Source organism: Platalea leucorodia, assembly GCF_965183815.1.
Source record: "Platalea leucorodia genome assembly, chromosome: 5".
Lineage (NCBI taxonomy): Eukaryota > Metazoa > Chordata > Aves > Pelecaniformes > Threskiornithidae > Platalea > Platalea leucorodia.
In genome coordinates, this window is record NC_138827.1 from 21,046,484 (window position 1) to 21,623,199 (window position 576,716).

The window sequence follows — 576,716 nt, forward strand, 5'->3', positions numbered from 1 at the left end:
GATGGCTTTCTTACAAACCCTTTCATTATACCTGTCATATGAACTTTAAACACTTGGCAATGCAGTAAGATTGCATTTGAAAAACACAGAGATTATTTTTACACACGCCACCTGTTAGAGAACATTTGGGAGTGCAAAACTGAATGAAATTGAGGCATCCCACGTGGAAAAGATAGTATATGGACTGTCTTCAACAAATAACCTTGGTTTTTTTTTTAAAGAGACAGAAGTACAAACGTTTAATACACATACACACATATGTTGTCTGGAAGGTTTTGTTGTTCACACACACAGCTGCAATTTATATGCCAGGAGCTGTTGATGTTAGAAAAAGAGTATATCTGTTCTCCTTATGTTAAAGCACAATTTTAGATCAAATTCTAAAAAATAATATGTCATTTCTCATTCTCATTTATTTTAGCAAATAATTTTAGGGATGACTGAATTCTTTCCCAAGAATGCTGTTACTATATAATGGGACTTATTAAGAGATTTTGGATATAAAAAGTATTCAAATACTTTACAACACCAACTTTAAGTATGCACATGATTTTATGGAGAATTTTCTTCTCTTTTGCAGATACTCATATTATTCAGGGGCAACTCTTCTCCAGGACTCCCTTGCACCGGAGCTGGGAAGACAGAAAATCCTGGTGTGGTGGGCATGTAGCCCTTCCAAAGAGGATTGTTTAAGTTTCTGCACTAGTGGCAAGGATGGGAGTTTAATTAGCACGGTAATTCTCTCTCATTCCTTTTGGCTGTTAGGAAAAGCCCAGATCCTTAGATAGATGTCACTTATTTTTGTCTATACAGCCTATAAGTCCTCTGAAGTGCTGACAGACACAAGGCTCTGTTTATGCCTCAGCTATAGCTAATTCAGAGGATTCGGATACTTCAAAGCTTTCAGTTGATTATTTTCTGTATGTTAGTTACATTTCAAAGTCAAAGTCAAATGATTTTTCAGTGAAAAATTCTATTGTCATTGAAATCAGGTTCATTTTAAAACATCAAATAAAGTTCAATAAAATTTTGTTTTTAAAACACTGAAATCAAGTATTTCAGTAGAGTTGACATATTTCATTTCAACAGTATTAATGGAATGTTTTTGATCTTCAGTTTCCAAAGAGCTTGTCCAAGTGAAGTCATTAGTGCTTACACTTAAAAAAATTAAGACTTTTGAAGATTAACATCATGACATTTCAATTTCATTAAAGCAAAATATTTTTGTTAAGTCAAAATGACTTTAAAATGTGTTAGAAATTTCAATTTCTTTTAATTCAAATTTGAAGATGGAAATTAATTCATTGAAACAGAAAACATAGATCCTGGACAGATATTATATGAATTATCATTTATTAAGTCCAAACCAAATTTTGCTTTAAAGTCAGTGATGATTCAAAACATTAGCCTTAATTAGAGTAAAACATGGGTAATTCAAAACATACTATGCTCAAATAATTTACTTTAAATTACAATATTACAAAAATCATTACGCTGATGATAAATGGAAATCCAGTGGGCATGCACGTGGGAACAGGGAAACTATGTTCTTTAGCTTTGAATAAATGCTTATAGGAAAGGCCATTCCTGTTATGGCCTTGCCTGTTTTCAGTTTTGAATTGCTTGCTGTTCGCCAAAGAGAAACCTGCAGAAAGTCAAACTTTGTGGCAGAGGGGTAGAGATGGTCTGCTCCCTTGCAGGATGCACAGGCAAGGACACCATGCCATGAGGGTGGCATAATGTATAGCTGTATAAAATTAGGGAGCTGGAATAATAAACCCTCATATCTGCTTGCTCCTGGAATTAAAAAGGATAGTGAAGCAGTCCAGGATGAATGAAGTCCTTTTTTCAATCTGTATGCATTGATCCAAAAGCCAAACCCTCCTGCCTGTTGCTTGCACCCTGCCTGCACCATGGCCTCCCGACTCCCTGGTGTGCTGAAGAAAGGGAACTCAGTGACCAGCTCCCAGTGCAAATCCCTCTGCACTGCAGTCCGCGAACTTAATTTTAACAAGTGTTTCCAAGAAATTTCATACCAGGAAGGGACATTCCTCTGACTAAAGTGATTAGGTTGTCAGTGTCTGAAATACATTAAAAGCGTTGCTTTGGGTCTTTACTGAACCAATCTGCCATAAATCTGCTCCGTTTTGCAGGCGAACGCTGGGCAAAGCTGGAGGTGGAGATGCTCAGCCTGCTTAACAGCTGTTCCCAGGTCTGCTCAGATGAGGGGTCTCTCACTAAGCCCAGGATTTTAAGAAAAGTCTTGTGTACACCTCAGGAGAGCACATCTGGCAGCAAAGTGATGCCAGCACCGTGCACAAGTCATCCTGGCGTGGCAAGATATTCACAGTAAGTGAATTAATTCCAGCAATCCAGTAAACACAATGTCATCTTAATTTGATCTTCAAAATCTTGCAGCCACTTAAAAAATAAAGAATTATTTTAAAATTTTGCATATGATAACTTTAAATAGAGGTTACCAGTATAGGCAAGATTTTTTCAGGGTTTGGCCTGTGACTTTTGCTGTTCAGGTGGTATATAAGTTTTATTGATAAAGATGGGTTGTAAAATTTCTGTCAAGAGTTTGTTTATCAAGGAACTGACTCTTCTAAATGAAATAGTAGACAGTATTTATTAATCTGAAATGCTTTTAAAATATTTTTTATTTGAAAAGAAAGTCAACATTTTCTCCAGGATTAATTTTTTTTCTGTCATTTTTTCTATTGGAAATGTTGATAATGATTTTTTTTTCTTTTTTCAGAGTCACACTTTCCCTGCAAGGGGAATGTAGTCTTTTAAAATGTATGCTGTGTTCTTGTTAAATACATTTTAGGAACACTGTGTGCACATGAAAACCCTCCTCTGCATTGATATATGTCATTCTATTATAAACAAGGAAAGGCAATAGTCTCCAAAGTACTAGAACTTGCAACTTCAGACCCTATAGTTCCATATTTTAATGTGCATCCTCATGTGCCCAGTACAAACAGTAACACATCTGTATAAGTGGTTGTTATATCTACAGAAGGAAGATTTGCACATGCACAAAACAGGAGCAATGATTGGAAATCCTGGCCTAAGGAGGTGGAACAGAGCAGAGATTTGGCTAGCAGAAGTGGAGTCTGACCTTTCTCACACACCTACTGTGTTTGGACAGGTCTGTGTCTCCTGCAGCCAGTGGGGCTTGAGAGATGTTGGCAGACAAGACTCCTTGCCAACAGCAGCTTGCTGTTTTGAAAATAATAAAAATTATCTAAAACACACAAAGGAAAAAAGTGCCCTGAAAATACTTCAGAAAATGATGTCTGTCTGGGTTTTCAGAAAGCCTGAAATAAAGATGTATGATCTGTTCTTACTTATCCCAGTATATATGAGGCACCTCAGAGGCCTTGAGATTATGCTAGTCCCATAAATGCTGGTAAAGACTGTAGAACAAGTCGAATTTATGAGAAAAGAGGCAGAGACCTGTGCAAACAGCTGTAGGAGACATCACTGTTTGCTGTGCATTTTTTTCCAAGATGCAGCCAACTGACTGGAAACTGAGGGTAGGAAAGGACCACTGTCTGTCCCTGCATCCCCCAGCATCCTCCTGCTCCTGGCTCAGAGGCAGGAGAGCCAGCAGGCGTTCATCTGGGTGCCGGCCCCCGGCATCAGGCTGAGGAAGGCAGGCTCTGCCCTGCCCTGGAATTAACCGATCCACAATCCAGACCTACTGTGTACAAACTGTCACCACATCTGCAAAAATGACTGCAGCTTCAAAGGAATAAAGGAAAAGTAAATTATCTAACGGAGTCTTCAAGTAATCATATTTTTGTCACTTAATTACAGCTATTCTGGAAAAAAAATCCAATGATTGCCCTACTTTAAAAATCTTTGACAGTAGTTTTATGAGGAAATTCATGTATATTAATGACATCAGCTGGAATGATCAGTTAGATAAGGACATGTTAATTATGTCACCATGAGCATCAGGCTGACCAAGAGCAGGCCACACATCCATCTCCCGGGGACAGTGGCAGGTGCAAGAACGGATGCTCTGGTCCTCATGAGACCTGAGTGACCAGGCTGGACCAGAGCAGCATCCTCTGCAATGGGGCGTGGGGCATGTGCGGCCACGTTAGGGCAGCCAGCAGCACAAGGCAATGCTGCAGGGACAGAGGCTTCCCCCACGAGTTGTGCATTCATCACCACGACTTTGGTGCCCACGCATTCTCCTGCTCCCAGGTAATTCAGTTTGATTTGGTGTTCAGGAGGGGACATGGTCTGATGTGCTCTCTTTAGCACCTGAGTGGTGTGGAGATTTCGCTGTGTGGTGTTTCCTATTGACTGTTTATTTTTTCTACATGAGCATAGGGGAAAATAATGGAATTTGTTGCTACATTTAATGTCCTGTGTTTTTAGTATAATCTCATATATTCCATTTGTGATGTTTGGCTGGAGCCTAATAGGCCAGGGGAGTTTTTTGAATGATCCAGACCTTCAGTCTTTTCCTGCAGCATGTTGCCAGTGTCCCTGGACCATGTCTCCATCACCCTCTATTGCTGATCTCCAGTCCCTCTCATAACAGCTCCCTTCTGCTGTCCTCTCTCACCAGCAGTCTCAGATTTTTCTCTCCCAGATCCAAACCTTTCCTTGTCTGGAAAGGGTGACTACTCAGATATATCATATGTATAAGCCAACTATTGTGACCGAGGAACCACCATGGATCCTGCAACGGAAGACAAGATCACACTGGAGGTGATAATGTGTAAAGTCCAGCTGTCCACGACACAGCTTTCTCAGTCTGTTTTAGAGGTCTCTAATGCCAGGGTTTCCCTCCTTCCTTTTGCTGGAGGCACTTTAGGCTGACAACTGGCCTGAAAATACATTCTCTATTAATTTTACCCTGTTACTCCTAGTAATTTCTCTCTTTTACCAATGTAAACAAATCTCTCATATCCTTCATGTTTATGCCCTTCCAATATATTTATATGCTGTTATGCCCCTTAGATATATTTTTCAAGTTGATGCTACTTCCAAGTTTTCATGGTTAAGTACGAAATGAATAATGAGTGAGAACACAGACTCCTATTATGAAGTAAACTGAAGCGTGTGCTAATTACTGCACACGGACATCATGATGGAAGAGGGGAGTTTAAGTGACACAAACACGGTCTCCTGCAGCCCCATGCGCCCGGCGAAGGGCGAGAGACAGGGTGAATGTCCTGGTGTCTTCTTCACGGGAGGATGAGTTCTCAGACCAGTATGCTTTAAAGGAGGTGATGAAGTATAAATAACAGGCAGTAAGATGTGCATTTAAAATGTGGTATGGCCAGCACAGTGAGGAAAAAAAAAAAAAAAAGTGCCTTTTTGAAAAATTGTGCTGCTATGAGAAAATATATTACTGCTTCCCTGATAAAGCACCCTGAGAAATCAATTTTCTCCTCCTATAACAAGTGTTTTTGTGGCTAAGGCTACTGATGTCTCCAGTAGGTGTGGTTTGCCCCCATCACATCATCCCTTAAAGACAGGGGCTCTGACCTGCCAGTCCCTCACCCCAGAGCACGGTACCTGCAAAGAGAAAAAGAGCACCAGTTTCTGTTCCAATATAAAGAAACTTTTTTTACTGTATTTATACCTGTGCATAGGATAATGCCGATGGGAGCAGTTGCTGCTAATGTGGACGCAGACCAGCAGCCAGCAAGCAGAGCAGCAGGTGCTGTCCAGGGGGGCTGGAAGAGGCAGCCCCCGGCTCCCACCACCACCTGCACCCCCAGCCCTTCCTTCAGCCCTCTCCCCTCCCCTGCCCACGGCAGCAGCGTGGGGCAGCCCCAGCCCACGGCGCACCTGCGCCCAGCGTCGGCAGGAATTTCCTCCTGTTTGTCAAATATTTACTCAGACTTGAGAGAGCTCTCGTACACCTCCTCAGGCTATGTACATCCACTGAGGAGGCAGAAGGAAACAGACAGGCAGTGGCACCAGGGCAACTCTGAGAGCTGCAGAGAGCAAACATGGAGGGCACGGGTGTGGCCACGTACCAGGGCTCAGCTTTCTTTGCACTTGCACATGAACAAGCTTGTGTTCACCTGATGTAGAGCCAGAAAGCAGGAAAGAATTAGAGCTTCAACATTAAAACTGAGAAAACAATACACTCTTTTAAAGCAAATGGCAAAATTAACAGGTAACATGAAAAACTGAATGCATGCTACGTAACAACTGAGTTACATTTTCAGTGACTGATGGCAGCATACCAAACTATTAACGTTTCAAGTAAAAAGAATATTGGCAGAGGAAAGAAAGGCGATTATTCAGAGCCACAGAAGAAAGGCTGTCTCCATTGCTGATAAAACAAAATCTCATCTCTGGGAAGGCTCTGAGGATCCTGTTTGATTTCCTGGGTTTTTTGCAAAACTCCAGTACCAAACAAGGCACGCTTCCTCCGACGGCGGATTTGTGAAGACCACTGTACTACTGCACCAGTCACGTCTGGGTCTTCTGGCTCCGGCCACAGGGCAGAACCAGACCCCACCCCACAGCTCCCCACCAACACAGGCTTCAGCTGGGCAAAAAGAGGTGATAGATGCTGTGAACAATCAGAGGGTTAGCATCTGGGGGTAAGCACCTAGACACCCCAGTGTGCCCTTTGCATATACACTGGCAGCTAGCTGTGAAACAACTGGAGAGGCCACCATGCTGACAGGCAAGGGGAAGGCAGGCTCCATGTGCGCTCCGCCAGCACCATGGGGGACAGCCGAGCCTCCTGGCAGTCCTGGCAGAGCGTGGCGCTTCAAAGGCTGGTTGTGCTGTGTCTGTAGCCTCATGCCACAGCCTGTCTCAGCCTTGCAGTACTTCAGTTCACCCAGCCTGTTGTACACACATTTCCATCTCTCCTGAGAGCACGGCAGCATGCAGTGACTGGTGCCAGGCAGGAGGTGTCACCCTGGGGGGGATGCTCTGACTTCAAGTGGGATGCTTGGGGTGCTCTGACTTCAGGTGGGATGTTCTGACTTCAGCCAAAGGCAGAACCATGACTTCTGCTCCTTAGCTACCAGCTCTGCCAGCTTGCTGCTGCCAATCTTTACCTTGTAGTTTGTTTTTACTGGGAAGCTGCCAAGAAAAATAGTATCTTAAATGTCTTGTATAGTGCTTCTTGGCTTTATTATTAGCATTATTATTTACTGGCTTTCAGTGCTCTGTCTGCATTTTCCCCTTAGGACATTACTGCCCCAGACACTGCTGCCTTGCATAAGCAGGAAAGAGGACTGACCATATGAAATTTCTGTGGTGCTTAATTTATAGCATGTTGTTGTGACCATTACAGCATTATATTTGCAGATCAACCTTTGCTCACTTTTGATTTCTGTTCCTTGAGCTGGTTTTCTTAATCAATCACCAACGTTACTAATTCACCAAGAACAAAAAGCCCTTTAGTCAACAGCCTATTGACAAAAGATAAATTTCATTTTTAATGTTGGCAAGGTCTATAACCAAAAATCACACAATCACTGAATCACAGACTGGTTGAGGTTGGAGGGGACCTCTAGAGGTCATCTGGTCCAGCCCCCTTGCTCAAGCAGGGCCACTCAGAACCAGTTGCCCAGGACAATGTCCAGATGGGTTCTGAATATCACCAAGGATGGAGACTCCACCACCTCCCTGGTAGTACTTGGTCACCCTCACAGTGAGAAAGTGTTTCCTGGTGTCCAGAGGGACCCTCCTGTGTGTCAGTTTGTCCCCATGGCCTCTGGTCCTGGCACTGGGCACCACTGGGAAGAGCCTGGCTCCATGCTCTCTGCACCCTTCCTGCAAGTGTTTATACACATGGGTGAGATCCCCTGAGCCTGCTCTGCTCCAGGCTGAGCAGTCCCAGCTCTCCCAGCCTCTCCTCATAGCAGAGATGCTCCAGACCCTTCATCATATTGGTGGTCATTCACTGGACTCTCTGCAGTATGTCCATGTTTCTCTTGTACTGGGGAGCCCAGCACTGCAGGTCTGTAAGCAATCGTCCTAAAATATACTCAGCGGAAGAAATAACACAGGGGTGGGGTTTTTGGTTTGGGGTTTTGGTTGGGGTTTTTTTCCTCCAAAAGTCCACATTGCATTAATTTATAAGGACTTACCATTTTTTTTAATAACTACAGTAAATTTATCATCCTTCCAGTAACTGAGCAAAGAGTAACAAGTTATTTATCTTAGTATGTTCTTGGGAATATGGTTTTGTTTCCCATTTGCTAAAAAAGTGAAAATAATTGTATAAATTTACTTTCTTTTATGACAGTTAAGTTTTGGATTTGAACCTGGGTTGATATAAGAGAAATGTTGCAATTAGTGCAAATCCAGAGCACTAATTACATCTTGTCAGAAAGAAGGCAGCTGCCCTAAGCAACTTTCAGTTGGGTATTTTGAAGAGCAGAAGGAAAAATACTTTCTGAAATGAAAGGCAGAGGTTTCTTGCTGTGCTCAAGCCTTCTCCAGGAGTCAGAAGCACTTTGAGATCCGAGGCATTTGACCATGCTCCAGAGAGCGTGTCCCATACAGACCTTCCCCTCCCTGCCTCCATACACTGCTGGAGAGCTTGTCCAAAGGTGCCTGTCTGCTGCGGGGGACTTCTGCCAGTTCAACATCTGTGGCTGACAGATCTCACTTCCTCTGCCTTTGACAGTCTAGATAGTCATAGTCTTTGACAGAAGATATCGATGCTTCACAGCACATTTGGGACCTTTTGCCTGTGGCTTGTTTTCTCAGGGATGACTTTCTTCCTAAGACTTTGACTATTGAGTCAAGACCTCCTTCCTTCTTGTGACACTTGAAAACTGTAAGTTGGTTGCTTGAATTCTTGATTTTTATTTTCTTCTTGTACAGCTTCAGCAGACCCCTTCTACAGACACGTGCTTCTAGAGAGAGGCAATACACATCCCATTTAATTCCCTGAATGGACTTAATATGCACATTCTTTAACTCTGCCTTATGGATTTCAGTTCATTCTCTTTTGATAGGACATTTAACCTTTCTTATTCAGCTAGAGGAATTGAGATAGATGTATTTCTCAAGGAAGGTCCATTTATAGTTTTTAATTTAGAGTGAATTATTTCTGGGTTTGAGGACTAAAAGAGTTTGTTCCATTGAGTAGTTTCCCAAGTTTTGACAAGATACTGTTCACATGGATGCTGGATTTAGGATTTCCTTTGCCCCTTATGACCCTGGTCGGTGATGCAGGTCCCTGCAGCTGCAGGGAGATGGGCATCATGTCCCACTGCCCACAGCGAGCAGCTCCTGTCCCAGGGCTGGGCGGCAGGTGGGCACAGGGGGACAGAGGGTTTCAGCCGGGGCTGTCTGCAGCTCCCTACCCAGGGTGATCTCCCACATCTATCTCCCACAGACTCTGCTCCCTCTGGGGGGGATGAGCACCCCAACAGCAGATTTCAGGGTCCTGGTGGTGAGAGGATCGGGGTGACCATTCCCTGACTGGGTGAGCCCCGAGTGGGCTGACACTCATCTTTAGTAATAGACATATTCAAGGCTTATTTGACGCATAAACATGGTGCTGTCACTGTTGGATGGCTTGGTTCAGAGCTGTCCACAGCACCTCTTAGTCTATATGCTTTTCCTTGACAAATAATGAGACTGTCAAGCAATTATTTTGTTTTCAATATAGCTAGTAGTTAATAAAAAAAATAATTTGGTCAAACTCTGCATTTCTTATACCAGCAGATCTCTGATGTAAATTTCTACCCATTGGTAGGCTTGGCTTTATTTTTTCTGATAATATTTTGTCTTTTTACATTATTCAGGAGATCCTTTCTAGCCATTGCAGGTGGTGCCCTTTTTGCTGGGACAGAGCACAAGGCAGGTGTGCAGGGTTCATGATCTCAAAGGCTCAGGTTAAGGTACAAGTGGTCCTCCATGCCCTGATGGATCTATAAACTGCTTGTTTCCTTCAAACACCCGAGACTTATGTCAAGAGATAATTCTTCCCTTATCCTTTAAATCCTTCTACCTACAAAAAGTGACAGCTGCTGATGAAATGACAATATGAGCCAACCAGCGATTGCTGCAGGCTGTCAGTTGGGATAACTGGAGGGCTTGGAAGGATTAATTTCAATTTGAAATGATTTTATATGGGAAAACCATGAGTGATAGGGTTATTACAGCAGCTGACAAATACGACCACATCGCTTCATGTTTGTTTCCCGTTAACTAACCCTTTGCCTTTCTTCCTTTTAATGTCACATACACTTTTGGAGTCATGTTTCAGTTTAGATCTTTAAACTTCCTGGGGAAGTTGTACTGCCAATGTTTTCTTTCTGCAGAGGAACAAATACAGAGGGTCACCAGCTGACACTGCTGTCTGCAAACTATAATTCACTGGCTTGATTTAATCTCTGAGAAAATGGGTAAGCATGATTGCACATGACATCCGGATTCCCTCTGTTGTCAAATACATCCAGAATATGGTGCACTATGAATTATCAGAAGGATAAAAGTGTACCAGGCTAGTCAACCTCACCATAAATTCTGTATTTTTCAAAGTTTAATAAAGTAGCTTTTTACGATGTCTCATTCAGATGTCCAGGGATGCTTCTGGAAATCAGCAAGCACTGCTTCAGCAGTCAGCTCTGGTCCTAGCAAAACACCTCTATCCCCAATGAGGCTGAAGGTAAGGGAGAGGCTGTGTCAGTGGAGGACAGCAGGATGGTCTCGCCAGCATAGCACACAGCCCGGCTTCCATTTTCCAAAGGTCCTGCCTGTCCCCTCCCTGCCTGCAGCTACCTGCCAGGGTCAGGAAAGACCTCTAACTCCAGGGGCATCTCCACAAGGCTGTGATGGCAACAACCCCTGTGAAAGTCACCTTTCTCAGACAGTACTACTATGGAAAGCGTTTTTGTTTTTTTTTTATTTGAAAGTTTGGTACAACCACCAAAAAAATTTCCCTGGATTTAAGTATTGCTTGGTTTTGCTCTGTTACAGCAAACTTCTGTTCTCTACTTCTAGTTAGGAACAGCCTGCAGATTTTAAGGGTATATCTAGCTTGTTTCTTCAATTTTCGAAGAGAAGGATTTTGATTACATAGTAATCTGAGCTCAGGAGGCTTTGGAAATGAGCAGTATTTGAGCCTTCACCATATTTCTGTTGCTTAGAGTGCCCATCCCTTTATTTTTCACTTGTGATTCTTTAGCTAACATGATGTTAATTATGTTTGGAAAATGATTGAGCCTGCGAATTGTGAGACTGTTCTCACTTAACAACATAGCAACTATTGCTTTGATTAGATTGCTCTCTCCTTTCATTACTGAACAACTTTAAGCTTAAAACAAAGTTAGAAGTGAATAATATTTGTGTTGAGAGACTCTTTCCCGCACACGAGTGAATAGATGTATGAAAGACAAACCTGCTCTTATGCACAGCCAGAGCACTGTCTCATCTGTGATTGCTTTTCAAGAAATAAAAGTAAGGATCTGCTCTCAAGGACTAAGCACAGTGTTTTCCATCAATCTGCCCATTAGGACTCTTCTGTTTGCAGACCCACCATACAACATCTTCCTATTTGAAATTACTTCAGTGGGAAGCAAATTAAAAAAAAAAAAAAGCATTACAGGAGAAAGGCCTCGTGGAGGTGCCATCTCTGGGGAGAAAGGTGGATATGAGAGCTGTGACGTGGGGGCGGAGGATGGACATCTCCCTTGTAAGAGAAGAGCACTGGCTCCCTGTTTCTACTGGGCACACAGGGAGAAGGATTCCCCTCTAGTGCAAAGTAACTTTCCTTCTAAGAAATACTGTCTGTCAAGTAATAGCTGTGGAAATGTGTTGATTTAACTTCTTATCAGTATCTTAATCCTTGTACTTTATACAGGAACCTATTTAATTTCCTAATAAAGCCCTGGTATGAGATGTAAGACAGGCTCTGTGCTGCTGTGGCTTTCTCACTTTCTGGAGGGATGCTCATCCCGAGCAGGTGATGGCCTTCTGGGGGTCCTCCTCATGCAAGAAGGCAGAATCAAACAGTGACTAAGAAAAATCAGTTACAGAACTGTTTGTTCAATAGTTTTCTTTCATAACTGTGTTATTTGCTTCTTTTTGTGTTCATCACATTCTCAAACAGTCACCAGTCAATGTTGAAAGGGTGACCAGGCATCTCCAGCTGGCAAGCATGGAAACACGTTCCTGGGGTGCCTTCTTTTACTGTACTTTAATTAGTGCAGATTCTGTGTTTTGATGTATGTTATAGGCAGTACGAGGGATCCACTGGATGCATATTTTCAACACCATACGACAATCTTGTAGATCCATCCTATGTTTTCTTTCTCATGTGTAAACTAATAGTACATGTGCATCTATATGTCTTCTGTGCAGTGAGCTCTCCTTTAAAGTATGTATTTAAAAAGAATGGTGATTTTGAAACAAGATCCTGTAGTCTTTTCTGTTTCTCCAGATAATATGAAAGTTAAATTATCATAAGCTCATTTGAAAAGATGAGGATGCACCTCTGCATGTTGCAGAGAGGGCTACTTGCTATTTTAAAACTAATTAATGTTAGATAACCACAATAACCTGCTGTCCAGAGGGTAAAAAGTCAGCAAAGCTGTACTTTTCTACAGAGAACTACATCAATTTACTTCAGGTGACAAGGCAGTATATTGCATGTATATGAATTTGATATGTTTAATATTTTTTTATTAGTAATTACAATGTCAGTAAAGGAAAGGCTTTCAGGGGAGGACTTTCTTCTGGAGAAGTGCTGCATTATTGCCTTGGTTTCCAATGGATGATGTAGACTAGAGATTGCTTTAAATAAGATGGATATTTGTGCTTTGTCCTTAATTTGGTGAAAAATCATTGTAATCCTGTAGAGTTCATAATTCAGGACCTTGAGCTTAGCTGCTTTATGGCTATGCATTTCAAAGAGGGTAGAGCAGAAGTCTGTATAGTCTGTGTGTCCAAAGCCAATGCAATTCTACTGCTTGTTGCTTTTTAGCACAAGTACCCCTCAAAATAGAAATAATTAAAAGTTATTATTTGTAATGCTAAGAGTGAGAGTCCTCATGATAGCTGTTGACATATTTGTGTGTATCTTCTTAGGCAACCTTTTGGAAAAGGAGTCTACACAACTCTTCATAGTGTCTCGTTACTCAAGGTAGGATTTGCAAGAGGCTGATTCAAAAATAAATCACGAATCTGTGCTTGAATCGTCTTTCCAAAAAGGAAAGAGTAGATCCTCTGCTAACCACCACAGACAGCAAAGTAGATGCACCATGTGAATAAACAACGTAGATATCCCCCTCCAGTAGTGTGGAATCAGCATCCTGAAATCTCTTGTCCAGCCCCAGGAGCCTGGCAGTTGTGACCGGGTGGTCCCCAAAACTCAGCTCAGACAAAAAAGGTAAGTGTGCCAAGAACTAGAACACAGTTTCCCAGTCAAATTAGTAGTTAATCCCAGTCCAGGGTAACATACAGAAAAATTTAAAAATACATATCCAAACAATAAAAAAATAATAACAATACAACAACAAAACCTTTTCATTTAAATCCACTTATAGAGCAAGGTAATAAATGCAGAAGCTCATTAAAAAATCAAATAGTAGCCAATTATTTGGATAATTCCAATTAAAATATATTATGACATAAAATCTTAGTTCTGACCCAAAACTAGCTCTCTAGTTTTCTCTGGAACACCAAACCAAATACAGCATCAGTTGTTTCTCTGCCATATTTTGCTTACCTGCAATTGAGGAGAATCCGTCAATTACAACATTATTATTAATGCCTACATTTGGCATTCTTCTCTGGAAGTCTATTTATCTTCAGAGCCTGGAGATGCCCAAGTGGTAGTTAAAGGAGTGATTGCTGCTCATATAAATTTACTTAGCTAATTCTGAACACTCCAGCAAGAAACAGTCAGCAGTGGGAAAATGTGGCAGCGTGGAACTTACTTACCCCAGGCTGCAAAACCAAGGCATGGATCAGGATAAACACACTTGTGACCAGCTTGCATTGTGCCTGGGACTGCCATGATGCTCACAGCTCTCAGTTGAACTTAAATTAAGTTGGTTCAGTTTTGTTCTAGGCACATGGCTGCCCGCAAGGTGTTAAGAGTTCAGAAATTTTGTGTGGGTCACTTTACCATGGATACTAGAGTCTGCAAAATGTCTGCTCTGCTGTAATCACAGTTGTACACAGCAGAATACAATGTAGAATATTTCTTCACAGTCTTGAGTCAAATGAGCTCAACTTTTTGGCTCTGCAGAGATGAGCGAACAGTAATATATCAGATGTCCGGCAGGACTGAGCTAATGCATCCTTCTCCTGGCTTGCCTTTAGAAGATCTGTATCATCTGTCGCAGCGATTCTCCCTCTGGTCCTCTCTGGATGTTTGAGGATGTGTGAGCCTTGACTCTTCCTATTCCAGCTGCATGCTCTTTGCAAAACTGCTGCAGACAGAAAGGCATTTCTCCTCACCGTCAGCATCTCCTGAAGACCACACTGCCCTGTTAAACCTAAGCTGATGCCGTGGCCAGAGCCCCAGGCTCGGCTCTGCCTCAGCCCCGTCTCGCGAGCATTGGGCACTGAGCCCTGGCACCGTGCTCTCAGCAAACACCTGACTGGGTCTTGACTCCTGTAGGAGACCGTTAAAAACTCTTCCCACCTGATGTGGCTGATGTGCAGGGTACACACTCTTTGTCTTAGTAGATCTGCAGCTACTGCAGTATGGATTGTAAGGAATTGTTTTAGAACACTTTGCTTAGAAAAATTAATAACTTGCCTTTTAAGTCCTCTTTTTAGAGTCTACACAAATGCAATTGAAATGATAATTTTAAGAATTTAAATATGGCAGAGAAACAGCAATGGCATTATCAAATTATAAGTAAAAAGCACTTATTTTGTTTCAACCTTTACAGTGAAAATTAATTTCTTATTAAAAAAAAATCAAAGAGCTTTTACTATTTTCCTGGATTTTTAAAGAAGTAATGAGCAGTAAACTCAAGCAATTATTCACAAACATTATTAAATGTCACTGTTAAACAACTGCATACTATTAAAAGGAAGAGACATCAATTCATGGAGGAAACTTTGGCCTGATTTCATACTCGCTGAATTCTCCTTCTTCAATGTGATGCCTGAATAATTTTATGCACAGCATTTCAAATAAAGGTAGAATTTTCTTGATATTATTTGACTATGAGTTTAATTGAAATGCTTCTTCTACTATCTTGTGTGTTAATTCAACCAGCAAAACCCCCTTACATATTCCTAAATGATGCAAAATTAGATTGCATATCACATTTAAACATGATATATACTAACACTAAAGAATTTGTATTGCTTTTACCAATTCACTACCTCAGAGTTTGCAGTCATGTTTAGCCCAACAACAATTACTCCAGCAAGGGCAGTTTTAATGAAATGTCACTCTTTAAAACCAAGAAACAAGGTCAAACATCCAAGGTGAAACTGTCCAGATCCTTTGGAGGGGGAGGAGAAAAGATGCCTTCAAATTTTTTGTCAAGTGCTTTATTACTTCTGATAGTGCCTAAAAGATAATTAGAGTGGCAATGTTTTATTTATTATATTTATTTCCTAGTTAACATATTGGTATTACTACTTAGAATTTGGCATGTTAAACTCTACATTAACAGGAAACCAAAAATGTAATGAAATGTGATCCCGTACAAACTCTTAGAAATTAACATACAAGCGTATTTTTTTCTAATAAAAATATAGCACTTATTTTCCTTCCAATTCCTACTTTTCTGCTATTTCAGGTCCATCTGTGCATGAGGATGCAAACTGCTCTCACGCTGGTAGAGGCCTAAGTTCAAAGCTAGACAGCTGTGGAGCTGCTGGGGGAAAAACAGAAAACCCATCAGGGTTCACATAGTCCCTGATAGGGATTTTACAATAACTGAGAAGGAGAAGAATGGTTTCAAAGGTATGTAGACTTCATCAAGACAATGACACAAAATGTCCCCCTAAAATGAGGTAAGTTTTAAAAAATGAGTACTCCATGATCTACAGGCGCATTTGGTCTGTTTGCTGGTAAAGGATGATTCAGAGACAGTGGAAATACAGAAGGCAGCAGTGGAATCGGGAGTCCCTGAGATGTCTCTACAGAAGCAGAAGACAGAAAGCAGAAGAGTCTGGAATTGTTATTTTCTGAAGTCACTAATGGCTCTGAAAAAAATTATGGTCTGAGAGATCACAGATACCAAATCACAAGTGCCTTCTGCCAAGGACACTGCATAAGCATGAGGAACTTCAGTCTAAGGGACATAATTTAGAAATCTCCTGGTGTTGGTACAACTCTGAGCAATTCTAATACCCCTGAGCAGGAGAAGGAGTTTTCCAAGTAATACAGGAAAACTTTGTATCATGCCTCATTTAGCAATTAAGGAGAAATTTAAAACAACACCAGAAATTGGTGCCAGCTTGGATTCAAGTGATCGCAGCCTGCTTGCAATAAGAAATGTTATTAAAATGAAGTCCAGCCTTCATAATGTAAACAAATCATTAAAATTCTGAAAACACTTATGTTCCACTTAATAAAAACATCCTGAAGTCCTTCAAAAGATCACTATATGGTATGATCAAGAAAGAAGGTTATATTGCCTAAAAAAATACCTGAGCCAAAGAAATTTCAACTAACTTACAGAAAAACTGCAAACATTTGTATGAAAATCAAATGGCATAAAGGGAAAGTGAATGGTAACAAATATGCATGGGGGGTAGAAATTGAGAATAATATTAAGGGAAGTGAAGGACAGAAAGAAAAATCAGTATCTAGCAGGAGTCATTAGCTTGTCTAATTAATATTATGAATAAAAATAATTCCAGTTATGGGATTAGTGTATTTTGAGATGGAAATGGAAACCTTTCCAAGTAAAAAAGGCAGGAGAACCCAGTAACTGTGTCAGGTCTACACCTGGAAGAAAGCCAGACAACACGGCCATATCATAAGAAGACAAAGCACTTCTCATTTCAGTATTAACTGATGATGTACATTAGAAAGATACTACTAAGCCTGATCTTTAGAAGCCAAAACCTCTAAATAAATCAAAATATTTTAAAAGATCTGGCCACAAGGCTCTCTGGACCCCTCCTGCTCCCTCAGGACTGGCATGGCTCAGGCAGCACAGGGCTGCCAGACTGCCAGCAGTGCTCAGAAAAATAATGGGACAGCCGATAAGGGACTCAATTAATAAATTGAGGAAGGGTAATATAAATAATGCCAATCAAGTAGGGTGTACTGGTAATAGATCCTGTCAAACCAAATTGACGTCTTCTTTTAATGAGATTATGAGCTTGGTTGATAAAGGTAATAGTGTTGTTGTAAACGATGTCTGTTCAGCATTTGAATTGGTACCACATAACATTTTAATTAAGAAACCAGAATAATATAAAGTGCACATAATAAACATGCAGTGCATTAACAACTAGCTAACTGGCAGTTCTCGACGTGTAATTGTGTGCTTTCCAAATGAGGTGCTCTAATTCCAGAATCTATGGTTTGGTCGGTAAAAGAGGTCACATTAGCTGCTGCATATGGTCCTTCCTGGCCTTCTGATCTCTGTATCACAGTATCTGGAAAATGTTTTTAGACTTCAGATGGTTGGAGAAATTATTTACAAAGGGCTGTGCTTTTTCTATCCCAGATGTCATTATTGTATAGAGCTTTTTCTCTTTCTTTTTTTTTCAAAGTGTGTATTGTCTGCTTTCTGTTGTTTAAACTGCATTATCCTGAGTCCAGTGAGATTTTTTGGTGTATATTAACTGTTGATTTTAACAGCAGAGGATCCACTTTTTTATTCTTCCAGTCTTTGCTCTGCATATCATTTGATGTCACAGTCATGCAAAGTGGACCATCGGATGGTGTTGTGGAAGTAGAAACGAGATCCTGGAAGGAGGCAAGTAGATCAGGACAGAGGATGAAAGCACTGCACTCTAGGACTATTTTTCTGATATGCCTCCAGCACGATTTCTCCATGTTCTCTTTGATCTTGATGGTTTACCACCTATCTTGACACCTGTACTCACCATTTTTCTCTGAACTCCTGACAGTCTGGAGTCTTCAGCATCTCAGTGTTCAGCATCTCAGTCCTCACACAGACATTTCTGATTTGCTGTCTTGGTCAGGAGCCAAGAAATCCTTTCTCTTCTTGCCAGCCTACAGCACCCTTCATGGGGACATCAGTAAGAGGATCATTAGGGTACGAGTGTTAGTGTTGGTTTAGTTACCAGTCCTATAGGTTTGGTATTGGTAGCTTCCCACATCATAACTATGGGATCATTGCTGGCCACCAGAACACATGCCTGAAAAAATCACAAATGGCCGACTGGTTGTTGCAATGATTATAGCCTTCAACTTGCTTTAGAAGTGTGAGATGGTAGAAATTAGTGACGAACAGAGCTCAGGCTCTGCTGGTTATTGAGAAATGCAGGTTAAAGGGGGAGCTGTATTCTTTTCCTTGATAGAAAAAACTAGCACAGAATATAAAAAGAATATAACAGAGAGGAATGTGCGAGAAATGATGGTGTGGCTAATTTTTCTCTATTTGTTTTGTTTTGTCTTGTTTTAGGCAGTGACCCTTATCGTACAACATTACACTAACCATGAAAGGTATTGAATGCAGACAGCTCTTACACAGTTATTTTGATATTGTACAATATCCTTAATAGCATATTCATTTAGAATTTGATTGATGTGAAGTCATTTCATCTTCTGGCTGGATGTTTTCAGATGATGAGTATGAATCTGAATCTGTTATTATGGCAATCCATTAGACATACCCCAGCCTTCTGTTTCTCCATTTCTGAAGGCTTTTATATATATATATACACACACACACATATATATATAAATACACATATAGCTTTGCACATAAATACTGATGTCAGACTTCAAGAGAAACACACAAATAGCAAAGTTCACAGCAGAACTAACTCTTTTGTCTCCAGCTAATGCAATGTAGCAAATAGACAAGGATATATGGGAAGTCTTCTGAATATGTAGGAATTCTTCATTACAACTACAGCAGATGAGACTCTGCAATAAAATAAAAGTACTGTCACTTAATGTGGTGCTACGAAAGGTGGCTATGAAGCTGGAATGTGTATTGCTGTAAAAGGCATTAAATACCTGCTATTTTTCACCAAAATACAATTTACAGTATTTCAGTATTTTGCTGCAATAAAAATCATCAGCCCAGGATTTCTAAGAGATGAGTAGTAATTCTACTCGGCATTTGAGTGTCCAACTCAAATCTCTTTTACAGCGGCTGATTTGCAGAGGCATTTCTGGAAATCTGAAGTCATTTCAAGCTAGGCATCTAAAAGCTGGAATACCCCAAACCACAGCTTATCTTCATAAATGTTGTCCTTAAGGACTGCGGCAAAAATTAAGCACAGTGTGAAGGTCTAGTTTTCTGAATGACAGCATAAATCATAACTAGAGGCAGTTTCTTAATTAAAGCTGTGCAAATAAATGACTTTTCAATGTTCTGGCAGTTCCAAGAAATCCAGAAGTCATTTCAGGTCAAACAAAATGGTTCATTTAACCCTTTGATACTCTTTTATACATTTTGTTGCCTTTTTAACCATTCCTTAAGCATTTGCCTCTGAAACTAAAAGACATATTGAAAGACATTTCTTAATCAAAATAATGAAAATATAAGCTGAAATTCCTTAAAGTCAGAAAACACACACATTTCATTAGTGACTCTGAAAGTTAAGTTTTGAAGTTCTGGTCTAACTTAATATTTTCCTGATGTAAAAATTCAGAAAAGCTGGAGCAAGTTTATGACCATTTCATTGTCACCGATACTTCTTTCTCTGTCTAAACTCCAAATTTGCCCATTTCCAGCTACAAGTGCCTGGGGCAGGATGGTGAGTGAGGCTGAACCAGGATGAATCATGGATTCTTCCACGCACTTGCAGAAGGAGAGGTCATGGAGACTCTTACCAGGCAAATAGATAATGAGAAATAACTTGAACAAATGACTTTTTAAGAAGAAAAATGTGTAAGGGCTTCTATGTGAAATATTGAAAATAATTAAAGAAAGAAATTACAACAAATTTTTGAATCCCTTAAAGTGTCAGTGATGTGGTCAGCTCTAGCGCACATCCACCCACCACCCCTCTGTCCTCTATCAATGCAGCAGGGCAGAAAATGGCTGCAACCAAAAACGGTGTTCGACTTAATCAGTAATGGCTTTAACATGAAAACAAGTTGAGATAAAACATGTTCTGGGAATTTGAAACTGATTGGCAACCTCATTGCACCTGATGCAGACAGTACTGGAAGTGGGAGTGAAGTCCCCAGCGCTCCTCGCTGAAGGTCCTCTTGCCTAGCAGATGGGACAAGGACACCCAGGTCTGTGCCGAGACCCTCCTGGTGCGCCCTGTCTTGCAGGGTCTAGACTTGCCTTTCAAACCTCTTCTTCTCATGTAAGTGCATTTCTGTTGGTGTCAACTATGACTATACTGTAAAGAATAAAATGGAAACAAGGCAGATTGTCATATAAAAAATGAACAGATGGGGAACCTATATTTAGAAAACAAACAAATAAAAAGAGTAGGGAAGGAGGTGCTTGCATGTGAAAGGAGAGATTTTTGTGATGTCTGGCTTAGCAGCGCTTTTTATTCCTGGGCAAATACAGTGGCCAGCTGATGTCAATTGCCTACACCAGATAAAATCTGATTTTGAGACAAATGGTAAATCCTACACATCCCAGAGATGGTGATAACAACTCCGGAGAAAGGCCAAAGTGGGCAAGGCTCACGTGTGACCCCAATAAACATCTTGTGATGAAACTGTTGGTATAGAGTGGTCATATTTCCAGGCTCGGTTGAACATTTTACTGCCTGTTGGCTTCCCAATGTGCTGGAGGAGGCAGGAGGAATTCCCAAATAACACGCTATTCATTTCTTCCTGACATCACAGCGCGATGTTTAGTGATCTATCAATCTCCTATTACAGAGCATTATTATATTCTACCCAGGCAGGCTTTCCCTTGCCTGTTATTTAGAGTGGACCTCTGTCCTCTGCTTCTCATAAAAAGGCTTAAAAGAAGCTGCAGTGCTATATTTAGAGCCAGCCCGCCTCCCAGCACCATCTTCACACATGAAAGCACAGTATGATTTGACGAAAAGTGTTTTCATTTTAAACAGTTTCAGAATCAGAGTTACCAAAATGTGGTATCATTTTACACTATAACAACATCACCAAGCCTGCTGCTTCTGCTGATGTTGGCTTATCTGGGTTTTATACCTCCACTGGACATGTTAAAAGTGAGGGGCTAATAGCCAGGCTTCTTGAAACATAACTGCTGCTAAATTGATAAGAAGGAAGAGAGGAAGAAAACCAGAATTAGAAAAACAAGAAGTGCTCTGCTTGTGGAGAATTAGCCATTACGCACCGAGTTTCTGCTAACTACAAGGGATTACTTAATATTTTTCCGATCAGTATGATTGACCTCACCTCCAAGAAACTATGCTCCATCAGAAAAGCAGACACGTTTTCATTGACTTTTAAATAACTCTGAACATTTTACAAAAATTATATGCATTGCTATAAATAGATGTCATACCTTTCTAACATTCAAAGGCTCAATTTTTAAGAGCTTTCCACTTTTTTTTCTCCAAAAATCAGTGATTTCAAGGTCAAATATTATTTCCTGTACACATTAAATGAACTTGTTCCCTATCAACTAGTTCACTTGTGGCTTCAGGGCTGACCAACATAATTCTATTTTCACCCTAATTCAGCAATCTTATTTTGCATATACTTAAGTCTCATTGACTTCAGTGGACACTAAGCATTACCTTAAATTATTAATGCTTTTAAGTCATAGACTGAAGTGAAACCCTAGTCAGTCAAAGGAGGACTACTGAGAGTCACTTGCATGGACCCCTCAGTTATGGAAGAATCAGTGCAAATCTATGGATGTCATGGAAACAAAACTTTTTTTTTTCATGTTGTTTTATAGGGGTGGGGCTTTTTGGTCCATTTGGAAAAAGAAGGACAGAGAAAAGTAAAAAGGAGTCTGAGAGATCAGGTCACGAGGCTAATTTTGTGAGACAGTCAACCAGTTTTGCAGAACAAAGAACTGTCAATAAAAATTAAAAGTACAGCCAGGAAGCAGCAAAAAAGCTGAAAGCTGAATTTGTGGTACATGACAGAAATGTGATATCTCAATATAAGGATAAATAAAATTTTATAAAATTTCAGTATTTCTGAAATGTATAATTTCAACTACATAAATTTCACATTTTCTGAAATCACATATGTTGAATGTATATGCTTCAACAGCTAACACACAAACAATTTTTTACTATTTTCATTTTTTACATATTCACATGATAGCATTGAAATATAGTTGCAAATTCATATATCTTTACAACATCTAACTTGAAATTGCACCCAAAGGAATGACTGTGAAAGATTAATGGCACAAGCACTTGTGTTAAGAATATGAAGAGTGATATTCTTGCCTATATCCCATGTGCATATTTATATGGAGGATGCCATAAATATCCTTTGGCGATGCTGGCTTGTCTGCACAGGCTGCTGTTCCTGGGCCACACAAAATTGATTTACCTTACGTCCCGTTTGCTCCCTCTCCCCCGCACCCGTGCAACAAAAGCTGATGAGACCGGTAGTCCGTGTGGCTGCACTCTACTCCCAGAGATTACAGTTGCTCCCCAGATTAGTGACTGTGGTTGAGGTATTGTGAACAACCCATGGATATTCAGGATAAATGGCCATAGGTGGAGAACACAAGCTCTTGTGCTCTTTGTGACCTCAAGACAGCAATGGTGAAACACAACAGAAGGTATCCCAGGTGGTGAGATTTTTCCTGAGATGAACTTACATTTGATCATGAAGAGCAAAACAATCTTGGTTAGTTTGCAGTGTCAAGACTTCTTGAAAACACAGCCACAGTATGACACTCAGGGCACCTCTCTTGCCTTTGGCCAAGACCTCTGATGAAATCTCAGTCTTCCTGCAGGTACATTTCTGGTGTATGCTGTCTGTCGTTATCCAACATTTCACTGCAACAAAAGAAATCAGCAAGCTGACAAAGGCATAATTGTAACATTAGTAATTATATCTACGTGCCAGGAAAACAGACATCAATGCTGGTGGTCGCTGACTGCTGTTGAGGTACCAGATTTTGTTCTCCTGCCCCGGCTGAAGCCTTGAGCCTAGGCATTGTCCCTCTCCTGTCTCACCAGCTATGTTGAATACTGCTCATGGCAATCAAGCCATTTTCAATCCATCAGTATAAGCTGTTTTACTCTAAACCTCTTTAGATCCTCTCAAGGAAGGAACTTCTCACTCATAGCATTTTTTTCCTCAAGATGCCTCAAGTTTCTGTATTCCCATAAGCATCCCCTCCCTGATCACCCATTTGCAGTTTGCTGGACAGGTCCCTGCCCATGTCCCGCTCCTGGAGGTCTGGGCGTGCTGCTGTCACCTGCACCCTGTGCTGCCCAAGGACCGCACAGCCAGTGGAGCGGCCTTGGGATTGCTGTCAGCTTACTCTTCTACACAGCGGGACTTAATATTAATTAGAAACTGTGACTCTGGCCCGGGTGGGCTACTTTGAGAATTACCAGTGCAACAGAAGCTGCTGCCTGATACAAACTCCAGGTGACCGACAGATTTGTGACCAAACTGAGCACCTTACAGGACACTTGGTGCTAAACAGCTATTTGTAGTGGCCTCTCCAGAGCCTGCTGGTAGTGCATCATCACAACTTTTGCCTTTGGTCTTTAATATTTCATGCTCAAAGTGCTTACACAAATAGGGTAATGCTCCTGCCTTGCCCAGGGCTTACATTAAATCACAGCCTTCAAAGACACATGGCAATTGATGTATGGGAAATACAACGGGATCAACTGATGACTTGGACAGGGACGTGATTGCCCTCTTGGGGTGCAACTATGGTACGGATGTACAGAGCAGTGACCCTGCTTTCTGTGGGATGAATATCCACCCACCGAGCTGTGTCATATGCACAGACTATTTTTTCATGCCATCTTTAGTTCTTTCCTCTTCCCCACTGATACAGGTTGATGCAGAAGGATATTAAATAAAGACATTACATTTATTTGCTATTTCAGTGTCAAAACATGACAGCCTAAACCCCCAAATTTTCACAATTTTTACCTTTTACATGAAAAAAAAATGGGCTGCTTAGCGATAGGGAGAAAAAATGCTCAGCAATAGGCAGATGAGAACCTCAGTTTTTATGCGGTATGTGTTCTGGTCGTATGTTCACATTGCAAGCAGCAGCATTTTGTCACAAACTCATTTTCCAAGGCATATATTCACTCCCTATACAATAGTCTTAAATTTAACCTGCTGAATCTAAAACGGACCAATTTGATAAAAGTAAGGGACCGAAAAAAAGAGAAGCAGTATGAAAAACAACTTCAAGGGGTGTGTGAGTTAACCTAAGCCATCCCCTGCTTTAACTTACAGCTTCATTTAGCTCCTAGACATGTAACGTCAATTTGACCTCAATTAAACCCACTTATTCCTATTACACTTCACCTCTGCATTTGGCTCTTTGTTTTACAATGCAAGCTGATATATTATAAAGAATAATTCCAATTATTCTCTGTGTGCGCTGATGGATTAAAGATGACATATGGCCTGGTGGAGGGTGTTTGGAGGAAAAGGGCCAGATATGGGGAATCTGGAAAAACTCTCTCTATAGTTAAGCACTGTTGTCTCTGCCAAGTTACAGAGCCCAGGCGTGCTGCTCTGACTTTAAATGAGGGAAGCAACTGCCGCAAACTCAAATGCGGTCTTAGAGACAAAGTCGGAACATTCATCACGGTGGTAAACATCTGCCAAGCCTCATGTCTTCCGTTGGTTGTAGGACCAGATCTGCACTGGGCAGGCATATACCCAGTGTTCTTGTTCAAACTAGTACAAAAACCCAGTGCCACACTTTTATGAGGTCTCCGGGGCCGTGCTGCTTTAACGTATTTCACATTACATGGCAGCAGAAGATTTTCAATCTCTTCACCTACCAAAAAACAGTGATTAAACGCAGTGTCTTTTAGTAGCACCAGATGCATAGCATACAGTCCATGAAACAATTTTTAAACAGATTTTCTTCATAAAAATATTTTACTTTCAATAATATTTTTTTTACACTGATTTCCTTATTAGGTCTTCTGAAATCCAGTAACTCTGACATTGTCCCAGCTATAAAAAACATCTTAATAACACAAGCAGATGTAAATGGCTTTTAGAAAATCACCCCAAAGCAGCTTCTTTTGCATGGTATAAAGCAGCACAGATCCACCAATAGAGTCATCTTGATTTATGCCAGCTGTAATTCTTGCCCACAATATTTAACGGCTTTTATTAAATATTTAATTATCCTTTTGAATACTTTCCTTGATCTCTGCCCTTTTCTCCTGGGACAGGTTCCCAGGCAGCCAGCACTGACACTACTTCTGTAAGAATATTAAATGTTTGTAGTGATTTTTATATTAGATGATCTCAAACTGCTTAACACAGTGGAAAGGATTAGTCACCTCGCCTTTGAAACAGAATATGTCCTCCACTCTGCTCTGAAAATATTATTTACTGCAAGTTTTTCAGGAGAAAGCTAAGAATACAGGGGAAATGTAGACAGAGCCAGAGGTTAATTATTCAAGCGTGAATCTGGCCAGGACAGTGAGATTAACCTCTGTCCTTACTTCAGGGAAGGTGTGGTGTGATCCTTAAGTACTGCAACTCATCCAAGCTCCTGTTTTATGTCTTGGCTAAAGAGGGTCATTTACACCATTATGGGCTGGACTCTGTCTGAGGCTAAACGATGCAATGTGCTAAATGTGTGTTTATCCTCCTCCTTTTTCAGCTGTAATTTGCTACTTCGAGTTTAACTAAGTGAGCAGCTTTATTTTTCTTACGATATAAACCAACATCTTAGAACAGCACCCAATTAAAAGAAGAAATATTTTTCTGCACTGCAGCGCATGTGTGCAAGTACAAATGGTGCTGGCTTTAAAGGCTGTAATAGACTTCTCTTACCAATGGTCTTTCTGTCTGTTGAGGGGAAACAGCCTAATAACCTAAGGCAAATAACCGAATGTGTTTCTGGTAATGACCCGGTTTTGAAGCTGTGAATCAAGGAGGTAGTTTGGCATGCGCTGTTCTTTCAATATACATGAATTGAGGGATCTCATGTTAAAATTGTAATTTATTCTTGGCTTGTTTTAGATAGCCCCAATTTTCCATAGAGTGTTCCAGCATCCCAAGGAGTCTCTTTAGGAACTGAAATGTAATTTGGCACCTGGAATGTCCTCATATTTTATTTAAACAACCAAAATGCATCTTAATTTTTGCTACGTGCAATACATATTGTTATGCCAGAATACTGAGAAGAAATTGCTTTCTGTTTTTCAGCAAGGAGACCTATGGGTAGGGTGTTTATGTGGTTGTGTTTATGTGGGACCTTTTGAATGAGCACAAAACCCTCCCACAGCTACCAGGTAGGAACAATCGTTCTTAGTGCCATTGCCAGTTCACCAGAGTTACCATGGCCAGCCCCTCACATGGGCATGCTCATGAGACAGAAATCACCACGAGCACTTGTCCTTGTCCTTTGAGATCCCTAGAACATGCCACCACAAAATGTCACAAGCTTTTATTTTGAAAATGTTGTTGTTTTAATTAATATATGTAATTTGAAGCAGAAGGGTGAAATCCCAGCTGAGCTGAAGTCTAACAGCACGTGTACCATCAAGTTACCATGGCATTACACGTTGAAAACACAGAAATCAATTTTGACAAATGACTTGCTTTCCTAAACCTGTAGCAGTTTAACATTAAAAACGTGGAGAGACAACACGCAGCATGAGCCACGGAGCCTGACCAGGGGGAATCAAACCAGCCATTGCTTCCTGCTCAGAAGCAAACCAATGTTGAACAGAGCAAATGGGTTTTATTTCCAGATAGAAAATGCTGAAAGAATAAGAATCAGAGTTGCACAGTGAAGATCAATTGAAATATACTTATTTTCTTCCATGCAACTGCGATTTTTTACTCTGGGTACACACATATACACATATTTACTATGCTGAATAAACTCATAAATTGTTCTTTAACTGCAAGAGACTATTAGATATGAAATCGTGGGGAAGTTATTAAAGGGGACTGGCTAACGTTTACAGAACAGGTAGAATGCGCTATTCTGTACTGGTCTGATGTAACAATACATAATGTATAAATATTTAGGAATCATAATAAAAAATTTCTATGTGGGCAACACCACATCTGCAGTATTGGACTGAAGAATGTAGTTTAAACTTCACTCCAGCTTCATTGAAGGGGGCTGATATGCCTTTAACTATTTAACCACAGCAAGCACACCAATGAACCAAGGGTCTATCCTCCCTCTCAGTTAAACTTACCAGAACTTACAGAGGAAATTAACTTCAATTCTCCTATCATTGAAAGTGATGGGATTATTTTCTGTAAGCCCCCAGCTTGACTTCCAGAGAGCCATGGTTCAGACGTGGCAAGGTGTCTGACTGCCCATGCCTTGGGGTTGCATTATAAGCCTAGACTCTGCACACATGGAGCAAAGCCCCAGAGCACCCAGCTGGCCTAAAATTGGGTAGATATTTCTGCTTTTGAGGATTTTGTTTGGGTGAGGCTTCCAGAGTGGCCAGGGAGATCTGCACACCCCGAGCCCCTCAGAAGGTACCTGGGATGGGGCTCCAGTGGCTGGGAAAATCCCACTCAGCAGCGTTGCAGTCCAGCTTTATAAAAGTGAAGCAAAAATTCTGAGCTTAAAAAGACTTTGCAGTCATTACAATGCTGTTTCATGAGGTGTCTTTGCCAGGTTTATACCAATAAATAACCTATACAACGCCGTACTATTCTAAGAAAAATTTCACTATATTATTTTTAAAATTTAGACTCTCTGCTCCATCCTGTGCATACATGTTATGCAGCTCTTGGAGTAAATCAAGCAGAGAAAATGTAGTTCAGTCAAGGACATGTTCTTGTGTTTTAACATGTCTCATTTTCCCGATTCCCATCCTCTCCTCATGTTCTCTCTAATTTTTTTCCTACTCTCATGCCTTTCACTTTCAGGAAGGGCTAATTTAGCTCAGTAACACTCTTGTAAAGTGAGGGAGAGGAAAAATGAAAAAGTCAGTCATAAAGATGGAGTTATATACATTCAATATGTAATGATTATACTTAAGATGTACTTAAAGACAATGGGCAGCACCTTCATTACTGTGTTATTGCTTCTTACAACAAAGTTACTCCATCAGTGGCAAATAAATCCCAGAATCCCATTGTATAATGATGATTATCCTTTTCCTTTCATAAATATCACAGAACTACCCTAAAAAGCTGTAAAATTTTTTACCAAAACTGCAAATAGCAAAGAAATTCTCCATCCAAGATCAGTAACTTGTTCTTCTTGGAAATACCAAGAGATTTCAAAGGCTTTTACTTAGCACTAGAGTGTTTGTTACAGGACAGGGAATTAGAGATGGAGCAGTGGCTTAAGGACTGAGCATTTTTCTTTGATCCATTCCAGTTCACCCCAGTCTCTTATTTCAGTTTCTTGTTCATTTTTAATTTAAATGTGTGCTTGACAGAAGTGTTAAAAATGTCATAGAAATAAATTGTCACTGATACATTTTTAAATTTATGTTTGCTTTAGAACTGTTGGCAGGCTCTGAGATGTTCTAACACTTGCCTCTCTCTTGAAATCAATCAGTGATCACAGTGAAAAGTTGGGATCTTCCACATCATTAAGAATTAGCCCAGCTCTGCTCTCACTGGGGAAAAATATTCACATTGACCATGGGGGCAGAGGTAGGATATCAATGAAGACTCTTGAAAATCTGAACATTTGGAACTGTTATATGCCATTTCCATGCAAGAAGCATCGCTCCTTCTCCAGATGCTGGTGCACTTTTGTCCCAGCAGAGGAGTGCAAGGTCAGCACAGAGCGGGTCTGTGGCTGCCGCTCAGGACCAGAGCCCTGCTCAGCCCATGGCTGCAACTCAGGAGAAAGATCTGTCCTTCTCAGTATTTCTACTCTTCCTGGTGTAATTTTCTTCTTTGAATTTGCTCACTCACTTTCTGGACAAAACCTGTAACAATGACAGAGTCCTGCAGTGACTTTAAATCTACACTGAATACCAGTGGGATTTTTCACAGTAAAAGTTAAGCTCTTGGAGAATAAGTCAGACATTGTGTACGTGCATTATCCCAAAGGCATAAGAACTTCATAGGTCAGGTTTGGGTGCCAATAGGAATTGCAAAGCTCAAGTTACCCCTTAAGTCAGACAACCCCACTTTGGCAATGAGGGATGGGGATGGATGGCAGGAGTGAGCATCTCTTCCCTGGTGGAAATCCAGCTCGCCACTGCCCCCCCCCGTCACTGTGGGCTACGCTGCTGACAGCACTGGCACAGCACTGGGGCACACTCTGATGATTAATGATCAAAAATCACTTGTCGCCACTCCTCTGCTGACATTACTTCACTCACTGATCACTAATCTTTCATGATACTGCAAAAGCTTGCAAATTTCAAAGCAAATTTGATATCCAAAAAAAAAAAAAAAAAAAGAGCAAGAAGGAAACAGATGATAGATAAAAAAGCAGAGTACAGGAAGGATAATATTTATGCTATGATGGATGAAATGAAGATCCCATTTTCATTGCAAATGGTTGGACATATGGACTATAATTGGGGAACTTTTAAGAAGACATTTCAGCTATATCTCACCACAGCAGTCAGTATAGCTGAAATGCCTGACAAATGAAAAATAGCATTGCTTCTCACAACTGCAAGGTCACCAGCAATTGATAGTTTGAATATATTTACATACACTTTTCTCCTTCTCAGTGAAGAAAACGTGTCAATACAGAGGTGATTTTTGTGAAGACTTGACGTATGCCGCTCCTGGGGAAGGATGAGCCGCAGGCAGAGATGTCTTCAGCAGCAGGGCAAGGCGATGGGGAGGAATTCTGATGCTTTTGTCATGGACCAAAGGCAGAGCACACCTTGACCACAAAAACCTGGGCAAGGCCAAAAATCCAAAGTCAGAAGTAGAAGGCCCATCATTACAGCCTGGCAGGGCCACCACCAGGGAAGACAGGCTGCGTGGCTGCCTGAGGCTGAGTCACGGGGGTCTGGGCAGCGGCTGAGCTGGGGCTCTCCTTGCAGCTTGATTCAAATGGTACCAAATGCTCCCCATCCCTGGGCTCTGTACATCTCTATTTTACTGCCACTGGGCCCTGCCCTAGTTACAGGCTAGGTGGGAAAAAGGACAAAAAGAAAGATGGGTTATGCCCTTATTATCTAAAGACATGGGGTTGGAAGTCAGAAGCTTGGTCTCCTGTAACTCCAACAGCTGCTGAACAGGACAAGAGATGTGATGCTCCTGCTCTCCCTTCCAGACCTTATGAGGAAATACGGACAAAATGTGACATCTGGCCCTACACAGGACGTTATTTCACAGGCTTGAAATGTGTGCATGGGTTCAGACTATGAAATCATAAAGACTATGTGCACAATTGTTCACGCAGCAATATCTCTGTGGGTGTCCGGGGGGACGTGCTCTTGCTGACAGGAATGTATCCCACCATATAGGCAATATCTCATTGTCAACATCTGCATATTTTGACTTAACTAACACAAATATGAGAAGGACCCATGTCAGAAACAAAGCAAGCTTGTCAGATCTTGGCAACTGTCCTAAAATCTGGCTCTGAACACATACACAGGGGAATGGTCTATCTGCAGTTTGCATGAGTCTTGTAGGCAGGGCTCCTGTGAAATGTGGTCTGGGGTATGCACTGCGGTGGAGCTAGCTCCTGAAGTGCACCCTCCCAGTGCCTGCCCCCACAGACATTTATTCCATCAAAACCTTTCAAATCTGCAGGCCCAGATATGAGATTCTTCTTGTTTGCATGGGATCACAGATGTGATACCTCCCTAAGGTGTAAAAAGATACAAGAGGGCGTTTTGAAAGGTGGCTTGAATAAGAATTTTGCAAGTATTTGTATGCCTAAACTCATAAAGTGCCATGGGAAACTGCTGCCATGGTCTCTATCCAAATACTTTTTAGCCCAAATCATAATGAAATGTAAAAGAAAAGAAATGAGAAAATTTGAGGAGTGCAATTTGCCTATTGCTTTGTAGCTCATATCTACAAATTGCTTAGCACAATTTTGTTAGTTACACTGGGAATGTGAGTGTGCATGTATTTTGCTTGGTTATTATTATTTCTAGCAGAAGACAGCCCTGCCACACACAGAACCTGCAAGTCCCAAACGATCATTATTAGTAGATCAAATCCCAGCACTATGAGGAGCATATTAACACTGCAATTTTCAGGTACAGCTCTAATAACACTTACTGAAAGACAGTGCAGTGCACAGAGCTGTAAAGTGCTGCTACTAATGCCCCAATAAACTGTTTCCCAAATTGTTTTATGGAATATTCATCACAGTGGAAATAATGCAGCTCTCAGAATATTATTATCCACCTTTTCCTTTTGGCCTTCTCCAGGCAGGGTGGTTTGTTTACACCAGTCTAGATCTCAATGCACCCCTATTGACCATAGAGCAGCTGACCAGTTGTTTGCAACATACAAAGTGTCTCCAGGATATAATGCATCTGAGTTTTAATGCCTGCAGCCTAATCAAAGAATAACGGTTAAATGGCACTGTCCGATATTTGGACAGAGCTGCACAGACAATTGTACAGACAGCACACCAAAAATAAAGTAAAAGAAAAAAGTAAAGTGGAGCAGAGGTGGTAAAACTGGTTGTATTACATGCTATCATCTAAACTGGAAGCTGCTAAAGTCAGATTTCTGCCTGCATTCCCTTGCTGGAAAAGGGGAGAGGCTCGCTCTTTCCCCCCAGTAGAGCCACCTTCCCACTGTGCATCCTCTCGGCTGCCTCACCCACACCATCCCCTGCCACACTTGCTCAGCTGATCTTGACTTTCACAGGTCAGGCTTAGCCCCGGGTTGTTGCTCATTCCTGCTGTCCCTGCTGGGTGCAGTGGGTGATACCTCCCTGTCCCATCCCTGTCCTCGCAGCGGTACAGGGCAGGGAGGGGATCCTCCTTCCACCCCTCCATGGCTGCCAGCCGCTCTCTCATTTCAAAATCTTTCTCTGGGCAGGGTTTTGTGTGAATGCAGATTTCCTCTCCAGCTAACAAGGCCCACACAGTGCCACAAGATGTCCTCAAGCTGTCATACCTCTCTCGGCACCACAGATTGGTGTCCTCACAGTTTTCATACACCCACCACCAGCTCATGCACTGTGCCTGTCCATAAGGCTGCATGTGGGACCTTTGACACATGCTGTGATGCATTGTACTTCTTATTTTCTTTCCCTTGAATTTCATTTGCTTTAAAAGTTCATTTTCCTGGCAAGTCTTTCAGCTTCTGCGGATTTATGCTGTGGGTGAATTTAGTGCTAGCAGCGGAGACCCCCAAGCTCTGCTTGCGCTTGGGACATGATGGGCAGGGTCCAGGAAGGCTTCCCACACTCTTCTGTGTGACGGAGCCACCTCAGGCCTGAGATTCAGCTTCCATTGCTGTCTGGTACAGGGGGTGGCAATTGGGCTTGTAGTGCCATATGCTGCTGGTGGATCTGTGTTTAATCTGAGCAAAGTGGGGGAGGATGAGGCCACCGAATGAATTTTCATTTGCAATCGAGATCAAGACCTGAACCCACCTCTTCAGAGACAAAGGGCAACTGTCCGCAATCACTGTTGTATCCAGCCTCTATCGCTTGGTAATTAATATTGTTCAACTGTCCATCAATTACTTGTTGCTAAATTGTTGTAGATTATTTGCATTCCATATCTGCAATACAAATCTAATGGCCTGCTACTGTGCAGTTTTCCATACTTACACCCATCAACGTAAGTGTTCACAGAACTGGCAGAAAGGGCTGATTGACAGCTGCCCATCAAAGACGTTGCTCATAATTTGTCTGTTGCAGCGAATAGCTCATCCTGGAGTTCTTCTCTAGAGATTTTCATAACGTATGAAAGGATTTTATTCGTACTAGGTTACTTTTATGTGTCTATGGGAATAGCTCTCTAAAGTCATGAAAAGTCAGGACCGAAATAATTCCCCGCCTTAAATAAACTTTGTGAAAAATTTGAATATTTCTCTCTGAAAAGCTGGCATGCCACTGTTGAAAACTGCAGTACTCATGATATGGTTATCAAATACAGTTGCCAGTGGAGGGTGGGTTGGCTTTTTCATGCAACACTAGCTGCTAGTTGAAGTATAATGGTCTACGATTATCTGTTTTTTGTTAAACAGCAACTCTAAAGCAGTGCCTTTGCGACAATCAGAGAGTTTTTTTCTTGAGCTGATTGAATATCTGACGGGCTTTCGTATTAAACAGGATCAGGTAGCTGTTTCCAGAGTTGTAAAATGGCACAGCAGTATGTAAAACACAATGAATATTTTGGCAGGATGTGTAATATTTTAGATAATATGAACCATCAGAGATAGCTTTATAGATAATACCTGCATGTCTAGAGTGACAAGTGGAGGATGGATGCTCTGAACAGCTGGGTTTTTACCTTCCCATTCCCACTGATTTATTCTGGTGTCTCTGGGCATGCCACTGAGTGCACTTTCCTTGACTTGAACAAAAATCTGCCTTGATGGAAAACCTCATATGAAAGGAAAGCTGGTACAATGTTAGTGGATTTGATCTCATATAAGCATTTGGAAACCCAAGAAATATTAATATAGAAGCACTTTGAATTGTCTGGTTTGTTTTCTCTGGATGCAGAGGCAAAAAATTTAAATAGCAAATGTTTGAGTTCACTGAGGAATAATAAATCTACACACTAGATGAAACCTCCCTTTCTTCCCCAAAGCTCTAGGCAGAGCATTTCATATGTTTTACACATCAGTAGATGACACCCATTGAAGTCATTCAGAAGGATGTGGCATTAGGCAATATCTATTGTAATTTATTTATACATATTTCCCTTGGTGCTAAGTTTCATAAGAGCCTTTATATAAAGTCTCGATTATGACTTAGGTAAAAAAGCAAAGGGACAGCTCTGGAGGAGTTGCAGTGGGAGTCCTGGAGGGCACTGCTTGCCCCTGGAGCAGGAAGGGCACTCCCCACTGCAACCACTGCTCACCTGGGCCGCTGAGAGATCAACCACCAAACTGTGGGGTGGCAGTGGGGGGGTTGGGCAAGGCCAAGATGAAATGGAGTTGAGATGGCTTTACAGAAAATGTACATGAACGAGAAAAACAAAAAGGTTTGTGCAGAGCATGCGTTAGGGCGTGGAGATCCCGAGTGCTCCAGGGACCTGGGATGGTAGGGAGCCACAGTGCAGGGAACAGTGACCTCCTCGGCGCAATGTAAAGCACTGGAAATGCTAAACAGACCTTTGTGCCCCAGCTGGGCATCACTCCCTTGTGATCGGTGAGCCTGTAACTCAGTTCTGGGCCGTTTCGGCTGCTCGTTATCCCAGCCAATCAGGTCATAACACAGACAATTTGAATGCTTGTCCAATCCATGCCATTATATAAATTATTTTCCAATATTATCCCAGGCAGAAATACAGCAGCATATAAGGAAACGTGAATGCTTTGTACGAGAGGGTCATGATAGATAAAAATGATAATGGGTACTGTAGTGCCATAATCAAAGTCTAATTGTCTCATTAATTAAGAGCAATATTCGGTTATGTATTGGGTCCTAGAGTGATTATGACTCAAATGCCTACTAAAATGTGTGGATTTATCTTCTGGCTTGCAGTTTTCAGCCAGGCAAAGCATTTGGTGGAGGTCAAACAGTTCAATTGCTGCTTTAAAATGTAGTTGAACTTTAGGCATGAATAATCATTGATCTGCAGCTCGGCTCACCAGCCCTTGGATGCCGCTGCAGCGCAGGGTAGTCGTCACAGCGGCTCTAATTGCTGTCAGCCGGCACAGGGAAACCTTCTTGCCCCATGGCCACATCCCGGCACCCAGTTGCCAAAAAGCTGGGCCAGGAATGAACAACTGAGGCACTTCAAGGGGTCCCGAGCCACTCACCATTCATTTATCCACCATTCATGGACAGTTGTGTCTGCACATTTAAGTGCAAACACCGAAAATGTCACCCCTCCAAAATTTTCTGACACTGATCAGGCTAATTTTCAAAAGTTCCCTGCCAAATATGAACCACTGGTAACAGTAGCTGTTCTGGGGTAATTAGATCAAGATTCAAGCAATTTGCTGTAGGGCCTGAACTCACATCATCCTTCATATGTCTCTGTGCTAGATCTCTCTTTAAATTAGATTATAATGAGCTTGGCAGCACTATTAATAATACAGCAAATCATGGGAGAGTATGGTTTTATTTCATTGGTATAATATGCACAATTGTGCTGTTTTCACTCATGCAAAGTAGGTGACTGCCACAAGTTTCTACCTTTTTTAACCATAAAAATCAAATAGTAGCATACATGAGTTTCTAAAAATTAAAAATACTTGAGCTCCTTTACAGTAATAAAATGAGTTTAACACAGGAAGTTTAATACATTATTTCAAGATGGCATTACTTAGTTTAAATATCATTAAGGTCCTAGCTCTGGAGGTTATTTTATTTAAATTTTGTAGTTTCTGGGTTTAATAAATGAGCATTTGCCTCACTTCAGGTAGGGTGAGGTGGGCCCTGGGGCACCCAGCCTGTGAGGGGAGGGGCAGCCGGTGGGACAGGCACCTCCATTTCCCTCGTGCATGCCCCGGGGCAGCTGGATGGCCTACCCTGGCCATGCAGGCCGTCCGTCCGTCCGTCCCTGGCTGTGGGTCAGGCCTCTCTGCTTCCAGGCCAGAGGAAGGCAATGTCTGCCTGCGCTGAATGAGCAGCTGTGGCCTCGCAGGCCTGGCTGTGTCAGAGCCTCTGAGCTACAGAAGGGATGGGGATCAGGGCGCTGCGCCCCTCACCCTGCTGCCAGCCCTGCCAGAAGTCCGGCCTGGTGGGGCTGGGACCTCACCTGTGCCCTAGCCACACAGGTGTAGCATTATCCTTATGCATTTTCCCCATGGTTCACCTCACACCAGGCAGAAAACTAATTTAAATTTACATCAGGTTTCCCCCACTGCAGGGCGACAGGAGGAAGGAGGGGCAAAGAGAATAAAACCACTACTCTGTGATTTTGTGACTATCATCTCCACACTTTATGTTATTTTAGTGCCTATAAGGAGTGCAGAGGTCACATTCGCCTGCATGTGGCCATGCGAGTGGATACACTGCTGCAAGGGAAATCACTGGTGAGGCTGGAGAGGACGGGTCCGGGGACGCGAAAAACATTGCTTTTAATGAGGGGTATCAGCAGTTTTGGGAGGACGTGTGCCAGGCTATGGAAAGCTACCAGGGACCTTCCTCAGGGCTCTTTAATGAGACTTCCTTAAAATTTTGATTAATGACTTTGGCATAGAAAGAGGGAGTACACTGAGGAAATTCGCTGACAATGCAAAGTTGAGAGATATTGCCAATACAGGAGGGGCTGGACTATTGCATGGAATTAACAAGATGACCTTAAGCACTAGAGTAACATAATTGGGATGAAGCTTAATAGTACGAAATGCAGGAACGTGCACCTGGGGTCTGACTGCAGGCACCAGAGCTGCAAGCAGCAGGTGGAGAAGGATGGGAGCACGCCAGCCCTGTGTGACACTCATCACCCTCGAGGACCAGCTATGCCCACGCCTTGCACTGGCCCTAGGCTGCAGGAGCTTGCTGCTTCTGCAGGATAAGGGATGCAGAGCTCTAGTGGGAATAGATTTCTGTAGTTTCAAGAGGACAGGCTGCAGACACATTGTTTACAACATAGGGCTTCATTAGCAATGATTGGCTTGACTAGCAGTGTAGGGTAAAGCACTAGTAGGCAACTGCAAATTTGTAACTGATTCTGATTTGTATTGTGTTTCTAGTTTTACATATCATATCCTATAGACAGAAAGGAAACAAAAGACATTGATTCTTCTTTTGTTATTTTATTTTAATTAAAAAAATTAAAAAGGTGTGAAGCTTCATTGAACTTCAAATTTCTGGAGCAGTTGAGAAGATGGTACCATTTCACAGGCTGTTTCAGTCAGCCTGAATCCATGTTGCTGCTGGAGACTGAATCCCAATTCCTAGTCCTTTTAGAGAATGCCCGTTTCTCATTGCTTTTCTTCTGATATAAGTGTCAAAAAGAGAAATACAATGTAAAAAGAAATACTCTTCGTTTTACCCTTTTGTAAAGAAAAAATGTTAATTAAAAAATCAAGTATTTGCATGCCATGGAAGACAGAGATCAAAACATGCTCTCTATGCTAGGAGGTACGCGTGGAGGAGTGGTTTTTGGACGGGTAGCGTGTCTGAACTGGGAGACCCTGCAGAGGAGGAGCTGCAATTAGGTCCGTGAGGCTGGTCTGAGTTTTGAACTAACAGCCGAGGAGAGAAGCAGAAGATGCCAGACCTGTTAATCTTGTGTTTCCAGTCATTTTCAGTGAGGGTCATCGAAAAGGCTCCATCTGCCTTTGGAACAAGTCGTTTGGTATTGCATATATCGCAATCAGAAACCTCCCCCTAAGTATCTGGAACGACATAAACAACAGCATAAGAAATCTTGCTGTTTCCTTTTTCTCACGTACAGGGATAAATATAGATTCAGTGAGGGTGAGAGACAGTAAATTAAAATTCCAAAAGAAAATGTTTCTTTGCAAGTTGTGCTGCTCATTGCTATCAGAAAACATTGAGAGCATCCAGTACCAAAGACAGGATACTGATCCAGACAGATATGGGACCAGTTCAAGAGCTAGGGTTATTTGGAAAATAGAAAAGCTTCTCACATCTAAGACACAATTCTGGCTAAAGCAGGTGAAAGCCAGCAGCGACCCACCCCTCCGAGGAGGGCGGGGTTTGGGCCAGCACACAGGCCCAGCCACCATCGCTCCCTGCAGCAGCACAGCACTCGAATGAGGATGCAGCAGAGCGATGTCCTGACACACACACAGGGCAGGTTTCAGCTCTGTCCCTGCTATACTTTTATCTTACCTTTCACCATATAGCAAGTAAAAAGATAGCTTGGTCTTTCACAGCTTGACCTGAATCTGCAAGACTGGCAGAAGTCACCATCTTGTGATTTCCACTCCAAACAATATGATATGCAGCTCTGAGAGGGTCTAAAAAAAGAATCTTCTCATCTTCGTTTCCTGAACTCGTTTTTTTTGTCATATTCTAAATTCATAGATAAACCCCCAGACGATTTTATTAGATTAAGAAAGACCACAAACAACCCAGAGTGTCTCCCCATGACATTAATACGCTCGTAATTGATATATTCGTCCTGTGTTTTTCTCATGAGGTTAAGATCACTGTACTTACTCTGACGCAGACTATCTCTTTATATCTCCCTACACACATATGTGCACAGGTATATGTTTATCTCTAGTGGCAAAATCTAGCTGAACAGTAAATTATACTTCTTACTGGGGAACAAATCCACCCATAGTATTATGTTCTCCAATTGCTTTCCTGCAAAAGCAAAACGTGGCCCAAGCCCAAGTCGCCAAGAGGATGCGAGACACCCAGTCGCACCAGGTGTCGACTGAGCAGTGCACCCACCACATCCCCACAGCTGGTCATGGCTGCAGTGCATGTGCAGGAATACAGCTGGGGGTGGTTTCAGCACTAGCCCAAATATTCATAAGCATTAATATAAGCTGTTAATTGCAGTCCAGCTGAATGAGATGTCTGTCAGCTCATTTTTGAAAAATCAACTGCTGTACTTAATTAAATGAGAAACTAACCCATAACAGTGTATGTTTCTTGACATATTTCTACTTTATTTTCAGAACTTTGAGAAATCCCTGGTGCACTTTCCCGACAATACCAGACTCCTTGTCTACCCGCAATGGTCCTGAATGGCTGCTGATCCTCTGCCCAGCTAAAAATGTTGTGTCCAGCCCCCTCAGAATAAATAAATTACATATTTGAGGGAAAATTAAAACTCTGGGAAAAAGAGAAAGTATGATAAAAAGGAGGAAAGTATGTTAAAAAAGTATGAAAAAAACAGGATAAAAAGTTCTTAATTCAACTCTGCCAGGCAGGGGGTGGATCTAATTTTCACTTTAAATAGTCTCTGGCTCTAGCTTTTCTTCTGCTATTTAAGAACAAGCATAATTACTATAGTAACCTCACAGCCTAATAGTACTCACTGACTGCAAAAGGAATCAACCTTACAATTAGACTTGGGGTGGAATAAGGAACTTCTTCTTACAAGTAAGTGTGTCAATATTTTGTTTGATAGGTAGATTATTATCCCTACTTCAAGGAAGAAAAACTGGGAAGGTAAGTGTGGTTTTTAATCAGTGACATATATAGCAGGATATAAAAAGAACCTTTTAAAAATACATTATTCCTGGGTTGCTTTGACATGACCCAACTGAATGGTGCATACATCTTCTCAGTCATAACTCAGAGTATAACACTTTGAAATCCAACTTACCTTGCCTAGGGATTGTTCCTCCTTCCTTTGCTCAGCCAACATGAAGTGGAGTTCTGTGCCCGTAGGGGGACAGGAATACAATAACCTTGTGAGTTTTCAGCATTACACAAATATATTACACAACAGACAAATCTTCGAAGAACCTAAGAAGATTTTTCTCCAAAGCACATGCAGGTCTGATTCACACATCATCTGCCTCAATGAGGCAACTGGATTTTCTCTAGGTTGAGAGGATAGCTAGTGCTTCTCCTTTCACGTCAAGTCTACGGCTGAAATCTGGATCCAGAGTTCCTCAGGGTGGACAGAAATGCTTGTGTTGACTGCAAGGAGTTTTTGGGGTCATCTCTTATTCTCTCTAATGAGGGAAGGATTTGGGGATTAATCACGGTGCCTTCCCTCTCTTGTCAGCTGTAGAAACAAAAACCTAGAGGAGGGGAGGGGAAAGAGCTCCCTTCTGACCTTTGCTGGTAATTACTCATGAAGCATGAGAATTTGTTTGCCCGCAACCTTGAACAGTGATTGCAAATGATCACCTAGAGATAGGCTTGGGTTTGGGTTTTTCTTCTTCTTTTTTCACTCAGTAGTAATGTTCCTGGCTAACTCTGGCAGTTGAAATTACATTTGACTTGAGGTTCTTGGATCTCCTCAGTACTGAAAACCAAAGAAAATTAAAGGATAGTGAATTTTGCATAATTTCACTCATACTAAGAATTTCCAATTAGCAAGGCATAAATTGATCCTCTTTCCTTTAATATCTTGGGCTTTTTTCCCCTGCATACAGATAACAGCTGAGTTTTAATTCATTTTAATTCTATTACCATACATAACCATCATGCACTGTGATAAGTGTCTCTCCTGTACACAAATGCCTTTGAGAACTACCCATCAAGTACTTATTTAACCTCATTGTCGATGGAAATAATAGCATTTACTGTATGTGTTTATTTTGCCTCATTTATAGAGCAAATTAACTTTTTTACACAAACACACTGGTATTTCTTTTTCTGTTGACAGTCTTCCCAGCGAGGCTCCACTTTCTAGGTTGCATTCCCTAAAGGTTTTCTACATCTCTGTTAGTGTACCACTCAGCACATCTAACCAGATTTTTATTCTCAGTATTATTATTAAATAACATTAAAATGTGACAGAAAGTTTTACTGAGGTGAATGGAATTGGATTCTTACAGGAAATGCAGCATGTTTAAATTATGATGTGGATGAAAATTCTATCTTTCAGAAAAGAACTGCTAAGTTGCTACATATAAACATGTGTGCTGCATTATATATGCTATATAATGCTAAAAAGAATAAAAGATTTTTTATTGTTATTTTCCAACTCCTTGTGACAACCTTTTTAGGTGTCTTGCTGAAAAATTATGCAAGCTAAACCAAAGTACACTAAAGAATCCTCCGGTGCGAGTGGATATATTTACTATTGAAATAAATATACTGCAGTTGATAGTAATTATAGACTAATGATAAAACCAAGACCAAATTTCTCAGGATAGAGGACATTCTTACTGTGACATGCACTTGGCATTCATCAGGCTGTAGGAGGACAATAACCAAAGGTGTGATAAGTGGGATTTACACCATTCCTCATGTCTCAAGGTAAAGAAATGGTCCTGAGCTGTGCCAGAGGCCCATGGGGTCCTGGTGCGGGTCCTGGCACCAGCCAGACGTCGTCACTGATGGGGCTCACCACAGACATCCCCTCAAGATGCTGCCACGTCCAGCTGAGACCAGAGATAATCAGGCATCTGAGCAGCCGTGGAGCACCAGAAGATGGCCAGCCACCTGCGTGTCCCCTATAGGGACAAGCATCATCCAGCACCGCTGGGAAGGTGTGAGCCTGGGCGGGGAACGAAAGTCCTTCTGAGTCTTTCTAACCAGGTGAAAACTGATGGAATGCTCCTCTGTCTGTTTTGCATAGTCATTCCCCTCGGTGGCTTTTCAGTTGGTGTTTCTCCTATCTTGAAAGTCTCAGCCCACTTCTTGCAGCCAGACAGGATGACATTGCCTCAGTGCCCTACACTGTGCAGCATTAAGGAAGGACAATCCTTCAGAAAAAAGTATTGTTTTCATTTACTAATGTATTCTACTCACATTCAGCAAAGTTCGTGTCCATATTCAGGGAGATCGTCACCAATCTTCGTGATTAATACCTTGCAATCATGGCACTAGCCTTTCCTAGCTGCCAAAGGAGCTGATGACAGCAAATTAGTTAATTATAGATCTAATTAAAATATTAATATCTTCCACGTCGGTAGCGGATGCACTTGTGTTCTGTCTTCACCATTATTGCCCCTGAGCCACGTGCAGCCCCGCATGGTCTCCAACTGCCACAAACGGCGCCTCTGAGGTCTGCAGCTGAAGGGCTCAGCCAGGGACACACCGTAAATGGGCTGTTTTATAGCTTTTGGGAAAGAACATTTTCCCTACAGAGTTGGAATTTGCAGCTTGGGTGGTGAAATGAAAAATACATCTCTGGGATTTGGGCTGTAGAATGGGAAAAGTCTTAACAAATAAAAGTAGATTCTAGTTGTACCCGAAATAACACCTATAAATACTTAAATGCAGCTGGAGAAAAGTAGCATAAATGCAAATACTCAGAGCAGGTACATACGCACGCAACAGGAGGATGTAATTCAACTAGCATCTTCTGCACTTGCAAATGGAAGAGATTGGGCAATCTGAATGTTTTCTTTTTTGGAGACCAAACACGTTAAGATCTGTCTCAGTGGTATAACTTTTTCTCAGCCTTTTCTCTGTATTGCCACTAAGGGAAGAGACTGGAATATAGGTAAGAATAAAACACACCATTCTTACAATAAGCATTTTTACCTCTTTTGTTTCCCTACCCACTCTCCATAGCTTCTGAAACAGGGTTGTTTTTTCGCCTTTCCATTTAAAATTTAAAAGTTTGAGAAGTTTTTTTCCGCAAATAATTAAGCATGTTCATGCATTCCTGGGTCTTCACCTCTTGTCACAGAAAAAACAAAATGGAAAATATAACCATATGGAGGAGGCAGTAATAACAGGATAAAATACTGTTGACCTCTTATCACTTTCACTTGAAATTAGCATTTATTTTTTTTCTCATTTGATGCACTGTCATTACAGGGTATGTGTGTGTTTTAGTATTTTTATTAATAAACATGGTAATTTAACAACCAGGTTAATGGCAGTTTTAATGAGAAAGAATATTAATTGGACAGGCTGGGGGATCTTTGGGTGGCTGCGTTTTTTTCCTTAGAATCTCACTCACCCTGTCCTCGAAAATACACAGCATATGTGCCAAGGGTTGGGGGTTTGTTTAAATGTTGACAGTTAATGCACACAGCTTGTACTATTTTGTTTCATTTCACAGAGCCTTTTGCACAAATGCGGATTCATGCCACCCCAGCCATGGGATTTACAGATTGCTAAATCTTAAAAGGTTTGCATAAACAGGCGTCTTGCTATTGATAAGACAGACAATGTGACCATCTGTCTTTCTTCTGCAGCCAAATGAAAATGACATAAAGTATGGGTCTTGTCATTTAAAAAGTAGTAATTTCCCAGCTCTTGTTAGCATTAATTTAAGCTCTCGTGCTGCAGTGGGCTGCTTGGCAGGCGGTTGCTCTCCCAGCACAGGCGCACCAAGCCCTGGCACGGCCATGTCCCGATTGGCCTGGGAGAAGGGCACCAGCACAGGGGCTTGGCTGTCCCCCCCAGGCAGCGCAGACCATGGCACTCTCATCTCTCCTCCTCGGCCTCCCTGAGATGACCATTGCTCAGCAGCTTTCTCCCCACCAGCGCTAGCAGCATCTCCAAAATGCTCCAGAAAAGTGATTGCTCGGAGCAAACTGGAACATAGCGTGCAGTGGCACGTGTGTTTTTTGACTAAAGGCTGAAGGTCAGGCTACATCTGTCCCTGTCCTTTTTCCTCCTGCTCTGTAGACAGCTTCTCTGCACATTAGCCATCTTGCTCTGTGCGCTCATTTTCGGCAACACGTGCTAATTGCGCTGGCTGCCATTCAAGAGCAGATCAGTGTGGCCAGGAGGACAGCACTGACCTCTGGGAGGCACAAGCCCCAGCCTGGCATTCTGCTCACCCAGCCAGTAGCCAGTCCATTTCACCCCATAAACCTTGACTTTCAAAAAGCATATAAAAGCAAAAACAAAGAAAAGATCCCCACACCAAGTGGATTTATGGAGCTGTTTGTACTTAAGAGATGCTGAACAGACAGCAGCGAGTCAGATTTGCCATGAAGATACTCTGACAGAAAACAGGTTTTCTCCAGTGGAACAGGAAATCACCAGCTCCTTAAACCAGTTTGCAAAATGAGCAGATTTATGGTGATGGTGTGATAACAATCTACAGTTTATACTGTATAGCACTTTTTACAATATTTTCTTAATGCTGCCACCAGAGCATCACAGACAATAATGGTGTTTTCAGGCTTTCCGTAAATCTTGCATGGCTAATAAAGTGAAACTGAAAATTTACCACATACGTACAATTCCAAGATTGCCTCTGAATTGGTAAGAGCTTTTTTATTATCCATGTATTGCTGTGCACCTGAAATACCAAGGACCTGTGTTCAGACTACCTGTCGTCACACATGGGTCATGGAAAGACCATCCTTCTCCTCCTCCTCCTCATTTATTAGCTGATCTACGTGTTTTGATGTGTAATTGGTATAAGTGCATCGTGCTGACAAGTTACCCAAACACTAACTGCACCATTGCCCTGCACATCAGGAGTCTTCGAATTGTAATAATGATAACAGAGCTTGCTACAGGTCCCCTCTCATCCAGACTCATGTTATTGGTGCTGGGGCTGGCCAAGGATGTGCAGGTCCTATCTGAGTCCAACCCCTACACACACCAAGCACCTGCAGCCCCTGTGCATTTAAGGGAGAGTTACAGGGTCTTGGAGGAAAAACCCCACGAAATTATTGTTATCTCCAGCTCGAAATGTTGAGAGCAATTGCTTTCCTGTACGTTCAGCGGCTTGTCATGGCTTTGCTTGTAGCTCCCGTGGCAGTGATGGAAGTGAGCAGCAGACATCTCCATAAAGCAGTGGGCAAGCAGTCTCTCATGACAGCTGGGCACGAAGCTGCAGCTTGCCTTGACACTGCGTGGCACCAAGCACTCCCATCCAGACACCTGATTTATATCTTTAAAAACAGCCTCGAAGAGTTTGCTAACTTGTCTTTTATCTCACAAAGGAAACATGTTTTACTTGCTGTACCCCACGGGTGGCCACTTAGTGATTTATTCATGTGCCAGCTCCTTCAGTTGTGTTACTCATGAATAAAAGGTGCTTATCCCTGGCACTGTGCCCCACAGGCACCAGGCACTGCCCTCTGTCTCCCACCATGGCGAGTCCCACCAGCCCCAGGATGGATGGAGAGTTTCTACAACACCTTCACCCAGGCCAGAGAGCGTCTGGATTTTGACTTACTAGCCCCAGGACTGTGAGGCTAGCACCATGGTCCCAGGGTGTCCCATGCTCTTTGGGATGCTCTCCAAGCACAGTGTGGCTGACAGCCCTTCAAAGGCACATTTTCAGCTTCAATGTTGATGTTTTTCTTGTTAAGTCCAAAGTAAATCTTATTTTCCTATTTTTAAATGGTGATGTAAGTCCAGTCTCTCAATACCTTGTAGTACAAAATTCCTTTGTGCTGAAAATCCTTAGTGTAGCAGCTTTATAAAGCTATAACCAGTGTGCAAGCAATTACATCTTTGGATAAACAAGAGTAAGTAAGCGGAGCACATGAATTTCTACACATATAGCAAAATAAATAAATGAATAAATACAGAAGCTTTGAATATGAAAAAAAATGTTAAAAATGCAGTAAGGTTCCCAAATGAAATGTTGAATAAAAAGATTTACTCCTCTTGTTTCCTGAACTAAGGTGTTGTCATTGCTTTGGGGTGCAGAGAAGAGATTCAGGCAGAGCATGAACCACTCCTCTAAAGCCGGCAACTCTGCCATGGTCCTAGCGCTGTGCTGCCACCTTCCTTCACGCTTCAGCCCAATGATTAGAAGACACAGTCTGGAAGAGGGATCTCTTAGTTTCATCTTCATCAGTCTGAAGCTTGACCCGCATCTTCCATTTCTGTGCACAATACCGAGGTCACCTGCCACGGTAAGGACTGGGTGGGGAATGGAGGAAATCACAAACTCTTCTCTTCTTGTTGAGGCTTGGAAACAAAATTGGTGGGGCCAGAAAGAGAAGAAGCAAAAGGGAGAGTGGCTGTCGATGGTTACAACACCTGTCGGGGAAGGAGAGAAAGGATATAGGTGCCTCCAGGTCCCAGGCAGCAGTGGCTTTCCCCAGCTTCAAAGCCTCACGCCCTGCTAGCGTGAGTTGTACACAGAGGAATAATGTAGAGGACTTGGAACACATCCAATCATACCCTGAAACCTACCTCTCCACCCCAAGGGTGTATGAAGATTTCAATGTTTGAAGGCACCTGCTGTCTTGCATGTCTTTTTTTCTTTACATGTGTTTACTTTTTCACTCTGAAATTTGTGTCTTTATGGCATCCCACTTTGTGTTTTTCTCCCAATGGTTTCTGTCAGGTTTTAGAAGGGGCTGTGTGCTATGACGTGTTTCCCTTAACTGATTTCTAAAAGTAATATATGACTTTAATTGCCTAACTCATTCCAAATGGCATAAGACTAAAGGCAATTGTGAATGCAATCAGCTGGAATAATTTAGTTTACTTCAACCTTTTTTTAATCTTCCATTTTTAACCTATTGTTTTCCCTCTTGAAAAAGCAAATGGTAAATTATATTAACAAAAAGCTGCATGGCACCACGAAGGTAAGATAAGCACCGTCTGCATCCCAGCCACTCTCCTAACAGACGAGTCTTGTTAACTGGACTAGGTCTGATTTTTTCAAAATTAAGGATTTATGCAAACTTTTCAGACAGCATGTTGTGAGCTGGGAGAGTAAAGGGAGGATGGAAAAAGTTTGAAACCTTAAAAAGTATTTCCAAATACCACATGCAACGTCTCAAATGGCAGTTTGTGTCCTCGTCGGGGAGCCCCTTGTTTCACAGCTCCTGCAGCGCGTGGTCCTGCTTGGGAAAGGGGTAGTCTGTTGGTCAAGTTCCTTGTTCAAAGCCAGCAGGGCAGTAGCAGGTCCATTTTTCACCCTGAAAAAAAGTCATCTGTCAAAATTCCCTCCAGAGCCTGCAAATTGGTGCCAAAAATAGCAAAACAGGATCCAGTGCTTTGTAGGGCAATCAGGAGACCGGAATCCCAGTGAAAGCAGGCAAAGTGGGGATAGAGGAGGAGACTCTGACACTTGGGGCAGGTAGGGACATGCTGTGTCATCCACACCACAACGATAAGAAAAGACAAAAGTGCTAAATGTTGGCATTATTTTCTGCCCGTAAACTAATGAAGTTACCTAAATAAGTGGAGGAGGGGGAAAGACACACATTTTTTTCTTCTTGAATGGATTTCTGTGATCTCAGGGAAATTCTCCAGGGCTGCGCTGATCGAAACTGGGAATGCTGTGGCAGAGTTAGGGAAAAACCCAAAACTCTACAAATGCCAACAGAGGCATAATTTGGATACTTTTCCGGGACTTCTGCTTCAGTGAAGCCCCGGGGAGCGCAAAGTCGTGGGGCATAACCTAGTTACTCTGGGCAGGGATGAGCATGATGGAAGCTATGATGGTTCAAACCCACCCCCCGTCCAAGGAGCAGTTGAATGCAGCAGCATGGGAGATGCCTGTCATCAGGTAATCTATCAGGTTTTATGTTACAGGTCATTCTTTCTTTTTCACCTGAGAAAGTTTTTGCTGACTTTTTGCTGTGAGTTAAAGAAAAGCATAATGATTTAATGAAACAGTAAATGGTATGAAGTCTTCTGAATTCATTCAAAGTTAACCAGACCTATTTCACTTCAACCTAAGCCAGGTTTTCTTGTTTGGCTACAGAGCTGAAAAAACTACTGCTTGCTCAAAATTATTTTAAATCTATTTCTGTTTTTCACCTCTGTTGAAGACTGTCTCTGTAGCACCCTACATATCTCCCAGGCAACCCAACCGTCCTAAAGGAAATATGGAGACAGAAGCTTACTTCTCCAAGAAACGTTTACACTAGTTCACAAATAAGCGACTTCTTCACTCAGGTAGCAATCCCACACTCATCATTTGGCATGTTTTCCCAGCCAGAGACTGCTCAGGCAACCCAGCCACAGAGAATCTGCGGGTGACCTCCTGACCGTGCAAGCAGACCAACAGCTCAGACAGGAGACTTGGAAGATGCATGAGCACTTTACCAGCGGAAGCACCAGAAATCTTCAAAGCAACAGAAAGTCTTTTGGATACATAAAAAAGACATGAGAGGAAAAGGCAACTGTCGAAAAGAAGTTGGGTTTCTTTTTAGCAGGTTCAAATGGGACTTTGTCAGAAATCTGCATTTTAATCCAATAGAGGATCCCCTTCAAAGCCTGCCTTTCTCTTGAGCTACATTATCAAAGCAAACTCACAATTTCAGCTGATCAGAAGGCAAGAAAGAAGCTTCAAGTAAAATGCCCAGAAAATTAGATTAATCAGGGTTGATAAGAATCAAGTGAGACGATTCTGCAGCATGAACACGACTGAAAATTGTAAGATAACTGATAAAGTATTCCAATGACAATATCTGATTAAAATAAACAAGTTATTATTTTCACAATGACTTGTTTAGCGGTGTCACACTATGCTCTGAATGAGAAAAGACAAAAGCATCTTTGTGATCTAATTACTTTAAAAATCCTATTAACATAACAATTTGATCCAACTGTTTTTGAGGTGTCCCTGTTTAGAGCATTCATCCCTATGACAACAGAACTTTTTTTAAACGCTTCAATTATTTTGGGGCAGAACATCTTTTGAAGGAGATGCCCTGGTATGATATGCAAAAATTTCAAGAATAATTTAGGAGAAAAATAAAGTTCAGAAAAATCCTCTAAAAATACCACGGAGCCTGCAACACAAATGTGGAAAATTCCTTCAAGTCTCAGTTACAAAATATGATAGCATGAGGTCCCAAAAAATCTAGTTTTAGCAAAACGCCAGGTGGAAATTCAGCTTTGGGCACTGCCCAGTAGTAAGTAATCTGACTTCCCTGCTTCTTAAGTACCTGCAAATTAGAGATGCCTAAGATTTTCCGTTCTTATCATTTTTTCACTGAACACTTCCATGGATAGATATTCCATTGGAAATCTAAAATATGTTGATTTAACACTTTATTTTGAGGATTTCTGAAGTAAAAGTTCCATTTTCAGGTAAAGATTAATCATGTCAACTCTTTTTTCCAGAAAGACAGAAGAAAAGGCCAAAGCAACAAAATGTAATTTCCAGCCCTTCAAGTACAAATCCTAAAGCTAGTCAGCTTCTTAAAGTGGTACCATAAAATATAATTTACTACGGAATAAAATTAAGCTAAACTAGACAACAACCACTTGCGTGCTGAACAAGAATCAACACAGAATGTAAATGACAGCTAGTTTGGGTTAAGAGATAATTTGAAGTAATTTTTCTGCATTTCTGCACAGACCAAACTTTAAGAACACCCTCCCTGGGGCAGAGGCCGCATGGCAGAGGACCAGCTGAATGAAGGCTGTGCCCACCAGCAGCTGTGCAATGGGAGGGTTTGCCAATAACAGCTCTGGCAGCAAGGGTGGGAGGGATTGAGCTTGGCTATTCATGTCCTAATTCCAGCTGAGAAGTGGCTGATGCCTCTTGTGCTGCTGTGACCACCCTTCCCTTAGCACTCACATTTACAGGTGACAGCAGCAAATTCTAATGTCTTAATTTTATTCCCGAAGCAGTCACTTTCATAATACTGAAGGTGATCATAATGTATGTTCTTTATGTGAAACGTCTCTTCTCCTCGTGACCTTTTCCACAAACCAACTCTCATTAATTACCCTGAGTTATAATGTGATACGATCGTTATTTGCTGTGCTTAGGTTCATGCAGCATATTTATTGTCCGGTCTGTTTTACCAACTAATAGCAAAGGACAGTGCAGCTCTCTGCAGCTGAGTGTTGTGTGGCGTTGTCACATGCACAAAAAAGGATATGAAGGGAAAAAGACAGAGAGATGTCAAGCAGCATGCAATTCTTGGTTTTGCATTCAGATTGGGAGATTGGATTCATATGAATTGAAAAAAAATGTTTTATTTGTTCTTCAAAGTAGAGAAAGAAAGACTTGTGAAGAAAAAACATAAAATGAACTGTGAAAATGCCCATAAAATGACCAGGGAAATACCAGAACATATTAGAGGAAATTCACTGAGAAAATAAAATAATCTTTATGTGTATGTTAATATGTGCTACCTTCATTACATGGGCTTTGGAGTGAATTTGGAGCTGTGTTTGGAAATAGAAATTTAAAAACCATCAGAGGCTGAACATTGAGGGTACGAACCCAAAGTGGCAGAGGCAGAGCCAGCTGCCAGGTCAGTCGGAGTTGCAGCCAGGTACCGTCTGAAGCAACTGCGTCTACAGATCTGGAGGTAGAAGCACTCTGTTTCGCTGAAATGTTTTACAGCTTTAATTGCTGTTTGACCAGATGACTAGATACCATACATAACTGCGATTTGACTCCTCTCTTGCATCTCCTGTATTCTGAACTGTTTTACTTAGAAAGAGATGAGTCTTTTCCTCCTCATGCATGGCCCTATGACTTTTATGGCATCTGACCACTTCTGTTTTCTGAAAAATTCACAAAGAATGCCTGAAAATGTCAAGTTCAAATGCGGGAAAGTATGTTGTTACTTATAAGAGGCTCTTGTAGGCAAACATCTAATTACCCAGGATGAATCTGAAATAATGCAGAAAACTTAGTTTCTCAGGTTCTTATGGAAGCTCACATCCTCTGAGCACACAATTGCAGGCTTTAGCTCTGGATGAAAACCCAAAGGGAGAAGGGAGTGTCATCCGGTATGAGCTGCTCTGGCCATGGGACCGGAGCAGGAGTTCAGTGGGTTTCACATGTGCCTGGTCCAATGGGAACACCAAAACTTCACCTGTGGGGCAAGAGACGGCTGGCTCTGGTGGATGAGGGAGGAAAGGACAGGTGGACAGGGGACAGGGGCCAGCCACACCAGTGGCCTGACCCCTCACCTCCTCTCCTTACGCTGCACAGCCTGAACAAGCATCCAGACAGCAGCAGCATCTGCATTCTTCCCTCACCGTGTTCACTCAATGAGCATCTCTAAAATCCTGATGATTTCACTGTGGTTTTGGGAGATGAACTTGAGTGAATCCCTGTTGCAAGTTTAAGGACCAGCACTATGTATTCACTTTTGCCAGATTAGGTTGATTTACAACCTGCTTTAATGAAGTGGGTTGCTATGGTGAGGCTAGTTTCAAGGGGGTCTGTTAAAAAAAAAAAAAAAACAAACAAAAACCAAAAAACAGCAGAAGAATAAATTGTCTAAATCAAATCAATGAGAAACCAATTTCTAGTGTTGCACCATTTTTTTGCCAGTTTTGGCTTAGCTGAATTAAGAGCAGCCCAAGCTGGAAGACCAGAGAGGAAGCCCTTCATGGATTACAGTGGAGGAAACGCAATGCTCATGCATCGAGTGGTCAGTAATGGAGCAATGTTAAACAGCAACGGAATGTGCTATTAGGAAATATTAAACCATAAGGACCCTCCCTCGTTACTTTGGCATTTCTGAGGCACCTCCGGCCACCCCTGAGCTGCCGCCAGCAGCCACCCAGCACCGCAGCCTACCCGGCAGGGCTGGGGCCCACCCCGCTGCGGCAGCAACCACCCAGGAGGGCATGGCTGCCCCCTCAGCCGGAGGGTGGCCGGGGGGGGGGGGGGGACTGAGGGGAGCACGTGGCGATGCTGCAGATTAAGCCATTTCCTTTATCTTCCTCTCCAAGGCTCCTTAATTAACTTTTCTATTGTGTACCTTGATTAGATTACTTTTCTGCCTCTAGGCTACTTCTCCCACTTTATAACCTCCTTAAAATGTGTTTGCATAGCTTTCTAAGTCATATAGCACAATAAAAATTAGTTTTAACAGTTTCTTTCAAGATTTATAACACCTATCTTGTTATACATGGCATAAGCAGAGGGAAAACAAGACCGATTTGTGGTCAGGTCTTGCTGCAGCCAGACACCCTTCCTCATCCCTGCATGGACGGGAACGTGCGCTCCCCAAAAGGCAGGCTCAGCAGCCCTGTTCACGGGAGCCAGGATGGGATCGGTAATAGGATCAATCCTGCCTCACTCCCCCCCTTCCTCTGAATGCCATAGCCTTTGTTTTTACCCACACTCCACAGCAGGTCTGCTACTTCAGGTGCATTTTTGTGTTGGCATCCAGAAAAGGTTGTAACAAGGAAATGATTGATATCTGCAGAGCATCAGCCTCATGACATAGGGAGCCGTAGCACAGCTGTCAGCTTGTGTACGACCAATTCCTCATGCAGGGGGGTGGAGGTCTCCACATCCCAAATCCAAATCATCCCTTCCTGCTCTTTCTCCCAGACCTGTTGCTAAGTTTCCTCAAGCCAGTAAAAAGTGTTCCTGTTGCTACAGGGTTTGGAAAAAAAAAGTGTTCTAACTACTGTTTGTTCTGGAGGAGGAGGAGGAGGAGGGGCAGGAAGGCTCTTGGCCCCTGTGCCAGGCAACGGCACCCAGTTCCTGGCTGAGGGACCCACTCCAAAGGACCTGAGGAAGAGGTATCTCTGAGTTGATGGGTGAAGCTCAATGTCATGACACAAAGAAAGCAAAGAAGAGAAATAAGGAGCACAGAGCAGTTAGGCGGCTCCTCTGCCATGGCACAAATTAGTTTGATTTTTTTTTTTTTTTAAATCTTAATCAGATGATTGCTTTATTTTCATTTCAGTTATTTACAAGTTCCTAGAAGGTACTGTCAAGCCTGAAAATGATTGATGTTTATTTTCTGGGTCTGGGGAGCAGAAAGACCAGCTTTCCCAGCTCAAGAGCTGACACGAAGGCTCTTGCTGTTCATAGCTCTGGCCCAAAACACTCTCCAGCCCTTGTTCTTCATTGCTTCCTGCCTGCTGCCTGCTTGCTCCCCCGTCTAGCACAATAACTTCAATATAAATCATTCCAAACGTGGTCAGGTCCCAAAAACTCTTCTGTGGTTTTGAGCCTAGGAATTGACTCAAAGCGTTTCAGAGAACAATGATAGTTTAAAGAGTAGGGAAAATGTGGGTGTAACAAACAAACAGAGTTGAAATCAGAAACAGCCATATAAGCAACAAAACTTTCTGCAATGTGATTGGCTTGTTTATTTAGTGATACTTTGTAGAAAACTCCAGCCTCTCTTCCCAGAACCATTGTGGACACATCTGCCGTGACTTTGATGAGGCAGATAGCAGCAATGTGGTACTGTTGTTAAGCCAGTCCTATTTGTCTTCTGATGTGTATCTGCTTTTTTAGCAGGTATTTATGCGCCTCTTTGATTCAGTGTTCAAACTTTCAGCCGAACTTTGTCATGTGATCAAACTAATTATAAAGGTCAAGGCATTTGCAACATAAAAGAGCAAATATAAAGGTCCTTTTCTTCCTGTCACTGCTGTCAGGTAGAGGTCACAGTTCTGCCAAATGGATGTTGAGATTTCAATGAAAGTGATTCAGTGTGGGTATGGCTGGGCTGAGGCACCTTTCTAGTGCACTTGGAAAAAAAAAAAAAAGAAAGGAAAAGAAAGTCTCCAATCCCCTTAATAGTTTCCTTGATGGCTTTCGCTGTGTTGCAGACTTCACTCACCACTCACACCATTAACAGTCTGGTTTAACCTATGCAGGGAGCAGCACGCAGTCATCGCTTTGGGGTATTTCTGTTATTAATGCTTACTCCTTTTGCTGTCGTTGAGACTTCAGTAATAGTCATATCCTTGACCAACTAATTTGGAAAGGTCAAGCCCAAACTCAGAAACACTCATTAAGGTTTTATTGGCTATACACTCAGAGCAAAGAACAGGACAAAGCCGAAGAATTTCTCTTGAATGTGGGCACTTGCATGCTTCAGTTCAACCAGCCTCTCTCCTAGAGGCATTTGTTCTCTCCCAGCAATGTATGCAATTTCATCAGGTAAAATTGAAAATCCCACTGATGCATTTGCTACCTTGACAATATAATTTCTCACTGTTTGACCACAAATTCCATTTAATTCATTCTGGGCTCAGGATAGCATGTAGCACACCATAACAGGGGCTGTTTCCAAGTGTGCCTTTAATACTTTTTTCCCTTGCCGTGCTGAAGAACTCAGACAGTTTTTACATATTCCCTTTCCTGCTTTCATGCATAGTGGAATCATTAAAACAGGGGGGATCTGCCCCTATCTAACCTGAGCTTGCCCTGGTCCTTGAAGAGTAATTGGGACACTGCTCCAGGTCCTCAGCCTTTTGCCCACTCAGTTTTGTTCAGCAGGTGGAAGTTTTCACAAGGCATGCCAGGCTCCTGGAGCAGCAAGAGCTGTGTAGTGACTCAGGGCTGCACTTCCTGATGCCTCCCAAGGGTATTGGGTTCCTCGAGGTTCACGTGGCTGAGCAAAGCTGCCTAAGGACAGTGATTTTCAAGTACGACACAATGAATGCACCAAAGTGTCTTAAATATTAAAAATTCAAGTGATTAATACTTCAAAGATTATTTTAAGAAATATTAGGAATTGGTGGAGATAAATGGCTATAAAAATCAGGGAGCTCCTATCAGAAATAATAGAGGCTCTGAGGAGAAATTAAATACGTTATTTGAAATATATTATCCACTCTTAAACAATGCATAATTTAGTCAGTTGGAGCCTGTATGCCATGCCACAAAGATTGCTGTCATGGGCTCAGTTTTTCCTTCGGCTCCCCCTCTGCCCTCTGTGGTTGCCCCTTCCTCTGCACCTTCTCAACAGCCCCTCAATGCTCTCGCTCGTCCCTGCCACAATCTCCCTTGCTCCCCACTCCAGCTGCTGGCGCCTCCCCCCCCGCAGAGCATCCCACCCCTGCCACGGGCACTCTTCCCTGGGCATCCCTCCCCAGCCCCACATGCCTCTTCTCACCTCGGCTGCCCCCTCTCAGCTAAAAGTCCCCAGGCTGAGCTGCCTCCAGACAGGTCCCAGGCGGCAGCTGGGACTGGGAAGGGACAAATTCCCATCGCAAAAACTTTCTGGGAGAAGAACAGGTTTCCTCCCAATAACAGAGGCATCCAAATGAGGGCAAGCACATAGGACCCCTCTAACTTCTGTTCTTATTTATCTCTGTCATTTTACACGATTGCACATACCTGCTTCAATGTTTTCCTTTATGACTAGTGTCTAATACAAATCGACACCTTGTTGTCCTGAAGATGCAAAATAGCAAGGCTGCTTGCTAGCTAGGAGTATAAAACGGAGTGTGCCATAGACAATAAAGTAAGCACAACAAAGGAACAACAATTATAAAAATGGTAAAAACAAAAAAGCTAATATTTATTTGGAATGAGAAAATAAGAGCTACTGAATGAAGGCGTTCAAGTTCAAAAGCACGGCCTGTAAGTGGGAGCTGTTTTAGAAAACCAGTGTCAGATACCAAACTACTGGAATGAAAATCTGGAAGCTACATATTTGGGAAAACAGATCTCAAATTCAGTAAGAGATCTGGGTTTCCATAAAGCACTATGATTCCTTCACTTAGGGATAATAATCTACATTGTTCTCAGAAAGCAAGATGTCAGTAGCACAAACCAAATAGGTAGTAGACACTTCTTATGCATCATGAGGATAATGGCTCCCAAGACAAAATGAGGAGGGTTATTTTTCACCATGAAATACTATTGAGAGTTAGACCTGTTTTTTAATCCAGATATTGCAGACCCAAAGGAATTTTGTTTGAGTGTGACAGGGAGTGGAAAATGTTTCTGTCTCATGAAAATTCATTGGAAATTACATTAGTACTGTTGGGAAGGCAATGGCATCTAGCAAGAATGGATGCACTGCTTCATCCATATATATCCCATTTACTGAAGTCTTAGCTATACTGTACCAAAAGACCAGTAACGTAACCAGTTACTGGTTATAACGTAACCAGTAACTGGTTACGTAACCAGTATACGTAACCAAAAGACCATGGTGTATCGAGGAGCTAGTGACCCACGCAGCAGTTACGCGTGGGCCAGAGGGGTGCTGAGCACACACCATGGTCACAGGATGGACACCCCCAGCTATTCCCGATGCAGGAGCCTGCAGCAGCTCCTGGTGGCACCAGTGCTTACACCACCCGCCTGGCTGTGGCTTTATCTTACAGTGAAGCAACATGTTCTCATGTGAACATCCTCTTGTTTGACAGTAGAGTTGATGGATAGGGTTGTTTTCTCCTAAGAAAATGCTATAAGAGCTCTACAGACTAAAATGCCAAGGCACTTCTCCACGGGTGGGATCTTGCAGCCTGCCGTGCCTGGGTAGGGCTTCTGTCCAACGCTGCGACACTCAGGGTCCCAACATCTGAAGGGCCATCAGATTACCATACTATCTGCTCTCCCCTGCTAGTGTTAGCTCCAATAAATAGCATCTTAATCCTCATAATCTTAATCATGATAGAGTCTGAGTGCCTTTACCAACACCATCATAACAAACACTTGTACCAGTACATTACAGGGACTTGTAATTATTAGCATGGGGTGACAGTAGAAAGCCTTGGAAAGCAGATAATCAATATCAATAAATTAGTATTTGAAAAATAGCTTGTACATGCTTGACTCATTTAATAGACCAATGATATTAATTTTTTAAATGCCCATAGTGTTTGATTTGCTATATTTTCAGGAGAACAGACTGGAAGGTAGGAGTCTCTTCAGGAGCTCTGGAGCCTGGAGAATGCGGCCTTTCCTCATCTCCTCTGTTGTGGCTCATGGCAGCATGCTTGCTGTGCTCTGCCTTTCCTCTGTGTTTACTTTGACCAACACGCTTCCAGCCGGTCCTCAGCCACACATGCTCCAGGCACTTCTGTGCCCGGCGGCACAGAGGCTACAATCCATCACTCAGTACCCGCACAGCTCTCGCAGGAGACAAAAGAAAAATCTTCCCAGCGTGCAGGTCTTGGTGAAAGTATAGTTGGGGTCAATGTCCTTTCAAATCACTCACCCATCTCCTTTTATTCCAGCCCTTTCTAAGCCCCGCTAGTCTAGCAGAGGTGAAAAGCTTCCTTTTGTTTCCAAGAAGGAGCCACAGACAAAACCTGCAGACATGTATTAAATTGCAATTCATCTCTATGATGATAGAGTTTATTCTGAACTGAAATAAGGAATTAAAGTAACACTCTTTTCTCTTTTTTTTCCTGCATTTCTTCACAAAAGACTTGTTTATACCAGACTTTACTGATCAGATATAGAAAACAATAATCTATTTTTCACTAATTAATTTAAAATTGTATTTGCAACATTCTTGCTTAATCACTAGCTTTGTGCCTACCTTAAAAGAAATCCAAACACCATCTGCATATTTAAAGCACAAGCCAGGCAACATTCCCATCACACAATAGCACTGGTGACCACTGGTGACCACTGCTGATCAGTAGTGGCTCCTTCCCTGACCCCAGGGCTGGGAAAGCAGCAGGACTGGCTGGTGTGGGCTTGGTCCCCAGGTTAGAGCCACTGCTGGTGTCCCCCCCTTTCTCCAACCACATGTTCCTGCTGCTGCGTCACCCAGCGAAGGGTCACTTGCCCTTACTGGTCTCCCCATTGGGGTGATCAATAAGCAATACGGCAACAAAAAGAGCCTTTAAAAAAGTAATTATCATTTCCTCTCAAGAGTATGAACAAGTGTAAGAATCAAGGACTTTTGACAAAGCTGCGCGTGCATGTCCCTACCTCACACTTTCCCTTAGGTAGGTTTATGGTAGTGCAGGTGCTTTGGCATCTGGTGACTGGGTGCCATGTCCCCCCAGCACCACACACCCCATCCTGTGTCTCAGAGGCTGCTGGCTCTTGGTGTGACAACCTGCAGCCAGGCTGTTTGCCTGGCCACGGGACCCCAGCCAACTGAGATGATAGTGTTTTGAAGGTCTAATCGTAATTTATTTTTCCTATCTTTTTTAATATAAAAAATAATATTTTACTATGTGAGCATGCATTCTTTATTTAAATAAGTACCTGTAATTTTTTATATAAACCAAGACCAAAACTTGAGGGGTTGTACTGCAGATGACAAGTAGAAACAATCACTAAGTTAAATGCCATCCAGATGTGCAGTGATTGATAGTGATAAGTACCAGCATCGTCTGATTTCTTGATAAACGAGGCCAATCTCCAAGCAGTGAAGTTTCCAAAAGCAGCAGGTTTGCCCAGCTGCGCGGCCAGCTGGAGACAGCCTCAGCAGAGCATCCAAGGGCTGCACCAGCGCAGGAGGGAGGGTGCCGTCCCCACCCAAACCTTCATCACAGTGGATTAACTCCAGCAATGATTAATACATATTGGCAAGAGGTTCAGGGGAATTCTCATTGCTGATGCCCAAACTGTATTTATTCTGTTGATAAAGATGATTCTTCATCCCCCAAGACTATCCATTTGACATCTGTTATGTCTACAAGGAACTTCTTCCTTCACTGCTGCAATAAAGAGCAGCTTTATAATTGACTTCAGTAGAGTCAGATCACCCTATATCCATACACACGAATAAAAGATCGAAAAGAGAAGCAATGACCTCAATCTATTCTCCAAACTTTCATCATTACTCTCTACAGCTTGAGTCCTCTTCTTTCAAAGCTTGCCCTGAGTTTAAAATTCACAGCATGTGTACAGCAAAAAAACCCACAAAACCTTAAATGGCACAAATCAACAAATACGGTGATGCATTATCAAATTAAAATTAGAAATAGAAATGTTTCTTGTAAAGTATAATCCTCGCCTTGATCCATGCGTTTTAAAAAATCAATAAAATAATGTGCAACAACCATGCAAGGCTTCTTTTAATGACTTGTGTCTTAATAAATACCATATTCATTACAAACCTCCATCAAAATATATTATCTACACTTGCCCATGTTACTTTTCCTTGATTAGAAAGCTTCACCTTGCTAAAGCATGAAAAATGGATAAGAATGGCACAGAATACAAAAGGACCACTTATTATTTGTCAGCTGGCAGGGTTTGCCCTTTTAAAGCAGATATCAAAATTTTAAATGTGATCTTATAATAGCAGCAGATTTCTTCTGGAGCCATCTGTGACAGATGCTGGGGAACTGCAGAATATTTGGACACTATTGTATTAATATTAGAAATGTTGCGTCTGTCTTTTTGGGCTGAGCAGTGATTGCACTGCTGGCTCAAGGAAGACAATGAGGAACACATTTGCAGGAACTAAAGCCAAGAGAGGGTAATTAATGCCTTTCTCCAAACCTTTAAAGGTGCAGGCAACAAATAATTTGAAATTACAAATTACGCACGTATGCTTCTACCCTTGGAGAAAACAACAACGGCAACAAAGCAGCTGTGATTTGAGAAGTGGGCTGGAAGTGCCGAGGTTGTTGTTGGAGGATCACTGAGGACCCCATCCATGGGGATCCTGTTAAATCTTATCCTCGAGGATCCTGTTAACTTATGGGAAGAGCTCATAGGACTTACTGCCTTGTGGCCAGACTCTGTGGACATGCCTCAGCTCCCCATGCCCCATGCTTAGACACAGTGCCCACTGCCATTGTACATGTCATGGTGTGCAAACCCATCCTTGCACCGGCAGCTGGATTGGGAGTGTATGGGCATGCTGGAGCACTGATGAAGTCAGAAGACTGCACTGAGCCACTACCCTAGCTGTGCCCGAATGTGCTTCACCAAGTTTGGTGTCCCCAGGGGACCTCCCCTCCTGGCACCTCTCCCGACACATACTCGGGATCGCTGAACATCTCACCACGTTTCAGTTGCTGCACAGATAAGCTGAGACAGACACGTCCATATCCAGCAGAAATTCTTGTAGGATTGCAATATTTGCTATATAATCTTCAGTATCTCTTTCAACCTTCAGTCTTGAAGCTTAATTGCAGAGCAAAGCATGCAAGATTTCAACATGGCTCCCAAGGGGTGTCCTGGTCATGTCTGGAAGGGAAACAGCTCCCTGTATTTCTCCTGTACAGCTCCTTGTGCCAGGGCTGGTGCACGCTTTCCCTGTGAAGCTGAATTTTTCAGTGGCAGCAGGAAGTTGTCCCCAAGGGCTGGACACCTCAGGCACTGCACGCAGCCCCCATCCCATGTGAGCACTGGTGTGGTGGTCCTGTTCTCCTATGCCCCAGCGAGGAGAGCGGCTGTCCTGGGTGACTGCTCCTTCCCCACCACAGTGTGGCTCTGATCCAGCACCCTCATACAGGGTGATGATAAATCGCCAGGTTTGTGTTTTCACACTGTGCATGAGGTGTTTCTGCTGGTTTCCGCACAGCTCCAGGAGCGCCTGTAGCACTTCTCACTTAGTGTGGTACCTGGGAAAAATATGTGTGTATGTGGCTTTTGTTTATATTGTTTTATTTGACTTTAGGTAGCACTCTATCCATTACTTGAAATAACAAACTCTCCCTGTTTGCTTACCTGAAAACCATCTGACTCCATCTTTCTCTCCTTGATCCACAAGCACAAACACTAGGAGACCTAATTTCTTCAAGATATTTACCAAAAGATTTAATAATGATTGGATTGGGTTTATTGAAGAGAGACAGCATTTTTTATCTTAAACAGTACTGGAGACCCTTCTCCCCGGCTGCCTAAACCAATTGATCTGATAATAAATTCCACAAAATGAGCAAATAGCCAATATCAACTATGTAAAAAAAAAACGAATACCCTCCTGAAATATTATCATCTAATTAAAATTAAACATTATTGCTACTCACATAAGTCTTCTGCTTTCATAATCAGGGTCTTTCAGATATGTTCTTCTCCTGCCTGCTTGGAGGACTGCTCAATTTTTTTCTAGAGAAAGAAAACACCCAAGTTTATTATTTGATATCAAGTCACTGCATGACAGCAGAGCCCTGACCAAGGCACTGGACATTGCTGCTTTGACCTTCGCATCTTGACCACAGCAGGGACAGGGCCCATTTTCTCACTGCAGTACAAGCTTAACTGAAATTTTGTGAGAAGCAACAAACGGCTATTTCCTCTGATACCTCACCCCACGGAGATGAATTTAAATGAATAAATAAGCAGAATATGCATATTTCAATGAAAGCACAAAGTTGGTCATTTGCAAGGAACTATGTGGAAACTCAGTGGAAAATGCGAAATTTAACCTTCAGTCTGCTTTTCACTTTGAGCAGATTACCCCTTCCATCAGCAGATTACTGCTCCCGTATCAGAGACCGCTATAAAAAGTGCAACTGGCAATGTGCTGGGGCAGAGTTATCTGCGCTGCAAGGTGAGCAGCTCCCTTGTGCACACTGAGCAGCGCCAGCCTGCACAGCCTGGGCGGCCAGGCAGGGGAGCTTTGATCCAGATGGATCTCCCTTAGATCCCCAAATGCAAAGCCTCCTAGCACTGCCTCTGAGACAGAAAATAGCAAGTTCAGATCTGTGAGGATGCACTCTCAGTACATATCGGGCTTAAACCTTCTCTAAAGCATTTTTTGAAAAATCTGAAGTCTCCAAAAAGAAAATGCAAATAAATAAACCTTTTTTTTTTGCAGGCAATGAAAGGGATTAGTGTGAGTCACACCCCCTCTGCTTGCATTTGCATTTGGTGTTCTGATGGCACTTGACTCTGAAATCATTCCAGTAAAGCGGAAAATTAATATTCTAATATGTCTACTTCTCCAGCAACTAGAAATAAGTAAAGTGGAAGTAGTAGAGAAGAAAATGTTTTAGTATTAACTATGTATATGAATATTTATTGTAACTTGCTATCAGACATCTGCCTATCAGGGTGCCTGTTCACTCGTATGTACTGTGAAACACTGTGAGAGCCACAGCAGCAATTATTTTCATATTGTATAGAAAAGAGGTGAACAATTAATTTCTGATAGTCTTTTGATTAGCTTTTACCACCATTTTTTGCTTGGATATCCAGCATACCTTGCAAAGTGCACTGCAGGAGGGAGTCCTGCCAGACTTCTTTGATTCCCCCAAGAGTGTGTGTGGCTGTAGGCCACAGCCCAGACAAAGCGGGAGGTTTTGCAGACCATGTGTGCCCAGGGCCAGGCTCCCATGGGACCAGACCCGCATGCCCCCAGCCAAGGCACGGCCAAGGGGATGGATGTGGAGACAAGGACAGTCACTGGGACAAGGATTGTCATGGGGACAGCCACGGGGATAGGGACAGCCATGGGGACAGCCACGGGGATAGGGACAGCCACAGGGACAGCCATGGACATGTGGACAGCCACAGGGACAGCCATGGTGAGGGGAATGGGGACAGCCATGGGGACATTTATGGCGATGGCCATGGAGATGGAGACAGCCATGACGACAGCCACAGGGACAGGGATGGCCACAGGGATGGCCACAGGGATGGTCATGGGGAAAGCCACAGAGATGGGAAAGGAAATAAGGACAGGAATGGGGATGTCCACAGAAATGGCCATGGGAACAGGGACAGCCATGGGGAAAGCCACAGGGATGGCAAAGGAGATGGCAGTGGCCACAAGGATGGCCACTGTTATGGGGACAGCCATGAGGATGGCCACAGGGATGCCACAGGCATTGCGTCGAGGCTCCCAGCTGCCAACCACCCCAACACCGTACACCACTGTGTTTCTCTGGGCTGTGCTTAACTTTAACTTTTGCTATTTATAGATATTAATGTCTCCAAGTGCCAGTGGCAGAGACATGAATGGAGCTGCAAGACCCACCCGCACCGCGTCTGTGTTTGCTCAAGCAGGAAACCCTGGCAGAAGTCTTCAAGCTGCAGTTTGTTACTTGGAAACTTACAGTTTCTTGGAAAACGCATGAAGTCTCACTTTTCTGAAGGAAAACCAGATGTTTATAAATTAATAAGAATACATAAGTTTAGATTTTCATTCATATTTATAAATACTTATGCTTGTTTAGAGCAGACCCTTTTCTGTAACTTTGCTTGCTACTCTTTCAGCAAACCTGAAAGCCTAAATGTTTATAGTGCCAGTTTGTGTCTTTAAAATTAAGTTTAATGTTCATTTAATGATTTATGGTTAACATGCCATGAATACTTCCTTGCTCATTTTCTTTACAGAGTATTGATTCTGCCTACCTGAAGTCCAGGTATTATTTCAGTCGTGTTTCCATGATGGTTTAGTTGGCTGTGGTTTCATGCAGCCCCTTCTCCACTGGGGTGGTGCTGGGGGTGTTTCTTGGTGTGGCCAGGGATCAGGGCCAGCTCTTACCTGGGTGGCATTGAGATATGCTGCTCTTCCACAGGGAGCCTGTCCATATAATTTTGAAGTCTGTTGTGTTGTAAGAGAGGGAAGAAAGGGAAAAGTGGAAGAAATATTGGTTATGGTTCGTAAAAAGTCTGTTGTAGTGGTGGTCAGACTGGGCTCCAGCAAGTGCCAGAACCGGCATCCATCTCCTGGGTGGTGAAGCACCAGCTGCTGTGCTTTCAAATCCCTCTTTGCACTTTTTGGAAGGCAATAATAGTCTGGGAAGAGCCTTTAGCAGATGATGGGACTGCCAACAGCCACCGGTGCCCAGTGCACAGGCTGTGAGCTCGGATGCCTTTGCAGCACCGGGGAGGGTGCCACATGGAAGGAGGGGTCTGCAGAGCACCGCTGGGTCTTCTCCTGTGAAATTCTGTCTGCAGCTCATCAGCTAAAAGTTAACTCAGCATAAATGCATCAGTGTGGTTCACCTATGTCCATATTTTTGTGTGTTTAGAGAGAGAATTTTGTTAAATAAAGAAAATCAGGGATTCAGGCAGGAGGTTTGCCATCCAAAGTGCACAGGATGAATTGCGGTGGAGGAGCCAAAGCCCCAGGTAACTCCTCAGCACTGCAGCCTCCTTTGGAGAGCGCTGGGCGCTGGTGTTTGTTAGGTATCTGCTATTCATAATATTAAAATCACCGAGGTGTAAAATTGTAGGTGTAGTGTAAAGCACAGCGTATTATTTCTCTGTTCAGAAAAGACAAAATCCGCTGGGCGTACCAATGTACTTTTCTTCTTTTTGCTGGAGCTGGTGCTGGGCCAGCAGCTATCTCAACCACCCTGAAGCAGCGGGGGGACAGGAAGGACCATCTCTGCTGGGGCCCAGGGACCTCCTTCAGGACAAACCTCGGTGACCCTCAGGGCTCTTCCTTTGAACGCACCTCAGCCCTAAATTGCACACAGGTGTTTTCATTACAGGACAAAGGCAGAAATTCAGAAGTTACAGAAGCAAAAGGAATTTTACCAAACGTAGAAAATGCTGGAATCTAACAAATTTTTGGCTGCAGGAGCAGACTTAGACCTCTGGGTCAACAAGACAAAAGAGGAAGTTATCATACTTTTTTTCTTTCCCAAGAGGTTTCAGAGAGCATGGAGATGTGCAAATGATGGAGAACAGAGCAGTGGTGCCTCCATCAGGTCCTGTCCCCACCTTAGTGGCAGCGGAGTCAGGCACCCGACCTCTGGCAGAGATGAACGCCTCAAGTGCTGCTGGCAGTGAGTCTGCTTCACCCACGAAGCCGACACAGACAGCCTGCTCACACTCCTTACACTGGAACAAGCAGATCACAGTCCTGCAACTCCCACTACGAAACACCTGCACTGCATGCAATGTCAAATCTCCTGCCTGGCAGCAGGGAATCCATACGCAGTCCTTCAAGAGAGCCATGACCCACTTAAGGCAGACTGGCAAGCACATCACTCATGGTGAGCTGGCACCAGACACTCTCTTGTTTTGAAGTAAGCTGGCTCTTTTATAAACTCAGGACATAAAATTTGCACTGTAACGTACATTATAATTAAAATACAATCTAAAAAATTCTAATCTTACAATGTCATGAAGTAATTATGGCTTATTCACATTTTTTTTTCCATATTTTAATGTCTGCACTTTGTGATGACTGAATATACAGTAGGAGTGAATCACTCATTTCCAAGTATAAAACTTGCATATTGTAAGGCTGAATTATTCATATTATTCCTGTTCGGCCCTATTTCTATTTACATTCTTGATACTGAAAAATATTCTTCAAAGATGAATTTTAGCAATTAAAATTTAAAGACAGAATTTGACAATGCACATTATTAAAACATCACAAACCAGGACAGTAAAAATTAAAAATGTGATTGGTGTCAGCTGGCGGTGATGTTGTGAGTTGTTTTGAAGTGGGTCACAGTTTTCCAAAGTAGATTTAATACAAAGTTTGGCTTTTTCTTTTCCCCCCCTTTTTTTTTTTTTTTTAGTGTCTATTAGAGTTCTTGATACCATGCATTCACTGCTGCTTGCTATGAGCCACGTCCTGACACCTGGTCTGCGCTGCCTGCACCCACCCTGCCCTTGGAGGCAGTCTCTGGAGCTGCTGCAAGCATGGCATGTGCTCCCTACCTGGAACACTCCTTACATACTCATTTGCCCCTTGTTTTTCCTGTCCATTCAGATAGGTATACATGCAATAAATCCAGGGGAAAGAATGAAATTATATTAGCAAGCAGGATGTGATCGCTATCTGCTGCATTGCCCTATATTTTTAAACAGAGAGAAAATGCCTGAAATAATGAAGGCATTCCTGTTTAAATGTGCATTACAATGTACGCATAAATTATTTTAAAGGTATCTTGGAATATGTAAAACGTTTAAAGTTGAAAACTATCTTTAAAGGCAAAGACTTGAAGAAAGTGTCAGTGTTGTGTTATAGCTCTGATTCTGAGCAGAGCAACACAGGGTGGTGAGTGAGCACGGCAGTTTGGCCACTCTTGTAACCATGTTTGCAGGAACTTGAAGTCCCTGACATTGCTGGTACCATGCAGATTTCCCTGCCAAGTCTCTTCTGCCCTTACCAAGTCTATGCTAACTGCAGCTGCAGCTTCATTTTTAAAGTTGAAGGGTTAAAGACAGTGGGGTTTGATTTTCACTAAAAAGGCAAGTTGACACCCAGATTCCAAAATTCATGTTTTGCCCAGACAGCATGTTTACATGCGGCTGATGCAGAGCTGTGAAAATCAGCGTATGCACATTCAACAGTGATCGAACCAGCTGGGTCAGCCCTGCTGAGGAGCTGGATGGTGGTCTGATGGATTTTAAGGCTAGAAGGGATCATTATGCTCATGTATTCAGACAGCCTGATTAACAAGGGCATAATAGAATAGTGGGATTAAAAATGATGGGAAATGATTATATTATGTAAATGCAATCCATATTTAAATTGTGAATGCACAGTTTAAAAAAAGAGTGGAAAAAGGTAAAGGAGAGCCTGTGACAAGCAGCTTATGTTTTGTTCATCAGCTACGGAGTCGTGCACACTTTGGATTAATAGCTCCTCTTAGGACCAAGTGCTCTGAATGGGAATGGGCGCTACTGAAGCAGGACTGCCAGTCTCCTCCATTCCTGCCAAGCTCTGCTTACAGTGTCGGGGTCAGGGCTCTACTGTTTCACTTTCTAATATACTTCCTCTGTTTCATAGTACTGAAAAATCTTTTCTATATGAACTTTCCTACTGCCATGGGGAAAAACAGTGCTGTAGATTCTTCCTTTACATTTATATTTCTGCCCCGATGATGCAAAGGTGATTTAACCAGCTCTTACCCCTCAGTGCCTCCACGCAATCTTGTAGGCTCGCACAAACCTCTCTGTCTCATTTTAACTTTGAGCACCAGGGCCTGACCTGTCACAGGACCCTGCCCAAGCGCACCAGCCTGGAGCCCGGCGCGCCACACCATCGGGCTTGAAAGGAAACCGGGACTCGGAGACTGAGCAGCAGCAGGATCTCACAATGTTTCTGTGATGAGCACGTGTACATGAACCTGCTGAAATCTTACATAGATCTCCAAATCCTGCCAGCATGCCTTGCTCTAGCTTTAATCTCTTCTCTCAAAGAGGAATAAAACCATTCAGAAGTTACAGACCTCTAAAATAACAATAACAATGGTTCACCACAAAGACTGTGACCTCTAAATCCACTTGGATGAGGGGGGAAACCTGGGACCTTGCCATCCTCAGGTGCTTTCTCACAGGCTTTCTGAAGGCTTGCTGGAAGCAAGGCAAGTTCCTCCACAGTTGCAGATCATCCCTGCTCCCAGAAAGGGTTGTGCAAGAAATAGTAATAATACAGCAGTTATAACAAGCCGTAGAGGGAGGGAGGGTGCATTTTATGTAAATTTAATCAAAAACTCCTCAGAAGTAATTGGCTAAAGTGATTGGGAAAATTGGTGGTGTATAATAACCCTGGAGACTTTCTGCCTACTCCTCTCTGGGTGCAAGCAGCTGGTGTGCCCGTGGTGCAGCCGTGCTGGGTGCCCGTGCTGGGACGGCACACTGCCCATTAGCACGCCGAAACACCCCGTCTTCCCTTGTGCGAGACAATGCCAAGGAAGGGGCTGTGTAATTAATCCCCTTCAAGGTGAGCCTTACATTTGCCAGGCTCCTTGCTTATGTGTTACCATGCAGGTGAACAACTTATGCAATGATGTGTTGCAGCTTTTAACCCAAAGCTGTAGCTCTTGTAGCAGGTTCCGTGCGCACGGTCTGTGCAGTAGATTGTTGCTTTGTGGACACCTTTAACCTCTCTGGTTTTGAAAGTAACCGGTGCTTCCCAGGAGCACGGACGGTACGGTGCATGAGTTGGCATGCCTCAGTTAGGAGCTGAATGTGGGACCTGTGGTACCAGAAATCACCCAGAGCCATGGAGTCCGAAAACAGATTGACTTTTGATTTTGTGTCATTCATATGTGGAGATGCAGAATCTTATGACTAAGGTTATCCCAGGAAAGAAACTAAGCTTTCTGCAAGCTGAACACAGAGATCTGAGATGATGTTTCTCAAGAAGGCCAAGTACGTCTCTCCAAACCCTCTGTAGTTCTTAGAATACAGCAAAATGAAGCTTGCCATACACTTTATCTCAACAGCAGATACACTTTTCCCTATTACACTTGCAGAGTGGGTTTTCCCATGTTTTATGTATGCTTTTATTTTATATATACACGCAGCGATCCTATGACCATTGTTATACCCTAGGTATTATTCATTTGCAGTCTCTGTGACCCTAGCTTTTCTTTCAATGATGATACTAGTACTTTGGACACTCTTCTATGTTCATAAAATCTAAACTGCCCATTCTGTTAGTTTTGGCCATAACTGGGTAATTTTCCTTGACTGACAATAGCTTGTCCAGGGTTGATGCAGAATTTTCTACCCGACTGAGTCTCTTTCAGCGTTGTTTTTTTTGCAGACCCCAGTTATGAGCAGATTTAGTACCAACCCTGGGCAACCAGAACCACACCACAGCCTCCCTCACCAGCTCTTCCCATACTGCATGGTCAGCTCCTCTCTGCATGAGTTAACTGCCAATTTTTACCAAAGAGTAAGTGTTTGTGAACCAGCACTTGTTGGCATAGTACAGGTGTTCTTCCTACCCATCCCCACAGGAGTTTCTGCCTTGCAGGGCAAGGCTGGGTGCAAGCGCTGGGGCAGCACCAGGGTCTCCCAGGCAGCTCTGCCCATTTCCCGGTTTTCTCCTGCATGCTGGCCAGGAAAAACTGAAGGAGGTTTTCCTGCGGCCTGCACCCAAAAGCAATTGGGTGAAAAGAATGAATGTGGATTTACTTTACCTGTGTGGGGCCGTAGTGAGCCATATGTGTTGTGACCTGTGGTACCCAAGTGAGCCAACAGGCCATTGCTGATACAGACGTGGCTGCTTTCATTCCATTTTCTTGCTTTACCTGCTGGACTGGCCTTAATATGAAGAGAAGGATGGGGTTTTTTTCTTCTTTTTTCTTTTTTTCTGGAATTTCAGATCTGAAAAACCCCACCGACATTGGCCCCGCTGTTCTGGCGAGGATGGGAACAGGGTGCAGAGGAGGACGACGTGTCAGGACCAAAGGGTGGGAGCCCTGCATCCCGCAGCCAGGCTGTGAGGGGGGTCAGCTCAGGTCTGCTTTCATGGTATATAAATATACATATGTATATGTAGGTAGGTTAGTATATAGCATATACATATATTTACATATGGAGTTAATTATGCTTCTCTTAAAAAAATCGGTCAACCTCATGGTTAACTTTATTAACCTTTTCAGTTGCTGTGAAATACATGTATTCATACAAGAACAGATTCAAACCAGGAGTGTAGATGGGATTTGGGCAGCTGACAGCAACGCTGGGTGGCAGAGTCCAAAGCCCTTGGTGTCCCACATGTGAGATACTGCAAACATGTCCCTGAGGTTTTCTAGTCTCCTCCTTTTCTCACGCAAATAGACTTTCTTACATGCTCCTTCTGATTATTAGCAGCAGGTAGTCGCTGCTAATGCTTTTTGTACATCTCCATAATAATGTTAAGAAATACTGAAATCTCTATATTTAAATTGCTCTGGTAAAGTATAATACATTAACCATAAATAATTTATATGAACCTCTCCTTTTTTTCAGCACATCTCAGCAGTGTCATAGTAACATCCTTTCCATATAACATTACTCTGTATTCTCTTATAAAAGAAAAAGGAGGAAAAAAAAAAGAAAAAGAAAACTAGGTGAACATTTCTTTTCTCTCTCCTACTCGATGGGAACAATCCCCAGTAGATTTCCTCAAGCCAGTCTTTTAATTTTACGTAACACTACCAGGTGAAGTAGGGAGAGCTGCTGCGGGCAATTTCAGCTACTGTCAGAAGCATTGCCATTAGTATATCTTGTTTTATGCTGTTCAGCTTACAAGAATAATGACAGCAAATACACTCCTGCTTTCAAGCACAGAGTTGTATCATACATTGCATTCTACTCCATTTAATGGAAACGGCCGGGTGTAATTTTAATTCATTTTCTGCCATTACAGCTTTTTTGCTGGATTGTTTATAATTCACTACTTCTCTACCCCTTACCTAGCTGCCTGTACTGAACAAGGCTTTGCCACTGACACACCAGCCCTCAGGAACCCATTTGGTCAAGCAATGGAAGAACGCTATCAACTTTAGTGACAATTTTCCTGCTATATAAACACCTGTTTTCTCGGTGTGCCATGTTAAACCACTTACAGCAAGCTCAGTGATAGTGTTTTATCTTCCATCGCTGCGAGACAGAGACATCAATCTGTACGAGCAGTGAGGAGCTGCGAACACCAAGTGGTAGCAGGTAGCAGGACTGGCCAGGTCTGCAAAGGCAGAGCTCTGAAGCTCCCAGGAGAGCCGAGCCGAGCCGCGGAGGCTTGCTGCTGCCAGCACCCAGAAAGAGAAACTCCCTATCGTGGAAAAAAGGCATTTATATCCCCCGCATCCCCTGAAAAACCCTGCAAGACATTCCCTTTCCCTCAAATGCAATCAAAGGTTTTATTTTGGCATGGGACATTTCCATGGAGTGAGAATTTTTCTGAAAGCTAGTCCTTCCCTCGGAGAAAAAAATCCAGGTTTTGGCAAGCTGAAATTGCAAAGCATCTACTGCCTTTATTCCACAAAACCTTTGGTGACGGTGAGCCCCCATAGAGAAGACAGAGATGGAAATTTTCAGCAGAGCTGTAGGAAGAGCAGATTTTTTTTGTGCTTGTGACTTTCAGATGCTCTTTGACAGACCCTAAATTGAAAAGCTAAACTTTGTTTTCTTTTTATACTACCCACAGTTATAAAAAAAAAAAAAAAAAAGGTAAAAAAAAATCCAGTCTTCAAATCTTAGGAACTTTTTTTTACCAGCAATGGTGGGAGTTGCATACCGAGGTGAAGAATAGTGTATGATCGTACAGTACATTTAAAATAGCTTCTGAAACATAAGCAACCTTAATTAACATTCTTATGGTACTGGAATTATAACAAGAAAAGCAATTTAATCTGTAAAACTCTATTTGTCACAATGACAATGATGAACAGAGGAAGAAAATGTTAAGGGGAAAATAGAAGAAGGAATGAAAAAAAAAAAAGGAAGGGTAGAGGAGATGCATCTCCAACAGTTATTAAGTGGGTGATAATATTTTTGGAGAATGATGAAGACAAAGCAAAAACAACTGACCATTGAACTAAGCCAGACAACAGGGGAATTCCTCTTTCTCCAAGTCCTTACTTCTGTGAAATGCTTTAATTCTGATCTGTGTTTCCTTAATCCTCATACAAACTGAAATAGATAAGAGAACAATAACGTCGCAATGCAAGCAAACTAAAACAATTCTTTAATCCTCTGGCTCACCTAAATTAATGAACATCTTTGTGCATCTGTTTATGAAGTGGCAGAGTTCACGGCAAAGATTTCCTTTATTGGTTTTGAACAGCTTCAAGGACACCGATGGCACTCAAAAAATAGGGAATTGTATCTAAATAGTGATCATTTCTTCCAACCTCTATCAAGCTTGGCTCTAGTCAGAAAGCCCCGGAGGTGGAATATGCCGAGCAGTGGGCTGCAATGATCAAAGCAGCAATCTGAGGGAGGCACGGGCAATTGGAGATCAATTTTTCAACCCCAAGAGGCAGGAATTATGCTATTTAAAAAGAGGTTTGGGGTTTTTTTCTCCCTGAACATGACTGCAATTACTTTTTGCTCTCAGGCTTCTCTGTCCTGAACTTTTTCTCAGCTGATGGTTAGACTCCAAAAGGAAAAATGGGGACTTTTACATAGACTTTTAGGTGGGTTTCAAAAGGAAGTTAATAAGGTGCAGATGCCACGTGGTACCTGAAACTAGGGCAGCTTGTCTTATGGTTTGCTGATTTTATGGGTCCATAAACTGGACATCAATGTCCAAAACTTTCAATTTGTATTGCACTGTTACTGTCAGCTTATGAAGTTATTATTGAATTGAAGAGTTTTGCAGTCCCTGAAGTTCTGCAGCAAAGGAGAAAAGCTGTAATTGTACCCAAAGGGACTCAGCTGCTGCGTCCGCCTTGGTGCCCGCTGAGTTCCCGCTGCAGACTTCTGCAGAGCCCCACGCACAGCTGCTTGTGAACTCCTCAGTGGTGGGATTTGGCTAACATACGCCAACTCCTTTGGTTTTCTTTTGATTTCAGCTTCTTCGGGCTGTAGTATTTGTAACACCCCCATTTCCCGTATATGTTTAGCTCACATTGCAGCTGCTCAGAGATGGGTGGCTTGCTTGGCTGCTTTCTTTTTATTTCCCCATGAGACACTTCCTCTGCTTTCTGTAAAAACTCTGCAGCAGCAGGCTCTGGCTGTGTGTTCTCATAATGCTGGGCTGTGTGTCGTGCGTCGGATCAGGAGGCCTTTCCCAATCAATGGGAACATAGAATCGTAGAATCATAGAATAGTTTGTGTTGGAAGGGACCTCCAAAGATTATCTAGTCCAACCTCCCTGAAATTAGCAGGGACACCTTCAACTAGATCATGTTGCTTGGCTCCATGTTTACATAGCTTTCTTATTTACTTAACTGGTATCAATTTTTATTTTATGCATTGAAGTGTTCTGCTCAGTTAATGTGGCTCCCCAAGAGCTCTTTGTTCAGGGCTCTTTAGCATTCCTACAACCCCAATAGCTTCAGTTTTTCCAGCAATGGGGTCTCAGTTATCACCACTTGCTGATACTGGTCCTCTCTGCCCACCTTTATTTATTTATCTGACTCTGGTTAGCCTATATGATGGAAACGCACAGATGTAAATGTCCCAATATTTATTTTTAAACTTAATGCTCCACAGAAGGATTTCTTATTAACGGGAGCACCTGGCCATAGAGGCATTGCTCATTCTTCTGAAATACAGATTGATGATGATCGCATTGCTTTTGCAGATGCTGCTGCAATGTTTATTCAAGTGATGTCTTCCATGCACCATGCATCATCTCTAGCTAGAAAACTATATTACTCTTTAATAAATATTTTGCCTCTAATGTCTTGGTGTGAGGAGATTTATGTGCTGATTACTTCTTTCATCTTATTTGTTTAAGGAGCTCTTGTTTACAGAGACCCTGACAGAGCTGCATGGATTGCAAACTGTGCCAAACACTCCAGGGTCTTTTATCTCCAGCAGATATTGCCTGCACCCACTCCCCCCACTCTGCAGCCATCATCCAAGTGCCAGGGGGGCTCCTGTTCCAACGGCTACACTGGGAAACTTCCTCGAGGGACTGTGGTGCTACTGGAGATCCTCCCTTCCCTCCTGTAGGGTCATTTTGTGATTTACACAACCGCCAGCAATAGGGAACGCACATTAGTCAACAGGCAGCTTCTCACCCTGTCTGACATAGGACAGTTCCTCTAAATACAGGAATTAACCACTGTATTGCTCTGCAGACAGAAATTGCTTTTAACAGCTGCCCTAGTCTGAAAAATACCTTCCTGTCCACAGGCGGTCTTCTTGTGGTGATGTCTGTCTCCTGCATGCTAATGCCACTATTTCAGCACTTTTTATTTGTTGATTTTACTGCAGATTCAGAAACCTGTTTATTCTTTAATGACGAAACTCTCCAGACTTCATTACGGGGTTTAGCCTAAATAAGGACTGGGGAGTGACTCCAAAAATGCAGTCCGATCATCTGTATGATTTCCTTGAACATCTCACCTGTTGATTTCATAAAAGTACATGAGATCCGTTTCTGAAATGGCAGTCTTTAAATTTCTTAATTAAATCAAGTAAGACGAAAAGTTTATTGTTATAGAAACTTTCTAACATGTTAGTCTTCATTATATCCTTTTTTTTCAATAATGGAGCAGATACTGTATTTCCTATTTTAGATGTAATTAAATAGCTAATGCTACATCTTGCTAGGGAATATAAAGCAGAGGCTATACTTATGACACAGTGTGAAAGATGAAAGCATTTATTATCAATATTTTTAAATGTACTGTCACATTTAGACTTTTTTTTTAATCCTAACTAATGAAAATTGTTTCAAAGTACAGGAGAAAGACAACATGGTACTCTAATTATAGGGACCACAATGAAGAAAAATAAGTTTGTCTTCCCTCTTCTGTCATCTGCACATGACTTCATGGTCTTTGTTGCCTCCTAGAACAGTTGCTGTCCCTACATTTTAAATAGACAGATGCAATACACAGGGCAGGGATACGGACCACAAAGTGACCATCACAACTGTGTGTGAAAAATGAATCAGGACCTTTAAAAGCAACACCCAATATGGCAGTCTGATAGGACTCTATGTGCAATGGGTTTCTGGGTGGTCACACCTTCCAAAGTAGGTCTTCAACCTCCAGCTGCAACGCACGTAAAATAAAACAGCAGCCTGGGCTGCACCCATGCAGTCGAATGCTCTGGGGGGCCAGACAGCGCTGTGCCGGGATGGAACACCCTGCGCGGGGCAGGAGACGGTGCTGCTGACCCGGCATCAGCGCTCATCCTTCCTAATTAGCTCTAACTGAAAACAGAATCTGCTTGGGGTTTCTGCAGTTGGTTACTAGTGCTGACTCTGTATCTCGTGGTTGACTGCATTTGAGCCATAAACGCTGCATTTTGGCAGATGAAACAACCCTCTCTGCTCAGGCTGGGTGGTGCTGGCAATGAGGTCTCAGGGATGAGTGGGAGTGGGACTAGCTTGGCTGTGAAGTGGTGTGGGGAGAAAGAAACTCACCTTTATTTGTCCACCCCTCTTATGTCTTCACTCTCCAGTGGGATTTGTGTTCCCTGCCACTCGCAAGCAGGGGAACACCAAAGTCAGACTGATGTATTTGGGGAAAACTGTTCTTATGACCAAAGCAGCCCCAAGTGCTGTTTATCCAAAAGGATGCTGAAGAGTCTGTGGTCCCGCTAAGGCAGAGGCCCAGCTCTTTCCATATATTCCAGTGCCTTTTTTCTGCAAAACCCATGGGAGGTGGGATCCTGAGCTCCCTGAGGCTCAGTAACAACCAGGATCTGTACCCCTGTGCAGTTCATCCTCAACTGCATCCTCATGCAGTGTTCCCAGGGCACAGGACACCTTCCTGCCCCCTCCCCAGTCTGGTCCCCTCCCATGGGGAACCTCCCTGGGCTGGGCAGCTGGCACCCAGAGGATGCTGCTCAGAGGAGGGGCAGCGTGATGGGGACAGCGCAAGGCAGTGGGTCATCAGTGCTTAGCCTCAGCTCAGTTCTCCTCCCCACACTGCTTATTCCAAGGAGACCACCTTTATTTCTAGGAGCTATTTCAAAGTGGGAGCAGGGTGTCGTGGTGGCCTTTTTTATGGGAAAAAAACAGGCAGGGTAAATCCTGTGTATTTACCACCTAGGAGCACCAGCTCAGCCCCAGCTTACACCACAGCTCTCATCTGAAGTGCCGTGAATGCCACAGCTACTCCGATAAGGAAAAATAACCCACTTTCCCATTTCGGCTGGGCAGCGGCAGGCTGTGTGTCTGATAAGGCAGTGGATGATGCAGCTGCAGTTCGACTGGCCAAGGCTGCCTCTGGTTTTCTGTCCCCACGTGTTCGCAGCAGAATGCAACTATGGGATTCATGCTCTGAAAGCCATGAACAAATTTTAAGTGTCCATTGCTGAAATGATAACGTTTGTTTCAAAAAGCACTGCTTTAGTTTGATGGTTGCGTCGTGAGACATGTTTTGGTTCTCTGTGGGTTAATTACTCAGAGTTTCAGGCTTCATTTAGTGACTATTGATTTTTCTTTCTAATTTACATGTATAGAATAATGTTTGTCAGTGTAAAGTTGAAAGAAAAATGAAAAATTTGGGATATTTTTAGTTTGGCTAACAAGGCACTACAGGCGTGATGAGAGCTCTAAACATGCAAGTAATCCCAGGTTAATGATCTCATTCGCACCTTCAGGTTAATCATACAGACAAATAGTAAGGCAAACCCTGGAATACTTATTCACTGCTGAAATAGTAGAGGAGTGACAGAGCTGGCTTCCCAGAAACCTGCAATACAAAATAAAATCTTCCATGGTGGCACTTTAAAGCAGTACTACCTTTTTTGTTGGTTTTTCATTCTTCATGTTTTACTGTAGATTAGGTATCTTAAAAGATTCTTATATTATTTACTGTTTTCTAGGATGAAAATTAATTTACATATATTACTGCAAGGAAGTCCCCATTGGTAAAGCTCTTGCTAGGAAAAGGTTATTTGTAATGACCAAATTTGTCACTGTTTGGAATCTCATAAAGGTCACAATAGAAGGTTTTCACTTGCTTTAAATAAAATTCTGTATTTTAAAAAGAAATGTGCTTAACTTTCATTTCATAGAAATATCAAACCTGTTTGCACTATAATTTACTTTTTGAGCTCTTGACATTTACCCAGCTGCCTGTCTTTGGAGAACAATCTCTTGATTTGGCTGGGAAGCGCTCACAAGAAAACTGTCAATTACAAATTAAAGCATGATGCTGTGCAAAGTGCCCAGATCCTCCCCAGCACGCAGTGACCTGGAGAAGCGCTCAGCCTGTCATGTGTGCCCAAGGCTGGGGCTGCTCCCTGCAACCACGACATCTGCACTGGGCAAACACAGGGTCCTCCTGGTGGGCACTGCCTTCCTGTTAATTAAATGTTACTCAGAGAGCTGAATGGGACAATGTGCTAATTTGCGTGGTTATCCTATTCAGCATATAAGGAAGGGAGAAAAGGGTGTGTAAATGGGTGAAAAGCTTGGAAGACCTTGCCTTATGTTTCATCCAGGGAACAGCAGCTTCTATTCATCCCCCAGTGCTGGAGGGACACCCTTGGGAGGGATACGAGCCAACACCGTTTCCCGCTGCCTGGGAAGCCATGGCCAGGGAGGGCTTTTAAAATAATATTTTCTTTCATAGCAGACACATAATGCACTGCATTTTACCTCTTGTACCAGGTGGAGTTTGGTCCTCTATAAGTCATCAACATTTGAGACCTACTATTTACTACTTTCGTTATCCAGCTGTTAGGGTCAAGTTTAAATTATAGCTTTTTGTGATAATAGGTGGGTTTACAGCAGATTAAGCATTTTATTTACCTGCCACCATTATCTTAACAGGATACTCACACCATTTGATGGGCCCCTGCTGTGTGCAACTCTTGGTAGCAGAACTGGGGTGCCTCAGGGGGGGATAGCACCAGCATCCCACAGAGGGGATCAGGACCAGTGACTGCTGAGGTGACTCAAGCTGCTCTGCAGAAGCACTTTGCTGTTGGGAACAATTGCCCTTCATCTATTGACTGAACTATTTGTCCAGCAACCTGAGGCTTTTAAGTAACAGCCTTTCAAATTGCATATCAGGGCATCAGAGGTGCACGCATCAGGGCTTAAATCACATTATCAATATAGTAACGTGCCTAGGGAGCAGAGCCATTCACAGTGGAGTCAGTGTTGTGTTAAGAGTAACAGTATTTAAAAGTCTAGTGCTGGATTAAGAAAGCAACTGAGTTAATGGAAGGCTTATTTAAACTGCACAAGCAAGCTGAGAGAATAGGATCAGTCCAATTAGTTCCAGAAATACCTCCATGTAACATTTCCATCAGCTAACGAAGGAGAGGATATAAGCATTATGTCACCACCCTGCACATTCAGTGCCAAAATAATAGTTATTTTCTCAGCTGCTAATTAACCCATTCCTATGCCTACACTTGATTTCCTCCTGCCCTGCTCTCCAAAGACATGTCCTGCCACTGCCTGGACAGGTCTTTGCCCTTCCTCCTCCTCCCAACAGCAAAGCCACTGACCCAGAGCCATCAGGCCACACGCTTGCTCCTGCGAGAGATGGTGGTATCTCCTTGCCATTGCTCTTGCCTTCTGCCCACCTGCTCCCTGCAACCCTGTCCACAGGGCATTACAACAGAAACACAGAAATGGTTGAAAAGACCAGTAAAATGTAACAGCCCATTGCAACCAGGCTATGAGAAACAGCAGGCAAGCCTGCCCCACACTCTGCTTTTGCCTTTACCTTTTTGCCCCACCTCACCGAGGTGGTCACTGCATAAGGACAAATCCCCACCTCCCCACCCCTCCCTGTGCCAGGTGAAGCCCCAGCCAGCTCCAGGTGCTGTGCATCAGCCTGCTGATAGGTAGGGGGGCTGCCCCTCTCCTGGAGCAGGGAGGTCGAGAGAGGCATTTGGAGCTTTGTTCTGTTCTTTTTTTCTATCTTAGTCCAAAACAGGGAATAGTTGCAGGAGATTAACATTGGTAGAAGGCATAATAAATCGGCTTTTTTTGTGCTGGAGCAAAATGCAACTGTGGAAATGAAGGACATAAAGTAATGAAACTTGCTCAAAACTTCTGGAGGGTGAGTGCTATATACACTTTTTGTTTTGTTTTGTTTTTTGTTTTTAATGCTGGCTCGACTGGTCTGGGGCCTCAGTAAGATTCTAAATAATGAATAATGTTCAAACTGACTTTTCCTTGCTTAAAGGAAACCTTTGCCAATGTACATGAATGAGAGCTGTAAGTAAAATGAAAGCTATCATCTCTTATTAAAAAAAATAAAGGTAGGATTGAGGCTATGTTTTAGAATATAATTGTATTATATAAGCATCTGAGGGATGTGCATGCTGGTTGAAACATTGTTCATTTTGCTGGAAAGATTATAAAATGCTAGTCTGTTTCTTTCCTGGTTTAACCTGGTGGCATTCAGAGAGATATATTGATTTGATATTAGGTGATATATAGTCCAAGAATCACATATGCATGTGCTATAATCTCAATTTAGTCATTACTGTGAATGTGTCATAAAGGATAAATAACTAACATCAAGTAGATGTATTCAGAATTGATTTGGAATTGGGTGCAACAAGTGATTCTCTAGTCTTTTATTCCAGTTACTGGTGGATCTCAGTGCAGAGCAGGGCAGTGCCAGTGTGTTGAAATTAAAACATTGGATACGAACTGATTTTCTGCTTACACTTTCATTGCCTCAAATTATTATTTTTTTTCTGTTCATTGATACAAGTAAAATTCAGGCAACTCTTCTGAAGTATTTCCATGTGAGAATGAAGCTAAGATCTGCAGGGGTGTTCTCATTTTCTCTGGGCAAGGCAGCCACCTGGGCTGGCTCTGGCTGCCCTGACCGACACAGCGGGCTGGTGCCTGAATTACCCACCGCCCCAGAGCAGTTTGTAACCCACCACCAGATACAGAGAACAGTCTTCCTACTGTCAAAAAGTACAAAGCAAGGGAAAAGTATCTTAGCCATTAATGAGTTATTTACTGAAAGCATGTTTTTGCTTCTGAGACAGTATGCTTGTTTGTAGCAAAAGTATTTGCAGTCTCTGAAAGCTATCAGATAAATCTGTTTTCATGTGTGGTGCTTATGGTCCTCTTCCCTTTTATAATAGAACCAAATAGAGAATGATTTCTGCTCTGCCCTTCTTTGTGAGTGTGCTTCCCATTCAAACTGATATTTGCAATCTCTCTGCTGCAAAGATATTTTTCTCAGCTGAGTCTAATCCTTGCCACTTGACTTTTTGAAATGCCACGCATCTCAGTGATTGAAGACAAAGAAGCTAAAGGTGCAGGAAGTACTTCTAACGGCTGTGCTTCACCAGCTAATGAGAGATTGTTGCACAACGTATGTTTAAAAATGCATGGGGTAGGGCAGGACTACTTAGCTGCACTTGTGTGTCCTGCTTTTCTAAATGCTTGAAACTGCATTGCAGAGGGATACAGCAAACCCCATCCAAACTAGCTATGCAAATTGCCCTACTTATCAACCACAGGCTTCATGAATATAGCTATAAAAAATAATAACAAAAAAAAAAATGTCAGGAACTTGTTCTTCAGCAAGCTGGCTCAACAAATGAGCAATCTGTTTTCCACCTGGGAGACACGATCTACATCTAAAGAGAGCTCACAATAACGTTTTGAATGTATATCTAATCAGTTTATTCTTTTCCCTAAAATGCTCTCATTTGGGATGGGAGAGATACACTTTGACAATTCATTTTCTATTAGTTAATTCTGTGTGTTATCTGCCTTTCACAGATGGTGAAAGAGTGCTTAGGGGAAAAGAGCCCTTACTTGGCTTGATGTGGGGATCACTGGATAGAAGTCCATGGGCTGGGAAGGTCGAGAGTGGTCTGTTTTGCGTAATATATAAGAACAGGGCTGAAGCCTTGGGAGGCTGGCAGCCAACTGTTCCCATGTGTTCCTGGCAATGCTGATCTCTGTCATGAGTCACCGGATTGATAGAAGAGGGTGGGATGAGAATTGTTGGCTAAACTTGTTGCTTTTAGATGAGTTTCTCCATAAACTTTCATTTGTTGGCAAATACGCACCACATTGTTTGTTACAATGCCTGGGGGGTGTTAGAAGACCATAAAGCGTGCTTTAAGAGAAAGGAAACTATTTTTGCCCTTGGATTTAGAGAGTGTATTGTCCACTTCTTGTTCATGTTTATTCCTTGGGTTTCTGGCACCTGCCATGCCTGTGAGAGGTTGTGAGTAGGTTAGGTGTAATATATCACCTAAAAAATTTCCCTTTAAGGCCTTATAAATGTTATCTCTGCTTACCTCTGCAGCAAACTATCAAGTGTAGGCACCTGGCTTAAAAAAAGTCTGCATGTGTGTATACATAATATACATATTGTGTGTATTAAAATTATGGCCCCAAGGCTTTTCAGGCACTTGCGAATTTCAATATATATACTTAGCAAGTATTTCTCTACTCAGAGATAAAACACCAGATGATTCCTACCACATCACACCCTTGCACGTGCTGTTATTTTATTTTATATGAGCTGTTGAGCATCATTTTGAATATATGGAAAACTCTTTTGGAAAAGGTGGGCTTGCTTATTTTACAGCAAATAGCTTCTGTGTTCACCTTGATACTCAGCAGAAACAAAAGCAAAAGCAAGCTAGCTTCAAAGAGAGGAAAATAGCAAGGTTTTTACCATTAGATTTACTTCTGTACACTGTATACTAGTAAATGGGGGAGGGGGAACAGAGACCAAAACCCCTAGCTAGTCTCCAGTGTCTGAAGCATTTGAAGAGCACAGCAAGCATGTTGCAAATCTCAGCAGTGCTCTTCCCACGAGTTTGCTTCATCTATTATGAAAGTAGCATTTTTAATAAGACACAATGGACTATATGGGGCTATCAAATGCAGTGTGAAATTTTTTCCTCTCTAAATTGACATGAAACACTCATCTGTTTATAACTACCAAACTACATCTACAAAAAGTCTTGACAACTTTCTAATGACATCCTTAATCTAATAATTGTAGGAACAAAGCCAATAAAAAAGAACTTCTTGTTGTTTTGAACAACACAAATTTAATATATTGGGAATTAAAGTTTGAACTTAATGAAGAAAAGTAATTTAGATGTAAACAACTGGTCTGAGTCAAAAGCCTGGGGATTTCAACAGACCATCATACATCACAGTGAATGCTTTTAAAACCGACTGAGTTGTCTAAAGGCTTTACAACAGTTTCCAAAATGATAAGACTGATGTACTTTAGACTGTGTGCACTTCAACACGGGAAAGCAGAGTGCAGCCTTCCCAAAAGACACCATGCCCTCTGATCTTCAGGCTTTCACCTGAAAAACTTCATAGGCTACTTTATTTAATTAGCATAATTAACATGAAATATATAGAGGTATATATTATTTTTAAACAGCCTCTTATTTTTAAACAACCCATCAAGAGATTTTATTAGCTATTAATGCATAAGCAGCTCCACTTTCCTCTGTCCTTCCAATGAGGCCTCCTGTACAGTAGAGCTGATTGAAGAGGGATATGGAGGAAAGCCTGTTTTTTCTACAAAATAATTAAAACAATAGCAAGGTAAGAAGGTCAATGTTCTGTGCCTAACTACTTTGTGCTGGCGTCGATCTTGTTCAGAGCTGGTTTGAAGTTACTGCTCCTGAGGTCCCGTGTCTCTTGGCACTGTTGCATCCTGAAGGTATCACATGAGCAGCAATGCTCTTTGGTTGCCTACACCTTTCAGGTCCTCTGCTTTGAAACAGCACTGGAGTCTGTACTGGGATACTGGTCTTATGTGAGTGTGACAGGCTTAACCTAAGCCATCCCGGGCACCCATGGTGGAAAACACTGCTGCGAGCCTACTAACTCACACTGACTTCCTAAATTCCCCGTCCACAAAGACAGGAGGAGATGTGCTCTACAGCCAGCAGCCTGACCAAGGTTATTCAGGAGCACTTTGCTATCCCTTCTGTCAGTCCAGAAGTTCTTCCATTTGTGTATCCCATTATTTTGGAATGGGAAGTCTAGAGCAAATTACATGTTAATTATAGAACTGCTTAACATCTACGTCTTCAGACTGTTGCACTCAGGAATAAGACTGTCAAAATTATGTTAACAAATGAGAACGTGTCACAGGAAAAGATCTCTTCCTTGTACACATTTTAGATAAAAAGTATATCTTCCAAGACATTATTTTGGCTAAGAAAATGGTTCCTTAATACTATACCCTAAGGAAAAATATGTAAAGATTTATGGTTGAAGTCAATAACAAAAATCTGGATGCCAGGGTGACATGCATGGTTTAATTAAGTGCAATTCACTGCTGCACGAATAGCCATCATAAAGCCCCTTTAAAGAATGACTTCAGGAAGAAAGGTATGCAAACATTGTCTTAATAGTTAAATGGATCAAGCTGAGATCATGGTCAACCATGTATTATTCTCCTAGGTACATATGGTCATAATTACGAGGTCAAGGGAGACTGGTTCCTGGCATGATGAGATTTTTTTTTTTTTTTTTTTTTTTACTTTGGTATAAAGATTGTTTTCCTCCCATCTAGTCAATTGGTTTTAAATCACAAGGAAATCTAGCAAAGATAAATAGGTCTGCATGAAAATATTAAGATATCTTCAGAACAAGTCAAATTTTTTTTTTTGTCGATGTATTTAGACACTGCCATGAAGCACGGAATTAAATGAGAGATGCTTAATATTGGTCATGCCTTGTGGTGTTAACCACTTCTGATTAGGGCTGGTGACTGTCCTGGCAGAGAGACCATGTTAGCCCCAGGGTAGATATATGGCTGGATGATGACTGGCTCTTGTGCTTGAGTAAGAGTCCATGGGTAAGAGTCTGCTTGGGGATCGTTAAAAGTTTCTTTTGGATAACTGATGTGCTGGTTAGCTGGAAGTTCAGTGGATCCTCCTTACTGCTTTCAGCTGCTTTCCCCCAGCCCATACCACAGTGATGCAGGTGGGACCTCTGGGTTCCCCCTTTGGAGCAAAGGTGAGAGGCAGGAGGGATATCAGGGAAACCAGCAGCTCACCTGTGTATTGATGCTGTGTAATGGCTGAGCCTCTGTCTGTGATCTGGAGAACAAGGAGGTGCAGCCTTTGTGTGGATGCCCATACATTAGACACAAGAGAACTTGATTTGCCCACTCATGCAGGACACGCTAAACTGCAATTCCTTCACTTGTATTGCTGTTTTACACACAAAAACCAGAAATGGCCATGTGCACCACTTATGCCTCTGCAAATATTTTCAGCACTGAATGACGGCATTCAGGAGAAAAGGAGCAGTGTTGCACAATAACTCTGAACTGGGAGACTTGCTATCAGTTCAGACACAGGCATTTCTCACTAGGAGAACATGGCAAGATGGAGCTTTGTCACAGACAGACATGAAAAATGTAGGTGTTGTAGGCCAGCCTGCCTACACTTATTTGTAAAGCGTGTTTTTAGCTGGATCACAGACTTTTTAGAATAAAGACTTTATTTTTAATGGGCTCTTATCCCTGTCTGGGGCTCTACAATAAAAAGTAATAGAAAAACATAATGGTAAAGCTGGGCTGAACATCTCAACTTCCATAGGCTTAAAGTTATGAATCAATATGAAGATGGAAGTTTGCCAGTTGTCATAAGTTTTAATGGAGTTTACTTTTCCTTTTTTAAATGGGGTGTGTATATAATTCCTTCTTTTGCAGACTGAGCACTTGGCCAAGAATGGGTCAGGTCTTCTAAATTTCTGTTCAGATTAATGAGAGAGAATACTATTGGATTGCATAAGCTTTACATAATAAACAGAAAATAAGCCTGAAGTCATCTAGTCTAGCCCTAAGGCATGATCAAGTATAACAAAACTAGTTCGAAGTGATGTCTCTTTAAAAATCTCCAGATATTACACAAAATCCTTCAGTCCTCCATATTCTTGCAATTTATGCTAGCTACCTTTTTTTTTAGAGGACTTTGGAAAGGCATGTATGTGATTGGACATTTTCAGGTACTTTCAGGGCTGTTTTTTGCAAATATATTTTTATACCAAAGAAATAATTTGCACACATTATCAGTATTTTCTATGAATACATACATATGCTATTCATTCTATGCCGGGGTAATTCCCACCACTGTTGCAGGAAGCAGAGGGTTTCAATTTCAATTTTTCTGTTTATGGATTAGTATATGGTTTTCCAGGGGACAGTTTTTATATAAGTAGAATAAATCTATACAAATGAGAGCTCTAAATACTTGAAAGACTAAAATATCTTACTTTTCATTTCTAAGAGTAGTTTCTCTCTCTGTAAATGCATCTGTAGTGTGTATGCATCCTCCCTGTTGACTCTCGTCACATGAAAAAAATCTCCATTTGCAGAGAGGAAGAGAAGGGTTAATACCCCAGAACACTGCTTGCATAATGCAACTGGAAGCTCATGTAGGATATAAGTGGGGTTTTGGTTTGTGGGTTTTTTGTTCCCCCCATCCCCCACCCCCCAAGGTAAAGTAAGTGCTGCAAAAGGCTTTTATGACTCAATCCCTAGCTCAGCAATCTCATCACACACTTAATATTAGTTTACAAGCTGCAGGTAGAAAGTAAGTGCTGGAGGCAAAACAAACAGGCACTGCATTAGAGCAGGTTGGAGGAAGCATGAGCTGAGACATCTTCTGAAAGCCACAGAGCAAGCTACCCTAAACCCAGCATTAACTGGGCACAGCCCCACACCCCAAGTCTTTGGAAGTTCATCTCCTGATGAGTGATGAAATGAATGATATTTCTGAGTAAAATTGCATCTCTCCTTCTCTATATGAATTTAAAAGAAGATTTCTACCAGTTTTATTGCATCTGATCATAATAGAGAAACTTATTCAAATCAATTCCATGGAATAATTGCAGCAATCATTACTTATTTTGTAAGGCAGGGCTTTGGCACATACAAAACTTTAGGTTTAGTCCTCTTGGTATTTAGGGAGACAGATAATGCTTGCTCTCGTACAAATACCTTGCAATTGCCAGTCAAAAAGATGTGAGGAAAAAAAAAAAAACAAACCACAAAACCAGTCATCCAAAGTGGGACTGGTTAGCTAAGGCTGCACTGTTGGCCCCATGAGGCTGTGGTTGGCGGTGGAGGCGCTCCATGGTGCCTACCCTTCCCCTCTCATACTGCCATGTGGGGAGTGGGATGCTCAGCCTGAGGGAAGCGGGGTCTATCAGGTTGTGGATACCCCGTGTCGTGCTCCAAAAAAGAAGTAAGCAGTTGCTTTAGTAAAGTGAGCACCTGATCGTCTGCCTCTTCAGTCCTGATATGCCCTGTGAGTTTTGCCATGGTCTGTTTAACTTATTAAAAGCCCATTGCTTTTCATTAGTTTGTTTAAGGCTGCAGTAATCTTCAACTACTGGGCAGAGAAAACTAACATGGTATTGGCTTGTTTTCCTGAGAGGTGCTAAAGTGCGTTTTTAGATACTAAATAAGTTCCTTGTATTCTGACTTATGCCTCGTACTGATCCCAGCTTGCACCTGTGTTGCTCAGCTCCCAAGCTTGAAGTTCATAAAATTCCTGTTTGGAATAATATTTCATTTATATACAAATTTGTGTGTGTATACTTATACACACGCAGAAGAGGACGCCTCTTCAGGCTGTAATGGGTTCCAGAGGCAGCCAAGGGCTGTGACTGCAGCAGCTGGGGAGCAGAAAGAAGATGCTGGGAGAGAGAGAGAGAACAGCACTGCCCATTCCCCAAAGAGCTCATGCAGACTGGGAAGACAGGAGCTCTAGGAGGGAGCTCTGAGCAGCGTGACATGGGTGGACAACACTGCTTTTCCTTCAGATGTATCACTCCTGATGTTTCTAATGCCCAGGACTGCAGAAAATTGGTGATCAGGGCTCATAAAGGGTCACGTTGTGTCATGGCAGTGCCCTCAGGGCACTGGGGCAGGGCAGGGCTGACGCATGCCAAGCATCGTTGGTCAACTACCCCTGTCTGAATCAATCTCCATCCACATCACCAAACACCAAACCTGCAGAAAACTTTAGAACACAATCAAACATCCAGCAAATGACAAAACATACAAATTAAACCTTGGGAAAACCAATGCACTTAGAGCTGTTTGCCTAATTCCACAGGCTTTGTTCACAGATGGTTTTATTTAGATCTATGAGTTAGTGTAAAGTGATAAAAGAGAAACACTTGCTGGATAAATCACAGCACCAGAGCTGGGACTGTGTGAACTCTCCAATTAAACTTGACAACTTCTTAAAAAATTTAATCCCACAGATGCAATATGACAATTCCCAAAGTGTAGAATGAACATGGTATGTTATATTCAGCTGTTTCTTCATAGGACTGCCGAGTCGGCATTGTGCTTAAATAGTAGAAGGTGGGGAAAATTCAGTTAACACATTGACACCATATGTGAAAGCCTGTTTGTGTCACTAGGGTGTAAACTAAAATAATTTGGAACTTAAATGCTTACCGGTGGGCTTTATTCTCCTTTCATTTTCCTACTCAATAAGGGCAGCATCAGCAAGACTCAAAAAGCCTTACAGTAACTGACAAATAACTTCTCCTCTTATCAGAAAATTTCAAGAAAAAAGAAAAAGCCAGGAGATTAGTTCTTACCTGCTACTGGACAACTGCTACTGTTTTTTAAAGTACTCCTTAATTTATCTCAAGTGTTTAATTTAAACTTTCCAGTAGCTGTGGTTTTGCATTCTCCCCAGGTATTTGAGATGTTCAGCACTGTGATTAATTGGGCAGGCATGAGTTCTTGTATTTAGAGACCACTTGAAAGTGGAAGTGAGAAATGAATTGCACCAGAAGGGTTTGGTCTATTTTTATTAATAGAGCAGATTAGATGGATCATGAAAACAATCTTCTAATTTATAAGAGTCAATCTCATCTCTTGTTCAACAGGATTTGTGACTATTGAACTTGAACCCCTGAAGTGTGGTGTCCTGAGGGCTGCTCTTGGCAGCAGAGCGCCGCTGGGAGGGTGGGTGCACAGACCACGCACTGGTAGGATCTCAGCATCTGGGTAGCCTACAGAGCCTTTCTCTCTGTGCAGGTCCTATCCAAGCCAGCTGGCATGGCTGCCTGCAATGCCACCTCTTCTGTCCTGCAGTTGGATCCCAACCTTTGCTCGTGCTGAGGTGTGGGATGACGGAGAGGGAGACGAGGGTTTCCCACAGGGAAATGTGGAAGCGGCCATGAGCCCAGTTAAACTCTCCCCTCGCCCAGCGTCAGCATCTCTTGTGCCTGCTGGCGCTCATCTCGATTAGCGGGACTGGATCTGCAGACAGAAAAGCAGGTGGATGCTCCCAGCATTGTTCTCTTGCTAACACGGATGTTAAAGTGGCACTAATTTTTAGTTCACTTCTACATAGACAGAAAAAAAATGGGAAAAGGTACAAAACGGCTATGTGATTACAACATTTGTGTCACAAAACCACTTCCGCCGTGCTTGTCAGTATTTTAGTACAATTTCTATGGGAAAGCTTTTTTATTCCGCATAATACCTGAATCTATGTAAAAATAACTATTGTTCCCCTCTCCTCCATCCCATGTCTGAAGGTTTTGCTCAATGGGAAAAATTAGAAGGGAGATGAAACAAAAAGTGGTTAAAAAAAATAAGGGGGGAGGGGAAGGTGGGGGAAATAGTTTCCTGTTATTTAAGCATTATGAATGGGAAGGAATTTGACTTTTTTACTAGAGAGCTGTTCCAGATGTCTGAAAGAGACCACATCATGACAGAGTCAACATACTTCTGTGCTGGGTAAAAAAACTGGCTGGATGGCCAAGTCCAAAGAGTGGTGGTGAATGGAGTTAAATCCAGTTGGTGGCTGGTCACAAGTGGTGTTCCCCAGGGCTCAGTACTGGGGCCAGTTCTGTTTAATATCTTTATCAATGATCTGGATGAGGGGATCGAGTGCACCCTCAATAAGTTTGCAGATGACACCAAGTTGGGTGGGAGTGTTGATCTGCTTGAGGGCAGGAAGGCACTACAGAGGCATCTGGACAGGCTGGATTGATGGGCTGAGGCCAACTGTATGAGGTTCAACAAGGCTCAGTGCCAGGTCCTGCACTTGGGTCACAACAACCCCATGCAACGCTACAGGCTTGGGGAGGAGTGGCTGGAGAGCTGTCTGGTGGAAAAGGACCTGGGGGTGCTGGTCGACAGCTGGCTGAATATGAGCCAGCAATGTGCTCAGGTGGCCAAGAACGCCAACAGCATCCTGGCTTGCATCAGGAATCGTGTGGCCAGCAGGACTAGGGAAGTGATCATCCCCCTGTACTTGGCACTGGTGAGGCTGCACCTCGAGTACTGTGTTCAGTTTTGGGCCCCTCACTACAAGAAGGACATTGAGGTGCTGGAGCGTGTCCAGAGAAGGGCAACATAGCTGGTGAAGGGTCTAGAGAACAAGTCTTATGAGGAGAGGCTGAGGGAACTGGGGTTGTTTAGTCTGGAGAAGAGGAGGTTGAGAGGGGAGACCTTATTGCTCTCTACAACTACCTGAAAGGAGGTTGTAGCGAGGTGAGGGTCGGTCTCTTCTCCCTAGTAACAAGCAACAGGACAAGAGGAAATGGCCTCAAGTTGCTCCAGGGCAGGTTTAGGTTGGATATTAGGAAAAACTTCTTCATGAAAGGGTAGTCAAGCACTGGAACAGGCTTCCCAGGGAAGTGGTTGGCTCTCCATCCCTGGAGGTATTTAAAAGACGGGTAGATGTGGTGCTTAGGGACATGGTTTAGTGGTGGACTTGGCTGTGTTAGGTTAACGGTTGGACTCAATAATCTTAAAGGTCTTTTCCAACCTAAAATGTTCGATGATACCAAGGGCAGGAAAAAGGACGATAGCTTGGGTTTTTATTTTATTTATTTTTTTAAATGGTCTAGCTACTTCATCTGAAATTTAAGTATGATAATAAATCACCCCAAAATCATGTGTTCAGTAGGCAAAAACTTCTCATTTTTCTTTCCTTGTTACATCTTCTCTTCTACACTCATCTACTGACTTTGACTTAAATATAAATATCTTCCAGTTGTTATGAGGATGGTGTGAGGTCTATTACAAATGCAGAGGAGTTTAGCAAGCAGCACTGAAATCTGTATTCAGATTAACATACAATTTACAGTTAGAAGTGGTGTGAAATACCTGGAGTCCTAAGTCTCTCCCCCCCCCCCCCCCCCCCCCCCCGTACATTTATTTTAAATCTCACTTGGGTTAAATGGTAAGGTTATACTTGCTACTGAAAGTCAAGCATAGCAACCGTGTGACAAAATGAGACATAAAATAATAATTATGATTTTGCATACTGATGCAAACTCAAAATTGTTGCTGAATGCATATCACAACTTGCCCTTCTCATTTTCTGAAATAGCCATTGCTCCATAAAGTAAATATGTGTAGCTTGGAGAGTATTAGCTTGTTCATCCATCTCCTTATTATAATTTAATTGATGTAGCAATGTTTTACATATCTTAGATTTAATGACTTAGTAGTAATCGGGATAATTTATGTATCTGGCATACAGAAACTAAGCTGGAGAACTTTTAAGGTATCCTGGGTTTAAAAAAAAAAAAAAGTTGTATACTTCAAGCGTTTCTGGGCCCACCTTCTGCAGCAAGCAGAGGCTGACTCCTTGTCTCTCAGTTGCTGTTTTGGTTGTGATTAAAATGAGCCAGATGTTATTTACATTTAGCAGAGATCATACTTGTTACATGACCCACTTTCTGTGGGTCTGGCTCAGAGCATCATCTAAAGCCCAGGCATTAGGGCAGGGCTTCATCTGGTTTTAACTCTTGCAATACACTAATCCTCTTGCTGAGAGAGCGCTGAGGGAGGAAACACCTACTGCTATGGCATTTGCTGTGGCTTCTTGAAATTTAACTTCCCATGCTAGAGCAGATCTGTACTTTGTGTTGGGTTCAGTAATGGGACATTTATCCTCTGTGCAGATAGACTGTTTATTGTAACCAATGCCGTGTCTTAAAATGGGGCCATGAAAAAATAAATTACAGTCATGTGAGGTTATTATGACATCTAAAAATGCTCTGCAGTTTTTCATGCTTTTTAAATAATTGCAAGAAGTGTGCTTTTTAAATTATTTACTTATCAGTACTGGCCAATTATTTCAAGTAATAGCAACTAGAGAACTGGTTTCATTGCAACAAGATGCGTATATTATTTTAGGTAGGGTTTGACATCATTATGAAGGTGTCCAGAAGTTGGCTGTATTCCTTTCCCTACAGTGATATTGGGGGTGGGGGGGGGTGGGCAGGGAACCCTCTGCTATAAAATTTAACAACAAATAGTTAAAAGTAGTAGCAGATGGGGAGGTGACACAGCAGAAGTGCATGGTGACATGGAGAAGGGCAGACCTGAGTACAGGTTTGCCTCACTCGCTGGTTGGACGAACTGTAGCCATGCTGCGTCAGGAGTCAGCGTGCTGTGGCAGGGCATGGCTCTGCCACTGGTGATGTAGACCCCACCATTGCTTCGCTCTTTCACCTCCATCAAAGAGGCAAGGAGGGTACACCAACTGCCAGCAGCAGAAGCTGATGTCGTTTTGCTGGGTGACTTTGCATGCATACAAGAACAGTCTTGTATGAGCGAGAATGAGCAATGAGAATGAACTGTGAGGTTAGCCATGTCAGGCCGGGGGGAGTCACTCCTCATCACACTCTAAGTATTTGGAGGATATGGCGTCTGGTGGGACTGCTACCTTTCTTCTTCACTGATGGCAAAAGAAGGCGTAAGGAATTGTCAACTAGTTTGTAAAAGTAAGCCTTTTTTATAGGTCACAAAGTGTGCTGTTTGTTGCAAATCATAATGAAAAATGGGGAAAATATTGTATATTAGAAAAGAAAATGCTGCATTTGCTCATGTAACTGTGCCTCCATCTCCAGAAGCACGTTGCTGTGTTTTTGATGGGTGTACAGGGCTGACAAAGGGCTGCAGCCCAGGTTACACACCTGGACACAGTGAGTGACCTTCAACTCCATGCAGAGTGGAGACAGGGCTCCGGCATGGTTTGCATGCTGACGTAATGATGGATAATTAAAGAGGACATTAGAAAAAATGGAGGGGAACAGAGAAGCTAGGTAGGTATTCAACCATGTTGGGGAAGGTCCTGAGGAGAAGCTGCTCACATAATTTTCTTCTTTCAAACACTTACTGAACTTGCTGGAAGGCTCTTAGGCTCTGAGGTCTGGATGGGGGATCATCTGCAGGAGGATGCTATGTCACTCACAGCCGCTTGGCTAAATGCTGAGCTCGACCTCTAGCAATGGCTGGTTTTCATCAAAGGCATTTGTGCCTGTACGTATCTTGCATTCCTCAAGGGTGCCACTCAATGCTTTCATGACAAAAGTCGTCATACCTCATTTCAAAATTTTAGATCTAAACATGAGGTTCCATATTAACCTTCCTCTAAAATCTCCTTATGTCTTCCCGCAGCATGCTGAAGAGCATGCTGACACACTTTGCATCACCAGGACATTTTCATGTCTATACTCAGAGTGATTAATTGCTGTAACCTACACTTTTAAAATGCAAAGGCAATTAAATAAATCTTTTTATGTACACTCCTTTTCATATGAATCAATAGATGTTAAAATGTCTCTAAAGCCTTATTTATCTTGCATTAAATCAACTGTAATTGTAAAAACATTCCACAGCATCTGTGATCCAAATGTCGTTGCCTGTGTGATACTTTTTAGTCACTGCTAGGGTGCAAGGCTTTCATTCAGGTGTAGTTCTAATTTTCATGAACTTTATGGATATATAGCTATAATAGCTGTGTATGTAACCGTTAGCCAAGAAACTAGTGAATAGGAGAGAGGAAAATACGCTTTTCCCCACTGCATTTTTAAGACCTCAGGAAATTTAATTTACTTGTTTAGGCTGTTGATCTAAGTTTTGAGCCTTGGTTCCAGGTTGTTCCTTTTTTTTATTACCCACCTACCCAGAGCATGAGGAGGACTGACAGCTTTCATTGAACTGGAGGGTCCTGCTGGGGTGCAGCGCCTTCTCTGAAACACCTGTACGTTGTACTTCACAACCCATGATGATGGCGAGGCCAAAAAACCCCCAAAAAACTAATTCTCATGGCCTTAGAACAGGAGGGTGTGTTCCTCTCCTATCAGAGCTGTTTAACAGTGCACAACAACCGCTAGAGATGCTGAAAGGGGTGAAATGTCCGTCTGTGAGCTCTTCACCTCCCGCGATGAAGCAGCTACATTAAGAACACACAGACCCATTTCTTTCCCTGAAGAAGCACGTACTGAAAAGCCCCAGCTTACGTGATAGTTTTTTATAATAGTTTCAAGTCTTTTGCAAGAGAGAGTATGCATTGGCTTTGACAGTGTTAATCGCTGTTGGAAGAAAAAAATAAAATCTCTGAGTAATTACAGTTAACACCTCCGTTACAGCCAGCTTGGTGCACAGGACACACTGAAAGCAGTGCAGAAAAAGAGGGAGAGCTGAAAACCACTCTGATGGGAGGAGGGGATGAGAAGAACCAAGAACTGGTGTCCTTGATCCTGTGAAAAATGAAAATGACATAGTCTTCTTGACTCTGTCTTTTTTCCCAGAGTACCATGAATGCACTAATATGCAGGTACCTCACAGGAGGATGAACCGGCTCTAAACCTGGGAAGGAATATTAAGAACAGTGGGTGAAAGGTGCCACATAATTATTATTTTATGAGCGTGGCTGTTTGATGAGCAGCATTCCAGTGTTGCTCTGGTGAGCAGTGGGACTGCAGGCTAGCCTGGTGGGACAGGCTGCTCCTTCCCTCTGATTGTATCTGCTGGGGCCAGGCAGGCATGCAAAATTGAGGTGCGGGTGAGGCTCCCTGTGAGCACAGCCAGCAGGGATTTGTTTTGGTAATCCCTTGAAGTCAGTAGCCGTTAGAACGTAAAGGATGATAAAGAGCAACATCAGCTGTCTCTGTTCTTTTACCATTTCTGAAAGTGAGGCAGAAAACTTGGTGAAGATGTTATTGCCCTCAAGACAGAAATGCAAGAGATTTCACATAGCTGGAGGGATTTATACACAGTCAGCTGTTAAAAGGCTGAAATCTTTGGCAGAGGTGTTGCTTCACAGCTCTATTCATTTGCACTTTGCATAGTTAAATGTCTCTCTGCCTTGTCTGTGGCTAGTGAAGGCAGTGCAGGACGAGGTGGGGCTCTTGGTGGTGGCTTGCAGATCTGCAGCAGGGTTGCACCAGTGGCAGTTCTGCCTCTGGCTGTGTTCAGGCTGTGCCTGTCATCGGCTGCTGCTTTGCTGACCTGGGGTTTCAAACTCTGCCACTATCACTTGCTGGCACTGCCCTGGTGATGGCTTCTTAAATAACTTGTAGGTAGGGGATATGTGTTTCCTCTTTTTTCCTTTTGAACAATATTATAATGCAAAGTAAAAGTTACATTTAAATGAGAGTTTAGTCTGTGAACCAGTATGACAAATCTTGGGAAAATCAACAGAAGAAATAACAAGTCCTCCTTTAGCTTCCATTCCTCTTTCTTTGGAGAGAGGGCTGGGATTTCAGAAACAAGCACAACCGTATTGAATCCATTTGCCCAGTTTTGCTAATGACTCCCTGTTGTTGTTCATTGAGAACCAGCGGGTGTTTCCAAACCAATTGATTAACTCCTGGCCTCCTTCCAGTGTTGTGTGTTGGTCTGACCAGTCTCTAGCTTTCTAGAGTCCCCTTTCTCCACCCTTTAATCACAGATATTTTTGTCTTTCAGTCCTTTATGACCTTCCTTATCCTCTGCAATTGCTTTGTCTACTTCGTGACTCTCTTAGGGTGAATTTCATTGGACTCCAAAAAGTGCTTAGTATGTTTCAAACATCTTTATTTACCAAATTTGGCCTGGGGGCTGAACCTCTGCAGTTAAAATTAATTGCATGATGCATTTGGTCATGATCCACAATTCTTTTATGGAGAGTTACCTTAAAAAAAAAAAAAAAAAGTAGTACAGATTATTTTGACCCTCTCTGGGCCATCATCCAGGAAAGAGTAGACCTGTATTTTGCTTCATCTTTCTCTTCTAATATGTTCATAGTTCCCAGATAAGTGAGTTTAGGCACCAGAAGCAAAACAGCCACAGCAGCATGGAGCTTAGTATGAGCTAACTTGCTTTCCTCTGCAGGCACACTGCTCAGACATGATGCTTGCTTATACACACCACCTATTGTTAAGAAGTAACATATATTACTATCTAATATCACACTTAATTTAGGAAAAAAATTCTTAAATAGAAAACACATAGCATTACCTAGGTCTTAGCAATGATTGACTTCTTCATGTGACACCTACAAATTGAAGCATTAAAGATTTTACGAAGATGAGACACAAATAAGGGCTTTGAGGAGAAAACTGATGGGTTTATTTTATAGATGGCTTTCAAATTCAGATTCATTCATGTCTTCCTGCCTGCCTGCTCCCAGCAAGCACTGTGAGGCAGGAGGTTTTAGCTTCTGCTGGGCTCCAGAGCAGAGGCGGGTATTTAGAAACCGGTGTACACATTTTTATATATAGATATAGCTAATAACTTCAAATGTTATAGGAATGAGGTTATCACTTTCACATCTTTCCTGATGTTCTTCTTCCAATGAAGGCATGTAGGAAGCTTAGTGAATGAATTATATAAAAATCTCTAAAATTTGCGTAGGCTGACTTATCAAATTCTTCATTTCTTTACTAGTGAAAACACTTTGTGATTCCATGAAAAAGTAAAGAACTCTAATCCAGCTCAGCCAGAAGGTCCAAGTGGCCTTCTTATTAAGCAATTAATGAGCAAATAATTTGTGGTTAATAATTTACTCAATTTAACCTGAACAAATTATACCAGTGGAACTTAAATGCCCTTTTGAATGTAGTCACTGCTAAAAGTTACTCAAACCCTTCCTACAAGTAACTGCATGTCTGGCAGATGAGGAGTTGGCCTGGTTACTGGAATGTACTGGGTAATTTTTTTCCTTTTAATTCAAAGAGAACCATCTGGAAAAAAAACAAACAGGAGAGAACAGAACGGCTGTGGCTAGTGTGATCTCAGAGGACACCAGTCACTTGGTAAGGGATAATTTTGGATGCATGGTCCTGAGGACTTTAACTCGCCTTTGCCCAAGCTTGCATGACTGGCGGGGCTGAAGCTCAAACCAAGAAGGGGAAAATCATATTAGCAGGACTAACGTGCTGGCTTCCTCCCTTCTTGGGGGAGGACCTTCACATGATTGGAAGAAGCCAGTTAGGGAAATCAGGCTGAAATATCTAGGATGCTGCTGCAGAGCTGCCCAAGCTTTACTGCAGCTCATAACGCACAGTAAACTTGCCTGGGTTACTCTACTCTCATGAAAAGTCCCTATATGAAAGATAACTCTGTACACAGAATGCTTTGAAATAGCTCTTCCATGTTGCTTTGATAAATAATTCTTTGTTTTTAGGAAATTGTCTGATAACTTTGTATCTCTAGCCTTTAAATCCTGCCAGAGTGGGCTGCAAATTCCTAAGCTTATTGGAAATGGGGTTAACAAGCTAGACCCGATCAAGAACTTAAATCTAAGAGTGGGTGAATTTACTCCATGACAATAAGATGTTATGTCTCACAGCCTTAGGAGTAATGTCAGAGAAAGAGGACAGAGCTATAGCAATAGGAATGTCCTATGCAATTCTTCCATGTCTAATTTGCATGAAGGTGTGACAAGACCATAAATTATCTGGGCATGACTTTTTAACATATGGTTTATGGAATTTAGATCATGAATTCAGCAAGAAACCCAGAAAGGGTTGATTTCTTCGCAGTTCAAACTCTTGGGGGACTTGTGCTTTGCATTATCACATGCAATTGTGTACTTGAGGCAGCTGAGTTTGTTTGCACTCCCAATATACAGCAAAAATCCTTCAAGTCTGAAATTGAAACCAATAGAAGTATCAACGGCTTAAAAAAGCTGCTTATATGCCTGCACTTCTGTCCTAGATAATAAGTAGGCTCTTGGTAGCAGGAGAGGAATACATGAATATTATGTTCATATATATGCTTTAAAAACGCAGAACCAGAAGACAGAAAAGCCCTTCGGGTCTCCACCTCTGTTGTGAACATGCCTAGGCTATACGGTAGCTGCTCAGATTTCTCCAGTTTATCAGGGATTCTGAAAAATCCTGCTGGATTTCAGCCCTCAAGTCCTCCCTGTATATCGAGATAAGCATTCCCAGAGCAGGATGCTCCTCTCCAGTGTTTACTAAAACACTAGGTTTGCCTACATATGGGTGAGAGGATTTGTATCTATGATCATCATTTCATCTTCCTAGCTAATAAAATTCCAGTTGTTGTTTTTCCCATGTAGTAACCCATACCTGTGCTTATCATATGCAGTGTCTATTGCTCTGTAGCCAGGCATCCCTGGGAATATACCAGGGTCCCTCTGTATGTACCAGCTAGTACCAGCTGCATTCATCAGATGAAGGCTTTTTCCTCCTATGTGTGGAAGTAACGATGTGACAAGGAGGAAGGATGCCTGGTCCTGCTGGTATTCCCACAGAAATGCTGGGGCGGGTTTAGCAGCTCTTCAGGCCCTTGTGAGTGCTGATGGAGGTGGCTGAAGAGCAGTACTGTGCAGGTCCTGGCTCGCAGGAGGGCTGGGCAGGGTGAACGGTGGTGGTACTGCTCTTCTGTTTGGACTGACAGGCACACGGACAAGGAAACATGGCCAAGGCCACCTGTCCCTATGCCTGCCTGTGCTCAGTGTTTCTGAATGTCTGGTTGCCTCTGCTCTCGCCCTGCCATTGAGTGCTGATAAGAAAGATGTCATGAAGTGGTTTCATACATGGCTTCTCATGTGGTGCATCAAGACACGTTTAGTTTTTGTAGAAAACTTTCATCATTTGATTAGATAAAAGCTGTGCTGAGCAGCATGAAGGCTTTGGATAGACTCAAAAAGTCTTCTTACTCCCTGCCCGGGGCAGAGCTGTATCCTGGGGACCAGGTACCAATGTACCCACCACCACGAACTGATATCTCTAGGGGAAGAGATGCTCCACTGTGTCCACCTCTGGACAACCCCTGTGTTGAGGTGGAACAAACCATGCCTGTGCTGTGTCCAGCGTGGACAGGAGCATTTCTGCTGCTGCAGACCCAGTCCTTGAAGCTCTACTCTGCTCGTGCCATCCCTGCTTGGTCACAGCAATGCACGTAGCTGGGTCAGAGGCCCATGCCAAAAGGAGCAGCACCATACCCAATACCTCACGGGCATTAGCATCAGCCTTCCAACAGCTCCCATGTCCTCTGTCATGGCACATTTCCTGTAGGAATAAACCTAGATCCCTTACACTGTGCTGTCCTGCCTAAGCACTTGTAAGACCAGAACTTGATCCTTCAGATTTCAGCAGGTTTTGATGCCTTGAGCCATGTTTTTCACATGAACAAGAAAGAATGATTTAACTACACAACAGTACCTGCCAAGAGAAGATAGTGTCCTCTATCTAGGTCTTTTTTTTTTTTTTTTTTTTTTTGAATGACATAGCTTATTAAAAAGCTCGTTTTGGCCTTTTCAATTGACCTTCACAGGCTCAAAAAAAAAAAAAAATTGCATGTCTCACTTTAAGGAAAAAAAAGGAAAGTAGTGCAGAGCATTAAAACTTTTCCAAAAGCTGTTATGTATAGCCTGTAGTCTCTCATCTGTACTGATGGTCATATATCATCTTTTTCTAAGAATTTATGTAAATGTGACAAGATTCAAATTGTTGCCTTACAGTGCCAGTATAATTTTACTGTATTTCCCTGATTGCATGTTATTCTGTACTCTTTTGGAGTATTTTTGTTTGATCTCTTGAATGATAATTACTATCACTTCTTCATATGTTATTCATCATTCATATGTGTTTCTTCTTCAAATCTCTTTCAGGCTACAGAAGGAAAAGTATCTTTTCCCTCCAAAGCTGATGTTAACTAAAAGCCTTATTTAGCTGTCTAATGCTAAACTGCATTCTGTGAACCAGTTAAAATCTTTTTTTTTTCTTTAAACCAATTTTGAGAAATAAATAATGTTTATCTATTGCTAGATGGTTGTTTTTTGGTTGGTTTTTTTTTTTTTTTTTTTTTCAAACAAACTTGCCAGCTTGCTGCTTTTAGATGTGTTTTCCTTGGCTGAAAATTGTGGAGGATGCTCAGGTGATTCTGCTGATGTTGTCTTAAACACTTTTGTTGAAAGCTTGCTTCATATTACAAAAGTGAAAATGCAAGTTAATCTTGCTAACAGGGTAAGGTGAAATGGACGTATTTTGCATTTTACTGAAATTATATGCAACTCCCCAGAACAGTATATGAGAATAACTGCTCACATTTGAAGAACTGGTCCTTTTCAGCTACTTTGGTTCTAAGCCAGGAGTCTAAACTTACGGTGGAATTGGTTATCTTTTTGGCAAGAGGCGCAACAGTTTGCTAGTAGTTGCCGTCCTCTCCCTCACCCTGAGCGCTTCCCCTTTGCCCCACCCTGCTAAAAGTCCTTAGATTGGGATGCAGGTGTCCTGGGCTCTGTGTCACTGACATTGACAAACCCTGCTCAATTTCTATGCAAACTGGAAACAAAGTATCTTTTTTTTCCCCTGAAGTGTTATGAAGCTGACTTTAATGTGTACACACTGTTCTCAGAAAAACAAACCCACATTTTGCACTAAAGTACCTTTTCTTTCTCTTCATCTGTGGTAGGGAGATTGCAGATTAATGAAGCAGAATCGAGACCCAACCCATCCTGTGTTCCTGGTCTGATTGTACCACAGCTTCTACGCTTATCTCCATAGATACAGCTAGCAGCCTGCTTTTTGGAGAAGGAGAAGAAGGTAGTAAATCTAGCAGGGCTGTCGCAACACTAGATCAATTCTGCATTTGGTAAAATAGATCAAACTCTCCATACGCCTTTTCAAGACTCTGTGCAATGCTGCTCCGGACTGTGTTTCAGTACTTGTTGTCCTCTGTTCCTCTCAGTGCCTCACTCCACCAGTGTTTGCTGTGTTGGATCCATCACTGGCTTTACATGTTTCAAAGGCACCTCCTTCTCTCATGCTTCTACTCTGCCTTCAACTGTGTTCTTTGAGGATGCTCTGTAGCCCTGCAGCCAGTGGTGTGTTTTCTAAGCAGTTATTGCTAATGTTTCTGTGTGTTCAACAAAGCAGCATATCTGATGTAAAAAGATAGGTTGGTTTTAAGGTCTTTTGGGTGGTTTTTTGTTGTTGTTTTTTACCACAGCTCAAGCCAGCGCATTTAACTGTAAATTCTTTTGCCCAAGAACAGATGCGCAGCTCATTGTCACTATGCTCCATGTAACCGTCTCTGTTGCTTAAGTAGAGTTAACCGTGTAATGTTTCTGTCAGGCTCAAGTCTCCCACAAGACCTGCTGATATTGCATCAGGCAGGTGGGGAGCGGGTCTGCCTCTTCTTTCCCACGTCCTCTTTCTTTCCGCATCCTCCCCTGTGGCAGCGTCGGTGGTCAGAGTATGCTGGCTGCTATGCTGTCAGCAAGAGGATGGGGAGAAAAATAGGATGTGTGAGTAGGCTGCTACTCCTCTCTGGTGGAATAGTGGCATTGCACGAGTGCACACGTGCAGAACTGGGCACGAGTAACAGAGTGACACTTTGGCACAGGGAAAGGTGCAGCAAGAAGGTCAGTGGTGATGTGCTATGGTAGGGCTGGCTGGCACAAGCATCCAGGGAAGGTCAGAATGAAATGGTACAATAAATGAAGACAAGGGCAGGAAGAAGAAAATTGCATTTCTAAGACAAACACGAACAAAATAAAGTATCTCCCTGTGGGTGGTTTTCAAAGCCTCTCAGCAGCTGTCCCGCCCAGTCTCCGCTGCCTTTAATGGCAGATCCACCATTGATGTGAATGGCAACAATCTTACTACTAAGTGAGGACTTCTACCAATAGCACTTCTTGAAGGGGGATTTGGACAAGAAGAAAGACTCCCTAGCCCATTTTAAGGCCACAGCTCGGATGGGCTGTCTCAGTGCCAGGGCTGTGCAGGTCAAACCTGCCTGCACTCCTCTCCAGGGAGCATTATAGCCCCCAGCCCAGATCTCCAAACTGCTGGGCTCCTCCCTGCATCAGTTTTCTCTTCCACTCTTCTGTTCTAGAATCTTGCTTTTCTGATCATTTAAAAAAATCTCCGAGTTCTCAGCCTGAACATGTTTTTGTCTGCCTATGGCCATCATGCTTGCGCCAGTGATACCTCCTCACCCCTCCATTTCCCTGGGGTTACCTCTGCTGCATAGAGAGAGAGCAAATCCCTCCTCTCTTCCATTCCTCACCTTTTTGTTTGGTTGTCTAAAGAGAGACATGGTTTTTTTCCTCCTTGCGTACCAGTTGTCCTAGTCATCCCATCCCTGCAACCAGGGCCAGGGTCTGGCGTGGGTGGGTCCACCCCCGGGTTTTGCACCGTATGAAGTTGGGGCAGCACCTGCCTCCCATGGTCTGGACGTGCATTTCTGCAAGTCTTGTCTTAAAATGGCCATGAGGGGCGTTTCCAACAGGCCAGCTGTAGAGGAATCCCTGGTGCAGGGAAACACGTAAGGAGTGTGTGATTCCTGTTAAAGATATATATTAGTCATTGAGCATACCCACATATGGATCAGTAGAAAACAAAAGCAGGTTTGTACTTGCCTATATAAATATAGATCATTTACGAATGTGTGTATTGGGTTTGCATGGCAAGGTTTTGGTAGTAGGGGGGGCTATAGGGAAGGCTTCTGTAAGAAGCTGCTAGAAACTTCCCCTGTGCCTGATAGAGCCAATGCCAGCCGGCTCCAAGACGGACCCACCACTGGCCAAGACCGAGACAATCAGCAATGGTGGTAGCACCTCTGGGATAACATATTTAAGAAGGGGGGGGGGGGGGGGCAGGAAACAACTGTGCAACTGCAGCTGGGGAGAGGAGTGACAATACATGAAAGGAACAACTCTGCAGACACCAAAGTCAGTGAAGGAGGGGGAGGAGGTGCTCCAGGTGCCAGAGCAGAGATTCCCCTGAAGCCTGTGGTGAAGACCATGGTGAGGCAGGCTGTGCCTATGCAGCCCATGGAGGTTAAGGATGGAGCAGATATCTACCTTCAGCCCGTGGGGGACCCCATGCTGGAGCAGGAGAAGAGTGTGAGGAGTCCTCCCCCTGAGGAGGAAGGAGCAGCAGAGACAACGTGTGATGAACTGACCGCAACCCCCATTCCCTGTCCCCCTGCACTGCTGTGGGGGAGGAGGTAGAGATATCAGGAGTAAAGTTAAGCCCGGGAAGAAGGGAGGGTTGGGGGCAAGGTGTTTTAAGATTTAGTTTTCATTTTCTCATGACCTTACTCTGATTTGATTGGTAATAAATTAAACTAATTTCCCCAAGTTGAGTCTGTTTTGCCCATGACAGTAATTGGTGAATGATCTCTGCCTCCCCTTATCTCAACCCACGAGAGGAGTGATAGAGCGGCTTTGGTGGGCACCTGGTGCCCAGCCAGGGTCAACCCACCACAATGTGTTATTCTTAATCCACGTAGGAGGGACCATGAAAAACAAAGCAAGACAAAACAAAACAAACAGCAAGGCATAGCAATAAATCAGGAAGTAAATAATTCATTTATTCCTCTTAGAAATAGATCTATTTTTTTTTTAATAGCTTTTAATCTTGCTGTCAGTAAGAAACACTAATGCTAGCAATATATGATGTCTGCTACTCAAAATCCAGACTTGGGGGACACGGGGGGGAGAAAGCTATTCATAGGCTTATATTTTATGTTTAAGATATCCCTTGCTGCTGTTAACAATCAAGCCAAATTATAGCCTTAACCAGCTGAAGGAATATTCTGAGGAATATAAGTTTCCCTGCTCCGTATGCATTCTTTGGGCTTTATTTTAAACACTGAGAGCAAACCAGTAACAAGCTAAACCTGTTTTCTCCTGCAAATCTTTACTCTATATGAGTCATTCTTGTTTTCCTTCTTCTGAATGTTTTGTATAAAACTATATTTATTTATTTATTTTTTCCTCTCGTATCCCTATGATTGTTTTGTAGGGCAGCATTTAAACCTTGAACATGAATAGCTGAATTATGTAAATTAGATAGCACAGTTGTACTATAGCTCTTCTACTCACATGTTATAGAAAAGCAGACTGTCTTCACCTGAAAATACTGTTCAAAACTTTCATGTATTTAAATGCTTTTATTTTTCTTATTTAGTATGCTAATTTTTTGTGGCCAAGGACACAACTTATTTTAGTGTGGATCTTTGCTTGGTCTATTTCTTGGCCATTTTAGGTGAGTAACCATTATCAGAGTCTTTCAGTAGTTACTTGGCTTTTTAAAAAATATATATTATAGAAGTGCATTTTCATGTCTGTGTCGGGGTTCACTGGTAGCCTTTGTGATTATTTGCTATGAAGTACTAAACATTAAGATAAAATTTATGCGAAGCCATCTCCAAAGTCTGAAGGCTAATAGCAAGACAGTAGAAAAGGTGTGCATAAACTTGCTGAACTCAGCAGCGAGCTTATTGTATCTTTTTTTAGACATTGACCACAAGTAAGGGACACAGCAATTTCTTTTCAAAGAGATTTGGGTTCTTTTTTTCCCTAATTAAAATAATTAAATGGTATGTAATTTCAAGACTTCAATTGAGTCTTTGTTACATCTCATTAACTGATTTATTTGGATTATCACTTACTGTTTCCACCTATGACACCATGCGTAGCAGGAGTAGACCTGGTTCCTGAATTTCAGTGTGTGGTATATAGTCGCACACACCAAGAAGCTTCTGAGCAAAACCAGTAGCTTGGTAGTAAATGCAAGTATAGGTGGCATTTTTCAGTGTTCATTATATAACCTGCCACATGCGTAGCATCCTTACACTTTTTACCTTTTCTATTTGTGTCTGAGCTGTATTCAATAATTTTACAAGTGCCTGTAGTTATAAACATTATTTTGAGTTTTGCATTCAAATATATGTTTTTAAGCATATAGACATCTTCACCTTCAGCTGTGTGCTAGGAAATAGTATCAATTTTCTCTCCTTAGAGGCTTGGTGCCAATGTGCTCACAAGTTTTCACACTGCAGAAATGCTTCTTTTGTAGAAATGGGCCTCAGATGTTTTGGAAATGCTTCGCTGCCTGCAGCATCCTGCAAATGTGTGAGGAAGAAGATCCAGAGCCTGTCCCTCGCTGGAAAGGTGGCTTCTCCAGAGAGCAAAAGTGACCCTTGTTTTATTAATCAGGGTCAATAGAATCTAGTTCAGATCTTGACAAGCAGTCTCTGGCCATCCCCTTGAGTTAAAGACAAGCACCATGACCACAAGGCTCATCTCTTCCTCCCGTGAGTCCTCCTCCTACTGAGAGATGACAGAATAGAGGCATGACTGATCGAAGCCTGACAGAGCTTCACGTTCATGGGTAACACTCTACCCTCTGTGTGCATGTTGGTGCAAAGCGATCAAGACCTTGGCACTACCTGAATCTGAGAGATTCATAGATAAATGTATGAGGGAGGTCATCCTAGAGGACTCTGAGCACTCGTCTTTTTTAAGGCTGAATTCTTTTTAGAAGCTTCCTTGCCCCCATCACTGTTTGACATCAGTATCTCTCCTCTGAGCTTCCTTACTATGTTTTCCCTCACAATCCCCCTTCTGTTTTCTTCTGTGCTGTGGACATCACTGAGAATCAAGTCATCCTTTGAGAGATGTATTACCATCTCCCTCATGTGTATTGCTTCTTTTCAGGGTGGAAATTACAGATAAAGAGGAAAGAACTATGCCTGTAAACACAGGTACATTTTTTGTTTCCTGTTTTAAAGGATAGGGGTTTTTTTCAAGACTCACAGTGTGTTTTGAAAAGATAAGGCTGAAGTGCCTGGTGAAGGCTCAGAAGGAACTGAAGACCCACAGCAAGACTTCTAAGATTGAGAATAGCTTGAATGATGGAGTCAGGGTCAGAGATGGAGACAATTTTCCATGTAGTCTGTCCAGGTTCTTTGCAGGAAGCCTGAGGATGGACAATTTTAGGTTTTCATCTCACTAGCTGATTGGCTGCTTTTCCTGAAAAATTTCTGGCACTGAGTTACTGTGGTTTGTTTGCTACCCTGGACCTGCAGGTTCAAGTTTTTGGATTGTTATTTTATATCTACTGCACCTCTGCTATTGCTTTCCTGTTGTTCTTGGAGCACCTCTTTATCCAAGATCAATTTAAAGTATTAGCAGTTGAGCTCAGATGACCTTTTCTGTGGTTTGCTTGTGTGTATGTTCACTTGAGAAATGGAGGCAGTATTTGATTTCCTCCCACCCCTTCCACTATAAAACCTAAAGGTAGAGTCTATCAGTGCCTCAGCCCCACCAGTACTGAAGCCAATGTTTCTGGGCGAAACCATGTGCCATCCCAAGTATAATTAAATAATTAAGATAAAATCTAAATACAAGTGTATATGTGTATGTATACACATGTCTACATACACGCATGAAAATCGGTATATCAACATTTAAAAAACTATTGCAAATGGATAATGAATAAAGACTGCTAGAAAAAGGATATGTTCTGATCCTTTAAGTCTAGTTCTGACTAGAGTTCATAAAGTGGGAAGGAGTTGAAAGATAAATGTCATAGAAAAAGTGTAACTATGCTCAGGGCTTTAAATGATCAAAGCACTCTCTTGAAAAGTCTGTTGTCAAATTTTGACGCTGTGTCACAACTCCTTGTGTCACTCCTGAAGTAAAAACAAAATATTGATAATTTTTGGAGATATGAACAAAATCATCCAAATCTGGAAGGTAGAAACACAGCTGCTTATTAGGACTTTTTTCCCTTAAAATATGTATTTTAACTGTCTAGATATAGTGTTCATTACTGCAGGCAAAATGAAATCTGCACATATTGAATTGCCTCTGGCTAGCAAATGTATTTCTGGGGTACATAGTATTTTAAGCAGGTAGCACAGAACAAGTCTGCAAGTCAATCTGTCTACAACTAATCAAGTATTCACAGCATACTTCCAGCAAAATAATTTTAAAGGAAAAGTCACTTGCCAGTCACTAACAAGCATACAGATAAATTAAAGAAGTGATGTCTATAGCAAAACTAAGACGTTTACAGTGCGATTTCTAATAAAAAAATCAAATCTAGCTTTTTAAAAAGATCACTAGTCCATGCACCTGCTTGCAAAAAAAAAATCCATCAATCGAGTGTATTTTTAATAAGGCTATGGATTTGATGACTAAGAACTATGGTTTGTAAAGAGTTTTAGTTTCAGCTGACCCAGACTCTGCATCTGAATTTGGTCAAGGTAAGCATTTTGTCTCACTTCACCATATGCAGAGTGGGCTTGGTGAAAAATGCTTCTCTTTTTGTCAAGGATTTTAAGATTTTTCACAAGAAAAGTGTTAACAAATACACCTGTGTTTATGAGGGCTGAGTCTTAAATAATGGTTTCTTTCATGCTTCACAAGGGCCTTCTTTGAAATCTATTGCACCACACAGAACAACAGAGACTAATCTTGCTGTAGTGTGCGGTTCTTTTAAAAGTGCAAATCTTCACCTGTTGTTACAAGTCTAGTTTTTTTACAGTGTGTTAGTCAGCATGACTCTGTGCCAGAAATACAGTTGTATGTCCTAGTGACTTCAGAGAAGCTCCTGTTTTCCCTGCTTGGGATGTGAACGTGACAAGTCATGTCTGCATATCATTTGTAAGGTTGAAGAGCAACCCCAATAAATATGGGAGATATTTCTAAACTCACAGAAGGTAGAAGATTAGGTGAGAGAAAAGGGAGTGAATATACAATATCTGCTATCACCTATGGAGGTGTCTCTTCATTCCCTGATGTTCAGATTTGTAAGCTCAGCTCACGGTTCCTTTTTTTGAGTGATCATGTAGAGAGTCTAAAAATATTTTCTTAAATATTTAACATACTAAAAATGTCTGATCTTCATGAATGGTTGTTATTTGCAAACTCAATTATACGACTTCTTCAGACTTGTAATTTTAAGACTGTTTGAATACAGCATCTGCTGCTGTTGTACTGGAGATTACAGGAGGAAAGTAGATTATGTTGGAGTGTCCTCTGCTCTTAATTGTGTAACGTATTCCAGGCACTGACCTGATGCAGAGGACTGTGGGTTTGGTCATCTTCAGGGTTTGCTGCATAAGGCAGTAACTTAGTGTTGAAATAATTTTCCTTCACAAACTGTCTCTGCAGGAAGTTTGGCTATATCAAGCACAGCCTCGTTTATCTTGTTTTCAAACCAGTAGTGATCAGGTTTATTGCTACGATTCATGTGTTATAGTAGTTATTTGGCATAACCTAAAGGAAGCCATTAATGACTCCTCTCTGCATTTGAATGTCCAGACAGAGCTCCTGAGTGGCAGAGTAGTGATAGTTTTGTTCTCTAGCAAATTTCTTAGATTCGACAAGGGGCTAAAACCCAGAATGAATGAAAACATCTAGAACTACTGATGCTGAAAAACAGCTCTGCTATTCCTCCCCTCCAACTTTTGTTACCATTATTTTTCTCGTGACTTTTCATTTATTCCAAATCTAAAGCGGAGGTCATTGAAGAATTGAGCTGCAGATGCACCGCCATGATTTGCTTTCTCCTTGAAAAGAAGCTGATGTCCCCCATCCAGCTCACCCCGGACACACACCCCAATGGTCCCCTCACAGCTGCACCGAGGGCAGCCTTCTCTCCTGTGAGCATCTGCTGGAGGTGCTAAGGCACTGAAATAATAAGCACATAACTTAGCAACGTAGAGGTTGTCATGCTACCCATAGCCATGAACACTTCAAAATACTCAAAATACTTGGGGCTTGAAAAAAAGGCATTATTGTTACCATCTGTTACCCAGCTGCATAAAGGCAGTTGAAAAATGTGTACATTTCTGTTCATTTTAATAAAGATATATTAAAATAATCAGAGGAGACATGCCTTTAACCTGAAGCAGTGCAATAAGCTATGCAGATAGTTTGTTTTTAAATTTAATTGATGTGGCTTCAGTATTAGAACGGCTCAACATTAAAGGCATCTAGAGTTATTAATATTTCTGGTAAATATATAAGTTTTTTTGCTTTTATCCACACAGACACCTACTATGAAGGCAGTCTATTTCCTAATGCTCTCTTCACCTGATCTGTTAGTACTCTGCTAAGTACTGATAGCATCAGAGCAGGTAATGAACTCAGCTTCTGAAAGATAATACTATTTATCATATTGACAAATGCATAGACTTTATGAATAGTTTTTTTTTATTACTGCACAACAGCAAAGACATGTTGTGGAAGATCTTCTGAATTTTATGCCTGACATTCCAAACGGATGAGTATTAGGACAATTGGGATGACAAGTTTATTAATATTTTGAGAGAGTTAGAAACAGAGAAAAGCAGTACATGGAGACACAGTCAATGTGTTTCAAATGACAGCATACTCAAAGAGTAGCAGAAAACAGGTGGACTTAGGCTGAGTCATGTTTTCAGCTGGTAAAGGACTGAAGAGGGGCATTTCCCTTCATGTCCAGATCCTCAAAGTCTTGCTGGTGGAGGGTCTGCGTTACCTTTACAAGCCCTGGTCCTGGGAGAAGCTCACTTGCTCAGTGCAGTGAAGGTCTGTCTGTCCCTCCTGAGCAACAGCCTGAGCCCAAAGGATGCTTGTGGAGCCCACACTGCCCCTCTCCCACTGTTCTGCGCCATCAGAGGGGTGCATTGCCAAGATACACCCCACAGCTTCAACTCTTGAGAGGTCAGCTGAAACCTATTAAAGTATTATTGTACATCCAGTACCTTGTAGACGGCTGTGCACAAACTAGATGTGTTTTACCGTACAACATCCATTGAACAGCAATATACACCTGAGCATTTTGTCTGAACTGCCAGTGCGATGCACCAGGGTATCTAGATGTGTAAATACCACTGCAATGTAGTGTCACCAACTATGTTTCTATAATCCTTTAATCATAACCTTTTGTTTCAGAGTAAACTAAACTGTTAAATCATTGTTAATTACAATTTAAAGGTACTATTGCCAGTATAAATCTGGCTATTATGTAGGCAGTACCTTGCCAAGAGATTATTATCTATTTTTTCCCCAGTGCCTCTAGTATAGATAAGATGTTTGTTGCCTCGTTGCCTTCTGAAAGATACTATTACTGACAAGAAGTCAGTTGTGCAATGCTCCACCTAATACTGAGTTGTTGATCAATAAAAGCCAACAAACCAGATTTGAATTTTATGGAATTAATTTCTAACAGCTAATATTAACTGTGCTACCAGATCAGGTTCCAGCTTGATTGTTTTGACTGCATCCAAGCTGCTTCTATGGAAAACAATCTGTGACAGTATTGTGTAGTGATCTTATTTTATTTATCTATCTATTTTTAATGGTGAAAGAAGTGTTTCTCTGTTCTTTTCTACATTGTTTTCCCCTCTGCAGCTGCAGGACTCCTCCTGATCTCTTTGTATAGTTTCTGCAAAGATTGTCTTTATAGTCCACACAGAAATGGTTACTGCAGTGTTCCTTAGAAGGGCTGTCCTCTTACTGTTGAAAATAATACTCAAAACACAACTAAGTGGTTTGCTCAAAGAAGCTATTAGCTTTAGAGTGTAACTAGTGAGAGATCCCTGATCCATATGATAAATTTCTGGTGTTAGAAATGTAGTATCTGGAACTAGAAATCTGATGTTTTGCCTTTTTTCTTCTGGGACTGTTTGCGAGCTGCTGAGATCTCTCTGGACATTCCAGGTCTCCCTGGCCCTGCTGCCATGCTAGGAAGCAATGCTCAAGCACCTTCTTTCCCTTACTGTGCTCTGCTCTAGGATTGATGCTGCTGCTTTTCTGGCAGGCCAGCCTGGAAAAGAAAGGCATAGCAATTAGGAGCATGCAGTAGCTAATCCATTCTAATTAGAGGTTGTTATCCATGTTTACCTCCCCACGGTTGTGCATAGCCTCCTAAAGAAGACTTCAGGAATTTTGATCTAGCTAGCACCTATCACACAAGTAATGTGCTGTGTACCTGGTGCTGAGAAGAGGATGTAGTCACATGCAAAGGTTTGCCCATCTTTTCAAAAGTGATTCTTTCAAAATAAAAAATGATTTAAAAAAAAAAATTGCAATTCCATATTGATTGCTTTCACTTTATTTATTGGATGTCCCTGCAATGAAAATATCATCAATCAAAGTGCTGAATTGAATAGAGTATTGGGCTTAATTCCACTATTTTTAGTTTTGCCTTATCGGGATACTTCCCGAGTAAGGTGGTACTTAGTACTACAGAAAAGTCACTCTGATACTTTCCTAGCTTTTATAGAAATAATCAAAATTACTGGATCGGATTCTTTATTACTTTTTTTTTTAAACACTTTTCTTGTATAAGTTCTCCATCAAAAGAAAGGAAATAACTTGTCACTTAGCTTATTAAATGATGGATTTTTGAAATTGATTTTGCCACTTATTCATGTTTGAAATATATATTGACACCAAAGATCAAAATCTTTCTGGAATTTGAAGGGGAAAAAAATCCATTTTGAAATTCACTTGTCAAGCATTCATACCTTGTGGGATCTTGAAGACTTATGAAATTTTCATTTGATATTAATCTAAATGGTACCTGGGAGAGGCAGGAGCAACCCCCACTGACTCCCAGAGGCATTTGGGCATCTCTCCTTCTAGATTTTGAGAGCTGTGGAGTTTTATCCAGGTATCTTGTATCATGATCTTGACATCCAAAGGGACATTCAAAAGGATGATCATATACTCATTACCTTTCAGACAGGAAACACGTATGACCTATTCTGGAACAGTAAAATATTTTCTTGATGTCAATCCCAAATTAATGAAAGTAAGAAGACAATTATAGCAAGATTTTTCAAAAAAGCATGTTTTTTTCTGTTTAGAAACATCTGGCAAGGGTCTCTTGCAAGAAGACAAATAGGATTGATGGAGCATACAGCCAGCAAAAGATAATGTTGACTGTATGGAAGAAAACCTTATTCACAAGTCCATAATACAGCTTACTTAATAAGATTACAGCCAAAAAAAAATCACTCAGGATCTGAATAACAGTAAATAAATAAAACACCATATATGTTGGAAGCTGATAACCTACAGCAAATTAAATTGGCCAACAGAAATCATAATGCGTCGAAGATGTTGAAATTCCGTCCATAGCCAATAATGTGTCCCTTGGTGTTTGTAAGCCACAGGTGATCTATGGTGCGATGCATACAAACTGTACGGTCTAACCAGTGCAGCTGCACAATCAGCATTTAAAACAACTGTCCAAAGCATTTTCTTTTTACTTAGAATTATTACATTTTTCCTGTAGGTGCTGCTAAAATTTTGAACAATCTTCATCAAAATGTCATTTTTTGTTAAAAATCATTTTCCATGAAAGTGCAAGCCACCTCTACTTTATGTTGGACCTGACTTTTGTTTCTGTAAATCATTCCCATTTATTTACCCTCTGTGCTCTTTGGAAAAGAGATTTTATTTTTTGTGTATCTGTAACACTGGCTGCTAGTAGTCATAGTTCAGTTTAGTATTTCATAAGTACATTGCAGTGATTATATTGTGCTAAGGGTTAGCTACATATTCACAAATGGTATATTTAAATGTCCCGTATCAAATATGCTTGAGATTTATTCAGCTGAAATATTAAACAACTAAATTTCAGTTTTTAACTGGAATAATGAGAAAAGTAAGAGGTCTAGGTTTTCTCTGGCCATAAAAATCATAGTTAGAACTCTTTTCTTTTTTCCTGTCGCTTTGCTTTGGTATTTATATTTGCTTTTTTTAAGTAGTACAACACCCTAAATTAAGGGTTGACAACTTAATTATGTGTGATTGATATGCTTATTTTGAGTAAGTCGTTACCAGAATGTAAACTGCAAATGCTATTCTTTTTTGCATTTGCAGTTTGCAAGTAGAGGCAGGGAAGGAACACGCTCTGGTTCCAGAGCATCTGATGGGCTCCTGCAGTGAAAAAACATGAGGTGGAGTCTTCCTGCAGCAAAGCCAAAAATGTCACTGGCAAACTGGCATACCTGGAGACCTCTTCACCCAGCAGAGTCTCTGAATGCGAGTTACTCTGAGCGTTATGCTTTGTATGAATGAAACTAAATTGGCCTTATAGACATGGGTATGGAAATTGGGCACAAGGAAATTGCTGTTTTCCCTAGAAACATTAGCAGATGCAAACCAGAGTGAAAGGAACAATGTGAGCGTTGGTCCCCTGGCAGGATCTGGAAGCAGCTTGCTACTTTCTGAAACATAAACCCAACGCAGCCACAAAACTGCAGCATTTCAGAGAAACTGTGCACAGCAAATGCCAACTGTCCCAAACAGATTAAAAAGCCCAAAAGGTATTAGCAAACTTCTTCCAACTTTAATTGACTGAGCTTTACTCAAACATGTTTAGCTCCTACCTTTCTGTAAATTCATGCTGTCTACCCAGATTTGTTCAGAAGCTCATAACTTTTGTGAGATGGTGTTTGTCAACAGGAGGGCTTTCCATGAAGATTTTTCTCAAATATCTGGAATGTTGTCAGTCAGCAATAACAGTAAAGACAATACTTTTGCTGAAGGAGAAATGCCACTTCAGAGAAGGGCTGTAACATAATTCTGTAATAAGCTGTATAACGTCTACAGAGCTTTTCTTAATGTTATTGCTTTAAATGTTTAACAGGTTGGAGGGGGATCAAACTACTTGGTTGCTTTAAACTTCACTCATGTCTACTTTAAAATTAATGGATGAAACATGTGTAATGGTCGCTGTGGCAGAGTTACAGGGATGAAGTTTGGTTTTAAAGTCGATTTAAATTCACAGTCCGCTCTGAAGGCATGTCACTCCTTATCCATCTGATGTCACATGTGGGATAATGTTTGTGACACAGGCTTTATCTTCTCCTGGGAGCAGAGCAGCTGATACTGAAATTTTAGACATTGTTCCTTCTGATAAATCAAGTAGTCCGTAAAAAATTAAGTAACTGCCACTAAATTGTCAAGACTTTCATGCTTTCAAACTCTTTCAAAAGGCCTGGAACAAATTTTGGTACCCCATTTGATCTTCCTTCTAGCCATCACAAACACAAGAATGAAACATGTGCCTTTCTCAATAATTCAGGGCAGAATTATTATGTTTCTCATTAGTGATGTACATCATCGTGCAGAGCCACTGCAGTGCAAAGGGTCACACGACCTCTGAGACAAAGCATACACTTCCAGAAAAAGGTTGTGCTAGTAGACTGTCACTGTAGGTGACATAGCTTAAATCTGGTTTAAAATTTTATATGAAACTGTTTTTGCACTAAAGAGTTTTTTGAACAATATGGTTCTTCCAACAAAAACACCTCAAGCACTTGTTAAGAAAAATAACTCTTTGACCAAAAATGCTCAGTTGTCAAATGGTGTCTTGGATTTCTTTTTACAAGAACTTTTTCTTTTCATACATACGTACCAGCACCACCACTCACCTACTAAATAAACCACTGTATGTATAAAGTTAAGACTTCTCTGCTTCAGCCTGTTTTGACTAAAATCAGTAATAATATTCTGACTTCCAGACCTTGAGAACAACATGCAGGCAGGTATGGCACTTCTAGAGTTTACAGTTCCTGTGTTCTTTATAATGATTGATTCAAGCTTCATTTGTGGAGTGTGCGTGTGCTTCACTTACCTGATGAAAACATGATAAAGGGCATCCGATTCCTCCATCTTCCTTACACAGCATGGCTGCCATATATTATTCAGTTTTGGGACCTTCACTACAAGAAGAACATTGAGGTGCTGGAGTGTGTCCAAAGAAGGGCAACAAAGTTGGTGAAGGGTCTAGAGAACAAGTCTTATGAGGAGCGGCTGAGGGAACTGGGGTGGTTTAGTCTGGAGAAGAGGAGGTTGAGAGGGGAGACCTTATTGCTCTCTACAACTACCTGAAAGGAGGCTGTAGCGAGGTGGGGGTCGGTCTCTTCTCCCTAGTAACAAGCGATAGGACAAAAGGAAATGGCCTCAAGCTGTGCCAGGGGAAATTTAGGCTGGATATTAGGAAAAACTTCTTCACCGAAAGGGTAGTCAGGCACTGGAACAGGCTACCCAGGGAAGTGGTTGAGTCCCCATCCCTGGAGGTATTTAAAAGATGGGTAGATGTGGTGCTTAGGGACATGGTTTAGTGGTGGACTTGGCAGTGCTAGGTTGATGATCTTAAAGGTCTTTTCGAACCTTAACGACTCTATGATTTTATATTCTTACTTTCAGCAGGACTTATGCCAGCAAGGGAGGAGCTTTCCCTTTGGCATTTTCTGTCTCTCAGCAAGTAGAAGTGAGACTCCTTTTTATTATAATGTAACAAAGGTTAATTTGTTCTAGGATTAAGTGAACAGTAATTTCCGTTTGATCAATTTTCATTCATCACATGACTGGATAGCAGCTGACTATACGGGAGGATGCTAAAATATTAATCTAAATTCCTCTTCTTGCTCAGCACTAAGTTGTATGCCAAAACCAGAGCTATTTTTACATATGCTGCTTAAACTCTCTCTGAAGACAAAACACCCCTTCCATGTGTTTACTTGCTAGGAGGCTTAAAGCACAGACTGTGGATAAAGTTTCTTCAGTTCAATATAAGAAAATACAAGGACTGTACAGCTACAAGTACATTACTCTCTCTGATATTTTTCCCCCAAATTTATTTAATTATAAGTTTCAGAAGTAATTGGAACTGAATTTGGGGGGTAAACGATAATGTTTTTCTTGAAGCAACATACAACTAAATTAATGAAAATGCATAGTTTAGATTTCTGGTTGTTTTAGGGTCGGTACTCTTCTCATGATACCTGCCTCTCTAAATATGCCTATATTAACAAAGGCTTCTTGAAGAGGTCTGGATAATAGCTTACTCTATCACTTCTTGATTTCCACACACACTGAAAATAAACTTTGAAGATATTTCCTACTCAGTATTGTTTATATGACTAAGACAGTAGAAATTTAAGAATTGCAGTCGTCTTCAAGTACATGTAAAAACATAAGCAAAGGTAAACGTATGTCAGGGTGGAGTGGAGGAGAACATAACCAGATAACAAAAAGTTCCTCTAAAAATGGAAATAAACCTATATACTGGAAACTGCAGTCTTTAAGAAAACTTCTGAAAGTATATTAGTGAAATAATATGTCTTTTGAAATTACTTTCTCAAGCTAGTTTCTATTAAAATGCAGTTTTTTTTCACTTTTGATTTCAATAAACACTAAAGATTTAGTTTGTATACAGTCATTACAGGAATACGTGTATCATACATAACCTAATAAGCTTTATTTTCTTTCCTAGGTGTCCCAGCACATTTTAAATTGAGAAGTGCTTCAATATTCCTTTCCTGGTTTAATCATCTGCTTGACCTGGAAGATAACGTAGTGGGGGATGTAAGAAGTGACCCTACTATCAAGCAAAGTAAGAAATGTTCACTGGATGTCTTTCAATACGTGGCTCCAAGGAGGGGCTCCCGTTCTCAGGGGACTCGGTGTGCTCCTTGGGACCCCTCATTGGAGAGGCTATCTGTGGCCAACATCTCTGGGCACAAGCAAGCTCATGTATCTGCAAGGTCATGTTCCTGGCAAGGTCTGGTATTCTGTGTGTGTCTGCAGCATGGAAGGAGCTGATGGATGAAGACTTTTCATCCCATCTCGTCAACAGCCCGAGACATGCTGCGGCATGCAACTGGAGAGCGCACTGGGGTGCACCTGCATTCTCTGGGCTTAATCTGGAAAGGGCATTTAGTTCCTCTATAATGCTCAGAAAGCAAACACCTCTCGGAGGAACAGACTGGGAAAAGGAATGTACGTTGCCCATTAACAAATGAAAAGTGATTGTGCATGGACCCTTCTTCCACAGATGTTGCTTGCACAGATAATGAAGAGGAAAAGAAAGAGAGAGTTGGTCCTTCCCAGCCCATGCGGTGTAGGATGGTGTTGTTCTGTGCATATTACACAAGAATACCAAATCTGCTGCCAGAGGACCACTGTCTGAGGGGCTGGCCAAAGTTACACTGGGAAGGCTACCAAATGGGATGGATAATGGCAAAAACTGTTCAACCTCATGGTAAAGAGGGAAGGATCAGTTCCTGGCTCCAGAGAGGCTGCTGTCCTCTGCTTCATTTCTTGCACCATCTGAAAGGAGACAACTGCCACTATGACTGGCATTGTGGTAAGGAGGCTTATTTTACTTTCTTATAAATGAAGTATTTCCGTAATGTATAATCACTACACAGCAGGAGAAAGCACTGGCAGTACTTTCAGGGAACACTTTTCTGTGTGCTACTTGTGTGAAAACCTTCAGTTGTGAGGCTGGTGTAAACCATCATGTTATTGAACCTCTTTGGGCTCTGCTGAAGCCAAAGGCTCTCTGGAAGCTTCAGCCCAGCCCAGGCTTTGACGCAGCAGTACACAATGACCGGTATTACATTGTGAACGGCACGGTGTTCGATACAGTGCCTCCTGGACTTATTAAGGAGTTGCTCCACTGTTTGCTACTCTACTGAAAATACACCCCGAGGAAACATTGTGTTGTTCCTTGGTAGTTGCACAGAATGAAGTTACTGAATAATGTATCCCTCAAAAGAAACAGTCCCTTTGCATGAGTAGAAATGTGATGATGCGGTTACGTGGTACGCCTTTCCTGTAGAAAAATGAAATTTATCCTTTAAGACAATCACCTTTTTTTTCCTTTTAAGAAAATGGAGTGGGAACAACTTGTCCCATAACAAAACTGTAAAAATGGAACAAATACAAGGACAACTTTCATAGTGTGAATGAATGAGGTTTTTATGGATTTTTTGTAATTGCAAAAGGGGATTCTGTATTTTAATTGAAATATATGAGTGGCAGGAAATCCCAGCCACGGGCATATCTAAGCCTCTTATGAGGCCTCATAACAAACAACAATTTGTGCATTATTGTTGTTCTTTGAGGAAGGGAAATATTTTGTGGCATTTTATGTCACCCATTTTAGATCGTTTTGTGCTGAGGCAGGGATTTTGCAACCTCTGTGTTTTATCGATATGTACAGTTAACTTCTTTGTGTGTTTCCATTGTTGAAACTTGTTATTTTCTGGTTTTGTGAGTTAAATCATTTTGGTAGCATGATGTATTTATTCTAGTGTCTAACATTCCTGTTTAGATGGTCTTCACTGTCCCCCAAGGTTTTGTACCCCATTTCATTACTATTCTTTCTTTGTCCACCAGCTAGTGCACCTGAGTATTTACCTCCAGGTGTTTCGATTATGCATTAATACAGAATGTTTCATCTACATAAGAGAAGTAGTTTTGTCTACCAGCTGAGTCGGTTATTTCATTAATATAGTCACCCTCTTAAAATCTGCAAATTTGCTGCAATCCTGGTTTTGGTTTTGTTGCATTGACTTCATTTGATCCACCTTTTTAAGTGGAAATGAGTACCCTGATGCCAGCATAGAGAAATCTTGTTTAATATTTCTTGTTTACCTGTACCTGATGTGGTGGGCTGCAGACAGCTGTCAGTAAACCTTCTGCACTGTCAGGAGCCAGGTCTGGGCACATTGTTGCCTCTGGCTTTCGTGTTCTCCCTTGCCACGTGCATTAATTTCTCTTCTCCACCAGCACAACAGTTTGTGGGTTTCTCAATGATATGGTACCTTCTATTTGAATTTCACTAGTAAACATCTTCAGACTTCCATACCAATACATTAATATTTCTGTACTTCTGGTACATCATAAGCTCTGGGAATTGTGTGTGAATGACACATCATTACTTTGGTACTAGAGGTGTTATTTCAAACCGCTATGACTAATTACTAACAGATGATGAGAATTCGAACATCAATTCCCAGTTTTTGCTCTGGGCAAACCCACTTTTCATAAATCTTATGTGGTTTGTTTCCTGAAGGGGGTCAAATGCTGCTGGCATCCATTGTAGTTGCTCATTCTTGTGCCTTTCTGTGTACACAGATGAGCCACAATTGGTTCTAGGATTTCAATTAAGCATTGAAATTATGCTCCAGATTATTTAAAATAATAATTTTTACATTGTTTAAAACGGTTCTTTTCTTGTTGATCTCACTCAAACATCTCAGCCTTGTGCGCATATACAAGTAGAATGTCTCTGCCTGTACACCAAAAAATTATATTACTGCCTAAAGTTCACCATTGTCATCATTGTCTGTGATTTATTCTTGACTAGACTTAGTTCACCTATATATTAGTTTACTATTTATGCTGTAAGTTCATGTTCCTATTGTGATGCTTTCCAAAAACACTAGTCATGAAAGCCAGTAATTCTTTCTTAGAGACAAACAGGTTAAGCAAATGCTGAATTTGAATTATCCTTCTAATTTAAGCTCATACGTCTATGAAAAAAAGAAAGTTGCTGCTGGTTTTGTACCTGAAGACATCCATTCTTTGAATGTGTAGGTGGGAAATAGGAAGCACTAAGAGGTCATGCAGCAGTATTGAGACTGCTGCTATATTACTGATTGCTGTGCCATGTTGTGGAGTTTTATACCTTAAAATAGATACCACAAAATTGGAAAGATTTAAGAAAAAATATGACAAAGAATGATTCAAGGTCTGAAAAACATGTCTTTACAATTGCAAGCTTAAAGGTAAAGGTGACAAGTTGATCATTGCCTACCAGCAGCTACATGTGAAAGATTTCTGATGGCATCATGATTCTTTAATGAAAGGCGTATCAGGAATAACGGCAGCAGCAAAGATGCCCCATAAAAAATATTGAAAATGTTTGACATTTCCCGTGGGTGTGACCTACCTAGGGGCATCTTAGATGCTCAGACATACAAGTTTTGTTTATTTATTTTAAATCAAGATTTACTTTCTTTTCAGGCAAGCCCAGTTTCCTGTGACTTTACATTTCAAGATTGAATTCTTGGTGTCTAATAAAGGATAAGCTCATATTGCAGTTTTTCTCTCAAGTGGAGCTCTAATAGAGTGTCTCTGGTTCCTTAATTTCATAATGTTGGTAGGAACATATTATCATTTAGACCTTTGTGTTTATGTCAAATGTGATTGAAATCAGTCAACCAGTTTCAAAGCTGTTCACAGTAGATAGGCACACATATACAAACATATCTGGTGACATAAGCCTCATTTAAAAAAAAAAAACAAAAGATAAAAAATATGCAAAAACTTAAACAGGTTTATGCTTGATGATTTTGCGGTGCTATGGTCAGACATTTTACTGTTATTTCAGTTTGAAAAATAGTAATTTTAAAAATTCTGGGTAAGTCAACAGAGATGTTCACTTTTAGGACATTAATATCTGACTCAGTCTTCTTTAAAGTTCCTGTGATTTGATTTTAGATTTACTATTTAAAAATGTGCAAATGAGTCTGTTTCACTGGCAGATGTTATAGAGGTTATCGTTGAGGTTTTTTGGAATACCTAAAAATTATTACCTTTAATTGAGGCTGAAAAACTTCTCTTCAAAATTTAGCCTTTCAAACAGATTTATTGATCTATATCACCTTCAGTAGTAGTCTCCATGCTGCATTGGAAAAAAAAATTGTTAAGATTACGTCTTTTAAATCTCTCTGCATGAAGTGTATATTTATGTGTGCAAGTATGCATATACAGATAAGTTATGTTTAAGAAATAAGAAGCATGTGCCCTGGCAAGGTATACTTTTCTGATGAATTAAGCTTATTTTGTAAGTCTACCATATCCTAGCAGATTGTGGTTCATTTCTTGCGGTTATTTCAATTTATTTGACAGATACAATATCTTTTTAAAATGCCACACTGAGGATGGAGTGTGAATATTCAAAATATGAGCCATACTGCTTGCTTGAGATTGGTGAGATAAATCATATTTCGTAGTGGTTAGTTTGTGGCTCTGTTTGTTCTACTGTTACATCTCCTCTCATACAAATTCTTTAATATTCAAAAGGGTAATTGGTCTCTGATAATGTGACCATGAAATTCCATTTCTGTTCTTGACCACAAGCGTGGCCAAAGTTGACTTTATTTTCATTGTTTTATTCATGCGTTTTTCCTAATAATGTCATAACTCTATTCTTATTATTGAATCCAAATGGCACAGGTGCATTTTCACTTAACAACACTGTGAGAAGCAGAGATTGATTTTTCAGGAAAGTGATCAACCTTTCTGATGGCTGGTTTATATCCACCACAGCCACTCCTCGCAGATTCTGAAACCCCTGTTGTTAGTCAAAAGAAATGACTGATATGCAAATATTGCATCCTATAGACTCCAGCAGTGCTGTGATTCAAGCATCAATTATGAAAGTGCTATAAGGCATTTCTTTGTACCATCGCTCAGAGATTTAACAAAGTCACTATCTGGAGATTCCTCGGGTTTTTAATCTTAATACCTGGGGAGAAAACATGCAATCCACACAAACTTCCAATCTGATATTTTATTAACGAGATTAAATGAGTAATCTAAATTATACATGTAAATCAAATAGAGAACAGAGTAGGATAATATGAAGTCAGTACATTAATCAATTTATCAGGTTGGTTTATTTGATATGCTGTGATCAGTGGTCTTCATATCCTCCATCCAGTGTACTGCATAACAAAAAAAAAAAAAAAAAAAAATCCTCCCCCTCACCCCTTAAAAACTCATTTCATATCATATCACTTCTCCTTTTGCTACAGGATAACAGACCTTGTGAATAAGGAAAGAGCATTATGGAAATCTACTTGATTTTAGGAAGCTTGATATTTTCCTGCAAAACATTTTTGTAAAGAAAGCTATTACAAAAGCTAGGGAGATAAAGCTACTCTGGAATGGATGCATGATGGTTCAGAAAATCCTACTTGGTGCAGTAACTGGTGGTCACTGCCAAAATGGCATGATGCACTGACTATGTGCTGCACCTTCAGGGTCTAGCTTGTATTGGTACTGGTCTGAATTTCAGAAACACAGAACGATGATGGCTCAGAGGAGACTTTCCAGGGTGTCTAGTACAACCTGCTGCTCAGAGCAGGGCCAGATCTGAAGTTGGGTCAGGTTGCTTAGGGTTATGGGCTTGCAGAGGTTTCAGTAGTAGAGTAAGATATACCCAAATGACCCTAAGCTAGCAGGGGCAATAAGCACTGCCGAGCAGATAGAGGTGTTCAAGAAGACACCAACAAGAATGATTGGTGGGGTATAAGTGTAGATTGGAAGAATTTGGTTTGATTAGCCTAAAGAATTAAAAAATAATGCTTTTAGATGAACAATTTGAATGTGAAAAGGTCTCGTATTTCCAGACAACTAGTATGTACTCTTTAGTGTGCTTTAAAAAGAAAAAAGCAAGAGATCCCATAATATTGTACTGGAGATGACTGTATCCCAAAGGAAAGTGTGTGAGTCATACTGTGGGACAGAAAAAAATCAATCTTTTTTTTTTCTTTCTTTTGTTTTCTTGGTCATAAAATAGGGGGTCGTGTCTCCTTATTGTAATAAGGGTAGGGTTGATTATTGTAATACTGGTGAAGGTTTTTTGCCCTGCCATCAGGTCCACAACAGGGGTGTTGATCATCAGGCAAGAAAAGGAGAGTGTCCTGACTTTTCTGATCCCTCCGGCTTTGCATATGCAGTCCCTGTCCTTACATCCTGCAAGGCACATGGTGCTTTTCTCCCAAGGTCGAAGCATTTGCGTGAGATGTCAGAGGTTATTTAGACAAAATGCTCCCTGATGAATAAATGAAATCTTAACATGAAAGAATGATCTGGGCTGCTGAGCACAGATTCACAGACTGTCCATGCTTGTTAAGTTTTGACACGTAGCACATCCTGTCTTCTCCAAGTTATAAACTCTGACCCTAATAGTGAGGGATTCCCATACAAGCCATTGTAAAATACAGATGTCTTGGTTAGGAAATGAGATTTAAAATCTGATAGTTTCAGTAATGACTATTCTGCACATCTCCAGTCTGAAAAATACAAAGGAACAACTATGGTTTGTTTTATAAGTTTGAAATACACTGTCTATGTAATCCTTAGGCTTATAAAATGGTCTTATATTTGCAGCAAGGATACTTGAAAAAATATTTGTGCACTTCTTTAACACTAAAAAAGCATTTTGATTATAAGCACTACACCACACTATTAAACTAAGCATCTTGACTTGTCTCGAGCATGGAGAGCTGCAAATTGTTGCACCATAAACTCCAGATTTCCTTCTTCTGTTCCACTTGCAGACCCAACAAGGAGGATATTTCCTCACTATAGAACAGTAGCCACAAGACGATGTTACTTCTAGTAAGTAGGATGCCTGTGTCTTTTCATTTACCCTTTTTTTTTTCTGGAATTTATTTAAAGCTACCTCTTTGCATAGCAAACTCCGCTCTTTACCTTTGTGAATCAGAGTTCTGAACAATTGAAAAAACGCGACACTTTCCATGCGTATTGAGAGTCTGTGTCTTTGCAGAGTTCTTTAGTCTGAAGCTTCTTGTGGATGTTTTCAAACTGCATTCACTTGTATGTCTTAAAATAGGAAAATGTAGGCTGATCACAAGTTGACAATATTATCTATGTATTTGGCATCAATATTAGTGAGCTTCTGTCATTTGGCAATTATTTCCATAGTATACCATATGGTGAAGAAAATGTTTTCATTCACCCACATATGACTAAAGTTTTATTGATAGCCTTGTACTGTGTGCAATCTTATCCCACAGAGGGTTGGTTAAGCCAACCAAGAACCTAAAGACGCACGTGCGCTTCTGTCAAGCAGAAGAGTCTAGATTTCAGAAGTAATGTCTTGCATAAGTGTGGCATTTCCATGCTTCTCTTGGGTTAAGAAAGCTGATTTACAAGGTGCTGGGTCAGTACTGCTTTTTCTGCCACCTCTGTAGATGCTAAAGAAGAAAGTTTTTTTTTCCTGCACTGTTGAGTCTTCCTGCTCGAATGATGGACATAAGGTGGAAATGACTCCTGCCTCATGGCTTTCAGTGTGTATCACTGCACATGTAGCATGTCTGTCTTTCCACTGCAGTGGGGGGATGCAGCACAAGTCAAGTCTCAGACATGAGAGAATCCAGAGAAGTGACATTATGAATGCCTCATGTCTGAGAAAGGTATAATTAGAGCTTGTGTTTTATAAATAGGCACCCATGGATTCACTCCTCCTTTGAGAATTCTTTATTATATGCATTTTTATCATGTCTAATATGGGCTGAGCTTGTTCTGCAGCCTCGTTCTGTCAATTTAAAAACTCAAATAAGACGACGACTCAAATCTACGGAAATTAAAGTCCATTCGTTATGGTGCTAATAGAACTACTGGCTTACAGCTCATAGGTGCTAGCTTAGATGATAGCACACCAGGATTCTTCCAATTTTGGAAGTATGGGAAATAATTTTGTGGAGTATTTTACTGAGCACTTCTGTACATAGTCACGTAAGAGACTACACAGAAAATGGAAAATGCATTTTGTGGAGATTTCAACATTCGCTTTCAATCCTATTAGCAAAAAAACCCCACCATAGTGCCATGAATTCTGAAGTTATCTGTGAAAGAGATACTTATTTAAAAGGAAATTTCTGTTTATTTCAATACTTGATAGAATCACTATTTCCATTTCTTACATATAAGAGATTTAAAAAATAAAAAGTGGATATTGGAAAGGAGACATACAAAAACTTTTATTTAAAAATGTGAAAGCGATGGATCTGTGTTTTCTGAGATTTATCGCTTCCTTGCCTTTCTCTGCACTTCCCCCACCCCTTTTCAAAGGAAATTTTCACGAATGCATTTTGTGAAGCCTTTTCTCACTGTGCATGATGATCCACTGGGATTGATCTAGATGAGCTCTTTTACATAGCAGTTCTGCAGAAACATCAGAAATTGCTCTTTGAGACCCAAAGCTGAAAAATTCCTTGGGTGCCTTGGGTTGTTTGTTCACATTTTGGGCAACTCGAGACGTGTTTTAAGAACACTGAGCAATGGCTGGATGCTTCTTGGAAGAGTTTGCACTACAGCATGGTAATAAGGTGTTGTCCTTATTTATGTGATGTTTTTGCTACAAAAGAGAAAGGCAGAGGGCAGATATACTAGACAATATTACCTGAGAATGTTAATTACCTGAGAATTCCTAAGCTAATAGAAATTTTTACTTTTTTTTTTCCTTCTTAAAGATTTTCAATTAAAATGAAAAAACTAGCTTTACCTCTGGGAATGTTTTATTACCTCTAAGTTTCCGCTGTTCTTTGACCATTGTAAAAATGTTTCAGAATTCCAAAGTTTTTGTGAATTTGGACACAAAACATGACTGAAAATTCAGTGCAGGTGTGTTTTGTTCTTTGCTGCTGTTGTGTCCCATCTGTGTCCTGTTGTCCTGTATGTGTGTGTCGTCGTCCCGTGTTTCCCCCTCCCCCCCCCCCCCCCCCCCCAGTTTAAAATACCTGTTGTCTGTTTAGAAAGCAGAAACAAAGATTTTATTATCAGGGACAGTATCATGACAAACCTCAGGCTGCGATTCAGATGCTATGGATGATGCTAACCAAAGTCATTTGGCAACTAGGTGGAAATACTTGAACGCTTTCAGAAATATACATCTCAAAAGCTAAAAAAATGTATCTATAGAAATCGCCCATTTAATTCTCACAGAGCTCTGTAAAAAGATTTTGATTAGAGCCATTAACAAAATTACAGGACAGAATGCCTTCCATCACCACAGCATGATTGTTTTAGAGGACGAGACATACTTTGAAAATGCTGCTGTCGTGGATGTTGTTGGGAACTCGAAATATGACATGCGTATTTCCAGCCAATGTTAAAACATGTAGAAATAGAGCCAGTTCCTTGACCAACTCTAATGTAGGGGTAATTAGCAGTTGGTAAGCACTGTCCAAAGTACACAGAAAAACGAAACTAACTGGAACTTGACATGACCAGGAATTAAACAGAACATGACTAAAACTGAAGAGTTCATTGAAAAACAGCAATCCAACAACCAACTATTGTGTCAGTGAGAGGGGTTTCCCAGAGCAGATCATTCCACCAAAGTCCTGCACCTGGATCCAGGCAGGACAGGCAACATGCCATGGTGCTCTGCCCACAGGCTATCAACAACCCATGGGTGTTCTGTGTGCATTGCCTGCTATATCTTCTCATGTTGAATGCTAGGTATGTGATACAAATCAAAAGCGCCAATTCTCTTGGAGTTTATTCTAGTCATTCAACTTCCATATTTTGTCACTAGCATGAAGGAACAGTTACAGGAGAGTTAAACACACAGAAGGAAACGAAGGAAAAAGCCAAGTGTGAAGTTTGTGAATTAGTCTTGAATATTTGTGCAAACTGTTAAATGAATACTTGCAAACAACAAATAAATTTAGCTTTTCCAAATGGCTTTAAATAGAAATATGCAGTTGAATCTCAAGAAATATCATATGGCCTTACTGTTACTATGTTTGAAGTACCTAGCTCTTTCAGGTAAAACCAACATGCTAAAATAGCCAAGTGCAATTTATAGTGAACTAGCTAATGTGAAAGATTTCTGTCTTCCCTCCATGGAAATAATTTTTCTATGTGTGTACACATCTGGTGTGAGGGGTTTTTTTACTTTTCTTTTTCCCCTGCAAGCTTCCTAGACTTGCAAGGAGGTGGGGAAGACTCAAATGAAAGAATTCAGTCTCTAGAGCAACACTGATTGGCATAACTGCTATTGACTCCTGACCTGCTCTTTTTTCCATTGATCTGCAAATAGCATGAAAGCCAGGGATATGAATCTAAAAATGAACAAAACAAAATAAAAAGCTTCATCTTGGCTATTGTTGATTGAGTTTTATATGATCTGGTTCGAAATTAATAGAATGTTGTTGAGGAAATGTCTTTTGTCCTTCTTATTCAAAGAGGAGCAAATTATTTGATTGTTTGTTAAGGTCAAGTAAAAACAACATCATGTGACTCATTAAAGGTTACAGAGCTCTCCCTAAAATTAGATCTCGACTATTATATCACATCTCTCTCTGGACGACCTGAGTACTTAATGTACCAGAACATTCAAATGGCATCTTACATGAGACAGCTGTGTGAAGTTTTTCACATATAAAAACTGACTCCCATGTGGTTATGTATCTTCCTCCTCTTGATGCCAACACGATGTGTTTGCAAAAGTTACATCATGCCTTGGAAAGGTATTTCCCCCAAAGTCTAAGAAATAGCACTGAAGATCACAAACACATTCATAAATTTTCTGCCTCAAAAATTAATTGATTTGGCAAATGTTGTCTGACCAGCTGTAATAGTAATATTTTGCATGTCTGTTACAGTAGGAACCACATTTCACTCTAGACTGCAAGACTGCAAGTCTGCAAGCTGAGAGACTGATTTGATGGATCTGAACTCTCCTTCCCCCCCCCCCCCCCCCCTTTTTTTTTTTTGTTTGTTTTAAAAAGAATGACATTATCTAGTTTGGGTACATGACATGGTTGAAATAAATGGAAGAGCAGAAAGCCTTGAGAAACAGGTCTCTTATTTTTCATTCATTTTATTTTGTTTTTTTAACTTCCCCTACCCAAAAAGTTTAACGTAAAAAATAGTGAAGTGTAGACTGATTTGGGAAATAGTGGAAGGGTCTATTTTTGCAGCAGAGAGGAAGGATTGCACTGCTTATTAGTTTGGCTAAGCCAGTCTGCTGTTATCAGAGTGAAGATAAGGCAATTATCAGTTGTTTTGGCAAATGAAAAAAACTATCCTGGGAAAAAGAAGGAAGATGAAGCCTTTGAGATGCTCTTCTCAGAGCAATGGAATGGAAGCCATGCAAAGGAGATGGCTATTTAACTGAATGCAACCTTGGAAGGAAGAAGAGTGGGGAAAAGTGATAGAAAGGTCTTCAGGACTCATTGAAGTAGGACAGATGCTGGTGTGTTTGTCATCTGTGTCTTGTATACAAAACCTTCTCAATGAAAATTTCTCTGTACTCTTTTGTCTTGCTGTTGTTGTGAGAAGGGTATGTTGACGCAGCTAGGTAAGCATTTGTTGTCAGGTTGAACTGGTTGGTTTGTCAGACCAAGTTTCCCTTACGCACATGATTTGGGAGAGCATTTGGAGATCTGAATGCAGGATCGCAGCTTAGAAGGCAAATGACTTGAAAAGGAGGCAAAGGTTTTGATTACAATATCTGAGACGTAGGGCATCCACTCCTGAATAAGACTGATGATGGCAAATGGGTGACTGGCCTGCGGTCCTGAGGCTGGGTGACAGGAGGCATTTTCTTCTGGGATGTTATTAAAGCAGTACTTCAGTACTGCTCACTTCGCTTCCAGCTTTATAGACAGCATGAGCCTATACAGCAGTATACTACAACAGTAGGCAGAAAAGCAATTTGATACATTAAGAGTGGTAGAAGAAGAGTCCAATATACCTGAACATGTGAATGGGGAAGGTACCATCCTAGGATCCAAAGCACAGCCATGTTATATGTTTGGCTGTAAGATATACCACTTGCATTCCAATAATCCAACTGGCAGGGAATGCATCAAAGAGGTTGTGGAGTCTCCATCTCTGGAGATATTCAAAAGCTGACTATATATGGTGCTGGGCAACCCAGCTCTAGGTGTCCGTGTTTGAGCAGGGGGGTTGGACAAGATGACCTCTGGAGGTCCTTGCCAGCCTCACCGCTGTGATTCTGGATAGTTATGCAGAAGACAGAAGATGGCTCTTGAAGTTGAGATGTTGCCACAGGTGAAATATCAGAGAAGAAATTAAGACCGAAACCACTGGGTTACTGAGGTTCCTCTAGAAATAAACATTCTGAGGATGCAGTATTTGGAGAACAGCTTTGACACTGCTGACAACAGAACTTGATGCGTGATGGTAAAAATTATATCTGAGGGCTATGCAGACAGGACATTTACAGCTGTTTGGCATGTAATATTTTGTGGTTGCTGGCTGCAAGAAGCATACGTGTCTGGAAAGGTCCTACAGGAGATTATTGTATATCTTTGAATGTGGGATAGTGACAGTGTGAGATGCAGAAGGGCTCCACCTGCTATTAACAACTCCCCGCTAGTGAAAGTAACTGAGGCTTACAGTTGGAGTCTGTTCTGTTGGCAAGCCCATTTCAAAATGCATGGCATTGCCTCAGAAATATTCCTAACACTATTTTTGATACTAGATGTTCAACTTCTGCTTGCAGGAAGTTCCTACTGTTATGGTCCCCATGGATGGGTATTGCATACTATGGCAGTTGCATGTGTGCTAGCAGAGAGAATTGTCTCACTGTGGAGTTGTATTTAAAATTAAAAAGGCATTAGTGTATTATAGCAATTAATACTGACGACGAGTCTTCCACATCCAAAATTTGTGAGCCAATCTCTCTCTCTTTCCCACTATCTTTCCTTATCAAGGAAACTCTGTAGTATCACGTGCTGCAGAAGTAGACAAAAAATTCCCTTTTGTGTACACTAGAATTTCTTTTGGCAGCTGGAAAGATCTAATGCAATGGGATGCACTAAAGAGGGGTAAAGCTTACAGGAGAAGGAATACAGGTTTATCAAAAGAGCAAGCATTGGAAGTATGATTATTAAAGATTTTTTACTTGGAACGTTCTACCCTAAAATCCTTCTGATGCAAATTGCGAGTAAGAAAAAAATGGTGCACCAGAAAAATACGTACTCTGTGGCAGCTGATGAAAGCGAAAGTACTGCAAGAAAATCAGTGCACGTTGTACCATGGGCTGGCAGCGTGGGGTGGCAGAGCTGCTGTGAAGGAACAATTATAACATTGTATTGGCCAGATGTGCGTGAATTAGTGTGAGAACGTTTCAAAACTGTCCTTAATGTCATAGCAGCCATGCAATTCCTGTTACATAACAGTGCATCACTTATGCAACTTCTCTCAAACTGAACTGACGGGAGGAGAGTAATTCCTGTAGGAGATGCAGCCTGATCCCGGAGAGGTGCAACCTCGTGTCCTGTGATGAACGGTTAGACTGCAAAGTGGGCGTTTGGGTAAACAAACCGAGCAAACAGAATTCCTCACTTAGTGGCATTTGTCAGAGGCTGACAATGTTTTGAGTGTGTGTTTAACATGCTGGAGAAGACCACAGGAGGAAAAAAGGCTGCTGATTTTTGTGTGTCTATAGGGAAATAATCTGTCAATGGTTTTTTGCTCCTTTTTTCCTGCTGTTGGTGAACATCTCTAGCTATCCTGGTAGAATTTTAGGAAATGGAACTCCCCAAATATCGGAGTGGCCGATCCTGTATTCCGGAAAGGACTGGATCATTTCTTTGGAAATTTTAGCAGCACCCGAGGGAGGACGAAGCCTCACTGTGGAGCTGTTGGTGTGATTTCCAGCACTACTGCCTTAAAGCAATGTTTGACTTGCTGGCTTTTGGCAAAGTGGTAAATTTTTATTAAATCTTAAGGGGAGAGAGCGGTACCAAGGAGCAGTTTCTGAAGAGATGTGGCACACGAGTATGCTGTGAAAGCAGGCGCCGCTAGGCCTGCCCGGCCCACCGGCCGGGCCGCGGTGCTGGATGTCCCTGCGCACCCCGCGGGCAGCGGCGGGGGGCGGGGGGGGTCCGCAAGCCGGGATGCCGAGGGGCGGGACGGCGGAGGGAGAAGCCTGGGAGGGGGGGACCGGCCCCGCGGAGCGGCAGGGAGGGCGGCGCGCATCCCTCCGCCGCCGGGACGGTTGCCAGGGCGACGGCTGCGTGGCAACGGGCTGGCAGCGGGGGCCGCCCGCCGCCGCCGCCGAGCCGCCGCCGCGGCGCGCAGAGCGGGCGCGCTGCCCTCCTCGCTAGATGCTGCGGCGGCCGCCCGGGAGCAGCCACGCTCCGCGTTCGGCCACCGACCGCGGGCACCAGCCAAGGGCCGCCGCTACCGGGGACAGCGCTCGGCCGCCGCCGGGCCCAGGCTCAACGCGGAGCGAAGCGGCGCGGCGCGGAGATGGTGCCGCTGGTGCGGAGCGCCGGGGGCTCCCACCAGTGGCTGGCGATCGTGTTCCTCGGCCTTTGCTGTCTCCTGCCCCCCGGGCGACTCGCCGCTCCGGGTGGAGACTTCCCCGGGGCGGCCGTGGACAATCTGGTGGTCAGGAAGGGGGACACAGCGGTGCTTAGGTAGGAGGCGATCGCGGCCGCGATGGGGCGGGAGGGATTTGGGGGGGTAGGGGTGCACGGAGCGGAGCCGCCCGACCGGCACCGCCGCTGCAGCATCCCCGAGAGCGGTCGGGGCTCCCGAGGGATGCTCCCGAGGGGCTCCCGACCGCTCTCGGGGATGCTGCAGCGGCCCGGCTCCCCCCGAGGAGTGCGGGGAAGTTGTCACCGAGAGCGCCGGGTGCCCGCATCCCCGGAGCTGGGGCGGCCGCCGGGCCGCTCGCCCTGTCCCCGGGGGTGTGGTGCGCGGGTCCCGCTGCCTGCTGGAAGTCGTTTCCCGGTTTTAACTCTACATGTTTAGTGAAGCACAGTCTGTTAATAGAAGTTTGGAAATCGGCTGCTGGGGGAAATGATGCAGTTTTGGTTTCTGGCATCAGTTTCGGGCTCTGCAGTCCGAGCATTGCTGGCAGGGTATCGCTGGGCTGTAACACGGTGCTCAGGATTATGCCCTGTCAGAAGTATTTGTGTTGTTCTGTTTTTTTTTTTTTTTGTTTATGTTTTCGTATTTCTCAACGATTAACGTGGAAAGCTAGCTTTATGCCATTAGGAGATTACACGCTTACCGTAGCTCTGTTATTGCTTCTCCTAATGAACCTTGCGCTCCCCATGCTTACAGTATCTTCTGTTCAGTCCAGTTGACTGGAGCAAAATTTGTTTACCAGTAGTCGTCCACCATACTTAATCTACTTGAATCCGTCTTTCTGATTTGAGTTCATTAATCCTCTGGTTTGATTTGATTATTTTTTCTCCTGATTCTAACTTTTTATTCATGCGTTGTACTTTTGTCATGATATTTCTATAGTTCAAGAAAAATGTTTTCTTGTTATCTGGAATATGATTGCAGTGGGCTGAACCTCCTTGCTTGTGATAAATGTCCAATTTAATTGGCAGTAGTTTTAAGCTATGAAGTATCTGGCTGTATTATTTTTTGTTGGGGTGTATCTAACTTAGGTCTCCAGATTACAAAGTATTTTAGCCATATGCATTTTTAATGATCCTACAATCTGCTGTAAAATACTGCATGAGGTATTTTCAGTAGGAATTTGGAATCGTTTTATAGCAAGTCAGCCTGCTTCTGGTGTAGTAGCTACTAAAAATACAGTAGATGTCTATGTAGGGCAGCTGACAAGTATTTTTTATGTATACCTTGAATTATACTCTGTATTTTGGGATGTCTTAAAGTCCTCGTGCTTTCTGTCTGCAGAACTGGAGAATCAAAGGAAATTTTTTAAAAGTCTATTTTATTTGTACTGTTTCAGATTTAAAGGTTGCAGAAAAGGTAACTTGGTGAGTTGGTGGCAGTTAAGACAGGTACTCAGCCAGTACTAAATGTTATTAGGACATAAACATATATATATTTAGACCTACCTTATTAAAAAATTGTGGAATTACTCTTAAGGTTACCTCTTTGTGGGTTTCAGCTGGAACACATTCAGTTTTCTAGGCCTAAGACTGTGTTTGAAACTCAGTGTCTGTGCAGCTGGATAGGGTTACATAAATGAAATTAGAGCTTTAAGATTAAAACATTACTTTTGTCTCACACGGGAGGGAGAGTATCAGTTTTGTAAAGAGATGCTGCTAAAGGAAACACAAACATCACTACTGAACTCTGGAACAAAGCAATTAGATGGTGAAATAACATGCGTTACATCTGTTTTCACTCTTGCTCTATGATTAACTTCTTTCATTTTATATGCCTTTTGTAGGCTTTCCTTCAAATCAGAGTTTATTTTGTTTTCAGCGGCTATTACAACTTGAAAGGTGAAATGTAGGATCACTGTAAGAGAAAACACTTTCAAAAGAGTATGCAGAAGACAGGTAGAGCTGTTTATCTTGAGTCTCTTGCTGCACATCGTCACTGCTCCTCCTGAATTTTTCTTCACTGGATATTTGTAACATAAATATATTTCAGTATACATTAAAATAATTGCTATTAATATCTGAAGTATTGGAAGCTGGCTATTTATTTAAATACAAATTCCAGTGGGCTGGATAAAGCAATTTTGGTGTTAGAAAAGGAGTTTTTCCTTCCGGCTCCATAGCTGTCTGAATTTAGCTGTTCTCAGTTACTGTACATTGCAGCATCCAAAGTTGGCTGTGCGCTGTAGTTCCCAGCCTCTTACGGCAAGATGGCCATCAGCTCTCTTCTCTGGCACGTGTTGATTCACCTCTCAGCACCAGGCTTCTCCAATTTTATCTGTTCTCTGGCAACAAGGGCTTCAAAAGTTACCTCCTTACTTCGTTACAAAGACAGGACTGTGCTTAAAGCATCTAGTATCCTTTTTTTAAATAATTAATGCTAGAACATGGGAGTAATTCCCATGGCTTTGAGTCAGCATTTTCTTGGCTGCAAGAAGATTAGGGTGATTTATGTGATGCTCGTTTAGGTGGAGGCATCCCCTATTCAGAAGGCATTGCGGGCGCTGCAGGAGCGCTCGTTCGGCACACACCCTGCGCCGGCTCCCAGGCCTATGGTGCTGTTTCTCAGGGCTTTTACTCAGCTGTGCAGCTTAATTACGTATTGACCCACGTTTTGAGGTCTGCAAGGAGTGTGAATAAATTGGGTTACCTGCGTTGACCTGAGGATAAACTTTTCCTTGTGAGTCTTGTTTTGAGCTAAAATATTAGGGAAGAAAGCATGTGGCCTATTTCAATGAATAAGGTGGCACAGTGAGCGAGCCAAGTTCCAGTCTCAGTTCTCACATTAAGTTTTCATTGTCTTTACTAAAGATGAGGAATAAAGCCTCCTTTAACTGCTGAGGTTTTCCAGTAAAAGCCTCTAAGTGTTAACACAAAGTAAAATAAGTAGTACAGCTCCCTCATTTTAAAATAGTTAATTCATGTGAAAGTAATTAATCAATTTAGCATCAAACGCATGCAGCGTTTTTCTCGTGCTGTAGAAGCAAAGCTGCAAGCATCGCTCCCTGCCTGGTGCTCTTGCTCGGCCAGGCCCCCCCGCTGCCCCTTGCCCTCGCTGCACACCGTGGGGTTGGCGCACTCCCCGCCCTCGCTGCCTGGACCATGGCGGGGCTGGGCCACGCTTCACGGGTGCCCAGGCAGCGCTGGGATGCTCGTGGTTCTCTCATGGCCTCCCTGGCCAGTGCTCCCCAGCACTGGCAAAAGGCATGGTACCCTGCCCTTTTCACCTCCAGATGGACTGGCCAAATAGACAGTTTGCCAAGAATGTCACTTAGCACCTGTTTTGGTACAGAAAACAACAATTAATTTTTAAAGAAAATCTCTTATTAGCCAAGGTGTTCTTTCTGATGATGAGTTATTTCTGTAGTCTCAATAATTAAAACCTGGTACCTTTCATTTGTTTTCAAGCAGTGATCAATCCATGCAGTCCCAACACTATTTGTGTCACCGTTTGTTGCAGTTATAAGAAATTATATCAGTAATGCAGTTGGTTTGTATGGCAAAATAATTTTGGGAAGCCACTTGTTTTCCATAGTATAATTCTCTCCTGCATCTTTTCTATATTCTTCCCAGGCAACCAGTTAAGATTTAATGAGAACACACGAAGAAGGAGAGAGCAAGTTATAAAAACATTATTTTATCAAAAGAATAAATTGCTACATTGTAAACTGCTAGAAATACAGGAAACAGTCTGTATTTTCAGAACTGGATTTCTCTAGTGACCCTTTTCAAGACCTCCTATAAGGAGAGGGATCACAGTGTGTTTGCAGTATATCCGTAACACTGACAGCAGAAATGGAAATTTTGGAACAGGAGCATTTTAAGAGAGGTGACAAATGCAGAGCAATTTGCTCGGAGCAGGCATGGGTAACCTGTTTCTTTTCCCTCACTGCCCCATGAGCAGTGCTTGTGCTTGAGGGCTGGATGCTCAGGGAGTACGAAGGCCACCTCTGCCTGGGTGGGGGCTGCTCCATCCCCTTCCCACTGGCTGTGCGTGGGGTGACGCCAGGAGGGCAGCCGGAGAGCTCACCGCTGGGATTGCAGCAAGAGGCGTTTCTGCTTCCAGAAGAAATAGAAGAGAATTTCTCTCTCACTTTCTGTGCTGATGCTTATCTACGTTATGACTGATTTGTGTGTGTGCCCCTCTTGGCTTTATATATCCCAGAAAACAGGTATATGCTTCTTAACAGTTCCTACATACCTCATCTGCAGTTTGTAAACAAAATCCCGTTAGATATCTAAATGTACAAACCTGAAAATGATCAAAATGGCTTTCTCTAGCAAGCAAAATTTTTTATCTTGCATTTTATTTTTCTTAAAGCACATGGATAATAAAGGCTAGTTTACCTGATAGTACTTTTACATGGTGTAATCACAGTAAATTAAATTTTAGAAGTTGACATATTTTTAAAAAAAGCAAAAGATTTTTTTACCACTACATGATTATAGAGTAATTTATGAAATATATGCTCTGCAATGTGTAAAATAATGTGAATTCTTCAATGCAAAGGGTTAAACATTGAGCTGGGATCTATTGGATTGAGATTCCCAAAGGCTGCCAGTGAAGAGTAGGAGCGGTGGAAACTGTAAAGCAGATAACTGTGTCTGGTTATGATTACAGAGTGGACATCGGTTCTTGTCAAACCTGGCTGGGAAAACCAGGGATCAGTTCTAGGCCAGCCTTGTTAACAGGTAGATTGAACTTCATACATGTGTTTTTGACCACAGTGGTCTCCTTTGGCCATCCCATGTGAATTTTACTTGAGGTTTAGGGCAGCCAACAGTCATCTGAGAAGGGTGATTATAGGAGAAAATTTTTTTTTTTTTGGTCATAGGTCGGGAGGTTCGGGGTTTTTTGGTTTGTTTTCTAAATTTGAAATTCTTCTCATGTACCCTGGCTGCTTCTCTTTCCACCTCAGAGAGTTTCAGGTCTATGTCATGCACAGTCATGCTCTCCCTTGCCTCAGAGTCTTGAGGTAGTCATCAAACACTTCATATGAACCAACAGGTAACACAGGACAGGCTGTGCTAAGCAGCTGCAGATGAACATTGTCTGGGAGCATGTTTTACTGGTATGTTTTTACTGGTATTAAAAGGTTTGGGCACATGGTAGACAGCTGGTCCAAAACTATACATCTCTTTCAGTGGCTGCTTTTAGAGTTACTCAGCTTCTTCTTTTCCATAAGTCTTTCCGCTGCCATCTGGGGAAAGGGAAGAGCAGGTCCTGGCATCCTCCATGTCTCAGTGTCCTTGTCTGGGAGAGCTGCTGCCCCGACCGCAGCAAGCCTGACTTCTGCCTCCCCTGAGAGGTACCGAGCTTTTTGACCGTGACACCCCCGGGGTGGCACAGGAGGCATGCAAGGCAGTGTGTCGGAGAAATGCTGTTCCTTGTGTGGCACTGATGACTCAGTGCTTCACTGTGGCTCCGTCGAGCTTTGCAGAGATCACAATTCTCACCGTGTATTGAAAATGACTTTCCCAGCTGCGTGTCGTCTTCTCCACTCATACTGGAAAATAAAATGCTCCCTGTTCTCTACCACGGCTCTCCTCTGATGAACGTTGATGGTTCAGGGGAGACATGTCCACCTAACATTATTTTTCTAAACTAGGTCCCCTTAGGGGTAGCAAGTGCAGGATCTCTGAAATGAGAGTCTGGTATGGGGGTGAACTCCGTTTTGGCAGGAGAAGTTTGGCAGCAGCAGCCAAACCCACATCTTGTGCTTCTCTGGCTTTTAAAACATTCTGATTTTCAGATCGGACTTCCCCTTTCCCAATACAGCACGTCAGGGCCTTATCATGGGTGCAGGGGAGTCCTGGCCAAATGAAACCTTGCTGGGACCATTTCTAGTTCTTGCTTCTGCTTCCCCTGACTCCAGGAGCTCAAGAATGCAACTACAGCATTATGGTCATCATCATGGATTTTATTTTGTGGTGGCTCCTTGCAAACACTTCTTACGCTATGAAATTCCATGGATCCCCAGATCAATGGTCCTAAGGAACATCCAGCTGCTCTGGTTGAAGTCACCGAAGGTGTCTGTGTGGCTTGAGCACTTGTGTCAAGCAGGTCAAGCAGGCTTTGACTCTGAAGCTGTTCAGGTCCTCAGGGGCATGTAGGTGCCTAATTCATATTTAAATTGCTGAGGGGGGTTAGTGACTTTTGGGGATTGGGACTTACTTGCTGATTTTGCCTTCTCTTCCAAGAAGAGCTGCCCTTTATAGCCAACAGTCTTTGCCAAAGGAGCAACAGTGGTCATGGAAAGCCAGTTCTGCCAAAAGTTCTCTGTCTGTAGTCGTATTACTGAGAATTGGGCATTTGGAATGAAAGTTTTGCAGTATGAGTAGCAGGTGAATATCAAGTGTATATAGCATATTTAAATTTTAAGATACTATATATATTCTAGCATTACAGTCCCTCTGATGCATGTCCACATGCCAGGGTTGGATACAGTTGTGTGCACCCAGGTATAAATGCAGATATGTTTATGGAGGGATGGATGGTGTAATAAATATAAAAAAAATTATTCTTTCCTTTATGAGTTTAAAAGGTACATTTCTTGACTTCCATACTCTTTTGGTATTCTTGTGCAGTTCAGGATCATAAATTATTTGGCTATGTGAAGCTTTGTTCCTATCTCTCTGAAATGTGACTGTGGTACATGTAGACTTATGTGCACACCTCCCCATAAAATTAAGTTGTTGTTTGGGTAAGACTTTCACGTTTCAAATCCCTGCCAATTATTAAACAAGCACATTATGGTGCTTGCTTCTTGTCTGTGCAGTAATAATAAATAAATTCAGAGTAAATTAAAATAATTTATCATTTTAAACGAGTGCGAATGTTTCAGATGTTATGCAGAGGAACTAACAAAACAAGGAATCAGTAAGGAATGAAAAACAGAATTTGTTCCAAAGGGCTGTTCTGTTGAGGAAAAAACAGAGACTTAAATTACTTTCTTGTTGTCATCTTGCGTAAGAGTTGACTGTAGCCGATATCCCAGGGAAACAAGTCTCGGGGGTTCAGGCTGACTCGTTTCACAGGCCAATCGGTGACATGCAGAACTGGCTTACCACTCTCTCTCCTGGCAGAAATTTGACCCAACACTGTGCTTGGAAACTAAAATCTGTGCTGCAGCAGGCTCAAGGTATCAATTTGGAGACATTTCAGCTCTTTTTGAGACTTGCGGAGATGGATGCGTACAGTGAGGCTTGCACTTCTCTGATGAAGGCAGGCAGGTCCCAGACATAGACTGGCATGTCCTGGCTTGGGCAGGCAGGGTTGGGGAGCACTGATGCACTGGCAGGCTATTGACCACATTGTTCCTTCTCCCTGGCGTGGCTTTGGCCCATGCCAACTGCCAGTGCTACACACGTACTATAGTATTTTAATATCACGGGCCATCCTTTCAAAGGATCCTCTCTCGCACCCCTCCAGAGTGCGGCTGTTGCTCTTTGTGGTAAGGGAACGAGAAGGAATAGGCGATGCACAGCATCCTCCCTGCTGCTCTGGCCACTGAGTGAGCCACTGCCCTGCCACTGGCAGCCACCCCTTTCAGATACCCCTGGTACAGGATGAGGAGCAGCGTGGCCTGAGAATAAACATTTTTTTCAGAACTAGAGGGGTTCACGCCAGCAGCTGAGTGAAAGCAAGAGCAGGTTAATCTGGCTGGCCACAGCTCTGGATAAATTCAGTGAGATTTTGCAGGTGACAGCGGCAGCAATGGACTCACCTGCGATGAGGTAACACTGCACTAATTGATCAGGTTAATTGATTGTATCCATCCACAGGCCTCTGGTACCAGAGCTGCCAGCTCCTTTACCTTGCTTCATCTGCGAGTCAAAGTGATCCGCAAAGATAAGGTTGAAAGACAAACTTTTGTCTTCCTACGAGAATGCTGTTCCTCATGAGCAACATGGGGACAAATGTTTGTTAAATACCTCTCTGCTAAGGTACTGCTTGTTGGCAGAGGTAGGGGGTTCAGAGTCCTTTTCAGCTCTGGCTCTCTTTCAGCCTTTGGGCAGAGATGATCAGTACAAAATCCACATACTTGCCAGAAAAGAAAGGTCCTGCTTAGAAGCACAGGAAGGAACTCCTCAAATTTGCAAAATTTCCATTTCCCCCAACTCAATCCAGATGTCAGTTCAAGGTTGATGCTAACTGGGTGATGTGCTTAGTGAAGTTTGTAGTCGTTGGGGCAGTGCCTCCTCTGCATCTTGTCAGTAGTTGTGCTTCCACCATGCTGTTAGCATGGGGCAGCCACCCCAAGCCCTCACTGCTGAGCCAGCTCTGGAGCAGAGATGTGTAGTGAGGCCAGGGTAACCCTTCGCTGGGCTTGAATAGCTCTGCTGGGCTGCTTGGTATGGGCGTGCCATCGCACCCTGCATTGCTGGGTTGCTCGGTGCCATCTCATAGGGTGCATTGCTGGGTAGCTGGGCGCTCACCCCTGTATGCAGCGTGGCAGAGTATGGCCTGAGCAGACCCTCGCTCTTGGAGCTGGCTGAGTTTGCAGTGCTCTGGTGTTCTGCACAGGCGTAACAAATCCCACTCATCTTTATCCTACCACATCAGAAACCATCGGGCTATCTTCTTTTTACTTTTTTAAAATATTTTTTAAACTCAGCAGAAAAAATATTTCTTCCTATGACTGGATGCACAGTTTTTTTCCCAGCGTTACAGCTGTCGGAGACCCCAGAGCAGGCTGGATTCACTAGTGCACCTGCATTTGCGTGTAGACGGATAGGTAAAATAGGCCCAATAAAATGTCCAGCCGTGGCAGTAGTGTTTCTTGGAACTCTTTCTGTAGTACTTCCCATATACGTAACAGCACATGGAGCCAGTAGGTGTCTGCAGGAGCTCTAGCTCTGGTTTTGTACGGTGTTTTGTAATCTGGTTTTCCACTTATAATGCTGGTAGAGATTTGGTGGTGACTTACACACAAGAATGGCCCACCAGTGAGTTCAACTCAAGTCGTGATTTTTATACCTGCAAAACTGTTAAAAAATATAAGATGAAGTAGAACATGCTCTGTTTTATAACAGGAAAACAGTTAATCTATTTTAAAAGATTTTCCCTTGGCAACAGCAGACAATCTGGTGGTCAGACAGCCAAACAGCTATCATTAGTCATGCATAATTAAAACAAAGAGAGAATCCAACTGTTAGCAGTAACAGTTTTGTCTTGGAAAAAGTCTCATTAGCATACAATACTTCTTGCAGAGATCTCCAGTAATTTTTCTCAAGCAAATGTCAATGTAAATGAAGGAAATTCTATATATTTATGTATATATGCTGTATTTTTTTCTGTACTTATGTAAATATACAGGAATACGATAACTGTCCAGTTTAGTATAGCATCTGTGATATGCCTGCTAAATTTTCATAATGCAATTCTGTCAAAAGTAGGCAGGAACCTTATTGCCTCTACAAAACATAGGCATACATAATTTACTGTACAGTTGTATGCCTTTGATATTTCAATGGGTTCATGTTAAAAATGTTTTTAAACTGAATATAATTCACCATCATAAACCAGCACTTGAGACTGAAGTCCTCCCTTTCTCACCAGCTGATTTTCACTTGACGCGAACGCTCCTGTTAAATTTATTCCAGACATGAAGAAGACGATGCAGACCTTTGCCCTTTATTTCCTTCGAAAGGACTGACTGACAGGTTTTTTGTGTTGCACTGCACAGCTGTTTAGGCTTGCTTTAGATGTCATTAGGTATGGAGGAGATATGTTTCTTTAGAGCATGGTCACAATAAGCAGCTCCAGAGCTACCGGCATCCGTGGCATGGTGATGCTGTCAGCAGAGAGCTGAGAGGCGCTGGGGTGTTCACAGGCAGGTTAGCAATAGGAACCGGTGGGAAGCAGGACCAGGTAAGAGTTATAAATAACCAGTTAAAGAAGAAAACAAGGCTTTGAAACCACACTCCCATTTCTTACTGATTGGAGAGGGGAGCATCTGTAAACCACAGGTCTAGAGGCGCACTGTAGCTTTGCTACCGGCTACAGATGTAGCGTACTTAATTAAGCAAGAATGACATGGAGGACAGTTCTCTCCAAGGAAGCATAATTGAAGAAGAGAAGGGGAAGTTTCAAATGAAGTTCTGGTTGATTTGGTGTGGTTAAGGTGTATGTGATTATGCAAAAATAAATAGCAGTTACATCCTGCCTCGCCCCAGCAGCAAACAGCTTCCAGCTCCTCTTGGAGGCTGGGCTGGGCACCTGCAGAAGGACCTGCCCTAACCTGCCATGCAGATGGGCCCTTGCTGGGTGTCCAGGAGCATGCAAAGGACAGTAGGAAGCTGGTGATTCAGTGTATTTATTTTGTTACATTTCTGATATGTGGTGAAAAAAGGTACTTCACCCATCCATCCACCTAGTAGCTATTGACTTACAGGAAAATCATTACTTTTTCTTCAGCACAGTAGTTGAATTTCTGACTAAAATAATATATATAGGCACATGTATGTATTTTTTTATAGACTTAATGCTGGTTCTTTTATATGTATGAAAGCTGTTCATTTTATGTAGAAGTTGTAGAAGAACGTTTAAAATAGAACAGACTCCTTACTCCAGTGCACTGGCATGCCTCCTCAGTGGTACCTTTGGTGCCTGCTCTGGAAAGGTGCTTCCTTCGGGTATGGTTGTGGCTGCACACTGCGTGTGGGAAAGTGATGCTCCTAGCAGCTACAGATAGCTCCAGCAGCCTCTGGGTGATGGTGAGGGTAGATGCCATGTGAAAACAGGAAAGTGTTGCAGAAGAAATTGTTTTGTGCTGCTGTGGAACAAAAAATTTGCTGGAGTAAATGAAGCAGTATTTTTCTAAACCATTTTTTTCCTTTTTCCCTCCTCTCTTTCTGCTTGGCCACGCTGGTTGCCTAGAACTTTCTCTTCCACCTGTCTTTCTACTCTGTTGTAAAACAATGGTCCATGTGCCAGTAGGCTTTGTGTGTGGAAGAATAAAGTTCATTGGGACAGCTAAGCGTATTTAAAGTCTGAAGCAGGTAGTCCACTACAACCCTTGTGTGAAAACTCCAATAATTTTTTAGCAGATTTTAATAAGCTACCAGCTTAAGTGCTGAAATATCTATGAAGAGATTTTACTTCCATTTTACTAGCTCTGGGTTTTAATAACACTGGTGGAAGTTTGCAGAGACAACATGTTAGAGCGCTTCATTCACTCAGGATAGGGAGCACAGGAACAAGCAGCGCATGCTTGTTCTCTGCAATTTTTGGTTTGTTTTAATTCAGGAAAGTTTACTCTGTTCTTTCAAAGTTGTCCTGGTTTCAGCTGGGATAGAGTTAATTTTCTTCCTAGTAGCTGGTATAGTGCTGTGTTTTGGATTTAGTATAAGAATAATGTTGGTAACACCCTGATGTTTTAGTTGTTGCTAAGTAGTGCTTACACCAGTCAGGGACTTCTCAGGTTCCCGTGCTCTGCCAGGTGCACAAGAAACTGGGAGGGGACACAGCCAGGACAGCTGACCCAGACTTCCTTTTCACAAGAAATTATTATTATTATTGTTATTGTTATTGCTGCTGTTGTTGTTGTTGTTTTATTTCAATTCTTAAACTGTTCTTTTCTCAACCCACGAGTTTTCTTACTTTTGCCTTTCTGATTCTCTCCCCCATCCCACCGGGAGGGGGAGGGTGACAAAGGGCTGTGTGGTGCTTTAGTTGCTGGCTGGGGTTAAACCACGACAAAAGAAAGAGACCTGGTAGCAGCAGAAGCACTCTCAGGAACAGTGCGTCAGCCCAAAGGGTAATTGCTCCAACACAGGCGTCCCACTGCTTCACCATCCCCAGCACATGTGCTCATGTGAACTTGGAGCAGCTCCTTCAAGGAGCCAGAAGGAAAGCAACAGCCTTCAAAAACAGTGCAGAGGTTTTTTAACTCTTGGGCGGGCTCTGACCAGGGCAGGCGGGTACCACCACTTCGTGTATGCGGCAGGAGCGTGGGTGACTGGGTGGGCACAGGGTGCAGTGTCCCCAGGGGGCTGCCCAGTGTGGGTGTTTGCAGAGCAAAGGCTGGCATTGCTGCAGGGTGGTGCCTAAGCACCAAAATGCTGCCCTGGGCACTTGCCTGCTCTGACCATTTAGCATGTGTGCCCAAAATTTTAGCCTGGACTCTAAATGTTCATCAGAGGCATAGTGACTGTGCACGTTTCATGAAATCACGAAGGGGTCTGGTCTGGGACGTTCAACTGGGCAGCTCTGGTCTCCACATATTCTGGCATTTCTTCATGGTCCCTTGTTAGTCTGGAAAGCTCTTCATAGCTATGAATTATCAGCTGGTGGGCACTCTGCCACTGGAAGGTGAAAGCCTGTGTAAAATGTGTAGTGTGTGATAATGAGATGCGGCAGCAGCCAGCAGGCAGTGCTGCTGGGAGCAGGGTGCGAGGAGCTGGCTGGGATGCAGCCTTCGGGGCAAAATGGCACTTCCGTGGGCTGGCTGGCTTCCTGATACTGGAATGCCAGTTTACTAGTTTATAATTATCAGAAAGAAGTTTAATGGGGAAGGGTGTAACTGAACGCATTATGTTTGCCAGTTCTTTGTGACTGCGATGCCACCCACTAGAAATGTTCAACTTGACACAGGAGCTCCAGACATAACCTTATGTCCTGGTTTTGGGTCAGATAGAGTTAATTTTCTTCCTAGTAGCTGGTATAGTGCTGTGTTTTGAATTTAGCATGAGAATAATGTTGATAACACACTGGTATTTTAGTTGTTGCTGAGCAGTGCTTACACTAAGTCAAGGACTTTTCAGCTTCTCATACTGCCCTTCCAGCAAGGATGCTGGAGGTGCACAAGAAGCTGGGAGGGGACACAGCCAGGACAGCTGACCCAAACTGGCCAATGGGATATTCCATACCATATGACATCATGCTGAACAAAAAAACTGAGGAGGTTGGCCAGGGGGGCAGGGGCCGCTGCTTGGGAACTGGCTGGGCATCGGTCAGCAGGCGGTGAGCAATTGCATTGTGCATCACTTGTTTTGTATATTCTTTTATCATTATTATTATTATTATATTTCCTTCCTTTTCTGTTCTATTAAATTGTCTTTATCTCAATCCATGAGTTTTATCTTTTTTCCGATTCTCTCCCCCATCACACTGGGGGGGAGTGAGTGAATGGCTGTGTGGTGTTCAGCCGCCTGCTGGGTTAAACCACGACATCTTAGCTTTCAGTAAATTGTGGTGTCACTTAATTTTAAAATAGAGCTGTAAATGCATGATGGAAAAATGAAAATGTTAAATATTGAAGCCAATACTTTTGGTAAGTGGTACATTGCAGTCTTGGAATAAACACATTTTATGTTTGTGACACAGTTCAAAATAAAGTATATATTATTACTGATGTAATTTAATATCAGATCAGATTCTCTGTATCATGTGTTATAGAAGCTCCCATAATTGGCGGTGGGTCTGAGAGCTGGGGAGGGTGCCTGTGTGTGTCCAGAGAGCGAGGTCTGTGCTAAGAGCAGTACTGTGCTTGATAACGAATTGAAATTGTCATCACGGCTGTGTACTGCATTTTGGAACCACGGTATTTGCCTCAGCCCCTTCCCAGCAGAGGACAGGGATGGTTAATGCTTCCACAGTTGCTTCTTCTGCTTTTCTAGCCTTGGACCTGCCAACATCGAGACTCCTCTGAGAGACCATGTGATGCATCTCCTGGGTCCATGATGCATTGCCCAGCCGGTGTCCTGGCTCAGTGTCCTTTACATCAGTGGTACCTGGCTCGTGAAATGGGCTCACAGGTTCTCTGGTGAGGCTTCAGAAAGGTATAGGTGAAGTAGACAGTGAAGTCCAAATTAATGGGCCATACTGCACTGAAGACTCAGCAAGATGTGGGACTGCTAATTTTCTCCAAATTGGCTGAATAAAAGTCAAGAACTTCTTCCTGCCAGCAGGAGAGAGGAGGAGAATAACTCCCATGCCATGACCCATGGGAGTGTGAAGGAGAACGGCAGAGGTTTGAGTGCCTTGGAGGAAGAGTGAAAAGATGGATAATTTTCCATATAGACTTTCTGCCAGTTCCAGGAAACCCAGAACGGAAGTGAAGGCGGCAGAAGTCAGCGGTTGCACCAAGCTTTTGAGTTACCCACCGTGAGGGGACAGCAGCCTGCAGGGCTCTGATCTGTTTGGACTACAGGGTGCATGTGGAAGCATTGGCTTCTGCCAATGTGATGTTCACCTAACGACCGCTGCAAGAGCTGGAACAGCCTTTTGGTACCCCATGCTTGGTGGCGAGACTGGTGCTTTGATGCTGAGAGGAAAATGTGGATTTTAACCAAAGATAAACATTTAAGTAACACAGCTGGCAAAGAGTTTTTTGGTTTTTGTTGGGTTTTTTTGGTTTTTTTTGTTTTTTTTTTTTTTAATTCCAGAAATTGTGTTGACTCATCTTTGTGTCAGTCCCTCAAATCATGCTTGTGTAAGCATTTCCTAATGACTTTTTGGTTTCTTGCATATAAGTGAAGGTAAACTTAAGGAGTAAGAGACTTGCTCTACCAGATTTTTAGATTGATGAGATGCTTTTAGCTTAATTATAATAGAAATTGGGAAATGGCCCTAAAAGAGGCTGAACAGTGTCAACACACTTTGAAATAAATTACAGGTGACGTTGTCCCAGACTTTGTATTCTTGAAGTCTTTAGGAGATCGAATGCAAGCCTCAGTGAAATCCCAAAATAATTTGCTATCCTGAGCTGAGGCAATAATAAGTTTCCAAAGGTGGGGAGAAGAATGGATGTCTTGGCAAAAATAAAGAAATAAATAAAAGCACTGCCTTCTGTGTTTGTCTACTGTGTCACAAAATCTGAAAGACAGGTCTTTTTTGCAAGATAAATGAACCCAGCTTTATTGAAAGCATGATTTCGAATAGGTAACTCTATCAGGTCTAAAAGCAATTATTTCAGTTATTCTGTTCCTAACCATCATAATATAGCAGTTCTTAATGAGGGATTTGGATCAGATGAACTAAATTAGTTAAAAAAATGAGCACAACTGTATATGTAGGTCTCAGAAAGGCCTTGCATTATTCAATTTACTTATTTTAGGATCTGTGCTTATGAAGTATTGAGTTAGCTTAGTTACGTACTTTAATAGGTGTGATGACAAATCTCATACCAGTGGAAGTTAAAAATGCAGTAGTTTTGCAGATATTGTGTTGCTTACAGAATGAAATAATACATAATGCAATAATTAAAAAATGTCTTTGTATAATATGCTAAATATTTTTGTTTATAAATTTAATATGGTGGTATAATATTTACAAAATTATAGGTTAATTCATTAAAAGTATGCATGCATTTATCTTGATGTGTTATGTCATAATTATCTTGACTTTATCATAGGAATTAAATCAGTAAACTGGCAAAATCATGTACTTTTAAATGTGTTACATAGAGAGGAGTGTTAAAGTGTTTCACTGTCTAGCGACTACTTTAGGTCATCTTGATATAAGTTAAATTGTATTGCAGCACTTAAGGCATACCTTTTATGATTGGACTCACCAGGCCACTTCTAACTTCTAATCACACTCCCACTTCAACTTCTTGTTCAAGACAGTTATTAAGTAAATCTAAAATTAAATATTAAAAATGTCATTGAAATGCTAATATAAACAGTAGGGAAAAAAAAAGGCTGATTAGTCTAAAGTTTTCTTTCAGGTATTAAGGGTCTCTCATATCGCAATTCTTGTTTTATGATGTGTAAATAGATTTTTAGGTGCTGTGTGTAGTGATTGTAGGAAGCCACTGTGACCTTCAAAATCTTTTAAGTGTGCTATAACAATGTGTGAAAGCTAACTTGCATACCTCTGCTATAGAAATTATTATATTCCTTTCCACAAAGAAAATCCCAACCTTTACCCTTCAAGTTACTTTAATTCCTCAGGATTTCTTTTTAAGGCATTTTAGGGTGTAAATTTACATAATGGCCTGAGAAACATAGCATACACTGTCCAAATAATCCTGAAAAATTCTTCAGAAGATGTTGGTGTGTTGAATTACACCATGCCCCATTAACTCTGGAAGTCCTTTAGGGCTGTTTCTGGAGAAAGAAGGGTCATGAAGTAAACTCTTGAGTTGACAATTCAACTAGAAATCAGAAGATTAGCATCCTGTCCTAACCTATACAAGACTATCACCCTCCAGGACTTTGGAAACACACATTGCTTATTAGAAAAAAAATGAAAACTTATATACTAGTAAGACATTTACCTTACACTCGCCCAGTATTTCATAGAGAGGGACTGTTTGTTCTTTTTTTATTCGTTACCCTCACGGTTAAAGAACCGCCAGGCTGGGGATACAAAGTGAGGGGCTGGAGCGGCTCCAGGTGGGAGCCACCCAGCAGCACCAGGTCCAGCTGCCACAGGTACCCGCTGCTGGCTCCGCACCTGCAACACTTCTCCTGGGCAGGTGTGCCGCTAACACTGTAGTTGTTTCTGGATAATTACTTGAACATACTCAATTAAATATTTCACGTCCTCTGTATAAAGCAATGTCTCCAATTCTTATAGAATCATAGAATGGTTTGGGTCAAAAGGGACCTTAAAGATCATCTAGTCCAACCCCCCCGCCATGGGCAGGGACACCTTCCACTAGACCCGGTTGCTCAAAGCCCCATCCAACCTGGCCTTGAATACCTCCAGGAAGTGGGTATCCACAGCTTCTCTGGGCAACCTGTTCCAGTGCCTCACCACTCTCACAGTAAAGAATATAGAATCATAGAAAGATCATTTGAAAAACTTTCTGTTATTGGAGAGCTCCATATATATATATATTTACCAATAAATAATCAATACACCAGACATATTAAGTACACTGGAAAGAGTAAGTCCCCAGTGCTGTGAAAGATAACAGGCTTATGATGACCGAGTAGCCCATACCTGCTGTGGCAGGGTACTGGGTTAGTCCTTCCCTGCTCCTCTGCAGGTCCATCACCAAGCCTTGCACCAGCCCAGCCCTGTGGCTCCGATGGGTGAGCGGGTCCCGGGGCTTCCCACCCGGATCCAGGGCATCATCTCATGTCACCTAGCACACACCAGCAAAGCTCCATTGGGAAAACTGCATGTACAGGTTCCGTGGTCATGAAAAGCAAACAGTCTTATATATTTTTCTCTGTAGTTGGTGAACTTTGCTTTTCTGTCCATGACCTGTGAACAAGTGCATAGCAGGATCAAAATCAGGTGAGAGGAGAGAAGATGATGGGAAAATGACCAGTGGTGAAGGAACAGGTCATGAATTCACAGGTGCGGAGCTTTGGTCACATTCACAGGAGACTGGGTGATGAGTAAATATGTTATGAAAGTGGCCTAATTATGACAAGCAATTTTCCCCCTGGCTGGAACAATTGGACTAGAAAATTGTACTAGACTTTTCATTCTGAGACTATTAAATAGCAGAGGAAGAGAGAACGAAATACATCTTTTGCCACAGCTACTTTTTTTTTTTTTTTAGTATAGACTTGCACATGGCTGGAAATTAGTTTAAAATTAATTTAATTAATTGTATTTAATCTGTGACTTTTTTTTTACCTGCATAAACCTTCTTTATGTTACATTTCTGGTAGTGTGAAGTTGTATGTGCTAAAGATAAAACACAGTCTGCAAATTAAATTTGGAGTACCTGGTTATTTGGGGTGGGCTGCAGCTTGGGGCTGCCGCAGGCTAGGGGGTACATGTTGGGCTGAGCCTCCCACGGGATCTTCTGGGGGAGCCAAGAGTGCAGCACTGCCCAGCTCTGCCTCTTACAGTCCAGCTATAACAGAAGATGGGGGGTTTAGCACAAAGCAAAGGGCAGAGAAATTTTGCTTATAATCCCTAATCAGATGTGGAGAGGTCAATGCTGTCTGCAGTGAGTGCGAAGGCATGAAGGGGCGAGGGCAGAGGAAGAGGAGGTGAGGCATCACGAGCACCCCTGACTCTGTACATGAGTATCCATGAAACACCAAAAACTGTTCAAAATTTAAAATTAAACTTGGGGCGCAGGTGTGGAGTGGAGAAGATCTGAGAGTCTTTAGCATAGATACGGTAGTTGAATTTTCTGACTTTTTTTTTTTTGTATAGAGCTGCATGCTCTTGTCAGGAGATTATAAAACCTGCAGCTTTCACCCAGGCTGTGATAGCCGGAGGGAGCGTGGTCAAAGCCGTGGTGCTGGCGGTGCCGGTGTGGCTGAGTTAGGCAGCCTGGTGTGGTCCAGCCCCTGCATGCAGGTGACAGTCTGGTGACCGGGGGTATGCTCAGGGTGTTGGGATCATTTCCTACAAACTGCAGAATTGTTTTTGGATTTTTTTTTTCCTCTTTCATATATTATATCCAAATATCTGATCATGATTTTTTTTTTTTGTCTCTGTAACACATTTGTGATTCATTCATACTGATTTTATCAATGGGTAATTGATTTAAAATGCATCTTGGTTCTGGAGGTGAAAAGAGCCCTTTCTGTGATATTCACCTCATTGAGCGCAGTAGTTTTGTGTAAATATTTTAAGTTAACATGCATTCTTTGATAAATACCAATAAGGCTTAAGTGGTAATATAAATAATTAATATCTTAGGATGCCCGGCCTTTCTAAATATAGGTAACTGGCATACCAGAGTAGTTTTACTACCTGCATGTTATTTTTTCCTGTACCTATGGCCATCTCTCACCAGCAGTAGTTCACCTTTCCCTCCCTAGCATCTATTTTAGCATTAATGTTTACTGCAATGAAGCTATTCATGTCCAGGGAACACATTATTCTGTTTATGAAAATAGTAATAACCCTGAACACTGCATATGTATTTGGGACTTAATTCAAATAACTCTTGAATCATCACATTTCCAATGGACTATGCTGATTCCTGCTTTTTGTTTATATTAGCTAGGTAAAGTGAACAGTGAAGGAGAAGATTTTATATAACAAAATTTATTTTTAATTCAAATATGATACTTCTAGAATGGCAATCTTGAAAAGCATACTTTTTAATATTTTAGACACATCCAAATACATTTCCCTTTTACAAGATTAACCAAGTGAAGGATCAGAAGGAATATTGTTTTGAAGTGTTCATGAAAATAATGCTTGTGTAGAAAAGTGGAATATAATGTTAAGGATGGTTCAGTGCATTTACCTCTGTGACTTGAGGAAGTTGTAACTTACAGAAGAGCCAAGTCAGTGCAGAGGCCAAGACTCAAGTACTGACTAAGTGAGAGGAGATACTCAGATAGTCATCCATGGAGTCTAAATGGTATTTTGATGTCAAATGTATGGATAGTTGACCTGCTTATTATAGCTACAATAAATCGTGAGGAGAATCCACTGTCTCACTAAGATTACAGCTCATGATAAAATATTTTTGGGATGCAATGCTTCGAATTGTAAGTGCATAAACCAAAACCAACCACCAAACAAAACATAGGCGTAAACCTTCAGATGTTCACTAAACATGAGTATGTTTGAAATTCCTGTGATTCTTTTTGGGGAGGCAGGGGGGAAGTGGAATAAGCTTAGATTCTTAACGTTTTTTGCAAACTTTTTGAATTCTTAGATGGAAGATAATACATTGTAATAGTACAAAGTAATATTATTTTTTATAGTAGCAAATGATATGCAGTATTTACTGTTGATCAAAGTTTATGTTACCTAGAATACAGTTTCTGTGCAAATGTTTGCTGTCTGTGGAGAGGACTTGACACATTATTCATAAGTTAGAAGCAGATAAATTACAATATCCAAAGCACATCTCCTAGTAAAAAGTTTGACTGGGTGCAGAAGAGCAATACAAATATATTCATAGCAGAATAAAGGATTCATTTTTCTGTTTAAAAATATTAATTTGACTACATATGTATGCTGTTTAATAATATACATGTATACCTGTGTGATGGCAGAATCAAGAATGTTCTTTCATTTGCTTCATGTGGATGAGAATCAGTATTCTTCATCTAAAATAACAACAGGAATTCAGCACACTGATTATTGAAGTTGTCAGCCCTTTTATAAAGTTACAGCATCTTGTACATCAGTTAGTGTAATCAGTTGATAATAGAGAGCACCACTCAATTAACAAATAAGTGCCGTTGGCAGTACTGAAGTATAATTTTGGCCGTTTTTAATAGGTGATGCCTTCGTAGGGCTGGTTGTAGTTATTAGAAGATAATAAGTCTTGGGAAAGCACGGTATCAGGAATGTGCAGCTTGAGTGCCTGCTGCTGATTATTCACCGCTGGCGCTTGTCGAGCACCCGACCCGAGTGGCAGTGAGTGCCCTGGCGTGGCTGGGAGCCAAGCCGGGGAGCCCGGGCTGACATGCTGGTGGAAGGTGTGATAACTGGGGGGGACTTTTCCTTCTTACAGCTTCATTTCCTGCAGAAAGGGACATTTCCTGCATTTCTCTTCCTGTAAGAAACATGTGCTTATATAATTTTTTGTTTGTTTGATTTGGTTTTGGGGTTTTGGGTTTTTTTGTTTTTTATTTGCTTTTTCTTTGGAGTTTTTGTGGTTGTTGCTGTTTGGTTTTTTGCTGGGTTTTTTTTGTTCTGTTTTGTTTTTTTTTTCCTGGCAGGACTGTATAATATTGCAGATTAAGAGTTATTTTCTGAAAATACTTAGTATAGCTGACCCCCGGCCTCCAGCAGACTGATGTGGAGCTTCCCTGTCTAGCAAAGCTTTCCAATATTGTAATTATGAACCTGGTGCTGGGTGACCTGCACTCTTTAGTGTTTGTCTGTCTTTAACAAAAAGTAGATAGTTCCTGTAATGGTTCCAAAAACATTTTCACTAGCAAAGAAGTTATTTAAATAGTACTCACTGAGTGAAGCCACTAATTTGCATGACAGCTTGATTAAATGTAACCTGGTTCCACACTTAATTTATTTTGAAACTGTCCAACATTTTCATTCCATCCCATTAATTTTAAATTAGTAGGCTAGCTTGATTAGATTATTTAAGAAAAAAGGTAATTTTATTATCTTCATTTGTGTAAGTTCAAATCCATACTGTAAAGTCATCTGAAAGTGGTTATAAATAACAAAACTGTTTGCACCAGCATAAAGATCTATTGAACCTGTTAGTGTGATGCTTAATGAAATGAAGAATAGGTCTTTTAATGATCATCTTTAACTTCAGCAGAAGTTGGGTTGCAGATTTAGCTACATATTGCAACATATATTCCTGAGTATGTGGGTTTGGGGAGAAATGAACCTGAAAAGATAATATTTAAGAGTGTATTTTACATGAATCTTCAAGAGGACTCCATTTTCAACAGAGTGATTTTTCAGCTACAGGAAGTGCTTTTGCAGCTGGTTTGTAATCGCGCACGAGATTGGAAGCAAGAATTGTTTTGAACAATTAATGATACTGATAGAAGTTAGTGTCTTTATGGCATTATATGAAAAGCAAAAATGAAACATTCACAGTAAGAAACAAAGGCTAGTATTAGTATCTGTTACTCTGCTGTCTTCTTAATACCAAATTTTATGACGCCAAACCAATTTTTCTGTGTCTGTTCTGCCTGAAGACTAGCAAAAACGCTGCCCTTTATCCTACCGTTCCCAGCTTGAGGTTATCAAATATGCCCTCTTCTCTACTGCCATGTGGGGTTTTTGTGGATGAAGATTATGCAAGTGCAAAATAGAGAGTCTCAGATACTCTTTCAAGAGGTGTAGTACTTACCTTTTGCAGTGGATCTGTTGGAGAAATTGGCCACAGCTCTTTGCTTTCCATTACGCTGGAGGTGGGATGCATCACGTTCGTACGAAGTCCCACACAAAAGGGTCCAGGCAAGATCTTTTAAAATTTATTTCTACATTCATTTAATTAGCTTCTCTTTCCAGGGCAAGACTTGTACAGCAGTTAACAGAATATTTCAGATTTGTTATGAAAATGGACCCAATAGTTTAGGTTATCTGCCATCTATACCAAAAGGATGCTTTCATGAGTATGGCTGTGAATACTTTTCCTAGGTAAAGATTATATTAGACATCATAAAATATATTCTGATCACTGGTTAGAGTGCTATTGTCATTATTAGTGTCTCAGCGCAAGAACCAATAAGTATTTGTTATAAATTATGGTTTCAGAGTATTGGAAACAATAGAGAAGTTTCAGTTTGCAGTATGGCTATGGATTCATGGACAGCACTAAATACTTCTTTTTTATTTCTTTCCTTAGATCCATACTAAAATTGTTTTGATTATTCATTGCCTATATTAATTAATTTTAAAGTCTTTTTAAAAACTCTCTTTTAGTAATATCTCGAAAATAATCTAAGTGCCATGAGAGCCTACAGTTTATTTTCCAAAGTAATTTTAGCAATTAGGAGCCTAAATATTTTTTTTATTTTCCTGTGTCTGAGTAATTTCTGAAAACAGGGAAAGAGACTTTTGAAACTTGCAACCTGCTGAGCAGTCAAACATGCTGAGACGCTGGCATTGCTACAGAGCTGTAGATTGAGCAGGAAGGAAGAACATCACTCCCAAAGCCAGTGACGGCACTCCAGTTTCTTTCTCCATCCAGCTCATGTCTGTAACTGTAGCAAGTTCGATTTCCAACATGCAGGATATTTTTCCTAAAAGTACTTGTGAACATACATGTATTTGTTTATTTTGCAAACTGATCCTTGGGATTTTTAGTTATACAAAACATCTAAAGGATTTTTAGTTATACAAAACATCTAAAAGTTTTTTGCAGTTCTTCAAGGCAGCAATGATTTTTACATTGGTTAAAGTAAACTTGAATGTCAAGTGCTGATTGTTGGCTTTGGGTTTTTTTTTTCTGTGCATAGTAATTTTCTGTCAGAAACAGTAAAAGTAACAACAAAATATAAAGACCAGATGTGCTGTGAAATATGATTGATATTCGTGTTTATGTGTTATATGATCAAGGTGGGTTCACCTCACAATTAAATTTCCTAGATTAGGACACTAATCTACTGCTTTAGCTACTCTAAAAACAGAAAAAAAGAGCAGGAAATGCTTTCAGAGGGTAATCCGGCTACCTGAAATCTGGGTATGAATGTCTTGCAATGGGTGGGATGGTCTCTATCATTAAACTAAAATAATTTGTAACCCAAGAAAGTCTTTTTTAATTTATGGCCTCTGAACTTGGTGGTTTAAACAAGATGAACCAATCCTAAACCCATAAAAACACTTTGGAGACAATCATATCCTCCTGGAGTGAGGTATGGCAGACATGAAAATCTCAGATCCACTGAATATTACCTGGGCAAGTAGCTCAATATATTTCATGGTAACATTAAACCTGAATATGTAGAGGAGAGACAGGAGTTTTGCCAAAACATAGTCAGTTTTCATTTTTTATGATCTGTCATCCAGCTTTAATATCAGTAGCTGTGCCCATCTTGAAATCTTCTTCACTCGTGAGTCTCTGTCCTCTTTTGGTTATTTTTTTAATTATTATTATTTTTTCTTTTTGAAGAGTCCTATTCCACACTTCTGCTATGCGGGCAGGCTTTGGATCCCCTTGGTTACTCCTTCATTTCCTATCTCTCTGCTCTTGAAAATTTAACTTGTGATCTCCATGAAGAGGACACACAGGTACTTTTTCATTTCAGATTTGCAAACTAAAATCTCCATTTTATCTTCTGAAATCTCCTTGTAGATACATAGCAAGGATCTCAAGCATTACAGTTTTTTAAAAAGATCACATATCTTTAATTTCTGCCTGTCTCCAATAAATGCCTTTTTAACTAACCATCCTGCTTGTAAAGCAGCAGCCTGTTTGTCTGGTACCCCTCTCTTGGTTCTCCTGTCCATGCTCACTCTAAATGTTGCTGATTCTTTCTGCATAACATCCCTATGAAATGAAAACTCATATTCAGGCTTTTTCATCTTGATTAAGGAATTATATTTCCTTCTGATTTTAAGAAACACCATCTTGTATTGTGACATTTCTTCAGACCTCTGTGACAAACGTTTTTTCAGACCGTCCTCTTGGTATCCTGCTTCAGTTTCCTCTGGTTCCAGCTTCTCCATCTCATCAGGGATAATGTATTTGTCTTAAAATTCAGGTTATCAGGTAGTAATAACCAGCCATGAAAATGAATGTCTTTAATTTGGCCACTGCCCTGGATGTGACAGTGACAAAGACAACTCATTGCCTGTGCTGGGGAGTAAAGCACTCCATAGGTTTTCATTTGCAGCTCTGACTGTGAAGTTTATGATTACAGAATGGAAAACAATGAAGACAGAGAGGAGAACATTTTACATTTGAATGAGAGGACCAAGACATGTGACACCAAATATACTTCTAAAAGATAATTTATTTCCTAAATCACTTTCACTTTTGAATTTGAATAGTAGTTATGGATGAAAACCACCTGCATTTAATCAGGAAGTGAGCAAGCATTGAAGAAAATACTATGGGCGTGCTAGCAAATATTTATTTGTAATAGATGTGCATTAGTGAAGGATAGAATTCAGCATTCACTAGGGCTGAATCCATCTTGTAATGTAATTTACAATTTCCAAATTTATGAATATATGTATGAATGGCTGAATATAGACTCTGCTGTGAATACTAGTAGTTGAAGGTCATGCCATATTTCATTGGAAAGCTAATTTTCCTGATGTATATAACAAGGTTTCACATTTGATCTTTATGTAATGATTACTGGAGCATTTTAACATTCTATTATTGTGTAAATAAATATAAGTATGTAAATATTTTTCTTACACTTGATGAAGCAAGTACTGTTTCTGTTATGTATCTGAAAGCAGAAGATGTAGCTATGATGTTCATGTCTATGAAACCATAACAGTGGGACAGGGTCATGCTAGAAAGAAACAGTAAGTTGCCTGTCTTTGCATCATTGTTAACATTTTTTGATAACTTCTCTACTTTTGGAAAGAAGTGGACTGATGTCACTTGGGAATCATTAAATGCTTTCTGAGGCAGATGTACACTTATCTATGAAGGGTGACCATCTGTAAGCCAGCAGATCTGGATGCTCTGAACCTTGGAGTGCTACAAGACTTGGTTGGGAAGATCACCAGTCCACAGATGTTATTCCATAGTAATATATGGTCTAAAATACTTCAGTGAAAAATCCAACAGATTCAAGTAGTTAAAAAAAACCAATTAAATATATTTTTTTGCATTCTTTTGTGAGGAAGGGACTATTTCAAATCTGTCACAATCTTCTGAGATTTGTCTGAAAGGCTACATGTAATAAGCACTGCCTATTACTGCTGTTTGATTTAGTACTATCAAAACTTGTGTTTCTTAAAAAAACAAACAAACAAACAAACAAACAAAAGACAAGCTGCAAGTTCAGTAAGGCTATGTTAAATGGATTAAGATCTGGATAGTTAACAGACATGAGAAAAATCATCAATGTGGAGTTAACGCCAAGTGTGGGTGGAAAGGGTACTTCTGGTGGGGTTCTTCAGTAGTGAGTAGCAGGAGCAGTTCTGTTTGGTGTTTACATGAATATCTTGAAATTTTATATAAAATTATTGATGATAAAATTTGAAAATGACACAGTGATGAGTGGAATAGGATGTAACGAAGAGGAAAGCTGCTCAAAGGGAACATCTTGGTAAGCTGGATCCATTCTAAAAATAGAGTTTACACTGAGTCCTAATATAACACTATGGCTAAACCCACACTAACAGGATCCAGAGGTGTGCACATTTGGAGTAATGAATAGTAATACAAATGGCTTGCTGGGACAGGTAGTGAAATACGATGTATAGTTCTGGTGCATGTTTTCTCAAAGATGCTGAAATAACAGAAAGATGACAGAAGAGAGAGAAAAATATTATATGGGAAATAAAAAATATTTACAGGGAGAAGCTTAAAGAACTCAGTCTAATTAGTTTAGCAGAGTAGAAATAGGCAACCTCATTGTGTTGAAGAATGTTTTTATGTCAAAAAACCTCAGAAAATTCAATCTTGGCAAAAAAAACCATAATGAAAACTAATGACTAAAAGCTGAAACTGAACAATTTCAACATAAATGCAAAGCAAGTGTTTTATAGGCAATTAACTACTGGAATCAGCTATCAAAGTAATAGAGGACTTCTTATCTATTGTGGCTGGTTGCCTCTCCATAAGATACATTTAGGCCCTTTGTTGAGCTGAATAATGTCAGAAAGGTGGTTCTTTCCTTTGACATAGTTATGGGAGATGTTCCCTTTTACCCAGGCAAAAGGGGGTGAAGTGTACTGTTGAACCTCAGCTCCCCTCACTAGCACCATTGTGTATCAGTCAGAGCAGAGAACTACCATACGCTAATTTGAAAATTTGCTGTATCTAAACCTTTTTTCAGAGTGTTACTGGGTGTCTCTGTGAAATTAATTCAGTTCTTTAAGATATATTAAATTAATATTTAATTTTAATGTTAAAAATCTAATTTCTTCAATGACCTACATAAAATCTGTTATGTGTAGGTGTGTAGTTGAGAATATTTTAATGTAGCTTGTAAACACGGAAAAAAATACAAAACATGTTCAAGAGATACTTGACCTTTGCCTTGTCTTCGTCACACCTGTGGCACAGGGTTGCAAAGTGGAACTGTACTGATTTGAGCTACCTATGGAGTCAACCTAGTAAACTAAAAGCATTTCTGTGCCTTTTTTCCCCCCACAGTTATTTAGCAAACAATTTATTCATGTGTCCTCTGTTCATAAACCCATAAATCTTTTCTATAAGTAAACAGTTCAATTTATCTTTAATGGTCAATTTTATCTTTAGATTGTGGAAGGCAGTACTTTTTAGAACCAGTGATTTCTGTCAGCAAAAAAAATGATGCCTTTATATTCCCGTGTGATGGGTTCCGGTTTCATGCTGGAAAACCTGGCAGTGTGGACGTTTCCCTGCTCCACTGATACAGTGTTCCTGAAGAGTGTTTGTATACATTATTTCACTGACAGCTTTCAATCCTGTAAGCATATTAAAATATTGCAAGTGAAAAAAAAGATGCCTGGAGCAGCAACCACTGCTCTGTTTTTATATTCTTTTTGGGCTCTTTTTTAGCTAGGCTTTGACTTTGTCACCTACCTGGATAATGAACACCAGGAGAGTAGGCTGCTGCTGCCGGTTAGCTGAGCAGGCTAATTGGAGAGGACTGCATTGGTGACAATTAGGAGGAAGAACAGTGGAGCAGATCAATATCCTTGAAAGCAGACTTGTTGTCCTTTGGGAATCTGTGCCATAACAGGGCTGCCATCTTACAGAGAGATTAGGATACAGCCGATTGCTGTTGGTAATTTATTTGCTTTAACTTATATAACTATCAAGTATCAGGTATATAGTTCCTACAATAAATTGCATTAAAGGTTCAAGTACTAAATTTTGACTGATAGTCTGCCAGCAGTTTCAAGATGCTACAGTGATTATGCATTTATATTATTTCCCTCTATAACAGTCTAACATTTATATACTGGATGTGCTGCTGAGTATTATAATTATTGTGAAGGTGATTGTACGTCTGCTTTCTGAGCCTTGAGGATAAGCAGCATGCTGATGTGAGACGGCATCCTCCCATTTATCAAGGGGGCTGAGAGGAGCCTCCTGGCCTGTGCCATCACACCAGGCACAGGGACGCCTGGGGACAGGTCTGGAGCAGGAGGAGATGTCCTGGCTGGCAGCGGGGGTCGGCACAGCCCCTGTGCCTGGGCAGGAGGGGTGCTGGTGCAGTGCAATGCGGTGGTGCGCTGGGAGCAGGGTGCAGCCTGCCAGCCCGGGCCCGGGGAAGAGAGGCTGACAGCCCCACCGCCGATGAAGCACGCAGGTCCCTGTCCTTGGTTCTGGACCCCAGAGAAGACTTGCGCTCACTACGTGCAGCAGCTCCATGCTGTGCTCCTCTCCATCTCTTTTATATCTTACAGAGAGGGAGTCTTTTGGCTTCTGTATGAGATATACCTATGTCTTTTCCCCCATTACATGGAGCTAACTCACTTGGTACCCCTTTTTCCCCGTGGTACCATCCCGCACTAGCTAACCGCAGTCTTTCATTATGGTATCCAGTATGTAAAATTAATTAATTTGTGTAGAAGCACTCACATAGTCTGTTCAGGCAGGGACTGCAGGAATACGCATCTTTCTGCTAATCCCACTGTGATGGATTCACTGTCTTCGAAGCTGTCAGAGATGTGTATGAAGTTCTGTTTTTACTGATCTGGTCTTGATAAAATGCTGGTTGAGAAGCAGTTTTCATGGCTAGCAAATTACTGCTGTGAAGATGAACTGGCTGGGCTGATGGAGGGCAGATCCTTATATAGTCTGGCACAGGGTGAGTCAGGTAAAACAGGCTTGAAGCTTTCTGCATATTTTCAAACTTAAAAGTATTGCTAAAAGTTTTCAGAAAGTTTCAGCTAATATTCTAAGAAGTCTGTAGTGGTAGTGATAAATCACATTGTGGGATCCTGACTGAGGTATTTCAAGGGTGATACAAATCTGCCTGCATAACCGTTCCTAGCATTACCCAGGTTTAATGAAGATATCCTATAATCTTGAGGATCCAATTTACTAACTGTCACTGTTAATGTAATCTCTATAGAAGTAAAACTCTGGGTTTGACATTAACATGGACATAGACAGAATCCATTTCAGGTGAGCGTAAAAATTCAGTCAGTGAGGTACCTGTGACTGTCACAGGTGAAAATATTTGCTAATGAAGTGTATATTAGTCTTAGACAGGTAGAGAACTCGCTTAGTCTCTTAATTTACTTTGAATAATTCATTAGGTAGCACTCTTCACCCATGACAGTCATAGGTAAATCCCAGACTGGAGCTGCTAATTAAAGTTGCAAGATGAAGGGAAGCTACTAACGAGATGCTAGACAAGTCCTCGAACAATACGGAGGTAATTTTAAGCACATAAACTTTTATTGTTGGTTTTCACATGAGGGTAAGGAAATGCTGAAGAATTTACACTTGTTACAACAAATAATTAGAAATGCGTGTGAATGTAGATGCAAGGCTGAATGAGGAGAGCATGCTTCCCCAGGACCAGCAGGTACATGCGGCACGTAGAGGGGTCCTTAGGGATCATTGAACATATTGATATGAAAAATTGTTGACTATTTCACATTTAGCTTTAAAAAAAAAGAAAAGGATAAACAATGAATCTATGTGGATTTTACCAGACACATTTATGCATAAATATATCGCTAAAATATGACCTATGTCCGCTTAACAAAAACTTGTTAGCCATGTGATGATCTGTACATGCACTGTTGTCAAGTGGAACTAAATAGTGAGCTTATGGAATGAAAACATATAGATACAGTTTTGTATAGTAGAAATTAATTTTTCTTGTTGTTTCTTCTACAATGTGAAATTTAGAAATTTCCAAATTAATGTTTTGTTGAAGAGTATAGAAGATTGCATCTGTGTTGTTCCTGTTGTCTGGCTGGTTCAGTACACAGAAATATCTGATGTTGCAATACATTTAAATATGTTTTATGTTAGGAATGAGATATCTAGAAATCTGTATGGGGATATGGAGGAGGATAAAACCAGACTTTTAATGATTATTTTCAATATACAAATACAGCACGCTATTCAGACAAAATCAAATTTGTTAAAGCAGTTTATCTTATTAAAGAAAATGTGTAATAGGAAAATTCGTATATCAGAGCTTCACTGAACATGGGAAAAGTGTGTGTGTGGAGTGCCTTGTCTAAAGAGAAAATAAATATAGTCAGCTAGATGTGTTTGCTAACCCTGCTTGCTGCATGGCCATAGCAGCAGGAGTCTGCAGGGATCCTCTGCAGCTGAGCTGGTTTCAGTCACTGCAGAACCAGGTACTGGGTGGCACTTGCGTTATAACTTCATGAAACTCTGTCTCCAACAGCAAAACCCGCTAAAGGTGATCCCAGTCCCCCCTGTTCCTTCTCACCCTCCACAGCTTGTGCAGCCACGTTATGGTTTGGATTGGGAGCCTGTCTGTCTTTAGAGAAAGAGCAGCATGTGACACCTTCCCTGCGAGGTTCTTCCTAAACTGGTCGTTTCTCTAATTCACTGTTCAGCCATCCAAGACCTGATGGCTTGCTTGCAATAAAGCGAGAGTGGAGACAAAGCCTTGGAGTTTGTGCAAGGGCAGGACTGCATTCAGATGCTGCTGTGGCTGAGGACTGCATTTCAAAACACCATGTGCATTTATAAGGGTAGGATCAAAAAGTAACATGCTAGAAGAGCAGTGCATTAAGTGTTTGACATAGGAAAAGTGCAGTGGCAGTGGTAAGCATGTTAACATTACCAAAAAATACATCTTGCCTTGGTGAAATACTTGGTAAAGCAACAGTTTTACAGCACTTCAGTTTACCAGCCACAGCAAACCCCATGTCTGGCGGGGGCGGGGGGAGGGGAGAAACATAAACTACCACAAAACTACACTTAGATCATATGTATTAAAAAGTAAACCTCTTCATAAATTTTCTGTGATTTAGTGTATTCTTGGTTTGCTGGGAAGGATTCTGGCTGGTTCTGTTGGCAGCTCCTCACTGAACATGCCTGTGCCATGCACTGTCCCAAACTATTGCAGATGAGGAACAAGTACCTTCCAGACGTGTTTTGTTGTCATCCAAAATAGATGGCCAACTGTCAGGCTCCTCCAGTTGCTAATGAAACTTGGAGTTTGGAGAAGCTGAGCAGATAATATATTTTCGTCATTTTTCTGTGTGATACCGGAAAATATAGAAAGTATGATTTTAAAATCAGAATGTTGATGCTATATAAGATTTCAGTTTTGGGCTCTCTGCTAGATACTGTTCTGATAAATTCGCAAGGTGGTCCCGGAAGGCTTCCTGCTCCTGAGCAGCGCCCCAGTGCTCTGCATGCAAGTGTTTGCTGAAGGTCTAAACCAGCAGTATTCTTTCCAGTTGAACATGAATTTCTGATTTCTTTTGTGCAGGAGGTGATTTTGCACTGACTGAAAGTGCTTTCGACCAAAACCAAGTTATGATTCATTTCCCATCTGTATTCAAGCAGGCTCTATTTTTATGCTTACATAAAGAATGGGGTAACTACGGAGAATTTGCATGCTCTCCTGAGAGTGTTTCCAACTGCAGGTGACGGAGATGAAACAACACCATGTCTATCTGATAATAAGACAGTATCCATTTCCCTACATCAGAAGAATCAACAACGTATCTAAAAAGGTGAACAAACTATAGCATCTGCTAAAAAAAGGACAAAAATAAATCAAGGGTTTGATTTATACGGAATGTTATTCAGGCATTTCAGAGTGTTCGTGCATGAGGGAGTTAACGAGTTTGTTTTCTGCTGCAGTTTTTGCTATGCAGAAACTTAAGAGACAAATTCAGTGAATTAAGGGGGAAATGAGTAACAATTACTCTCTGAACAGTGTCAGCAATGCATGATACAGTCATGATATGGATCTCTGATGTCTGTGAGTGCTGAGCATCCACTCAACTCTTATGTTTGACCTAGAAAACTTACAGAAAGCTCCTGCTAGTCACAAAGATGGTGCACCATCTGATCATTTTAATTCTGATAAAGATTAAAGAGTTAAAAGCAATGAGTTAAATTTATTACTTTGAGATTTGTTGGTTTGTTTGGTGTACCTGTAGCTGCGGCAGATTGTTGATCAACAGCAGGGACATGCCCCACTACTTATTTATAAAGAGATCTCAGAGTTCAGTGAGACCACAGAACAGCTTTGTCTGTCATGGAGATAAATCTGCTTTTCATATGTCCTCCTACTGTTCTCCCACTTCCTCTACAGAAAATACCAATTTTAAGACATTTCATGTTTTCCAGATTCAAATCATTGTCACACAGAGTATTCTAATAGAAAGAGCAAAGAAAGTTCAATGGTGTATTTTTATGCCTATAAAGAAACTTAGAAAATTATAAAGTGTAGTTGTAATTATGAAATGGTCTCAAAAGCAAAGGGAGCCAGATACCTCATGGTCTGTGTAAATGCTTACCTGTGAAAAGCCCTGTCATTGGTCTGAGTGCAGAACTATGAAATCAAAACCATTTATTTTGCAGCAGTTTCCATGCCTAAGGCCTGAAGTGGTAAAGAAGCAAACGTCCCTGCAGATCCCCTTTGGCTCGATGACTAAATTCCCATTCAACAGAGAGACATGTTGTGGAAATGTTTAAATCATAGAATTGATAGCAATTTGTTCAGGGTTTTTATAGCTTTCTTGGATCGCCTAAAAGATGCTGAAATGTTTTCTTTCACTTCAATCTTACTTTGACTTTGAAGAGGATGAAATGTGGCTGTATGCTTCAGTGGTGACACTGTTTAAAAAGAATCTTTGTATGTAAAGTACTTAATATACAGGGAAGGGAGGAATAGTAAAAGGTTTATAAGCATTTGATGGTTTGATGCTGCATGCTCTCCTAAGTCAGGATCAGAGCTGTTAGGAAGCAGCCTCCAGGAGAATTTCTCATCTAGCCACTGCTCTCAGCAGAGCCACTTGGCATCCCCTTCCCACAGCCCCCCACCCCAGAGGGTACGAGCCAGCAGCAGAGCCAGCCTGTGTGCAAGGTCCTGGCCACAGCTGCCATCTCAGCTGTGGGTAGCGAAATGCCCAGTTCTCAGTCTTAGGAGAAAAAGGCTTTGAGTTCAAACCCATATGATATATTTAGCTCATCTTACTCTATAAGCTCAAAACACATGGATGTTAAGTACAGTGGCGAATGATTTCTTAGAGACCTTGATGCTAATGGAATAACTATTAGTTTTCTCTTGTTAATAAAGAAGTTGACAAAGTCCCAGTGAATGAGGGGTATTGCTCTATTTCAAGCCTTGTTTTAATTCTTCTAGATCACTTGTTTTCCAAAAGTAATATTTAGAAGACATATAAACTCACTGCCTTTTCACCCTACAGCCCCACTTTCCATTTAAATGATGTCTCATCTGCTGAACCCCAGTATTGATGTCTAGTTCCACTTAAGTTGCATGAATTATGTTGTTAAACAGTCCAGTAATTCAAACAAGTGCGCAGTGCAGTGGTCCTTTGTGGTACACCCTGATGGTACAGACTGGCTTTAATCGTGCCCATCACTTTTAAAAGTCAGCTTGTAATTTACTGGTTTAAACCGTGCTGTCCCCTGGCAGACAGGACTCGGGATAGCAAACTTGGGACAGATCTTGTGCAATAGCTTATTTCCTCTGAAAATGAGAAAACATTAACATTGCACCTTTGTAATAAAGTACATTGAATTGTAAATGAAGAGCACGTAGTTGTGATTTAAAATGCAAGCAGCTCCTGCAAATCAATACTAGCTATATAAAAAGAGTTGGAAATGATAATACAAATTAATTCTAGAGAGAAATATTCATAGTAGTCATGATACACTGATTTCTGCCAGTCACAGCTTGATTGCATTTACAGTTACATTTGTGGTACTCTTGATAAATCCATGATTGGAAGATAACACTCACATTTGAACCAAGTACATCTTTGAAAAAGTCTTAAGACAATGAAATACAAAGTAAACCCCATGCCTTGCCTCTTTGCTCAGTTCCAGTTTTAGGGATGAGGGTTTTTCCAGACTTGGTCCATCAGTGACTTTGCACTTCAGCAATGTGCTTCAGCAAATCAATTCCTGTCCAGGGGGAGGGCTGGACCTCCAGCTTCATCTCCCCCAAGGCTTTTAGCCTCCTTTGACCTCAGCAATCCATAAGCTTCTGCTTCAGTTTCCCAGCAGTATATTAAAAAATAATAAAGTCAATAGTTGTAGCTGTCGATGGGAAGGCACTCCGGTGCCGGGAGCAGAGCGGGCTCCTCTGGCCAGCATCCTTTGCTGGGAGAAGAAGCAGGGCTGGGGCAGAGGGAGCAGGTGGCATCCTGGGGAGCTGGGGTTCCAGGAGGCAGCATCCCGCACTCTGCAGGGGGTACCAAATGGTTAGGAGAGCAGCTGCAGGAGTTCTTTGGGTTTCCATCTCCAGAGCTACACAAGCCATTTTTCACTGATATCCTGTGACGGCAATGTGTTTACCTGGGGCTGATCTGAACTGAAACTTCATCAGAGAGAGGATCCTCTCCATAGGGCTCCTAAATCTATTGCACAGGAAAGAGGGACAGCATATACGTTCCTTTTCCATGCCAAAATACAGTAAGACAGCATTTTGACGTGCAGGCAATTTATGAGGCTGTCTCTGCATTCTGAAAGAAGCAGGGCTGCCTATTTTAGTCAGGCGGTTGCATTAAATTGTCACCCGTAAGAGCTTTTTAAGGACTGTGCAATCACTCTAATTTCTCCTTGGCACAGACTGGTTTGGTTCACGATCTTCTGCTCTCACATGTGAAAAGGAATAGATCTCTGCCCCAGGTATCCCAAGAAGAAACAGTTTGCCCTAATCTGAAATTACAGTCTTTCAGAATGTGCCTCTCACTTTCCATGGGCTGCAATTCTCCTGGTTTTCTCCTGTTACCTAGAAAAGGAGGTTTTCTGTTGGTACTCGTGCATCAAGGGCCCATATTTTCTGCACGTCCCTTAGGATGGTTTCCCTGCCCATGCATCAAGGAGAGGTAGTGCTTTCATCAGGTGCAGGTTCTCAGTTTTCACCAAACTGGCAGGATTTATGGTAGAAGAAGCAACTTTTAACTTCTCTGCTCCCCACTGGGATCCCTGTAAGAGTAAAGGCAGAGAGCCCAGCCTGCAGGAGCCCTTCTGCCAGCTGCAGCTTGTGGAGCAGTGCTGTGGAGGAGATGTTTTTCTGACAGCTCAATTATGCAGTTTCTTCTTTTCTCACCATATTTGTTTCATGTTGGTTTTAGAAATTTGAACTCTTCCATGTGGAAGCTACTCTCATCCTGAAGGTCCACTCATGTCAGCTGTCCATGTACACGTGAATGGGTTGAGTTAGTGTTTATGGTTTCTAAACTACCTTTAAAGCACAGAATAGATTTTAAACAACAAAATTCTTTCTTTTTTTTTTTTTTTTTTTTTGTTTCTTTAAAGCAAACAAATGATGTTTGGACAATGAATTAAATACTTACAGAAACCTTAGAAAAGTGTAGGAAAATTTGCAGATGTTTTCACATAAAAGCTTTTTTGATATATGTTTTGATATGTAGCATGTTACTAAACTTACACAACAACCTTAAGTGATCTCCAAATTCAGGCTTCACTGCAAAACATGTGCTTATTCCAGTACCTCTCCAAAATTTAACCTCTAGCGAATATTTTATATTACATTCTTTTTTTATCACATCCTTCTAAATTTATGTTACATCCTACTACAATCTACTCTAGACCTGTGCTAACATGCTTTCATGTCTGTGTGTTTCTGGGGGGGTATTTTGCTTTCTTCTCAAGGTCAGTATGTGGATGCAGTAGATCTTGGCTGGCTCCAACGCCTCGGCTGCAGGTGGCTGTTGCACAGGCTGGGGCATGGTGAGGTTCAGCAGCCATGCAAAAGGAAAGCCAGGGAACAGCTTCCCATATATCAGTGCTGCTAATGGTTTTAAAAAGATGAAGTTGGTATCTTCTCCTTCTCTTTTCTCTGTTCTTCTTCTTAATATGAGGATTTTTGTTTTGTTGATTCATAGGTTATCTAAATATGAATAGGTTCACATCAATCAGCAGTGCTAGTACCACAAAATGAATATAAATGTTGTGTTCAGTACTTTCCTAAAAGAATGAATGTGTGTCTGAAATGTAAATCTGCATTCTGCAGTCTTTTCTCATGAATCCTTGAAGCCTAACTTTTTAGGTTGTTTTTTTTAAACATTAATCAATTATTTTGCTCTAGACCTCTAAATCGGTTTGCAAGAATTTGTTATCTGTGGCATTATGTTAATTTCCAGCGGATGGTAACAATCAAGTTTTATACAAAGCATGGAAGTTAGAAATGAGAAGTCTTAGCTTGTTCCTCCAGATGAATGTTGGAAATGTATACAGTCTGTTAAGATTTTCTATTTATTCAGTGACCAGGCTTTAAATTGCACATGGCAATTACTCGGTGTTCTTCATACTAACGTATTCTGGAGCGCTGAGGGAAAATTATGGTGCACTCTTGATAGTTTTAGAAAATGAACTGAAGAAAGATCCAGTAGCATTTTGCACCATGCAGAGGCTCCAGGGAGAAAAAGAGCCTGCATGCTGGTGCACATACAAAAAATGAAAAAAAGCATGCTGATTTATAGCAGCTACCATTGTTGTTATGATATCAAAGGTGAAATTAAAAGTTTCCTACAATTCCTAGTTGTAAAAACAGAAAAAAAAATGACTCCTTGAACCTAAAAACCTTCCCCTACAAATCAGGGCCCCTAAGTGCTACTTCAAAGGAAAAAAAACCAACAACTCCTAATTCCAGTTTGGCCCAAAGTAGCCCCAGATTTACCCGCTTCTGCTCAGACGCCTGCTGTGGTGTCAGTGGGAGATTTGCCTCAGGGACTGGTTGCGGCACAATCCCACACTTTGTCATCCACCAGCGGGATCCAACCTGGATTGGTTTTGGGGGTCACACACATGCCTGGGGTGTTGCTCTGGTGCAGGTTGGCCCCACCTGCCTGGGCAAAAATGTGGTTTTGATGTCCCAAGACATGCTACATGTGTGTATTACTGTGCCAGGAGAGCTATTGACTGATGAAAAATCATCTTGCTACAGCATCTTGTTTATTTTTTGCAACATCTTTACAAATATTTGTATTTAAAGCTTTCTCATTAGAACTAATGACAAGTAATATGCACAAGGAATCATTAGCAGAAACTGAGATTATTGCATCTTACATTTAAAATTATTTAAGTCAGTATTCTTGACACATAAAGCAGCTGACCTTTTATTAAAAGGGATGATTGGTGTTAGTAATTAAAGTAAGACACACTAAACATAATACATCTTCAAAGTATCCCTGTATAATTTGGCTTTTCTTGCCTCATTTGAAAACCTTTCTTGCTTTTTTGAGGTTGCTCTTCTAAGGATTCTGAGTAACTGAAATATTTTACTGTTTAGTGAATTGAAAAATAATTTTCTAACCTTAACCATAAAAGTTCCTGGATATATGTGGACTTCTTTACAACATGAGAAATCCACTTTGTTGCAGCACTTTTGCAATTTTAAAAACATTTCTTCCCCAGATGTTGTTGCAAAGAAAAGTGATCATAGATGGTATTCTAGAAGTCCAAGAGCTGACACACTAGACTTCCATCACCGTAAAAAAGTATATTTTCATCTCTCTTGAGCTGTCCCTTCTCGCCAGGACACATCAGCTGTGTTGTGTACATGGGCAAGTGAGCAATGTGAAGGTGATGCTGCAGAAATCCCTATTCCAATCAAAGAAAAAGAAAATATGACTGAATAAGCTGTGTGCAGTCTAGGACAAGGAGCTGTAGAGCTGATGCTATAACTTCAAGGATGTTTGCTCATTATAGTTACAAAGCTGTAATGTATTTTTCATCAAATTAGCAGTTTGAAAATCTGGAGTGTTTTGACTTTCACTTCCAAAAGATGTAAAGTCACTCTGATGATTTTGCTTTTATAATATTTGTATGTAAACTTATTTTTCCCATTTAGTAATTTAAATTGTCATAGGTAAAAGAAGGTATCATTGATACACACTTATTTTACTGATTCTCAAATGGTTCTCATTTGTAAACCAAATACACCTAAATGTGTTTGTGTTCATGAATTAATTCATTTCTATCATAGGCTTATGACAGTGTTATAAAATCAGTATTCCATAATCAAAGTCGTCTTCCTTTCTGAAGTTTAGGAAGGTGAAATTTTGATGCCATAGAAATCAGAGGGGACAGGATTCTGACATCTGATTTTATACGTAGTGGATGTCTTTGTAACTTTGATTAGAAACCCATGGTCTTTCAGTCTTTAAAGAAAAAGGAAAATAAAAGTTTTTCCCTCCTCCTTTTCATCCTTACTGTGAATACACAAAAGCAGTATAATGTATGTGCAGTACACAACAAAAAATGCCAAACTTTTTCCTACATTCTTCAGGAAAAAAACAAAAGTAAAATGATACAGCATTAATGCAGACCAGAAATTTTCTTGACATATGAAAGAACTGAATATTTCAAAGAATCATAGAATCATAGAATGGTTTGGGTTGGAATGGACCTTAGAGATCATCCAGTTCCAACCCCCCTGCCATAGGCAGGGACACCTTCCACTAGACCAGGTTACGCAAAGCCCCATCCAACCTGGCCTTGAACACTTCCAGGGATGGGGCATCCACAGCTTCTCTGGGCGACCTGTTCCAGTGCCTCACCACCCTCAATTATGTATTTGTTTCATATGTTTCATAATCATTATTAAGAGATGACAACAAAAATGTCGTGTTATCTTCCTCCTCTCAGTGTGAGTTCTCTTTAGCTTTGAAGTATTATATAAAAAAGAAGTTTGTAATTGGGCATCTTTGCTTTATGCGAAACATTTTTTTCTCTTAACAAGATTTGCTCTGCAGTTGTTAGGCATTTCTAGAGCCTTTCTAGGTGAACTGGTGATATTTTCTAATAGTAACCTCTGGATACCAAAGCTGGTTGCTTCCTATGGCGTCAGTTATACAACCAAGATGAAGGGCAGAAATTCAGAATCTCATAACTTGTCAGTATTACAGCATGTTTCAAAATTCTCTGAAGTTGAGTCATCTTATATCAACATTACATTATTGCTCTGGGACTGTGAATTTCCATAACCAACAGTTGAACTAAGGCTGCTGGAAGGGTTTATGGTCAGGGTTTGGTGGGATGCATGTGGAAGTCACCTAAGAGCATGCAGAATAAGCCTCTGAGATTAGGGCTCCTTGTCCTAGAGAAAATCTAAATGAATGCTATGACAGAGTCCTTGTTCCAGGAGGTTTGCAGTGCAAAGAAAAAGAGACAGAGAGATGAGAGGCGAAGGGAGAGGCACAAGGGGTGACTTGATTGCTCATGGTGATCAGAAGCTGGGAGGGAGAAGCCCTGAGAAGAGCTAACTGCAGAGTCCATGCAGTGGCTGTGGGCAGCAGAGGAGAACAGAGTGGGGGGCACTGCAGGTGGGTGCGTGGGCTGTGTCCTGCCCACGGCGGGATGTGGGGGCAGCCGTAAGGGGCTGGGCTGAGCAGCTCCCTCCGGGTGACTGTGCAAGGTGGCCACAGGGCTTAGATTTCCCTTCTGCTTTGTTGTCATGCTCTTCAGTTCATCGAGATGCAGCAGTGCTCCTGAGTTGCTCATTTAATAAGAGTACAGCGGGCAAATTACTGGAAGGAGAGGGGGTCAGACTGCAGCAAGGCTCCCCTCCCACCGCCTGAAAGGCATGTCACGGGCACATTGATTATATACAAATATGTGTGTTTAGCTGCAATTTCTAGCTGCTTTCAGTGGTGGGATCCATGGGGAAGTCAGGAGTGCAAACATTATTTGCTCTCCACAGGGTAAATACCTTTTGTGTTGCAGGCAGTGGTAGAAAGTTTGTGTGTGCATTGCACTTACCAGCGAGTGCTTAAATCATGAATGCTGTTAGATTGCTTCTAATTGCCTCGGAGATGCTGTGACTCGTCTCGTTACTGCCAGCTCCTGTTTCCATGGGAGACGGTGACTTCTGATCCCGAGAACTTGAGCTTAGACATATTAATGGTGTTTGGTTATTGTACGGTAACAACTCCATTGACTCACGCCGGTGCTGCCCAGGCGCAGAGCAAGTGCATACGCTGGCCGGCTGCGGGAGGCTCGGCACCATGCAGAACCCACACCTCCCTGGGACGGTGCTGCACCAGGAGATCAGCAATGGAAAAGGGAATATATGCCCCATGAGAGCTAGGCTGCGGCATTTTTTTGGAAAGAAAAAAAAAAGTGGTTTTGTTTAATTTCCACAACAAAAAACCACAAATAATTTTAAACTGTCAACACTTTCTACGACCCTTTCCATAGTTACATTTGGATAATGTGTTTTCTTGGTAGTGGGTCCCAAGCATCACAAGCTTTCTCACACCAGTTTGCTGCATTTTGTTTCCAGTGCACTGTTAAATGAGCTTTTTCTTCAAAATTAATGGCCCAGCAAAGGAGGTCTGCAGTTACCTGACTGTAATGATGTGTTGGATTTGTCGAGCTTTAATGTACTGAAATTCAGGATTAAAAAGCACTCACAGACCAGCTTTCTGTAAGGGATTTTTTCTCAACTAACAATTATTTTTGTATATTTTTAGAAGAAATTGAAATTTATCTTTTCTCCATATTTTTTATATTCTCCTTTGCTTAAAGCATGATTGTTTTTTATAAACAAAATCCTTTTCCTAGATTTTTTGTTGTTGTTTTAATAAAGGCATATGAAAAAGGTGTATTTGAGCTTTCACTATTTGAGAAAGCATAGCTCCTAATTCATGTGCATGTTTAACCAATGTCCTTCATAAGATATGTGAACACCTTATCTATAATTGTTCCATTATAAGTAAAAGAAAGAAATCAAGGAAGAAAGCAAACAAATCATACGTAGTGTTGTATGCAGAAGCTGTAGGAGCAGAAATCCTACGACTGTCCCAGTGGTACATGAACCCTTGGTCTCTGTGGGGCTCTCAGGCAGCAGCTGTTTTATAGCTGGGGTAGGATGTCAGGCTTCAGAAATGGACCAGAGAAAGAGATTTTCTGTGTCAAACCACAGTTCTTGGAGCTCATATTGCAGATGATGAAAATCAAGGTATCCCCACATCTGGTGACAATGTTGCGGATAAAATTACCTTTTCTAGTTTGTAACAGCAGGCATTATGTGTTTGTTCTGACTGCGAGATTCCAGAATTGCTGAGAAATGACATGTGAACGGCCATGGGACAGTTCAGAATTGCTGCCCATCTCCTCTGTCCACAGGCAGACGCTCTCTGTCATGGGCACCTGGCTCCGTGTACAGCCACAGCAAGAAGTGCTTGGGGTATCGCAGCTGCTGGGCAGGTGCCACATGAAGGCAAACCAGCCAGATTTCTGCTGATTCTCCTTATTCTTGGCAAACACACTCAGCTGAGGGAATTTGAGGGAATTCTTTGACAATGCATCTCTTGAAGGCTTTCTGGATCCTTCCCTCCCTCCTTTTTTTTCTGCCAGCAAAGGGAGGCCCAAGCCAAGTGGATGTTCATGGCCTTCATCATCCGGTCTGTTTGCTTTTTCATCATTAGGTGTTATAATTTCTACGCCAAAACTGCTCCTACCATTCCTAGTGCTGCCGGGTTTCCTCTAGTTACAAACTTGTCCCAGTGAAAAACTTCAGAAAAGTTTGTACTTCCCAAGCAAGCCTGGAGACAGTTAGCAATTAAGTAGGGCAGCTGGTGTTTTTACATGAAACGTGGTGTAAAGTCAGGTGCGTTTTCATGGTCGTGACTGAGTTCCACTTTGCATTAAAATCACAAATAAGAAGTATCTACACAAATCCCTCCAACACCGCAGCAGAGACACAAGCACATCTGCTGAACACGACTCTGCAGCCAGCGATGTGCCCAGCGCTGCTTTGGTAATACACATTTGGTTCGTGTGTTTGCCCTTAGATATACACAGCAGGGAGGCCTTTATCAGATGAAGTCTGTACAAGCAAGAACAGAGATGTCTAATAAATAAAAACCCAAATGTCTAAAAGCTAAATGTGTCGCTGAGCTTTTCCATCTGGTTATTTTTTCCTACAAGTCTAGTATTTGACCCGTGGTTGTCAGAGTGCTCACAGCTTCACTGAGAGAGCGATGCTGCAGTGCTTGCTCTCCTGTCCTCTTTTTTTAATCTTTGTAATGTGCCATATCATTTCCAAAAGTATTTCCAAGTCTGTTGCCAGAACAAAGCAAAGAACCATCCAAGACTGATTTGCTCTTGGATGTGCAGATGGTACGGGTACCTTTCTGGGTGCTGGCCCCCACCACATTGGTTAGGGCAGCTGGATGCTGACGTGGTGTCAGGCAGGGCAGCACAGGTGAAGCCACAGCCGCAGGGAGACTGCTTCGCTGCTCGCAGTGGCACGGCTCTCCCTGAGGGCACCGTCACGGTGCTGCTGGCCAGAGCAGAGTCCTGGGCATGGCCATCATGCCCTGGGGGGCTGAAGCCCACTGGAATGCTGCAGCTTCTCTCACTTCTGGTTCATGGTGTTAGGAGCCAAGTTTCTGGCTCCCAACCACCGAGGAGAATGGCCGTGCCATTGCCATCCAGCCTGGCGTCAAGTTAAACAGTTCCCTTGTTTCCACACGCACCCCAAATTAATTACAGCTTTGGAAAAACCATAGTGGAATGAAGACGAATAAGAAAAACATTTCTCTCTCTCCTCTTCTGTCTCAAAATATTTTTTTTTTTGTGTAGCTTCTTTTCCCAGCTGAACACTTTAGGAAATTTAAAAGTATTTTCGATACAGTATTCTAGTGAGAAAAGTTATCACCAAATGGCCTATTCTTTTAGCAGTAATATTGTTCATGCATCAGCACCTGCCTCTCCATCCATGGTAGCAGCTGTTTGAGTTGAAAACAGGAATGAAACCTTGATGGTTTCATATACCGTACTATTGCGCATTGCACTAGCACAGCCACTGACGTTTGACTTGGCTCTCGGGGGCAGCTCCGAGCACTGGATAACTTTCCAGAGATGGGATAGCTTGTGTTTGTGAGGACTTTGAGCAGCTTTTGCTTAGCAAAAGCAAAGAAGGCTGATTTTTATGTAAAAATTTCAGTGTAAAATTTCTCTAAAATGAATGAACTATCAAGCTGCAATGAGATAATATCACAAAGGGTTTAACTCTGAGCTGTCAGTCTCATGCGGGATGCTGTACAGGCGGCACGTGCTGTGGGGTTTTGTCTTCCAGCTGCACGTGAGATGAGTTACGTGCACAAATCCCTTAGCTGCAGTGCAGTTCAAAAATCACGACATCCCTGTACTTAACGGGCTGCGGTTAGTGCTATCGAAGTACAGTTAAACACTCCCCTGCACGGCCTTGCAACTTTGTTTTCCCTCCTAAAACCATGTAGTTTTATTCTGAAAGAACTCTGATATACACAGATGTAGCCAAAGTGATTTTTCTTCATTAGGGTGAAACCTCATTCCTTTTCTGTTGCTTTTTCATGTTAGTTGTTATAGCTTGCTTTGAGAAGATTCAGTTATTTTATTCCTACTCTATTAAAAAATACAACACTGCAAGCTAAATATTATTTTGAAAAATAAGGTATGAGGAATTGACTGTGATTGCACAGTGGTGAAAAAAACCCTTGTATTTTATTGGAAAAATAATAAGTATGGATTGGTTCTGCTGTAAGGAGCAAGCTAGTCTTATTAAAGCAATCTAACTATATATATAAAAAGGACAAATATTTGTTGAAATGTTGCAAAGAGGAACTGGGCTTACATTGCCTATCACTGGCAAAATGTAATTTTTAAGATTAATCTGAATTCTCTTTCTCTCTCTGAAAAGTGTTTAGTATTCCTTGGAAGCTCTATTGATCAAGGAACTCTACTTAGAGTTGAAAACCATCTGAGCTGTTTTTTACAAATGGATTTTGTAAATGACAGATGAAATTGAGATGTTGGCTTCTGCCAGAGCCACCGTGTCAGCCCAACGGGGACGTTACAGATTTTCCTTCACTTCTGCATTTGCTCTCTTATTCATGTTGTGCTGGGGTGGGGGAATGAACAAAATAAATGGTAGTAATCAGTATAGTAGAAATTTTTCTATGCATAGCAAAGAATTAAATCTGATTTGCTGACTAAGATTTTGATTATTTTTTTTTTTACAAAGATTTTGCCTGTTTGCTGTTGGTGTTGGGCAGCAGCCTGTGCTCCTCGTGCCCTGTTTTTAAATTATAGAGAACTAGTCATTAAGAACAATAAATGCCAGTTAACATGTGTTAAGCTTCAGAGCCGCGTTTCTCCACAGCGGGTTTCAGCAGTGCCCTGTTGAAGTGCACAAGGGTTCAGCCACATACCGTGCTCAGACCCAGCAGCATGGAGCAGCTCCTTAGGTGGAATTCTGTCACCTGCACACGTGGCTGGGCATGACTGTGCACATCACTCTTTACATACTCTGCTAGCAGTTACAATAAAGATGTATTTATGAATGAGACATACAGTTCTTCTGGCAGTTTGCCTAACTCCCTCAATATAAAATACAAGTTTTAAAAGCTAGCATATTTGCCAAGTGTTAATTATTAAAAATAAGATCTGAGTGTCTTTGGATTATTGACTAAACCACTAATTACTGATTTACTTGCTCTTGAAATAATGTCCTTTAAATAAATGACGGTTTGGATGTATTCAATAAATTATTGTCCTTTATTGAACATGGGTATTATTGATCTCCCATCACCATTTAAGTATTGGAATTTGCAATGAGCCATTCTTGGTATTCAAGATATTGTTCACTTAGTCAAATCTTAAAGTAGGATTTTCTGTGTGAATACCTAATGTATATATTTATCAATATTTCTATAGTACTTGACATTGAAGAACAAAAGCTTATTGCTGCATATCCTCCATGTATCCTCCACAAATCCATGACTTGGTATCTTTTTGGAATTAAGTTGTTAGAAATTTGAGAGAGATAGAGAACGTAGACAGAAAATCAGCCCTTGAGAGCATCATACTTTGAGAATCTCTGAAAGAAAAAAGAGAAGTTTGACAGTGAGGAGTCAAATTTATTAGGCAGATATTAAAAGAAATTAAGACATCCTCTTTGACACAGAAAGATGTCTGAAGTGTGAAACAGATTATCAGCTGCAAGGACTAAGTCTGCCAAGCATTGATGATGGTATTAAGATACTGCCCATCTGAAAGTGAAAACACAACGTGGTGGTAAACCTGGATAGCTACAAGCTTTAATTTCCAATCCAGGATTGCACTGAATCCTCTTCAAATTGTATTCAATGTTTAGATTTGTCTTAATATAGAGTATTTTGCCCTTTTAATTTATAACTTCTGCTTGTCTAAGGAGTATGGACTTTTTCTGTTCTTGCTATACTGTTTATACTATCCTTGGCTGTGCAAAATATGGATAACCTACTCCATCTATCTGTATTTTACCTACGTGAAAGACGTACAGCTGCTAATATAGAGATAGACTACTCTTCAATTTAGAAATGGTATTATATTGCCAAAAATGGTGAAGGATCCAGCAATGTGATAGTTAAAACATTGTGCTGTATCTAAGGGAATTGCTTTATCATTTCTGCATAGGTTATAACTATTTTTAGTGGAGCTACTGATGTGCTGCGTTTCAGGATTTGGCCCTATATAAGTTGATTATGGCACTAAGATTATGATAATTAAAATGCAATGGTTTATTCTTCTAATCTAGAAGATTAAAAAGATTTTTAAAGCAATAACATTATTGATAGACCATATTGTTTCATGCAAAGTAACTTTTTACTGTGTTTCTATGCTATATATTTTTAAACCTCAGATTCCTGAAGAAGTTAAATTCTGATGTTGATTTCATGTCAATATACTTAATGACACCTCTTACACTTCAGACACATTGCAAGACATCAGCTGAATGCAACCACATTGTCTCAGAGCCAGGTTTTTAAATCTATGTCTTGACCATAGTTACATGTTCTTATCTGCACATTCTCTGATAAAAGTGAATTTAGAACTACTCAATACTTAGATACTTTCCAAAGGTCCACTGAATTTCTCATGTAAGACTAAAATACAATGTATTTGCTTTGAAGTATTATATTTAACATCAGAAAAAGAAATTCTGGACTGGGAAATTTGCAATGATCAAGCAGCTCACTCAAATGTGACCTAAAATTTGCCTCATATAGTCTCAGAGAATTCTGTCCTTTTAATCCAGTTCCCTTTCTCTGCAATTACTTTTAAACACGGTTAGTGCAAAGATTTTCTATGCCAAATATTTAAACCACCATCATTAATGAAGAAAGCTCAGCCAGGATTCTTTTTTCATTATGCATTCCTTTAAAAAAATAATAAATAGCTTTTTTCTTCCCAAGTCAAAGTGTGTCAGTTACAAATTCATAGTATCTTTCCAGGTTGAAAGGCTTGTTCTTCCTGACAGGTGTCAGGTTCACTGGTAATGCAAATTAATATTAAAGGGCAATAAATGAATGATAGAGGAAGTCTTGAAAATCTCAGCCTAAGACACTCACCTGTGGACTTTTAATGCCTATAAAATATGAATTGCAACTAGGCAAATTATTGAAGGATTTAGAGCATTGATATGTGAAGAGAACAAGGAGATCCAGCTGACAGGCTTGTAGAAGACAGACCAAAGCATTTTAGATGCCACCTGGACATATAAATAGCTTCCATACAAGAGTGGTACTGTGGTACTTGGGTAGTTTAGTGTAAGAAATAAAATTTCAGTCGTTACTACTCAGTTATTACTTATTACACTTGACAGCTAAATTATTTTACAAATATGTACCTCTAAATGCTACTGTTTGAAAATACAAATTTTATCATAAAAAACATGGATGTGTATTTAGGACTGAAATTAAACAGAGAAAACTGTGCTAATTACCGAGGGCAATCTAGCATTTTGAGAATGTTTCTGTTGCCCAAATAATTTTTAGCATTATTCTTTATATTCAACATTGCATTGTCACTTCTTTAGCTGGATGGTTTCCTTTACTGTGGTGAGATGACATAGTGCCACAGGCTTCAAATTCCCCCTTGACCTGCATGAGGATTTTCTGCTAGTTAGTCTCAGAGGAGAGTGCTCCCACAGGGGCAGTCTTTTTCTGTGAAGGCAATGTTTCTTTCATGTGAAATGGTTCCCTGATGTAAGACATCTGATGCATTATTGCTTCAAGAGTGTAATAAATATGAAGGTTGAATCAGGCTGCATATACATGCAGGTTATAAATGTGACAGTAAGTGACTCTTCATGATAACTGTAAGACAAGACAGAAGTACTCATTACTGGTTGTTCTTGTCCCTGCTGAATTGCTGAGCTCTTATTTATATTTTCTGAAATGTTTTTCCAAGGTATGCTGAAGGCAGGAGCCATACCCTGTGTGTGTGCATACATACATATGTACCTGAAAGGTGAAAGCAGATTTGTCGGGCTCCCAGGTTTTGCATGGAACATGATGTAGAGAAATGCAGAAAGGGATTCTGAGTGGTGATGCGCAATATCTGATGCTGTTGGGATGCAGGTTGCAGCCTGGAGGTGCTGGGCTCATTGGACATGCACAGCTCACTCTATCAAAGCATATGTTTCTTCAGGACTTCCAGGTGTCTGCTCTTCTGCCTGACATCAGAAACTTTCTGACATCCATATAGTCAAATTGTGGGTTTGTTTTTGTTTATCCAAGGCAGATTTTTCCAAGTCCGAAAGGGAAATTTGTCCATAGGAGTCCATATTTATGATGGTTTTAAGACATGCTTAAATATCCCATCTTCAACAATTTCTTTTTTTATATGTTTGTAACAAGGACTGATGCTGTACAGACAGATCTTGTTCCTGGCCACAAGGTGGTTTTAGAAGATTATCAGGCAGGAGTATTGATGGTGTTATTCGTGTAATGTCCATAACTGCTGGGCTTTTGGTTCAGTTTAGTAACAGTGGTAACATACCCTGTTAGATCTTTTACTGTTATCTAAATGCTGACAACTAAAGCACCTTAAAAAATGATATGTATCTTACTACATTTCCTTATATGTCACCTCAGAAAAAACAAGTGCCAGTCACAAGAGTGACATGGTCAACAGACTGTGCCGTTTTTCATGAGAAGGGAAGCGTTCATCATCTAGTCTCATCAGACTTTGTGTCACGAATAACTTAAGATCTTCTTAAACTCGGATAATATTTCCTGTACGACCATATCATCTCACAAATAGTGTTTGCACTGCCTCCATGCTGCCTGGCTTGTGTCTGCTCATATTGCTCAGTGCATTTTCCCCAGGGTTTTTGGGGCACTGCCTTTTTTGGGGTTACAATCCTCAACGTCCAGCACAGGGAAGTGAAGGTTGATTCAGGGAGTGGCTGACTGCCACTAGAACAGCTTTTCTCCAGCCCTGCAATGAAAGGGAGCTTCTCTGCTACATGTTTCTTCCTTCCTCTGTCTGCCAAAGAGCAAGGACCGAAGCCAGCCTTAGCTCTGCACAGTGCACAGCTTCAGAAGATCAGCTGGAGAAGCCCTGGTCCACCTTCCAGAAATAAATCTGAGAACTGGTGTGTTTATAATGTCTGTGTGAAATCCTCCTTCATAGGGAGTTGCAAAAGAGCTCCTTGATCTGGTGAGGAGGGTATCACAGAAATTACTGACTAGGGTGATTAAAACAGACATTTTCAAATGAGGAATTGAACAGACTTTTGAAATGGTGAAGGTAATTATCCATGGAAATGAAGCTCCAGAGAAGTATGTTCTCCATCTCTGGTTGCCTGCAGTCCAAGTGTAGGTGCTTTTCTGAGCAGTATGGCATGAGTTGCCTGAATTAGTGCAGAGAGGACTGGAATAAAGTCAATGTCCTGGTTTGCAGGTTATGAGATATCGCCTGGAACTGCTTTAATGGTAGTAGTTTAATTTACAGACTACTCCAGTGCTGGTAGCATACATATGTTCATAATGGAGTTACAGTGGTCTTCATATTCTCACCCATAATTTTGCTCGATGCTGAGCCCAGGTGTGGCTGCAGGCTCAGGATCTCCATCCCTGATAAGACTGGGAGGACAGAGGGATGCCACTCTAGTCCACTTTCACATAATCTCTTTCACCATCACCTGCAAGGAATCTCATCTTTTTTGTAAGCTTTTTTTGGTGTGTTTACATCTCCATAGGTTCACAGCCCTTCTTTCACGTAAAGAAAACCAAGTATTTCCCATCACTTGCCTGCTGTTCACCAGACTGATTACTTGCATTATGCCAGTAAAGTCACTAGTTAAGGGTCTGTGTGCTGCAACAAAGAGTAGAAACAATGTGGGGAGCAAAAGTGAAGACTTGCATTTAGTAATTTGCTATAGTTCACTCCCGATATTAGGCTTAATTGTTCTTTGACTCCTTAATGCAGAGATGCTTTAAAAAGATGTCTCTATCTCTTACAAAGATGGCTTTATATCTTTTACAAAGATGGCTGTCCAAACCCCATTCATAGAGGTAGTTGTTACAGAGTCTTAAAGTTGATTCATCCCTTTTTTATGAAGCACTGGCTTTTTTTATGGTCCCATTCACCCTTTTTTTTGCTGTGAATTTTTAATTATTACCTCAGTGTCACTGGGTAAAGCTTTAATTGTCTGAGTATTGGTTATAAAGATTTACTTTTGTTGGAGTCCTGTGGTACTTTACTGCTATAAAATGCAGTATTGTAGAATAGCACACGAAAATTTAGGTTGTGTAATTTTTTAGAATCAATAAATGCATACATGACTGCAGCTGCAGATATGTTTGAAGGCTTATGTACCACATTCCTCATTTATACTGAAACTCAGTCAGATATACAGAGCATTGTTATCTCAGCTCTCATTGTGGGGACAGGACTGCTCTTGCTTACAGAAAATAAATTTATTGACATCTTAGTCTGTATTGATTAAAGCATAGCCCTTCTTTGGCCATATGTTTTCCTGTATTTTAACAAGAAAATACTATGGATGGTAACCTGAAACAGTGGAGAGATTTATTTAAGTGACAGCCCTGAGCGCCTTGCAAATTCATAGGTCCGTAGTTAGCACACCTGCAGGTTTTCATTTAACTCACACTATATGGATGACATCAATAAATAATAAACAACAGGAAAGGCCCCTGTCTGCTGACAGGCTCTATAACTTGTCCATGGCTATTCCCATACTCTTCCCATACAACAGCTCCCTGTTACAGTGCAGCCCTGTTGCTACTGTGAAGCAGAATATTAGATTGGTGCATAAATTTCTGTTTCTGTTCTCCAGAAGTAATCAATTTTCAAGAAGTCTGTTTTTACACAGTATTACCTATAAGCGTTCTGTTTAGTTTTCCCTTATATATTTTTAATGGCATAACTCTTGAATTGCTTCTGGTCAATAACTCCTTTTCATTGTTGGTTATCTTTTATATGTAATATAATAAATTAATTATAATGGAAAAAATCTTTTGAAATACACTTTCTGTATGTACTTCTCAAACATATCTCTCTAGTCAGACAACATAAAGTAAAATCAAATCTCCCTGAGGGGGGTGCTTTGTTTCCTTGGAAGTTCAACATAAATATGTACACAACTCATCCCAAATGTTAAGAAATAAACAAAAGTGAAAATTATTACTATTCACCATAGCCCTCATTCTGCTTTAACAAAATGATCCTGGCTGGACCATATTTTGTTTTGGCAATAATAAAGACGGTGGTGGTAAAGTGAGGAGTGCTGCTGTGTGGGCTATCTTTTCATTCTTCTGCTTGAGTAGATATGGGTTAAGTTCTTGTTACATACAGACTACTTCTAGGTGTTTGGAAGTACGGTGCCTAATGTGTATTTGATGCCTATAGGGCAAGCAGTTGTTTGGTTCAGAAAGGCTTCCAAAAGACATCTTAGGTCTGCCTGTTCGTCACACCTTCTGGTACAGAAATGAATTATTTTCTTATCCTTATATGTTAATCACACCCTATTTAATGTGGCTGAGATCTGGGTTGTGAGAGGTGAGACATCAGGATATTTTATAAGCCACGTTGCTTCAGCAGTAAACTTCAGCAGTCACTGAGATGTTTGTAAGGTTCCTGCCCAGACTTTGGATAAATGCAGATGTTTGGTCTCCACAGCTTTCTTTTTGGGTCCTTTTCTGAGCATTGTGTTTTTGGTAAACTTTGAGAAGATGAGAGCCTAACATTCATTCCCTTTCTGCACTGGACAGACCCTTCAAAATGACACTGAAATTCTTCCTGAAGTGATGGCCTCATATTTCATTACATATGCAAATCAGGTAATTACTCGGTGGTATGCAATTGCATGCACATTTTTGCACAGGTAATTCTAAAAATTGTGCCTCAGGTGTTAAATGTTAATCTTTTTCCACACATGCCACTCAATTATTTATTTTAATGCATTTTTTTCTCATACAAATCTATGTATGGCTTGACACGAGCAAAAAATTATATCCCTTGAAAATTCAACACTGTTAGAAGATAATTGCCATTTCCCATAGGAGGGAAAAATAATTATCTTTATTTTTATTTTTGACCCATAGTTTGTTTTATAATAGGAATAAGTTCTTTGTGGAATCTTTGCAATAAAAAAGCTTTGAGATTGATTAAATGCCTTAGGTTCCTCTCAGCCATTAATCAAACCTGGCAGCCATTTATTGCTTTGAACAGTGCAAGGCAGTAGAGATAATCCTTTAAATATAATAAGTCCCTTCAATATAATGAAGTATAAATACTACTGTGGTGATGTAAAAGTTCTGTCTTTCAGTAATGACATAGTAATAATACACTACTAGTAACTGACGCTCCTAGGTTTTAAATTTCTGACAAGCAGAAATTGTTTACCATTTATGTGCAAACAATTTTTACTCAAGAAAGACCTACCTTTTTACTTCTAGTTAGTTAAAAAAAAAAAAAAAAAAGGAAAGAAAAAAATGATTGGATAAAAGGAAAGAGAAAAAACCAAACCTGCTACTATGGTCCTCCCTTGCCACACCCCCAGGACAGCACATGTATTCAGATCACTGCAAATCATCCTAAGAGATTGTTTCCCTCACCAATTTCAGAAAGCAGGCCTTTATTTTAAATACTGCAGAGTCTTTGGGATTAGTCATAATTTCCTTTCTGAGTGCAGAGTTGCAGCTCAGCAGCTGACTGGATTCTGGTCCCTTAGTAACAGCCAGGACCTGTAGTCCCACAATCAAAAGGTGCCAAGAAACACCATTCAGTGAGTGTGGAGTAATGAACAGAGCACTGTGATTCATGTGGATGAGTGGTATTTTGTGTTGTATTGTATTGCATTACAGCAAAATGCTACAAAATATTTTGAAGTATGTGTGTGGCTGCATAAAAAACAAATTTAAATGCAAATATCCCCAGAAGCTGGTCCCATTGCAGTGTGAGAGTGGACCACTTTCTGGGGACCCCAGATACCCGCACAGCATCTTGCCTTCCTGTTGCAAACTGCCCCAAACTGTCCAGTTTCTTTTTAATTGCAGACAAAAAAGACCTTTCTGGAACACACACCAGAATTTAGTTTTTACTAGAGCTTTGGATTTTTCTAGGATACTTGCTTACCCTAAATATTTTTTTCTTTCTAGTCTCTGTCTGTTTACTGATAGACCAAATTAGTCAGATTTCAATCAGTGCTGAGCGCTCAGCTCCAGGTTTAATGACGGCTTTCTTTGAAGCCTGCATTGTTACGTCTGCAACTCCGGCAACCGCTCCCTGTTGCCTGCTTGTGAGAGCTATACAAACTACTTTATACAAGTGTTTGTTCTCTCTTGTGCTTTATTTGACATATGAAGGGTCCTGCTTATTGTCGATGGCATTGGTACAGGGGCTGGAGTCTTGGCATTGGAGATCAGACCCTCCGAGACTGTTCAGAGCAATGGGCAGTTCACATATTTATCAGACAGAGATCATCCATGACATCAATTTAATCTGCTCCGAATGCCCGAAGCCTACTGCACTTCCCAGTGTGATCCCCTGGTTTACAGGAAATTGGTGGTGAGGTCTGAGCGAGGCAGGCACGGCCAGTGATGGAGATCCCAGTCCCCACATAGCACCTCAGGCCACGTGGGCTTCAGTAGCAGCCAGGACTTGGGTTTTGAGTAGAAGACTTTCCTAGTTTTGATGTGTGCTTGTGGAAGTCTGGTTTGGAAGCCCCAGTGATGTCTACAAATGCTCCAAAAGTACTTCTTCTTCCTTTACATATACTGTTCTTAAAACTTTATTCCTGGAGTTCTGCTGATTTTTTATTATTTTTGGTCTACTTATCTTGATGTGCATGTCTATTGATAGGTATGTTTTTCATTCTACTCAAACAGGGCCTAAATTTTACCCACTTCCAAAGCATCTTTCTATGTATGGGCACAGGAGATCTCTGAGCAAAAAGCACCTTGCCATTCATGTTATTACAGAAGTGCACATTTCCTTTTTCTGATTAGGGGAATTGCTGTTCCCATAAAACCCCTGGAGCCTGCAAGAGGGCTGGTGTGCTCTCCACTCTCTGAACTTCACCACTCATCCCTGAGAGTGCAAGTTAAAAAGAAAACCCAAAAAGTGATGAGAAAGAGGATGCAAGGATCCATTTTATGTAAATTCAGTCCCAAAGTTCACCGCTAATTGCTTGCAGTGGTCAGCAATGCCAGAGGAGCATAAGGGCCAAGGAGACTTTGCTGCCACTGCTTGGTGGAGACAGCGCTGGCTGGCTGTCACTTCTCAGTACTGGATTAACTCTTGTTCTGTAGCTGGGCTGATCACGGACTGAAGTCACTTGCAGGTACACAATTTTGGTGTGCTTGGCAGCCGAGAGCAGGCTAAAGGGAACGGCAGAGAGCAGGCCCAGAACGGCAAGCCTGCAAGCCGTTCCCTCAGTGTAATGTACCTCAGTTATTCTTAGAAGGCACTAAAAATATTCAGGCTGAGGAATGAAACAAAAAAAGTAAAACATACCCTCTTCTGGTTCAATATTGTGTAAACATTGCAAATCAGGGTGGGCAAGCAGTGAGTACCTCGTGATAGCCCTGGCTCTGCAGGAGGTGGGCGCCGCCGGCTGACCAGGCTGGCAGGGACATTTCTGGGGATGTGGTGGTCCCAGTCTGTGGCTCCGCACCCCTCGCTGGAGGCTGGAGCAGAGCTGCAGCCCCTGGGACCAGCCATGCATAACTTGTCTTGGGCTCTTGGGTGCAGTCACTCGTTTTAGGCACAGTGTAAAATCCGTAATGTAATATTTAGGCAGATAATCTGGACACTGTGAGGGATTAACTCTCCATTAACCGCCTCTGCCCTTGCATCAAATGGAGGACTAACAACCTCTGCTTTCGCTGTGGATCCTTCTAGCACCATGAAAAGGGCTGTATCTCTCAGCTTGTTTCTCGTTGACTTGTGAGTTTATTTTGCCATCCCGATGCCTCCTGAGCTGTAAATTACACATACCTTGGCTGGTGCCGCTTTTCAGCACCAAGGGTGCGTGCAGCATCACCACAGTGCCACCAGTGACCACCGTCTGCCTCCCCCAGAGAGATGCCCATCGCCATCTGTCCAAAATACATGCCTCACCCCTCCCTGCATGTCATTTGCGGTTCTTTGTCTCATGGCTCAATCTATTTTTTCATATTATATTTAATTTGACTTGACTTTTAAGGACATAACAATCTTGATTATTTATGGTAGCAGACTGACTGCCAGAACTGAACATTTGAGATGTGCAGCAGTTTTTGTGCAGATACATTACTGCTCTATACAGAGGCAATTTTGCATATTTAACATAAAACTTCCTTTAAATATTTATAAAGTTACCAATGAAATTCAAGTATGAGTAATAGTAAGTAGACTGGAAAAAATCATAGCCCTGTGGCATAGATAAACTTACCTGTATTGGGCTAAACTTGAAAACCAAGATATATCAAAGTGATATTTTATTTCTTTGCAGTTACATATTGGCAGTTGTTGAAATACTGGACAAAATTATGCACATTGCTGTTTAGTTTCATATATGGCAATCTGGGCTCCTCTCTGAAGCTTATTGTATAAACTGACTGATTTAATTTAAGACAAATGTCACCTTCAGTAGGAACAGTAACAAGCTTTCTGTTTTCTGAAGATGTTGTGTTCAAGCTTCCTTTATTGTATGTCATTATGGCACCACTGCAAGATTTCAGACAGCTCAGGCCTCTTATAAGGATCCACCAACTTTTGAAGATGATACATATTCTCTCTTCTTCCCCCAAACTGGAGATGGGTCGTCTGCACATAGGTCCACTGTGGTCCAGGGGACGGAGAGACTCAGCTGCTGCGCTGGCATTCCTTTCTCCCTCTGAACAGATGCAGGGCATGTGGTGTGGATTTGCAGTCGGTTCAGCAGGAGGAATGTTCAGGTGGGATGGTGCAGACTGGGGAGTTTTCCAGCAGCAGTGTCTTCACAGCAGCATGCCCATGGCTTTATTCTGTAAGGTTTAACATGGGAAGAAGCTGTCCCTTTTATGTGATAAGGGGTTTTTTAATGTGATGAGTTTCCATAGTTCATTCTTTACTTATTATTTCATTGTCAAATACATTGTTCTCTTCAAAACTTAGTGGTGGCCACTGGCTGGAAGCATGTGTATTATTTTGAAACTTTAGAGATAGAAAATGTATTGGTTCCAGGTCCAGAAAATACACAGGAAACCTTAGAAGTTATTTGTCTGAGAAATTAAAGTAATCATCTGGAATGGACAATATTTACAGTATCTCTCTAGTTTTATTTTACAGCTTCAGGGTAAATTGTTACTTCCACATAAATTTATTATTTACCTTTGTCGCTGGAGACCTCGTCTCACGTTATTTATCATATATATTGTGTATGATTATATTTCAACTTCAAATTATTACTGGCAGATATGACTATTTCTTGGCACCTCTCTTTATTACACTTTGTACTCGGCAATTCATTTTTCCTGATCAAGTCAGTGTGTCAGACGTGCAGGTTTCATGATTTATTACTATGCTTCAATATTTTTTGTCTTGAGTATCCAGCTGTTCTCCAGCTGTTATTTTAGCATGTGTCATACTTTTAGAAGGTTTTAACTGTACTGTAAAAGCTCTAATGTAATTCATCTCAATAATCCAATGTGATTATATTATGTACTGTAATAATTACAGGTAGTATTTTTGCTTTTCTTTTTTGCTTTGAATATATCTATAACCTATAGCAAATGACAAATGTTTCTTGCTCTACTTAGTTGAAACATCAAAGAAAACTCTAATTTTAATTCAGGTAGTTCAGAGGTCAAAACAAACAGTACTTAAATATATAGAAAACAGTGAGCAATAGCTTTATGTCTATCATAGGGGAAATTATGTTCATACATAGCACTAGTGCCTGTAAAGGTTTAACAGCAATTGTTATAAAGATGTGTTAATTGTTACAAGCATTATCAGATACGTTTATTTAAGCACGTGTACTGAATTTGGGGTATAATTTTAAATTTTGACTGTATCTTTAGTTCGTCACCCTAATTCAACTTGTGAAACATTCAAGTAAATTCTTCCATAAGAGGAAGGGTATTTTTCCCCTCTCAAAGTGTTTAATAATTCTGATTACATTATTTTATATATATATTGACTGTATATATATACAGTCAAATGCTGCCTAACTTGTGTCTTCAGTGGAAACATTGCATTAAAATAATTGCAGATGTCAATTTTTCTGCCGTATTTGATCAAAAAGCTAATTTAGTTTTGTCCAGGGGCTTTCTGTTAGTTTGTCCCCATGACACTATTTGGTGGTGTGGGTTTCTTTTCAGGACAGTGGGCTTACTTTAGGCAATAAAAGGAAAAAAAACTGTTTTACAATGAGAATGCTTGAGCATCGGAACAAGTTGCCCAGGTTGCAGTAACTCAGTCTTTGGAGATACTCAAACCCAACCGGACATACTCCTGAGCAACCTGCTCCAGCTGACTCTGCTTTGAGCAGGGGTTGGACTAGCAGATCTCCAAAGGTTTTTTGCAACCTCAGCTGTTCTGTGATAAAATGTGATAATGGTTTCTTACTAAGCAGTTTTATAGGAATTATTTTTCTTAGAAGTACATTTTTCAATAATAGATATAAAACCACATGCAAAGTTTTGCAAACAACAGAAATGTTCTTAATTCACATTGTAAAGCATTAACAATTGAAAAAATATTTTATAGTAATTTTCAAATTTGTAAGTGAGGTTATTTCTATTTGTCAGACTTAATATTGCATTGCTCTGCCAATGATGTCACCTGCATTTCAATCCCTGACACTCTTTGCAGCTTTCTGTAGCTTTGGTAGATGCATATGATGCTACTTGAGGGACCGCAGCTTGCTTCTTTCTCTCTCCCTAGAGGTAATTCCAGCTCAGTCATATATCAGCTTTGGTTTTTGCCGTGACTCTACTGGAGCTGCAACAGTATCCCTGCTCTGGGTGGTGGAGCACTTGCCTGCCAACAACTTTTTTACTGAAAATGTACTTTTTCAGCAATGTGAAAACTCGGCTGAGTTTGCTGACTCTCGGGTCAGACAGCACAGCTCAAACAGTCCAGAAGGGTGAGTTGAGACCACTGGAGCTAGTTACTAGTATCTTGAGGGGGTTTGATACCACTACAAAAACTTGGTGTTAGGTTAGGCATGTTTTGTTGTGTTAATTCTTGGTAAGTTATCCTTGGCACCATTTATGGAATAAATACGTATAAACCAAAACTTCATTTTGCCTGCTAAGGACAGAACTGCTTAATGATTTTTATTTGGGTTACATGACTGCATGTAAAAGGAAAAGATTTATGTAAAGTTTTGTATTCGTTTTCATATTTTTTTCTGTTCATAACAGTAATGCTAATTATTTTCAACCATGCAGTCTTTAAAAAAGCAAAGTGAGGTTTTTCAGACAGTTTCAGGTCGTCTTGTGGGCCAGTAAGTCTGCAATGGTGCGTCCGGCTGGGCAGATGCTGGTCTAGCTGTAGTTTTTCACTTTTGTGTAGTCCCATCCTGGTCATTGAGTTGGTGGGGAGCAATGTGAGCTGAGCCTCAGTCTGCGGCCGGTCGGCTTGGCCCTTCTTAGTGACATTTGTCCTTGAAGCGGGTATAATTGCTCCACTTACATTTTGGGTAATGGGCTCAAATGCAAATGTATTACATTTTCTATTAGGCATTGAGTGGTGATCGTGTCCCTTTTTGCATGTCATGCAGAATACTTCATATTTAACGAAGGTGTTTTCTACAGACTGTCGTGTAAAGTTTCCATCGTTCTTTTAAAATATTTCCTCTAGAATAGTTGCTGCTGAAAGGTTTTATCTCTACAGCTAACACCCAGTCAAGTACTTATAATCTCTTCTGTGTGGAAAAAAATTCCCCCTGTGTGTGACGGTAGGGATGGCGTGGAGGCCAAGCAGGGTGAGCTCTGCCAGTGCCTGGGATGGGCTGGTTTACCTGCCACGGTCAGGAGCAGTAACTTACTGCTGGTTCTGCCTGCAAAGCTGGATACTGCCGGGGCGGATTTTTGGGGGAAACACGGGTTCCACGAGTTACATCTGTTGGCACGGTCCTGAGGATCTGATCCAGGGAGTCTGTTCTCAGAAGAGTCAGAGCTCCCTCTGCTTGCAGGCAATTTATGTATCGTGTTAATTACATTTACATTAGTATGTAAAGGCATTCCATATAAAGTATGTTTAGGTCTGTATCTGATTTAAAGATGGTAACTCTGAATAAGAGTAAAAGCAGTGAGAAACCAGGATGCATGTGATCTTTGGAACTGTATGCAAGTATGAAGGTTTCCAATACATATATTAAGGTTTCCAGTAAATTTGAAAAAATAGAGAAAAGTACATATCTTTATCTGCATTGTGAATTAAGATTAATTTCTAGTTTGTAAAAAAGTAATGTATTACTTTGATCAATTTAAATTAGTAGGAGAGCCAAATTCTAGTCTAATGTTAATTAATGACTTTGGTGATACAATGCTTAATATCAGCTCAGGATACTGTCCAAAATTCCCTAAGTTAGGGTTTTTTTCTTTATCTCAAAGTATAATGGAAAAATATCATGTGGAAACAATCTTGTTGTACCAGATTGGAACTGACTCGTGTATTAAACTTATAAGAGGAGTCTTTCTTGTGCTTTAATTATACAAAGACAGTACGTCTGCAGTGCTGTCACATTGTGTTCAGTGAAGTGACTTGTCTGGATTGCTATTCCAGTAAATTGGAAGTAATTGAGCAGGGATTATCCATGGCAATGGAAACACAGCCATTTCCTTTGTTAAGCCAGCTCTGCAAGGACTTTTTTGTGAATAAGCTTGAAGTTTTTTAAAAGGACTGGGACTAAAATCCGCAGCCTCTCTGCCAAGTGCTCAAACTGCATAGTTTTGCATGTGCATGCAAAGGCCCTTTCGTTACAAATAGGGTCCTAAGGGATTGTTAGCTGGAGATGACGGTTTCTGTATATTCACCAGCTCTGGGATTTCCCATTTGCCGACACTGCGAGAGCATTGTATTATAAATGAGAGCAGCTTGCCGAGAGCTGTGGGTTCTTCTTGTCTGGAAACAGATGAAGTCAACATGTTCTGATAAATTTGCAATGATATCTAAGAGCACGTTTATTTCAAACGCAGCGCTGCTTCCACACAGAGAGGAATCCTTCTTTAATTAGTACTTTCTTACTGCGGTAGAGAGATTTGTAAATGTTCTTGTGAGATTCTTTGCAGGAACTTGTCGACATTTGAATTTTGAAACACTTCTGTGTGTGTGTGTCAGCTTCAGCAAGTTACTAAAAAAGTGCACCTGTGTTCACAATAAGCAGCCAGTTTCTCTATTTTGAGAAAGATTAAATAAAATCCTTATATCATTCTGTACTTCCCCACTCTAGGACTGTTTGGGGGTGGCAGCATCTTGAAAGGTATAGGTCTGTAGAACACCAGTCATTCACTGGGAGAAAAAGCACGTCCCTTGTTATTACACACAAACCCCCAAAACCCCAAAACAACGAAACAAACAAAAAAACCCAAAAAACTAAACCAACCCAAACAAACAAACAAACAAACAAACAAACAAAAAGAGAGATAAAAAGTATTTCAGGCATGTTTTCAGGCCTGGAGGGGGATGCAGCACACTTCTGCTCTCTGCCACAGATGCTGTGTTCCTGTGGTTTCTCTCCAAGAGGATAACATGGAGCTGGAATTGGTCAGGCCATGTTAAATTAGGATCATGTGAATCCTTCTTTCACAGCATTAAAGTGTTCTGAAAAGTCTTTCAAACAGCACATGGCACATCATTTAAAGGATACCGCGGGGAATTTGGAAGCAAAATTACATCTAAATGTAGGTAAACTGTTGCCTCTGGGGTAAATCTGCTGGGCTTGTCTCAGTTTGCTAGGCTAAGGACTTTATGTTCAGTGAGTAAGGAAAGAAACTGCAGTAAATGAATGAAATACTACATGCACAAGGAAATTAAAAGTAAGCTCATATTTTCAGGTTTAGGGAATAAATACTGTCGAGTTAAATGTATCCTTGATTTTCAAAATACACAGTAAGAATGTAAAATACTGATGTACAGTTATGTAAAAGATTTATGTGATCTGAATAGGTATTTTCCATAAAAGCTGAAACCAGCAGCCAACGTACTGGTAGTGAACTGAAGGGAAATGCCACGAAGTGTCAGTAGGCAGTGCTTCCCTTTCCCATTGGAATTCAAGTCAGGACTCTGCAAAATAACGGGAATGGGGGACGGTCCAGTGCTGCTGAGCACCACAAGGTGCGAGAGCCACTCCCCAAGCAGCAAAGAAGGAGAAGAACTGCCTGCAACTCATACCAAAATGTGGAGTGCAAATTTATATTCATATTTATAATGGTTATTAATTGCTCAGTTTATAACCCAATTTACAAAATCTCAGTGGAGTGGTCAGCTTAATTAATCAGGTTATAACTGCTCTGCACTGAGAAAGATTAAAAAGGGAGAGACATAGAAGAAAAGAGAAGAAAATTAACAGAAAGACATGTCTTTAAAATGTTGCTGCTCGTAAGTATTCGAATATTCACATTAATAGTGTTGTGCAGCCATGGTGAGCGAGGGCTGTGAGAGGATGCTCATAGCAGTGGCAGTATCTTAATGAGACCTGCCAATAAACCTTCAAACAAGGACAAGCTTCCTGAACCATCATCCATTCCAGTTAGTAACTCATATCTGTATAATAAATTAATTAAATATGAGTATTTGGGGTAAAATATTACCTCTCCTTTTATCTCTGAGTTTTGAAAAATTAGTGTGGTGTGCTCTAACTAAAGGGCTTTCCCAGTGCACATGACTAAGTTTCAATAAACTGAAATTTTGGGAAATTCATCTGGTCTTTGCTCTTCGCAACTCATGGTTCACGTGTGACTGCTCAGACTGAGATTTCGACAGCGCTGTGTGTGTACCTATGCCCCTCCGAAGTGCATTTGGGAAGTTTTCAGTGCAGGGCCCAGAGCAACTTTTGTTCCAGGGTGCTGAAACAGCCTGATCTTGGCAGGATTTTATTGCATGTGGTTCCACTACCAGGCCAATCACGGGCTGCCAGCTAATGAATCTTTGATACGTTATCCATTTCTCATTCATCAAACACTGCTGTTCGCTGAAGAAGCCTACCTGCTGGAGGGCAGCTTCAGATGTAAAGGCTGATGGGACACGAGCTCCATCATGTCCATTGCCACTTTGCTGGGTGAAGGCCAGGTATGCCTGTTATTGTTGAATTATTTTCAGGCAGTAAACACTGTATGCTTTCTAGTTTTTGTAGTCTGTGTACCTGAGAGCTGCACTGTCTTTCTGCATCCAACTGTTGCTTCCTTCAGTCTAAAATACTTCTGCATGCTGGTAGAAGCAAGCTATTAGGTTTATCATTGGCTTTTTGCCATCATGCTAGAAGTGACATACATAATACTAGAAAATAAAAGTTTCTTGGAAATGCTGTTTAGTTTCCAACCACTCTATTCTGATTTCTGTGTATTGCATAGATGATTATCCTTTGCTGTGGTGGATTACAAGAGGGCTTTACAAAGGCTTGCTCACCCAGAGTACCCTGGGCAGCCCTTCAGGGCAAAGCACAGCTCCTTCAAGGACTTTATCATATTTAACCACCGAGACCTTAAATAAGAAAATCGTGTAATCAAATGCAAGTGCCCATAGCTTTTTTTGTAGATATAGTGGCTTTTGACCTCAAGTGGCCTCTCTCCTTGTCATATAAGATTGCTGTATTTTAAGGAGGGCTCCAAGACTTGCATATGGCAGGTCTGCAGGAGGACTGTAAGTGCATTATGCATGGTACTACCTTCCCAATGAACGACCTCGAGGGCACCGTGCACCATCTGTATTTCCTCGGCAGACTAATAGAGGTCTCGCCAATAATCATGAAGAGTATCTGATGTGGATCGTTCTACTGCTGTTTCCTTTCAGTTCTCCTGAGCATGTGGGTTCCTGTGCTCCAGGCGAGCTGTCAGTGGTTTTCAGAGTTGGCTGTAGCTGCTGGTGGAGCATGTGGCAGGTGTGGGTAGAGTGGGGGCTTCCAGGCAAATATGCTCAGTGGTCTGATGAGGAATAAGGTACAATAACCTAACTAGGTAGAGCAGGTTTTAGGATACAAAGTCAAAATTGCTGATTGAATGTCAGTACATAGAAGAGTGGGAGTTAAAAGAAATACATTGCCTGCACTTTCATAGTGTTTCTGGCCACTGGCTTTGCAGACATTTCTGATGAGCTCCATGTTTGCTGGTTTGCTCAGTTCATCTGTAAGGCTACTCCCCTGCTTACCTCCTGCCAGGGTGTAGGAAGCCGTGGTACTGCTCATCCGTGTAAAAGCAACCAATATTCTTCTGTTTAGGAAAGAATGAGAGAAAATGTAATCTACACAGCCTTTGCTGAGCTCAGAAAATATATGACTCAGGAAACAATATAGTGCCACGCTATAGCATTCACATTTTCAATATTTGTAGAAGAACTTAGAGAATTTCTTTCCTGTTGTGAAGTAAGGAATATATAACCTAAGGCAGTGCCACCTTAGGTTTTTACTGTTGAAATTGCAGTAAAAAATTGAAACAGAGGAGAAAACAACCAGAAAACTTCCATGAAGCTGACCCGGCTCTGGTGGATGGGTTACTGCTCCACCTTCAATGAATCTCCTCAATAAATCATCTCTTAATTTTCCTTATCCATTAAACACGATTTTCCAGGAGTAGAGGAGTGTTGCAAGGAGAAATATTAATTGCTTGATATTTCTTAGATAAAAAGAGTTTTGTAAGGTAAAGTATCTTACATGCTTTTCCATTTTACAATTATTTTTCAGTAAATTACCTAAATAATTTTTTTCTTCTTTCAATTCTCAAATATCTCTGCATTCATTATATAGGATTCAATTGTATTTATTAAAAGATGTAGCCTTTGTGTTTATGACCTTTTTGTAGTTCAGTTTCATTTTTCAAAGGTAAAAATAGAAAACACAGTATGGTCAGTATGCATCTAATTTACAGGTTGTTTGTGTCCCCTGTAACTTCAGTCTGGTAAATCCATCCTGATTGCTACTAGGGTTTTGGTTTCCACATCACACTGCACAAATTTAGATGTATGGTGCTGAAGGGTACAGATATAATTTCTGATTTCCAAGCTTAAATACATTTATGAGAGTCATTTGTGAGGTGCAAAAAATTAAATTGCACCAGAACCAAAAGTTCAGGAGCTCCTGAGAAGTAACTTGCTTTGGGTGATGTGAGATACAATTTTCCCCAATATACAAATTATGAAGGAAACGAAACTGAACAATGAAACCCAGCAACAGCAAAGTCAGAGAAGTTTATTATATCTGCTGCTTTCACAGAAATCAAAGCTTTCCTTGCATAAAAGCGGTATATTCTGGATATAAATAGTATGCCCTGACAGTGATATGGTGTCTGCACAAATACTGAGTTTGATTATGGCGCCGTTTGTCTCTGGATCTATAAAGAGTCTCCCTGCATGCATGCAGCAGTGATGAAAAAAAATCATTTTTTTATATATATATATTTAAAATCATGCTGGAAGATAAATCTGCTGTAAGGAAGCAAAAGGAAGGCCATACCCTGAAGCTCCACTGGCCTCTTGCCCGATACACTTGGCGATGGTGCAATGCACGTGTCCTGTGAGCCTGAGCCTCTCGCGCACTCGTGCACACTTGTGCACCGCTGCTGCAGGGGAGCACTGGGCACCCATCGGGGCACTGGGGGCAAGAGGACTTTACCCGACTTGCCAAAACCTGTCTGATTTCTCCCTGATTTGTTGGAATAATTTAAAAAAAATACCAGGGGCTGAGGATTTTCTAACTATTTTTTGATTTAATAACAAAAAGCACAGTTAGGAGCAGGCTCCTGTGCCTCTGTGTTAAGTAAGTTTCTCAGGATCTGGTTTCACCAGATTCCTTTCTTTTCTTTGCAATAAAGGAGGAAAGTCCTGTGTCTGGGAGAGTTAATTTTTAAACACAGAGGAGCAGTTTTGGGGAGGACAGTTTGGGTGGATGGGATCTTCTAGTGTCCAAAGACCCGACGTGCTGTCCCTGCTTCACCCCGCCCTTACTGAAGAGGTCAGCCCACCTTGTATCTGGCATTGTTTTTTCTTCTATTATTGGATGTAATTTTAATAAAATATAATTTTCCGTGAGTAGTGGTGACCACCAGCATTTGCTGCACAAGCAAAGAAAGATTTCATGTGAAAATTTGAAAAATGTCATCAATGTGCCATATCCCAAAGCTTTCTGAGGAGAAAAATCCCATTTTTATGATAGTTTAATTGTTCGCAAAGTGGTTGTTTGTGAAAAGGTAATTCAGCATCCAGAATGACTAATGTGAGCGAATTGCTGTGCTGAGCACAGAGCAGTTATTTACCATGGTTACCCCGGGAGATGAAGAAAGGTACAATTATTCAGAGAGGTACTGTAGATCCTGTTTACTTTTTATTCTTACCGTCTTTCAAATGTGCTTTTTCCCTATCTTTGTACAAACAAACAAAAAACAATTAGGTGTATTTATCCAATTTTGGAGCAGAGCATTTGTAATTAAAAAGCTTACTGCTCCCCTGGGGCTCGGCCAGCGAAGGGTGGAGGGTGATGTCTGTGGCCGGCATGGTGTCACACGGGAAACCTGCCTTCTCCCCAGCTCGAGGTCTGCATGAAAGCTCTTCTGGTTTGATCCTGCATGTTCTACTAAACTGAAGAGGACACAGATTCTGATCTGGTATCACAGTCTTCATTTTCTTATGGGTTTACATACGTTCCCCTGAAATGCAGTGTATTTCAGTGGTAGGGGAACCTTCGGGGTGTTTGGCTGCGAGAAAGCTTTACAAATTAACAGCTATTTGGAAAGAAACACGTCTTAACACGTTAATACAAAAAAAAAAAAAGGCATAATGAATCAATTCCAAATTGCTGTTGTAAAATCATGTTAATATACATTTTTCCTTGGATACTTTTTCAAGTTATTCTGAGGTTTAGAGACCCCCAGCATCACTTCTTGTATGTTTTCAGGTCTCTCTTTTTGTGTCCAGCTCTTCCAAATAGAGGCTTATTGGCTTCTGCTGGAAAGAGCAACATTTCTGTTCCTCATACATTCAGCTTGGTGTTAACTGGCAGCCTGGTGTTTTTCCTGTCTTTTGTCTGCCTCTCCCTCCCCTTTCTCTCTCCCTTCCCCTTTTCATTCCCTGTGCCATTAAAATTTGCAGACACCTGCCTGGTGCTTCTCATGAAGAGCAGTGTGTCAGCTTCTGGGTGCTCACGGCTGCTGTGAGAGAGGCATGGAGGAATGCAATAATCCCATAAAAGCTCTTCTATGTGGCCTATGTACTTCTTGCCATTGAATGTACAGCCTTCATTTTGGGCGAAGGCTTCATAGACTTTAGCCTTCTTTGTCTTGCACCTTCATTTAGTAGACGTGGATTTGAGTCTCCTAAACATACATAAATAAGAAGATGCTTTTTTCCCTGAAAGGGAAAAAAAAATGTCACCACATAGGAGCAAGTTAGTGGCAGAATTTCAAAGGAGTTGCTCTCTGGTACCCCTTCTTGTTTGTCCTGAGCGTGTTATAGTCAGCAGAACAGAGAAAAGGAAAATGAATTTGTCAAGCAAGTAAAAATTATTGGGTCCTGTCTTCTCTTCAGTCAACAAGAAGTCAATGGTTAACACTGTAATTAAGTGCCAGTTATTATCCTTTGGTTTTTCATAAGTGCCTAGGCCATTTCTGTTACAAAATACTTTGAGACAGAATTAAATAAAATAGTAGAATGGGTTGTGACTTTTGCTTCGCTTTTATCTTTTAGAAGTTTTGTTTTAATATTTAACAATATTTTAATATTTAATATCACTAGAGCTTTTATATAAGCTTGTTATTCTAGACCCTCTGGTGTGATGCTAAGAAACTGCCCAGCTAATAGGGTTATTAAAATGCTTGATATGTTGTTGTTTGGCTAGTTAATAATATACCTGTCTGTGAACAAAGCAAGCCAGACACAACCAGGTGTCTGCTTTTGCTTCACAAAGTTTCTCTGTCAGACACCCCTCAAAAATTTTGGGCTTTTGACGAGAGTCATTTAGCTGGTTATTGTAAATAAAGATAGGGGATATTATTTTCTCCCTTATCAAAGGCCAATGATGAAATACGCTTCCAGTTGCCCTGTAAAAACTGTAGATACATGTGGATATTGTCTGCCTGTAAAATGATGAGGACTTGTTCTTCCAAATATTTTCTGAGCTGTATTTCTTCCTGTGCAAAACTCAGACCTGCCTATGGATTTCTACCATCTTTTCCTCCTTAGGAAAAAAATCCAAGCCACCGCCCTCAGATAACCAAATTTATGTGACAAGAATAAATGAATTATTAGTAGTTTTTATAGCCACGTTACTCTGAGTATTTGGTGGAGCCATGAGATGCAGTTCTGCAGTGCCAAACTACGCTCAGTTTAGGAGAAGCTAATCTCCAGCTGCTGGCTTTTTGTGGTGGTAAATTTATGGATGAAAGTAACTATACATCCAAGAAATGGAGTTTAATGAAAATCTTCTTGGCTTTGTTGGTGTAACGTCTTCTATCAGGTTGTGTTCACACTGATAGGCTTGGTTTGGGGGGTTGTGGATTCTGTGGGGCTTTTTGCAAGCCGGGATTTCATACTCCTACCAACTGCTTTTCTCTGTCCTAGTGCCGCGGTGGTTTGTAAGTCTGTGCAGACACAGTGAGAGAAAAAAAAATCTGAAATAAAAACAACTCACGAAACTCAACCCAGATTTTGTGAAGGATCTGTGCATTCCACAAATATTCTCACATTTTCATTTCATTGAGGTATTTAAGTCACTGAGGTATTGAATATTTCTTCAGCTACACATTTGAAGGACAATGCATATTGGCAAGAAGTAGATTTTAGCATGCATATTCTCTGGTCTTCTGCCACCCACACTATGAGCCAAGCAAAACTGGGGATGTCCCTCGCGCGCATGGGCAGGCACAGACACAGTGAGGTGCAGGACGCAAAGAGGGAACTTGTTTATTCTCCCTCCGCACACTCCAGGTTATTTCTGTCCTCCTTCCCCAGATGATCTTCATGAGTTTCTGCCCTGGCTACTCCACTGACTGCCTGATTCCCTTTTTCCTGTTTTGTTTTCAGAAGCTGCAGGGAGGAGTGAGTGATCATTCCTTCTGAGATAGACATTCTGAAAATTTCACCTTCAGGATTTAGAGTGCATTTTTTGGTCCTTTTATTTCATGTTTGGTGGAAACAAAAGATAAACAAGAGCCAATGTGAGTATATATTAAATAAGTATATATGGGGACACTCCCTGGGTACCCATCATAACATGGCCCATCAGTAGAGCCTTCTGAGGAATTGCATAGTGAAATTTTCACATTGGATGTATTTGCATCACTGCTTCCTGAAATTGAATTTGAGTGGCTGAGCACATTTCTGTTTTTCACTGTGACAGAGCACAACATTTGAAAAAATGTGATATAAAAGTCTTCAGACCTGTTACAGTATATAAAAGATGCATTTTTCTCCTATGGCAGACCATCTTTGATTTTTCATAGCCTTTCTAATAAGTATTACCTTTTTTCCATTAATTTATAGCTAGTGGAATTCATTCTTTCAAGTGCTGTTGGTCCTTACACTGCCTCCAGTCTAGTATTAGCAAAGTCATGATCCATTTAAATATAATTTACTAAGAGAACCTCGAGGACCGATCTCCATCTGACATTTTCAGGCTTAACTAATTTCAAATAGTTTAAGTATATATTTTATTCCCCAGGTATGGAAAACAGAGAAAACTACAAACACTTGTTATTTAAAATGCAATTCAAAACAAAGCTAAAAAAAAAAGAGAAAGGTAATAGTTACTATTCACCCTTTGTAAGGATCATGTGCATAGTAGCAAAATAAATCGTCCTTTTTAGATAGTTTGCTCTTCTTTTCTGACTTAATATTATTGATACTTTCTTGGAATAATATATACATGCACATACAGATATATACATATGTTAGCATATATAAACATATACATATATATGAATATATATAAGATACAGTTTTTAAAAAGAAATAATCTCAGCCTGTTTAAGCAAAAAGGAATACTTTCCAACATACCTCTGTGCAGGTTGTCTTTAGGGAAGAGCTGAAGCTGATCTAGCTCAGATGCTGGAAGTAGTGCTCAGCATGGGCTGATTTTATTTTCCATGCAGCAGTAACTAGGTTGCTTCTAATCCCAAAGCTAGCATGCTCTTCGAACAGGACACACACTCTGCAGCGCATTGTATCCCGTATGGCAGACGGACTAACTCACAATATTAGATGAATATATGTATATCCAGGCAGGTTGTAAGAAGACTGATGTCTAATGATGATATTAAGACAGCAGATTGTATCCAGACTCAGAAAAGAGTAACAACATCAATTCCCAGTGATTCTGGAAAAACAGCCTAAAGATTAAGAAGGTCCTTTTAGAGCTCTGTGTCACTGGAGATCACCAGTTCACCATGAGTTTCCAGTGGTTAAGCATGCCAGCTTCACGCGTGCTCGGGACCCTGGCAGATATATAAAGGTGCTCTTCTTATCTGAAGAACTGTTTCCAAGATTTGAAAAATTCTTTATGAATCCATCCAATTTTGCTAGAATTCCCCTTATTTTCCATATCTTACTGGTTTTCATTTTGATAAATTTTTCTTTGTGAAAATTACAATTGTTAATGACTCTCTTATACCTTCTCAGGTTTTGGCACCAGATATAGACTGATAGTGGCTCCACCCCGTTGTTTTCCATTGCATATTCTCTTTGCTTCTCCTCTCCCAAATCTAAAATGGTTTTCCTACTTGACTTGTAAAAAGCCATTCTTAAATATCCCTTCCAGTCAATTAAATTCATTAATTAAAAGAAGATAAAGATCAGTGAGTAAAGGCTGAGCTAATATATGCTTTATGCATTGTTATATCATGCTTTATCAAACATACTAGTAATTGCTCATTTAATTTATTCATTTCAGCATTACTGATTTAAATATCTTTCTGGACTTTTTGGAGTCAGTTGTCATTTTTTTTTTAATGTCTGCTGGTTGCATATCAAAATGTCAGTTTATTATGCTCAATACATTATCTATTACTTCAGTTTCCTTAAAACCTCTAATTGATATGACAGTTCTCACAAAAATTTAGTCCTGATCTGAGAATTATTTCAATCTTAATACGAAGAGGCAGCTTTTTTTGCCTAGGGGTTTTATTTATATGTCACCTTTGTGTAATTGCAATGTCATGGGGACTCCTCCTCTCTTAGCTACTTTGATTTTCAAAGCATTGTTGAAGATAGTCACAGCCTTTATAATATGAGGTCAAGTTGTGAAGTCCTTCAGATAACTTCTCCTGGCATGTCGTATCAAGTCATTTGCTTCTTTTGCTCCTTATTTGTGTGCAAAGGAACATGAATCACCATACTGCAGAGTAACCTAGTAGTCTTCAACAGATCCTACTGCATCCAAAGAAGCTAATAAAGGGCTACATACGTTTGGACATGGAAGAAAGAAAAAAAGTTTCATGAATGATTTGAATCCTCATGAAACCTGAAAGCAAATAGAATTGCACTGGCAACTGTTGAATAATAATTATTTGAAAAGCTTTAATTAAATATATAAATTGGGGAAAGATCTTCCTAGTGCTGGAAGAAGAATGTAGGCTACTGAACAAAGAATTAGCTCAAATGCCAAATCTTATCCCATCTTCAGAAAATATGTAACAAAAGCCTAGTCCACAACAAAAGACTTTACATAAAATGTTAAAACAATTTTTCTTACAGGAGACAAAAAAAAAAAGATTAAATATTTAATAAAATGTCAATTTCTTAAAGGTCTTTGGACAAATCGATCATTGGAGACCAGTGAATTCAATGTTAGGAGCCAATGATGAGGAGAGTTGGAAAGGAGGTTTATAACTAGTGTCAATCTAAATTACATATTTTCTCATAAGGTTTTCATAAAAGAATTTGATTATAAACTTCCAGCAATAGGTTACGGAAATTGTATATGCGTGTACATACATGTGTTTATGTACATATATATAAATATATACAGAAATTATATTTCCAGCCTACTTTTTTCTTGAAGTGGATCCAGGATACTCGGGTGTCTGTATACAGAGGGTTTTCTGTAAATGTCAATGCGCTGAGTTGGAGACTATACAGAGAATTTAATCACTTTTCTGTGCATGGGGCAGCTCCAGAACACTTTCCATTCTGTGAATATTCGTTATTTTCTTAGTCTCCTTTCTCCAGGTCATCAATGAAGATCAAAACCCAAGTGTCTAAATAGCATTCCCTTTGACAAAAACAACCAGTTCTTTCAATTGTTTCTCATCGGTCAGGTTTCTAATCACTTTTGCTTTTATCCAGGTTCTTTTTAGTTCGTTTTCCTGGAAGCGCAGTGATGCTCGAGCAGTGCAGGCGTGTGCTGGCTCATTCTCAGCCCACTGCAGCTGGTGGGTGGTTTCCAGCAGCTGCAGAGACACACATCTGCCCGTAGTCTGCCTGGTCAGAAATTAGAGGCTTGATTCCAGAATAACCAAATTATTGCAACATATTGGCCTTTTTTATAATGAGGACTCAGACTGTCATATGGTCTTTGACTTCTCTTGTGGTACGTGCACATACTGTAATACATGTATAACAAAAAAATCACTAGGAGCCTTCCCTCTCATTCATAACAAAAAACCAGCAAAACTAGACTGGGCCTTTGTTCATAGGCAGTAGAAATGACACTCAAACCAAACTGCACTCTTGTTTACAAGGGGGAACTAGGAACATCTTCCAAACTTGTCTTATTGGTGCTCCCACACTTGCGTAACATAATTTTGCGGTTTGTGTGAACATGTACCAACTCCTGTATAGCCTGGCAAGTGTGGAATGGAGAAAGAGGTGGATGTAATTCAGAAAGCTAGAGCAAGTGAAGGGCAGTGAATCAGAACACAGTAAAAAATGGAGGAATAAACATAAACTGAGTTAAATGACAGTCAAAGGGAAGATACTTGTATCTCATCTTCATTTCTATTAATCTATTTTTTCTTCTGTAGTTTATATAGTCTGTCTCTATAGCTTTACATTCTTTTTAGATACTGATTTTAGCCTATAAACTTTGTCTGAAGTTTTTGTATAGCTGTATGAAGCTGTGAACCAACCTTCAAAATACCTGATATTCAGTCACTAGGCATGGATAAATAATTTAATATTTGGAACTAACTAACTATTGAACAAGGGATTTTTTAATCATGAATGTTGGTGGCTTATTCATTCTCCATTTTTTAAAATATTTTTTTTTCAAAGTACCAAACAAGTCTGGATAAAACAGTTACCAATAAAGACACATACGAGTAACAGTTTGGAAGACTGACAATTTTGCTAAAATGCCATATGCCTAATCTGCTGTTCCTTGTAATCCTCTCTAGCTTTCATGAAAAATTATTTGAGATGAGCTACCTTGTTTTGGATATTGACTGATGAATGGACTTTGTTTGTAACTGGTAATGGTAGCAGTCAGGTGAGAAATGGTGATCTGGTGCTGAAGATGCTATCTCAAGAATAAGTATTATTTCACAAATGTTTATGACAGAAAACCAAGAAAATTCACATTAAAAGTAGTCTGTGGTGGTGAGAGAAGTACTTGAAATAAGCTTAACCTTAGGTTACCCTGCTTCAGAACATTGTGTTTCATAGGGATTGTTAGAGAACAGCAGCCTGTAATGATGCTACAAGAGAAGGAACAAGCCCGTATCTTGCACTACTTATCACCAGTATCTCCTGCTCCATGCACTGACAAAGGGAGAGGTAACATGAGTTGTCATGAGACAATAGTTTTTTGGAGGAGGCATCGCTGTCAGTCATCCCTTCATGGAAGCTAATGTAGTTGTGAGAAGTTGATATTTTATACCCTTATTCTTAACATATGTAAAAATCCTTCTCTTTTTATCTGTGTACCTTCCCTTTCTCTTCAAGCCAAGGAAGCTGCTCACAGCAAAGATGGTGAGCTGCAGCAAGGGCAGTCCATGGGGTTTTCTGCTGGGCCTCTTTTTGTCTTTTAATATAGACCACAGGCTGGAAGAAAGGAACATGAGATAATGATCAAATGTTACTAAGAACTGTGATATTAGAGGAGGGTCTATGTATTAATGTTGTGGTTTAACCCCAGCTAGCAACTAGGCACCACCCAGCCGCTTGCTCACTCCCCACTGGTGGGATGGGGGAGAGAATCGGAAGAGTAAAAGTGAGAAAACTCATGGGTTGAGATAAAGATAGTTTAATAGGTAAAGCAAAAGCTGCGCACACAATCAAAGCAAAACAAGGAATTCATTCACTACTTCCCATTGGCAGGCAGGTGTTCAGCCATCTCCAGGACAGCAGGGCTCCATCACGTGTAACAGTTACTTGGGAAGAAAAATGCCACCACTGCAAACGTCCCCCCCTTCCTTCTTCTTCCCCCAGCTTTATATGCTGAGCATGATGTCACATGGTGTGGAACATCCCTTTGGTCAGTTGGGGTCAGCTGTCCCGGCTGTGTCCCCTCCCAACTTCTTGTGCACCCCCAGCCTACTCACTGGTGGGGTGGTGTGAGAAGTAGAAAAGGCCTTGACTCTCTGTGAGCACTGCTCAGCAATAACGAAAACATTTCTGTATTACCAACACTGTTTTCAGCACAAATCCAAAACATAGCCTCATACTAGCTTCTATGAAGAAAAATAACTGTGCCCAAGCCAAAACCAGCACAATTAATGAAGTTAAAAAGAAAAATTACTTCTAATTTTACTACTTCTTGTAATATATTTTTGTGTGATGTCAGGTATTGGACAAAGGCAAATCTCATCCAAAATGCTAAAATTTTATACAAAATCTGATAGAAAAGTTAAGAAGGGGATACAGGCATGTCTAAAAATATTGTCCCATGATTGCCTTTGGTTGGACTCCATTAACCTCAGCAATTTTAATTTTTTCTTTGAAATTTTCAATTCATTTCTAAGCTTTTTATCAGCAAGTATAGGCTTTTTAAAGAAAGAAAACAGTAGGAATAGTGTAAGTGTTATGACCAATAGTGGTAAGAGTACTATAATAAGTTTTGACAAAACACAGGATAGAAATAAGGGTTCACCATAAAATACAGAAGGACATTCACAGGTAAAAACGGCAGGCGTCTCTTCAAGAAAGCATAGGGTCTAATTGCTGTGGCTGTAACTCAGGCCGGTAAAGAGACTGTCCCTGTCAAGGTCACTGATATTTTGCTCTGAATGTCAGGCTTTCATTTATCTTGCACTGCAATATTACTCGAACCTGGGATTGTAAACAATAATTACATCCCATCCCCTTGGCCAGTGTCACGGTACTCTATGCATATCAGCGCCTTGCAGATTCTTTAGCCATTTTTGATCCACCTCCCATAGCTTTTCATAGTTTGTTTTGTAATAAAAAATGATTGATATACTACCTTTGTACATTGTTTTTGTTTTTTATATCTTGGAGGTAGATGACATACAAGGTCACCCAAGCACTGAAGACTTCATTCTGAGGGTATTTTCTTTTTCTGTTTTACCATTGGTCTTCTTAATCTGTTTTCTATTAAACCAAAACATGCTTCCTCTATTGTTGGGTTTTTTTTGGTATAGGTATTAAACTGCGGCTGGAAAAATGAGAACATTCAAACATCAACTTAGAAATGTGTACACTTTGTTTGTTCTCTCATCTGCAAACACAATATGTGCATTATTTTTGTTCTAATTCTCACTTCACTTCTATTAAGGAGCAATTTAAGTATTGCCGCTTTATGTTGCTGCCAATTTTCCTGGCATTTTAAAAAAAAATGAACAGGTGCAAAACCTTGCAGGAGCCATCGTAGTTGGCTAGTGGTTTAAATAAGCTACATGCAGCCTCTACGTATTTCTGGAAATTTTGCTAGTGGTCTTTGAACCTTAGAGAGTCATCCTTCTGACATATGGGGAACCTTTCCTATTGCAATATTATATTTGTACTGTGATCACACATCGCTGGATTTGAGCTAATAGCGAATGTGTGAGAAAGCTAATTTTCTGATATTAAATTTGCAGTGAATGGTAAAATGGGATACTTTCACACTTCTTACCTATTTCAGGGATACATTTTACCAAGTAAGGCTGGTTTCTTACAAAATGGGGTCCTGTGCCCTCTGCCCCTCTTTTTCCCACCTGTTGAAACATTCTCAGTTTCTTCCTTATGATTGTCCTCAACCCTGTTTCCATGAGACTTGCCCACTGGGAGGAGATGCTGGGATCAGGAGATGCTGGGACCAGCCTAGAACTGCTTACCCGCATTCAGTTTTCGGAAAGCCTGACCATGTTTGCAGCTAGGTGTCGTCTGTCCAAAGGAGATGGCAAAGGCTGAGTTGCTCCTGCCTCTTGCGGTTTGGAAGCATGGATAGGGTCTCTTTTCTCCTTTCCACGGAGTTGTTCTCTTCGTTGAACCTCCCATCCTTCAGTCAGATTTGATGCAAATGGGCCAGTGGTTTCAAAGGTAACTGAGAGGGACGGGCAGACAGGTATAGCACAATTACCTGCACCTGATTTTGTCAGTAAACAAGGTGGAAAGGATTTCTGCAGTCAGTTTACGTGAACACTATGAAAAAAAAAAACGGTTTCTATGGGAATTGGGAAAGTTGCAGCATTTCTTGTTTGAGTTTCGGAAAGCTCTTAATTTGTGTTGCATATTCTTCTGCTTGCACGATCATGCTCCTCTCTTGGTCCACATCTGGGCACAGTAGGATTTGTGCCAGTTCATGGAAAGAAGAAACGCAGGTCTGACAGTCACTAGATTTGGCTTTTATCTGAAGCCAAGCCATGCGGTCCTCCATTTTTATTCCTTAAAACAGAGAAAAAATGGGTTTATCATCTGAACACGAAGCAGCTGAAGAAAGATGCTTCTTAGAGCAATAATGTTTCCATTGCTACAGAGCTGTGGCAAGCCCTAACCCATTAACATGGTGCTTCAGCAGTCTGAGATGCTCTGCTAACCTGCACCAATTGCTGGTAATTACTGTTCTTCTGATTCCTTTACTGATATTGGATTTATAAGACAGATTGTCTTTGGTCCCCATAATGAATTGTAAAGTGATGCCAATGTCTTTTGAAAAAGATGTGAGGTTACTAATTATATTTAGCCAGTGAACTGAAATTACTGGAGTGTCTGTTTGGGACCATTTTGGCAAGTTGCTTATTTGTAAGTAATGAGAAATGTGTATTACTGGAATTTTTCTTTTAAATTATTCCATTGCAAATAGAGGTTGTTATGGGATAAAGTTGTTGTTATGTAGGAAAAAAATGAACATGACAGCAGTATTGCAAGCTTAGTGATTGGTATAGATTTGAGGAAATGATAAATTATAGGATGCAGAGTAGCAATTCAAACATTTGACTGTTTTTATAATAAAAAAGCAGTTCATCTTATATTGAAAGTCTCTGGTAAAATTTTTAAAAGTTCTGGAAGCAAGCCAAGCGGTGTCCTTAAAAAGGACTGAAGTATCCAATTTGTTTGGACGAGGACAGCCATGAAATAAAAGATGGATGCTGAAAGGTCTGTAACACCACCTGCTGCAGATGACATTTTTGTAATGCGAGCACCGAGAGCACTGGATTTGATGGACTTAGACTTAGATTGATGGGGAAAGGGCGCAGTATTCGGAGATGCAGACAAAGGGCTTCTGTAAGGGATATTTTAATTCCTACTGAAATTAATGTTGGCCAGTTTGGGTCCGTGCCCTGCCATGGAGACCATGACCATGCAATCCGTTATGTCTTGCTGCAGCACAGGTACAGGGTCTCGTCGTGGCTGTTTGTGAGCCTTAGAGGAGCACTGCTGCTCCAGCTCTGTACTCGGAGGAGATGGCCATCTTTCATTGATGTCTCTCCCCCCTGAGTTTCACCATCAGCCATAAAACTCTGTCATGGACTAGAGAAAGTGGTTGGATTTATTAAGTGGAGTGAGAGGTGTCTAAGACACCACAAGCCAGTGATGGTGAGACTGCAGAAGCAGCAACCTGGAGGCAGCAGCCACTGGACTGGCAGAGCCTGGGGCAGCATCTTCCCATGCTCTGCATCTGGACCACCCCCCCCAGCCCCAGCCCTGGGGAGTGGAGCCGTGGCTGGGGCAGCCAGGGTCATGGGCAGGAGGGGTTTTGTGGCAGTGTGAATTTCAGGCATTAGTTAAGGCATGCATGGTTAATGAGACTGGAATGAGGGCATGGGAAGGCCAGGTGTGGATTCAGTCTTGCTTTGCTTTTCTGGATAAGTGAATGTTTGGGATCGTGACCAAAATACTGTCAATATTTTTGTTGTTGTTCCTATACTGAAAGAAAAATATTTTATAAGTGCAAAAATATACTTCCATAAGTCATAACATGATTTCCATAGATATTTTGCAAGGTGTGTTTGGATTAGGCCATCCAATCCTGATCAAATAAAAGATTAAATATATATGACTATTGAATAATATTTTATGTGCTCACATGGAAAAGTTCATCTACGATCCGTGGGTTTAAATCACCATGTCAAAGACCTGAATGGATTGCAAGTTTTTAAACATTACAGCTTGCTCATGGATCATTCATAACTACAGAATAATTGTGGAATTATTGGGACCTGTTGGAGAGAGTCCAGAGGAGGGCCATGAAGATGATCAGAGGGCTGGAGCACCTCTCCTATGAAGACAGGCTGAGAGAGTTGGGGTGTTTCAGCCTGGAGAAGAGAAGGCTCTGGGGAGACCTTATAGCAGCCTTCCAGTACCTGAAGGGGGGCCTACAAGAAAGCTGGAGAGGAACTTTTAACAAGGGCGTGTAGTGATAGGACCAAGGGGTAGTGGCTTTCAGCTGAAAGAGGGTATATTTAGATTAGATCTAAGGGAGAAATTCTTCACTACGAGGGTGGTGAGGCACTGGAACAGGTTGCCCAGAGAGGTTGTGGATGCCCCACCCCAGGAAGTGTTCAAGGTCGAGTTGGATGAGGCTTTGAGCAACCTGGTCTAGTGGAAGGTGTCCCTGCCCATGGCAGGGGAGTTGGAACCAGATGATCTTTAAGGTCCCTTCCAACCCAAACCATTCTATGATTCTATGAATACATGCTCTGGTTTGAAATATTTACCTAGTTAGCCACATAGTGACTGAAGTTTAGTATTTCAGATTAAATCACATGGAGAAATTAAAGATTTAATCCAAACATATATGAAAAATCACATTTATTTAGCCAGACTAGTTTTTAGTATAGTTAGCTAAACAGCTTTCCTTCAGTGTTACATGTGGTCAAATACTGCACTAAGTGTTTCAAACTACTTATTTTTAAATTAATTACTCTTGATTTAAAATGTGTCTTTTTTGCGTTACACTAAAACAACAACAAACTGCGTGAGTCTAGTTAATGCAGTTTGGATTTGTCATAGCTGTTCCTTCTGGAATTCATAATTATAGCATTATGGTTATCTTCTCAGGGAACGAAAGCGTCCCTGCGACCAGAGTGCCCAGTCCAAACAGCCTGGCAATTTAAACAGTGATGACCTTTGATGTTGTGAGTTACTCGGTTCTGGAGAGGAGATCACTCCATGTCAGCCCTTCATGAGAGCTAACAGAGGCTTAACAAGTTAATCTTTTATACCCTTATTCTTGAAGTGTGTCTAAATCCTTTTCATTTGTCTTTGTACTGCATTTAGATAGATCTGATGGTTCAAAAAATATCTGAAATTTCTTTCTTACAAAGGCACAAGACTTTTAGATTTTTTTATGTTCTTAGATCATTCCTTTAGAAATGTCATTCTCACCTTCAAGAGGTACAACGAATGGCATGTATATCTCAATTTAGGAAGTAATTCTTAAAAAAAGAAGAAAGGCAGAATGAAAAAAATAAGCTTGCAATGAACTTGCACAAGTCTTTGCAAAAGAAAATGCCTGATTTGATTTTACACCAAACATGCCTTTAGTCTCAAAGCTGGAAGCACATAAGGGGATTGTTGGTGGATGGGCAGAAATCTACATGATGGTGACAGTCCAGGGTTTAAATGAAAATATCAGCCCAGGTCATAGTAGAGGTATGGGTATGAGATGCTGGAAGTAGGCTTAGAGAAATGCTAGTTGGAAAATAAGGATTTCAATATTATTTGCTTTATATATTATTTGAAGACTGGTCTTTCCAGGAAAAAAAAAAAAAAAAAAGAGAGAAAAACAACCCCAAAACTAGTAAGTTCAATGGTGCAACAGGAAACCTGATTCACCAAGTTTGTAAGAATTTCATCTGTTTATATGGGAGCTGTGCAGGCCAAGACAGTTATTTCCTCCAACGCTGCACTGTACTGTTAAAAAACCCTGAATCCTGGAAACATCAGTGTGCAATTCATTAACAGCTGTGTAAATTTAGTGTGATTGCTTTTGTTTAATTTCAGTGAGAGAACATGCTCAGACATGGCCCAAACACAGGGCAATTATGCTAATGACATACATTAGAAACTAATTTAAAACATAAATAATGTATTATTGACCATAAGATTACACTCAAGCTTAGATTTGATTCCTTCTTCATCATTTTGCTGCTGGGGCAAATTAGCCTTGTGGGAGGTTTAATTTGAGTCCCTTTGGGATCCTGGACTCTGGCAACAGAAATGAGTCAGGCTCTTCAGTGTCATGTTCCCATGCAGCGTCATGCATATTTTGAGTGACATAAAGTTTTAGACAAATGCCTTACCCTGCTTGCTAGCCTCAGCAGTGAAGTAACTGCGAAGAGATGCTGAGCTCCAACTCCACCATGGCATGTCCACACCTCTGTAGTGAAGTGGGTGCTTCCGAGCCAGGTTCAGTGAAAACCATCTTCGATCCCACGTCCTCTGGGCCTGTGCCCCCCAGGACTGTGACAGGTGAAACAGGGGTTGAAATTCTCTAACACAGTTCATGCACCAGCCTCATGTGTCAGGATGATGAGTGGATGTCAAGATGTGGGTCCAGCCAGCTGACAGACCCGGGACCCAGAGGTGGAAATTGCAAATTTAGAATTGACCTAATATCCAGACTTTTGAGAACATGAAGTCTTGGAGTAAATACTAAGAGTTTATAGATTTAAGTTGCCTAACAGCCTTGTAAGAAGTTATTTCATGTTTATTATCAGAGGCTCAATTATTTCCATTTCTTTCGGTGGAAAAGTGATGTTTCAGCACTTACAGTCCCCAGTTGGGGGTCAGACTTTTGTTTGTCCTGGGCATTGCTTGCAAGCAAGAGTCTAACTCACAGGCAAAACAATTCTGCTCACGCCAGCATCGCCCTCAGAAGGTAATGGCTGACGATGACCCTCGTCACTGGCCAATGCTCGCTGCCTCCCAGGCAGCCGAGCCAGTGTCCGATGCCACGGCAGCAAATCTGCTGTGGCAGCAGGGGCAGGACCCAGCCCCAGCCCACCACTGCTCAGCACGGACAGCCTGTCTTTCAGCTGACAAAAGTGCAAGACTGTTTTTCTGCTTTCTTTTCTTTTCCTCTTGGTGACAAGGCCAGATTCCCCACCTTTCCTTTGCTTAAGAGTATTAAAGCAGTACCAAAACTTAACAGGGGGGCATGTGCTTACAGCTGGCACCTGGAAATGGTTTGCTCTGGACCATACAAAATGTTTTTCTGTGTAGGAATTATTTTTTTAAATAACTGATAGGGGAAAAGGTATTGTGTTCACACACACGCACCACTGTTTTGTTTTGTATAAAAATGTTTATTGGGTTGTATTTCAGTGTTTTCTGTCCTAAGAACAGCATATGTGTGGTGAGTTGCCTCATGGTATAAAATTAATGTTCCTTCCTCACTTAACATTTATTCATTACTATCGATTACTTGCTGTAAATGAGATGATTAATTTGGTGCTCTTGCCCTGCTGCACAATGTGAGAAGGGCACATGAGGGCACTCTGCCATGACAAGAAAGTTAAGTGTTCATTGTGAAGAGTCAAAAGTTTAAAAATAAAAGAGTGTGTTCCTTGGTTTTCGGGAAATAGGGAATTAAAATGTGTATGTGGCTGTTTGCAACACTTACCCCTCACTTGTATAGCAGTGTCTGCCTGCCAGCAGCTCTTATCTTCAACAACTTTACAAGTATATAATTTTGGATAATATTTTAGTTAAAGAATAATAAATTAGTCTTTATGTTTGAACTCAGGCGTGAGGAACAGCCAATTAATGGACAGGATTGTCAGTGTCACCGGTCCTTCCAGAACCGGTGCTTTGTTAGTTCCAAGCTAATGAACACAGAAAGGACATCCCTGCTGCACTGTATTGTTTATTAGATTTTTTTTTTCCCTAATAATTGTAATTATTTATCACAGCTATTTACTTGTGCTGTGTAGAAATGCACAGACAATCGACTAATTACTTCAGACCATCAGCCAGAGAGAAAGTGCTCAGGGTGGCTGGATTCCCCTTTCCAGTAATCTGTGTAATTCTATTTTATTTCATAAAATGCCTGGCATGTACCATGTGAGGGTGTATAATTGCGTTACAGAGTCCACTGCTGAAGTGGTGCTTATAACTTAGTCCTGGTTTAGACACTTTTAATTTCAGAGTCTTTTGAAGATGAAAGATCATGGCTGTCTAAGTCAGCATTGCAGGTTTTATAAGACTTCTCCCAGTCCCCTGCATCAAGAAGCATCCTGGCTGACATTGGTCAGGTCACCACATCGGCGTTGCAAAGTCTTGGTAAACCCACTATGATGCTGAATATTCTGCCAGGAGTATTGGAAATATAAAATGCTAATTCATATCTGAAGCACAGAATAAATCCAAACTGTTGTCCATTTCTGCCATGGTGGCTTCAGAGCAGAATTCAAGTGATTTATCTCAGAGACTTTCTTGAAAGGAGAGTTCAGGTTTAGGTGTTACATTTCTGCACTTCGGGAATTTCAACTTTTCTTGACTTTCTGAAACTTGTGCTAATAATCTGAGAAGATTTGCCAGTCTTTTAAAATTGTTTGATAATTTCTCCCTACTAAATTGCTCACTAACAGTATGACCAGTTGAAAGAAAAAGATTAAATTGCACAAAGATAATTTTCAAAGATGGTGATAATTTACCCTGTCTCTTCCAGGTCTGTCTGGAAGTCAGATTGTCAGCTGCCATCAACATGCAAAGTCCTCAGTCTGTAAAGCTCACGTGCTGAAATTTGTGCATTTGAAATCAAAGCTTTGCAGTGCTAGAAATGTCATTCTAAACTCCTTTTTTTTAATATATTTTCTTTAGGAAAGAATTCCTTTCAAACAGAAATGTTCCAGTGAACAAAAATGAAATGTCATCTTTTATATCTCTTAAAGCCTTATATTGTGAAGATGTACTACAGTCAGTATAACCCTTTAGACCAAGAAAGTTTCTGCACGTCAAGAATTTTACCATGGAACATTGTATATTGTCTTCCATAAATGTCACTCTTTGTGCACTCTTGCTGGACTGAAAGTGGAAATATGAACTTGCATGAAAACACCTGCATATTAATATTTCATTTGATGTTCATAGTAATTATAACCAGGATTAATTCATTCAGTCTGAGAGCAGATACTATGAACTATGGGAATTCTAATTTATTGATTTTTGAGTGTGAGAATGAACGTAGTCATGCCATACTGCTTCAATAAAATCCAGAAAGGGTTTGAAGGTGAGGAAAGACATCTCCAGTCCCAGTATCAGGAAGGACATCTCCAGTCCCAGTATCGGGACCGCATGCACTTCCAGTGACACTTCCCAGCACAGGGTGCATCCTCCTCCTCCCGCCCTCCATTGCTTATTAGAGCAGTTTGGACCTTGCTAACTCTTCCCAGCCCTCCAGCCTCCTGGGACCTGGCTCCAAAACTGTATGTCTCTGGCCCCGAAGAAGAGGGCAAAGAAAATTAAAGGAGTGCAGCCTCCTCCTCAGGCAGGGCAGGAGCCTGTGAAAATGGTTTGGCTCCCCAGAAAATGCCCTTTTCTATTGATTAACTAGCAGAGACTGCACTCCCAGCTTGGGCACACAAACGTAGATGTCTGTAATAGGTTGTAAGATCATTTTCTTAGCAGGTCTGCACTTTGGAAAGAAATCAGGAAAATGTTGTATTGCACAAAACTCTTCCTGCAACTTCATGGCTTTCTGTGAGTGTCTTGGGAAAAAAAGAAAGACTGAATATGAAATACAGCCATTACAAGAGAAATTTCAATTTTGCAAGGGCTAGGAAGCAGCATTAAGCTATAATTAAAAAGTTATTGGAAAGCTCCACAAGGCTCCAATTCAATTTAATTAATGCAGCTCTTCCTCCATCAGAAAGGCAGTAATCATTACAGTTGCATTTCAGAGGTTGCACAAATCTGGATTTTACCTATTTTGAATGCTAGATGTAATTATAATTTTCTCATATCCATCCCGCTTTTCTTAGCAGAAGTTAAAATTCTGCAAAACTGGACTTTATAGTGGGTTCAGCATTACTCATTATTGCACTAGCCTGATCATGTCAAGAAAGAAAATTTTAAAGCATTATGCACAAAAGTTCTGCTTAAAAACAGGAGACAACACAACTTGTGCTGGTCTGAATATTAATAAAAAAAAATTAAATGGGCTGTTGAAGCCAAGAATTAAAAACCACTGTTGATTAGCTTCTTCATTTGCAATCAGTGCATGTTATTTTTCTGTCAGACCTCTTTCTTCTACAGACTTTCAGAGACTTTTTAATAATTAGAAAAGCAAAGATGGAAAGAGTTTTGAAGGTCTATGGATGGAAGCACTGTAGTTTTCATGTTGCATGTACTTTTCACTTTCACCTTCGGGCTGTGATTCTCAAAGTGGTCCTTGAGCAAACTTAGCAGCTTCTTTATGCTTAAGTATTTTTGGAGGAGTGCATGAAATTCAGAAGGGTTGCGGTGGTCAGTCCAGAAGGCTGGGGAGCTCTCCCTTTTGGACAATAAGGTTTTATATCTCCTTTGTAAAGACACAAAGGTGAATTCTTATCATATCATGGGCTGAAGATGGAGAACAGCATTCTAAAAAAAAAGCATGCAGGGCTAGGCTTTGTAGAGACTTCCATTTTGAGCCCTTTGCATGCATAACTGCATTTCACTCTGCAGCTACAGACCTTGGTTAATTTGACACTAGGTCCCAGTTTTCCCCAACATAAACATAAGGAACATCTCTGGTTACCCCGGATTCCTCCTGTGCAATTGCCCGAGGAACAGCCAGGTCATGCCATGAAGCCTACAAGTGCAGAGCTGTGCTTTGCGTCCCTCCCCTTCCTGGGCATGCAGTGGATCGTGGTTGGAAGCATCACGCAGGGTACTTTGCAGACTTCTCCTATAAGCATCTTCTACCCTGTGGTGCCAGCCTGCTGGTGTTATTTTTCCAGTGTTTGCATTAAGGTGTAAATATGACCTCCTTGCTGAGCCCACACAACAGGACTCTTGCTTTAAGCTGAAGGAAAACAACTCCACAATCAATCTAATATTTCACTATGGCTAAATAGCATAACATTAAAACAATATAGAAAGCTTTCATACAAAGGTTAGGTCTGTATTGTCTAAAACACTGTTCAAGTCACTGTGAGATATAAAATAATGCTTATTATTTTTTCTTTTAAAAAGACTTGCTTTTTGATCTTTTCTATGCAGAAGATCCAATTAATATCCTTGGTATGGGACAATTGTTTGATTTTTGGGAAAATTTTCCTGGTATATTATTTCTTAAATGTTTCAGAAATACCAGTTGTGGTTGTTCTAGCAATCTCTTTGCAAATCAATTGATTTTAACTGAGTTTATGTAGATTATAATAAAGTTAACTCAGATATGGGTCTTACACAGTTTGTGGTTTTACTCTGTATATTTTTGAAATCAATAATATATGCAATTCAAAGGTGGCAACGTTGTCAAGAATTAGGTGCATTTTTTTAGTAGAATAGATTTTACTTAAGACCAACAAATTGATGAAATGGATTCACTGTCAGCCTAGGAAGTGTTTTACCTTGCTAGGGAACTGTGGCGTAACCCCATATCCATTGAATGTGGTGGGAGCATTTTTTATTTATTTCTAATCAGCATTACATTGATGTTAGAAAAAAACTATCTAAAATTTTTACGTGCCAGATCTATGAAAAAGTAAGTTTCACTTTACACTACTAATTCATATATATATATATAAAAAATCAATGTAACTGTTTAGAAAAGTAGACATAATATTGTCAGAACAAAAAACCTAATCAGAAATATAAACTTTTATTTAGCTGAAATTGTCAATAAATCTTGGAGAATAAAGTTGTTGGGCTTCTTTTTGCATTTGTATTTTTTTTATAAACAGAGAAGAGCTTATGGCATTTTTCTCCTATAGCTTTCCAAGCTTACAAAACTGGAAATATGATCATAACTTATAAATGGTGCAAAGTAGATCTGTTGTGATACGTTTACGCAAGCGATAGGTTTGCCAAGTAGCATATATTTTGGATTTCGTATTTTAATTTTTTAGGTTAGCACATGTCTCAGCGTCATATCCTACTGCTGGAATTTATAAACTAAAATAAAAGTATCAAATAGTCAATATGTTTCAATAAAAAATATTCACTTACACAGGTAGCATTTCCTGGAACTGTAACTTTTCTTTCCCTATGCTACTCCTTTGCATATTTTGTTTTAAAATGGGTACATTTAGAATAGTTTGCATTCAGCTTTCCTCACTTTAGTATAACACAGAGTGTCAGTAATCCAGGGCTGATACTTGCTGTCATTTTATTCCTGTATAGATTCTAAATTACAAGAAAACCACTTTTCAATTCAGCGTGATTTTTTTAAATTTGGCAAAATAACCCTAGCTGTAATTTTTTTTCCTAAATAAGGACATAGCAGCATAATAAGAATTTGCAGGATGTTCAGTCTGTACCTAATAGGTTGGTGTATCTCAATGTAATCAGGAAAAGATTTGAAACTTTGCAAAGTAATGTTCTAGCCTTAGCTAACAGATGTACAGCATTAACTTCCTCCGTGAGCTCTCTGCACGTGCGGGCATGTTCCCTCTCAGCAGTGCGATAGATGGGGAACAGAACCAGCCTTGTGTTAGTGTGAGCAGAAACTGCGAAAGCTGGTTCTGAAGGGCCAGTCTGCAGTTTATCATTATCAAAGCAAATGAAGCTATTGAAAGTGCCAATTCAATGGTATCTTCCTATTGCAATACCATACAGAAATTTCTTTCTTTAATAAGAAAAAACAAACACCATTTATTGTTACTGCATAAAAAACATCAATAAGCAGCCTGCAGGTTATTTTTCCCAACATAATATAGATATATGTTGTTGCCTGCCTCCAGGTACTAGTATAGACTTTCCTAATTGGCAAACCTGAACTATTGGAAGTTCATCTGAGGTTAATAACAGTCAGCAAATGTTTTCATTTTTTTCCAAGTATTGGTATTTTCCAAGCCTAGTACTGCTGGTATTTCCAGTGTTTTAATTAATTTATAAGTACTTTGGTGCTTCAGTGAAGGTTTTATTTTCTTTTGTGGTAAAACCCTACTCCTGGCAAACAGAAGGTCTCTCTGCAGTAACTCTGAGAGGGGAGAAGAGCCCTGTGCTCCGGCTGTACCAGCATTGGGCTCCAGCTGCAGAGGAGGTGCTGCCTTCACTGCCAGGGCTGAGAAATGACATTTTCAAGATAAATGTAGTAGGACAGAAGTGCTGTGTGACTGATGATGAATGTTGTGTCAATAGTTGTATCCACGTCTTTGTGTTTAATAGTCTTTGATGGACTTTTCTTCCATTAATTTGTCTAATTGCTTTTCAAATCCATTTATGTGTTTGGCTCCCACAGCATCCTGTGGTAATGAGTTCCACAGTTTAATTATACACTGTGTGAAAAAATACTTTCTTTTCTTTGTTTTTCACCTACTGTCTAATTCTTTTCTGACAACCCTTTGTTCTTGCATTTCGAGAAACAACAAATAATTGTTTGCCATTTTGCACTTTTGCTGCCATACATGATTTTCTATACATCTGCTATGCTGTCCTTTCTTTCCCAAATTGAATAGTGCTTTATTTAATCTTCCTTTGAATAGAATGTCTTCCTCTTAGTTAACCATTCGTGTCACATTTTTCATACCTTTTCTAGATCTTCTAAATTCTTTTTGAGGTAGGTTGCCAGATATGCAAACTGTGGCTCTCCCATGGATTTTTATAGGCATAATGACATTTTCCGTTGTCATCCGTGTCTTTCTGTATAATTCCTGCCTGTACCTTCCTTTTCCTTCTCCCCTCCTGAGCACTAAGCTGATGTTGAAAAGTACCCATAAAGACTCCATCATCCGGGGAAGTTTTCTGCGTGCCCCTATCTAATTTTGTGACCTTTCACTTTTTGTGTGTCGTTAGGGCTGGCTTGCTCAAGCTGGCGTTACCTTGCATTTATCCATAATGGCAGTTTCCTCCTGCTGTTGCAGCAGTGCTCTGTCCTGTGAGGCTGGGCTGGAGCTCCTCGCAGCCAAATTGCCTTTACATTGCTCCAAATAGTTGTGCATCGCCAATGACCTTTGTCATCTCCTTCTGTACCACTCTTCTGCTTGGGAAAATGTTGAGCCCTGCCCAGCAGAGATCTCACTGCGGCTGCACTGATAACCTTCCTGCTGCAAAAGAACCACTTTCCTACCCCTCTGCCAAGGTGGGTGATGGCCCTCTGAGTTGCCACTACCCCAAGAAAAAGCTATGCCGTCTCTTCTCCATAAACCCCAGTTTTCAGTGTGTCTCTTCATTCGGTACTTCACCAGTGCCCACCTGTTTGCCCCATATGGAAGTCATGCGTAATGGTCTGTGTGACTGCTGCTGGAGCCATTCTGAAAAATTTGTATTATGTTCTCGACATTCCATTCCCCTAATACTGAGGCCAACTTAGGCGACAGATAACAAATCAGCAATTTCATATTTGATTTCCTTCAGAAGCTGGCATTTAAGTATTTGTGTAATACACCCAATTAAGTTTGCAGGCTTTTACCAGAATATCTATATTGTTTCAAAATGTTTAACTGGTTGCTGTTGAGCATGTATGTCTATCCCTGTTGGGTGTGGCATCCTTCAGCAGTACGCTTGCCCTGCTGCTGGGAGTCGTCCTTCTCTTCTGAGCTCAGCAGTCACAGGTGATGTCCCCGCAGCGACCAGAGGGCATGGGTGGACCTCCTGGTCTCCGTACTACTACATCTTCACTGTTCCGTTATCTTACTAGATAAACTGATCAGGCCTCTTCATTAGAGTACAGATCTGGTGGAAATACTCTTGCTGTCTGAATTGAGGTGTATAACTAAATTAGACATGTGTTTCAATAAAGGGTCCCGTAACCAGAGATAAGCAACATCCAAACCACGGAGAAGTATTGTCAAAATGTGTGCAGTCTTTCCTTCCCCAATGTTACATGGATTTGCTGTGATATACACACGGAACTAATACGGGCCTGAGGACCTAGCGAAGATGCTTTAGCATTAGGTACGCTGTAAGTGAGTATAGGTCACAAGGTGGATGGCTGTGTCACGTGCTCTCAAAAGATTAAGCATTTCACACCCAGTTATGAGTAATAATTTGTAATACTTCAAACTATGCGAGGTTTCAAATCAATAATGGAAGAATGTATTTTCAGTACGTGTATGGAAGGAAAATAGTGGGACTGTGATATCAGAGGCAATGTCTTGAGGCAGTAGCACAGGAAGGGGAGTCCCGTGCTGGTGGGCAGCCGTGGACTCTGCTCTGCACTCCATCGGGGGGGTTCCCCATCCCTCTCTCCCATACAGCTCCACTCCTCTGCACTGCTTCTCCTCCTCTGTCGGGATGGCATGTCTTAGGGTTTGCTTCCTTCTGTAAGAAGGATTATTGATAAATTGTGTGATGGTTGGTCACAACTGTGTCAGCTTCACAGAAAGCTGCCTTGTTGTGGGTCTCGGCTTGATGGCTGAAACTAAAAAAATCCTCATCATGTGCACTGTGTGCTGAGTACAAGCAGCCAATTCAGCTGTGAAAGTGTATGCAATGTAATAATGTGGTTTTTTCTACGTAAATATAAACCTGCATGTTTATCAGTACAAATCCACCCTTACTTATTCCCTATATTTATCAAGTGGTTTACTTCCTGCAAGTAGCATTGACGAAACAGGACCTAAGGGAAGAAAAAAAGAAACTGGTAGCCACGGTGAGGGTCAGTTTAGGGGAAAAGGCTCAAAGAGACACATCGGGGGAGAAAAACAGCTGGAGGGTACCAGGGGCTGCCCAGGGGTGCCACTGCTGGTGGGGAGCGGCTTCTGCAGAGCTCCCCCACACCTGCTGGGATGGCCAGCCTGTGCCCTGCTGCTGCAGCAGCCATGGCCTCCCTTGGATTACATCCCTCGGAAAGAGGAGGACAGGATCACTCTGAAACCCACCTCGATTGAATGAGATCGTAATCCTTCAGTTAGGCAGTTCTTCAGCAGGGAGGTGAAACTATCTCATATTTGTTTTTAGAAAATACTGCCTTGTATCACAGGCAAATAGATCATGAGAATGATTATTTGCTAACATAATAAATTTTGTCTGTGTTCATATATATACATACATATATATACCCACACAGATAAAATAACTTATCTATTGTAAGAAATACAAGTAATGTAAAATCTTTAACAGAAATTTAGTCCTGTCAGATGATAAAGAAATTAAGATCAGGTCACCTAAAATGATGGGATTTCTGCCAAAGCCCTTTAAATGCAGTGTACTGTGCCTAATGCACAGGCGGGGTCAGTATGAGGCTCTTAGACAGTAAGTGCTAAGAGGTAAGAGATACCTCTTAGGACTGATAATATTGAAATTATTGTAATGAGATTCATAATGAAGTAATTGGCGGTTTTCTTCTTTCCCGTCACTGCTTAGGTGAAAAGTACTTTGGAGAGTCTCCTGTCCATTTTCTAGGGTTAACAGATGGAGTGGAAAAACAGAAGTCTCAAAGCACGGGCTCTGAGACTCTGTCCAGTTAAAATACTTCAGCATGATGAACTTCAGAGTCTTTCTTTACTTTTTCAAGAAATGTCAATATTTCTATATATTCTGAAACTAAGTTACTTCTTTAATTTGCTGAACTTTCTGCATAATGATAAATGTGAGTTTTGTTGCAAATTCTCATCAGTTTAATGACTCACCAAGAAGGACATGATTATCTTAGGAAACCACGTAATCTGTTACTTTAACTCAAGGATGCCTTTTAGCTGATTTGTTCCGATACCTGTTTTCCCTTACTCGTTTATTACATCTTGGTATATTCCAGCTAATCTAAAAGAAACCATAAAGATCATTAAGATTCCTGTTTGTGCTTTGAATACAAAGGAAAGCGGGGTAAAAGTGGACTGTGTCTGTCCCTGGGTGCGAGTGCTCCACCTGCCCTCCTTCTCCCAGTCCTTTGAGCAGCGGCTCGGCTGCAGCTGCTGGGCACAGCAGAGCTCCTGAGAGGGTGGCTCTGGAAGAGCGGGTGTGAGGGTTGTGCACAGCCCTCTTTATCCCATTTTTTAATTCTTTCATGAGCTGGAGCACATCTCAGTTTCACAGCACAACTGTAGGTGTCTCCAGTTCTGGAGGGCTGCTGTAGTCAAAGAGTTAACTGGATTAACTCCTATTACTAACTAGACAACTGTAAATTAAAAGTTTATTAAAACTGACCATAAACGATGCAAATCTCTCATTAAATGTTCCCAGGCAAGCGGCAATACGTAGGCTTACCTCATAAAGATTAGAGGCTAAGTTAGAGGGTAATTGTGTTTTGTGTCCAAATGTAATAAGTTTCTACCATTGGGGAGAGTGCAGACTGCTGAGCTCTTTGGAAAAGGCAACTGTTTTTAGTGGAAATGCTTGGATTTACCTATATATCCTATCAGCTAGCCTTAGTTTAAAGCTTGAACTTTTTATCTTGTTACCCAACTAGTATCATGAAATATGGCAAACAACAGCCCCAGCTACACTGTGAGTGCTGACGGCTGGCATCTGCAGGACACCTCTGACATCTGGACCACTAAAAAGCCTACTTTATTTTGTCTTTCCCCCCTGTTTTTATTTTCTGATTTTCATAGTTCTTTTCATTTGAGTTATACCTCAGATAGCAAACTGAGAGAGAGAAAAGGAGGCAGGACAAGGCAGTAGTATTCAGAACTAACTTTTTCTTCCCATCCTTTCTTCTCACGATGGTACAGAGAGAAGGTGGCAGATGTACAGGTCATTTCCAACACTTTGCCTTGAAATCTGAACTTTCAAAGGGATGTTGAGATTGCTAAGGCTCCTATAGTAAAAAATAATTAGTAACGTAAACCCCATTCTATAACCTAGTCATTATAGGGTAAAATCTTTTTGCCTTATACCTGCAGAGGGACAGGGTATCCTTCTGCACTGTTTTGAGTCTCTATTTTAATCCTTTGCTACAGTTTGATCCTAATGAGATTAGAGACTTAAAATGATTCAGTACTACATTATTTAACAATCAAGACAACTTCTGTAACCATGGTTTCATTTGCGTGCCTTTTTCACAAGAAGAGAAGCTTTCTTTTCAATAGGAATAAATATATTTGTCAGGAAATTCTGATAAATCCTGAATCTCATCTTGTTTATATTAGTGTAAAAACAACATACATCCATTAGCAAAACCAACAGACTTTTTGTATTTCAGTGTCATCTTGAAGCACTGTTTGGTCCATGATGAAGGCTGAGAAGTATTATTCAGAGGGTTATTACAAAACTAGCATATCCATTGTCACTAAGGGTTTTAGATGTTTAGTATCATTTCTCAAGACAATTAAGCAGTGTGCGGAGATGTGCTGAACTTTGGAAATATTTTCACAAAATGCAAGCCTCGACTACCAAATGCAGATGAGGGTAGGAGTGTGGCTTTGGCAGGCTGATGATCAGAGGACTGAACTTCAGCAGAGAGTGCCCTAGCCCCGCTCCTGGGAGCATGCAGCATCTTCTGCTTTGGGGTCTCTCAGAAGATGGGGAAGATATCACCCAGTACAAAGGTATCATAATCTGCCCTTCAGTGATTAAAGTGGCTTACAATCCAAGTAGGTAGGTGTAACCCAGGATTGAAAGGCAAGCAGAAGCACACAGAAGCAAAGAATACCATTTTCAAAAAGTCCCATTGACTTAAAAGGTAAATGCATCAGTGCATGAAAATTTTTGCTGTCAACGCCAAGAAGAGAAGCAAGCCTTGTGCTTCGTGTGCCTGACTGCCGGCTCCACACTGCCTGTGCAGTTAACACGCTCATGGAAATTAATGCCGTTGTACCTTTTGTAGTGACGGTATTTTGCTCTTCATCTCTCATTCTTCTGTGTTAATGGAATTGCCATTTTCACATTTAATGCATATTTTTACAACCAGAAAAGCACTTCTGGTCATTTCAGAATAACTCTATTTTGCTTTGCTATTGCAGAGAAGAAAAACATTGCAACGTCTTCCCTTCTAAATTTAAGATCAAGTCATAGTGAAATTGTCTTTTATATTGTTTTCAGCTGTTTACCTACAGTCTATATAGCATAACATAATAGCCTGTTTATCAGCTTGGGAAGCAGGAGGGAGAACAGAGAACACATTTATCTTGCAGAATTTAGGCCAGCAAACTGAAGAAGCTATTTTAACCATAAGGGAGAAGGTTTAAAAGCACTGTAGAAGATAGGCGAGCAATTATTTTCCAGTACAGGCACAAGTACTTCATCCCATCAGATTATGTGAGACAAGCAGAACCTGCCATAGGCTTGTAAAAGCTTAGCTAAGCTTGTTAAGGACAAGGATAGTGCCTTTGCCAAAATCTTAAGTAAATATGGTTGGAAGCTGCACAGCTCAGCGAAGACAGCATTGAGTAAAAGCTCCCTGGCTGCTCTGCTCTGTAGCCCCTGTGCAAACAAAGGCTCCCTGATGCTATGAACCTTGTAAGCCTATGCACATCTCCAAAAGGCAATTCTGTCTGATATGTGAAGTGTCCATTTGATTTGTATTGTTTTGATAACCAAGTTCTAATACGTTAATTTACTGAAAAGGAAAAATACATTTTTTTTTGTGTTGGAGCGATCTTTGACAGTGGCTACCCATGGATGATAATAGATCTTTAACTCAAACTTGGGTTTCCCTTAATATTCCAGAGCTTTCAGATGCACTAACTGCAGTTGGACATATACTAATATATGGAATATACTAACTGCAATAAGAAATACGAGTGGTTTCAGAGACATTTCTAGTATATATGTTTTCAATTAGTGAAAGAAATACTGGTTAAAATCACAAAAAAACCCAACCAAAACAAAAAAGAAAAGCAATATATTCTATATGTAATCTTGAGCTGGAAAATCAACAGATGTAGTTAAGTGAACTAGAATGAGAAATGCCCGAGAGACAAAAAAACAGAAGAAAAGGGTACGTACGAGTGAGCTGATGATCGCATGGCTGCGGGGTGGCGTTGGCCCAGTGTTCATGCAGTGCCGTGGTACCTGCTGCTGCTGTTGGTTGACTTCAGGACATTAGAATCTGAACTCATGATCTATCTGATCACTGCAACTGCTAAATCACTTCTGGTACGTGCTAAAGATCAATGAGGATTTTGGGCTATTGCCTTCACAGAAATCAACCCGAGCATTTTACTGGGGCTTAGGTGTATTTACTTATTGTAGCAGTATTTTTTAGACTGCAGTTGATGCCTTATTCCTGATTCTTTTCAATTTATTTATTTATTGAGGGATATTTAAATGAGCAATACATACACTTGAACATAAAACAGAAACCAACCAAAATATTTTTCCTGTGAAGGATCTCTATAAAGCCTCCTAGCACTAGGTATTTCAGTGTCTGGATGTTGCAGTCTTGCGGGCTGCTCAGTGGTCTCGGGTTGGGAGGATGATGTGAGAAAGGCTCCCAAAGGCATCCTCTCCAATAACCACCACCACACCCAGCAGCCACTCTTCCCCTCATGTCCTGTGAGGAGAACCATTGCCACCCTCCCCATGTTGACCATAAATCATCTCTATGTGGTAAATTTTCTCTCCATCTTGTTGAAGGAAATACCAGATTATCTGCAAATTAAAATCTGCTGTTGTGGTTCTGTAGTTACTGCTGTTGGCCTCTGTTTGGAAGACTTCATCTTTCAAATGAAGTGTCAGGAGGCATCATTTTTTTGCACCTTATTATCCACAGAGTTCACATGGTTGTGGTTGGTATCCTGGGAAGTTTTAAAAGCTTTTCGCGTCCATTCTCTTATTTTCTCTACTTCTCTCATTTAATTTTTTCTCTAGAAAACAGAATTTCACTTGGCTAAGCTAAAATACCCTTTCTTATCTAGGTTGTTGTCCTACTATGGCTGAATATCACTTCATTTAGATTATTGCTTCTATTTAGAAGGCTTTTAAAATTTTTTTTTAGTCTCCAGCAATTGCACTTAAAAACTATTAAGGACTAATCTCCTTGGAGATTTCAGGATTCCAGACTCCTATTGGCTTGTGGCTCTCCACATGAAGTGTTTACTTCTTTGTATTGAAGCATAATTTAAGAAGAACAACAGATTCTGAAATATTTACATGTAGACATTTTTTGAAGATGAAAATGTGTAACAAAGACTGATCATCCATGTATCTGACAACTTTCTATTCCTAAAGTTTATATTAGAATAAGAGAACATGGTAGCTCTGGCCAGAGCTGTCAGATGCTATAGTCTTTGTTAACGAATTTTTCATCACTGACACGTCAGCCAAACATTAAGACTAGATTTCTGAAATAATTAGTTGCAGTAGCTCTCTAGCGCACTTTAGGATGCTCTCTTGCATTCTCCTTGTTATTCCTGGGGCAGCGCTGCTCTCCTGCCCGTGCCTGTTTCTCAGAACTTGTGCCATCCCACCACTGTCCTCTGGGACTCTCCAGGGTTATTGGAGTCAATGGATGCCTTAGCAAGTCCTGAGGCATGTAAGAGAGGAGCTGGAGAGCAGAACAGCTTGCTCAAAGGATCTAGTATCCACAGTACGCTTGTTTCAGCTGCCGTATTTTGGGTGGCTGTGGTGCAGTCCCATGTGCTCTTGCACATTAGTTAATGGAGTGCAATGCATGCCATCCTCAAGCATCTTGTCCACCTTAGTTTCTTCTGGAAGCAGCCATGGTTCTCCATGACCTCTCTGTGGTGTTAACCAAGAGCTGATAAAGAGGTAGTCTCCAGGAGATCCTCTTGAGTTCACACCTGATCCGAACTAGACATCCAATGTGGACACACATAAAATGTACCATGCACTATTGTCATGGAATTGATTTATAGATTTTAAGCCTTCAAGAAACCATTAATGATCATCTAATCTTATGTGCCACAAAATCTGACAGCGTAATTTTTTTATCCAGTCCACAATTTCTTTTTCAGCTAAACCACATTTTTTAGAGAAGAAATCCATCTTTACCTGAAGACTCGCATGTGACACGGGAAACCTAGGATGAACTCATCCAGTGTTCACTTAAACTGAATCTGTCTTGAAATTTCAGTCTCTGGATCTCTATATATTTTGGTAGTTTAAAGAGTCATCTCCTTTCAAAAATATTTTCCATCAAGTGAGTACTTTCTAGGTCAAGTTATATCAGCCCATTCTAATGACAGATTGGGTAAAAGCTGACATATCCATTTTAGATAGGAGACCGTAGGAGTGCTTTTATCAGTGTGATATCACCTTAGCTTAGTAGTCCACCCAAATGTACCTAATAACTTTGTGTGTTACCATGATATTCTTATCTATACTTGAAAAGAAAGAAAAAACATGGATTAACTGAAGAAAAGTTAAGATAGAGCAAAAATATTAATAATAAGCTGGAAGATTTAAAGCCCTTGAACTTAGTCTTTAGCCTTAAACAAAACAAAATGAAAAAATCTGTCTTGGTGTGTTGACAGTCCTGAGTTGGAGACTTGGACCTCTAAGTGTTCAGCTGGCATGGGCACCAAGAGAAAGAAGTAGTTGAGATGTAGCGTCCATTCATACTGGAATGGATATTGCACACTTTTTTTTTTTTCACTGCAAATATTACATGATAAATTACATCCTTGTAATAATAGCTATGAGGTAACTGAATGGAAAAATTAGGGTAGTGTGTAGGGTATTCGAGCGTCTAGAAGGAGCGGATGAAATCAGGTAGTTTCCTGCAGGCTCCTCCTATTCTCGGTGTCGGCGAGGCACAGATGGGAAAACCAAGTGGATCTTTTGTGGATGTGTTGTGTGAGCTCCTCCCAAAGTTGTTTTGGGCTCCCTAAAGAACATAGTCTCTAATGCAAGGGACTGTAAAATGTAGAAGATGAGGTAAAGGCAGAGAGCAGGCAGTGAGATCATGTGCATTGGTCTTCATAAATAATTAGTGGTTATGAGGTGGTCATTTCTAGTTACTGAGACATTTTCAGCAGAGTTGGAGACAGGAACTCGAGCATGCAGTATGCTATAGAGGCCATACTTAGGCTGTTGGAGATTAATTTGATTACCTAAGCTAATCAAGTTGTTTGCATAGCCACCTAATTTCTATTATTCTATTAGCATTAGAATAAGAAAATAAATATGCATAAATAAAAAATTGTGTTCAAGTAAAATGAAGCCAGCAACTATTCTTTCGCAGTGATCAAAACCAATTAAAAAGTTAGTCACACGTGTTGCTGTTTTTCCATACAAGAACTATCTAAAATACCTTGAAAATCTATTTCAATTCCAGTTCATGTATTATATTAATTCATTACAAAGCATTTTAGTTAATTCACTTTATCTTTAAAGGCTTATGACTTTACAATTTTAATTAAATTTCATTTCATATACTACATTCATTAATATATTCCTTTAAATGCATTTACAATTCATTGTCTTTATCCATTTTACAATTAAAAATGTTACTGTAGTTTGTATCTCAAAAATAAGCAGCAGCTGCCTCTCCAAGCAACATTAAAAAGACACTGAAAAACCTCCAACCTTATCTCAACATTTCTTTTTACTCCTCATATCCTAATCCATGCTTCCAGAGTTGTCAGTGACTCAACAAAAGAGCCTCTTCATGGCAGGCAGCATCCCCGACCTTGCTAATTCTTCCTATTACCATAAGCTGAAGTACATTTGGTAAAGCCGTCTGTAGTCATGCAGCAACGGGAGGCTCATGTTTTTTCCAAGCAAAGAATTTATTTAGAGGATTACTTCAAAAGTCTGTGTTTTTTTCAGAAACAGTAGTGACTATTTTCAAACTAGGTACATTCATGGGAAGCTCTGCTATGTTTCGGATGGCTGTACATTCGGTCAGGTCCTTACTAGGACTCTATTTGCATTATTAATGTGTTTTTAACAACTGATGTATAAAGAGCAAGCTGAGAATATTTAGCACAATTACCACTCAAATGAGAGTTATAAAATTTCAGCATCTGGTAGTGTTGCCATTGGCCAGCTAGAGACATCCCACTAAGCCAAATCTGTGCAGACAACCAGAATTCTTCAGGTGGAAAATTAAGTAGAAAAGAAAGAAAGGATGTGCAAGTCTCATGTTGGGTATAGAAACAAATACCAGAATTTATAGGTAAATTTAAATACAGAAGGCTCTGTGGCAAGATGAAAATATTCTGGTTTAAATTCAGAATTTCAAGTTCAAAGAAAAAAGGAAACGAACACACTTATTTTAGTTTGTCTAAGCGGTGCCTAAAATCTCTGTACACATGTTCACTGTGGATTAGTTATGCCAAGATAGAAAGACTGATTGACATCTTTGGAAAATAAAGGAAGTATGAACTACTGAACACAATTAATACCTCCAGATCCCATTTGAGACTGCCTCTGTGTATCAGTTTTATTGAGGGAGTGTGGAGTATGAGCTCCTGAGTTACAGACCAGGTCATCATGCAACGTTATGGTCAGGGTTCTCACTGGTGGTGGAGTACTGGCATGCAAAGCACCAGGTTTAAGGCATCACTACTCAGATTTGCCATCAGAAGCACAATCAAGACTTGCACATTTGTATCCCTGTACTTGAGGGATAAGTAGGCAAGCTGAATTTCCCACAGCCTTTGAAGGAGAGGTTCTGGGCTGTGCTCCCCTTCGCTGGCAGACCCCTCTCTGCTCCTCTCTTCAAGGCTCAGGCAGCAGCCGGGGTTAGTAGCTCTGCAGGAGCCTCTCCCAGTGCTGGGACATCCCCTCCAGGATCCTGTTTGGAGTAGCGACCCCGCTCCCTGCCTGGGGATGTAAACTCCGTTCACTCTGCCACAGCCAGCAGTCTCCTTCCCCACTGCAAGATTTTCACTTAGCCTTTCCTTTCCCACCACTTAGTTTGTTTCTGATGGTCTAGGGTGAGTTTCTATATTGACAGGTGTGGATTAATCTTGATTAATCTTTATGTCTCTTGCGATGTTTAAAATCTCATGATCCCACTCCATGTCTCATTGCTGTGAAGGTAAAAAGCTGGGCATTTCTGTGGCTTGCAGTGGCTCTCACCAAACTGTGCTCAGCTGCAGAGTCAAGGGACACAGGCTTGTTGGACATTATCCTGATGAAGGAAGCAAACACTGGTCTTGTTGATGGGAAACTGGGGCAGAGGGGTGTACGATGCTCAAATGTCCCTGGGAAAATATATTCAGCAAACAGAACTGTTTTAAGGTAGTCCTTTAAAAAAGATTCACTTTCTTGTCACTTCTGATTATCTTGGCATATAAACAAATGCTGATGTCGTGTTAGACATACACATTGCCTTAGGTTGCAGTGTTGAAAGCCTAAGAAGATAATTGAATTCCAACAGTGACATCAATTTGATCAGTGCTCTAAATGGACATTCACATTAGCATCTTTCCTAACATAGAATAATTATGCCAGAAATTAGAGATGAGATGCTGGCAAGTATTTGCATCATATTTTCAGCCTAAAGGGCATAGCTTTTCTAATGCTAATATTCTACCTTGTTGAGTTTGTAACGCTTTTGTTTCTTACAAGATTTGAGTATCAATGTACACACACCCTGGCTATGAATGCTCAGCAGATCCCAACTGAGTATCGAGTAGCACCACTCTACTCCATCGGTGGTGGGAGCACTATTCTGATTTACACCACTGAGAATCTGTTTCCTGTTTTCTTACATTTCCACTCTATCTTTACTTCTGAAAAGCCTTATAAGAGCTTCATAAGCTATTTTTCTTTCACATAGCTATCTAGGTAACACTTTCATCATTGCACTTTAGAATATAATTTCTGTGTTTCCCTCTGTATTCATATAACAGCAGAGGAGGATCTACACCCTGGTATAGTGTAGGTATTCCTAGCATATGCTCATAATTGCCCTGATCTGGGTCTCGTTGATGCTGAGGACCACCACAGTCAGCATCAGAATTCATGCAGACATGGATGATCTGGTCTTCAACATTTCTGCATTCCTATTCTGCTTGTCTGTCCCCATGGGAGTGGAGTAAAATGAGCAGATTTAGTTTTCGACAGTAGTAGCGTGCGGCTCAGGTCAGGTAACATACATAGTCTGCTGTTCCTCTTCATGGGCTTGCAGGGTCTGTGATGTTTAGTGATGGCAATTATACTAAAACCTTTCAAGAGAGAGTAATATGCACTCACACTCACCCACTGACCATGAAGAAGTCGTCTCATACACAGTCTAATCTTTTATTACAGAATTGCAATCAATATTGAATAACAAGTAGTTTTGATTTGTGTTAATGTTGATAAATTCTTCAGTGTTAGAGTAGTGAAAATGCTATTAAATAGGTTAATGTGTTTGCTTGTCCTGTAGTAAGATGTTTAATAGCAAATAAGTGGGTGCAGTAGCAATAAAGTAAAATTATTTGTTGTATGTCTCGAACTGCCTTGTGCCTCTTATTGTTCTGTATTCTACTCAAAACTGATAAACATCTATTTCTTAGTTACGTTGGCCTTTCAGCATTATTATGCCTGTAAAATTTTGGGCTAATTTTGTTAACTAACCCTCTTCCTTCTTTGCAGTTAGATACTTGGAGCTAAGGAATCTATTTTTACAGAAAGAAATTCATAAAACTAAAAAATAAAAAGAAATCAGAATTCTGGATGTCAAAATTCCATATACTCAAAATACATAGTCTTTGTTTCTTGTATTTATAGCTGTGAACATGTGACAGTGGCTATGAAAGCAAGTGGATTTTGAGGTATTAAAAGGCTAGCATTGTGTGGTTCTTGATGAAAGTAAGAAGTTACAATTATGATGGCAATAACTTTTATTTTACTTTATTGTGAGTTGATGATATTGGACAAGTCTGATTGACTCCACTTCTGAGAAGTGTAATAATCCCATGATAAATTCATTGGCTGGCATGTCTTGTTGGTATTATGTAATAGAATATATGAATAAAATTATGTAGTGAACTATAGGAATAAATACAGGAAAAATGTGGCTTTGTCATCATAGATGCCATCATGAGAGCAGTGACAGATCACAGAAAGGTCTAGCTATGTCTGCAGCTCTGAGGACATTTCATTAATGTGTAGCATTGCCAGAGGTGCCGACACTCGTTGTTGTTGGACAGTGCTGGGGTTGCCCTCGGCCCATGTAAAAATAACACCCACTTCTGGGAAATAATGATCCTTACTTTTTTGAACAAATAATTTGTTTGTCTTTCATGCTTGATGTTTTAAAATTTGTTTGCCTTTTCACAGCCTGCTAATTTTCCTTTGTTAAAGAACCAAGGCTCTTTCAAGCTCTGCAAATATTATTTTATTAGTGTGCCTAATGTTCATCTGATTTGAATATGAAAGTATTCAGTGATGTTCAGTGAAATATATGATTACAGGAGAAAGGCAGTGCATCCTATGCTATTGCAGATTTGCTCTGTAATATAGTAATAAGTAAATCAGTGACATTGTTTAGACTTAACTCTTTAGGAAATAACGTTTCTCCACCTTGGTGCTCTACTCCTCCATTGTTCAGCCTCTGCTTGGCAAAAAAACAGTCTAAGTCTTTGTTGTTTTGGTGTTGCTGCACTACCTTCAAACTACCGAAAATAATCATCTTCCTTTTTTAAACTTTATTATTACTCAAATTCATTCATTGTTATTGTTAACAATAATCTCTTGGGTGGAAGCAGGACCAAAGGGTACATCCCTGGAGGTGCCCACGGCACCGTGAGCCAGGAGCTCCCACATGGCTGATGCTGGAGTTCCTGGAGCATGGGGGAAGTTGGCAGTCCAGGACAGCCACCCCCAGCATGCCCTGTTCTCCGCCACCCAATGGCCCCTTGAGTGCATCGTGTCTTTAATGCTGTTCTTTACCATGTGGGTTAGCTGGTTATTTCTGTGTGTCATTGCAAATATTTTAGGTTTTACAGTGCAGAGCGAAGCTGTATGACTTTAGTCTGAGGTGGCTCACCAGTATCTTGCTCTTAAAGCCAGACATTCAAAAGGAAAATTTGAAAAAGGTCTATATTGTTAAGGTCAGCTAAGGAAAACATCTCCCTTTCTTTAAAATGGGATTGCAATTCAGCTGTTCCTATATATCTAATTAGAGAAAATGTCCACTGAAGTGTGATATCACCTTACTGGTGATGTCTGTGCTTTTGTTTAAATGGGGGATTCATGTGCAATCATGAGTACTGGCCACTGCCTGCACTGTTGCGCTCAGCTTCACTTACTTGCATAATTAATCATAGAACGCTTTGGGATGGAAGGGACCTTTAAAGGTCATCTAGTCCATCCCCCCTGCAATTGGCAGGGACATCTTAAACTAGATCAGGTTGCTCAGAGCCCCATCCAGCCTGTCCTTGAATGTTTCCAAGGATGGGGCATCTACCATAATTGCTATTCACATAACTAATTCCACAAAGCCAATGATACTTCTTACAAAAATGGGCAACTCACATAAACAGGATTGTGCAGCATAGGCTCCCCACTGCAAATCGTGTAAGTAAGTGGAGAATGTGGAGGAGGTTGTCTTCTCAGACTGTAGAGTATTTGCTGGAAGACTGATAGACTTCATGTTTCTGAGTTAATTCCTTTTGTAGCAAAGCAGGATTGAATTGTTTTACTATAACTCTCAAGTGGCAAATTATTTCAACAACTCCATGAGCAACCACATTTGCACAGCCTGATTGGCTACCCTAAATGCAGAACCAATTTATGTTAGTATAACATAAATAACTGTGCTAATACGCACAGAAATCCAGACTCACCTTTCAAGACATCAGAGTACGTAGACCTTTTAAAGCAATGAGGTCGATGTGGTCAGATTTTATGGTAAAAGTGGTGGAGGACAGGTCTGTAATTGTCAGATTTAGCAAGTTAGCAACATTCAGATGTTTCCTAATAGTGATGAAGCATTTCATGTGACAATAAATACCATGAGGAGTATAGCGATCACCATGATGGAGTGTAGTATGGCTCTGGAAACTTTCCAGAAGATCAGGTTTTGCATCATTATGTGTGATTCCTAATAACCTAGGGAAAATTATCTGAAAATCTGTTCATTAGAAATTCAGTATAAAAACATCTTGTGTGCATTGCTAAGAAAATGTACCTGCGAATATACACTTTTTCCTGGGGTGTGTATTTTATAGCTTAAAATATTTTGGTAGCTTTGTGGCACATCTTGCTGAGAGGTGTTATTTTATGTCACAATATTCTGGTCAAAAGGAAGATTTGCTCCTAAGATGGAATAAAGAACTATGAGTGCACTAGTGATGAGAACTCACTTCAGTTGTTCAACAGTTTTATTTAAAATAAAATTGATCATTACAATTTATTTATAAATTTTTCAAAATTTATCATTATCACCTGTATACAGGTGCTTAAGAGTCTTGAGTGTTCATTGAAAAATTACTTAGCTATTAATTTTGAAATTTAAGTTCCTGAACAGGATTGCCCCATTGCCTTTGACACACATGCGCACATACGCCCACACCCCACCCCACCACCCCCTCGCAATTAGTGCTTTTGTGTGTTGACATCTGAAGACAGACCAAAAGAACTGAGATGCACTGTTATGGAAGGAGTGGCAGGTCTGTGTTCACGCTACGACTACCGATTTCTTGTGTAACCTCAGCTCTGGGCAAATCATTGTGCCTCTGTTCTGCTAGTGGTGAGAGGACAGGAGAAGCCATAAGGTGAAGTTGTAATGTCATGAAGTATGTGTCACATTTCTCAGTAAACCTGTACCACCCACTAAACCCCAATGGCCCTTATTAAATTCTGCCATGTACAGAGTAATATTTTATTATAATTTTTATTTTCACATGAAGCTTTTTAAAAAAATAATGGGCTGAACTATCCCAGGGCACACTTAGGGGTTTGAAACTTTCAAGCAAACAGTTCAGAATCAGTGAAGCCCATTCTGAAGTTCGTGGTGTTGCCCATGGCAGTGACCTAGGTGGACAGACACCTCCTGGATGTGGATGTGGTGACACTCATATCCTTTGCAAGCTGCCAGCCTCTCTATATGGAAAATGCTGTGGTTTAGATTATTGTTAACAATAACAATAGCATGGTGAGAAGTGGTGCTCATACACATTCATCATCCCTGTACTGCTCCCTGTGCTGTAAACATGACCTTGAGCTGCCTCTGGTATCCCTTGTAATGGAAACTACTCCGGTGTTTTTAATCTTTTTGTTTCCACGTTTTGGTTTTTTTTTTTTTTTAATTTTCTGCTTCCCCTTCCCATATTCCCTTTGCATACCTGCAGTCAGCTGGTGAGCAGAATCAGGTATGGTATTCTCTGGTGCAGGAGTTGATCTTGAAAGAAGCTGTAGCATCCATGAAAACGTCCCTTTTCAAGTACCACGTCACTGCTTAGTAGTTAACATCTGTAAGATGAGACACAGCCCTGCTGGACTCTTGCCTTCCAGGAAATCCTGTTTGACACATCCCTGTTTTATCTTCATTATCCCTCTGCTAATCTTTCTCCATGCTCTAAGGAAGTGCTGCTCATGGAGTGTCACCTGCTCGTTCTCCCACTGAGAGGTGTTTCTGTTTGAAGACCCCAGTAAACGTGGGTGTTTTCTGTAATCTCAGCGCTTTTCCTCCCTCTCCTCCCCTGTGAACATCATCGCTCCCACTGGTGTGCTTTCACAGATGTACTGTGCACACCAATATTTCCTTCAGCTCTTAGATTATTTCTCGTCCTGTTCTTCTCTGTGGCGTCTGAATCCTCATCAGCATCTGCTGAGCCAAGGTTGGTGTTTGCCAAGTTGATCCAGATCATCTGAAGGGGATTTATGATATAGCAGTAGAACTTATTGGTAGAAAATTGCATCTCTTTATCCCCTTTGTTTTCCTTTTAAAATCCACTGTTTTGCAAGATGTGTGACACATGTTCCATTGTTTTATCTATTTGTTTTTAGTGTACTTAGGAAAGACATCATAATTGCTATCCCAAATTTGGAGTTGAAGTAATTATAATAAACCCACCTCTACCAGATCCCCCTCACCCTCATTAAAGACGACTCTTCCTCAAAGGACCCAAGGGAGAAGAGTCAGAGAGAACAATTAAATAGGAGATGTCTTCTGTGCAGATGTAACAGCATGGCAAACGCCAGACCTTGCAGGAAGCCCTTCCTGAGGACTTGCACCTAACAAATGCATGTTTGTGGGAAAGCTGTGAAGTTGGTCTGTGAGCTCTTTTAGATCCTAGACCCCTTACAAAAGAGCTTTTGGTTTTATAAAAATTCTCTGACCAGAAGTGAATTGGCATTCATTGCTGAAGGGTTGGTATAATGATGTTGTCTCTCTGCACATGCTAAAAGATAAGTATGAGCAGCCTGCAAGCAAAGGAACAGATTGCAGAAGACTGTCTTTCAAAGTGACAAGGTTATTGATGACTTTGAGCAAGTCCAGATGTCAAAGAAAAGCATCCAGTCTCTTGATTACTTGAACATGAAAAACATACTTCTGCCAAATGCAACTAGATGCAATTCCATAATTAGAGACTAACCTTAAATAAATATTTCCATATTTATTCTTATCATCATTCCTGGGGATGAGTGTATAAGCCAACTGAGGTGTTACTTGTTCATCAGTGATGGGTGGTCTGTCCGTTGCTGAGAAGACTAGATGTGGGAACAAACACATTTTGTATGACTGAACCTAATACTTTACTGCCAGAGCTAACCACACTGGAGAATCCTTTTCTAAAACAGGTCAAATGTGCATTTTTTTTCTCTTGTTTGCAAGCAGATGCAGAACTTTACTCTCTGCACTGGCTGGACACATTGCACCTGGATTTGTAAAGTCTTCACTGGAAGCAGCGCAAGCTGCGCTGGTGTTATTTACTCTAATTTGTTTTCATGAACCTAAACTAGCTCTGGGCCCTGGGCTTTCAGCACACTGCATTTTCCCAAAGTGACTTGCATTAGGTGGCTCTCTTTTTGTTCAAAACAGCTATTTTTTCCTTGCTGTGGAAACCTGTGATAACATAGCATGTAGGAAAAATTTTCAGAACAAGCTGCGTACAAAGAGCAGCTAGAAATAACATTATTTTTCTTAGCTTAGTAATTTTCTGTATGGTGCTGATGGTGTTAGAGCTGTGTGTACGTATATTTAGAGAGCCCATCTGTAAGTACGTCATGGGCATTTTGGCTGAATAAGGAATGCAGGCTTTGGGAATCGTATCTACCTTCATTTTTAGCCTGGTATGAGTGATTTCAGTGTCTCTGGGGTTTTTTCTTTTTTTTTTTTTTTTCCCCAGATCTTGTTTTGTTTTGTTTTTGTTTTAACTATCATCAAACCCCCAGTTTTATAACACTTTTCCCCAGTCCTTTTTGTTATTTTCTCCTTTGCTGCGTTAAGATGCAATTATGTACTTTAGTTAATTGCTAGTTACTTAATGTCAAAATGCATAATGTGTCTGAAATGTCCTCTATTTTTCTCTGTCAAAATCAGATGTAGCAGAGGAAAAAATGCAAGCTATTAAGGTTATGTCATGTCAAGAATTTACCTAAAAAGCTAATTTTTTTCCTGATGGAACATATATCACACTTTTGGGTACAGTGTTATGATTTTGGGCATTTAAAATGTATAAACTGTTTCTATTACATATTTGTAGTTCTTGAGGGACTTAATGTGTGGGACTTATTTACTCAGAATTTTAAATTCACATTTTGTTTGGCACATACTTAGGGACTGATAAAGCTGGAAACATTTTTACAAACTGATGTAACTGGACAGCAGCAAGTGCCAAAAAGCGTTAGGAAAATGGAAATCTGTTCTGTTTCACTGCTGAATGTACCCTTTTATAGACACTGAATGTGTTTGAATATTTTATTTCAAAGCTGTGTGAGGTAGGTGGAAAAAGGTTTAAATTAATAAATGACATAATTAATGGCAGATATAATAATAGCACACCTGGTTGAAATGTTTTCTTCTTAAAAAAAGAGTTTTTCTCTGTTCACGTTGGAAGACTTGTATTTTTATTTAAGAGCTCTTAAGTCACATGATTTTTAGCACATAAAAATTATTCTAGAAGAAAATCATGAAAGATGTAGAGTCAGCATTTGGGTGAGGGAATGCTAGAAAGAGTGGTCCTGGGGCAGTTTGACATGGACTATTGTGCCAAGAATACATGAAGAACAGTTTCTTGCTTAACTGGAAAAATATTAGTTCTTCATTTAAATAAACTCTGTGTCATAGTCCAGGTAACAGGAAGCCAATTTAAGGCTGTGGGGAAAAAAAAAAAAACAACAAAACACCAAACCTTAGTTTTGTCATTTTCCTCACTTTTGGAAGCATGACTTTGAACCTTAATAATGCACCCAAAATATTTTTGTGGGAGAACTCAGTATCTAGACTGAATATCTCAGAAAGCTGGTTGGGGAGCTCATGCTCTCACGGGGGGCTCACCTGCACTACGGTTTGGGGAAAAACATCAGAGACAGGTGAAAAAACATCACTGAAAACCTGCACACCCACTGTTCCTCCAGCAGCACTGGGAGAGGCTGGTGGGGTTTGCTCAAGCTTTCCATTCCAGCAACTTCATGTGGATGATGAAATTCATACTAGTGACATGCCAGAGCTGCCTCTTTAGACAGTTTATTGCTAGGATAGGTCTCACCCGGTGTGCTGGTTCGGGGTGGGGAGAGGTGTCCTTGGGCTGGTGCTCAGCCTTGCAGAGGGGCTGCTTTTGAGAAGGACCAAAAACTTCTCTCTCCATGGGTTGGAGTTTGATGGCAACATGTGGGACTTTGGAAACAGCAGAATTCCTGTTTCTGGCAGTTTACTTCCTACCAGCTGTAAAATTTGAGTTTCAGAAAGACAGTAGAGTTGGCAACAGGTAGGTTTCATTATTTTACTTTGTTTCTCTATAGAAAGAGTAGTCCCCCATAGAAAGTCTATTTAATTCTGTGGCTTAATCAAAAATTACAGGAAACCTTCAGAATTTGGCATTCCACAGCTTTTTCCATCTGCATTACTAGTTCATGAAAATTTTAATGAGCAACCTACCTAAAAACATAAACCAAATTAAAAGCACACAGGGAGTATATTATGCTTCATACCTCCCTCCATTCAGCTGTATAATATTTGCTAATTTTGATAATGTTTGGCATCAGAAAATAATAATAAAATGTAGTTTTGTCTATAGCTTTCTGTTATATCCACTATGTAAAGGAATTATTGAAACTACAGCTATGTAGTAACATTGGAAAAAATACTAAAAATATTCACAGATCTTGCAATTTGTCTCCTCCACTTGGCTTCCTCTCAGCAAATGTGCCAGCAGGACTGTTTCTGTCCCCTCTTTATTTTCATGATCTCTAAGAACAAGGAGAAACCATCCATGCAGGGTATGACAAATCTCTGTTCTGCAGGAACACATTTCAAGGCTGGTGTGGCGTGGGCATGGTGCTCCAAATCTGCAGCACTTTTCTGTCTGTGAAAGGTTCAGGACATCCTGGGATCCCTCGAAATCCTCTGCAAAGCGCTTGGCCAACCCACTCCACTGGAGGACAGGGTCAGCCCACTATGGGCTCCAGCTCCTGTCCTGAACCATCCTGTTTCATGTTCACTCTTTACAGTGAGATATTGGCCAGTTAACTTCCACTGAAGCCCACATCTGGGCCAAGTTTAGGAAGACGATGACTCCATGTCCATTTGAATAAAGGTCAACCATGAAATTCAGCACTGGTGAGGCCGCACCTCGAGTACTGTGTTCAGTTTTGGGCCCCTCACTACAAGAAGGACATCGAGGTGCTGGAGTGTGTCCAAAGAAGGGCAACAAAGTTGGTGAAGGGTCTAGAGAACAAGTCTTATGAGGAGAGGCTGAGGGAACTGGGGTTGTTTAGTCTGGAGAAGAGGAGGCTGAGGGGAGACTTTATTGCTCTCTACAGCTACCTGAAAGGAGGTTGTAGTGAGGTGGGGGTCGGTCTCTTCTCCCAAGTAACAAGTGATAGGATGAGAGGAAACGGCCTCAAGCTGTGCCAGGGGAGGTTTAGGTTGGATATTAGGAAAAACTTCTTCATGAAAGGGTAGTCAGGCAGTGGAACAGGCTGCCCAGGGAAGTGGTTGAGTCCCCATCCCTGGAGGTATTTAAAAGACGGGTAGATGTGGTGCTTGAGGACATGGTTTAGTGGTGGACTTGGCAGTGATAGGTTAACGGTTGGACTCGATGATCTTAAGGGTCTTTTCCAACCTTAACAATTCTTGGATTCTATGATTCTATGATTCTATGAAATAAATAAAACACAACATCAATTTCTTCTATTTTGTAGGATTTTTCAATACTACAAAACCAGAAAACATTATTTAATAAGACCAACATATGCACTCTGTCATAGACAGGCAAATAGGATTTAGTTAAAATACTCAGAAAATGAGAAAACCTAACAGCCTACTTTTCCAGTCCTGGTGGCTCTCCCTGCTGTCCCTATGGCTGTCTTCTCTGTTTTCCCTGTCTTACTTATTTCTCCTTCAGGCTTGGCATGCCCCCAAAGTGTGTTTGCAGTTTCTCTGCCTACCTTTCCTCTATTTCACTTGAGCTCTCATCTCTTCCTCCATGGCTTATTTTCTATTTCCAAGCTCTTTTTCTTCCTGTCTGTTTTACTTTCTCATTAAACTTGTCTTGGCTCTCTCCAGACTGACCCGGCATGTTTCGTTGGCAGGGTACATTTCACTATGCTGCTTTTCGTCTGCCTGAAGTACAAAAATATTGATATTTACAGAGCTTGTTGTAAAAATCAATATTGCACTAGGCAGAGCAGAACAGCTGCTGTGTTGTAAAGCCAGTCCTGTCAGCCTCAAAAACCGATAGGATTTTAAGAAATCAGGAAAAGCGTGAGCAAACCTATGTTTATGAGAGTTTGGTCTGAAAGCACTGCAGTAGCATGATGCGATTTCTTGTCTTGCTTGCAAAGAGACATGTTTATTATGAAAAAAAACATTCTACAAGCATCATTTTTGGCTAATGCGGTAGCACTGGTATGCGTCACCTTTACTTCAAACTTCCCTGGTATGTATTCTCTTGAAATTGTGGATATTAACTGCCTGCTAATTCACACAGAAGAAAATATTAGTAAATTAATTAGCTCATAGGTAAAGCTTGTAGTAGCTACTTCTTTGCTTCAGGGAATAAAAATTTTCACTTTTACTATTTTGAAAGCAGGAATATTGGCTCTTACAGAGCACATCTGGACCTTGGACTATCAGTAGTCCAAAGGATTATTAGTATTATCAACAGGATAATACTAACAGCTTGGAAACTACTGGCTAAAATAATTCAAAGTGTTTTTTTGCCAAACAGAGCAAGTCAATGACTGGGACCTGTTGGTCTGTTCCTTGGGCAGTGCCAAGCCCTTTCTCCGGCTGCTGCCTTTGATAGTTGTGAAGTTCACCCTTTGCACTTTGGAGTACCCTGGGGATGATGAAGAAACTGAATCAATTCACAATAAATAAACTAGATTTTTCTGGTTGCACACAAGCTGCCTTTTCAACATTGAACAAGAGAGACAAATCCTTTTTGGAAGTGTTATCCAGTTCAGACAGGAGTTTAAGCATTCACTTGGCCCCACGTAGCTGAACAGTCTCTAAACCAAACTATGTGTAATTAAGTACCTTAATGAAATGTAATATTGAGACTGAGATGATTTCACATAATTTTGAAATATTAAATAGCTTAAAAATTAATCTTTGGGGGGGCTTTTTTGCCTCTAAGCAACATTTCTTAAGCAATTTTCGAACTTCAGGACTCTGTTTTCAAAAACGTTCTTTTTACATGCCAGAGGAAAAAAGCCAGTAGTAAACAAATGCCTGAATTGATACTAATGAAAATTCCTCATGAATTTCACAGCCTCATGAACCTCTTAGCTCTTAAAAGCCTTTGGAAACTTCTTCATCCTGGTTTTATTTGGCAAATTGTAGGCAATTGTATCTCATGAATTTCTATTTTCCTAAGCACTAGCTTGCTGCCCACAAATGTAGTTATACTAACTTCCTTTCCTTTGGAGTTTGAAGACTTTATCCATCATTTCTCTTCCTTGAAAAATGTTTTGGTGTTTTCAATAGAATATGTGTTTTTGTCTTTAAGCTTAAATTTGGTCAAAACAATAAAAAAAATTTATTTCTTCCCCTTCTGTATTATTAATAATTATCTAATTTTCTGTTTTCTCTAGTAGCTTTCTTGTTATTTAGTGAGGAAATGAGTTTAGGCTTTATTTCTAAATATCATTTAATAAAATTTAGGAAGTCAATTCTAATCAAAGACAGGAGGGTCCCTCTGAACATCAGGTAACACTTTTTCACTGTGAGGGTGACCGAGCACCGGCACAGGTTGCCCAGGGAGGTGGTGGAGTCTGCATCCTTAGGGATATTCACAACCCAACTGGGCATGGTCCTGGGCCACCTGCTCTAGGGGACTGGACCAGATGATCTCCAGAGATCCCTGCCAACCTCAGCCAGTCTGTGATTCTGTGAAAATTCTTTACAGGATTTTTAGCTCATGAGGGTATCAGCAGTGGATGAGAGCACAGTTCCATTAGTAGAAGACAGTAGAAACTTGATTACTAACTTCAGTGATGTTGATTTTTCCAATTTATTTTAGCAAAAGGCTTTATGACAGGAGCTAAGAATTTACATGGACAATGATTCATTTGATTTTCATCCATATGGGAAAAGGTTAATTGTTGATGAAATATGCTTTTTTTTCCCCCCATTCATATCCTAAAATTTAAAAGGGGAGTGAGAGCCTGGCCTCTGAGCAAATCCTTAATAATTACTAGTATTGCAGTATATATAAAATTCAACCTTCATAATTTGCTAAATAAGTCTATTTCTCCACTTGAAGCTGCCTTAGGGAAGCTTGAACTAAGACATCATTTTTTTCTTAATTTTTCTGAAATATCTATATTCAGGGATAGGTACTTCTTGCTCATTCGAGACACTTTATGAAAATTAGATGAAAGTGCTCTAGCCACACTTTCCAGTCTCTTTATGAAAATATGATTTATATAGAACCATTCCCTTAGGAATCAAGTCTTTAAAGTAACAGAAACTTTTTTAGCATTTTCCCTTTCTAGACACGTCATCACCCTGTGGTTGGATTTTGTTAACGCAGGAGCCTCTCTGAGATATTTCACTAATTCCCTTGATTAGTATCTATAACATTTGTTTGCAACTGTAAAATATTTGCTGCAAATTCTAAGCACTTCAAAAAATCTTAAATATTCACCAGTATGTGCTACCCTATGCTCTATGAAACCTCCACAACTGGGATTTTTAAATCCTGAAGCAACTTGAATGTCTAAAGTGTGATTAATTCCTTTCTGTCTAAGGGATACACTCGGTAGCTGGCATATTACGTTCAAGGAGCTCTGTGTTTGGTACTTAAAAGGAAGATTTGTTGCATCCTTAGCTACACTTCCAAAACTAAGCAGTGACAGTAGAACATGGCTAGCTCAGAATTGCATCAGGAACTACCAGCTCCATCAATAAATGCAAGGCTGGTACAAGAATGAATGAGATGTGCCTCCACATAGTACACAGATTTTTGTTTAATTGAATGTATGAAGAATGAATGCAAAGCTTGTCTTTCCTAGATCAGGATTAAGATGAGGATTCTTGGTGGACGCATGTGGCACTTCTGGAGCACATAATTTGAATAATAATTATGAATTCTAAATGTCCTCAAATTAAAGAAAGAAGAGCTAAAACGTAGGTAATAGTCAAGCACTATAAAAATACTACCATATGTTTGGAAATGGCTTTTCTGATATGTTCATATTTTCTCTTTTCTATTTGGATCTATTCTATTCTATTCTATGCCATGCTATCAGCTTTATTCTTTTTTTCTGATAAATGACCATGCTGTATATGATGGAGCTAGCTTTTGTCTAATAACTGTAATGCATTATTCCAGTGATTTCCATTCATCGGTTACTCAATATTGTTGATGAAGGATTGCTTGTATTTATATAGTCCTAAGTACTTGCTAGGAATAGAGTCACTTTGAAATCACCATGGAGTTACAATTCCTGTTGCAGTAAGAAGTACAGGTTAGGTACGAGACCTAATGAAGTCATCTACAGCAAAAGGACTTCAGGAGGTTTTGGTTTGTTTTCTTTGCTTTCCCTTTTCCTCTGTTGATCTTTGAGTCTTGAGAGAGAAGGATGATGGAAGAGTCATCCCTTTTTATCCACTAACATGACCCTTTGGCCACTAGCCATGATATCTTCTGATGTCTTCCTTATACATCACATGGGAATCCAGTAACATAACATGAGAACGTAAGGACGTTTAAATTATCATCTCTCTTATTTCAGAAAATATGTGGTTGGAAGAAGAAATCTGGTAGTAAAAATACAGACATCCAGCACTGGCTGTCGAATGTGGAGCAATACTTTCAAGTAGGCTGTGGGCATATGTCACTACAGCCTTGCTGGGTGTTAGACAGGCATATAACTTTGAATGTACTTTATAAAAAGAAGATTTGCAAGGTCCAACTGGGCAAGTGCCAGAGTAAGTTGGCCCAGTGTTGAAGTCACCCCTGCTCTGAGCAGGAGGGTGCTCCTGGGAGCTCCAGTCCCCTCCAGCCTGCGTTACCCTCTGGCTCTGGGACTTCTGTGATTCTGTGAAATAGTAGCTCTCTATTTAATACATGATGTCCATAGGGCTGCTTCAGGCAGATGCCTGGAACAAAAGGAGATTGCTCGTATAGACAAAATTCTGTTTTCTCCCTCTCACTTGAGGTTGCCCGCTCTTCCTCTTGCCTTACATTGTGTAGCACGAGCGCTGCTTCTGCTTCAGCTGGCTCTGCAGTAAGAACTGGACAGGTCCACAAGCATATCCTTCACTCCTTGCCAGTTTTCACCACCTCCTTTTTAACTTTAGAAGTGCGCTTAGATCTCTCTGCAGCCATCCTTTACCTTTGCCCCATGGTCTATCCTGTAAGTTTTGAGTGCCAGGAAAAGCAGTGTTTCTTCCCTTTTTAAAGCAATTTAACGTAGCTAGTGTGAGAAGTTGAGTGGGTCTCCACCAAGGAGCTGCCAAGTCTGATGGGCTGGCATGGCTAAGGGAGCTAAATGGGACTTGCTTGCAAAAACAGTTTAAATTGTGAACTGGCAGAGTTCTCTGCAGAAAACCCCTGGAAATGGAGAATCCATTACTCCCTTTGGCATGAAAGGGCTTTTAATTTGTAAGAAAGGCAGGTAAATAGTACTATTTTATTGGAAATGGGTGACAGGAGGAAATAAAGTTTTGTGACACTTCAGGTAAAGAAGTTTGACATTTGTACAATTTTACGCAGAGAAGAGTGTTTGATGTGCTGGTGCTATTTGAGAATTTGTTGAATTGCATTTTTAATTATTTGTCAAGGGCACCTAGAGTCTTGGAAATGTATTATTTTATGTTTTATAGGTTGAAATCTAAATAAATAAATGTGGTTGAGAGCTCAAATGACTGTCTGCACAGTGTGCAACAGCAGTTAAAATGCTTTGGTGCATTAAAAGTATGGAATATATTCCAGCAGCATATTGAACAATGGTATATCTCATCTGGAGCGATGCATTCAATTTTGTTTGCCTACCCTAAGCTATAATTAAGATTGACAAGGTTATCCAGAGAAGCAGAAAAAATATTACAGGAATTTTAGATATGTTGACACATGACTAAAGAACTATAAGAAATTAAATTTCTGCACAACAAATATGAACACAATTAGGACAAGGCTACTTCAGAAAATATAGGGAATATTAGTGAAGAAATACTTGGACTGTAAACTCTTCAGCTGATTTTTGTGCCAGTTTGGCAGGGCCTTTTTCACGCTGGTTCAGTGGCTCCTACAGCAGAGCGGGGTCCTGAGGAGTGGCCCCAGTGCAGGTACCAGTAGTGGCAATAATGGAACTGGTGTCAACTGGGACGGGAGAGCAGATAGACAAGTGCTATGAATAGCTTGTAGAAGGGCTGGATTTTTTTATTTGTTGCTCTCAACAAGAAAGAACATTTTTCGGTCAAAAATATTACTATCATAAGTATTACTATTATAAATACTTCAGGTGTTTGCAGCTGCCCCCCTGCCTGCGTTGCTGGTGAGGCATTTGGCCACTGCACTGCAGGGTGTATGTGAAAGTGTGTCCCAGAGCCCATTGTCAGTCCTGCTGGCACCACAGTCATGTAGGTGCAGAGGCTGATAATTGTGGAATAAAGTATTCTCCAGCTGTAGCGATTTCAGTCTCTGCTGCTCCTGATACTCTCTCACCAGAGCAATATGTTTGTATTATTTTTTGCATTAGCCACCTCTGCAACCATGCTAGGGATTCCCCAGACTTCTGTGGTAGGTATTCCCAGGTGCACACGCATGGGCTGATACTGCTCAGCCTTTTAGACAGCAGCCAGCACGTATCAGATGGATGTGGAAATGTAGCTCCCCATATAACTACAGCTTTTCTTTTTCCCATCTGCCCCTACTTGTCTCTCTAGCTTACCTGCTGCTTCTTTCTTTTGAACATAGCCAGCACCACAGACTAAATTGTTCATTCCTCTTTTCCCCTGGGGCTAACCACCTACATCCTATTTTAAGATCTATTTTCAGCTCACTCTAGCAATTAACATGCAATATTGCAATAAGTCTGGGCAGCAAAATTATTGGGTCGTTTCACTGAAATGTCCATTATAGATAAATATGCAATCAGGCATCTGTGGCAGTGCACGAAATCAGCCCTCCATTATCCTCCAGTGCATGGATAGCCATAAACACACTTCTATACACACAAACAGAATTTGTATTAAAAATATTGGAAATAATTAAGTCAAATTCTTCCCTGCATATAAACACAGGGCTTTCACTGGAGTTAATTTGAGCTGAGTATATGTAACAGTTAAAAGCTAGGTCATTATTTTTTACAATGGTCTGCAAATATGTAATTTATGTGCAATTATGAACGTAAATTCTCTATCTTCTACTAACAAAAACAACAAAGGCCAAACGTGTTTACTGTTAAAAACTATGAGGATCCAATTCTCCACTCTTTTTGCAAGTGATGCCATCCCTTTAAATTGATAATGTAAATCTTTGTAATCAGGCCCATCGATTTTATTCCCACAATATGTGTAAATTTATTGTCAGCATGTGTCAACATCCCATCAACACTTACACTTCACTCCCATCCAACATGTGTGGTGATTTGGAGTGTTTGTCATTTGGATAGTTAAAGCAGGAGGATGTGAAATGAGGTTTAATCCTCTCCTGCATGGTCTCTGGGCTGAACCGAGCCTCCCCATGCCTCCCACCAGCTGGGCAGGACCGCCGCCAGCCTTTCCTCTTTCTGCATACCTGTCCAGCTCAAACACTGGAACACAGCCGCTCCTGAAGTTTGATTATCCTGCCAAAATAATAGCATGGTTTCCCTGAAACACAGTTCTGCCACTCTGCGTTTCATGGTTTTGGTCTCTTCCTCTTATTCATCAATTCTCCTACAAGCTCCTCCCTGTAACTGAACCAGGGGCTTTGGGGAAATACGCCCGACTTACTTACATTTTTGCCCAGAGAAATCAAGCAAGCTCTGAAATTTGCAGGATAGCAATCTCTTTTGATTAATCAGATTTTATATAATATTTATTACTATATATATAGAAAAAAAAACTTATTGCAGGTATCTCTATATCATCACAGTGAAATTAATAAAGATTTTGATCTCTGAAAAAAGCCAATTGTCTAGCAGAGCACCATCCTAAAAATGTATATAGCTAAATGAAAATAAATGGTATATATGATAGTAACAAGTGGATTTCGTCCATTTCCTTAATGTTGTCTGATCCGTTCAGGCAAAAAAATGTACAGTATTCAGGATATGACTACCTATAGCTTCAGTCCCATACAAGTTTGAAGATAACTATGGCAGCTTTTAAGTCACCAGCTTAGACAGAGGTGGCAGGTTAGCTGTGGGAGCTTGGAGGCCGGCACAGGCAAATTTACCTTGTTTCAGAGAAAGAATGATTTTCCTCAGGGGTTGAGCAGTGCCATGCCCAGTACAGCCACCATCCCAGTTTAAAGCTCTCTTGGGTGCCCTGACACTCCACAGCGCTGGGCCATCAATGTAGACCTCTGCCCACTCCCTTTTGTGTTCATATGGTCTTTCTTAATAAACCAGTAAATTTCAGTTAATTCTCTCTCCTATGTTATAAATCAGAATAAATTATTGATGTTTGCCTAGTTGCCTTAAAAAAGAAACTGTATTTTAAAATTTTGTGATGAAGATGTGACTTTAAGATATGGAAAAGAGGTTAATGCCTGTGTGTGTTCTTTATGGAAATGTTTTTTTTCTGGAGTTGCAGATATTGCTTATGAGAGACAAGCTGATTAATCTCAGTTGTATGTGGCTTTCAAAGATTAATAGCCTCATTCTGATTCATGCTATTTATGGTGCAGCTCAAATGTTTGGGTTTTTTTAAATACTGAAAAGATGTAGAGCAAATGTCTTCCAACCATCCCATCTCACCTCCTAGATTGACTATATTCCACCTGTTCTTGGAATGGTTGCTTAAAAACATTTATTGATTTCTGGTGCACTCAGCAACAGCACTAATAGCACTAAGAGTGCATAGGTAAATGTGTTATTGCCTGTAGGGATCTGTCTTTTTTCCTGGCTTTTTTTATGCCTTTGCTAGAGTAAGGTCTTTGACCCTAGTTCTTACATAAAAATGTTTGCTTATAATATATTACTTGTAATAGGATGAAGTCTTTGTTCCTATTCAGTACTCGTTGAAGCAAAATTGTTAGCTGATGCGAGTCTCCTAGAGGACGAGTTGTGATGTGGGAATAATGTTGGTGCTTCTCCCATGTCTGTGTGTACCTGAGGACAACCATTCCTCAATGGCTCTGTGTCCAAGTATTTGTGTTATCCGTGTGCGGCTGCTGCGTTAATGAAACCCAACAAAAAAAAAAGGAAACTCGGAAATCTAAAAATGGCTCAAAGTGGGCAAGCAGCTGAAACCTCTCTAAGCTCTCTGACAAGCAGCATTTAAAGTATTTGTCTGGGAGGGAGCAGGAAAGGTGGATTAGCAATCATAGGAAATGTAGTTGTTTTTGCTGGAGTCACTCTTTACAAATGTCATGGTGAGGTTCCACCTGTAGTTTCAATTATTTCTGCCCAAAACATGGTCAGGTTTGGCGTTTGTTTGTGTGCTTGATTTCTTTCAGCTTACCTCTGAGAGTCAAGCTGAATTCTTTCCAGTTACATTTAATAATAATAAAAAAAAAAAGTAGCTGTTTTTTATGCTCTGCAGGGCTATAACCCACTGGCATTCAGCAAACACTTCTGTTCATGCTTTGGGTGTAACAGAGCTGTGTTTGCTGACCGACTCTTGCTTGGCTCAGAGAATTGGAGAAGGAAACATATTTTTGCCATTAATTTAAATAAACACTGATAAATAGATGTGTTTGCGTGTGTAGGATGAATTATTAAGCAAGATAATGTTGCTGCACAGTTCTTTTCAGAGCAGTATTCCCTTTTCTCATCTGAGATGTTCAAACCCAGCAAGAACAGACCAGGCTAGGGGGGTTTAGAGGATAGCAGGCTTTGCAGACATGAAATCCTGATCCTGCCTTGCCTTCCCTTCCACCCTGACCTGATTTTGCTGGCTGCTCCCTTGTGGACTGTAAACCCGAGTCCACACAACATGCTGCTGAGCTACCCAGGGCTGCATTTCGGATGAAGCACGGTGTTAATCTCTGCTTGGAGCAGGGGGGGGAAACAGTGAATCATGCTGGTGCTGGGGAGGGACAGGCCAGCTGCACAGCATAGCCTGTGGAGCAGCTCATTTAGCCCATCAGTTACTTCTTGTGTTGTTGTTCAGTAGCTACCTTTCCATCATCTGCAATATATTACCCTTTAATGTTTGTGCTTTGGCCATAATTGATTTTAGCCTTAATTTAAACACCTTTCTGAAAAGGCATATGAATCATAAATGTTTCCATATACTGATTCTATAGTAATTGGTATACAGAACGTATAGTGACATAGTTACCGAATTAGTTATCATTTTATATATACATACATATACATAATGATATGGTTGTATAAACTGGATAGCCATACAGTGATTGTATAGTGGATCATTTTATTTTGTTTTGCATAACGCCATATTGATAGGAGTGGAAAAGGGTAGGAAACGGGAGGTGCAATTATTCAGCTAAACAATCTAATTATTTATTGTGGATTTTTGCTGTGCTATCCAAGCACCTCCCAGTATTGGTGAATGCAAATGCTCACATCACCTGTGAGGAACCAGCTATCTCCCCTCTATACAAGGAAAAGGGGGTGCTCAGGGGGCTGCCCCCCAGCAGGAACAAGCTGGCCGCCACAGCTCAGCCCCCCTCATATCTCCAGGACATTCAGCATCTTCTTCATTGGTACCAATGCTCTTCATGGGGAAATGGGCTACACTTGCATGGGTGGAATATATGCCCAATGTGACTGTAAATACTTTTAATACTATTTAATATTTTAATACTATTTTATGTTATAAAACAAATGTGTACTCATCCATTCTCTGGCCAACAATTATTTATTTGTCAAAACTGCACAATAAGACATCATTTAATCTAAAAACATACGGAGAAAAGTTTGCGGCTATTCTATCTAAATATGAATTTTAATGTGCATTGTATGTTTTCCATTGTGATTACCTCACCTCTTAATAGACTCAGCATCTTAATATACCTCATACAGAGGTTATCAATAATTGATTCATTTTGTAAAAGTCTGTTTGCTCTGATGTGAAATTGTTAACTTTCAAAAGATGTGATTCTCTTTTTCCACCTCTTTTACAAGTAAAATGAACAGGCAACATATTTTGAACACGAATAAGAAGGCTGGATATTTTTTTCAAAGGGAAAATATAAAGCAAAAAGAAAAAAGGAATTCCCAATAGTTGTTACTATTAAAAAGCTTGTTTGTAGGTGACATGCTAAAGGAAACTACTCAAGAACAGTTCTTTGTTACATACAGGTTATGCAAATGTTGTCAGGCTATATCAGACTTTGCCCTAGAGCAGTCGTGCAAGCTAAAGTCATCTCTGAAGAGATTCAAATGGCACAAATTATAAAAATAGTTGCATATAGGTAGTCAGTGAATGTTTGTTTGGATAGGTTGTTCATCCTTCCTCTGTGTGCACTATCACTTATTTCTTCAGAAAACAACCTCTGCTGAGAAATGCCTTTTTTCTCCACTCAATAAAGGGTAGTTAATTTCCTTGAAATGAAATGAAAACTGAAACTTCTCATCTAGCCTTCCTTTCTCATGACAGGTTGAACCAGTTGATCTTTCGAGGCCCCTTCCAACGTGGGCTGTTCTGTGGTTCTATGAAATGACTTGCAGCGTTACTATTTAAACTGGTTTGGGGCTATGTTGTAAGACAGGCATCCATCCAAGGACCTGATTCTGCACGTAGGCATCAGGCAGTGTAGTGTTCAAATGATGCGTTTGTCTCTCCCTGTCAGCAAGGTTGTTGTACATCTGGGGTGAAATCCTGTCCTTGCTGAAGTCAACTGGAGCCTAGGAAGACAGGAAGAAAGATTGTATCTTTTGCTATTTCCCTTCCAGCAGAAAAGTAATGTAAGTCTGGTTTTCCCACATGCAGGAACTCCACATGGTGCCGATGTGATACTGCCCGCTCTAGTCTTTGTCAGGGTTTTGGTTTAGAGCAGTCCAGATGAACAACTGCATATTTAAAAGTAATTGTCATTCACATCTGCTAAAATCGTTTGCTATAAATTGCATTGCCATTTCAAAGATGGGATTTGAATACAGTCAGTGCAATGTAATTATTTACTGCATGTACCAGCTACACATATCTGACAGAGCAGGCCTATGGAGTATGCAGACATAGACAAGCTGGGTTTTGTGCCCCTTTCCTCAAAGCTAGTCAAATGTGAGGTAGTCTCCACTTGATTCTTTTTATGTTGTAAGTAAGAATCCACAGCAACAATTAGGAGCAGACAAAAACCTGGCTACCTGCTTGTTCAGTGGATGTGCTCTAGGACCAGCTCCGCAATATAGTGGAAGATAGTGGGACATTTTGCAGAAAAATCAGCATGTCAGAATCAATAGCTGTGATTATCCCACAGTAACTATGCTTAACGGTCGTGGGCCATATTCTTCAGACTGGATTACGGAGGCAAGCGTGTGAGTGTCTGCTGCGAGAAGATAAAGAGCACCAGTTGAGTGGAGATGGCGGTTTTGCTAAGTAATCGACTTCCTTGGCTGCCTTCTGTAAAAAGCTGAATTCCTCCGGTAAAATTTCTTTTCACAATGAGTGAGTCAAGTGGAAATACAGCAGGAGAAATGAGAATAGGCTTCTAAGGTGCTCAAAAAAATGTTCATCCTATTAGCAGTACAGGGACAAAACATAACAAGTCTAGGCACAACATTTGAAGATGTATAATATATTTAAGGCATCCTCTCAGATTTATAATAACCCATTCGTGTCTTAAACTCAGTCTGGTTTAAAAGACACCCATAGGCCAGTTCTTATTGTCTTACTTTATTTGTGATAGCAGAGAACTTCACATTGCTGTTATTCTTGCTTTGCTGTCCATGTTGGTCAGGTATGGCATCCTGCATGTACATATGGCAACACATCTATCTCAGTCTCAGCCCAAAGATACAGAAAATGCTGCTTTTACTGAGATAATTAAAGCACACAGTATTGTCCTGACATTTTGCACCACTAAGTTAAGGAAGACACTGTTTCAGATTATACACAGTTTTCTTCTATAAAAACTGGAAAACTAAGCACCACATGAACGAATAACTCAGTCGCGTTATTTTCTTCCAGTGATTTCAAAGCCTTTTTGTTGTAATTTGCCATTCTAAAAGCAAACATTATCTGAATCTTTTCCATTATTGTGCATGGCAAGACTTATTTAAAACTTAAATGTGAGTAATATGGAAAGCATTGGATCCAGGATGTATCCTTCAAATGATGGAAATTCAGAATATATAATATGAGATATGAGTTCATGAAATTCTTTGGAATGCCACTGTAGTGAAGTATATCCTTTATCTGCCTTTTTCTTGCTTCACCATTGCTACTAGTGCATAAGCAGAGAGACCAGGACCACCAAGAGCGATCTGTCAAATGCAGGACACCTTGGAGTGGTTATCTAAAATTATTCCATTAGATGCTATTACAAAATACTTGAGACATCAGTGCGTCGCATAAGATGTGAAGGTTTTCACAGCATGGCAGTGCATAGCACAGCTGAGGGCCACCATGGAGCAACCCCTTTGCATTTCACTGGAGATGTGCAAATCTTGATCCTGGAAAGCTCCGGTGGGGACTGGATGGATTTTACAGTCCATTCAAGCAATAAACATAGCCCAGCATCAGCAGAAGGGTTTCCCGAGCTGTGAGTTCTTTTCCCAAGGTATAGATTGTTTTCTTGCTACACCAGCACCATATAAGCAGCGTGAGGAAAAGTTATCGCATGGGAAGCACGGTGTCAGCCTCCTGTGACCCCTCTCAGGTGGGGTCTCGCTGTGATGGTGGGGTGTCCCGGAGTGGCTGCACCACACTGAGATCTCCCCCCAAAGAGATGTTTAATAATATTATTAATAATGTATTAGTAGTGGTACTATGGAGTAAGCAGCTGTGAGGTTCATCCAAAAATCTGGCTGTTACTAGCAACTGCAACCCAAGACATCTGTGCACCAAGTTTGTGTATTTACATGAGCCAGCACAGCTCTATCTATAACCTTTTCTTCCTGTTTTAAATAAAGAGGTCATTCTTATTTCTTCTGAAAGATTCATTATAGTGAAGGACTGCAGCACAATTAAATTTACCTTTTTTTTTTCTGTTTATTACTAATATTCCAAAGAGTAGTATATCAGCAAACTAAATGTTCTAGAAGATAAGCACAGATGAAATCATGTATGAGCCCTAGTAGAAGTCATATGAATTGAGTTATTTAGTTATTAGTTTGGGTGGAAAATTCTATTTCATGAAAGCCTTTGAGATTTTTAAATTTTATTTTCATTCTGCAGTGGGATGAAGATAATTTCTCAAATATTTTCACAAATATGGAATTGTTGAAATGGCCTTGTCTACCAGCTGCACTTTCCTAAATGTATTACATACTGACCTGAAATGTGGTACACCTCCGTGTAATCTCTGTTCTGCCTGACAAAGAGCAGAGATCTCAGTCATAGATCATTCTGAGTTTGGAGTAGGAACTAAACCTGGGTCTAAGCTAATGTCAGAAACTTCAGAGAAATGGGAGGCTTCTCTTGCTCTGCCTTTTGGCTTATTTTCATCATGATGAAAAAAGCAACAGTGGCTAGGATGCACACACAAAGCACACTGCCAGGCTGCAGAGAAATTGTTGTGAGGAAATGTGTTATTTGTAAAAACGCCAAAATACATTACAGAATGTCAGAATATTTTCATTCAGATTTTTTTTATAAGTCTTAACATATTTCCTTCATTTAAAAAAGAAAGGGAGTACTCAAATTCTTCCAAACAGAGAAATAATAACCCATTGCACTGATTTGCTGACCTGGGCAGGGTATGAGTTAGCAGCTCAAGGACCAAAGGGGAATAACACTGATATGAAAACGTGCAAAACTCTCAGCGGCATTGGCGGGGCAAGAGTTCAGAGGCAGCTGCTCAGCGACCCCCAGGACACAACCATCCCAGGGCAGAGGGAGTGGCCAGTGGGTGCATGGGGTGCAGAGCATGCTGCAGCTCGGCCCTGAGCCCCACGCGGCGGCAGATCGACCCATGAGCAATTGCTTTGTGCTTTCAAGTCTCATAAAAGTGTTTGATTTTTGCGTAGTTTCTGCTTGGTTTTTTTACATGCAGTTTCTTTCTCTGAAATGCTAACAGTTGCTCCTGTCTTTAGTGTGCAAAGAAAAACAAATCAAAATAAAACCAAGTTATATGTATGGGGCTCTACGCAGTAGCCGCACTGGCAGAAATGTTTCAGATGGTGCTCATGAAATACTTCTCCACAGGGAACAGGAGACTACTGCAGCAATCAGTGAAAAAGCTTATTCACACCAGCAAGTAGAGGTTTGATCTTTCTCCATCCATGTCTTCATCCTCAGTGTTTACTAGTTTGTGCTGGATGGCTGTGGGAGGAGGCGAGCCACCAGAAACGGGGCTCGCGGAGCTTCCCCCAGTGCCGCCGGTGCCACCTTCACTCCCCTGCCATCAGTCCTCCTGTCCCAGAGAGAGAAGCCACAAAGGGATATTGCTATTTTTTGTTGTCAAATAAAAGCATTTTCTGATGATGAGTGTTGCAGAGAAAAAAGAGATTCAAAATTGCATTTTGAATGGGGTTTTGCTGGGGTTTGCAACGAATACAGCATAGCCCTTCCCCAGTGCTGCACAGGGCAGGTTCACTACAGGGCTGTATGGTCTCTGCCAGATTTGCTCCCTGCTGTGCTGCCAGCTCTCACTGCTGCAAGGGCTAATCTTAACCAGTGACACAGAAGGAGCTCTTTACTTTGGGCAGCACCTTATTTATACTGTAAAGGAGCATTGTTGCGTTTAATTATTTTGTGTGTGTGTGATGCTTTTCCATGAGAAATGATGCAAAAGTTTGTTTTTCTGTTGAGAATACTCGAACAGTGCATTTTTTGCAAGTGGTGGCAAAACAGTGTGTGGATACCCATGGATACAGATGTTTGGGTGGGACTTTTGTTTTCTTTGTTTTGCTTTGTTTTGTTTTCACCAAGCTTTAAGATGTTTTTGTATAAGAGGCTGGTTAAACTGCACACTAATAACTTAGTTGTCTTGGTTAGACGTGCAGGTACCTCTGTGGCTGGTTATTTATTTATAAACTTGCCATCTCTGCTATAAAAAGATTTGTAATACCCCAATAATAAATGCATTCATCACAACATCTTCTGTAATCACTACAGTTCCTGAGCTGCTATTTGGCACTCATTAGCTGAAACTCCCATTCACCTATAATTTATGAGAAGCATACAATTATGTGTTATCACTACTTCAAGTGATTACTACACTGTATGTTTTTAAGATAATGGCATGAAACACTCCATGATGAATTACACCTCTCTAGGTAGCTTTGCTTCTGTCATTAAGTCTATTATTTTACTTAAACCAACCTGGAGAGAATTGTGTTGCAGGGTTGGTATTGCCTTCTTAGAGAAGAGTCCCGGCTCAATACTGATCCAATAAAGGACATGACACAGCACACAATTATCTCCCGCCTTGTGTATCCTATCTACTCATAGTGTAGATGTCATTATAAGGAAATCCTAAAATCCAACTTGTTTTCACTTGGAAAGAATGTTTTTTCATTTTGCCTTGTTAGTGAAAAAAGCCTATCCAGGAAGAACATGTGAAACATAAAACCTGAATATTAAGAAATCCCTGTGTCACTGATCTGCCTGGAGAAGGGAGTGCTGAAGTTATCACAGCTCTGCTGTGGAGCAGGAGCACCCACGCTTTTGCATGTAGACATTTTTTTCTCGCTGTGTTTGATGCGTTTTATACTTAACAGCTGAGCAGGTAGAGAGGACCTCACTGTTGCATTGATTCCTCAGGCAGACATCATAAAATTTCCCGATGTTAGGAGGCAATGCGGTAGTTAGCAGGTTCACTGTACTGCATGGTCCCAGTGGCCAACCTGGCAGCAGAAGGGAGACCGCAGTATCGGGAGAAACAGTTGAGGCAGCCAAGGAAGTCAGGACAGCTTCCTCGCCAGCGTAATGTGGAGAATCACCCAACAGAGCACAGATTTGGGGGTTTTCCTACATTTTTCTTTTATCACGTTTTAAATGACTGATAAATAGTGTTTGCCCTTTGTCCCTGTCACACCTGCCTTTTGGTTTGGTCTTCTAAAACGTTACAGAGGCAAGTGCAGAAATGCAAGCAGAGCAAGTTTATATGAAGGAGGTCTGTGCACGTGGGAGCCCACGTTTCCTTGCCCAGCCAGTCTCCTGGGGACCTCCTGAGGGGCCACCTGGCCACCCCGGGTCCTTCTCCCGGGCTGGGACTCAAACTCGGGCAGATATTTGCATTCAGTGTGGTGATTCTCCAGTTTTCTCTTAGACGAAGCTGGTAGGGACTGCTCTCTGCTCCCTGGGCACAGGTGATGTCCATTGCTTGCAAGCCTGTCTCACTCTTTCCTGTAATGTGCTGCATCTGGTGTAAGCCCCGCATCGCCATGATGCTGTATTCATTATCAAATTACGACATTTATGTGGCTGTTGAGTATAACAGCCATCCGACACTCATTATTTTATCCTGAGTGCGTGTTACTGTAATAGTTTCCTGTTGTAAGCCCTCAATTTTGTCAGAGCTTATTGTGTCAGTGAAGAAACCTTTGTTTCATTTTAGCATTAAAAATAAAGACTAATGTAACTGTTCTGAAACTGAAGTAAATGCAGTTAATTAGTATCATGGCTGTTTTAATTCAGTTATATATTTCTGGATGCTAAAATCCTTCAATAACATGCTGTGATATTGAAAATTTGGAAAGTAACACAGTATGTTCATGGACCCGATGTTTTCTCATTCTCTAGACATGATCCTTTGCCTTGCTATGGTCTCAGAGCTTATGTTTCTTTTTATTCCTTTAATTTGTGTTTCAGTGTCATGTGGCAAAAAAGCAGGGGGAAAAAAATTGCCATCTGGGTTACCTTTCACCATCAGAAGAAACAGCTGACTTATCTATTCCTATAAAATAAACATGATTGGCCTCGAATTTTCAAAGACCTCTCTCCCTTAGGAAATGTGCAAAATAATAAAGACAAAACCATGCAGTGAATTGTTTCCTGACTTTTCTGCATTGGCAATTTCTTCTTTATAATTTCTGGAAGTCAGTGTTTCTATATCATAAATCTTTAGGAATTAATAAATATCAAGTGCAGCAGCCAGCTCCTTTTTAATATTTCAAATAATATGATTATCTCAGAGTTACTCTCTGAAAATGAAACCAAGACTATCAGAACCAGTAATATTGTGTGATATTGTTTCTGAGCCTTCAAAGAGAATATTATGTGCTTCCATGAAATAATAATAACATTATTATTAATAACTAATAATTCTTAGCTTTATACTGTTTTTTTCATTTTAATATGAAAATATATCTGTGAAAAGGGGTGGGAATATTTTCATATAAACAAAAAAAAAATTAATTTATTGCAGTTGTGATACTAACAGTTTCTTTGTCCTTGCCATGGGAAAAAGCCGCTTCTTTGTGGCAGGAGGGAGATACACATTACGGTCATGGCTGGTGGTTATGATGAATGTTAGAGGCCAGGAAACCTCTGTGAAGGTGTCTTTCACCTGGCTTGGATGGATTGGCAGGTATTGATGTTGAAACCCATAGAGATTAAAATTCAAATAACATCAGCTGTAGAGCAAATTACATTTACAATCTTGTAGAAGAGTAAACACTTTTGCTATTAATTACTAGTATTCTACTGATTTTCCATTTTAAATGCTTTAGATTTAGGGATTAATCTATGTTTTATCTGCAGAGAGGTTTCCTAGAATATCTTAAAGCATCTCAAGGCAGAGAAGTTTATACAATCAAGAAGCTGGAGATGTGTAATGAAGAAGATATATTCTGCTTTGAATGAAGAAGATATATTCTCCCAGTTGTTTTGTCCTGCTTTCTCTCTCTGCCTTGTCTTTTGTTTCATCTGCAGACTGCCAGGTACCTGGTAACTTTGTCATGGCCAGCTATAGAGCAGAAAATCTGATGAGTTCTCATGGTTAATAAAGTATACGTCGATTCTCTGGAGCAGTGGAAGTGGCATAGGAGCAGAGCAGGGAGGTTAATTATGCTAATTACTCATGAAAATTCAGGTAGCACGTATCCCCATTTATTTCAGGCAGTTTGCCAGATAAAAAGCTCATACTATTATCTGGTCCTTTTGGAAAAGTCCACGGGTCAGCAAATATTTAAAGAATTATCTTGGTTTCACCCTAAGTTTACAGATCTCCAGTTCTGAGCTGCTATTTTAGAAAGCAATGTAATGGACTGCTGAGAATCACAGAAAATAGAGGGTAGTAGGTTTGGAAGGATGTCTTTATTTAAAGGAGGTAATTACGAATAAGTGTATTGATATGGTGCTAAATGAATTATTTGACTGCAAACACTGGGTAAAATGTCTCAGGCGTGTCTAGTCCGTTCAGCTTGGAAGGGGAGGAGATGCTATGACACCGTTAGCTCCTTTGCTGTCAGGGCAACAGATTAGTCTGCTATTTGCCCAAAGATGCCTTGGAGCAGAGGCTGTGGGAGGGACAAGGAGAGGCTGGAGACTTGGTCATCCCCCCACACTGTGCTGATAAGAGCAAGGAAGGTTTTCCTGGCGGGATGCCCCCTGGGTGGCTTTCCCCTGCGGAGCAGCTGTGGAGGGACCGGTCTCCTGTGGCATCTCCTTCCTGATGCTTGGAGGGAGACTGGCTTTGGAGACTCTTCGTCCTCTATAGAGGAGATATGCTGCATCTTTTGAACCTGAAGAGAAAACTTACTGTAAAAAAGGATTTGGTACCAACTACGGTTTATGGTGCTTAAAAAGCAGGACGCACGCAGAGCAAAGATCAAAGGAAAAAGGCTCATTTGTGCATGTTAACACCTCAATGTATAATCAGAGCTCCTTCTGCCACTGGCATGAAAAGACAAACAACGGGGATGTTGGGACTTGCTGGTTGCGGAGAAGGATAGCTGGTACCAGGGTGGGAGGAAGAAGAAAGGGTTTGGCAGCCAGGCAGATGAAGAGGTGGTGGGAGTAGAAGCTGTGGTGGACATGGTGGCATGGTGGGGCCAAGGCACGTACGGAGAGGAGACAGGATGCTGAGGGGAAGGGAGGGTCATAGGGGAACAAAGCAGAGTTTGCAGTGTTTGCAGGACCTACATTAAATGCTGCAGTTCACGAATGTTTGCTGTCAACTGGTGGCTGCATAGAGAGAAAGAGACTGAAATCTATATTCGATCCATTAGCACCACTTTTCTTTAATCCTGACTTGTCTGGTGCTGTTTCAGAAATGCAGCACACAAGAATTTGCAGTGGCTTTGATATTTGCTGTGAGCAGGAAAGGGCAGGTGGCTCAGCACCTGGGGGTGAGTTGGTGCTGGAAAGGTGCACGTTCATATAAAGAAACCTCATCACATCTCGGCTGAGTGCTGCTGTCATTCTTTAAGCAGAAAGCATTTTTAAACGTAGCTCTAAGGACTTCGACATACAATGGAGATGCCAGGCAAAGCAAAGCCAGTTATTTATTTTATGTCTGTTTTGGCTGCTGTGAGACAGAGTTTTGGGGTTCTGATTTTAAACCCTGTTTTAAAACAACTGCTTGTCTGTCTCCCCTCTTTTACATAACTCCTGTTTATCAGACTTCCCAGAAACTGTCTATGCAGCTTTCTGTCCCATTCACAACAGAACAGTCTCCCTCTGCAGGATAATTTAACATTTGCATGTTTCATAAATAAAGTATTGCTTTTCGGGGGGGGGAGGGGGGAAGTCTTCCTAAGATTAAGATTTTTGAACTCTGTTAAGTCTTTCTTGTTATTAATGTCCTGTATGCCTTGCTTCCTGGGTGCAATTCCTCTGTAATATTTAATGCTTGCTACACTTCAGAGATAATTTCGCTCCAGCAGTTGCAGCTGAGCACTGGCCAAATCTTCTCCTCAGGCGACCTCCCTGTCCTTGTGTTCACTCTTCCAGGCCAGGCAACGGGTAGTGCAGGTTAACTCCCTGAGAAAATGGTGAAATTGGGGCTGCTGCATCTTTACACTCTGGATGCACTGAGCTTGTGCCGGCACACGCGCTGTTGGGTGCAGCTGCAGGGGGGAATCTCAAGCTTTGGCCACAGAGGCAGCCGGGGCTTGGCGTGTACTGGCCATCAATGCATCAGCTCCCTGAGGGACTGAGAGTGTTCGGTAAATAAAATTTTTAAAAAGCTGTGATGATAATGAGCAGCCGTGCAGGTTTTTTTTATGCAGAATTACATGCTTTAAGCTATAGTAGACATGAGAAAACTGATTTTGATCACAAAAGTAAAAGGTTCACCTGTAATTGCACCTGAGTTATTTTTATTGTTCAGAGAAGTTTCCTTAGTGTAACAAAGTTTTAGGATGTTGTTTGTTAGAATCCATTGAGAACCTGGAGAAGACATTTATCAGATCACCAGTAAAAGGACTTTGCAAAAGTTCTTAGCAGGTTTCTGGTGTGATTTTCTGGTTCTGGAACTTGGATGTATCATTTTATGTTCTGAGCTTCTGGGTGTTTTTCTAGGCTGCACCCTGACCCTTGTGTTTCTCTCTCTCCTTGCTGCTTAGCTCAAAGCCAATCTTCTTTAAAGCAGAAGAATTTTAGCAACACTGTTTTTTGCAAAGGTTTTCTGTGTTCTGAGGAAAGTGGCTATAACTCAATGCCAAAACCAATTTCACTGGAAAAAAAGATGCTGTAGTAAGCAATAACAACTCTGTTAAGTGCTTCACATCTGCTTTGGTGAACACTCACCCACTGCAGGGTGATGGAAATGGGATGCTGTCATCCCTTGTGGGTGTTACAGTCAGCTCCTCCAGCACCCATTGCACCAGTTATATAAAACCGTAAAAATGTTCAAGTCAGTTTCTTCTAGGTTTTCAGGGAGAAGAAAGGATTCCAGGACTTCCTGTAAATGAGATGGAACTTTTAACCTGAACTGCAACAGGATTACTGGTTTTAGAGACACAGCCTACACAGAAATAAGTCATGTTCTGACCTGGAATATGTGTCTTACCATTCAGGGGATGTGTTTTACGGGGGGGTAAGCGTCTCACAGTATGTCACTTGGTGTCTCCTCCAAGTCAGAGATGTGTTTTGAATCACTCCGCAGCTGGGCAGTGCAATAGCCCCCAGGTGGCATTTCCCAGCCAGCCAACTTTCCCACAGCTCCTCGTGCTCACCTCCCATGGTCCCACCTGAGGAGGGAGCAGAGCAGAAACGGATGAGGTGGGAGCACTAAATGGAGGCCCATGGGGTGTATTTAAAGGGTTGCATGGGTTGAATTTACCTACAGATTTATAAGACAGTTTTTAACTTATCCTTTTAGCTTTGCAATTTTAGTCAAGTAAGTAGTTGCACAAGAGGTAAGGATAATGGTAGCTTTTGGTCCTACTTGAATGAAGATTTTTTTCGTTTTAAGTACTGCCCAAGTACTATCCAGATGTAACCCCAGAGAGTGGATTGAAGGCTGTTTGGAGATAGATGTATGTCAAACATTCATGTGGTGTATGGAACATGGGAAAGCTTTGTGTGCAATCCCCATGCAGTTTGTTTCAAGGCCAGTGAGGTAGGAGATGCAAACCCAACTACAAGGGCTCTTGTAAAAAGAGACCATGTGCAGTTTTAATTAAGCAACTGAAAAGAACTGGTTTTTACAAAGATTAATAGGTCTATGTTTTAATTATGGGGAAATAATAGACTAGCCAGCTAGGAATGTGGGAGGTATCATAAAGAGAGGATTAAAAACTTTAAGGAAGCTGGGTGAGACTATATTTTTCTGTACTTACAAATTACAGAAGATCATCCCCATTAATAATGATCAGAAAAATAATAAAATACCTTCAGCCGTATATGACTGTTAACATTAAAATCTATTTTTTATGCTTGTTGAGTAGAGAATTTCTGATTACAATCATCAGTTAAAAAATAAATTGCTGTTTTTTCCAATCTTGCAAGTTTAAAAATAGGATTATCTTCTGACGTCAGCCATAGTTTAATCAATACTTTTCCAAGCAATGTAAAGGTAAAAAGAGCAAAAGTTACTTTTATTTAATGATTATTATGCTTTCTTTAATTGTGCTACAGTGTTATTATTAACTTCTAAAAATAATTGGTCCTATGCATAGATTTTAAAAATTACATTGCAGAAAATGCTGCCATGATGCACAGGAAGTTTAAAAATAAATAAAATTTAAGGAAGGAGAGGGAAGACCGCTAATATTTGCAGTTTCTACTGGTTGTCATCTTTTCAATATATTATTTCCCATACATTGCTGTGAGAAATGTTTTATTGTTGGACTTTATTAAACAATAGCATGCTTTGGCTTGACTTGTCCACCAGTGATCAGTGGTGATCGACCACAGCTCCTGCAGTCCTGGTGCTGACCTCTGCCAGGAGCAACTGTGCACCTTCAGTAATGTGATTCCAAAGAGATTTGTGTGTGCTGATCTAGAACTGTGCATTGATCTGGCATCATTATTCGATGTATTTATGGCACTTAAAACTAGGAGAAGTTGAAGAAGAGTTGGGCTCTTAGCTTGAGGCTCAGACTCATCCTGAGGGAACTGCAGTGGAAAGCTGCCAGCTCTTCATAGGTTCACGTAAAATCAAAACTCTGCTCAAATTCACTTCTCAGGTTTGCTGAAAACTTGTGTTTAAGTCCTCTGAAATGTTCAGAAGACTTAATGGGCAAATCGTTCCAGAGTGCAAATCCAAATTTTAAGTTTTTAGTAAAACTTAGCTTGGCGACTCCTGTTTTAGGATTTCTAACGTATTTTGCTCAACTAGACTGCTGCAGTCTTAAGGAAATAGAGGTTTTAATGGAGGACTTTGGTTAGCATTGTCCTGTGCACATGAATACCAGGCGCAGAGCGTGGGCATTGCACCGCCTGGATGAGCTGCACCCTGGCACGTGCATGGCGAGGGGCAGCCAGGGCATGCAGACCTGTTCAGCTGGGTTCCTGGTAGTTCTCATTGGTTTCCTTTGTGAGCTCTTGTCTCTTCATAGCTGCCTTTCCTTCCCAGTCCTCACTCATGAGATACCTGAGTTGTTGCTAAGCGTGCTCCGATCATTGCCAGCACAGTGGCCTGGAGAGGGGTACGGACGGTGAGAGCATGCACATGCAGCGAGGCAATTCATCTTCTTGTAGGAGCTGAACCGTTGCAGGGTTTCAGTCAAAATGTGTTTCCAGATATGTTCATTTTCATGCAATGAAAATAATACAGAGTTATCACTTATTATCTGCAGCTTAAAAAAATAATGTTAAAATACTGTTCTTAGTTAAAAGGAAGAAGTGCATCCAGAGATCAAGTATGTGAGAAATACAATGGTAGGGAGAAATGCAGAGGTTGTGTACAAGGTCAGTTGTGTTATTGCAAAGTCCGTGCGCACTGGTTGGATCCCATGGGATTGCTTGAGGTCGGTATTTTTGTTATCATTGTTTATTCTTTGCAAATGTTCATCCATACAAAATTGGTTCGTTGTGTCACACAAAACATACGTGGAAAGACTGCTCTTTCACTGAAAATCATAAAGGTATGGGGGAAAAAGAAGACCAACCCTTCATTTAAAGGGGAAAAAAATCCTTATTTGTCCTTCTTTCTGTTCCTCTGCAATAACTACAGTGCAGAATCATTGCCTCCAATGGCCATGAACACATGTGGGTGAATGTGTAGTCCAAGTTGCCTGCAGAATACTTTTAAGCAATAACTGCATTTTCAGAAATGAGAAGTGATTTGCAAACAGAAAGGGATTAAATTTGTTAGATTAGAAAACATTTCTGAGATGAACCATTTGATTGCTTCTTCCATAGAGTAAATATGCACTTTATCCATTGCATCTCGCATGCATAGTGGGAAAATACAGCATGTTGGGTGCTATTTAATTTGAAGGCTACCGTGTGCAAAATATTTCAGCCAAATTCTGCAACATTTTCAAATCAGTTCACTCCCACAGTGTTAGGGAACTTGCATGGCTTTTGAATAAATGTAGACAAAAGACTGCTTTGGGGTATTGAAGGAGCTTGCCTGAGGTAAAATACTTAACCTGTTAGCAAAGAACGTTATTTGGAATATCATTTTTAGTTTGAAGCCAACATTATTCCACAATACAACATGCTTAGTCAAGGTCTGAACAAAAAACTGAAATGTTTTCTCCTAGTTACATTTTCAGAAATATCTTTTGTGATTTTGTTTTCATCAAACTTGAAAATCTCCCTGAACAAATAAAAATCTGTTCCACTTTTAGTCCTTGGTTTTCATGTTTTATCGGCAGTTGTATACTGCATACTTTTTGTTAATTAGTGGGGTAAAAAAGAAAGTTGATTTTAGCACGTTTTCATCAATATCCATGATACCCATGCACCTAGAAATTAATAAAGCAAAATTTCTTATTTGTTTTAGAAAGTTATTCTAAGAAAATACCTTTGTGTATCAAGTACAACAGCAAGAGGTCTTATGTTCCTTTCTGTACTGCTGTATCTTGCCTTTTCTCTCTTGATATCAAAAGGGCTGTGTTTATATGAGAAGTTTTCAGGAACCTTTGGGGCTTTCAGAGCAGGCACCATGCGGAGGCTTTGGAGCTGCCACAACAGCAGCCCCAAGCACTGCCTTTCTCAGCATGGTTTTCAGGTGGTTCATTTTGCATCAGATGAGAATTCCACTTTTGTCTTTAATCAATAACCAAAAATTTGAACTTCTATTATCTCTCTTTTTTTTTTTTTTTTTTTTTTTTAAGCACAGCTAATTTTTTTCTTACAAGCTGCACAGAGAGCAGGGAATTTGTAAGGCGAGGCTGGTTTTGTGTGCCAGGAAAGGAGGAGGCTGGTTTTCTCTCTTTTGGGAAGAAGCCATAGTGCTAATGATTTCTTGCATGTTTTTGGATGTGTGCGTATGTATGAACAACAAGGGAGTTAAGTAAACTGGTAAACGGTTACTGAAACTACAGGCTACCTTCAAAAATACTAATTTATAACTGACTATATCCAGCTGCTGCAGAAATACCAGTAGAAAAGAAATGCATTGTAGAAAAACATCAGTGAATCTGAGGTTTCTCTGCTTCTCACCAGTCTTCTGTTCATTAGAATCAATTTGAAAATGTTCATAAGACTTTGAAAGTGGCTCCTTGCCTTCTCCGAATGGGACCAGACCCTACAAAACTCCTCCTGCAGGGATTCACAGACATCTGCTGCGCTCTCCATCCTCAAAGTGATACTTCCCCATGACATCCCAATTCTCTGCTATATAAACTGTGATTTTTTATCCCGTATCATATGCAGCTTCTCTCAGAACCTTTCAGATTTCATGTTGAGATCATTAATTAAATGAATGGTTATTTTCATGATCCATTTCTGAAGAATTTCAGCCCGGTGCTTGTAGTTTCTTATTCCTAAAGGGAATGTAATTTTTCCCCTTAAACAATACTGCCATATGCTTAAGCTACAAAATCACTATTTTCTCCCACCTAACAGTTTCCATAGTTTCGCTATTTTAATGTTTTATCAAAGAGATGAGATCTATTGCATTCTCTTCTTCTGTTGGATTTCCTTCGTGTAAAAAAACTCTTTATCAAATAAAAATGTCCAATTAGTCTGTTGCACTTGATATTACCTTCCTTCAACTTTTAAAGTTGTTTTAAAGCCTTAAATTCTATTGTGGGCATGGTGGTTAGCTTAAAATTTGCCTGATTCACTCTCCTTATTTCCTTAAATGTAGATAATACATTTATGATTTCGCAGTCACATAACATCACTTTCAGATTGTTTTAAAAAAAACCTACATGCTCCTGGATTTGCAGTTTCATGCTCTCAAACTTGACTCCATTAAGGTTTTTCTCCGCCCTTGACTCCATTAGCCGCTCTGCCTTTTCCTGCATGCTGGATGTCACCTTCTTTATGGAAAACTGGAGTACAGTGCTCATTTAGTTTTTGAGCCATAGTTAAATATCCTTAACCTCACTGCAGACAGGCTCAGTCTTTTTCATCAGCTCATAGAAATAAAGTTCCTTCTGCGTGCTCTCTCTGTCCTTTTATCCCCTCACTTCTTAGCCATCAAGAGGGACTCTCCTTGCTTGCTGTTCCTTCTGGACACCATTCTCCCAACCCTATTTTCCCATGCTCTTTACCCAAGCTATCACCATTTTCTTTTGCTCAGGTCTCATCTCCTGTCTCCAGTCCTCCTGTTTTTATGACAAACATTTCCTTGTCTATGGGAAGGTGGTACTTGAAGTATCTCCAGTGTTTGTATTTTCCTTGTATTCTCATACTTCACACAGTCCTGTGCTCTGCTGGTGTTTACTGTGTTTTTTTCCCATCATTATGTTTTCTTTCCTCACTTGCTGCTTTTTCATGTGTTTGCCTGGCTGCTCACAAAAATCATCATTCTGACTGAAGTTCAAGAGAGCATCCCTAGGCTGCCTTGCCTAGGGATTGCTTTCGCTGTCAAACACTGCAAAGTAGAATATAGACTGCATCGTCCAAGCATCAGTTGACCACGCAGTCAAAATGCCCATGGGATTGAGGAGTTTAGTGTCCTTTCTCTCTCCTGCTCTCCCACCTGACCCCAGTGTCAATCCCCTCTTGCCAGCTGACAGAAATGTTTGAAGTCTACTCTGAAGCCATCAGTTGCCTTAAAAATTAGAGCATCTCCTGGGACCATTTTTATCCTACCAGCCTACATGCCACTGAGTGGCCGCTCCTTTAGCTCTACCAGGGGCATGTGTTCCTCAGTTCTAGTACAGCTTTGCATCCTCTGGCATCACCCTGTTCCCCCCAGCCACCACTCTGCCCGTCCAAGCTTCAGGACCACCGCACTCTCACACCAGTGCCAGCTCACCTCTGCGGGGATCCTGCCCCAACAAACATCTGCTTTCCTTCTTTTTTACTTAATTGTGCTAAGAAGTACTGTCACCGTTATTCACCAGCTTCTTACCACTTTTTTCACGAAGTTTTAGTAATTGCACTTGATGCCATGCTATTCTTAGGACTTGTCAGTGACATTTAATAGTATCCTGCACAGTGCAGTTCTCTTCATCCCAGTGCAAGTGAGCAACTTAAGATGGAAAGCTATTTTAGAGACAAATTACAAATGTTTCCTAATACACAATAGAAAATATTGACAACAGCAGCACATTGCAGTGCCTAATTACCTCAGTAGAAGGTTATACTTCTGTTACGGCTGGGTGGCTTTTTTTTTGTTGCATATCTACAGAAAAAATTTTCAATTAACATTGACCTTTAATACTCCGACTGTTTTTTGAGTCTACAGATGGTGAAACAGACTACAAATTAGATTTTGCAATATACCTTGTTCTTTATATTTCTCAACTGATTAGTTTCAGACAGTTTGCAGTACCTACACTGGTGTGTTCAGCTCGCAATTCCCTTGCAATCTCTGGTGCCATGTTCAAACCCCCAAGATGTTGTGTAGAAATTCTGTCAAACTCTTCAGATATACGTGTTTTCATTCTCCAGCTGTACTTCTTACTCATTTAAAAAAAAAAAAAAAAAACAAACCACAAAGTCTTTACTTTATGGAGGAATATTTTTAAACTAAAATTTAGAAGGGAAGGAATCTGTCTGGGGTACATCTGCTTCTGATTGTAGGGGTGCTGCTATTCACCGAGATCCAATTAAGGTGACTATTATAACCTGAAGAGAACTATTTTTAGTTACTGCTCTAATAATAATTGTAAAAAAGCTAAAGTATGGCATAGTAAACAAATCACATTTACTTGAGTCACTACTGTACCAAAGATGTTTTAAAAAATATTTAGTAGATCTATGCTTTATATTTCATTGATGTTGTCAGCAGGGAAATCCATGCTAATTGAATGTATGTTTGCTTTAAACAAGATGTCTTGAATATGATTAGCAATGACAAATCTAATAACCTTTTGAAAAGAAAAAAATATTGCTTTGGATTCTAAGATGTCATTATAGTTTTTGGTGGAAAAGGACTCTTGATTCCTTACCTAAGCAAGCAGAAGTTTATGGTGTCTTAAGAAAAGGACAATAATTTTGCATAGGCACACGTGCCTACTCCTGATCCTTACGGGCTGAAACTGGAGCAGAAAGGGCTGCTCTGATGAAGTCATTGAGTCCAGTTCAGAAATAACTGAGACTTTCTACCTACTGCTCCACTGAAAAGTCACAGCAAGAAAATCAGAAAAGAAGAACATAGCAGAAAAATATATTTATGTTTATCGTGTGTTTGTAAGATAGGCTTTTGGTTTTATAATGATTTGTGAATTAACAAAGGACCCATGTTTTGAGGTTCAACTCTAATATATTATAGCTGTATTCAGTCTAAAAATCAATAGCAAGTTAATGGTATTTAAAAGCTCCTATGTTTTCATACTTACAGTTTCACCTTTTCTCCCAGGTGTTACTTGGAAGATGGAGCTTCAAAAGGTGCCTGGCTGAATCGGTCAAGTATTATTTTTGCTGGAAGTGATAAGTGGTCAGTAGATCCTCGAGTTTCAATCGCAACAGCAAATAGAAGAGAATATAGCCTGCAGATACAGGATGTAGACGTGACAGATGACGGTCCATACACTTGTTCTGTGCAAACTCAACACACTCCTAGAACGATGCAGGTGCACTTAACTGTACAAGGTATGTGTTTAAACCAATTGCAAATCGTTATTGGAGATGTACTAGAAAAAAATAGTTTATAGATGGGGAACATCAGCTAAGCACATTTTAAAGCTTCTTTCTTTCTCTCTTTCTCTCTTCCTCTCTCTCTCTCTCTCTTTCTCTCTTTCTTTCTTTCTTACTTTCTTTCTGTCTTCGATGTATGTAGCCATAGACTTACGTGCCATTGGCTCTGGGCCCCTGCAAATAGATAAGTAGCCCAGAAGGTCTCCAACTTGCCAAAATCAGGTTTAAATCCTCAGTCCTGCTTTGCTGACAATTGAACAAGATGTAAAAATATAAGAGGAAAATACCAGTACAATATTCAAGGTATAGTTCCCTGCAGCGGTACTCTGTGGGTATCTGTCAGTTTGGTAGAGGTCTCCTGCATGGCTCAAAACTTGGTTGTTTTGCCTGTTATTCAGCCTAGTCACCATGTAAAGGTGCATAATCAGGTGCTGAGTTCACAGAAGGTTTACAGCCTTTGCATTTTAACATTGATACCAAATATTGCCAGAAACATCCTTGTTTCCTTTATGATGTCAAGATGTGTTCAGAAATAGCCAGTGCTGCTAATGCAGCATGCTGTGGAAGGGTCACCGCGGATCAGGACCCGACTGTCCTTGAGTACAGCACAAGGCCACAGGACATGCTTTGATGATCATTTAATAAAAGTATCAAATAAAAGATGACTGATGGATGCAGTGAGACAGATGCTAGAGCGCAATCTGTCATGCAGAGTTTGCAGGTGGCATGGCCATTAGCTGCGCCGGCACCCCAACAGCCTGGCTCCAACTCTCCTACAGGACTATTTTGATGAGAATTTTAAAGGAGGAAAATGAATTGTTTTGTGAGCTCCTTCAGAGGCAGTTCCTCAAGGGCAGCCTGGGAGAAAGCACAAAAATCCTTCATCTCACAGTGCTCCCACATTGACGGGCAGGATGGCAGGTCACTCTTTGGAAAGCTCATCCTCTTCCTGGCGCACCTTAGCTGCAAGGAAGGATTCACCAGGGCGTTTTATACACCATCAGCACTGAAGGTCTTCTTTCTATTCCCGTGGCACTCAGCTTGCCTGCCTGCATGGATGTGTCCTACCCCATGAAGCTTTAAGTATGAAGTTTTCTGTAAAAAAAGATGCAGTATTTCATCTGAGCATCTCAAGTGTCTTCTGTGGTGTGAGCCATCACAAGCATTGCTATAAAAGCAAGAATTAACTCATCAGCTTAAAAAAGCAAAATTAGAATGAATAAAGCAATTTTTCAAAAATAGAAATTCTATTAGATTTAGAAATTTAATAGAAATTCATTAAAATCAAAATAAATCGGTGATTACAAAATAAGCTGATTTTGCATTAAAATCCATAGTTTTTGTTTCTTCTAGACCAGTTTTCTCACAGAAATACTAAGATCCCAATATTGTTAATAAGAACATCCATTTAATTCCATGAGACAGTTTTCTGTTTACAAGCACTGCAGGACAACAGTGTCAGTTTTACACCATTGCAGGTAATATTTATTGTATTGTTCCAGGGTGAATAATTCTTAGTTTTGATTGTCTTTATAATAGTTAATGCCCTCATGCAAGGGGCTAAAAAAAAAGTTGGAAATTAATTGCATGTATAAAACATATAAACAGGAGCTTAAAATTAATTAGGCTAACTACAAGTATATAGAGAAATAATAACTCAATAGTTAAAAATATGCATAATTATTAAGTGATTGCATTTATATCTTCAGAAATGCAAAGTATAACCTAAGGCTTTAACTTATTAGTCTTTGGTGTAATCGTCATTAACATTTTCTTTTGCATTTTTATGAGTAATAAAGCAATGAATATAAACAAGAAGAATTTAAATGGCAATCTCTATTAATCCATATGGCACACCAAAATCCGTTACAAATAACGTGTATGAAATGCTTCTCAAACTAATTATCCTTAACCACTGGACCTCTAGACCCTGATGGTTTGTAAGAATGTTAGACTGTAGCTCTGTAAGAGCTAAGTGTATTTGTTGCATAAAGAACATAATTTTATTAGTACAGCCAAAAAGCCATCACTTAGTCATTGTTATAACCTTCCTCAGAGGCAGCTGTTGGTGAAGACCTGTAAACGTACTGTTTACGTGGCGGGGGTTGTTCATGGATTGCAGAAGTATTTGTATGCTATCAGGTTGGGAAGTTGGAATGAAGAAGCTGTGACAGTATCAATTATTATTTCAATTGTATATATATATTCAGTTACTCCAATATTATTTCAGCTATATTTTATGTAGGAAGTAGGGACCAGTTCCATGAAGCATAGCCAGAAAAAGTGAGCCATTTTCAAGGGAAAGTTAAAAAAAAATCACTGTTCCTGTATTTTTTCCTGTGTAGTTGCCGTAGTACTTAGCAAGAAGGGAAAGCTGCTGAGCTCCCTGCTTGTAGAGAGGGGTCCTGCATCCACTGAGTGGCAGAGCAGGATCAGCAGCTCTAGAGGATGCCCCATCCCATTTCGGTGATGATTGTGGCCATTTCTTTCCATTCCGGCTCATATCTTTATGAACATATTACTATAGATATTAATAATTATCAGCCATGCAATGGATGCTCAGTGGATTGGATGTGAATCACACCAATCACTCATCCCACATAGGTGGGATCCCACCTTGAATCAATATTGGATTTTGCATGGTAATTTAAAGAGACCTGCATCACACTTACTACTGTCATTATCTCTCCAGTGGACCTGAATGGGACTTGTGCATGTAAGCACTTTTAATCAGGTTGCTTCATACTTACACCGCTAATAAAGCCATCACTTCACCTTCTGTGTGCTGAGACTCAGGAGGTAAGTGTGCAAGATTCATGGATCCTTTGAGATGGAGATTGACCTGTCTGAAAGTAACCGAGACTGTAAAGGAAACATCAAACAGCTAATTGGTGCTATAAGCTTATATATCCTTTCCTGCTGAATATGGTTCATAGGGATGGTATAATAACATTTTGTGAAAGCAGTTTTATGTTTCCTTTTAATATTGTTCATGGCTTTGTATCTCAAGATTAGAAACAACTTCTGCTATTGGGGGGAAATAAATGAAGGGAAAAGCAGGTCTTTTGCCAAAGTAAAATCATTCAGTCAAAGGGCTGGGTTTCCTTTTAAATTGTGAATAGATGATCAGCAGCAAACCTAGAGCAGCACATGAAATGACAGGAGAAAAAGAAAATTTAAAAGCAAAGTCTTAGCCCTTTAAAATTCCTCTGCCCTACAGGCTGTATTCTGTTGAGTAATGTTGAAAGACAACGTTCTCCTGCTGAAAACAGCAGAGCTGTAAGAGCCAGGGGTGCGTGCATTGTGTCACAAATTAAATGAATAAAGACTTATGTCTGATCATAAGCTCCCAAATAGGTTCAAACTCCATATTGAAAAATTATTTGCTGTGAAACTCTGCTTTAAAAGCTGTGTAAATCCAACTCTCTCTTTTTTTTCTTTTTTTTTTTTTTTTTTGACGTGTGTGAGGTCCTTCAATACACACAGATCCAGTAGCTGTCATTTTGAACATCCTCTTCTCTGCTATTTGGGCTTAGAATTTCTGAACATATTCATGTAAGTGTTTCAGAGAATAAATACATTTTAATGTGGTAAAGATGCCTTAATTTCTGTGAGTAAAACATAGAAAGGTAACATGATCAGTAAATAACCACGGCTGAAGGGAAGCAGCAGCCTCTCCATCACTGTCCCACACGCAGATAGAGAGAGCAGCAAGACCTAGTGGAGTTTGGCCACAGTCAATCAGGAATCTCTGGCAGAGCTTGAAGTTGAGTTCCAGTCTCCCAAATCCCCACTCAACACCTTAACAAGACCACCAAGTCAAGTCTAGATCGCTGTTACTTTTTACATAGTTACACCTTTTTGTACCAAGAAAATTCATCAAGATAGTTAATAAAAAAGAAAAAAGCCTAATGTGTCTTTAGCCCACATTTACATCAGTGAAAGAAAAATCACATGAAAGAGAGGAAGATAATCCAGTTAACTTTATTTCAGTGACCTTATTAAAAAGAAGTGAGAATTATGAAGTAATTAATTAAAAGTTTAGAAGGTAGGAGTTTGTAATCAACTCAGTCTACCTCAGTGCCAGATGCTTGATCTGAAAAGTCATGAACTGCAGATGATTTAAACATCAGATGTTTGCCACGGTAAAGTAAAAAAATTAAATACCTCTTACCGCACTATAGTGCTTATAATTTTTCTAGCAAAATGTTGCAATTTCTGCCATTTCTAATCTGACAGTTATTTTACCAAAGTTTAAATTGCATTCTCCAAGCTGTGTTTCCCTTTCAATTTGCAAAAATATTAAGACATGTTTACCAATGTCCTCGAGAATTAATTTTGTCACAGGGCAGAGCAACAGGTCACAGCCCAAAGTATCCATTTCTCTCCGTGTGTCAGGACACAGTAATGATGCTATTGCATCATGTGAGGAAAGCCCAAGTCAGGCTTTTTGTTTGTGACTCCAGGGAGATAGAGGCCAGAATACGGTGTCCAAAAGGACCTCAGCCGCCAAGGGAGGGCTACCAGGATGATTAGGAGAATGAAGAACACATCTGAAAAAGATTGCTCCGTTTAACCTAGTGAAATGAACGTTCAGGGAGAATTTTTTTATGCTTTATTAATACACTTGGTGTGGATCCCAGGAAGGGAAAATAAACATACCAGCTAAGAGAGAGCACTTTTATAAGACTACGCAAATGTAACTTAGCCATGTGTGAATTTTGAGATGAGGAGAAGGTGCTGGTCCCCATTGCATTGTGGGTGGGCTGTCCAGGGAGAGTGTCCAGGGTCTGGGACGGCAGTTCCCACGGGGGCTGGTGGGGCAGCATGACTGTGATGTTGGTGAGTGAGGTTTGTGACTGTGGACTTCCTAACAACAGGATTAAGGATCTGACATCTCTGTTTGTCTCCTTGAACGTGAATGAGGAGCCTGGCAATGCTCCTGGTGACAGCAGCACCAGGATCCGCTGGCACAGTCTGGATTGAGGGGTGTTTTTTCAAGCCTGTATTTTGGTCTGTCATGGATGCACAGCTCAGATAGGTCCGTGGTTTAGGCTTAGAGGTGTAGATAACAGGTTTCATTCCCTTTGCCACCCCCTGTCTCCAGCTCCCCACGTTCTCTGCTGCCTGTGCTTACCCTTGCTGCACCCTCTGCCTTCCCTGTCCTGCAGGAGCCCGGTTCCTGGTTACATCAATGCTTTCCATTAGTACCAAAATGCTAATACCAGGGAATCGGTGACACAGAAACTTTCTTACATTAGTTACTAGACATCTTAATTTTTATTTTAATCTAGCCTGTGCTGGGCATGTTTGGGTCTCTTCCCAGGACAGACCCTATGCATGTGAGACATGGCACTTACTCCTGTTCTGCCCTCTCTACATCATCTCATTTCTGTATTCAGTCTGCACTTGACATGGTGTACATGTAAATAATTCAGTTAACTATGTAAATGCGATTTATAGATTCAGTCAGAAACCACAACCTATGTTTTTTATTTAAACATGTATGATATTTCCAAAGTAATACTCAAGGCCCTTTTTCTGTTTAATAAACCTCCTTAATGTCCCCTAAATATTAATGTATTGATTTAGTCTTTGCAATGTTTGCAAAGTCTAATTTGTTTCCTCAATCAGGCCAAGAGGGACTTGCATTTGGAGCTAACGAGATAAATCTTACCTAAATTTATTTAAAGTGGGACAAAATAAATATGCAAAAGACTTCTAAAATCATGTAACAACCACTTTCCAGCTAAAACTGACAATCCATTACTCTCTTAAATTGCTAGCACTTGAGTAGGATGTCAGTTTTCGTTATAAAATTAACTCGCTAGTGCCAGCCACTGTTATCATCTTGTCCCTGCTCAGCACAAGAAGAAAAAGAAAAATTGTTCCAGAGGTGGAGGTGGCTGAGTGAGATTTGCTCAATGATAGAGGCCCCCCAGTCGAACAAACCACACACTCCAGCTAACAGCATACTTGGACTTGCTGTTACCAAAGGCTGCATCCACAATCATTAATGCATCGTTAATGGCCGATCAGAATGTTTTCTCCAGGATTTGTATTTTTTATCCATTCATTAAATTCCTCCCACATTTGTACCTCTCACAGCATTCAAATGAGCTGCAGGGTCTCTCTCTCTCTAAAATATGTATGAATGGCTTTTACCCTTCTTTGAAAGACTTAAATCATGAAAATGTTTGCATTAGCAGGTGATCTCATTTACAAGGACGTAAATCAGGAATATTTTATCTGAAGTAGAACAGGACTGTACTAGTCTGAAACTCATAATTCTGCAGCATTGGAGGTGCTTTACAATCATGGCTGCAACTGAATTTTCATTATAAGTCTGAAATTTACATCTTCCGAAATCTGTAGGCAAGGGATAATCTACACAAAATAATCTTTTGCTGTCTGGTCTGAAGTGTATTGGTTCTGTTACATTTGAACTAAGTTGAATGAGTTGTTTTGTGACCTGTGAGAGTTTTACAAAATGTGTGCTCAGCAGAGTCCAAAGTGTCTTTCAGCAACTCCTTGCATTATACGGCAATGCCAGAAGCAGAAGTAAGGAGGAAAAAAAAAATGAGTAAAAAAAAAAAAAAAAAACCAAACACAAAACGCAAAACTTAGGTTAAAGAACATAATAATGTCAGGCAAAGGGCAAAAATGTAGATGATTAAATTCTGAGTTTTGTGTTCATTAGGTTCTTTCGGTTCTTCGTCCCCTCCACTACCAAGCTGGAGAGGTGCATAAGCAGCCTGATATTTCCTGCTGGCACAGCATCTCTCATCCTTTCTAAAGCATTGGTCTGGTAAGCTCACGCCCTATAAACAGGAGACCTCCATCAAATAAAACAAAAACAACCAGTTGGAAATGTTGTGTGAAACCCAAGTTGTAAAAAAGACTATGAAACTTTGAGAAAGAAAAATTTTAAGAATGATTTTGGAAAGAAAGCCAATTCAGAATGAGAATTTATCAAAGAGTGAGCTGGTGGCTGCGTCTGCTCTGTGCGGTGGGTCTCTTCTGGTTCTTACTGGCATTAAGGCAAATACAGGTCAAATCTATTACTTTTCATTAGAATAATCTAAAGTGGATGATGTGAACAAAAGCTCTTGGGCCAGCTTTTATTTTTAATTTTTATTCCTTTTTAATTAAAGTGCAGATAACCTCCATAGTCTTCCACATCTCAATGAAAAGGCTTTTATTAAGGAATTTACAATCAGAGGTGTTTGACTTTGAAAAATGTGAAAATAATTTCATAGCTAGTACCACTCAGTTAGGATTGTGGATAGCCTTATCAAGTGTTTCTAGATCTCTGACAGCATACCCCCCTGCCTAAAGCCTAGCATTGTGCTGGCCACTAGCAGAGAGAAGATGCTGACTCCATGACGTCATGTGTCTGTGCATGTTTTTGGAGCTATGGTGATCCATTAGCTAAAAGTCGCTCATAGCAGAACGTGATGTGTGATTGCATCGTATAATGCAAGAAATTATCAAGGCTGCCAAAACTACCCCTTTTTAAAGATTTTGTATTTATTGAATATGCTTTTTTTAAGTTTTCATATCCATTGAATATGCTGCTCCCACTGAACTCAATGGCAAAAATCCTGATAGTTTCTTTCAAGAAGGAGTCAACACTCATTGCAAGACTTGCTTGGGAGACTAAAATTGGAATGCTGTTTTTTCCATTATATAGTACCTCAGAAATACAATTGTCATCTGAAACTCTACAACTACTTGAAAGGAGATTGTAGCGAGGTGGGGGTTGGTCTCTTCTCCCTATTAACAAGTGATAGGACGAGAGGAAACGGCCTCAAGCTGCACCAGGGGAAGTTTAGGTTGGATATTAGGAAAAACTTCTTCACCGAAAGGGTAGTCAGGCACTGGGACAGGCTGCCCAGGGAAGTGGTTGAGTCTCCATCCCTGGAGGTATTTAAAAGAAGGTTAGATGCAGTGCTTGAGGACATGGTTTAGTGGTGGACTTGGCTGTGTTAGGTTAACAGTTGGACTCGATGATCTTAAGGGTCTTTTTCAACCTTAATGATTCTATGATCCTATGAAAATAGAGTGTGGGAAGGCAGAGATTTTAATTACAATTACTTTATCCAAATGCAATTTAATTTGAACAGATCCTCCAAAATGTTATTTTGTAACTGTAACGAACTGCAGGAGTATTGTTTTAAAGACATAAAATTTGGCTTATAACACTTTTAAGCATTTCATTATATATAAGTACATACATGGTTTAGTGGTGGGCTTGGCAGTGCTAGATTAACGGTTTGACTTGATGACCTTAAAGGTCTTTTCCAACCTAAATGATTCTACAGTTCTGTGATCCTATGTTCTTCTGATTGCCCTTACTGAAGGCTCTATTATTTCCTCTCTGAATGCCTCTTTGCCATCCTGTTGATTCAATTAAAGGCAATCGGGCTGGCCTGGAAAAACTGAGTTAGTAATTATTTTGTTATTCATTGCCATCATTTCCACATTGCAAGTGTTTTTGGAACTCTGTACCCTGAGTAAACAGTATAATATTTTATTGAGCTTTCTGCTGCCTTTCACAGTGAACACTGTGATTACTGTGATTTATCTGATTGGTTTTTCATTGGATTTACTGTTATTTCAACTTCTGTAGTTTTAGACTGTCAGTTGTCAGGAGAAAAAAAGGTGTCCTATGTTTAAAAGTTTAATTTTTCTTGGAGTGATGTTAACAAAGACAGACAGTTAAATAGCCTTGGAGCGTGTTGGAGACCAATCTCTGTAACTCTTACTCAGAGTGTCATCTTTTTCATCACCTAGATTTGAAAGAGGATGTAAAAAAATACCTGATGTAGGGTAGATCTAGAACATGCTGGGTTTATCTTGCAAACAGGGTTTTAATCTAAATATTTAGTGAAGTCTTGCTAAGGAGGTGCACAAACACCGATTATCCTCAAATTCATTCCCAACATTTTTGAAAATGTTATCTTCTGTTTCTCTAAGATTGAGGAGCAAACATTGAAAGTATTTTAGGGTCAAAACTTTGTCATGGTAAGATTTTTAGTAAATTCTTCCTCACAATATTCTAATTAATGCAATCAAAACGTGCCGTGTCAGGAATTCTGTTCATTGTAATCAATGAAAACATAGATCTGTATATGAAAACCATTTCTATAAAAACAGGATGGAAAGAAACTGGAAAATAAAACAAAAGGACACATCAAACGTTCTTAAGCAGTGGCTAACGCGTGGCAGCACAGCTGTGTCCCTTCATCGCCTGACCGAAAGCAGCATGTCTGCTGTATGTCTGCATGAAAGACTGAGGTCAGCATCTTGCTTTTAGCCTGATTAAAACTAATAACATCTGACATACTAAATATCCTGGCTGAAATACTATGATCTGATAAAAACCTTTTGTCAAGTCCAGTTAATATTTAAAAAGTGAGACAAATGGAAGCTGCGCTGATTTTACAGGTTTCCCAAAGAGCAAAACTTTCCCTGCAGCATCCCTTGTCTGCTGATGCCACTGAAGACGTGGCATCATAACTATGTCTGTATATACTTTTAGAATCAATCACTTATTTGAAGTAATAAATATCTTATTCAAGGCTCCAGGTTGCCACCAATAAGTAATTTTACCATGTATACAATTAAATGGCACATCAATAGCGTTACAATTTGTTCTGTGGGTATTTTGATGCCTGACTAGCCATCCTTCCATCTCTGCATCGTCAGAAAAAAGCCTTCAGCCATTCCCTCTAAGGCGCAGGAGCTGTGTGGTATGACCCACACTCACCATCTTGCTGCTCATTCAGCTGCAACTTATTTTCACTTTGATTTGGTGTTGGATGCTGATATTGAATATGGGAAAGTAATTCACTGCTCACTTGCAAGGGATGATGGAAACCCATGGACATTTGTGGAATTGCCGGTCTCCTCAGCTCTGGCATGAGAAAGGTGACTTTATAGAGAGGAATTTAAGGAGCTGGGGAAGTGTTAGAAATATTTATTGATACTAAGTTTCTTTTTTAAAAAGGTAATGGAACAATGTGATTCGTAGGGAACCTGAGCTACTGGACCAGCAAGTACTGTGCAAGCTCCTTGACAAAGCTGAAGATGAAACTTGACTTGGACAAGCTAGTGTCTTTGCAGCCACTTGCTCATCTGTGAATATTTGTTTTCTGTAGTTATTTACAGGGGAAAAGGAGCAATGCTTTGGACATGAATATCTGGTATTTAAAAAATACTCCTTAGGGCAACTCTTTTAGACATTAGAATAATTTCTCAGGGGCAAAAAAAGAGATACATAACTTACACGAACTTCTTTAAAACTAGAGAGAAGAGCATCATGGAAACTTCAGGACAGAACCAGTTCTGTGTGTTTCATTGGGTGACATCACCTTGCTTGGTTAACAGCGAAGACTTTGAGAATTACACATTCCTTTGCCACAATAATGAAATTCCAAATTACTTTTAAACTGCTTATATGGCTATATTGCAGGTTAAGTAACTGTAATTATAAACACTGGAAGTATTGTTCCAAATATCAGTACAGGCAATTCTAAGTATATGAAGATAATAAAAATAACTCTAACTATAAAAACAATAAATATACTTATAACACTTCACCTTTTGAAATTATTAAAAAATAAGTGCAAGTTTTCACAACCACATTATTTTATTGAAATGGGAGGTGGAATTAGAACGATGTCCTGCAAACCTGGAGTGAGCTAGCCTAGCTTCTGTTCTGTTTTTGCTTCCGCATCCTTGTCCAGTCCATGTCATCTGGTTTCCTGGAGGTGTGGGGGTCGTATACACCTGACTGTAAAGGATTATGCCAGCCTATATTCACTGACAACCACAAAATGCTTTAAAAATGCTCAAGCTGGAAGTGTTTTATGTTACTACAACATGATGCATTCTGAGAACAAATAGAAAAAGTAGATAGAGTTAATTATAAATCACAGTGACATGATACTTGCCAAGAAAATCTGCAGTAATCAACATGTAATTCTTAGAGATCTTGTTGCTCAAAAGTTTTAACAACTTGGGAAATAGCTTCTGCACATTAACAATGGCTGTTGCTGTGTACCAGATGTCTCTGTGCTGGCAGGCACGGCAGTGCTGAAGCAGGAGGATGGAGCTGTGCTAACGCCTTCCTCCCCTGCATCTCCCATTCCCTCTTGCCTTCCACCCCCAGTTTTGCTTCCCATTTTTTACTGCGGACCTAGAGAGGTGGGTTGGAAATGGGCTAAAAATAAAGAAGATGGCAGTAGGTTCTCCTATGAGAACAATGCAATATGACAGCAATAATATCCAAATTTTTTGCTATCTCATCATCAAAGAGAGGGCAGTTTGCTACTGGCTGTAGGTTCCTGTACTCCCAGCTCACGGTACTCTTTGCTAGACATTATGACCTTTCTGAATTTCCTTGCACTGTAGTGATCAGAAATATTGGAAACTTACTCATACAAGGAGTAGTTCACTTTTATTAACTATAGACTAAAATCAGTGCATCAACAATAAGTAAATAATGATTGTCCTTTTATAACTGTATTCTTTTTAAACTTAGATTAAATCTGCATAACTATTGCTAAACAGAGAAAAGTATTACCTTCCATTTTACAAGTGGAGACCCTCACAGACTTGAGAGGATAAAATCAGTCCTATTTCACGATCTGAAATTGCCCTTCTGATGTTTAGCAATATGAAAATCCAGCCAGTAAGGCATTAGTGGAGAGAAATAAAACTGTTGGATGGTTTCACCCACGTCTATTTTTAAGTGAAATGTCCATGATCATGTAGCAGATAACTATCAGGAATAGAAGAGACTTTAGAGTTCTTGTCTGTTTATACTGGCTATCAGTAATGTATATACTAGGGTGCCTAAGCACATCCATGTGGATGTGTATATGCAAGTTTGTTGTATATATTCATATTATGGGTTGAATTATGGCATAATTCAGCATGAATATGCTGAATGTGGAGGCTGAATATGGAGAAATATTTCATAGATTTGCCTTTTCTTACAGATGACAGCATTCTGTAATTACAAAGAAGCACTATGTTAGCAGTATAGATCTGTATCTGAACAACTATTTATAGTTGGATCTGTTCACCACTGTCTGGTTTTTTTTTTTTTGAAAGGTAATTCTGCACATATGTTGCACTTTATCTAACAGGTAAAAACTCTGTGCCATATATCCAACCAGTTGTAAATGTCAATATTATATACTTTAAAAAACTAAAACCATTGAAATTAGTGTCTAGGATTTTGAAACACCATTAAGCATTAGTCTTATTGGAATAATTAGATAGTAGCATCTGTAAAAGTGTGAAATGTCATTTGGGCTCGTCAGAAACCTGTTGACAAACCTGTTCTAGATTTTCCTTTCTGTGAAATCTAAACAATCAAGCTGTCTGCTTTGAGTAACATTGCTGTAATTAGTCTCTAACATTTTATTCTTCCATGTACAGTCTTTGCCTATATACTTTATTTTGCTTCTGTTTCTGTGTACTCCTACAGAAGTAGAATTATGTATGCTAATATTTTAAATGGTATTAAAGTGAGGAAAAGCAAAGGCTGCATACAACAGAAGAATGGGACTGGGCAATCTGCTTGCTTTTGAGGGAACAGTGTCCCTCACTCCTGTATGGTCTGAGCCACTTTTGAGGATTCCTCCCTCCTGATTACATAGGGGCTTCATAGGCACTGACTATCTTAAATCCACTATGGCAGCATCATGCTGCAGCTTGTCAAGGGAATACATTATATTTTGCATACTCTCCTGTGTGTTTTGTACCATGAACTCTAAGGGGAAAGCCATGCACATCTCCCTGAGTCCTGGGTAAATTTGAGCAGGTGCTACACGATACATAGAGAAACTCTGGGAAGTGTGGTTTGCAGTGATGGCAAGCGTAAGCCAGGCTAAAAAAGTCTGTCACCCAAAAATACAAATTCAAAACATTGTATAATTTATCCTATAACAGTCTGGATTACTCAGGATGCCTTGATGAAGTATTAGCAAAGCTCTTGCTTTTAATGAGTTAGATTTGCATTATCAGCATTATGTTTTAAACCGGACTGTTATTTAAAAATACCACTGTCAGCCTTTTCATGCATGCTTTCTTTCAGCAGCACTAAGCCAGATTTTACTGTTTGAAAAATATTTATTTATCCCCTCCCACCTTTCCTCCCCATCCCAGTGTTGAGTTGGGAGCTTGATGCTCTCCAGGTGAGAAAGCCCAGCCCAGCTCTTCCTGGCCCATTCAATGCCACAGAGGACAGGGACCTCGGAGGCTGGGATGTTGCCTTCCTCCCTTCCCATCACCACCATTTGGTGGTGGTAGAAGCTCGCCAGCAGCAGAGCAAACCGGGCTGCTGGGCATGGGTTTGCAGTGTTGCTGGTGATGAATATCCAAGGCCAACGGTTGTGTCAGCCCTGCGTGCCAGCAAGCATAAATCCTCTAAGAGGCTGTTTGTCTCTAAAGTATAAGTAAGATACTGCTTTTCCATACGGTGTGAACACAAACATTTGGTCTTATTTTGCTTTCATGCCTATGCTCTAACACAGTGTCACTCTAGAAAAAAGTGAGGAGAAAGCAGAAACCCAACCAAGCCTCACACCTTGCCGTCCATCTCTTTCTGCTCCAACTAGAAGTTTTTAAAGCCTGTGTTATTGGTTTTGATTACACAAAAATCGGCCCACTTTCAGGTCACTTACAGTGTTTTCTGGCTGGGGTGAGGACTGACTGGCCCAATAAATGAAAACAAGATGAGCAAGACAGAAAATGTAAGATTATTTGGCTTCTTTATGATTCATCACTTGGAAAAGATGTTTATTTTCATAGATGAGAGAAGGTGTTGGGAGAAGTCAGTGGGAAAATGTCAGTTCTCATCAGTGGAGGCTAAATCAAGCCCATAGTTTACCAAATGTCATTACGTGAAACACAGTGGTTAAATGTGAGTTTAAAATATCAAAAAAGAAGAGGAAAATCTCCATCCAATAAAGAGAAATAGTATTAGACAATATTTTGTGTTGCTTGTTAACCACTAAAGGAAAGATTTATATCTGTATGATGGATCTCCATTGCTGGTACACTGATTCTGTGTTTTTCGGATAGTCATTCAGCATGAATGTCCCCAAAATTAATGTTGCGTTCAACCATCCCATTCTGCCAGCATTTTTTTATCCCACCGAATAGAAGGAAGGGGAAAAAAATCCACTCCAGACTGAAATCACCACTTTATTGGTCTTGGGGTTTTGTTTTGTTGCTTGTGTTTAAAAAGAGAGAAATCCTGAGCGCTGGTGTAGTCAGTAAGAGGCGCGGAGTCCTGGGGGAAGCCAAGCTGGGACACGTTAAAACAGTTCTCAAAAGAGGAGCTGAGAGTTAGTAGAGAAACAAAGCAGTTCTGCTCCACATTAAATTTCATTATAAGTATTTGGTGACAGCTAATGCAAAAGATTTTTTATGCTTTTAGCAGGCAGACGATGCACATTTTTTTAATAAAATAAAAAGCATTTTAAGTGCACAAGCAAGGTAGAGGGGACATATTCCTGGTTACTGTCTAAGGGTGCATTTTCCTTTACAACATGACCTTTGTCACTGAAGACGTCCCAGAATGAAGCATAAAGAACTGGTGATTGAAAAGCTAAACACAAAAGCAAATAAAATAAAAGTAAATGAAAAGGAAAATGTAAGGAACATTCCCCATATGTATTTTTACCAGTAAGAAATGGCTAGGTATAACAATGAAATATAAAATGGCAAACACGTCCTTTTTTCTTGGTTTTGTTTTAAATGCTTTGCTCTTCATGTTTCTGTGTCAATCTCTTCTCACACTTTTTTTTTTTTTTCCTTGAAGAAGCATCAGCTGTAGGAGTGAAACTAGGCCAAGCACAAGTAGAAAGGAAGTTGGAGTTACAAGCAGAGAGAGTAGTAAACTTTGGAGGACTTTGATAGAACACTTGCAATAAAACGAGCTGTATGCTTCATGCTGCATTTCCATATTTAATGCTGGAGAAGCTGAGAGCATAGAGAATTTGTTTTGTCTTTTATTTCCTTATATGATGCATAATATTTAAATCTGCATCACATGCTGCTGCTCTGCTTCTAGGCATAGTCTGCTCTGAAGAAATTGTGAAGTAAGCTTGTATACCTGCTTTTAAATTAATGACATCCTTGAGACATGGCATTATTATCCAGAAGCTCTGCTTTAGCAACAGCTGATGTATGACCTCTTAGCATACTAGACTATTTCATAAAGCTGACTAAATTATACATAGGCAGAAATAGTCTACCTCCAGTGACCAGTCCATTAATAAAAATCCATAAACAGGAAGGGGTAGAAAGATCTCATTACGAAAACCAGATGAAAGAGCGAAACGCACAAACTTGAAGTACTTTAACAGCTGGAGACTCCATCAGAGAAACTGAATATTCAGCCTAAGAAGAGGAGTTCCCTTTTCCTCAGAAACAGGCAAAGGTTGTACTGGAAAACATGCACCAGTTTTCTGGAAATACATAGGACTCTTAATCCAGTCTCTTTTCTAGTTTACCAACCAATTGAATATATACACCCATAAAATACTAAATGAAGATGGGACCTTTTTTCCAGTCATATCAAGAGCAGTATCTCTAGATATTTATGGAAGAATGTATTTGCAAGAGAATCAGTCTTGAAGTAAATACATGTATTCACTATACTCTTCCTTGTGAGGTTTTTATATTGAGACTGTCTCTTCTATCACCAATGCACAAGGGTAATTCCCAATCATAGTGAAGCCCAAAATTGCCCATGCAACCGAACAACTCAAAAAGAGGACAGTCCATTGTCAAGAATTTTACTGTATCTGGGTATTGTTTCACTTTGTTATGTCTTCTACTGAGCTATGGCAAACTTTATCTGCATTGCATAGGTGATTTAATTAAATGAAAAAAAAGAATTGTGTATTAGCTTTTTAAATCCCACCTCCAGTGTATGAAGACACGATTCTTGCCTTTGAATTTATTAGATGGTATACCTTGTCTTGTTTTTATGAGCTGGGAACTTGCAGAAGAAAAATATTTTGTACTATGAGTTGTATTGGATTCATGGTTATGGGAGAATTACCAAGAATGAACAAGCACGGGGATGGATTTATTAAAGAAATTCCTTCTCATGTACTGTCTTTTTGGAATTCTCTACAGGTTAATTTTGATTTTATAGCTTAAGAGAGAGTAAGAGAGGATGATGACAATATCTGATATTCGCAAGCAGCAAAATCCATCAGTTGGAAAGAACAAAATCAAATGCATATCTCTAAAAAGAACACATAGTGTTAATTTAGGAAAATTTCTGGAAAGGGCTGAAAACTGAAAAGTAAAGTCACAGATTCATACTGTAATATTGAATTGTAAGAAATTTGAAAGAAAGCTTTAAAGGATATGGACTAAATGTTTCCTGCCTGGAAAATCTCCATTTGAAAAAGTTTATCTTTGATTGCACAGCTTTCATAAAGACGTAAAGAAAACTTTTGCCGTTGTTATATATAAAAAAATTCTAGGATAGCAAATGCAGAGGTTACCTAACCTGAGACATCTGGCAAGGACGCAGGGTTTCATTCTCTATAGGGGAAATAAAGGTGCTGCTCTTCCCTATTTTAGCATTAGAAATACCTTCATACTGAGGTTTAATTTAGGAGGCTTTAGTTTTCTAAATTGGGCCTTCAAAAGAGGAAGCTGCAGTCTGGTCAGGCTGTGGCCCTGAGCATCCCCCTCCTCCCCAGGCTGGACAGTCCCACCTGCCCTGCCTCTCCCCCTGTGTCAGATGCTTGGATCTCTTCATCGTCTTCATGGCCCTGAATATGGGTTATTCTATAGTAGCTTATATGAATATATCTGAGTAGCAGTTATACGAATAGTGAATTATTTCAGGGAAATGTCTCGTAGTTTGGACATGTCTCAGTGTTTAGGTAACACAGGAGCCGTTAGATGTAGAATAGCGGCCAGAATGTCCTATTTCTGGTGACTGACCTGGTGTACTCAAATAGCTGCAAATTTGATCTGGAAATTGCCCGCATGTTGTGTGTGAAGCAATAATTACAATATCATTAACAAGTTGTAAAAAACACTTCAGTGGTGACTGAAAATGTGATTTAATTTGAAATCCCTTAGCAGAAAGAACAAAGGAAAAAAGTTTTTAATATGTGGTTGTTAATACTTTGATTTCATTACATCCTATCCAGTACACACGAGCAACCAGAACCTACAAAGTCGGTCTCATGGGTCAGGAGTCACTGGTCTTCAATAAGCAGGTTCATCAGTGGTTTATTAACATCACTAGACTAGATTCAATTAGACCTTGTTTTGTAAGTAAAACTGAAAAAAGAAATCACCCAAGTATTTTTCATTTTGATGGCATGGCTTTAAGCAACTCTTGGAGCCATCCTAGAACTATGCTTCTCTCTTCAGTTTTAGAAGAACACAGCATTTATGGTAGAGGGTAATTTGAATTATTCTTCTCTTTTCTGTTTGATAATTACAGTGATGATTCAGATTTTTAGGATGCATTAACTAAAAATATTTTGGGGTTTCCCACCAGGAGACGTGGTTATCTCAAAGGCCAGTATGTCTGAGTCTTCATCTAGTGCAAGGTGTTGAGTCCAATCTGCAAAGACATAAACCATTTCACACAAGGAACTGAGAGCATGAATTTCAGAAGAATAGCTGAACGAGCCCCAAGCATCACCATACTCAAACACAGCTGCAGACTCCCAGGATAAACTAAATTAGAATACTGTTTGTAGCAAACAGTAAATCGAAGCCCTCTTTGAGGCAATTAGCAAAATCAGAGAATCCTTTGAAGCAAACAGGCATCAAAATACCGTTCTTGCACTGATTTTTCAAATGCTTAACTTTACAACTTTCTTGAGTGTCTTAGAGATTGTTCAAAGGGCAGCAGAACTGAATATCTAACACAACAATGAATTTCATGAGTTGGTGGTGGTTTGGATTTTTCTATGAACTATTCACCCAGCTATACAAACATATTTTCAGTAACAGCAGTGATGAATGAGAATTATTAAAATAGCCCCCACTTATGGGTGAGTTATAATTGCAGCCAGGCACCCTTTTGGATTTCCACCTTACCTCCAGTGAAGAGTGATGATGACAGGTGGAAGTCACCATGGGGAGCGGGGAGGAACTGCCAACCGGGAATAAAGGGGGGGAAGGCAGAAGGATAAAACATATTCATCCCTCAACACTTTACTAGAACTTCTTAATTTTTACAGGGTTTAGCTTCACATCAGACAATGCTCAGGATTTGAATATACCTAAGGATTTTATCTTCCTATTTCCCGTGTGACTAAGAGATATGTTGTTTCCTTTAAAGAACAAGTCATGTAACACTAACTGTTCATTTATAGGAACAAATCTTTCACAGAAATCTTCTGAAGAGTTTCCTTAAAGGAACCGTATAATGAAAACTGTATGACTTAAATTACTGGGACTGTATTTCTTGCGTATTATAATTTATGAAGCAGTAACAAGAATAATAAATGGTACAAGATCTTTTGCACCATGCAAGAAAACTCTATAGTAAAATGAAAACCATACAGTATTGATTCTTAATACAATCCTATAATATGACTCTAACTTCTGTTATACCTACTTATCACAGATCTTTTATCCTAGCTATTCAGATAAAATCTTAGGAATTTTAGCAAACAGAATAGCGTAGCCCCATGGGTAAATTTTGAAAACTATGCTCAAGGAGATGCACGTACAAAATCTGTTCATTTACTGCATTTTTTGGCATTCTTTTTTTCCATGTAATGTTTTGAACATTTATCCCTTCAGGTTAATATGTTCATTTAAAAGGAAAAAATTAAACAAAAATCTCACAAGAGAGATGTGAACTTGAATTTGAGTGCTGAGATTTGAATGGATAAAAAGGCACTTCACGAGCTGGATAAAAAAGACGCATTCATACGCCTGTGATTTTCAAACCTGCCTCAGGGCCAACAGTGCTGAAGACATTACAGTGAGACAAAACAGTTAAATTTTTGCTTACTTGTAAGGTTTTATAATACTAAGGGCTAAAGTATAGAATTGTAAGATAGTTATTATATTGTCCCCAGCAGATTACTCGTTTTGTTGTCTTTAGGATTCAGAAATGTTCTTATTTTATTTAAACTGAAATTTTATTCATCCCCACTTTGCATTTAAAATATGATATTACTTCCCTTTCTATCATCTCTAAGAGAAAACTGGAAAATTTCCTTAATAGTTGGCAGATTTGCTTTGTTATGTAAAATAGATTCTTGGTAAAAAAAATTATAATTAACACGACAGTTCCATTATACAATAAAAGGGTTGTTTTATAAAAAAAAATCTTTGTTTGAAATACTTCAAAGGAAAGACATTGTTTTGTTTTGATAGTGAATTGAATGTAGTTAGCACACTAAAATATTTTGCCCATAAATATTCCAAAATCTCTCTACATGATAACAGCAATTGCTAGACGTAGTGTGCTTCTCTGCTTATTTACAGGTAATGCCCCAGGTTTTGCAGTTTAAAAGTATTTGTTGTATGTCTCTTCCTGTATCTCTTTTCATATGATAACCTCTCTTTAAGTTAAACTGTTTTCTGCAGAGACACTTCTATATCACTAAAATGCAAACATCGCATTAAATAATATAGCTCTAATTGCTTCTGCCTTTTGGACTTCTCTGCTGACTTTCAGAATGCTAAGAAGGTGTCTGATTGAATCAATCTATTCCAGTAAGATATATTTTAAATATAAGACCACTATAGTATTGTCCTAAACAGCTTATTCTCTTCATTGTGAAAAAGGTTGAATAGAATTGAGGAATAGGATCAGTATGTAAATATTATAATTAATATTTAATATAGTAATATTGATATTATTACACTATAATTAATATGGATATTCAATGCAAGTCAGTTGAAGAATGCCTACAATTCTAGGTTTACATTAATTGGTCTCTATCATACATACAATCTTTAAGTGCTACTGTAGTTTACTTTCTGACATTCAACTCAAGCTTTGTAAGGTGCCGATTTTCTTCTAATTCACTGTAGACTGTACAATTTGCTTAGACAAATACACTCTTTTCTCACTGTGACTCAAAACCCAGGAATATTAGAAATTGCAAATTTCAGTTATTTCTAATATCATGCTTCCCCAGCTTATACAATATTGGTTTAAAACAAAGATGAATATATGTGGTATATATCTTATATCTAACAAGCTCTCCTACCCAAACCAGCTTTGTAGATTAAATGATTTTTAAAAGATTAAATGCCCGTCTCTGGTACAGGGAATATTTTAATAATGTTGGTGGAAAAAATACAGGTGTGTCTTTTAGCCCAAATTAGCGAGATGGAAAGATAAGCGCTAAGGTTGGGGTTCTCACAAATATGATGAAGCCAGGAAGGTTTCACCCATAGACATTTCGTCCTTTTTGTCAAAAGTGATGCAGTTTTAAAGCAGTTTCTGAAATCCTGATCCCATTCAAGTAAGTGTCAAGATTTAAAAGCCATAATCTGAATAGTATCTTACTCACCATGTTCTTATCACACAATACAGCCCAAGGGGTGTATCAGGGATAACAGACCCCTAAATGATACACATGAGCAGATAATTAGAATAACTCTTTATAAATCAGTGTCTCGTGCCTTCGGCTTTTCAGCTGTCCTTTTCTAAACAGCCTTTTTTTTAGCTAGACAGGATTCTGTAACCTGGAAAAGAAACACAGGGTTTGGGGTTAGATTGAACAAAACATTCATATTTCCCCAGGGAAATTTTATTGTTTTTCATTTCAATCCTCAAAACCAAAACTTTCCTTTCTCAGTTCTATGTGAACTGAATTTTTTTTTTTTTCAAACTTAGGAATTCAGCTACTCATAAAAAAAAAAAAAAATCCATTATTCATCCAGATTTACTGTATGAGTTTCCAGTAATCTATAATGCAATGTTCAGGTAGATTTCAAGTGAGATAAAATGTGACCGCAGTGTAAATTCTCAGCTTGATTTGTGTTCTGCCATTGCATATTTTAAATAAAAATTTACAGAAAACTTAAATTAAAGCAGGAAAATGCATCCAATATAACGTTGTGGTTAAATTGTCAGCAGGGTTCCTTGACTACATCTGAAGTATTTGAATGCACACTGAGTTTGTGAGCCCAAAACGAATAACCACACACGTAAACACTGGTTTTGCGTCTCTGCATTCACCCATGCATGCACCCATTTTATGAGTATAATTACGTACAGCAGGGATGTTATACATACAAGTCTGATTCCAGCAAGCAGATGCAAAAATATTTGATTTTATTCTTTTTTATTCTATTTATGAATTTCTGTGATAATTTTTTCCAAGGTGTTTCCACATGTGCAGATTTCAAAGGACACTGGTTTATGCTTCACGGTTGTGGTTTGGCCTGTTTGTCAAAGGAGTTGCCCTATTTCTGATCATCTCTCTAAAATGCATCTGTTCGGTTCCTCTCACCTGACTCTTCCTTTTTAATTTCCATTTCTAATAGTGACTGAGGCGCTCTGGGAAGTGTGTGCCCAGCAGATTGCTGCACTTCACCGGTGTTTGAAAGCTCTTGGAGCAACCTCCAGAAACACACTGCCTGTTGTGTTTTATTGCTTAATTTTCCGAACTTCTTTAGATCCCATTCCAGTCATACTGCATGAGCTATGGTGAATTATTTCCTTCATAACTCTACTTAGAATAGATACACAGAGTCTGTTATGAACAAGAAGTAATTTCTTATTCAAAGTTTCCATTCATTTATGTAAACAAGAAGTTAACTACTAACTTTCTGTATGGAGATATTCCTCCCTCGTCACAAAAGGCAAGATTTTCTTTCTCAGTCACTGAGGCTCTCAGAAGGAGCTCTTTACACCCCAGCGACAGCTCAGCAAGCAGAATTTGCATTTTACATTAAAAAGGCATAATGCGAGAGGAATCTATCTCCCTCCTTGTGGTGATATATGGGAAAGCCATGTGAACTGACATGGGGAACAACTTAACCACAGGGAAAATGATGAAGTTTCCTTCTTAAGACAGGCCAGGTGCTGTTTGGTTTGAAATTCAAGTGTTTCCTTTCTTTTTTTGTGGTCTGGTATGACAGGAAACAATATCCAATATGCATTCCTGGCATCCATGAGATCTTGTGGAAATGATTATTTATGTCTGCATGTTTTTAACTTCTTCATAAATGCATTTTGATTGGCTTTATTATTTGGGGAGTTGTTTTTTTTTTATAATGAGAAACATGAGAAAAGGTAAATAGTAAAACTATCTGCCTTTCTCTACATTATGTATTAGTTCATGTATTTCCTCAAAATTTTTTTTCTACAATAATCAGTTCTGGTCCTTTTAAAGTCACCTTTTCTGTCTTTCCACTCTTTATCACTGATGTTAGAAGCCAAATCACTTCATTATTACTTTATATCTCACTCTTTATTTGACTGAGCTAAGCTTTCCCTGGGCCATCCTCACTGGCACATATTGGTGTCTGACCCTGTATTTCTTAGCACTGATCTTATTGGTAACATAGCGATATTTACTCATCCAAAGCTTTCTCTGGCCACAGCTAGAGACTCTTGTCATTTTGCCATGTGCTAATTTGGAAACACCACTCATAATCCCCTATACTTCTGTGGCTAGAAGAGCAATCCATTTATCTGGTCTTTTAGTCTCCTCCCCCTGCAAACGTGGCTCCCCCTTGCTGTGAGGTGAGCCCGTCATCTTCCCTGCCACAACACTGGTTATCAGCCCAACTTACTGCATTTACAACTCTTCGCTAGACCCAGCAGTATCAGAGCTTGACCACCTCATCATACACTCAAAAATCAAATATTGATTTATTCCTGCGTCCTCACAGGAAGCTGTTCAGAGTCCTAGTGAGGTCAACTGATTTCTTCATGTGCCTCATTTAGCACAGACCCTTTGTGCCAGGGCAAGGAGCTTAAAACTGTGGTTAACATATCTTTTGCTTTAGCCATGATCGTATACTCTTTCCTAAATGAGTTTTTAAAATTAATTTGGTCACAAATAAAAAGTTCCCTAACTAATTCACAATTTTATATTATAATCATATCTGCTCCTGAATTGCAGTTGTATGGATAAAAAGACCTCAACTGGTGAAGTGCTTTTAACTCTGTCAGTCTTTGGTATTTCCAGCATGGAGAAATTCATTAACATGGAGTCCCAAAACTAATATTTCACAGAGTGCTCTTAATAACCTCTGTTGCTATGCAGTGGAAAGAATAAAAACAATGTTGAGTAAATCCTCAAACCCCACATTGCAAATACCTATTTCATCCTGACAGAAATGTCCATTGATGATAATGTTTTATCATGAGGCTTTCACATTGCAAAAGCACCTTTTAACAGCTGGAAAAGTCTTGCTATGGCTCATCGTTGATTAAAATTGAAAATTATCATAGCAGCCTCCCAACTCTGAAATGTCCTAACTGTGCAAGGCTTCCTCAGGCGCTAGCATCTCCACTGCTAGTTTTTCTTTTCATAGGAACAGGCATGTTGATGGGTAGGAGAAACAAGAGGTTTGCCCGCTCCATGCTGTTTATCTTTTTCTTGAAAAAAGATGAATGCCATAGACATGGGTAAACTGAATATCATGAATGACTACAATGGTTTAATTCTGCACACGCCCATGATTTGCCTTGAAAATACCATTGAGCGAGAGGTTTTCCAGGCAGTACTTTCAAGGATGGAGTACATCAGCAAATATTTTCTGACTGCATGCTACCATGTGTCTGTCCACATCTATTCCTCCAGCTCCACTATTCTTCTTGCTCCTAGCACTCGCTTTCTTCTGGCTCTTCCATGTTCCAGCTGCCCCGGGTGACCCTGCTGTGAGCAGGGGTTGGACCTGACTATCTCCAAAGGTCCCTGCCAGCCCAGCCCTTCTGAGGTCCTGCTGTCCTGTAATGTGCTTTCTCTGCTTTTAGGTTTTTCTCCTCCTCCCCTACAGGTACTTCACTGACTCCTGCCAGCATCCCTTTTCTCTCAGTGGGTACCTGCAGGCTCCGTTACAGTGTCCAGACCAGCACCCAGGGGAAATGTAGGCTGATCTTGCAGCAGAGCATGGAGTGCATGACTCCCTTCATGCTGATCATCTCATGAGAGTCCCAAGCGAGTTCTCTGTATGTTCTTGGTTGAATGTTGAGGACTTGCTCCAGTGCCGGTCTGCGCTGTACCTCTGACATTGCTCATGTGTACAGTGTAAACTTGTAATGGGTGTTTGATGCTGATGGGTACACAGCGAAATTTACAGCAGCACAACCACGCTGGTGGAGACAAATGTTGAGTTGGTTATGGAAAGCATAATTTAAGGCTGTTTTCCAATTTCCCATCTTTTCTGAGTCAAGTTTACGTATTTCTCAGCCTGGGCGAATCAGGTACATGGCAGTGGAGAGCTGTCAGTACATCTCTCAAAACTGTATGATGTGCCTTCCTTTCTGCCTTTGAAAAAAAGCTAGCTTGAAAAAAAGAAAAACCTAACCCTAAAAAACCCACTTTCCCGTTCTCAAATCTATGCTAAGCCCCAAGCTGGAGTTATTTCCAGGGAGGTGCATGAGGCAGCAGACCGATGTGCCCGGCTGGGTCCACCCAGGTGCCCCAAACGGCTCTCAGGGCTTTTCTTGTGGCTCTCTCCTTACAGAAGCACACTGATCTCCCAGTGGAAATACTGGTCAAATAGGGTAGCAAAGGACATCTATAGAGTTAACCATTTCTACTGACGCTTCTGCCATTCTGCCACTGTCCCTTCTCTCAAAGGAAAACCGGCCTTGCCTTCATCATTGGCTACGCCAACAGGATATGCTTAGTCTTTTTTAACTTTGAAGTACTATAAATTGATCTAGACACTCATTCACACTGAGAAATGGTTATTTATTTATGAATCTGGTACGTCACATAGTTACCCAGCATGGACAAGCTACTGCTGTAATTTTAACCTAGGATGGAAAGTGGTGTTCCGTATTATCAATTAAAAGTCATTAGCTGGATGTTGAAATCCTAATTAAACAAGATTCTGAGTACTGAGCTCTGGAAGTCCATATTAACTGGAGTAAGCTGCCTATTTTGAATGGTGGTGATCCTTGTGATGCTTTTGCATAGTAGGACAGATTTGATTTATTTGTTGTTATTGGAGTCTTTAATAATCAGTGTAATTTATAGGGACAAGTGCATAGAATCCTTTTACATTTTTCATTTTTACTGATTTCTGTAAGCAGAGACATTCAGGGTGGTAATCGTGTATTGTAACATAGTGTATATGTCACTGTAACAATGGAAACAGAAATTTAATCTAGTGCTGTGATTCTATGTATGGCAGAAATTATGACAAAATTTTCACTTGGACCTTTCTCAGACAAATTAAATACCCTAACAGGGAACTGGCATTCATTTGGCACTCAAATACTTGCTGGCCCAGAGATTACGCTTGAGGCAATACTGTAAGACTTCAAAACATTATAATTTCCATTATTAGGACAATGCTCTGTTGAAAGTGCTGCTTCTGTTAATGAAAAGGCACGGGGTGATCTTGTCATCATCTCAAGGTTATGCTGGGCTGAGCATGTTGGTAAAGCGGAAAAACTCACTGCATTTTTCTCAGAAGAAATCTTCTAGTTTACAGGTAATACAGCAAAGAGTAAGAGTCTCAGTACATGAATACTTGAGAACCACAAATGCCGTATAGAGCAGTTCTGTAACCATTTCAGAAATAAAACCTCACCTACCTCTGTTTAGGTTGGACGAACACTCTTTTTGTTGGCTGAAGCCTTTAAGATCATTTGGAGTTAGAATAGTTCTAGCTATAGGGTCAAACCACTTATTTGTTGTTGATATAGTTTTCAAAAGCCGCATCAAAATAGTATTAGAGTTGCAAAGCTAGGAATCTAGAGCAAAATTATTTTTCCCTTTTTGTGCATAAACGTCAAAATAGTCTCGAACCCCATGGTAACAGCCGGTGCTGTGAGCAGGAGCCTGCTCTGGGCAGGGTGGCAGCCAGCAGTACATGGCTCCTGCTCCTCCTTGGCTTCTCCCGCAGCAGCTAGACACTGAAATTCTGTTAGAAGATGCTGCCTGCACTGTCTCTGGTTGGGTATCCAAAACTGTTGGGCAGGTAACAGTTTGATTTTAATTCAGTGTTAACTGTCTGTAAAATGTGAATATTAATAATCCCATTAATCCCCATTAATACTAATGCTTCTCGTGTCATTGGAACGTCATGAAGATTAAATCATACCGCTCACAACACATTTACGTGCAATGGGGGCAGTTCTGCAGAAACTCGAGAGAAGAAATTAATAATGTGGAAAGCAATTCCAAGTTTAAATGTTAGATAATCATTACTAATTTCTAGGCTACATAGTGAGAACAAAAATAAATACTGAATAAATACCTACCAACTGACTTAGTTCAGGGAACAAGCCTTTATTCATTTGAATTGAGTCAATTCATTCAAAACTTGCTCAGTACATATTAGCATTCAGTACAACTAGAGAACGATTTTCCTGAATAAAAATAGTATATGATCAGATAATGAGAGGCATCCCTCAGTGTAGAGAAACACATGAATGCATCAGGATGGTACTCATGATCTAACCTGTCCCAGAGCTGCAGGAAGAAATGTGTGTCACTTGAGCATGATGCTTGGATGGGGCACCTGGGGGTTACCTCCCTGGTGGGTCCCCAGTCCTTCCTCTGACCCTCCTACATGCTGCATCCTCTTCCTCCTCCATCCACGGAGACTGGAGCCCAAAACAAAGCAGATCTTTCCCCCGCTGGTCCACATGTGCAGAGACCAGCCCTCCCTCTGACCCACTTCCATCAGGGAGCTGCAGAGCATTACTCCTCAGGAGAGGGAGCCAAAATAGGGAAAGATCAAATTAAATACTGAGATGTATCACACAAGCTGGTATAATCACAAACTGGTAGCATTCATCTGCAAACTTCTGAAAGCAGTCTCTGAATCCTGACAAATTGTTTGGGAAATCTGGGGGGAAGATGAAACCTAGTATTTAATTTTAAAAAAGCAATAAACAGAAGACCCCAGAAAATATAAAAAGTGAGCTTCACTTCTGACCTGAAAAAAGTCTGGAATTAACACGCTAAAAAAAGGGAATCTCATAAACAATCAAATGGTAATAGATGATAAACGAGCAACATTAATTTTTAAAGCAGTCACTATGAAAAAACAGTCTAATTTCCTTCTCTAAGAAGGTAACTCGCCTCCCGGAAAAGGTCAGGCAGCAGATGGGAATCACATCTTGACGTTAGAGTGATGTTCACACAGTCAGTCCTGGCTTTCTCTTCCAAAAATTGAAGAAAAACAGCCCAGATCAAATTGCTGTAAGGTGGGTACACAGCTTGTTAAAAATAATACTGAAGGAATGATTGTCAGTAATTCACTGTCTAGCAGGAAGGACATATCAAATGGGTCTGTCGTCATTCCAGAAGGATTTAATATGGATTTCAATAGATGAATTATGTGATATACTAAAGAATACATCTATATAATTTGCAGGTGACATCAAAGTGCAAGTAGGTGGGACAACAGGCTTCAAATTGAAAATTACAGGTTTCAGAAATGGTCTGGAATCAGTAAGATGAAATTCAGTAAGGACAGTGCAAGACAGCAGTCTTAGGGAGAAATCAAATACACAAGTAAGTGAAAACTACATAGACAGCAGTGCTTCAGAAGAATTATAGGGGGCCATGTATTAAATCCGAGACAACAACATAAATACTGCAGGAAAAGGGCAGATGTCATCTGGAGATGCAGTGGTTGGAAGTACCTGAACTGGAAATGGTTTGTACTTGTTCTGCTTTATCTGACCATCACAAAGCGTTAGCTGGAATGGGATACTCAATTTGGGGAAGAATAATTTTAAAAAAGTTTAGACAAGGTAAAGAAAGTTCAAAGGAGAATAAAAACTACATGCATAAAACTAAATAATAGTAGGAAATATAACACCTAACAAAAATGTGAAAGATTTCATACCTGTATACAGAGAATTCTAGCAGGTTAAAACAAATTTTCAAATACTTGCACAGGTGTTACAAAGGGGACATGAAGGGCAGGACAAGTGTTCAAGAAAACCTCCCAGCAAGGAGGTTCAGAGTAGGAGGAAATTTCCCGTTCTGTGGGCAGACAAGAGCCAGAGCAGGTTGCCTGGGGAGATCTCTGCCATAAGCTACCAAGCCAAGGTGAGACTGACACATGTCAGAGATGTCTCTGATACTCTTGATCTTGGAGCAAAGCATTGAAGGCATTTATTGATTCCATTCCTTTCAGCCCCATTTTTAAGATTTTGTTTGACAAAGTACAAAAGTTTTTTCCTAAGCACCACTGGCCCACACCACTTTTCAAGTCACCCTGACATTTGAAGGATTTGACTTTCAGCTTCCCAAGCATTAACACTTGATAGCATCTTTGAAGTGATATGACTATGGATGCCGGTGTTTGTTATCACCAGGTGAGGTACATCAGCTCTGCAGGCAGCAGGATTAGCTGCTTCGATGTGGAAATCACATCAGCAATGGGTCCCAAGGGGTCACGGGGATTGCATGGTCCTTTCTGCGGAGCTCTGTGGTGTGTAGGGAGATGTGGATGAAGGGAAGGGGAAGGTGATGCTGTCTGAACAGGTGGCCACAGGGGCAACTGAACAGCACGTTGACATCGTAACAGGTGAGAGTGGACATGTACTGAGGAGTAAAGGACAATGAATTGTTTTCAGATAAGAACAAGATACTTAAAATGCAAAGTAAGCAGAGACTTATGGTTGGGATTCAAAGAAGGGGGAGTGATGCAATCAGAGAACTGTCAAGGGAAATTATTTTAATAACTATATTGGGAATACAATGTAAACCTGTCATGCAGCCTTACTGGAGAAAAATCGAACCTATAAGATTTTCCAAAAGAAAAAATTCACAGTTACAAGAAAGCATCTTGAATCATTACAGGTCTTTTACACAGTTCATGTGATAGCAAGAGTGGCAACAAGTATATTATTGTTTATCTGCCAAAAACTTCAAATATTCTCATTTTGCCAGTAAGGATTACTGATGGCACTTACCTCTAATTTTCTATTCTAGAATTTTTTTTCTTGGTGCTTAGTCTGTTGCATAAACTATTTCAGTGAAAAGTTCTATGTCCACTTATGTTTTAATTCATCTTTAAAATCTATGCATACCAAATTTCAGCATTTTACCTGTTTCTCGCTTCTCTATGTCCTCTGTTTCTATTTATGTACACATATATAAATGTGCACAGCAACATCAGCAGTCTACAGCCTGCACACCACAAATAATGCAATACAAATACAGCCTTTCCATTTTGCTAAGACTGAACACAACTGTTGCTTTATCTATAATGATATGGAATGGGAAATACAAGTTTACTCTGAATTGTTACATTACATTGCTTTTCTGGCTTCACCAAACTATGATTTTCTCTCTGTTGGTTTTAAATTGAACCTTGTAGTATTTAGCTTACTGTCTGAAAAGAAAAGAGGAATAATAGGGTTTTAAGGGAATAATATGTGTATGTCCTCATATAACAACTAGCAACTTATTGACACCTTCTGGAGAAATGAGGACAGTGTAGATCATATCTAATGGCATAGGAAGAAAGAAAGGGTTTAGAATATTTGTGGCAGACTATAATGACTAGGAAACAGGCTGCTTATGGGTAACATGTTAAGCCATCATACCTTGCACTTTAATTACAGGGAAGGGCCCGGAGAACAGCAGCCCAAGTCAGTTGGCACCATGCTGCGTCACATAAAGCAGTCACAGGTTAGACCTGAGATCTGACTAAGCTGGCTTTGGGTTGGGAAGTAAACTGCTTGTTTAGAAAGCCTGGGAAGGTGTAGGTGTTTAATGGTACTTGACAGATGGAAAAGATCTATATGCAGACCTATTTATACATTTTTTGCTTGTATGTTATTATCCTCTTCCAGTCTAAGTCTGCTTAATTACAGAGAGAGGTCTTCAGAAAGTTCCCATGGATCGTGAGATTTTTGAAGCGTTTTGACTGTTTTATGCAAATTTATTCAGATTGTATTTTAACTGACAAATGTTTATCCTGTTCCACCCAGTTGTTCCTTTCTTACCCTATGTAAACAATTTTCTTCTTGTCTTTTCTTAGTGATCATTCCCCTGAAATGCTGGCATATAAAATTAATACAGCGAAGTAATTTTTTTAACTAGATTGAATGTTATATTATTTTGACCTTTGGCCATTTCTGTATTTTTAATCAGTCTTCTTTTTTGGGGTACCTATTTTCTGTAACAATATACAATTAAAATCACATTATATTCCAGGTGTGGAGATAGTAAATATTTGAATTCACTAAATTGGAAAGGATCTTCAAGAATAACCTTTGTGTATAATCTTCATTTACATTTTTAATGAGTTGCAATAACTTCATTAATCAAACAATATCGCTGCTACGGCATATAAGACTTTTGCATTGATTATCTGAGATAATGCTTCCCAGAATCCCTCCTAAGATTATATTTAGCTCTTACACAGAAGCAGTTGCACAGGCATCACACGAGCCCCCAGTGCCGGACAGAGATTTGGGGCTATTGGGATGTGCGGGAGGAACTGAAGCTGGGAAGAATCCCTCTTAGAATCAAAATGAAAAGTAAATTTGACATAATTTGCCTATGAAATAATTAAATAAATCACATATTTAGTGGTCTGGAAGATACACAGAAAGAATCCCTGATTTTTCAGAGTACTTTCATATCAGTATGTGCTAAATTAGCTTAAACAATGCAACTAAAATAGAATATCGTCTGTGGCTCAGACCTTTTACTTAGACAGCAATCAGTCACCAACTGGGAAAACTTTAGTTTTAGCCAGTAGGTTATTGCTTTTTCTTTTTTTCCTTTTTTACATTTACATGATTAAATCCTTAGCAGCAGTTTGATTGAAGAGTGTTGCTTACTGAAAGTAGTTTGTGATATGTCTGAAAGGTTTTCCAGGTAGTGGGAAAAACAGTGTGTGAAAGATGGAAGGTGGGAGTCCTGCTCTGCATCTTCCATATGCCTGAGGGACATTTCACTGTAAACGTTCGTCTTCTCTTTAAGAAGAGAAGACCATAAAGACCTAATCCCACAGACACAAATCTCATCCCCATTTGCACAGAAAGGATTTCCAAATAAAATCATTTTTTTTCTATCCATACTCTGACAATGTTTATTTTGGATGAGGGGTTCTCTCTGAAGCTAGAAAGCATCCCGCTCATACCTGCACAAGGCACACTTGTATGCTGATTTATGGGATATGATTGCTTCAAGGACTTTATGGCTTGCAGAAACATGTTTGTCTAATTTCCTTTTATTTCAGTTCTTCATACTAGAAAAGCATAACACCACATCATCCCATTACAGTGCTATTTAGTAGCAGGAATCAATAAGGTTTTTTTGTAAATAAAATGCTTTGCTTTTCATTTTAACAAATCTCAGTTGTGCTTACAAAAGTTAAGAGGAATAATTAGATAATCAATGAAAAAGTATCTAATTAGTCCTAGCTTGCTAAGTACAGCTGAAGTTCTGGTTAAAAAAACTAAATGTGCTAGAGTTACAGGAAAATGTATTCAGCCAAAAATCAACATCCCTTATACAGGCTCATGCAACTGAGTGAACATTTAACCAGTCTTTGGAAGAGGCTGAACGAGGCAGAGAGCTGCAGTCACTGTAGCGCTGGGTGATTGGAGTCGGCACCCCGCCACCTGTGCTGATCTCCCCCAGCCTAAATGGGGCTTATCCCTCAGGACCGATGATCAGCGTTTATTTAGCCAGCGAGATTAAGATGGGATTGCTCCTAGCCCTTGTTGCCTTTGCTGGAAGCCAAAGACCCATCAAAGGTGGTATATGCTGTTTGGGGACTCGGTGATCTGGAGATGTCAGTGTGCTTGGGAATGGCTTTCCACTTAAGGGAAAAAGATGGAAAACTGAAAGAAAAATAAAATCTTGCTAGATTTTTGGTTCAGTAATGTTTTTCTGATTTAAAACTGGATTTTTGCAAATCAATTAACAGAAATGGCAATTTTATTTTCTACATTTCTTCTGCTTTACAAAGCATCAAACTGCTGATAACAAATCCATCTCGAGGCAAAGAATATAGCTTTTCTATTTCTGTATTTTCTCAGTGATAAATTGAGTACAGTAATGAAAAAATGTAAGAGAGTGATGAAAGGGCTGCAGAGAGAACAAGTGCTCATCCTTTCCCTTCTCTCTGCATTTACCAAGTGAACAATATGAGTCACAGAAAATAGGGAAAATCTATGGCATCAGAAATTGAAGAATGATTATCTGCAGAGAGTCTGCTTCTTCATTGATGGAAAAATGGTTGCATGACAAAATAACTGTGGGTAAGAGATGAAGATCCTTCGATTTGCTTGGAAAAAAGAAAGCTGTCATGTTTGTCTTTCAAAGAACTTTCAGCATCATAACAAATTTTGCTCATCAGCCTTCATTTAGAGTGCATCCTTTCCGCTTTGCAGAGCAGGCTCTGGTTGTGAGGTGAAACTTTGGGGCTGCTATTTGCCTCCCCTCCTGCGGTAACTTTGGGGTTTAGGCCAATGTGCTTGTTCCAGAAGCACCCTGCTTGGAGACACATCTCCATCCCTCCTTGGAGAAGTGGTGGTTTGTTTCCAGTTTGGGGCCAACCTCTGTCATACATGATATACACATTATTTTGCTGAGCTCTTTTACTTTCAGTCTTTGAAGAACATGGGTGGACCATAAGCATCAGAGGTATTAGCATAACAGTGTAAAAACGGTCCCTGAAAATCACTGTAAGTATTTATAACAGGAAAAAACCCACCTAATATTTTATTTTTTGTTAAACTTCCTAAATTTTACTAAAATATTTATGAAAAAAGTATTCCACTTAGGTAGTTCTTAGTTAAATGTTTGGATATTCTAAGTGAAAATCAATCACAGTGATATGATGGATACATAGTTGGTAAGATTTTCTAAATCTTTTATGCTCATTAATTTTAGTAACAAATTTAGTCCTTTTGTAATGGCTTCCATTACTTGAAGTTTTACACAGTAGTACTCTGAATTTATAAATTTATTCCAATGCGCATGTTGGTTCTTGGCTTGGTAACAGTCCTCCAAGTATAATGGAAGCAGCCGTCCCCACCACCTGCCTCTGCTCACGTGCGGCTCCACCTTTGCTGGGGCTGTTGCTCACAAAACCTGGGTGAGAGTCTAAACCTTCAAGAAGCGGCACATGGTGAGCACATAGCCGAAAGCCACAATGTATGTTTGGTTTAGTGATGCAGAGAAAACTCCTTGCTTTCTAAATCAATAGCAAAACTCTCACTGACTTCAGCAAACCTCTTAAGTATAAATTCACTTTTTGTTCAATTCCCGTATTCAAGGAATGGCTCATTTTAAGTTAGACAAATCCAAATAGATTTACTTACTTGAGATACTGCTGCTGAAGATAAATAAACTACTTTAATGTGACCCTCCCAGAGTCCGAGGATTGTCGGTGCACACCACCATCATTAGCAGCTTGGCAGGGAGCAGGAGGGACGGCACACATGCAGGTGTCACATCTGCCACTGCTGGCGTCTTCCCAAGTCTCTCATGCCTTCATAAACTTTTACGGAGGTTTAAATAGATGATTATCTTTGAGAAGTGACACTGCCACAGTTAGGGCAGGTAAAGGCCAATATTTCTGTGCTGAAATGAATGATTTAGGAAAAATCTTGTAGATGTGAATCCAGCTGTGTCAGCCTTTAACCAGCCAGCATCCACTTCCAGGTAACCTTCCTGTCCCTGTGACTCCAGGATACTGTTGGTAGAAATACAATAGATACAACAGATAGAATACTTGTTTACACATTTTTTGTTTTATTTTCCTTCCAGTTCTGCTTTAGCATGTTCCTGTGGCAATGTGAGTCTTTTTTCTATAATTTAAGACTGATATTCGATTTGGTCTAAAATAAAGTGGTCACTGATAACAGATAATACACAATAATAAATTTCTAGTTAAAACATAAAGGATATTACATTAGTTTATACAAATTGTGGTTATACTGCTAATGATAGGTAAGAGGAAAAGAGATTAATCAAAAACTTACAAAAGTACTACTTTTCAGAGGTTTTTCTCATGCTTTAGCATTGACATGAATTGGAAATAAATGATGAATCAAGATATGGCCATTTTTCTTCACAGCCCACCCATAATTTATTTTATCAGAACCACTGTGCCAATGCTGCTTCTGCAAACAAGACAAAGTGTGTTTAATAAGCAAGAGGTGAGGACATTTAGGCAATGCTCTTCAATCAAACTGCTGTTAAGGAATTAATCATGTAAATGCAAAAAAGAAAAAAAATATTCTTAGTTTTCCCAGTTGGTGACCGATTGCCACGTAAATGGAGATTTGTGCTATACTAGCACAGGCTGTCATCTGCTTCTTTATATTATTTACTCTACTGATTTAAAAACTGTATTAACTATACTCTAAAAATCGTATGTTTTGGGGGTATTTTACAACTCACTAAATATTGAGCTCAACTTATTATTTTATTTTGTCAAACATGAAAAAATCTGTGTGTTATCTTTGTGCAATATTTGATTACAATGGGGGGGCTTCAGCTGGACAAAAAAATGATGCTACATGGAGAGTCATCTAGATGGTTACCTGCATTTTTATGCGTTCATAAACAGTTAAATTGACCATGGTGGGTGCAGGTAGGGAGGGAGGTGCTTGGACTTTTCATGTTTTTTCTGCTGGCATGCACTGAGCTACTGCAGGCAATGAGCCAGTGCTGCCACCTACACCATCTTGTGAGACCGTCCCACAATCTCAGGTCATGCATTTCACCAGGGTTAATAATCTGTGAGCTGCCCTTGGAGTTACACTTACAATGCCTGTCTGAAATGCTCCAGAAAATGCAAACTCTTTCTCTTTCTTCCATTAATTCTTTCTAGCAGCCATAAGGAGGTGAGATACCATGCTCAAGACTGGCACAGTAATACAATTCATAGGCATCAATGTTTAGAAGCAGTAAAATGTTGCTGGGCACGTGGGCAATTAACTGGTTCTGTAGATTAATATGGCTTGAAAAATTCTGAACTTTTATTTTTCTGTGACTTGCAGTTTCCACTTATCCTGGCTTTCAAGGAATTTCCTTCCCAAAGAAAAACCTTATTTGCCCTTGCCTCCAGCTGGGAATTTGGGATGGGATTTCATTCATGAAGGGTTTCTTCTCTGAAACCCAGACCCTTTAAAATGCAGCAATTTAAATTTTGTTTTAAACTCAACAAACTGCATACAAATTTAAATCTTTGCTGTTGGTTTATTCTTGCTCATCTACTCCTATTTACAATCTTAATGTTAGCGCCTACTGTTTCCTGGGACGTGCCCTTCATCGCCTTCGTGGCCCTTGCCTGGACTCGCTCCACTCTCTCTGTGCTTCCTTTTTCCAGGAAGACCCAGACCCAGCACTCCAGATGTGTCTCACCAGGGCTGAGCAGAGGAGGATATAATAATATTTCTTGTGTGACAACTCTAATGCATTCTGGGGAAAAAAAAAAAAGTATATAAAAGTGGAGCAAGAGGGGTTTTTAAGCGTTGACAAATGATTTACAACTCTAAAAAGCATAATTATCTTTTTATGATAGATATTATGGTGCAATATGTTCAACTATAAAAACGATTTTTTTGGAAAAAAAATTTATGATGTTTACAGTTGTTTTTTTATTTTAAAATAAGGTATTTTAGATGTGGCATTTAGAGGTGTTCAGGAGATCAAAATTGTTTACAGGTCTGAGGATGAAAACAGTGTACGTGTTTGCCAGGGAGGTGGAGGATTTATGTAGATATAAATAATTTTAAAATCTTGACAAAATTAAGGGTTTTTTAAAACAGTGAAATAGTTTCTTGCTTTTCGGAGCATTCGAAGCATGCTGATTTAGGATAACTTATGAATTTTGCATTGTAATACTGTGACTTTCATTCACTAGCCACTTGACTGGTAGTAATCTGTGCAAAGTCCAGCCTTTAAGGGGATTCTTTGCAATCCGGCCATTTTTAGTCGGGTGTCACAAATATTTGACATCATCGTCTTTCTATATAAAGCCACTGGTTGGAGGGTGTCCTCTCCCAAACCACACGGAAGAAACCTTGGATTTATAGCTGGGCTGGGGGTCAAGAGCAAGTGATGAAGCTTCACAAGCACAGACAGACACCTCGCTGGGTAATTAGCCACTGTGCTGGATTAGCAGCATTAGCTGCTGCGTGGGACATCAGCCAGTGTAATCTCCTGGAAATAAGTTACATCTGTTTCTGCTAATTAATACACCTCACAGTAGTCACAGTGGTTTGCGTTTGGCAACATTATTACTTTTTTTTGTTGCTTGATGATGGTTATTGATGAGCTCTGCAGATGGTCGAATGGCCCGTTGAAGACCCTGCTACCTGTTACTGCAGTCTCCCTCTTTTCATTCACATATGGTTCAAATGTATTACTTATTCCTAATAACCACATTTGCACCTGGGATTTTTTTTTTTCATAAAAACTTTCTTTTGATTAACTATTTTTTTTTCTCTTTTTTTTTTTTCTTTTCTTTTTTTTCCCCACATTTGAGTGTTATTGTTGTGTCTGGTTATTCAGTCACAAGTTGCTTCATCCTTCTGACTAAAATGGGAAGAATAAGAGAAGGAAAGGATAGGAAATTAGGGTTTTCTTACAAGAAATCTTCATGCAAATGCATATGCTAAAATTTATGAAAACTTTCGGAAAACATAATCATTTGTTATGCAGAAGGTTTTCCAGATGCTGGGGGATCTCATGATTGCAAATTGAAAAGTCATATAGATTCTCAATTAGTGGCAAATGGAGTTCATCACTGGTTTTAATAACCCTCATAAGCACATTTTAATTTTTCTATGTATTTGTCATAAAAACTAATTATTATGTCCAAGCCATAAAAAGAACAATAATCTATTTCTTATGCCGTGTTAGTGATTTCTAGATATTATACAAGTTAATGAAATCAATATGCGTATTAGGAAAGCAAAGCAATAAATTATTCTGTCTTCAGAGAGAAATCAGTGTTTCACCTTATTTTTTTAAGTATCTACAGCAGACAGCTAAGGTCACGAAGGTCCCTAACCTGTCATTCCAGCAATGCGGGGTTCAGAGATGCAGTTGATGGTAACCCCACAGTGAAATGCATCATCCTTGTCTGCAAACACCACACGTATTTTGCATTTTCACAGCTAAATTTAGAGGCTTTTTTAAATTTTGAAAGGCAGATGTACAGAAAATATTACAAAATCTGTGTATACATGGAAAAAATTATATATTCAAAGGTGGGCTCTAGGAAGATCTGGAGATAGTCATGCTGCCTTAGTGCCCTTCCGCAACGGGTGGTGTGTGCTGGTGGGAGGAGGAGCGTGGTGTCTCCACCACCTTCTGCTGAGGGTGTGCTGCCCGCACTGCCGTTATGTTCAGCGCCCACTGTGCCCCACGCTGCGGGAGGAGGAGGAAGGGGTGTGTGGTTGTCCAGGAGGGATTCATCAGGTTGGTGCGATCAGAGGGTCATCTGCTCCCAAATGCCAGAGAGAAACCTCCAATCAGGAAATTAAAACACAGGGAGCCTGAGAAGATAATAATCCCCTCCTCTTCTGAGCTCTTTTTTTAGATTTTGGCTGTGAGTGCAGCTCAGCTAGTGTTTCCTGACTATTAATGGTAACAAATTACATTGAGATTGCGGTTTTTATTATCACCAAGGAGTCCCCAGTGCTTTACAAGATGGTTTGTACATCACAAACAATCATCCCCCTGCCCTGATGATGCGCAGCGAGGTCTCGGCAGCTCAGAGCAGCATCACACCGTCAGGGCTGGGGCCACCCAAACTGGTGGGTGGCACTGAGGTGGGGAGACAAGGACAAAGCTCACTTTGAGTGCAGAAACCCATTTAGGCAGTGTTCTGCAGTTCACAGTAGCTTTTGCGAAGATAGCTGTGGGGTCCCTCATGATGGCATATGCTGAGTGTCTCCATTTTATTTGTCTTCAAGGCCTTGAGATTTGGACTGCGGGTTATTATCACTTATGAGCTGGTTTGGTGCTGCTTCTCGCTGAGATGGACTAGTTCCAATGAATTGTACTTTAGTGGCATCAGGGTGGAATAAAATTATGATTGTTATTATTAACGTTATCATTATTATTGCACACTTGCTTTTATAGTCACTTGCTATTAAGGCTTGTCTGAACTTCATTCTTGTGCCATTTGTTTTAATTGCTTTTGGAAACAGAAACGAATTTATTTCTCTCTGTTATAAACAGCCCAAGGGAAAATAAACATGTCGCTGTGTCCCTCATGCCACACTCTATTGGTATGCACTTCTAATAAAGGTGATTCATTTATTTAACACTGTAGTGGATATAAGCTTTGGTAAATATTTAAACAAAACACTGTGCAAACTAACTAGGTAAACAACTTTTTTGAGTATGTTCCCTGGGTTTTTTCCCTCTCCTGTAATGTTGACAAATTACTTATTAAAGCAGAGTACGATAACTATTCTCAATAAAGAATTGGAGAAAGGAAATAATGGAAAATGCTGAAATTTTCCTATTACTGGTCATTTACAGAAACCTTTCAGAGAATGCATTCATCCAGGCACGTGAAGGAAGGGGATGGTGGAGATTTAAAACTGTGTAAGGATGGGCTTGCATGTTAGGATCGTACTGTAACACCGGGCATGTCGCATTGCCTGCATGACTACCTGTGAGGTTCAGTTATCACTTGTTCCTCTGTGTTCCTCTTGTTCTCTGTATTTTTCTCTCAAATAATCAAAATTTAAGTAAGCAATGTTTTTTCTGGACAGAAAATGAAGCTTCACTGAAATGTAAATATTTTTCCAGAATGTTTAGCATCACTTTAAATTTCATTAGCAAAACAAAAAATAATCATTCAATTTTTCTCATTTGTTTTAGAAAACAAAAATCTTTGGCTTTGATTTTGATTTATTTTGACTCACAGAAAATGATCAAAGGCTAAAGCGCATTTAATATTTGATGTGACATGAGCAACTCTTTAATTTGAAATTTGCAAATGGGGAATTGGTCCCAAATCACTCAAAATATTTCACTGGAAAATCAGACCATCAAGTGGGTTATAGGAAATCAGTTCTGCAACCTCGCAGTTACTTGGCCATCACTTAGCAATGACTCTTCAGCTGCTCCAGGTACCTGCAGGGGTTTCCTTCCATTGCTCTCCCACTGCAGTAATGCACTGTGCCTGTTGCCAGTGTTTGGCAGCATCAGGGATCCTGTACCGTGCTGTATCTTACACAAACACCCTGGCACCCACTGTGCATTGCACGATTGCACTTACAGCCGCATTCATGCTGCCTCCTGTCAAGGGAGGGATTCCACCTTTGGGGCAATCCCCCCAGGCTCCTCGCTCAGTCCCTTCATCCCACTGTCCCCGCAGTAAGGTGGTTTCATAAAACTATAGAAAGCAGAAGTTTAGTTTTGATTGCCTTCTCTAGTTTCTGCAAGCAGTCTATGTACCTTGTCCTAAATGGGAAGATATTCATTTAAAAGCATTGTACGAAAAAATGTCAGATGACGGTAAAGTGCTTTTTATTTTGGACCCTTGTACAAAATTTACTCAGGAGTTTCATTCATCTTTCATCCTTGCTTGTTACCTTGTTTCTTATGCATTTCTTTAATCCATATACTGCATAAACATTTATTCACTGCTATATTTAATTTTTTTTCTGACCTTCATGGTTGCCATGTGGGATGGGTGAAAGACTCTAGTTGTTGACATGGAGAGCAATGGATTTAATCTGCACTCCAATCTCAGCATAGCAGATATTAAAAGCTAAATCTGCTTGTAGATCAGAGCCTTTAGAGGTATCATAAGAAGTATGTATGCAAAATAAACATTTTTAATTCTTATTAAATATTAACTTTCTGTTGTGGTTATGCATATATATTCTAGTCATAATTAATAAATTCCACAGGTTTGTGTGATCTGAATGTAATGATCCCTAGCAGTCAGTAAGTAACAGAAAAATTAGCAGCATACCAACATACTAGAAATCATTATTTTTCTCAAACTGTGAGGTTCCAGAAATACTTACTATAGAAACCAATTTCTATCATGGGAAAGAAGATCTTCCTAGGAAATCACTGATAAAAATAAAATCTACATTTTTTCGTGAGTACCAGATCATATTGTATCATTTCTGTAATTTTACAGAATTATGTTATACAGCAGGACTGCAATTCTGTGTGTTATCTTAGTTACTCGTGTGTTATCTTAGTTAATATATGGCTTGTATGCATTTATTTTCTAATTCTATTTTGGAAATGCATAAATGATGCAACCTGCTTGGTGTCATTGTAATAAGATTTACAGACATCTTCTACTACATTTTATTTAATTTCCCCACTATAAAACGGAGATTAAAGAAGAGCCCAGTCAATTAGAAAATGAACAAAGCACGTACTTAATAGAAAATCACTTAATCTGCACTGTGCAAGTCTGGAAAATTCTCCATCTTCTACCATGTCACAGTTCAAATCTTCCCTTAGAAAGACTGCAAAATTCCTGATGATAATCCTCAAAAAGAAACAAAAGCATGCACACTTCTTCTGGATCAGACTTTCCAGTCTTTAGCAAAGTCTGGAGAGGGTTTGTCCACTATGATCTTGTGTCCCTTGAGGCAAGGACGATGGGGTCTGTGTTCTGTAGAAAGCTGAGTACAGAAAATCACGGGGTATAAAAATAGGGCTCAAATACTGTGCTGTAGTCGCAGAGCTTCCCGCCTGTGATTTCTTCTTTTTTTCTGTATTTAAAGCTCAGTTGTAGTTCTGTAATAGATCATCTAACAGGGCATGGGGAAAAAGAGTTCACTGAGATGCAGACACAAATAATAAAGTCAGAGAGGAAAGCACTGTAGTAGGTGGTTGGCAATTACCTCAGGAGTCTCTGTGGTGCTTCAGTGAAACGCGGTGGCCTTCCAGTGGGTGCACTGTGCTGCCTGCTGTTGGAAAAATGGTTGTGGAGCATGACATTGGGGAGGAATCATTACACCATAGTTTCTGTCTCCCTAGTAAAAATGCAATAGACCTTACATGTTTATAACCGTAGTCTCATATATAGTATAAACACTATTATAAAATATTGTACATTTAAAAATTATATACAGCTGCTGCATATTTTAGATATAATGGGTGGGGGCATGAAGTACTAGCAGCAAGGACTGTGTGCATTCATGTCCCGAAGGCTCCAAACAGCTGCAGGAAGAGAATTGATGGTGTTGATTTGCCCTTTGGATGAAAAGATCCGACCCTGGGATTTATGGGAAGGAGTAGGAAATATTATTTAAAGGACCAAATTCCTTCTGTGTGCATGGGAATGCCAAAAGCTGTTGTATCCGGTCTGTGTCGATTGTTGCAGGCAGCGGTATCAGAAAATCTGTAAAACAGAAGAAACCTGGCAGGGCTGTGCCATGAGGACATTGCATTGCCCCCCACGCCTGCAGACCCCGCAGGGAGCCTGCTGCCTGTGGGGAGAGGGAGGTACTCCCCAGGCTGGCAGCTGCTTCTGGGGAGGCCAATGGTCTGCTGAAATCCTGACGCTCAAAGGGTGTTTGTGTGCTCTTGAGAGGAGGATTTTGCCTTCTGAGATTTGTATGGCTTTTAGGAATGTGTGTGTTTGAATGTTAATGCTCCTGCAGAAGTGAAGGCTGAATCACGACAAACCAAGGCACTTTGTGACACGCTGCCTCACCGTAAGTGTCCCTTGCACCGCGTGCTCTCATTGCCCTCCACTGCAGCTCAGACCCTAAACAGCATCTTTTGTGCTCAAACACTGCAGTCAAGTAGAGCTGCAGTGCGTATTGCAGGAGGGCTCTGAAATGTGGTGAATGGTGTTTTGCAAACTCCTGTGCACATTGCTGTTTGCCTGTTCACAGTTAGAAATGCATAAGCATTTGCACAGATGGATTGGTCAACAAATTAATTCCAGTCCAAAAGAAATGGTCAGTTAAGCTGCTGAAAGCAGCATCTTCTCTCCCCCCTGCTGTGTTTATTGCTTAATTATGAAATTGTAATTAGGAAAAAAATCAAATTACCGTTGCGGACAGAGAGGTGGGGAGTGCAGCCCAGAATTTGGATGAAGAACTTAAGGTTATTGGAGATTCTGGAAAAGAGGCTATATAATACTTCTCTTTCACCAAAAAAAAAGTCACTCTAATGAAAAGCAAGCAGACAAAGATTCAGCTAAGGCAATATGAGCACAAAAGCTATACTTGCAACACCTGGGAGGGATGAAGCAGGTGATTCCTTAGATTCTGGTGGTAAAATTGCCCTTGCCAAACTCCCAGATGTAACACTTCTGTACTTACAATACAATTCCTCTCGCAGTTTTTAGATGTTATATTGGGATTGGCTATATTCTGTGTATAAAATGGGATTGATTACATTATAATCTGAAAAGGAGTTGGCTACCATATGATTTAATGTTACTATAAAAAGTGTAGGTCATAACTTGTCATCACCTTTATCTGGGGAAATCTTCTGAAGAAACAGAGCTGTATGTCCAGCCACATATGTTGTAATCCTGATACTACATAGACTTTGACTGGACATTTCAACGGGGGGAATGTTTTAAGAAACAAGATGGGTACACTTATGCTGAGGCCCCAGATTATTTACCTGATAAATTTAAATTGTGCTGAAAATAAGACATCCTTTCCCTGTTTAAAAAGCAACAGCAGCTAAAAAAGCAGCTCTACCCTACAGTCATTCCCACTATGCTAGTAAGCTTTATTATGCTGCATCATTTATGTACGCATGAATGTAACTGAGAATATAATTCCAGTCCTTGAAAATGAGAAACGAGACCCTGCAATGAACTATAGACTCAATGGCAATCCCATGCAAAATAATGGCACACGTAATTCCAGACTCCGGGAAGAAGTAGGAGCTAAAACTTGTTGTCAGCCAGAGACTCAATTCTTATTAGCATCCATCAGTCAGGTTTCGGGGATAGCAGATCTGGTCAGAGAAAGCAGCTCCTCCAAACAGCCACGTGAAAAGCAGGTCTTTGTCAGCCACTGGTGGGGAAGTTTGATTTGGGAAAGTCTTAACAGAGCTGCCATAACGTAAAACAGAGGATGCTGTTAGACGGAGCAGGCAGGTCACTTCTGCGGCAGAGCCCCAGAGATGCTGCTGCTCTCCCTCCTGCTGGGGACACCAGTTTTTACCTATAAGATATGAAATTTTAAAGAAGAAATTAAGAGGAGGTTCCCATAGTGCTGCTCAGGAGGGAATCACAGGTGGATGTGCAATAGGACCAACAGGAGCCTCCAGGTATTTATGTTATTCTGGTAGCATACGTAACTGGTATTTTTAACCACGCAGGAGATCTGTGCAGCAAGCCATCCTCATCCCTTTGGTGCCTCCTGCCCCCTCCCTCCTTCCATCCCTCCACAGCTGGCCACGGCAGGAACTGAAGGGATAATAGGAATAATGGTCCAGGTGATAATGACTGCACAGGGAAAGAGGAAATAAGGCTGAGATAAAGTAGTGGTTTACTTCTGTACACAGCACTGGTAAGACTCTTGCTAGGCTGTTATGCCTTGTTCCACTGTTTGCATTTCAGGATGATTCAGATAGTCCTCAAAAGAGATAAAAAAATATTATCTAGGAAGCCTTACAAAAATTAAGCTTGTGGTGCCTAAATCATCTGCAGAGAAAGATGAAGAGGTGATTTATCACATTGTACAGGTCCTTAGTCATAGAAAAGATACTTGATAGTAAGGGGGATGTTTAGTCTTGCAGACAAAAACAAAATAAGATCTGATTTCTGAAAGCTGAATTTAGCGGGATGCAATTTTGAACTAAGATGCTATTTCCCGGCAGTGAGGGGGTATTTAATCGCTGAAAGTGCTTACCAGGCGTGGCAGTGTGAGCATCACCTGGAATTGCCAGAATAAGACTAGACAGCCTTCTAAAACATATACTTCAGTCAGGCTTCTGGAAAAAACTTCTAGAGCCTGTGACTATCTGAGCTCAGACTAAATTATCCTATGGTTCCTCTGGCCATATATTCCACAAATCTATTAATACGATTGAATTTCGTTCATATCAAATTCTGTGCTCCATAACCATGGCTTACATGTAGAATCACCAGGGGAAGATTTTCAAATTGTGTTCCATTACAACATATGGTTTTATCAAAATTAAAATATTTGACAAAATACCATAGATTTGGAGTATGAACACAGTAGGCAAAACCTACAAAAAAGGCGAGACTGACAGCCAAAGTTAATGGTTATCCTAAAACAAGGAGGAGAGGGAAAGAGCTGGAGCTGCAGGAGGAAATACAGGGCTGGGAGCCTGAGCATTAGGGAAAATATGCTGCTTTTTGTGAGAAGATGACACTTGAAAAGGAGGTGAGTGATAAAGAGCAAATAAAACCTTATGAGGAAAGGCAGAGGAGGACGAAGGCACCACTTGCATTAAGCAGCAGAGAAAAGAGTAGACCGTGTTGATCTTTGTCTTGGAAAAGAAATTTTGTTCGTCTGTGTGAACTGAATGAAATCCTATTACTTCAATTCTAGATTCCCGCCTATGGCAGGACTGTCAGTGTATTTTCTTTGGAAATTTGTATTTTTGGAAATTTGATTACAATTGCCTATATGATCCAGCTTTTCTGCTGAATCCACTCCTCTCACAGGACCTACAGTAGTTGTGCTGAAGGACCAGCAGTAGAGCATGCCAAGAGCTCCTCATTCCCACTGAAATTAATGATATCATATTTCTAATCTGTTTTTATCAATCACACTAGTTAAATCAGTATACTGAACAATGAGTGGATATTTCACCCACCCATTTTCTGGTGATGCATGCAGGGAAGAGACTGGCTTAAGTGTAATCTTGACCCTGGCACAGCCTGAACATCAGGAGACCTCCTTTAACTTGCTTTAGTTTGTACTGGCCACCCAGGTGCCATCGTGGCAGCACAGCAGGCTCCAGCCACATCCTCTATGTTTAGTGACAAGTTTAAGGCAAACAAAAATCACCTGGATAAATAGCATTAGGTGACAGGTGTGAAAAATCCCTCTATGGTACTGCTTCAATAATGCCAGAACATCAGCAAATCTCTTTTTCTACCTTCAAAGGTACAGAACCTCAAATAAGAAGTTTAATGCTGTTGGAAATATTACACCGCAATATTTCCTTAATCTGGAAGATACTTCCACAGTTCCAAATAGATATTGCATCAGTCAATTGTATATATTTACTTGTGAGAAGAACTGTTTTGAGGTATTTGTTGCCTTCACTTGACTTTCTGGAAGTACGTTCATTCTTGAAGGATAAAGAAATAAGTAGCTCAGATTTAGGAAGGTATTTTTAAAATATTGTAGACTGACTAAAGCCACTGCGTATGCCACATCACTCATGATACTCTGCTCTCAGTTGGATTTCTGCATTTTGGACAGAATGATTCCTTGCCAGCTGTCTTTAGGAAGTAGATTTATTTTTCATACTCTGTACAGAGAAATAAGAATTCCTTTCAATGTTTTGTCTATTGCAAAGCTGAAGCATTAATGATATTTAACTTGGGCTGGGATGGGGGAGTGAGGGAGAACTGTATTAACAATGCCCCATTTCAGGGCGTGGAGGACCCCGAGGAAGGGTCATGTCATGGCATAGCTGACATGGGGTTGGCATGTAGGTGGCGGCTGTTCGCATTCTCCTTTAAGACAGGAGAGACTTCTGCAGAAGGAAGTTAAGTAACGGCTTCATTGCAGGGATCTGCAAAGAAATCTGGTTAATAAATTATCCCTTTACGTGGAAATAACTCTTCTGTATGTTTCAGCTCCTATAAATGGTCTATAATGGCTGCATGCTTTTTCAGGTCATCAAGTGAAGTAGGGAAGAGTAGATTATCACCTTTGTGAGTTAGACTATGGCAAATTTAGAAGTATATCTCTGTTCAAGTGATTGTGTAAACCTGCTTGAACTTCAAAGCAAGTAATACTGAACTTCACTGCTTTAGGAATTAGGGAGGATTCAGCCTTCCCCAGACCTTCATTTTCCCTAATGACAATGTTTCTCTGCTAATTAAAAATACTTTACATAGACTTTTAATTTTCTTTGTTCACAAATGCAGAGCCACAAGCAAGCACTGAGAATTTCTAGCTTTTTTAAGTCTGTCTGACCCCAACTCATTTCTACGACTGAAATACTTCCAGTCACTGGACCAGGGAAAGGGCTGGAGAACATCTGCAGGTGGAGATACCAAAGCACACAAAACTAGTCTGTGCATATGAAAAAGCTCTGTACTTTTAAAGTACATTGAAGAGATGCTAATAATGTATTCCAGGTTGCAAAGGCGTATGTATGGGTTCAGATGGTGGGATTTTGGCTCTGACAAATTGGAGCAAACCAGTGAGACAAGACTGTGGCATTCAGGAGGATAAAGCTCCGCTTGGACAGAGACCTTGATTAGGAAAATGGAAGATCATAAACATTTTTTTCTCATTTTATTGGTACCCATTTACCTTGCAGAGCACTTTTATTTTAAAGCAGTCATTACGGAAGGCTCCAAAACACCCACATGTAAGATCTGTATCTTTTACAGATATTTGTACAAAAATTTGTTATTTATCATATAGAGAATAGTGCTTTTCAGAAACATCAATAGGGTATGCCTTGTTACCTCATTGATTTGATTTCTATATAAAACGTAATAATAAGACAGGTAAAGAAATACATATTTCTTTAAAAAGAAACAATCATTCTGAAATTCAGAATTTCTGCCTTCCTTGCTGGGACGCTGAGTTCCTTTCCTCCCTGTGTAACATTACAAGAAGCAAAGCATTCCCTTAAGGATAAGCCATTTAATGCTTTCCATCATTTTCCATCCATGTGCAACTCTGTTCTCTTATGTCCAGATGTATAAATAGTACAGAAAATGGAGTTTAGCGAAGAATTCTGCTGATGAAAAAAAAAAAAAAAATCTAGCTTATTTTTTCTTAGCCATGTTGCTACTACAAGCCTAAAAGTAATACAAAGCAACTGAAAGAAATGTATTTTAGTCTTCTCCGTGAACAGATATGACTCTCCAAGTACACACGGAGTAGATGTAATAGGCATCATTATTTTTAAAAGTACAAGAAAAATTTAATTTCATCTTCTTTTCAAACTGTCATGAGCAAGGTCAACCTTCTCTTAAACAAGCGCATCCATCAGTAGCAGTTTACTGGGAACTCGATAACAATACCTGCTTTGCACAAAATAGAGGAAATTGCTGCTTTCTTTTTTGTAGCATTTCGAATCCATGGCTGAGCTTCTACAAACGTGATAGAAATAGCTGTGGTCACACCTAAACAAGGTTTCTGCATAGTTATATTTTCAACAACTGCATCTATTTTTATAATGGCAATATGGGCATCCCAGCTCTCCTCAGCTATCCATGCTCTGGCAGAATTGCACTGATTCAGCAGCTTTCCATTAAAATTTTCTCCTTGTTTCATTCCAGTTTCTCCGAAGATATTTCGTATTTCGAGTGACATCGTTGTGAATGAAGGAAGCAATGTTACTCTGGTGTGCCTGGCCACGGGGAAGCCAGAGCCTTCCATTTCTTGGAGACACATCTCTCCATCTGGTAAGCACAAATATCTGTCACCTAGAGCTTTCTGCAATGTTTCACCAGTAACAGGTTTTGCATTTTCAGTTTTCAGATGTGTGACAGCGTCACTTTTGTATGGCTTAAAAAGTGTGTGCCTAACTAGACCTTTAGAAATTAAAAGCTTCTTCAGCTGAAATCAGTGAAAACTATAATACTACTGTAGCACAGGAATGTAGAAATAAAGGCAGCCTAAATATGAGTATATTTTTAAGCTCATTTTAACAGGCTGCAGACATTTATCAAACAATTCCAATTAAAACCAGAACAAGGAAATAGTCAAGAACACACAGGGGCCTCTAGAAGTAGGAGTGAAACTTAAAAACATTAACACATCATGCAATAGATTTAATTTAATGTAACTGCCATTGAATCTTACAATTATTTCATGCTACAGCATAGTTTATTAGAATGGTTTTATTGAACAAACTAAATTATATGTATGAAAAATTGCAAACAAAATGGCATCTAAAAGTATAGTTTCTATTTAATGAAATGTTTCCATTTGTACTTTTAATTCCTCATAACATATTTAAAGGAAAACTTTTAGCTAACATTAGAGGCATCTTTACATCGTTTGGCTTGGTGCAGAGCCACTGAAGCCAGCTCCCTGTGAGCAAAGCTGGATCTGTCACACTCAGAGGTGGGGAGACCCCTGCTCTGTATGTCAGAGCTACTGGTTCTGGAAATCCTGGTGGGTTTTGTGTTTCTGAAAGGAGATACTCCCTGCTTCCAGAGGGCTGTTGCATGCAAGACTGGTGCTGCACTGGTTCTTTTATAGGGAATCCACAATGATAATTGATTTTGCAGTGAAGGTCTCTGTTTGCTCACACGACTTTTATGAAATCCATGTAATTGCAGGGAAGAACGGTTTCATGGACTGTCACAGCTTACCGCAGTGTCTCATAATCCTGACTAACAGTTTGCTTTAAAAGGCAAGATCTGGAAAAAAAAATTAACTTTTGACCTTTAAGACAATGACAATGAATTCTGCTTGGAGTGTCCATCAAGGGACTAGGGAAAAAAATTCAGTTGTAGCGAAAAATGGATTTTAACTAAATGTCAAATAAAATTTTATTGGAAACTGTGGTGATACTTTAGAGTAATAGCTTAAAGCATTAGACTGTCTACAGAAAGGAGCTGTTACAATTTTCCTGGAGAGAAAAAAAGCAGAAAAGGAGAATCAGTGCACTCAGTCTGGAGAAGTGGTCTGAGGAGGAATTCGATCCTCCTCATCTTGAATTCAGGCAAAATTAGTGCACGTAATCATAAGGGCTTTCAGTGAACCCCTTGATTTTGTATCTTGACCAAAGGACTGAGAATGAGGACTGAGAGGAAAAGTGTGATTATTCAACTACAGACCCATTACACTTACCACAATGAGAACTGAAAATGAAATTTGAAGAAAAGACTAATCAAAGATATCATGGTACAGGGAGAGTAAATCAAAGTGCTCATGGTGTAGTGATGATATGCTCTTGCCAAGCACCTAGCACAGCAAACTGTGGGCAGACAGATATGTTTTCTCACTGCTGAAGACTTAAGGGGAGGCAGTTAGAGCCTGTGCTTTGTTTCCTTTCCGTTGCCCCATACCTGCTTCATTCTGCCTTCTCAGCCCTTCTTGGAAGCTTACATGAGTAGTGCCCATAGGAGACAGCAACGTGCATTTACCATAAGCTCGCTGTTTCATCCTCTCTGCTGGAGCATCTTGACCAAGTAGCTGGCAGCTAATCCTGCAAATCCTATACAACTTCTCCTTTCAGTACTTCCTTTGGGGAAGGGTAGTGTGTTGGACTGGTTTTGCTACATCCCTTACCCTCTCACCAGGAAGCAATAGGTTAGATGAAACACAAACATGGGCTTAACAAATTTGGTACTTAAAAAAAAAAGGAAAATCACAGAATTGAACCACAGACTGGCTGAGGTGGGCAGGGACCTCTGGAGATCAGCTCGTTCAACTCCTGATCAGAACACGTCCAGCTGGATTTGAATATCTCCAAGAATGGAGATGCCACAGCCTCTCTGAGCAACCTGTGCCAGTGTTTGATCACACTTACAGTTAAAAAGCTTTTTTTCATAGAATCATAGAATGCTTTGGGATGGAAGGGACCTTTAAAGGTCATCTAGTCCAACCCACCTGCAATGGGCAGGGACATCTACAACTAGATCAGGTTGCTCAGAGCCCCATCCAGCCTGTCCTTGAAAGTTTCCAAGGATGGGGCAACTACCACCGCTCTGGGCAACCTGTTCCAGTGTTTCACCACCCTCATCGTGAAAAATTTTTTCCTCGTGATCAGTCTAAACATGTTCAAGTTTAAATGGAATTTCTTGTGTTTCAATGCAAGCCCATTGCCTCTTGTCCTGTCACCAGCACCTCTGAGGAGAGTCTGGATCCACCTCCTTTACACCTCCCATCAGGTATAGGACCCCCAGAGCCCCCTCCTCCCCAGGCTGTGACCCCACCTCCCTCAGCTGCTCCCCAGTTCAGATGCTCCGGCCTCTGCATCACCCTCATGACCCTGCACTGGATTTATTCCAGGATGTCCATGTCTCTCTTGTCTGGGGCAGGGGGCCTCAGGACATGCACGTATCATTCATCGTAAAAACAGTGGGATAGGCAGCTACCTCAAGAATCATTATTAGCCTAGTTCTAATATTCCCTGCCCATGGCAGGGGGGGTGGACTAGATGATCACTGAAGGTCCCTTCCAACCCAAAGCATTCTGTGATTCTATGACTTACCAAAAAAGAAAGAATACTGATGCAGTTAAAATTGTTATAGACACACTTAGTTTCTACCCCTTTCCTGGTGATTTGCACACCCTTCCCTGCCCTGTGGGGGCTGAAGGTCAGTGGCTTCGTTCTGGTAGAGGGTTGTTATGGTGAGTTGTCAGCATCTAAGATCCCTTGCGGGGAGGAATAAGATGTTCACATTGGTGGTTTGTTCTTCCTCCCTTTCAGATCCATTTTGGGTCCTTTTTAAATGTTTGCTATCATCCTTTTACACCTTTGTTCTTTCTTCATTGCTCTGCAGCTCCATATTACATCCTAATTTACTGTTTGCAGTGCCTTCTATGTATGTTCAGTATCATGCCTTTGTTCTCTGATATGCCTAAACCCCACTTTGATCAGCTCCAAATCTGCATTTCTTTAACTGACCATGAGTGAGCTGTTCACAGCCGTGGGGTCTCCTGTGGCAGCCTCTGCCCATCCCTACCCACCCTGTGCCTGCCCTCCTCTGCGCCCTGTCCCACGTCCCTGCTTCTCAAGCCCCGGTTCCCACACCAGCCTTGTGTAATAGTCATAAATACTTCATTACACACAGAATAACTGGTCGCTACTACTGGCTGTATAAAACTATGGTCATATCAAGGAAATGCAAAGATGAAACAGATTAGCCAGAGACGCCTGCTCAGTTGGAGGAAATGCTGCCCCAGCTGAACCAGGCATGACAAAGCTTCAGGCAGGGCGGGACAAATCCAGGCAGAGATGCTGTGACAAGCCTCAGTGCTGAGGCCTTGCAACCTCATTGCAAATGCTACATTACAGGGCTGCATCATTACAAAACCCATTTCATCTGAGAGGTGAGCACAGATGCGGCCGTTGCACTGGGACATGCCTTAATGTCCCCTGGTTGATTAATGGACAGAACTCTGTCCAGAGTGGCAGAACACAGGATCCAAATAACTTTTTGCTCAAAAAATCTTTCAAAATGTGACGGAAACAAAGATACAATTTACAGAATATCTTCTGCCTGCTAGTCTACCAAATAAAAAGGAATTTTTCCATTTCAGTAACACTGTACCACTTTTGTGCCCAGGTGTATGTTCTGGTGTACAGACAGTTATAAATGGTACTGAAATCCAATTAAATATCAGTCTGGCAAACAAGAGGCCTGGATTTATTAGAAAACAAAATGCAGGAGAGTTGAAAACACCAGATTCCTGTAACAGTTTATATTCTGTCTGCAGCAAATTACCTTTATCTCAACATAAGGTGCATCTGCACTTTATAATTTCTACCAGTTTTCTCCTGTAATTCCCAGTGGCACTAATGAAGCTTACATGCAAGCATCACATCTAGAATACAACACTAAATTATATTAACGAATCATATTTAGAATATTCTGAAATTGTTTGTCAAAGCTGCTACTAAAAGATAAGGAACTGAAATCTCTGAATACAAATTATTCAATGTAGATTAATTCCAAAATATTATCATGATTTGCATCAATGCAGCCTTTACTTGGGTAAGGTTGGATTCAATTTTTTTGAACAAGAGATAAAATGAACCTTTCGTAGGAATAAAAATAAAATGTGTTTAGAGGTGATTTTTAACTTAGTACATAAATTATTGGCCTGGAATCTTTATTGTGCATGTTTAACTTGTAGTCATTATGTAAATGCATTCATTATATAAATATTCATTATACAAACCCATTATGTAAATCCACAAAAATCTACACATTCAGCGTAACACCATAAGGAACATGGGGCTGTAGTTTGTAATCTGAAAATCTTCTATTGTTGAAATGTCATCTGAATAAATTGCAGGTATTACTTATTTTGTTCTGACATTTAAGAGCAAAGTGCAGCATCAATATTTTAAGAATGAAACCAGAATTTTAAAGAATTAAGGTCTGCCTGAAACGTAACTCCAGCTTTTAACACTTGTATTCACAGTGTGTGTGTGTGTGTGTGTGTTACATTGCTGTTTTTGAAAAGCAAGCTCTGCCAGTGTTGCCACGAGAAGTAACAACAAAAGCCAGTCAGAAATCTTTTGAGGAAATGGTACTGCTTTGCAAAATTCGGGTGCTGGATGTCAAAACTCTTAACCACTTTGGTTTTGACAAACTTTCCAAAGGCAAGTTTTCCCAGCCACAGAGAGACCGATGGCTGGGGATGCTCAGGTGACGTCTGGCCAGGCGGCCGCGGTCAGACCACTGAGCCGAGTGGGGGCCAGCAGCAGAAGCATGCTCTGCCTGAGTGCTTTGCTGCTTAGGACAGGCTTACTAGGAAAGCCTGAAATTTCCTAGGTTTATCTAAACACAAAATAGGTTAAATTCCATAGTTTCAAAAATCTTATGGAAAAAAGCAAAACTTTTTCTACCTAACTCCCTTAAAGCAAAATGACACTTCTTGTAAGTTCACACCATAGTCTAATATTCAGGGTATAGAAGTTTTTCATTTGGTTATATATGAATTAAGCAAATGGAGAGAAGTGGGGTATCTTTCCACATCCCAGCAGGTTGTTTTGGCAGTTGCCGTTACAGCACATTCATGGAAGCATCAGAGCGGCTGCTCTCTCTCATGGGTGGGAAGCAGTGAGAGCTAGCAGAGCTAGCAGAGCAGATGGGATGATTGGTCAGACGTGTACAGTTATGTTTTGCCAAACTAGCTAAATATCTGGGTGGATGCTGGGAAAAACAAGGTGCTTCAAATGAAGCACATCTGCATTTAGACAACAGTGACCAGGATGGCTCTATATCAAATGTAGAGAGAGAGAGGGGCATAAAAAGATTGCAAGAGTAGCCTCACCTTTGGCTTTGTTCAGAGTGCTTGACTTTGCAATTGTAATATTTACCACAAGTGTTGCTAGAGGAAGTTTCATATGTTTCAAACAAATATTTTCATTCTAGTCGGTTTGTGTCAGCATCGTGTTTTCACCCAGAGGACTCACACGCAAGGCTGGGCTCTGCACATACCCTCTGCAGCACCAAGCAAGGTGCAAGAAGTAAGGGCAACCAAGAGATACACCTCAAAAGTTCATACCTGATCCAAACTAAAATGCTGATATGGATGCACCCAAAGTGCATGAACTCTATCCACTCAAATGAAGGAAACCTGGTGGATGCTCTCCTGGAGTGAACCTTGCATGGTCCTGCCACAAGTGGGAGTTCAGCCCACACAACCAGGACAGATCTGATCCAAAGCAAAGCTACCCCAGACCTCAGACAGCGTGCACATTAGGTCCTCAGCACTGTTTTAATCTCCACATCCACTCCTATTATGCTGCATTACCTGCTAGCATAGAGACTGAGCATCACTGGCTTAATAAGGAGACTGATGTATTGATGTGCATTTTGCTAGCAGGTTTCACAGCCACTGGCTGCAGGCAAAAAAAAGAAGAAAAGAAGATTGAGACATAGGAATCTCCTGGTTTATTTGTAGTTGTGTGTAGTGTGTGGCAGTGTTTCCTGACCATACCATCCCATCTTCTCTGGCTTCTCTGGCTCTGTTCGTATTGAACAGTCCCCCTCTGCCTTTGTAACAGCTCAGCCTGGATCCCCAGCATCATCCCTGATGACTTCTAGTTTCGTATTTTCTAATTCTTCCCTGCTCTCTTGCCCTTTTCTCACAGTTTTATCCCCATTGCTTCCAGTCTAGTTTCTAGTTATTTTCCTAAAACATGATAAACTGAATGTATGCATATGCATGCATTTGGGAGAGCAGATTTTCAGAAATTATGAATTTAGCTGAATGAAGACACATTTTCCCATGTCAAGTGAAAGGCAAATCCCTAGCACCAGGACACTCTAGTTGTTCATTCAGTCCTGTTTCCAGAGAATGGTGACACTGAAGCATTTCCAAATAACCCAACAAACCCCCCCAAAAACCCTCTAAGAACTGTTTAGCATATGCAAAATAACAGATTTTTCACTAACACTGAGGAAAGCTACACTTATCCAGAAATTAACCTGAATTTAGATTTGAACATATTCACATGATGACTCCTCTCCTTCTCTAACACATTTCATTTGCCGCTGGGGCGTGTGTGCATGAGTGTGATATGACTGAACTGAATCTAATGCCCTTCCTATTGTTTCTGGACAGCCCTAAAGCTGTGAAGATGTATTGCATTAATGTATCATCATAGCAATGTCGTTCTGACAATATATTAGTGTAATACATCTTCAGAGCACTCAAATGATAGGGCTGTCTGAAAAGAATGAGTCTAAGAGCCGATTCAATTCAATTACAGGACAAAAGGCAATGCTAGTCCCTGAACAGGCAGAGTGTGATTCCTGCAAGACCCTTCCTGAAGCAAACTGCTACAGAAAGCTGATATTGGAGAGGGAGAAGCAAAGAGGCTTTTTTAAAACTTCTAGCTAAATCCTAAGAAACAAACAAAGCTTGATATGAGCAAGCTAATGTCAAATATTTTGTTCCACTTGCACTTCTGCTGGAGAACCACTTTTTTTCAGATGTTATCCACACCTGACAGAAATAAGAAGTATTTTGTTGAAGTGCAAGTACTCTGAACGTGGATTTTCAGGCTGAAAATACCTAACTGACATAAATTATTATCAGATTTCCAGGGCTTTGTGTGTTTACAAAGTGTGAGCTCATCTTTTAAAATGTTCCGTCTCTTGCTTCAAAATAGTTTTAAAACTGAAAGTTCTAGAAACAGAAGTTTCTGGCTTGTGTCTTTTGTCCTACTAAATTATAAAAATCGAACAGATACCATTTCTGGTGAGGGTTATTGCACACCACTGTCTCCCTCTAATATCTTTGCAATTGTGCATGATATAATTTTTGATCTATGAGAAGCTGCTCTTATCCACCCTGCGCTTAGCTGCTGCCTTTGCACAATGAAGCTACTCCCAGCACTAATGAAGTTATGTGAACGATCTCGCTATCGAACCACATTTTCCCAACTTTGTAATTGAAAGTCCAATTAGCAGGTACTTCAAACAGCCAGGCAATACTGCCATCTGAAAAGACATCTTTCACTCCAACTGCTTTGTCCAGATAGCTTAAAATTGGTGATTATTGTTTCCTGGTTCATGGGTTTGGGTTTGCAATGCCTGGAGTCGCTGTTCCGTTGTCTCCCTCACCAAGTGATCCCATCTCATTTCCCCAGCAGCTTGGTAAGAGCCGTACAAGTAATGAAGGGTTTTCTCATAGTGGAACTATCATTTCATCAAGGTGACGTCCTACAGAGGATGAACCTTTGAGGCTGGACCCAGTGACATGCTCACGGGCTGCAGGGTGGAGCGAGCTCCTGCCCAACTTGAGATGTGGCATCCTGAATGGCAATGACATGCAGCCACCTTTCCTAAATGGAGGTAGATTTATTGCTGCATTAGACCAAAAGGGAAGCTAGTTCCCTAGCTTCACCTTCTTAGGTGTCTAAGAAGCAGAATGTAAAATAATTCAGTGATTTAACCTGATCAGCAATGACAGTGATATGCCTCCCTTATGCCATCATTATTCATCTTGCAGGCAACAGCTTCATTACAGGTGCTAGCACTGTGCTTCTCAGTCAGGTGAAGCATTACCGGACTGAGCCGAAACATCTGTTCCTTGCAACCAAGCTGGAAGTGTTTGGAGACAAGCCAGGAAACCTTCAGAGATAGACCAGGGCAGGGACGATCAGCAGTGACGGGCTAAGATTGACCGTGATCAGGGAGGTTTTACTTGTGCGGTGGAGGCGAGGAGAGGAGATAAGCAGGGGACTCCTGCACATAGCTGTCCACTCCTCTTCCACTCCACTTGGTCCCTGGCATCTGTTGGCAATGTCTATCCCAGCTTCAGGAGGAGGGAAGGACAGGGCTGTGCTCTCAGCTCTCCTGAGCCACCAGAGAAACCTGCAAATTGCCTCTTGGCTATGTGTTGTAGATATTGGCACCAGCTGGTTTCAGAAGTAATGCCTTTGATGCCAGCATATTGTGCTGACAAAGATAACGTTTATTTAAGGCTTGGATGCCTTTGGATTTTACAAAGCTTTCATGTCCTGCTCCTAGATTGGGTTTGTGGAGAACACTTCTTTTTCTGCCTTGACGTAAACTCCACATTCTGTGTCATTTGAGGAAGCTGCTCAGTGCTCAGCTCTAGGTTTACAGCTCTGTGTTGCAGTAATTTACACAAGTAAAAGTACTTACTTTGCATTTTTTATTGAACAGGGATGCCTGCTTCTCCAAATCAGCAGCTCTGGCTGGGGCCCCCAGGAGTCAGGAAATGTTCCAGTCTGGTGGTCTGACACGTTTCCCTGTTAGCACCAAAGGCACAGCACCAGGGCTTTGCGCTGCTGCTCACACCAGCTGGGGCTGGCTGACCAATTAGTTTAGTTGCAGAAATCCATGCTCTTCATCCAGCAGAGGATGCGCTACTGCAACGCACCCCTCTTGGCACACAAAGCTAGTTGGGTGGTTGAACACCCTCAATGCAACAACTTGCACTGCTGCCCTCTACCAGAGCGCTTCCGCAGCTGCAAACGTGCTGCAAGGAGCTGGTCCTGTGCATGGCTGGCAAGACCTCCCTGGAAAACACCCAAAACATGTGTCCCTTGGGACATGGGCTGCCTGGGTGGAGGACTCAGGGTCCTTCATCAGCCCTTAGGCGAGAAAAATGATGTGCATGGGAGAGCTAAATATCACACTGATGAGCACGTGGTGATTGCATAGATGGATTGGTCCATGCCACAACCGTTTGGGGACTTGAAGTTTTGTGATTAATATTTTATATGAATTTAATGGCCTGGCTCATGATCCTGAAGGGAAGTTTTTCAGTTGGTAAAGGCATCGCATGTCATTAAATCAACAGTTCCCTGATATCAAACACACAGCTGGCAGCTTCCCAAGAACTCAAGGGGAAATGGTCTGGAGCTCTACGTGGAGTAAATGAGGGGATTAATTAGCAGTTTAAGGACAGCAGTGCAAACAGTAGTACTCCGTATAAACTACCTGTTGTGATTCTTTCCTTTGCCTTTGGATAAACAAAAAATAAGGAACCTCCAAAATCACACCTCTCCCATACAAAAGAAGATGTCTTTTGGTTTCAGGTTATGGGACTTTTTGGCCTTTTTTTTTTAACGATACTTGTAAGTACCATTCTTGGGACATATGTGCAGTATTAGGATCCAATTAAGTGACATTCAGTATCACGATCCATTGCTCTAGGGTCAAGTGACATTACACTGTCTGTGGTCAGGGGGTTTCTGAGGAAGACTTCTCAGAAAAATATCATTTTTATCAGGACCTTTCCAGAAGTTTGAGCATCCCTTCAGGAACAATTAAAGGTATTCCTAGAATCCTCATGTCTTCTTAAACTCTTTAAATAGCCTGAAAAAAATTCTTGTTAAAATACAGTTGTCAGGAGAAGAATATTCAAACTAAGATGGTCAAATAATTGGGTCTTTGTGAAGGAACTGAGAAACGAGAGTAAGATTGCAATCTTAGCAAAATACAGAGGTTTAAACTAAAACCGTACAAAAGCATTGCACAGAAATAAGTATTAATTTTTTGATGATTTTATAACAAATGGGAAGTATTTCTCGCTTTTCAATAGAAGTAGACGAACTCATTTATAACTCATAAAATGCTATGAAAATTAGAATTTTAATACATGCTTAGTTTATTCCCTCAGATATTAGTTCGTTTTTAATTGAGAAATACTGCACTTCTGAGTGAGCAATTTATGAATCATAGAAGATATTTCAGTGCAACAAAATCTTTAATGTTCAAAACCAAACCAGGCAACTGTAGATTTCACCCTCTTTCCCCTTTCTTTGATATAATGTCCCTCATTACTATTTTGGGAGAAGACTGGTCTTTTGAAAAGAGTGTGCCAATTTTGGGGCTTGCACAAATTTTTAGAGAAAAGTAACAGATGATCTCAAAAATCCAATGAGATGCTCTTATTTTCTATTTTACTTTCCAAATACTCTGTTAAATTTTTTTATTTTTGTTACTATTATTTCTATCTTGTCCCATTGGGTGGGTGTTGGTACCGAGGTGGTGGCTGAAGCACTTTGTGACAAGCGTGTTTCAGCCTCTGGGGACAACCCCTCTGGGAGGGCTGCAGGCAGTCAGGCAGGCAGGCATGAAACCCAGGCTGGGCAGGCTGGTGAAAGCAGACGCTCCAGGGAGGTGGCAGCCAGTGAAACAGCAGATGCCACATTCATCCCGAACATACCTGCAGTACCTCCTGTTTTATTTCCCAGAATCATTTCTTCTGGGCATTTTTATGAATAAATCATATTTTAAACATATTAAGAATTCTTTTTAAAATGCACATTTTACAAAAAAATGGTGTAGCTTTTGAGGGGTATGAAGAAATATGGAAAAAATAGTCATTAATGATTCATTTAACTCTCGTAATGCCACCAGTTTCAACAAACTGCAGACAGAAAAGTCACATAAAATGGAAAGGATCAACAAATGTATTTGAGCCAAATATATAATCAGTAGATAAATAATAGGCTATCATTTGCAGTGCATCATTTTGATATAGCAACAGGAGGAAGGAATGTTATAAAGCCATCAGACATGAGTAAAGGTGTGACCGCAGTCCTTTACCCCAGGGTGAACGCCTGCGGGGCACCATCTGGGCTCCTCGTGCCCCCCATCCCTCCTGCTCCCCAGCCCCAGGGCTCCTGCACCCTCCGGTTGACCGATGGGTGGACCAAGTCTCTTCCGAAAGCCACTGCAGACATGGGGCTTTATTGGGAATAATTATCCCCTTCCCAAGAGCCAAATCCCCACATTAAGTGCTATGAATTATAAATAAGCTCAAGTGAGATTTAATTGTGTAGCTTTCTTATTAAAAAGATCATTGCCCTCTTCTTCCCTACATGGTTTGAATTTTCTGTTGTGCAGAGGAAGGGGTTTTAGGCTGTTTTCAGACTGAAGATGTTCACATTCAGCTATTTGCTGCAGAAGACCCAGCAGCCTCTGTGTAAGAGCATCTCTTGTAAACCCCTCTCCTGCCAAAGGGTGCTTTGCATGTCGCAATACAGAGAGATGATCTGCCTGCTATGGGTTGTGGTCTTCCAGTGAAAAAAACTGGCATTTGCAGCAGACTGCACTTATACCTCTGCCTTCTGCAGGCAGCACAGAGTTTTGAACAGATCCACAAAACTTGGAGTGCAGTCTGATATACATGAAACTAAATATCCAGAAGACATAACGTGCAGACAAACCTACTATCTCAAGTGTTTTTTTTCTCTTCCAAAGTAACATCTGGTTGACCGTATCTTCTCCTCAAGTATTAAAATGGAGCTGGCTCTCCTTTATATTAATACTCAGCTGCTAAGGCAGAAAAGTCAGTCCATATTCTGGAGTATAAGCTGATCATGTGTTCCCTGGCATGAAGTCTGCAAAGAGAAAATTCAAACTTGCTCCAAAACTTCATAATTCCATGAATCTCAGACACATAGTGCAGCATGGCAACGGTTCTGTGCAGGGACAAAAACTGATGTAACTTTAGAGAATGAGGAAAACTAACTGTGACAACTTTTGTAGGACCAACCTCTACCCTCTACACACAACATCGGTTGATAACTGGCTGAGATTTACATTGCCCATACTATGAGCATGAACACAGCCAGCTCTCCAAATGCTTCTCTCTGTACCTATATATTTCACATACAGATGTAACCTTGTTTGTCTCCACCTCTGAAACTTTTAACTTTGTCAATCTATGTTCACATCTCTTTTATCAGGATGCCTTTCTTACAAAATTGCTCTACTTGCTTTTCTTGTTTCATGTTGTCAGCTGGGAGATTTCCTCCAGCCCTCAATTTATCTGTCAGTTTTGGATATTTTTTTCTTTACATTTTATCTGATTTTTCTTTTCAAACATAGAGCATGGCTTCTCTAAAGCTAAATGGCCTTAAGTGATCAATGTTTAAATGGTCCCTAATGTGATAGGGCCATTCTCCTAACAGACAGTGAGCTGTTCAGATTACCTGCAGTTCCTTGGAGAGGACTATACACTATCCAATTACAGCATTTGGGGTAACTTTAAACCCAGAATCCATAATGAGTAGTAGAAATGGCTTCAGACCATTTTTCTGGGTGAATCCAATTGTTTAGACTTTATATTTTTCTCAGCATCCCACAGCAATTCATGTCCAGGTGCCTCCTTGCACCCTTGATCCTGTATCTCCTCCCAGCCTCTGAGATCAAAGAGGACCTTATGGATTACGGGCCACTTAAAGCATCTGGTGATAATCAGATGGCATCGTGATGGCATCATCACTGGACACCACCTTCTGTTCTCTCATACTGAGCCCAGTCCTCATCACTGAGGCAGTACATGTGAGGATGAGTCCATGCTGGGATCTTTGCACCCTCTCTCTTTTGGAGACAGTTCACTAGGCTCTGAGCAGTCTCTCATGTGCACCTCTGGAGTGTTCTGAGTCCATGATAAACCAGGACTGGCATCAGCTCAGCCTCGTGCTCCCCACTCTCCCAGTCCTATGAGGGTCTTCACTCTCTGCTGGAGGATGAGGTGTCTCAAAGATTGGGCCATAAAAGCCAGTTCTGAGCACTGAACAGGTTTTACAGTTCATAAACTGGGTCTGTATTGTAGTTATTTAATGTCCTAGTGAATAAGGAAAAAATAAAATCCCCCTTGGCTCAGATGAAGTCCTCAAGAGTTTTTCAGAGCTACCCTGGACTTGCACCAGATTTTTCCTCTGACTGACTTATGTTTAACACCAGGGGAGGAAAATGCTACCCTTGCAAAACTCATCTGTCCAAGCCTTTGAGAACTGGTCCATATGGCAGTGTGTACGTGTGCTACACCTTATGCCAGATACCATATGCATGGTAAGAAAACACAGTTTTAATTGTGTACTCTCCTGAGGAATAACAAGTGTGATGATTTATCAGGCATCATATCACAGGCAGTAGCAGAAAATAGATTCAAGCTTAGTTTCCCAGACGTTTCCCTTCCTGGTTAGAGAACCTGATCCTGTAACCTAAGGTATCCAGAGCAGATTACTTACATATCATTATGTGTATTAGTAAGTCTCATTAAGTGGTCTTCTGAAAACCCATCAGGAATTGCCTTGGACATGAGGCACGCTCATATTTATGTTTCTTTCACTTCAACAGTTTTTTCCCATCTTTGATCAAAGATCTTGGCTGACACAACCTCAGGTTGATGGTCTGGTGCTAATGAACCTTCCAGATTTCTTTTTCTCAGATACCAAATCTGATAAGTCTTTTGGCCGTATGGCCAGGAAAGCCAGCCAGACACATTCCTCACATCGTGATAGGGTCCATAAAATGCACATGGTCTGCAGAAGGACAGAGCAAGGTGTGGTTACCCCAGGCTGTAAAACATCACAGAAAACAACAGTGAGAAAACTGTCTTCATTCACCAGTGTTTTCATACACAATTTTTTCTCCCTACTGCTTTTGAATATTCTTTTTTGAGCTGGACGTGCATGCAATGTAGCATAAACATGCTTACATATACTTATGCATATATCTTTCACATAACACGATTTAAGTTCTCCCACACAGCCATGGGAAATCTCTAGAACTAAAAGCAAGCTGAAGAAGATGAAATACTGTGCAGATGAATAGGAAAGATGAAACGTGGTATCTGTGTATTCCCTAAGAAAAATATTTATCTCTAATATTTACTAAAAGCTTTATTATATGATCTGGATGCAAAATTTCTGGGGACATGAGGGTTTAAAAATGACTTAATTTTAATATTTTCAAATATGTATGTGAGTTGCATAAAACACATGGGGTTTACAGCACTATAAGAATGCATGCATGGTTTGCAGCATAAATTAGGTTAATAGCTCAGCATAAGATCTCTATAAATAAAAGAGTTATGAAAAGTGCTGATTGGCATTTTTGCAAATCATTCCGATAGGAATTATTGTGGGAACTACCACTAAGTTTCCACCCAGCAGTACTGATGCATTTGAGCTGTAGCAATTTGTTGTGCTGCCCTCTCGGTCCACAGCAGCACCCCAAAGCTGGCTGGTGTCAGCACCTGAATACGCATTTGCTTTGTTCCTGTTGATATTTTTCAGCCAGACAGATAACTGCTTGCCAGACCTGAGAACTGATGTTGCTTATGCCGTAGCAGAATTGTGCCAAATACGTAAACCTGTCACTTCTGTCAGTGCAGAGTGGCGGCTGTATTGACCCTGGCTGAGGCTGAACATTATCCCATTCAGGTGGCAAAGAGAGTGCCAGAAGAACAGCTACAATCCAGGAACTGTTAAGAAAGCAAAAGCTGGGAGGCAAGAAACTAGGTTATCGCCTCATGTGTAACGTTTTCATTAAAACAAAAGTTTAAAGCAGAGAATGTTTGTTTTTAGCTTAACTCCAAAACACAAATAACTATTTTTATGAAATTCCGGGTACTTGGAGATATATTTTTTTCTTTTTTGCAAATTGATGTTAGGAATTTGGATAGGATACATCATAAATTATTCCCAGGATTCAGTGTACAATATTTTGGTGCATACCATATATCCAGGGAAGTACTGACATTGGAGATTGTTACAATCTCATAATTTAATAGTAATTTTTAACCTGACACACAAGAGAATTTTGCATTTTATATAATTTTCTTGGTATTAGAAACAAAGCAGAAGTCTGGAAGGTTCCTTGGAAGGTTTCTTCTCTGTCTGAGCAGACACTCCTGTGCAGGCAGGGGCTTTGCATCCTTCACTGCTGTTCAAAGCAAAAGTAAATAAAATTTTCCTAGCAATTGACTCAACCTGGCCAAAGTGGAGCAAGACAATGGCCACAATGTGAATAGTAACAGCTGGTTTGTTTGTGAAAGGTTTTTTTTCATAATTTATTCCTACGGACAATATGGAAGAGAAAAAAATTCATTCTTATGCAATTTCTTATATCCCATAAATTATTTCATTGCATTTTATGAATGTTCAGTTGAATTCACAATAATTTTCCAATTTCAGTCTTGTCTTTCCACTTTACATAACCAGTGTTTACTTGGGCTCTTTCCTGTGACAGGCATGGTATATTGTGCTTATTAATGAGTGCCATCTTGCTAAGCGATGCACTGTTATAATTGATGTTTTGAACCTTGCACACTTTAAAACATTAATCTGTGAACAGATAAGCAAATTAAATTCACTACTGTGATGGACATGAAGAGAATACTTCTACTTAGTTCTCACTACCCAGTTCAGATTTTTGTTGTTACTTCATAAGTTGCAAAATTATTAACAGTCAATTAAAAGCTTGTCTGTCTGGGAAAACACTTTCAGCAATTCTTTTTGACCTTTAGACCTATAATTTCCAGCATCTGTAGTTATGACTGCTGTGATATATTGTTTTAAGATAAAAACTATATTAACATTTTTTGGTTTATTATGTGGTGAATGCCTTGTGAGGAATATAAAACAATTAATTTGCTCCCCGCCTACAGTGCACTTCTCAAAAGACATAGAAAGATGCACTTTGAACCAGGTAGCAGTTTTCATTTGAAGGATATAATGCAGTGCTCACTGCAAGGCAGGAACCACAGTAGGGAAGAGCTGGGAGATGCTGGGATTTAGAAAACTACAAAAATGTCTGTATATGTTATGACTCTAGTCAAGTGGACATAAATTAGCTTTTGAATCATATAACTGTTCTTGCTCTCTAAAATAATTAATGGTTTCAGATATAACACACCAAGGAGTTACATATTTCAGTTTGATCTTCATATTGTTTTATATTGGATAGACCTCTACCTATTTTTAGTAGTGCTCACACGGATTGTCCTTAGTTCTGTGTAACAAGGCAAGCACCATGGATCTTAGTTATTGGGTTTGGGTCCTTTGGGAGAGGAGAGCTATTATTTAATTTTTAATTAATAGGATGAAATGTTTATTAGAGCACAACATGTAAGCACTGAGTGGTGAGGTGAGCAAGCCTGAAGGGGCTTTTTCCCTGGAGGTAGGGCATGGGACGACCCACCTATTTTGCACCCACAGGCACCTATTAGAGGCAATCTGCTGCCGGTTCCCTGCAGGACACATCTGGCTTTGGGAAACCCCAGGGTGCAGGGGGCATAAGCCCTCTAGCTAATAGAATTTATCATCCTTATATATATACAGCTGGTTGATCTATCAAGATTAAATGGTTGTTAAAAAGTAAAGGCACCTGTGATGGGAAGCTGATGCTGGAGCCACCGGCAGCAGGGGTGGATCAGCTGCTCCAGGGCTGGGCTGGGCTGAGCTGGGCTGTTTGTCCCTTTAGCTTGCCCTGATTGCTGGCTTTGCTTCTGATTGCTGTAGGGGGGCGGATTTCCACCCAGGTGCAAACCATAAGTCCTAATGGATGCTGAAACTCTTAAGGCAAGATTTTGACTGAGGACTCTCCCTTATGTTTTGTGAAGTCTATCAGGTACAGAGCAAATTGCTGTCATGGGTCTGGAGGCTGCTGAGCTCAACTGTGGGGCATAGTCAGGAGAGGACCCTTGGCCAACCCCAGGAGCTTGGGGAGGGGGGGGGGGGCAGTCATTGCAGCCTGGCTTGGAGCTGGGTTTCCAAGTAAAAACTGCAGTGGCTGCCCAGCTCCCCTTGGACATGTGTTATCTGTAGCACCCAGCAAAACCCTCCAGCTGCTGTTCAGATGTTGGTGAAGCTTCAGGTATTTTGTACTCAGCTTCCAGTAATTTCTTTCTCTGATTATTTCATTTCAGCAAAACCATTTGAGAGTGGACAGTACCTGGACATCTATGGAATTACAAGAGACCAGGCTGGGGAATATGAATGCAGTGCAGAAAATGATGTCTCAGTCCCAGATGTGAAAAAAGTAAAAGTCACAGTAAACTGTAAGTCATGTTGTTTTTTAATCACTAAATCCAATGGAGAAGAGGGATACGGCTGAGAAGAAAAGTCTAATGCAGAGAACTGCTGCTTGTGGTGAAATTGTAGTGTGTTTGAGTTTTGTATTACAGTAGCAAAATGACCTGTGCTATTTGATGTACGAGTTAGTCTCACCAAAGGAAGGGAAAATGAGATTAAGGTTCAAATCCTCCTTTTGTCTGCCAGGGGACAGTAGTGCTGGCGTGCTGTCACAGGCTTTGTAGCAGGTGCTCTCGCTGGGCTGTGGTGCTGAGACTCAGTTTTTGGAGTAATTTTTTGAGTAATTGTCTGAGTAACTTCCGAGGACTGCTGCAGTTGTTGGGCTGAAGTGTTTCTGATTTAATTTGCCACAGTTGTGCGATAAGATGAATAACTTCTTGAATTTCTGTTTGGGTGACTAGATGGCGGTCGATCTCTGTGGAAATTTGAAGTACTCCCAGTAGAGGCAGCAAGTTGTTTCATGAGGACTTTGCTGCTGTGCAGTTCTGCTGTAGTGATCTGGGTGGATGGTGGGTAACACCAAGAACCGCCAAGGTAGCTTGTTGCCTGTCAGGTCTGACCTTCTGGGATTTTCACACTGAGGAGGTGTTTCTGACTTGGGACTGAATTTGGTCTAGCTCTTGGTATGACATGAAACATTTAAAATGGTATTCTTTTTTCCTCTAATATGTGAAGAAAAAAAAATGAAAGAAAATCAGAATAATTATTCTCATTCATTCTAACTATGAATTTTCTTAGGTTAAGTGCCATTACCTAGCTTATAACAGTTTCTGGTTTGAAAATTGCTGTGGCATCTTTATTGACCACAATTTTTTGAGATCTCAGCTTTGTGTCTTCCTCCACAGATCTTGTCCCTATCGATATGTTGTAGGTAGCAAAGCCCCTCGTCCCTGTTCACTACAGAGCTGGAGGTGGGAGTGGGGGAGGTGGGTTGTTGCAGGTGGGTCACTGATGGGGCTAGTAGTGCTACCCAGGTGTTTATGGGATGGTCCCACATTCAAGAGCTGACTGGACTTTCCTCATTTACATGACATCAGGGTACTTGTAGTTCATGACGTCCTGGAACATGGTGGATCAATGCATTAATGCTTACAGAATAGCTCAGTCATGTGCTGGGTCTCACAGACAGCTTTCTGTACTGCTTCGTCACGTAGGATGATGATGCTGATGCAGATCATACTTTCCCTCTGCTGCTGAGGCTTCTGCACTGAGGCTCTGGTATAATGTGCTGTGACCATCCGTCCTTGCTTTACAAGTTGCAAGGACAGACTTCAACTGCAGAGCAGTTCAAGGAGGCTGATGAAGAGTCCATTGCTGTTCTCACTGCTGCTTTGCCCTCGTTGATATGCTTCAACCTACATCAGCTTTGCTGAATTTCTGAAAGCAGGCAGTGCCCTAAAAACAAGGGACTATGTGGGAGGAAAAACAACAATGGATGGTGTCCTATGGAACAAGTGACCATTATTTTTTTGTGCAGTATGTTGTTACTGGAAGATTGTCAATAAGAGAAGTTGTGCAGATAATTGCATAGGTGTGCCCTGGGTGTTTTGGGGTGACACCTTTCATGCAAGCTGTACTCAAATGTTTTGTGTTGTTAGACAAATAATTTGCAATAAGGACCAGCAGGAATGGTAAGCTTAGTCTAGTTTTGGCAAAACAAATATTGCATCTGTGTTATTTTATATCATGGGGATTTTAATAAGGGTGAAACTAGCTGTCTCGGGAGCTTTCTAAGTGTTCACAGAAAGGGAAAACTTGGTAAGGCTGTTTAGTGGTTTTGGTGTCTGCATTTTTTTAAAACAATAAAAAAAAAAAAAGTACAGGGGAGGTGGTAAACTCATAAATGTCTCTTGTCTTCTGAGCCAGGATCTAGAATTGCATGAGTCCTGGTTCATATAAAAGCATCAACTTACTGGCCAAAGCAAAAACTCAAGCTTAAATGCAACGTGCAGCTGATGTGCTAGTTGGCGTGTGCTCTGCACCCCAGTTCGTGTGAAAGCTGGAACTATTTCTGACCTCAGTTCACCGTTTTCTTAATGTGAGTTTTGAGTCTGTCAGATGTCTTTATGGGGGGGAAAAATTGGCTCTGACAGTGTTGGGAAGGTAAAGCTGAGCAGTGGTGGTTTGTTTCTGCACCAGCCCTTGGTGGCCCTTCCACCAGCCACTGCTGCAGGTCTGCATGGTGAGCAAAGGTCTCACTGTGGCAGCTGGGAGCAGAACCAATGACTCCCATGTGGCCAGCAGCAGAGGCTAGGTTGCAGGTGGGATGGGATTTGCTCTCCCTGAACACTGAGCCAAGTGGGTAACAGGAGAAACAGTGTGTCTGTGTCAAAGTATGTTCAGGCTCAGGAGGTCATACTCCTCCTTGGTGCATACCACAAGCAAGAGGTGCTCAGGTTTGACTGCAGCAAGCAGCATAAGGGTACATCTCTCTGAAGTGAGAAACTATTATGGACTGCTAAATCAACCAACAAGCTCAGTAAATAACTTGAATCAAGTGTCCAAGCTGATCTTTGTCCCAGTTCAGCTACCTGGGCTAATCTGGAAGTGTCCATGGCAGTAGTGTAGATGCACGTGGCATTATGCCAGATCCAGGCAAACTCCTAAGTCTGCACTGGGGACATACAAAGTATTTTTTTTTTAATATTTCTTACAACTAAAGAGGAAGAGGGCGGGGGGGTGGGATAAAACTGAAGCAGTGTAAAACTAGAATCTGGCTACAGCATGAAACAGTTAGTATACGTGAATGATTTGTTGTAGTCAGCTAATTGCTAATGCACTTCTGTTTGAATTTGTACGTTGTCCCCTAGCCAGTTAAGCGCAATGCAAAAGCACTCCAAACATCTGCTCCTTGCTGATGATGCTCATCCATTCTGACCAGGCAGAAAAATGTCTCGTGGCGTTCAGGAGAGGGTCGCACAGAAGGTGGCCAATGCTGGGAGAGCTCGCCCTGCCATCATCAGCCCTGTGGGCGTGTTGTTTGCAGCGGGTGGAACGTGCTGTGGCGCTGCGGTGGCCGATCCTGCTGGGGTGAGCTTCGCTTCCCAGCACCTCGGCGTGGGCAGCCCTGTTCAAAAAAGTATGTTGTGCACACGATCAAACCAGCAGAGTGATACCCCTTTGCTGTCTGTTGAGCTGCCTGGCAAGGCAGCTTTCTGTCAGTAAAAGCTAAATATTTCATTTAGGAGAGCTGTGGTTTGTCTACTAGTCACTATTTACAATAAGTTTGTATCAAATCCATTTTCAAGTTTAAATCTGGAAAGATATTAATGAAATAGAAGAGAGGAAGCCTTCAGCTCTTTTAGTTACCCTGGGTTGGGCAGAGTTTCCTTAGTCAAATGTTCTTCAGTCCTGTTTCTTCTTTTAAGATATCTGTTCATTTCTCTAAAAAACTAGTAAAGAGCAAGACTTTCTCCCTTAACCCCTGCCAAAAATAAATAAATAAATAAATAAATCCCATTGCTTTATTTTCTTTGGTTTTATGAACTTATTTAATTCTCCTGCTAATGCCCTGCCATGTGGGCTCAGCACCAGCTCTGCAGCCTCTGCTGCTCCTCCACACACTGTGGTGTTATTCTGTGATTGTACTTCTGGTGCAGCGATGTTGTGACCATCTGCCAGGTACCTCCACTGCGTATTTAATTACACTTACTCGCAACTCGGTTCCTCAGCAAGCATCACTGAAGCTGTAACCAGCACACCAAACTCCCCTCCTTTAGTCTTACAGGGATCCTGTATTTCACAAAATGTCTATTGCCTTTCCCACTTGTAGTACTTAAAATAGAAAATACTCGTGGAAGTAATGTGTGTGGCTTATGCTTCACCTGCTGCTCTTGCACCCTTATGATCTGATGGGGTATGGACAGTTGTGTGCTGCAGAAGCATCGCTTCATCTCAGAGTCTGAGTAATCCTTGCTTCATCTGTGTCCCTCCACTGTGTCCCGTACAGTGACGTCTTGATGTACGATCTCCAGCACACGGAACGATGACAGTACAGCACTATATATGCATGAATATGATTGCTTAACTGCTGGTTCTCACAATTTATAATACTGTTTCCCTGTTATTAAAAGGAACGTTCTTTACTGCAGACCTGATAACTGTAGAATAAATCAAGGTTTTATTGTGCCCAGTTAATAGAATGTATCAATGAGCCCTGAGCGGTTACGGTGGATATAAGCATAATTTTGAATATGGATATTCATCACATATAGCGGTTGTTCAGTCATCCAAGCATGTACAAGAAAATTACCAGGTTTAAATTACTTTGTGAATTTCAAGTTTCTTGGCTGGGCAACTTCCAACCATACATAAACAACCAGCTTGCTATCTGCCTTACAGCACATAAATTATAACTCTAATGACTTTACAGGATTTTTTTTTCTTTATACTTCTTCTTATTGCATAATCTACATTTTCTACCTAATTTATGTCTGCCCCCCATAATTTCCCTTTTAAAAATGGTGGTCTGAGAATCCATGGTGCATTTGTCTGCCTGAATTCTGAGAGAGGAGGGGAAAGAAAAAAAAAAAAGAAATTGAGCCTGCTGGTTTATGAAGAAGGAATACTATACCCAATCAAGTTAAAAGAGATAAGATATAATCCAATTTCATTTCACAAGTAAATCTTATTAGCATTTTCCATTACATTTTATAAAGCAAATACTGATTTATAGATGATTCTATTGAACCCTGCTTTGAACGAACCAGTGTCTGGATTAGCAAGACTTTAATATGTCATCTGAAAGCTGGTCTGAAACTGTACATCTGGTACTTTAGCTTCACTGACTCTTTTCTGGTTTATTAGTGCTATACTTAAAAATATTAAAGGCAGTTGCTAAATGTGAGAATCTCCAGAAGTGTTGAGGCTGTGCTGAGATGATGAAGAGTGAGATGTGTGCATCATGAAACTGGGATTTATTTTAATTTATGTAAAATTGTCAGCTACCTAAATAAATAGCAGATGTGGACTTTCAAAAGTAGAGCTGTATTGCAGTATTCCTCTTTTCAGATAATATACACTAAGGGTCTGGTTTTCTGTAATTGTATGTTGAACAGCTCTGTTAAAGCTGGATCTTGCAGACTTTACTGAATTAAGATCTGGTGGCTTTGGAGAGGAAAAAAAGCCATTCAGTTGAAATAAAAAGACAATAATTTAATTTCAGCCTTTATGAACCCCATCATGCCGCAAATTGAAGGCCAAATTCATTGGTGCTTACCAAGGAGGTGAAAATTACAATTCCTGTGCTGAGGAAGCTCAGCTGGCACTGGGAAGCACTGATGTGGTCTGGTCCCATCAGGTCTGTTGATTTGGCTGTCTTGGGGTCTTCCTGGCAGCACAGGAGGGAGGACAGGTCTTCATTTCTGAGCCAGGACTCCCAAGTATTTTTTCTGGCACAAGTTGCTTTGAAGGAAATGATGCATAGTGCAGCCTGGGCTCAACCTGAAGCAGTTCTCCTGCATCTGATGTGCCACAGTCTACAGAAGAGAAAGCTCATCTGCCAAATTTTGTAGACAGTAAATATAAACAATATAAAGATAACTTAAAATATTCTAGATATTGAGCCGTGTCTGCTTGCAATAGCATTGCTTTGTACAGATATTTTCCATTAGATCTTGAAAATATTGAAAAAGGAAAATGGAAGTGAATAGACTAAATGATAACCTATAAAAACAGTATTAATCTTGTAAGTCATGCCCCTGAATCAGTGTTGCCAATGGGCATTTGCCCAGTCCCTCCATAAGGCGTTTCCTGTGATGGCAGTTCCAGGGGCAACATACTCTACTGTACTCAATCACAGCCCTTAACTGAACAGTTTTCACAGTGTCTAATGTGAACCTTCCTTGCAGAATTACAACCCTGTTCCTCACCTATCCTCTGAGCAATGGAGAACAGATCAGTCTCGCCTTTCCATCTCTTTGAAGGCAATGGACTTGTGCTCCTCATGTTTAGCTCCTTATGTTCACCAGCCGTGATTCATCTCATCTTTATTCTTGGGTCATGTTTTCTAAGGGATTGATTAAATGTTTCTTTTCTCTAGATCAATCGGTGCTAGGGAAGGGCTTTCTTGAATAAGGTGTTTAAAACTTGAGCCAGCATGCCAGGCAAAGTCTTGGATTGCCAAGGGTGTGGAAGGATTATTTTTGATGCCTGTGTGTATATCTGGCTAGGATATTTGCCTTCCCTGTGACAGCAGGACACTTCAGGGGGGTTTTACCCCCAGCAGCCCGGGTCACTCTTTGCAGAACGGCTGTCTCACCTCCTCACTGTGTTCATCCAGCTGATGAATCCTAAGCATTTAACTCATTCCTGGTTTTTTGTTGTCCTGTTTTCAAGACACTTCTTCAATTTATCAGGGTTGTTTCAGGGTTCTCATCTTTGATAATGGTGTTAAGGAAAACCAGTAGCAGGTGCAGGACTGATGTCCAGCTGAGCAGACAGGACAGCAGACCCATGAGCACAGCCTTCCAGACAACGTGTGCCCATGTGAAGGTGGAGTTTAACCAAGCCCAGCTTGCTCGTGCATGGGAGGCGTGGTCAAATGCTTGTTGCAGTTAAGTTGTGGCATCCACTGCTGTTCCCTGCAGGAACCGATGACCCGACACAATCCGTTCTTAACAAATCTGTTGGTGATTGTTCATCTTCTTGTTATCTTCCAGGTACTTTCACATCTTTGATTGCTTGAACAGCATTTTTATAGGGATTGGAGATAAATGGATTGGCTTGCAATTCCCTGGACCCTGTTGCTCTCTCCTTTTCTGAAAAGGGTTCACGGAGGCTGTGTTAGGCACTTGCCCTGCACCTCAGAAATAACATCGTAGCTCTGCACTTGCTTCATCCAGCTCTTGAATATATTTTTGAAGTTTATTAGGCCAATTGGTTTTGTATCAATTCAGGTCATTCAAGTACTTGCTGCGTTATTCTTTCCCTGTCTTAACCTGAAATACAAAACAATTAATTGTGGTCATTGAATTGGTCATATTCTGTGTTTGGAATGATTCTGCCTCCTTTACCCTTTCTTTTTACATGTTTCATGTTCTTCAGTAAATCATCAAAGTTGGGATTTGTTTGGGGGTTTTTTTTGTTTGGTTGGTTTTCTTTTCCCCCTTCTTTCATCAAGTTTTCCTCTACCTCTGGACCCCGGGTGTGTGCTCAGAGCAGGCACTGCACCACCTGGGTTGCAGTGGTCCTGTTCAAGTCCAGAGCAGAGGGACCTTGGGCTGCTGCCCACCCTCCCAGGCTCTGGCATCTGAGTTCTGCTGCTGGTTTTCAGCTGGAGCAGTGTCAGTCGTGCAGGATTGGGTTTTCAGGGAGCAGTGAGCCAGTTATGAAAAATGCCTGCTGTACAGACCTTGTGCCCCCTTCCTGCTCGTGTCCTTCCTGCTGTGATGGTTGGATAAGACATTTTATGTTGTGGGAGTTTTTTATAGGAGGAGTGTGTGAGATTCTTGTATGAATTTTAATAATGTGTTTGGTTTTTTGCTTGGACAGGTTAGGGTTTTTGCAGAACAGCTTATCTCATTAGCATTTCTTAGAAGTCTGCCTTACTGTTGCTATGGCACTTTGCATAATATTATGCATAATACTCTGATTTTACTTTGAAATCAGACATACTGTACAAGCCACTCTAACCTAATTATATCTGTAACCTTAAACCTACTGGGGAAAAACATTATAGGACTTCAGTGTTTGTTGGGGCTCCTAATACCTGGACACGTTGCTTTGACTTTATTTTCCCAGAAAGTGTCTTGCTGTGAACTGTTGCTGACCTACAAAAAACATTTCCTTGGCAAGGTATTTTATTTTGGATTCAACAAAGAAAATTTCCCTTAATCAAGGTGAATGGATTATTAAATAAAAAGGCAACACCCAAATATTTTCTAAAGGTCTCAGTTCTCCTCTGCTTTGGTACCAAGTATAAAATTACTCAGAGCAATTTGGAGTTTTGATTTCCACGTTTTTCTAATACAAGAGAGGGGAGGAGGGGGGCGGCTTCTGTTTAAGCATAAATAAATAACGCTGCTTCTATCTATTTTTAATAGCTACAGATGTGCAGCTTCATGTTTATATCCCTGACTAAATTTAGAACTTGAGGGTTATGGTCAGCATTGGCTTTAGGAGAGCAGGAGTCATTTTGTTGGAGAAAACAGTAAGTCTACATAAATGTATTTTGAGCCATAAGTGTAACTTGGTTGTTTTTTTTTTTTTTTCCTTAAAACAACATGGACAATGTCTTGAACAGTTGTACATGTTTGTGTGCGTCTTTGTTTTTTGCAATATTTTTTGTTTGTTAGCCAGCCTGAGAAGGAACAGCCTTCATGTCTGTTGTACCAGAAGCTTACAATAGTGACTGCAGTCAAGGGTGCTGCATCTCACAGACTTAAGGGACCTGAAACTTAGTCAGAAATGTTTCCCCTTAGTGAGGACACTTCTATCCAATGACAAATTTTTTTTCTTTTAAACTGGCTAAAACCAGTTCTCTGAAAGAACAAAACTGTGGAGGAGAAGTTACTGCTTTTCTTTACAGTGTCATTTATATCAAGTAAATTTGGTCATGTCAACTCTTCAAACAGAATTGCACCCACGTGAGATGAAGTCATATGTTCATATTTGACCGTGGAACAGAAAGACCTTATCTTGGTGTTGCAGTGGTTGATATTATCCATCTGGCTGAAATTCACACATTTAAAACTGCGTCATGTAGGTCATTCTCTCTTTAATCACGAAGTATTTCCCAATATTGTAATGACAGAGAGCAATTTGCAGGTACTGAGTAGCCACAATTCCCACCAACCGTTTTGAGAGGTACATGTGTGCAGAGCCTTGGAAGGCTGAACTTTGCAATAGCTTTCTGAAGTATCAAAATTGCTCTCTGAAAAGCTAAAAGCACTCCAGAGTGTGGTTTCACTGGCTTCTGTGAAATATTTTCCTAAATTCTCAGGTTACCTTTCAAAAGTGGTATTTTGGCTTCTAAGTCACACTGGCGACTCCTGGAAATCTGACTACTGGTTCACATTTGATTCTGTTAATGGATCAGTGGGGCTTATTACAGTGTGAGCTTTCCAGAATGTGACTCCTCGCTTCATTCAAGCCATCTTGGTCTCGGACATGTAGGCGAGGGTAATGCTGGTGCACACCATGGACTGACATGGTAGGTCAGAGTCTGAAAAAGTAAAAGATAACCCTGACCAGGCATAAGCTGTGTTCAAAGCATGACTTCAGGCTGTCTTGTTTTCCATAAATTTTCTGATTTCTTTGGGAAGAAGGCTGTGTGGATTGGTCCCCTTTCATTTTGTCCTACCTGCCACAGACCTGGGGAATGGATGGTGTCCTCCCTTCACTTTTTTCATCTGAAAAGCTGTTGCAAAAGATCAAAGTTAGAGTTGTGCTCACATTTTGAATGGGGAGAATGGTGCTGCTCCATGATGTGCTGTTGAGGTACTGTGGGCTAACTTCTCGAAGAACACATTGGCAACCTGCAACGCAGGCAGGTCAGGGGTGATGCACGTGTGGAGGTTCATGTATTAGTCCATCAAGACTATCTCTTGACTTGCTTTTCCTGTTATAGCTAAATATTAACATAATTCTAAAAATTGGATTCTCTGTGTTGTACAGATGTTCTAGTTCAGTAGTTAAACTTTTACATCTGAGCTACTATTTCAATCAAAAAGACATAGGAAGGCCTTCAGAAGAATGATGGAGAGGGTGTCTTTCCTGCAGCACATAATACACAGCTGACAGCAGAGAAATAATAGTGTAATTAGTTTCTATACTGGTGGGTCAAATATATGAGAATACAAAGCCACCCACTCTAGCTAAAAGAGATTAGATGCTAGCATAGCTGAGAAGAAAACTTTGATCATGATTTAAGTCAATAACAGCAGAGATTTTCTTTGGGTCCAGCTATCCAGATGATGAGCTGCTAGCAAAATATTTCAGGTGAAACTAGTGCAAATAAGAATAGGGGTTTTTTTTTGCATAAGATAAAGGTCTTTGAGGAATTTTCTGCTACCCTGTAAAATGGAGTTTTTGATCATGCACATTATAATCAAAGTTGGGGTTTTCTTACTCTGGGGTTTTTGTTATTTTTGGTCAACATTAGGACTAAATTTTTATTTACTTAATTTGCAAGCTATTCTCATCACTGGGATCCCTTGTATGAGTTATGATATCTTATCTCATAGTAACACTTAATGAAAAACAACTTATACCAATTCAATAAAAACTGGTCATATATTTAAAACCACCTCAACTGGTGCGGAAAGAATATAGTTGATTTGAAGAAATTATCTTTCTCCTCACTGGTGGGGAAAGAAGCCTCTTATGAAAGTAATGTTTGTCTTTTTATGTCCTTCAGGTATTTTTTATTAACTTTTCAGAAGTCAGATTAAAACAATGTAGTTCAAGTTTCTGACTCGAGTGCAAATTTCTGACTCGAGTGCAACTTGGCTCCTAAATTAACATTGATTTCTTTCTGCGGTGTAATAGTTTACTATTAGGTTCTGCAAACCGTTGTGCAGTTACTGCATATTTCTGAAAAACGTTGCTCATATTGAAGCGTGACAAAATTGATTATAATGCTCCTTCATGTAGACGGCATTCTGCTGCCACAGCACATAATCAAGGGCTTTGGCAACATGAAACGAGGTCTTGTATTTGAAGAAGTTAGACTACTTAGTACTCAAGATATCCCTCCAATGGATAAGGAGTACATTTATCGTCTTCTTAAAGAAAAATCTCTGCCTAACTCTGCCAAGTGATTTCTCCCCCCCTCTCCCCCCCCCCCCCCCCCCCCCCCCGCAAGTGATATTTGGGCTATTTTGGGGGGAGCAGCGTCCTGCATTTGCCAGTGGTGCAGTGCAGATGTGTAAGGACAGCAGCCTGTTGAATGAGCTGCCTCTTCTCTCCATAAAGATCTTGGGTTGACCAGTGCCACATGAAGGTGCAGAACAAGGATGCAGCTTGGCTCCTTTGGTGGAAGAGGAGATGTTGCTCCAGCATAACAGCAGTATTGCTGCTGTGATGGCCCAGCTTTCGGATACAAAGGCAAATTAAGAGTTTAAGACACCAAAAAACATTTCATGTTCTCCTTTCGCTAAGTGAAGAGTATCTCCAACACCAATCTGTGAACCATGTTGAGGAGTTTGAGAGCTATTAAAACATGTGCAAACAAATCCTTTTTCAAGCACTGTTTTCTTGGGAAGCAGCATGTCTGATCTAGCTATTAAAAGATTGTTTCTATTATTCAAATCTGGATTCAAATCTGGGTGCTGATTATTTGTCATTTCTGCAGTGGTTAATTCTGAGAACTGCCATGATTACCCATTTGAAAGTAATCTCTGTTCTTTGTCCCCAGGAAAACAAGTCCTTGAAATAAAAATAACTGTACTAATTTGCACATATTTACACTCTGCCAGTAGTTACAGGTCCACATATTGTATAATTATGGTATACCAGTAAATGCTGTTCATTATGTTTATGCATCTCTGGGCAACTGTGCTGCAACAAATAATAGAGCATCCATGACAAGCTCTCCTAATATTGGTGAAAAATATTGTCAACATTATGTTGTTAATGGTTGTTGCAAAGGCACAATGTAAATGCTTCAGGCCATTGTTGGTGAAAGTGTGGGGACCAGCTCATGAATTAGTGGATGAGAAAAATAAATGAAGTCTTTTTAATAACTTTTGTGTACTTTTCCACTTGTGCTGTCATTTTAAAGTCAAAACAAGGTTACAGTAAGATTCTGGACACCTCTGTGCATCCATCTATGGTGAAGCTGCCTTTTTTGCAGCTCTTTCTCCTGGCATCAGCAGGAGTGTGCTCCTCTTGATGGGGCTGGCTTCCCAGGGTGCAGTGCTGGCTCCCTGGAGGGTGAGAATGCAGCTCAGAGTCATCTTCGGAGGTCCTAAAATGTCACATCAACAGGTGGGATGTTAACCCCCTCAAACTTGATGGGATGAAAAGCAAGGAAATGTTTGTAGTGACTGAGGAAAAGCATTCCTGGGAGGTCAATCCTGCCTGGAGTGAATGCTTTCTCTCAGCTCTGAACCACTGCTGGCTTTTCAGCCTCCAGGTGATCCCACTTTAAGTAGCAGCTAAAATACAGTTCAGGAAAATTGAAGTCTTAATAGACGATGACTCATCTCTAAAGAGCTTATGCATTTCAAGAAGCAATTTGAAGTATACAGCAGCCTGTGTTAGACTCTAAACTAGAGCCAAAATTAATGGAGAGCTCTTCAGCTTCCAGGAGCATTCACTTGCCCAGATTGCTCTTCAGCAAAAACAATTACTTAAAATATTTCTTATAATAGTCAACATGTTGTAAAGCAATATTTCTCCTAGTAATTGTAGTCTTCCTTGTTGCTGTTGGTCTAAGACTTAGTCTTCCCTTGCCAGTGCAGTGCTTTTGAGGTGACAGTCTAAAGGGGTTTTGAGTGCAGCTGGTGACACCAACTGTGGCCATGATAAGACAAGTCTGAACAGTGTGTCAGTCTTGCAAAACTCTCCATCCATTTATTTTTTTTATTATTATTTTTTCCAGTAGCAGTCATTGCTGCTTTGAAATAGTTCTGCAAAAGAAATCTTTTTAGCATAACTTGTGAGTGCATGGGTACAGCCGTGATGCCACGCAGCAACGGTCCCCATTGGCTCCTACCCTGACTACACTCGGTATTTCAACAAGATATCCAGTCCCTGATAAGACTGTAATGATATTGTTACAACTTGTTTGTCCCCTGGTGAGACTGCTAAATTAGGTTTTAATAACTTCTGCAATTTGGCTGGTATTAGCAAGTGTGTGGTGTAGGCACTAGATCTGAGCTAGGGGAGCTTTGAGAAGTAATATTTCTGCTTTTATAGTTTAAAACAAAGCAGTACTGTTGTAACAAAAGAAAGGAAAAATTGCCAGCATCATTCTTCAGGCATTATAATTCATAAAGCTGGTTCTCTTCACATTTTCTGCCTCTTCTCAAATAAAAATAAACTATTTTGATGCTGATATGACCTTTTTTTGGACCTTAGAGTTGCAGAACAACCACAAGCTCTGGTGCCTTGCAGGTGTGACTGCACTCAGTGCCACTTCCCAAAGACAAGTAACACTACGGACCATATTACTTCAGTTGCTTTGATACCTGTTGCTCACTGTGCAGAAAGATCGCGATAGTAATTCCTAGACTGAAAGAATTCAGTTCACAAATTCAGAAAAATTCACTTCAAAATGCACTCTCTCCAGTGTATTTTGAACAAAATTCTGTTTAACATCAAATGTATCAAAATTCAGGTGCTCACTGCTTCTGCACCTGGTGTTATTAATGGCAAAAGAGAATCTCAAGAAAAAGAGCAAATCAGGAAATATCTTTCAATGCAGCAATTAAATGTTTAAGTGGGGAAATCCCAGTATTCCAGACTTCTCATGTAAAGTCAGGTCTGCATCCAAGTGTTGACTTGCAATCTGTTGTCTCTTCTTGGAAATATGTGACATTCTTTGGAAATGAGCAGTTGTCACAACATAAATGATCATCAGGGACAAACTGCAAAGCCCTGGATGTTTCTGGTGTTTATAACTAGCTCTCATTTTTTGGCTTTGGTCTTCCTCAGCCCAGCATCGTGCATGCTTCATTTTAAGCAATGATCTTGGAATAAATGGTGACATCCATTGTACCCAGTTCATTGGCTTTTATCTGTTGAAATACCACAAAAATTATGTGGAAGAAGTTACTTCATATGAACAGTCTTATAAATAAATACAGACTGGGGGGGGGGGGGGGGAGACGGAGACCCCTGAGATACATTTCTTTCTAATACAATAACTCCTTTACCACAGCCAGCTAATTTTTTGGTGCCGTAAGTGTGCAGATCACATGTGTTTAGAGAAGAGTCCAGGGTACTGCAGAGCAGGTGGCTCTGTTAACAAAGATGCTCAAGGAAGTCTGCTCCGTACTTGGCCATGCAGTGGCAGTGGTGTTTTTGCACAGACATTTTGAGTGTGCTGCAGAAAGCAGAAGCCAATGCTCCCTGTCCTGTGGAGTTGCCAGTCATAAACCATTGACACACATGCAGCATATAAAAGTAAAATGTGACTCAAAGTAAACGGGTTCTTTTTTGAATTAATATGGATGTATCTACTCCAGCATATCATCCCTTTGGGCTAGCAGGAGATCCAGGAAGCCCCTGTCAGAGCTGCACTGAGTTTTATTTCTATAATTTTATTTCTAAACTTTGTTTTCAATTACGCAAACTTTTCCTGAGAGTGTTTGAAAGCAACTAGTATTTCTGTGGCTTTATTGCTTTTAGTTAGAAAAAAAACTTTGGACTTGACTCTGCATGCATGTTTGCTTGTCACATATCAGTATAGATTGTCCTGTTTCTATCAACTTACATCTGCTGCAGATTACTGGGGAGCGGGGAGAAACCAAAAAACCCTTTATGTAAACTTCACTTCTTTTTAATATAGAGTAATAGCTTCTAGACCTTTTATGGCTCTTTCTCATTCTTCATGAGATACGTATGTATATCAGCTATAACACACTGTCAGCGAACAGTGGTTTTCAATCAAAAAGACTGTCAGTAAAGCTGATTCACTAACAAGAAAGCTGTCAAGCTGTGACAGCTGCTGTCTTTGCAACCCCAAACAATCTGTTCAGTGCTAACTCTGACTTATGCTTCCATTTATTATACAGTAGTAATGAGTTCTGTCCTTAGAAATATCATTTTGGTGAGTACACCTAGCTACTTTGTTATGTATGTAGAACATATCAAATCAGATCCAAGGTGCACGTGATAAGTTTTCTGCAAAAAAGTTCTACTTCTGTCTTTTGAATTATTTTTTTGAATTCCAAATCCAGTTTCAGTACTTACCTCATTTTTGTAGTTAGACACGAACTTGGAGATTTCATTACTATTGTAAGCTGAGAAGAGTATAATTTCTTTTTTCCCATTGTGTTGAAAAATGGCATATAACCTTAAACACAACACTAGTATCTACAGAAATGAGTAAAGGAATTTGCCATTATAGGAACTCTTCCGATGCTTAATAATCCCAGGATCTCAGAGACCACAAAAATTCAACCCCGAGGAGGAACTGAAGAGTCAGTCTGATGCTGCTCTCCAGATGCAGATGCTGGTATTCGAATTGTCAACCTTTTCTTTTAAAATAAAAAAAAGAGAAAGAGCACCTTGACAGTCTCCTTAAGCAATCTCTTCCAGCAGTGCTTTACCAGACCTAAATCTCCCTTGTTTCAATTTTGGTTGATTATTGCTTGCCTGGCCCGTAAACGAGATAGGGAAGAGATGATTCTTTTTTGTTCTGTCTTGCATATTTAGTGATGCAATGTATCCCTAGTATATCATCTTATCCAGCTCTGCTAATCCCAATTCCTTCTGCTTTTCTGAACCATCGGTACTTTGGCTGAGACGGCACTAGTGCCCTATAAAGCAGGTGGTTTGCACTAGATAATGCGTCTGTTGAGCATCTCTGGGAGGTACTGGCCTGTCTTCCCAGCACTGCGTGTTGTCAGATGCTGTCTCCTGCTTTTCTGCTCCACCATCTCGGAAGAAGGGAAGGTTGGTCACCTGCGAACCAGCATGACCGTATACCAAGAGCAGACAAATAAAGCTTAACCTACAGTAGAGAACAGTTCTTCCATAAGCTAATTGTTGTCTCAAGTAATCAGATAAGGATAATAAACTTCATCAAAGAGCTACATAAAGCAAATGATGATTAAACTGTTACTTCTGAGAGCTTAGAAAGGCTGGGGGGCATCCTGGGGACTGAGGCCCTGGGAGCCTGTTGTTCAGAGGGAACTGGCAGTTGCCTGGCATGTCTCCAGTGCCCAGACACATACTGGAACTGTAACAAGATGTGTTCATACCTGGGAGATAACCTGAGGAGGATAACAGCTACCCTGGATTCATCAACAACAAATCACGTTGTCTCACTAAATCCCATTTATCTACGGGGAAGGCAGATGATGTCATGTGTTGACATTCATAAGCTTTTGACATGTGGCACTTACAGGTGCAAGTATGAGAAACATGGGTGAGGAAAAAATGTCCATGGTAAGGATGCAAAATCATTTAGAAAATTGTCATCAAAAGGCTCCTTGCCAGGCCAAAGGGATGTGCGTCCCCAGGGTTTGTTCGAGGTCCAGTGTTTAGGTTTTTGATTAGCTATCATGTTGTGTTTTCAGGTAGGGTCAAGCTGCAAGTGTGGTGGTACAGAAATGCACAACCACGAGTGTTTCAGTGGTCTGGACACCACATGGGTAATACTGAGCAGCAGGGTAACTTTTTTCTTTAATACTCATAATGTACATATGTCATGGTTTCTCATTGCCCTTGATGTCTCATGCCTGCCTTATCTGCTTTTGTGCTTTGGCTTCCTGGATGTGCTTCGGTGGGACTCAGGCAGGTCTCTTGCTGCATTTCTGACCTACTCTGAGATATTTTGCGGTTTTGTTCCAAACTTTCTTTCCTTGGAAAACTACCAGCTTGCTTTAATTCACTTTCTCCTCAGCTTTACTGCCAAAATATCTACTTAGTAATTCCTGGAATTTGTTGAAGTCCATTGCTTTTATCTTCCTTAGAGGGAGAGAAATAGCAAAGTAAAAGCGCTCGTGTTTGTTCGCACCCAGGCTCCTGGCCAACTCTTCCTTCTGGATTAGCATCAGATGTATGAAAGCATCCCCTTTCTTCCTCCTTGTTCCGTAGTACCACTCTAGGATGCTGATACTCATTTATCCCCTTTCACCTCCACATACACTTTTGAATAAATTGCTGAGATAAAGGAACTGCAGCAGAGTGTGAGGGCATGTTAATTGTGCAGAAGCTTTTCTAGCAGGAACTGCTAAGGGAGGGAGGTTTGCTGATGCAAATGCCTGGTGGGGCAGCTGGTGAGCCTGGCTCAGGTGGGATGCCTGGCTCCCCTGGGCACACAGACATGACAGCACATCACCCTTCTTCCCCCCACATCTTGCCATATTGGTGCTCCATGTGGAGTGCCCTGTATGGAAACATCCCTTTCCCAAGCTAGCTCCAGTCCTTGAGCGTTACCCAGAGATGTACATTTACTCCTGTACATGGAGCACTGCAATATTTAATAGCAAGCTTGCATGGAGTAAAATATCTTTATCTTTCCCGCTACTTAAGCCTCACAGTTGTTAGTTGAGATGCTGCTCTGCCTTTCAGCACAAAGCTCCCCATCGCTGGGCTTTACTCACTGCCTGCGTGGGGCCATGTAGTCCCTCTCTACACGCAGAGAAGTGTAATGTAATAGAGTGAATGCAAAAGGGGAATGAAAATTAGACCAGTGTGCATGCCATGTGGGAAAAGCTAACCCCAGCCGTTCCCAAGATTCCTTCTCCTGGGGGAGATGCTCTCTTGAATTTCAGAGAGATGCCCTTCACCTTGAAGTCCCCCAGCCAGCATTTGCAAATGACTGATTAGGGGTGTCATGCTCTGTTATACGTTGCTGAGGCGCTGCAACACTTTGCTTAGGCTCTGCCACCTCTCCTCTAGCAGGAGATCTGCACCCTATTACAGACCCACGTGCCCTCCTCAGCAGCCACTGCCCATCAGTGCTGCAGTGCCCGGATGTCACCTACATCCCAGCAAACACGCTTTCCCCCTCTCTACAGTGCATACAGTGTCACAACTCGTAAATTGTGCCTCTCAATCTCCCTACATACCACACTGAAAGTTTTAAACCCTTTTCTAATAGATCCCCTTCATATATTTCAAAAAAGACCATCAGCAGTTCTGCTGGATACTGTCGATACCATATTTGATGCCATGAGACATAAAAGTTTGTTCTTTCAACTCAGGTAATTACAGATGCTCAGCCATTCTCTGCTGATGAGAAAGTATTGATGACAACTTTTCCCTCAAATTACAGTAGTAAGAGCAATAGCATATAAAAAGAAGGATTACATGACAAAAGCTGTCTGTTGTACTAGTGCTCTTTCAAGTTGCAGGGTTTTTTTACTTTTTTTTGTTTTGAAAACTGTGAAATTCCCTTTTATTACAGTTCTATCTGGGCCTCATTGAAAGCCCACTGAAGTCAATATAAAGACTCTGGCTTCAGTTGAATTTGAATCAAGCAGCACTGGCCAATGAAAGATTAAAACCAGCTTCACTGTATCAAACAATGCCAAACACTGAACATTTATATCGCTATTTATGTTTTGTGCAGCTGTTCCTTCTAAATTACAAACAAGTCTTATATGCAAATTCAGGATTCATTTCATGTTTGTTCACCGTGGTTTCAATTATGCCTGCAGAAAGAGTGAGTGCAATGTCATTGGACAAATGCAGATATGAAGATGCTCCTGACCTGGCTGTCCTCCCCCAGCTCTCTGATGTATGTTATGAGGTCCCCGACCGCGGGGAGCGTACAGAGCTGAGGTTTTTGTTCATATTGTGAATTTCTATACGGTGGCAGGACTTGTTCTATCAAACGGACATAGCTATTTGCAAAAAGATGGAGAGTCACACCAGCTGGGCTGGGTGGCAGGGGCTAAAGAGACCAGGGGAGCATCCCCCTGCCAGGGCCAGCGCCCCGCTGACAATGCAGGGGCTGTTTCCATCCAGGTCTGTGGCTGAAAGGGGTTTGATGTGACACTGTCAATGCTTACGCAAAAATATTTGCCTCTGTAGTAACCGCAGGGAACCCAGGTCACCTAACCCAGGGACATGGAGCAGATGCTAGCGTATGCCTGGAGCTGCCCATCCCTCAGATGCTGTCACCTGCAGCGCAAGCTGCTCAAGAAAAGGCATTGTGTTCCCATGCTAGAGCAACTCCTTTATCAGGGGATAAAAATACATCTACAGAACTACCTTAAAGGGAATATGATTAGAAAAATGCTTTGTTGGAAAATATAAGGATTAAATAGATGAAGCGGTAAGATAAAATCTGACAGACAGAAAAACAAAGCAGTCCTTCCACCTGCGCACTAACTTGCATTTTCTTATGTAGCTCCCTAGAGGTCTTTGTTTGCTGTGCTGGTTTTGGGAGGTTTTGTTAAGTTTCTTCCTCTTCTTTCTTGTCACTCAAATACTTGTAAAACACATTGTTAAGAATTCCTGTCTGCTGGCCTATTATTTATTAAGTATTATTTTTTGTTGCTGATTTTTTTTTCTCCCACATAACAATTACTTGCAGATTTTAAGCTTTCCTCTTAACACTGGGAGGTTTTATATTCAAAAACATAAATTGCACAGCAGCCAGCGATTTTGATGGTTTGTTATAATGCAATCCATTAGGTGTAGCTGAGGGAGATGCACGTTTCGGGAAATTCTGATGCACCCTGCGACATGCCAAATTACATGCAGGGAATGCTTGAGAATCCACTTGTTTTCTGATGGCTAGTGCAAGCTATTTACACAACTGTTTAATTAATCAACATTTAAAGTATACTGGTTTGTAAAGTTAAATCCTGAATAGGAAAGGGAAAAGCACAAAAGAGACGTTTGGTTACATCTAGAAATGTAGGAGTTGAACTGAATTTTTACTGATACTTTGTATGTTTGCCTATAAAATTTGTGTATATGTACACATCAAGATCCCACTGAATTCAGTGTTTTTTGGTAAGTCATCAGGAAGAGAGGGAAAAAAATAAGCTTATTAGTTGTTTAGCTCAGTGATTGTTAAAGGCATGCTTCTCAAATGTTGCCACACACTGGAGAAGTTTCTGATATGGAGAGGCGTTTATTAAACCACTCCATTAATTTGGGAATAGGTAGGGTTGCCGCTCTGAATAAGTTAGAAAAATTAAATAGACTCTTCGAAGACCATCTTAATTATATAAAGTACAAGTAATACTGGTTCACTTGTAAAGATTTGTTACTTTATTGGTGTCGTGTGTGTGAATGTATATATAAATGAATATATTTGAATATTGCTCTTATCTCTTTTTCTGAGGCAGAAAACAGATCTCAGAAAACCTGTTCTCTTACCTGAAAGTCTTTATCTTAACACACTGGAGAGCAATTTCACTAACAAAAGACTATATTAGGATGCCAAATTAAAATCTGATGAAAACTGGGAAAATAAAAGACTTTTTTGACATTTACAATTAATGCCACAAAAATGTTAGTTTAATCAGACAATATGGTTAATCACAAAGGTGAAATTGGAAGTTGCCAGCCCTGAATGCTAGTGTAAAAGTTAATAAATTCAGCTCATAATCATTATGCGCATGCTAGTTATAATAATTTACTGTCCATACCAAATCTTTATAAGCATTGTAATTAAATATAAAATGCACATTAAAATTATAATGAGTAATTAGGGCAACATAACTAATATGCATAAAAGTCCCGAAGCTCATTAAAATGTTAAAAGATGAAACCTGTTCTAGCCGGAGTTTTTTTGCATACTTTCTGTGCCCGCCTGAATGCCAGTGTATTGCATGCATTGTTTTAAATGCTCCTTTAGACATTTAAAAGCAAAATGAAAATATTTGGGTAGGAAACCAGATTCATCAGTACTTTGCATCGTTTCTGGATGGAACATAAGTTGCGAAATTTGGTTTCCCAGCACAAACGCCTGACTCACGCGAACATGTTGGTGATATCAGCTGAGCAGAAACTGAGCAGAAAATAATTATAGAGCTCTGTTAGCACAGGAGTGGGAGACGAAGATGATAGTTTTCACATCTTTCTCATTAACACACTGGGAAAGAGATGGAGTGCAGTGAGTACTCAGCATCATCACATGAGACTAACAGGGGTATTTATTGATACTTCAATTGTTTCACTAAAATTAAAGGGGATGTGCACACATCAGAGTGTGCATATGCACTTGATGTAGTGCTCATCTATCCTGAAATCTCTAACAGGTCCCTCCGAGGCTCACACACTGAACTTGAGCGAATTGTCTAATGAGCTCACATTGTATTTGGCTGTGGGACAGCAATAACTCGACTGTCACATCAGTGTTCTTGCTGATGCTATGTTGTGCTCCCGTCCTGTGTGGTGCTTTTTTCTATTATTCCTAAATAAGAAGGAAAGTAGGCAGTTGTGCTTTTCTCACGCTGTTTTAGCAATAACTGATATAACCTGAACTCATGACGGTGCTAGGTGGTGTAGAGGCACATTGTGCTTTGCTGGGTAAGACTTGCGTGACTCATGAAATGACACCAAACCCACAGCGAGCAGCTGTGGCATCTTGCATCGCCTCTCGATTCGTGTTGGGTCCGGTCCTCCTTGCTCACATGCTTCTCATGTCAAATCCCTCTGGTGGGGATACATAAATATGTATTTTGTGGGGATAATAAATATGTATTTTGAGTCAACAACAGCCTTACCTCCTGAGCCATTTCATGTAGGGACAAACGCAAAAGGGCATTAGTAAAACCCCAGTTAAGCTGAGTCTCTGAGCACCCACTCGAAAAAGCCTTTCCCAGCAAACGACTCACACATATTTGAGAAATTGATATTAAGTAAGTTCCAGTAATTTATTTTCAAGTCAGAAATGAAGCATTTATTTTAAGTGCTCTGCTCCGCAGGGATGAACTGGGAGAGAGTGTTGAACAAGGATCCACCGTAGGGAGAGTAAACCTACAAATATGAGTCACAAAAGCCCAGTACTGCTGACAGATATATGTAATCTTTTTTTTTTCTTTGTTATTTTATATAACCATTAATTACAGGATACAAAAATGACAAATACATTTATAATATTAGTCTTACACAAGCTTTTCTTGTTAACATCACTGTTACATTTTACTGCAGTTTCTTCTGTCAGACCACTAACTTTTCTATTATATTCTCCCCCTTGGGAGCTCTCTGTGGCTGTCACCCCCTTCCTTCCTCCTGTAGGCTCTTCCAGGTAAAGGGTTTCACTCTCTACTGATGCTCTATACCTTTGAGACAAGTTGTTATTTTCCTGCTCACTTGTGTGTTTATTATCAATTATAATGAAGTGCTCCACACGCACTCAGAAGCACGTCTGTGTTTCTGCAACACAACTGGAATCTCTTGCCACATAACTTGTGGAGGGGAAAACGTGGCAAAGCCTTCAGTTGTGGAGGCTGTGGAGCTTGAGGGAAGGTTTGCTGGAGCCTTGCCTGCCCCGTGCCTCCCTTCAGCCTCGGATTCTTTTATGTTGAATCTGTAACCAAAATTTCTCTTATTTTTCCACTATTTTTCCAGCTGTAACTAGTTGATTTTAAATTTGTTTGTTAAAGCTGCTGTTTCTTTTTCTTTCTTTAATCTTTCATCTGATCTTTAAGCTTGTGTCTATCCGTATTTATTCCTTACCTTCTATTGCCCACTCAGGACTTTTGCTAGCCTCTGTATGATCAATCAGCTGAATAGAGCAGGATTGCGTTGTTAACGATACTAAAAGATTTTCTGTAATAGTTTAAGTCATCATTATTAAACTCCTGAATGAAAACATTTTCCTAGATGGCCAATATTTATCCTTTCTATTGATTCCCTAAGTAGCTGTAAAAACCCGACTGCAGCCGCCCGCCGCCAGTGAAGTGGGTGATGTGCGGGATTACCGGCTGCGTTTGTGGGCAGCAATGCTGGTATGGCTGGTAGTGGTCCTAATGGCCTTGCAGGAAGCCTGCCAAGCATTTAGGAAGGCATCTAATTGCTGTTGGGATTGAGCAGGATTTAAATCATCCCCCTCAGTAATTTAAGAGGGTCAGATCCCCCCCGGTCCCTGCACGGAGCAGGGAGTGTGCTGGAAGCCCCCTCGTGATGTTCGTAACATCCTATAAAAGGGTGTCAGCAGAGGGTTGGCAAGTTTATTGGCAATGCAAAAGAAAATAAAGGAAGCTGTAAAGAGCTGCAGAAGGATCTAATGAGGTGGAGGTGATCAGGCAGAGGGATAATCAGCGCCGCAAAATGCAGAGACCTGACGCAGGGGGGAGGAACCATCGCCACATGTGTTTTGGGAGTTTTCTAAATTCTTGGGGTGCTACCTGGGAGGAAAAATCATGTTATTTTCTGTATGTTTATTATAACTTCTCCCAAACACCTGCCTGCCAGCCCCGGCTGGAGGTGGGATGTTGTCAGCCTCCATCCCTCTCTTCCCCTGGGTGGTTTGGCTGATCTTGCACATCCCTGCTGTACTGGGCAACTCTGGTGTTGGGGAGATTGCTCACCAAAAAACAATGTATATTGGGTAACTGTGATGGCAGAATTGAATTGAACCTTGTGAGTACTTGTTAACATAATATATGAGCTTTCCTCTTGCTAAATTACATGTATTTAGATCAATATAGTATTCCTTGTGATTGTTACAACCTCAAAATCTTTTACATAGGAGAAAACATGTGCAGCCCCAGCAGCGCAAGAATGCAGGCAACAATAAGATCAAATCATTAATGTCTTCTCAAAAATGAGTCTTTGCTGACTACCTGGAAAAACATTAAAAAAAATATGTGAAATAGTGGAGGACCAAGAATCTTCCCATGTGTTTGTCCCTTTCCTTTCCAAAACAAACCTTGGCAACCCGCAGCAGCAGGTATTTAGGTGTGTAATTTCATCTGGAGTTATTCAGTCTTCCACACCAATGGGAGAAGTAGGGTCTGATGGATTTTTGGCTCAGCACATTACTCATCAGTGCATCAGAAATGTGCTTGCATCACATAGTTTCTCTTTATACTAAAACCAAGAAAATAACCTGACAATGAAAAATCTAAGAGAACAGTGACTCTAAGCTATCTTCAGTTTCTGTTTTCATACCAGTATTAACTGGGGATTTCCTAGAGCAGAGAATATTGATTTTTGTTTTTATTCTGAACAAACAGAAGCTGAAATCCTTCTGAAAGGGAGATCTAAGAAAACTTCCTTTTCAGAAGTTTTTCAGTATTTTCCAAACAAAACTCTGCCTCACCGGACAGCAAAGCCCAGAATTGTGATTTGTAGCTGGGATCCAGCCAGCATCCCCTTTCCAGCTGCACTGGGAAAGCAGTGCCTGGGGCTCCTGCCTGAAAAAGCTTCAGCAAGCTGGATCATTTATGGATCATTTAATTTTAAAATTTATTACCAGTGATGTTCTGCATTTAATTAAAAAGCAAACAACCAGACAAAACCAACCAAAAAAAAAAAAATAAAAAAAACCCCCACAAAACAGCAAGCAAAAGGTGGTCAGGCCACACTCAGAAGCATGAAGGTAGTACTTTCTGGAAAAAACTTTCTGCGTGACTCAGGCCTTTGCTGGTCTTTTATTTGCTCTTTCTGCTTAACTCATGAGAATTAAATATTGTCCGTGTAGCGTGCATGCAGTGTGGTACATTAATTTCAAACTCTTTTTTTTTTTTTTAATAATCCTACCCACTCAGAATTGGAAAAAAACTAAGTATTTTCACTCACTTTGTATAATGCAGAAAAATGTTTGCCTCTTACTACAAAACTTTCCAAGGAGCCACTGCATGATGATGTGGAGAAAGGGCTGGATAAAGTACTGTTTCCTGCTCTTTGAGGGCTTGCAGACCCTGTGGAACCCATGGGGAGGCTTAGGCTCTTCTCTTGCACAGGACAAACCCACAGTCATGACAGATCTTCCCAGTGTCTTTCAGCACCTGAAACACAAAACCCCCAGTCACTGAAAATCTTCCCAGCGTCTTTCAATGTGATGGAAATACATGAGTCATCAATAGCTTAAACTCAACTTTCAGTTCATGAAATCTTGCGCAATGTATGGATCCAGTGTGTTATCCCAGTTCCCCTCCCAGAATTTGTCTCTGGTGTCCCCAGAAATATATTATATCTACTTACGCCTGCCAGGTTCGGTTTATTCCAGGTGCAGCAAATCTTCATCCCTCCCTAGGGCAGGTGTCCTGGCACTACTAGGGGTCTGCCCTGTGGCACAGGCAGAACTAGAGATTGTTTCAACACACAGGAGAATGGTAGTAAAAATAACAGATGATCAGTAAAGGTGAAGTGTGGGATAGCATCCACATGCAGGTGAGGACTTGCACAAATGTAAGACAGGCAATTGAGCTTATGCCACAGCAATCCCAAGGGGCAATGCAGGAAGAAACACCATGTTAAGTCAGCAATGGCAGGATGTCATCATGTGTAGGAAAGCACCATGTGCAGACCATGCAGAGCAACCTCCCTGTTCCACTTGGCAGTATCTCCATGGTAGTACTGCATCCTGTGTTGGGCACACTCACTCAGCCAAAGTGTGGGTGAACTGGAGGACTTCCAAGCACCACAAAAAGAAAGCACGTTTTTGGGGAAATGTGATATCTGAAATGAGAGATAGAACTGAGTTACTTTTAGGTTGAGTTTGTTTAGATAAATGAGGACTGAGAGAATGAGTGCACAAGTCTTTAAATGCGTAAAAGTTTTCTTCAATAAGAAATTTAGTCCTGCTCTTCTTATCACCAGGGACAAAATAAGTAATGGTTTAAAACTGCAGCAAGGTGTGTACCTGTAACCGTGTGGATAACTAAGTGCTGGTGCATTGCCATCCAGGCAGGCTGTGGATCTCCCTGGAGCTTTGAAACCTCAGGATGGAGGGGTCCATTGGGACCACCTGGGTCAGGCTGGCCCCACTTTGGGCAGGTGGGGGGACCAGGTCTTCCCAGCAATCCAGAACCACAATGTCAGACAGGCATGGGTAAATGGGGAAGCAAGCTGGTATTTCTCTGAACGCCAGGGGTCTGGGCTCTGTGCCCTGCAGCTGGGAGCTCCAGGACCTCCCTGCTCAGGGTGGTGCTCCCCAGCCATGGTCACACATGAACTAATGGTGGAGAAATGTCCTAGGGGTTATGTTACACGGTTCACATCTTTTGTACAACTTGAAGGAAGCAGTGGAAATGCTGGCAGGCAGTCCCCAGTCCCAGGGTGGGTGGAAATCATGTGTGAGAGCTAGACCTCCTCCCGGTCATAGTCCAGCTTTCAGCAACCACCATTGACCGCGTACCCGTGCAATAGACGTTCATTTTCTTCCCTCATCCAGGTGATGCTTTTGTATGGTTCATCTTGCACAATCTGAACACTTCTGAAGCACAAGGTGATTCACAAGCTTTGCTGGTGCCACACAGTCCTGTAGGAGCAGAGGCAAAATGTAACTGGTTCACAGCTCTTCATGTGATAGGTGTCACTCAAAGTTATGTTTTAAAAGTCTTGGCTGCACAAACCGCTTCATTTCTCAAGAAGGAATAAGCTTTATATGTCCCTGTTATTTTTATGGAGAAACCAAAAAAATCTGATTTTTTTTTCCTCTGCAGATTATGAAGAAGTAGTCATGCAAATTGGTTATACGTTTATTATCCACTTGAAATTTTAATGTTACCGGTTGAAAGTTAATGAATTTATGGATTGGTTTGATGTAATCATTGGGAAGAGAAAGTTGAAGGCAGACAGTGTGTTTGCCACCTGTGGGAAATTGTAGTCTGTCTGCCTGCCTGCCTGACTCGGGGTATGACATGAGTGATGGGCAAGAGAGAACCAGTTCTCTGTTTAATCCCACCTGAAACATCCTCACATGGTTTTGTTAAACATCAAGACTTGTGCGTAAGTGCTAAGACTGAATGTTTGCTTTCCCTGGGCTGTGACAACTGGATTCCTGTGTGATATCCTACACATCTGGAAAACCAGCCGTTGATGGTGTTGGTGAAGGACAGGTGTGCGATGAGATGTATGATGTAGCTGACCCACCCATTCAGGCAACCTAGCTGTCACTCTGCTCTTTCATATGTCTGATGCTTCTTTAGTGTGGCTGGTTCCCGTAAAAGATTATAGTCTCTTAACATGGCACGCTGAGTGATGGGTGAGATGGTGAAAGAAGCAGATGAGAGGCAGTCAGCATTTTACATGTACATAAACACCTTAAAGCAACATCTGGAAAACTGCTTGGGAAAAAATAAACAGATTTTTATTTATAAGTTCTGTGTTTTGTTTTTTATAGCATTTTTATGATGCACATAAATTATTGTTTAAAAACAGAAAATGTAAAAGAAATTCCAGGGAGAAGGCAGTTGTTGTTCAGCCTTTCCTTTGATAATCTCTTTCCTGAGGAATTTGTTGTGTTTTATTTTCAGCTTACGGTTGCCTTTCACTGGCAACCGGAAAAACTGACAATCACTTTTTATCTTTATTTGTATCTGTAGTTCTAAGCTTAAAATGTTTATTGCTATTTACAATGTTTACTATTTAAAAAGAGAAAATATATTTACTGAAACAACTCTATTTCTAGTGTAATACTGGAAAAGTCATGCTGTTATATGGTATTTACAGTTGGCTCATAATTGTGAAGGTAAGTTTGTTCTTTTAATATGCAAAACAAGATCTCAAAGGCCATTTGAGCCTATGCAGTTTATGGGTCATTTGCAGAAGACATGATGCAGAAGATAAGTGATGCTGGCCATGTTCTCTTTGCTTTGGACCCTGCACCACAGACACTGCCGTACCCCTCTCCAGCTGTGGAGATTCCCCCCAGCTGAGCCCAGCAGGACCCCAGAGCCTCTCAGCCAGCACCAGTGCTGGGGCTTCATGTGTGTTTTTCCGATTCTCAGGTTTGAAATACATCTTGTACGACACCAAGGCTTATAAATAGTTATACTTTGTTGAGTAACTGAGTTGGAAAAACAGCTTTTTGAGTATGGGATTGATATTTCTTCATGTCTCAGTTGTGTTTTTTACACCAGATACACAGATCTGTATCAAAATCTGCTGTGTGGGATAATTTTTACACTGCTGGAAGAAAACATGACTGAATGTGAATCAAGCTGGAAAACATGCGCCAGGCTGAGAGTAACGTAAAGCGCGCTGAAGAGAAGCGGCGTTAAACAATCTGCATATCTAGATGCAAATATCCATTTTACAATTCTTTTTTTTCAGTTGCCCCCACAATTCAGGAACTTAAATCCAGCGGTGTGGTGCTTGGAGGGAACGGACTGATACGGTGCGAAGGTGCAGGAGTTCCTGCCCCGGTCTTTGAGTGGTACAAAGGAGAGAGGAAGTAAGTAGCTGGCACTCGCCGACCCCCTTGTGCTGCTGGGGATGCTGCCCACCCGCGGGGACCCGGGTGGAAGAGAGAGGAGACCGCCAGGCTGGGTTTGTCGCCAGTGATGACAAGTCCAGCAGGCTGTCCTGAAATTAATGCCGAGGTTTAAACAGTGGGTGCTTGGAGGTGTCGGCTACCAACAGCCGTTCTGCACAGCTTTTGGGAGAGTTTCTTCGTTTCCTTGTGGTCGTAGTTTCTGTGCTCAGAAGTGAGGTGTAATCAGGCTGTCCGTGGTTTGGCTGGGATAGTGATAATTCCAATAATGAGCTTAACATTTAAAGATGCTTTAGTAATTACAGCCTTTTAAGTATAATAACCAGAAAGGCACTGAAAAAGTCTACTAAAAGGATCTTCTATTTTTTTTAAATTCATCTTCATAGGTTTCCTGCTGAGGGTTTTGCAGGTGGGAAGGTTGGTTGATGAACAAGACTTTCAACCAAACTTTAACGTGTACAAATTTTCACCCAGTCGTGCCATTACTGGTCTAGACCACAGGTTTATAGTACACAGACTTGAGTAGAGCTGCTGCACTTCACAGCATCCAAGAGGGTGTCAGGGGAGCACTCTCTGCTTAAACCCTAAAAATTGACCGTGTCCTTTGGTTTTGTTTACAGTCAGCTTCACTTTCAGGTCATTAGTGCTCCGTAATGATAACAGGCATCTCTGCAGAGTCATACTTATTTTAAAAAGCCATTCATTAAACAGGTATTTTTCTTTTTGAATAGGAAATTTTGTTTTACAGCTCTTAGATTATCCAACAGCTTGTTTCCGTTAAGTTTACATATTGGTGCAAAAGCAAGTGGATATTGTCCCTTGTAAGTGACTGTCCATATGCACCTTCTAGCTTCTGGAATTTCCTGGCTTCCAAGTGCTGGATTTCTCAGCTCAAACATCCCATTAAACCTGGGAGTTGACATGAGAATATTAATGACCATTTTTCATAGAAAGCCATCTGTCAGCTCATTTCTCACTGGCCAGCTGCTCCCCTTTAGGAGCAATGGATGCTCATCTTCCTCCGTGAGTTTTCAGAGCAGTCATAACTATTGCACTTTGACCATATCCTAAAGCATTCTCTAAAACAATATAATCGATCTTTACTATATATAACAGTAAATGTTTTTCTTCTGTTGGCGAAACTCATTTGCATCCGTGTTTCCAAAGATGCATATTATATTGTACGCATTTTTGGGGGGAGTTGCAGCAGAAACATGTTTTATGTAGAAAGTATTGTAGCGCAGGTTTTAGCACTCTGGATTCAATTAGCCGTTTCGAGCGCGATAATCACCTTTCTATTTATAACATTGACCAATTCCTTTGTTCATGAGCATATTCAGTGCCATGGCAGCGGCAAGAAAGACTAAGCAGAGCATTTCAGGATGCCAGAGTTGTGCCTTCTGTTTTCTGTTTCAGTTGGTATATCACCTGAGGCTTGCTACAATCAGCAAGAAATGTACTGTCCTATTGTGTCTTACTGCTCAAATATTACGTTAAATCTAATGGTCCATCTTTTTTGTTAAACTGTTGTTGACAGATATGCTAGACATTTACGACTACAAAGGTGCTGGGAATCTCTGAACCTCCACCACTTGCAGGAAAGAGGAAAATACATACACATTGGTTTTTTTCTCCAGTATATCCCCTTTACCTCTGGATGACAGAAAGCCAGCACAGAATGAGCCTTGGACAGCTCAGTCGTTTTAATGCAAAACTGAAGAATCAGTTTTCATAGGTAGTTCAGAGTAGCATGTACATTATCATGCAGGTAATTTGTAGATATACTACAAGACTAAATTTATATACTGGGAGTGCACACCCTGCTATATTTTCTGCAAATAGAATAGAGAGAATCCCATTTTCATCAGTCTTGGATTGGGACCTTTTTTTTTGTGAATCTGGATGAATCTTTGAATAAACAAACAGTGGGAGTTAGATCTGAAACCCCAAGTATATGTTCAGTGTCTGAAACAAGCCTTTTGGATCTGTAAACTGTGTTGTTGTTACTTAGAATAATGTAAACCCAAACCCACAGTTTCCAGACTCTAGGGATCATCTCATCATAAAATAGCCATTAAAACTAAACATAAAAGCAGTCACAGACTACATCCAGTTAAAACTACTGGTCTTTGAGGCAGAGAGCTTGCAGGATTAATTCTGCCTAATCACCAAGCTCACAAGAGTTGTTGTTCGTTAACTTCCCATAAGCGCTGGCACACAAGCGTGCTTTGCAATATTCTATCCTGGCCAAGCTCAAGGTGGGGAGCCCAAAGCCTGAGAGCTGCAGCCCACAGGAGGCTGTGTTGCTTGCCAGGGCAGGGAGCGGGCAGGATGGACACCTCCGCTCTTCTCTTGTAGCTGGGGAAAGGTGAGGAGAGGTCTCACAGGCAGGTTTCAGACCATTTAGCACTTTATCTGTCAAAAGCGGTGCCTTGAACTCCATGCGGAAGCTGTCAGGTGGCTGTGCAGACCCTGAGCCAAGGGTACCCCAAGACAGGGAGGGTGGGGTGAGCTGGGAGAGGACTGGAAATTTGGGGCAAAAGTTAGTAAAAGCACCTTAAAATTATAAAAGTGTGTGGCTTCTAAAACTGTACAAGGATTCCCTGCAGACAGGAGAATGTCTTCACTGTGCTGACTTCCAGTTTCTGAAATTCACAGCTGTTCAGTTATGTTATGTTATAGGGGTACGCAGAAATTAGATGTCAAACATTAAACAGCCACAGGGAAGAAGCCCAAAAGTCACCTATCTAAAAATATTAATGCCCTTATCCTTGACAAAGCAAACAAGACTTATATTTGAGATAACAAAACTCATTATAATGGCTTAATATATTATAGTAACGTGAAGGTATTAAAATATGAAACCAAAGGTATGTCCCCCTCAGGTCTGGCACTGATGCATGATCTTGTTTGGATGTGTAGGCATAATCTCTGGAATAAAAAGGAGATCACTTTTCCCTTTATAACTAGTGCTACAAAGCAGTAAGTTGAAGAAATGTGTAGGGTGGCTGCACACAACTTAAAATGCCGTTCTAGCCTGAGAAGTAACTTGGTAAAACCCAGACAAGTAATAAATGCTGTGTTCAGTCAATAAGCTAAGCAGAGCAGCACACAGGAGTAATTAATTTAAAAGTAAAAGCATCTAGTTCTTACAACTGCTAATGGAAATCCTCAAAACTGCTGAGTTTATGCTAACTAATGCCGACTCCTCGGTCCGTTAATTATGTGGCTTATTGACAAGCATATCTATCCGATTCCATTTACTCCACTTCCAGTTCTGGCCCCCCAGTGTCAGCCACTTCCTAGCAGGGATGTGGAGGGAAGGTGGCGCCATCCAAACTGTGCTGGCAGGAGTGGTGGGAGAGGAAGGAGGGCGAGAGGAGGAGGGGAAGGGGTCTGAGCTGGCACCCACAGCGCTCGTCCTGTTGGCAGCCTGGGGAAGGCAGCAGATCACATCAAGCAGATGCAGTTAATTTTTTGATACAAATGTCACCTCTGACGGGGCATGGGGACAGCAGAAATCCCAACACCCCATTGTTTTCCAGACAAAAAAAAAAAAAAGTTAAACCTTACAGCTGTAAAATAGAGATGCTGTAGTTCAAACTGCAGTTATGGGCCAAAAGGGTGGAGGTGGCTTGGAAAGAGCTGGTAGGAATAAACCATAGGTGGAAGCAGAGCTATCACTCTGGTACTCCAAGGTCCCCTGGGAGAGGGGTGGGAGAGGAGATGGGGCGGGGTTCAAACCCCAAAAGGCAGTGGGAAGGGATAGTGGCCGTGACTGCAGCTTGTGCCCTCCCTGCTGGGGAAGGGGCATCCTTAGTAAGCATCTGGCCTGGGGCTGGAGCGGGTAACTGGGGTGTGCTGCTGGGCGCCTGCCTGCCCTGCCTCCCCGAGCACCACGTGCACGGCGTCAGTTGCTGCCATGCTGACAACGCTGTCACTGGCTACAAGCCACAGTGTGCTGGCACAGGAGCATCACAGCGGGGCGTGTTTTGGAGCAGAGGAGGCTCTTGGGTTTTTCTGCAGGAGAGGCAGAAAGAGGAGGGACAGACATTGGCAGTTTTAGAAGGAGAACATCCACGTGCAGAAGCACGTGCATAGGTTGAAAGGACAAACTTCTTTCACAAGTTTGGAGAAAAGATGAATCTTCTAACTGCAGTGTTCACCCCAAACCAGGCATTTCAATCCCATTTTTTCATGTTTCTCGAAAAACCACATGTGTCCATGGGATGTGCTATGTCCTCTCCCTGACGATGGGCTGCACAGAGCAGACCAAAGTCCTTTACAGCAACACAAACTGCACAGGGAAGAGAAACCCCTTGTATGTGCAGGAGCATATAGTGATTAAATGGGAGCAGAGGCACTCATGTAACGATGAGAAGTATTCAATCCACAATATGCAGAAGTGCCATTAATGATAGGCTTGAAATGTTTTTAGACCAAATGCTAAAAGATTGCATTCATTCCCAGGATATATGATTATATCTTACAATATATCAAACAAAAATTGTATACTTAATCTGGAACTCTGCTTCTTATGTGAAATATAAGGAATTATGAGTACACAACTGTAACTAGTATTTTAATAACACCATTACCCTTCTCATCTCCTTGTTTGATCAGACATGGTTTACCTACAACAACATCATTTTAAATTGGTCATCTTTCTTTGCCCCAGTGCAACAGTGGTGCTTATGACGTGGCTTTGGAAGCAATATCAAAAGACCTGCAGTTTGTATGAAATTTGGGGTGGGAAGCTCAAAGCCAGGGAAACAGAGCCAGGGGGAAAGAGCCCTGGTTTGCCTTTTTCCTATGCTTCATTACCTGGTTTCTGTTCAGGTTGCTGTCTCAGGATGGAGTGCTGCTGTAGCACATCTTTGCTAATTGGAAGTCTAATTAGTAGCTGTAGAGGCCTGTAAAATAAACTGTGGTCACAATCCTATGTAGTAGTATTTCAGGCTACCTAATCCTTATCTGCCATCAGCTGGAGGTGTGTAAGGACACAATCAATCTCCAGAGTCTGAAAAAACACTCTCTGAAAGACTTACCATAATACTTTTCTGCCCCACATAGGATATTTAAATTTTTAGTTAGGTTTGCCCAATTTAAAATCTAAGCTCTCCATCTGAGAGTTTATATCCTATCCTATGGCCAGGCAGGCAGGGCCATGGGCGTCAGTCTTTATTTTCTTTTGACTGTAGGACACACAGGCAGAAACTGTTCCCCTCAACACCTCACAGCTCCAGTGTTGTCCATGGCCTCTCCAATCTGCTGCTATGATAATTTTGCTTAACAGACTACATTGGCAGCTTGCAAACAACTTACTGTGCTACCAGTTATGTCTGTAAAAAAAGAAAAAAAAAAAAAAAAGAAAAAGAAAGAAATTTATTGCTTATGGTATATGAGTTACAGAAATTTTCTTTTTGCTTTCTAGACTGATCAATGGTCAACAAGGAATTACTATTAAAAATTATAGTACAAGATCACTTCTTACTGTTACCAATGTGACAGAAGAGCATTTTGGCAACTATACATGTGTCGCTGCCAACAAGCTAGGGACGACCAATGCCAGCCTGCCTCTCAACCGTAAGTAATGTGGACGTGTGGCAAATGTTCATGGTTGTTTGTTTCCACATAAATGGACTCAAAAGCCAAAAAATAGTAGTATGCTTTTTTTCCCCTGGTTTCTTCACAAGGCATATAAATACCATTGCATTCCTCAGTACTGGGAAATAATGCACCTTGTTATTTATTCCATGCTGCAGAAGGGTTTCTGTTCTGAAAGTGATGGCACGTTTTGAGGGCATCAATGAGAGTTATGAATCTACAAAAAACCCACAATTAAACCCAACCCGCCGTCGTGGTATAGAGACAGGACCAGCATGACAAAATCTTTCTGCTCAGAATAGCAATAACAGATCACTGTAAAAAAAGTTTAAAACTTTTTCAGCTAGTTTCAAGGAAAATACTGAGTTGAATAACTGGGTGTGCCAGAGCCGTGCTCACAGGTTGGTTTGTCAATTGTAAGCCTCTGGAACAGAAAAGTCGTGGAGGACTTGAAGTTAAAAGGTTTGGAAAAGACAATAAGCATTGTAATAGGCAAAGCAAAGCATTGAGATTTTTAGCCTGAAGGTTACCTAAAATGGGTCTCAAATGTCCTGCTTGAAAGGTATTTTTATCTGTGAATTTGTAGTATTTCACATTTGTTGAATATCTAGCCATCTGTTAGTGGCATCCAAAGATGTTCATAGTTGAACTTCAGTGCTAATCTGTTCTCATAGTGATAAAACTGAAAGACAAAACTTAGAATATATCCTACCTGCTTTTATCTACATAAAGATATTCCTTATTGAGTGGAAATGTAGATTTTCAGTTGCTTAAATCCTAGGGTTATTGCCTTCTAGCCATGAAACGTCCTTCTGAATATCCGTCCTATATGATATGTATGGTCAAGATATTCTAAATTACTGCAAAGAGACGTAATAAGCAGAAAATATCACGAAGCCTTTGCTGCCATTTTATTTAATATTTGAGAAATTATTAACAAAGTGGAAACAACGTTACACTTATTTTAAACAGGAAATGCAAGAAGCGAAAACAAAGGAATATTATACCAGAAGCAGATAGTATTTGGTGTATTTGCAATTCAGAGAAGGTACAATGAAGGTTTGGTTTAATTTTGAACAGAGCACAGCTGGATCTGTCTCTTAGTTGCTGCCAGGATTTTATCAGTTTTAAATTGTTGAGGTACCATGTACCCACCCTTAAAAAGTGCTTTGAGATGCAGAGGTTGAAAATGTCTTATAAATACCAAGTACATCGTTACAAATCATAAAAATAGGTGTTCTCCATCATGAAAGAGGTGGGATGTGTGAAGCGGAACAGTCTGAGAGAAAATACTGAAATCTGGGTCTGATCCTGACCTCGTGGAATGACATATGGGGGTGATGTTAACTCAGAGGTTTGACTGAAAGACCAAGATGAAATGTCTTATTTTATACTATGATTTTTTTTAATCTAGTCAAAACAAGGAGAGGTTTCCAAAAGGTGGTGATCTAGATTTCAGTTGGGAATGAGGATCACTTGGTGGAGCTTTTTCCTTGCTCATAGTTTGCATTAATGTTATCTAGAAAGAGTATGACTTAAAAAAATAATAAAAATAAAAATTAAGTTACAGGGTAGTAACTTAAGTATGGACTCCTTAATCTTTCAGAGAGGATTTTCTCTTGTGAAATGCTACTTACATTTTATTTCGTTGGCAATGATAGCTAAACATATGTGCTTGTTCAGGTATGTGTGGGGGAAGTGTCAGCAATTAATGGTTGGTTGTAACACTCGATAGTCAAATATAGGGTTAAGTATAATTTGGTCATCATGTTACTTGACAAATGTTAAAAATTAGATGTTGATGTCTTATTTCAGCATGTATTTTAAACTGTTAATTGCATTGGTGCAATACAGTCTGAGATGCAGAGCGGCTGGAATAGCATCATTAGCACGGCTGCCAGTAATGCCCGTGATTCGTGAGCCCCGCTGCATGCCCTGCTGCGTTCCCGTGTGAAACCACAACGGGTGCGCAAAGATACATGGGTTTTTATCAAAACGCTGTCACAATGCGCAGCTATAGCGAGAGCGCTTCAAATCCTGAGCGTGGAAGCCTGCACACCTCCGCTGTTAGGTATTGGCACCTTGCCCAATATCACTAAGTAATTGCTAATTGGCTGTTTCTGTCTGCTGTTGGGGCTTTTTTTAAGAAAACTGTTTATGGCAGAGTTATAAAATTTGTATTTTCTTTCTTTGCACATTCCCATGTAATATATAAATGATATTGTAGCTGTGCACAGCTGGGAGCCTTTCTCAGGGATAGAGCTAATCATATTCTCTGTTATTGGTGTCTGCATCCTATGCAGATATAAAACTCAAGGATACCAAAAAAAGGATTATTTCTTCTATTACCAAGAAGGCTCTGGTTCTCTGTGATCCATAAAGGCAACCTTGAGCTAATAGAAAGTCATAAAGTGGGTGAAGGGATGTCAAGACAAGGTAAAAGCTGACTTTGTGTGGCTGTGGACAGGGACTGAGTGGAGATGGTAGATTAATGGAGCTGTACCTAGCAGTGCCTGTGGGATGGATAGGGCAGGAGGAGAACTTGTCTGGGGTATGGCTGCTCACCCATGGCCAGAGAACAGAGGACAACCCCACTGCTGCTGTGAGCTGGGGACACCCAGCAGAAGGTCACCGAGACCCACGTTTGTCCCGGGGACAGATAGCCAGATCAGTTTGCAGAAGAACATCCCAGGTCCTGCAAACATAACGAAATTTATCATATCCCTAACTGTAGACTTGTTGGCCATGTCTAAGACCTAGCTATTAATAATAAATTCAGCAGCTGTAAAATAGAAAGACTGAGCCTTGCGGGAAAAATACAGAGAAGCAGTAGTTCCAATAAATTAATAATGAATGGCAATTTGCTAATTATTCATGGCTAAGTCCTCTGTATCATCCAAATGTGTTGGTTTTTTGTGGATAAGCATATGAAGTACGTGATTCTCCCAGAGCACCCGCATGAGGAGTGTTTGTTGGACAGTCCCATCCTGCCATCTATGGGCCTAATTGATCAGATGTTTAACACTGCCTATGCTGGCTTTTCCCAGAATTTCTGGTACTTAAGAAGAGGAAGAATGTAGTCCTTTCCTGTAAATAAAGCATGGATTTGCTGATTCATTAAACCCAAGAGATGAGGCGTTACAGTGTGTACCGAGGGTAAGAGGTTCCATCTACAGGGGCGAGGAGCCAACGGGGAATGGAATAGCCCTTTTTTAATTACGCAGATTTTGCTTTTAAATTAACGCAATCTTAATTCAAGACAAAAGGTATTTTCTTACAAAGAAATTTGCAAGGCCATTGTGAGGGGAGGCAGTTATCATTAACCACTGGCACTGAGGTAGGTTTATTCAATCATTTTTCTCAAGCAGACAAAACTGAGATGTTCTCTATTGCTGCTAAAGCAGTAACGTACTTACCGAGATGTCTCCTGTTCTTGTGCTCTCCTGGCCAGGAGCGACAGCTGGTAGTGGATTTCTTACTTTCTCTTATCAAAGCTGAGTCATGGCAGAAGGTTTTTTCTACCTTTCATGGATGAGGATAAAGGTGGAGCTGTTGCTCAGCCCCTGCTCCCCTCAGTGGGATGTGGGGTGAGATGCTGCCACCACAAGCCCTTGATGAGCTGCTGGAGATCCTGGGCCAGGCACAGGTCTCAGCTCTGTTCTGTGACACTGGAGATCCAGGCTGTATAAGTCAGGTTGTAGGGTGCATCATTTTAGTATCCTGGCTTGGTCAGGGGTGCAACACCAACCCAATGCCTCTGCAAGCCTGTCCTCATTTCCTCTCTCTTCTGCCTGAGCACTTCTTAAATTAGGGCAGGAAACTGAGTGTGTGTTGAAATCCTGCCTTTTTAATCTTCATGTAAATTTAATCTATACATCTATATAGAAACGATAAATCTACTTAAAAGGCTGTTCATGGAAGCATTAAATTCACTGCTACATGTGTGATCTCTGTATGTCCCCTGAAGATATGTGATCCACAGAAGTATGGATTCATGTAAGCCATCACCTCGCAGAAGATGAAAATAATTATTTTTTCTGTAGTAGATACGTGTGCGTTTATTCTTAAGTAAAATTCTTAAGAATTATTCTTAAGTATTATTTTTATTTTCTAAAGAGCACCTCCTATGCATTCCCCAGTATTTTTAGGGATGCCATAAAGAACTCGTCTGGTAAGTGGTGCCTTTCTTAAGAAAACTTGCAATACAGAGGAAGCATCCATGTCCATTACTAACAGCTGCCAAAGAAATTACTTCCTTTAAATGGCTGGTTATATGATCCACAGGTGTTACTGACGTTCAGAGTTATAGAGAAATCTTAGACATATTGTCAGTAATTATCCAAAACCGTAAGTAATCGTGAAGAGCTGCAGAAAAGGTCAGTAGTGACATTTGGAAGGAGAAGGAGCATAGAAAGGTGTGAGAGATGCGGTAGTATTTTCTGTGTTAATTTAATTGCGGCAGCTAAACAGAACTATTTTATTGAATAAGCATTCAACTGTGAACTTATGGTTAGTGCAACATGCTTATAATCTTGTCTCAAACATTTCTACATGCTAGGAAGCTCCAGACCGTGCCCTCAATTTATATGTGTTGATTGCATTGTGTCCTGCTTCCTACATAAAGATTCCCAATTAAACCGCTGTATTAATATTTTTAATACATTGGGGTTTGTGCCTGAAATGCAAAACAAAACAAAACAAATCTTCCAAAAATTTAAATTAACTCATTGTAAATTGCACATAATGTGTAATAATATGCATGTTCCTCAGTGGCACTGTGTATAATTGGTGTAGTGTTGGCTACGTCTACTGGACCCAGAGGTATAGAGGGTATCTGCAGAGTGGTATAATGGCCTTGCTATGACACATCTTCTAAATAAGGGGACAAGCAACCATTTTCTGTGGTCATTTTCTGCTGTGCCAAGTCATGAAAATCAAAGAAAAACTAGGCTTAAGGGGACTTCAGAGATCATCTCAGTCATCTGATGGAGGACAGGCTCATGATGCCAGTAGTTGTTCTTGGCAGCTGTTGGACCTGCTCCCCTCAGTCCATAGTGAGTCATCATGGTCAGATTGTAGCCATGTTTCTTTCTTGCATTAGCAACTCTTCCTTCGTATTTAAACCAGGCATTTTCTTACTGCAGCTGAAGCCTGTTTCCACCTGTCATAGTCACCATGGAAAGAAGAGATAGAGGGCTTCTCAGGAGTAAGAAGAAATGAGATCTGAGCAGAGGGAGAGAAAGGCAGTGCCATGACAAAATAGTTGTCTCCAAGTTCATAAAAGCCTCTCCTGAAATGAGCAAGGAATGATCCAAAATTAGTAACTTTACATACTGATAAACACATGCGTTTGCACTACCACCATCAATAGTAGTAGTGACAGGGGGGGCCAAGCTTGCTTCTGGGACAGGTACCCTTCCATCACCATTTTGCAATGGTAACTTAATGTTGTCTGATGCCTGGGCTGCAGTCATATTCCTGAAGTGACTCTTCTTAACTCTTAAAGGTTTGTGTATGTCCTTATTCCTCCAGCTTTAGTAAGCTTTAGTTTCTTTTCCTTTTTTTTTTTTCTTTTTTCTTTTTTTTCCCCAAACACATCTGGGAGCTGGGATGTGAACTTCTCAAACTCAGCCTCTCTGGAGCCGTATTTAGAGCAAAGGGACCGTGCAATGCAGCTGTGCTGCAGGGGTCCAGTGGCAGCGGCTGCACTGGTTGGGTTAGCGGTGCAGCGGGTCCGTCTGTGAGGCACTCGGTTTGATGCGCTCCCCCCGCACGCGGTGCATGGCCCCAGCTGCAGCCCAAGACCTCCTTCAGGATGAGCATTTGTTATTCTGCCTGGAATAATATTCTTCTGATGCCGACAAGGTCTGGGCTGCATCACTGGCTGTGATCACCTCTCCCTGGCATGGACCTCCAGACCTCCCATGGGAGTTGTCCCATACCATGCAGGCTGTGTGCAGGCCCTGCAAGGCTGGCACTGCTGCAGGTGGTCCTTATTCTCAGTAAATTAGCTTTTAGTTATTGTGCAAAGACTTTGGATCGTCTTCTGTTCATATAGTTTGGTGTCATTGTTAAACTCAACAGTTTCATTTTATTGACTGAGAAATCGTATTTTAGTGTATTTGGATATGTGACAGATTTCTGCTAAGTTTTAGCTTGATAGCTTTGCCTGGCCTACCAAATTTGACATTTCTAGAAAGAAATTTATTCTTCAGAGACATTCCCTTTGTGTCCACAGTTTCAGCTGTTGTCCAATTACTTAAGAAAAATTTTACTGTTTTATATCTCAAATACTGGCCTGCAAAGCAAATCAAACTTAATTGTGCATAGTTCTATGTTATGTCACAGCCAGGTGGGCTGGTCTGTGCCAAAAAAAAAAATTATATAGGTATATCTATATACATATAAAAATTAAAATGAAAATTCCTGTACTCGTTAGGAGCCTTTTCAAAGATGCTGCAGTCAGTGAAAAGACATTTATTGATTTAATAAGATTTGAATCAAGCCCAAAGTCTCCTGTAGACATCACTGTGCAGAGAACTGCTGCGTGGACCTAATTTTTCATTGGGGGCATCCCATCCAGTCCTGCCCCTGGATGATCTGCTTATCCAGCTCCTGCTGAGTGTGCAGGGAAGGTCTCTTCCTCCATGTCTCAGGAGGGGTGATGGACAAGAAGCAGATTTGAAATCCATTCTGGGAATTTCCAAACAATTTGTAAAGGTGTGGTCACACATCTGAGCCATCCTGCTTTCTTATGGCTTCTGACCTGCTGCAAGGGACATCCAGGTCCACACCTGTAGGGTTTCATGGTATACTCTTTATAAAGCCAAGCCAAACCTTTGCATGATGCATTGTCCCATCTGGAAACTCATAACGTCTATGATGTACCTCTTTGTTACAGACTGAAGGTGATTTTGCTTTTTTTTTTTTTTTTTTTCCCCTCTGTGTGCGCTCTTTCTTCACTGGTGGGTCTTCTGATCTAAGTCCTCGGTTTTGTTTACCATGTCCAAGTTGGTCTAATAGGACCAGCTGCTACAGGAGAGGTGATCTATCATGGAAAGGACCTGTCCTGGGGATGGAGACTGGGGCGGACACCCAGCTCCTGATCAGCATGTTGAAATTCAGAGAAGGCAGGGTTATAAATCTGGGAGTCAGTTCCTTGGGGACCTTTCTCAAAGATCAAGGTGTATTCGTCCAGGACATTTTAATTAAGTGATCAAGTTTCCAATGGAAAACAGCTCTGAAAACTTTTAACCATCCCCAATGGGATTCACAGGCAAGGTAAAAACCTATCTTCTCTACCCATTCTCGCACAGGGTGAAATGCAGACATACAATGCAGCTGAAGAGCACACAAGTAAAACAGAGTTTTCTTTACATCACAAGTATACCTGGGGGACTAATTTCATAAGATATTGCTGAGACAAGGAGCCAGCAGAGTTAAAAACTCAGCACCTTAAATTCATATATTCATACAGAATAAGATAAATGGCCAAATCCTCCATTTATGTAAGTCATAATAATTCCGTTAGATGTTGGGTTTGAGATCCTTCCACATGGGTGCCAACTGCTGCTCCAAGTAACAATTTCTGAGAGTTAAGGAGAAATTTTCTCTAAATCCATTTTCCAGCTTGAGCTTTATTCTGAGTTATACAACAATAAGTGACTGAGATCGGACGAGGTAGAAATAACCCATCTGAGCAAGGCCAATAACATGTTTCTCCTTCACATTTAGAAGAAACTTTAAAAGTCTGAGGGTGTATCTGTGTTTGAGGGGAAAAAAACCCAAACAAAACCCCCAGTGATCTTCGCTATTAATCCTTACCGAAGTTGCCTTTATATTATGTTTTGTTACATTTGTGTTTATATTCTCAAATTGTCCAATTATAACCACAGCTAACAATGTTAGACACATATTCTTACTGAACTGGATAAATGAGAGAGGTAGAAGCATGTCTAAATGTTCATCTTGGGTATCAGTTAATTATGATAATTAAAACATTTGAGGTCATCTGTGGAACTTATTTACAGTGCGCTGCTGAAGGCAGCGGCTGCCCATGCCCTGACCAGGGTGAGGAGCACTGATGGTCAGAGCTCTTCTTGAACTTGTGTTTCTTTTCAAGAGGTAGAAAACCTTGAAGTAAATTAACTTTTTAGAAAAATTGAAAATCCAAAGAATACCATGAGTAACAAATGGAATGAAAACTAGAAGTGCTATAATGTAATGATATAAATATATTTTACAACTCAATCTGGAATACAGACTTCAGACTTAGCCTCAAAAATTTTGCAGAATGGGGGGGAGGTTCATAAAAGGTTGATAGGAAACAAAGGATGAAAAAAATTTCTATGTCAAGAGATTAAAGATGATTACTGGCTAGCTTCTAAAGGAAAAGAGGCTTATTGAAATATTGGCTAGTCTAGAGAAGGTGTATTAGCAAGCTTTCTCATAAAACAAGCCCAGGAGAGCTTTCACTTGCACTAATCAGTGGCAAATTTTAAACTTAATGCAAAGCACTTCTTCATTAAAATATTATTAAGTGTAGAACTTATTTTCATAACAAGTTGTTGAGACCAAAGCTTATGGGGCTTTGAAAAGGAATTAGGATGTCAAGGATATTAGGATATCAAGGATATCAAGAATTTTCATGAAAGTCATAGAATAGATTTTAAACCCAAGACTTCAGTATTTAAGTGAATAGTCTGACAGGTTGGAAAATGCCATGACTGAGATACTTTAGAAATAAATTCTAGGTTATTTAACAAAAGCAGTTGCTTGAAACCAAACAGTGTTTATCTGAAAAACATGTGTGTTTCTATCATGTCAAGTGTCCTCTAATTTAGAGATTACTAAGAAAAAATAGATAGAGATGATCTCCACAGCTTCTATTTACATTTTCCCGAGAGCTGCCATAAGTTCCTAAGTGCCTGAATAGTTTGTGAACTGAAGAAAATTAGAAAGAAAAAAAAAAAAAAAAATCCTTTTTTTTGCTGCAAGAAAGCTAAAAATAGATTCAGACATTTAAAACTGTGAGCTTTTTCAGTGAGCCCACACTATAAACACTAATTAACCTCTGTACTGAATCATATAAGTAACAAAATGCTGAGGTATTTCAATAAGCATCTAAAATAGAGAACTAAATTAATGATATCCATATTTCCACCTGCAGGTTTATATGTTGAGATTTTGACTGGTTTTTAAATAATAAATTGAGTAGAAAAGCTTAGTCTTCTCAGGGCTTTTCCAAACCTCAGACAAAAAAACATTGTCATCAGATGCTTAGATATTGCTTGTAATATGAGAAATACTTAGTGAAAAAGACCTATGATGAATTTTTCAGAAACATACTTTTTTTCCAAACATATCATAAGTAACAAAGCTGATTCCTTGGCTTTAAAATGTTCTGCTATGAAGCATCAACAACAGTAATCTGAATTTTACTGTGCAGTAAGATGCTGTTACTGTTATAGACCTTCTCTTATAAATTGACCTGGAAAAAGATATATTCACATTTTTAGACTATGCAGTATTTAGATTTCACAAACTTTATTCAAAGCTAAAATATAAGCCTGAGAACTTGATCATTTAAATTCTGTTAATTTACCCAGTTAAAATACTATTCCAAGAGAAAGATCAAACCATTTCATTTTAAATTATTGGGGATGTGAGGGAGAAAGCAACAAATCTCATGAAGTAACCACACTGTAAACTAAGGCACATCACAATATAGCAGTGATGTACAGCTTTTATTTATTTAGCCAATAAAAGGTACATCTGGTACCAGCCCCTTTTCTTTCCTAATGCTGTTTCTGAGCTTTCCACAGTGCTGCAAGTATATGAGAAAATGTCTGTCAGGCTGGAGAACCTAACTTTGAAGTAAGGATCCAACAATGTCTTATCTAAACGAATAGAGACTTTAATGTTTTTGAAGCTATGATTTTCCAGCTAAAGGTAGTTGTATGCAGTTCTTAATCTTCTTCAGCAAGGTGCATTTCTTCATTTTCTTCAACTTTCTTCTTAACCTAGAGTTGAGTTTAAAAAATAGATTCCTGCTATTATCAGAGCGGTATATTGTATAAAGTATGTCTGTTTCAAAATAGTACTTTTTATTAATGACTAAGTGGTTGACATTTTGAAGCAAAAATAGCACTTTTTGCAAAATAACAAAATGCTTTCCCTGAATGCAGATTTCTAAATTAGGATGCAATGTGAAAAAAGGATTAAAATTTCCTTGCACTACTTGTCATCATCTTGTCTGAATTTCAGTATGTCATGTACAGCATCACAGCCAGGCACCAGAACCATCAGACACATGGTTCTACTACTAAAGAAATTTTGCAGCCAGTCCATTTTTGTTTGCAAATGAAAGGCTTATTCCTGACCTTTCAGCATTTACTCTCAGCCAGCAGTCAATGAAACTGCTTGTGGGCTCTGTAAATATTGTTCCACAGTTCATTGTGCAACCTGAGCAGATAGATCATCATGTCCGGGACATGCAAGTGTCAACACAAGTGAGAAAGGTAGTTCAGCTCTTTATGGTCTTTGTTATATAAAATACCCTACAAAATTTGCATTACTTTAAATAAAATTCCCGGTCTAGGGACTGGAACCATCACTCCCCATTTATAAAAAGTTTTTCCCAGAGTGCCAGGGACTTTTCTTGAACATAAAAATATTTTCACATATTTTCTTTTAGCACATCTGTAGTTACTGGCTCTGTCATTTTGGAAGGAGGGGAGTGAGGAGGAACGTGGTGTGTCTGACCTTGTGTCCTTGGTCTGATGCCATCCTGAGCTGCAGCCACCCCGGCACAGCGGAGCAGGAAGGAGCTGTGGCTGGAGCTCGTTACAGAGCTGCTAACAACTCTTAATTTTTGCTCAGTTTGCCCAGGGTTTTGGAACTGGTGCCTGGCTGTGATGCTGTACATGACGACAGAGTGAAAGGAAATTGTCCTTGAATAAACATTTGAGCAATACTGGTTGAGCAAAGCAAAGGCTGGGAGAAGGTTGTTCCTACACGTAAATCAGTGCAATAAAGTGCTGCTTGGGAAAATAACTGCTTAGGCTAAGGGATGAAGCTGGTCCAAAAATTGAATGGGTATGAATTTGTCATGCATAAATCCAGGCTGAGAGAGAAGGATTTCTTACCCTTAGAACAGCTGTGTTCTGTAACAGTCTTCAATAGACAGCGGTGGGGCAAGCAACCAAAATGTTTTTGACAACGAAGCTTAGTGAGTTTATCAAAAGGATTTGTCCTCAGTGCTAAAGAAATGAACTGAAAGCCTCAGGTCTGCTCCATATAAAAAAAAAAAAGTCAAAAAAGAAGATGCAGCTCTTAAGTGCAATTCCCTTTCCGCTGTTCCAATGAGCATCTTGCTGCAAAGCTAAACAAAACCCAATTTCACCCAGGGATTTAGTGCTGGTTTGATTTTATTATCCTGTTTAACAAGTGGGGTATGTGGTCGGTATTAACGAAAGCAATCGGCCTGGGTGTAACTCTACCTAATGCCCTCTTTCCAACTACTCACATTTCTAGGTTTCTTTAAGGTGATTTTTATTGGTTTGCATTTAAGAAAATAAGTCCTGTTTGTCTTTTTTGCAGCCAAAGATTTATTTCATATTCAATACATTAGAAGTAGCCAGTTTGTTTTGTGTGTTATTAAAGCAGTGAAAGGATGATGTAGCGCAGGTTGGTGTAGGCATCCTTGGTGCTGCAGAGGGACTGCCAGAGGAGTTGAGACCAGTCCAGGGTTATCTCGGGAAGGTTTAGTTGGATTTGGTATCCAAAAGAATGGAGAAGATATTTCCATTTACAGAAATAATATGTTTAGGTTTTGCATGCTAATAGGATGTTTCTAATATGCTAATAGTTCATCTGTGCAATGAGAATCTAAGCTGTAGCATGACACTTAGCTTAATGGGTTGTACTGATTTTGCATTAGAAGCAGCAGCAGAAGAGCAAGTCTACCTCTGACCTTGGCAGGGAGTTGTCCTTGTTTTGGGTGTAATCTTCTGAGGCAGGATCCTGATATATAAATAACAGGTAATCTAATATTTTAAATTTCACTACCTTGACCAGGAAAAAGTTATCAGGTCTGACAACAGCTGTCGCAGTCTGATATATCTAAATCCCTTGCGGGAGATAAGTGAATCCTTTGAGAAGCCCATGTTGTTTATTTTAAACCATTGAAGTGTGTGCTTGGATCCTCTGTTTTCTTGTAGGCTATTTGCATCAGACTTCTGTTCCTTGATCTCAGCTTTTAATAGCTCCCCAGGCAATAAATGCATTTCCTTCCTCTGAGTGTTTGCACGATGACTTGTTCTATAGATTAAGCCAGGCACTGTTCGTCTCATGTTCTACCTATTTTCTAGTACCAAATGAAAAACAGTTGTACTTCTCTATGACTCATTTGTAACTGGAATACTCCACATTAATGTTCACCATCGTATTCGTGTCTTTTTTTTCCTCTAACTTGTAGCATTATGTGGCGCTCTGTTTCTCTTGGAAAGTTTGAAGTCAAATCTTATAATGTGCTCCTTCTTAAATTCTGGATAGAGATGTGCAGCCATAACTCCAGCTTAATTAAGTCTCCTTTTACAGAAATTGTAGACATTTCATGAATTTCATCATGACATTGGCACATTTCACCATGTAATTTATAAAGATTTGTAATGATTCATTTGATAGGCATTGTCTGTGGATTTCAGTTCATCAGGGATCAGTAGAACTGTAATTATGCAGGAATTATTAAATAACTTATTCACAAATGGCTGTGCCAGTGAAAGCAAATATCAGAGCAGTTGAACAGCATCTAGTTCTTCTAGGTATGTGTTATATACGTACAAGGATTGCAGAGACGGGGGTGTTTACTCTAAACACAGTAGTAATTCACAGATCAGGCAACAATGTCTGTAAATGAGAATGAGACTTTTGTTCTGGAAATAGTTGTCTATGCCTGTATTTCCAGAGCTGCAAGTAGCAGGAGAAGACTTTCATCTGGGAAACCCTAGGGGAAGCAAACCTGAAGGTGGTTAGGTCAGGAACCCAGGATCCCCTTGGTCAGGGGGAGCATCTCTAAGGGCTGAACCAGGGCCTTCCTGGAGGTATTTAAAAGATGGGTAGATGTGGTGCTTGAGGACATGGTTTAGTGGTGGACTTGGCAGTGATAGGTTAATGGTTGGACTCGATGATCTTAAGGGTCTTTTCCAACTGTAACGATTCTATGATTCTACAAACATCAGCAACTTAGGTACCTGAAGTTAGTAAGAACTCTTCCCAGTGAGCTCCTTGTGTCCAAGTTGCTGCTCTGTTGTAACTCAGGCAGATTCCCCTGTTTTCCTGTTTTATGATAATCAGGATGATGAGTTGCTCAGCTGCCTGCTGCTGTGGGGACTTTTCCTTAGCCCAAGGCTGCTCTGTGGGACATGGAGGTCCCGGCCCCAGGTCACTGCTCTGAGTCAGCAAGAGGAGAACGGGCAGAAATGTGGTTCTTGTGTACCAGGACTTGCATCCTTACAGGTGGACTCCCTGTCTGACCCCAGGTTAATAGTATTTATTTAGAAATCATGCTCTGCTTCAGTGAAATGAACTATTCATGTTAGCAAAAGCATAAACACATGATGCAATTTTAGTACATGTATGGCTAAGCGATACCTCTGACTGCACCAGAATAGTGTAACTGGCATTTCTGCATGTGCAGAGCTTTATTGAAAAAAAAAAAAAAAAAAAAAAAAAAAGAAACAACAGCTTTATCATATAAGTATAATTTAGTGTGGCAAGATATCCCATGGAAAAAAATGGGGGAAAAAATAGAATTACTCTTGCTGGTTACAGAGCACAATATTTTATAGTGTTTCTAACCCACAAATCTTTTATACGGCCCAGATCAAATGTGCATGTGTCGGAGCAAATGCTGCCGGGCATATTGATCAAAGGTCTTAAATATTGAGGTCAGCTGTCTCGCCTATAGATTGTACATAGCTTCCACTGCATGCCAGAAAAAAACAAGTCTACCTCTTTTCAACATCTGGGTAAGGTGCAGTCAGCCAGCAAGCAGGAGCATTTTTATATGTCACTTGGTTTTTCCAAGAGAAGCCGAAGCATGGCTTAACGATATACTCCAGCCTTGTGCGGGATGAATGAAAACATGCTGGTGCTGGCAGAGGGTTTAACTGGGCTGCAGGGCTGTGTAGGAGAGGAAGGTGTTTCTGGGAAGATTCCCCTGCATCCAGACTATTTTTATTGGAGTTGTGCGTATTCAGAAGTGGGAGAAAATTAACAAACCTTCCTATTATCATGAAGCTGGCAAAAGCATTTGTTTAAAATTATTAGCAGTTGCAGGCATACCACTATGCACACAGGACGGAGGTAGTGCAATGGCATGCGTCGTATTGCATCTCTAATGTATATTTTCCCTTATTTACTTCCAGAAATACAGTGACAGTTGTGCAGATTTAAAGAATGACCTCTGAGAACACGAATATAATTATTGGGAGTCAGAACAATGCTAATCATATGTTTCTGAACAGCAAAAATGCTAACAGATTTCTAGGTCTACATTATTCATGAGCTTCCTATTTATACATATGAATGAAAGACCAAGCTAAAAGGATGCAGACTACTTTGTCACTTTTTCTTCATTTTGTTATGGTCTCAGCAGCTGTAAAAATCCTTAAAGCAGCAGTTTTCTCTGGAAAAATCTGAAATAGGAAATAAAGACTAATGAGCAAATATTGTTTATCCTTTATAATACTATAACTTGAACAACTAAATAAAAACATTGTATTTCATGTAACTTTTGTGATGTAGATGTAATTAAAATGTTGACAGGAAACAGAAATTCAATAGGTTTCTCTATTTGCTTCAACCTGGTTTTGTTGCCTAAGGCACGGACAGCACACAGGTGACATGGCACCAGGAAAGGCGCAGACTCATTAGCAGCCTCATTAGACCTTTGACATCAACAGAAGGTCATATTCAGTGTAGCACCCCTGACAATTGGGTTGTCTGTCGTCTTTGTTGCTTTGTTCATTTTGCAATTCGGTTATGCAGTGCTGTTCTATAAACTTGATTTAGAAGAGCAACAGGCTAGGAAGGGTTGATTAAGCACTTAGAGATCAATTTCAGAAAACTCCTAAAATGTTCTTTTTTTCTCTTTCATGAATAGAGCTATTCCTTTCCCTCCGTTCATTTTAATTAAAAACATGCAATTTATTTTAAGGCTTTTTCTTTTATGAGAATCTCCATGACTGGTTACTACGCACTGATTGATCATCCCTCGACATTGAGGTGTGCTCTTTGCTTTGCAAAGAGCCTGTGTGTCGCACAGAGGGGACCATGGCAGATGCTTACGTTTATGGATTGATGGGCAAACCACAACATACGAGTTGAAATGGGTAGTCAGGCAAGACAGGGACAGGTTAGGGTACAACAGGAAGCTTTCAAAAAATTTCCCTTAACTGATCATGCTTAAAACAATGGCGGCTTCTTTTCCTTTTTGGCAGACAGTCTGCTGTGGGTCTGGCTGCAGCTGCTCATTGAGAAATTGAGATGCTTCAAGTGTGCAGGGGAAGGAAATTTCATAAATCATATCCTCAATAGTGCTTTTCTAATAAAAGTTATAGGAAAAAAATTGTAAACCATGTGGAAGACTTCATAAATGCAGGTCCTCAACAGAGATGGCAAATTGGTTGTGCCTTTTATTATGTTTTATTTTTGATAATACTCAGCAGTGTCTTGTAACTGGATACACAGCGCTGAGAGAAACGCTTTTCGATTTGACATCAAACGAGCCCTATTGATGTATCTTCTTAGAATGCAAAAGTGCTGTCTGAGGTTTTCTTCATTTGTGAAAGTTATCATTATATTTCATAAACTGCAATGGGTGTCCCTAGGCTAGAAATGCACTGCTTTAGAAATCTTTCTCTGCATCTGAAGGAGCCTCAGCTTCTTTGGGAAAAAAAAAAAAAATCCTTAAGTGGCTTTACGTAGAGTAAGTAGTGTGTCACCGGGGTGGCCAGACCATTTTGATCTCTGTGGCGTTTTGGCAGAAAAGCAGAGCTCCTGGCTGACCAGCAGCTGCTGGTTCCTTTCCCTTCTCTTTAAATCCAGAGCATCACCTCTCTATTCAGTAATGTGTTTGCTGTTCTGCATCTCTTCCACATCCAGAGGTCATTCAGAAGACTGCAGACAGCCCTACGCACCCAGGGCGTGCATGGGACTCACCATAGAACAAAATATTTCCGCCTGGTTTTGGAGTTCTTTGCCTTTTCTTAGCTTCTCTCTACACATAACCTTCACCATCTCCGAACTACCCATAACCATATTTTCTTTGCAATTAATGTATGAATACTTTTCGCTATCCTGATGTAAGGGACCCTTTGTGTGGTTTGTTTTACATTTTTCTCTTAGACTTGCTTTGCAGGAGTTTCTTCAGCCACATGTTACATGGGACTGTTGAAGGCTGCAAGTGCTGAGGTCCATTCTGAAATCTGTAAAGATTTCATTGTTCAAATTTATTTTTCAAATCTGAAAAATTTCATTATTCATTTATTCAAATTTATTTTTGGTCCTTGAAATTTGTTGCAGTTCACTTTTTCATTTTTGAAGAGTTTAGTGCTTGTAAATAGTAGTGCAAAGATGTACTAGTGGTGGGACCTTAAACTAGTGGGTATATTTTTGTGATACTCAAAAAGTAGACTGCAATATGAATGGGTGCTTTTGCCAAAATCCCTCTGTTCAGGATAAATTTCCCTGATTTATTAAGTTCCTCAAATTACAGGCATTTCTGTGGAAGGAAAAGCCTTGAGCATATACCAATGTGTTATACATGTGAAACTGTTGTGATACTGGGGACAGAAACTGCATACTCTTACTGGCAAGAATATTGAATACGTGACCTTTATTTTAAATATTATTTTGAATGTTTTTAATGGAAATATAATTTTTGCTTGTTAGTGGTTCACATCCCCCCCACCCCCCCACCGCGAAATTAAATTTAAAACAATTTTTTTTCACGCTGTAAAATAGTTCATCCTACCTAAAATATGATGATTCATTCTGGAACTTTTTAAAAATTAAATAAATAAAAAACTTTAGTAGACTCCAGAGTTAAAATAATGTGTTGTTTTAGTATCTTTCTTTGATTTTTCATAAGAAAATCAAATTCCATTAGAATTTTAAGTAAAACTTTAAATTCCTCTCATTACTTTTTGTGTGCAAGCTAAGAACATATGTGGTGCTCTTTCAGTGAGTGCTCTTAAAACTTAACTTTCATTGGACTTCATTTACAAGAATACACTAAAAAGTGTCATTAACATGGTTTCTACAGGCTTAAAAATCTTTGAATATTTATTGAAAAACTCCTGCTATCAAACTAACGTAGGCGTAGAGCAGTGAGGATTGCTGAAGGATAGAACAAGTAAACTACCTGGCAATTTCAGGTCTATTTCAGGTCTCAAACTTCAAGTTGATAATTATTTATTTTTTTTAATGTCTCATAGACATTGAGCTATTAAATAATTATCATCCTGTAATAAAAGAACAAACCATTTAAATAAAATAAACCATTACTAGGCAATTAAGGTGTAATAACTCAAACCTGTAGAAGAGCTCAAATTGTAATTGCAAAATATTAATGGTGAGCAAAAGACACAGAATAAATTAAGGTCATGTCTCTACCCAATCCACTTACAGTTTCCATCCAAAAGATTTATTATTAAATATGTTTTTCCATTTACCATTGTACTCACACAATCTCTGGCTTACCTAGGCTTAAAGACCTCTATTTCAAAATGAATCATTAATCTTTAACAAAGTTGATGAAGCCCAGAGGAGATTAGATTAAATAAGCCTGGCTAATTATCAAAGGTCATAAATGAAAATAGTTATGAGGGGTTTTGTTAATTGATTAATGTGTTAGTATTTAATTGCTAGTTGTATTTTGGACCACTTATTGATTCCTCCAATACATGGGAAGTCTAAATATTATTACAGCAAAATCCAACAATTTTACTAATGCAGACTGAAATGAAACAAGCTTTTTGTATTCTCCTGTTACAAAATGGTCTCCTTATGATCTGTAAGAGTGCTAGTCTGGTAGCATCATGTTTTGACACTTTCTCAGACCTAGAAATTGCACTCTCATTAGATAAGATGTTATTGATATTGATACCCCCATCCTATAATAAAATATCTCATAAAATTGTGCTTTCTCTTACATAGTGTATGTAAATGCCTTTCTATAGTAAATATTAATATCTAATCATACCTTTTCAAATAATTTTTATTTATCTTAAGAAAACTCATGGGATTTTAAACCAAATATAAATAGGGAAACCATTTAGAGTGTTGATGATTAATATCTAGACTACAAAATACTATAAAAAACTAGAATAACATTAGAAAGAAAAAACTAGAATATATGCCAACGCTATGGTTTTGTCAAATTAAGTGTGTATCTTTTCTTGCTTGTGTATCTGACTTCTCGGTCTTCCTAAGAAAATATTATTGAGCAGAATGGATTTCTATGCTCTTGTGTGTGTCATATCTTAAAACAAGATTTCAAGAAACATAAGTTTTTAGCTAAAGGCAACCTGAGTTTGTTCCAGTAGTCATTTCACAGGTGAGATCAAAATACCTGAACAATGGCAGAAACTGATGTTACAATGTTGAGGGCTACAGAAAACAATTAAAACATTTCATAGTTTCTGTTTGTCATAGTTATTGTAAAATAGGTTAGACTTTCTGTCACCATAATGGTGTAGAATACAAAGAATGAAATTATATCTCAGACTTGTATACCATTGCTTTTTATTCTGAAAAACAGAATTTGAGTGTTGCATATGGCTTTACTCATAATAAAGAATATTTTTCATTTTTAAAAGCCGCTATCCTCCTAACAGTATCAATTGCGCCAACCAAAACAGTTTCATTTTGGACCAGCTGCAGAGTGATAAAATAAGCTTTGTAATAAAAAATTGGGTTCATAGCTTTAACTCAAGACTTATTCTGTAATCGTCCCAGTGAAGGGCTGGTGCTGAGCTCATGCTGGGTAGGGGGCTCCAGAGAACTGGAAAAAAGCATCATCATTTTTATATTGCTGAAGAATTACCCTTCTCTAATGGTTCGAAATGGTCTTTACGGTGACATTAACATCCACTGTGAGCGACAGACAAACGTTGTTCGCCGGCTCCAGCATCAGCAGAAATGTACTCCCACATCTGCAACTCAGGAGTGCAGGGAGAAGGCGGCTGCCACGCGTCTGGGCAGGGATGCTGGTAAGTAGGAATAGAACTATTAAGCCACTGTCTGTTCCCTATCTTAATATGGAGCAGTATTGGACTGATTCTGTGTCAATGAAAGTCTGTTTTGTGATTTGTAGTTTTTAAAGACCTTGATTTGCAGAGGATATCTTTACAGTCTTCATACACTGAGGAAAAATATATATATTATATTTTAAATATTGTTAATATGAAATTAATTACAATACTTAGAGCAGAACTGTGCTTTAGAAATTATATCCACAGAGACACTTTGTTTTCTGTTACCTTGAAGGAGATCATTTTTTCAGGGGAAAAAAACATCTCAACAAACTAAGAATGGCAAGTGCTGAGTCCAGTTGCTTGACGTGTCTTGCAATTTCAAATTTATTATTAGACAAATTAGTAAATTTGCTGTATAAAATGCAGAGACAGAACTAGCAGATGAAGACTGAGGTGTTTGGCAAGGTACCAGAAATGGGAAAGTTGTCAAAAGTTCTGTGTATTGTTTATAGATAATATATAGAAAGCTGACATGGGGGAGCAGGGGAAGGAAGGGGAATGGGAATAAATAATAAGCACTCTCTCTCCTTTGTGTTTATGCCAGGACAAGGCACGGAAAAAAGAGACAAGAGAATGAAGGCATACATCTGGTATGGTCCCATGGCGTTCCAGATTTCTCCAAACTTCACATTTTTTGTATCTTCACCATTGCCTTTCCCTTCTTGGATTTAATAAATCTTGAACAAAAGTCCTACCAGTATGTGAACTATGGCTCCAAGGGGGCTGCGTTAGAGACCCTCACTCGCAGCCCAGACTGTGACTGTGCTAGTGCTGTGCAAATAAAAACTAACTTGCAACACCAAAGAGGTTTCAGTTACTACATCTTCATTAAACACTGTGAGCAATTTTTGGTTTTGTCAAATCTCTTTTTAGATAAATTTTACCTTAAACTTGCAATGTGGGAAAACTTTCAGTATTTGCAAGTGCAGACTGAGATTTTGGTAGTTTTTCTCGTCTTTCCTTCATCGGCAGACCGCTCTGTATGAGAGTGCAACGTTTTGTAACTGGAAGCGCGATGCACCAATTTGAGATCTGTTACATTTCTGAACTCTTTTCACAGACTGCAGTTTAATATGGAAATTGTTTGTGTTACTGACGTAGTTAATTCCACAGGAGAAACTGTACTCTGGAAAATACTGATCATATTCTTCTTTGTGAGATGTCATAACAATTATGTTTCGATATAATTACACTGAGCTGTGCGTGTGACTCACTATACTCTGTCCCAAATGGCAGAGGAACTCAAGTCTGTGAGCAGTGGACAGGGAAATGTGTCTTAGATAGCACTGAAGAGTGAGGGACTAGTCATAACTCATGAAAAAGGATGTTTGAACTGAAGTATGCCAGTATAAGTAGTAACGAGGCATCCGTCACTATAACATCTGTGCATTTTTAAGCGGAAAGATGTGGAAAGTTTCTGGTACATGTACCGTGAGCCATTCTGTGTCTGCTTTTGGTTGCTGGTGGGTTTGGGAGATGGGAAGAGGAGGTGGGGTGCTTCCTTGGGGCATTGGTATGGTTTTTATCTGAGAGTCAGAGGCTCGTACACTGGTTTTCTGCAGGCAACAGAGTGAAACAACGTATTGTTTACTTTTGCTGAGTTTTTCATATTCTCTTGAGGAAAAAAAAGGTTGGTTTATGCTATTAAGATGCTGGGACTGGGAGGATGCCTGGGTCAGTGAATCTAATCCCCTTATACCACAGGCTGCTCCATCATGTAATCCCTTCCATAAACAAATCGAGTTTCCTCCTCGAAGGAGCTGGTTTTCCTTTGCACAAGCTCTGATGAGGAGGCAACATGAGGACAGCAAGGCTATAAAAGCTGCAGACCCACTTCAGATTTCTGAATGCATTCACTCTCAGATTATACCCATTTGTTCATGCAAACAGGGGCTGATGAATTACTCGGTTCCTTAATCGTATACTAAGAAAATTTCTAGGCAAATAATTAGAAGTAATTGGCCTCTAGTAAACTAATAGCCAGTTTTTATTTATTTGCTTATTTTTACCTACTTATATCCTTTAATAGCTCCTTCCACCTCATATTTTTCTAAAGCCTTGAATGCCATGAAGTTGTAGTTGTGTGTGCTTACCCTCCTTGAGCATATCTTTAATTCTCAGTCCTGCTGTACCTGCTGTCCTCCCGTCCCCATGAATTTACTGTTGTTTTGATAATTTTATGTGCAAACGTATTTAAATCCCTCTGACCTGAGTATCCTGAGCTGATTGAATTTTGCTTTAACTTTGGTCTGGTAATTTCCATTTCCATTTTGTTATTCAGAATGCTGTCTTTTAAGCTTTCGCTAAAGCTGAAGCAAAAAAAAAAATATTTTTAGGTCCATGCTTAATTTCTCTATCCTACCTTTGTGAACAGAGTTGCTTTAATTTTTCTTAAGGTATCTATGGGGCTAAAGAGCATTTTGCAGCGGGTTTGCTGTGATTTCTTTTCCAAGGTGCCGTTCAGCTGGGCATCTGGGCAACTCCCACTTCATCCCTGCCTGGCTGGGTTTCCCAGACATTGCTTCTTTATGGCCAATTCCTTTTGTTCCTTGTAATTTTCCACCTTGTGCTCTGTAGTCTTTCATGGGGTGGTTTCCCATTTTGTTAAGAGGTTTTCTCTGCAAGCTTTTTTCTGCCTGAGATAAGAAAGGAGTTTCTAGATACTATCTCTTTCCTTTTGGTAAAAGGCAACGTTAAATGTCCTTGACATTAAACTGCAACTCCTTGTCCCAGCTGTCTTTAGTAGCTTATACTCTCCAAAGATTTCTCTTTTGAGGATTAGAGCTGTAGTTGCAAGTCTGTGGGGTTTATTCTTCCACTTTATTTAAACTCACTCAAGTGCTGATTCTCTAATGCCAGATTATTTCCAGCAGTCAGCTCTAGCATATGCTCACCACTGCTAACAAAAACTGATTTTAAAACATTACATTTTATTTCTTCCCATGACAATGTGGTACAGATACCTGCACACCTTATCCCACTTTGCCCCTTCCTTCACCTCTGTGAAGTTGGGCTGTTACACCAGGACCTGTAGGTGCATTTCTCTGTTTAAAAACTCTCTAGTTATCTTCAAAATCTGACTTTGCAGATAAAAAGATTTCCTTGTGTTGTCCCAAGAAGACTTTTCTCTACCTTTCTCAAAGTAATATTAACCCAGACAGTTTGTTTTACCTATGCTATCATCTCTTACTGCCCTGTACTCCATCACAACGTTGGCATAGGACGCAGCACTCTTCATGGAGTGCTTTCTACCCTGTTCCACCCCTGCTCCAGCCACAGCTACTACTCTGCATTGTGCTGCGCTTGGTCACACTTGCTCCCTTTCAGGATTCTGTGCCTTGCTTACAGGAAGTTTTGTTATTTCTCCCTGGCCATGTTCAGTGTCAGGCTGTGATTTGTACACCCCTTCTCCTGACAGCATCACTTAGCTGACTGCTGTTCTCAGCAGCATTCATACTTCTTCCATGCACTTAATCCATCTGCCATCAAATACTTTATTTGCTGTCCTGTCTACATTTACTGTGTTTTCTTTCTCCTCCTATGCACAGTTGCAAAGATCTCTTGAGCTTCTCCCAGCTTTCCCCCTTTTTCTTCTTAAAGCTGCCCCAGTCAGGGACACAGCGTCGACCCCAGAGGGTGGCTTTCACCAGTCTTTGGGTGTACCAACTCTGCTCTAAAAGTCAGTTCATGACTTCCACAGATTTGCAGTGCATGGCAGCACCTCTAAAATGACAGGACAGGGACTACTAACTCCAGCCTCACTTGTCCCAAGCTATCGCTGTGAAGTTCTGCTTTCCATGGTGACATCTCTGGCAGCATCCCCAAGCATTCACTGTATGGTCAGTACGGTATTTATAAAGAGAGCTGAACCATAAAAGGCAGTAAAAGGTATGTTTGTACACACTTTAGAAAAGAAGAAAAAAAAAAAAAAAAAAAAAAAACCAAAACAACCCACAAACTGTCTTCTTTCATCAGCTTTTCCCAAAGTGTGCTACTCTGTTTTGGCTGAATCTGTTCTGGCCTGTCTTCCCAGAGGAGTCTGGGCTCCTGGAGGGGCTGAGCTCTGCCTCCACATTGTGGTCACTGCATAAGCCCTATTTGAGCATCCCTGGAGCCTTGTGGCACAGGAGAGATGCCCACCACGAGTTTTGACCTTCTCGCTTGCACATCCACTGGGCATTTGAAGTTGATGGTGGGAATTTGCCCCGTTATCCCAAACTGGTGGCAGCAGTCGGTCTGCAAGTGCAGCCACAGGACTGAAAAGCAGGCAGCCTTCCCAACCTGGCAGTGAGGACAAAGACAATTACAGACTGGCAAGTAATATTAAGTGGGTTTGGGTATTAGTACATTTAGACCTTGACAGAAATTACCAGTTTTCCATGTGTGTTTAGCAGCCAGTGATGCTATGCTAATATCCCTATGCCCAGGACACTCCTGTAAGCTTGAATTTGCTTTAAAATAATGAGGTGCTGTTGGCTCATGCCTGCCTCACCAGAATAGGCAATTCTGACGATAACAGCAATTCAGACAGCACCAAGTCTGTAAAGGGCAAACTAGGAGGTGGCGTGAACGCATCGCTTTTCCGCTGGTTTATGAAACAAATCTAAAAAGCTCTGCTCAAGGAGAATTCTCCGCTGAAGTCACAGAAATGGCACAGAATATCACATTTTTCTATTATACTTTCATGGTTTTTTTCTACAACCACCCTTGAAAATTTGAGCAGTCCTGATATTGTAGGATTGGGGTCCCAGCAAAATGAAGTACAGATACTACCACTCCTTCCTGCACATGCTTGCCTCTCAGTGTTACTAAGAAATCATTAATATATTTTAATTTTAATGAACCAGCCTAGCGTACTTATAGGGAAACCAGCTGGTTTTGTTTTCTCTCTATAGACCTGAAGAGTTTCATGAATAAAGATTTGTAAAGAGTTTTAGAACTTGAAACTAGAAATATACCCATCTCTCCAATTCCTTGATCTAATAATGTACTTTAAAAATGAGATTTTTGCAAGAATAATACATGATATTACCGCCTTCACTTCCAGCCTCAGTGAGGCTATGATTCTGTAACTTTATGCTACCTTAAGCACCTACAATTAAGTCTAGATCCAATGTTTCCAAAAGAGGCACAATCCTAGTAAAATCCCTGCTGGTTTGGGTATGGTATTTTGCCTTTTAATGAAAAATTGTACTCATTGAGTATGTTAATTTACTTGATTGTTGCAAAGAATGTCATTATTCTACAGCAAGAAGAACCTTTTCCTTTATAGGAAGCCATAGCAACAAGAAGGGTTGACTTCTAAATTCACAAGAAAAAGATCCTGTTATTTTAAGGTAGCCAGAAAAATAACTTTTGTCATCATTGTACAATGCATTTGAAGCAAAGCTGATAATTATATGTGAGAAGCAGGATGTAATTTCTCAGAACATAAAGATTTGGAAGAAATTAAAGACCGCTAAATCAAATTATTATAAAACTTATAAAACACTCATTAAAATACAAAATCAATGAATTCTTGATAATTCTTTGTTTTTTCCGAGTCTCTTCTTTTAACACCATTTCCTTTTCTCCTGCTAAAATCATGTTTGCTCTATGCAGGAGTAAAACCTTATTTCATAGAGGACGTTTTTTCTAGACAGCTGGAAAAATTTTGTCATATTGTGTTTCCCTTTTCCCTTACTTTAAGCACAAGCAGTGTTCCTTGGCTGGGGACATCTCCTGACAGTCATGCAGTGCTGCCCTGCGATAGGCTTTACCCCAGCAGGCTCTCGCAGGTTCTTCATAGAATGAGACATCAGCCAAGACCTTCATTGTGCCTGTCTCATAAGAAAGCAGAATTGGTGTGTTAAGAAAAATTGATTCAAAACCTACAAATACATCACTATGGCTATTGCACAGTTTCCTAATCCATGGCAATATAACAAAGCCTGTGTTTTTTTAAAAATTAGGTATTGCTGAAATCAACTTAGTTCATCAGTCTTCACTGTACAATCATTATTTCTCTAACTTTCTGTAATTTTGATTTACATCTGTGAAATATACTGGGAAAAAACCCTGTTTGCACTGCAGTCAGTTAAGCAGAAACCTTCATCTGAAGCACAACACAAACCCCAGAAGAATCCTCTACCATCATTTATGTCCTTCACTGACTTTGTGTCAGCCTTGCTGGAAGCAGCAGCGAGCTCCTGCTGTCCTGCAGCCCAGCACCCGAGCACCATACGGCAGGGTGTACAAACTACATATCCCCTGGGATGCTCCCGGACGCAACAAGATGGAAAGCACCTTCATCTCCACCTTTCCTTTCCCACTGCCCCAGTTGCTGTAGTGGGAACCTGTGAGGGACATCTGGGGACCGACTGACAGACCTGTCTGTCCACAGCTCTCCCTCTCTCCATTGCCACGTACATAAACTGCCCCTGTACGGGGGTAGGAAACCTCGATACTAGACTTTCAACCCTTTTTATGTTAAAGACTGCTCAAGATGTCACCAAGCTTCATGGATTTTAAATTTAAAATAAAATTGTAAAGTTGGAGTAATACAGTTGAAATTCCGTTTTATACTAAAAATGTGATTTAAATTTATCAGCGACAATGATGTTTTTGTCAAAATGTTAAACATTTTTAAGATTGGAAACGTTCATCTGTATTAGCATCATTCTTAGCATCAGTAATTTAGTAAGGAAACTTCACAACTTTTTGTTTGGGAAAATATTTGTCTGTTATTTCACTTAGAATCATTTTTGCATCATATTAACCTGGAAAGTAATTGTAGGGGAAAAAATGCAAAATTGGACGCAAGTGGAGAGTGTGTTCAGCTATTACCTGCACATCCATTGTTGTCAACTCACTCACATTTTTTTTCATTAGTTTCTTGTTATAGTCAAGATATGGTCAATGATCTTTTGAGCTTGGTAATTTTGTTAAATCTGTTTTATTAAGAGTATTGAATTGCTACATTGAGATGGTAGCTTGCTTCTGTGCAAGATTGATTGGGACTGGTATTTCATTTTGCATAGCACTATTCAAAGCTAATAAAAAGGCACAGAATAATGAATTTTAAAGTAAAATTATAATGAAAAGCCACAGGTGATTTTTTCATTAGACTGAACACTCGAGAATTGTGCTCTTAACTTTTTCTGTTGTTTGTATTGGTTGCCCCAGGTGAAGTAAATATCTTCAAAATGTGTTTGATGTTTTTGATAAATGTTTTCTTCTGGAAAGACTTCAATAATTAAAATGGCACACATTTTTAAAAGTTCACTAAAGCAGAAAACTATTACTTAAAAACATTCTTTGTTCAAAATTGTTACCTTGACTTAATATTCATCATAAGAAATTACCTTCAATGAAGTGAGCGAAAACCCTTTTTTCTAGGCAGGTTTCAGTAATTCTCAGGAGAAATACTTTTGAACTTTAGAGCTCCAAAGGTGGCTTTGCCAAGGTGGCAGGCAAAAATATTTGCATATTTGGAGTATGATGGTCCCGATGTTGTATACTGGTGACACATCAATGACGTAGCTGGGAAAAGAAAGACACTGTTCAGAGGCTCAGAAGTCTGGTTGATTGCATGTTTGTTACAGGCCTGTGATGGCCAGCCCAATCTTTAAATAAAATTGTCGTGTCTGTTGCATGACTGTTTTCTGTCTCATTCTGTATTTGTCTTCCATGTGTGATTAACTCCCAAATGTTCTCTTTTTTTTTTTTTTTTTTTTTTCCTTTTCCCTTTTTGTAGAAATTATTGAGCCTACTACCTCTAGTCCTGTCTCAAGCCCAGGTCAGTATCCACATACATTCACAAAGTATGTTTGGGTACTTTTTCTCAGGGACTCATAACTGATGCATTGTCATATCAGTAACTGGAATTGATAACGGGCAGTTTTGTTGTGGTAGTGCTGGACTGTCTCCTTCCCGTCTTTGTGTATTCATTGGTTTGTGTTCCCTCCAGGCTTCACATGTTGTCCTCTTCTTAAATTTCCCCTTTGAGAAAACCCTTCCCCACATCTGTTTTTCTCCCATTCATTCTCTGCCCCAGTGTGATGCAGTGGATGTACAGAGGGCAATGCAGCCGCACGGTGTAATTACTGTGTTTTCTCTTTGGGATGACTTGACTCTTCTCTCGTGTCCTTGTAAACATGAACGTTGGTTTGAGGCTTACAAATTTCTTGCTGTCTCATCACTGAATGACCTGTAGGATGGATCTAAGACCCTGTTGTGAGGTTCTCCTCATTTTAGAGTGCCAGAAGGTGTTCCTGCAGAGCTGAAAAGCCTGCCCTTGTGCTTGGCAGGCGGTAAGAGGTCCTGACCATTCATGGTGATTCCCCAGTTTCTCGGGGGCTTCACGTTGCTGCTCCCCAGCAGGACACCCTCAGTGGAGCTGCTCAGCCCAGCGCAGGCTATCGAACAGGGACTGCCATGCCCAGAGCTTGTTAAAAGATGGCCTTAGGACAGCCTGTATCAATATTCCCAACCACACTCCAAAGGGTTTGGAAGGGGTAAGTCATGAGTCTCACGTACCCTGCTCTAGCTGCCCTTGCTCTACATTAAATACCTTCCCGGGGATACAGTTACAGTGTCAGACCCAACAGGTTGATATTATTTCCATGTGCATAATATGGTAAGATGTGCAATGCTCAGGTCTGCTCCAAGAAGGAGTCTCAGAAGCATTATCAGGATCATCTGGGAGACAAACATAAGCAGAATTTTCCTCTAGCAAAACCTACACATGAAGTACACTTTTATTTCCAAACTAAGATAAAAATATTAGAAAGACTGTGTGAGAAAGCCATAGCAATTGAGGTAATCCACTCTGCAGTTAAAAATGCAGATTAAACAGAGTGTTACAAAAGAAAAACTAGGCAGCAGACTGATCCACCCACCTTAAAACTTACAGGAGTGGAAAGACAAGTGTATAAATCTTTGGTGCTTTTAATTAAAGGGCTTAGGAAGGGCAATCTCTGGTGTCCTCTGCGGAGGCGCTTGCTGTGCACACACGCTGCCTGTCTGCCCTTCTTCAGCACTGAGTTTTCCAAAGCACTCTGTCTCTTTTATGTGCAGAGGATCTACTGTGTCTGCAGTGCAAAGCCGTTCACGAAAGCGACAGAGCAATTTATGCATGACTACCGTTCATCACAAAACACAGCAGCAGAAGGAGTAGGAGGGGAGGGATGGACTTAACCTGCAAAAAGCTGATAGTGTTTGTAATAAAAGTTCCTACCCTTGTGATTTTTCACAGTTGCTTTGGACTACCAAGCAGCTGAAAATAAGCTAAGAAATTATATTTATAGCTAATAGAAGCCAGGAAGAAGAAAAGAGTCACGGATGATATGGCAGTCGTGCAAAGTAGTGATAGGAGAACCTCAGTCTATGTGTCATTTAATGCTGGTTTTTGTAATTGGTTGAAAAGTCCCCTTAGCCTGATGCTATTCCAAGCTCTGTTCAAGGAATGATGGTTTATGCTGTATGGTTACGGTTGGAATAGACTCTAGTAACATTTTGGGTTTTAATATCCATAGGTAAGCACTACAACACAGAAGCACAGTCTTTTCTCACTTTAAAAAAATGATGTTCAAGTAATATAGCTTCAAGATGTGTTTGGATTCTTGCTGTCTGCAGAAATTTATGACAAATGAGCAAAATTATGTGTATTTTTTGGAAGCAGGATGGAGATGGGGAATGGAAATGAATAGCATCCTTTTATAACTATCCCTGCCTTAATTCTGAGAGCACAGTGTTAAATAGAGAGGTCTTTTTCCAAAGTACAGTATGAAATTGAGAATATGAAAGCCTTTGAATGGAACAGAGTTAAAATTTAGAAGAAACTAAAGTTGCAATAGACATGAAACTACATGAGCCAATCCAACTTTAAATGACTGAGGAAAGGACTGTGAGGTCAGTTTGCAGATGAAAAACAACATCTGTTCCCCTGAAAGACAACAGGAAGGGTCTTTTTAAAAGAAAAGCCCTCCAAATGGATAAAAATTTAGGATTGAGTCCTTCCTCCTGGAAACCAGCACTGGTGTCAGCAGTGGTATTGCCATTGAAATGTTCTGTTTGCCTTACATAATTAAATAATGCTGTGATAGTCCCTCTACTTTTCTAATTTTAGTCTGGTAAATAGCTAGATAATACCATCACTATTGCTATGAAGTTATACAGCTGCAGAGGCAATTAAAAAGTTTCCAGAGTGTCAGAAACCGAGTCCCTCATGTGCTGCAGTATCAGCAGAGAAGACAGTAGGTTGGGCTGGGAGAACATGGCAGAAAACCCAGTTTATCTGTCTGTAGCTGCTTATGACAGTAAAATAAGATCTGTGACTTTGTTTAAAGTCAGCCCAGGAGGTTTTAGCCAGCAGCACACGTTGGATCTCTGTCTGTCTGCCCTGCTTTCCCTCATGCAGTGACAGGAATACAAAACGTGGATAAACCTGTAGAAGCTCATTTTTCCTCATGTCTTGCATCAGTCAGAATACAGAGCATCAGCCTGCTTCTTACTTAATCTAGGCTTTGCAGCTAGCTGTTTAATTACTACTGTCATTTGCAACTTCACTTCATTGCAGCTTCAATGGATGTTTTTACTGGAGAAGGTTTTGCTGCTGGAAGGAGACAGCTCCTCCTCCAGTGTTTCAATAATGAGCCAAAGGTTATGAAAAAACCAAAACTGAGTCAATAGTTAACTGCAGATAGATGAGGGAGAATTGCAGGTCAAGGATCTCCCATAAATCAAGGTAGATGACTGACGGGATGTTCAACATTATCATCACTGGTAGAGTTTTCCAGAATTTTTCTTAAAGCCCAAACTAGGAAGTTACTTTCTGTAGCAAGTGAAGAATCTCTAGTAATCCTGCAGATCTTGAAACCACCTTCTGTTGAGGTTTTAGTCCAACCCTGAATACACAGTAATTATGCTATTTTCAAAACATCTTTGAAAAATATTTTTTATGTTATTAGTGTGTACGAGTATATGCGTATATATTTTTGTATCTCAAAGGAGTAGTGTAAAAGGAAAATGTCACTGGCATCTTAAGATGCTTAAACCTGGAGTTGCTACTGCCTCTGACTCCTACAGGTCACTTTTGTGCAAACTCTGTCGGCATTGAAATTGGTACATACAAAAGACCTTTCATCTCACCAATTTTCCTTCTCATATCCAGTATAATTACCCTAATCAACTGTTTTGACCTTCTATTGTTAAAATTTGTAAAAATTCAGCACAGAAGTTTTGTGACATTTTCTAGATGTTCATAAGCCATGTGACAACATCCCCAAAATGTCTTTCAGTGATTACCTATAAAAAACATTTTGATTTAAAAAAAAAATCCTTAAGGATTCCTTACAGTTCCAAACAATAGGTGACAAACCATTTAAAACATTAGAACTAATGCAAAACCAACACTGCATTTGAGAGCTATAGTGATATACTTGTGCATTCCTCTGCTGGATCTCTTCTTACATTTGGGAGTTTACTTTCTCAATTTTAAGCGACAACGCTTAAAGCATGTAGAATTAGCTGCAAAAGTTAAAAAATTTGGGCCACAGTTGGTATCTATTTTGTCAGCCATTGCCAGGAGCTGTAGTTACTTACAAATCTTTCATCCTTTAGCATAATTAGTTCACAGGTAGTGTCTTGAAAAGCCTTTGAAGATGCTGCTGAATTCTTAATGCTGACTAAATAAGTAACAGTGACAGGTCAGAGAGAATAACTGAGGAATCTTCTTTAATTAATGATTTCACATGTTATAAGGCACTTTTTTAAAAATTGGAGTTGGAGAGAAAAGGACTTTAACTTATTTAATTTTCTCAGGAACAAAAGCATATATTTAAATGAGCACTCTGGGCAGGTTGGACAACTCCTTGAACTTCAGTTACTTCTCCCTAATGTGCTTTACTGCATATCTAGTACGTTTCAATATGCTAGAATACCAAATAATACCTAATCTCAAGTAGACTCTATTTGTTTCAAAGAAAACATGTCAACCCCCCTTTTTTTCTGTTCTTATGCAGCTGGAATTTCCATTTTAATCAATAAATGATCTGTGTAAGGAAAATCTACAGGATTGGACTCTGAATCTCATAATTTATGGCATTCTTTCTTGCCATTAATTTTATCTTTACGTGATGAAAGCACCATGTGTCTTAAACTAGGGATTTTTGCATGTGGCCAGGTGGCACATTGGTACAGCAAATGCTAGAGTAGAGATGAACCCTGAGGCACAAGAGAATGATCAGCCTTGAGAAATAGCCAGTCGTTCATCTTCATCAGCCAACACTCAAAATATTTTTCTTTCTCTTCCCAGTTTGTGGAATTTCTTCTAAAAAATAAACAAGTATGAAAAGATGATCAAAGAGTTTTTGACTGTCAGTGGCCACTTCACTGCCTCCCAAATAATCCCACCCTGGGAAGGAAGGCAGGGTCTCCCAGACTGCCCTCCATCTCTTCCTTTGATGGTTGAATCACCTCCAACACCCAGTAGAACACCATAGGTTCTTTTGTCCCAGTTGACAGACATAAAAGCATACATAAGGTTACTAAGAGATGCTATGAGTAGGTAAGCATCAAAGAGGTAAACAACCTCTAAAGAAAAAAAGATCAACATATCAATCTTATTTGTGAATGATTTTAAAGCTTTACGTTCATAACATATTATGGACATTTCTGTTGCATTTCAGAACTCCAGGCAGATGTGAAATTCAAGCATAGTCATCTCTGCCAGAAAAAAATCGTTTATTTAGTCACCCAGCATTATGCATCTGCATGCTTTATCCAGTGTGTAACTGTTACTGTAGGAACATGCAGCAGAACAATGCAGGTTCTTAAACCAGGAACGCTTAGAATTATATACCGGCTCCGCTATGGGAAAGAACTGCCTTTAAAGTATTATTATATTCATCTGCTGTTACAAACAGGTGAACTTTACATTTCTAAATCATTCTGTGAAAGCTGCATCCTCAAAGTAAAATCTGTGGAATTAGGTAAATGTTTCTGTTTAAGTAAAATGCATGTTGCAAATAACTCACGATGTGTGCTCAGTGACATTCTGCAATATTTAAAGACTGCATCCTTTCAGAAGACTGTTTGAACACAGTAAATCATAAGTATATTATTCACTGCTCGCTGAATAGATGCATCATTTAATATCAAAGGAGCTACTTTCTATCAGCTGAAAAATAGAATTAGAAATAGGTCATTTTTAGTCCATTGATTCCTCCTCTCTAAACTAGTATGTAAAATGCAAGAATATTTTTTCTGATATTGTATTGCCTACATGCCTTCTGTCATGCGGGATTTCAATATTAATGAGTTTTTCCACAAATCTGAGAAGCCCACTTAAGAGGAGAAGCTGCTCTGACACTCACCAATTCATTTAACCAACAAAATCCAGGGTTTCACACAGAAATGCAAATACCCAAATATTTCAGAATATAATACATTGATCAGTTGGCTGAAATTTCACATTTTAACCAAGAAGTGCTCTTGAGAAATTCCAGGGAAGCAGTGCAGGGACATCTGTGAAATAACTTCCGTCATCTATGAAAAGGTTAGAGGATGTGGAAGGCTGACAGAGATGCTCAGCTTACTAGCTGTTCCTACTTTGGTGTTGACCCTTTCTCCTGCTCGGGTGTTTCTGATGCCAAGCGATGAGCCGCGTCCCGCAGGCTTGGTTGGCAGTCTGATCCTCAGGCTCCTCCGCATTTCTGGGGGATGCTCACCACTGTACATGACTCCTGGGCTCCAAGGGATTGGTGTCACTGGCGTTTGTGGTTTATCATTATACGTGGTCAGTTATGGTATTGTAAATGGCATCAGCATTTGCCATATATAAGTGCATACTGCGTAGGAACTACAGCATGGGGACCAGCACACCAGACACGGGGGAAGCTCTTTTCAGCACAGCACTAACTTCCCAGATTTAGTGTTATCTTAAAAAGATAGATATTGGTTTTTATAGCTCTGGCATCTGTTTATTAAATATCAATATAAATAGAATGTGTGACCATCTCAGTCCACATCCTCAAGACATCTCCCCACCTCAGTCACACAGTGGTAGCCAATGCTGTACAGGCAGCGGCGGAAGCCTGGCAGGGGATGGACTCCTCGGTACAGTGCGGAGGCACATGGGCTGGAAACGAGTGCTCTGAAGGCAGGCTGGGGGTAGCAATTCATATATCTATAAATTTTGTTCTTTGTCTACAGACATGATTTAGGCCTGTGCTCCCAAAGTATGCCAGGAAATCAGATGTTTGCATATCTAGCTTATAACACAATAAGTGTGACTCCATTCAGGTCAATCTGAAATCTGACCAAAGCTGTGTATTATTGTGCTCTTGCAGCAGTGTAGCGTGTCGTGTATGCAGGCAGTAGTGTCACTCTGCAGTCCTGCACCAGCTCCGAAAGGGCAAGAAAAATGCACAGTGCGAATCTTCCAGCTTGCAACACTGCAAGACATGGTAAAGCTGCTCTAAAAGACCATGCATATAAGGACATGTTCTGATTGAGAAAAGAGAAGCAGGAGATTCCAGAATGTGATTCATTAGCAAAAAGAGAGCAGTCTTTGTTTTTATTTATCACATAAGGGTATGTTTTATGTGAAGGTTTTATCAGCCAGAATTGGCTGACTACAGTAATTCTTACAGGAATAAATATGCATATATCCATCTAGATGAGATGTGTAGCCATGTGCAGAAATTTAAAATGTATATAAAACTACATATCTATAACTTCAGGGAGGGTCCCAACTCTTCACAGAATATAAAAGAGCCTACAGATACAGCTGGTTGGAAAGGATCTGACAAACTTGGGTTGTTAAGGGAGGGAAGGCTTGGGGGAATAGGGGACTTGTCAGAAAATGCCTATTTGAAATCTCCATGAATATGTCAGTTTTAAAGAAAGTCAAATAAAAGCCTGTTGAGTTGTGAGTGGAAAAAAAATACTGGCTTCCTTCCAGGCTACCCGTCTCATTCCAGGCAACACTTCTTTTCTTGTCTTTTCACTGTCTGAATTTCTCACCAAATGGAAAATTCACTTTCTTGCCAACTGCATCTAGAGTATCTATGCAACATGGACATTTTGATGCAGTTGCCAGCAATATCTCCAGCTAGGGATGAAAACCAACATCCAGAGATAATACAGGATCAGCCATTTCCTTACTCTGAACCTAATGTTTAAAGGTATATCTTTGCATCTTTATCTTTCCTTACTAAATACCAATCACAAGGCTGTCTACCAAACTGGTTTTTAAACTGGTTTTGGTCCTTCTTTAAACTTTCCAGATGAGAAATTAAGCATGCCATCAGGCAACCCAAGAAAGACTCTATGATGTGTTTTTCTTCCAATAGTCTCTTTTGTGTTAAAGAAAATAGAACAAAAATTCGTAGGTAAAAACATGATACCTGGGCCAAGCCCATGTTTTTCAAAGAGTGTGGTCATAAAAGGTTTACACAGCAGCTCTGAACAATTAAACAAATATTATTTTATCACGAGTTGTCACTGCTCTCAGGAGCAGTGCTGTCTTGGGTTTATCCTGCTTTTGTGCAGGACTATACAATTATTGAAGATGGACCTTCCTCAGAATATGAAATGGGTTTGAAGGCACAAATACACCAGCGAGGACAGTGGAGCAGTCCCTGAACATTCAGGGTGGCTTAAACAGGCTTTGACTATGAGTAGACAGAGGGTGTTCGCTTGTGGAGTTGAGAGTGATGAATAAAACAAAGATGGTTTACTCAGAGCCGGACCAGAGCTGAGAGTCTAGGCTATATACTTTATCTTATAGACTCAAGCCACTTGCACAGTGTCCTGCTACACCATGACCTTTGCTTTCTTACAGGCCCAGCTGCTAATGAGAATTTATGACCCAAATACCAAAATTTAAAAATAAACAATCGCTTGTCAAGGATATAGGGCAATCCTCAATGTGAGTGTAGCAGTACCAGAAGTTTGTATCTCTGAGCAGCAAGACTTCATATGAACCTCACACCTATTTAGGACACACTATAGACGTGGAAGGAAACATATTAAGAGCTCAGGCCCAATTTACCGTATGCTATTCCATTAATCCAGTAAGGTTTACAAGGCAAATTCACTTTGTAGTTGTTCCTGTGCTTTGGCACCTGTTCCTGTATATGATTTTCATTAAGTCCAGATTTTAACTGAGCCTCTGAATTTTACAGTGCCACAAAAAACTGTGGAGCCATCTGGTTAAAGTTTTAAAGATGGTTTTCATTAAGATGAAAGTTTTGAAAAATATTTTACCATTTTTCAACTACTGAGTCAGACATTTTCATAAGAAAAAGCTGTTGGCATTAGGCAGCAGAAGACTAACCCAATGGATGAGTGGCAGCCTGCTCCCTCCCACCCACCCGCCTCCATATTGTACCACATTGTGAATGGTGACATTGGGTGATGCTGGGATATTCAGTGATGCCTGTTGTTCCAAACACCAAGACAAAATGACTGACCTTGACATCTTTTGTACGTCCTTCTTCTCATTTTCGAGGTTCATGACTCAGCTTGCATTTCTCTCTCAATCATATTCCACAATGGCAGGAATGCATTTTTGAAAAAAAAATTGATAGAACTTATCCTTCTTAATATCTCTGATTGCAAGAGAAATGATTGCCTACCATTCAGCCTCCTTATTCAACAAGCACAGTATATAAAACTACACTGAATGAGTTTTCTGCCAAACTGAGGCAATTCAGAGAATAACTCCGTTTTGGAAGCTCACAAGCATGTTCACTTGAATGAACAGGGTATGGATTTTGTAATAGGAAAACAGCGAGTAATTTGAATAGTCTGCAGTAAATTGTCAAAGCAAAGCACTCTGGTTATAGAGACATTTCAGGAATAAGCAATGCCTGCGATGCTGTTTGTAAGGTTTCCATACCTACAGTCTCCTATGTCCTCCCCCCTCCCCACAATATACAGTCCCATTTAGTATTTCATTTTAAATGAAGAAGGAGCCACGTTTTACAAAGAGTTAGAAATCCTCAGCCTGTTAAGTGTAGATTATCACTATCCAGGTGTCATTAAGAGAGTTATTCGCAAAGTTCCTTTTGTAGAAACCTGAAGGATTTTAGTAGTTAAGGGTTATATGCAGTACAAACTAGGGAAAAAATTAATTGGTTTTGGAGCAAAACGTATCTTTCTCCCATGTGTCTCAAAGACTATCAGAGGCAGTTTTAAAGGCATCCAAGTCCATCTCTGTCTTCCCAAAAGCACAGATCTTCAGACAGGCATGACATAGGGTATACACTCAAAACAAAGCACCCTTAATTCCCAGAGAGGTTAGAAAAAGGGAAAGGTTTCATCACTGACTGCCAAACTTTACCTGCTACCAGGAGGGGAATATGTATAATTTCCCCTTCTGTTACTATTTTTTTTAAGGATATGACATCCATAACTACTTTGAAAGTTGCTAACATTCCTGCCAAGTGCCACGTACTGTTTTCTGTCTTGTCTTTCTAAATCCTGATTTTGAGCCAAAATCAACGGCAGAAAGAAATTGTCCATTGCCTGGCTGGGAAACGTTTCTGACAGTCTGTGTGTGCTGTTTTCTCATGAACAGAGGGACACACACGATGTCGAGTTTATCTGATTGCAACCCACAAATACAGCACTACGCTATGTGCAGAACTGCAGCTCACCTACAAGGTGATCACTGAGAATGTGAAGGAACCTTTTTTTGGTGCTTTCAAAGTGCATTTTAATGTTGAGTGTAGTGTATTTCTACTGAAGAGACCAAATTCCTGACTTGACAAGAGTGATGAGGAAGGGGATGGAAAATAACATGCAGAAGAGACTTTTTGCAGCTGTCCTCAGCCACCTGACAACTCGGCAACTGGTGGCAGGGTCTGTACACAACTTCAGTCGAGGGGCCCTTTGCAGCATGAGCTCGCACAGCAGAGCGCAGTGCTTGAGCATCTTCCCTGAATGGTCTCACTAACCTTCTTGCACATATTGCTTAGAAAATACATCTACGGAAGTTAACAGATTTTTCACCAGCACGTTTCTGGGCAGCCACGTTGTGTCTCCTCCCATCAGTATCAGTACTCCTCTTCAGGCAAGGGATGGAGAGGGCACAGTGACACTAAGCATCTGCAGAGCAGAAGGTGTTCAAAAGTTGAAGCTAGTGGGAGAGCCATCCTGAGGATAATGCACTCCATGCGCTCATCCCCTACCATTAATCAGCATTAATTCGGAAGGGGTCTCCCACAGAGGCACCAACGCTTGTTTTTTTTTTTTTTTTTGCTATCTCCACCAAAATACTGTACTAATTGATAGAGATTTTCAAAGCCATGAGTCTTAACAGGAGTTTCATGCCTAAATCTCCCAATCAGCTTTGAAAAATCTCAACCGTTGTTATTTTTTTTTCCTTCTGCGTAATAACATATGCAAAGCTGAGCCATAATGTCTCCCAAATCCTCTGGATTAAGCTGAAAAGCAGGTGGGGAAAGCTGATGCACGAAAAGCCTCCTGATGTAAAATCCTCCACCGGCAGCAAAAGCTGCAGAGGAGAAGCAGCATCAGCCAGGGAGGGTGGGGGGCTCTGAAAGGGGCCCCCACCAGCCCCATGGCTCAGGGAGCCCCAGTAGAAAAACCAATCCAAAGCCACTCCGGAGGTGAGGGGTTTCATTCCTCCTCACACACGCAGGAGGCGGCTGCAAAAGCTCAGTCCTCCCAATGGCCACACCAGCTCCTGCTGCAATCCTTCATCAGAAAAGCCCCAAGTAATTCATCATAGGGAACAGCGAATAAAGATAAATTGAATGGTATATTCTAACATGATACCCTTGGTTAAATGGTGGAAATCTGAAAGTACTTTGGAAAAAGAATATCTGCATATTAATGAAAAGTAACAAATACTTGATTAGATTATACGCTCTTTCTGTATATTTTGTGGATGGACTTTACATGATGTTTGTTAAGTTCTCTTAGCTCACAAATGGTGGACCTCAAAATTAAAGCAACAGCTTTAAAGCAACAGCTTGTGTCCCTGCACAGGCAAGAGGCCCTCTGCCTCGAAGGATTAAACCTTGTCACAGATAGAGGAGGATGTATATGAAATTCATATGCTTATACCAGTGTTGTAGAGCATGCGCATGCAGAAGACCTATTTAAGTTCATTGAAATGAGGACTCCGTAGCTAGTCACAGAGAAAGAAGGGTAAGAGCTATACAGTCACAAAAAAACAATTAAAATAAACCACCATTTCTAGAGTCAGTCAACAGATTTACACAGTTTATAAGCTTCTCTTCACTTTCTCCTAGAATCAACATCTTGCGAGTAAGGATAACTGCAGGCACAGAAAAGGTACTTGGGTAGCTGAGTAAGAATAGCTACAGGTGTCATTTGTACATGAAAAAGGAAAAAGTAAGTTGTTGGAAGGAACAAATCTGTTTTGCTACATGCTGCTGGGAAAAGGGTTTGTTATACTCAGAAAGTTAACCATATGTTAATGATGAAAGGAAGAAATTGTATTTTTATAATTTGCATGATGGACTTGTTCATAGGAAGCACAGTCTGTTTCACAGAGTCTCACGTACCGCACAACCCAAATTATCTTAATGGGGGGCGAAGTGGCAGAGGAGATGGATGCGTTCCCCTTGAGTCATTCTCTGATAAAGACACATCGGTTAGCTGCAAGATGACAAACTATATGTTCGAAGTGACAAATCATTTAATTAAAATTTACAAGCGGTTAAATACTGTTTGACCCAAATGGAAGCAGTTATCATGAATCAATTTTGGAGGAGGAACTCGACTTTTCAGCAAATCGATAGCTCACAGCTACAGTACCTGGACACTCTCCGCATTTCTTATGTGTGGAGAGCCCTTTTGCTGGCTGCTGTAGAGTCTGGTTCAGAAAAGATCTCAATCAAGTTGAAAAGTAGTAACAATTTTACTTAGGCAGTGTTTGAACACTCTCAAGTTTCATGAATAGTTAATGTCATGTCAAGCGTTCAAGAAAAACGCTCTTGTACCTTAAGAGCAAATAGCTCAGATTTTGATGAGTTATGTTTTTTTATTGCATATACAGGCCGGTGGAAATTGCAATCATCTTTCATGAAAAGGCTCAGCAGTTTTTATTATAGGAAAGTAAGGGTGGCCATTGCATTTACTAACTAATGTAGTAAATGTAAAATTGCCAGGGTAACACGCTTTTTTATTTATGCTGCTGAGCACATAATGTGCTGGTAGTTTCATAAAAATATATATTAGAGGAATTTCACATGCCAGCAAGCTGTAGATCTCTTTTATGTATATGACTTATCCAGTGTCCTTCTATTTAAGACATACTCCATTACAAAGAACAAGATTAAGCAGTATTGACATACAAGACAAACTCAAGAGATAATACCAGTCTAGTCAGTTATAATTCAAGGCAGCACCATACTTTAACTCTTCTGGAATTAGTGAACAGTTCAACTTCATTATTTATTTCATCCATCACCTTATTATAATAAAAGCGCTATTGATGATTAATTGATTAGCTATTAGCACAGTTCAGCAGTAGACTTTCATGGATTCCTTTTTTTTTAATATACCTATAAAAGCAGAGCAGTATATGCACTTTGCAGAAATATGACCAAGAGAAACCCCAAAGAAATGCTTAAGAAAATCAGCAGAATAGCTGAATAAAAAACGCATCTTTAGAAATCATCTGACAACCACTTCACTGGAAGATTAGTTTAAAAGTGGTCAGGTCCGCCAGCAAAAAAGTTCCTTTCTCATACACAGTCACCAAAAAAAAGGCAAGAAATCATGTACTAACCTGCTTAACTCAATATCCTTTGTCAAGATCAGAAGAATGATGTTGAAACTGTCCAGAAACTGTAAAGTTCAGTGTAAAAAATTATCATTCACAATGCTATATGACATTGCCTCAATGTAGCAGAACCAACAAAATCTTCATGATATATGAGAACTATCAAAGGTTGCCACTGAATACATAGATTTAATATGCTGCTTAATTCAAGAGCTTATTTACAATGTCACACTTCATTTTGAGGAAAATGATTCTGACAACCAATCATTTAAAATATAGAAAGAATGTTTTACAAAAGGTCAGAAGTACAAATATTTTACATATTAACTACTAATAAATTCATTTCCTCTAAAAGTTAGAAGGATCAGCAAATGTCTTCAAAGCTATTTACAATATTTCAGCACAAGACCCAACCTCTAATTACCAATGTAAGTTGTAAATAATTGTCAAGTATGCAGATGAGCCAAAAATTCTATCAAATTAAAGTAATTAGCTCCCAAGTCAAATTTTTCTGTCGCATTAAAATGCTTTTCCTTTTCTCAAATGTGACACTTACAAATGAGGGCAACATTGTCAGAGAAGCAGTTATTGTAGGCTGCCAAATTTATGTGCATAAGTACCTGAAAGCACACGCCATGCATATTACTTTCAAAACAACCTGTGTTTCTCAGCAATTGATTTTATAATGCCATAGTTTTGTTAAAGCATCACACTTCTGAATTGGACAAATTTATCAAACTTGAACCCTTGCAGATGATTTGAAAGTTACGCACTTTGTATGGAAATCTGAGCATGGTTATCTGTCATGGAGAGCCGCGGTTCTTGGCTCTCCTTGGGTCGTCTTCACTGAAGAATCTTTCCAGACTGCATGGTTTGGGATACAGATGAGAGTTGGGTCCCCCAGGTTACATACTACAACACAGGGATGGGGGAATGGGAATGGGTGGCTGGCTTGTTTGTCCCAGTGCTTTCCCTAGTGCTTTTCTAGTCGTCTTCTCAATTTCCTCTTAACCGAAGCTGTGTTTGCCATGTACAGTGCAAGATCATGACCCATTCTCCTCTGTTTAATTTTGGACTTCCATGCAGAACCCAACGTCAGCCTGTTCTAGACTTGATGTCTTTATCCTCTGTGTATTTTTTTCTATTTAATTTTAAGCTAAACAAGTGATGATTGTTTTTGTTGATTGTTATTGCTACGGGTGATAACAAAATCTGGGCTAGATGTGTGCTGTAGATATGAAGGCAGTCCCAGCCTTGAACACATCTCATCCAAAACCAGCAGTATAAGCAGAAAACTGCATAATGTAATTAAATAATTTCATTATTTATTTGTTCTTTTCCTGCAAGTTTCCCTTAAAATTATCTCTTTCTATTGCTGTCCCCCTCTACCTCTACAGTTGTTGCTATGCCACATCTTCCAGACAAGACAAAAGGGTTTAGACTCAAAAATACAAGCTGGTTTTGTGGTTTCCTTTACCCAGACTGTGCCAAGAGCAATGCAGGTGAAGCATGGCTCCCAGAGAGGAGCACATACATGGGAGGGAAGGATTTTTACAGAGTGAGGAATACTCTGGTAAGACCTGTAGTTGAAAGCTATAGTATGTCTCTTATGACATACAAATGTGTTATACTTATCACATTAGCAAGCACATCTGTCTGCTAAGTATTCTGCAAAATAAGTAAGAATTTTTTAGCTTTTGAATAATGAAAAATGTTTGCTACAACATTTTACCACATTTTTTAAAATCTAAAATAGTCTAAAAAAATTAAAATTTCAAATAGAAAGCCTCTCAACAAGAAAAAAATAGTATATATTTGTGCTTCAGAAACAGTGTGTACATCACACTGCAGATAGATACACAAAAAGTCATCTTTCTAGAAGCAAAGCCTGGAAGATGAATGTGACATCCATATTTACTCACCGTAGTGTAGCTCTAGGGTTAGGTAACCATACACATCATATAAGCCATATAAGTACATGGGACTTGCAATTTCTAATATGCTACGTTTTCACATAAATAAGTTCAACAAAAATTAGTTCTGATATCAATTATAAAGAAGCATTTTAAAGTAATGGAGGGCTTCAGTAGCTACATCATTTAGAAAACTGATATAAATAAGTGATTTCACAGTTTTCTCAACAGAAGAGCTTCTTTTCTCTTTTATACAAATTTTGAGTTTTTCCATACATAAACTCAGAAAAAATGGTTTTCTCACCAAATCTGGGGCAAGAAGGACAGTTTGGGAGTTGTACATTTGTCTTTTGGATTACAGCTTAAAATATACAATAATTAAAAATAGCCCCAATTCAGTATCTATTCAGAACTTGTGTCAGAGTCTATGTATGTCTCAGAACTAGGATACCTTTACTGAGATCTTGGGAAATATGATGAATCATAGAACAGCCCGGGTTGGAAGGCACCTCAAAAGATCACCTGGTCCAACCTTTTGTGGGAAGTTGGACTAGATGAAGTTGTCAATCCTATTTGCAATTACCATGCACCATCCCATAGAAATACAATGCAAAGTATTCGTGTATCTGACCGCTCAGATTCTGGTGCACAGTGACGCAGTACCTCCCTACAGACACTTAACTAGTGCATTTTAAATATGAGGTCATTATTTTTTACCATATCCTTTCAGAGCTAGAAGATGTTATTCCAGGCAACGAACAGCATTCTTGTAAGTGGGGGCAAACATAAGCTTCATCTCCTGGCTTTGCTGACTACACTGGTGTTATTAAATTATTTTTCTGCTGATAGATAATAGGATGCTCTATATTGTGCTATCCAGTTTATACAACTCTGTATTGAAGCGTTGTTTTTCTATTATAAAACATTGGTAATTCTGAAATCCAATGGAAAACATATTCAGTTGTGTCCAATTCTCAGTTCAAGGAATTAATGCTTTAGCCAGGAAATTCTGCAGGCTTCAGTTCTCTATAGAAATGTCTTGATAGTGAAACTCAGGATATTTTCTCTAGGCTGTTTCTTTCTTTTTTTTTCTGGCAATGACCACAAGGTCAGGCCACCCAGTGTGCATCACTAGATGGAAGAGGCTGGTTACACAGAATGGCCCATCTATTTAAGCAAAAAGATGCAACACTGTGTTATTTATTGCAACACCATGTTATCTATCAGCCAGGTTACACAGGTGTTATGATTTTTATTTCAGTACTATGCAATTGTGTTCCAGCCTACTAAGCACAGTATTAATGGAAACATCGGCAATTAGGCTAGAGTTTGGGGTTTTCAGCGGAGGGGGATTTTGGTTTTGGTTTGGGTGTTTTGCTTAGAGGTGATTACAGACAGATTGCATTTCTGAAGCCAACCTTGTAGCTTTGCCTGCATAACCAAGCTGGAGAGACAGCAATATGATAATCTCCCTTGACTTCTGTTAGAATTTTGGGTTGGAATTGTCACCATTTCATGGACTATTTTTATTAAATAGGCCTTATTTTGCTAATGAAATTCTAGATAATGTTTCTAGCTCCTTAATACATAGTAATAGATCATATAACTCTCACTATCAAGCTATACTAAGTTTGCATTTATTCAACTTTTCTCATATATGCTCTAAAGAGGCAGAGTGGATCTGATTCCAGAAAGCACTCTTTGCTTGGCCTTTGGGCTAAGTAATAACTTCTATTTGAAGGCAAAGTTATTTGAGTCACTGAAGATAACCTTACCAAAAAGATTACTGCTTCAATAAAACATGAAATAATATTAAAAAAAAAAAATTTACTTTTTTTAATAATCCTTGGGTAAATTATTTTTAGCACATCTAAAGAAGGAGAGGAAAGCTTGGCAAACTCAAAGAAAAGGGAAATCAGGTTTTATTTCAAGCTACAGAAACAACAGTGCCCTTTAACTTATTAATAGTTCTAATGTGGGAACATTAGTGATAATTATAGCCCTTCAGAGTGTGATCCCAAAAAGAAATGGGTTAAAACTGCAAGTTTATGTAAAGTATTTGAATCTGTTGTTGTTCCTATTATGCAAAAAGAAAGAAGAGAAACAGGAAGGAGACTAGAAGATGGTGCTTAGTCTAACGAAGTGAAGCTACACATGAGTGGTGCCTGTGGAAGCAGGGCAATGAGATCCAGGAGGAAACAGAGCTCATCCAAAGATAAATTTATCCTGGGAAGAAGAAAATTCCTACCCATTCAGAAGTGCAACTGTAGAGAAACCTTCCACTGATTGCTCCCAGTGGAAGACAAGTAACTGCTTTTAAGATAGATGTTAAGATATTTATGAGGGAAATCACAAGACATGATGCAATAGCAGATCTGGGTTTGATAAACCAAGAGGTGTATGCTAATTATAGGTGCTACAGCTGCATTTGTTTTTTGTGCAAGAATTAAAGATCTGTTTAAAGTTTTCTGCACAGTTTGCGTTCAATGGGCATGTCCTTAAGCCATCAGAAAGAACTGAGAGCCAATTTCTAGGAGAGGAAAATGGAGCTGCAGCCCGTGCTATGGACTGGGGAGTTGCCTCCAAGAGCTGCAGGCTGATGTGACCGATATTTGCCTTTGCCATGAGCCACCCTCCCTTTCCTCCTGTGGAACCTGTTATATCTCTGGTTCCAGAAAGAAATTAAATGTTTCAGTCACTGCTAATTATGATGCATTCCAGGATTATTTTTAAAGGCCCAAAGGGAACATCTAGAAAGGTCTCTTCCCACAGGCAAGAGAGGTGGTGTCTACTGTTATTTTTGACAGATATTTGTACCATCTTAAAACTCTGCAGTGATGCAGATTCCTCATCCTTTCCTTGCAACCCAGGACTAAGTTTACCTTTACAGCTATTCTGGGTCCTACCTGCTGCAGGTCAAACCTGTTAATCTTGTTCTACCTGCTACAGGCACAAGCAGATCATTCCCTGACCTTTTCCAGGGGTAATCCTTATGTGTATCCCACAGTTGTTATTAGGACTCCCTCTCCCCCCTCGGGTTTTGAACTGTCCTGCTGTTCCAAGCTTTCCTCCTAGGTAACATGTTCTCGTTCTTTTCTGGGCTGTGTCCAGTCAGTCTGTGTGTCTCTCGAAGTGACTCATCCACACCAGACACAGCCCTCCTGTGCTAAGGGGAGCAGCAGCACTACTTCATAGGCTGCACTTCTATTTACACACGCCAGAAACGTATTTCTGCTTTCATAGCAAGATAGCATAGATGATCCACTGTAATCACAGATGCTTTTCTGAGGAATTGTCAGAGTCAATTCTTGTTCTTCCAGTACATGTGCAGTTGGCTATTTTTGTTAAAGAGCAGAATTTTTTTGGCCTTATTGAATTGAATTCTTTTTTTATGGTCAGAAGATTTCTCTTAGTCACTGTTTATTTTGAATTTTAATCTGCCCTCTGAAATGCATGCAGCTTCTTCTCATTACAGCACATCCAGCTTTGAGGTTCTTGCATTAAAATCCCAGCTTGGGTCACCTTGGGACGGTCCCTGTATTGCTGGTCAGTGCTGGAAAGCTTGGGGGAGGTGGTTTGGGATTGTCAGTGACTCGGTGCACACTGCTGTTTGTTCTGAACAGCTATGTTCAGGCTCAGTCTGCTTTGATGGACAACGGGATGTCTGTTCAGTGCCATCGATTACATGCTCTGCTTTACTCTCTGGACAAGGTTCTTGGCTGATTTTTCCTGTCTCCTTTACTGGCTAAAGGCAGGGATCAGGTGGTGATTTGGTTAAGCACAGGGTTCATCCCAGCACTGGGGCTGGTATCTCCTCCATCTGTTAAAAGTCATCTCGGACCTCTGAGACTGGTACACACCCACAGTTCTAAAGTTCCTGAAAGACACTTTATTTGTTCCAATATGACTGCACTTCTCACCTGTGCAAAGAAATTTGAGATAACTTGAGTATAAAGGATGATATATAAAGCCAAATTTTATTCTATTCCCTCACAGTAATTTTCCTCATAAATACTTCTTGGGATTATGAAATATTCCTTGCAGTAGAAACTGGGTATGTCAGGGCTGTACTATTTTATCCTGTTAAACACTAAAGCACTCTGTGTTCAGTGCTGGCTTCATTTATCCTATTAATGTATTAATTAGCAGGATTCTTTTCCTTTGCATTATTTAATGGAAGGGGGTTTTTATTTGATATTATCAAGTTTCTCTGTGTCTAAATGAAATTCCATTAAAGATATACCATACAACAATGCATAAGGGTTTAAAATTGTTTTTGATTTTGCAGCTGCACCAGAAGCACGTCTGCACTATCTGAAAGATTACAGTGAGCCTGCTTTGTCTGAGCACCACTATTTTTCTGATTTTCTGATACCCAGAGACACTTGCTTGAAGAAATAACTTGATAGACAGCAGCATGTGGGGAATCTGTTATTTACACTGATTATCTACAAAACAGGCTTTTGTGTTAGGGCTGCTATTGTTAAGAGTTTCTCCAAATCACCATCGCCCATTTTTTATGTGTTACCTGAATCCATTGTATATACAGAAACATGGAGTAACAAAAAAGGTGCATGCCTGTCTCCCACTGAAAAGCCCACACTTACAAGCACTACTGAGTAAGAACAACGGCAAGACCATATAATTAGAGTGAGCAATAACTACAGGCATTTTTAGGTACCACTGTGTGATAATTGCCTGTAAATGGGGACTTTTCTATTGGCAACCGTATGCTAAAATTTAAAATGCAAGTTTGGAAACAAATCACACCTAGGTAATAAAGTTTTAACAATACCTTTTCATTGTGAAAACAGTAGCAATATAAAGTGCTTACATTCAAATGTATTCAAATGCAGTATTTTGGGTTGTATCACGTTTTTTAACAATTCAATGGTGTACGTATACTGAATGAATAGAAAATGTTAATAGCTTCTGTAGGTCTCTAACTATCATATCTAATAATTAGATGCTGAACTCCTTCAAAAAGCACACATTGACACTGAGGACCACAGTGATTCCCTTGGCACGTGAAGTAAAAACATCCAAAATCGAGGTTTTTGAGTTATCAGGATCTTGTGCCTACGTGTAAGATATCCTATGTGCCTCCCTTCTTGGAGAGGATTTTTTTTCTGGTATCTTAAACACTTTTCAACAATAGCATCCATTTAATTAGAATTAAAAGGTTATCTTACCCTCTCTCAATTAAGTTACCCAAATTTTGCCAATCCATCTGTAACTTTACATATGATAAAATTACCATGATTTTTTAAAGTATAAATTAGCTGGAGATGTTTGTTTCTCTAAAATAACACCCCCTTTTTTTTTTTTCTTTTTTTTTACATTAAATGTTTTGCTGTGAACAATAACCATCAGATTTAAACCTGGATTTCTATGAGAAGAGTCAATGACAATTTGGAAAATAAAACATTACATTTTGGAAGTTGACAGGAATCATAGAATCATAGAATCATTTAGGTTGGAAAAGACCTTTAAGATCATCAAGTCCAACCGTTAACCTAGCACTGCCAAGTCCACCACTAAACCATGTCCCTAAGCACCACATCTACCCGTCTTTTAAATACCTCCAGGGATGGCGACTCAACCACTTCCCTGGGCAGCCTGTTCCATTGCCTAACTACCCTTTCGGTGAAGAAGTTTTACCTAATATCCAGCCTAAACCTCCCCTGACTCAACTTGAGGCCATTTCCTTTTGTCATATCGCTTGTTACTTGGGAGAAGAGACCGACCCCCGCCTTGCTACAGCCTCCTTTCAGGTAGTTGTAGAGAGCAATAAGGTCTCCCCTCAGCCTCCTCTTCTCCAAACTAAATAACCCCAGCTCCCTGAGCCACAACTCGTAAGACTTGTTCTCGAGACCCTTCAGCAGCCTCGTTGCCCTTCTTTGGACACGCTCCAGCACCTCAATGTCCTTTGTGTAGTGAGGGGCCCAAAACCGAACACAGTATTTGAGGTGCGGTCTCACCAGTGCCGAGTACAGGGGGATGATCACTTCCCTAGTCCTGCTGGCCACACTATTCCTGATACAAGCCAGGATGCTGTTGGCGTTCTTGGACACCTGGGCACACTACTGGCTCATATTCAGCCAGCTGTCGACCAGCACCCCCAGGTCCTTTTCCACCAGACAGCTCTCCAGCCACTCTTCCCCCAGCCTGTAGCGTTGCATGGGGTTGTTGTGACCCAAGTGCAGGACCCGGCACTTGGCCTTGTTGAACCTCTTACAGTTGGCCTCAGCCCATCAATCCAGCCTGTCCAGATGCCTCTGTAGTGCCTTCCTGCCCTCAAGCAGATCAACACTCCCACCCACCTTGGTGTCATCTGCAAACTTATTGAGGGTGCACTTGATCCCCTTGTCCAGATCATTGATAAAGATATTAAACAGAACTGGCCCCAGTACTGAGCCCTGGGGAACACCACTTGTGACTGGCCGTCAACTGGATTTAACTCCATTCACCACAAGGAAGGAGGAATGAGTTTTAGAAAAAAAAAATACAATTTTAGTGTTCCACTTGTTAGCACAGCTTTTGAAAGTGGGTTGTTCATCGGAGAGAGGCTGCTGAGAGGTGGTTGACCCAGGCAGGTCATAAGGCAGTGAAAATGGGGAAAAGCAAACAGGAGACAGCAAAAATCTTAAAGGTAACTCGATTCAACGACTCCTTGGCACCATCATCACCCATGGAGCACAGCTGCTCCTTGCTGCTGCCCACCAAAGCTCTTCCCAGCCCAGCACCGTATTTCCAAATGGAACTCTGCCGAATTGATGGCTAGATCTTTAACTGCATCATCTTCAGCCTGAGCATAGGATGCTCTCCTTAGAAAAGAGAGCAATTCTGTTTGCAAGATAACACGTTGCTGGTGAGTCCACCTACGACATTTGGAGGTGCTTCCATATACATACCATATATATTGAGATGCCTGCACTAAGTACTTTTGAGAAGTTGCTGACTTTGGAAATGCTTTGTTCCAGAGAGTTATTTGAGAACAGAAATTAAGACACTTAAAAACCTTTTGCACATAGTTAACAACCTCCATCAGTTATGGTCTTGCTTTCTCCATAAGCTTAATGAAATGCAGCTGTTAAGCATTCACTAACAACTGCAAAATGTGTCTGGCATGCCCCATCACATTAATAAGCTAGCAAAAATCATCTTGCTTAAAATTTACATTACTGTGTGTATTTTAGCTGGTTTTAAATTAATATTTTGCTGCTTACAATATTTATCATAAGTTATTTGTCAGTGTGTGAGTGGGTGGAACGGGAAGGGCAACTGACTATTGTGGAGGGGAGGGAGGGAAGTGTGTCTCTTCTGCTGCCTCCTTGGACATCTGTTTCCACAGCCAAGGAACCCAGATTCCCAGGCAAAGATCCCCCCAATTAGGGAATTACAATGCTGGGCAGCTGAGCTAGTTATCATGTTTTGATTGCTTGACTTTCTTTTTATTCCTGTAAATATAATATTTTATATTTTAACTCAGAATCAGTGTAAAGAACCAGTTTCAAATTAGATACAGAGTATATCACAAGTGGGGTCTTTATGACTGAAACAAGAAATACTTCTTTCTTATTTTCTGTGCATACACAGAGATACGCGCAAACACACACAAGGATAATATTTCACTTTAAAACATTTCTGGTGGCATATCTATTGCAAGTATTTAAAATATAAGCTTTACTATTTTAGTGCAACAAATACTTGGTTTTTGCTTCTGCAGGTACAGCAATAATCTTTTATTCTCTGTATTCCTATTTTAAGACTCAAAAAATGCTACATTATTCATTTAAATTAGAAATAAGCAAATCAGCATAAGCCATTCTTTTTACAGTTTCTGCATCTCACAGCAGCCTTGTGTGAATGCCGATGAATAGGACTTGACAATACCGCTCTCTTATCCATTCCATCAATCTATTGGGAGGGCTCATCTTCAGAATCTTCCTGCCAATGCTCACATTTCAGAGAATGACAAAGCCACTCTTTTAAGAACTTTGCAGTTTTTGGCTATATCCTGTACAGCAATGTCTTAGAATAAGCTGAAGAAGTTGCATAAATCCATCCAGGCAGAGTTAGCTCATAAGCAACTTTTGCAATATTTCCTGTCTCCTTTCTCAAGGATTTTCAGATATATTTGTCTTGGTAGTGCTGAGCAACTCCTGGCTAGAAAATATACAAAAGCAAAATTCTACCCAAAATTACACCCACACAACCCAGAGAATGGCTGCACAGGCATTAACAGAGCAAAATTTGGTTGTTCCCTATGCTAATGTATTTGATGTAGATGATGCTATATGGAGGTGGTGTCCCCCGCCGTGTTCCTCCCTTGTTCCCAGCATAATGCTTGTCCTCATGGTTTCATGAGCAAGGACTGGGGAGACAAATGATCACTGCACACAAGCGAGGACACGTCCAGTGGCGTCAAGCTACCTTGTCTAACAGTATGTCATACTCAGTAAAAATGTTTTCCAGTGCCTCGTGAGCCATCACATAAAAAGTGTTTCACTTTTCCAAAAACTAGGGCTGCATAGCTCTTCACTGATTTCTTCACTTGACTTTCTTCACTGGGGTAAGCCAAACATTTTGACCATACCTCATTTATAAAATAATCCCTTGCAAACGTATGCCTTTATTTAAAATATAAGCATTTTGCATTTCAAATGCATTTGGGGGATGTTGGCCTGGTCAGTGCTGTACATTTTTCTCTCATTAAAAGGAATGTCAATGATTCATACCAGTAAAAGGAACATCAGACTACAGAGGACCTTCTGAGTCACCATGTCCAGCTCCCAGCTACCACAGGCACAGTCCAAATGCATTTCAACATTACTTAAATTATCAGCATTTTCCAAGTGTTATTATCATGGTCAAAGCTCTGTTTAATCAAAGTCTCCATCTGGCACACACTTCAAAAGAGCCTTCTCATTCAGATTTATCTATTTAACTTCACTAGTGAATTTTCCATCACTGTAAATTTCCTGTCTCAGGCACTTAGCCTTGAGGATGATTGCATTTGCATAAGACTAAACAAATTGGTGTCTTTGCTGATTCATTTTTACACAAGATTTTAAGGTTTTGTTCTCCCAAGGTCAAGCTTTCTACAATCCTGCCTGGCCTCCGAGGCACAGAGCAAGGTTCCTCTTCTTGACAAACTTTCCTTTGGTCAAAACACTCGTAAGCCTGTTCTAGCGCGCTCTAAGCAGATTACCTCTCCTATCACAAGCCATTGCTTTCTAATTCAGTCTTTTATAGACTGTCGACCTGCTCCTCCAAAGCCATAAATCCTCAACTAACTTCAAGTGTAACAATATTTAGAGATGTTATCTGTAGGACTCAACTGAGGCTTCAGAGTCCCATTATCTTACAATCTTTTCTTTTAAAAAAACATTTTTGACAGCCCAGTCTTTTTCATCTCTTTTTTCTTACTGCTTTGACCTTGAGTGAGTTTATTCCTTCCTTCTCTGTATATTTTAAACATTGCACAAAAAACTATTTATTAAGGCTTTCCTATAATAAATCATTAACCTGAATATAGTTAAATGAAATGCTTATTAACATCTCTCTGCATAATCCATTTTACAGAATTAGTCTTGCTTATTCACACAACCTAAAGAGGTCCATGCTTTTGTCTACAAGGCATCAGCATTAAAGCTTATAATTATTTCTAGTTAATGCAGTCCTTGGTGTTAGGGAATGTTGGTTTGCATGTTTCAGCATAGTACTTTTCCTAATCTCTTGTATTAATTAGAGATACTGATATAATATTACTTTGTTCCTTTCTATTCTCCACGAGGAGAGATGTCTGAACATAATCCTATCTGTGCTAAGAGTGTGCTTAAATATTTTCACAACTCCTAACATTAGGATTATGTAGAATAATCACTAAATTAGAAACAAGGAGAGCTTGATAAGAGCACGTGGACTTCAGAGGCATGCACACAGGACCTTGGCCAGTACTCGTGCTCTGACAGCAATGGAGGACATGGCAAGTGCTGACCTTAGCAGGGTTTTCTCCTTCAGCAGGACTGTGACACCATGGAAGTGACTCCCAGACGCTAGATGCAGTCTTGTCAAAAGTGAGAAATGGACCAGCTTTTATCGATAACTAATAACACAGGGAGTTACAAAGCAAAGAGGGGAACAGGAGCAGAAACTTTCTCCACGTGTCTCTGTCCCTGCTGCAACAAGAGCAATGGCTCGCACGGATCTACCGATAATTTTAATGTATTAACGGAGATTAGACAAGCTTGATAATGCTTATGAGGACACGGTGTAAGAAGTGCACACAAAATCCATTTCTGCAACCTACTGCTGTATGTCAATACTGAGGGCTACTCTCAGCGGGCAGGTGATGACTGCAAATCCCAAGGAGCACGTGGCTCCCGGCAGAGCTCTGCAGGGGAAGAACCATCTTCTGGGAGATGGCATGCACAGGGACCTGTCAAACCCCACCAGGTCCCTTCACAGCTCTTCAGCAATGCTGCTGCGTGCACAGCTCAGCTTGACACCCTGCCCCTGCCTTACTAGACCAGGCACCACAGACAAGGAGTCTCTCCCCCAGAAATTTTACAAGCATTTCCTCTAGTCATACATGGATGGCAACCAATGCCTTGAGTTAAACATGGTAACACCCAAACATCGCTAGTGGGACCATCAGTGCCCAGTAACCCTGCTCCCAGGCACAGGGCTTCATTTCTCCATTAGCAAGAAAGTAAATTATTATCCGTCAATGACTGAAGCTGATATATTTTAAAGTTATTGCATCTTCTAAATCCTAGGTCATTTTATATTTCAAACATCAGACTTTTCATCAGGCTCATTTTAATCTCCTTCTAGATGGAAATTTACTGTCTTTTAAGGTACCACTACCACAGCTCTGAACTGAATTTGCACCGACAGATCAGCACAAGGGGAGCAAACAATTTGACCTTGGTTTCTATTTCAGATGATAGTTACCAAGACATTGTTCTGGACGAGAATCTTTAGCCAGATAAATACCTCCCTGCGGACCAACCGCTGTTCTCCTTCCCCCCTCTGTGTACCAAAAGCTTCACATGCTGTAAAATCAGTTATAAACAGAGTGCTCCATTATAATGGTGGTGATCAGTATTATGGAAATACCCAGGATAGCTGCAGATGTAATCAGGGAGTCAAATAATTCATGCTTTTATTTAATACCTAATCATACATACCTCCACCATTATCTTGCTCTACAAATATTAAGACTGCAAGTGTGTGTGTCTGTATAAAACAATGACATTCAATGCTAAGATCTTAGTGGGGAAAAAAAAGCAGCTGTGAGTTTTATGCTATTTTCAAACATTTAAACTTTTTCATTCATTCCTAAATGAAGGCTTTTAGTCTGACATAGCAAACCTTCAAAAAAACCCTATCAAAATTAATGAGTCCAAGTACAAAATGATGTTGCCTAGCATTACACAGCAATGATAATGAAACCAAGGACTACTTAGTACTTATAAAAAATAATTATTCATTCTAGATTAATGACTAACCAGACTATCCTAAGAACCTTTAAATTTTAAAAGTAAGCTTGTTTACTTTTTAAAGTTTGTAAAACACCACAAAAGATCTACAGAATTTTATTAATATTAGGGAACAAAATTTTCTTTGTCCAGCAAAGCAATTGGGTAGCCACAGGAAAAGTTAATCAAAATACTGAGGTGAAAAAGAAAAGGACTGCAGGAGCTTATTAATTTCTAAGAATTTTTAAGACCTAAGCACAACTTTTTAAACTGTATGCCATCCAGTAGACTTACCATAACATCGTAATTGATGCAACCCATTTGCCACTAACAGTGAGAGAGGGACATCTGCTTATAAGTTCACTTTGGAGACTAGAAACACTTGGAGATTTCCAGAAGTCAAATTAAAGTTAAGAGGCATAGTGATCTGGCAAGACTTTCCCAATCAATAAGTCACCATCCACCGTACCTGAGACAACCGGGTGTTCCCCAGCTGAACACACAGGCAGCACCCTGCCCATTTCTGCCAGCTGACCTGCCCAAAGGGTGCTCTAATTCAGGCTGCTAATTATAAAAGGAGACTATTAAAGCAAGCTGAAAAGCAGTCAGGCTTTTTCCACCAACAGATGAATTAAAGGGTTGAAGAAGCGCACCACGATGCACATGCTGATCTGCTGGTCCTGTGCAGGCATATGGCAAATGTTTTCCGGCTACCGGTTCCAGTTTGAATTAAAATAGCACGGCTTTTTAAAACTGCAGTATACAGTTCCAAAAAAGCCCTTTAAAGCCAGTTTCTGATCAGTGTGCCTATTGGCACACCATGGATTTTGGAGATATTTCCACAATGACAGTAATGTCTTTGTTCAGGGGAAGTCTTGGGGCCACGTGGACACAAATGTGAATAGCCCCAGGTTTATTTTGGTTTTCTATAGCAAGTGTCACCGCAGGTCTCAGTAAGTGAAACTATACCCAGCAGATACTAATCAGCAGACCCTAATGACAGCAGGCTCACACCAGTTTGCCCACTTGAAAGGAATCTGAGGTATTAGAGGGGCTGGAGAATAATTCTAAATTTCGGCTCAAGCTCTTTCAGAGCATCAGTCGCAGTGAACCTGGAAGCCACACAGCACAGCTAGATTTCTTTCTTTATTGTAATGCCAAAGAAAGGCTAAAGACACTCAGAGAGCTTATTAATTTTTTTTTTTTTAACTGAAATCTTGTTTGTCAGACCCAGCCATAGCATCAACACCCTAGCTCCTCAGAGGTGGTGAGGTGTGGGATAGGGCGGGGTTGAACAGGGCTAATACATTGCCCATGGATCAGCAAAACCAGCCCCTGCACTAGTTTGGCATCCCTGTACCGTGTGAACTCAGCCCTTGGGGCAGTTTATTCAAACCCAGCAGAGTCCAGTAACTTAAACTGGTCCAGATTTGCTTCACCTTCAGGTTTCTTTCACGTCAAATTCTTCCGGTTAGCCAGCTTTGGCAACCATAACTCTTTTCTATTATCTACCCAAGTCTATGTATTTTTCCCCCATTAATTCACCTAGTACCTTTGTGCTGAAACAATCCAGATAGATATGATTTAATAAGCTTTAGGAGGATAGTACTGGTTCATATGCAGGAAATCAGATTTACATAACTTTCCACTCGCTTTTATAGCCACCGTAGTTCAAATTATCTTTACGTTGGGGAAATTCTTTTAATATGATAAAATGAAATACCACCTACACTATGCTTCAGCTTGCTAGCCTGGTTTTTGTAATAAATTAAATGTTGATTTGTCATACTGACTTATTACAGAAAGTTCCTTTTTAATGAGAAGAGAAGACAGCGCCCTGTCCTGCAGTTAGTCATGGTTATAAGTCACTAAACTAAGCTTCAAAATCAAGCTTCATCTTGTAATTTTTTTTTATTACCTGAACCTTTCTGCATGGGGGGGGAAATGAATGATTTTTGGTTTCATCACATACTCTGCGCCTAATGTCATATGTTGAAAATGGACCCGGTAGCACATAGCTCAGATTTCTGTATAGAAAGCAAAGGGATGTTTATGTTTCAGTGTTCAGACTGAACAAGACTTGAAATTCAGGAGACTGCATCCTGCAAAAGAAAACCTCCTCCCTGCACACATTGCCAAGCGAGGTCCTGCTCTCCTCCCTGGGCTCCATCCTGCCCAGACTGTGCAACCCTCCCGGACACCCCAGCAGCACGGCTCATGTCTGCCATCAGGGATGCTTTATTTCTCCTCCTCTTCTCTGCCCAAAAGGGAAGCACGTGAGAATTTGGTGAAATTTGCTTACTCCAAAGTACTGTGTGTGCCATGCCCTGGCGTCTCCCTGCCAGAGGTGGACTTGGCACTGGCGAGCGGCAGTGGTGCTGTCAGAGGCGGCTTACTCCTGGGCAAGGCAGTGGGATAAGCTTTGGCTTGGCCCCAGGGAAACTGCCTTCTGCATCATTAGTACCTGTTCTGTGTCGCCATTTCCCATGTACCTGCAGAGTGGAGCTGTTGGCTGAAATCTCCTCTTGGTGTTCTTGGTCCAGATAGCCCAGTGCCTTGAGGACCCCTCGGGATGGCAATGTAACGGAGTGAAAGGAGAGATCCTGCAGAAGAGGCAGGATCCTCTATGTGGTATCCAATCCCTCGCCAACGCTGGGCTCCGAGGTGACCTCTCCTCTTTGTTCACACATGGGTCACATGTTTTTCAAAGTAACCACGTTAGTGGTTTCTCCCTTTTGCAGCCAAGCCTTTGGGTTGAGCATCCCCTGCTCACTCAAGATGGGTCATCAGGAATGAGCTTGGAAATTTCTGTTTCCCTCCTGCCTTTCTGACACCTCTGTCCTCTTCAAGTAAAAGGCCTTGAGCACCAGGACGTGACACCAAGCTGGCTCAGTCTTGCTCCATGTTTCTGGCAAACATTGGGTCAGTCTAGTCAAAAAAGCAAATTCTGTAACTTGTATCTAAATAAAGTACCATTGAGATAAGCGACGTCTGCTTGTAGAAATGGCACTCGATACAAGACTTGCACAGATGCTGTGCTTTAGAATAATCTATATTATATAGTCTGGAAAGCAAAACTTTTGATACCAGTGTTCAAGCAAAAAGCACAGGATGCTCTGTACGTCTATAAGAGCCTGGGGCTTCATGCATCATATAAAAGAAAAATATTTGATTTGAGAGAAATTTTGTACAGAAATCTGCTGGCCAAAGTGAGCTTGCAGTGTTTATTTAGCAGCCAAGCATCCCAATAGCATCATCCTGATAGCTTCGGCTCAGTGTGGGGTGAGGTAACAGGTCCTTTCCTTCCTCCTGCCTGAGGCTTTTCAAGAACAAAATCATCAGTTTCTGCCCAGATCCATTCCCGTGCCGCAGGCAGGATAGCCAGCAGATGCTCACGACTGCTGCAAATGATTGTCTCCTTACTTGTTTCTCAACACTGTTTTCTTATATTTTAACTCTTTTTTGCATGCACTTACTGTAATATTTACTTAGGAATTTGAGAAAGGCTTTGTATTAAAGCAAGTAAATACAATTTCTTCAAAGAGACTGAAAATAAATATGAATCTCTTTGGCTAAGCAAAATTGTCAAACTTTGGCTTCTAAAGTCAGGCAGAAAATGAGTTGTTTTCCAACAGAGCTAAATATATTCACCTCTCATTGATTTCAGTGGAGATCTTAATGCTCAGTAACTTGAAAACAGATAAATTATTCAGATGTTTAAACATGAAGCGCTCATCTGATGTTAAGTACACACATTTTTAAATGCTTGCCTTAATAATGATTTATCCTCTTTAAAACAAAAAATAATATTCACTGAGCAGTGTAGCAGGAGGGCTTGGCTTCCTTTGCAGCATTTTCTCCGGTGTTCAGAAGAATGCGTTTGCTGCATAGTTATCTTCTTAGATGAATTAATGAAAATGAAGAATGTGGGGGTCTAAGAGTGGAAATTTTTGTTTAACCCTTTTTTCTTCTCTTTACAGCTCCCAGTACAGCCCAGTACGGGATCACCGGTGATGCCGAAGTCCTCTTCTCCTGCTGGTACCTTGTGTTGACACTGTCCTCCCTCACCAGCATATTCTACCTGAAGAACATCATTCTGCACTAAGTGTAAAGACCCATAAAAGGCTTTTAAGGATTCTCTGAAAGTGCTGATGACTGGATCCAATCTGGTAGAGTTTGTTAAAAGCAGCGTGGGATATAATCAGCAGTGCTTACATGGGGATGATCGCCTTCTGTAGAATTGCTCATTATGTAAATACTTTAATTCTACTCCTTTTTTTGATTAGCTGCATTACCTTGTGAAGCAGTACACATTGTCCTTTTTTAAGACGTGAAAGCTCTGAAATTACTTTTAGAGGATATTAATTGTGATTTCATGTTTGTAATCTACAAGTTTTCAAAAGCATTCAGTCATGGTCTGCTGAGTTGCAGACTGTAGTTTACAAAAAAAAAAATATTGCAGTAAAAATGTGCTTCTTTAAGGCTGCAATACAAATTTTCAGTTCCGTTCTTAAATAGCATTCTATCCACATTTACACAGAAACATTTTTTCTTTTTTTGATAAAAAAAATTCAAAAAATATTGCCTTCAAAATATTTCTTCAAAATATTACACATACCTAGATTTTCTTCTAGCATGATATTCAGGTTTCAAGAATGAGCCTTGTATTATGACTGCACTGTGCAGTACTGCTTTCTGTTTTCTTTCCTTTTTCCTGCAAATTCAGCATGGGTGTGCCTTCATAAAACACTACTTTCCTCTTCCTCTCCAACAAATCTGGAATGTGTTTTGGGAAATGCTAAAGCATCCTTTTGAGCATAACAAATCTCCAGCTGAGGACAAAGGTGCTATTGGCTAAAAGAGAAACCTCCTCTCCCATCTCCAGGGGGTCACCGAACTGCTTCAGACTTAATGTTCTTAGGCAATCAGTCAAAGATAGCACCAACTCCTTTTTATGTTTTCCATCTACCACCGCTAGCCAGTAGGCGATCTCTGTAAGAACTAGTTTTCCCATTACAAAACAGAACACAAATTATTTTGAGACATCTTTTGAATGTAGAAACGTTTCCCTTAGTCATTCTAAATCAAAATTCCTAAATGGCTGTAAATGTGAGAAGCTGAATAGTCCTTTTTGTATTACTGGCAAAAACTATGTGAATTGGTATTTTTCTTGCACTTAATTTTGTACTGGTTTGGCTAATTTAGCAATGATAAAGGATGCTTTTAAATATTAGATATCTGAAAATACATGAAGTATCAAGCAGAATTTTATATATATACATATATATAAAATGCATATATATATTAAAATGAGGTTGCTCCAATAACTGTACTGAAGTGCATGTTGCCGTCCATGATAGAATCATCTTTACAGACAGATCTTCATTACCGATGTACTAATATCTTGCCACAGCAGTTAAGTCCTCATATATGATTTCCTAGTACTGCAGTCTATCAAGATAACACTCTCATTTCACTCAGTGAAGGATCAAGTTTCAAAATAGCATATAATGCTACTAACTTTTTTTTTTAAACAGCCCCAGATAGCATTAACACAAAACATTGCTCACAGTTTACAGCTGAATTTAAAAATGCCATCTGTGTAAATTGCTGGGACATGACTATGACCAACAGCCCTTGAATACAAGATCCCCTGGTGACCCCAATAGATCTTGACTTGCTTACAAAACAACTATTGATGACAAGAATAATAAAACCATTATCGACATTATTATTCCCCTGTTTTGTATACGAACTCCAGTAGGCAACACAATTATTATACCACAACGTTTTTTTTCCTAACAATAGGTTTTTGTAGTGACCAATACCAGATGAGCACTGTGCATACTCAGCAGTTCCAAATTCAGTTTACAGATACCCTATATGTTGAAAAGGCAGACTCTGAGGTTCGCTAGTCTCAATATATACTATCCCATGCTAACATGTAGACAGAATATGCAGTGAATCTGTTGTAGTTACTGATAAAGGGTATAAACAGAAATACGTTGACTCCAAAATATGGCAATAAAATGTCCTGGGTCACTCTGCCTATGTTCAGTGACAGATCGTACTATTTCTATCTTATTATTATACAGCCGTGTGCTAAGCAGTTACTATTTTCAGAAATGCGGCATTTTTTAAAACCTTGAATAACATGACAAAATTTGTTTTTTAAGGAAACAGTATAAACCCAATTCAAATTATACTATACACAGTCCTGATATTCTGATCTCTCTTGTATTGCAGCTTTAAAGTGCTATATTTTAGAATCCATTTGCTAGAAACAGTGGTGCTGCAGAAAGTATCATGTCAGTACAGTTTCATGAAGAAAGAAAAAAGGATACGCATAGCCCAACTCATATGCCTCGTCCACATAAAATTGAGAGTTGTTTCTATACTGTGGCTGGATCAAATTCTATATTTCAATGATACATTTCATTTCGGTGATTCCTGGTATCTGGATCCTGATATTTCCAGCAACAGAATAGAATGAACAGCAGCTTTATTAAATACAAAAATAATAATAATAATTATGTATTGACTGTTTGCATTTGTACCAGGTAGAGCCACTGGATAACATGGACAAGATATTCAGTCCCATCTCTGAATTTTCACTTAGATTTGGGGGGACATAATTATTGTCAAGTCAAAAAAAGAAAAAAAAAAAAAAACCACAAACATGTCTAGGTGCCAATGGCGTTTCCTTAGATGAAATAGGTATTTAATATCAGTCAGACCTGCGTGTTCAGCAGTGGACATGTGTGTGTGTGTGCGTGTGTGCAAAGCGCAGTGCGAGGCGTGCCGGGACTGCGCACACGCTGCCGTGTGCCCTCGGTGTCTGTAGGGTTAGTCTCCTGAAGGCTGCTTATGAGACTCTGCCCACTCAGCCCTCCAGTCCTACAAAGAGATACAGCCGTGCTTAACTTTATACACCAATTAATTCAACAGATATAGTAGATAGAGTCAAATGACCTTAATTTTTGCAGGATTGGAGCTGTAGGCGGTGTTGATCAAATAAAGAAACTTGGTTCTTGGTGAATCTGTTCCATGCGGTAAACTGGTAATTGTACAGATTGGGACTTATTGGGACGTTCTTCCAAAATGGATGGTGCAGACTGCTGCAAATTGAGCGCAACATTTTACAAAATCTACCCACCCTTTAATTTGTAGGGTGTATTTGCTTCAGGCAACTGTTTGAAGGTATGTTCTATGCTTCTTCAAAGGATTAACCCATACTGTTCATATCTGTCGGGCAAATATTATTATATTTATTCCCACCTTTCAAACGTGAAAAATAAATGGCTTAGCTCCAAGCAGTATAACTGAATATTTATATCAAGATTGTTGTCCACATTGGAAACCCCAAAGTCTGTAACACCGTAAGTTCCTACTTGTGCAATAACTCAGGTCTGCAATTACCATTGCATCGGTGACATACATAGAAGCAATGATGCTCTAATTATACAGTTGCTGATCGTGATATTATACTAATACTGTATTAAAGGATGTCTCACAACTTCTTGAACAAATGCAGTTTCTCAAGGGTTTATAACTTGGCAGGAAACATATCCTTCAGAGCTAGACAGCTTTTTTTAAACTTTTCAATATATATATTTTTTTTTAGAAACTATGCTGTTTTTAAGATACAGGAGTGTTAAAAACCATCACCAGTAAAAGCTGCTTTTTTGCACATTTTCAGAGCTAGCGTTCTAGACAAACAATGGTAAATGTTATGCCTACCAAAATCTCCACTTAGTCCACGTAACTGTGTTATAAAGAATGTGTATACCAAAATATGTATTATTTACATGGATAAACAATATGCCTTAAAGACTAAATATGCATTTACTTCTAAGACTGGATCAGACTTGTGCCCAGTCTGGAGGTAAATAATCCATATTTCATAGCCTGCCATGGAAGGTTTTGGGTTTTCTGAGAAACAAGAAAAAGAAACAAAAAGTGTTTCTTTTAAAAGAATCTTAAATAATTTTTAAATTCTTGCATAAACTGACATAGGTGAGGAAGTTTAGGAAAAGGATAAGTTTTAGCGTGACACTTTAGCACTGGCAATGCATCACCTCGCTCACGGGGTTTGCCGTAGGGGCTGGCAGTGCCACGGTGCTGCCAAAGGCTCATCATGTCCCCTTCCACGTTCCCTTGTACACTTAACTCCCTCGGGTGGCCCTGAGCCAGGGCAGAGCGAGGTGCTCGGGTGCCCCCTCCTCCCGCAGTGCTGTGGGAAGAGGGGCCACACACCCACACCTCTCTGGCCATGCTACAGCTTGCAACACAAAATCCTTTAAAACAAGAAAATAGTAAAAAAAAAAATCTTAAAAAACAGGAATTAATTAAAAATTCTCCATTCAGCCTTAATATTGAGAGTATATAAATAAGTATTGACATCGAAGGGAGGAATTTACTTTCAATTTGAATGACCTTAAGCACTGCTGTTGCACATGCAGGGATGCTGCAAACATTTTGTTTTAGTTGGCTCCGTTTTTCAGTCCTGTTTTATGTTTCTCTGTTGAGCATTGAAGGCAAGGGAGGGAATTTATTCTGTGATCGGAAAAGTCCATAACATAACAGAAAACAGCCAGACCAAGGCAATGGCACAAGGGTCTCAGGATAATTTGGAAGGGATTCTCAATAAATCCTGCTCCAAAAATTTTGTATCAGCAAGAGGGGAGATTTTTACCGGGGCACCTTCAGCGCTGAGCACATACCTATTTGTTCCTATCACTTTCTGCCCACTTTATGCCTAATTCATGAAGAGCTCAAAGGTTCATTTATATTAGAAAATTCCCATGTTAAAAAATGTAGAGATCAGCATATTTGCCACCTCCCATAAACTCAGTTTTCAGTCATTCATATTTTAAGGTGTATTAAGCTTTCCCATCACTTGGTAGAGTGTAAATCTGTATCATAGGACAAGCTGTGGGGCCAAACTCCCACCCTACCCTGGCTGCTTCGTTCTTGTCTCAAATGGAGCTGCAGCGAGGCCGTCAGGTCTCTGCATGGGAGGGCTCCCACACTGTGGGGGGCTGCTGCATGATGCATAACAGTCATCAGCCACTCTGCATCACCTACACGCTGATGTCTCCTTAACTCCTGGCTGCCAGAATTATCCCCGAGGGTTTACTTTAATTTATGCCACCAGCCACCCCAGTGCCTGGAAAAATGCAGGACGGACCTTCTCCTTTGCTCTCACTCCAGACTCGGTTCTCCCACGCAATGAACTTTGAACTCGACCACAAACAGCAATGAAAAATAGCACCGCTGAAAGTCATTTTACTTGCAGTCCCTTTCATTGCCTCAGCCTCTGGGGCAGCTGGACAGCAGGTAAACCTTAGCCTCCATTAGCAGAACAAATTACATTTCTGCAGCGAGCCAGAATTTAAAGACGGGGGAGGAAGAGACAGTACAGTGCTGCTCTGGCCACTACAGCCACAGGAATTTCCCCTTTTATCTGCCAAATATGAAAGTACTCATTATTCCTCCACTACCCTTTTTTTTTATGCTGCCAGATAAAAAAATGCCTGTAATGATGATATATATTATATTTGGTATCTAGAGGGCAAAATATGTTCTCTCCTAATGCACATCCATCCTTCTCTTTATTATTTTTCAGCCAAAACCAAAACACAATTCACACATTACATGATGCGATTTATGTGCAATAACATCAGCTTTTCCACTTATCAAAACCATTATAGTCATAAGCACATAACTCCCATTAACCTCAACGACAGCGACTTAAATGTGAACCACAAGTGAGAATAAACCTTAAAGATCTGATTGAACAGCAGCAGCCCTGTTTTCTGGTAGGTGTCTAATGGTGAGGTGGCAGGGCCATTTCTTCCCTTCTCCTGCCTTATTTTTTTTTTCTTATATGAAAATAGACTTTCCTCTTCTATGGGGTGGTTAATTTAGGCTGGGAGGTGCAGCCATTTAGATGTGCTTAACATTTTTGACATGTCACTTCAGGTAGTGATACTTCATCAGGCATGAGAGAGGTGAGGCATCCCGGGGAGCCGCAGCGAGCTGGGCAGGCTGCTCCCACTTCATGCTAATGAGACAGTTTCTTGCAGGAATTTCAGCTCTGTAGAAGCTGCAGGAGGTAGCATGGTTCATTAGGCTACAAAAGCTTTAAATTGTTAAAGGAACTGGTTTTCCTCTCTCATTTAAGTGAATTGCTAAAAGCACTGGGTTGTTCTTCCACGGAACTTTGAATTCACTATTTTCTTCATTAACCTTGACCTTTTTACATTTATTACGATAAGGAAAAAAAAAAAAAGTTAACTTTTGAGTAAGCTACTGCAAATTCACTCCCCCCAAGCTTTTAAAATTAGAGACCCTGGGAATTTGGGCCAGGGGAGCAATGGATCTCATTTGCCACTGTTTTCTGCATAAAGAGGATTTAATGTTTGTTTGCGAAAAAATTAAGGATCGTAAGTCCCTATGAGTCATTTCTAAATTACTTTTAGCAAGCTACATGCACATATCCTTCCTACCAATGTGTTTATTAGTAGCAGAAAGACAAATGGAGTGATGGGACAGGACATCTTCCCATGAGCTGCTCCCCAGAGCCCCAGCCGCCTCGGGCATCAAGCCGCTTTGCTGGGGCCAGGCAAGGGTTCCCGTATTGCTCTCAGTGAGCTGGAAAATAAGCTAGCGAGGCATCCATGTGGAGTTAGAGGCAATTCAGAGCTAAATTAAACAACATGCTTGACACAGTCTTTGGAAGTTTAGTTCTGGGATATTTGCATCAATCTTTTGAAACCGCTGCAGGCGCAGCCTCATACTTTAGCCATCGGTGAGCAACAAGCCCAATTCAGGAAAGTGGTAATTCTACCCACCCTCCTCCAGGTATCCCTGGAAAAGCGTACAAGTAGCATCCTGCTCTGCTACTTGTGCATTTTCTAGTTTTGTCAGGGATTTTTTTCTCATATTAATTTAATTGCAAGGTTGCTAAACTATGCTCTTACAGCCTGCAGCAGCTGTGCTGTCTAAGAGGGAGGAGGTGTTCGGCACTCAGTTTCAGGCTCTGCAGTTAGCAGAAGGCTGGTCTCCCCAGGCATCAGCACAAACTTGGCACCATCTCCCCTCCTGTGGGGCTGGCACACCGCTGGCCCCATCTCTTGGTCCCCTCCTCTCCCCGGCCTCAGGGAAGGGGAAGGCAGGGGAGCGGGAGGAGGCTGCAGCTCTCAGACTGAGCTGCTAACCCATAAAATGAACCTTAAAAGAAGCATCAGACAAATAGTCAGCTAAGAAGACAAAGATGTGGTCTTACACCTTGCACACTGAGATCTAAGCTCCCAACTTCTTAACAGGGCTCTGATTTCCACTTAAACAAACCTGAAAGCTCCATGATGTTTTTGTGACTCAGCAAAGCTTTCCTCCCCAAACCAGACACGTACATGCTGCCGTCGTTGAGTGTGGGGTACGGTGTTAGAGTCTTTCTGCGCAGGCATAGCTTTATATAGATGCAGCAGAGCAGAAATGTCTGAATGTCAGTTTGCCTCCCCTGCTAATGAAACACATAGTGGAAAAGATACCTGAGTTTTTACAGTATTCATTTTTGTCATGAGAGTTTCAGTAAGTGTCTCAGTCTTTGTTTCAGTGCCTTAAGCACCTTTTTGCAAAAGGCCACAATGTAAGAGAGTACATTTAAGATATTAACTTCCCAAAGTTAATCACCCTTAGTAACTCGGCTCCCCTGCACAGTCAGTCCCACATCAGAAGTACCTCTGGTTCTTCAGGAAGCGAGACGGCGGCAGTGCCAGTCAAGAGGCACTGATGAGTGCTTCTGGCGTGGTATTTCTCTCCAGAAGATTTTAGATAAGACATTTAGTTCCTCTGAAAAAAATTAAGCTAAGGGCTTTGACCTTATATTTGAATACAGAATTAGTACTCCTGTAAAGGTTAATGAACAGAAGGGACTAGAGAATTTTTGACCTAAATACTTCTGAAATGGATTTAGACACGTGCAGGTCTCCAGGCAGGTCTGCTGCTGCAGAAGGGCCTGTTCCCCTTGGCCCCAGCACTGAAGCCACTGGGAAAACCTGCTCAGAAAAAGGAAAGAAGAAGAGGAGCAGGAAGAGAGTCTGCTGGTGCTTGGCGTGCAAAGCCACGCGTTTGGTGTGCAGAGCCATGAACTTGGTGTGCAAAGCCAGGCCAGCGATGAGGCATTAGGCTCAACCAGCTCCAAGGCTAAAGGACTGAAACTGATTCCCCCTGCGGCAGGGCTTGTTCTGGCTTTCTTGTTGTAGGATGGAAAGGGATAGGGTTTTACTGCAGGTTTTGCATGCCTTTGGCTTGGCTTGGTGCTCAGCTGAGACCTCTAAGGAGAGCACAGGATCTTCCTTTGAGTGTTTAAAGTGTGTTCATTTTTCTGAAAAACTGTGCCCTTGAAATGCAATGTTTTTATTTGCTTCCTCATCAAGTTGATGCTTGTGAAAAGTAATTATTTTACCATATGGTTAAATGTGCAATTATTACTGTTAGGCTTTTCATCTAAGACTAGCCCCTTCATGAGCACTGACAACCAGGGATTTGGCCAATTCGGGCAAAAACCAAACCGGCCTTCCCCCCACCCCAACAGTTTCCCAATTTCTAATTCCTCTCCCACCCAAAAATCATTACACCATTTCTGCAAATTGCAAATAATAATGGTAAATACTGGGATGGACTCTTAAAATGAATTGTAGGAATTCGGGCTATTATAATTTAATAATCACTTTAAATTATTGCATTCGTGACTTATCATTAAAGGCATTTTACATATGTTTAAAGCTCAAACTATTAGCAAAACCTGGGAGTTGTGAAAAGTGCTTTAATATTCCCATAAATGAAAAATATTTTGGAAAGAAATCCCTTCCCACCTTCCACAGGCTGAGGCAGAAAAGCCAAAACCAAAGCACACCCTGCCAGTTCATGGTGCAGGCAGTGGGAGAGCAGGGCAGGGACCTTTCCATGGCTGTTTCCACTGCGCAGAGCTATTCAGTACCAGGCCAGCTACTTAATATAGCACCAGCACCTTTGGAAAGGTTAATAAGAGTAAAGCAAGTATAGGAAAAAAAATCCCACAAAGTCATTTGTTTTTGTTACATGTAGAGAGACACCATCTGAAAACAAAACCCAAGCTTCGTGGAGGTAGTGAGCCAAATCTGTGTGTAATTATCCTTCTACTATTCAAAATATTGTTATTAAAATAACTCTCCGCTCAAATTCCAGTGCAGCTATCATACCCACTGTAGAAGACTTATAAAGAATATATATTTGGTCGATAGCGGAATGTGTTTGCACTCCTCTGTGTGATAACAACAGCTCCTCTGTCACCAGGCATAGCTGTGGTGAGGTCCCATTTCGGAGGGTAGCAGGATAGCTCCTGCCCTGCGCCGGGGGGGTGCTCTGCCCCTGCACCTGCTCTTTGCCACCAGGCATGGGGGACACCAGTTTGTCTGCAAAACCACATCCCTTGGCAGAGCTTAGGTTTGAGCGTTGATGACCAAGGGGCAAAGAGCCGTACCGCACCTCAAGGATGGTTCAGCCTGGACCACAGGGTCCGAAAATGAGCCTAAGGGAAAATGCTGCCTGTCCGCTGGGAAGGGCTGGGATTGCCCATGCAGCTCATCTCCTGCCCTCCACCATTGTCAATGGGGCTTCTTCCCCCCCCTCCAGGATAAGGTCCAAGGAATAACAGGAATAACATCCAGTTATAGGGAACATCCTGTATAGGAATAACATCCTGAATAGGGAATAACATCCGAGTGTCAAATCCATGTTTAAGGATAGGTATCCCATGCCACTGGATGCTGGAAATATATCTGATGGATTTGTGTGTCCCTCAGACCAATGGCCTGAAGTCCATCGGTTGCCCCTTCTGCCAGCACAGGGCTCTGCAGCAGCACAGTGTCCCTGCAAACACGTCTTGTCACCAACCTTCTCAAAGATGCAGCACCCAACTCTAAGTCAATAATATATGCAAACGCACTTAGCAAAGCACTCCCGCAGATGTTGTTAATTAAACCAACCTAACCCAAGCCCACATAAAGTAATAACCCCAAAAACTGCCTTCCCGCTCTCATATGTTCTGAATCACTGCTGCAGAATACTACAGGAATATTATTTTTATAAGAGTGAACCATTTGCTAAATAAGCCACCTGTTAAATAAACAGTCCCACTCTCAAAATATTGGTGTTTTGTTTTTGAGACTATGCACAATCTGGATTTATTTTAGATGAAAAAAGATAATCACTAAAGTAAAAAAAAAAAAACCCACAGTATTTTGGCTATTTGAAACTATCCATCTTGTGTGCACATCTGCTCCTTTGCAAGCTAACAGAGCTCTTACATTAGAAGAGAATCATAGTTACTTATTCAGCTGGGAGCTAATGAATTTCCATCATCAGACCTCGGCAGTCTTCACGTTTTTAACTTCTTCAAGCCTTGAATTTTTCCTTATTCACCTGGCTTCACTTTCTATGAGGTGCATCTTCTCACAGGGACAAATCCTGATCCAAGATTGTTCTAGCAAAGTTGACACAGGAGCAAGAACAGAGTTCGCCTCAAGTTTCATTATATAAGCACTTTTTCCATGCTTTAAAAGCCAAGTTCACCACTATCCCACCTCAAGCCTGTCTGTACAGGAACATCCTGCTGCACACACCTAACGCACTCAGTTTAGTCTTTAGGACCCCCCTTTCCCCACTCACCACAGCCCCTGGAAAACACTGGATTAGTTCTACAGGATGGACATCCCCTCAAAAAACCCCACACACACAAAAGAATAGGATAGGATAGGATAGGATAGGATAGGATAGGATAGGATAGGATAGGATAGAATTTCAGTTGGAAGGGACCTACAACAATCATCTAGTCCAACTGCAAGAAGATGTTAAATAGCTAACACTGCCATTTAAGATCATATCTGGCCTCTTTTCTCCATTATAATGAATACGCTAGATCATATCTCTGAGCCCCTCTCACCCTCCCTGCAATCCCCAGGAACAGCTCTGCAAGAGCCAGCAAGAAGCCGTGGTTACAGTGTGGCAGTTCTCAGACCCACATTTCTGCCCCCACCCCTGCAGGCCTCTTGCTGCACCTCCATGGGCCCTGTGAGAAACCAGAGCACTTAAATTATTCAGATTAATCATAGAATCATAGAATCGTTTAGGTTGGAAAAGACCTTTAAGATCATCGAGTCCAACCGTTAACCTAGCACTGCCAAGTCCACCACTAAACCATGTCCCTAAGCACCACATCTACCCGTCTTTTAAATACCTCCAGGGATGGCGACTCAACCACTTCCCTGGGCAGCCTGTTCCACTGCCTGACTGACACTTTTTCAGTGAAAAAGTTTTTCCTAATATCCAACTTAAACCTCCCCTGGAGCAACTTGAGGCCATTTCCTCTTGTCCTATCGCTTGTTACGTGGGAGAAGAGACCGACCCCCACCTCACTACAGCCTCCTTTCAGGTGGTTGTAGAGAGCAATAAGGTCTCCCCTCAGCCTCCTTTTCTCCAGGCTAAACAACCCCAGCTCCCTGAGCCACAACTCGTAAGACTTGTTCTCGAGACCCTTCAGCAGCCTCGTTGCCCTTCTTTGGACACGCTCCAGCACCTCAGTGTCCTTCTTGTAGTGAAGGGCCCAAAACTGAACACAGTATTATATAGATATAGAGAGAGAATAATTCAATGCCAGACCTCAGGGTTCTGTTTAGAGCATGAACATAAAAGGTTAAAGTGATTAAGTGAAAGCAGCAAAAAAAAGTATAAACAAGGATGCTCTGAGATGGGGCAAGAGGTGAAGCACTCGAGCTGGCTTTGCTGCTCATGCCAGATTATCCTGGGCTGCAGCTCATGCAGTCTCTGAATCGGTGAGTTAATGTTTGGAGTTTACTTTTGAAGGGCTTCTCAGAAACTGTAAAACTCAGAGTCTGCAAAGCTGCAGCTGAAGAACAACATTCTCCAGGTGCTTTGCTGTGTCCTTCTGCCATCCCAGATGAGCACTTTTACACTGGAAAGTAATGCTTTAGACACGTTCATGCCCTGTTATCCAGCCTGACATGAACGTTAGTGCTATGGACCCAGACCTGTCAGTTAGAGTGCAAATTTCTACGGTGTGTTGTTTTTTTAGAGTTGGGGCTGAAATAGGGTCCCCAATGACACACAAAACACTCCCGCCAAACATTTCCCCAGGCACCATCAATAAATTTGTGGGCCACAAAAAACGCTTAAAATCTATTGCTAATGCCAAGAACTGGTTACAAGCAGCCACATACATCCTCTGTGTGTGTGTGTGTGTGTGCAGACATTTACCAGGGATTTAAAATGGCTTTAGTGATTTTGGGTCCTCATATCTGAAAATAATATCTTCTCGTCACAAATAATTACCCAGCACAGATGGAGGTTTGGAGATCAGTGGTGACATCCTCATCCACACCAAGTTATACTTGCACATAAAGTCCGGTTAACTTGGTGAGACTACTTGTACATGCTATTATACTCTGTGGAAATCAGACCTGTGGAAATCTAACTGATTGGCAGTAAAAGCTGGGTAGGTGATCATCTAAGTGCATATAATGTGGCCATAAAGATGCACCAGCATTATGAGTTCATATAAAATTGCAGGCACAAAACTGGACAAAACTGCTTTTCAAAATCAGCCCCATTATATCCTGTTCTCTTTCACAGAGAGCCTTTGTGATAATAATTTTGCATGCTGCTATTTTGCATGTTCACACATATTTTCTTGCTCTTTGACACTCAGCACCTAGCAACTTGGCTCCATCACCTTTAGCTGATATTTTTTCCCATGCCTTCTGAATAAGACAGCAGCAAAATCCTCCATGCAAGTCTCATACTCCATACTTAAAAAGAACTCTTTTTTCCCAAGACAAATTCAGTTTTCATCCAGCTACAGGCTTGCCTATATCTTTTAAACAGTAAACCCCATCAGCTTGTGATTTTTTCCAAGTGCTTTTATGCAGCTTGACTCTGATGTAGTTTCTTAGAAAACTTCACAAAGCCTGTATTACTCATTTCACTTTACATGCAGCTCGCAAATTAATGGTGTCTGTTAATTAGGCAGCTAAACCCCCCCCAGATTTTTTTTAAAAAATTGTAATGCTTCTCATTTGAAGGTACTGTCTTGTAAAACATGGTAAAGAGATTTCAGTAACTAAGAGAGGGTCTAATTAGAGCTGACATGTGAACTGAGCAAGGCTACAATGCCATATATATATACATACGCATATAATACATATGTGTGTGAAGGGTTGTTTTCACAATAATCTGGAATCCATACATGAATTAGCCTTGCGAGTGAACAGAAACAAATGGCACCTTATTTCCTTGTGCAGGGAGGACACAGGCACAGCCCTTGCCCCAGGCAGTTCCCCAGGACCCACCACGGCTCACTAACTAGCTGGTGTTGCACAGGAGTGACCTGTTTGGCAACAGATCAGCAAACAAACCATGCAAGGGTAACGTGTTCATTCTTCACCCGCAAAGCATCTGAATAACACAGACTTCTGTCCAATTTACTGCCCAGATCTCTGTGTCTTTTGTATTCTGTGGAGCCCCAAAGAAAACATTGTGAGTGCTTCCTCAGCATCACATCTAACTGAAAAATGGTACAGAGCCCGGGATACTGCACAGTCCTGGTGCTGCTTGATGGATAAGAGTGATGCAGAAGACCCAAAACAGTCTGCTGCTTTGGAGAGACTGTGGTCTTTGATAATTAGCAGAAAGAAAAGAAAAATATTTTGCATACCTGAGTCTCTGTTACTTTAACAAGACTAGTGCAAAAAGAACATGTTTATTTGGAAATATTGCAATGGCCCACACATCGATAGGAAAAAAAGGAGAGTTGTGTCCTTTCAAGATAGACCCTTTCCTCACCTCTCCATCTCAGCCTTTTCCATAAAGAAATCCAGGACTCGTTTCATTCAAAGAATAGACTAAATCTCTATACTCGTGTCAGGGTAGCATTAAATATTAAAGCAAGATATTAAAATTTCAAAGAACCTAAATTAAACCTGAGGTATTCAAAATAAGTGTTCCTGAATATTTAATACTAAAGATTTCGTAATTAACTTTAGAAATCTCTCACATTAAGAAAATGAGGTGCTGCCTAAAAAATATGTGACCATCACAGTGACCTTTCAGAGGGCTGCGGCAGATGCTCTCAGTCCACAGAAAGATGCAGGTTTTCTTTGGCCCTATTCTCCATTTTTGCCCTACAGGGAGGGAGGGAACAACCCAGCAGACGGGGCTGGCAGGGCAGGTGTGTGCTCCTGCAGTGCCGTCCCCTTCCCATTGCCCTCCACCACTGCCTCGGGCTGGGCAGGCAACTGCCTCGCTGGGGCTGGAGGACCATGCTGTGTCTGCTCTGCCACATGCCACTGGCAACCAGGGCCCCCTGGGGTAAAATTGATTCAGTTCCTTTCCTCCTCAACTGTTTAAAGGAGTTTCTTGGGATCCATGACATCTTTGTGGCTTCCTGCAGAAGCCTTGCCAGTCATAGAATCATAGAATCGTTAAGGTTGGAAAAGACCCTTAAGACCATTGAGTCCAACCGTTAACCTAGCACTGCCAAGTCCACCACTAAACCATGTCCCTAAGCACCACATCTACCCGTCTTTTAAATACCTCCAGGGATGGAGAGCCAACCACTTCCCTGGGCAGCCTGTTCCAGTGCCTGACTACCCTTTCAATGAAGAAGTTTTTCCTAATATCCAACCTAAACTTCCCCTGGTGCAGCTTGAGGCCGTTTCCTCTTGTCCTGTTGTTTGTTATGTGGGAGAAGAGACCGACCCCCACCTCACTACAACCTCCTTTCAGGTAGTTGTAGAGAGCTTCATCTTCATCAGAGTTGTAGAGTCTTTCATCTTCTTCAAGCAGGGACACCGCCACAGTGTCACAACTGCCCTCTCCCACATGCAATAAATAGGCTTGCCTGCAGGACCAAAAGGACCATGACTAACTCTAGCAGTTCACCAATCTGAGATTTAAGAAGTGTGATGAGATGTTATTTACTGTTCTTTTACCTTTGAATGTACTGTGAAAGACACATGGATTTACTAGGGAAGAGAAGCAAAACAAACCAAAACTAAATTGAGTTTGTATGCCTCTGTAAGCAGGTTTTCCTCCATTATTCATAAAGACAGGCTGACTTCTGAGGAGCAGTTATAGGTGGATCTCCCATTAGTGTCCTCCAAAGATCTTCCAGCTGCAATGCTCTCAGTTTCCCACCATCATGAAATTGTTTGTAACTTGCCTGTCCACTAATATTTATAACATCTGATCGTATATGCAGATAAAGATGTGGGAGAGAGGTCCATACCAGCACAGGATCTGGCCCAACATTTCAGTGTAATCAGGGGAAAAAAAATAATATAAAAATTTAAATGAGGATCTCTGAGCTTGGGAAATTATTCCGTACTAAAATGGTCTGAGAAGATGTAAAAAAATAGAAATTAAGAGAGAAAAGAGGTCCTCTTGATTTAGCTCTAAAATCAGTGCAACAGCAGCCTGCCACTCCTCCCTCAGCATCCCCTCTCCTCCAGCCTGCCCTCGCCCTCCTCCTCTCCCCTCCCCAGGGGGGCTCTCCGCACCCTCTCCCTTAGTCAGCACACTGGGCTGCGGAGAGAAAGTGGCAATGAGCAGAAGTGCCCCAAGGCAGCAGGGATGGTGCCCACACAGCAACCCATCACCATGCTGTCCCTCAGCGGTGTCCTCCCACTGGTGGGAAGGGCAGGTCCCACACCCCGCAGCTGCAGGGACCACTACTTCATGGTTTTCACCCCAGCCGGGTGGGGCAAGGGACTCTTAGAGCCCTAGTTGCACAAAATGCATGGTGGTGGTGATGGTGATGGTGATGCTGGTGGTGATGGTGAGGACCTGGCTAGAGCCAGTGGGACAGGGAAGGGCTCGGTCTCCTCTGCTGACCAAGAGCAACTCCTCCATGGGGCAGCTGGCTGTCTCTCACCAGTGGATTTCAGAACAGCTCATTAATTAAGCCTAGTCCTGAGTCAGCCGGGACCCGCCAGGGTTCCTTTGCCCAGCTGAGCTCCATGCCCAGGGGCAGGGCATTAGGGCATTTTTATCTCCCTTCTACAGAGTTCTCAGGGCTGTGAAACAGCTGTAGTTATAATGTGTTTTGTAGAGATTTAAAGTGTTATATAAGCATTACAATTTATTATTCTAATGACTCCATCCCACATGCATTTTTATAAATGGAAAGTTGCTTTAAATCGACAGTATGCCAAATTTTTAGTGCTCTCAGAGAATCTGAGTGCAGCAAACAAGGCCCGTGATGTACAGCACAGCTTGTACACAACCAGAAGTCTCTAGGTACTGTCACAAGTAGCCAGCTGATAGTCTGTGTGTGTTCAGGCTGTGGACTAAGCCTGAGCTACTGTTTAAAACTGCATAACTAATCATACACAATTAGCAATACTCTTCAAGGAGACTGCTCCCTGGCTTACGAGCACTATGTGCTGCCTCTGCTCAGCCTACATCTAAGGGTGATCCTACAATTGAAGCCTCTTATATCTGCGGAAATCAAATAGAGATCGGTGTAAATAGAATAGAAAAAGTTGGTCGTTGCCTTCAATCACTGTGAAGAGGTTTAAATGCCTTCCCAAAGTAGAACATTGGTCTACAATAACGGGCAGAAGAAAAATAGCAGATTCAATGGTACAGACTGTAATTTAGCATTCACACTTTGTCTAATCAAAGTAAACATGCCTTTTTATATGCACATATAAAAGTCACTGAATTAATATGGTAAAGAAAGTCATCAACTTTGTCAATAGTGACACAAAATAATTACCAGCCTTCAGAAGTTAACAAGTATAATGCTGCAATTACTGGGGCTTGAATTACTTGTGCTGCAGCTCAGGGGATACCTGGGAGCATCCCAAGGCACGGGAAGAGGCAAGCACCTCTGCCCGCCTTTGTGCCACCTCTCTAACAGTGCCTTGAGGACACAGCTGCAATTCCAGTTACTGCTCCTGGACCTTCGCTAATACTCTTGTTCACACAAAATGTCTCGTGGCTCCCATAGAAAAGGCTTAGCCAAGCGAAAAGCAGGAGGTAGAGTGCCAGGGGAGTGCCAGACCCAGGGAAAGGGAAGCAGGCTTGTACGGTCAGAGCATGCCGTGCCTTGCAGGATGTTATTTTTTATGATGTCTGCTAATTTGCAAGACTCAGTTTTAGAGCTTCGTTCAGTAACGTACAATAGACGTCGCAACATTCACTTCAGCAAAACATCAGCTTATGGATGGAAGGGAGGAGAAGGGGGTTGAAGAGATAAAACCATATACTGACAAAACAATAAAAGAAAAATCAATCTTTATGACAGATGAGCAAGTGAGATTTACAGTGTGATCAGAAAGCACAAAGAGATTCATGGTTTGCCAGGAAGGGTATCCAGGCAGCGTTATTCTATAGATGGAAACACAATTGCGCTTGCAGGATCTGTTTGCTTATTTCTGAGCAAATCTTCCAGCCCATTTTGTTGAAGTGGATAGCTAAAACGCACAGATCTTAGCACTCCATCTGTATTGCTGTGCCTCTCCTTTCACTGAGCGCCTGAACTTCTCAATCCTTTGGCTTTTTCAATGCGATCAGCCAGCACAGAACATGCACTCAGAAAATTGCAGGAGGTAAGACGCAACCCCAGAGAAAGAGGTAGCGCCACACAGTCCCTGCTCCCACAGTCAGAGCAGCAATTAGAATAACCATCAAGGCAGATCTGCTCTAAGAATGAGCTTCTGGCTATCAAGTGATTGTATTAATTTCTGTTCAGTTTTATATAATGGCCTTCATATATGGTCAAAATGACCAGCCAGCTAGAGCTTAAAGAAATACTGACCTGGGAATTGAATACCATGTAAAGCTTAGTACATGCTTCAACCTGAACTAGTTTAGATTGCTTGGCACTTTTTATCTGAAAAGCAAGAATCACACAGCAAGACCCTCAGGTGATTTAATCATCCATTTTCTCCAGTGGAAAAACAAACCCTCTTTTTTTTTTCTTTTTTTGTAAAGTCTCTGCTGTCCTGTGATGGCTATCCATTCCTCCTCCTCAACAAAATCAATGGTGATCATTTACAATGGGTAAATCTAATCATCTCTGTGTATCCCAACTCATGGAAAGGGTCCGCAGCACTTCAAAAGCCTGGGCTTGGACAACAGAAGTTCACAAGATCTATTATTAGGTTGGATAAGCTATTGTAGGAAATGTGATCTGATCTTTTCCCAGGGCATTGGTTAGTTTTGTTGATGTCTTTTACTTTGCATCCGTCTAAACTGAAGCCAAGCAAGGCAGAATGGCAGCTCCTGTTGGCTTCTGCCTTTCACTTTGGGGAGGTACAGCAGACTGGACAGGGCTGTTTTCCTAATGATGCAGCAAATGTTGATTAAATGGAGAAATTAGTTCAGCCACATGCTTCAGGATCATTCCTGAAGACAGTCTTTCAGGATGTAAGGTTTCTCAGGGAGATGCGGCTATCCCCCTCACTACCTAGGGACCTCAGCACCCTCGAGGCTAAGTGTTTTGGCAGAGCAGAGATATGAAAGCTTTGCTTGGTCATGGTTGTATTTCCCTGAGATGTGGTCTCCTGCCCGCTGTAGCATCTCATGTGGTGTTGTTCACGGCTCCTTGCTCCACCTGTAAAGTTGAACAGGCAGCCCAAATGCTACTGACTAACACCTGGACAAAACCACAGTAGAGCTCCCCAGCTCTGACCCAGGGAAGGGAGACTTCTCTGCCTCCATCCACTCTGTCTTCAGATTTCCTCAGCACTGACTGCAGTGCCTCCTACACCTACAAATCAAATCCATTTCACACACCTCCCCCTCACTCCCAACCCATTAAATCAGGGTCAGCAGGAGAAGATGACAGTGAAGAATGTGAGCCAGCTCAAGCTGGGAGTTTTCAGCAGCAGAGCAGATTCCCCTGCGAACCCACAGCCACTTTGCACCCTCCCACAAGCTGCCAGGTCATGGCCAGTGCGGGATTTGGTACCTTCCCCAAGCTCAACAGCTTGCTTCATCTCTCCTAGGTCACACAGAAAATGTTGGCATTACAGCCCCAACAGGACCTGCCAGATGACCTTTGCCCACCATACTAAACTATTCTTTATGTCTTTTCTTTGTTGTTCTTACTGTCGTGCCACCTAGGCAAAACTCACAGTCATCTCAGGATTTGTGGCAAAACCAACAAGGTCAGAATCAGTAGTGAGATCTGCAAAGATCAGCTCAGACTCAGCCAGGAGAAAACAAGATGCAGCTTTTTTCCCAACATCTCTTAAAAGATCTCAGAGGCAGGTTTCAAGAGCAGCCCTAGGGGAAATTTGCAGACCCACACACAAGAGTCCCCTGGCACATCCAATTTCAAAACAAGGCACAAGGGTAAAACACATGGACCAGTCTGTGGCACACATGTAGGTTTGCATAACCTACAGATATGGTCACCCACTCAATCATTTAAAGAGTAACTGATGTAGAGCACCACAGAAGAAGGTGGTAAATCAGGGACTCAGCAGACTGGTAGTGAATCTTCCAAACCATTCCCAGTTTGTCACCAATACTATCACCACAGAGCCTTGTCTCTAATGTAATGACACCAATTATATGAATGCTAACAAAATAGTTAGCTTGTGTAGCACTATGACAATTCACAGCATTGCACATGGGACAAACGTGACTATGATGTCCAATATGCTATTTACATACTGTGGGGAATTAATACATCGTTCATGCAGGTCTGTGCCATGACAGAAATAAATGAGTTGTCTGATAAAGGCAGTGGCACTAAAAAATTACATGATCTTTTGCGCTACTGACTCAGTCAAGAGAATGACACAGACTGGAAAACCCATTGCTCACTCTTGGTCTCTGTCTCCCTTTACTCCTCTGAAGCCCTGGTTAGTGCCTTTAGAAAGGGTCAGGGGCAGAAATCAGAGCAGAGAAGAACCTTGAAGGCATCAGGTTTATGCTACGCTGCAACAAGTATATTCAGATGACTGAATATAATCCTTAATTTTCCTAAGATAGTTTCAAAACAATGAGTTTATCATTTGCAAGTCAAGCCATTTGTTTATGCCCTTTTCTCCTTCAACTTCAGATGGTGGCCAACTATGGTTTTATTTTGCACAAAGTTCTTTCACTAATATTCATCCATAATCATCAACAAAATAACTTAATATATGTAGGCGACTATAATGACAGTAAATGCTGTGTAGGAGGCATAATATATGCTTCATTGTCAATGCTTCCATGCTGAATTAAATACTCTATTCTGGTCAAATGCTAATACATTCTAAAAGCACTTTTCCATAAACAGATTTTTAAAATGTGGTAGAGTAAAAAGGTGATATGAATAATATATTGAAATAATCAGATAGGTGCAAGTTTAAGAACCAGTGTTTTTCTGTAGCGTGTTGCTTGATATTGGCACTGAAATGATATGCATGAAAAAAAATATTCAGGATAGTATCACTGCCGCCCTAAATATGGTACAGCTGTCAGGACTAAAGTAGCGTCAAACCTCATTTGTAAACAATATATTCTTTTTTAAATGGACTTTGCCACAGCTGGCTGCCCTGGTGGAGCAGAATCATGTAACTTATTTGTCGTGGTTTAACCTCAGCTGGCAACTAAACACCACCCAGCCACTTGCTCACTCCCCCCCTCATTGTGAAAGGGGAGAGAATCAGAAGAGTAAAAGTGAGAAAACTCATGGGTTGAGATAAAGACAGTTTAATAGGTAAAGCAAAAGCTGTGCACACAAGCAAAGCAAAACAAGGAATTCATTCACTACTTCCCATCAGCAGGCAGGTGTTCAGCCATCTCCAGGAAAGCAGGGCTCCATCATGCGCAACAGTTAGTTGGGAAGACAAACACCATCACTCTGAACGTCCCCCCCTTCCTTCTTCTTCCCCCAGCTTTATATGCTGAGCATGATGTCATATGGTGTGGGATATCCCTTTGGTCAGTTGGGGTCAGCTGTCCCAGCTGTGTCCCCTCCCAGCTTCTTGTGCCCCCCCACCTCGCTGGTGGGGTGATGTGAGAAGCAGAAAAGCCCTTGACTCTGTGTAAGCACTGCTCAGCAGTAACTAAACCATCCCTGTATTACCAACACTGTTTTCAGCACAAATCCAAAACATAGCCCCATGCTAGCTACTATGAAAAAAATTAACTCTATCCCAGCCAAAACCAGCACAACATTACACTTGGACTTCTGATGAAAAATTAGGTGAAGTACAAAACAGGTAGAATTTAAACAAATCCTTAGCATTTAAAGCAGCTTAGAGCTCAGCAGCACTTCTGTCTCAAAAACAGCCTTAAAATCAATGGCAGCCTCTATGCCCAACTGCATTTTATGTGGCTGGTGCTATAGTGGTGTTCAGTGTCAGAGCATGGGACAGAAAAGTGACTGCAATAATATGGTTCATACAGCAGACAAAAAACAGCAGCTGTAAAGACTTTGGATTTGAACCTTTTATTGGCTTCAGCAGCAGCAGCAAGGGGTCATGCCAGGGAAAGGCTGCTAGCTTCAGTGGATGTGGAGCGTCCAGCGCCTTCTGTTTGCAGCCTGGAGTCATGCTTCTGCTTGCCCAAGCAGTGCAGCAGAGATATGGTGGTCTCCATAAATTATATGCAGTGGCCAAGCGCTTTGAAAACACTTACCCCCTTGAAGGACAACCCTTGTGTCAGAATGGGGGAACGGGGCAGGGGCAGTGCAGCAAGTTGTACCTCCTCAGCCCCCAGAGACAAGCGCAGCCAGGCACATGCACCAGGGACTAGGCTGCCCTCATCCTTCTGACTCTCCTTGGGACGTGTTTCCCATCTTCCTGAGACATAAGCCAACATTTGAGAAACAAACAGGAAAGAAAAAACTGAGGCAGAGTGCAAAACAACCCCACAATGCTGTGCAAAGGCAAAGGGACCACTCTGTCTTAATTCACTGGGCTGTCTGGTAGCACTGTGTTGTGCCAACAAAAGATGTACATGCAGACCTGCTAGAGCATCATCTGAAGCGAGGGAGACATGGTGTGCCTTGGAGCAGTGCTAGTGAAGACCCCACCAGACATGCTCCACACTTTTTTCTGTCTGCAGGAATAACGTGTGCCTCTCATTTGTCACCAGTTCGCTGGCCACCGCTTGCTTCAGAAGGACACCAAGCCTGTCAGCACTCTGGGTGCCTTCACGTGTCCCAGCCATACTCGCACTGGGCTGACTTTAGCGTTACTGTTTTACCTAGGGCTGAGGGAAAGCTTTAGCAGAGCTAATGGTAGTTCTCCCAGCATTATTGTTTTCTCTCCAGCCAGAAGAATGCCAGGTGTTGATTGGCAGCCATACGAACCATGCCACAGACTGATCGACTTGGTTATTTATTCAGTTCTTCTAGATCAGTGGTTGCAAGACAGATTGCTTCTCATTCTAGATTCAGGCTTTTCAATTAAAATGTATAAAGCACTGAATTGGGAGTGTATGTATTCTGTACAATCAAACTCGGTTCCCCATGCAATAAAACGTTAGCAGGGTTAGCTTGGTTCAGCCAAATATTTCTGGGGTTCCTGTACCATGCAGCCCCATGCAGCACTGCACGGCTTAACAGGATCCTGCAGCGCAGAACAGGGCTGAGCTTGCCCCTTGGCTTTAATAAATACTGCCTTGTCGTTGATAGCTTGTAACTATTGATTATTCCTCTTCCCTGATAGACTTTTGATTTTTCTCTTCGTTTTACATTGCAGTAACTGGGAAGCCTAAGGATACACTATCATATCGAGCCCTGAGCAAAAATGCTGCATCTAGCTTATACTTTAATTACTCTACTAATACAGGGAGGATTTAACAGAGCAGTAAACAGCAGTACCCTGAATAACGCCTTGGTTCAGTGCCATCTGCTCTTCATTCCACAAATACATTTTCCTTGGTGATCCAGAGCAAAAGGCTTAGTATGTTATCATATGATAAGACAATTTAAAAGAATAAATAAGTCCTGCAACACAAAGCTCAGTATTAAAAAGCCAACAGGACAATAATACCTGAATGATACTACATGTATTAGAGTTAAAAATAAGTTAGAAAACAAAAGTACATCCAGACAAGTAATGAAAGCATGTTTTTAAGGTGATTTACCAGGAACTATGAAGTAGTTCTGGCTTTGTGCTGATCTGTGAACAGTGAAATTGGAATAAATAAAATAATCTTGCTGCATTAATAACTTGCTCTAAAATCACACATATGTATAATATGCTCACTGGTTGCCAAGTGAGGGCCATGATTTAAAGGATAGATTTTTGTTTAAAAACTTTATCTATCTAGAAAAAGAAATGAGTCAAGATACAGACCCTGACCCTATGAACATGAAGGGAGAGGAGGGGTGCCACGGCAGCTGCTCCAGGCTCTGGGCATGGTGCTCCAAGAGGCAGCTCCACCTCTCCAGGGCAGGAGTTGGCCATCCTGATCTGGAGAGGGTGAAACGGAGGTGATGATATTACTGGGGGTACAATGGCAGTGTCAGGGAAGACATTTCTGGAGGGCAAAATTATAAATCAGAATTTTCTACCATGTGAAATAGACGATATTTGCACAACTGAGGGAATAAAGCTCCATTTTTCATCCTTCTCTTTTCAAGTAGAGCCCTGCCTGTAACACCACAGAGAACCAAATTGTGTATTAACAATCTGTAGCTTCAGCAGCTGTCAATGGAGTTGCTTTATGCACTAGAAGGACCTGACTCATTGGTTTAAAATAAAATAAAATAATAAAATAAAACAAAATAAAATAAAATAAAGTTAAATTAAATTAAATTAAATTAACAAAAAAGCCCTCTCTGCCCAAGATCAGTTTTAATCTGCTGATGGATTTCCACAGATCACATTGGCTAATGCCCAAGTAATGACACTTTGGAGTATTTCAAAGGTGCTTACTTTTAATTATAAGTTTTTGCTTTACTTTGCAAAGTATGCCAGGCTTAAGGACATGTCTTTCTAATAACCCTTGGTCAGAAAAATGAACCAAATGCTAATCTGCTAGACCTAAAACTTAATGTTTCACTGGTGGAATTTAGAAACAGAAAGCAACTACAGCGTAGATCTACTTCTTGGCTGAGGAACTGAGGTCCATCATAGCCCAGAGACTCAGCTGGGCACAGGAACCAAGTCAATAATGTGAACTGGAGATGGACCTGAATTTCCTCACTTGTTTCAGAATTAGCTCTCCTTTCAGTCTAACGTCAATACTTAATGTTTGAACTGTGATGGGCTGGTTTGCCAATTATCATCAGTGTCTTTTGTGAAGCAGCTTACCCAGGCTTTTAAAGCTCAATTACTAGCATATTTTAGCAGACAGGATGCCTGCTACATTTTTATATGCTGAAAATAAATACATAAAATATGACAAAGTAAGACTTATATTAGTAACATACTTTTAGGGAAGACTATAAAACATCCATTAGAAATCCTGTTAACAGCATTGGTCATTATGACAAGAGGGAAAACAGCTTTCCTAGGGATTTGATTTCTTCTTTTTCTTCTTAATGGGTACTACTCTTTCACCATCCCCAGCAGACAATGTTGTCTATTAACATTTACTCAGCAGTTATCATTTTTATATGTCTTCATAACCATAGCGATTCAAATAATGTTGTTGCTCCACTCTTGTATCTTTCCTTTGATAAATATGGATAATGATCTAGCACCAAAGAAGCCCCTGCTCTCAATGATGTTGCAGAAGTTGCCAGGTAGGGTAATTTGGCTAATTCAATCCTGTACGATACTCAAAAAAACCTACATTTAAGCACCATCAAATAGGGTCTTGCAAAATAGTTATTTCTCAATTTTTCTTCAACAACACAATTCAGTATTTTGAGGACCTCCAATGTGTTTGCACAGTGTAGCTCCTCCCCAAGAAAAATATAACAGTGTCTACAGTAGACTCAGCTGAACAGGGTTGTTCATAATACAGTTTCATTCTGTAAAGACAGAGCTGAAAGACAAAAGTTGTTTTAACAGGAGGCTCAAGTATATCCATTTCATACTTACATATTGTATTTAATTTACCCTCTGTGTGCAGTGCAAAATCAATTACAGTGAAACACCAGATTTAAATATGATGTCAATCCAACTATGCTATTGCAGTTTGATTTCACCTCTGTGGACCAGGGTCAAACTATATTAGAAGGGAATGAAGCAAGAACCAGCCTAGACATTTCCAATTAAAACTGGAGTAGCAAATTATTAAAAAGGGTCTGAATTATTTTTACCTGTGCAAAACAAACAGCAGATAGGATGAGTTCCATAAGAGATAGAATAAAGATCATTTCTAGGACAAGAGGAATGGATTATGAACACTTCTGGACACAGTAACGCTACTATAACCCGCTCATTCTTTTTTCTTAGAGAGCAGGTCTAATATATAACAATATGGTATATTTTGTATTACACCCAGGGAGCAGAGTGTTGTCATATCTCTTAAACTTATTTACATAAGGGGTTAGGATACAAAGCCCGTATTCAAAACCTAATCTCCCTGTTAGGTTCTAAAAGCTTAACAAAGCTTGACAGATAAAACCCAATCTTAGCTATCAAGCGCCAGCTCTTGATTACACGGCTTGAAAAACAAGATCAAAGCAAATGTATAAGCAAAGCTACTGTGTTGTTAATGCCTCTCTTTCAAAAAATTCATACAGCCGATAGCAGAATTGACACAGGTTACAAAGCTAAAGCCCATTTTAAGTCACGTGCACGAGTCGCAACACTGCAGTACATTCTCGTGCAGTACATCTACAGCAAATAAGTTGCTTACCATGGCAAGCCCTAATTTCTAAGCTAATGAATGGATATCTTATATATGCTGACTTTGGTCTTCAATCTCCTGAGTCCCACACACATGTTGCCTTTGTTTTGGCAGGTTTGATACATTTGACCTTTACACGGCATGAGTTTGCTATTTAATTATAGGATGGTACTAGCTGGACTGCAAAATGAATCACTCAGTAGTAAACGCTGCATGTAATGTAATGCTGCACACTGTGAGATCTGGCAAGTATTACACAGTAGGACTCCTCTTGCATTTGGGAAATCACTCAGCAGAATTACAGCTTTTGATGGCAAAGCTACTTACAGGCAAATAAGGTCAAAAAAGCATTAAGGAGCATGAAGGGAAAGCCTAGCATTATTCACTGGTTCAGAACATAAAGCTTCCATGTCAACTGCTAGCAGTTAAAGTAAACATTTGTACAATCCTTCACCTACATAAATCTAATCAATGCTAGAGAATTATTGCTGGTTTGTAATGCGATGACTACTCTGTGAACAATGAAAGATGAAAGGACAGGTGCGATGCAGTGCCTTCTCGGGCGACACTTTCCCTGTGTGGCAAAAGAAGCGGTATTGCTATTTCCCCCATGCAGGGATGTATGGACTGTAGATTCCCATTTTCACCGTCTAATCCCTTGCAGGCAAATGAAAGAGTTTTCTGGTGTTCATATTTGATAGACCGTAGTGATAGTCCCTGGCACACTGACAGAGGGAGTCTTTAGCCTTCCTATTACTGCAGCGTAGCCTGTGAGATTCCCAGGTGGAAGACCCTGAGTAAACGTGAATTGAAATAGTGTTTGTTAAAATGAGCCTTTAAAAAAGAAAAAACATGTGTAAAGAATTCAGTATGAGCATAGTTGGAGTCTGACCCCTTTGTTTTTTCATGGGACCCCATTACATCATGCTGCCTTTGAAAATCTGAGAGGGGGGTCCATTTTACATAAAGTTGATGAATGAAAACAAATGTTTTTCCATTCATTTTAATATCTTAAATGTTAAAAAAAACTTTTTGCAAAAGACCGGTATTCTTTTAATTGTAAAATAAATTATTGAGGTGAATCCTCAGTGTTACTCAACAAGTACAAAGCTATTTTTTTCAAAAAGAATATATTAAATGGAACTTGCCAGGTTTGACATACATGATGTAAGAAATAATGACCCACAATAACACAATGCTCTTATTAAAATAAATACAAAATCAAAAAGGTTCAATGGAAGTACAAATCCCTTGATCTTAAGACCAAAAGGAAGGAAGATCCAACTTTTGGGAACTTACGTGTGAAATCATGATCCATATGGCAAAGGTATTCTAGAAAACATCATCATGTTATTTTCTTAGTACAGCTCTTCTCTGTAGATCTGTATACAATGTACTTAGTCTCTGGATTTTCCATGAGAAAGAAAATTTTGCCTTTATCGTGTCAATGCTGACTTCCCCACAACAAATTTTGTCACCTTTGAGCTAGGTATGTGTTTTTGTGCAGCGGGCCTTTTTACCTGGCAGCATACTCCTGGTACCTAGCAGGATTATTCTGCAGAGCTGCTCTACCATCCCTGCATGTGCAGAGGAGCTATATACAATGGATTTACAATGCTTGCCACATTCTGCTATGGCTTCAGCTTTGCAGTCAAGAAACCTTAGTGGTTTAAATGAAGTAAACCATGCTGAGATTAGTATAAGAGAAAGTGGAAGTTGGCCCAGTGTATTTACTTATGAATCTCCATAATGCATTCATGGCAAATATTAGACTTCCCTCCCCTATTTCCACTCTACAGAGAGCGAGGTAGAACCATTACATTAAAATATGTAAAAGAACAAAAGTCAGCCTACAAACGGAGGTGCCTGACTCTCATTCAGGGGCACAGTAAAATAGACAAGTTAATACTAAGCAATTATAAAATGTTTCCAACAGTCGACCTTACTGAATGAAAGACACACTAGTAATCCAAAGAAAGCAAGCATGCACCGCATGTTCATATACTCAGTCACAAGACATGAATATAAAAAACTACAGATATGATTATACGTATAAAGGATATCCCATACACACACCTTAACTGGAAAAGAAATAATCATTTTTATATAGTGTCCCAAACCACAGTCTAATTTAGATTAAGTAAATTTGTTCTGATTTTATTAATGATCAGACTGAACAAAAATCAGCCGTGACAACCTACTTTTAATGAATTTCAGAACTGTAAACATTTAGCTGAGGTATTGGCAAATGTCAGCAAATAATGCTGTACTTTATTCCAGGACAAATAAAGCAGCATATAGATAAAAGAAAAGTCAACTTCTGCCCTTATTTGTGCACAGGGAGCTTTCTCACAAATAAATTGTTGCCTAAATTATATAGTAAATCTAAGAATAACACCGAGTGCAACTTGGAAGTGCTTCTGTATAACGTGCCATTCACATAATTTCAGAGCCAGATTTCACATTATGGACGATACCCATCGCACCTTTATCTGTCTTCTGCTGATGAAATTTCTGCTTTGAGCCCAATGTACAGTATCTGTGTCAAAAGATCAGATATTGTATTTGTTTGTTTTCTGGCTTGCTTATAGCTGATAACAGTATAAGCCAAGCGAATCCAAGGAAATATAATTCATCACAGTACACTGGTCACCCTTGCACTGCTGCAAAAATATATTCCCATGACTAGTGTGAATCCAACTGCATCAAATTCTACTTAAACATCATCAATCAGCAGCACAGAAAGCACTTTCCTAAAGCTCCTACAGGGCTGATTGAGTGAAACCAGACTGCCTACATTGGCTCAAGCAGCAACCAGGTCAGAGCATTTCTCAACTACCAAATCCAACGCCACGAGCACGTTCCTCTTGTACCCATTCATCTCTTAGCCTGACAAAGTCACCATGTGGATCCTCGGTTACAGCAAGGATTTTTGTCCTACAGCAGCGTTGCAGCACTGCGGTGTGAGGCTGCGGATAATGCAAAAATGCTGCATTTCCTCCCTCTGAGTGACCATTAGCCACAGAGAAGATAAAGCCATCTTAATACGGTAAATGCATGAATAATGGGAGATGATTGAATTACTTTTCCCTACGTTCACATTGCTTCTATTAAGGATTGTATTTTATTCCAGAATCAGGTTGCAGATTGTACATTGTGTTACAATTAGAGAAGGATACTTATATATATATATATTAATCTTTTTTATTCATTTCTAAATAAATCATCTCAAGATGACAGGATACGGTGAGGATTTTAGTTTTTAAAAAGTGGTTTACAGTAACTAAATTAAATGGATGCCTTATTTATGAGGATTGAAGGGTTTTTTTGAAGAGAAACAATCCCCTATCCAAAGGTACCTGAAGAAATCCTGGCAGGGGATGTTATCCCCAGCGATGAGCTAAGGTAGGAAGGGTGTTTCTGTGTAAAGCCGGCCTGGCAGCAGGACGACAACAACCTGTGCAAAAAGAGAAGCTGATGTCTGAAAGGCGCCTTGAGATACCAGGCTTGGGTGGACGTTTCCCGGACCCTAGCACTAGCCTGACTCCTCCAAAACCTCGGGCACAGCAGCTGCGGCCGTGCCGGGGGCGGCTCAGAACCTCCACGTCCCACGGGAGCCGCAGGGCTGGGCACCGGGAAGCAGCTGGTGCCTTTCGGGAGGGACTCAAGCCAAGAAAGAACATTACAAGAACAATGCTACAGTACATAGAGTATCTGTCTCAGTAACTGGGCAGATCTTCCTATTTGCAATTAAAGAAAAAGCCTCTTAAAAAAATATGGAAATTTTTTTCCAAAGCCACTTGGTAACTTCCTTGTAACCTTACTGCTGTACAATGGGTAGGGAGAAAAATCGCTTTTCCATAACTCGTTCATTAGGTTAACAACAGAACTTCTCCCAGGATTAAAATATAGTGACATTTTCTTTTTCTATGTTTTTTTAATTAGTTTAACCTGAAGTTAACAGAGTCCCTAATTCTTTCCAAATCTCAGCAACAGCCTGTAGGGATGAGTGTATTTATTTCCTGCATCTGTTCTCCAAATTAAATCAGAAAATTATTATGAAAGAACGGTTCTTGGTAGTCCCCGGGGAAGCTCTTATGGAAACCTTACATTACAGCGATTCTCGCTGCCAGTGATCTGTGTATTGCAGCATGGCTGGAGTCCTTCTTCACAGAACTTTTTTTCCCTCCTTTTATATTGTACTAATTGTAAGGGAAATATAACACCACTGCAGGGTTAAAATCTGTTTCCATTGGAGTCGATGGCAAGACTTCCGTTTATTTCAATGGATCAAGGGTTTCATTTCAGATGTTTATTATGTGTCAGAAGATGGAGCAGACTGTGTGTCTGCGAGGCACACGGGGTATCAAATGATCAGCCGTGGTGTTATATTGCAAAATCATTTGCGTTTGCTCTGGCATTAGGAACATCGTTCGAGGGTTTTTTAATTGCAGATGTGAACACAAAGGAAGAGTCAGTGTGCCATTAATACAAAGTCGATGTTTAACACTCACTACAAAGTACCGTGTGGAACTAGGATCAAATCTGACAAGTCCAAACTTTAAACGATGTACAGCATTTTATGATGCATGTAGTATTTTTAGTAGCAACAGACTATGACATTTGAGGGCTGCAGCCTAGTAGGATATACCAGTGTTTCTCGCTTCTATGTAATATTTTGTATGGGTTTAGAGAAGATGGCCTCTGTTGTGCATTGTTTGTGAAATGTTTCTTATCCCAGAGAGGTGTATGATGTAAAATACGTCAGTGAAAAGTGTATATTTTATGTGAGAGGAAAATACATTTTAATAAAGGTAAAGCTTTGTTAGCTGTAAAAATGGCAACTGTTCAAGTGTACAGTAACTTCTTACTAATGTATGAAAATCTGTGATATTTTTGATTTGATTGTATTTGTATTGCCCAAATAAAACATTTTGGCTGTATTGTTCCTAACTGTTACCTTTTTTTTTTTTTTTTATGGGGAAAAGTGCATTTATTTCTCAAGAATGTACCTTATTCAGAAAAAGAAAAAGGAATTACCAAATTTTCTGGATGGTGCCTGTAGTGAATTAGCCAGTTACCCTGAGTGAAAGTCCATATTGTATTGTAACATGCAAAATTAACTTCTAGAAGTGTTTTTCTGCACATTGGTATTTAATGGTAAGAAAGAAATAATTCTTCAGAACAGGCTTTCAACAGCAAGCTAGTGGTAGAATAAGGCTAAGAGTCCTCAGAGGACTCTGTGAAGGGACCCCTGCAGAGGCAGAACTTGAGAAGAGATGAAATATATATGGTGATGGTGGCATTTAAGCCATCATGGCCTTTTTCTCTCACACTTTTTTTCTTTAACGGAAGATATAAATTAAAAAGATTCAACTAGAAGTCCAGGCAGCAAAAGTCAGCTGTATCCAAACCTAAAACTGTGAAAATGTCTATGACAGGAAAAAAAAAAAAAAAAGGAGGTACCATTACCTTATTAGCGTATATGAAAACTAACCTCATTTCAAAAACATAAACAAAAATCTGATGCATCACCTGTCTAGCATGTCTATTTGGGTGCAAGCTTAATGCTGAGGTTTCATTTGTCTGCCCATCTCCTTGCAAACTTGAGTAGGGCAAGGGGAAGGAACAAAATGAGTTATATCGATTAAACGCTCTTGTTGTATGTTGGCATGTGTAGCAATAAAACTGTTCTACATTTTTCAGCATCCTTGAAAAAGCACACTGTGAACTGAAACTGTGAAATGGTTGTTGATGAGGATAAAGGTACGCCAGCAAAGGCAAAGGGAAATGTTTAGCAGCGCATAGTGGTACAAGCACTGTCCAGAGAAAGAGAGCAGGCAGGTATGAAGAGTATAAAGAACTGCTGCTACTGAGCCAACCAGATAGCTAGCACTGACAGCTAAGTCAGCGAGCAAACTTAACTTGATAAAAGTTCAGAAGAAAACAAGTTAACCTGAGATTGCCTGGTTATCAGCAAATCATAACAAGTCAGTTCTGGGAGGAAGTGGGGAGATCGACGCAAGAGACGCAGCAAGCTAAGGAAGACAGGACCCCATGAGATTTGAAGCAGCTCTTTCCAAATGAAACTGAGCTGATGGAAGTGTCTCCTCTGGTAACCTACCAAACAGTGAACTACTATCGTTTAACACAAAGATATTTTTTTAAAGCATCAACTACATCAACCATGTTTCCTAGCCAACCCTGCCAAGACAATACTCATGCTTTAAAAGTTTCTGTGGAAGTAGAATAATAACAGGCCTTATAAAACCACTTTCATTTTAAATGGGTCTAAAAACATTTTAGAAAAATTTGCACTCAAGAATTGTTTCACCTGACACTGAACTGTAGCTGCCTGTGGGGTGAGACATTGTGACCAGGGAAGAGCACAGAGCACACAGTGGCAGTTCAGAAGATGAGATGAAGAATATCATAACTGCATGCTGCTTTGGTAGGAGCTTATGGCAGGGATGTGGGAATGAGGTTGCACACTGAGATCTGTAAGACCCCAGGAGCAGCTGCATCCCAAATGAGTCTGGCTTGATAAATTGATAGTTCAGAGGGAATTGAGGCAGACTGAATATAAAAACTCACAGGAATTAGCACAGGATCTGAAGATCCTGATGTTACACTCTCCCAAGCAGCTGTACCTTTGATAGACCGCACAATACATCATAGCATTAATTATGTCCGGAAAATACTACACAAAAATTGGGATCATTACTTTCTGCAACATCTTTGGTCTTCCCATTGAAGGCTGTGGGGTTCCTGCATCAAATCTGGCAGCAGCACAGCTCCGAATATGATGATTCTCCCACTGTCTTAAAGAGATTATCAAAAGCTGAGTGCAATATTAATCATGGTGATGTCAGTGGGCATTTCCTTAAAATTTTCTTGATCTGCTGAAAAGAATTTTCTCTGTATCAAATTGCATGGTTTCTGCCTGGACAAAGTCACCGAGATAGAGATGTGTATATTAGCTTACGCTATGTGTAATAGCCAAGGGTTGGTATTAGCAGACGATTTAGGTACCCACTAGACTCTTGCTTACCTGCCCTGAATTCCTGCTGAAGACAGCAGGAGTTGATTCAGTCCCTGCTGAGTGTGGCCACTACCAGAAGGAGAATTAAGCTTTAGAAGAGGATTAAAAAAATATAAGGCCAGGGATACATTTTCAAAGCAGGGGAGGTAGCCCCTTAAGTGCAGAGCTACTAAGGGCACTTCAGAGAATAAAACTTTGAAAGTCTCTCTTCAAAATACGCCTACTCCCGCAGCCCCACTTGTCCAATGCAGAAACCGACCATCCCACCCCGGTGCCAGCCGGTGGCATTCAACACAGTCGGTCTGAGTTGACAGTCTGCAATAAGACAGCTTCCTCACAGGACAAAAGCACTCTTGCCACTACAGTACCAGCTCATATTCATATGTTATACATACAAATGTATGTGAGCATTATTGCTAAGTGTTGAGGAAATGAATTGCATTGAGTACTGAACCTTAAAACACTCCTAGTACATTACAGCATTCCCAAGAATTAATTTCTTTCTGTCTTCAGGTTAATGAGTTGAAAACAAAAATATATGGTCTCAGGCAACAACAACAACAAAAATATTTATCTAAAACACACAATCTTTCCAATTCTCGGATTTATTTTACTCTCTTTACAATGCTAATGTGTAATGTCAGGCTGCTTATTTCAGGGAGAAGCAGAAGGTTTATTTTTCCAGATCTGAATCGGATGATGTCTTCATTTAATTCTGCTTGTTTTTCCCAGAGTGCATTCACCCTTACCTGCTGAATGGAGTCTTCTCAACTATGGAAAGGGAGAACAAATTGAATTTTAATCAGAGGGTTTCTATTCTGATCACTGCTGGTCTACTTTCACTTTATAGTTACCAATAAAATGTTAAAGAGAGTATCACCGATGGATTTATTTTGATTGATTACATCTGCCCACTCTCTTGCATTTTAAGGTACCTCATTACTGTACGTTCAAGAATTTCATTTCTTAGCATGTGTAATAAGCCTTAAACTTTAGCTAGCTAATTGGTTCAGCTGGCGTTTCTGTGCCTTAGCTGAAAAGCCAATAAAAAGAAGCACAAAAAAGAAGAATATTAATAGTTCCTACTTTGTAAAGATAAGCTTAGCAGCCGGTTTATACTTTAATTAATACACAGAAAGCAAAGCATGCTGCCTTAAAAATAGAGATTACCATCGGATTAAAGACTAGCTTGCAATCTTTTTTTTTTGTATCCCACACACACATTCGTCTGTCTTATAGATTCTTTACCTCTGAGCTTGCACATTGTGAGAAAAAGACAACAACTTGTACATTAAATTCTGTAGGAGTGAAAAATGTACAAAAACACTTTAATCATCATCTTTTACTAGAGGATCCTTTCTAACAATTACCCTTACTAAAAGTAAAATTATTGTTCAATTTCTTTCACCAAAGATATTTGCAAATGGAGAAAAAATGAAGCAGTATGGGTTTTGATGTTCTGCTGATTCTAGTGGTGATAACTAAAATACAGTAGTTTGAATACCTTGGTCTACAGTGAGTTAAATATTGATAATACGCCAACAAAATATAATTTTGCTGTAAGATACTTTTAGGCATTTTTGCTTCTTGCAGGTAGTGGTTCAAATGAGCATCTGGTCTGGAGTCAGCAGCTCTTCCTACTACTTCTCCACACACTGGGAATTTCGGTCTGGGTATGTGCTCTGCAGTCAGAAATGCTACTGCACTTGACCAAGCCACTGATAATCTAAATGGCACTCTGTAGGAAGAGAGAGCATGTGCGAATGGGCAGAAATCTGACTCCTGGTATTCATGGACCATCTTACAAGAGACCAAGGGGCAGACACAGACCTGTCAAGCTCACACAGTATATGTATGAAGCATATATCTACCCCCTCTCTGATGCTTCCGTGTCATGCAACAGGCAATTTACACATTCCCAAACCCATGTTCTCTCTTTTCCTCCCTGGACACTCTGCCAGATACAGATCATAGAATCAGAATCATAGAATCGTTAAGGTTGGAAGAGACCCTTAAGATCATCAAGTCCAACCGTTAACCTATCAATCACTGCCAAGTATCCAACCTAAACCTCCCATGGCACAGCTTGAGGCCGTTTCCTCTCGTCCTGTCGCTTCTTAGTAGGGAGAAGAGACTGACCCCAACCTCACTACAACCTCCTTTCAGGTAGTTGTAGAGCAGAGGTTTCTGCTCATGCTACACCAGTTAGGAAACAAATCAATTAACTGGAAGAAGGCTAAATTGAGAATATTTCGTAATTAAATATGTCTGGATTAAGTATGGTAATAGTGTACTGTATATTCACAGTAAGGCAGGAGAAAGAATTACTTCTGGCAATACAAAGAATATACATGTTTAAATCCTTGTGTAAGCATTGTATTTAGGGTCTCTTGTTTAATTTTTTTTATCGTGTAATGAACACACATACTTAAAAGACTAGTTACTAGATGATAAAGTCTGCTGACAAGTTTTATCTGGCATGTGGACTCAGAAAGCAGGAGTCATTAGCTGTGCACCATTCCCTCACTACAGCTGCATCCACACGTCACGTAGCCCAGGTAAAAGGAAATAAATCCCCCTCTGCATGACCAGACATGGAGGAAAACACGCTCCCAAAACGCAACCTATGTCAGATTTGGGCTAAAATAAAATTCCCACCCCCATGCGCCCCAGAAAAACAAACCAACCCTGCCTCTGCTGCCCATTCTTGTCCTGGCCATAGGAACCATACGTGCAGCGCTTCAAAGGCACTGTGCCACAGGCGTGCCACCGCCTGCTGAGAGCCAGGACAGTTTTCTACCAGGAGGCCTGCCTGAAGCACCTCCAAGGAGCTGAGATTTTGGAGAGGGAAGCATTTGTTTTTTCTTTTGCTATTAGAGGTAAGAAATTATTATTATCTTATTATCTGGATCAAAGCGGTGCAATGATCCACGCTAACCTATGACCATCTTGGGCGGCCAAGGCCAGTCCTCCACACCTCAATACCTCACATACAAGGCAGTCAGCATCGGGAGCTTGCTGGTCAGGCCACCGGGGAAAAACTTCCGTTAGATTTGTTTCTAGCGAATAACCCCTCTGGAAAAATGTATTTTCTTGCTTTTCCTACCTGGAAATGCCAACTAGGATTTTTAATGGGATATTTGACTTGCTTGAACAAATGCAGGCTTCATTAGTTGTTATTTTTTCCCAGTGATAGGCAGTGGTAAATCCCACACTAGACTTTTGTGACTGTGTCTGATAAATGTTGCCTAGAGCTCTAGCACTATCTTTTAATAAGCACAAATCTTGCTGCTACACTGTTTTCTTGTTCTTTCTTCCAAAAAAGAAGTATCTGCTGTTGTCTTATGCTTCCCCCCATCTTTCCTTTGTTGGTAGAAGGGAACATTTTTCTAAGATACCTGAGCTGAACGGATATTATTTTCTATGCTTTAAAAAAAGGAACCAAAACAACACAAAACAAACTTTGTCTTTATTAGCTGACTCGTTTCTTAAGACACCATAATGACAGTAACTGTTTGTAATACCGGTGTAGCCCAGAAACCCTGCTATCAACACAATAGGCATAAAATGTTGCTTTGCGGTGCCTGTGGATCATTATACCTTCTTACATGTTGCAGGATGGAAGTTACTGATGATTTCTGTCTACCACCTAACGTCAGAGTTCACCTCTTGAAAGCATATTTCTTTCTCTAGTGCTCTATAGTTTTATGGACTGATACACACTGGGAAAGTTCCAGAGGGCAAATCTGCAATATTGTACCACTTCACAACTGAACAAAAAATGTGCCTTTTCCCCCTTCCTGCTACGGAAGTGTTAGAGAGCTGTCTTTTAAAAATGTGAGCTCTCCAGAGCAGGTTTATAGGACAAAGATGAGAAGGATGAAATTTCTTATTTACTGCAAATAGTCTTCTGTGTCTGTCTTGCAAAGAACATGAATTTTTTGTACATTTACATCATCCCTCAGAACACAAGATGGAAATAAAACTTTGGAGAAGTGGTGAGTCCCATCCCTGTAGGCAGCATTAGTGAGACAGTCCTTACTGTAAGTTGGACATGTTCCTTGCCTTGCACTGGCCCTTTCACTTTGGCTTTTCAGTGGCACTCAGTTATCCTCAACGGTAGTGCAAGGCTTACAAGTTCAGCTTTTCCTTGGTTGGGAGAAAAAGCAGGTGAGCATATCTCCAAATGTCACTTACTTGTGGCACTAAAATGAAGCATCTGTCAAATTAGATGATACAAGGATGGCCCTTGCTACAATTCAAATTATCACCACTTGGCATTTGAGTTGACACCTGCCTGGGAGGCGAAAGGAAGCTCCGGTACTGCCTGCAGCCTTACGGTGGCACTGACATCCACATGCTGCTCCTCCGCAGCAGAAGCCAGACCCCGCAGAGGTCTCTGCTGCACGGCTAGTCTGTCTGGGCTAATTCAGGAATCGCAACACTCAACAGCACCTGGGTATGTGCCTACACACCCAAGCTTTTCTGAATATAAATAACAACCACATATATAGATTCTTCACCTTATGGGTTAGCATTGACTAAACAGAAAAGCAAATGATCCAGCTATCTGGGAATATCTAAGGAATATAACTTTACAAATGGATTAGCTTTTGTACCTCAAGCATCGACATTGTGTGCTTCATACTGGCACTGCCAGATGTCAGCAGGTATTTCAGTGAAACAGTGTCAGGCGATGACGCATGGCCCCGCATCCCAGAAAGCGGGTAAATATGCCCAGAGGAGGTGAATGTTAACTCACCATGCTAACATTTGCATCTCATTTACAGCTGGCTTAAGTATCACTGCACAACCCTACACTATGCTATGCAGACATGTCCCTGATCTTCTTCAAGGCTCCTTCTGTAGCTCATGGGGTTTATGCTAGCAGAGACAGCAGGAACCAGCTGCCGTTGAACTTCAGCAGGTACCAGTGCCTCTGCATTGAATTATAGGTATGGTTATGCACTTTTGCCGCCGGATTTCCTAATGAAGGCTGCTGTATGTCATCAGAGGGGACACGTGTGCCAGTCTTTGCGCCACAAGTGAATGCTCTGACTGATTTCAGTGAGCTACAGCAGAGGCTGGAGCCTCCCATCACAGCCACCGCAGCTGCCAACATGGCGGCCCCGCTCCCCTCAGCCGGCCACCAGGGAGCAGCCACCGTTGACCAATCCCCGGCCCTACCTGGCCACCAAATCCAAAGAGACGCCATGTCCACCCAACCTGAACACAGGTGGGTGCTGTGGCCACCCAATGGGAGCAGGCGCCGCTGCCTGGGAGGCGATGCAGGGCCAGCAGGGTGGCTCCTTCAGCAGGCCGAGGTGGGGAGGAAAATCCTCCTCTCCTCAGCTCTTGATAGGTTTGTAGGTTGGGATTTTAAACCGGGGCCATTCAAATATTACGAGAGTTGTCTTCCAGTTGTCTGTTATGAAGTAGCCTTCCATTTCTTCTTTCCCTCACAGCCCATAGAGAATCTCAGAGGGCAACAGATCCAACACTGCGACGATAAACAGTGCGTCACACTGAAGTGACTATCGTGATTCATGCAACAGGGTAGTTTTATAACAGATTTTAATTCATTATCATTGTTTTTAAAATTAAAACAAGACTATTACTGATTAATCTGATTATTACTCATTGTTGATAGTCTTTGAGAAATCTTTTTCACTTGCTAGGTTGAGGAACCTAAAAGAACAGACCATGTTTCAGATATGGTGAGCTGAGGTAAATGTATACTGTGACTGTTCAGCACTTTTGGGAGAAATCAAGGTAAGTCAGGCTCTAGCACCCTCTGAGCAGCCTGCCTAATCTCCCCAGAAGGGCAGGTCTCTGCCTAGTGCTCACCTGCACCGCTTCTTGACAAAAGCAATTTTTCATCACTTACCTGTCCCACATTAGTAATTATTCATAACAACTGCTCAGCTGAAGTCGGTAAGACTACAAAAGCTGTAGGTGTTCACCACATGTGTCTTAAAGGAAGTAACATTTGGAAGAAAGAAATGCATCCTCATATTGGCTTCAGTTGTCTCGTATCCTCCATGAACCTACTTTATGCTCTTTCTTGCTTTTTATAAAATCTTTTTTGCAAAAAAACAAAGTTCAAACACAAGGTCATCCAAGCAGCTGTCTCTTTGTAAATGTGTTCTCTGGATTCACTGTAGCAAAAGCTATCTCCAGTGAAATTTAGTTTAATACATTAATGTGGATCCATAAAACAAAGTCACACATTGTGCAAGCAAAGTTATTTATGACACTGGAATCTTACTCATTACAGCAATAAATAGTACAGTATGTATCACTGGGAAATAATATAAAATCAGTTAATCCACAGGAGCAATGAAGAGAATTGGAACAATTCTGCTATTACTCTAAGGCAGTAATTTCATAACGGCAGCCTTCACAGTTTCACTTTTCGAAGCATTAAGTCTCTACTCATTTGATAATAATTTGGTGAAGATTCCCTTCTGCTGTTCATCATGTGAGTGAAGCTGACCCTTGCTAGTTCAAACCAATGGGATTATAACTCTTCAATAGTCCCACCATGACACTAGCAAGGTTTCAGCTTAATCTGGGGCCACAGTTCGGTCAGTACCAACTGCTTCAATTTCTCTTGCAGTTTACTTAGGCTTAATGCTGGCAAAGTGCCACACCCTCACTGCCTGAACCTGATTACACTACTTTCACAGCATTACGTGGAAAGCAAAATCCACAGCTCTCTCTTACATGACTCTTTTACATAACACAGGCATAAACCAGGAGGAACAAAACTGCTATTACTTAAGAAGAAAAAAAAAATAACAAACCTCTCAGAGTGCTTGCTTGCCAGCTGATTTATTTCCACTGCAGCTACAGACATTTTCCTAAATGGGAGAGGAAAAAGTCTCAAAATACATATTTGTATCATTCCTGGTCCCAGGCATAACTGGGCCAGGTCCTCTACCTCTCCCCACCTCTTGTCACTTGTATAGGATCCAGGCTGTTTTCCCCTAATTTAGGGCTGGATTATGACACTGATGTGCAGGCAGGTTTTGGGTTATCAGTGCCCTGGAAAAAAACCTGCAAAACATTATGCTCAATGTGCTAATTACTGTCCCAGGATCTGTAATGCGCAGGTGAACAGTTCCCCCTGCTGCACTGAGCTATGCTTGTATCTCCTCTAACCAAACACTTCTCCTGCTTAATAGGCTATCCAGTAGAAGTACTGGTCTGGGAATGTCTTTGCATTAGCTTATGGCAGTCTACTCTAAAGATACAGCTGTACCTAGTGACATTTAGATAGTCAAGGGGATAGTCTCCTTGCATTTACTCCCTTCAGTCCTAAGACCAAACATGATCTGGAAGATAATACATAGTACGCCGGTATTCAGTGTATCTTGCCAGGAAACCATCACATTTAAAAATATTCTCCAATGTTTTAGGAATCTGTTCAGTGAATACTAAATTTAGAATTTCTAGAAGCAGCTTTTGTGCTCACACTGAGAATGAACTTAGCAACATGAAAAGACGTGGCTGCAGCTGTTCTTTTCAGGTTCTGCAGTATCTGCCTCAAACTCAAATCAGTTTAGGAGCTCAAATGTGCAGCATCTGAATTTGGAAAATTTTCCCAATTGTCAAGCTCAGAATAATAGTGCAACTATTTCTAGTACTGAGAACCTTGTTACTTCAAAATATTCTGTATATTCACAGTGAACTGTGTGATTGTGAAAAGAGCTGTGGGACTTGAGCTGTAGGTACGAAAAGCAAGTTTGCTCTTCAGGTATAATTGCAATACAGCTGGTTATTAGGGCTGTACCCATATGCACATCCAGTGCTCTTCAGTCATCAGATGGTCCAGGAACTCCCCAGCCAGGCCTCTGCACTACATCCAAGTTTTTGTGCTGCATGATGAAGGTCAATGAGGAAATAAAGATAGACTTTCCTCATCTCCTGGTACTTTGAATGCTCTTCTAATGCTCTACTGACTCTTGTGTTGTTCCTCTCTAATTTTAATAGCCATCTCTCACTTATATCCCTTGTGGAGGCAAATCGCCAAGGAGAATGATGGTTTGGGGTGGGCTCATGCAGTTATTCCTTTTTTAATGTCTAAATACAAATTCAGTAGAGATATTAAGCAGATGTATAAACAATAGCACCCATTTTACACAGATGTGTGCAGTTTTGGCACTCTTTTATTGGAGCAGTTAACATTTGCAGTGATAGAAAAAAAGAGCTCTGTTTGCATTTGAAGATGGTTTATATTTCCTCTTTAAACAGTAAGGCTACATAAGGGCTTCTCTAATGACAGTTTTTCTTAGTAAATCATATTACTTTTGTTTTCACTCTGAGGGCCACTGTCATTCAATGCTCCGTGAGCAGGATTTACTTTAGCTATCTTGATAAAGCTCCATACAGTAATAAATGCATTTCTTGCAAATAACCAACCGATCTCAACTGTTCAGAAAGCAAAACTCTTCATGAACTGGAAACATATAACCCCAAATATTCAACAACATTTGTTAGTAGAACAATCAGACACTTACCAGTAGTTTCAGAAAACTGGTTGTTGCTGCCTCAAGTTCTCCTCCTTTTGACCTTCAGAACTCCCAATGTGAAAACCAATCATTACTATTATCAGCATTTTTCTGTTTACCTGTATCGTTTGCAACTGCCTGGAGCTTCTAATTTGTCTGATTGTCCTCAGCTGGAAAAAAAAAAAAAAAAACAGCTACTAAAAACCCCTTTTGATACCAGCCTGCCTGTTCATCTCTCAGAGGTTTTTAGGCATCTTCTCAAATAATTGTATTCCATTTTAGGAACATTCAAAGAGGAGTGCTTAGGGACATTGTGAGACAAATAGGTACCCATGGGAGGATATTAATTTGATTTTCTTCACCTACTGAAAGAAGCTAGAACAGGTAAGTGAAAAGGCCCCCCATTGCAAGCTTTGGATTAAGCAGAGGATTCGCTCTGTTGAGAAGGCCTCACTTTGATCAGATCCTTGTGCTTTCACCATATTTGGACCCCTCTGGTGTCCCCATGTGCTTGCTGTGGTCCGTGCACTCCCTCAGCTTTAACAGCTAGCTTCCAGTATGGAATACAGCCACTCTGCTACAGTAGAAATGTGAAGAGAGCGTGTTTGATCTAAAAAGGTTAAAGTTCTATTATCCAAATAAATGTGTATTGTTTAGAAAAAGCTTGGAGAGCTTCAAAGAGAAAAATAACTGAAATTTTGTTCCTTCTGTCTCCCACTGTGGATTAAGTTTTATAGTCTATAAATTGTCTAAGAATCAGCCAAAATAAAAATGCAGCTATTTCTGTGTGTATAGAACTGAAGATAAGGGGAATGTGTGGAAAGCAGAAGGGATTGTATACTGTGTTATGAGAGCTAACTAAGCTTATAAAAGGAATGCATATTAGTCAAACTTTGTCAATGGAGTAAGGGAAATGGGGTTTGTTGGATGCACACTCCCAGACAACATGAGAATGAATGTGTCTGCTGCACACCTAGGTGTGCTTCCAAGCCCACAAATGCACAAGCAGAAGTGTAATTTGTTACTGTGGTTTGCATGCTGATTTCAAATGGGCTACACTAGCTGCTATTCCATAATCACGTTAGACCAGCATTGACACTGAAAGAAACATCCTTCCTTTCTTTCAGCACCAGACATTTGTTCCTGCTCTGTTTCTTACTTGTGGTGGTATAACCATTTCTCTAGCTATCTAGGGAATTAACCGGGAGAACTAATTCTGGTTAAAACTAACCCTTTTTTTTTCTTGGTAGTTTTAAGCAGTTCCATTTGCTCAATCCAGTTCAGTACTACCAAAATACTGGTCTGTATTTGCAGGATCAGAATTTCTCTTTTGCAACATAAAGTAATGGAAATGCTTCAATAATGATCAGCAATACCTATCTTGAGATATTTTTCAGGGAGTGAAATTTCAAAGGTGGAGGAATATGACAGATGTTTGACTTCATATCCCATTTTCAGGCTTCATCAGAGGGTTTCAGGTGGGGCTGCCATCATTAAGGAACGTACAAACTCTAGAATCCTTCTGAAAATGCAGAGTAAACTTTGCTTTACTATTAAGTAAATTTAAATGCACATTTGCATGATTAAAGGCTGGCAGTGGAGTCAAAAAGAAAGTTCACTGTCACTAGAAAGAATTTTAGAAGGAGACAAAAGCTGGATTCAGAGCTCATGCACACATTTGTAACCCCACTGCCATTGATTAAAAACTGTCTCAAAGCTGTTTCTTGGAATTGTAAAGATTTATGTGATCAGAGCCCTGTTTACTTGCAACCCAAGATGACAGCAGCAAGAAGCAGTCTCAGACTGATAAAGACTATGACTGATTCTCGTCAGGAAATGTCTCCCACAATTAAGAATGCATATTTTATGCCTGGTTCATAATTCTGGAGGATTGTTTTAATGCACGGGTATACGCTTTTCCTCCAATTTTTTTTTCTTCCTTTTTTTATCAATATATTTTACTCTAGCAACCTGAAATTCCTATTTTTTTCTTTAAAAAACAGCCTTACAGAGACATGCTGGGTTCTGACTGAAACTGATAAAAACCACAGAAATTCAGAGATAATGGTAAAATTTGCCTTATGTATTTTTATTCTTCTTCCTCTGCCAAGTTTGAAATGCAAATTATGGGAACCCGCACCATGTAGCGCTTAAAGATAGACAAATGCAGTTTCAAGTCAAAAATCTCATAAGAGAGAAAACACACTACAAGGATTCCTGGGCTCAGTCCATGCATCTTGAGCTCTGAAATGCCACAGAAGGCACAGCTCTTATGTTTTGTCCAGAATGTGACATGTCAGAACAATCTATGCAGCAAATTAATGCCAATACTCGCTATGTGACATTTATCTAAAGTGCCCAGTTGCTAACTGGCACTTTATCCCCCTTATTATTTTCAATATTCAGCATTAATAAAATTCTTGATATTTTTGATATTATTAATCTCATTTTATTTCAGCCACCAGTCTAGGAATTTCCATTAGTGTTTTTTTTCTCAAGATTCCATATGCCAAAAGGTTAAAGGTGAAATGAAAGCCATCACCTTGCTTTTCAAGCCACATCCACTGCTTCATGAGAGGCAAGAGGAATTGCTTGGCTTGGCTTGCTTGGGTCTACCTCTTTCAGCAGCGTCTTGGGAAAGGTTGAAATTTTCCTCATTCCAAAACTTGGAAGAGTTTTCTTCAGAGGAGTAATTCAAATTTTTTTATCTGTTGCTGAGTTCTCTGAACAATTTGCTGAATTGAGGTGTAAGGGAGAGGGGAAAGTTCAGGAAAATGCCACAGACAATGCCTGCTGCAACAGGTAGGTCTCACCTTGCAAAGTCAGGATTGCAAAGTGTAGATCATTTTGTCCCTCTCCTGGCACATTCATGTCCTAAGACTGTGGCAATCTTGAGCATGGCCTAGGATCACTTGGAAATTATGGCTTCACCGAGCCTGCTCTGGCAATCTCACTGTTACAGAGGTGCTGCTCTCACCAGGGAAATGTGCCGAGGATTTGCATGGCTCCATCCATCTTCTCTCTGCTCAGACATCACGTTCTCTGTCAGAGTCCCAAGTAGAGTTTAAGCTTTTCTCTGCAATGAAAGTCACTGATATTGCCTGCCCTTCCCTCTCTCATACCATCTGAAGTTTGCAGCAAGTTGGCCAGGAGGCTGCTCCGTTGGCCAGAAAGCTGGTCGTGAACTGGAGAGCATAACCCAGCTCTTTTCCAAGTCGCATGCCTGCGCTGCACTCAGGAGGGGAGATGGCAGCATATGCGGAGACGGCAACAAAGCTGGGGCAGCAAAAGCTTGTCCTGGTGCTCGATGGATGAAGTCTGTGCTGCCTCTCGCTTTGCTAACTGCAAGTGAGCTAACTGCGAGTGCAGATACCTCCTGTATTTGCATTTCAGAGGATGGGCATACACAGCAGCTTGATGCCTCTGAGAGCAGTTTCATCATGAGCTGAAAGTATTCTGAAGTTGACTTTTACATACAGAGCTGCCTGTGAATAGCCTGCATGTTAGTGGGCGACACGCAAAGTGGAGTCTTTGGTTTAGGTATTGCTGCTACATAGGGCATAAGGTCAATAATCTTGACAACGTACTTTAGCCTTGCTTTTGTTTTCTTTCTCTCTGGTGTTTGTATTGTCCTAAGGGCCCTCCTGTCTGGGTGGGTTTTTGCAAGTACACAGGCTGTAAGTGTATGTTTGCATTTTCAGAATGTTAAAAGAATAGGTCAGGGACAATTGGTTTCATTAGATTAGTGTATCTGAAAAGCTACTTGATGCCTATTGGACTTGCTTTCTTTTTTTCTTGTGTTACATTTAGCTGTGACCTTGAATTTTGTTTTCTTTTGTTCATTTGTTCCAGAAAAGGATTTTCTCTCTCTCCCTATCTTGACAATGACTAGAAATGGATTTTTTTTTTTTTTCCAAACTCATACATGAGCATAGTACATTTCCTAACAAAAATGTTACGAGCATACAGCACTGGGCTGTCCATCAGAGAATGTTATCCTCTTTCTTATACTGTCTACCTAATATTCACTTTTTCCTTTAGATGGACTGGTCCTTGAACACGATTTCGTGTTAAACAGGTTTGCTCTAAAAAGCCAGAACTGACAAAGTACAAAGAGTTCCCTTTTCCTTTACTGGCTTGGCTTTGCATTTTGCATTCTTTTTGTTAAGGACTCAGTAAGTGCAGCAAGAAGACAGACTTGTAGAGTCCCAGCCCTCAGCCATGAGGCTGGCTCCACATCCGCACAGTGAAGTCAGGAAATGTAAGTCTGCCGAGGACTTGAAAGAGACTATAATTTCCAGTAGTGCGGGGTGGGCAGCAGCAGTTGTCACTGCACCGTTGTTCCACCTGCCAAGAGGCTAAAATGCTTCTTAACACTGTAGTGTCATCTTCAGATAGCAGCTATAACATAGAAAATAAAATGTTTACTCGGTGTGCAGCTTCGCTCCTCAGACTTGCCCTGAAAGGTGGCTTCTTCTGGAAGGCACTCCAAGGCTGGCATCTGCTGAAGTCCTACCAGGCTGAGCAGGCTGTGAGGGTTTTCTGCTCCCACCTGCTGTATATTGGGTCAGACTTTAGAAGTTCAGTCTCCAAACACAGGAGAGCCAGAGACCATGGTCACAGCACAGAGCTCTTGCTGCTCTGCATCCCAACTCACCATTGGCAAGGGAGCAGTTTTCATGCTCCGCTCCCGGCTCACCTTCCCCGCTGACCTCCCCAACCACCATTCTTGCACTGCAGAGAAAGATGGTTCTCAAAGCTTCGCACAGACCTCCTGACCCAGGGGCATAAATCAACTCAATATATTTTCTTGATTGAATAAGCTCCAGAATTTTTATTTGAGTGAATGGGCTTAGTGTTTACATCAATGATTACAATGGTCTATAAAATTAACTTCCAGTATGTCATTTCCACTAATGTAAATAAGAAATCATGTAAGGCATCCCAGAAGACATAGAAAGAGCTCTATAATCTCCCAGTCTTGTCTGCCTGGGAAAATGCAGAGCAGACCCCAGATGTGACTGTATACAACAGCGGTTGTTCTCCTTTGCTCCATGGAGAAGTGAGCATGTTAACCTGTTGCTGGTCCTTCTTCAGCATCATGGCAGCTAATACTCAGTCTGCTAATATTCAAAGTCTGCTTGAACAAGCAAATTCAGTTACTGGAACCAATCCAACCGTGGAGGCAAAAGCTCCATACAGGTTGCATTTCCCTGCTAATTTTCTTGCTGTCCAGTAGTCAGTTGCCTGTAGCTCGGGTGTTTCTGCACTGCCTTGCTGTGTACAGTGAAACGCATCCTGACACAAGCAGCCTGAAAATTCTGATAACAATCATTATCATAGTGTATGTATAAATATATACAGTAATAGTCTTTATTTCTTGATATTCTAAAGTTTGAGGGTTTAATAATCAGCTATATACTCCAGAGGAAACCTCAGTAATTTCAATCTCCAATTGCAAAGCTTTTTTGTCACTGAATTTCTTATTTACCTTAACAACTCTTATATTTTTTTCACTTGTTGGTAGACTAAGCCTGCTATGACCATATGTACACAGGCAAAGGATACGGTATGATTTTGTAGCCTTCTTTCCATTCCTAACGTAGTACAATAGGTATGGGGAACGTGCTTCACAAACTCCGTGAATCCCAGGACATCTCTCACACATCTAAACCAAAGTGAGGAACCTCTTTTGCTACAGGGGTTCAAACACTCAGCAAGAGACATCGATGCCTTGCAGTCTGCATAGATAAAACCAAAGCAAGCGCAGGTAGAGGCTGGACAGATAAAACAGCTTGCCTGAGGTCTGACAGATCAGCACACAGCTGCAAGAGCCGGGGTCCTGCCGCCCGCCAGCACCCTGGGAAGCGCCCTCCCTTCCCACCTGACAATCAGACCGGGACCATGGGTCCAGCCTTTAGCCACTGCTGCTTTGCTCAGAGGGGAAAAATGTTTAACCTGCTGCTGCCAGGACAATTCATACAACGTCAGGCTTTGAACAAAAATTTAGCTCTGACTTCTAATCTTGCATTGTTTCAAAACTGTGATGACATAAAGGTCAAAAGACACAGCTCTTATTTCCAGCAGACTTCTGTTTTCCTTTAGCGATGTAATAGTTCAACCTTTAAGCTTTCCCCACACATATATGATTCCATCTCCTTTTATAATGTGCATATACTTATGGTCAATAAAAGCAAATCCGATTTCTCTTAGTCAGCCTACAAGGTACTGCTATTTAGAAGTACTTAAGAAGAAAGGAATCATAAAATATTGAATACATCACACAAAAACTGCATGTGGGACTCCAATCATTCTGAAATATACTTAATTTTTTCTCTCGAACAGAAACTCATAGTAAGCAATAAGAACATAAAAGGAGCAGCAATAGATAACGCAGAGCTGAAAAATTGTTTCTCTGAATATTACAAGAATGTACCTATGATAAATGATCCTTCCCTAGTATTGTCTGCCCCAGAAAAATGGTATACCAAAGCCAGTTAAGTTACTTCTAAGATTTTTCTTATCCAGACCTTTTCTCTAAACCAGAGCTCCACGAAGATACTGCCAGTCATGTTTCTCTGCATACCGTTTATACTGCAAAATATGGATACTTTGGTGGTGCCTGCTATTTTAAGATTCTTCAATAAAAAAGTATAATGGGAATGTAGTGTCGATAGCTGTTGTTGCTACATTTATGTAAGGAACTGCAGCGATGCCTTACTTCAGCCTCTCTCCTGGCTTCAGGCACAGTGTTAGTCCTGGGCACCTAAGTACCACAGAAGACGTGAGGTATTTCACAAGAGGGTGACAGTCACATGTATCCAGACCAACCAGCATAACTATGCCAGCTCAGGGATAGTCTGCAATCCATTAAATCCGGTAGTGGACCATCAACCACATCAACGTCCGTTGGAGCAGCCACAAAAGTGCCATGCTCTCACACTCTCTTCACAGGAGCAGAGGCTCACAGCTGAGAGTTAGCTACAGGTATTATTTTTTTTCTCTGAGTATCTTTGACTCAGTTGTAACTGAAGAGAGCTGGAGGCAGAACCTGATGAAGAATTCCTGCAGTCCCGTGGCACCTGATTATCTGACACGGCGCCATCAATGAATCTGCAAAAAGCATCATTTGTCTTCCATCACCATAGCAACTAATAATTTTGATTCATGTGCATTTGTGTGTGTGTGTGTTGTTTGGCACCCATGTTTCCATGGCGAGACCACCGCCTCGTGCAGCAATAGGAAGCGCCCTGCTCTGATCCTGTTCACCCAGTCTGCCGTGCTGAAGCAGCTGGACTGCAGGTTTCTGAGAAACACGGTGCTGTCAGGCTCATGAGAGCTCTTCAGGTCTCCTGTGTTATCTCGCCCAAAACTGAGGAGTAGTCTGACATTTTACTAATCTTCCAGGCATGGTGCAAAAGATACGAAGCAGAGGTCAGCAGAAAGTTGAGATTCTTCTTTGGTGCAAACACAAGTTCAGGAGAAAAAAAAAAGCATAAATCTCAGGGTAAAGAAAAAATAATTCTAAAAAGATCAGACAATTCCTCTTTCTTCTTTCTTTCCTTTTCTTGTTCCATAAATCATTTTATTTATGTAATGGAGAACAATAAAGCAAGCCAGATTTAGAAAACATTTTTTCCTGTCAAAGAGTAGAATGATTGATGCTGTGCAAAAACAGTATCTAAGTAAAAAAAAGCTTTCAGGGATGATTTACTGAAATCCACTGATAGATTGCATTTGGATGCTGAAAAATACCAACTATTCAGACTAAATGAATTAATTAAATATTTGGGAATGGCCTTGAATAGTTAGAACTGAGCAGAAGAAAAAAAATAGCACAAGATTGTCTTCAATTTAGACCCACTCTCCATATTATAAGTAGAAATTATTTAAGAATAACAATGTAGCCCAAATATCTCAAGACAGAACAGAGGCCTTCAACTTAAACAGTGGAACTCTTATCAGGCTGCCTTGGCATTTGTAGGACAATGTATTAGCACGGCACCAGAATAATAATTCTTTGCTGATTGTAAGCAAACCATTTTTCTAAGTCTTGTGTTCCATTCTCTTTTTAAGATAAAGCCCTGGTGAAGTACCATACAATGAACATGTATTGCATGAAGTGTCTAATAGAATTTGGATTTATACAGTGCCTTTCGTACTCAGGTTGTCCCCAAGTACATTGCTTTAATGCAATAAGTCAGAAACCGGTGGTGCTGTGAGCGTGCAGGCAAGCATCGACTGTCATTATGCACCAGCTGTGGCTCACACAGAGGACTGAGTATCTTTTTAGAAATGAAAATGAATAAACACCAGCTTTGGAGCTGGCACTGGAAAGGTTCTTGTGAGTTGATATTTCCATATAAAGAATCAATTCTGTAGACAGTTACTCCCCTGAGTCAGTGTTACCTGTGTAGGCAAGAATAGGCAGCATTAGATCCTGGGACTGGCATGTCCCATCTCTGCTGAAGGACAGAGCTGGGTTCTGAGCTCTCATCTGCTGAGGGACTGAAATGTAAATCTGAGCCTTACCATTAAACAATTTGTTCAACTACATTCATGTCAGCTTTTGCTGTACCAGTTTAGGATCTTCCTGCAGTACCAGGACTCATCTGGTCTGACTTTGAAGCCAGAGCTAGCCTGAGCTCTGCTGAAACCCTCAGCTAAAGGTCTTTTTCCATCCAGGTACAAGTGATGGAAGAGGGAGTGGGCAGCAGCAGTCAGCTACGTAATGAGGGACAAACCTGTGAAATGCCTTCTTCTGGCTTCTCTCTTCATCAGGAATTTCTGAGTATATTTGTTACATCCTGCTGCCTGAGCAAGTTCTATCATATTGGTTTAAGTGTGATAAATTAAATCCTGAACATGATTAGATTGACTGTTGCTACTGTGATTGAGTGGAGGCTTTCCTTAAAAAAAAAAAAAAAAGAGAGCAAGAGTGGTATTTTTATTTTAAATGCCAAGTCTTGTGCTCAAAGGTCTGCAGCTCTGCCACTCTCTGGCAGCATGGGCAAAGGGCACAGAGGAATGGAGATGGAAAGGCTGGCCAGACGCTGCATGTCCTCTGGCAGGGCAAGGGCTGTCCCCTCACTCAGCCGGGCAAAGGGGAGAGGCAATTTTGCCTTTCCTGAAAACTGGTAGTAATGCTTATTAAGTTGAGATATTTGTCCTTGGCCAGTTGAAGCATAGATGAGAAATGCGTGCCTTGCCACTTTGCTGTGAATATTTCGGGAGCTGCCTAGCCAGAAATGTTTCTTCTTTTTCTTGCTTAGATTTGAAGCCTTGGCAACACACGAACACTGCATTTATTCAAAGTCTTTTCCACAGATCTTGCCTAGTTGAAAATACGTTTCATAAATTAAAACACAAACTAATTCCAAGTTGCCAGCTCTTTCTTTGTTGTGACCCAAATCATTTTGTGATGCTCCTACTGCAAAAGATCACACAGATCAGCACACTTCCAGCAGGAACAATGCAAGCACGCCTGTTCAGCATGTTGCTGCACGCTTTTTGCATTAAACTCCATCCGTCTGTACTTTCAATCGTCTGTCTGTGATCTTCGCACATTTCCTGCTTTGAATCCAGCCTCGGAGGTGGCGGCAACTCTGTTGTGCTGTACACAGAACACGGCAGAATGATTTCAGAAAAGTCTGGGTGAGTTGCAGGGTGGTGAAGTAAAATATTGTAAACATGTTTTCCATTTTTCTCTGTTGTAAATCATCACATTGAATTATATTTCTATTTAGAGCGAGGCACTCCTGTTCTTCGTACTCAGCTATGCCTCATGCTGGTGAGAAAAAAAGCATGAGATGTGATCAAATGCACTGCTGTTCGTGAGGAACACCAGAAAGCGCTCACAAAACTGAGGAGGGCAAAAAGATGGTGGATAAGCTTTGGTGTAGATAAATGTAAGGTAAGGGATATGAAGAGGAAAACTCTGGACGCAGTGACAGGATGGTGCTGAGCTCAGAACTGGCAATTAAAATTTGAGCAAACCCTACAGACATCTCTGACAGTTCTCTGAAATCACTGCCTGGCAATATCAGACAAAAAAGCCAACAAAATGTTGAATGTCATCAGAACAGCTGTGGCAAACAAGGCAAATGCATCCTTTGCCATTATATGCCACCTTGGTGCACCCACTTCTCGCACACTATGTGTAGTGCTGGTCTCTGCATTTTAAGGATGTAGCGGACTTTGGGAAGGCACAAAGAAGGGCAGCAGAAAACAGCAGAGTAGAACAGCTGCCTTACAAGGGGACTAAAAGGCTGGGGCTCTTAGTCTGCCTCAGGAGAAGGCAAAAGGAGGATGGAGCTGAGTTTTACAAAACCTGGAAGGCAGTGAATAAACTGAACATGGAGCTGTTGTTCAGCAACACAAAACAAGGACTCAGAAGCAGCCAGTGGGACTAGGAGGAGGTTGGTTTAAAACAGATAAAAGAACATTTTTCTTCATGCAGCAGGTCATGAACCTCTGGAACCAGGAGACTGGAGGCAAACAGGATCAGTGGACTCTGAAAAGGATTAGACAAATTCATGAACAGCAGGTCAATGGCTACTAAAGATATTAGAAAGGGATTTAACTTCTAACGTCCCTAATACAACTCTTCTGGATGCTGGAGGCGTACAAGGCAGCAAAAATTGGTAAGACTCTGATGTTCTTCCTGAATAGCATTGCCTATTGCCACTGCAATAGACAACATAGTTGGCTAGATAGACCATTACTCTGACCCAGTAAGGCATTTCTAACGGTGTTATGTTCTTATGTGATTGCTTAAGGATTGGCTTATCTTAAATTTTAAAGGTGGGTCCATCCTGCCCAACTTCAGACACTGATCTTAGGTAAGGATGAATAACCTGCCACAAGCACCTATTTCTCTTCACTGACTACAATGCTAGTGTAGACTAGACAACCAACTTTCAGATGGCTAAAGTTAAATGACGTGAATCCTGCTAATTACACTAGTTCAAATGTATCTGAACCCATGAATCAGTCCCATAAGATCATTAGATTAGTTCCCAAATTGTCCCCTGCTTTTCCCAGCCATATACCTCCACCTCTTCCCATCACCCAACATGATAAGTCTCCTGTTCCAGGTTTTCTGTGTCTCTCACAGCAGATGAGTTTACCTGCAGGAGTGAGGTCAGACAGCTCCACGCCTTATTGTCTACAGCTTACTGCACATCTGCCAGGACATCATCCTTGCAGCTCTGCCTCTCACATTTCACCCTAGCTAACCTGTAAATTGCCAGTAGACTTAAATTGTTCATAGAAATCTCCACCCCTTGACTAGAGAAACTTTAAGTATCTGCAAACTCAAAAAGTTTGAAAAGTTACTCTTGGTCATTGGTTGGACAAAAAGGGATGGGACAGTAGGAGCACTGCACTGCAGAATTTTAAATCAATTATTGTTGACTTTGAGCTTTGGGTAAGGTATGTACTGTCCTTTCCAGGCTGCAAAAGGGAATGTGACATGTTCCACACAGCAAGATAAGAGGAGAATTTTGAGCTGCCCCATTTGGCATAGAAGGTCACAACATGAGTAAAATTACAAGCTGCTGTTCTAAAGCATTCACTGTAGTGGAACATGATAACCTTATTAGAAAAATCCGGTAGTCTCCTATTAAAAGGTGAAATAAAGGAGAGTATTCACTGTTACATGCCATGTATTTTTAAGCTCTTTATTGATTTTTTTGTAGGAGTTTCTAAAAGCTATTGGAACTAGAGCTTATATTGCCTTAAAGGGAATGAGACATTTACTGGCGTAATCAAAACAATAATTTTCTGAGTGTCCATACCTCCTTATGTTCACTTTATGTAATTCAGAGAGTTCTGTTAGAAGAAGGGGAAGGTGGAAAGGAACAGCTGAAGCTGACGTGGGACTGAATGCAGATTATTACTCAGCATTTCTGTATGCAAAATGCATGCTGTAAACTGCTTCTAATGACAGCTAATGAACCAGGTTGAGAGAGGTAATGCAAACAGTAAACAATGTTGTTACAGCAATTTATAAATACCTTTTATTAAACATTAAGAGCAGCTGTTTAATGGTAACATTATTATGAAGTGAGTTGGATGATGAATTCACAGTTTACTTAGTTTGTGGCTAAGTAAGTATCTTCTGAGGATCTTCCTGGGCATTCCAGAAAGCATAGGAGTGTGGATTTTCTTCAGAAAAAACTTTTCTCATCCTATATTAGCCTTAGAATCACAGAATCATAGAATGGTTTGGGTTGGAAGGGACCTTTAAAGATCATCTAGTCCAACCCTCCTGCCAAGGGCAGGGACATCTTTCACTAGAGCATCTTTTACTGTCCATCCTGGACAACTATATATATACAAATTCAAATTCCATTGTAATTTATGCTCCATGCAATTCTACCAAATATCTCTCAGACTGCATGACATAAATCTGAAACTGCTGAGCAGTAATTTTGGTTTCTTTATAATATGGTATTAGGAACAAACACACATGGAAGTCACTGCCTTGAGAGCAAGAGAGTGAACAGAGATGCTCGGGCTCACGTTCCTCTGTGTATTACTTTAAGATCTTTAGAAGAATGTGCTCTAGAAGTGTTACGTATTGCTACTTCTGTGATACATTCCTTGCTTTGGCCCCTGTAAACTCTGTTCATCCACTAGACCTGCTCATCTAGCACATCAGGTTTTGTATTGTACTTTCACCTTCAGATGCCCAGGAAGGGGCTTTTCCTTATTACGGACAGTCACGCAGAAGAACACCACACTACTTCACATGTGAGGAGGAATTACTCCATAACAGGCCTGTCTCTTTAGTGGAAAGGCGTGTTAGTGAGCTCCACACTAACAGCAGCTCCAATGTGTACACTGTTTGAGCACTAATGATCCCCTCCTGCTGCCGGTGGCGTGGAGCTGTGCCCCTGCACAGTGCAAGCCAGCAGTCACTCATGGTACACTCTTGGCAGCTGCAGGGCCCCGGTGACCAGCTTTGGCATATATTGCGCTTTTGCAGCAGCGACGTTTGGGTCCCTGCCTTGGGTCTTGGCCAGGCTGCAGGTACAGAACTGCCGGTTGGCTTGACACAGGGCCAGCCTGTTGATGCCGTACCTCTAGACACCGTTTGTCACTCAGTTCACCTTGGACAGCAAGACTTTTTTTTCCTCCTTAGCGTGTGTTTTAGAAAAGGATTATGTGCTGTTCTTCCACAAGATTTATACACAATCTCTATCTCTTCTAGGTAAAAAGAAATGTCTTCACTTTACCTATATTAGTCTGATGTGGATATTAATCTCTAGAAGTATCCACACAGAGTCTATCACCTCCAGGTATCTACCATTAATACACAGAGCATTGAATCATATGCAGCTAAAATCAAAACACACTGAAAATAATCCTTTTTTCCCTTCTCATTCATTCCTTTTCTCCCCAAGCTCAGAACTTTGTAAGGCATTATGTGTCATGCCTTTGAGGAGGACTTTTTTGTTTCTTATAGGTCTCCAATTTTCAGATTTGTATCTTCTGACTTCTGTGAGAATGAAGCTTGAAACATAAAGATTTCTTAAAGGGAGGATTTATGTTTTTTTTAACTAAGACCCAAAGAATAATATATACAGTTTCTTGGGGATAAATGACCTTTAACTTAAATAATTTGTCAGGCTACATTTGAAGAACATGCAAACATTTTCCAGAAAACTATTCTCATGGATAACTGCCACCCCTAGCAGAAGTCTTTGGATTTTGTTGAAACACATTCATATTTCATTGCCACAGATGCCCAGGCAGCTGTGTAGAAATCCATCAGTGGTTGAAGCTGTTGAAACATAACTGACAATCAGTCTGCTGGGAAAATAAAATAAAAAGAGCTAATCCTGGAATAAAGGATATGCAGATGACTTTCATTTTAATGAAAATATACAGATAAAATGAAACAACAAAAATATAATACATAGCAAAGAAGATTAATAAGCATTCTGAGACATCTTTTCAGAAGTCCAAAGCAGCAGATTTAGTCTAGGAAATGGATTTACAACTGATTACTTGCTCTTCAGAGATGTTTTATCTGGTGAGACGAGTTCTGTCTCAGCATGACGGGACAGAAGTATTCATTCTCCAGCAGTCGTCCGGGTTGGCCACTGGTATTGCCTTAGCCTGAAAGGATAATTTCCAAACTTTCCCTCTTTAACTGCAATGATACTCATGAGTATCCAAATGGAAAGAGAGGTTGGATTTAAAATAGTATATAAGTCCCAAAGATCCAAGTTGGACTAATCTGTTGGTATATAAATTGATCACTGATGGGGAATTTTCATGTCGGAAGTTCGTTCATCATAATTCTGACTTGATTTGCCTAAAACAGTCTGAGCAGGAATACCACCTTCTCAGTTCTCCCCAACATTACACTGTGCATCTCTCTTGGGCAGAAACAGAATCACAGGAGGGCTGGGGTGGGCAGGGACCTCTGGAGATCATCTGGTCCAACCCCTGCTCAGGCTGCCCAGGACTGCCTCCAGTCCGGCTCGAATATCGCCAACAATGGAGACCCCACAGCTGATCTGGGCAACCCTTTCCAGTGTCTGATTACCCTCACAGTAAAAATGTATTTTCTAAAGTTTAAGTCTCACATTTAAGCCACACACAGAGAGCCATACAACAGAATAATGCTTTATATGATGAAAAATACACATTTTCTTCATGTATTTCTCACTCCCATATTTGAATGCCCTCAGTTTATGATAAATTTCAATGCATTATTTAAAAATAGATTCATTATTCATTTTAACTCCTTTCAGCACATCCTGGGACTTTTTTTAATTAATTCCTAAAACACTTGCACTGTACAATTGAAATTTACTTATATTTGAAGATTACCCGTAATACAATCAACATACAGCAGACTTTTGCAAGCAGCTTATGCAAAGAAAATAGCCTTTCTACTGTTATATTTGAGGTAGGACTGAGAATAATAACTTTGCCAAGTTTTAAAAAACTACGAAGACTTGGCTGTGAAGGTAGCAGTACAGGTCTATTTTGTTATGTGCATTCACACATGCACACTGCTAAAACTTGTACTACACAGTCTTTTTCAGACAGCAGTTCATAAACTTGACAATTTATTTATCAATTTCCACTCTTTCAGTTATCCTTAGGATCTTCTGGAAACAACATTTATTTTCATTTTTTATTAATTTCTAGGCAATATAATGTTTCCCAAAATTAACACTAGCAGTAGCAACTGCAAATGATGATGCATAGTCAAAGTTCAGCCCATCTGATTTTAGTATATTGAATATATTTTCCTGTTCTCAATCATGACTCAGCCCATCACCGTCTTGACCATAATCAAGTAGCTAATGGATTAGCAATGCGGTAACAGCCAATTACTGGAACATCAATATTTTCATGCTTTGAAATATCAGAGGTCACAGAGAAAACATGGAGAAATATATGTGCTTTTAAATCAAGGCTTTGATTGTTATCTCATTTGAAAGAGTAATTAATTATCAGTATGTATTAGTATACACAATAATAGTTAATTATGGTGTATAGATCTGTAAAACTGTTATATCAAGACAGTTCACTTTAACCACACAGCACTTTGCTATTGCAATCAAGTGATCTTTATGAACAATTGTAGATAATACTCTGGTACATATTTATTGCTTCCGCAACAGCTACTGTATCATTTTCTGTATTTTCTTCTTAGTAAGATAAATATTTCTGGGAGTTCTGCTCTAGCCATACAAGAATTATTTCTGAGATCCACTCCATTTGCATGATGTCTTACATCTGACAGCCCACAATGAATAACAGAAATTTCTTCTACATAAACGACAGTAAGCCTATGGCAATTATTGCTGTCTTTATTGATACACACCAGATCGTTTCCTCAAACATGCCAGAAAATACAAAGCTTTTTGTGGGGGATAAGAGGGACATATTTTCATTATTGATGAAAAGTGACTGTAACACAATAGGAATGCAAGTAAGCTTACAAAAAAGTACCTAAATAATAGGTAAGCTTATCCATAAATCATGACTGTGCTCTTTGCCCACATTAGTATACTGAGCCACTATATCCCAGGTTTACCCCACAAAACTCTATATGGGATAAAATAAGTTTACATGGCAAAATATAAAAAATAAAAAATAAAATTTACACAGCAAAAAGGCTGAATATGCAGGATATTTCTAGCTGAAAGTATTTTACTTAGACTAGAGTTATTCTGAAAATAACTCTTCAAACTTATCTTTGCATTTCAATGGCACTGAAGTAATTTGTGTATAAAGTTTGTAGAAAAATCTGTGACAATTTGACTTTTAAAGTGTCAGTTATTGTTGTTTGAGATCAAGTATACAGGGTTTGATCTTAAGAAGCAGATGGCTTGGGGAAATATAACAACTTTTATCAAAGACAGGTCAGGGTCAGGTCTGAAGTTCCTCCCAAATGTGAATAGTCAAAGTATTTCTCTGTTGTTCCCAGTTCTTTACCTCACTCAAGCCAGATCTTCCATCTTCCCTCAGTAATTTCACAGACCTTCTCAGTGAATCTCTTCCTCGTGTTTTAGATGGGGTCATCCTCTGCCTTGGTTCTCCTCCGAAACTCTCAGTCCTCTGAGATACTCCCATGGAGCCCACTACCTTCTCTAGTGTCACCACATAAATCAGAAGGTCTTCCCAGAGTCTCTTCAGCAGTATGGTCACCTCCAGAAGGCTGAAGTCCTCTAGATCACTGACCTCAGGTTAAAATTTCCAGAGGCCTCTGTAAACTCCACCTAAATATGTCTTTCTCTACCTTCATTTTAGACTGTCAGACCCTGCCAGAAGACCCTACCTTGCATACAGTAGCCACGGCATCTTTATAATAAAATGTATTCATGACCATTTTTGTGAAGCATCTGTTGCACATAGCCATTAATGACTTCTTCAAAAAAAATCTGCTCCAAGAGCATCTCACCTGGGGTGCCAGCAGGTAGCATCTTCACAGGCAGAGTCCAGTACATGGCACCGTGTCCACGATCCTCACTGTGATCAAGCAGTTCAGTACGTTCCAATCAAGTCAGACCATTGGCGTGAGAGCACACTGGAAGATTTTCTCTCTAAGCTTTGTAATTAGCTTCGGTTAACTTTATTCTGAGAACAAGGTTTAATCAACTGTGTCACTGCTTTGTGTGGCTCTTCATAAGTATGACTGATTGACTGATTCACCCTTTTCTTTGCTCATCTGACAAATAAATGAAATGAGGACAGCCACCGTAATGAGAGAGGAAAGATTATCCTGCAGGACCAACTGAAGATGTTGGGTAAGGTTAATCATCCTATGTGGAATAAACCTCCAGTTCCCACAGTCCTTCTCTTCCAGGCCACCATCCTCTGGCTGGGCAGGAGGCTGTGCTGCTTCCACAGAGCTGCTTCCACTGTCTAATGAACAGATGTCAGCGTATGACTGACCAGCAGATAGACCAAGCTCCCACCAGGTCTCATTCAGTTACTTGCTGCAGTTTACAACAGATCTCCCATTAATCTCAGTGGAACTGGATCAGGCTCAAGAAATTGTCCAGCCACAGGAGACACAGAGTTGGAGTAGGACAAGAACCCAATCCCACCTCACAACCACCTTTTCTCCCAATGCTTCCCAGTGGCCCTTGACACAGGCAGTGGCATCAGCAGCTCTTCAGGCAGCATGCAGGCTAAATTGCCACACACAGAGTCTTCTCCACAGAGAACCTGAATACTGACTTGCACTCATTGGACTGACTGCATATGGCATCTGTTTGTTGGGAGGTTTGGACAAATGAGGTTCATCATGGGATTCTGCAACAGAGACAGACCGCTATTCTCCAGCAGCCAAAGAGATGAGAAAGGCTGGCTGCGAATTTCCGAATAATCACCATATAAACCAGGGCAGACACTTCCCACTGAACACAGGGGAGGACCTAAGGCCTTGACCAACATTATGTCCAGCAGCTGCCTGCTGGCTTCATGCCCATACAGCCTCGTATGCACCATATATTCCACATGATGTCATCTGCGACTTCAGATAAATGGGGTAAATTCATTTTGCTTTCCAGTAAGTTTTGCCTACTTATTCTAGCTTTAAATTGGAACTGCTGCATTACCTATAGATACAATTATTTCAAAAAGTAGCCAATTAAATTACCTTTATTAAGTAGCTTTTGATCAAAATATGTTTGTTTATAAAATCTCAGCAATTACAAATGTGAAGGAGAGGATGATCTGGTCAGCATGAAAGTTTCTGGTAGAACTCAAGATGTCCATTGATTTCATTGGTAATTGAATCAGATCTGTAAAGCATAAATTGATGTAACTATTGGAATTTTATTGTATAAATGTCAAGATTCCTACAAAGGGTAACCAATGAAAGATAAGACAAGTACTGGGGGGTGTTGTAAAGGCATTATGGGGGAAAGAAAAGGAAATACTAGGCACTGCTTTCCAGTAAACTATACTGAGGGAAGCTGATGAGGTACTTGGCTCACATGGAGACATGGCAGCATTTCCCCTTGAAATGAAGAGCTGCTGTTGAAGCATAAGGAGCTATAGGAGCTAGGGGAAAAAAGAGAGGGGGAAATGGAACCAAAGGAAGAATAGGCCAAAAGAAAAAGCGTAATTGCTAGCATGAATTTTACCATAGGGAATGGAACACGAAGAACTGCACAGAACAAGTTTTTTTGTCCTGAATGTACTCAGATGAAACCTAAAATTACTCAAATATTTACATTTTTATCAATGGCTTTAATCCATTTTGCCATTTAATTGTACAAACCCATCTTCCACAACAAGAGTATCTGTACTTTTTAAAATAAATTGTGGTTTAAATTAAAAAAACAACTCAATATCACATAAAAAGCTACAGATGGAGTTTTTATATACAGTTGTTTGCTCAGTAGATAGAATATTGAATCCTTCACCCATTAAACGTATCCTCACCACAGATTTGCTGCACCTGCTATTTTACATCTCAGTGTATCCGGTACTGAATATTTATGGTCCATCCCCAAGGAAGTGCAGGCAGGGCTGGAGGGGACAGTCACAGCACGGCTATGACACCTGCTGGAAGTGGTCATCAGCACCCAGCCTCAACTGCATCCAGCCAAAACAACTGCATCCCACCTGCACATGTAAAAGGGGTAACAGACATAAGGAAGAAATTTTTTACACTGAGGGTGATGAAACACTGGAACAGGTTGCCCAGAGAGGCTGTAGATGCCCCATCCCTGGAAACATTCAAGGTCAGTTTGGATAGAGCTCTGAGCAACCTGACCTAGTTGAAGATGTCCCCTACGCTTTGACGTTGTACCAAGGAGACGCAAGGTCCTCCCACGGAACCACTCAAACACTGTGCTATCACCTGATCTTCCCAGGCTGGAACCTGAGGGCAGTAATGTAAACCTGCAATGTCCATGAGCTTGAATAACTTAAAGCCTCTTGTTTGCAATAGACAAGGACTTCTCATGCCCACGTAGACATCAATTGGCACAGGTCTGTCCCTTTGGGAGGCTGCTGAAGTGACTGCCCTCAGCTAGCTGAGTCCATGGGGATATCACACGAACTGCATCCGTATGTTCACCCTTGCCCCTCACTATGGTGGGATCAAGATCTGACTCCTGGACTCACACTTTCCCCTCACTGGAAGCCATCGTGTCTTTTTGTTTGAGAAGCAAACTGTAAAAGGACAATACTGGCATTTTTATAGTTGTTTGCCCAAAGACAATCCCAAGTCGTAAGCAAAGATGATTCATAGCTCTTACGCCTGGCAGTCTGCAGTGTCTCGGGCACCAGAGTCCTTTGTATCTTACGTTTGTGTGATGGGACATTTTTTCATGTTTTCCTCATGCAATGCAAGCTGCAGTAACAAACCTGGCTTTGTTCTGAGAAGTGTGTTGGCATCAGCAGAATCTGCAAGGCAAGACCAATGCCCTGACACTCCCACTTCGCAGGAATGACCTGAGGAATTGTTTTTCATCATTTAAAACAATTCAGAATAAAAAAAGAAGTTAAAAAAAACCCTAAGAGTTGGAAGAACGGCTTAAAAAAGGAAATCGTCAAGATTGGTCAAAGCTGAGAAGGAGCTGGTCAAGTGCAGAGCAGAGCAGATGAAGAGGCAGTGGGAATGGGAGTGCACATATACATAGGAATCCTTGAAAAATTCAAAACTTGGTAACTTTTTCCAGTGTCAGTGGACTTACTCATCTTACTCAGGAGACTTTAACCTTAAACAAAGAAAAAAACCTATTTTTCCCCAGAAATAAATCAGATTTTCAAAGCCATATGGATGTTTTATTTTTGTCTTGAGTGTGTTGCCATGCAACTTAGAGAGGCATCAGCTCCCTCGCAATGATTGCCATGAAACTTCCATCCAATTCACTTCATTGTGTTACTTGATATGAGTTTTGAATGACCTCATATCCATCTGCCTATATTCTATTTAGTTCTCTACTTTTAAACAAGCAAACCACAACATCTTGACCTTTCTTTTATACTCACTTCTCCTCAGCAGTGCTATTGAAGACAGTGAAGACAGACTAGTACTTATGGTGGCTATTAAATCTCAAGAGTACTCTTCATTCTTATATTATTGACATTACAGCACCCTGCCACATAAACCAAAGAGACCCACATGGTCTTTGGGTATAAAAATTGGTTTTCTGAGATATTTGGATCCAACAAAGAAAGAATAAAGACCCAATAACTAAAAAATATATAGGACAGTATGCACTTCTTAAAAAACGATAACCATTGAAACAGATTAGCAGAAGATGCGTCATTCTCAATCCTCAGAGGCCTGTAAGTCAAAACTGGATATCTTTTTACAAACAACTGCATCCCTGAAGAAAGTGTTTAGATCGCGTGCAGAAATCTGTGGATGTCTGTTTGATCTCTCAGGGTCAGGAGTAAGGCTGGAGAACAGAGTGGTAGAGCAAGAGGGGTGAAATTATTATTTATAATATATATTTAAAATGATATTAAAATCAAATTATATGCAGCATCCAGGCAAAGACAGACTATTAAAGTTTACATGAGAAAAATCTTTGCAGGAAAAATATCCTTAAAATTTGAAAATATAGAAGAAAAGGGAAGCTAATTCTCTGGTAAACCCTTTCTGCAATGATCTAGGATTAAAGGGCAAACTGCAGTGCATTAAGCCCTGCTGTTCTTTGTCATTATGCTCCTTGAATGGGATCTGTACCACATCATTCAGCAGCTGTGAAGAGAAAGACATAAGTAGTTACCAATTTGTTAATTGGGGCTTTAAATGGACAGGTTCAAGCACAGTATGTTTTGTTTCATAAAGGATTCACTAGGGACCTGCTATAACAATTTATGTTTTGTGGTCCCATGCAGAATACTAATTCCTCTGCATAAAGCCTGTCTATGTAAACACGTACGAACAACACTTGTTTCTCCCCCCCAAGTTTAAGGGGCAGAAGGGAAAGTTGCAGTTCTGCTGAAGGTAGAACGCAGCTCCACACTATCCGAACCACACCACACCACTGTCCTACCAATACTGGAGCAATTGCCACAATTGAGCAGGACCTTTGAATCTGGGGGAAAAAGGGCTCACAAAAGAAGGTGAATGAAGGAAACAGAATCTTTCCCTTGCAGCAAAGAGATTTAGCAAAATTAATAGCAGGTTTTTGCTCACATATCTGTCTTGGCTTTCTTGCAATAGGGATATGGTATGAGATGCAGAACAAACTATTCCATCGTGAAACCCAATGGAGGCTCAAGACTTCACTGTTAGAGATGGTGCTGAACTGTCTGTGGTAGGGGATGGCACAGAGGAGAGCTGTGCAGCTGAGGGAGCTAAAGGGAACTTTCCCCATGTCCCAGACTGAAATACAGAGGAATGACTAAAACAGGTTAGGGAAATAGCACTGCCAGGTGAGTGCAGACCAGCAGCCCCTTGCAAAGCAGACTGAAACTGGAAATCTGCACTACTGTCGTTTGTTGGTGCGGTCTGAGAGAAGGATTGGGGGACAGAGCTCAAAGCCGTGCAGCCCAGGGGCTTCTGTTTCCGGGCCATGCAATAATCGGTGGATATAATGGAGATCCCCCTTTTCCATGTCACTTTTGGGGGACAAATGAGGTATAACAGAAGGCAACAAACATGCCATGCATCAGCTCTTAGCACTGCCACTGCTCATGCTTTGTTTCTTGGGTTTGTCTGAGCACCTTTCCCCAGTAAATCTGGGAGAGCGTTGCTAGGTTTTCTGTGTCAGTTGCACCTTGGAAGAGCATGGTGTTATAATCAAATACTCCCGAGTTATTAAAAACATGTCATGAATATACAGAGTGTGTAGTTTATAACTATAGTGACGTGGTGATGATGCACTGCTGCTCTCTCAGTGGAGAGAAGTCATGGGTCACGCTGCTGATACTACTGCTTTTGTCTTTTTGTAGGGAAGAAGGCACATGAACAATGCCATCTCCTGAAGCCTTCACTTTTTCTTCCCCTATTTCAGTATTTTTTTAATATGAGAAAAAAGTCAGACTTAACTGTCTCTCTAAAATGTCTGTATGGGAGCAGCATCACAGTGATTTTAGGGATGGTGGGCAGCCAAGTGAAGCCTGTATACAAGTATGGTGGATCTGCAGAAAGGGCATGCACACAAGAGAATAAATCTCTGCGTTGTCATTTATTATAAATTCCAATGAAAATATAGAGAGGAATTTTTTATTTCTTCCTTCTGAGCATATGTAGAATTTTAACATGAGCATTTTATTAAAAAGCAGCCAGAGTTATGAATCATTCATAGCAAACGACTGACTCCCACACATTGGCAGAATGACCCATGGTTAGCTTATTCGCTGGCAACAAATAAAGCAGTCCTTAATGAACCCAGACAGGTTATTCTGAAGGCACTGAAAAAGCAAAATCAGGTGCATTTTTAGGATTCAAAAAAAGTTATATATTTTGTCAGGATCTCACTGGGTTTTTTTTCCTTTTTTGAATAATGAATGAAGTTGTTTTAACGTAGCGTTGATGCTGGGAGTGCTGGGTGAAGAAATTCAATTGAAAGCCTGTCACAGGACTCTCTTGTTTGCCTGACAAGAGTTGTCATGTTCCTGTGACACCTGATGTGCAGAGCACCAACTGATAAATAGCTTAAAGATGAAATTGTCAGTCTCCATTACCTCGCACCAGCAATTACCCAGTGCAGTGGCCTGGGGTGCTGGGCCGGAGACCCACAGGTCCTCCAGATGGAGAGGGAGGGTGGGAGCGCATGGGTGCAGCATCTCCTCACCCAAGGGACTGGAGGAGCAACTTCACAGCCTGGTGCAGAGGGACTCTTCAAAGGTTTGTTGGTAACGATGTTTCTGGGGATCCTTCTTTTTGCTGTGCTCACAGCAGAGAAAGAGCCAGAGAAGACTGAACATGCAGAGTAAAAACTGGTGAAGGAAAGAGGGGAGATAAGAGAATACATGGATTGCTTTAGCTTTGGGTGGGAAAAAACTGCACATGCTTGTAGAAATTAGCCCCGAAGTCTTAAGTTGGATACCTCCTAAGAGGTAATTTAAATTTAAAAGTTTCCAGCTGTAAATGAATTTTATATTACTTAGAAGTAAGACGAGGGCACTAACCTAGTTTGCCACCTTCATTCGCCACTGACAGGAGGGGAAACATCTGAAAACCCCGTGCTACTGGGAATTACTTCCATAGCGTCCCTTGGATTTTTCTCATTTCTGGCTACTTTGGGGAGACTCTGGGAATGGCTGTACTATAACCATAGCAACACAGAGATTTTGCACAGCACTCAAAATTTCTGTCGTTAACAAAAAAACATAGCTGCTAACACAATAAGGACAAAATTCGTTTCTACTTGTATTAAATGGAGCCAGGTGTGTTCAACAAGCACCATTTTGCCTTTGGCTGAGGCAGGGTTTGGAGCTGCAGGAGCAAGGAGAAGAGGCTGGGTGGGATCGGTGCGAGCCTGGGAGCGCGGCTCATGCACACTGCCAGGGCTCACTTTTGGGTAAAGACATTCAGGCTTTGGCAGTAGCTGTAAGGCCAGTCTGGTGGTCTGTGGTGAGGAGGACTCCACCTTCCCTAAGGTCCCCAGGAGGGACTGGTGGGGTTTTATTTCTTCTTGGGGGAAGGGGATGTACTGGGCTCTGCTGTAGGGTTTGGGTTGAAGTTAGACCAAGCCACGGCTGGCCTGATCCCATACTGGCAATAGACTTGCTTCAGGTGGGAGACCTCCAGAAATCCCTTCTGCATACATACATAAATATACACCTCTGCTTCACTCAGTATTTGGATTGTCCACTTGCCAGGAGTTTGTGTTGAATTCAGGATCTGATGCAACCTCCTGGAAAATTGTGATTAATAAATCTCAGAAAGCTGTCGAGGAAAAAAAGTTCTGTATTGTGGAGGTGCAGAGCACTTATCTGTTGAGATCTCAGCCCACTGAAATCTCTCTAGCTTCTGACCAGGAGACCCAGCACCTCTCTGGAGTGGGCTCTGAGTCTGGATTCACTTGACTTCATTTGGTTTGGTGTGGCATGTTGGTTTGAAGCATGATGTGAACTGAAATTGCACTGTGAATTCCTTATTCTATTTGTAATTGCAATTTAAGGATAACCAAAGTTTATTCAAGAGTTTTCTTCTACAATAAAAGAAAGAAGAGGGAAAAAAATAATTCTCCTGTGTGGCCATTCATTTCTTTGTAAATAGGACACTTGTCAAAATGACTTTGTGTGTCTGATGTTACTGTAATTGAGTGTTCTGGAAAAAGAGAGAGTGTCTTCACTGAAATGTGCAAATTTGCAGCAGAATTGGCTGTAAAAATGAGGACATGAAATTACTTTTGCATTCTGTCTGGTAGGCAGCCATGTATGAGAATTCACAAATTCTCTGGCAGTGAAGGAACACTCATGGTTCTCCTTGGACATCCTGAGAATCAGGTCGCATAGATGCACCTCTAAGAAATGACCAAGAAACCCTGGAGGACCCTCCTGACTATTCACCCTTTGGGTTTGTTCAGCTCCTTACCTGAACCAAATTATTAATTTTTTTAAATTTTATTTTGTCAAAACAGAGTTTGGAGAAGAAGCAAAATATTTCATTTCAGTAAGATGCAAAAAGCAAAATAGCAAAAATGAACTAGAGGTATAAGGACACCATTCAGAAACGGGAGGAGGGGTCAGCAGCCTAATTCTGACTTAAATTCTGTCCTAAACTGGTACAACTCCATGTTCATTAACAAAAAGATAGCTCAAAACAGTAACATTGTAGATAAAATTAGTACAAAAACTTTTAGGTACAGTTTCTTTTGGAATGGTTCCTTACCCTTTAAAGATACTACTGGCACATTCCCATCAACTGGGATACATGTGAATAGACTATATCACTTGTTTTTAGAGACAGAATGCCAAAGTAAGTGATGCTTTGCCAAATACATTTTATTTACATGTACACAGTAGAAAATAATTATTAAAACTGACTGGTTATGAAAGGGTTAATTATTTCTGTGACCAAGTTACACTTTTGTCTACTTAACACCAAATTTCTATGAGTAAACGCTGATCTTCAAAATTTTCCACGCAGTGCTGTTGATTTCAACAAGGGCAGAATATGTGAAAAGACAAATGAAAGATTTTGACGAAGCAAAGAAACATCCCCACAAGAGCTGGAAACTTCTGAAGCCCTCCAGGTACATCTGAGTGAAATATCCCTGCTGTGCTGCTGCAGACGGAAGCTTTCGCAGCAGCGAGGTGCTCAGATGCCATGGTGACAATGTTTCTCGAGAGGGTGAGCAGAGGAAATCTAACAGATCCTCCCGTCCCACCGATTCCAGCCGCACGCTAATTAGTGGTGATACCATGCAGCGTAAGAAGAGCAGGGGAGGATGAGCATGGGAAAGGTTAATCACATCTTGTTTTGCTTGACAATGATTCCTTAAATGATGAACCCTTTCCAACCTTGCTTTTAAAAAATACATATTAGATCTTCTTTTTACATGCTTCACCTTTATTTCTACTGCACTTGCCCATTAAATGCTTTTGCTCAAACAAATTTCTATTCAAAATAAGCTTTTTTGAACCACAGTAATTATAACAGTCAATTGGGGTGTTATTTATTCTGCATCCCACCTACATGGTGTTCAAATATACCTTTTGAAAATTATAAATATTGGCTTATTTATGTATATTTTTCTTAAAAACGTCACCTTCCTTTAAGCAGCAGGTTTAGAGAGCATGTCTTCTCCTTTTCCTGCTGGGAGCCTTATTATTCCTTCAGTGACACAGGAGCACAGAGCCGCTACCTGCACAGAGCCCATCAGACATCATCCTTCTCAAACATCACACACGTGTCATCGTTATAACCAGACCCCCGCTCACCTACACCGTCAGGTTTGAATGCTGGAAATGCCTTTTGTGTTTTCCAGAGACACTGAGATACCAGAGGAAGAAGGCCTCAGTGTCCTCACATAATGATCTGCAGAGATCATGGTGCACCAGCAGCTTGCTGAAAAAGGAACAAATGACAAGTCTTCAGGTTTTTTTCTTGTGTGACAGACTCCTCTGGATCCAGAGAGGAATCCTTCAGACCTTTCCTGAAAGACGTCAAAGTGGGTCAGCAAAAGAGGAGGGAAATGGAAGAGAAAGTGAGAGAAATCCAGCATCCAGCAACCGCAGAGCAGTTTCTTGGGTAACCAGGGGGTACCCCACCCTCGTGAGAAGCTGCTGCTCTCACACAGCGTGCATCCTGATGAAAACAGAGAGAAGCGCAGCAGGACGAATTTGGTGGTGGACTTTTAGGTGCATTGACTAAAGATTTCCTAATTACGCTACATTTATTAGTAAATCTGCAAAATATGTTCTATGAAATACAAAGTTATGGAAGTTTTAAGAACTTTTGCAATTGATCCAAAACCTAAAAAACACAGGGTGGGATACAGATGTGCTGTCCATCCGACCATGTCAAATCCTTAAGATCTTAGACTGCTCCACTGCTCTGTGAAAGAAAGCAAAGCAACCCTCCAAAATCAAAAGTGAATTGAGCAACTTTTCCTCCTGAGTCCAGATCTAATCACCATCAGTTAGTTCTTTGGAGAAAGCTGGGAGAAGCAGCAGCCTTGAATCCTCCTGCCAAGCGGACAAAAAATACTCCAGGACCTCCACAGGTGACTAAGGGGAACCCTGAGCACCATGCTGATGCAGCACAACATAGTGAAAATAATGATCTAGTCACCTTTCAAATTCCCGGGATAAGCCAGTGTCTGTGATGCTCAGAAACTCAGACCACAGACAGAGCTTCCCCTCTCCAGTAAGTCCTCTGATAAATCAAATAACCCTCTCCAGATGTTTACCAGGCTCCTGCTTAACTTACTGAGAATCCTTCTTCCCTGATTTTATTTGGAAAACCATTACAGACCTTCATTCTTGGATGGCTAGTCTCTGTTTTTTAATTTCTATCTAAATGTATTCATGATCAATTCATAACTATTTGATCCTGTCATTTATCCTCCAAGTGAGAGAATCCTTATCCTTTTTGACATTTACCATCTCTGCATTAACAAGGAATCATCACCGCTCCTCTCAACCTTACTTGGCTAGCACATGGTAACTGGTGTTCTTCCAAACTGCGTCCTTTTTAAAGGAAAATCTTGGAAAAAATATATCATTTTTAAATTTAAAGAACATTTGCCTTAGTTGCTCTTAGAAAAAACATCTATATCCCTGGATTATGTCAGCTACAACATCTACTTGTCAGATCCAGCTAGCCACAAAATATTTAGTTGCTGCATTAAAAACTAATTCTTCCAATGTTTTGGAGATACAGTGTCAATTCTTGGAGGGTATCACTTTTAACTGTACCCTTTCACATATCCAGAAATACAGCTTTGCTGTATTTTCCTCATCATAAATGATGAGGAAAGCATTATGTTATTTTACATCTGCTTTGGAGATTAAGTTTAAAAATCTAAAGAAGATCTCCTGTGGCTCTAAAAGAAAATCCTAACCTGTATTGCAAATGTCAACTAAATTGTGGGCAAGTACATGTTTGGATTTTCCTGTCAAAAGAGTGAAGTGTATCATGAGTCCTTATTTATTTCTGAGAAGGAGCACTAGAACTAAAACAACTGTCTGACAGGTAAAATTTGCTGGAGAAAATAATGCATCTATATCACAATTCTGATTGCAGGAAAGGCTGTTGTCAACAGCAGTGAGAGCTCTGTTAAGAGAATATATTGTTATTGTTTCGGAGTAAAAATGTAATGATGAAATACAATCCATTTTCATCATCCCTGCACATTTGACTATTGAAACTCCATGGTATTTCTAAATTACATGTTGATGGTGGATGTGAAGGATCACATGCAAAGCACGTGAGCAAGGTGTCATGGCAATGGACATGCACGCTTTTCCTTTTAAAGCTGAGGTGGTTTCACACACTCTTTAGGCAAAGTATTTCCCATTACTGGTTTACTAATAACATGTAAAAGTAATTAATATATGGCATAACAGAAAATAACATACCTAGTACCAAAAAAGCTACAAGGTTTATGTGAAAGCAAAACTTGCATCTGTCACGTTACACCTCCTTTCACTCCATTCAGCATCTCCACCAAGTACAAGGGAAATATCCAGGTATGATCTACTTTCAGTTGAGAAAAGCCTGTGACCTAGGCTGTGTGACACTCATGTGCACAGGTTAAGGAAATGCAATCCAGATTGAATCAAAAAGAAAACCAAAAGAAATTTGAAAGACCGGTTAAGTATTTGGAATTACCTTGGTATTTGGAGAATTGATCCGAAATTAATTAAAAAGAAATTCAACTCAGACCACATGCAAAGTATCAGACTTTGAAGGGAGAAATCAAATATACGAGTCTTAAATAGCAAACAAGTGGAAGAGCAATAGTACTGCAAAAGGCATTGACCTATGGTGAATCATAAACTGAGTACGTATTCATGATGTGACGCTCTTGGGAAAAAAAAATAAGTATGATTTTGACATGCACAAATATTAGCAGTGCACAACAGCAAAATGAAATAGTCCTTCTATCACATTCAGCGCAGTCCTCAGGTACAGCGCGGTATGCAACCGCACCCTCGTGCTCCACTGCGGGAGGGGGGTCCGTTGGCAGGGGACAGCCAAGAGCTGGGCAAAAAAAATGGTCAAAGATCTAGAAAGCAAGGCCTAGGAGGAAAGCTTTTAAAATCCGTGTTTTAAGTACAGAGAAGAGGAACAATCCCTTCACACATGCCAGAGGATGTTAATAAAAGAAAACAGTATCAGGCCTTTTTTATATCAGCTGATGGAAAGACAAATCCACTTAACCTGTAGAAAGGAAGACTTAGGTCAGAAGTGTTTCTGATTGCTACTTGTTGCTTGGCTATAAATGACAGAGGCTGGATGACGGGACGCCTTACAGAGCACGGACGGGGAGTGCCTGGTTTGGGATTAAACCAGCAGCTGTCGTGACTGCTCTCTTTAATTGACTGTACCTCTGAACCAAGGCAGAGGACTAAGCGACCTCTTCAAGTTCCTTTTAGACCCGCGTTTAAATGATTTAGTGAGTATTTGCCAACTCTACTCTTACTAAAACAAAGGTATTTAAATGATTATTTAAAACATTTCTTTTGTAATTTTCTGTACTTTCAGCAGGCTTGAATCACTCTTTAATTATTAAATTATTAAATGACAAGCAGTGTCTAACCTTCTGTAAAGGTCACATGTTGAAGAAAATCTTTCCTCCAAAAGCACATCAGCTTGAGCGACATGTCAGTACCCATCACTTGCTTGAAAAACTCTATTACCGAGTGTCTGTCACACTTGAAAATTGAAACAAACTTTGGAACTCTCCAAATGCTATGGAGCATCCTAAAACTGCTTTCCAGCACAGCAGTCCTTGTATTTCAGAGTAAATCACAAACCTGTGTGTCTTGAATGTTTTATAGCATTTGCACTTTTTAACATAGGCACCGCATTTTCACTATTTCTTGTTTAAACACATATCTGTCAAGTTGTGATGCACTTTGAAAAACACACAGTCAAACATTACTTCACAGTATAATTTAGTGTATGTTCAATTACATCAACACAAATAGGCTTTCATAATAGTTAGATTTCACCTGGTGGAAGCACACTGCACTCAACTCATAGATCTGAAATTATTATTATTATTATGTCTTGGAAAGCATCAACAATGTATTAAGTGCTTTAAAGTGAGGCTTAAAAACCTAGGTGCCCCAAGTTGCTTAATAAAGAGCATGGCAAGCTGACATCGTACCAGGAGGGGACACGAAAAACAGAATGAAAGAGCTATGAAGCACAGGCAACCTTCATTTAATTACCTGAGTGTGATCTTGGCTGGCCTTTGTACCACTTAGTTTTTCTTCAGGAAAACTGATTTTCAGCGCTTGTTGGTAGGAATTGGCTGTCTAGAGACAGGCCAATTAAATAGTTTTCTCTACGTTTTTTCATTCTGAACTGTTTGGTTTCATTATGTTAAAATGATGCGTGATGTATTTCTCATTTACTTGGTTATTATAAATTCCTTACCCACATTTGAAGCCAAAATGTATTGTGATAGAAACAGGAATCCAATAAAATTGTTCATAAGCTATTGTGAAATGGGGAGTAGATATTTAAATCAAACTTTGTGTAAGAAACACAGGAAAAGAATATCAACATATCAAAAACCTTTAAGTAAAGCTAACTGGTTGTCATGGTTTAACCCCAGTCGGCAACCAAGCACCACACAGCCGCTCGCTCACCCTACCCCCCTGCGGGATGGGGGAGAGAATCTGAAGAGCAAATGTAAGAAAACTCGTGGGTTGAGATAAGACCAGGTTAATAATTGAAATAAAATGAAATATAATAATAATAATAATAATAATAATAATAATCATAATAAAAATTGTAATGAAAAGGAAAGCAACGAGAGAAAGGAATAAAACCCAGAAAAAAACAGGGATGCAACCACTCACCACCCGCCGACTGATGCCCAGCCAGTCCCCAAGCAGCGATCGCTGCCCCCCAGCCAACTCCCCCCAGTTTATACACTGAGCATGACATCATACGGTATGGAATAGCCCTGGGGCCAGTTTGGGTCAGCTGTCCTGGCTGTGCCCCCTCCCAGGTTCTTATGCACCTCCTCGCTGGCAGAGCATGGGAAGCTGAAAAGCCCTTGACTTAGTATAAGCACTGCTTAGCAACAACTAAAACATCAGCATGTTATCACATAATTCTCATGCTAAATCCAAAACACAGCACCATAACAGACACTAGGAAGAAAATTAACTCTATCCCAGCCGAAAGCAGGACACTGGTTTATTAAATAAAGGGAATATCCCATATAGACACTGAGTTGAACACGATTGTGTCTGGTCACAGCGTCCTTCCAGACTGTAGAAGATCTTGGCCACCTGGGCCTTGCTTTTACTCACAAACTAAAAGATAAATTTTTTTTTTAGTCCCCAATTGGCTTTTCAGCTTTTAATATATCTGGGTTTTGAAGTAAATTGAACAACTGGAAGTTACAGAAACACCCCCTCTGCACATACAGGGAAAGGCCCTGTTTTCAAAATGTGGTTGACCAGTTCAAACTTCTGGCTGCAGGTGCCTGGCCAGAGACTCCTCTGGGAAGTTTCCTTTAGCAGAAGATGAGTACCGCTTAAATGGTCTTCTCATTATATTTTAGTAACTTTTAAAATATTTAAGCCTGAAATTATCAGGTGTACTGCAGGTTTGCCTCTGCTTATTTTTAAAACAGTGTGTATTCTCTTCCATTTCTTAATGTAAAAAGTAAGTTTTGCATGCCTTGATTTTTCTGAAGAGAAATCCAGGGGTTATGAACAAATTCCTCTCCTTGAAATCATCGATAAGGGGTTTTTCTTCTGACCTGAACAGCATGAAGATTTTATCATTCAAGATAAACAGAGGTATCCTCTGAGCTCATTTTAAATTTTGTTCCGTAGAAGTTGACCCTTGTAGCTGCACAGAAGCCACACAAAGGCCACGAAATCTTCTGCACAGGCTCTGCCTCTTCTCTGGTTTTTCTGCAGACGCCAACAAGAGAGAGACCCAAATTCTGAGAGTATCGTAATGAATTCACAAACCATGATTTCAATAGGAAGCGGGGATTTCAGAACAATGCCTCTCCTAAGCATGTTGACGTTCAATCCAATTCTTACTAAAGTCAACAGATACCAATTTTCTTCTAACATACTAGCGTTGGACAATATTTTTTAATAAGCAGAACAATATTACAGATGAAGAAAACCTTCCATGACACATTAATTTATTCTGTAGGTCAGGGTGGTTTTTGTCTCTGGGATATTACACTTCATGATTGATATTCCTGTTATTTATGAGAGGGTCTTTCCTGAAGGTACACAGGAATGAATTAACTTCTAGAGAGCAAGTTCTGCTTTTGGTTACTCCCTATAATCCTATCGACACAAGCAGACCCTCACCCAAGCAAAAACAGGGGAGCAGCCGGGTAGTGCCTATTTTTCTGGAAAAGGCAGGTGACAATGAAAAAGTCCTGCTTGTAGGAGGTCTGAACGGAGATATGTACTACATGATCTCGATGCACCTTGCCAGCTTTATGTTGTGTATCATGTGCAACTCAAAAATAATCTTGCATTCAATTTCCAGTGCCAATCATGCATGGCGACAGTGATACTTTTTTTTTATAAATAGTGTTATCAATACGTCGATATTTAAAATATCTCCCCTGAATTCCATAAAAAACAGGCTTTTAATCTTCAATAACAACAGAAAATGTATGTTACTAAAGTGCCACCTGCTGTACTGACTAAAACATCATAGGATGGCAGGAGCGAATCCTTCCAGGCACTCTGGGCTGCAACTGGATTCTCCAGCTTTTTTCAAGCTCTTTTTTATTTCCTTCATTTTAAAGATCTGTGCTGACAAAGTGACCAAAGAAGATGTGTTGCCATCTACCACAGCACTAAGATTCTGATATCTCATTTAAGCTTAGATTGATTATTCAGTGCCATAAAGGAATGTCATTTTGAGAAAAAATTGCTAATCAAGGTTTTAAATTTTGCAGGCTGTGCTGCCCGTCTGTGACGCACCATTTCTTAAACAGGCTGCGTACACAAACACAAGTGCAGTGCAGGACCTGTTGCTGTCGTAGTCCCAGTTGATGAGCTCTGTAGCAGCCGCCCAGCCACCCTCTCCTTTTCATCTGACACTTTCCCCTTGTTCTTCTAATTCTGGAGTAGGGAAAAACAAGATTTTTCACTGTCCTCGTTCAAAATTCCAGCACAGCCCTTCACCTGGGACCTTCTCCAGCTGCAGGAAAATGCAGGTTTAGTCCTTTCTGATTATTATGGACATTTCATAACTGGGAATTTGTACACAACCCTCTGCGGCAGACAAACCAGACGCCCCAACACATTTTTCCAGTGCCCTCACACTGTTTTACACTTTTTTTAAATAAATAGCAATAACACTGTCATCTTGCCTCATGAACTGCAGAGTGGATGTGATAAAAACCAGCCCCATAATCAGATTCCAGATGATTTTTCCACAGGATGTGGCTACAGCACGGGAGGGAAAGGGAATAAAAACTGCCAGAAGAGTAAGATTTGCTATAAATAAGCACATTGCATGTACTTAATTAGGTAATGCTGGTCAATCTAAGCACAGCAGATCTTGCCAGATCATTACCAGTCCAAAAAGAAAAAGGAAAGGGGGTCAGAGGCCGTTTGAAAGAGAAGCTGCCAAGAGCACACCGTGCCGGCGCTGCTCCGACACGGCGGTATATTTGGCCGGCACGGCCACGGGCACCCCGGGCACACACGGGAAATGGAGGCCGGCATCCTGCTGCTGGAACAAACCCACCAGCAAACCACCCAATGGTTTTTAATCATAATTTTAAAAAGTATTTCTTTAAATAATGGATTTACTTGAACACTCTAACACTACAATTTATACTGATGCTCTGTCGTATTCATATTTAAAACCCTCTGTATGTTCTTATGGGGATTTCGTTAGGGCCATCACACTGAGAAACCAGTCTGAACCTTGTGTGCGCTCTCATCTGTGAAAATGAGGCCTTATTTAATTTCTCTTTCATTATGTATCAGCAACTGATGGTTTATCTGTTCATTTTACTGAAGTGAAGGTGTACACGCAGGAGTTCACCGGCCGGCTTTCCTCGTGAGGAGCCCAGGCAGTTCTGCCCCTGGGACTTTGGGGTGACAGCTCTAGGAAAACAAACTGCCATGAATCAATGAGCTCATATACGAGCGATTTTCACACTTGCAGGACTGATAGAGGCTTCCTCGCCCCGCCAGGCCGGCTCCCCGGCAGGCAGAGGAGCCCCCGACCCCACGCCCGCCCTTTCTCCTCAGGCAGGCACTCAGCCCTCCCCTGCCACCCGCCGCCACCGGCGGAGCGTACTGCGCATGCGCCCCCCCCCCCGCCCCGCCCCGCCGCAGGAGGCCCTCCGGCCCGCTGGGGGGCGCGCTTCCTTCGCGCCCTCTTCCCGCGGCCGGGCTGAGGTGACCGAGCCGCTGCCTGACCAAAATCCCGCCCGGCGGCGGCCCCGCTCGCTGCGGCAGCAGGGCGCAGGCGCAGCGGACAGCCCTCCCGGCGCAGGGCCCAGGTCCTCTTCCGCGGCGGCGGCGCTCGGCGCTCGGCTCGGCTCGGCTCGGCTCGGCTCGGCTCGGCGGGGCCCAAGATGTCGACCAAGAATTTTCGCGTGAGCGACGGGGACTGGATCTGCCCCGACAAGAAGTGAGCGTGGGTGGCGTGGGGGGCGTGTGTCTGTCCGTCCGTCCTCCCGCCGCGGGGTCCAGGCTGCGGCACGACACGGAACGGGACAGTCCCGCGGGGCAGCACCAGGTCCGGGTGCCCCTGGAGGAGCCGCGGCTGCTGGGTCTCGGGGGGCGGCCACCCTCCTACCGGGCCGGTGCGGCTCCGGGCGGGGCCCGGGCGAGCTTCCCTGCAGGGTTTCACAGCTCCTGGCTCCCACCGTGCAGCGGATGCGGCATCAGCCCCCCCGAGGGCCGGGCACGGCTTGAGAAACTCCGTGTTTTAATTTGGAACAAATTCAGTTTGAAGTATAAAGGCGTTTTTCTTGAAGTCTTGTGTGTGTGCATTTTCCAGTGTTAACTAGTGTCCTCGTTCTCTTTCTATTTTTATTTTCAGGTGTGGGAATGTTAATTTTGCTAGAAGAACCAGCTGTAACAGATGTGGAAGAGGTGAGTATCGTAGATGATACATGTTTTTCTCCTTGTCTATTTCTGCCTTTTTAAAAGAAAAGAATATTAAAACTTTTTAATTAATTATAAAGCAAGATGTTTGAGAACTGTTTGTTCTTTGGGTTTTTTTTTTCTTTTCCAGAAAAAACGACAGAAGCCAAAATGATGAAAGCTGGAGGGACTGAAATAGGAAAGACACTTGCTGAAAAGAGTCGTGGCCTCTTCAGTGCTAACGACTGGCAGTGTAAAACGTATGCCCTTTTAAAAAATGCAGAGTGTTCTTTTACAGCCACACAACACATCTACAATATGATACTTAATTTTGTCAGCATAAATTTACTTGTACTGATGAGAGAAAAGTGATCAAAACTCGCAGCTAGTAATGTTTTGCTGTGAGGATAGCATTCATTTTTGTTTGCTAGACAGCAGTTACTTAATCATCATGACTGTAAAAAGACCAAAAAATAAAGAGTAGAAAGGTAAAAGTTCATGTTTTTCTGTGATAAGCCAAGCCACTCCTCAGGCTCGGAAGAAACACGTAAATGGAAGTAACACCTTCATTGCAGTATGATATTTTATTGTTAATGTTCACTAAATATTTAATGAGTAAAGTTTGGCATATAGTTAAAGTCTTAGATGTTTCTTCAAGCCATCAATTGAGAATATTAAGATCTAAATTAGAAAAGGCCTACTTTAATAAAAATTTCTTATTTTTGAAAGGTGCTTTCAGATTTTCTGGAGCACTTATAAGGATTTCAGTTTTTGCTGATTGGGTAAGCTGTCTGACCAGTGAAACCTGGATTTTTTAATTTTTTTCTGTCAGAACTTAGCTGTTAATTAGCCTGATGGTTTAGTTTAGCTGAGCTTAGCCTGATGGTTTTCCATTTGCGCTGTTCTGCAGCACGAGATGGGCAGGTTTCCTGGGCAGCACCATGGGTCCCAATGTCTGAGGGAATCCACTTGATGGCACGCCTCAGGATTGTCGTGTCTTTCCAAGTTCGTAGCTAGGCTGTGCCTTATGGACCTCCTTCTCTCCTCTTTGGGACTGAGCAGCATCCTGATGATAGTGTTACAGATGGATGAAGTATGAGTGGCCTTTTAGGATGCTGTAAGATAAAAATGCAGTAATGGAAGCATATAACTGTAGCTGTGCATCGGTGGATGACGATGACTGCTCATAAGCGTTATTCCCATGGTAGCTTCTTCATTAACTCCTGTGAACTGTGAATGCCGCTAGTGGAGAGTAATGAGAAATTTTAACACTTTTTGTGTAGTCTTACTTCTGTTAACTTGCCTGCCTACCTGCCTGTTAATTTTACTTCTTTCCCCTTGATTTGTCCAGTATGGTCATCTTCCGATCATCCTCGTGCTGGTGAAGTACCTATAGACTCTCTTGCAGTTCTTGTGTCTTGGTGACTGTTGGCCTTGGAGTTAATTGTGTTATACTAGTGACTGCACATCACTGCTAAAACTTGGCAAATACATTTTTATTATTTTTTTAACTGTTGCCTCAACACTTAAGCTTTTTGATTTGAAATAAATGTTTCTTACTTCTGTTTTTTTCTTTTTGCCTTTGAAGATGTGGTAATGTGAACTGGGCCAGGAGATCAGAATGTAACATGTGTAATACTCCAAAGTATGCTAAATTGGAGGAAAGGACAGGTAAGATATATATGGTTTTAAAATACTCCAATTACTGTAAGAAAACTTTTTTATAAGTTGCAATGTAATTTAATTAAAGGGATTGTTTTCACAGCAGAACTAGCAAAGTTGAATTGATCTTCCGTATGTAAATAAATCTGTAGGCTCTTAGACTTGATTGCTTCTAGTAGTGTGTAAAGTATGTGATGGTTTCATTTGGAAGGTCAACGAATATTCAGCTTAAACTGCCTCTGTATTTGATTTTGATACTAAGATGTTTGGAAGGAGTAATGCAATATTTTATTAAACTCCAGAAGGTCTAGTGTATATATAGTCTCCATCTACAGAGGACTCAGCAGCCACAAGAACAGTGTTTGAAGGCTATGTAGATTAGACTGTTCTCTCTTAATGAGGTTTGAGGTTTGGTCATACTGTGACGCATTTCAAGTTCCTGCTGCATTAACAATGAACCCAGTGGTAACTAGAACAGAGGATATCCTTACAGTGCAGTCGTAACTATTTATACTGTTACCACTGCAAATGGGATCAGGCAGAGAATTTAACGCATAGAGTGTAATGCTAATGCATATAGAAAAAAAAGCACAGAGAAGAGTACAGAGCTTATAATTCAAAAGGAAAAAGCATTTTTTTAATATTCTTATTTAATATTGTAAGAATATTAGAGAATAATGTTTAATTGTATTTCATATAATATTTCATATAATTAAATATTTTTATTATTTATTTTAAATCATTTTAATTTAAAAAAAAAATATTTAATTAATTTTTTCAAGTTCTGGTGTCCTTCAGAGTAAATTTGCCGTCATGCGCAGGACACCTAGCATGTTGCACACACTTGCAGTAAATTGCAAAGTCAGCTGAAATTAAAATGAGCTGTTGAAGTTTTCCACTCACATTATAAAAAGGAATAGAAATATTCTTAAGGCAAATCTTGGCAGTTGCATATTTCAGTGCAACTACAGGATGCTTTTATTCCTATTGCTCCCTGAGAATATATATATGACTTTATGTCACAGAATAATTGCGATGTGGGAGCAGACTGGCATGCCCAGAAGCCACCGAGGAGGCTCGATGCATGTAGGACCTGGCTGTGGCAAAGAGGCTGCAGCAACGCCAGCAGCTGGGAAGGCAGTTCGCAAGTGTTGCCCTCCCCTTATGTTTCATTGCCCACTTTCCTGAGTTGGCTACTGGCTGCTCTCAAAGGTGGGATTTTGGTCTTCGAGGACAGCAGCCTTTATTCTAGACCCTTGGAGACATTCTTGTGTTTATCCACACCAAGGCAGTTGTCAGGCATTGCAGCCTTGCCAGAGCTCTTCTGGGAAACTGGTTGCTCAGCAAAGCTATAATCCTGAAATTTTTTTTTTATTTTTTTTCCATTCTTTTAAACTCTATTACTTCTGTGTTGTTTATGTCTCTTAATCCATTTTCTGGATTAGGTTTCTGAGGAACTATATTTAATAAACGTGTGTGGGAACAATTCATGTTCCTCTTGAGATCATATTACATTCTTATGGCATATATTTATAAATCCACTGAAGGCTTCCAGAAGCTCTGTAAAAGTTTATTCTAAACTTTGTGCTTAATGTAGCTGAATTTGGTGCAGCTCAAGAGATTGTCTGGTTTTACCCCTTTTTAAAGGATACGGAGGAGGATTTAATGAACGAGAGAATGTTGAATATATAGAACGCGAAGAATCAGATGGGGAGTATGATGAGGTAAGATTAAGTGTATGTATTACTCTGGAGAGATGCGTATTGTGTGATTTGTGTTTAGGATACGTATACTTGCATTTCCTTTCCTTACGGGGGAAAGCACTAGTCAGAAATACATTGTCATCTATCTCTTTGTCAAATACTCAAGCGTTAAGGTTTTGAACTGAAAGTGAATGCATCTGTTTTGTCTTTTTGGGGGTTAAAAACTAAGAATGAGTTCATACTAAACTGGTACAAGCTGAGTTCGTTAAATTTCTTAGGGAGCTGGCTTCAGGGTCATTCATGTTGTTTTCACACAGGTGTTCAACATTGTTTTATAAAGATATCCCATAGACACAGATATAAAATATTCTTTTGTTAAATTCAGATTTCCATAAATCTTATCTGGGGGTACTAATTGTATCCAAGACAAGCATCTCTTTCGACCGTTTGTTGTTGCTAACTGATGTTTCATGATACTTCTCCTTCCCTTTGAGCAATACTTTATGTGAAAGTGATGTATATTTATCTTCTCATAGAAGTTTTATCAAAAAATACAGTTGGAAATTACTTTTTATTATATTTTATTCTAATGGAATAAAATTTCTTAGTTTGGACGCAAAAAGAAAAAGTATAGAGGGAAGCCGGTTGGTCCTGCATCTATCCTGAAGGAAGTAGAAGATAAGGAATCTGAAGGGGAAGATGAGGAGGATGAGGATGAAGATCTCTCCAAATATAAATTGGATGAGGTAGTGTGTGTTGGGCTTTTTCAGCAATTATTTTTTTAATTACTACTACAGCGCTGTTTAGTAGATAAGGTTTGGTCTGTATTTTTAGCTGCCTTTAGAGCAATGTAGAGGGATAGCTATGAGAATAATGGTGCCTACAGCTTCTGTGTGCAAGCTCTCTTTTGTTCTAAATACCTGTATTCAAAGATGTATCATTTTTTTAAACCATGAAAAATTAAAAGCATATCTGAGATCAGAATAAAAAATTTTGAGATCTTTATTTGGAACCTTTATGTATGGTTACTGTATAAAGGGAATGTTCTTGAATTTTATTCTTAGCCTTTTAAAACCACATCAGATTTATTTTTTATAAAATGGAATAAAATATTCAGAGATTTTTTTCCTTCCATCTTTCCTGAAATACATGATCATCACATATTGGATTGTCCACATCTTTGGACAGCAGTCCTGCAGAGACATGCATATACGCTTATTTTTAACACAGCAGTCACCAAATTCTGCATATGAAACATGTCTCTGCAGAATTATGCTATGGTTACAGACTTTGAGTCTGAAAATTCTTCCAGGCACTCATTTAAAGTAACTGGTAAAAACGAATGTATGTATTTTCATTAACTTCATTAAATAACAGAAAATGGGACTTCAGATGGGTTTTTTGCAGCTTTTTAATAGTTTGCTTTGAAACACAAATTTTCAGTCACTCTTTACTCTTAAAATTTTTGGATCTCATTAAATGCACTAACAACAGTATTTTCAAAGGTTGGGAAAAAAGCACAAAATAAAGCATAGAATAAGTAAAAAAACACTAACTGAAGAAAACATTCAAAATATTTCTTAACTATTTTTTGTATATCTGCATTTTTTCAGGATGAGGATGAAGATGATGCTGACCTTTCAAAATATAATCTTGATGCCAGTGAAGAAGAGGACACTAATAAGAAAAAGAAACCCAATAGGCGCAGTCGTTCTAAGTCTCGATCTTCCCACTCACGATCTTCATCGCGCTCATCCTCTCATTCAAGCTCAAGGTCTAGGTCCAGGTAAACGGGTACAGGTCAAGGGTAACGCCAGGCAAAATGTCAGTATCTAACTTCTTTATTTACTTTTTTTTCTTGATTGCCTTACAGTTTTAGTTTAATAATGTTAACAATTTTATGTATAGAATTTACACAGGTAGATAATGTTCTGCTCTGACCTTCTGTGGATCCTCATCAGGGAGGCTTCATATGTCTTGTTGCTTGTTTTAGTAAATTTAAGTTGATATTTCAATTGAATCCTTCAAATAAATTTAACAATAAAACCTATTTTCAATTTTTATTTTTAGGCTTGTTGGCCGTATGTGATTCAATGGGTGAACTTTTTTTAGCAATGTTGAGTAGAGCTGTTGAACAGAGAAGCAGAAGGGGGTGGTATTGTTGAAGTGGGAGGCGGTGGCAGAAGAGGGCAGTGATGATGCAGTCCAGGCAGATTCAGTGAAAGGACAGAATGGAAAATACCCTGGAAATAAAGACAAGAAACTTGAACTTAGTTTGGTGGCAAACGACAAAGCTTTAAGTGCAGTGGCAATGTTGTCAGAATAACACTAAAGGTTTATATTGATAATGGGGCCACAAAAAAAGTCTACTGGGTGGACTTAAGATCTCACATTATTATTTAAATTCAGTAATACATTAACAATTCAATAAATGTTATGTAATCATGGGAGGTAAATCATGTAGCTTTTTAGTTGCCTTACAACTAATACAAGGATGATACTGATAGGTTTGAGACCTCAAATTGGTACTACCTCATAGGGTTATACATGAAGTTCATATACGTAAAGTTCAAGTTTCTTCTAATGTTCATAGCTTTGTAACTGCACCTCTCTGCTCTCACCACTGTGATCACTGCCCAAATTCTTCAGACCCTCATGCTAACCAGATGTCAGCCACTGTCTCTGTTTTGTCTTTCTTCCCATTGCTGTCATGCTTTTTTTCATGCTGCCTTTTCTATGAAAAAAGTTATGTTCTTCACAGTACCTATTGTCAGCCTCCCCGCTCCTTCAAATGCCATCTTGAGATGTGTATTTGCCGCGTGCTTCCAAGGAGGAGCACTAAGTGAATAATAGTGACTAAGCTGACTGGCTGTCAGCAATTTTTGTAAATGAAGCGAGGTGTGGAGCAAGATCTTTGAGGAAGCGGCTGTATTGTCCTGTGTGAGGATAGTATGCAGCCAGTATGGGATGCATTTCAGTGCAATTCTTAGGTTTAGGGGTGGGAAGGTCAAAGAAGAGAGAACAACTTCATCTGGCCATAACTTTGTTCATTAATTCACAAATGTTAACAGTGAAGTAAAAAGTAGCTTGTCATAACTGAGATTTGCTAGGGATCTTTCAACTTTCTGTTGAACTTTTTGCTTCTAGCTACAGATAATTGGAAATAACAGTTGTCATTTGTGGCTACTTCTGTGTGTTTTTTAAAAAGGTTTAAATATATCTTCTAGTTAGCATGTGTTCATACTGCTTTTGGTTTGCACAGTAAAATTAAAAAGACATGGTAACAATATAAACTGGGAGACTGACAGCACATATAATATATTTTTCCTGAAAAGATTATTAGAATTTGATTGCAATGCCTTCTCTTTACAACAGTTACTGCAAGTCCGCTACCATTTTTACATATGTTTTGTGGTTTGTGCTTTAAAGAAAATCCATCACCATGAAAAATTTGAAAATAATTTTGACTAGTTACAAGCAGTGTTAGATATGTCCTTATTATAGCCAAGAATTAACTACTACTTAATTTTTGATGCAGGGGAAAATCTTTAATAAAGACTTGAAACTGCTTACAAAATGCTTGTGAGAACTGACCTGGGGAAAATTTGAGCTAGCTAGTCCTAATACTCTTACCTACTGTGCTTTTCAAAGAAACTGATGGTTTTCAAGTTAAGGCACAAATTAAAAGTTAAGGCATTGATTTCATGAAATAGTTAATAGATATGCAGTTGTTTCATTTTGCCAGATAACTGCAATCCTGTTTAATTTTTGTGCTTTGTTTTAGGAAACATAATAAAAAGCTGACTTTATAAATTTTTCTAATGCACCATCTTACTATGTTAAAGTTTTTGTTTTAAAATGTACTATGGTGATACTGGGGAAATAGGAGGAAATTGTCACTTTTTTAGTGACTCTAGGCCAAATGGTATTGATGCATCATTGTCTCTACTGCTAACAGTAGCAGTTATTCTGCTAAATACAAGTCAGACACTGGAAAAAAATCTTCCATGTTGTTTCAGGTCCCATTCAAGAAGTTCTTCCAGTTCCAGATCAAGATCTCGTTCCAGTTCCAGAGAACACTCTAGATCTCGTGGGTCGAAATCAAGGTGAATGAGGTAGCACTCTCTCCTTGCAGAGAGAAAAAAGGGCAGAAGAACCAACCGCTTGTTGATTTCATCGTAAAATTATGCCAGTCAAAAAACATTAACTCATTTTTATCTTGGAAGTCACAATTCCTGGGGTCTCTGCACGAGGTTGTTACCACTACAGATGTATTTCTTGAGAATGCGAGGTTTTGGTTGAAGAGTTGTAAGTCTGATCTAAGCTAGACGAGTGGACGCCACAGATCTTCACTTTGAAGGAAGAAGAATTTGAATGCATGTTTACTTGCTTCAGTAATATTTGCTGGTTTTACTGTTTCCACTTTGGCTACTTGATGTGGAAGAACATCAGAAAATATGCTATACTTATGGTTTTGTGTTTAGTGATAACTTATTTAACGTTATCTAACTTCCACTAGATAGTGCTGCCATTATCTTTATAAATGTGGGGGAAATGTATAAAAATGTTGATAGTAAATCACGCAAGAAGCTGACAGGAATTTGAGCTAGCTGATGTTTCCTGTGTAGCAGTTACTGAACTGTGTGGGGAAGAGTAACAAAAGCATATAAGTTCCTTGAGGTGTCCTTGCACAGGCATCCTGTTGGCAGGAATTTCCTTTTGCGATGGAATGAAGAACTGTCCCATCTCCATGCATGCAGAGAATCTTAAAACTGTAAATAAGTATGAGTTGGGAAGACCAATCACAAATGGTGCCACCGCCCTTTGGTGGCAGAAACGTGCTATGGATTATCACGTGAGGGTCAGCGTGAGATGGAATCCGTGCTTGTAGGAAGAGAAAAAGGGTGCCTGTACCCCCACTAGATGCTGAAGTGACTCGTCAGCTGAGCTGGGTTATTTGCTTGTGCCACACAGCATCCACCGAGTGTCCTCAGTGTATTAGCTTGTGTGAAATAGGACTGCTTTGTTATTTACAAATGAGAACCCTGAAAATATTTTACCAACAACATATGCTGTGGTATTTTGTTTGGGTTTTTTTTTAAGTGTTTTATCCAGCTTACTGAAAAAAAAAAATTCTTGTTAGGTGTTTTTATATGACTTTGGAATTACAGTTTAGGACTTTCTACCTCTATTACTTTTTCCACAAGTGTGTGTTTTCTTGGGTTTTTTAGATAACCAAAGTGATTTTTGAGTGCTTGTAAGTGAAGCTGGTTCTTTTTTTTTTTCTTTAAATGCCAAAATGACCGTGTCCTAAGAGGTTTTTTTAAAATATTTTTGTTGTGGAAGGTCTTACTCTCTACCCAAATTTATTTTGAGATTTGTAAATATACCTTCTGAGGGTTTTTACTGTTCTAGTAAGATGAACATTACTTTACAAATTTCCAATGAGAAATATCCATTAATATGAAGTGAAACATTGTTAAATCAGTATTACATCCGTGGTTTTCAAGCCATTTTGCTTTGTGAATTTAACTACTGAGGAAGGTCCTTATGTAGGCTACTTCCTGTCCCAGTCTCCCATTGCTTCTTTATCAAAATGCATCATTCTGGTGAATTCTGGAAAGAGGTTTCCAAACCATTGGTGGTCTGTATATCAAGAAACACTATTTAGCAAAATTTACTAAGAAAACGACCGCAGCAATAGATGTCTTTATTGGCAGATAACTAAGGAGTAAGTATTAAAGCATCCACAAATTTATTTGATAAAACACTGATGTAAATAGAGTAGTGAGTGTTCATGAATGCTGTCTCTTTTTGTTTTTTCTTTGTTCTTTCTATATTATACCAGAATTAAATCTGATTTATTTCTTAATCAATAAAGATCCAGCTCCAGGTCCTACAGGGGGTCTTCCACCCCAAGAAAAAGATCTTACTCAAGCTCTCGTTCATCATCTTCCCCTGAGAGAAGCAAGAAGCGAAGTCGTTCTAGATCTTCTTCATCTGGTGATCGCAAAAAAAGACGATCGAGATCACGGTCACCCGAAAGGTTTGGGTTTATGTAGAATAAGAATGGGTGTATTTAAATGTGTGATTTTTTTTTTTTTTTTTTTCTGAAGGACTGAGGTTCACTGGGAAAGAATTGAATCTGATCAGTTATTCTGATACTAAAAGTAGTTTTCTCACTTCCCCTACTCTTACTTCCTATAAAAACTTCTGTAATTGCCTTCCTCCCCACCCCCCACCCCCAATGAAACTTCCACCTGCTAGGAGCATGTTCCTTAGAAAGACCTGAGTCACCATTCTTTCAGTGTGTGAAAGTGTTAACATGTACATTATTGATTTATTTTCATAAGTAAATATTGCATTTAGAAATTGTATTCTACTTTCAGTATTAAACTTACATTTTTAGTATTAAATTCACATTCATGAGCTTAAAGTGGTTTAAAGTTATTTCTATATTCTTATAAGGCCCCTTATACTTGGCTTCCAGCTATTATAGGATACAGACTACTCAAAGTGGATGCTGAAATTAATTTCAACTTATTTCTTTGCATGCTTTCTCCATTTATATCTTACAGACGCCGCAGATCATCATCTGGATCTTCCCATTCTGGTTCCCGTACAAGTTCTAAAAAGAAATAATGTATTAAAGCTCACATTTTAAAAAAAAAAAAAAAAAATCCAGTCAGTGCATGAGACATTTTTAAGAAGTTGGTGTCTTACTTGGTCAGAAGTGCTAAATCTGCTAGTAGAGGTGCATGTCTGTCCTTGCTTTCTGGAAAACTGCAGCTTTGTTCATTCATGAAACAAAAAGTGAGGTAGCATTTTAAGCCATAAACTCACCAGAGGATGTGTGCAGTTTTATTATTTGAGTAAGGTTTTTTTTTTATTTTTTCTGAAGACTCAGTTACTCGATTCCTGGCTCTTACACGTATGAGCAGGTGCAGGCTGGATATGTTCTGATACAACTCTGCTCTTCACATGACAATTACAAAGAAGTATCTGAGGAATATGGGAAGAACCCATGAGCTTTCTGCATCCAACTCCTGGGCTTGTTTGATGTAGTTCGTATGGGACCACAAACAATTAGTGTAGCTGTAGGGCTGGTGTTACCCAATGGATGACAGTAGTGAGGACTTAGGTCTAATTATTTTTTATTTTTCTGTGTTGAAGTAAAAGTACAGATGGATGCCCCTCTTTCTCTTCAGCTATGCTCAGTGCAAAATAGCTATTAAATACCCAGTCCATCATATGATTCTGTAGAGAGTGAATTAGACTTCATTCCTTCAAAGTGAGGGTGTCATGAGACATTGTGCACCATACTCTCCATTGCTCGAGTCTCATAGCTGCCGGTGCCTGTCACTAGAAATTATTTGCTGCGGTCAGCGAAGTGCCCTTTCTGCAGTGGGTACTGCCTATGGTATTTTCACATGCATGGACCCTGGACTCTGCGATCCTTTCTTATAAAAGGATCATTTAGGAACTACTCTTGAGATGGAGGAATATGGAACTAGCTTCTTGGAATCAAGTGAAGCTTCTGCAGGCCGTCTGTAAAATTCATTTTGGGCTGACTAAAATTTTCAAGGTATCTGAATTTTATTTATATTTAAAAATGAGAATTAATAAACTCTGTAGAAAGTCCTGACATCTTAAATGTGTTCATCAATCATTCTTTTTCCTTTAAACATAATTTATGGCTTAAAATGCTTCATGGAATCTATTTTACTAGCAATATCACATTAAAACTTGGTCTCTCTTGAGCTCCGTTTGGTTAAAGGTTTAAGTATCTTCAGTGCCATCACAAGGTAAGTATGTTAAGGAAAATTATTATTTTTAAGCAAGCAAACAGCAATATACCTGCATTTATTTCAGTAGTAAAACTTCCAAACCCATATTCGACCACTGCTTTTATTAAATGAACTGCAGAAAAACAAACGGAGCAAAATTTGAAAACTTACATTCTGCTTTATTTTTTTTTTTTAAAGACTTGTTTTGGACTGGTATATAAGCAAAATGTTTTTGGTGTAGAAATATTTTGATAATCTTTTTGCAGAAAAAAATGCTCTGCAGTTTCTTCTTTAATGCTTTCTTTTATATCTAATTTCAATGCTAAATGTCTGTAGATTGCACAAGAGCAGGTTAGTCTTGTAACTGTGCCTCTGACGACTTCAAAGTCCAACAACTAAATTGTAAAAATCAGATCAAATAGATGCTATGTTGTTAGCCTTTAGTTTTTTTCTTGTTCTTTGTATTAAAATTGTTGCTGTACTTAACAGATGAAAGTTTTTAAATTTAGCAAATGATAGGCTACAGACAAAGGAAAATTATGGTTTCATTTGGCTTAGATAAAATGTAAGGCAAAATGACTCTGTAGACAAGTGTAAATAAAACGTGTAAGTCAACTGTGCAGTGAGTGCTTTCTCTTGGAAACGTAAGCAAATCTGTCTTTATAACCTACACTAAGAGATTTTGTTGTTGTTGTCGTCTGTTACTGCAGTGCAAGAAGGGCAGTATGTGCACTTACCTGGCCATATGTATCATAAATTTTCAGATATTTTCCATTCTTTAAGTATTGAAAATATTTTTGGATTTAAACAGCAGCACATTTAAAATGAGCTTTTACAAAACTTCAAGGTATTTTCTTCTGTATGTGTTCCATGTCTTCTTCTCAGAAAGTTTTTAGAGGAAAAGCAGTATGTTTAAATTATTTTGATTTCTACATTTTAAAATACAAAGGCACAGCGACTATGGTAGTCATTGCATGCCTGTTATAAATAACAGAAAATACCTCTTGATAGTTAGTAGATTGGCAAATAAATTAGAACCAAGCTATTAGAACTAAACATGGCCCACCTCTGATGGGACACAAAGCTAGATTAAGCTCAGGCAGTAAAAAGGCGTGGGTTTACTGTGGTAGAGTGTTTGTGTGGGTTTGGGAGGTAGACTTATCTCCAGTGGCCTAGCAGTGAATTTTTCTATTTCACTAGAAAATATTTCCCGTGCCTTCAGTTTAGCCATTGCAGTCAGATAAATTGCTGCCTATAGAAATAAAAACAGGTATTTCTGTGCAGCTTTATCAAAGATCAGTGAAATGTGTAATGGCCAAGGAGGAAGTGTTGATTAGGTTAAGTTTAGGGCTAATGTGCTTTTCTAAGAAAAATTAAATAGATCCATGAATAGTAACGGTGGTTTTGTGTAAGCATTCTTCTGTAGTAATTGAAAACTAAGAAGTGAGTTTAAATAAAAGCAGACCACACTTTAATTTTATATAAACTTGGCAGAGTAAAATCAACTCCTGAAAAATGTTTCTTTTTTTTTTTTTTTAGATAGATAGTCAATTAATAATAAAAAGCATTAAAATGTACATGTTGGTACATCTTAAAACAAGATTGCTTCATTTCCACACCAGGTAACTTAACTCCTGCACGCAGTTGTCTGATGCAAGCAACTGTGATGAACCACCGGAGCTTAATAGTCACTGTGTTAGGTCTTCCTTCTCACTAACTCTCCAAATTTGAATTTAGTTATAATGAACTACTGCAAGTCAGTTGTTATACATAGTAATCTGCAACATTTTCATCCTTTTCAGTGCATTAGGCATTTGTTCATTTGCCATGCCTTATCTGTTGGGGTGGGGGGGCTTGGGGGAGTAGGATGTTGCAGCATGGGCTTGTATTGATGATTAGCAGGCCAGTGTTTTAAATGGTAGCATTTTAAATGCAGTGGCACTATCGTCACTCCACCTTTAGGGAATAAATAAGCATAAATAACATTTCCAGAGTAATGAAAAATACTAACATCGTTGAAGACACTTACTTGAAACCTTTCTAATTTCACTATAGCACTGCTAGACAAATGTTGAAAAACAAACAAACAAAAAAAAATACCAAGTAGGGCAGGATAACTTTAAATAGTAAGTGTATTATGCCTTTCATCCAGGTATCAGAAAAGGCTTCTTAAAAGTAAGTTTTGAAAATCAAGAGTTGACCAATGGAGTTGGGCATTCGCAGGATGGTACAGGATCCGAATGGAGGGGTTAGGAGCAGAAGTTTCATTCTCCGTAACCACCTCACTTTAACTGGTAGCCATGACAATTCAGTGTCGGCTTCCATTAGGAAAGACGTAATGCTGAAGTCCTTTTCAAGTCAGATATCAAATGAATTACTAAGATCCTAGAGTGAATATTCTTACGCCGTATGAAAAGATACTTTAAATGGGAAAAAAAGTTTGACTGAAGCCGATGGAAGTTTTAAGGGGCAGGCTAGTCCCACATCCCCTCCAGTCCCAGTAACGCACTCTTCACTCTTCTCTGTTAACGGCAATGCCTCAGGATCAGCCTGTCTTTACAATTCATTCCTATTTGTGGAGTTTCTCTGCCTGGGATGCTACCTCTGCTTGAGTGTATGCTGTAGCTTTCACCAGCTTTTGGGGAAGAAATTCTGCAGCTAATACAATAATAATCAATTCCGTAGTTTGTTCTTGGAGCATTAATTAAAATGTATCACTGGTCATAGAACTTTCTGTCTGGAATTCCTTTACATAAAGGATCTTTCTTGCTCTTTAATCAGAAATAACAGCTAATAGGGTGTTTGTTTTGGGTTGGTTTTTTGTTTTGTTTTGCTGGTTTTTTTTTTAAAGTATGAAAGTATAGATATAGATAAACTTTTTAAAAACTTGGACAAGGGAGTAACAAGAGGGGGTAATGCTCCTGTAACAGTTCAATTACAACAACAGCTTTGAGCAAAGTCCTGCACAATTTACTAACTTTACCTGTCCTCCTATTATCAAAATTAGTGGTATTTTTATTGGAGAAAGAGGTTGCTTACACATGCATTTAAAAAAAAAAAAAAAGTCTGTAGAGTGCTTCATGCTTAGCTTGGAAAATGGAACTAATAAATTGATGCTTTCTCATAGGCTGGTTATGGACCCCATCCAGAAATAACACACACCAAAAGTAACAGGGAACATTCCCACTGTAAAACTGCGGAGCACAAATACCAAGCACAGTACCAAATGATGGCACAACAACTTTCCACATGGCAGAGGGGGGACACAGAAAATGTGTGCTGAACTCACAGTAGTTCCCAATCAATGAATCAATATCAGAATTAAAAGGGGGAGAGGAGGGAGGAAGGGAAAGGTTATTTTCCCCTCACACTTTTCCAGACTTGAAGCTGTGTACATTTAAGTTTACTGTGAATATTGTTCCCAGCACTGGACTTACTTTGCAAATGGCATCCTGCTGTATATCTGCAAGATTAAAAAATCTGTATTCCTTCATTTAAGGACAGATTGCTGTACATGTTCTAGAAATTAGAGAATTAACAAGCCACAGCTCAATAATTTTTAAAGCAAGCCATAACTTCTAATATGGCTCTTATTTATGAGAAATGCGGCTCTTCCCATTTCATGATTTAGCCTGTGCACACTTGGTCATACAAAGTAAAACCTGAGCAGGGCAGTATTTTGAACTGGACTTTGTTAATAGCACTTTTAACCCATAAAACTTAGAACTTCTTAAAACTGTTAACTCTGCTTTCAGAGGAAGAATGAGTTAAATCCCTAGCGGTAGCTGACTATCTAGAGCAAGATTAGAAATTCCTGCTGATAAGCAAAGAAATTATTGTAACATGAAACAAGGATTTGTAGCAATAGTTAGTGTTGGTTCTCTGACTAGTTGTCATCTATGCTGGGAGCCAACCCAGGTCCCACCAAGCTCCCCAGACGATGAGAACACAGAAATGGCGTAAAGCTGAAGGTGCTTCAATGCAGCGGGTGTGTGGCTGGTCAGGGACTCTGCCACCTGATAGTTGGGGGTGTTCATTTATTGATCCATTTGTGGTTAATCAAGCCAGGTACGGCCTGAGAACAGAGAAACAACTTGGTTGTGCCTGAGCTGTGCTAAAACAGAGTCCTGAAAGTTACCTAGAGCAGGAAAAGAAAGGAGAAAGAGAAAGACGACCTCGCGTTCGTTGCCACCAGCGCGGAGGGAGCTGCTGGCGCGGACAGCGAGGTCCCGCGGCCGGGTCCGGCCAGCCCGCGGCCAGCCCGAGCGGCGGCCCCCGCCACCGAGCGCCGCCTGCACCAGCTCGGCAGCCACTCAGCCTCCAGCACCGCAACCGGGAGGGCTGCAAGGCAGCGTGCGCTTCCAGCCGGTGAGGCGGGTCGGGAAGGGCAGGGGAAGACCCCAGTGACCGATTCCGAGCTGCAGCACAGCGCCGTCCCGGTCCCGGTCCCGGTCCCGGTCCCGGTCCCGGTCCCGGTCCCGCCGGAGGGGCGGGGGGACGGGGACAGCCCCGCTGCCGCCCGGGGGCGACACAGCTCACGGACCGGCTCGAGCAGCGCCCGCCACCGCGATCGCGCCGGGGGCCGGCCGGGTGCCCCCGTCCCGGCGGGCCGCCCGAGAGAGCCGTCCCCGCGGCGGGGCACGGCCGGTGCCGCCGGGCCCCCAGACCCGTCCTGGGGCACGGCAGCGTTCCCGGCCCCGCGCCTGAGGGCGGCGGGGTGCCGCTACCGGCGGCTCCGCGGAGGTGCGCGGCCCCGCCGTGCCGCCTCTCCCTTTCCCTGGGGGCGGGAAGGGCCGTCCCTCTCCCGCCCGCCCCCGCCTTGTAACAGCTCCCGCCCACCGCGCGCCGCCCGGTAACGCCGCGCCTCGCTTCTCCGCTCCTCACAGCCATGGGCGGTTGCCCGCCGGGATGAGCCGCTGGCCGCAGTGCCAGGGCGACCCCAACGGCACCGACCCCGGCGCCATGCGGCAGCGGGGCAACGGGACGGGGCGGCCAGCGGAGGGCTGCAGCACCGTCTCGGTGGCGTTCCCGCTAACCATGATGATCACGGGCATCGTGGGCAATGCCCTGGCCATGCTGCTGGTCTCCCGCAGCTACCGGGCCAAGAAGAGCCGTCGGAAGCGGTCCTTCCTGCTGTGCATCGGCTCCCTGGCGCTCACCGACCTGCTGGGGCAGCTGCTGACCAGCCCCATCGTCATCTCCGTCTACCTGTCCGACCGCGCCTGGGACGCTGTCGACCCCTCGGGCCACCTCTGTGCCTTCTTCGGCTTCAGCATGACAGTCTTCGGTCTCTGCCCGCTCTTCATCGCCAGCGCCATGGCCGTGGAGAGGACGCTGGCCATCCGCGCGCCCCACTGGTACGCCAGCCACATGAAGACGCGGGTGACGAAGGCGGTGCTGCTCGGCATCTGGCTGGCCGTGTTCGCCTTCGCCCTCCTGCCCATCGCCGGTGTGGGCCAGTACACTCTGCAGTGGCCCGGCACCTGGTGCTTCATCAGCACCAGCGACAGCCAGCTCACTGGGAGCCTCTTCTTCGCCTCCACCTTTGCCATCCTCGGGCTCCTCTCCCTTGTGGTGACTATGGCATGCAACCTGGCCACCATCGAGGCCTTGGTGTCTCGTTGTCGGACCAAAGCGACTGCATCGCGCTCCAGCAAGCAGTGGGGGCGAATCGCCATGGAGACACTGATCCAGCTCTTGGGGATCATGTGTGTCCTCTCAGCCTGCTGGTCACCGCTGCTGGTAGGTCGCCTTGCTGCCCGCTGTGGCTTAACCCCAGGCCTCCTCCCTCCCTCCCTCCCTCAGGGCAGGAGACAGGGTGGCCCGAGAGCTGCTGGCCTGCGCAGGGCGGGAGGCACCAACGGTTCAGGTTCCTCATGGAGAGTGTGGCCGTGAATGGCCTCTGAGGAAAGAAAGCGGGGACAGGGACAGAGCCTGGTGTGGAAGGCTGGTAGGAGAGAAGGTGGGAGAGGTCCAAGAGGATGGCCATGTGCAGCGTATTTGGAAAAATAAAACAAAGGAACTGGAGTCAGGGAGGGACCTTGAGGAGAACAAGGGTCTTGCACAGAGGAGAAAGGCGGGACGCGAGGAGACCGTGGGTCTGGGAGCAGGACGCTGAAGTCAGCAGCGCTTGCGGCACAGAATCGCAGGCACTGGGCAGACAAGGGGCAGATTTAGAGGGGAGGGAGAGTGGCTGGCACCAGCAGCGGGCTCCAGGGGCAGGGAGGGCACGCTGTGCTCCTGCCCAGCACAGCCTGACCAGCACGTTGTACCTGCTCGGTAGCACCATAGGGGTCTGAAGGTGACGGGACAAGGGGAACCAAAACCTGCTTGTGCCTCATTTAGGGGGACCTGTGAGAAAGTTTATTGAGACCTCACTGTGATGGAGCCCTGTGCTCACGGGAGACAGCCGTTTATGATTTTTTATTTGCTCCCACCTTGTACCAAAACTTACTTCAGTGCTTTATGAGAAAAGGTATGACTTGTGACTGTGCAAGTGCCTTCTGGTTTTCAGCAGATTGCTCACTGTATCTGATTTATGGCAGCATTCTGGGCTTTTTGTTTCTGTTTTTTTAAAAGATCCTTGCGTTTCTTTCCACTATTTTGTTATTCCTCGTTTATGCCCTTTCTTATCAAACTGGGGTAAACCCCTCCTCATAATTTAGGAGTGGAGGAGGCTGAATCCATGTCTCTTTCTGCCATGTGGGTCAAGGGCACACCCAGGAGTCCAGTACCCCATGTAAAGAGGCCAGCTTATTCTGCTGTCAGAGGATAGTATGATTTTTGGAAAGTTTATACTTGGGATCTATAAGCAGGAAAGGGCTGAAGCTAGCTATGGTAATTTTGAAGTTATGTGAAAGGTACTTTATGGCCAGAGAAGGATTTTTCTTCCTTGTGCAGAGAGAACTTGAGCTCTCGTAAATGGGGCTGTGATAAGAGGAATGGCTGACAAAGCTAACAGCCAATGGGGATGAGGTAAAAATAAAAACCAAATTAATTGAAGTAATGTTATTCTTGTAAATTAATTAAAATTCCACCAAATCTCCAAAATAACCCCACCCCAAAATAAGTCAGAGGCTGTAAGTTAACTTTCTAGAGATCATTAAGAGCTTGTGATGAAAGTAAAATATGAGACCACACTGAAAATTTAGTGAAAACTTGAGAGCAAAGAATAACGTTCTGCTCCTCAGACCCCAAGGAACGCTAGATTTGGTAAGTTAAACCAGGAGACTGCCCTGTCACTGCTTCTGTGTCTCCATGCATTGATTGCCTGCAGCCCCAGACACCCTGGCTAGCTATTAACATTGCTGTGGCACGTCCTGCTGCCCCGCTGGCGTGTACAGTTAAGTCGCAATGGGAGACACTAGGATTTCGTTATTTTACAGAAGTTAACTGTTGCATGCTTGTCCATAATTAAACAGATGAAAAAATTAGAAGGCATTTATTAAATGAAGGAAGTATATTTGCCTCCCAGCCCTTGCTTTTGTAGTCTTTCCGTTGGGATGCAGGTTCTGCCCTGCCCTCCGCAGCCAAGGTAGCAAGAGCCATGCTGCTCCCCGGAGCAGCCCGGAGGCCATGGAGCTATTGCACCTGGGGGTTTAACCAGCTTTGTAGCATCGAGAGAAAATCCCTGAGATGAGGGACACTTTTTTTTCTTCCTTCAGAACCAGAGTACTCAGAAAAATCAGTGAGGATGCAGGGATTCCTCTTAGTGGTTTCCTTCCTGTGGCATTTTTGCAGATTTAACAGTCAGAAGTCAAACTGATACAGCTACACTCGCTCTACTGAATGGATCTGTGGGAAGTGTTAATGGGATGAGTTAATGGAGCAGAGCCCAGGTCAAACAGCCTGTTGTAAACAACACTGACACCTCCAGAAAATGCTCAGGGAGCTGGTAAAAGCAGAGCTTCTCTGAGGTTTGGCCATGGAAGGTGAACTGACTCCCTGGCGAGGAGCCTGACGCTCTGAGTCAAAGGCAGGGCCAGTTGAAGAGATATTGGCTGGCAATGCTTTGTGTGCATTTTACGATTGTGTGGAGGACTGCTGCCCCACTGGGTGACACAGCCGTAATCCAGAGTGAATTTGTCAACAGTTCACTTCCCTGTGCAGCACCAACACTTAAAAGCATATAACTTGTTCTGCAGAGTTCTGAAAAACTTCTCTGTATAGTCAGCATATTCTCAAAAGAGTCATGACTACAGAAGCCTACTTATACATACACTTCAGTGTTTCCTGTACAACTACAAAGTACAAATTAGGAATAAGAGGCCAGATTTTTGGATGAGTGACCATGGAGTAATGCAAGCGCATTTTCAGTGAAAGCCAGATTGTAGAACTTATTTAACCTATAGCTGCATCATTTAGCAGTTGTAAGAAATTTAGTTGAAACAGGAATCCAGGGATTTTCAGAGGAGATTTTGGTTTTTTTTAAAAAAGAAATCTGAGTTTTATAACCTAGGACTAACGGATTCTGACAACTATTACTATTAGGTAAACAATGCCCTTTTACACAGACAGTATTTTTAGACTTGATCTGTTGATGAAAATGACAAAATTAAATGTGATTTAGCAGAAAAGTGAAACTTCTGACGATAGCAGCTATGCTCTAAATGGCTTAATGAAGCGTCCCTCCTTTTCTTGATGTATGCTGCATTTGGTAGGAGAGGCAGTGCATACATTATGTAGGCATTGTCTCCTTTTGTTGCGCACTCAGGATCTTACTTGAATTCAGCATGGAGAACTTGGGAAAATGCTCCACTTCAATACGATATTGCTTTATCATAAGTGGTTTCCAGTTCACGCTAATCTTCTATTTATTTTGATGCTGAGCTTTGGAGCATAACCATTGAACTAAACTGACAGCAGATTGAAATGAGTCTGAGGTTAAAGAGAGGAAGCTATTCCTTGATTGCACAGAAACACCGGTGCAGCACAAACTGGAATTCTCATACAATTCTTTTATTATGCTGCTTTTCCCATTACAATACTTCTCCTTAACCCTCCTGTCAGACAGAAATTAAATACATCTCCTTTACAGGTATTTTTATTAAAAATATATTATTTTGTAATATTTTTAGATGTGCAAGACAAAGTGATGGAAAGCACCTTCACTTAGAAAAAAAGACAGTGATATCACTGAGCTTCAAGGAAAACAGATGGCTCCTTTTCTATGGATCAGTAACTCTTCCCACTTATGCTCCGCTTCCATCTGAGGCTGAAATAGCCACCTGTTTCAAAACTGCCCCAGCGTACTGATCATTTCAGTTTTGCCAAAAGACTGGATTTTTCTGGACTGTATTTGTCTAGATAAGGTCACAACCAAGTGGTAAAAATTACACCACATTTGTTGGAATCCCGCTAGACTTGGATGGGACCTTGTCATGATTCCCTGCATTATTATCCTTCTGTAAACATGTTGTTATTAAAATCCTCAGCCTTCTCCAGTAATTCTCCGAGAGGATTGCAAATTATTCCACTATCATATGTTTCTCAGCAACAGAGAAGTGGAGGTTGCTCTGCCAGTGAGCGTCCTTCGAGGTGGCAGATGAGAGAGCGCTGCACGCAGTGCTGCCTGCGCACATGCCAGGTGTGTGATGCTGCCATGCAGAAAGCAGCATGGCCTTGATGCGGAGCCAGCTCTTGAGAAGCAGTCCTTCCCAGGACGTATTGATACGTCTGTGGTCTATGCACACCAGGAGGTGTTGCATTGCCCTTCTGCAAGAAGGTTGCTAATAAAGATAGATTGTCAGGTGCCATGTAAGTTAGATCCTTTCTGGATTATTGTAAATCTGATGGACGAGCAGCTACAGTGAGGGGGTGAACCAAGGTTAAGGTGGTGTGGATGCCCAACATGCCCCTCTGTAGTCTTGTTGGCTGGACTTGTGTTAGCTTTGCCTGCGACAGGCAGTATTTCTATTTTAAAAAAGAAATCCGTGTTTGTGCTAGGCAATGGGAAGTTCTCCTTCAGGGGTCCACAAGCGGAGTCTGTAATGGCATTTGGCGTGCTTGAACGGAAGTCTTTCATTCTGCCTCAGCTTCAGCAGAGGCAGCAGAAGAGAGTCCTAAAAATTTTATGAGAATAAATTAGAGTTTTGATTTTAAAACAAGATGGTACGTGACTATAGGTATTGTTAGTCATTACAAGGAAAAATCATATCCTCTCCATCGTGGCTTTCCGTGGTTCTCTCACCACAGCCACTATTTGTATTTCATCAGGAGAATCCTCTGTTCCTTCTACGGCTTGCTTCTTTATGTGTGAGAGAATTATTTAAGCAACAGATTAGGGCTAATGGGAGAGGAGAAGCAGTGTAAGAGGATGAATCCTCCTGTCTTCATGATGCATAGAAAACATGTTTGGTTTTTTGGAAGCTATCTCAAGAAAAGATTTTTGCAGTCTGGGGCCAGGAATATCCCGTCAGATTCTTACCCCACGTTCCAGACCAGCTACTCAGCTCTTGCTTGGCAAAAATATGCACCTTTCAGCACATCAGCTGTTTTATTCTCTATCTTTTACTGCAGATAATAGCAGCAGTTTCCAACATAGTTTGTGAAACTGGAAAAATATCTTTGGGAAAGTTTTTGTCCGTGTGTTCCCCCCTCGCCCTCGCCCAGTGGAAGTTCATTCTAAATTCTTTGCACTATAATTGTAAGCTGCCTGGGAGTCCCTGAGGTAACACAGGCTGCCCATGTAAAGTTAAGCTAGTGGCAATATATCACAGTGATGTTTGCCAGCTGGGGAGCCTATGAAGCAACCTGAAAAGTTCTTGCGTACTACAATCCAACTTTATTCAAAACACTGTAAAGTTATCTCACAAAATGCATCTTGTCTTTGGTTGTAAGTTTGAAAGCCATAGCAGTGGAGGTTTAATGTTATTATAAAACTACATTCAGTGATAACAGTAAAGTTTTATCTACTCTAATTGAATAAATACAATTATCAACCATATTACTATATGCATTTTGAGCCAAACTTTTATCGCCATAAATTGTGTAGTTTCATTGACTTTATTCCACCTGATGTTGTTCCTCTACCTTTTGCAGTCTTTCTTTTAATTCATTTAGAAGACCAGGACAGGCCATGATAAACAACCTCTAAGAATATCAAACAGATAATATTTCCAGTAGAGCAATTGTTGGTCCAACAAATATTCCAGTAAAGGAATATTATGTAATAAAAATAAAAATACGCAGCAGTTGTTTGCTTGGGAAATGTATTTTATTAGCCTGGTATTTTTGTAGCTCCATGGGTTCACTAACAAAAGAACAAAACAGCAAGATCTGCAAAACAAGGGTCATTGCAGAGTTCCCAAAGGAAGAGCTAGAAGAGCTGATCTGGGAGAAAGTAATCCGGATACTGGGAATGACAAATGCGGTGTGGCTTCCATTGGCTGTAACATGGGCACAGCATATTTACATAATACTGCTACTCTTTACGGTATGGTAATACTGCCGTGGGCACAGGAGGCAGATGCTGCAGGCAGCGTAGACCGAGCTGTGACAGTGACAGTGACAGCGACAGTGACAGTGTCCTAAACAGCCAGAGGTGGCAGAGGAAGTGGTAGCGTTGTGGTTGTGTGGGTCTGGTGCACAAGTGGCCTTTTGATGTGATCTGTATCTGTCTGTATTTTTAAAAAGCTCTACCAATGGTTACTTATTTTCACTTTTATTTAAATTAAATGCAGTAAGAATCCTCAACTGCTTCTATTTAAAGAAACAAAAACAATGCTACTTTGCTGTGCAAGCCGCCCTGCCTTCCGGACTCATCTAAGTCTTTCCAAGGTCAACACATGGTTATTGATCTGGCACCCAGAATATCCCTTTGAATGGAAAAATCCTCCCCCCGTAGCCTCTGCTCCTGGTCACTCTTGCTCTGGCTGTCCCAGTTTATGAGGACAGCAGCAGTCCAGACGTGACCTTTCTGACTCCACTCTGAAGACAGCCTTCTGTGGGAAAACCTTGGCTGGGATCACTTGGCTTGTGTTGCTGCTGGTGCAGATTATCTTGGTTCTTTCGAAAGGCTGAAGTTAAGAAGTTGGACAGGGCTGTGAATAATTGACTGCGAGTCTCGTCCCTCAGGCTGTTCCCTGCATTTTCAGGACTGGCTGCCAGTTTATTTGGTGTATGATACCTCTGACCTTTGCAAAGACAGTGAATTAGATGTTCATCAGAGCCATTGTGCATAGGTATCCACCTCCTTGACAGACACAATAGACACATCAAAATGTGCAGACATACTGCATCTTAATTCTGCAGGATTTCCAGGCAGTAAATTCAGACAGTCATGCCCAGAAGAGATTTGCAAGCAAAAAAAGGACCTGTCCAGAAAAGTTAGGTGTTCAATAGCCCTGTCCTCGGAGTACAGAGTTTACGACACAGGCCCTACTCCTGGCTTCGCAAGTGTCAGGTCACTTCACGCTGCCACACTTCACAGTGGTGGTAGGTAGTGGTAGTGCCACACAGTCTGTGGCAGGACCTGGTACCCAAGGACAAGGCCTGCTTGCGGTTACCTGATATATATTATGAAGCATGCCCCATCCTCACATCAGCTCTGCCTTTTTCCTTGCTCTAAAGCACCCGAGCGCTTCATTGTGCATCGCAGCCAGGTGTAAGAGCACAGGTATTTTCCCCATTATACAGCTGATACGCACGTCATTTGGCAGCAAGTTGCATAGCAGGTGCCTGCTCAGAAGACAATTTGATCCCTTTGTTTATGGGCTCCTGGAAGAAACATTGCAGTACAAAATCTAATGTAGGTTATCTGCAGAGAAGCAACTAAAAGCCTCTAAAGTGATATATTTTTAAGCAGCTACTACAGAAAGCTCAGGAGAAAACTTTAGGCAAGAGATACTGACTAAACCATGGAAAATTATATCTATCCGACATCTTTCAAAATGTGATTCATATTTCCCATGGTTATATATTAGTATATGAGAGCATCACACACCAGCTCTGGTGAGCTAGATTACCAGCTTTAAACACAAACAAACAAACAAACAAACAAAGCTTCTCACTGTTTTTACTGAATAAGCAGCAGCGTGATAACAAAACCAATGCTCCTGTGGCTGGAGCACTGCACTGGAGATCCCAAGCTGCGTTCTTTTTCAGTCACAGGTTTTCTGTGCAGCCTGTAGCAGCTCTTGGCAGTCTTACCTCTCTAGTCTGTAACATGAGAATAAAGGTGTCCTTGTGTTTCAAGGCTCATGGCATTGATAGCTGTAAAGCAGGTTTATGTCTTAATTTGAAAAATGAGAATGTACAATGTATTGTTATTTTAGTTGATTGAATCATTATAGTGCAGTCTTCAGTTTATAAGTGTTTTAAAGATTGTAAGCCTTGTAGCAACCCATAAGAAAAATGGATCCTCCCTGCTGCCTGTAACGTACCAACAGCACATATCTTCACTGGCACTTTGAAATACAAGCGATAAAATTACCTTAAAGTACAGACTTTGGGGTGAAAGTATTAATCAAAGCTGCCTCTTCTTTGGCTTTTCTGAATAAATGAGTGACTATTGCTGACCAGTGCTTATGGTCTGACATGTGCCATCCACGTAATACCCATGGCAGGACCCCGACAGCCCTACCCTGTGTAACTGGTATTGTAAATCAAGATGCTACCATGCTTGATGGCATTTAATCCCCCAAAAAATCAACCTGCATGTAGCTTTTGGCTCCCAGGCCAGAGCTTGCTGATCTGTGCTGTGAGGTATGGGAGGCATCAGTTACAGAATGTTCTACTTATGTGAAACATTTTACAGTGTAAATAGTGTCTCTCGGTCATGCCAGTTCGGATGCTGTGGGAAACAGATTCCTAAATATGTCACTCTGTTCACTGGGGGAGCCGAACTGAGGGGGGAAAGGAGGAAATATAGGTAAGGTTAACACAGAATGCAGTCTGGTTTTTGACAGAAGATTTTTTTTCTGTTGACTTAAAATGTTTTCTTGACTCCTAGCCCAAAACACCTTTATTAACCTTTTTCTTTTAATTTGGCTCAGTTCATAAGCAGAATAGTTTACCTTAAAATAAAATTCTAAAATTTAGAAGTCATAGAATAAAACGTCTTAGCTTTAAAAAAAATGAAGACATTTTTGTATTTTAAATTCTTTTTTTTTGACATTTACTGTTTATAACATAATTTTGAAGAGCTCTACTCATCATGAGTTATTCAGCTGTTCCTTGTAATTGTGCTAATAAGATAATGATAAAATGAGTCCCTTTAAGTCAATTCTGCAAGATCAGTAATTTCCCTTTCTAGCCAAGGCCGTCTTGAACCTCTAGAATTTAGCACACACCTTTCACTTGTGTCTCAAGTAGGCAAGCAGCATGCGCTGCCTTGTTTTAGCATGAGATCTATAAATAAATGTGACTGGTAGCTGAAAGGTATCATGTTTATCACTTGTTTTACACACACACACAAACTGAGTTGCTCTCCCAATGCTTATTTGTTCTGATCACAGTTTGAATTGGATGAGGGAGGAAAAAAATTTCTTGACAGGATTTTTTTCTTTAGGGATATTTGCGTATAGTCATATACACATAACAGTCTCCTAACATATATCGCTTTTTCCTCCTAACTTTCCTTAGATAACGATGTTGAAGATGATCTTCAGCCACACATCCTTTGAACACTGCAAGGGATTCTCCAGTGAAGCCCAAAGCGCAGAACTGCACAAGGAATGCAATTTCTTCTTGACAGCTGTGCGTTTGGCCTCGCTAAACCAAATACTGGATCCATGGGTTTACCTGCTGCTCAGAAAGATCCTCCTCCAGAAGTTCTGTCAAGCAGCCAACGCTGTCTCCAAGTGCTCTAACAATGAGTGGAAAGAGAGATCAATCACCTTGTCAGAGGAAATCCGACGGACAACGGCATGAAGGAACATTGATCCATTTGCATGGAATTTACTTTTGCCAACGAGTAGTTTTAAATCTTACTGTGAATTGGGGTATCCGTAACATGTTAGCAACTGCATAAATAGCTGAAAATGGTGTTACTGAGTGGACCTATAGTGCCAACTAATTATTTATCCGATGTGCCAAAAATTCTCAAATACAGAAGAAGGAATTGGTTTTATTTCTACATTCTGTTGTTATTGCCATTCATATGTGTAAATATACAAGAATTAAAGGAAGACAAAATTAGGAGACTTTATTTGGATTCCAGTGGCTTAAAACTGAAAAGGTTGTGTTGTACCAATGATGTTACATCATTCTCTTTTGAGAACTGAAGGTAGCACGAGTCTCATGACACATGGATTGTGCTGATAAATACTTATTCTGCGTGGATGCTAAAGTAAGCTCAGCTGCTGAGGAGGATGTGGCATTGGGACAAATAGCACAAATGAGAAATCTGTTGGTTTTTTTTTTTTAAATACCGGCCTGTGAAATACCCAGGCATAACAAGAAGTGCTGTTTGCAAAGCACACTGTAAAACTACTTTGAGCAGATGGAGAGAGTGATAAACAGGTTGTAAGAGACAGTAAGTGTTCTTCTTCCTGTAGATTAATGGCAAAGGTTTACAAAGCCAAAAATACTGCTTTCATATGAGTTGTTTTAGTTGGAAATGCACATGTCCAGGAATAAAATGAACATCAAATGATTTTTAAGTAATGGGGATGCCACTCAAAACTTCTTCATTACTAAAATGTCCTACAAAGTGGCCAAAATAGTACCCCAAAATAGTTTATTTCTTCTTTCCTGCAAAAAGGCAAATTTGAGAGATATGGCAGCTTTGGGAATTTTTAAAATAAAGCAGACTGGAAGAGGTGGGTAGAGTGTGTGCATTAGCCCGATCTTTCCCCCAGGTAACTTTCAGGTTTTATCAGAAAACTAATCCATTTGTGTCACATCTGAAGTTTATCTTTACAAGGGCTGCATTTTTTCCTCATTTTCTTCACCCTTTTGTAGATGATAGCCTCTAATGTCTCTGGTTTCATGGCCTCTTGGGTGAAATTAGATGCAAATACAATAAAATACAATATATTGTATAGTTGTACACCATACACTATGTGCCATATAGTACCGAATTCAGGGGCCTTAAAGGCAAATGTAATCCTGCATCTGATTGATAGGAATTTCTTGCACAGAACCTTTATTTTTACTTCTCTTCATTTGTTTATAAAAGTAGCTACTCAAAAGAGAAACTGGCTACTCACTTTTCTTTTTCTGCTGCTGTGTTGTCTGATTGCTTATCTTCTTATCAGTCAAAAATAATTAATCTGACAGCAGAAGCCACTGTCTACATAAATCTAATTTTATCTGGGTGGTATTTGAGTACAACCTAAAGGCTGCTGTCTTTAATTCAAGAGCCAGACTAAAACCACAGAGAGGCACATTTCCGAAGGTGTACTGCCTTTCTTTTGTCAGTCTCATCATCTTCTTCAATTTAATGGAATAAATTCCTTTTTCAGTTACAAGTCGACTGCGTACTTCAGGCTGTGGGACCCCACGCTCAGAGCCGCGTGGCCCCGGCGAGCTGCTGCACTGTGTGTGAGCCAGTGTTGAGGGTAACGACTACACATGCCTGCACGTCGACAGTGCTGCTAGCCCCAGTTCATTTACTAATCGGCACTTTCGGGAACACGGTGAAATAAAAATATTACTTGTTTTCTGTGAAAAAGTGCCTTGCAGGATTCATACTTCTTTTAAAAAAATTTTTTGGAATATAAAAAGCCTGTTCTGCTGTCCAGAGGATTCATATTGTTCGGTTTATGTACATTAGCTTTTTAAAACAAATAAACAAACTCAGTCGCTTGTAAAATATGTCAGGATGACCTTAACAATTAGACTGAATCATTCTTTGTCAAGAAATTTCTGAGCAGCAGCACTTACAGAGCATACAGCCGACTCTGGGATTGTAAGTGGGATAGCGAGGGAGAAGTTCTGCAAGGAAGAGTGAAGGAATCTCCCTTTTATCAGCCCTTTTATAGCAGCAAGAGGAGAATGCTGCTTTTTTCCTGTACACAATCAAATACGTGGTAATGAGCGAACAGCTCAAACGTGACATTGCCTTAAGTCGGCTGTGGGAAGGGACCCTTGTTCACTTCTTGAGTAACTGAACATGAGTTGTTCTTAAGTGTCAGGGGTGCTTTCACTTTGGTTTGCTTAAAATAATTTTGTTACGCCATGCCTTTTCTCAGTGAAATAGGACACTTACTTACTTACTTTTATATTTGGCAAAAGGCAGTTCTGTCCATCTTTGGGTGCGGTAATACGAAGAAGTTACTTTAAATATCAGAAAATGGGAAAGAACGCCTGCTTTTAATTTGTTTACAGAAAAGGAGTTCAAGCATTATTTGCCAGCCATGGCTGCCGTAACGGGACATGGCTGGAGGAACACACTTTCAAAAATTAATTCAAAGAGTTTAGTGTAAATGAAAGCTTTTGTTTCCCATTTACTTGTTTGAGTGGTGTATTTTTGTTGCATTTCTGTAAAGATGCCTTTTATGTGATGTATTTAAATTTCCCTACAGTGGTATTTCTAATACTGGTTTTAATATGTCGTACTTCTGTCAAAGATGTTATGGAAACTGTAGTGTATGGAAAGATGACTTTGAGATCATTGTTTGCCTTAAAAACTAGCTTGTTTGTGAACCAAATCAATGTGTTGTATCAGTCAGAATAAAAGTTCGACAGAATAACCCTTGATGACTCTTGCCTGGGACGCGGTGTCACAGCAATTTCCAACACCCTGTAGAGAGCTGCAGGTGGAAGCGCAGCCCCCGGCGCCCGGCTGTGACGGCTGGCGGAGCCGATCTGTCCTGGCGAGGGGAGCCGCAGGGCGCTCGCCCACCTTCCTCCCTGCTGCCCGCTCCCGACGGGCTGTGCACAAAGCGGCAGGGGATGGAGAAGGGTTGATCCTAACCTGTAAAGCACTGTTTACTAACAGGCCTTCCAATAAATGGTTAAGTGAGTTTTGCAAAAGCACCACCTGCTGATACAATACAACAGGTCTTGACAGGTTCACATAGATCAGATTTTATCTGCACAGTCTTCCAGCTAGTGACCTTCGCCTATGGGAACCGCGCTGCGCCGCTGAGGAAGGCTGGTTCGGTTTGCTGCGTCAGTACAGGCTTTGCAGTTCCTAACCCGCTGTATGCCAAGCTCACACCTCTCGAGTGCTGGGTGGGAAAAGCACGCAGGACTGGGACTCTGTGCACCCCTGAATCTGAGACCCAACTCAATGTCTGAAGCATTTCAGCCAAGCCCGTGTGCCAGAGCCTGTGTGGGTGACCATCCGCAGCCCCTCTCACCAAGGGTGTTCCCACATTTTTTTACATTATTTACATTATTTTACTTTTTTTTTTTTTACACATTTTGTAATTTTAACACAAACTTTTGAGCTTCTAGAGCAGATTCATACTGAAGAGCAGTGACTCCACTAATGTGCTGGAAGCATCATTAGGATGGGCAAACCCAACCCATCACCACAACAGCATTTAGTGTGCTCCTCCGGCAAGCCAGTGAAATGTCACCATGTGTTTCTCCCAAGTTAAATGACCTTCAGAAGAGAAACAGCAAATGACCATATGCAATTTTCCCTTATTTCAAATGCCCTGCCTGTTCCCTTGCTGCTCGATGCATTTATAGTGATTGCCACGCAGTGGTACCATGTTTCAGTGTGGACTGGCACCCCAGAGAAACAGCCACGAGCTAATACACAGAGGACAGATATACCCAGCAAAGCTCATCTTTCAAATTACAGCTTTTCTTGGCTACTGTCCTGAGAGGAGATTCTCCTGGAAAAAGGATTCCTTCATAAAGGACTTACTGAAGTGTCCCATGGGTGGGTGCCCCAGGGCAGAAACCTGTTTATCGTGTAAACCTCTCCTGCAGCTTGGGCAGAGCCTGAGCATCCGGGTGCAGGAGTTAATGTCAACAGTCACAGGCTGATGGAAACCTTGAAATCAGTGCTTTGCAGCTAATAATATCAAAAGGACCTTTATTTAAATTTTTCTTTAAATTTTCTCAACCTAGCATGTCACTGCAGAACTGGAAATACTATCGCTTAATTTTTATCTATTAGCATGCAAATGCGAGGAGCTGGCAAACAGTGACTGCTGCATTGAAATCTTTCACTTCTGGGGACCAGAAGGGAGCATGAACAACTTCATACGTGGATGCTTCAACATAAAAAGGGACGCTCTTAATACCAAACAGACTGAAACCAAATTACAGACAGAGCGTTTCCTGCAGCTGACCCAAAAAGCCACTCAGGGCCGCAGTGGTACCGAGCCCAGTAGTTTGGGCTGTGGTCGCTTTGCAGTGTCATGCATCGCTCTGCGGCTCTGTGGCCCCATGTTGGGTCCTATCGGGCAAGGACAAATGAAGATATCTGCCACCCATGGTCTGCCAGCAGCCAGAGAAGCACGTGCGGAGCAAACCCAGGGCTTCAGAAGCCCGGGACGTCCCAGTGGCCGTGAACAAAGCCCGGGCTTCGCTGTGCCCTGTGGGCAGAGCGGTGCCTCCGAGGGCGGGCTGGGGCTGGGTCCCTGCCAGCAGCAAGGTGGGTGCTCGGTGCTCGGTGCATGTGACCGTGTCAGCAGCACCCAGCCGGCGGGCTCATTCTGTGCCAGCCATGCACACCAACGGTGATTGCCCAATAGTCGGTGCCACAATGCTGGTCGAGCTGTCCCGGTGAACGCACCTTACGCTGGTTTCCCTGAGCCCTGCCAAGGTGGGTCCTGCCACCCCCAGAGCAATGCGACTGGAGCCCCGGGGGTCCCACGGTAGCAGCACCAGGCCCCAGGTGTCAGGGTGTCTGCTGCCCTCGTCTTCAGCTTCCTCCCTTTGCTGGCCACCCCTCACCTCAACAACAGGCACCCACTGCACTAAAACATCAGCCCAGCTTAGCAGAGCCAGAGCAACCCTGTGATCCCAGCGTGACTGACAGCGTTACTGCCTGCCTCTCACACGCTCACAAACAAACAGGCTTAAACGCATCGATCGATGATGTCGGCGCTGATCGCTATCGCTCTGAGCATGTGAATTTGAAAGCAAACAGGCTGCACAGACGCAGCATTACCCAAGATGTTTATTTGCAAAACAAGCATGTAAAAGGAGGCCCAAATCTTGCACGTAAAGTAATTGTGAGAAATGGATGTGTTTGCTGCGCTGTGGGAGAATAAGGAAGTTGAATAATGCTCAGTGGTAAAGCATGAATCACTCCCCAAAAGAGCAAGACAAAATTGGTGAGGAGGAGGTATCAGGCACCCAAACTGGCCTGATGTGCTGAAATAAGACTTCAGATACCCGGGAGATCCCCTGCTAATTGCCACATTTTCTAAATTAAAACATAAGCTTTAGACAGCAAGCGTAACAAATCCCAAATTATATTTTTTCATTCACTTGACATTTGTAGATAACATTAAATAATTTAGAATAGAAACTTCATAGCATGCTAGTTAAAGTCTGAAGACTTGTAAAGGCAACAGTAGTTGAGCACGAGACCTCTCCTGCGATGGTCACCACCATTTTATTTAACTGGTTTTTTGCTTAGTTACAGTTTTCTCCTTCTGGCTTATCATTCAGAGTAGCAGCTCAGATGCTTCCATAAGTGGGATTTGGGGGTTAGGGCACTGGCAGGGCTGACAGGGGGGCTGGACCCCGGTGCGAGCCCTCGCTGTGATGCGGGGCTGTTCAGCAGCATTGCTGGGGACAGAGCTGGGTCTGTGGCACCAGAAAGTCACCAGGGAACCTGCAGTGCTTGGCTTCTAGCTTGAAGTGTGAATTTTTAAGCAGAATACAGAAAGAAGGAGCCTATTTCAAAGTCAGTGGGAGAAGAGGGCAGTGCAAAACCAGGGCTGACCCGTAACCAGCCCCGTTAGTCATGGAAAGGCAAATGCGGGTAAACACAAAGGGAAACCCAAGGGGAGCAGTGGGCGATGCTGGGTCTCCACTGTGTTGCCTCGGGACCGGCTCAGGGCTTCGGCCCCACCGCTGAAGCAGCAGGCAGGGTGAGATCAGCCCAATGGTGAGGCATGAGGGAGCAGCGCTGGCGGCCAGAGCTGCCGAAGACGGTGCTGGGAGAGGAAGGTGGCAGCTGGTCTCAGCAGCCCTCCCTCTGCCTCGCACAGGCTCCTCCAGAAAGTTTAGAAGTGAAACCCTGGCATCGGATAAACCATCCCTGCTGAGATGGCCATGCGCATCCCTGCAGCACAGCTCCCTGCAGCCCTGCCCCTCAGCCCCCAGCCAGCACCGGCACATCTGCCGCCGAGGGACAGGCTTTCCGACGCACTCAGCCTTGCTGCAGCTCCACTCTCAGTGCAAGTCCCACAGGTCGCCGAAGAAACACCTCACCACCCAGCCTCAGACCCGCAGAGGGTCTAATTTTAAATTTCCTTTTACCAGCTAATTTGACCTCAGTTTAAAAAAAAAAAACAACAAAGAAACTATGTTAAAAAAAAAAGCAGAACGCAAGAGAGCATTAAAGGCTGTGAAATGAAAGAAATGGAACCACAGAAAGCAAATCTATTTTATCTTGAACAGCAGCAGGAAGAACAACAGCTGATAGGTCTGGTTGCCCAGAGACAGCAAAAAGCTCCCCAAAAGTGTACTCTGCAAGGATAAACAGCTTTTTCAAGATGCACAAGTCTCCGCCCAGAGTTACAGGAACTTTGGTGGGATGCAAAGTGTGTTTTACAGGCTGAAATCCTGCTCGGGCTCCCTTGATGAAGTTTTCACCCAGAGGAAGAGTTGATCCTGAGCACAGCCCTCCCCACCAGCTCACTTTGGCCCCAGCCCCCTCGGCCATGCTGCCTCCAGGCATGTCCCTCGGCTCTCTGCCCAGTGGGGCTGAGAAAGCCCTGGGGAAGCCAGTCGTGGTTTTCTACATGCTTCCTCCATCCGTGGCTCATCGTGAGTCTCCGTGCAGAATCAGAGCTGGTGCTTGGTCTCACAGGGGGCACGTCCCAGCTCTCGGGGTGCAGGCAGTGCCCCATTTTTGTTTAACAGATCCCCCAATACAATTAAAAAAATTAAATGCAGTGGCTGTATTTTTCATTATGTGGAAATGAGTATTTTAAGAATACTGTTTTGACAAATTATAAACACAGTTACAAAGGCAGAAGATAACAATTTTCAAATAAATATGTGATTCTGGGTTACCAGAGGCATCGACAAAATGGCCTCAGGGGTGAGCTGATCTGTGTTGGAAGTGGGAGCCTCTGACTGCCTGCGGGTAAGATGCTGTGTATTCAATGAAGTATTTTAGATTACACCAATGCAGTAAAAGATTTGGGACCAGGGATGAATTACCTACATAAGCTGTATACCCAAGGCCACTCTCCGTGAAGGACTGAGGCGTTCCTCTGGCTTGCAGTGACCCCTTGGCCCTCCAGTCTTCCAAGTCCCACGTGCCCAGGATGTTCCCCAGCACTCTCCGGTAGTGCTGGGCTTCACTAACCCTGAGATCTGATCTTGGCTGATGGTGACTACTTGAAATGCCCATTTATTTCATATATACATATGTATGACTATCTGTGCGCTAGTGTGCTATTGCACTTGTTGCCATCTAATCCCAGCTGCAAACCAAGCCAGCTTCCGTGGGGCAGCTTCTTCCAAGCTCAGGTGTTCAGTGAAGAAGTTCCCTGGACCCAGCAGGAGCTTCTTGTGATGGCTGAGCGGGATTTCCACCACAGCAAGAGCTGGCACAGCTGCGTTATATGGACACGACAAGGTCAGACCTCCCAGCTCCCATGGACACCGTGCGAGGGGGAAAGGAAACAATATCTGCAGCCAGGGGTGCAAAGGGAAAAAGAGCCATCCCTCAGCTGCCTGCTAGCACCCAGGAATCCTCAAGGACTTTCAAATAAGCAATAACCCAAACTCGGCTTGTGAAGCAACAGCTTGCAATCCATAGGCTTCTCGTGTCCAGCAAACTTGGGTCTGGTGGATCTTTTCTAAAAACTGTTGGCAAGAGCGACGGGACTGGAAAGGTATTTACAGGCTGTGTCCTGTGGATCGCCGACGATTTATGGGAACTGAAGTCACCATGTAGCTCACTGGTATTAATGTTCCTGAGATTCCTCCTTTGAGAAGGCTGGCTGAGTCCCAGATCCTTTCTGTGCATTATTAATCTGCAGCCATTTCACTTGAGAACAGCAGGTTATAAATTAACTGGCTGCTACTTTTATGGTTTCCTAGTTTTTTCTCAGTGGAAGCATGGGCACTGCAGTGAGCACCATCCTGGGGGGTTGTGCTGAAAAGGGTCAGAGCTTTTCCCGGCTTCAGCAAGCAGCAGTGAGTTATTCCCCCGGCGCCAGGCAGCAGCATGCCCCAGCGCCCGCAGCGTCGGGGACGGCCGGTGCTCCCTGCAGGGCTGAATTCAGCCCTTCCCCAGCACCACTGCCATCAAAACTGAGCATACGCTTGATGATTATCCTGCTCCCAGGCTGCACACACCGCAAAACTAATGCTGGGTGTCTTTTAGCCAAACACCTCCATGCTCCGTTTTCCTTGGTGTTTTCATTCCTCCTGGGAAGTGCAAAGAAAATTTTCCGTTTCTGTCAGGATTTAACTGCTTGTAGGGCTTCATGAAGAGACCCGCTGGGGTGCCAGGGCCACAGGGCTATCCCAGGCACATTAAAGACAAAGAGCCCTGGCTGCATGAGCACTCGAAAGGCTGGCAGGGGCTCTGCCCTCCCACGCCTGCATCCTGCCTGTTGCACTCCTGCCTTTCCACAGCATTGCCTGTGAAAATACAGAGCACCAGCACCCTATCTTGGGCATATCTTAGCAGCCCACAGAGTCCCAGTGCACCACAAAGGCAGCAGCGGCAGGCAGCTCGCTGGCTGGCAGATCTGAAGCAGGCAGCTCGCCGGCAGGCAGCTCACTGGCAGGCAGCATGCTCTGAAGTGGTAGCCGAGCAGGACTTTGGACTGGTGATTTGCGGTTCACTCTGTAGATCCAAGCCATTTCTGGTTGACCCCAGCCAGTGGCAGTCCTCTGGCCGGCTTCATCAAGCTCTGGTTTCCCTCTGAACATTTCAAATTTTTCAGGAATGAAGTCAAAAGGAGAATTAACTGAGTTCACCCAGGCTGGTGCCCTAAAGAACAGAGCAGTCTCGGCAGGCCCCAACACTGATGCTAACGGGGGATGCGCAGAAATTCAGCCCTCGCTTTGGTCCACTGCAGAACATAAAAGAACTGCGTTGAATATAAAATATGTTAAATATGTTCAAATGCATTTTATTGAAGACAATGTGTTTATATTTTGGGCCGCTTTGTTTTGATAATAAATTGGAGCAAAGGATAGAAGCCCCAGCTATTATGACTTTTTGTAAACATACTGATTTAACAAACCTTCTCCACCCTTCAACATACAGGCTGTTTGCATAGAGGGGAGCCACAGTTATTACATGCATCCATTAGGAAAAATAAATTTAGCATTTATGAAGGCTCTTGGGCTTGCAGATGAAAAGAAGTATACACCCTGTTTTAGGGTGACTTTATAGTATGAAGATGTAATTCCCAACAATTTGTGGTTTATATGACAGGTTGGAGTCAGTTGGATTTTGCCTGATGTATTCGCAATTCACTGGCCCTGAACGTGAACAGGCTTTAAAGAACAGAGACAAAAACATGCCTAGAAACCCTTTACTCACATTTGGGCAAGGTTTTGTCTCATCCTGCCAACTTAGGGAAAGGTTGGAGCCGGTCTCTCCCACCATGAGAGCTGTGCAATGTGCAAACACCTCCAGTCCCCATCCAAGGGAGCTCGCCCATCAGTGAGTCTGGACCAGTCTTCATGGCTAAGTACTGTGCTACAGCCCAAGACCAGAGAGATGTTCCACTGGAGCTGGGATGAAGCCCATGTGCTGAGGGTGACAGCACATACAGGCGGGTTTGGGGTGGGAAGTCACCCGTGCCGCAGAGCTGACCCACCCCAGGACATCACAGGCTGGTGATGCTTCAAACCCACCTCGACCACAGCCTCCCTCCATCCCTTCCCCAGCACGGGCAGACAACACGCCAGAGGCCTCTATTCCCCACAGGGGAGAGCTGGCTCCTGTAACTCAGGTGTAAGGGATCTTAAATCTTTAAATACTGATACTTAAAATCTTTAAAACTAAAGGCATCTTTGAAATATTAACATCTTTTATGGTACATAAATGTCATGAAGGCAAGGAAATATCAGCTTTTTGTAGGGCATCTCATTTAGCAGAATAAAATGCAATGAGGTTCAGTGGCTCAAGACTAAAACCAGAGAGTTTGAAATTACAATTTAGGTGCTATGTATGTAAAACAGTGAATGTGGACTTAGACTAAAACCGCCAGATGTGATGGAGTATCTATCTCCTGGACAGGTCAAATCATGAGTCTTCCTCAGAAGAGGACAGGTAAAGCCTCCACTGACACGTTTGCCAGGCCCTTGCACTAAACCACCTCATAGCCCTTTCTGGTCTTCAGAAGCTGCTCATTTTTCTGTTAAATCTGTGCTATTACCTTGCGTCTAATGAAGAGGGGGAGAGTCACTACTATAAAGGGATTGGATGTGTTGAAACACTCTGGAAATAAATGATTTAACCTCAGAATTATCAGGTTTCTTCCCCTCCTCTCCCTTTCATGCTGCTGCTCTTGATCTTTTGAAGGCCCTTGACAGGAAGATAAGATGAGGCTACAGACTCTGCAAATTACTGTTCTCTCCAACCGGAGCGTTTCCTTCATCAGCCATCCCTGCAGTCAGTCATCTCCTGAGCCAGAGCAGCAGAAGAAAGCCTCGTTACTTCCACAGTGACAAACTTCAGCTGGAGCCTTTTAATGACAATGTTTTATCCAAACCATAATAATAATAAAACGATCTCTGCTTTGCTGAAGAATGCAGTTTCAGAAGCAGTCCGCCTTGCTGGCAATGCCAGCCCAGCGTCACAGGCAGAGCAGTGATAAAGCAGCCCGGCAGGTTAAACCTCCAGATAAATTTACATTGTGAAGGGCAAGAACTTACTGCCCTTTTTGTCCTCTGCCAAGGCTGCTGTGTCCTCCCCAAAGGTGGCAAAGCAAGACATGTACTCATTGACTGCAGAAGGACGTTGTGTTGGCAGAGGCAGCTGCCAGCGGGGCCCAGCCCAGAGGTGCCACTGGCGGGGCAGGAGACCCATAGGGTTGCTGCACACATGGTGATGTCTCCTACACAGGGTACACGCAGGCACCGTCCTGAGATTAAAACAAAAACAAAAACAAAAAAAAAAAGGAAAATGCCCCTCTGAAGCTAAAGGCTGAGGAGTGAAAAGTTTCCTCCAGAAACACGCAAGTCCCATCTTTGCAGGGTTCCTGCTCCTTCCGAACCCCTCTGAGGTGGGCACCAGCCCATGGCTCATGGAACCAGAGGTCAGTTCAGTCTCTACAAAGCCCAGCAGCGAAGTGCTGCATTACCACAGCACATCTTTCAAGACGGAGGTACAGAAGCATCTTCAAGACAGCCTGAGAGCAACCTCCAAAGACAACTAAGGGTACAGACCCATTTAATGCCACATTTAAAATTAGGATTTTTTTCTAAATGTATAATGAAAAACAAAAAACCATAGAGATCAACCCAAACCTGAATTACTTCAGATCATCTTAACTCATACCTATCCTTTACAGTGGATGATTCAAACTATCCTACAGCTCAGCCAGAGAGCAAAATCCTGGAGAAGTACATCTTGGTTTATGGAAATGCTTCACAACTGGACAGGGAGGTCTGTGGGAGACATAAACCATCCCAACTGCATTAGAAGTCACTAAACCTCCGCCAGCCTGCAGCATGACAGGATTTCACCAGGTGGCAAAATTTATTTCTAGTTTTAAAATGGCCATTCCCGAGTCTTATAAGCTGATCAGAAATTTAATAAAGGCAACGTTGTGGTGGCTTTTAGGAAGTATAATAAACCAAATTTTATTGATTCTTTTTCTTATTAAATGCATGCCCCGTTCTCTGGTATCTCTTGCTGCTACTGCATAATTAAAACACACATTTGGTATATGATGAATACACAGTATATTCGAACTGAAGAGCTTCTGACAGAGTGTTTCCTACCATCCTCCCCAGTATGACTTGAAAGACCAAGGCCAGCAATATGTCAGATTTTTCTGCCCACGCTGGGGTGTAAATCCACAGGAATGAAGCCAAAGACATGAGATGACTCTTCACCAGCGTAACCTAAGGCAAGGGCTCCTGCAGAAGCGATACTCCACAGCAGTAGTGTCCATCCATCTGTCCCTCTCTGCTCTGCACCGCTCACTGAAGGCTACATTCAAACCTACCATGGTTAGGATTCTCCTTCCAGACTGGTGCCTTCAAAACTACTGTTGCTTCAATACCTAACTAACCCTGAGACACCGACTTCGTCACAACCCCACAGACCCTGGGTCCTGCCCACCACAGCCAGGCTCCTCTCCCACACTGGGTCCAGATAATTCACTTTCCATTTGTGTGTCCCCAGCCGACACAAATAAAACTCCCATTTGCTGATGCCATGGTTATCTTTCAGATAGTATCTAATAAAGTACTTGCCCAGAAATTATTTTGGTAAATCCCCTAGAATTAAGTTGTGGATGAGTCATTTCAATCAAAGTAAAGAAAAAGAGACAATCAGTGCTGCAAAGGCAGCACACAGCTGAAATGTTCATCTCTGAATTACACCACAAGTAGTTCACAGAAGACATTCCCAAGTTCACAAAGCACATGGATGCATACCTTTGAAGGAGGAAAAATATCCTAGATTTTTTCAGAACCTTGATCTGGTCTAATAAACTGCAGCCACCAGAGCCGCAGCACACTTGACCTTAGGGAAGGAGATGCCACCGCCTGAGGAGGAACTGCTGCTGGGGGCAAGCAGAGGGACTGTTTGTAACGTGACCACATCAATGCAGATGTACAACATATACAAATACTGCAAGTCTGTCTGAACTGTCTGTGTGCCTTCCTCCATATGCAGAATATGGTTTGCCATTTCTTATAAAGAGCAGGTCAATGCCACAGGGGGCTTTAGAAACAAATACTTTGATGCATCCCTTGTTAATGAAATAATAACTCCTCTTGGTTATCAATAAAAATCTCTTTGCTATCAATATGCCTATTGTTTTTTATTCGAAACCCACATTTAGGTGATCACTGGGTTGCAGCGCAGCTCTGTAAGTCACCTAGCGTCACTGTCCTAAAGCTTTTCCATGGACCATGCTCAAAGCCCCACTTTGGAGGGTCTATGTGGAGCCCTGAGTGCTCCGTGTCCCTGCTGGAGGGCAGCTCTGGCATGGAGCCCCTGTGCTGCTGCCCACCCATTGCCAGTGAGCCAGCCAAGCCCACTCATGTCCCGCTGCTGGCAGGCAATGGACACAGACAGTGCACACGCTGCAAAATCCAGCCCAGGATCTGTGGCTGGTATTTTAAGACTAAGAAACCAAGATTTTGGCTTCCAAGCCTGGGTGTAATTGCTCAAAGAAATGGTCTGAGCGTTACCGTCCTTGGCGCCTGTGCTGTGCATGGCGGGAGAAAACAGCTCCTGCTTCCAGGAGAGTGCCAGCAGCCAGCTGCCTGTAGTCCTGAATTAGGAACGCAGAGGCATAGCTTAATGAGGCCAGCTACAAGCTGTCAAGCACCCAGGAGCATTTATCCCAGGATAAACAAATCCATCGGGCAGCAATATTCAAACACCAGCAACCATATGCCCGGTCTGCCCCTCCTGCCCGCCCCTGCCCGGGTCCCCGACAGCAGCACTGTCCCCTCCTCACCCCACTGCGCCCAGAACCATGTCCCCAAGCATCCCCAATGCCAGACCCTGCAGTGGCAGTGGCTGCCTCCTTCCAGCCCACGGTGGCTCCCAGGACCAGGAGAGGGGCTGGGCCTGCCCATGCCTGACCCCCTCTGCACTGCCGTGGTCCTGGTCCTTTGCCTGCTCCAGCCTTAACCCTGGGCTGAAAGCACAAGTAGCTGTTGCAGTCTATTAACAGCAACTAAACCACCCGTAAGCAATAATAATTAAAAGACCCAGCGAGCTGTCTGGGAAACACAGCCCGTCCAGAATCTCCCTTCCTGTGCCTTGCTCCCCCAGCTCCAAGCTAAGATGGGATACAGCAAAGCCACACACACCAGCCCATCGCCTGGGCTCAACCAGTGCATCGTGCGGGCTCAAGAAGTGCATTCTGCAAGCTCAGCCTGGGCATTGCACGAGCTTGACCGATGCACCGCACAAGCTCAGCCGGTGCATCACACAATCATGACTAAGCAGCCATAGGCCATCAGGATCCTCAAATCCACATGTGGCTGTCAGCAAAATGTCCTACTAAAAGCAGTTTTAAGGTCAAAAAAACACTCTAGAGCCTGCATTCGCTCATGGTCTGCACTTCACACACACACCTGTGGCAATCAAGGGCACACAGGCTGCGGTAGGTAGCAGGACAAGCCCCGGGTGCCCCATCCATCCCCTCCACACTCGCATCCCAGCCACCCACCACAGCCCCAGCAAAGCTGCTCCATGCGTGGAGACCTTTCCAGCTGCTTCAGAGACAGAGCAAGCACCAGTTTGAGACTGGCAGTGTTTGTTTTTAATCACCTGCTCTCACCCAGAGCCTGGTTTTAACAATTCATTTATCAGACAGTCAGAAACCTAACGGCTGCAATCAGTTTATACACATTCATTTGGGGAAAAACAAAACCAAAAAGGCACAGGGTGCCAACTACCAAACAAGCTCTGTTTGTCTCCTCCCCATGCCCTCCCTCACTTTAAAAACACTATTATAAAACCACCACAGCGGGGTTTGGCCCTATTCCTCTGTCACCTCGTATGTATTGACACAGCAGAATTATCTAAGTTACTGGAAATGAATTATTATAGCAGCTATGTCAATAAATTAGTTTGATTACAGTAACAATGTCAAAGTTAATAATTCAGCTGGTATTTTACTGGACTACGCAGTCATTGCCCATTATTGATTGGTTTTCTTTTGTCACTTGGTCTCAGGTACTCTTTTACACTAAGCATCTCAAAACAAATTACAGGATCACGCTGCACCCTCCCTGCCTTTAGTGCTCTGGCTCCCTCACCTCTGCTCTGTTAAGTCAGAAAGTTTATGCTTTTGGAATAAAATAATATTGCTACTAAATGCAGTGCTATTTTCAAAGTAGACGCATACATTTCAAAGTGAATGCTGCTTTGAAATGCCCGGGTGAGCAGCGTCTTGCCTTTCCAGTCTTGGGGCTGGACCCTGCGCAGGCTGGCTGAAGCCGGGTGACGTTACCCACCTTTCTCTCCACTGCAGCAGTTATTTGAGCACAGGTCAAAATCCTCTATGTCAATGTAAATTCCTCTTCCAGCTCAGGCCGCAGCGAGGGCTTTGGAAACCCTCCACGTTGTGCAGAATCCCTACAAACAGCTCATGCCGGCACCCATCCCTGCATACAGCACATGCGTTCTGGTAAGCAAAGGAGACAGGTACTGTAAATTCCTGCCATGCCCAGGGCTTTCTGCTGCACAAGGACACAGTGCCAGGGTCGCCGTGGCTGGGCAGGCACATGGCCGGGCGGACCTATCCCCAGTGTCACCAGCGTCCCCAGCCATCCTGCTGGGACGGGAGCCAGTGCCAGGCTGTTCCCTGCCGGCAGCAACCGGGGGTAGGTGCCAAACCGGTGCTGCGGGACACTGGCAAGCCATCTCTTTCTTTGGATTTTTCACGCCAAATTAGGTAAAAATACTAGATGACTCTTTGTAAAGCCTTTAGTGCTTCCAGAAGTGATATTCAATAATGACTACAAACCACCCACTTTGGTTACAACAGGTAAATCTGACATTTTGAAATGCTCTGAAGAGCAAGGCAAACACAAGGCGAACTGCTTTGCTTATTCGGGAGCGCACCTGCTAACCGGTATGGCATCGCTTGATTCCCACATCACATCTTCTGCCACTCCATGCAGAAAGCAACTCACAAATCTCTGTGCTGGGCCCAGGGGCTCTCTGCTGCGGCACTGGCAGGGGAGGGCACGAGACTAGATCTGGGTGCATGGGCTGGAAGTTACATGTGAGCGCAGAAATCAGTGCAGCAATTTGGGAAATGCTGGTTTATAATTTACAGAACATTTTATAGTGGTATTGCCCTGTGTCGGGCGGAAGGTCTTATTTCAGGAAGGGCCGGTCTCCCCACCTTCCCCCTCTGCACTGAGCTGGGCTCCACTCAATGCAGCAGGCAGGGCTGCACCCTCCTTGCAGCGGAGGGGTGCAGCAGCCGCCTGGGCTCACCCCCGATGGGGCTCCCCCTTGCCATGAGTGCATTTTAACTGGAGCTTTCCTTGATTGAAAAGCTACCGAACAACCTGGGCCTGAGTCACCCCTGGTTTATGCCATCTTGCAATATAATTCTGAAATTAAATCACTTACACAATGCACGCTAGCCAAACCCAAGTTCCTGAAATTAAAGGCTGTTTGTGCAAGCGGCCACACTGCTAAGGCTCCGTCTGACATGCTGCACCATAGGGCTGGGGAGAGCACAGCGACAGGAGTTTCCAGCAATCCTGATAAATAAATAAGGAAAGGCAGCACTGGTCTCCCCCAGAGCCCCTGACCTGGGGACTGCATTCTCCCTGTGGCTGCCCTGGATGCTCCCGCTGATCCCTGGTTCTGCAGATATACAGCTTTAAATCCATAAAGCCATTAGGATTTCCTAAGAAAGCTCTCTGGTTCATAAAACTAAAAAGCAAACAGACCATTTCCTTATGTACCTCCCGGAGCAGAAGACCGGCTGCATCGCTCATTTGCTGCAGTCCTGAGCCTAGAGAAACTCGGTGGTTTATTGCACTTCTTCAGTTTGCAAAGCAAGGCCAGAGGTCACAGCGACACAGTGAAATGCAGCAAACCCCAGGGTTTACATGTGAGCATGCAACAGCCACCGCTCCTGGCTGCTTGGTGTGTGCTCGCAGCGCTCGTGGTCCTGGCACAGCCATGGGAGGCCAGGGTCTGCTGAGACCAGGCAAAGCCGTCCTCCCAGAAAAAGTACCTGAGTTCAAAGAAATAATGTAGATTTTTTGTAATTTAGTGAATATAAATGTGTTTAAATGAGCCCTGAGAGCTACAGTACCAATGAAAGCGTGATGCACTTTGAGCTGTAAGCATACAGTTGGCATGATTCAGACGAAGCATATGCTTCTGTACTATTTATAAACAACCAGTGGGCTAAACTCCACTCCATTTTTATACAGAACATTAACAAATCATTTTAATTAGCATATTAGACAAAATAAAAGTGTTAGCTTCACCTTGCCATCAGACTCCAGCTGCATTGACAATGTATTTTCTCCATCCTTAAATTCTCAGCCCAGCATCCCCCAGGGAGGCAGATGAAGGCAAACCCAGGAGACCTCCCGCTGGCTCCTCTCCCCCCTGCCCTGCGTCCGGCCGCTCCGGGTGCGTCTCGGCGGCGTTGCACATCATGGACAAACCCTGCCTTCATCAAGACTGCTTGCCTGCCAGCAGAGCTGAACATCATTGCCAGAAGGTGTTCCTCATCGTGCTGTCATTCCCACTGTAAAATCAGAGGTCTGTTGGGTTTTAGGATTGTCTTTTTCCTTGACAGGAATCTAAATCCAATTTTTTATTGGATTTTGGCCTGGAAAGCTTTTCTCACAATTAACCCTCATTTTAAATAAATATATCTAAGGACATACTTATGGAGCTGCTGCTCTGTTGGTTTTTATTAGTTGCTCTTCAGACAGCAAGAAGCAAAGGTACCCATTAACCCACACACACAGCTCATCACCCAGCATGTGTCAAAATGCTGTTTAAAAGCAGAAGGAAGTGACAAGTTCAGAAAGTATTTTGCTCTACAAGTCCTCCACTCCTCCTCTGTGCCTGCCCCTCTTTTCTGTTCCCTTCCCCACCTTCAGAGCAGAAGGTGAGCAGGCACCCAGGAGCAGACGCCAGTGCCTGCATGGGAGGAAGGTGACAGTTCTCTGGGCAGACATGGAGGAGGGCAGGCGGAGCAGCACACTGCTGCGGCATCACATGCTCCTCCAACAGCTTCCCACGGGATGGGAATGAAAGGGTGAGAAACCTGGAGGAATATTAAAATAATGAAAAATGAAAGCTGTCCTTTATGTGTTTCCTGGGCATCACCCAACAATGTTTCAGGAAAAGCCGACAGGATCAGGTCACCAAAAGCAAGTGCAACACCACCCATTGCAGTAACAGATTTTACCATTGGAAATCTGGGGTCTAATTCACAGCAGGCAGCCCAAGGCTTTAGAAACACTGGCCGTCACATCATTCAAGCATGCTACAATAAATAAATAAATTAATTACGTTCACCAACACGTACATGATGTTCTCTCCTTCCCTCGCTAGAGGTGGCAACTTCATATTCTTCTGACCCTCAGTATCGAGTCCCCGTCACTGTGCAGAGGATGAGCCCGGAGAGGTGAGCCCTGCTCATGGAAACAGTCTGCAAAGTTCAGGCTTGGTCCCAAACGCTTCAGTGTCACCGGGGTAGCAGAATTGGCATCAAATTCATAGGCAAACCTGAAATGTAAGTAATTTTAAAGCTTCAAGTGTGCAAAATTAAAAAGCCCTTGTGCTGAAGAAAGGATCCAGACCGAGGCTGTGGAGCCGAGGGCAGAGCAGGGGCAGCATTACCACCAGGGCTTGGGAGCCCCTTTTACACCCCATCAAACACACAGGACAGTCGTTCCCAGTTTCTGTTTCCATCATGCTGGGACACGGGAGAGGGCAGCCGACAAGCTGCAGCACAGGGGAGCAGACCAGCACCGTCAATGGCTGCGGTGTGCCAGGCTGGTGGGAATCAGCCGGGCTCTACCCCTGGCACCTGAATGAGTTTTGGCTCTAGATCCTCATCAGAACTTCAGTTTCCTTAAGTGCTTCTCACTGGTCACTTGCAGCCCCGCAGAGGCTCAGTTTCCCATCACTGGTACCACACACAGTCACCTATTCTAGTGCCATCGGGTGGATCAGCAGCTTTTTACAGTCACTGCAGAGGTGCGAGCAAAGCACAGGGTACAAGTGCAGGGACGGAGCCTGTCCCCACGCGCCTCAAGGGAAGATGGCTGGTGCATCAGATACGGCCCCGTAACAGCCTGAGAGCCTGCTCAGCCCCGAAAATGGCAGTGGGAGCTATGCAGCCTTTGGAAAACCAACTGCCCTTTACTGTCAAAATAAACGTTTAGAAATAGCGTGGCATCCTGTTGTCCTTTTCTTTCCTGAAATAACTGGGGCAAGCAATAGCCCAGAAAATAAAAGCTGTTAACCCAGATAAGAGGGGTTTTGTGCAAGTGTGACTGTGAGATTTCACATCGCCAGCAGCAGACGAGGGGTGAAACCCACTCAGGCTCCCCAGTAGACATTCCCCATCTGCATTCCCAGTACCATGTCTCTAGAGACTCGCCCTGACTTTGCACCAGGCACAACCTTTCCCGGACTGGGAGCCCACTGGCGCCTCTGCTATCACTGAGAAAGGGCGGTGAGAGTGCAAGAGCCGGCATGCCAAGGGCTGGCGTGCCAAGGGCTGGAGCGCCATGGCAAACAGCACTGTGTCACCACGGCTCCCAGCCACAGGAGCACGCATGCTTGCCCTCATGGCTGTCATTGTCACCACCCGGTTGCAGCACAGCAGCCAGGAGTTTTATTCCCAAAAAACTTCGGTTTATCCATGCAAAGATACCTAAGTCTGGACCTGATTATAACTATGTGCTATACAGAACCAGGCAGCTGGAAATGCCAGTGCCAGAGTGCTAGATATTGCCTTCCCACTGGTTTTCTTCCATTTTCATATCTGGCAGCCACGGGCATCCAGCAAAAGCCCCACAGCCAGATAAGGCACCATCAGATCCCACCTGAAGCCGTCCGGGATGTGCTTCAAGTGTCCTAATTCTCTGCTTTGAAAGTGAACTTTATTTGTGCTTATATACACTTTCAAAAGCTTTCCAGGCTTATTTTGCTGGTAGTTTAGCTGATACAGGTGACACATGGAAGAAGATTCAGGCATGTCAGCAAGGTTAGACAAAATACAGCTGGAAGAATAACCTCTGTATATCTTTCACAGATGTTTGCTGGGCACTGGTAAAGCTTGTTTTTAATTTTAGTTGTTTGTCAGCAATCCTTTTTCTTTAGGACGCAATGTTACTTTGGCAATGCTTCTCAGAGGGATCTTTGCTGAAATACCGAGCACATTTCATAACAGAGCCTGACAGGCTCCATGAGACACTGGTTGTGTAATGAAAAGGGCAGTCATTAATTACCATCCCACATAGGACCCATCAGAGGTAAGAGCAGAGCTTTGCTCCTCCAGACATCTCTCATACCTGTGTTGGTGAGCGGGGGGGGCGGATGAGGTGACCTGAGATCCATTACCTGTGCCTGCAGCAGGACCTCACCCCCACCTCCCAAATTCCCTCTGCCTGCAGGGCAGGCAGCATGGCTCGGCAGCAGGAGCAGAGGGCAGGAGCAGCTTCATGCCGCCCAGCAACGCAGCAGTGCTCAGCAGCAATGTCCTGGCCGCTCTAAAACCATGGGATCTGGCTCCCTGGTGCTTTTGTTTCATTATTTCCCATTAAAAAGGGCTCTCCTTCATCGAAAGCTGCTACTTTATGGTAGGGGAGGGAGGAAACATTGAAAAAAAGCATTAACGGAGACAGAACATTGAAATATCTGGATAGCACCGAAGTTTCAGATCTTTATTTAAATATTGAGCATGTGGCAGTTCAGTCAATGCTACTTGCAAAGAAAAAGAAATCCAATAACTAATAGAGACAGAGGCAGAGACGGAGCAGCAGCCCTGACTTTAGTACTGTAGGGAGGGGTAGGGAGCATCTGAAGTGCAACCCAGCTGCCTGTACAAATTATCAAGGTAGAAAAAGTTCACCAGAACAGCCATAAAGGGGATCACAGCAAAGCACTTCAAAGAACTTTACTCTTCATTAGCAAATCCAAAATTGAAAAGGCTTGAACTAGTATGGTAAGCCACAACAATAGCAATATCAGTTTCCACTGAAGGGGATCTTAGCAAGTTCCTGAAGGTCTAATTAATCCTCACCTCTCCTCCCAGCCTCTTCCATTAACATCTGAGGTCAGGTAAAAGATGCCCAAAAGCACCAGGGTGGTGGCTGAGTGCGCCCAGAGACGCAGGGCAGAGCAAAGGGAGCTGTGTGGGTCCCTGGGGCCTTGCTGCTGAGCCACTGCCTCCACCCACAGCTGCTCCAGACCAAAAAACCATCACCCTCCTCTTTTTACATAGACGATAACCAGCAGTGCTTTCCAGCTTGAAAAGAGTGTGTCAAAAAGCAAGAAAGGCCAGAGGCAGCAGGTGGCCCCAGGGCACAGGCTCCTGGCAGAGCTGACTCTCTGCCAGCTGTGCTCTGCTGTCGTTCCCATCTCCACAGACTGCCTTTGGCCCAGCCACCACAATTCTCCCCCAGATGATGTAAAAGCCTCAGAAGGCAGCATGTTGTGGAGGGGCTGGCTTCTCCAGGCCCTGTGGGGAAAGGCAGCATCACAGCTGCATGAATGAGGGGTTTAACGAGTGTCAGAGCAAGCTCATCAGTGCCTGCAACAGGGAGGTCTCCTTTAGCACAAACAGTGCAGCTGGACCACAGCAAGGGCATCAGCTGCAGGCAGTTTCTGGGGAAGTACTACTCCCTGTTTCCATCCCTGCTCCTTTCTTCCTCCAACCATGAAAGCTCAGTATTGTGTTTGCAGGATTTGAGGATTTTTTTTTTCTTTTGGCAATAGATTTTACAGTTATGAAGAACCAACTCATCTTGTTTCTTAGGCAAGTACACAGGTTCTGCTGTTTCAGAGCTTGTAATAAAATTTGTATAGCCCGTCCCTATACTAAGTGAAAATGGACAGCTGTTTTCTTTCTCTTGGCTGACACTGAAATACCACTTGATATGGCTGGCTGAGCAGTGCCATTTTTGCGTGCAAAACACACAGAAGTTGAGCAGAAGCAGAGACCCTGGCCAGGGTTCAAAAGACATTTCCTTGCCCATCCATGGCCCTACCTGCAGTGATACAGCTCCGTGTCCATGCTGCTGCAGCCAGGGGTGGGATCCCACCCATTGAGTCCACCAAGGAGGGCACTGATAAGGACGTGAAGGATTGCAGGGCTTCAGGAGCAACAGGAACAAAGCACAGAAGCAAAAATTAAAGCTGAGTGTAAAGGGAGGGCTGTTTACAGGGAAATAGCAAAGAATGATGATGGCCACAACCCTTGAGCAAGAACACGGCTGTTGCCAACTTTTTGTGGTGGATAACACACGGCTGAGCCAGAGGGAGGGGAGAGAGCTGCGGCGGGCAGCGCCGAGCACACTGCTGTGAGGGGGGGACGCAGCCCCCTGCCTGCCCCGGCAGTGCTGCAGCCCCCCAGCCCCACAGTCCCCTGCCCAGCAGGCTCTGGGATGGCAGGGGACGGTACTGGGAGAATAGCAGGAATGGGAAAAGACAGGGTTTGTCTTCCGCTGGGCACACATCAGATCTTAGCCATGGCTGTTTGAGAGCCACTCACTCACAGACCTGCAGCAGGGTCTTTGCTCCCACTGTTGCTTTCCTGCAGAGGAATGTCTGCCCATGCAAGGCAATCCTGGGGCTCCAGTTCCCTTCTCTTCCCTTTCCCCCAGCTCCCCCACACCCACCACAGCCCCCCTCACCCCAACCAGCTCCTGGGTAGCTCCTCACCACCTTCACCTCCAGGATGCAGTGTCTGCGACTAGGGAAACACCAGGTGCCATCTAAAATTACACCAATGGCCATTATGATAATAACAGCGTATTTTTGTATCAGACGTTTACCCCAGAAAAGTACCAGAGCCATTTACAGAATGATATTATTACCAGGTTACTGAAAGTACGAGACATGAGCACTGAGAACTGGTGCTGAAACCTCCCCTGGCTTTGTGCTGCAACTCGCAGCTCTCACAGGGCAAAGGAGTTGCTTTTAAACCTGTGTGTAAGGCATCAGGCACCCCTAACTCAAATGACATTAAGCCCCCATGTGAGAAGCTTCACTGGGTAAAATGCAGATGCTAGGAAATGCATCATTTATTATTTGTTTAAGCCATAGTGTTTATGAAAGAAACATAGATAAAAGCTACTGAGACATTAAGCTACCCATAAGCCATATCCTCCCCTCAGCCCATGTTTTGTTTAACTTGTCAGGGAGACATTCCCCATTTCTCCCCCATCAACAGTATATCCCCAACTGTCATTCAGTGAGTGAAACCCTTGGAAAGGATCCTCGGACGTCTGTCTGACAGGACCGCTATAGGACATGCCAGCAGGCAGCATCTTCCACCTTTTAATTTAATTGCTCATTCCTAAAGACACTACCACAGATGGTCTTCTGTGGATGCGTACAGGCAATGCAGAGGGGTCTGCTAGCTGTTGAGCTTGAGGTTTGCAACATTTTTTGAGTGTTGAAGACATTAAGGATCTCTTGGGATTGCCAACGCTGGTGTAGGTTCATGTACAGGCTCAGCAGGGGCGAGTGGGGCAAGGCTTGACCATAAGCCCCAGTTTCCTGACGCCACCCAGGAACCCTCCTGCGTGGTCTTGTTTGGCCCTGAACCCCCCAGAGCTCCAGAGAGCTGATGGTCTGACACCCAAGAAACTGTGCATGGGTATTAGCTGGGTAGGACTCAACTCTGCAACACAGTGTCCATCTCTATTGAATTTTAAGATATGACTTAAATAGCAATTCCTATTTTCTGCTAAAAAATGGAATACCATACACCGTATTGCAACACACTGGTCCTCTTGGAAACCTTCTCTTGCCTCCCTTTGGCACTGACACCAGACTGTCATGGCCTGTGACGAGCCGAGCCACAGGGACTGCACCTTGGATTTCCCAGAAGACTTATTGAGCACCATAAATTAAGCACAAGAGCAACAATTTATTCCTTTTTTGGGAAGCTTTGAATGAAAGATATTTTATCTCCTTTGAAATATCTCTGCTGCTCACCAGTCAGCAACAAATCCTCCTCCTCCAAAGGCAGAGGAGAACCCAACCTGTGAAGGCTGAGGCTGAATAAGCAGAGAATTTATTTGTACATTGCTCACTATTTATGGGGGTTTTTTAATTAAGTTTTCTAATGTTACTTAATGACCGAGTACCTTTCATTTTCTTAAGTTCATCAGTGTTCAAGTAACAAGGATTTCCAAGGCAGAGCAAGCCAGCGGTGCCCAGTCTGATGCACGGTTGCAAAACGCCATTCTCTGACACACTGTATGGTCACACTGAAAAAATGTGTGAACGTTTTTTTCCCAATCTCATCTTGCTTTTTTCCTTTTTCTTTGTCATGCATTGTGAAGGTTGCTCTGACTTTTTTCATTCAAATGTCTGTTAAGAACTGTTTGAGCTCATTACCCATTTAATTTCCCTGGGTGCTGGAAGAAAAAAGCTGCCAGCGGTGGAGAGGAGCAGCTGGGGCACTCGGCCATTGCCTGGTCACTGGAGTGGAAGGTTTCTCCCTTCCACAATGTCTCACAGACTCAAAACCACCCAGGAAACAAAACAACTCAAGGGTCTGAATTTCAGGGAAACTTGAGTACCTGGAAAGAGCGTTATCTGGCTGCAGCTCAGAGGCACTAAATCATTAGGAGATGGCTCCTCGTGTCAGAACACCTCGAGAGGCTGCAGCATTCAGCTGGTGACTGATTTGATCAGAGGAAGGATGAACACACCCTAAAAAAGGAGAAAACAAACCCTAAAAAACCCCAAACCACCACCACCGACAAAAACCAAAATCAGAAAATCTACTTATTTCACAGCTGTGTCTAACTTCCAAATCCACCTCCAATTCCAGCTTTTGTTTTACATCCACCCAACCCATCAGAGAAGAAGAAATGCTGAGTGTTGGTGAGGCATTTTCCAGGGACCTGGAGGGGATGAACCAGCAGTTTCATGGCGTACGACAGATGAGGCTTCTGCTGCAGCTGCTCCAGCCATTATCTTCACCATCTGCCCACACGTAACTTAAGTGTAGCACTACCACATCTGTCATTTATTTTCATGCACACATATTGTTTATTTTGGTTTCCACGTCCCTCATTAAAGCGTTGCAGAGATTTTTTGCAGTATTATTCGATGGTTAAGATTTTATGTCTGTCTATTTTTTTTCTGATCTTCCTTCAAGGACTTTTAATGAGGGAGAGCTGGACTGGAGGGCCTGGGAAAAGCTGCTGACTTTTCCCGAGGGCCAGAGCTAGGCGCTGGCGCTGGTCCCATGCTTAGTGAGGGCAGCAGTCGGGGCCAGGCAGACCCCCCCACCTCTCCACCCCGGGGTGATGCTCCTGGTCCCCCACCCTGGGCCACCTGTGGTGGGACGGGCACTGGGATGCTCCGCAGAGACCCCTGCCCTGCTCCTGCCGAACTTGCACTGCTTTGGGAGAGACGGCAGACTAACCCAAGGGAGGGCTGAAGAAGTCAGCTTTTAAATTTTAACACTCACATGTTTTCAAAGTAACCTAATGCCTTGGGGGGGGCAATTCAGACACTGCTAAGCTGAATTATTCCATTAGGCTGATTTCTACAGCTTTGGAGAACATAAATAGTATGTTTACCCATATAAAGCTATTACTAATTCCAAAGAAAGAAATCTGAAAGGTGTTTCTTTTATTCCCAGTGTTTGCAGATTGAAATTAAACCAGTATTGTAAGCACCAAAGAAAGATAAATTAGGGTTTTTTTCATTTTCACTTTCAAACATAGCATTAAATATTAGCTGAAGTGTATTTTACAAAACACATCTATTCATTTCCTATGCAGTGCAGAAAGGAATGGCCTTTCATGTACAAGAGGAGCTTTGATGCATTTAATGAAACACTGCACTAATAAGAGCAATGGAGCAGCACCATGTGGGACCCCTGTGTGAGGACCCTGCCCACAGCCCCCTTGGGGCAGCAGAAGCTGGCAGACCCAGGCTTACACCATCAGCAGATGTGGTGTAAGATTTCCCCAGAGTTTCTCTCCTACCTTTCTCAAAAACCTCATTACTTTTTGCTAACTTGCATCTCACATTAGGGGCTGCTCCGTACATGGCTGGGGATGAAACCTGTTTATTAAGTTTCTCTCTAGAGAAGAGGGGGACGTGAGCTGCTCCCTTTGCTCCTCAGGGCTCAGTCCCATATAGGCGCCCGACCCCATGAGCACCATCAGCTTTGACAACCATCATGTTCATAACTGGCATTTGACCGTCTAATGCTCTCCCTCCCTGGCACCCATGCACATGCCCCAGGAGGAAAGGGGTGGCTGCCAGCACCTGGCAATCGCCTGCTGGACCCTGTTTTCTGTTTTCAGAGACTTGCTGTGCACTCCAGTTTCTCTATTCATTAAACCATGGCCTGGAAATGCTGCTAACTTAACTCACCACAAACAAACGTGTTAGTCTATGCAAACAATAAATGAGCAAGTAATGCCCAACCACCCTGACTCTCTGCTCCACTGAAGCAACCTTCAAACTGCTACATTTATTTGTGAAGATGCATGGGAGAAGAAAAAAGAAAAAATTTCTCTGTAAGCAGCAGCGATGCACACCAAAGTGCTCATCCTGGCTGAATGCCTTATGGGGCTAAGATCGCGGTGGGAAGAGGCCCGGACGTCACCGTGGATGCTCCAGTGAGAATTTCTGAAGACATAGCTAACATGACGCTCAGTTATTTCCATGTACTAAAGATATGCATAGTAAATACTGGACATTCATAGTGCTTGTACAAAAGCCCAAGGAACAACTTGACCTGTGCTGCTAACATGATCCTCCAAAGCGGCAGACATGAAAGGGTTTGGAAACAAGCACTGCGATGATTGATTGGATGGAGGACTCCTGTGGCAGAAAGGGTGGAGGAATGTTTCCTTAGGATCAGCCTTCCTTTTTAAGAAACACAAAAACCACAGGGCTCTCCAGTGTCATTGCTGTGCTTCTTCCCACAAGGTTTCTTCCAGACCTGTTCGGACAGGGTACCACAGCCTTGGTACCCGCTGCAGGCAATGAGGGCAGCTCTACAGGGAACAGCCTCCCAGGGGGGCGGTCCTCCCAGCCATCCACACCGCTTGATGGGAGCCTTCAGCCAGGCAGCCTCTTCCTCCTCCACCTCCCAGGGATCAGACCCAAGCCCACCCCATGTGCTGGGGAATAGCCCCTACGCGTCCCCATCTGGGCCAAAACAAACACCGCTCTCATAGTAAATGGAGTGGCTTCACATTGGTTAAAGTGAGGTAAAGACACTGACCCACTAACTATAACTGCAGAAGAGACTAATGCAATAGTCCTGGAAAAAGTTTGTGTGACACACAGTAAATCAAGCAGTTTTCAGATTTGCTCCATTTCATTTAAAAAACAAACAAATAAAGAAACAATTTTTTTCCTCCTTCAGAGCCAGTACTCCCCCCAAATCTCTCTTCAGGAAGGCTGAGGCACAAATGTTAACTTCTAGAAGTCTCTCTTGAGAAGAAAAAAAATACTTTTATTAAAAGAACAGAGAGCTCCATCATTCATTTTTTTACAGAATTCTGGCTTTGTGTACACAAACCGATGCTTGGGTTTCTACGTGTCTTTATTATGCTCAGGAAACATTCTTGATAAATCAGCCAAATTAAAGAGGAGGGAGGTCATTCCACCATGAAGCAGAGTCTGAGCTGTGACTGCTGTACCCGGCCCAACCGAAGATGTTTAGTGCATTGGGGAGAGAGTGTAGCAGTGTCAACAGGTGCTCTGACTTCACCTTTCATTCTAATATCCAAAGCAATTAACTGAATTTACCCCAATATTATGATTTTTTTACAATTTTTACAAAATAGTAATACGTTTTTCCCCTGAGAGCCCAGACTGCATTAGCCATGTATTATTGCTGCAGAACCCAGTCATAAAACTTTAAAATGAGTCTCCTGAGGTTAATGAGTTACCCTAGCACACATGGGAGAATACCAAATCCAAGTATTGCCACTGCTAAATACGGGGTTAATTACGTTTGAGGCCTCTGGTGCTCACCCATCCCGCTCACACTCCTGTTTCCACAAACCATCCCCATCAGGTTTGGACTCTGCAGGGTGCCCGAGCCCTGCCCACAGGGGAGCAGTCCCACACCCATCGCTGCTTCACTCGCTCTTAAAAAGCTGTCTTTAAAATTACAGAGCACAAGCTATCTCAAAAAACACCAGTATTTGTGGTCACATCTGAAGCTACAGGCATTTTGAATGTGCATTCAGAATTTAAAATATTAAAGACCCCAAAAAACAGCTGTTGAGAGTTGTCATGTGAATACATCAGCCTAACATCAATCCATGCAGCTTCCACAGATATGGAAATATAAACAGATTTAACAAAATTCTAACTCCCTATCACAGTTATGCTATGTATTTGTTTTTATGCAGTTTTATTTACCTCTTTGCACAATAGCACTTAAACCTAAAAAGAGAGCTCAAGCAGAAACCAGTTGCCCACACGTCTATGCGTTTATTTACATGCATGAGTATTGATTATTTAGCAGTTAGCCAGTTGCTATGACACCAAACATCACTAATCTATGAGCAAACAAGTGCTCTGTCCCGTATTTCATAAATATCAATTATGATAGAGTAGCTTCAAATTTTCCATTCAGATAATCTCATTCAATTTCTCCCCCATCTTCTCTCTATATGACACTTTGCTTTCTATTAAAAATTTACATTTTAAAATTTTTTACTTTTAAACCTTTTTCCATTTTACTCCATCTCCAAAAAACAGTCCATTTACAAATGTGTCACTATTTCATGGTCTGGATCTCCAGCAGCCAGGGGCTCCACGATGCACTGGCATCTCCTGCACCAGCCACAGGGAGATGCAGAGCCAGCATCTCACAGGAGGTACCTTCAAGCTCACAATGCGCGCCCCAGTCCTGCCGAGCACAGCAAGGGAATTTGGGAGGGTGGGTAGAGGACTGGGGGTGGAACGGGAACCTGAAGCTGCAATGCTGCTGAAAGTTTTTAGCAATTTTCAAAAAGAGTAAATTACCCAGAAATCAAAATACTGGTGCTTGGGTTAAAATACTGACGCAGCAATCTGAACCAAACCTGCTACACCCTCAGATCTAAAGCTTGCAGTAGCCTGTGCCACCAGTTTAAAGCTAATAAAACAACAAAAGGGACTAAGAATGTTTATTAGGGCATGAGTGACATGACTAGTGCTCCATCCAGCCGGACACCTTGCACAGCCCAGCACAGCCCAGCAGCCCAGAGAGAGCCAGGGCTGCCGATAGGGCAGGGTCACAGCGCTGGAAGTTCCCCAGAAACAAAGGCATGGAGCATTACAACACTTTATTAAGCCAGAAAGAAAAAAGGCACACACATGCTTTTCTTCAGAGATCTTAAAAGCAACGCCCTGTGTGCAAGGTCAAACCTTGCTGAAGGGAGCTGGCTGGTGGAGTGCCACGTCTTTGTGATCAGAGAGGTCAAGAGAAAGAGGAAAACACATGAAAGACCATCTCTAAAGTCCCAGAAGCACAAGACCAGGTGTCTGAGAGCCTCACCAGAGACACAGGAGCTGGAGGGAGATGAGGGCAGAAGACGAATTTGGGAGACGAATACACAGCCTGCCTACTAGCACATGCAGCCAGTGCTTTGAACACATCCAAGATGATGATCTCAGACTTCATCAGTACCAAAACACTAATAACAGCGTCTGGTGAAGATCAAGTCAGCTCCACATCTTCCAGTCACTGATCTGTAGGTCTGTGTTTTCCTCAGCTTCTGATCAAAGCAGAATATCTGATGAACCTAACCAGTCTGGATCACACAGAGGATGGGTGGAAACTCAATAAAAAGCTAAATAAATGAATAAATAAATAAATAAATCCCTACCGATTGATGCTGCTACGCTGTCATTTCCAAATTCACTTACTCCTCTTTCCTTTCCACTTCACCTCATGACACTGAAGTCATCTCACAGTTCTGACTCCATCACTGTGCTCGTACTGTGATTGCAGTCCTCGTGGGTTGGAAAAGGGTAATTTTTTAAATGTAAGACTATCTTTCAAGATCACGCAGGCACATGAAAATGGCAAGTTGGCAGATATCTGTCCTCTCCCAACATTACAGACTGAAAAACCATCAAGTGAATAATCACATCAATATTGGACCCAAACAGTGTCTCATAGAAGCACACACTCCCAATGCCTTTTAACCTCAAACCTCTAAGAAATGGTCTAACTTAAATTCGGTAACTTGAGATATCCTTTAGAGTTTATTTCTTCTGTCTAGGCTGGAAGGTCGTTGCTTCTAATTTTACAAGATGCAGGATGGAGGAGGGGAAATGAAGAGTCTGTTGACATGGGAATAGTTTTAAAGATATTCCAGAGCTGTGTTCTGGTGAGATTCAACTTATTTTTTAAGCACTAGTAGATTGTTTTTGTCATTATAAATCAACAACAGAGTGTTTGGTTCAGCAAGATCTGTGTACAGTACTGGTGATGGAAAGCAGTGAAGAAAGATGTTTAAAAAAAAAAAAATCCAAGTTTTTTCATACTGGTAGCAAGCCAGGTTATGTTCTCCTAAATATCCTGCCAAGATATACAATATATGACAGTCTCAGCTTCCAGAAATTCAGAAGACTCGGCAGCCTGCAGTGCTGCTGTGGCCTGAGCATGTCACAGAGCATGTGAGATACGGAGGACCGACATGGACTTTGTGGTGGGTCTCAGACTCCAGAAGCTGGTGGGTTTCCTTGACATGTTGGGAGCTCGGATGCCAGGGCCCAGCATGGAGGAAAGCCAAGGGTACAGGTGAGGATCACGACAGTGCTCACAGGAAGGGTTCCCAGGGCCATCGCCCCGTGCATGCAGCACAGTGCCTGCAGAAGGGGCTGTCCTGCTCCGCTGGACATTATCCTGCTGCTCCCCAGATGAGCACTGGCCGGGGCTGGGACAGCCATGGGAGAGCTGGATCAAGTAGGAGAAGCAGCTGTCAGGAGCTGGGTCTCCAGCAAATCCGTATGGCATGAGTGGGGAAGCCAAGAGAGCAAACATCCCCACGCAGGTCTTGTCCTCGCCCAGGAAGGAGCAGTAGTGCTGAAGCAGCACCAGCCCAATGCCAGGCAGGAGGTATTTGGAAGACATCTCCAGTTTCTGAAACATCCTTTTACAAACCAGTTCTGCATTTCTCTGTCTCTGAAACCATGCCCTTGCTTCACTGGGAAGAGGACAGAGAGGAGCTCAGATCCAGGACTCACATTAAGTGAAGGGGTATGTTTACTTGCCAGAAGCACTAGCAATGTCATATAAGCCCTCCCAGTTCATTTCAGTTTATTTAATATTTAATAAAGTCCATCTGGAGTCTGAGTGCCAATTTTTCTCTGTAAAGCACAGATTTTTGAGCAAAGTTTCCATTCACAGCTGTTTACTTGGGGTTCAGCACATCAGACCAAAAGGGTTAAAGTTGAATGTGTCAGAAAGGTAATGCGAAGTTCTTCTACTAAACTGCTTTGAACAAGAGGCTTGATGACTTCTTTCTCCCCACAAAAGTTTGCTTCTTCACAAATGTAGAACAATTAGCTTTTCTTAGGAGGACAAAATATGAAAATCTAATGGGACCGCAGCTCTGTATGTGTCTGTTACCTCACATGAGAAAAGAGATACGGTTTGAGTTAGAAGTTGGTGTGAAAATCAGTACACCTCTGCACTGGTGGTAGCCCAGGACCCCCTAAACCAGGGCAGGCATCTTTAGTCATGAGAAAGTGATGACTAAAACTATTTGTAGCTTTGCTCGCTCGTTGGTCTTTCCAGCTTTGTGCCAGGCACAGCTTGGGCTAAGCCTGGACCTCATCTCAAATCTGAAAACACGCCGGATGCATTTTGCTGAGCTTTGTGACCTGGACTGGTCAGGGAGCACTGGCTGGTGGGTGATGCTGCCCAGGGCCACCGAGCATCAGCGCCGGCAGTCCTGGCCTCACCCTTGCTGAAGGCTTTCCCCGATGCACAGTGGGAAGGAGAAGCTGAAGCAGCTCTGGAAAGTCGCCATCAGCAAAACAGAAGTCAAACTTGCCACTGATGGTGATGGACACCCTACCCTCCCCTCCCACATGGCTTCTGCACCATGGTGGGTCTCATCTGATTATTCACTGACAAAGCCATTGTATGGAGCTTCCTTGGAGAATCTGGAGAACATATACTACACCCCTGGGTGGCCACCAGCGCGGGGCCAGCCAGCACCTCCTGCTCAGCTCACACATGGCCATGGGTTTGAGCACTCCCTGGATTTTGCTGAAACAACACCAAACACCTGCCATGAAAATACATTTTTCAAAGCGCTATCAGCTTGTTTAAACACATGATAAATCTGAGCAAAATGTTGTTCCTACTGAGACAAGCTGAGAAGAACGATAAACTTCAAGAGGCAACTCATGAGATTGCACAAGTGGACAGGACACAGGCAGGACCCTCATATTTCATCGTTCCCGGAGTCTTCTGCAGTGGCTGCCAAGAGCCACCTCTGAATGCCAAAAACACCGAGTCAAGCTTGCCAATGCTTGCCAGGGCCACACAAGTGTTCAGAGCTCCAGAGGACTTCTGCCTTCAGAGCCTCGGATGTGTGCTTGGACTTCTTTTTTTTTTTAAAGACACAATGTTTAAATGTAATTTTATCATTTAATGCAAATACATGTTATGGGCAAGCTGTCCTTATGGAGCTGCAGTACAGGAAACAAGGAGCTCTGTGGATGCTGAGCATTATGGATGGGCAGCTAAGCATCATTGACCATGCTTCTCACAGAGGAGGGGAAAAAAAAGGTTAAAAAAAACCCCAACTTGTTTAGAGAGAATGCTGTTCCCCTTCAGTGATCAAATCAAGGGTCAGAGCTTCAAAAGTACTTTAAATTGATCCGTTGGGTACCTATAAGGTCTCACAGCAAAGGGGGGCACCCAAGTCCCCCTGCCATGGCCAGACCTCCCTCCTTCAGAGGGAAATGTTTTAACCGTTTCACTTCAGAATTCAGATCCTCCAGCTTGCAATAAGCATTGAAGGAACAAGTCCAAGGAGAGGGGATGACTGTTCTCCTCACTCACACTTTCTTGCTGTAAACCTTAAAGAAATTAACTTAAAAGTAACCAGCTAACCCCAACTCCTGCATCTCCTGGGAGGCAGTGTCTCTGCAGTCCAGGGCTGTGTACAGCAAGCTCTGCAGAGGTGGACAGACAGACAGACTTTGCAGCCTCCCATGCCAAGGAGCTGAGCTTTCCATTGCCTGCCCAAAGCACTGCCTGTCACCAATGGGAACATCCCCTGGGCAGAACTAGGTGTCGATGCAGACACTCTGCTGGGCAGGGGGGTAAAAAAATGATGAAATAATAATTAAAAAAACCCAAACCTGCCTGAACCCAGAGGCAAGCAGGCTGCAATAGCACTATGACAGTATAAACTGGAGTCAGTAAAGTTTCAATGCTTTACTATGATTTTGTCATCACTATCAAATAATAAAAAATGAAAACATCTGAAAGATAACTTGTGCGTGCTTGGGGGCATTTTGAACATACAGGTTTTTGCATTTGTCTTTTTCCAGCTGATATTTACTTCTACATACTTGTCAGCACAGTGGGTCAGTATTACCAATACACATTTGATGTCCTGTCACTGGCCTTCCTTTCTCAGTTCACTTTAATCAAGTTACACATATATAATGTCTTTATCTGATATGAAGCCATTCTCATCCCGTTGTCCACTGCAACACAAGACATGCTGCCAGTTGATATACTTTGAAATCTGACTGATAGGAATTAATGGCTTGCAGGAACGCAGAGCTCTCCCAGGCATTTCAAAGCCACTTTTCTGTGTCTAGTGCCCAGTGAGGACTACGAGACATTGCTAACACATGCTGAGCACCAGTCTCAGCTGTTTCCGTTCCTGCACTTAGGGCCCGCTCCAGCCACCAAAGCCTCACAGATGCTGCAACATCTACAACAGGTTACAGCACAACCCCTCTGCAACATAAACTGCAAATATTAAACAGAGCATGAACTTTGAGGCTGAAACCTGGGCCCTGAAAAATAAAATAAATCCCAGCACTTTTGTTCTAATTCTGTTTGCTTCAGCAGCTCTTCTTGGGAGAACATTCCCTGAGATGGATGCGAGCCTGGAGCTGGGCTGCAGCCCCAAGCTATGATATCAGAAAATGTCCGGACACTTCCATTAACATTAGCTTCTCTTCTTTGTTGTATATTCAGAAAATTAATCTTCCAAAACCCATAAATTTTGTATTAGCTCTTTCTCTAGAAGAACATGACAGAGACGTTTATGTGTACCCACATCTAATCCTCAGCAATCCCCAGCAGGCTCTTTGCCTCCAGCACTTTCTTGGAACATCTCTCAGCACACCCAAAAGCCTTCTGTTGTGCTCATGCAGCATTTGAGGAGAGAGACAAGCGACAGGGCTAAAATCAGAGAAGCATAACGAATTCATGGGCTCTGGAGCTGCTCTGAAGCCCATTGCACTCTGCTGCTTCCCTGGGGCATGGGGGCAGCTGCTCCTGCACAGCTTATCTTGGTAGATAAGAGAGAAAAAGAAGCAACACTGAGTAGAGAGAAACAGGACACGAGCCCTCCCCAGCTGCCTCAGCATCACAGCACGTTCTGGTGGTTGGTATCTCACTGAAGTAGGATGTCCAAAATCCTCACCCCATCACTGCCCCAGCAGAGGTGGTAGATGCTGCGCGCAGATGGGCTAGAGGAGAAGCAGCTCCAGTGCTACCTCGTGGCTAGCAGATGAAGAGCAGAGCAAGTCAAGGCTTAGGAAATGGAGAGGTGAAAATGCGTAGGCTCAACCCATGCTCTCTGAATCCACGTTTTTTTTTTCCTCTCTCCTTTCTTCCCCCTTACCTTGTAATCCCAGCGGTGTTTCAGACATTGACTTTGGGTTTGGCTCTTTTAAAGGCAAAGCATCATTAGTGAGTGAGGCACCTAGAGCTCCAGATGTCTCCTGAGTCAGCTCATGCTCAGCATCTGTGCAGCGGCGGGTGACCCTGATGCAGGGCACAATTCCTGCAGGGATAAACTTATTCTCAAATTAGGAGTGGGGACCTAGCTCCTCACTAGTCAGCAGGCAGGCAAAGGTGTCCTGGTTTCGGCTGGGATAGTGTTAATTTTCTTCCTAGTAGCTGGTATAGTGCTGTGTTTTGGATTTAGGATGAGAATAATGTTGATAACACACTGATGTTTTAGCTGTTGCCTAGTAGTGCTTACACTAAGTCAAGGACTTTTCAGCTTCTCATGCTCTACTAACTGAGAAGACTGGAGATGAACAAGAAGCTGAGAGGGCGCACAGCCAGGACAGCTGACCCAAACTGGCCCAAGGGCTATCCATACCATATGATGTCATGCTCGGTATATAAACTGGGGGAAAGCTGTCTGGGGGGGCTGCTGCTCAGGAACCAGCTGGGCATTGGTCAGCGGGTGGTGAGCAATTGCGTTGTGCATCACTTATTTTGTATATTCTTTTTTTATTATTATTATTATTATTATTATTATTATTATTATTATTATTTTCCCTTCCTTTTCTGTCCTATTAAACTGTCTTTATCTCAACCTATGAATCTTTTTTTTTTTCTTTCCCGATTCTCTCCCCCATCCCACTGCGGGGGGAGTGAGCGAACGGCTGTGTGGTATTTAGCTGCCTGCCAGGTTAAACCACGACAGAAGGGAAAAGCATCCTTCTGGATGTCAAGAAAGTGCATACACAGGAATGCAAAAGTACTAATTTCTTTTTTTTAAACAGCATATTAACTAAAACCATAGTAAGTTAGCTTCTGTCTTATTTTATGCCAAATCTGGTATAAAGTTACAACTGTGTTATTGTGGTACATCTGGTCAACATGCTTTACACCACATCCTTCCTCACCTAGTTGTTAAGGCTGAATTATTTTTGTACCAGCCCTTCAAAGAGTACCAGGAACAGAAATTCTCAGCACAAAGCTAACATACATGACTCCAGCTCTGCTGTCAGCTCTTATGCTCCCCCTCCCCAGGCACAGTTTTTGTGGATTCAGTTGTGTGTCAGTTACACACTTCACCAATAAGTAAAGGAGAAGATGATGGAAACATGTTTCAGGACAATGTTATTGTCTCCTCATTTGTAAATAACACTCAGTTCCTATATTTTGTTTGTATTAATACAAGCTAAGAGAGTTGGGGTTGTTCAGCCTGGAGAACAGAAGGCTCCGGGGAGACCTGATATAGCAGCCTTCCAGTACCTGAAGGAGCCTACAAGAAAGCTGGAGGGAGACTTTTCACAAGAGCATGTAGTGATAGAACAAGGGGTAATGGCTGTGAACTGAAAGAGGGTAGATTTAGATTAGATATAAGGAAGAAATTCTTCATTATGAGGGTGGTGAGGCACTGGAACAGGTTGCCCAGAGAGGTTGTGGATGCCCCATCTCTGGAAGCGTTCAAGGCCAGGTTGGATGGGGCTTTGAGCAACCAGGTCTAGTGGAAGGTGTTCCTGCCCATGGCAGGGGGGTTGGAACTGCATGATCTTTAAGGTCCCTTCCAACCCAAACCATTCTATGATTCTATGATTAACATATATATTTTTCTTATGCGCAATTATCTATTTCTGGCAGCAAATTTATTTCCTTGGGTAACCCTAGACTACCAGCAGTGGGTAAGTAAGTTTCTTGTGATTCTACAAACTGGATATCTTTTGGAAATTCCAAATTTTATTTTTACCCTTGAACAACAAGAAGTACATTTCATTGCAAATGAGGAGTGTTGTTACTGTAGCCTATGCAAAAATATTCCACAGTCACATCAGATCCCTGTCAGTTTTAGGAGAAAAACAATTTCACCCAAACAACGGTGTAAGGAAAATGTTCTTTCACATAATACAGAACAGATGAGAAAACCTGCCAACCTGAAAGTAAGCAAACAGCAGTTGCAAATGATAAACAATTAAGTTATGTAGCTGACATCCGTGGCTTCACCCTGTTTGGTACATTTTAACATGCAGCAAGAGAACCTGATCCTGCTCCAGCCGGCGGCAAAGCTCCCTGCAGCTGGAGCGCAACCAGAGCTGCAGCACAGAGGCTGGGATGCATCTGCACTGGGGAGTCATGCTGGCGAGCTCCACGAGCCTGGCCACCTCTAGCAAGGGCCATATGTCCTCCCTGGCATGGGGAGCACAATTAGTCACCCAAACCCACCTGCATAAGTGACCCAGGGCATTATAGGGGATTGCCAGGCTCTCCTGGCAGCCCCTGCCTTCAGCCGGCTGGCAACAGCAGCAGCGGGCTCTCACCTACACATTACCCACCTCACAGTTCCACCACAGCCGTGGCTTCCTTGAAACAATTCGCAAGCTCAGCTGGGTGCCCTGGGAAGCCAGCAGCACCGCTCAGGCACCACAGCCTGTGCTGCGCCCCTGCTATTGCCACTCCCAAGGACTCACCCCCAAACATCGCCTTTCCAGAAGCAAGAAGACCCATTTGTCACGCACAAGTTTGATGGGAGCTGGTTTTGCCCCAGCAGAGTGCCTTGCTTTTCCGAAAACACAGCCCACAAAGGCCAAATTACCTCTGCTTAATCCTGAGGAGTTTGGCAGGGCTTCCTGCACCAAGCTCAGAGCGGGCACACTGAGCACAGGAGGGTGACCCCATGCCACAACACCCTGGCCACGCCAGAAACCACAGAACAAGGGACCCAAACAATGTGCCATGGGAAGTTGGGGGAGCCCTGCTCAGAGCAAAAAGGGACCCCAAACCCCAAGTCCTTACTGAAAAATAGCTCTCTGGACACAGTGGTGCTCTGCATGTACTGTGTCTGCATTGTTTTCCCTGCAAACTTGAGGGATGATCTGACAACAAGAGGGTTTGTTCCTGATCTGAGCACCGACAGGAATTATAATGACTGTGGACCAGTTCAAACCCAACTCCTATCTGCAGCCAAGCAGTTTATGCTCCTACAGAAGCCTAGAAAAACATATCTGCCTTCTGACCCATGAGACAGAGTTTAAAAGTATAGGTTATTAAATTGCATCTTTAATGACTAAGTCCAGAGGCCTAACACTAGATTTTTTTGTTTAAAGACTAAACCAGAGAAGACGACAAGTTGCAGTGCCTCGGTGCTTTTTTTTTGTAAGGCAGGGAGCCATGAGAGTAAAACAACCAACTGATCACGAGACGTACCTGGCACACACAGTCGGCAGCCGCAGAGGAGGCTGCAGCATCCCTGCGCAGCCGGAGGGCAGCAAGGACCACTGCTGCTCTCCAGGGCTGCCCTGCTCCCCTGAGACCTTTATGAACCTCACCACAGTCCCCCAGCATCCCACCTCCCCAGCACCAGGGATCCACGCCTGCCCTTTGCTGTGGGCTCAGGGGACCACCTCTCCTCCACCTCAGCACTACCAAAACCCATCACCATGACAGGGCTTTGTTTGTGGTCTGTGGTCCTCGTTAAAGAGAAATGGGGATTACGTTTAATGAAAGAGTCCACTGGAGGATCACAAGTCATGCCAAATGAGACTAATTCAATTTGTTAAACAAATCCAGCTGAAGACGTGCCAATATTTGCTCAATATTGATAAAATAAATGTTTTAAAGTGAAAAGTACATTTATGCAATTGTTTTATGGAGATGTTTTAATCAAAGCACTGGAGCAGGTCCCCAGGCAGGCTGTGACATCCCCATCGTTGGGGATGCTCAAGTCTGCCTGGCAGCCCCACTCCAGGAGACCCTGCTGGGGCAGGGCTGGACACAGGGGTCTCCAGAGGCCCCTGCCCACCCCAGCCATCCTGCAGAGGACATGTTTTTCTTCGCTACCTCTTGCCCAGGACCCAAGACCTGCCTCAATGGCACACAGCGACTGTGCCTGCTGCAGCCCCATCCCTCTCACAGGGCAGGGGTCCCCTGAGCCCATCGGCTGCTGCCGTCCAGCCAGTACAATGAGGCAGCCAGTGCCACAGCCAAAATGCTCTGCCGTGTGAGCCAAAAGCAGTACCCCTAAACCCACAGCAAATCTCCTCAACAGAAGTGATGGGCATCCACGCTTTGGAAGCGCAGACACAGATTTTCCAGCTCAGCTAAGGAAATCCAGCGGGTATCCACCTCCCCTGCAGACATTAAGAGCCATAGCTTTTATACTGCAAAAAGTGAAAGTTTTCATAGTGAAAGATTTTATATGCCCTAAGTAGTGAGTAAGTTGGGTAGTGAGTGGCTGTGGCATCAGAGTCCAGCCTGGTTGCAAAGCGCATCCTAAATGCAAGCGCAAAGGCAGCTGCTCGGTGCTGAGCTCCCTGTGGCTGCAGGCTCCAGCTCAGCGTTGACCCATAGCACCGGCATCATTACGGGACGGGTTTTCAGCGTGTACCCAGGCCTCTGGGACAGTTTTGCAGGCGTATGGAAATGATATAAATTAGAGAAATGAAACAGCTCTTTAAACACAGATAACTTGATGAATAATAACCCCCATAATTCATAGTAGTGAAAATTATTTTCTGTTAAAGGGAGGTGCAGTGAGGAATGTAACACAGCCAGGGAAAAAACATAACATAAAATACAGCCTAAGCCATAACAACCGTCAGTGCATCCCCCACCCTCAAAACTGTTCAGCACCTTTTTTCCACTCCATCCCTAAACACAGCTCCATGTACCTCTTCCCTGGGGTGTCCGGGGATACTGGGGGTGTTTCACTTCAGCATTGCCAGGGCGCATGGAGGGATTCCCAGTATTTCAGCAGGACTGCGGTCCACATGAGGGCAACACTTTGGCTGCTCCACATGATAAAGTAATTACATGATTACAGTCGGATCCAGAAGACCCAGAGTGGGATGATACCTGAAAACTTCATTCTCTAATCTTTTCAACTTGAACCAGGCGTATTACAAAACCATGTTTTAAATAATTGCTTTGCTTCAGCAGCCATGGGAGCAGTGAATTCTTCAGTGCTTTACACTAGTTTTGGTGCACATGCCGTACCAAATATAACTATGTCATCTTAGCTGGAATATGTGAAGACAAGCAGGCAGGCAATAAATATACATTATTGCTCTATGAAACAAGATAAATGTCTCTAGGAATATATACATGGCCTTTAACAATAATTAGCAACTACCCCATCTGAAGCACTCAGTAATTATTTTGTGCATGTCAAGAATGCCTCTCTCTTTATTCTATCTATTTTATCCTTCTTCTTCCACCACTATTTTTATAACTTCTAATGATCATTTGAAAATAGGAGTTTGTGTTAGAAACAAGAAGAATTTTCAACATAGCAACAAGGAAAGGTATAGGATAAACATGCTGCTCCATGGAGAATAAGTGTGGAGGACTGTCTAGACAGCTAAATTCCTATGGATTTCATTTATCAGGTCCATCATGCCAAGATCTCTTTTGTTTCCAAACAAGGTCTGGCAAAACCTTCGCCCCACTGCAGCACCCAGCTTCTCTCTTTGGCTCTGCAGCCCCGCAGCCTCGGATGCTAGGTGAGCGGGATCCTCTCATCCTCCACCTCAGAAAGCCGCTGGGCAGGGTTTAGGTTAATGCATGCAAGTGCTGATACCCACTGTGCCGTTCAACATCCCTGCCTCACAGCGCTCAGTCACTATCCACTAAAAGCAGAGGCTTGTTTGCTCTGACCTGTAGGACACATGCGGGGTTCATCACAGCAACATTCCAGCCTGGCAAAAGTCCTTCCCAGGAAATCACATTTCACTGATCTCCAGCTCCTCAGAGTGTGTTTCCATTGCAGCACATAAACTTCTTTCTTTCTCATTTATGTAAAATAATTGAGGAATTTGTTGCTTCAAGTCCCAATGGTCAAGAGATTAACAAAAACCCATGATTTATGTGCAGCCTTATATCCATCACATTACCAAATTTTGAGAGACTTGCATAAAGTCAGCTCAGCCTTCTGTAAAGCTGAGCAATAATATAGTATTCATAATCTCATCATATTTATTTAAACTTTTCAATTAAGGAATCCTGGGAGTAGGGTTATGGTTACCCCCGCCCCCAGCTCAGGGCATCAGCCTGGGCGAAGGGGAGGTCTGTGTGTCTGATTGTTGTGGTTTAACCCCAGTCGGCAACCAAGCACCACCCAGCCACTTGCTCACTCCCCCTGGTGGGATGGAGAAGAGAATCGGAAGAGTAAAAGTGAGAAAACTCGTGGGTTGAGATAAAGACAGGTTAATAAGTAAAGCAAAAGCCATGCATGCAAGCAAAGCAAAACAAGGAATTCATTCACTACTTCCCATCGGCAGGCAGGTGTTCAGCCATCTCCAGGACAGCAGGGCTTCATCACACGTAACGGTTACTTGAGAAGACAAACGCCATCACTCCAAACATCCCCCCCTTCTTCCTTCTTCCCCCATCTTCATTTGCTGAGCATGATGTCATATGGTGTGGGATATCCCTTTGGTCGGTTGGGGTCAGCTGTCCCGGCTGTGTCCCCTCCCAGCTTCTTGTGCCCCCCCAGCCTGCTCGCTGGTGGGGTGATGTGAGAAGCAGAAAAGCCCTTGACTCTGTGTAAGCACTGCTCAGCAGTAACTAAACCATCCCTGTATTACCAACACTGTTTTCAGCACAAATCCAAAACACAGCCCCATGCTAGCTACTATGAAGAAAATAATTAACTCTATCCCAGCCAAAACCAGCACACTGACATTCATAGAAATGTCCAAATATGCCGGCACGAGAGCTTGACACCCTGATCTAACGCATGCAGGGTTTTCTAGGTGTAAAGCAAGTCTGAAATACTGAAGCCCCTCAACTTGCCTATTGCAGAACTCCAGCTTGCATACTGGAGCACGCAGGCAACCTCTTCACCGGCAGAGCGTGTACCCACATGGAGCAGGTTACGGCATCACAAACGCTGTGCCATATTCAGCAGTGGAAACCTCAGAAAAGTGTCAGGAAAATAAGGATTTGACTCTGAATCTTGTCTATTAAAAATTATTGCTAGTCTTCAGTACTAGGGATCAATCAACAAGTCCATAAAGGATTAGTAATAAATTAACTAGTTTTTTTATTTGCCTGTAAGACAAGAGATACAGATGATTTATTGGGCCATGAGTGTGTCCCACTTTTTTAATGAGTAGCTGCTTAATAACTCTTTATAGTCTGCTTATAAAAGCAGCAAAACCAGTAATACTGTAGCACTACAAGAACTGTATTGCTGCTGTAGTCTAGGGATGATCTTGGCACTTCCCCTCATATCTACAGAAGTCAATTCAAAAAAGACTCATCAAAGAAAAAGATCAAGTGAAGGAAAAACCCCACAGGTGGTTGCACTAAAAAAAAATATTCATACACAAACGAAACAAAAAAAACCATTGTATTTGACCTGAAAGAGAAGCTGGACAAACCAAAGTCACCTAAAAATTATTTTTCCACATATACCATTAGCAAAATTACTACTGTTTGTACAGACACACGGGAACAGGAGGATACAGGAGCATCTTTGTACCTACAGCAGCCTGCCAGACCAGTAACCTGAATGACCCATGTTAGCTGGAGCAGGTGCACGTGGCCACACACACAGGAATCCAGAGCAGCCGCTTAGACTGCATATGTGAGGTTTTATGCAAATGAAGAAATGAAGGAAAATGTCTTTTTTCTTTTCCCAAGCTAAATTAACTTAAAATAAACACAACTAAATTCTCTCCCACAGATTTCAGAGGAGACCTGAGTAGGCACCTTTTCAATATTAACATAAAAAGTGCAAAGTGTCACAAACCATCCTGAGAGAATTTGTGCCGTGAGGGACTTGACTCCATCAGCTCCCTCTGCTCAGCCCTGCCAGTTTGCACCCCACCAACACCTCCAGCTTGCTGCTCTAATGCAGAACTGCCTGGTCCTGCAGTTTAGCTCTGAAGCGATGGGCTCTGAAAAAACCACAGTGATCACAGCTGTATTTTGGGTACATCCCTGGGGTCCTCCATCCTGCAGGAGGAATTCAGATCCAGACTTTTCTGGACTGCTTCCCACTTCTCGCTTTTGCACTCCCAGTGCCCACTGACTGCAGGACCACTGCAAATCCCTTCTCACATCCAACATCTGAAATTCCTTCCCGCAGTCAACATCTCTGGAATAAAATCTTGCTGCTATAGCAACAAAGCCATGATAAACAGATTATCCCATCTTGAAGCAAGCCATATATCATCCGAAGTCTGCTGTCATGCTCCTCCCTCCAGGGTCCCTCTTCTCCCCCCTTCCTCTAAAAGAGATGGGCTTATGTGCTTCCAGCTGCAGGGGCAGAAGTAGTTGAGAAATGACCACTTAGCTGGATGATGAATATAATTCATGTCTACTATTGCTTTGCTTTTAACAACTTTGAACTTCTACATAGCTTTCATGCTAAAAAGTCAAGTAATCCTCCCGACTCCAGCCTGCCAGCTTTGCAACATGCCTGCTTGCTGCCAAATCACAAGATCTCTGTCTTGCTATCTCTGCATGGTCACGTGTGGCGAATGCCAACTGTCCGTGACAATTAATATCTGTATTAATTACCATGTAGTTTTTTGATGCAGCAGAGATGCAGAAAACCTAGAGTCAAATCATACTGTTGTAGAAAATCTGCATAGGGGAGCAGGAACATCCTGTTTTCATTATTATGAGATGATAATATTAAACAGGACGTAATTATATCTTCATTAGTTATGGTCATACATGTTTATTTATGGGATTAAATATTTCTATTCAAACTACAGAACTAGACCTAGCCTTAAAAAAAAATGAAAGGACAGTTTTCCCCTCTGAAATTAAAAAGTTTTCCCTCTGAAAAGTGCCAAAGAGTTGATAAAATCCACTAATAACCAAATAAGCAAGTAACCAAATAAGAAAAACTACTGATGGGATCTCAAGTGCCACGGATGTGGCATAGTGGAGATGGCTGCGAAATGACAGCACTTTCCTCCCGGACAGGCACGGGGAGGATTGGCTGGGCAAAGGGAAGGAGCCTCTGAGATGGAGCCCCTGGAGAAGGAGCCTCTGGAGAAGGACATCCCACCGGTGGAGCATCCCCCTGTGCAAGGGTTGCCCCAAGAGAAGCACTCTGAGCATCCCCCAAACCTTCCTTGGCCCCAGGCAGAGGATTTGTCAGCAGGAGGGACAGGATCCCACTTGCCTGGGCAGGCGAGGGGTGTTTCTGCTTCTGGGAGGACCAGGGTGCTTCAGCAAAGCTGGATGTCAGCTGCTTCCGCTATCATGGCATTGTACAATAACAGATTTGATATTTCCTTTTCCAGAAAACACAGCTGGAGCTGAGGGGGGGTTGTGTGTCATGACAGGCAGTCCCTAACCCAGCTGAGGGGTCGGTTGGACTGTTGGCAGGGGTCCCATCACCATGGGCTTCTGCTTGCTGCTGAGGTGAATGCTCTCCACTGCTTCCTCTAACCTGTTTGCTTCCCATCTGCTAGACCTTCATTGGGAGGAAGGAGTAAAGCCAAAAGGAGGAGAAAAACAACTGTCATGGGAGGATAAATCAAGACACCAGAAGGTCTGAAGACTGCCTTCAGCCTGAGCTCATCCTCTGTGCAGCCCAGCCGCAAAACTTGCCGGGGCCAGTAGCAACCACGGCTGATGGATGTGCAGCCACAGGGGCTTTGAGCCAGGTAGGCTTGGGCCATGCACAGAGCCACTGGCCTTACTCCCATTTTCCCCTGATGTTCCTTTTTCTGTTACTTCATGCATCCACGAGCAGCTGCTACGCGTGCGATCCAGGTGGATGGCTCTCCTCTGCTTGGCAGCAGAGCACCGGCAGGTCCCTGTCAGACTCACTTGACAGCTCACCTGCAGGGAACCGCACCGTAAGGGCAGTCGCACCCACCACCTGAAATCGTATCTCTCTTCAGAGCCTAAAATATTATTTATTTTCTGATCTGTCTTTTTTTAATGGAAGAGGAAAGCTTCACTACCTTCTTCCTCATTTATTATGGGCATTAAGTTAAACATTGTTTCCTCTTAAATTCAATCTAATCGAATTAATATCAATATTGTACTGAGCCAGGCTAATCTAATTAGTGTCAATATTTAATATATTTTCTGCAAGTTGTGCTAAGAATGGGCTTCTTGCTTTCCATCACTGAGTCTGGAAAGAAGAAATAGCATTTTCTTCCAGTTCAGGAATACATACCAAATATGAATAAGGAAAGGCCTGGGGCATTAAGTGTTGGCTCCCTTGGCCCCTCCTGCGCCCCATCTGTGTGCACAAGTGATGCTCTGGGAGCTGCAAGGCATCAGCCGCCTGGGCAGGGCAGGTGAGCGTTCTTGGAAACCAGCCATGGTAACACAGAACTAGGAGGAGGGAGGACCTGAGGGGGATGATTCCCTTTTCTGGGTACCCAGGCACCGGTTTCGACGAGCACAGTCAGAGGCACCAAAACACGGAGGAACCACGAGTGGTGGAACACAGGAGAGTGATGGGAACCCCCAGCCCAGGGGCAGCTGGGTGGGGTGAACGTCCCCAGCACCGCATTGGCCTCACATGCACTTACAGGGCAGTAAGTGTTCATTCAAAAAGTGGATGCCATTTCTAACAGGTTGCAAATGGGTACAGTTCACAGCAAAGTGTTCCTCAACTTCCTGGTCCCTGGGTAATATATTTTCATGCAGTTTTATTTCATTAGTGCTTTAGAGACATAGAGAAGAAAGAAATCTCCACAAGTAATCACCTTTATAAAGTACATCCTCCTCCTCACGGCATTCTCCTACATCCATCAAACAAAGCAGGAAAAGCCGACATGAGAGACTGATGTGCAAACCAGAAGCATCCCTCCCTCAACATCTCCCAGCCATCTGCTCCAGCAGGGAGGTTCAGAGCATAATGGCTCATTAACAAGCCAAAAAGTCATTGGATTATCTTTTGTTAGTGTTAGCTGATGGCAAAAATGCCGGGTTAGCAAGCTGCATGAGTTACAATACACAATAGTCGCTGAAAAGTAAATAAAATAAATCCAAGATTCCTACATGCAGCTGTCATTATGAACACAAAGAGCTCAGCATTAAGTGCTATAAAAGGAGTTTCATCCTTGATTATTGCAATAGAGTTACAGTCCACACATCAAACTGGTCTGACAAGTAATAAAATCTGCTGAACACTGATACCATAACTCAACTGGGCAGAAAAAATTATTCACCAGTTATGCGGAGGGAGCAGGCATGCAACCATCGGAGATCAGAGGAAGGAGTTTAGAGCAGAATTGCATCATATTTTGGTTCTAGTAATAGCAGCAAGTTAAATGTGATTCAGTATTATTCAGAACACAATTCCCTTTTTATTTTAGACCCGGCAGCAAATAAATAATCTCATTTCATCTCAAGACCTTTCCCCCCATATGTGTGCCTCCAGCGAGAAGTAGAGATGCTGGGAGCATGAGGTCTGAGGGGGTGAGGTGAGGTTGCTCCTGCTCAAAATCAGGAGCCACATCACACAGCTCCCTCTACCCTGCAGCATGTATGCTGCAAACAGCTGCTGCTGCCGGCTTCTTTGAGCTCTAGGAAGATGTCAAAAGCTGCAGGAAACCTTCCGACAAGCTTTCACAGCCAGATACAGAGAAGCGGTGGAACTTCTGGAGTTACGTAAATATTTTTCTTATATGGTTAAACACAACCACTTTATCCTTCCTCAGCACTGCAATAAAAAGCACGTTTTAAATAAACAGGGTTTCAAATGGATGTTTTGATTTTGCATGCTTCATGCCTTTTTTCATTTATTGGAATATACTCTGGCTGTAAGTACTACAGGTGAGACCCCCCCCAGCTTGGTTAGTTACATCTGGAAAAATGCGTCATGTTTTTCCAAATCTTTTGATTCGGAGTTACTTTTTGGTTTAAACTATAAAAATAACCATTTGTGAAAAAGACAACTTAGACTATAACTTCTTGCTCCATGTTTTTTTTCTGGTCCACATTGCGAAATACTAGGAGTCCCACCTGGTGCACAGTTGCCGTCCCCAGCTGCGGGGTCAGCTCCAGCTGGGAGCCCGGCAGGGATCCCCCGCACCACTCGCTTCAGCGTCCCCGCGACTCGGGCGCAGAGCCTCCTCCCGACAGCCTTGGCAGTTTGATATTAATGGAGATGATTAAATTACAGAGAGTAAAGTGGTTACTTGAGGAAATAGGCTTTTTTTCCATTAGGGAGACATTCAGAAACCGCTGCAGATTTCTGAAAGTCTATTTATTTTCAGTAAGCAGCTGCAAAATAATTTGCAAACACATTTCAGCGCTGCGTATGTTTGCACACTGTTCAGCACCGTTTCAGTCAGGCGGTTTCTCATTGATCCAACATACTGTGCACTGTTCTGGTCACACTGTCAAAGCTTTGCATATAATTGTAATATAATATTAATATAGATGGTTTCATACTTGTTTAGTGAGCAATAAACTCTCTAGTTTACACATGAGCACAGCTGACTGTTTGTGTGCAATACAGTCACATCCCAGCACGGCAAAGATAAAAATAGCATATGTTCCCCAGGCACAACTAATAAGAGTTATGGACAGAGGAATAAATATTATGCTCAGCCCAAGCACACTTTGCTAACCCCATGTTCCTCTTCTCTGACCAAATCCAACCAAATCTGATTAAAACAAAGTCGGCTGTTGTTGCAACACAAACTCATGAGAGAGGGGTTGGCTTTCCCAGCCCCTCTCCTGGAAAAACTGTGGATTTGTACCTTAGAAAGGACCAGAATTTAAGCTGTTTTGCACATCACTGCATGGCAGGGGTCAGAAAAGGGTTGACATGAAACCTTTGCAATAAAGTATGCTGCAGGTCTGCAGGAGGCTTGGAATTAAAACCTAAATAGCTTTAATAAATCTGATGAGTTGATTTCAATTAAAAAGAAGTTATTACAATAGCCCTTATTTTCTTATTAGGACATTTAAGCAGCCCCTATTAAAAGATTACAAAATATTGAGCATTGTAGGCCTTCTTAAGCACACTGTTTAGAATATTTCCGTTTAAAATTTTTTCTGTTTAATACTTCTGTCTAAACCCAACATTATTAGCATTAGACATTCGTGTACAAATTTCAGACCGCAGGTCTGAGAAGTCCTGAGACCTTCCCCAGGGGGTGTCCCCCACAGCCATGGAAAACGCACCTTGGTTTGTAGAAAATATTTGCATTCTCCTGAAACACAAAGAAGAAAAATCATGTCAATATTCCTTGATTTGCTAACATTTGTCATCTCCTGCAGCCCAGACCAAACCCAAGAGAACTGCCAAGAACAAATAACTACCGTTTCCATAGATTAGGAGATGAATCATTCACGTTATTTTTAGCAGGTCATTAAGGGCTGGCAGCAAAATTTGCAAACTGACTTGTGGGGCTTTTGATTCATGTTAGCATAACCTTTTAAAGAAAACATAAACTGGGATTTAGAACAAAGGAAACTGAAGGACTGGAAATAATATCTCTAAGTTTTAAAATGACAGTGACAGATTACAATAAATAGACTTCATGTGAGTCTGCTATTCACTCACAGCTCTCTCATTTAAACATAATGTAGCTAAACAAATACAAGTGAGAGTTTTTATATAAAAGATGCTAGAATAAGGATTTATTTCCACCCCATGAACATTTACGTGCCCTGGGTAGGGGTGCTGCGGCCACTGGGAAAAGCAGGTGCCCATGGGGCACCGCAATCAGATCGAGCAGGCATTTTCCACCTCTCCCACCTGGTTTCTGAGCACGGAAGCTCCTTTTGGTATTAAATACCCATCTTTTAATAGCTACTTCTCTTTTACCATGCTATTGGCAGTACGATGAGTTCCGTTCTCAGGAGGAAATCCAGGGAATATCCTGTTGACTGAAAACATAACACAACTGAAATGATCACAGTCCCGCATGCCCAGCGTGGGCAGAGCACCTTTCAGCTGGACGGCTCTTCATGGCACCCACCTAAAACACCTGGCGGGCAGGTGGATGAACCGCAGCTCGCATGCCTCCACAAGAGCCATATCACACCACACACCGTGGGCAGCCGAATTTCTGCCAGAGCAAGTCTGAGACTGGACTTGCACATACCTTCCCAAATGTGGAGGGACTTTTTGCAAACAGGATCCCAAACATGGCTTTGACAGGGTGCTAGCCATCAGCTTTCCTATGTTTCACTGTAAAATGTGCTTAATCCGAAGTGTTAACAGTGTGTTTGTCACACTGGTGTTTGCTAGCTCCACCAGCTGCAGATTGATGTATAGGGGCATCACCTCCAACGGAGCAACCTCATCTGTTTTACAGAGCCTTACGGATTCACTCACCAGAATCAATGAGCCAAGGAGGCTCACAAGACTGTTACACTCGTCTTTGTTAGCAATATAATACCGCATTGTTCGAGATGCTACTGATGCTGCTGTCCTAAGCCATCGTTAGGCAGCACAACCTGCCCGTTGGTAGTTAGAGCTGCCTGCTTGTGCAGAACCAGGATGAGCAGAGTATGAGCAAGGAAACCCACGGCTGCTCAGGTCAGGGTTACCCCTGCAGCAAGGAGGGCACAGTGCTGGGGTGTCCCCAAAAGCAGAGCACCTCACACGGTGCGTCACCCCACCCTGGGGCCACCCTGCTGCTGGCCTGGCCACTGCTGGGAGCAGGAACGTGGCCCCAGGGTCGAAGGTCCCTCCAGCAGGAGTTGCTGTTGTTACCAAACCTCATGCAGGATGGAAGTGCAGCCTGGAAAACAAGCAAGCAGGCAAAGGGGACCTGTACAAGCTGCACCACAGGGCATTCTCACATTTCAGGGAAAGAATGGCTGACAGATCATAGGAGGCATGAAACCCCTGCACCCTCTGGCTGGCCACCCACTCTGACTTTCTGGCAACTCCAAAATACAACTGCAAAAGGACCCTCACTTCCTCTCTGGGCTCGGCGGCTCACAGGAGCCCTGGAAGGACTAAATCTGGCTCCAGCTTTATCAGCTCCCACAGCGGTCGTCAAATTAAAGGGCTCTGGTTCAAGCCTCAAAGGCAGAAAGGGTGCTCTGCCGTGGCGGCTGCGCTCAGAGAGGTAAATGAGAGCACACGATGTGCAGGGAGATTGCAGGAGACAGGTTTTGATGAGATGAATTTCGTGTCCTTTCTGAAGGGGTAAATTTGGTGTCAAAAAGGATCAGTGCTCAAGAAGGTGGTAAAAAGTGATGTACCTGAATATCCAAGGGCAGAGGAGAGCTGCTGCCTCATTATCTGCTTCACAGCCTCCTAATAGAAAGCCCCATCTCCTTTATTAACGGGATCAATAAAACTCATTTCTCAATAGGTAATGAAATAGTACGTGTCCACTTACAGTAATTCAGATAATTGATGAAATCAGCTCTCATCCTCCCCTGGATGTCCCCTCGTATCTCATTATTAGGTTCCCAGCACAGGCACATCCATACATGGATGGCTGGTGTGAACAATACTCTGCAGAAAATAATGGAGCAGATGGCACTGTTCCCAACAGCCAGGGTGACACTCCCTGTGAACAGATGTACGGCTGGACAAACACCATCCTCAGATGGGACAGTAACAGATGTCTAGGGACATGGAGAGCTGTTCTAGCTCTGTGGATGAGGGACATATGAAATGCATGGCACCAATCGTCTCTGCTAAAAGTCCTGCAATGGTTTTGTTTGGATTTTTCTTTGAAGAATGGATTTAATATGGAGTAAATTGAATTTAACCTTTGCTGTAAATGGAAGCATTTGTTTCTTTGAGTCTCAGGGGGAGTTTTCATTAACTACATTGAGCCCAATGGCCAAGTTGGCAAGAAATCTGTTTCCACGGAAAAAAAAAAGCAAGCCAAAGATAGACTTCTGTATGGTTTTCATATACAATAGAAAAAAATAACATATTTCAGCATTAGGGATTAACAGTGAATTTTGCCACCTGAAATGTATCTCTGAAAATTATAGGCACTGTGGGCAAGCTGCCTGCAGAGAGCAGAGGTGGGACTTAGCTCTAACGGGGACATGCTGTCGCTGCAGGACAGCAGGGCCTGACATGGACCAGACTCAATTCACTCCTGCTTGTGGTCCTCCCAAGCCCCCAAAACCCACCAATATGCATGAAGGTGCAGAAGTCTTCCTTCTCCCAGGTGGCCTCCCTGCAGCCTGGAGCTCCCATTCAGACCAGTCCAGAGCCTGCGGCAGAAAAGCCCCTTTCCCAGTGAGCAGTGTCTAGATTTCTCTTTTCTCCCAAGCAATGCTGAGGTTGAACTGAGTCCCACCAAGTGCTTCGTGGTCCTCCATCTTCTGGTTTGCTTCATCAAGAACTGGAGGTGCAAGGGCAAGGTTCCGGTGGCACGAGTTTGCTGGGAAATGCAAGGACTCCTGCCAGAGATGTTCCTGGAGCTCCTGGGAAGAGCTTCAGGAGAAGCTGCTCAAAGAAATCCATGCTGGACATAGGCAGCAGTGCTGCTAATGCAAAGCTGTGGCTGTTGGCAAAGACATCACTTCAGCTAAAGCTTCAGTGAATTATTTTCGGTGTTGAAGCCCTCACGTAAGATTTGATGTTAGGAACCGCAGCTATTTCAAAATAAGCTTTTGGAAAAGGCAACAGCCCCAAGAAAAACCTGTGCATGAAAGAGGACACCAGCACAATTCTCCAAGTTCAGACATTTCTGGAAGGAAGGCAGGGAGGAAAGGAGAAAAGGAGCGTAGTGCTTTTCAGTGGATTTGAATTTGCTAGTTAAACTTTTCTTTCCTTTTAAAAAATAATTAATTTCTTTTAGGAAGGCAGTCTACTTCACAGGGAAACTGGTGAATCAGTTTCTGCCCCCTGTCTGTGGAAGCACACATGAGAGATGCAGGACAAGAAGTGCTACAAGAAGGAAAACACTGAACAAGCACAGGCACCTCCTGATGCTGAAAGAAAGATGCAGCTGCCTTCACATTTGATGTAAAGGGAGCTCAACAAATCGGAACAGAATTTTAGTAATAGTGCAATGCACATTTTAGAGATGATGAAAGAATAGAAGGGATTTAACTGAGTTGTTAGTCACGAAGTTCATTAGCTTCATGTGAGCTTGCACCATGGGAGGCATCATGGCCCATGGGGAGTCAGCAAAAGGAACTAGGCAGAAGGACGGGCTCTTGCATCTGGGTCAGTAAGAACTTGCTGTGCAGTTGTTATTTCGTGGAAGTGGTGAACGTAAAAGGGTATTATCACCAAGCCAAACCTACCACAGACCTCAGGCTGCAGGTCAGAACATGCCCCTGAAGGACATACAAAATGAGTCCAAGGAGACCACATCCCATCTAAAAAGCAACAAGATAAAATCAAGTTCAATGAATGAAATATTTGAAATCTGGGGAAATTTTTAGGATGTGGGATATCTGATTGCTTTTGCTTTTACTGATATTATTCTCTGTCTTTGCTTCCTTTCACTTTCATTCTCTTTCCTATTTTGCCT

The 576,716-nt window shown here is 41.3% G+C and overlaps 3 protein-coding genes across 3 annotated transcripts; all 3 read left to right on the forward strand.

Moving 5' to 3' along the window:
- Positions 1 to 128,439: 128,439 nt before the first annotated feature.
- NEGR1 (neuronal growth regulator 1) lies at positions 128,440 to 421,816 on the forward strand (the record flags this gene model as incomplete). Its single annotated transcript, XM_082312536.1, has 7 exons — positions 128,440 to 128,624; positions 265,054 to 265,286; positions 312,918 to 313,043; positions 330,481 to 330,612; positions 358,454 to 358,574; positions 364,048 to 364,199; positions 421,692 to 421,816. Exons 1-7 carry the CDS (start codon positions 128,455 to 128,457, stop codon positions 421,814 to 421,816), a joined length of 1,059 nt encoding a protein of 352 aa, XP_082168662.1. The 5' UTR covers positions 128,440 to 128,454.
- Positions 421,817 to 497,686: 75,870 nt separating this feature from the next.
- ZRANB2 (zinc finger RANBP2-type containing 2) lies at positions 497,687 to 510,031 on the forward strand. The gene is made up of 10 exons (XM_082312786.1): positions 497,687 to 497,812; positions 498,227 to 498,279; positions 498,422 to 498,530; positions 499,859 to 499,941; positions 501,580 to 501,656; positions 502,244 to 502,381; positions 503,249 to 503,421; positions 505,655 to 505,741; positions 507,517 to 507,681; positions 508,214 to 510,031. The coding sequence occupies exons 1-10, from the start codon at positions 497,757 to 497,759 to the stop codon at positions 508,275 to 508,277; spliced, it is 1,005 nt and encodes a 334-aa protein (XP_082168912.1). The 5' UTR covers positions 497,687 to 497,756; the 3' UTR covers positions 508,278 to 510,031.
- Positions 510,032 to 514,330: 4,299 nt separating this feature from the next.
- Positions 514,331 to 524,293, forward strand: PTGER3 (prostaglandin E receptor 3; the record flags this gene model as incomplete). The annotated part of the gene is made up of 2 exons (XM_082312160.1): positions 514,331 to 515,164; positions 524,006 to 524,293. 2 exons carry the CDS (start codon positions 514,331 to 514,333, stop codon positions 524,291 to 524,293), a joined length of 1,122 nt encoding a protein of 373 aa, XP_082168286.1.
- Between the last annotated feature and the right edge of the window lie 52,423 nt (positions 524,294 to 576,716).

Bases quoted from the DNA above. Each gene is read 5' to 3' on its own strand.
- ZRANB2 (XM_082312786.1), top strand. From the start codon at position 497,757: ATGTCGACCAAGAATTTTCGCGTGAGCGACGGGGACTGGATCTGCCCC. The intron at 498,531-499,858 runs GTATGCCCTTTT...TTGCCTTTGAAG, and splicing joins AACGACTGGCAGTGTAAAAC to ATGTGGTAATGTGAACTGGG. The intron at 507,682-508,213 runs GTTTGGGTTTAT...TATATCTTACAG, and splicing joins AGATCACGGTCACCCGAAAG to ACGCCGCAGATCATCATCTG.